Source organism: Neocloeon triangulifer, unplaced genomic scaffold (assembly GCF_031216515.1).
Source record: "Neocloeon triangulifer isolate White Clay Creek 2 clone unplaced genomic scaffold, ASM3121651v1 ptg000001l, whole genome shotgun sequence".
NCBI classification, from domain to species: Eukaryota; Metazoa; Arthropoda; class Insecta; order Ephemeroptera; family Baetidae; genus Neocloeon; species Neocloeon triangulifer.
Window position 1 is genome coordinate 9,396,774 of NW_026775544.1, and position 552,389 is coordinate 9,949,162.

General features: G+C 36.9%; 64 protein-coding genes, 2 long non-coding RNA genes and 2 other non-coding genes across 112 annotated transcripts in view; 32 read left to right on the forward strand and 36 right to left on the reverse strand.

Moving 5' to 3' along the window:
• Positions 1-53,550: 53,550 nt before the first annotated feature.
• LOC132197482 (protein fork head) lies at positions 53,551-56,055 on the reverse strand. Its single transcript, XM_059620801.1, has 2 exons — positions 55,831-56,055; positions 53,551-55,772 (listed from the first exon to the last, which is right to left on the reverse strand). Exon 2 carries the CDS (start codon positions 55,379-55,381, stop codon positions 54,068-54,070), a length of 1,314 nt encoding a protein of 437 aa, XP_059476784.1. The 5' UTR covers positions 55,382-55,772; positions 55,831-56,055; the 3' UTR covers positions 53,551-54,067.
• A 7,673-nt stretch (positions 56,056-63,728) lies between these two features.
• LOC132195662 (tyrosine-protein phosphatase non-receptor type 4) lies at positions 63,729-69,862 on the reverse strand. 3 transcript variants are annotated; one of them, XM_059617830.1, is made up of 18 exons: positions 69,725-69,862; positions 69,354-69,639; positions 69,189-69,246; positions 68,798-69,035; positions 68,606-68,734; positions 68,506-68,548; positions 68,290-68,457; positions 68,111-68,231; positions 67,965-68,052; positions 67,752-67,904; positions 67,458-67,690; positions 67,241-67,402; positions 66,919-67,189; positions 66,749-66,866; positions 66,448-66,693; positions 66,039-66,385; positions 65,701-65,985; positions 63,729-65,642 (listed from the first exon to the last, which is right to left on the reverse strand). In XM_059617830.1, exons 4-18 carry the CDS (start codon positions 68,945-68,947, stop codon positions 65,559-65,561), a joined length of 2,598 nt encoding a protein of 865 aa, XP_059473813.1. In that variant the 5' UTR covers positions 68,948-69,035; positions 69,189-69,246; positions 69,354-69,639; positions 69,725-69,862; the 3' UTR covers positions 63,729-65,558. The 3 variants fall into 3 exon arrangements, with proteins under 3 accessions (XP_059473813.1, XP_059473804.1, XP_059473794.1); XM_059617821.1 differs by having other exon boundaries at positions 67,458-67,693; XM_059617811.1 differs by having other exon boundaries at positions 68,290-68,548.
• A 3,594-nt stretch (positions 69,863-73,456) lies between these two features.
• LOC132195437 (UNC93-like protein MFSD11) lies at positions 73,457-81,464 on the reverse strand. The gene is made up of 8 exons (XM_059617428.1): positions 81,148-81,464; positions 75,426-75,595; positions 75,164-75,340; positions 74,827-75,107; positions 74,614-74,739; positions 74,392-74,560; positions 74,198-74,333; positions 73,457-74,136 (listed from the first exon to the last, which is right to left on the reverse strand). Exons 1-8 carry the CDS (start codon positions 81,232-81,234, stop codon positions 73,939-73,941), a joined length of 1,344 nt encoding a protein of 447 aa, XP_059473411.1. The 5' UTR covers positions 81,235-81,464; the 3' UTR covers positions 73,457-73,938.
• Positions 81,465-81,587: 123 nt separating this feature from the next.
• LOC132195441 (growth hormone-inducible transmembrane protein-like) lies at positions 81,588-83,440 on the forward strand. The gene is made up of 7 exons (XM_059617442.1): positions 81,588-81,749; positions 81,908-82,108; positions 82,222-82,333; positions 82,389-82,530; positions 82,592-82,767; positions 82,827-83,120; positions 83,174-83,440. Exons 2-7 carry the CDS (start codon positions 81,913-81,915, stop codon positions 83,256-83,258), a joined length of 1,005 nt encoding a protein of 334 aa, XP_059473425.1. The 5' UTR covers positions 81,588-81,749; positions 81,908-81,912; the 3' UTR covers positions 83,259-83,440.
• Positions 83,441-93,206, reverse strand: LOC132195375 (protein disabled). 6 transcript variants are annotated; one of them, XM_059617327.1, is made up of 11 exons: positions 92,166-93,206; positions 91,629-91,829; positions 89,431-89,645; positions 89,226-89,369; positions 89,036-89,176; positions 88,449-88,988; positions 86,671-87,896; positions 86,216-86,603; positions 85,590-86,167; positions 85,202-85,530; positions 83,441-85,152 (listed from the first exon to the last, which is right to left on the reverse strand). In XM_059617327.1, exons 2-11 carry the CDS (start codon positions 91,822-91,824, stop codon positions 84,029-84,031), a joined length of 4,881 nt encoding a protein of 1,626 aa, XP_059473310.1. In that variant the 5' UTR covers positions 91,825-91,829; positions 92,166-93,206; the 3' UTR covers positions 83,441-84,028. The 6 variants fall into 6 exon arrangements, with proteins under 6 accessions (XP_059473310.1, XP_059473318.1, XP_059473342.1 ...); XM_059617335.1 differs by having other exon boundaries at positions 88,449-88,973; positions 92,166-93,205; XM_059617359.1 differs by having other exon boundaries at positions 88,869-88,988; positions 92,166-93,205.
• LOC132195423 (transcription factor TFIIIB component B'' homolog) lies at positions 92,565-96,189 on the forward strand. Its single transcript, XM_059617401.1, has 10 exons — positions 92,565-93,232; positions 93,486-93,767; positions 93,818-93,974; positions 94,034-94,139; positions 94,198-94,392; positions 94,446-94,535; positions 94,591-94,748; positions 94,809-95,459; positions 95,514-95,750; positions 95,805-96,189. Exons 1-10 carry the CDS (start codon positions 92,754-92,756, stop codon positions 96,033-96,035), a joined length of 2,586 nt encoding a protein of 861 aa, XP_059473384.1. The 5' UTR covers positions 92,565-92,753; the 3' UTR covers positions 96,036-96,189.
• On the reverse strand, positions 96,170-121,654 carry LOC132195411 (formin-like protein). Of its 3 annotated transcripts, none has more exons than XM_059617380.1 (17): positions 121,358-121,652; positions 121,024-121,247; positions 111,060-111,143; positions 103,608-103,694; positions 100,809-100,888; positions 100,554-100,637; positions 100,293-100,500; positions 99,953-100,198; positions 99,751-99,894; positions 99,577-99,693; positions 98,803-99,517; positions 98,621-98,748; positions 98,396-98,560; positions 98,065-98,344; positions 97,726-98,003; positions 97,531-97,665; positions 96,170-96,795 (listed from the first exon to the last, which is right to left on the reverse strand). In XM_059617380.1, exons 2-17 carry the CDS (start codon positions 121,237-121,239, stop codon positions 96,592-96,594), a joined length of 3,171 nt encoding a protein of 1,056 aa, XP_059473363.1. In that variant the 5' UTR covers positions 121,240-121,247; positions 121,358-121,652; the 3' UTR covers positions 96,170-96,591. The 3 variants fall into 3 exon arrangements, 1 of the variants encoding a protein (XP_059473363.1); XR_009441641.1 differs by having other exon boundaries at positions 96,658-96,795; positions 97,361-97,665; positions 121,358-121,654; XR_009441640.1 differs by having other exon boundaries at positions 96,663-96,795; positions 97,373-97,665; positions 121,358-121,654.
• A 218-nt stretch (positions 121,655-121,872) lies between these two features.
• LOC132195430 (peroxisomal acyl-coenzyme A oxidase 3-like) lies at positions 121,873-126,205 on the forward strand. The gene is made up of 13 exons (XM_059617415.1): positions 121,873-122,329; positions 122,765-122,937; positions 122,988-123,146; positions 123,207-123,353; positions 123,547-123,869; positions 123,926-124,041; positions 124,098-124,261; positions 124,320-124,442; positions 124,640-124,760; positions 124,814-125,059; positions 125,119-125,409; positions 125,471-125,625; positions 125,678-126,205. The coding sequence occupies exons 2-13, from the start codon at positions 122,773-122,775 to the stop codon at positions 125,780-125,782; spliced, it is 2,115 nt and encodes a 704-aa protein (XP_059473398.1). The 5' UTR covers positions 121,873-122,329; positions 122,765-122,772; the 3' UTR covers positions 125,783-126,205.
• A 342-nt stretch (positions 126,206-126,547) lies between these two features.
• On the forward strand, positions 126,548-140,989 carry LOC132205323 (maltase A3-like). The gene is made up of 9 exons (XM_059634302.1): positions 126,548-126,682; positions 126,849-126,985; positions 127,041-127,381; positions 127,820-128,187; positions 128,536-128,734; positions 139,994-140,249; positions 140,316-140,511; positions 140,595-140,741; positions 140,807-140,989. Exons 1-9 carry the CDS (start codon positions 126,672-126,674, stop codon positions 140,868-140,870), a joined length of 1,719 nt encoding a protein of 572 aa, XP_059490285.1. The 5' UTR covers positions 126,548-126,671; the 3' UTR covers positions 140,871-140,989.
• On the forward strand, positions 128,766-136,195 carry LOC132205313 (uncharacterized). Its single transcript, XM_059634289.1, has 2 exons — positions 128,766-130,047; positions 130,180-136,195. The coding sequence occupies exon 2, from the start codon at positions 131,077-131,079 to the stop codon at positions 132,877-132,879; it is 1,803 nt and encodes a 600-aa protein (XP_059490272.1). The 5' UTR covers positions 128,766-130,047; positions 130,180-131,076; the 3' UTR covers positions 132,880-136,195.
• Positions 140,990-146,203: 5,214 nt separating the features above from the next.
• LOC132193731 (protein giant) lies at positions 146,204-149,429 on the forward strand. Its single transcript, XM_059614588.1, has 3 exons — positions 146,204-146,317; positions 148,235-148,489; positions 148,585-149,429. Exons 1-3 carry the CDS (start codon positions 146,270-146,272, stop codon positions 149,011-149,013), a joined length of 732 nt encoding a protein of 243 aa, XP_059470571.1. The 5' UTR covers positions 146,204-146,269; the 3' UTR covers positions 149,014-149,429.
• LOC132193720 (checkpoint protein HUS1) lies at positions 149,218-150,741 on the reverse strand. Of its 2 annotated transcripts, XM_059614576.1 has the most exons (8): positions 150,723-150,741; positions 150,499-150,671; positions 150,234-150,437; positions 150,070-150,182; positions 149,894-150,001; positions 149,658-149,832; positions 149,493-149,597; positions 149,218-149,428 (listed from the first exon to the last, which is right to left on the reverse strand). In XM_059614576.1, the coding sequence occupies exons 2-8, from the start codon at positions 150,548-150,550 to the stop codon at positions 149,343-149,345; spliced, it is 843 nt and encodes a 280-aa protein (XP_059470559.1). In that variant the 5' UTR covers positions 150,551-150,671; positions 150,723-150,741; the 3' UTR covers positions 149,218-149,342. The 2 variants fall into 2 exon arrangements, with proteins under 2 accessions (XP_059470559.1, XP_059470551.1); XM_059614568.1 differs by lacking the exon at positions 150,723-150,741 and having other exon boundaries at positions 150,499-150,716.
• Positions 150,742-151,253: 512 nt separating this feature from the next.
• On the reverse strand, positions 151,254-169,164 carry LOC132196264 (interference hedgehog-like). Of its 6 annotated transcripts, none has more exons than XM_059618795.1 (14): positions 168,985-169,164; positions 164,755-164,817; positions 155,549-155,672; positions 155,156-155,376; positions 154,612-155,020; positions 154,338-154,556; positions 153,937-154,245; positions 153,783-153,878; positions 153,494-153,713; positions 153,278-153,440; positions 153,004-153,223; positions 152,732-152,941; positions 152,520-152,680; positions 151,254-152,466 (listed from the first exon to the last, which is right to left on the reverse strand). In XM_059618795.1, the coding sequence occupies exons 3-14, from the start codon at positions 155,622-155,624 to the stop codon at positions 152,278-152,280; spliced, it is 2,493 nt and encodes an 830-aa protein (XP_059474778.1). In that variant the 5' UTR covers positions 155,625-155,672; positions 164,755-164,817; positions 168,985-169,164; the 3' UTR covers positions 151,254-152,277. The 6 variants fall into 6 exon arrangements, with proteins under 6 accessions (XP_059474778.1, XP_059474787.1, XP_059474796.1 ...); XM_059618804.1 differs by having other exon boundaries at positions 155,549-155,675; XM_059618813.1 differs by lacking the exon at positions 168,985-169,164 and adding an exon at positions 164,915-164,990.
• Positions 169,165-169,412: 248 nt separating this feature from the next.
• On the reverse strand, positions 169,413-172,182 carry LOC132194405 (large ribosomal subunit protein uL14m). The gene is made up of 3 exons (XM_059615665.1): positions 172,031-172,182; positions 171,719-171,965; positions 169,413-169,902 (listed from the first exon to the last, which is right to left on the reverse strand). The coding sequence occupies exons 2-3, from the start codon at positions 171,924-171,926 to the stop codon at positions 169,649-169,651; spliced, it is 462 nt and encodes a 153-aa protein (XP_059471648.1). The 5' UTR covers positions 171,927-171,965; positions 172,031-172,182; the 3' UTR covers positions 169,413-169,648.
• Positions 172,183-173,364: 1,182 nt separating this feature from the next.
• On the forward strand, positions 173,365-176,663 carry LOC132194535 (uncharacterized). Of its 2 annotated transcripts, none has more exons than XM_059615860.1 (8): positions 173,365-173,522; positions 173,936-174,018; positions 174,214-174,375; positions 174,653-174,768; positions 174,883-175,198; positions 175,256-175,486; positions 175,557-175,671; positions 175,735-176,663. In XM_059615860.1, exons 2-8 carry the CDS (start codon positions 173,940-173,942, stop codon positions 176,438-176,440), a joined length of 1,725 nt encoding a protein of 574 aa, XP_059471843.1. In that variant the 5' UTR covers positions 173,365-173,522; positions 173,936-173,939; the 3' UTR covers positions 176,441-176,663. The 2 variants fall into 2 exon arrangements, with proteins under 2 accessions (XP_059471843.1, XP_059471852.1); XM_059615869.1 differs by lacking the exon at positions 173,365-173,522 and adding an exon at positions 173,576-173,715.
• Positions 176,664-178,077: 1,414 nt separating this feature from the next.
• Positions 178,078-179,040, forward strand: LOC132196809 (uncharacterized). Its single transcript, XM_059619708.1, has 2 exons — positions 178,078-178,298; positions 178,653-179,040. Exons 1-2 carry the CDS (start codon positions 178,078-178,080, stop codon positions 179,020-179,022), a joined length of 591 nt encoding a protein of 196 aa, XP_059475691.1. The 3' UTR covers positions 179,023-179,040.
• A 1,937-nt stretch (positions 179,041-180,977) lies between these two features.
• On the forward strand, positions 180,978-182,111 carry LOC132194545 (shematrin-like protein 1). The gene is made up of 2 exons (XM_059615883.1): positions 180,978-181,068; positions 181,552-182,111. The coding sequence occupies exons 1-2, from the start codon at positions 181,045-181,047 to the stop codon at positions 181,807-181,809; spliced, it is 282 nt and encodes a 93-aa protein (XP_059471866.1). The 5' UTR covers positions 180,978-181,044; the 3' UTR covers positions 181,810-182,111.
• Positions 182,112-188,023: 5,912 nt separating this feature from the next.
• LOC132193099 (uncharacterized) lies at positions 188,024-196,021 on the forward strand. Its single transcript, XM_059613487.1, has 7 exons — positions 188,024-188,165; positions 189,492-189,851; positions 192,248-192,292; positions 192,353-192,455; positions 193,530-193,883; positions 195,052-195,104; positions 195,426-196,021. The coding sequence occupies exons 1-7, from the start codon at positions 188,133-188,135 to the stop codon at positions 195,879-195,881; spliced, it is 1,404 nt and encodes a 467-aa protein (XP_059469470.1). The 5' UTR covers positions 188,024-188,132; the 3' UTR covers positions 195,882-196,021.
• A 2,689-nt stretch (positions 196,022-198,710) lies between these two features.
• LOC132194702 (keratin-associated protein 19-2-like) lies at positions 198,711-199,982 on the forward strand. The gene is made up of 3 exons (XM_059616155.1): positions 198,711-198,781; positions 198,852-198,985; positions 199,570-199,982. The coding sequence occupies exons 2-3, from the start codon at positions 198,974-198,976 to the stop codon at positions 199,846-199,848; spliced, it is 291 nt and encodes a 96-aa protein (XP_059472138.1). The 5' UTR covers positions 198,711-198,781; positions 198,852-198,973; the 3' UTR covers positions 199,849-199,982.
• Positions 199,983-205,215: 5,233 nt separating this feature from the next.
• LOC132195232 (cuticle protein 16.5-like) lies at positions 205,216-206,120 on the forward strand. The gene is made up of 3 exons (XM_059617088.1): positions 205,216-205,288; positions 205,345-205,524; positions 205,764-206,120. Exons 1-3 carry the CDS (start codon positions 205,277-205,279, stop codon positions 205,980-205,982), a joined length of 411 nt encoding a protein of 136 aa, XP_059473071.1. The 5' UTR covers positions 205,216-205,276; the 3' UTR covers positions 205,983-206,120.
• An 8,048-nt stretch (positions 206,121-214,168) lies between these two features.
• On the forward strand, positions 214,169-215,153 carry LOC132194394 (cuticle protein 12.5-like). Its single transcript, XM_059615641.1, has 2 exons — positions 214,169-214,252; positions 214,457-215,153. Exons 1-2 carry the CDS (start codon positions 214,241-214,243, stop codon positions 214,931-214,933), a joined length of 489 nt encoding a protein of 162 aa, XP_059471624.1. The 5' UTR covers positions 214,169-214,240; the 3' UTR covers positions 214,934-215,153.
• A 2,942-nt stretch (positions 215,154-218,095) lies between these two features.
• On the forward strand, positions 218,096-218,566 carry LOC132196999 (uncharacterized). The gene is made up of 2 exons (XR_009441807.1): positions 218,096-218,165; positions 218,223-218,566. It is a non-coding gene; the product is annotated as an uncharacterized LOC132196999 (long non-coding RNA).
• A 4,549-nt stretch (positions 218,567-223,115) lies between these two features.
• Positions 223,116-224,966, forward strand: LOC132194167 (uncharacterized). 2 transcript variants are annotated; one of them, XM_059615294.1, is made up of 3 exons: positions 223,116-223,233; positions 223,713-224,308; positions 224,549-224,966. In XM_059615294.1, exons 1-3 carry the CDS (start codon positions 223,213-223,215, stop codon positions 224,826-224,828), a joined length of 897 nt encoding a protein of 298 aa, XP_059471277.1. In that variant the 5' UTR covers positions 223,116-223,212; the 3' UTR covers positions 224,829-224,966. The 2 variants fall into 2 exon arrangements, with proteins under 2 accessions (XP_059471277.1, XP_059471286.1); XM_059615303.1 differs by having other exon boundaries at positions 224,564-224,963.
• A 1,120-nt stretch (positions 224,967-226,086) lies between these two features.
• On the forward strand, positions 226,087-233,539 carry LOC132193107 (synapsin). The gene is made up of 9 exons (XM_059613500.1): positions 226,087-226,172; positions 227,608-227,685; positions 227,978-228,352; positions 228,651-228,936; positions 228,993-229,097; positions 229,159-229,364; positions 229,632-229,896; positions 230,539-230,764; positions 231,301-233,539. The coding sequence occupies exons 1-9, from the start codon at positions 226,087-226,089 to the stop codon at positions 231,459-231,461; spliced, it is 1,788 nt and encodes a 595-aa protein (XP_059469483.1). The 3' UTR covers positions 231,462-233,539.
• A 630-nt stretch (positions 233,540-234,169) lies between these two features.
• Positions 234,170-236,191, forward strand: LOC132196258 (histone acetyltransferase KAT8). Its single transcript, XM_059618780.1, has 4 exons — positions 234,170-234,333; positions 234,395-235,325; positions 235,516-235,760; positions 235,863-236,191. Exons 2-4 carry the CDS (start codon positions 234,435-234,437, stop codon positions 236,083-236,085), a joined length of 1,359 nt encoding a protein of 452 aa, XP_059474763.1. The 5' UTR covers positions 234,170-234,333; positions 234,395-234,434; the 3' UTR covers positions 236,086-236,191.
• On the reverse strand, positions 236,159-238,589 carry LOC132196243 (protein C12orf4). 2 transcript variants are annotated; one of them, XM_059618769.1, is made up of 11 exons: positions 238,446-238,589; positions 238,161-238,380; positions 237,954-238,102; positions 237,719-237,900; positions 237,453-237,653; positions 237,234-237,401; positions 236,954-237,182; positions 236,712-236,832; positions 236,542-236,657; positions 236,362-236,487; positions 236,159-236,307 (listed from the first exon to the last, which is right to left on the reverse strand). In XM_059618769.1, exons 2-11 carry the CDS (start codon positions 238,360-238,362, stop codon positions 236,218-236,220), a joined length of 1,584 nt encoding a protein of 527 aa, XP_059474752.1. In that variant the 5' UTR covers positions 238,363-238,380; positions 238,446-238,589; the 3' UTR covers positions 236,159-236,217. The 2 variants fall into 2 exon arrangements, with proteins under 2 accessions (XP_059474752.1, XP_059474744.1); XM_059618761.1 differs by having other exon boundaries at positions 238,161-238,552.
• Positions 238,590-239,635: 1,046 nt separating this feature from the next.
• LOC132205380 (histone H3.3A) lies at positions 239,636-241,352 on the reverse strand. Its single transcript, XM_059634403.1, has 3 exons — positions 241,191-241,352; positions 240,506-240,796; positions 239,636-240,268 (listed from the first exon to the last, which is right to left on the reverse strand). Exons 2-3 carry the CDS (start codon positions 240,785-240,787, stop codon positions 240,140-240,142), a joined length of 411 nt encoding a protein of 136 aa, XP_059490386.1. The 5' UTR covers positions 240,788-240,796; positions 241,191-241,352; the 3' UTR covers positions 239,636-240,139.
• A 451-nt stretch (positions 241,353-241,803) lies between these two features.
• On the forward strand, positions 241,804-245,560 carry LOC132205366 (RING finger protein unkempt). Of its 3 annotated transcripts, XM_059634383.1 has the most exons (13): positions 241,804-241,894; positions 241,949-242,014; positions 242,070-242,279; positions 242,600-242,786; positions 242,922-243,027; positions 243,275-243,759; positions 244,086-244,230; positions 244,295-244,396; positions 244,451-244,581; positions 244,634-244,804; positions 244,863-245,018; positions 245,083-245,244; positions 245,303-245,560. In XM_059634383.1, exons 2-13 carry the CDS (start codon positions 241,953-241,955, stop codon positions 245,336-245,338), a joined length of 1,953 nt encoding a protein of 650 aa, XP_059490366.1. In that variant the 5' UTR covers positions 241,804-241,894; positions 241,949-241,952; the 3' UTR covers positions 245,339-245,560. The 3 variants fall into 3 exon arrangements, with proteins under 3 accessions (XP_059490366.1, XP_059490357.1, XP_059490374.1); XM_059634374.1 differs by having other exon boundaries at positions 241,874-242,014; XM_059634391.1 differs by having other exon boundaries at positions 241,874-242,014; positions 244,451-244,533.
• A 742-nt stretch (positions 245,561-246,302) lies between these two features.
• LOC132196421 (ATP synthase subunit O, mitochondrial) lies at positions 246,303-247,531 on the reverse strand. Its single transcript, XM_059619051.1, has 5 exons — positions 247,388-247,531; positions 246,987-247,142; positions 246,797-246,929; positions 246,627-246,739; positions 246,303-246,568 (listed from the first exon to the last, which is right to left on the reverse strand). Exons 1-5 carry the CDS (start codon positions 247,412-247,414, stop codon positions 246,368-246,370), a joined length of 630 nt encoding a protein of 209 aa, XP_059475034.1. The 5' UTR covers positions 247,415-247,531; the 3' UTR covers positions 246,303-246,367.
• LOC132196391 (DNA excision repair protein ERCC-5 homolog) lies at positions 247,505-252,111 on the forward strand. 2 transcript variants are annotated; one of them, XM_059618997.1, is made up of 14 exons: positions 247,505-247,745; positions 247,814-247,989; positions 248,049-248,179; positions 248,274-248,368; positions 248,421-248,584; positions 248,983-249,200; positions 249,253-249,430; positions 249,481-249,784; positions 249,836-250,458; positions 250,516-250,708; positions 250,763-250,882; positions 250,935-251,192; positions 251,250-251,437; positions 251,491-252,111. In XM_059618997.1, exons 1-14 carry the CDS (start codon positions 247,658-247,660, stop codon positions 251,983-251,985), a joined length of 3,231 nt encoding a protein of 1,076 aa, XP_059474980.1. In that variant the 5' UTR covers positions 247,505-247,657; the 3' UTR covers positions 251,986-252,111. The 2 variants fall into 2 exon arrangements, with proteins under 2 accessions (XP_059474980.1, XP_059474971.1); XM_059618988.1 differs by having other exon boundaries at positions 249,481-250,458.
• Positions 252,112-252,261: 150 nt separating this feature from the next.
• Positions 252,262-259,797, reverse strand: LOC132196357 (sushi, von Willebrand factor type A, EGF and pentraxin domain-containing protein 1-like). 4 transcript variants are annotated; one of them, XM_059618938.1, is made up of 23 exons: positions 259,389-259,793; positions 258,641-258,789; positions 258,289-258,574; positions 257,563-257,754; positions 257,324-257,503; positions 256,956-257,156; positions 256,771-256,863; positions 256,468-256,647; positions 256,226-256,408; positions 255,994-256,167; positions 255,731-255,935; positions 255,261-255,610; positions 255,013-255,210; positions 254,762-254,956; positions 254,448-254,708; positions 254,002-254,390; positions 253,818-253,944; positions 253,603-253,762; positions 253,397-253,548; positions 253,169-253,342; positions 252,929-253,108; positions 252,612-252,782; positions 252,262-252,487 (listed from the first exon to the last, which is right to left on the reverse strand). In XM_059618938.1, the coding sequence occupies exons 1-23, from the start codon at positions 259,612-259,614 to the stop codon at positions 252,288-252,290; spliced, it is 4,626 nt and encodes a 1,541-aa protein (XP_059474921.1). In that variant the 5' UTR covers positions 259,615-259,793; the 3' UTR covers positions 252,262-252,287. The 4 variants fall into 4 exon arrangements, with proteins under 4 accessions (XP_059474921.1, XP_059474911.1, XP_059474930.1 ...); XM_059618928.1 differs by having other exon boundaries at positions 254,002-254,396; XM_059618947.1 differs by having other exon boundaries at positions 254,002-254,396; positions 256,956-257,129; positions 259,389-259,792.
• A 2,451-nt stretch (positions 259,798-262,248) lies between these two features.
• On the reverse strand, positions 262,249-266,900 carry LOC132196402 (far upstream element-binding protein 3). 4 transcript variants are annotated; one of them, XM_059619037.1, is made up of 13 exons: positions 266,686-266,900; positions 266,201-266,291; positions 265,036-265,188; positions 264,850-264,979; positions 264,599-264,764; positions 264,379-264,549; positions 264,272-264,319; positions 263,926-264,216; positions 263,522-263,866; positions 263,413-263,468; positions 262,955-263,045; positions 262,524-262,709; positions 262,249-262,460 (listed from the first exon to the last, which is right to left on the reverse strand). In XM_059619037.1, exons 1-13 carry the CDS (start codon positions 266,767-266,769, stop codon positions 262,251-262,253), a joined length of 2,022 nt encoding a protein of 673 aa, XP_059475020.1. In that variant the 5' UTR covers positions 266,770-266,900; the 3' UTR covers positions 262,249-262,250. The 4 variants fall into 4 exon arrangements, with proteins under 4 accessions (XP_059475020.1, XP_059474992.1, XP_059475011.1 ...); XM_059619009.1 differs by having other exon boundaries at positions 262,841-263,045; XM_059619028.1 differs by having other exon boundaries at positions 262,841-263,045; positions 265,036-265,185; positions 266,686-266,899.
• Positions 266,901-267,846: 946 nt separating this feature from the next.
• LOC132196378 (serine/arginine repetitive matrix protein 2) lies at positions 267,847-305,340 on the reverse strand. 2 transcript variants are annotated; one of them, XM_059618974.1, is made up of 12 exons: positions 305,159-305,340; positions 301,191-301,291; positions 294,702-294,735; positions 289,987-290,156; positions 289,762-289,929; positions 279,567-279,935; positions 276,437-276,949; positions 275,537-275,812; positions 271,974-272,608; positions 270,770-270,952; positions 269,390-269,870; positions 267,847-268,732 (listed from the first exon to the last, which is right to left on the reverse strand). In XM_059618974.1, the coding sequence occupies exons 2-12, from the start codon at positions 301,287-301,289 to the stop codon at positions 268,226-268,228; spliced, it is 3,435 nt and encodes a 1,144-aa protein (XP_059474957.1). In that variant the 5' UTR covers positions 301,290-301,291; positions 305,159-305,340; the 3' UTR covers positions 267,847-268,225. The 2 variants fall into 2 exon arrangements, with proteins under 2 accessions (XP_059474957.1, XP_059474950.1); XM_059618967.1 differs by lacking the exons at positions 301,191-301,291; positions 305,159-305,340 and having other exon boundaries at positions 294,702-294,976.
• LOC132196425 (uncharacterized) lies at positions 283,033-283,808 on the forward strand. The gene is made up of 5 exons (XR_009441760.1): positions 283,033-283,110; positions 283,171-283,209; positions 283,267-283,328; positions 283,389-283,468; positions 283,699-283,808. It is a non-coding gene; the product is annotated as an uncharacterized LOC132196425 (long non-coding RNA).
• Positions 305,341-306,144: 804 nt separating the features above from the next.
• Positions 306,145-308,628, reverse strand: LOC132205503 (uncharacterized). 2 transcript variants are annotated; one of them, XM_059634599.1, is made up of 5 exons: positions 308,519-308,627; positions 308,339-308,406; positions 307,912-308,110; positions 307,275-307,849; positions 306,145-307,154 (listed from the first exon to the last, which is right to left on the reverse strand). In XM_059634599.1, exons 3-5 carry the CDS (start codon positions 308,084-308,086, stop codon positions 306,276-306,278), a joined length of 1,629 nt encoding a protein of 542 aa, XP_059490582.1. In that variant the 5' UTR covers positions 308,087-308,110; positions 308,339-308,406; positions 308,519-308,627; the 3' UTR covers positions 306,145-306,275. The 2 variants fall into 2 exon arrangements, with proteins under 2 accessions (XP_059490582.1, XP_059490573.1); XM_059634590.1 differs by having other exon boundaries at positions 308,339-308,628.
• Positions 308,629-308,868: 240 nt separating this feature from the next.
• LOC132205801 (uncharacterized) lies at positions 308,869-311,262 on the reverse strand. The gene is made up of 4 exons (XM_059635111.1): positions 311,052-311,262; positions 310,794-310,942; positions 310,166-310,728; positions 308,869-310,115 (listed from the first exon to the last, which is right to left on the reverse strand). The coding sequence occupies exons 1-4, from the start codon at positions 311,054-311,056 to the stop codon at positions 309,210-309,212; spliced, it is 1,623 nt and encodes a 540-aa protein (XP_059491094.1). The 5' UTR covers positions 311,057-311,262; the 3' UTR covers positions 308,869-309,209.
• A 674-nt stretch (positions 311,263-311,936) lies between these two features.
• On the forward strand, positions 311,937-316,744 carry LOC132204915 (uncharacterized). The gene is made up of 12 exons (XM_059633754.1): positions 311,937-312,102; positions 312,489-312,530; positions 312,588-312,664; positions 312,722-312,855; positions 312,921-312,998; positions 313,057-313,628; positions 313,686-314,276; positions 314,334-315,732; positions 315,786-315,925; positions 315,987-316,182; positions 316,234-316,356; positions 316,415-316,744. The coding sequence occupies exons 3-12, from the start codon at positions 312,623-312,625 to the stop codon at positions 316,524-316,526; spliced, it is 3,387 nt and encodes a 1,128-aa protein (XP_059489737.1). The 5' UTR covers positions 311,937-312,102; positions 312,489-312,530; positions 312,588-312,622; the 3' UTR covers positions 316,527-316,744.
• A 107-nt stretch (positions 316,745-316,851) lies between these two features.
• On the forward strand, positions 316,852-319,555 carry LOC132193148 (protein MTO1 homolog, mitochondrial). Its single transcript, XM_059613587.1, has 13 exons — positions 316,852-317,029; positions 317,100-317,218; positions 317,286-317,466; positions 317,511-317,723; positions 317,789-317,901; positions 317,958-318,103; positions 318,159-318,316; positions 318,375-318,538; positions 318,595-318,766; positions 318,819-318,978; positions 319,040-319,261; positions 319,315-319,375; positions 319,430-319,555. Exons 1-13 carry the CDS (start codon positions 316,852-316,854, stop codon positions 319,535-319,537), a joined length of 1,995 nt encoding a protein of 664 aa, XP_059469570.1. The 3' UTR covers positions 319,538-319,555.
• Positions 319,553-332,953, reverse strand: LOC132204991 (probable G-protein coupled receptor Mth-like 1). Its single transcript, XM_059633789.1, has 5 exons — positions 331,879-332,953; positions 329,915-329,993; positions 328,168-328,358; positions 321,669-321,825; positions 319,553-320,383 (listed from the first exon to the last, which is right to left on the reverse strand). Exons 1-5 carry the CDS (start codon positions 332,951-332,953, stop codon positions 320,032-320,034), a joined length of 1,854 nt encoding a protein of 617 aa, XP_059489772.1. The 3' UTR covers positions 319,553-320,031.
• A 2,079-nt stretch (positions 332,954-335,032) lies between these two features.
• LOC132201917 (5S ribosomal RNA) lies at positions 335,033-335,151 on the forward strand. Its single transcript, XR_009442312.1, has one exon. It is a non-coding gene; the product is annotated as a 5S ribosomal RNA (ribosomal RNA).
• Positions 335,152-336,123: 972 nt separating this feature from the next.
• LOC132204744 (rhomboid-related protein 2) lies at positions 336,124-352,517 on the forward strand. 3 transcript variants are annotated; one of them, XM_059633510.1, is made up of 6 exons: positions 336,124-336,264; positions 342,510-342,642; positions 346,042-346,229; positions 350,246-350,486; positions 350,632-350,732; positions 351,777-352,517. In XM_059633510.1, exons 2-6 carry the CDS (start codon positions 342,600-342,602, stop codon positions 352,125-352,127), a joined length of 924 nt encoding a protein of 307 aa, XP_059489493.1. In that variant the 5' UTR covers positions 336,124-336,264; positions 342,510-342,599; the 3' UTR covers positions 352,128-352,517. The 3 variants fall into 3 exon arrangements, with proteins under 3 accessions (XP_059489493.1, XP_059489659.1, XP_059489568.1); XM_059633676.1 differs by lacking the exons at positions 336,124-336,264; positions 342,510-342,642 and adding an exon at positions 345,206-345,406; XM_059633585.1 differs by lacking the exons at positions 336,124-336,264; positions 342,510-342,642 and adding an exon at positions 345,208-345,402.
• Positions 339,549-340,663, reverse strand: LOC132194243 (cuticle protein 7-like). The gene is made up of 2 exons (XM_059615408.1): positions 340,509-340,663; positions 339,549-340,209 (listed from the first exon to the last, which is right to left on the reverse strand). The coding sequence occupies exons 1-2, from the start codon at positions 340,518-340,520 to the stop codon at positions 339,703-339,705; spliced, it is 519 nt and encodes a 172-aa protein (XP_059471391.1). The 5' UTR covers positions 340,521-340,663; the 3' UTR covers positions 339,549-339,702.
• A 1,486-nt stretch (positions 352,518-354,003) lies between the features above and the next one.
• On the reverse strand, positions 354,004-358,326 carry LOC132198074 (uncharacterized). Its single transcript, XM_059621832.1, has 2 exons — positions 358,212-358,326; positions 354,004-355,793 (listed from the first exon to the last, which is right to left on the reverse strand). The coding sequence occupies exons 1-2, from the start codon at positions 358,251-358,253 to the stop codon at positions 355,521-355,523; spliced, it is 315 nt and encodes a 104-aa protein (XP_059477815.1). The 5' UTR covers positions 358,254-358,326; the 3' UTR covers positions 354,004-355,520.
• A 3,533-nt stretch (positions 358,327-361,859) lies between these two features.
• On the reverse strand, positions 361,860-381,320 carry LOC132201208 (uncharacterized). The gene is made up of 10 exons (XM_059627231.1): positions 381,184-381,320; positions 370,691-370,900; positions 368,631-368,720; positions 368,384-368,569; positions 367,718-367,957; positions 367,592-367,656; positions 366,869-367,539; positions 366,304-366,461; positions 365,877-366,224; positions 361,860-363,796 (listed from the first exon to the last, which is right to left on the reverse strand). Exons 1-10 carry the CDS (start codon positions 381,227-381,229, stop codon positions 363,408-363,410), a joined length of 2,403 nt encoding a protein of 800 aa, XP_059483214.1. The 5' UTR covers positions 381,230-381,320; the 3' UTR covers positions 361,860-363,407.
• A 1,665-nt stretch (positions 381,321-382,985) lies between these two features.
• LOC132194550 (uncharacterized) lies at positions 382,986-384,050 on the reverse strand. Its single transcript, XM_059615895.1, has 2 exons — positions 383,902-384,050; positions 382,986-383,417 (listed from the first exon to the last, which is right to left on the reverse strand). The coding sequence occupies exon 2, from the start codon at positions 383,415-383,417 to the stop codon at positions 383,133-383,135; it is 285 nt and encodes a 94-aa protein (XP_059471878.1). The 5' UTR covers positions 383,902-384,050; the 3' UTR covers positions 382,986-383,132.
• A 1,351-nt stretch (positions 384,051-385,401) lies between these two features.
• On the reverse strand, positions 385,402-386,518 carry LOC132193597 (chordin-like protein 1). Its single transcript, XM_059614362.1, has 3 exons — positions 386,379-386,518; positions 385,740-385,967; positions 385,402-385,684 (listed from the first exon to the last, which is right to left on the reverse strand). Exons 1-3 carry the CDS (start codon positions 386,431-386,433, stop codon positions 385,575-385,577), a joined length of 393 nt encoding a protein of 130 aa, XP_059470345.1. The 5' UTR covers positions 386,434-386,518; the 3' UTR covers positions 385,402-385,574.
• Positions 386,519-386,693: 175 nt separating this feature from the next.
• LOC132193564 (uncharacterized) lies at positions 386,694-389,732 on the reverse strand. The gene is made up of 4 exons (XM_059614321.1): positions 389,573-389,732; positions 389,370-389,433; positions 388,248-388,472; positions 386,694-388,188 (listed from the first exon to the last, which is right to left on the reverse strand). The coding sequence occupies exons 2-4, from the start codon at positions 389,425-389,427 to the stop codon at positions 386,972-386,974; spliced, it is 1,500 nt and encodes a 499-aa protein (XP_059470304.1). The 5' UTR covers positions 389,428-389,433; positions 389,573-389,732; the 3' UTR covers positions 386,694-386,971.
• A 1,167-nt stretch (positions 389,733-390,899) lies between these two features.
• On the reverse strand, positions 390,900-394,031 carry LOC132193524 (mucin-1-like). The gene is made up of 6 exons (XM_059614249.1): positions 393,914-394,031; positions 393,566-393,629; positions 393,316-393,452; positions 392,867-393,251; positions 392,136-392,198; positions 390,900-391,654 (listed from the first exon to the last, which is right to left on the reverse strand). Exons 1-6 carry the CDS (start codon positions 393,971-393,973, stop codon positions 391,206-391,208), a joined length of 1,158 nt encoding a protein of 385 aa, XP_059470232.1. The 5' UTR covers positions 393,974-394,031; the 3' UTR covers positions 390,900-391,205.
• Positions 394,032-395,177: 1,146 nt separating this feature from the next.
• On the reverse strand, positions 395,178-396,761 carry LOC132193516 (mitochondrial ribonuclease P protein 1 homolog). The gene is made up of 2 exons (XM_059614237.1): positions 396,632-396,761; positions 395,178-396,577 (listed from the first exon to the last, which is right to left on the reverse strand). Exon 2 carries the CDS (start codon positions 396,565-396,567, stop codon positions 395,227-395,229), a length of 1,341 nt encoding a protein of 446 aa, XP_059470220.1. The 5' UTR covers positions 396,568-396,577; positions 396,632-396,761; the 3' UTR covers positions 395,178-395,226.
• Positions 396,762-397,043: 282 nt separating this feature from the next.
• On the reverse strand, positions 397,044-398,147 carry LOC132193581 (prenylated Rab acceptor protein 1). 2 transcript variants are annotated; one of them, XM_059614343.1, is made up of 5 exons: positions 398,034-398,147; positions 397,867-397,977; positions 397,584-397,799; positions 397,330-397,529; positions 397,044-397,263 (listed from the first exon to the last, which is right to left on the reverse strand). In XM_059614343.1, exons 2-5 carry the CDS (start codon positions 397,947-397,949, stop codon positions 397,163-397,165), a joined length of 600 nt encoding a protein of 199 aa, XP_059470326.1. In that variant the 5' UTR covers positions 397,950-397,977; positions 398,034-398,147; the 3' UTR covers positions 397,044-397,162. The 2 variants fall into 2 exon arrangements, with proteins under 2 accessions (XP_059470326.1, XP_059470333.1); XM_059614350.1 differs by having other exon boundaries at positions 397,867-398,098.
• LOC132193498 (nucleolar complex protein 4 homolog B) lies at positions 398,037-400,863 on the reverse strand. 3 transcript variants are annotated; one of them, XR_009441461.1, is made up of 12 exons: positions 400,593-400,745; positions 400,303-400,537; positions 399,950-400,158; positions 399,680-399,889; positions 399,565-399,625; positions 399,311-399,505; positions 399,199-399,259; positions 399,036-399,146; positions 398,818-398,981; positions 398,574-398,767; positions 398,348-398,514; positions 398,037-398,149 (listed from the first exon to the last, which is right to left on the reverse strand). XR_009441461.1 is itself a non-coding variant. In XM_059614225.1 (11 exons), exons 2-11 carry the CDS (start codon positions 400,496-400,498, stop codon positions 398,416-398,418), a joined length of 1,500 nt encoding a protein of 499 aa, XP_059470208.1. In that variant the 5' UTR covers positions 400,499-400,537; positions 400,754-400,863; the 3' UTR covers positions 398,267-398,415. The 3 variants fall into 3 exon arrangements, 2 of the variants coding, with proteins under 2 accessions (XP_059470208.1, XP_059470197.1); XM_059614225.1 differs by lacking the exons at positions 398,037-398,149; positions 400,593-400,745 and adding an exon at positions 400,754-400,863 and having other exon boundaries at positions 398,267-398,514; XM_059614214.1 differs by lacking the exon at positions 398,037-398,149 and having other exon boundaries at positions 398,267-398,514.
• Positions 400,864-401,142: 279 nt separating this feature from the next.
• LOC132193488 (DNA replication licensing factor MCM4) lies at positions 401,143-404,913 on the forward strand. The gene is made up of 14 exons (XM_059614202.1): positions 401,143-401,395; positions 401,504-401,713; positions 401,805-401,968; positions 402,036-402,242; positions 402,297-402,531; positions 402,588-402,830; positions 402,888-403,116; positions 403,181-403,375; positions 403,434-403,610; positions 403,665-403,913; positions 403,967-404,084; positions 404,140-404,381; positions 404,438-404,648; positions 404,701-404,913. Exons 1-14 carry the CDS (start codon positions 401,305-401,307, stop codon positions 404,794-404,796), a joined length of 2,667 nt encoding a protein of 888 aa, XP_059470185.1. The 5' UTR covers positions 401,143-401,304; the 3' UTR covers positions 404,797-404,913.
• A 115-nt stretch (positions 404,914-405,028) lies between these two features.
• Positions 405,029-405,100, forward strand: Trnam-cau (transfer RNA methionine (anticodon CAU)). The gene has a single exon. It is a non-coding gene; the product is annotated as a tRNA-Met (tRNA).
• A 393-nt stretch (positions 405,101-405,493) lies between these two features.
• Positions 405,494-409,267, forward strand: LOC132193531 (uncharacterized). 2 transcript variants are annotated; one of them, XM_059614261.1, is made up of 10 exons: positions 405,494-405,779; positions 407,271-407,325; positions 407,513-407,601; positions 407,750-407,845; positions 407,917-407,979; positions 408,031-408,117; positions 408,302-408,450; positions 408,503-408,630; positions 408,689-408,853; positions 408,929-409,267. In XM_059614261.1, the coding sequence occupies exons 1-10, from the start codon at positions 405,708-405,710 to the stop codon at positions 409,171-409,173; spliced, it is 1,149 nt and encodes a 382-aa protein (XP_059470244.1). In that variant the 5' UTR covers positions 405,494-405,707; the 3' UTR covers positions 409,174-409,267. The 2 variants fall into 2 exon arrangements, with proteins under 2 accessions (XP_059470244.1, XP_059470252.1); XM_059614269.1 differs by having other exon boundaries at positions 408,503-408,624.
• LOC132193480 (zinc finger protein 12-like) lies at positions 408,693-413,216 on the reverse strand. Its single transcript, XM_059614189.1, has 8 exons — positions 412,940-413,216; positions 411,976-412,810; positions 411,567-411,912; positions 411,315-411,518; positions 411,114-411,266; positions 410,884-411,063; positions 410,227-410,829; positions 408,693-410,116 (listed from the first exon to the last, which is right to left on the reverse strand). The coding sequence occupies exons 2-8, from the start codon at positions 412,779-412,781 to the stop codon at positions 409,316-409,318; spliced, it is 3,093 nt and encodes a 1,030-aa protein (XP_059470172.1). The 5' UTR covers positions 412,782-412,810; positions 412,940-413,216; the 3' UTR covers positions 408,693-409,315.
• Positions 413,217-413,463: 247 nt separating this feature from the next.
• On the forward strand, positions 413,464-416,295 carry LOC132193574 (casein kinase II subunit beta). Its single transcript, XM_059614332.1, has 6 exons — positions 413,464-413,542; positions 414,206-414,281; positions 414,377-414,479; positions 414,568-414,759; positions 414,809-414,998; positions 415,058-416,295. Exons 2-6 carry the CDS (start codon positions 414,210-414,212, stop codon positions 415,161-415,163), a joined length of 663 nt encoding a protein of 220 aa, XP_059470315.1. The 5' UTR covers positions 413,464-413,542; positions 414,206-414,209; the 3' UTR covers positions 415,164-416,295.
• A 119-nt stretch (positions 416,296-416,414) lies between these two features.
• On the reverse strand, positions 416,415-417,907 carry LOC132193604 (cytochrome b5). The gene is made up of 5 exons (XM_059614375.1): positions 417,803-417,907; positions 417,500-417,618; positions 417,072-417,200; positions 416,946-417,010; positions 416,415-416,860 (listed from the first exon to the last, which is right to left on the reverse strand). Exons 2-5 carry the CDS (start codon positions 417,608-417,610, stop codon positions 416,782-416,784), a joined length of 384 nt encoding a protein of 127 aa, XP_059470358.1. The 5' UTR covers positions 417,611-417,618; positions 417,803-417,907; the 3' UTR covers positions 416,415-416,781.
• On the forward strand, positions 417,883-420,365 carry LOC132193545 (dual specificity protein phosphatase MPK-4). 4 transcript variants are annotated; one of them, XM_059614308.1, is made up of 9 exons: positions 417,883-418,188; positions 418,303-418,505; positions 418,610-418,741; positions 418,812-418,908; positions 418,964-419,050; positions 419,112-419,260; positions 419,311-419,410; positions 419,464-419,741; positions 419,797-420,365. In XM_059614308.1, the coding sequence occupies exons 2-9, from the start codon at positions 418,361-418,363 to the stop codon at positions 419,898-419,900; spliced, it is 1,092 nt and encodes a 363-aa protein (XP_059470291.1). In that variant the 5' UTR covers positions 417,883-418,188; positions 418,303-418,360; the 3' UTR covers positions 419,901-420,365. The 4 variants fall into 4 exon arrangements, with proteins under 4 accessions (XP_059470291.1, XP_059470282.1, XP_059470264.1 ...); XM_059614299.1 differs by having other exon boundaries at positions 417,884-418,242; positions 418,285-418,505; XM_059614290.1 differs by having other exon boundaries at positions 417,886-418,242.
• A 244-nt stretch (positions 420,366-420,609) lies between these two features.
• Positions 420,610-423,075, forward strand: LOC132200674 (transmembrane protein 145). Its single transcript, XM_059626329.1, has 12 exons — positions 420,610-420,744; positions 420,870-420,944; positions 420,995-421,069; positions 421,122-421,310; positions 421,486-421,570; positions 421,627-421,698; positions 421,754-421,903; positions 421,973-422,145; positions 422,217-422,392; positions 422,449-422,569; positions 422,624-422,683; positions 422,739-423,075. Exons 1-12 carry the CDS (start codon positions 420,634-420,636, stop codon positions 423,042-423,044), a joined length of 1,593 nt encoding a protein of 530 aa, XP_059482312.1. The 5' UTR covers positions 420,610-420,633; the 3' UTR covers positions 423,045-423,075.
• LOC132200653 (polyunsaturated fatty acid 5-lipoxygenase-like) lies at positions 422,272-428,455 on the reverse strand. The gene is made up of 15 exons (XM_059626298.1): positions 428,318-428,455; positions 426,471-426,697; positions 425,980-426,200; positions 425,635-425,877; positions 425,439-425,570; positions 425,288-425,385; positions 425,097-425,226; positions 424,848-425,040; positions 424,665-424,782; positions 424,501-424,593; positions 424,283-424,449; positions 423,968-424,224; positions 423,841-423,906; positions 423,684-423,781; positions 422,272-423,619 (listed from the first exon to the last, which is right to left on the reverse strand). The coding sequence occupies exons 2-15, from the start codon at positions 426,655-426,657 to the stop codon at positions 423,505-423,507; spliced, it is 2,118 nt and encodes a 705-aa protein (XP_059482281.1). The 5' UTR covers positions 426,658-426,697; positions 428,318-428,455; the 3' UTR covers positions 422,272-423,504.
• On the reverse strand, positions 426,658-432,247 carry LOC132200662 (alkylated DNA repair protein alkB homolog 8). Of its 2 annotated transcripts, none has more exons than XM_059626317.1 (10): positions 431,956-432,247; positions 431,658-431,880; positions 431,446-431,580; positions 431,195-431,392; positions 430,980-431,136; positions 430,663-430,903; positions 430,452-430,607; positions 430,245-430,394; positions 429,933-430,185; positions 426,658-428,470 (listed from the first exon to the last, which is right to left on the reverse strand). In XM_059626317.1, exons 1-10 carry the CDS (start codon positions 432,061-432,063, stop codon positions 428,301-428,303), a joined length of 1,791 nt encoding a protein of 596 aa, XP_059482300.1. In that variant the 5' UTR covers positions 432,064-432,247; the 3' UTR covers positions 426,658-428,300. The 2 variants fall into 2 exon arrangements, with proteins under 2 accessions (XP_059482300.1, XP_059482292.1); XM_059626309.1 differs by having other exon boundaries at positions 430,980-431,151.
• A 26-nt stretch (positions 432,248-432,273) lies between these two features.
• Positions 432,274-434,190, forward strand: LOC132200715 (exosome complex component RRP45). Its single transcript, XM_059626389.1, has 8 exons — positions 432,274-432,465; positions 432,649-432,743; positions 432,814-433,036; positions 433,090-433,310; positions 433,367-433,588; positions 433,642-433,910; positions 433,968-434,009; positions 434,058-434,190. The coding sequence occupies exons 1-8, from the start codon at positions 432,400-432,402 to the stop codon at positions 434,090-434,092; spliced, it is 1,173 nt and encodes a 390-aa protein (XP_059482372.1). The 5' UTR covers positions 432,274-432,399; the 3' UTR covers positions 434,093-434,190.
• LOC132200724 (histone deacetylase complex subunit SAP30 homolog) lies at positions 434,151-435,227 on the reverse strand. The gene is made up of 4 exons (XM_059626400.1): positions 435,033-435,227; positions 434,795-434,971; positions 434,525-434,740; positions 434,151-434,455 (listed from the first exon to the last, which is right to left on the reverse strand). Exons 2-4 carry the CDS (start codon positions 434,966-434,968, stop codon positions 434,327-434,329), a joined length of 519 nt encoding a protein of 172 aa, XP_059482383.1. The 5' UTR covers positions 434,969-434,971; positions 435,033-435,227; the 3' UTR covers positions 434,151-434,326.
• A 121-nt stretch (positions 435,228-435,348) lies between these two features.
• LOC132200682 (folliculin) lies at positions 435,349-437,657 on the forward strand. The gene is made up of 11 exons (XM_059626342.1): positions 435,349-435,444; positions 435,497-435,645; positions 435,708-435,797; positions 435,866-436,021; positions 436,073-436,297; positions 436,367-436,503; positions 436,559-436,791; positions 436,846-436,997; positions 437,053-437,272; positions 437,320-437,422; positions 437,475-437,657. The coding sequence occupies exons 2-11, from the start codon at positions 435,535-435,537 to the stop codon at positions 437,614-437,616; spliced, it is 1,569 nt and encodes a 522-aa protein (XP_059482325.1). The 5' UTR covers positions 435,349-435,444; positions 435,497-435,534; the 3' UTR covers positions 437,617-437,657.
• Positions 437,627-441,035, reverse strand: LOC132200688 (uncharacterized). Of its 4 annotated transcripts, XM_059626352.1 has the most exons (6): positions 440,838-441,035; positions 440,336-440,781; positions 439,615-439,683; positions 439,247-439,384; positions 438,619-439,067; positions 437,627-438,327 (listed from the first exon to the last, which is right to left on the reverse strand). In XM_059626352.1, exons 1-6 carry the CDS (start codon positions 440,877-440,879, stop codon positions 438,041-438,043), a joined length of 1,431 nt encoding a protein of 476 aa, XP_059482335.1. In that variant the 5' UTR covers positions 440,880-441,035; the 3' UTR covers positions 437,627-438,040. The 4 variants fall into 4 exon arrangements, with proteins under 4 accessions (XP_059482335.1, XP_059482343.1, XP_059482353.1 ...); XM_059626360.1 differs by lacking the exon at positions 439,615-439,683; XM_059626370.1 differs by lacking the exon at positions 439,247-439,384.
• A 678-nt stretch (positions 441,036-441,713) lies between these two features.
• LOC132193162 (synaptotagmin-10-like) lies at positions 441,714-455,695 on the reverse strand. The gene is made up of 11 exons (XM_059613613.1): positions 455,681-455,695; positions 453,820-454,080; positions 453,167-453,307; positions 451,071-451,196; positions 449,320-449,474; positions 449,168-449,255; positions 448,347-448,427; positions 448,116-448,236; positions 443,996-444,167; positions 443,459-443,659; positions 441,714-443,175 (listed from the first exon to the last, which is right to left on the reverse strand). Exons 1-11 carry the CDS (start codon positions 455,693-455,695, stop codon positions 443,172-443,174), a joined length of 1,365 nt encoding a protein of 454 aa, XP_059469596.1. The 3' UTR covers positions 441,714-443,171.
• Positions 455,696-481,160: 25,465 nt separating this feature from the next.
• LOC132197398 (glutaredoxin domain-containing cysteine-rich protein CG31559-like) lies at positions 481,161-507,579 on the reverse strand. The gene is made up of 5 exons (XM_059620676.1): positions 507,429-507,579; positions 504,930-505,622; positions 488,216-488,449; positions 486,963-487,028; positions 481,161-481,768 (listed from the first exon to the last, which is right to left on the reverse strand). The coding sequence occupies exons 2-5, from the start codon at positions 505,596-505,598 to the stop codon at positions 481,592-481,594; spliced, it is 1,146 nt and encodes a 381-aa protein (XP_059476659.1). The 5' UTR covers positions 505,599-505,622; positions 507,429-507,579; the 3' UTR covers positions 481,161-481,591.
• A 43,506-nt stretch (positions 507,580-551,085) lies between these two features.
• Positions 551,086-552,389, reverse strand: part of LOC132201037 (transcription factor SPT20 homolog) — a 4,275-nt gene continuing 2,971 nt past the window's right edge. Inside the window, exons 10-15 of one of the 3 annotated variants that reach the window (XM_059627027.1) lie at positions 552,225-552,389; positions 552,134-552,163; positions 551,764-552,028; positions 551,623-551,708; positions 551,381-551,566; positions 551,086-551,329 (exon numbers count right to left, since the gene is read on the reverse strand). The exon at positions 552,225-552,389 is cut by the window's right edge and continues 101 nt beyond it. In XM_059627027.1, the coding sequence (XP_059483010.1) occupies positions 551,225-551,329; positions 551,381-551,566; positions 551,623-551,708; positions 551,764-552,028; positions 552,134-552,163; positions 552,225-552,389 (837 nt within the window). In that variant the 3' untranslated portion in view covers positions 551,086-551,224. The remainder of the gene's footprint in view (positions 551,330-551,380; positions 551,567-551,622; positions 551,709-551,763; positions 552,029-552,133; positions 552,164-552,224) is intronic. The other 2 variants (XM_059626942.1, XM_059627105.1) reach the window with 2 other exon arrangements.

Sequence of the window (552,389 nt, forward strand, 5' to 3'; positions counted from 1 at the left end):
AAGTCTTCATTTTTTACTCTCCACCTTTTAATATTGACACTGACGAGATATTATGGCGCTTATACCGAGAATGGATATTGACAGAAGGCGCAGAAAGAAAGGAACAAGAAGTGCCTGTGATGGTTTATTTTAACAGTCCTTTTTATTTTTCACTTGCGCGCGCTTTGCTTGCTTTTCATTTTTCCTCGCGGTTGACACATTTGAATCTCTGAATTTTTCATGCCCCGCGACGAGAGAGAAAAGAGGTGTTTGACACAAAAGCAACACCTCCAAAGAAGAGGAGAGAATGGTTAGTGTTGAAAAACAAAATCAAATTTAAAATATCAGAATTCAGACAAAAAAAAAATCAATCAAAAATAATTTCAGAGAAGATAAGACGGAGACAATTAACGCTTTTATGAATTTTTAGACTTTTAATTTTAATACTGGAATGTCAATATAGAAAATAATAATTATTCTATTTTCATTTAATAATTCCTAACAATCTTAAATTTTTTGTAAATTTTCAAACCAAATCCTATTAATCCCAGCTTTTCAAATTTCAATTAGATATTTTTCTTTTGTTTCCTTTACATAGCTTATCTGAATCTTTATTCTAGCGTACATAATTATAATGCTCCAAAAGGCTTATTATGATACACCCAATGAGAAGAAAAGGAAAACAAGTAAATTCATTGCAAGCTCTAATTATATAAAAAATGCGTAATATTATGCTAATTATTCCTTTGATTTTACTTGCCAATATTATTATTATTTCATTATTTAAGCCTTTTTTTTAAATATTGTCAATTGATTCTTTATTTTTTTCCCAGTCAAGGATTTCAACTTTATGTAAAATTTTTAAATACCTATAGGGCTAACTTTTCAGTCCATGGACAACTCTTTTTATATGATTTTCCAGGTAAATTTCTTTCGTTTTCAATCATTATTTGTTTTTAGCACCGTCCCATTTTTTGCTGATTTGTCTGCTGGTCGCTGAATTGCACGTCCCACTTCTCTTCGTCTCAGCGAGTGAGCATGTGTGTGCTTTCTTCGAAAGCCATCCTGCGGAGATCTCTGGTCGGCGGCTGCGGCTACGTCCAACGGTTTGGCGGCGAAATGAAAGAACAAGGGCGACCTTCTCGCCGCGTCCATTACTTGGGCAAACACAGCATGTGCGCTGGATGACAACGACGACTTATATACACACACGTATGTGAATGCGGTTGGAAGGTCTTGTGGGAACCGCAGAGCAAGCAAACATCATCAAGGCACGGCGACACACACTGAAAGAAATTAATGGAATAACAGCGCAAGACTCGCTTTATGACGCTAGTCGTTTTAATTATTTAGCAGAGCGCTTAAATGCGTGTGTACGTGGTGCTGCCTTATCTCGGTGCTGGCAGAGAAAGAGAGACAGGGGATGAGAGACCGGCTGAAATTTTAATGAGCAAAGATTTCGCAAGAGAGACTAAAATTTTCAATGAAAGCAGTTGCTGCAAACTGGAAAAATGAGTCGACGCATTTGAGTATAATTTAATCCATTCTAAAATAAAATTGTTGCGGGAAACAATAAATTATTTATGTAAAGAATCACTTTCTGCTGTTGGACACGAAATGAGATGATCGCGTGGATGTTTCATGGTTTGTATTGCCTCGCCGCCTTTCCGTATTATGTGTGTTTTGAACGCGACTAACAGAATGGCTAATGCCCCCGGAGATGAACCTTTGACTTTGGTACTTGGATTCTTGTTTAAAGGATGCAAAGCACAGATCCTGTGCTTGTAAAATTACTCAAATTCTCATACTGTCTGAAAAATAATAAAAACCAGTGACTTTTTCGAAAATATCGGTAATAAATTTTGTTAACATTAAATTTAAATCCAAAAGATTTTTTCCAGCTTTTTAATCTTGTAGCTTTGCCAATGAATTTTGTATAAAAATTTATGTTTGTGTATTCAGCATTATATAAAAATAACGATTCTTTGCACCTTGTGAATCCTGATTGAATACTAGAAAAATTTTCCGGCTCAAGTTTGATAATTTTATTTTTCGTGCGCCATGCATACAATGAATAAATAAATTTAATAATCTTCATTGGGACTTTGAAAGAAAACTCGACTTGTACCCCAACATTCCGGTAAGGAGGCGTGAAATATTTAATTGATAATAATGTAAAATTAATACTGTATTTCCGCTTGAGGGAGATTCTTTACTCTCGAGCCTGAAAATATGAGGGTAGGCAACTGTTTCAGCACACGTGTCAACATGCTGCATAACTTCAACTTTGCTCAAGATTGTTTTTGTTTGTTTTTTTTCTAGCTAGAATTGTGTTCCAATTATTTATTTATTTATTGCACTGCCTTTTTTATTTCTACTTATTTTCATAAAAAAATCATAACAAAAAAAATTGAAAATTTAGACCTCTGTTCTTTTGTTAATTCCTGAGAGCCCAGCACAATGAGAGACGCCTTCATTTCCAAAAAGTAATAAAATAAGAGCAAACAAGAATCTTTTTGACACCTCTTCCAGCAGAATGAAAAAGAATAAGTGTAATGCTGGTGCGCGGCTATATAATGTATCATTTCCCTCCACTTTTTATATCCGACAAATTAGCACCTCCTTGCTTTCAAAAGCTGCTGGCAGGGTTCTCTCACATATGCGCAGGCAAACGAAAAAAAAATCAAAAGGCCGGCGCACAATGGTCGGGGCACAATTATTTAAACATATTTTTAATGTGTTGTCGCTACTTTATAAAATCAACAAGCTGCTCGCACACACACACACACAATGGCAGCCAGTTACACACAATAAAAGTGCCCAAGCCACTCGCTGCTTCTCTCATTATGGACCACCACGAATTGTTATTTTAGTGTGGGGGCTACCACTTGTTAGCGACCCATCGAGGCGTGTTTTTTCCCTTCGCATTATTAATGGAATGCCGTTTTCTTAATGGGTTGGCCGAGGTGTGGGCGAGGTTAAAGTTACTACCATAGTGTGTTTGTTGACACCCTATACTCATGGGCACAGCTACTGGGCAGCGATCCGCGGACCTCCCACGGAGAATCCTGCTCGGACGCGGCCATGGTCAAGTGTTTATGCCCTCGACGAGCCGCGGCACAGCCTTCGCTCGAGATGATGACGGTGACATAAGACATAATGCACGCTCATCAAGACAAAATATTTTCTTTGGAAGAGTATTTATATAATATAGCCTTTAGGCTGGGCGCGCTTTTTCGACGTTTTAAAGTGAGGCAATTTAATTTCATGCGTCAATCTTTTCCTTCATGACTAACAGAATCATGATACGAATGAATATTACATGTTTTATCCTCATAGTTCTGCGAATTGAAGTAGGATTATTTATTTTCCATATATCTTACAGTCAAAGTGATTTTAAATTTAATATTCTTTTTAACGATTAAAATTAATTATTGACAATCAAGTATAGCAAATATTTTCAATGGGTGACGTATAGAGATTACTAAAAAATAAATTTACTGTAAGTAATGACAATCAGTAGCAATAACCAATAATGACTTAAAAGTGATCTTTGTGTTTCATCACCGACATGATTTATTTTCAGAAGTAATTATCAGAAGTAAGTATTTAATTAGTATCAATTCAACGCGGTTTTCAACGCTCTGCAGTACATTAATACTTTTATGAGTGAATTAAAATCGAACAGAAAAAGCTCATTTTTAATCTTGCATGCTTGATTTTAGTAGTGTTTTGTAGCAGTCAAATGTTAAAATCAAGGGCTGCACGAGTTGCAATGCAATCGATTGTTAAAGAAAATGCGTCGAGTCATTTCACGCGCCCGCCGCGTGCTATGCTTTTTATATTGTTCATTTCAATGCGCAATGGACAGGCAGAGCACACACCCTGCACTTTCGTGTGATGAGGCTGAAATTTGAGCTAATTTGGAGCATCTGTCTATTCACCGCATATAATACAACAACCATGCAGCACCTGCGTCAATAAAAAAAAAATTGCACAATTTCACTTTCTTCATTAGCAGGCACTCATGATAAATTAATCATGTGGGTAGTAAAAAATTCATTTAACCGATACACAATTTTCTACATTTTTGTTTAAAAATCTCATTCATAAAAGAAATCAAGTGAAACAACAAAGTTGTTTTGATGTTTGGCAAAATTACCAAATATTTTTATTGATTTTTTACTTTGTACCAAAACATGTTTAAATATCCAAAAATACTCTCATTGTCAGTGATATAATATATGCTCAATTAACGATCTTTGTTCCTAACGTGTGTTTTACCGCGTTTGAACAAATCTACAAATATTTTAGTTTGGTAGATTTCGGTCCACAAAGATCAGTGGAAAGCTCGAGACTTGACAAGGTCCCCGAGTGTATTTATTTTCGGTGAGGTATGGCAACGATTAATGGCGAATGTAAATTGACTCAAGCGATTAAGACGTGTGCGCCGGCATGAAAAATAAATTCCGAATGTCAACAACCGCGTGTTGCCCGGCGAGAGTAGCGAACGGGAAACTGCCCCTCGGCCCCGCGTTTTTTATTCAACTTGTGTCAAAGCAATTTTGTTGATCGCCCAACATCATCGAATTATATTTAACCCCTGCTGCAAAAGCCTCTGTCAGTTGGTTGTATGTGCTTTTAATTTCGACTAAAAAGTAGAGAGAGAGTCGACGAGGCACCGCCGCCGCTCTCGTTCGCTCTTTCTTTTTCCTCTCGCATACACAGGGGCAAATATTTGCCCATCGCTAGCTTTGGATCCGAAAGCTGGTGTAGTATAATATCATCTCGTCGTGCCTCGTTGGCTGGCATGCTATAATATTTACCTCTGCTCTCATCCCACCGGTATGTAATTCAAACAAGACATTATATTTGACGAAGAGCAATCATTTTAATATTCTACAATCCAAACTTTAAACACGGCGCAGCTTCGATCTTCCGCGCACTTTCATAACAAACGCGCGCAACGGCATAACAAAACAGTTTGTGCACAACATTGTTGCGTCGCAATTGCAAACATCGAAACATGATTAGTGTGACACTGTCAACAGAAGTGCTCCTCAAACCGAATAAATTGTCACTCAATTTGCATAATATTGACATTTATGCATTTAATGCATTTGATTTTTACTTGGAAAATTTGAAATTCTCTGCGTATCAGTCCATTTCAAAGTTTTGTGGAACATTTATTTTGTTGTCCTAATCCTAAAAATGTATATATCGCAATCATAAAAATATCTTTCAAATAATTCGATCATCTCTGTTGAATAAATATTACTTTAAAATTTTATTAAACTGATTTTAGCATAACAAATCATTATAAAAAATTTGAACAAATTTGATATAATAAAAGAGCAGACTTAAACCAGTGAGGCCATTTGTTTTTAATAAAATACTAAATTCCGAACAAAAATCCAGATATTCTTCACTTTTTAAATAAAATAATATTTTTATTGTTATTTTTTATTTTTTCTCCTTTTCGCAAACTATTTTTTCTATGATATTGTAGTACAATGATTCACAAAATGTTTTATATTCAGTGTCTCACTGTCTATACCAGTATCACTAACAGTGGGGCCCAAAAGAGCTTGCCACGGGGGAACAGTTGATCAATTTAGTCTTTGGGCAGCTAGCTCGCGTGAGGCGATTAATTTCAAAATTAATGATACAAGTCCCGTGCTCTTTGACACATGCATGCTGCATTGGTATAATTATAAATTGATTGCTACGCCGTTATTCACCACCGGCATTCCTGTATATTTCTAAGCGCTGTAATTAAAGGGTTGTTCGATAATGTTCTCTCTCTCCCTCTCACTACGGCATGATGTGTAATTATCGCTAGGGCATAAAAAAAATTAGTGTGCAAACAAGGCTCGAGCGAGGGCAGCGAGGCAGACCAAATTATATTTGCAAATGATCAAATGTCGATTGGAAACGCCTCGAAATTCATTTGCTCACACTATTAAATTAACCATAAGATTTATAATAACGTAAGTATAATTTAATATTCAACGGTAATTTTTTTTCATGTTGGAAAATTTTAATCCACATATATTATTTTTCATGCATACTTAATTAAATTTATATCGCATTTCCTGCTTCGTCGCCCCTCATTAACCAGAGACTGACAATTTATATACCAGTCATGCACGGTCGGGGTACGCATGGGAAAGTATGTAGACTGAGAGAAACAAATTGCTTCATGACGCGTGGCGCACCGCCGAATAATAAAATGATAATGACTCCAACAGGCGGCTCTGGACGAAAAAAAGCAGCGATGGGTCAAATAGCGGCTAATATGACAAGGGCAGGTGATGTTAATGAAAATGTATGCAGACGCACGGAAGGTACATTATGTATTAGAGGGAGGGGGTGGCTCGAGTGCTCTCTCTTTTTTATTGCAATTCTCGGCGCGGTGGGTATAATTTTTATATGTGTGGTTTGGCCGGTCACGTGCGCGACACGATAACGGAAAAGGTGGGTGGCAGGATGAGAAAGTGGCAGCGGTTTTGATATCAATTATTTTGTGCCGCGCTTTGATGTGTTGTCCAGCGTGTGCACCATTAAGGGTGGATAGGGTGGAAGAGCCCCTGGAAAACACGCACTCTGCGTGCATCATATTCACTTACTTTAGTTTAAAAGTATAAAAGAAAATGAAAAACCTGTCTTTTTTTCAAAATAATTAATTTGTTCCAGGGAAGTTTTTTTACTTTTTTACATTTGAATTAAAATTTAATTTCAAAATTCATATTGTACTTTACTAAAATGTTTAACTCCTCAATTTAAAACACGCACATTTTGTACATTTTTTTTTCATAACATTACGTTTTTAAGCCAAATAACGCAGATTGATTATTTTATCAAATTAGACACAATTTTTTTCCGGTCAAGTAATGTTCACCTCTTTTTACACTCATAAGGTTAAAAATAAAATTAGTTTAATAATATCTCAGAAAAATATTTTAACACCAAAATTTTTGCAATTGTTTGAATTTATGAAGGAAATTTATATTTTTTTTAAACAGGCTCAAAACCAACTAATTTTAAAACAAATCAAGTCATGACCAAATAAGTTACTTTTGACCTTGTTTTTATTTTCAGAATAATGATGCTGTAACTAGAAATTTACTTTTATCAGTTAAATGCATCAGCCATCACACACATGAACATGCTCAAATATTCAAATGTACTCTGGCATTTGCCCTCTGATAAAGCCAATATTTGCTTTGTGATTGTGTTCAGAAATGAGTGCGCAGAGCATGCACAAATACAATACCATGGCATTTCGTAATTACAATCATGTGCATGGCCGCGTGAACTTTGAAACACAACGAGGAGGAATAATGCTCGTGATTAAAAAACTTCTTTGAACGACTTCTTCGATTGCAAATGTGAATATACTTCAAATTTATTTTATATTTTATTAACTTCGGCGCCCACACTGAAGCCGATAAGGAAGACAAAATAGCAAAGGAGAGATTTTCCAGCATTATTATAAAGATTTGGTTTGAGCTCAGATCGTCAGTTTGTAATCGGGAAACAATGGGACATAAAATTGCAATGGTTGTGATATTTGGTTTTGCTTTATGTATTGTTGGGATTGACCTTTTTGACACAGCCTAATCAAGTCTTTACAACAGTGGTTGGTAAGAGGCTTGAAATTTTCCAATAATTGACAAAATGGCTCCTAATTCTTCTAAAGACTTAATTATTTTGAATGAGTCAATGATAGCCTGATTTTGTATAATATGAATAGTTACTTTTATTATTAATAGATACAGAAATTTATTACAATGATCCAGGAGTTAGCCAAGATATTTTAATTGTTAATTCAACTTGAGACATCACTTATATAAATGTTTCCATAACCTATTTTAGGAAATGAAATCTAATTATATATTTTCTTTTATTATCAGTAATCTTATTATTTTTTCCAGAATAGCAGCACCATAACTGTTATGGACTTTTAATGCGCCTTATAGCTTTAATGCCGTGTTTACAATTATACATATCTCTTCACCAAATTTTGTTTTATCTTGAAATTTTCAAATTTAAACAATCTGCGACAGTTACACGTAAGAAAGATTTTAGGTGCAGAAATTTTACGAAGAAATGATATATTATTTCATAATGCGCTGAAATCGTATAACGCATTATCGAGTTTTTGGGTATAATGATTATCGCGTGTTTGGAGCGCGAAACGTGTCGGAAAATGAGAGGCAGGCGGCGCCGCGTGTTCCGCAGGACGTGCATTGAGTTATTGGCATATGTTTTTCTCGTGAGCTGCGCACTCAAACTGTCTCATTCAATATTCACAACGGTCAATGGAGAGAATTTATTTACTATTTATGCCGCACTCACTCCCTTTTGCTCAACTTGCTGCACGCCATGCATATAATCATGATAATTCGCCCGCCGAAGAACGTCAAAAACTTTTTCGCTCATTATTCTCTCACTTTCTCCTGTACTTGTCTATTTCGTTTATTAGTTTTTGAAGCGATGAAATTCGAGCTGCTGCTTTCGTGCACGATCGGCGCTGCCTTCTCGTGATTTTCGAATATTCATGCGTGGAAAAGTTAGGGGCGAGCCATCAATCATTCAAGCCTGTCAGGGGTTTTAGTATAGGTCGAGGCAGGTCTGCTTGCGAAAGATAAAGCTTTCAGGAAGGGTGAGTGGAAAATTATGAGGATCATCAATAGCGAACGGTCTTTAAAATCCTTCTGTTTGAAGCGGTCTGTTTTGTGTACAGAAACTATTTTTACTTCTGAAAGCAATGCTATTTTGATAAAAAAAAAAAACGGTGTTATTTAGCATGCAAGTTGATAATTTTTTCAAATTTTTTATTATGCTTTTTACAATGCAAACTTTTATCTTTGTCGTTTTAATCAATATTATAAATATAGTAAAAAAGTTAAATAGTTCTGTGAGACGGTTTGATATATTTCAAGCAAGGAAGAAATTGAACTTGAAACCTTATTTACATACTTTATTTAGCTATAATATATGCTTCATTATTCTTAATGCAATATATGGGATATCAACGTGTCAATCGGAGGGTTTAACTAGCAAATCCAAATTGTAATTTTCAATGTATAACAGTATACAAGATATTATAATAATTTCAAATTAGGCTGCATTTTTTTTAATACTATTTTCTTCTTTTGTAAAATTTAAAATCAAAATTTAATTTCTTATAAAAGCATCAAAAATATAGGCAAAACTTTTCTTATAAAAATATAAATAAACAATAATTTATTTTAAACAAATAAAGATTTCACTATGTGCACAATAAGTTAGTTTGATTTTAGACAAAAATTAATATACGTGTTTAATTTTTTTGTATTATTTTTGCATGTAAAGTAATAGAAGTTTGAAATAAGTTTAACAATTATACCTTTAAGCAGCCCTTCAACAAGGTTATAGGACCATGTTGGCATGATATGCGTATTTTATTAAGATGTGAATCAAAATTTAATACCTGGATACAAAAAATGTTCTTCATTGCTTCTTTCCCGGACACAATACAAATGTTTCTGAAAAAAATCATTATTTGCTCAGTTTGATGTTAATAACGTCTTTCCTTGTCAATTTATTCTTACTTAATGCGGAACGCAAATTGCTCGCGTGGTTGTAAAACTGCGGTGTCGCGAAACGAGTAAATAGAGAAAAACCCATTACGAGCACACAATAACCCCCCTCTTGTGTGCGTGTGTGTATATTAAGCGCGCATTTGACAAAACTTTCGGAGATCTGCGCGGCTGCCCGGCGTGTTTACAGATTTCATTATCCCATCCTTGAAATCCCTGGCACTGAGGAAATATCGCAGCCTAGCAAGCAGCCTCTCTCCATGAAATGAACGGAAAAAGCGTCTCACACATCTCCTTTTTCTCAGTAAAATGCACAATGCGAGAGGAGGAAAAAGAAAGAGATGCACAGCCGCGGACAATCGGCGTCATTTATTCCGCGAGAGCCGGCTGCATTTTTGAGGGAAAAGCCGGCCGATTTGCAGTTGGAAGCTTCATCAATAGCCTTGTGTGTTTGCGAAAAGTATTTGCGTCAGAAACTAGCGGAAAAAATGACAGGGCCGAAATAAAGGAGGCATAGCCAGCGCGCAGTGTCCCTCAAGAGAGCCGGCGGTCGCGTCTCCCTGCAGCTTCGTCCCTTAGGGATGGGCACCAAAACAACAAATGCAAACATTGCACAGCCTTTATTATTGAGGACGGGCCTCCTAGCTTTTCTCGGTCGGTAATAACGCGCGCTGCTGCAGCTATTGTTGCTGGTCCACGCACTAATAAAATGAGTAAACACACTACAAATCATTCATCCTGCACGATATCACCCCATCCATTTTTATTACCAAGCCGGAGGCTCTCTACTTGCAGCACACACGGGCCGCGCTTTTTTTCCTTTTTTCGCAGCAGATGACAAACAGCCGAGGCAGAAAAGAAGCAGGTCGCTTTTATACATTTTATCTTTTCCGCAGAAAAAAATGCATGTGCGGTATAATAATCTTGCGTGAATGGGGGTTATAATTTTTTAATGTTGCTGGGGTTGGCTGATAAGCGCCGCCGCCAACCGACCGAACCAACCCCTGCCAGCTTTCGTGCAAAATGACAACGAGCTCTTGGCTGCAGGCGCCGCTCTCTCGCCCGCCCGCGCTCGCTCGCTTTTCCGGCGTCCCACCGGTCGATGCAAGCGCAAGAAAAGTGAAAAAGAAGAAGCGGAAAATCATCCCTCGCTTGGTGAACACCCCGCGCTTCCCCGCCGTCCATTTCTATTCCCCCGCGTCTTGCTGTTACTACCCTTCTGCTTTAAAGCAATCTTTATTCGTCTCGGAAATAAGCGACTCTCTCTCCGCCGCCGAAGCTAGGGCGAGATGTTATGTATGTGAGTGCATGCGCGAATATATGGTGGCTCAGTCGTTGAATCTCCATTTTGTTTACTTATGAAAAAGGGCTTTTTACATTATTTGGAAGTGAAATCTTGTTCAATTATTTGCTCCCTAAATCCAACTCTATAAATAATCAGAGAGCGCTAGAGTGGGTGCTATAAACTCTCTGCAGAGTCAGTTCCTTCCCGCGATCCTCTTCAACAAAATGCGATGCAAGTACACGATTTGGAAAATAGCTTATGGCAGAAGAAGTTTATAAGAAGGGAATATTCTTGGAGAGATGCTGCGAAGAATTTAAATTAGTTAAAATTTGATCTAAATGAGAATGAAATGAGAAAGGAATTTTCTATATTTTATATACTCATAAGTATTGTATAAGCAAATAAAAAATAGCCTCTTTCAAGGATACCCTATAGTGAAATTATAAATACACAAAAAGTGTAGATTTATTTTGAATTTAAAAGATACAGAACTCTCATGCAAATCATTAGTATTGAAAAATAATAAATAAAACTCTGCACACTTGCCAAATGTCAACTAATTCCCCGGCAACAATTTATTGTACATAAAAAAATTTACTGTTTCAGAAATTACTTTTTATAAACAAAATTTTTCTTAAAGGAGATGATTTTCTCTAATTATGAATTCATTAATTAAAGAAACTTTACCACTATTTCATGCTCCTATATTAGATGTTGACGACAAAAAAATCTAGAATTTCCTTTCATTTAGAGGACTAAAATAAATATAATATTTATTGTACCTGTCTGTTTTCACGAATACGGTGCACTAAAATTATGTTATTCCTACATGAATAATTCCTGTGTTTTGAATGGTACTTTTTTTCATTATAAATTTTAACCAACGGAATTATCAGAATCATTTATCCATTGCCATGTCACTCAAAAAAGATAATGTCAAAATCGACATTCCTCATTATAGTCTCCTTTATACACACTCATAATAATAATGCCACCGTCAAAAGTGGCAGGGCTGTCGAAAAATTGGCATTCATCGTCCATAATGCGTCGGAGCGCAAATTGCAGGCGCGCATCCCCACAAATTCACACAGCAACACCAAATTATTACACCACCGGTCGCGGGAGCGTATATGTATTTTATTATTGCGGGATGGTCATTCAGGCAAACATTATTACGTCCACCAAAGTGACGTCCACACAATGAATTCAGGCGCGCACCGCGCATATTTACCTAAAATATTTTCTGTTACTCAATGATATTATTGATGTGCCCTGCTTCTGTCAAAGGTGTATGGCGTGTTGCTGCCCTTTGTTGCCGCGCGTCTCTTTTCACCGCGTGTCCGCAGAGGAAAATAAAAAAAAACTGCCTTCCGCACGTCGGTCGTCTCTCGTGTTGGACAAACATTATCACAGTTCACTTTTGCTGCACAAAACACGGTCATTGTTGTCGAAATGTCTGTTGGTTTTCGGAACATCCACAGAAGGAATTTCCTCCCTGCGCCCAACCGGATTTTGCTCGCTGACGAATCGCTTTTTTCCGTGCGTGCGACAATAGCGATTATATCGAATCTATTGAACCAAGTTTTACTTTTTTCAAAGAGCCAAGGATTATTGCAAACCGTGGCAACAAAAAGAGCAAGGAATGAAAAGTCTTTTCCTTTTCTTTGAATTGGAAGGGAAAGAGAAGGCGCGTGGCGCGTGAATGAGAAACAAAAGGCTTGAAAAATAATTTGATTAATTCCGGCCGAACGCTTGCTTTGAATATAAAGTCGGCGCCTCGCTAATTACTGCAGAAGTATAAGGAGTTGAATCAGCGTAGCGAGCACTGACTGAATTGATGACGACGATTTTGCCCCGCGTTCACTCGCTATGTTTATTTAGCCGCACACCGATGAGCAACTTCACACTTTTCTCACTCTTGTTTCGTTTGCTCCCCTTTTATTCTCCATTCTGCAGCCGTTTCAATTAAAAAAGGTTTAAGATAGCAACTGCTAAGATAAAACTTAAACTAAAACAAATTATATATCATATAAAGTTATCAAGTTATAATTTACTAAACCTTATGCAAAATAATCAAGGATTGAATAAGTCCAAAACAATATAATTTTCCTGATTCCCATTAACTCAATGTTACGGATAGCAACAAGCACTATGTAAGCCATATATTTTTTCCAAAATTTTTTAACTTGCACTCTTCTTAAAATCTTCTGTGATACCATGTGAAAAATCGAAGAAGAAAAATGAGTCGGAAATAACCAGATTAATCAATTTACAATTAAACTAATTTTTATTTTATTAAAAAAATTTAAAAAAAAATTTAATTAAAAAAAAAATTATATCCATGTTTTGGAATATTATTTAAAAACAAATCCGTTTGAAAAACAATATTTATGCTGCAAACGCTATAAACTCTAATGTTTTGTAAATTCATTTAAATGATTTTAATTTTTTTATTTTAATTCAGTGATCTTTCATTCTATTTAAATTTTTCCTCACGTTTCTACGTGTAAAGAAATGCTCATTTTTGTGCAATATTGCAAACGTTAATACTATTTCCCGCCCCCTGCACATATTGATGTTGCACTTTAACGTTTTGCTTCAATTTGCACTTTCCGCCCGCGGCGCGCTGCCAACGAATTTTCAATTATGCATCGCTGGTATACGCCGGCTCTGGTATATAATTTATGTAATCCTCTGGTGTAACTCTGCAATATTACACTGGTGGATTATAAAATCCAGAGCAAGCGAACGAGCACTACTTTAATAAAAGCGGCAAATCCATCTGCCTTTGTTGTTGTTGCAGCAGCAGCAGCCCCATTTTTCCATTTGCAGCACACGGCGACGAGTGTTGTGGATTTTGTGATTCACCCTCGCCCGGCCCGTCCGCCACCCCCGCACCTATGTTGCATGCATGGCAATTGCGCTATGCCTTTCAACCCTCGGTACGCACCACCACTCAATCATCATCCACCAGCGTACACGGGGGTGCTTAAGTCAACAAAACTGCTGCGCTGCATCGCCTCTCTGCCAAATGAAAATGCGACGTAAGCACCAGCGAGACAAGAGCAGCCGGCCGACCCGCTACAGCGAAAACCACCCTGCCATGTCTGCAACGAGCTGTACATGGGCATGAGAACTGCATCATTATCGACTTTCTCGCGCTCTGTTTCTCTTCCCAGCAGCGATTGAGAGAGACAGAAAGGAACAGCAGCTTGTTTCAGATTCAAAGTTTAAAATAGTTCTAGGTGAATTAAAAATAAGGTTTTTTAAGAAAGATAGCAAAAGTTTCAGGTCTTTGCGCCCTGGTATAGATAAAGTGTATTGCTATATTAATTTTAAAATTTACGATTATTTGAAAAAATTGTTTCATTCAAAACGCTGGCAATCTATAGAACATAGATCTGAAAAGCAGATTATTATTAGTTGCAAATAATAACAATAATATTTTTACCTTTTACAATATGGCCTTGTTAGTCCCTTCACTCTTAAAAACATCATTCTGAAGTCCTACTTTTTTTTCAATTTTGCCTTGTTAATCCTTCTCCCTATTAAACTTCATTTGGAAAAAAGTGGCTGAACCAATGGAATTAATTTTACTGCAGACATTCAATTTTTTTTATATCCTACAATGATTGATTCAAAGCAGAAGCAGCGCGGTGGTAACATTTGTATGCTATGCATGGCAGTGTTTGCTTCTGTCTTGAGTGTTGCGGAACTCTGTGCACCTCTCTTAATATAGGAAAATATAATTTCAGGAAATTATTACAATCCGAATCACTATTGATGATTAATTTTGCAATTTACCTGTTAAACTCTGTAAGCCTGTATTAGAGAAATAAATTAATCAAATGATTTATAATGAAACTATATCAACTTGTAAACCATATTTATTATTCTTTCTTCTTTATATACTGTTTTATTTCAATTTTATTTTGCGGATTGAGTGAAAAGACTAGCATCAGCGGGCTGGAAGCAAATGTTTGGGGACCTGTGCATATATACGGAGGTATCTATATTTTATTAATACATTAAATGGTCAACAGAGAGTAGCACCCTTTTTGAGCACTCGCCAAACACGGTTGGTTGTGTGTGCTGGAAAAGAGTGCGCGCGGCGGGTGCACTCGGCTGTGCTGTGTGTCTGTTTGAAGTGCGGGGTCTAGAGTATACTCTCTTGAATAATAGAGCCAAAAGAGAAAGACAAATTTACATTTTGCTCGCTACTCGCGCGCGTATCAGCCCACTATAATTAACGATCTCTCGCAGTATAATTGTGTGTAATTTACCCCCGCGCCAATTTGCTACTCTGTCCACAAACTGCGCACACGCGCCTCACTCACTGATGTCCAGCACTCCCATCCGGCATAATGAGCGCTCATGTAAATTAAAAAAGGCCACACTAGTCATTCCAAAGTACTCTCGATGGGCTTTAATAACACGCAAAAAGCTCTATAGTCTCGTTATTCAATATTGATAATGGCATTGAATTGTATTTTCAAACATCTAAACACACATTTTAATTAATTTCTAAATTTTTGGCTGATTAAGAGAGCATTTGCATAAAACGCGTTGCATGAATAAATTCTGAAAGGGACGATTGCGATCTTTTATTTTTTAAAAAGACATTTTTAAAAATGAATTTATTTTGACTGGCTGAAATTCCATTTTGTAAACTATAACTTATTACAAAATATTGTAATGAATATATTATTCATGCCTTGAGTAGCCCAGACTAATTTATATTTTACACTTATTTCATATTTATCTCTTATGTACGCAAAAGTATGAGTTCTACATTGGTATGTTGTCAAGTAAAAAATTTACCAATTATATGCAATAATGATATAAGAACGTTTAAAAGATGAAAATAAATAAAATATTATGTAATTTTAAGTTTTTATTGTATATCAATAAAATAATTTAGCTACATATTAACCTTTTTAATCTTTATATATATTTTTTAATAATAAGAATGTACTTTTAGTTATTATGACAAAGATACGAGACATTCAAACAACTTTCAATGTCTTTGACGACCTAAAAAAAAATCTGTCTTTTCAGATCTCAATAAAAAAAAATTTTTCTTTTAAAATACAACGTCTACATAGGAACAACGAACTGGACCTAGAATTTCATTTCCCATAGCTTCAAAATTCCAAAATTAAAAGAATTATGAGTTATAATGTAAGTTTATACTTATACTTTTCAAATTTTGAATTTTTTTTTAACGGCTAACAACTACTTAACCACCCATATTAACTCCAGATAAAATTTTAATATAATTTTATGAAGAACATAATACATAAATAGAGGTGTTTGCTTTTTCGACATGCAAAAATCGTCAATTAATATAATATAAATTTTCTGCTTAATTTCTCAATTAGGATTTCACCAAAGTCATATCTTACTAAATTAATTTACATCAATTTGCTCGTTAATTTGCACTGCTGGAAAATTGGCGCTCGTCCGGCGCCAGCACACCATTCACGCCGCTGACTAAATTTTCTCTCTGACACACACACTGTAGCAGAGCTGGACGCGCAAAAACACAGGAGCAAAAGCTGGCTGATTGCTTTATTTTACGAGGGGCCCCGCATGTTTACGCAAACAAAACACGCGAGTGGTTATTTGAATTACAGTTTCATCCATTCCAGTTTGTGCCCGGCGTGTGTGTGTAATGTTCATTTAATATTCATCAAAAATTCGGGCCGGTGCGCTCGCTCGGTCGGCGCAAAACGCGGATGGATGGATGGCTGCAGGCGCCGTCGGTGGAAATGCAAATTGGAATAATTTGCCGCTGCGCGAATCATCAAACACGCCGCGCGCGCGGCACAAAGAGAGCTGCACAGGTGTCGACCAATCAAAAAGCTGCCAATCATTTGTACTACCAAGCGAGCCGTGGCTAGCCTCTAATGAGTGTTTGCCGATTGCTGTACAGCCCTCGCTCGGTACACGCGGTGCTGCAATGAGGGTGCTTTTGCTCGCTCGCTGTGTCGATCGTTATACATATACCTGCATAATGAACGATCCGTCTGCCTCCAGGGGATCACACGTGAAACACACACCACACGGCTCCGCAAATTGCCACTGCCAATTTTGCCCATAGATTTTTTTCACCTTGACATGATGTTGCTGAATAACGTGGAAATTAACGCCATAATTGTTTAGGCAATTAAAAACATAGTCTAAAGTACAAAAAAAGTATCATGTGAGAAGAAACATTGAATGCATCCCATTGAGAAATAATACTCTATTTTTATATTTTGAATAGAGAAGACTAGAATAATTTATAAATCTTTCCAGTTGTTTATGTGATCATGGTTTGTTATTGTCTTGTATTTATCAGTTTATTATTACTTGATAATTTTTAGTCTATATTTAATATTTTTGTTATTCTCATATCCAAGACGCATATAAGGTAATTTACAAGCATTGTTCAATTCCTGTATGTCAATCGACTAGTGATTATAGCAAATAATAATATTCCTGATTGGTGTCCAGTTCAATGTGCTATTTATTTTATTTTATTTTGTGGGACAAAAATAATCATCATCAACTTTGATCCCTTCATTCAGCTGGATATATTCTAGAATATGATTCAAGAATCAAGAAATATAAAAACAAGAATATTTAATGCAGAATAAAACACATCTCTCTTATAATAATCAGTTTTTCCAGCTTCCTTCTTGGCGAAAGTATAAATAAAAATGAAATCCAGAACAAAAATCGATAAAACTGTAGCAACGTTAAATTTTTCAACTCTGTTTATATAAATTTTTTTTTATAGGATCGGTAACGAACAAGCAGTCTTGTTAGCCAGTACCCTGCAGGAGGCGTCACTCCTAAGTTTTTTCATTATCTTTTTAATTAATATTTTTAAGAAAATGTCTGAAATAAAAAAAAAATTGAATTAAAATAATTATATTTTTATAATTAATTTTCTAATATTTAAGGATAAAAAAATGCACTGGAATCTCCTCATTGAAGTTTTTATAAAAAAATTTTATGTAAGTAATTTTCCTTAGAGTGAGGATTGCCTCAATTGATTTCCCAAATTTTATATTAAAATGTATTGACATATCGTCAGGAAATCACTGCCCAACATTATTTACACAATAAAAAAATACAGGAAAACAAACAAAAATTCCCAATATGAAAATATTTTTACCTTCTATTTACTCAATACTTTTTGTGAAGAATGGTGAGTTAAAATACACCAGCCACCTGTGTAATAATTAATTTAACATTTTATAACAATGATACTCAACATTTTCATTGCCTTGTTGCATAAAAAAAATAATAATAGTAATAATTTACTATATTTTTTTACAAACACCAGAGTGCGATTAATTGATTATAACAATAAAAATTTGCCTTCTGTGCTCTTTCAGTGGTGCAGGAGATTAATCCTGGTTGACAGAGATCACGATTGCAAAACGTTTCCCAAGAAACATGATCAAAAAATTTTGGATCGTGTTCAACCTTAACAATAAGAGATAAAAGTTTAACACAACGATTAAAATAGTTATTTTGAGGGACTCCAACTACTTATATAAATATCTCTATAAGCTGAAAAATTATCAGTGCAGTATTTATTATAATAATTTTATATGAATCTCATATGTTTAAAATTAACTGCAAAATGATGCAGAAGGTCACAAATTGAAGCGTGGTTAGCTGAAAATGGGGCACACTGAAGTGGTGGTGCGGCGTGGAAACAATGGCAGGTAATCAATCCGCCATTAAGACGGTCGGTTAATGAGTGCCGAAACTATTAGCCGGGGCGGCTGGGTGAATGTGTGTGTTTGTAACACGGGCACTCGACGCTCATGGCGGCGCTCGAGAGGGTTTTTGTATGTATAAAACGTCACAATTTAAATGTCAACATCGACAACAAATATTTGCAAATTCTCCGCGAGAGCAAATACCTGCCTTGATGCTTTAGCTATGGAGCTTGACTTGTGTTTACCATCCGACCAGCAGCAGCAGCACAGCGGCGGCAACCAGCAGCACAGAGAGTATTATAAAGGCCTACGAGCTAGAGCTCAGCGCGCACTTTGGGGCGGCTTTAATGCGACCTGAATCCGAACCTCAAACATTATATTTATAACACGCTATTTATTTATGCTGCTCGATCTTGCTGATTATGACATTAACTTTATATTCGCCCTCTCTCCATCAAGGTAAACTAATAAATACAAAGTAGTACTCGGTGTGTGTGTGTATGTGCTTAAAAAATCAGCAGAATAGCTGCCGGTTTTTATGCACTCTCTCTCTCTCTCTCTCCACTCTATGTGTACACGATAAACACACTGCTGTTGATTTACCAAACAAAAATTCTGTGTTTTTGATTACATTACCATTATATCGAGATCTGCGCGCGGCTCACTCTCTGTCTATATAAAAAAGAAGACAAACTTATTTGCACACACATAATATTAAATGTGTAACACGGCGGCGGCATTTTATAAGAAGGGTTTGTCAACCGCTGCACGCTCGCGCGCGTCTATTTTGTATGCAGAAGTCAAATATTAGAGAAGTGGATTAAAGTCGATCTTTTTCATTCACGCTCACCATACTCGACTTGCTTATAGCAACGCTTTCCAGGTGCAATCCTGATGGGCTTAATAAAAAGTCCTAAATTATTTTTAGATTTACATTTAATGTTGTTCTCTGTGCATTCGCTGACAAACTTTTTTCATTTATATTTTACACAGCGTTTATTTTCTGCTGGTCACTGAACATATTTTGAAATTTTTGCCTACAGGAACTACGCAAGAAGATAAAAAAAAATTGGTAAAAAAAAATTAAGGTTCATTAACATTGTCCCTTCAATGATGAGAGAACACTAATAAAAAAGTTATATAATATGTTCAATAATATTTTGAATAAGGCACTATAAACATTTTAATTGTACAAAATTTCCGCACTCCAGAAAAAAATAAGTAACGCACGTTTTACAATTCCAAAATCCCAAAACTTTCTCCAATGATAAATAAGTTTTCATAGTACACGAATTTGAAAAGAAATATCTCAATTTAATATAAAGTTGAATTTTTCCACTGGCTCCATAAACTAGAATTAACATTAATAATTCCCCTCTTTCTAAGGTTCCGTTTATTAAATTTCTGATTTTAACATATCACATCCCAGCTTCAGATCAGATTGAGAAAACTCGTGTTTAATTGTTTCCTCTTGACGCTTGTGTTGAAGTGCGATTCAAACAAAATATTCAGAAAACAATATTATGATAATATATATGAATTAATTGAGTAATTATTTTTCAAATTAATATAAAAAATAAATATATTTTTGAGATTTGGTATTTTTATAAAATATTTAAAAAACAATTTAAAGTAAAAAAAGAAAATTGTCATTATAAATAACCTACATTTAATTTAAATTATTTGTTACGTAGTCTTGTAATATTTTAGTTTGAACTTCCTGCAGTTACATGAATTAAAAAATATTGCCTTTAGGACTATAAACGTACAAAAACATTAAGCAAATGCACTATGCTTTTTATTTTTATTGGTGTCTTATGGCTACACAAGAGACACATTTGTAGAGTAACTACAGAGTGTGAGTGTTACCGCTGCACTTATTTAGGGGATGCTGAGTGAGGGTTTAAATGTGGAGAGTGCAAGCTATGATGTTGGACGTGACCTAAAGGCAATTAAGGGGATCAGAGGGAGCTGTATAGAGGAAATGATAAAAGCCGAGCGCATCAGTCGTGAATCTTATCGCGCCTCGCAGACGTGAGAGTGGAAATTTCAAAAAGCCTGCAAGCTTTGTAGGGTAATGATTCACACAAAAAATGAAACCACAGAAATAACACAAAAATTTACTTACTTTCCCAAAAATGTATAACTTTTTACACTAATAAAATTAAAAGTGAGATTTAATATATGAGTTTGGAAAGTAAATACCAATAAAAACAGCTTATTTTAGCACGTTTTTGGGTGAGAAAAAAATTGAGGAAGTGAATTTTATCGGGGTTGATTTAAATCACGAGAGATATTTTTGGTATGATCACAAAATTAAGATTAACCTCCAGGTTCACACTTCCTTATCGCATTCTCCACATTCTAATGAAATGAATAACAAAATCTCACATTTTTCATTCATGGGGGTGAACGACATTCCTCACAATTGACTCGGCGCTAATAATGGATCACACGCTCCAAGCCTTTGTCGTGCCCATTCTCAAAGCCCTCGCTGTCAATGGAGCTAAATGTGTTCATTTTATCTCCGCGGCGAGGGAAAATTTTACACCTGAAATTTATAGAGCCACAAAAGCTTTTACAACTCCCACACTTTATCATTTTTCTACCTGCGCGCCTTCTGCAGCACTCGCTCCACAAAAATGCACACAAACAGGCAATGTGTTGTGAAGGTGAGAAAATCTTTTCTTATTTAGGGCGTGATGATAAAAAAGGAACACAGTGCAACATTTTTCTGACTGTGAAAATTTTATGCTCCCTCTATGAATTGCTTCCTGTTTCCTTTTGGGTAAATGGCTTTTAAAGAGAGCATATGCGATACACAATGATCTTTGCCGCGCAATATTTTAAACACGTGTCAAAACATTTTGGTTTGTTGCACATTTATATATTTTGTCCCATCAAAAAAGTGAAAAGAATTTCTTAAAAAATATATTTTTTTTTCACATACATTTCTTTATTTTATTATGAAAAGAAATTAGAAAAAATTCTATTGAACCTGAGAAATCAAATTTTCATTAATAATTTATGACTTTATTACTTTTTAATTTCATAAAAAATTAATTATAAACCGCTCTTGTTCACCCTCTGGTAAAAGAGCAAAAAAGGCGTTGCAAAGTTGAAGCTGCTAGATTTATCGGAACGGTCTTTTTCTACTCGCAGCTTAAATAAATTGATCGACATAATCGAATTTATGACCGCAGGTGCTTTTTGCCGCTGCAAATAAAATCCCTTTTCACGCCCGGGGAGGAAATGATACCGATATATCAGCACACGCAGCCTACATGTCGTAAGAGGATTTTGGTCCTGTTAGTATTCAATTCATTTGTCAGCTGACTTCCTAAATGCCGAGCGATCCGTTTTGTGCCTTTGTACGCGAGATGATGCTCTCGCCTTTTACCTGCAAAAGAAAGGCAGGCACCTTTATAACAACCCCAGCACACACTCGCTGTCCCAAGGGGAGCAACAAGAGTCTGGTTCGCCCACAGGAAGAGCTTGCAGATGTTTATAAGCAAAGTCGCTTTACTAAATCACATTTTGATTTCATCTCATTATTTCGGATTCTGAATTCTTTTACTTCCTATTTTTTTTTTAGCCCCAGGGAAGGCAAATACTTTCGAAAACCAGGCGAATCCGTGACCGCAACCTAAATAAATTGGCAAAATTGTTTTTTTTCTCGTAGGGACTAAATCGTCGCCCAAAGTGAGAAATCCAGGCCGAATAGGGCAAACCAAGGTACCGTTGGATAGAGAAAAATCGTGCGCACATTTTACCAAAATTATCAACAAAAAGCCGCAAAGAGGTATTCAAGCATTTAAAATGACTTTTTCCGTCTTTCTAAATTAATAGTTATAAGCATTTTAATAAAATGGAATATTAAAGCGATTGAATACAATACATAATATCTTATTAAAGTTAAAGCCTATTGAAAACTGAGAAAAGTTTACCAATCAAAATTAAAATTAGTTTTATTCTGAATTAATTTAATTGAAATGTTCCACGTATTTCGCATATTCTGTATCTAGTTGGAATTTACTCGTATGTTGTAGGTTACGCAATATTCCATAGTATTGAGGTTTGAAGTTGCGGCAGTGACTGCGGTGTTGACTTCGTCTCCTCGCGTCTCCGCATAGAGTCGGTTCAAGGCATGTTATTGCAGGGAGGAAGTTTTTTATACCTGTAGGTTCAATGGGGCATGCATAATGGAAGCAAAGGAGCCTTGCAAAGACCTGCGCTGAATGAATAGTTACAACATATCAAAAGCTAATCCCAAAGTTATGAAAAGCGGCAGCATCCCCCAGTGAACGAAACATGCAGCCAGCTTGCAATAAAAAAACGGCCTCGTATACACATCTTGCAGTGAAATTTCAATATGCGACCTCGTGTCGCATTAGAGGTGGCACGTACATGACTTTTTTAATATCGTCTGCCAGGACTTAAATATAGTATGAGCTTCGATTCACATTTCATTTTCTTACTCTGCGATTAATCGCCAAATAATCTTTAGGAGATAAAAAGTGCTATATAATAAAATTGTATAGTTCTATTGTATGAAAGCCTCAATAATTTTTATTTCAGCAGATAAGAGAACTATTTTTAGGTTGTTCCCATCCTTATTCATCTTACGATTGTTTTTAATTTCAATCTTATCAGAGTTTCAGTGGGAAGTGAAAAGAAAATTTAATATAAAACCAATTTAAATTAAATCTAAATTTGGAATGATTTTATTATTAATTTGGACGCATTTCTTTTTTGCTATGTACCATTTAAGGTGGGTAGCTATTATGAAATATATATGTTTCAAAATGTGACAGTATGTAAAAAAAATCACCTTTGTATTAATATGCTGAAGCGTCCATATTTTTATTTGTTGTAGTTAATAGCATTTCGAGGCAATTTTAAATGATCTGATGTCTGCAAGAATGAAATAAATAATGCGTATAGACATTAAATTGTATTTGAGAAACTTCTCTAAATTTTGCAAATGCAAAGTTAACAAGAAAGTTAAATGAAACTGCAATTATAAAATCTTTGAGGTGCACCCTTTAAAATATACAGTGCTCATCAGCCTCCGCAAAATGTGCTTTTGAGCACGCCGAAAAGAACCAACCCTCTCTCGCAGCTACTCCTTGTAATTATCAGCAGCGAAACAGGCGCGCCCCAAACCAAATTGCCTACACTCTTTTCATTAACAACAACCACACAACGGTCTGCTCGTTCTCTCTCTCTCTCTCTGCGGTAGCTCTCTCTCGCCCGGCTTTCTAATTAATTGAATTAATTTCCATCTTCAGTGGCGGAGGCAGAGGAGGCGGCGGCGGCGCATTTAAGCGCGGTGATTATACTGCACACACCCCGGCCTATATCGAGTTGGCGCCGCCGGTTGGCGATGCAGCGCCGTTATTGCGCATCAAGAGAGAGAGAGAGAGAGAGCCTGGCTGGAAGCATACTTTATATTTTGCCCCCGCCCGCCTGTAATGTAGGCTGCCATCATTGCTTGTGTCGGTACTGCACAGTGTTACCATGGATACCCACCACATTATGTCGAGCCACACAGCCAAACAGCAGCTTTCTTACTCGATGCGATGTTGGAAATTGATGTGCAGTTGGCTGGAAAATGTGCCGGCGAAACCAGAGAAAATTTTCCGCCGACGGCTTTTGCGCGGAGAGAGAGAGAGAGACCAGCCCGACGGGTACTATTTTCGGAGCTGCTGCCTTCAAATTGACTTTCCGGACAAACAATGTTAGAGAAACGGATCTAAACTCTGCAAGCTTTATCTGATGTGTGTGTCTTAACAATAAATTAGTCTGTGATTTTATATTATGCACAAAATTTTTCAATTGAAAAGTTTAAAAAATTGACATCAAATCTTTTATTAAATTCCAACTGATTATAAAAAAATATTCAATTAAACTGTTTACTACATACATTAATCGGTGTGCTTATTCCTTTATAACACAAAATAAAATATTGTTTGAAACCAGATTTCGATATTTATTTTTTCAAGTATATTTGTAGCAAATTTCACCAAGAAATTAATGAAATTTAATTCATGAGTCGAAAAGGAACACAGCTAAATATTGATTGAATATCTGCTATTAATTTAAATGCATAAGTTTTCGTTCTGCTTTTGACGTTTTATTCCAATAAAATAAAAATGCCAAACTCGATAAATCAAAAATTTTCTACCAGCTATAGGTAGCATGATACATTTGCTCTGTGTGGAAATCACACAAGTCAAAATTATTTTCACGATGAAAACGACTGGGTTAGCAGAAAATCTAATCATTTTGGCCGTTTCAATTTTGTGTGTATCTTTTTTACAACAGGACCGGTGTATATAGTGTGTTAAAAATAATTATTCGGAGCGAGAGATGAAATGAATGTAAACAGAAAGGAAAGAGCGAATTTTCGCATCAGGTCTGCTTTTGCACATTTCGAAATCACGTGGTTCTCTCTCTCATCTCTCGTCGCTGCCAGCAGCACTTCTGCATGGGTGGTGTTTGAAAAAGAATCAGCGATGATGTGGTGGCGGTGTTTGATGCAAACATTCAATATTTACAATCTAGACATCATAATTACACTGCTGCTGCAGATAATTACGTACTTATCACCACCAAGTGTTTGCGGATTTTTTATTAATAGCTCGCACAGTGAGTGCCGATGAGCGCCGCGCGGTGCGTTTTAAAAATAAACGCTGCTATACTCGCTCTATAGATTAGCAATTATTTATGTGGCGGGGCGATAAAGAATTAAAGCAAATAAATCATCTGGTGAGTACAACTTTTTGCTGTTTAATTCTCAAGTCGACTACATTGGGAGTTATTTTAAATATCGCACTTAAATGTTATAAGGAATATGAACATAATTTAATTTAATCCAGTATTTATTATAAGACCATGAACATAAGAATAGCAAACAGTCAAGTTGACTGAACTTTACTGTTGGATAATTTTAATATCATGTTGTACATAATTTTATAAATATTATTATTTTTAATAGAAAAAAATTAAACTTAATAATTTTTTTATGCTTCAAAAATTTTAGTTAAAAATAAAAAAAATAATTAAATATTTAATTCAATTATATAATATATATTTATAATAGTATATTTTATCAAAAAATTGAAATATTAACAATTAGGAAAAAATATTAAAAAAATAATTTATAAATTAAAACTATATTTTTACACTGTGTGTTGGGGTTTGTTGATACGACAGTATTAATGAGCTAAAATAATATCAAAAAACATTTTCTACCCTCAGCATATTTCCTGTCTGCCTTTGACGTCAATGTGCCAATTAGATCTTCCATTTGATCATCAATCATCATCGATGCAATTAATTTGTGTTCAAATCACAGTTTGTGTGTGGGCGACGGCTCCACATATATATACGCTTAATTTAAGCAACAGCACCTGAGGAGCTATTTATTTAGCGCGCCGGGAATCACTTGTAAGGAAAACATTTGGAGAGCAGTTTGCGCTGCTGAATATTTGTTTATATTTAACAAGCACACCGAAATAGCTAATAATTGATCTCAAACATTATAAAGTTGTAAAACATTTAATATTTACTGCGCGTATATAGACTCACATATTATCGTAGCGAGTTTACTCGAAACACACAGCCTTAGCAACAAGAAGCCCAGGCGTATTTTTCTCTATTCCCAGCAGCTAGATATTTTCACGCTTAAACTGGCGAGAAAGTTTCTTGGATGTAGCAACTACTATCCGAAATGTGATTCTCAGAAGTCGAAGGCGTTTCTTGTAAGACGCAGAGCTAAGGAAAATTTTCACTCTTGGAAATATAAAACTAAATATGCGCCGACTTTGTGAAAGCGTCTTCATATAGGAGCTCAAACAAAACGCCTCTCCTCTTGGAACTCATTTCTTGAAAATTCATGGCGTCATCAACGCTTCCTCCATTTTTGTTAACATTAACATTTAACTGCTATTGAGTAAACGTTTCCATATGCTGTTGTAAAAAGTTCAGTAATAAATAAAAAGATAATAGCATAATGGCTTACATTAGATTTTTCCATATTTAAATTGTTATTTTTCTTACTTATCTTCATTTTTACTCTTCTTCTTAATTGCCCATCTTTATGTGTTAATTATTAAATAGGAATATTACTAAATCGTTAATTTGTTAATAGTCTAACATACTTATCACATTATTGAGGCTCTTTTGCCGCAATTAATTAATATAAAATAAAAGAATACATAAGCGTTGTGAACTGTGAATAAATAAGTTGGTCAAACATGCATACTATTTCAATTAACGATGATAGCGTTAACTCTTCGCCACTTCTAATGCTTGAATGAGAAATTTGTAAGTCAATAATATCGATCAGGAAAATGTGGAGCAAATCTGCCAAGCAGAATTAGGGACGGCAAGAGAGTTTCGGCGTGTTTACATTAAAGTGGCAGTGGTATTATTTTTAAAAGGGGTGTACCTACCCGTAGAGCAGCGGCGGGCCGTGCGGAAAATGTGTAAGGGTGTCATCATCGCCGTTTGCTAGTTTGACTCACAGACAAATATTGATGTTTGCCAAAGAAAGGCAGCAAGCAGCATTTCGATGATGCTATAAACCCCTTGCTGAGTGAGTGTGTATCCAAAGTCTAAAGTGTATGCAGCCAGCACAGAATTAGCCCAAATATTTGGAGAGAATGCTCTTCACTAAAGACTTACTTGTCTTGTTGTTGCTCTGTGTCGCGCGCCCCGCGCGGTTCGTGCAGCCCGCGTTAATATGCTTGATTATGTTGTGTGCATCAGAATTCACGCAGTCGGCGTAATGAACGGTCCAAATATTTGTTTTTTGCTCAAGAGTCCAAGCAGAAAGTCCGAGCGGTCAGCTAACTCGATTTCCTCACGAAACAGCCAGTTTTGTTTGCAAGTGGAAATACAATTCAAATGTCTTACATAATTCAGGTTTTGAATAAAAATCGTATTGTTGGAAAAAAAAGTTAAAACTCATTTAAAAAATTTATTTTCATTCAAGTATTAAATCTTTTTCTTTGTGAAGGTATTATTGAGTCTTTTAAATTATTTCCAAGAAATGCAATCAATCACGTGCCAGAAGGCTGAAATTTTTATTGAAGAGTGAAAATGAAAATGTGATTTAAAACAGAAAAATTTAGACCTTCGTAGTAAAGAAAATAATTAAAAAAAATATATATATTTTATAAATAAAAAATTCAACCTTTTAACTAACATTATCAACTTCCCCTTCTTACAAATGGATGTTTGCCCCAAAAGCAACGCTTGAATATTTGAACATTTATTTCCATCAGCACGTTTTTTCTTTTTGATAAAAGGGCCGGCACTAAATTTAACCCTTTTCTGCAAAAGCATCGTGTGGCGTTGAGTTGCTGGGAGAGCAGCAGCGGCAATGCTGGCGAACAGAGCCATAAAACATTTTGTTGGGTGAAAAATGCGGCTGGTGCGAGATGTTGGGGTCTTGGAAAAAGCAAAAGCGAGAGAGCGAGCGAGCGGCCCATGAGAGGAACCTAATATGCGCCGTGCTGGTTGCCTAGCAACCACTTGTACTTTGCGCTTATCAGCCTCGATATGGCCTGACTGCTCCTTATCAGTGACAGGCAGGAAAGGAAAACTTGAGCCCCGCCGGCAGAAAGGTCGAAGGCGACAAAACGCGCAGCTCCCATAAATATAATCATAAATTCGTGTTGCTCGCGAGATAAATTCGCCGAAGGCTTTTCTGCGTCGTTTTTTTCACGGGCAAAATTTTATTGCGATTTTATAGCCTGCAAAAAAAGGTGGCGTTTTGCATCTTGCCAGAGAGTGCAGACATGATTTTTCCGTGTCATGTTTCGTAACGGCCCGAACGCTGGTTGGAGCAGCCGGCGCCGTGCACTCCGCCTATCGATCTCGCCCGCCGCTGGTCCAGCCAGCGGATGCTGCAAGGAGTGGGGGTCTTTCTCTCTCTCTGTGCATCTCCCTCCCTGAGCGGCGCCGTCGCCGCCCGGCCCCGGCGCAATTACCATCACAATGCACCGCGTAATTGCAGCCAGCTCGCCCTTTTTGTCGCCGCGCCGATTCCCCGGCTTTGATTTTATTCAATCCAATTACAGCCGTTTCCGCCACAGCCGCTCCAGTTTGTTAATTTTTAATTGGATTTGCGCGCACAACAGTTTCGCGGTTGATTTGACGAGTTGATTGTAATATTGTCGCGGTCGGTCAAAACGAACAAGTCCGTGTTTTCTCTATTGTTCAAAGGTATGCAACACGCGCAGAGTGCAGGTCGCGCGGGCTGCATCGATGCTTTTTGTTGCAGGGGTTGGACAAAAAAAAATAAAATATCACATTTTAACATTTTTTATTATGAATTAACTATTGTTTTCACTTTTAAATCTTTTACTCTTTTCATAATAATTATTTCCTAATTTTCAATGTGCTTAAAAAGGCACAATAATGGCAAAAGAGTTATTAGTTCACTAATTCCAAACAATTTAAGGAAAATTGTTTGTAATTTTAAGGACTTAGAGTTCAAACGAAATTTGATTATGCAACAATGAAAAATAAATGTGCATTTGATCATATCAGTAGTCGAAAATGTTTCATATTTTCACTTAAATTTAAGAAAAAGAAAGCAACATTCACTGTCAAAATATTATCATAAAGAAAGCAAAGAGCAAAATGAATACTTTCTTTCGCTTTTCTGGCAGTATGCAGTTAACAATTTTCTTGCTGTTAGTTGCTGTTAATAAATATTAAATATTTTTGGATTTAGCTGTATGCGATGAAATAAAAGAAATAAATCAAGAATGCAAAGTTGAATTATATTATTCACTAGTTCTATGGTTCGTTCTAGGGGTTGTTTGATAGTTGATTTTTAGAGCCTGCAGTAAAATCAAGTCATTTGCATCTTTCCATGACTTGCGTATGAGTCTATAGCAGCTAAAAGAGTTTGGCAACTCCTCTATGCTTTTTTACCTTTCTCGCGATTTTCTTCTATTACAATTTATTATTTAATATTATTTTAATTTATTCAAATTTTTTTGAAGCTCGCAATAAATTTGGTAGTTTCTTAGTACATTAATTGAGGAAGAAAGTATGAAAGTGAAAACACAAGAAGCTGCTTTATTAAATTAATTAAAAATGTCTATTGGACCGATCGTGTAGTGCGAAATTGAACTGTTTCATCCGCTGAGCAAGCATGTGTGCCTAAGACTTGTAGCTAAGCTCAAATTTTTTAAAAATTCTGGTCGAGTGTGTCAACTCCACGCCGACCGAGATGGAGACCCACGCACACAATGTAAATTTAAGGCAAATATTGACGTTCGGAGTCAAAAATTTGCTCTCATTCGCCCCATCAAACATACACCCCGAACGCGATCGCACACACAGAGCACCTTTGTGTATCCAACATCAGAGGAAACAATAATTATTTCACTGGGCGCGTATCGCGCTGCTGCACGAAGCGCTGCATGTGTGTGTACTTAACATGTAGCGGAGAGGTGACCCTGTTATCACGGCCCGTAATCCCGTATCTAAAAAGAGGCATGTGCGCTGTGTGCCGTGTTGATGAAGAAGAAATAAACTTGGGCGGGTTTAGAGAGAGCTGGATGGAACGGTATGTGTGTTCAGATGATGATGATGATGATGTGTATCTCTTCAACAGCCGAGAGCAGGGATGACATTTTTCATGATGCGATGTTTGACAAGTAATAAAAGCCATGACAAACACCGCAAAACTCTCGCCTCGACGTGACCTCACGTGTGTCCAAAAGAGAGGAGGCTCGTGTGCAAACCGACCATCTTATTTTGCATAATATATTTTTAGCGGCACATTAATTCCAACAAAGTGGCCGGAACAAAAAGCACTTGACAAATATTTTGACCATTAATTATTAAATGACGCCGTCTATAAATATATAAACGTGCTCTTTATATAGGCTATTTATTCACTTTGGTGTATAATTTTGAATGACACCCCACGCGCACCCATCAAATGTGGTATGCAGGGGGCACTCTGTTTTATTTTCCATTGTGCGCGTGACAAACAACCTAATATAATATACACGCAGCGCATAATATTATATTGTACAGTGGCAAGTCTCTCTCTCCTTTTTATATATGCGAAAGTACACCCCCATATAATAGGCACCTGATGGTGCTGATGATGCTATTATTCTGAATGTGTGGCGGTTTTGTGCGCTCGCATTGTATGTTGCCGCTCTGTGTGGAAATAAGAGCTATAATGCTGCTGTGCTTTTGTGCCGCGTAAATTTGGAATAATTACATTGTTTATTGCAAATAAAAGAATAATTAATGACGCTCAACGCATTATTCCCGTCATAAACGAGCGAGTGTGTGTTTGTGCGTAAAACAAAAAGCGCCGCCGAATTGTTGTATTATGCTGGCAAAAGACTTGATGGGCAATATTATTTTTCATTGTACATATACACAGGTCCGCGCTTTGGTGCTTCGGATTATGGATAGGTGCGCTCAATGAGGCTCAAAAGAGGAAGCTGAAGCAGTATACTTTTTATTTTATTTCAACGAGAGACTTAATATGCTTTAAAAATAATAGTAATAATAATACATTAGTAAATAAATTACTATGCCGTTCTATAAAATTTATATATGTAATAATCAAATTTTAATTTGAAACTTTATATGGTAAAAATGTTATATATTTTATAATTAACAACAATTATATAAAATTAATTTATTTTCCAAAAAAACTTTCATACAACAAATTAAAATGTATAATAAATAATTTTATAATATTAAAAAATAAAAAAAACTGCATAATTGTAATAAAGGGCTTTTAATTAAAATTTTTTTATATAACTTATTAGAAAAAAATTTGTAAAACTACCTTAATTTAGTTTTTGCTTTGGTTTTTAATAAAATTAAAATATATTTTTTAACGTTAAGTATACTGCAGCTGAATACTGCACAAGAATAATGCCATAAAATATCGCTATATTTATTTTTTATTGTACTGATCGCGGTTTCTTCTTGGAGGGCAATCGAAAGATGGAGATTATCCACCAACTTAGAATGGATAAAGCGCGAGTGTATATCTGCCGACAGAGAGATCGGTTTTATAAATAGAGAATTTATTGTTCTTGAATAGCAGCACAATGCAAACAGACCGTTTTCAGACTGCACAGGACTCAATGGAGCACGAAAACCGCCTTTGCTCTCGTTCTCTTTTCAAAGCACGCGGTCGCATCCAATTATGTCCAATCGTGTGGTCAACAATCAAAACCGCCACCTTTTCTCCTTCAATTATAGGATTGCACCTGTGGGGTGAATTGAGCGAGGATAAATATAGGAGAGCAAAAACCTCCCTGCTCTTCTTTATATCAATTGTTAAAAATAAGAAATAAATTACACGCTGATCTCTGGGTGGCTATTTTCTGGGTGTTCCGTGGCAGTTTAATAGTCATGACGAATTGCGCAGTTTCCCAGACGAGATTCAAATTCCAAATTGGACACACTTGTTCTAGTTTTAAATTCAGGAAATAATGCGTGTGGGAAAATCTGCGTTGCAATATGATAAGTCATAACAAATTTCCTTGTAAAAATATTTTCAAGGAGAATTTTTTTACCTAGACAGTCACATTTTTCCTCATTTTCAGTTATTATAAAACCCGTTTGTTTGTTGACTTTCTTATAGTCAATGGATATACGTCGTTAGAGATAGATAAGATGCGATGAGTTTAAAAATTTTGTGTTCGTCGATACGAGTCTGTGAAGAATGCGATTAGATCAAAAGGAAGCCGTGCTGTGTTTTAATGAAGATATTGGGTTGTATAGAGATCAGGAAATCTATATTATCTCAAATACACCTGTCGGTGTTAATCCCATTCGCAGCTTCTGACACGCTCTAATTTTACGACATGGGCGAATTTTTCGCTCTAAATAATTAGCAATTCTCTTTTATTGACCTGTTTTGCAAAAGCTTTATACTGTATACAATGTATAATTTGGCTTATATCAAAATTAAATAAATTTGAACTTGAACTTTCTGTCGTTTTTAACGTGATGTTTTTTAATCAACCTCAATTATAAAAAAAAGACTAATTTAGTATTCTAATAAAAATAAATATAAATAAAGCCTTACAATTTAAAAAAGGGTTAGTTTTATACTTTTTTTTAAAGTTTCAATTAGTTTTTAACGGACCTGGAAACTGAGAGCAACAAATGAGTGGTTTTTATACAAATCATTGCCGAACTTTGGCAATTCCCTTATCAAACACTCGATATGGATTGTATGAAAAATTTGAAACAGTAAATGTCTAATTTATTGGCAAATATCAAGCTCAAAACTATTTATTTATTAGTAAATATAATAATTACAAGTAAAATTAACTCATAGAAATAATGAGCGATTTTAAACACAAAGCATAAACAACAAACAGATTATCAATTTTATTCAGAAGTATAATTTCTTTTAACTAATTTTCCAATTAGAAAATGTCCCCGCATATAAAAGATGTCTTCGCGATGGTTGCAGTGAAAGAAAATTTTGGCGAAAACGGCGTCCGACCATTGAGGCTAGCATACATGACCTGCGATTCACCTTTATACGTATCATAAGGACCAAAATTAATTTGGAAATTGGGTTGAAGTTCTTGAGGTAGAAAATCCGTCCGCGTTTGGCAATCGTGGCTGAATCCGGTCGTCACATCAACGACGAGCGAGTTTTTTAGCGTCCAGAACCAACTTGTGTACCTCACGTATATCCTACGAGCTCATGAAATTTCCAATTAAAATAAACACCACCAATAAACAGGATCAGGAATTTCCCATTTATTTATAGAAATGTGTCATTTTTGGAGTGTTTTAAAAGTTCAATTTAAAGGAGAGCTGACCCCTCGCTTTTATTTCCAAAAATCAATGAAGGGTTCTGATTAAAACTTGCAAAAGGACGGTCGAAAATTTGGTCTCCTCGTGGAGAAATCGCAAAATGAAAATTCTGCCCATTGGATTCTTTTGCGCTTTTTCCATCAATTAATCGAAACGGTGAAATTATTGTTTGCAAATTGGATGGCCGGTGACGTGGACCGTGTTAGTTAGAGAAAATACAATACAATAAGAAATATCTGAAAATTAACAAAAAAATTATAAAGTAAAAGCTAAATAGACGTTCAAAAGGATCCTTTCAAGGAAATGATTAAATTTTAAGGTTTGCTTAACGTGCTGCCATTTGAAAGTTTTTATTTTAACCATAAAAACCTTATGGAAAATTTAATGAAACGCACTTTTTTTTCAAAAGAAAGAGAACCCTTAATGATTCAGAAATAAAAGCGAGGGGTCAGCACTCCTTAAAATTAGAAAAGAACAGAAAAAAATATTAATTCAGTTTTCAGCAATTTGACTTTTTCCCCCGTTTGTGCATTTTTTTTGAAAAGCACTTTCGATAGAGCGGAGCAGAATTGCATCAGGGCATGGAGTTTGAGGCTGTCAGGCCAACGTTGTCGGTCCAGTGGTTGATGTTTTATATTGCAGAGAACAGTCATAGCCCGAGGATATCGCCGTCGTTTGTTAATCCTGCTTGGTACTACCTTCAATGAGAGAGGCCATGTGATCCCCAAAGCAAACAGCCGAGTATGCTCTCTGCTCCTTTATTCACTGCACTGCACGCATTGAAACCAGCAGCATAAAACAACCCCCAGCTGAAATCAGAGAGAGAGAGAAAGAGCAAAGAGATCAGACAGCGACAGTGCTTTGGACTCTGTATAGAGTTAGCGAGCGTGAAACTTATTTTCTGCTTGGCTATATGTCGATGGGTGAGAGGGAGGCTAACGCACCCTGGAAAAGCCCGTTGTCAAATCGATTTCTGGATGAAGAAGAATAGTTTAAATTTAATTATGGATTTCGTCAATATCATAAAAACTACCACAAGAGATTTTATATAATTTATTAGAGAAATAAAAAAGGCAACGTTAACAGTAGAACTATATAAACTATACAAGTTACAAACTAATAAAATTTTTACAGAATCTATAGTAGTATTAGTTTTTAAATTATATCATACAACTATTTAAATAAAACAGTCTATTTTTTTTTCACTCCTCTGCATTTAGTTATTACTGTACATATTTTTTAATTTCAAAGTAGTAAACAGACGTAGAACAACAATTCTATGCAGTTACTGCTTATGAAACTTTTTGTTAATATTCAAATTTCCCTTATAGTTAAAATGCTGATAGTAAAATTTACTTTAATTTTGATTCTGTTTATTCGTCTAATGTTCACATCAATAAGAAAAAATAGAAACACACAACTAAATTTTATACGACGCGTACCTATGCCCAGTAAAAATTTAGTAAAAATTTAATCTAATGAAATCCTCTCTGCTGCAGTAGCCTATGTTGAATTTATACGATTAGTTTAGTTTGATTCAAATTTTTTATTCCATCACTAAAAAAAAATAATAAAAGGTTTATTAAATAAATATAATGAATAATCAAATTTTTAAGAGTAAAATAGTAATGATGTCGTAAGGTCACATATCAAAGCCCACGCTCTTATGAGTTAAAAAATTATGCATATCATGCATAATACAAATTAATCTAAAAAATATTTAACATTCAGCAGTAAAAATATGATTCAAAATTTCCCACAAAAGGCTTTGTTCTTGTTAGTATTTAATATTATTGATATATCAGTTGTACATTGCACAAATTTAAAATTGAAATAAGAAAAGAGAGGGTACAGCCTCACATCAAAAGTGAATCGGCCGCCGCGGTAAAGTAATTTTATATGATTTTATTACATACTTTAAACAACAAAAAGAAAAATAAGATTTTCAGCATTTTAAATCACGAATATTTAAGAAACGGTCTGCTGTCTCTCCGAGGCAAATGCAATGCTATGACACGAAATGTTTTATATATAATAAATGTAATTTTACTGATATAAAATAGAAATATATTAACCAAAAAATTATAAAATCTGCCGCAAACAAAGATTTGAAACTACAAGGAAAAATATTTAAAAAATAAAATAAAACATAAATATTTATCTGAAAAAATAATATAACTTTGTTAATAATATAAAATAATCTGAAATTGTACAAATAATTTATTTTTTTGTATTCTTAACATTATTTCAATTTTTCATTACTAAATTCGTAATTTCCGTACTGTGGCAAAAAATTAGCTGCATTTTTTTTTTTGCATTTTGACCGTTAGCGATTGTGTCATAAAAATGGCCAGCGCAGCCGTTTTGGGCCGCATATGTGCCGCTTTTGTTAAGCGTTTTTATTATTGAAAAAAAGAGAATTTGCTGCATCACCAGGCCGATGTGCGATACCGAAATTGAACTCGTTTGTGAGCGCGCGAGGCGAGGGGCCGGGTCGGCCCGGCCGAGACTCGGTGATGTGTTTTATTGCAAGCGCTGCACAGAAAAGCAAACACGGCGACAGCCCCTGTGATGTCTGCCTGCTGCTTTCTCACTGCTCGCTGCACTGCAATATCGCACCGACCGAATCCAGTTCACAGCCAACACACACACACCACTTTTTATATCGCTGCATCGTCCTATATACTCGTTCTCGTCGTAAAACGAATACATAATGTACCTTGGTATATACTTATATACCTACCCACCCGACCGACGGACGCCGCGCCAGTTTGTCGATTTGTGCCGAGCGCCATTGTTGCAATTAGGGGAGCGTCCCACCTCATTATTGCTATGTATTTATGTATATTCTGTATATATGATTGCGCGCATGGGGCGCGCGGATGGAGGCATCCTTCTTTGACTGTGTACACAAAACACACCCCGCACGTACCGCGCGTTGCAAACGCAGCGCGTGGGGTAGATTTTGAATCAAATTTGGCTGAAAACTGCAGCAATATAACATCCGTTTGCGCAAATTGATAAATGTGAGTTAATTCCAAAATTGAGGAAATTTCAACTTCCATGAATTTAAACAAAATATCCTCTTTTAAATTTTTTTGCTCTGTTGTCAATTTAGTTAGAAATCTTTTAATACAAAACCTACGCAGGCTTGGAGGCTGAAGCATGAAAAATAAAACATCTATAACTCATAATTCCAGCCTTTATGAACAAAATCGACTTTTTTAAAGACAGGAAATATTTAATACATTGAACCTTCAAGAATTATTAAAAAATCAAACTTTCAAGTCAATATGATGAAATTACAACACAACGGTCTTTTGAAATCAATGTGCATTAAAATCACATCAATTTTATAAGATTTAGAAGCTAAATTATTGAAAGTGCGTTTAATTCTGTTTTTAATAAATCTTTCCTTGTTTAATAAATTAAGTCTCAGCAATTGAAATTTTGTAAAACCATCTGAAACAGTGCAAGAATATGTTGTAGCCTGGTTAATCTAAAAAATTAATCTTACAACTTGTATTCGTTTGAAAGACTGATTTTGTGTCAATATTTATTCATAATTAAACCACCTCAATCTCATGAAGTTGATTTTTGTGTTAATTATAAAAAATGTATGCTGCTCCAAACCCAAACAGCACGGACCGAATTATTTGTATGTAGAGGAAAAGGCAGGATGAGATCTCTGGACTTTTGGCAGTGAGAGGGGCCCTAAATCTCTCATGAGAGAACAGGGTGAGCAAGAGAGAGAAAGCACATTTAGTCGGTATTTGGTGCCAGCGAACGAAACTTTTGCCTCAGTGTAGGAAGTTACAGCAGCGCAGCAGAGAGCGGAAAGCAGCTCGGGATGCCATGGAAAAGTCCTCCTCCTTTTCCCTAGGGCCCAACTCCTGCTGCAGAACTTCATCAAACTCGCGCTTGCTCTTCTGCTCAACCGAGCACAAAACCTGGTGCTGCCTCTGCTCTGCTTTATATACGAAATAAGCAGGCCCACACGCGAATATTGTTGAAACACACAGCAAAAGAAAAAGCAGCAACGACGGCGGAGACGAGTGGAGATGTTTTTGGCGAAACGAAATGACGCTCTTGAGAGAATGGAAGGCAAAACTAAATACACACAAACACGATTTCGTTTCATGTGGAATATTAATTGAATAAAATGCTGAAGAAAGCGGCGCCCGACGGCAAATAAGGGATTTGATTTAGATAAATAAATAAATATTATTTTGCCACTGTAAAATGAACGGGCTTTCTATTTGAACTGATAAAAATGAAAATAGCAACTTTCTGCTGTTATAAATTTTCACAAATGTCTAGTTTACTGTAAAAAAATCTTGTCTTGGCTTTCAATAATATCGATAAAAATATATATTTCTTAAAAACTTCTGGATTTTTTTTACAAATTTTGTAATGACGCAAAGTGTAATTAGTTAATTTCTTTTTTTTTTACTCAAACAGTAAAAACAGCGACAACCGTGAAATTGATAGAGTGTTTTACTTCCAAATCAGTTCTTTATCTCTTCCACTCCTGGTATAAAATCAAACAGATTTATGTACGCAAAAAATCTACTTGAATTATACGTTATACTTAAAATCTTATCTTGCTCTCATTAAAATAATTCAAATATTAAGTGGTGATTAATTTTTTTTTGGGAAGGTTCCAAGAATAAATTTTATTAAACCTACAATTTTCATGTTGCTATTAAGTTTTTCGTTTTTTGTTACATATTTTTCTTTTAGTAGCCTTTTCTGTTTTAGATTGAAAGGTTATTAAAAATATTCACACACAAATATTTATTGAAACGATGAAATTGATCAAATGTTACAAACCCAAGGAATTTGGTTATAATGATTTAAAAATAAATGTTTAATAAAAAAATTTGATGTACGCAGAATTTCTTAATAGTCCATTCACTGCTAATCTATAGCAAATTGTAATGACCAAAACATGGTTGTCCTATAGCTGAAAACCATAGCATGGGCAACAGAATTTTGAACCACAATAAATTAAAAAATACCTTTATTTTTAATGTAGCTCGCCAACATTATAAATAAATCATTGAAGACTAACTGACATATTATTATTTTTATACAGTCCCTACATTTTGATATTATTTATTAAATATTAATTATGTTTTGCACTCACAATTAGAAATTAAAAAAGAGAGGTTTTTGCAGCTTGATTCTAGATCAGCCGTGACATATCCGTCCGCAATATTAAAACGCCATGTCCCATTCATCGCGAATATTTGTGACTGGCGTCGAACAAAAGTGCACCGTGATATCGAGAGGCCCTCGACAAGGACAAAGCGCGCTCGGCTCTGATTCTGTTCTGCCAGTGCTTTTAATCGAGTACCTCGCAGCAGCATCCACTCCATGTACGGCCCAGCTGGTACATTTTTCACCACTCGTTGCGCCCATCAACATTATATTGGGCCGCTTTTTTAGCAGTTTGACACAAAGCCGCAAAAGCCTCGCAGTCGATGGGGTGGGTGGGTGGGCGGGCGGGTGTGCGGGAGACGTTTTCAAGACACACAACAAAGGCCGCGCGACGAGGCACCTTGTAATGAAAAAATGCAGCCGCGCAAAATACACATAAGAGGATATTATATATGAGCGACGGGGACACTTTTTTATAAATAAAGCGGCACTTGAAATGACATGCAACGAGAGCAGAAACCGCACGATGACGAGAGACGGGCTTTTGGCTCTTCATAATCTGTCGCTCGTATATGGCCCGTGAAAAGGACTATAGGTTTTTGTTGGAACACGCGTCAAAGGATTTTTGATGGCTTTTGTCGTGAATCATAGAGGCACTCGTTTTTGTTGTGCCTCACCAAATCGGCCGTGAAATAAAATTTTTAAGAGACTTAATGGCTATAAATAAATTGAAAATAAAAGTAATAACTGGATTGTTTCAGCCAAATACTTAGCCGAAGTTTTCTTTGTTATATCAGAAATGTTTGTAATTATTTGTTGCCTCAAATTTTACAATTATTTAGTAAAAATGTAAGCAACCAGTAATAAACAAAATACATGAAACAAACTTTAAAAAGTTTCTTAAAAAAAATCTTTTTTTATCTTATGAGCAAAACATTTGTCTCTGAGAACATATTTTTGCTGAATCTCTAATAAATTAAGATATTTATAATTTATTAAGTGAAACATTAGTTTATTCTGATTTACTCACAATGCTTCTTTTGGTTTTATATTTCAAGTAGAAGTATGGTGAATGAGAAATCAGAGATTCTGTTTTATTTGAGAATATCCATAACAAAAATTCCCAATTTGGCCCATTCAATCATCTGTAAAGAAATTTATGAAATTAAAAAGCATTAGCTAAAATTCACTTTTATAAGAGTCCTTAAAATGCCTCTTAACTTATTACATACAGAATTATACCTGGCTCGTGAATGCACCTCTACAGGTCATTCACCACCGCTCTTCATTCTGAAAAATGCTTTTCCATTCAACTCACGTTTATGTTGCGGCAGCACATCAATTTAACAAAAAGAGCGCGGTGTGCGGTTGTACAACAACAAAATTTTTCTCACCTGCCCTCAAAATTCCGGGGCGCAGAAAGGGAAAGGAATGCTCGGCAAAAGCGTGCCAAAGGATGGCCCTGGATTGATTAGCGTCGGGACAACAGGTCGCAGAAGGGTTGAAAGCGCGCAGGCAGGGTGGTCGCTCCGTGGGTCGGCTGGCTAAATAGAGCGCAGCCTGCAGACTCGAGTATTGCCATGTAAGTGAGAATGAGGTGAAATGTAAACAGCTCTCTGGTGGTGCGAGTCGGAGTCTAAAGGGGTTGGTTTGTTTCCTTTTAGTTGACCCAGCAAGTTAGAGGCTGAGCAAAGAGAGAAAAGGTGATGAATAAGAAGACATGAGAGTGGAGGTGTTGAAACAACATTACATTGTAACTGCGAGCTGCCGCGAAACCTGCCGAAATTAATTTAATGCTCTACAGTTAAAGATTCATTACAGATGTTCTAAATCAAAGTTTTAGTTGAAAACATTTTAAATAACTTTTTGAACAAAAAAAATTATACTGCGATCAAATAAAAAAGTTAATAACTGAAAAAATCTTCAGAAATTAAATATAGTAAGTGGACAAAATAAATTAAAGTATACTTAAAATAAAAAGTACATATAGAGAGGGCGATATAATTGTAATTTAACTGTAACATTCCCCTTTTTAAATTCTTTTTTTTTTCTTCTTTTTTTTGCAAACAAAAATATAGTTTTATTCCTTGTCTATATATATGGACTTAAATACAATTCACAAACTTCAAATAATTATCACTGATATACCATGACGGTTAAGGAAATTCCAAGTACTGCGCCACGTTATAGGAACTCGTGTGGCAACAACTGTAATCAATTATAATTTGGCATCTAATTGGGAAGTGATAATGCGCAGGGCGCCCGGTCGATTACCATCTTGTTGAGACTTGCGATTAACGTCCATTATAGAGAGCTCACTCTCCACACGTACCAGAAGAGGATGACCTCAAATGCTGACAAGAAATTTTATTTTTTGCAAGGAATAACCTTCAGTTTATTTATGATTAATTATTCTCTTTTATTAAAAAAAAGGAGACTTCCCACGTTCCAAGGTTGCGAACTATTATATAGCACCAAATTAGTAATTCAAGTGGCTTCATGGGAACCGAATCTTTGAGGGGTTTTGCATCATTAAAACGTTCTTAGTCCCCCGGGGTGCGCGCGGGTGCGATATATTGTGGCAAGCGTGCTAGGCAGTGACCATGACCGCGAGCAAAGGGATAAAAGTCGCGTGCAGTTTCAAGTAGTGTTCAAGCACACAAATAATAAAATATGAAAACCCGCTGATCGCCACCTGTTATCTATAACGTTCGAATAAAAAGTTGTGAAAAAGATATAAAATTCAGAATCTCAGTCTTTGCATTGAAATAAAAAAATTTTATTAGGGAGACTATTGAAACTAGATTTCATGATCTAATTGATTTACTTTAGATTCCCTTAGAATTGATTTTTTTTTTAATATTTCTTTTTTGTTTCATAAAAATAGTAATTCATTATTTTGTATAATAATTACTGTGATTACTGTTTACTAAATTTGCCGGCATTTATACCAATCACCATTATAATCTCATTAAGCACAATATTAACATCCACCAATATTTCGCCAATTTCTAATCTTATTATAATTAATAATTATATTATTACCAAGATTTTACAGATTTATAATTAAAAAATTATTGAATTACAACCACACAAAATAGAAAGAACGAGATTATGTGAAGAAGATGCGATTAAAGTGGATCAAAGTAATATTAAATTTCATTGCGATTATATAATATTCTATTTATGAGATATTATTAAAAAAAAAATAATGTATTGATACAATATAACATATAACAACAACTTGTTTTAGTACATCTATTTAATAAATTTAAAATATTATAAAAAGTAAAAAAATGATTTCTAAAAACAAAATAATAGTTAATTTTAATTTATAATATTAAAATTTTAACAAAAGTTAATTATAAAGTTTTTTTAAGATACATTTGTCAACAAATATTTTTTTAAATTCTAATCTGATACAAATTATGCTTTGAATTCCGATTGTAGGGATATATTTAAAAGTGATTTGAATAGCAGAAGCTCCTTTTTAACTTGAGCTTCCCATTGAAGCAGACAATGTGTGTTATGTATAAATTCCGTTTATGCACTTGTTACAATGTGTGGGAAATGAAGACATATTGAGGCGAACAGTCTATCGTAGTTTCCGCTCGACAAAGTGCTTTCGCTGCAGATTGATTTAAATAGTTTAGCAGGTACTTTGATCGCTATGGGTGCAAGGAGAGTTGAGAAGGGTGCACTTGTAGGGGGTGGATTTGCAGCTCACGCAGCAGCACTTACTCGCGGCGGCCACTTATTATACATATATCCCAGCTGTTGTGCGCAATTGCACCCCTTTTGAAATAAAAGAGAGACCGTTTGATGAAAACAATTGGTGTGTGTTCAACAAATCTGCGCCGAGCCACCCCCGGCCGCCCTCCCTGGGGTCTTGGCGTCGTGATTAATTCATGGGAAGGCTGGCTCGGCTGGTTGCATACATACGCACGCCTACCCTATGTATAAGAAATCTCATATATTTGTGGCCCAGGGCTGTGAAAAAGGAGAAAATCCCCGTTGCTGTCAGCGAGCGAGAGAGAGATTGCTTCCCTGTTTATAACGATACAATGGAGGGCAATCACGATAATAAAGCCCGAGATTATTGCTTCATTGAATACTGCTAATATTCTTAACCCCTAACATCAGTCAGCTACCCCCGCAAGGTCAAATCTGTGCCCTCCTCGCTCTCGTTTAGCCCCGGGCCGTCGTAAATTATTATTTGGGGTGCCGAGATTTTATTGCCTCCGCTTTATGGCATTTCCAGCGAGACGCTCCAGCCTCATAATTAATTAAAAAGTATAGATTTTTAGATGTTGGTAATGGCATGCCCAAGCCAGAAATAATCAAGCCCTAATTCAATACAAAAAAAGAACATTTGTTTAATTTAAAAAGCTAATTTTAAAATAAATTAAAAATATTTAGCTGCATTTTTTATATTAAAATTATGAATAAATATTTTCATACACAATTAAAATAAATTTGCAAATAGTTATTCATACATAAAAAAATATTAGGATTATTTTTTATTTTCAATGTATTTTAATAATCAAGTAATGTTTTTCAAGTTTGGGAGCTCATTTTATTATTTTAAAATGAATTATATTACATTTATTTCTTTATTTTTTTTTTTAAATAGCAACTTTTTAATCTGCATTTTTTTATTAGCTCCTTCATGAAATTATAATAATTCAAAGATGCTCTGCTGCTGAAAGTCGCGTTGCATATATGAGAAGCATTTATACATAAAACACATTTTTTTCCACTCCGTTTGTTTATCTCTCTCGCGCTATTTTGTTTTCCTGTCTCGCGTACAATTTCGCTCTCTGTCTCTCGTGCATGGCAGCGGCAGTTTGCTGAATTTCAGATGGTAAATCACGGGGAAAGTTTGCGAGGTAAACAGAGTCAGCGCGCGGATGAAAAAGTGGAGTGTGCTTGGCTGTGTGCCGGCGTCGAACAAATGATGTGCGCGCCCGCGAGTTCTGCACTCGGGCGGCTCGTAATTTGTTTACAAAATGGAAATTTAATTAAAATGCCTTTTCTCACTTTGGAATAGTTAAATATTGAAATTGTTATTAATGAAAATTTCAGGTTAAATATTGAAACAACCCAACTCTCATTCGCTACTCAAGCAGAGAGCATCCTCTCTCTCTTTCCCGCAAACTGTGCTCTCTGCTGATGGAGCGCGTGCTGCGAATAAGTTATTTGAAATGCTGCTTCGCTAATGAAATTCTTATCAAAACTCACGGCCCACTCATTTCAATATTCAAAATTGCTCTCAAATTTTCTTAGAATTGTAATACTTGCAAGAATTATGTATCAATTATGAGGGGAAATTGATGTAATTTATATAATTTCCTTGTGATTTTTTTATTTGAAAAGAATTTTATTAACAATTTATTATGCATTATGTCACTTAATAAAATTTAACAAGTGAGATAAGCACCGGAATTAAATGAAATTTTAACTTTACAAAGAATGGTATGGAATAGATGCACGAGAATTATTTATTTATGCACCAAAGGTGAATCTATTAATTTTTGCAAAAAGCGCGAAAAAACGTAATCTATTACTTTCAAAAAATGAAAATATATTAATTTGTAAAGTAAATTAGTATAAAAATGCAATTATAATATAAAAATATAATTACAATGAAAACTCAATGAGTTTTTCTCTGATTAGCATTTTTTTTTAAATACGTTTATTCAAATTTCCATGCAAACTACATACGAGTCAATAAATATTTCATGATAAGTTCTGAATAAAAGATCAGAGTGCTGTATGATAAAAGGGACTTTTTCCCAAAAAAATTCTCTGCAATTGGAAAGGCTTCGTTTTAAGCGTTTTGGAGCAGCTTCTTTTTGATCCCCGGCGCTCATAAAAAAGCTCTGCCAGAAACTCGTCTGCTATTCAACAACAAAAAAATTCAAAATCAGCCCTCGCTGCTGCCGTTTTGCACTTCATGATATTCACAAAAGAGGCGCAGGCAGCCAGGGTTATATCTCTCTGGAGAGATTGGAATATTCTAATATCACGGCGGCGGCACCAGCACTCTCTCGGCTCTTTCTCTCTGAAGGAAGGAAAAAGCAGCGAGGCAAGGACGGCGGGCGACGTCAGGGGCGCACGGCGTGGAGTTTTGTTTGCACAAGGCTTCAAGTGAAATATTAAAACCTGCGCATAGAAAAGGGGGATGCTGTTGGAAGAGATGGAGCCGCGCCGCTCTACTCTTATTCCTGCCGCTGCTATGGGGAAGCGAGCGAGAGAGAAAGAGAGAGAAATCGGGCTCGCAAGAACTTCTCCGGCCTAAAGTTGGCGTTGCAACTTATTCTGCATTCACTCTCTATAAAAAACAAAGACGAAGAAGTTTGCAAACAAAGTTGCTGAAAACATTTTTCAAACTCCAACCCAACTAAAAAATATAAAATGTAAAAAACTTCACACATTTCGTGTTTATTCCGCCACAAAAATTTATTAATAAATATAACCAATATAACATTTAGAAAAATAAATTATTACACATATCGGACAGGTTCATATTCAGGACGAATACTATTTAATTCTTAAAAAAAAAACCCCAGAATGTCCCAGACCGGTATTTAATTTAAAGACTATCAACTTGTATGTGAAGAGCCCAGCTGAGTATATGTTTCATTTCAAATTAAGATAATACATAAAAGGATGTGAAAATTTATTTCAATAATATTCAGATAGTGAAATAAAGCAAAATTATTAGTTTGATGAGCTCTTTTCCGTACAATATGTGAAATTTAAGGATTAAGCTATTTTTTATTTCAATTAAAAATTTTAATTTGACAGTTCCGACTAGCTCTAGCCCTCTCTGTTGAGGAAATAGAGGATTTGAAATCATTAACACAGACAAATAAACTTTGTTGAAGCAGTGGGGCATTGATCCAATTAATTGGGGGATTTACTCCTCCGCACCTCTCCTATTTAATCCATACACGCGCGCTCTGCACGCTGGATGACATTTTGCTGCATGATGATTGCTCGGGGGCGCACACCCCAGCAAGTCGACAATGGAATGGAAACAATAATCAGCGACACACCTGCTGCACTCGGCCGCGCTCACGTCCTCCGCTCTGACGGCTCGACTCGCGCGCGCGTCCCATATGGCGCGAATTGCGTTTTTAAATATTCAAATTGCCCCCATTCACAGCTTATTCTTATCTGCGGCTTAGCACGCATTTCACATTGTAGACAGCTCCTGCAGTTAATTGCTGTTTACTCTGATTTTGCTGGCACGGAAAATGCATTTAATTTATAATGTGCTTTCAAAAAAGCTTTTTGAATAATCATTTGCTATCTGTCTCTCTTTTTTCAGAACATTTAGATAAAAAGAAAATACTCAGAATATACAAACAAAAGGTTGGCAGCTTCCAAAAATAATTATATTTAAAAAAAAAAAGGAAAACTCTGTGTAAATAGTATTAGAGTTTTGCTGATTTAAAAAAAAATCAATGAAAAAGTCATTTCAATAATTGAGATATTTTTCTAATTCCGTCATAATATGTCAATCCCGATAATACAGTGTTTAGTGTTTTATTCCAGATTTCTATTGGAATTTTTATATTTTGTTGTGTGTTGTCAATGGGTTAATTAGTTGTGGTTAGATCCAATTTGCGTGTGCGGCGCATCAGATTGCTCGCAGTTTAGCAAATAAATGGTCTCCCGCTGATCCACGCAGCAAGTGGCGGTCCCCTGGGTGTGTATGCAATGCAGCACACACACACTCTCTATGCCTATGCATTATAATAATACAAATGTGTGGGGCTGGGTGGGCTTGAGAGAAGAGAGAGTGAAAAGCGGAGCTGACAGCTGACATGCACACCACGTCATGCCGAATCATCATTCATTACCACTGCATGCCAAATTGGAACTAATTCTCGTGTTGCGGCCGGCCGGCTTGAGCAATGCACATAATATTCAATTTAATTTCACAGACGCACCCAAGGGATACTATATATGTGGTCGCATATACAGTGCATTATTTATTTTGAGCGGGGAATTAATTTAAGAGAGCATGAGTGCATCAGAAGATTAATTTATTTGCTGGTTTGATGTTTTGATTTTTACAAAGAGCTAATTATGAGCGCTTCTAATTTTGAAAATTTTTTGAGTGCCGATTCGTATATTTATGTTGGAAATTTAAAGACATATTTATTTTAATGAAAATGTAAGGTAATATATTTTTCTTCTCACAGTCGGACACAATTATAATTTTAGTAATAATTTTTTTTTCCAATTTTCTATGTAACTAATATGGAAATAGTTAAAACATAATTTACGTATCCTGTCATCACTCAAGAAGTTGGTATGGCTACATAGCTTAAATTAAACCTTTTTGATTTAATTATTTTTAATTTCAACCGCAACAATTATACTATATTTTTTATTTATTATTTAAAACAATTTAACATCTGTATTATTTTAATATCAAGTTGACGCTATGTTTTATGAGCTAAAAATAATCTTTTTAAACAGGTTTTAACAATACAATTTTTATTTTCATCTCCAGATCATTTCAGAAAGTATTTTTATTTTAAAAATCAATACAGGACTATTTAAAAGCATGAATATGAGAGCAAATTCCTTTGATATAATGTTTTGTATTCTTCGTCCGCTCATGATTATTATTTTGAGTTTCAATTATTTATAAATTCTAACAATTTTGTGTCAATCTTTAAATTGCAGAAAAATGAAGTTATAGTGTGTGCATAAATTTGTTTACAATTTTTTGTATCCTGTATTTGGTGTTTTTAGGTGAACTGCTTGACAGACATGCACAGCAAGTTGCATACCTCTCAATAACAAGGGGTTGAATCGTTTGCAAAGATGCGTCTCTTCCAACGAGAACTCGTTACCCACTGGATGTTTATAAAAGTTTTCATTAGAAGTGATTTCAAAAGTTGGAACGTTCGCTTCAACAGCTCGAGCGCACGTGCCTCTCGCGGCAGTGTAAAGCGCGAGTGTTGTAGTTTGTACATAATAACGCTGCATCTGAACAATAAACCGAAGCCAAAGGCGCTTGCTGCTCTCATTTTTGTGTTATCCTGCAGGCGGCAGGGTGCAATAAATGAGCTGCTAAATGTCACACAGGAACAAAGCAGCATCAGAGCAGTTAAATGAGAGTAACAGAAAAGAATGGATCAAATTTGTTATTGCTAAACGTTCGCACCATTGAGACGCGGCGCTCGGAAGCCGCGTGAGGAAGATTCCAGCTGCAAATAATAAGTCGCGCACAATGGGCCTCCCGTTCTGGTAATCCGACGTTGATGATGACAAAAAGCACGCAGGGGTTTCAATGCCGCCGCCGTGTAGTCTCAAAATACCAAGTTTACTGCTCTCCTTTTTGTGAAATGCGCAGTTGTTGCATTCTCCGCTTAATCTAATTTGCATTCTTCTTTTGTGTAAAATGGATTTAAATTGTAGCAAATATAAAAAAAAACGTCAAAGGCTTATCGACATGTTATGCTAGAGGATTTATTACTATTTCCGCCCCCCCCCCCCCCCCCAAATAATTTATGTGATTGATTTAATTTTTATATGTAATTGTTAGTAATTTTTCGTTGAGTGTTATTCCGTGTGAAAAAAATTAAGATTAAATTTACAATGCTGAACCCAGGCCGAACTCAAGCAGGAAGCGACAATTTGGAAAGGAAAAAAACATTTAAATTTTAAATTTTTATCAGGAATTATAATCCCTCTCTGATTTTTTTAATTGTAATTATTTTACAGTTGTTTCTCACAATAATTTCATTATAATATGTTGAACAAATCACAAATTATACTGGAAATTTCACTCGTTCAGTGACGATGGTTACATCCTAACTTTTTTTAGTTTTATAGTTAGTTAGTTTTAATTGACATAGGTAAATTAATCGTCTGAAAAATTATATACACTGTTGAGAGGAATAAAAACTTGAATTAAATTTTAGTGAATTTTAGCAACTAATCGTCATATTTCTATATGACTTTTTCTCGTTCACAATAAATATGCTAAAATTTAGATTAACTTTTTAATTGATTTACCATTTCAGTACAAATAAATCTGTCTTTGTGCCAAATTGTAAATTTTATTTTATTTATGCGTCATTAGAGCAACGCAATCTGGGTCCTTAATTGGAATGTAGCAGCAGCTCGTTTCGGGAAAGCGACGATTGGAAAAAAGTGCACGGTGGCAATCAGTCAATGATGCATGAAGCAGCTTTGACTGCTGCGGGACTAATTTGCTGGCGGGACCGCTTCTCTTATATCAGAGCCGATGGAGCGGTGCGCGCCACTAATTGGCTGTTTTGATAATTCGCTCCACTGAATCAAAGCACGGCTGCTGCTTCTTAATTGATGAGCCATTGGGCCGTGATAAATGCCCCGTTTACACAGAGCGAGGTGTCTGCGCGCCGCGTTGAGGAGGGGCAGATAAGATAAAGAGCGGCGGCTGGACCACGAGGGTGCGATCTCTCTGAGAAAAGCGTGTGGCTCTATAACATATAATCCCAGTTTCTTGTTAAATGTCACGCCAAAATAAACTGAGTCTTTGGAGGCGTGTGGAAATTCCGTTTTGTTGAGGCAAAAACTATTGTCAATCTTTAAAGAGCAGATTCGTCACGATCGACGTGATTTTGATTGAAATTTTAAATTTTCACAAATTATTTGTTGCTGTGAAATAGGATTTTTGATTGTGTTATTCGTGCAACGTTTGGAGCAGCGTTGTGTTTTTCAAACGGGCCTTGAGTCAAAAAATCAATATTAAATATGACAGTTGATTATTAATTCCATGCATGCGGGCATGTGATATGATGATGACTTCGTCAGAGGGGAGTCCCTCAAAAGCGGCTGACACGCCAACTCTTGCCGCCATCATTGCAGCTTCAAAGAGCGCGACTATCAATGCGTGCGCATATCAAAGCAAAGCAACATGATAGCATGAATCTATAATTTTTATGATTTAGTTAATTTAAAATTGCGTTAAAATTAATTTTTTATATTATTCATTTAATATTATAATATTTATGTTTCTGCAATTACTGTTTAATTAATTTTAAAATGAGATTAAAACTTATAGAGTTAGCTCTAGGTTTTTTTTGCTACGTTATATTGATCTCACATTCAGATGTATTTTTGTGTTAAATTAAATACATTTACTTGTAGGTTTAAAACAAAAATAACAAATTACATTTCAAATTTCTAGATTGTATAGAGTGAATTAAAAAATATTGTTATAACACATTAAGTTGCTCACATAGATAATTAACATAAAATATTATTATTTTAATAATAATTTCACATTTCTAAATTGCTTTGATGATAAAGGGAGCTGCATTAATTATTTTTTTTAAAGTTTGTTAAGATAAGATCCTGTTAATCTCAAGAAAAACGTATAGAGTTCATTTCAGAACTTTTGAAGTAAAAATATCTCGATATTTTTATTTTTTATCATTAGTTTCATTTTCTCGTTATGCTCATGGCTTTCTACGACACAAGTTATAAGGTGGCGATCGGCGGTGATGCACTTGGCAGCAGCACCTCAAGTGAATGGCCGCTGAACACACACCACCATCTCATCATCGCCGCGCGGCTGTTTGTTTACTCCTCTTTATAATGTGATAGCAAAATTAATTGCAATTAAGTCTAAGTGCTTCTAAGAGCGCAGCACCTCCTTTGCATGTGCATTAAAAGCGTCGGCCAACGCTGCGTGCGAGATGCTGAATGAAATCATTTGTGCACACGGCGTGATTAGAAAATTGTGCACTCTCTTGAGATATATCATGCAGTGATGCTTATGTATCGGCGCTAGAAATGCGCACGCATGACACTCTATTATTTATTTTCATGCTTATAAAAGTATAAACATACAGAGATCTGCGCCTCTCATTATCAGCGAATGAAATTGCATGTCATATATTTAAATTGTTATTGTCGCCAACACGCCATTAAGTGGAGCACCAACCTCCTTAAGATGCACACACGTGCTATAAATAATTGATTGAAAAAGTATCTTGGAAATAATCACCACTTGCACCATACTTATTAATTCAATGATATAAAATCAATTTTTCAATAGCAGAACCTGTATACAACAGTCTATTTATATAATTTAAATGTAATGAAAATTATACATATTTTTTATAAAATCATTTACACAAAATATTATCAAGTACTTCTTATACAGTAAAAAAATCTAAATGAATTTTTAGATATTCAATAATCTTAAATTGCAAGCGACTCATCATATCAGATAAAGTTAGTTTTGATTTAAATTTTAAAAATGCAATTAGGACGCCGGTTCTAAACCATTTGGCCGGCCGTCAACAGTTTTCTCTGTAACAGCGAAGTTAGCAGTGGCGGCGCTACATCCCGTTATCTTATCAATTGTGACACCACGCCAAGAGAGAGAGAGATGATAAATGCAAACTGAAAGGCACCAATAGTCTCGCGGCAGCTAAAAAAATCACCGCCCTGGCTGTCCCAAAGCTGCGAAATGCGCGTTAAAAATGACACTTTCACGCTTTCCACCGCTGCGTGCAAGGTGAAAGCAGAGGCGTACGTTTTTCATTTGAAAAGTGCAAAAAGTAGGTTCTAATATTCATAAAATAGAAAAGGTGCTAAAAATATAATAACTCTCTTATTAATGAAGTTTGCCATTAATTAACAAAATAAACCATTTTTTAATATTGTAATACATATACAAGCCATCTTTCATCACAATTATTGATGCAGACAAATTGGTTAGTTCAATATTTTAATTTACACTCTTTAATCTCCTTACATTAAATAAATAATAATTTTTTTACAGACCGAGTGAACTATCTATTAATCTAAAGTCTTATGCCACTACGTACTCAAAAAATTTTATTTAATTATTGACTTTGTTGTATTCGTTCTGAAAATCCAATAACTTAAAGTTATTTTGCTGTTTATTTGTCAATACAACACATTGCTTAGATTCAATTGTTGAAATCACTAATTCCTTAAATTGAGAAAAAAATTGTTGATCAAAACGGCACCAACACTAGCAAGAATTTTGCTAAAACTTCGGAGATCAAACAGGCCCCATCCGCCGCAGTGAGCCTCGGTTGACTAAACTGTCATTCTTTTATTTAATATTTAATAATATTATCAGTTCATCATATGGCATAGAGGCATGAATTAAATGCGTGGAGATGATGACGTTTTATTTTAGGAAAGATACTCTGGGGGTGACATCAGCTTACCTCAGCATAGCACTGGCACCAAGGACACTGCAGAAAAACAAATGGCGTAGAAAATGAGGCCGCGCTGTTATAGCTCATCAGGCACGTTGCAAAACTAGCGAACAAACATTGCTAATATTATATTATTAAACCTTTTTCAGACCTTTGTGATTTAATAAAAAAAAATAGAAATTATAATTTATTATGCTTTGAATCATTTACACTACATAATAAGTTTCAACTCAATTGACTGCCTTTTTGTTTTGATCCAAAGCGCACACATCAGGGGCAACAACGATTTCAAAAGAGCGGCAGCGTTTTTATATCTCTCGTGGAGCTTGAGATGTGGCTTGTGCGCCTTCGAAGAATGTACCAGCAGCGTGTTTGTCACCATGGCAATTATCAGGTAGACGCGTCACTCCTTGACTGACTGCGATGGCTGTACCCAGAACTGTGACTCTCTTGCCTCTGATAATACGGTCAAATTTATGGCACCGCACCATTTCTATTCTCCGCAACCAGGAAAAAGCATTTTTGAAAACCTTGGGATTTACCGCAGGAAATAAATCAATCTAATTTGAATTATTGAGTATAGGAGGCTAGTTCCAAAAATATTTACCTCTTTATCTTAGAGCTTCTATTAATAATAGTTAAAATTTAATTATTAATTTCATATTTTTATAAATAATTTTCAGTCTTTCACTTTTTCTTTCAAATATTTAATTACTTTCCAATTTTTCTATTGAAAAATTAAGTTCTATATTTGTATAGGTTGTTTATTTGTTTGTGAAATTAAAATTTGGAAAATTTCAGTTTCAAACATATACATTTATTTCTCTTTTTCTGGTGATAAAGAAATTCGTCAGTTTTTCGTCAGCAGCAGACTATTTAATATATATTAGAGAATTCTCATTTCCTCTGTATATCGTACACATTTACAAATTTTGCATCAATAAATTCAAAAACATTTTATATACCAATAATGTCACATTTTGTATTAGGAAAACCATAACAAGAATAAGTAATATTGGATCAATTCAAGAGATGCGGAAGTATCTGTGTTGCATGATGCGATTGTGTGTATGTTCTGTATTTTTATTTTTTAAATGCGTGTGAATAACGCGTGCAGAGAAACAGCAAAGTTAGCAAACACCAAAAATTGGAGCACAGTCAAGATCTTGCAGTGAGGATTTCGTTTTCAAAAAGTACAACAGAGTCTCGCAGCTTAAACACGGAAAATTATTTAATTTTATCGAATACTTCAGCAGATTCTAAAAAGTTGAGCTCTATCTCGCACAATATAATAAACAACATATAGGTCTTTGAGTATGCTGCAAAATTAACCAGTTAAAAGCGATACCTGAAATGAGCTTTCCGGAACAGACAAAAAAAGAAATAAAATTTTTCGGAGAAATTTTTCCATCGTTCGGCTTTTAAACAAACAAAAAATTATAGCGCGGCGCAACACCTTCCATATGCACAATCATGAATGAGATTTCAAAGAGCAAAATGTTTTGGGAAAACTATATATTTGATAAATGGGATACAGCGAAAACTATATTCTATTGTTATTGTGGACTAGTTTCATTCAGCAAATATTTTTGGGGAAATTAATTTATAATCCTCTCGTGAACACATCATTTATATGCAGCGATGAAATTATATAAGAAAAACTCTTAAAACATAAGAAATTAATAAATCAATGAACCGGGCAAGGAGATTATAATAATAATTGTGCGTGTACTCGGCGCCAAACGAAATTGTTATTGTTTTTTTTTCGAGAGTGGATGAGAGAGATAGTAAGTGACTCACCAATAAGACAAACAAAACGCGCGCTCTCAATTATCTAATCAAGAAAAAAAGAATCACCACCATTCACGAATGATCGAGTCGGCCGCCGATTTCGCGCGCGCTCCCAATTAACAATTACGAATCAGCAGCGGCTGCAGTCTGGCACATAAAAATATGTATTAATTTTACAATAATATATTATCGTATGCACATGGTACAAATACAAAATGAGATTTGCCACTTTCCGAGTCCACGATTAAAAGAGAACGAAAGCGTCCACAAAGGCGCGCAAGAGATTTTCATTTGGGAGAGACGATTTTTTTTTTTAAATTTTAGCACACTATAAACTTGATTTCACTGAAAGGCTGCAGTGTTTCTGCTCACTTTGCTCGACCTGTACTTGCACGCGGCGGCCGCGGCCGCGTAGGGGCCGTTGGGCTGCTGGTGCTGCCTAGGGTGCTGCTCCACCTGCTCCTAGGCAAGGGGGTACTGTCACAAGGTGGTGGTGCTGGCCGGCGGGTGGTACAGCGAACTCTGGTAGTAGCTGCTCTCCTGGCCGTTCGGAATGGGACTCAGGGTGTTGTAGCCGGAAGCGGCCGCGTACTGCGCGGCCATGTCGTAGGTCATCTTGATGTCCGACTTGCTCTCGGTGGGCAGCAGCCGCGTGATGGAGAACGGGTGCGTGGCCACGGCGTACGGCGACGCCTCCTGCTTCAGGTGGGCCGCGGCGGCGGCCGCCTGCAGCATGTGGTGGTGCTCGGCCGTCAGGTGCGGGTGGCACCGGTTGACCATGGCGGCCAGTTCGGCCGACTCGTGGCCGGGGTGGTGGTGGTGGTGCGCCACCGGCGACTGCAGGCAGTTCTGCATGTCCTGCTGGTGCATCAGGCTGGCCATCGCGTCCGACGCCTCGATCTTGGGCTGGTGCAGACTCATCAGGTGGTGGTGCTCCTTGTCCAGGGCCTTGAGCTCCTCCGGGTGGTGGTGGGGCGTTTTCTTGCCCGAGTCCGAGGACGACGCCGAGCCGGTGGACTTGTGCACCTGCCGCACGGCCTCCTTCTTCTCGTCCTTGAAGCGTTTCTGGCGGCGCAGGTAGCAGCCGTTCTCGAACATGTTGCCCGAGTCGGGGTGGAGCGTCCAGAAGGAGCCTTTGCCGGGCTTGTCCGGCGTCCGAGGGACCTTGACGAAGCAGTCGTTGAAGCTGAGCGAGTGGCGGATCGAGTTTTGCCAGCGCTGCTGGTTCTGCCGGTAGAATGGGAACAGGTCCATGATGAACTGGTAGATCTCGCTCAGGGTCAGCATTTTGGTCGGCGAGTTCTGGATGGCCATCGTGATGAGCGAGATGTACGAGTAGGGCGGCTTGGCGTGCGTGTAGCTGCGGCGGTACGTCTTGTCGGCGCGCGCCCTTTGCAGGGCGGCCGCCGAGTTGGGCGACGTCGCTCCCTGCGGCACCGTGTCGGCGGCCATGGACGCCGAGGCCGAGTTGATGGCGCTCTGGTAGCCGCCCATGGAGGCCATGCAGGCGCCGTTCATGGCCGCGGGGCTGCCCATCGAGGTGTTGTAGGCGGCCGACATGGACGAGGTCATGCAGCTGCCGTTCATGCCCATCGGGCCCATCCCGGCGGCCGAGCCGAGGCCCATGCTGGACGCGAAGCCTCCGGAGGCCGTCTGCGGCGAGCACGAACTGTTCATGGGCACGCACGACATGCTGGACGAGTTCATCGAACTGTAGGTGGGCGTCATGGACGAGTTGGTCATGCTGGAGGAGGGCGCCGTCGCGTCCGGATACAACTTCTGCGAGGACAGCATGCTAGCCGCTGATCATTCTGCCAACAAATTCAACAGGTTTTGGTGCGGAAAATGTTAAGAGAGCGCGCGCCCGGACTGATTGGAAAAACAAACAGTCCTCAGTACACACACCGCACACACTGGGTCCAGCTATAGTCACTCTCGGTCTGTCCGTGTGTACACCGAAGAAAGAACGTTGGGAAAGTTTACCGCTCTGCTATTAAGCACACATTGCACTTCACTCCTCGCTAATGGTCATCGTCGGCGGCGGCGGCGGTCGGTACACACAAAAACGTACTGGATCACGTGGTGCGCCCTGCTATGTTGACCAAAGGGGGCCTGGCTGGGCTGCAGCTGCCGGTGCGCTCTTCGGCTATTTAGCTAAGAGGAGATGAGCAAACTGAGCGTGTATCTGCGGAAAAGGACTTGAATTAAACCGAGGGAGGCTCCACCACACCATTCCCACTCACCAGCACGCCTGCGTCCATGTCCGTCGAGCCGTCGACTCCGCCTCCGGTCGCTATGGCGACGCCAATCGTTCCTCGCGCTCGCTCCGCCCTCGGCACGCACGGCAGCCGCGACGTCTGCACCCCTTGCCTTCCTTGCAGTAGACGGATGCTGCTTTCCACCCTGGCTGTGCGAACGAATGTTGTCAATGCACCGCGGCCGATGCTCTCTCTGCTTCTGCTACCCCCGTCGACGCTCGCGCCGCGTCGTGGCCGACCTCTCCAACTAGCCGCACTGGCACCCTTGAGCAAGGTGAGTCATTCATTCTCGCTCTATGCTCAGGGATGACTTCCTTGCACGTGATTCAGGCGCCGCGGCATAATCGCCTTTAAATTGCATTCTTGCCACTGGCGACCGTTTCGATCCGCACGAGTTTTCTGTGGATTGCTCGAGAAGTGAAATTTTTATCAATGGAATGAAATTATAACATTCAACAAATTTAAAATAATTTATTAAAAAAATCTTCGCCGGTTATGACAATTTGATTTTTCAAATTAATGCAATTTCATGTAAATTTGATTAACGAGAAATTCTTCAAACCGGGAGATTAAATTCAGAGCGGAAAAAATTAAGTTAAACCCAAAATAAAAATATTATTCACATAGAAAACGTTTATCAATTTGAAGTTCCTGGCAATTAGCGGCAGGCAGCGCTTCCAAATTTTCTAACTTGAGAGGCGCCGCCGGGGTTGAGCTCTCCCGAAAAACTATTCGACTCTTTGAAAAAATTTAATTTTAATTTACAAAAACCTAATTAAATTAACCTCTCAATGCATTGATAATAAATAACAACTCAAGACTGTTTAAACTGTTGACAACAATGTAAAATAATAAAGGGTTTGCATGGTTCTATTTTTCTCATAAAATATAAAATGAAATAAATATAAACTTATTGTATGTGATTTTGTAGAGAAAAGCATGAACTTTCGTTACGCAATTGTAGTTTAAGTATAGTTAAATAAATTTTTGATATAATATAGCAAACGCTAAAATGTAAAATTTTATGCTTAAGATATACATTTTTTGAGATTTTATTTGAAATAGGCGCATTGAATTCATAGCGTGTGGAATTTTGTAAAGTGTCAAGTTTGAAATAAAAATTCCAAGTGGTTCAAAACTTTAGGCGCATCAACGAAACACACTTCTCTCCGAGAAAGGGTGAACCGCTTGGAATTGTTATTTCAAAATTTGACAATGTACCAAATCGCCAGACCTGCAGGTGCTTCAAATTGATAAAAACATTTTGTCGGTATATATAATTATATTATATAAAAAAAATTCTTCACTTTTCATCGGTTTCTTAAAAAAAGTTATTTTCTCAAAAATTTTATTTAATTTAATATGCGCTTCACACAAAAATTTCAATTGGGGAACTTAATCATCATCTAAGTATACTATCATTTTTTATTTTCTTAAAACAATTTATTAATTTATATTTTAATATTTCACTTTGCTTTTTTAATTACCAAATTATCATCCTGATAATTATATATTTATTTATTTATTATATTAACGAAAAATGAAATATTAAAAATTTTGTATGATTTTTGAGCCATTCAACCGTGCAGATTACAGACACTCTCTTTTCAACTGATCAGAGAAATAAAATTGTCCATTTGAAGGCGCGCACCTGAAGTGCTCATCCATCGCGGCAATAAAATCCAGCAGCTTGTTTTCTTGCTTTAATAAGCTTGAAAACATTTATAGTGCGCGATCTTTTTTATTAATTGAGAGTCAATATTGACTCAGCCGCGCGTATTATGTGTTTATTCGTGGCAATGATAGCAAAGCTGACGCCAGAGAGAAACATCAACACACAAAAACACCTTTGCGGGCGCGCGAGAATTTGTTGTGTGATGCTGGGTGGCCCAAATGAGCCGTTGTTGGCCGCGCGCGGAATAGAGCCGTCATTAAGAAACCCCCTGCCTGAGAGCATCAATGTCCTTATTAACTGTCGTTTATCCGCCCATCATCAAACTGTGACTTGCACATTCTCTGTGCCGACCGACCCTCTGGTGTCTGCTGTGTGATGACGAGATGAGGTGCCTCTTGAGAGGCTGCGGCGGCTCGAGTTCTCCGTACGTGAACACGCTCAAGGATGACACGCAGCGTTGCTCTCCAGCGCGCACTTTTCTTTTCTTAATATTTTAACATACAGCCGAGGATGAGACAATCCTCTCATTCTGTAATATGTACCTATAATTTTGTTTTCATTGAATAATGCATTATTAACTCTAGCAATAAGAGAGAAAATAATAATGAAGAAAATTTCAATTACTTAATTTGTTAAAGGTAAAAGATGACATATGACAAGTTTAATTTTCTTTGCAGCAACAACAATATTTGTCTTGTTTTTTAGTTTTTTTTTTTTTTATATTCTCATCATGAGGATAATTTTAAAGTTATAAAATAATTGAATATTTATATTAGCTCTTGTTGAAGTAAACAGTTGAAGGCAAAAATTTCTCAGGAAGTACTGAATGTAACCGAAATAATATTTTAATTTCTTCTTATTTCAAGCCTTAAAAATTAAAATATTTTTTGCAACTTAGCAAAATGCCTTGAAGTACAGCAATTTTAATGTGAATGAATCAGGAATGATTTTTTTAGTTACATTCATGATAAAAAAATGTTTTCATTACATTTTTGTTTCCAAAACACAGCAAAATTTTACATATAATTTAGAAAAATTGCCATTATACGTCTAAAACAACAATGTTAAAAAATAATTTAGATATAATTTTATTCAAATGTTAACAATCTTTAAAAATATAAATGTGAAGTCCTGTTTTAATTTGATTTCAAATTTGAAATGCAAATAAGATGTCTAAAATTGTATTATTCTTTTAATATTACCATGGAAACAGAGTGGACTACATCATGCTCTTTATTTTTAATTCAATATAATTTCAAAAATAAACAAAATACATGAAATAAACTGACAATCAGTTTATTCATTGCAATAGATTGAAATAATAATTATCACTTTAATCGAATCGCTTTTTATATTAATTATATTTTTATCTTTATATACACTGGTTTTAAAGTAAATCCACTTGTAAGATAAAATGCAAAATATTTTACGTTAATTAATTTAATTTTAACTTGTGCCCACGTCTCTCCACTCCATGTCCTGTTCTGCGCTTCAGTCTGCTGTCTGCTTGTGCAGAACAGGGGGAAGGATAAGTTCAACGCGCATATCGCAATTCGCACCTTTTCAGATATAATTGATGGTGCTAATTACCGTCCTCGACAGAATAATTAGCACTTCGCATCTCATCCTGCAACAAAGCAGTTGCTTGCCCTGTGGACCAAGCATAATTTACCGTGCTTTTAATAAAATGTCAAAACTTTCGCTTGAAAAAAATTATATTGCCCCATGACGCAATGTACTCAAATTTCCGCAATTTCACTTTTGAGAAAAAAAAAATTATGCGAGTAGAACATATTTTCACATATACCAGGAAAAATGAATTAACTGCTCTCTTTTTCTAAATTAGCAGGCCACATGCTGCACTTCGGCACTTTTTTCCATTTATCGCAGGCAAACGAGCGTGATCAATTTGTCATAACAAACCATAACAGATTTCAACTCCTGCGGCGGCGAAATAATCCCCAAGCGTGCCTCCCTGTATGGCTGCACGTCTGCTGATTTCCACCCCCAAGGCAGCATCAGTCACATAGCAGCCTTTTACACGCTTCGCCGATATAAACGCTGCTGACAGGGGTGAAATAAATTCATGGGCCGCGTGGTTAGCAGATAAGCCCGGCTGTAATGAGGGGATCTATGTGGGAATAACAATCAGCAGCGGCGGTGGGCGCTGTCCCAACCCAGCGTCCACCCCCTCGGCATCAATCTCGGCTCAGCCAGCGCGCGTAACAAAAATAACACAATTGTATCATCACCCCTCGCAGCCTCTCACGCACACACTTTCCACCACGTGCGAAGCCGAGCAGTGCATAATTAGTTTTTAATCAAGTCGATCCGTTCCGCTCTTTCGCACCACATTATACCGGTGCGTGAATAAAAACAGCTCAATCAAATAACAAACTGTATCAAAAACAAACAGCACCACAATTGTGTTCTCTCGATCAGCAGTTCCCACCATTCATCCTAAAACTCTCATTCTCTTTTTCTGCAGCTAAGGAATGCGTTATTGCAATTATAGCTATAGGCAATATTATAAACTTTTTTAAATAAATTTTGACGGTGCCATCAACAGTATCCGTCTTAAAATGTTTGTAACCAATGCTATAATTTCACAGACAATTCAAATTCATAAACAAACACGATTTTTTTTTCATTTCTGGTATATAATTATTGTTATGCGGTAAGTGCATAATGAAACTTTTTAAATTAACTATTACCGCAGCATGTCATATATACAAAACTATTGTGGCATGGAACTATTAATTAAAATCACTCTCTCAATTGATTTGCGATGCGAAACAAGACGGGCCAGAATTATAGAATCTCTTTTGTTGTCCGCTTTTTGTTTGGGGGATTCACATTTTGTCGCGTCATCGCTCTTATACACGCGCTGAATGCATTATAATGGTGCTGTGTGTTAATTTTCTAAAAGCAGCCAGTGCTCGCGGTCGCGTCATGCCCGTGCACAGTCAGTCGCGCGTGGTTCAAAGTTCGGCACTCCATTAGAAATAATAAAATCGGAGAGAGGAACAAGAATGAGACATCGTCATGTCACTGCAGACTCAATGGGGCTGTTGGGCTCTATTATTTTCAAGGAGGAGGAAGAGAGAAATATAAAATATTATAATATATAGAGAGAGAGAAAGACTCGCTCAGCGGGAAACATCTCACCTGCAATCGCGTTTGTAATAAAAAAGGATTAATTATTAAAATAATAAATATCATATTTATATAAAAAGTTATATTGAATTGCGAGATGAGTAATGGATTTTTTTAAGATGCAAAGATGTGAATGAAGAATTATGGAAATAATTTATGAAATTTATCTCTAAATATAATTTTTGAATTCATACTTGATGCATAAATTTATGGCCAGCAATAATTGCCTTTTGTGATTCATCAATGAACGCAATTTGCAATTAATGAAGGACAAAAATACCCATTTCAATTTTCAATTACTAACTTTGAATATCAAACCAACTATTCAATTGTTTTTTTGTATTGTTTTTTTAACAGAACTAAAACCATGGTTCCAAAATAATAAAAGAGATTTTAAATTCAATTAATTTTTTATATGACTGTATACAGCTTAAAGTTAACATTGAATAATTTTTTTCTCAAAGGATGACGTAAAGAAGAAATAAATTGTAAAGGCGAATGCGAAAATTTTATCAAAATAATCTTTTTGCCTTCTTGCCAAATCGCATGAGTGCCTTTTTCTTTTTTACAAAGTCGCGACAATCAAAGTTAATGAGGCTCTAATTACGCAAGTTGGAGCAAATATTTGAGCGCTCGAATGCGTGCATCCCTCTCTGCTCTCGCGTCAACTGATGGCGGCGGGAAAACGCCTGCTTTTATTTTATTTGCTTGCACTTTGCTCAAATAAACGCGCTTTGGTGCTGTTTCTTTTTTCGCTTGCAGCGTTATTTGTTTTATCTCTGTCGCGGTCGCCATCTCATCTGCGCTGTTTCTTAATCTCTGTTTTGTTTAAGCAGGCTCTCTCTCTCTCTTCTCCTTTTCTCTTAATACAAGAGCACACACACACCCCGCCTGCGAGCATTGCGGTTTGTGCCAAGATCGTTTGCTCAGCGATGATATTGCAAATACACCTGCTCTTCCGTGAAATATTTATTAGAAAAGCAGCGCGCGCGCATCCAGCAGCACCTTGCGTATAATATATACCTGCTGCGCCAACCCGCCCAAGAAAGGGGTGCAGAATGTGCTGTTTGCAGTGAGATAAGGAGTGGATCGCCTTTGCAATTCTGTTTGCCCAGCCAACGTAGTTTAGCATTTAAATGACTTGGCTCGACAAACTTGGCCACCGCAGACGCAACTACAGGGGATGACCAGGAGGGGATAAAGTTTATACACTAATTATTGCCCCTCCTAAGATGGCCATTAATTATTATTGCTTAAAGCCCAGCTTTCGTGGCCCTTCAGAAATTCAAATTTACTTCCAAAAATATACCAGTACCAAACTGCAAATTCAAATTTTAAACCCGATTAAAATAATCAATTATGTTTTTTATAAAATTGAAGAGTTTAAATTTATTTATAGGCGCATTTAAATTAGTTAATTTCAAGTATTTTTCTGACTGAATAATAAAACTGAGTAAAAACTGTGCAAATATTTTGTTTCAGGCGTCTTCCCAATGATAATAATTGTCAGCGGTTGATTAACGCAACGCATTCAACTTTGGTCACAATGACGACAATACATAAAACAACGCACTGCAAGAGACTGGAAGAGACCGCTAATGCATCTCATAGGGAAAGACTTGAAGACGCGCATTACGCGCAATAAATAACACTTCAGGTCATCTGGAAACTATCCCATGTGATATTTTCTTTGCTGAGAAACCCCCCGACTTCTCCCCTACTTTTCCTATAAATCCTATAAAAGTGAATGTGTGCAATGTGTATGTGTTAAAGAGGGAATTAATCAATGTTATATTTAGTAATGTTAAATATATTTAATAACATTTTGTATTGTAATTATCGAAAATGTATATGTATGAAATATAATAATTACGCACCGAAACACCAAAAGGCAATTTTTTTTGCAAAACTAGCACTTTTATTATCAGTAATTTTTGAAGTAAATTTTTTTTTAATTTCCATATTTTGTTTTTAATCTTTATTTTGTTTAAAATTTTGTCAAAATTGTGAGCAAACTAATAGCGATTCACCAATGATTTTTCATATTAATTTAGATAAACCTATTTTTGTTCATCATTCCCATAAAATAAAACTGAAGTTAAAATCTATTTGCTTCTGCTTGATTGGCTTACTTGAGTCACTTCACAACCACTTTTTGCACCATCAGAAACATTTGAGTGTGCATTAAAACTGATTGTAAATCTTAATTCTATTATAAAGACAAAATGCTTAGCCCTTAGCCAATAATATTTTTTTTTTTAATAATTCTTAAGGTACATGACTGTAGTACATGGCACAGTAAAAATATATCATACAAAAAATTTCTGAATCCAATTTACAAACACCAAGCATCCCATCTCACAATCGAACAATCAGTGCTGTTTATAAATGATATGGATGGGAAAATGTATGTTTGCAAACATCCCATTGCAACCATTCAAGCAATGAAATGCTTGAATTAAAAGCACTCGTCTGAACGTGTGTTGAATGAGAAAAATGCTAATGGAAAATAATTAAAAATAAAAGGGATCACTTTTTCAATATTGACGAGTGGAAATGGAAAAGAGCCGCCGCGTTGTCCACTTGAGCGCCGGATGCGGAGAGGGTGGTTGAGTCGGGGCACGTGCCGCCCCGCGGCCCATGCGAGAAGCACCCCCGACACGTGAGTACGACAATGAGCGCATTGCGTGGCCCGAGACTGTTGTTTGTCCAATGCAAAGTGCATTATTTATTTTCTCACACGGGTCTTCTTTATTATTGAGGATTTCGCGTGTCCTATATTAAATTTTAACCCCCTATCAGTGTAAGACTTGGGATTAAGGGGCCGTGTGTTTACATAAAGGCAAAGGTTGCCATTCAGGATTAAAATTTGCTCGAGTTTACAATAATATTTCATCGCGTGTGTCTTGGATCTATTTTTTTTTTTTTTAGGGTCAGGCCAAGACAAAGTCTTGTCAGCCTGTGCCCTTTATTGGTGGTACAGAAGGCACCACCCAATTAATCTATAATCAAGTTGATCTGTTTTAAAGAATAAAGTAAAATATTTGTTTGAAGGTTGCGAATCTTTTTTTATTGAACATATTGATGCTAATAATAATGACCAATGCAATTATGCTGATTATAGCGGATTATATAATGTATACATACATATTGAGTTTGAAATAATTACTTTAGGTTTCAGACAACTTTTGCTCACAATTTGTTCATATTGAGTTAAAAGTGACAAGGAAAGAGGCAAATAAAAATAAAATATTAATCCAAATTAAAGTAGTGCTCACAGCTCATTATAACATAATAGTTGGCTTTTGTATTAATTTAAATTACCAAAGTACAAATAGTTATTTTAAAAAGCAACACCATATTTGCTGTTAAATAATGAGATTAATGAGTAACAACATAAAACATATTGCTTGAGTATGAATACAACTTGTGAGGTTAAATGAACCTTCACAAATGACTACATTGCTCATGAAAATTAAAATTCGTTGAAGTATCAAAATACTGTTTGTTGAAAATAAAGTTTGACAAGTGTAAAATTATCATGTTTGCTCCTTGGAGCGCTCAAAGCTAGCTAAAGGGAATATTTTTGATGCGATTCCCAATAAAAATTAAATAGATTGCGCCAAAACTGGGATATCAATAAGAAGCATATAAAATAAATAAAAATTTGAGAAGTACGTGTGAAAAAGGATCAAACTGCCCTTTTAAGCTGCAAAATAATTACGTTCTACAATTTTACACAGTCCTACTTTAAATGAGTAACAGGTACAGGGAACAATGATTACTTATATTTTAAATTTTAATGATTAAAAAAAAAACAATTTACATTGTCAAAAATCTTTTTCATCAAGGTTTAAATTTACCCAGCAGGACGGTCAACTTTAGCTCCAGTCTACGTTTCAAGACGGTATTTAAGGGACGAATTTGATTTATTTTGGTTCCTACAATGACCATGGACAAATTCAGATTATTTTTTGCCTTTAGTCTCTTTAGAAAGGGTTGTCTACAGGTTATACTTTAAAGGGCAAAGTCAAAAGGAGGAATTAAAAATTTTAGAAAACCACGCCTGAAGTTATTTGGGTCATTTTTGTTTCTGGGCATTGGAACACATTTTGTTGGATTTTGGATACATTTTTTTTTAGTATTACAACGAGATCTTAATCATTTGGAAATGTGTGTTTCCAAACAAGGTCATGGTGATATGCATATTCGTTGAGTGGGGCCCAGAATCTCAAATGTCATTTTTCCCTTTGGTTTGTCTCCAAAAAGTTTTGTACTTGATTGATATTGAAATACAGAAAAAAAAGAGCTGCCTTACAATAAATTTACAAATTGCTACCAACACACAACAAACATTGAAGTTTTTATAATAATTAGCATTTATAAGACTTGTTACAAACTTAAGATATATTCCTTGTAATAATAGTATGGAAGCAACATGCATTTTGACAATTTAAATATTAGAATTGAGAATAAGCTGGCTATGATGAATGCACACAATTTACAATCTAAAATATTTTCAAGGAGGTTGATACAATGTGAATTAATGTTCAAAAACACTTCGAAGTGCTATTCATCGTAAAATGACAAATTTATCAACCAACAATCCAAGAGAAAATTAACAAATTGTGTAATAATGAAGTATATTCACAATCCCTTAGTTTATTGATGTACATTATTATTTCCAGAGTCAAAATAGAGGCACACACATCTAAGTTGAGAGACTAATTGCGTAAAATGCTTAGAACAAAATATTTGCCCTTTGATATAGTGTAAAAAAGAAAATTCAAGTTTCAGATTCTTGCATTCATGTTATGTAATGGTTGGCTTTGAAAAATATAAGGCCTCAACAATTTTGAACGATGGACAAGCAACAATCAAATTACTTTTGGTATTCAGGCAGCGGTTTCACTATTTCCTCTTGGTAGGCTCGATGCACACTTTCGCAAACAAATCGGTACTGCACCTGGAGATAAATTTTTATTAAATTGATGTTAATTAATTAAGTGGAATAGAAAACTTACAGGTGTCTGGATCATCATTGCTCTTTGGTCTCTCATCGTGCGGACAATGTCCAAGGGGTAAACGGGCTCATTTGCTTCAATGAGACACATGGCTGTCTCCATAAGTACCAATACTCCAGTTCGGCCAATACCAGCAGAGCAATGCACAATGACTGGTTCCGAGGTGCCTGCTCGAGCTTGCCTGACCTTCTTGCAAAAGTCAATAAACTCGGAGCATTCGTCCGGTACACCGTGATCAGGCCAAGCGAGATACTGCATGTGAGAAATTTGTCTCTCCTCTCCAGTCTGCAAAAAAGTTGATTTAAAAAAAAGTTACTTAAATTTTATTAGTCAATTACCTTAGTATTCTTAAGGGTGAATTCCCTAAAAGAAAAGCTCTCATCTTCAGATTCTTGACTGCAAGACACTTGCAGCGATTCCATTTCAAGAGGGGCCTTGTCTGACGAGGGCCAGTACTTGTGGCATTTAACCCTGCCTCGTTCCACCACAGTTGTCAGCATCACAACCAGCGTGCTCTGAGATTCGTGGACCATGTGCCAGAAGTCGCCAACAGTACTTGGCAAAGGTCCTTGTGTTGCAATGTATCGATTGATGATTCCTGAGCCCGGTATCTCCATGTTTACTGTGTTAGCATTGATGTAGTCCCCACTTTCGCATTCTGTTAATATCACCCTGGTTGCATCATCTAAAATAATTGATTTCATTATAAATTTGATTTACTCAAGATATCAAAATTACAAAACTTACATGGCGAAATATCCCTGTATCGATTCTTGCAAATGTTTTCTGCCTTTTTGGACTCTTCTGCACTTAGCCCAGGCTTCTTCCTGTATAGCTGCTCGAACTGCTGCATTGCGGAACCACTTTCAAGTGTTTCTGCCAGAAGTAAAATTGACTCGGCAAGTGCATCAGCTTTTGGAACAGCTGAAGGAACATGCTGCACATCAAGGACATACTGAAACGCTGGCTCCTCTGCTTCTCTTGTTTCATAAACTGAGAAAAAAAACAAAGTTTATTTTTTTCCCCTCCATATGAAAAAATTTCTCACCATTAGGCCGCACTGTGAGGACTAGTTCACCACTCTGAGAATCGCGTGATGTTCTTATTAGATTCACAACTTGGTCGTGAGTCAAGCCAGACGTTTCCCTTCCATTTATCAGTAAAACCTAAAATTATTTCTAATTAAAAACCCCACAATATCTTCCAAAAATCCCTGACCTGATCTCCTTCGTTCAGCCGAGGGTAGCAGCAGTCCGCTGGGGTGTTTGGTGCAACTCTTGATACCAAAATAGGTAACCCTAAATCAGAGCCACCCTTCACATTGAACCCAAATCTGCCATCCACATCAGGACTGATGCGAATTTTGACAAGCGCGTCTTCATGAGCTTCGATGTACGGCGGAATATCGAAGGCAGGTCGTTCCGTCTCTTTGATGTCAATGTAGTCGATTGTTCGGGGCAGCTTAAGCGTCTCCAAAAATCCTCCCTCGCTGTTAGCAATTAATCATCATATGTTTTTAAAATAATTTAATCACACATACTCATCGGACGGAGCCGAGTCTTCCCATGCCTTTTTAGGCTCTCTGCCGAGTGACTGCACTTTATTGTCATAAACTCGAGGTGCTCTTGAAGAGGTTGTGACTGTCTTCTGTTTCTCGTCGCAAATAGGAACAGTGTGCCTGACAATTTTCTTACTAGGAGACCTGCCAGAAATTAATATCATGATTTCAAAGCAACTTTTTAAAGGACAAATCATACCGAATAAATGTTCTCTCCAATCTAGCACGTCTTTTGCATTCTTCCACAGTCTGAAATTCGGTTCGACCAGAGTAGCGGAATTTAGAGCCCAAGGTGAAAACAAATCTCCTTGCCCTGGCTCGAGGAGTGTGCAGACGGAAGAAAGTATGGTGCTCGACACAAGATTTCCAAAGGTTTTTGGAAGACCTGTAGCTCTGCATGTTAAATCCTAAAACTGTATCGTATTCCTCGCACTGCTAAAGCAAGGTTAATTAATTAATTTTATGAAATACAACTTTGACATGATGAGCTTACAGGTTCTCGTCGAAGGTTGATGAAAAATTGCTTCCGCTTAAAGGAAATCTTGATTATTTTGGCCCATGAAAATAGATTGATCCTAATGCCATTGTGAAACACAACTAATCCTAAAGATGTAACACCTAATTGAATTTCTTTCCCTGCGTCATCCTGCACAAACACAAAAAAAAAAATTATAAATCATTTGAATCTTCTTGACCATTGACTTACCATAGCCTTGTGGAGGTCAACACCATACATTTCTAGCCTCTTTGCATGGTCTAAGAAGTTAAACTCAGCATCAGCTGGAGTCTGACCCCTAAAAATGGCATAAATTTAAAAATAAAATACAAATAAGTTTACAATATTCTGCATACTTGTGAAGTTTATGCAGTTCAGCGACTTTCTTCTCCATCTCCTCATTCTGGCCCGGAATCAAAGGCAGCTGACTCAAATAGCCAGGCGCATGATCGTCGGAGTGATAGTCCCCCAACTCAGCTGTAAAAGAATGCCCTTTTTGATAAATATCTCTGGCGTCCAAGACTGGACCACTTACACTGAACTATGTAACTAGCCAGCAAACAAGCTGTGCTGGCAGGAACTATCAATTTGCCGTCCAAAATGTCTCTCCTCAGCTGCAGGAAAAAGTGGTACCGAGTGTACTCCTCGTGGAGTTTACTAGGATCAGTCACATAGAACTTGACTCGAAAGAATAGTTGCCCATCTGGGAATAAGAAATTAGAAAAAAATCCAGAAAATGAAATATTCTCACGTCTCAGCTGCTTCTTCACTAATTTCAAAGGGTCAAGCCACCTCTGAAAAGTATTTTGTAGCAAATAAGTAAATTTTTCCTCACAGCATAGACAAGTTACCATCAGATCATTGTTGGAAGAACAGGGTGGGTTTCCGTTTTCTGAAAACTGCAATCCGAAGTAATCCTTTTCCACAAGCTCCAAGTGCTGGAATACTTTGTCCAGCAGCTCCTGACCTTTTGCCTTTTTCTATATATAAAAATAAATAATATCAGGTGAAAAAAACCTTACTCAAGATAAGTGAAATCTTACATCAAGTTGGAACGTATGTTGCGAGTCATCCAAGAAGGTGACAGTAGCACTGAGAAACTTAAGATTTCTCTCCCTCTCTCGCTCGGAGGCCCTGACGTGGTAGGTGCCACTGGAGCCGCCAAAGGCCCTTCTTGAGATGTTCTCGATCATGCTGCGGCCTCTTTGTGTCAACTGCTCCAGTTTGAATGCGGTAGGCAGCTGCTTGTGTCGGTCAATAATCTATTCCATTCACCGCTGCCTGCAAAAAATAATGTAGACAAGTAAGTTATCGGCTGAACTAATACATAGAGCTAAGGCATGTAGTTTGTGGTGTGCTTGGCACTTGGTGGGCTTTTCATGACTACATATAAATTGTGTGTAATTCAATTGATCTTCCAAAAAGTACTCGTACCTGCTGATTGAAAATGACGGCCAGTTTTCATCATTCAGTGCTTCGCTGCCAAGGCACACTAAAATGTTATAAAAAAGTATTAATTCAATCCAATTTAAATTATTTTTAAATATTTCTTGAGAGCTTAAATTGGTAAAAATGGCTGCAATTTAGAAATAAACTTACCTTGCTTGTTACAGAAAATTCTGCATGATGCAAAACTCCGTTAAAAGTCTGCATATTTTTATTGTCTTGACGTGAAGTGAGAGAGTAGAAATTAGAATTCGCTACTTTGCGATTAGTCTTGTTTGGACGAAAGGGCTGAGCGGAGTGGCTTAATTTAAATTATTACATTAGTTTAGTCCTGTTTTGTGAGGTGAAGGCGCCAAAGGCACCCGAAGCATTTTAGAAGGTGGTCCAACTAAAGACAAATTCGCATCTTCGCTCAAAGTTTGGTTCTCCGTCAGCCATTCTGCGCAGAGTTAATTTTTTAATTAGCCGACAAAGAGAGACAGATTTTCGATATTAGCAAATTAACTAATTACAAGGATACTCACCAATTGTTATTGGCGGCGTCGGAGTAACTGAGCGTGCCAATTTTAATTAATAAACTCGCAAATTACGCCTCCTTTCAAAGAAAAAGGCTTCAATTTCGGTTCGGACAATTCCCCTAACTTCAGGCCCGGGAAGCCAGGTTCAGAGCTTCTGAGGTTCAGAGATCGTAACAACAACCGGTTATCGGCCGATCGTCAATTGTTTTTTTTTTTAACAAAATTACCGCAGGCCGCAGGCAGTAGAGTCCGCTGTCCGCTGGCTGCAAGGATGAGATCACTCGATCGCGTATATCATTAATATCATATTATATCATTCAATATATCAATAGATGATTTATTGTCAAATTATTTATTTATCGACCTTTTAAAAGGAGCAATTGCCCCATTTTGGCCTTTTTGCGACTGCATTATTCTTTTCAAGTGCATTATTAATTACGATTAATTATTCTCATAATTTAGTATTTAGTAATTTAAATTTTTCAAAATTCAAATATGAAAAAAAGCCCATTGCAATTGCGGAAAGCATAATGCAATCTTAATCTGAAATCATTTTTTTAATCCAATTAATCCTATAGCTCTGCACTCTGCGCGGTCGTTAAATTGCATAGTTGAAGCGAAAATCTTTATTCCCAAACAATATAAAGAAGCTAAAAATAGTAAAATAATTATTTATTTATGGGTGCCCGGTGCATCGTGGTTGGGGCAACTCGCGATCCGCGATGATAACACGCATAAGTTCAAGAAGCTAAAATTGTAAAAAAAATTCATAAATCTCAACTATATTTATTTTCCAATTGTAACTAATTTCATCAGCTTTTATCAATAATTATTTGTTAAAATTAAAATCATCAAGAGAGAATTAAAATTATATATATTTTATTCTCATATTTATTTCAAATAAATTTTGGAAAATTTAAACACGTTATAATTATTATAAATTCCTTATATTTACACTCACTTTTTTAATTATTAAAATATTTTTGTCACGATCGACCGCGACACAAGACGAGTGGCGAGAATCATACTTGTTTATCAGAGGATGGCCGCGGCCTCACTAAACAGATCGGTCGCTGCTGCCTGCTGGCTGCTTTGGAGATTTTTGTGGGGGTGGAAGAAGAGAAGGAAGCATGTCAGGTATAGGCAATCGTCAATAACAATAGAGAACACAAAAAACAGGTGATCCAAGGAGACTTAAAAATGTTGAAAATCTCACAAAGCGTATATACAAATAGCATGAGAATGCGCTCCTAACTTATTCTCCTAAATTATTTATTAATTTTACAAAATATAATTATGTGGGTGCAAAATTTTTGACACGGCCAATATTAGGTTCGTTGAAATCAGCATTAAAATTGTCAAATTTTGATGAAAGTTAATTTGAAATTAAAAACCAGAGGTCAAGAGGGCAGCGGGTGACCTAGGGCACTTAGAGCTTTAACAATACCTTCTTGCTCTGGAGCTTAAAATTTTGAATCAACCATCGTTAGAATTATGCGATTCGGACCAGTGGGAGCAAAGTATTTGCGCTCGGCAGTTTAGTATGAACATCACATTTTTAAGAAGGTTGAATTAAATTTAAATTATTCTATTGATGCCATTGACAAGAACGCTTCAAGTGTTTTGAGCCAAGTCTTTAAGCAACTAATCATAATTAATTTGTGTTTTTTACTTGAAATCTATGTGCTGCAGTCAAAGTTGAAGTGGAAAAAACACTGTAATAATTTTGCATAGATGTTTCAGAATCTGAATTCTCACAATAAAAAAACAATAGATGTATTTGAGCTTAGTTGTGAATTTTCTCAATTTTTACTTCATTAGCAGGCGAGATAATTAATAAAAACTCTGCGACCCGCCTCAAAAATTTTTGGACTAAAAAGCCGCGGTCGTCTCACACAAGAGAGACATCGGCGTCATTGCGCTGTTCAAGTTTCTGTACAAACGAAAACTCAAAAAATCGTAACTTTGGTCCTAATGATCCGAATAATTAAATTTTTGAAAAATATAAAAGATTTTTCAATCTCAAAAAATTGGTATCAACATTTGATTAAATATAAAAGATAACAAGCAAGCTATTAGGCAAATATCTCTTTTATGAATACACATAGCTTGTAAAATTTAAAAAAAAAATATATATAAATTTGTTCAGAACCGTGGAAAAAATTTGTATACTTTGATCTCATACAATGCACCACAGCCTAATGAAAATGAATGCCTGTAATATTCTTATTTTATTTGGGTTAAATTAACTTATTTTATTTTGACCATGTTCATAAAAATATTCTGCTGATAATTATATAATATTATGTATTTCTAAATTTAAGAAGGTGAAGAAATATGACATATATATTTTTAAATGTATTAAATATGCATGCATAAAAATATTAAAAATACTTGTTCCTGAGACGCGGAAAAGATAGTACGCAGTGAACTATAAATTCCAGCTTGAGTGTCATTTTTTGCGTGTGCTTTTGGATTCAAATTATAAAAATACGTCGCGCCACCCCGCTCCACAAACAACCGGTTACCGATATCCCCGCCCCCTGCCGGTATAACCGTTTGAACCTGTGAACCTGGCTTCACGCTCGCCTAACTTCCTCCTCCAGTTTTCGACAAATCTTCGTTCGCATTCCGATTCGCGCTTGTTTTCAATTTCCTGGCGGATGGCGCGAGTTTAATCTCGCATGGTAACAAACCACCCCCGTGCACGAGCGGACTTCAAACTTCTTAATTTTCCCTTGTATAGTTTGAAAATATTAGATATACTATGTATTTATTGCTCGGGCGCGCCGTTATAAACACTTCGCAATGCTACACTTCACTGCTTTTGTGTCAATCATGTTTTTTCCACAACTAGAAAATCCATCAAAAACTTTACACTCCTAAAAAATTTAGTCCCTAGTCAGTGAACTTAGAAAATAATATGAATAATATATTCCGCATTAAAAATTTCAACTGTATAAAATGATTTATTTTATCTTAAAATTTTTATTCCATGTCAATTTCGGAAAATAAAAATGAAAAGGCTGAAAATAATTAATTAATAATTTTTATTAATACACTTATAATGCTACTCCAAGTTGCAGATCTAGAATTTTGTAATTACTTGACTTCAATTGTTATTAGTAACTCCGAATTGCTTTTTTGCATTTCGTCAGAAAAATTTACTCTTGGAAGAGAAGTTGAAATAACTGTCTTCATATATCTTGTATATTTACTTGCAGCCTTTTATCTTTATATGCTTTATATATAAGACCAGACACGCAGCAGTAAAAACTGTCGCTTTTAAATTTTTTTGCCATCAAAAGCGCTCCTCTGTGGAATAATTGAAAGTGCTGCTGCTGCGCGACGCTCTGCCCGACGTCATTGTTCCCTCTTTGGCACGGAGTCTGGATAAGACGCGCGCTGCGCGCTCATTATGTTCATCACCCCAGCTCCTCATGCGAGTGCTCCGCCTCCTCTCCACTCTTTATATATGTTATGCAAAGAATAATTTTTTTTATCAACCTTATATACCTTTTTATTTCAAGTAAAAATATTTAGGAATAATTATGTTTGTGCGACTTTTTGGTCTTTGCAGACTTTTAAGTTTTAAACTGGAATTAAATAAATTACTAAAACACAAAAAAAAGTTTTTCACTCATATCAAATTTATATAATAATAAAAAAGAATAAAAAATAAATCATTAAAAATTATATTCTAGTTTAGTGCACAGGATCGGAGAAAGGAAAAAAACATTTTTAAAGTAAAAATAGGTCCATGATGTATTTGTTTGTGGCCCTGAGGCACTTTTACATTCATAAGAATTACATAAAACATTTAAGGATACTATACCTTACACGTATTTTAAATATTCATTTTCTGGTATGTATTGAATGCATTAACTCCAAATGAAAAATGTGTCCATGAAATATAATCAACTGACAAACATGCTATTCATAAAACTTATCAATGTACAGAAGAATATTACACTTAAAAACTGGAATTATTGCAAATTTTTGAACACATTTTGTTTCATTGAGCACCTCTTTCTTGGAATAAAAAAAATTTGAAATTTGTAAAAGATCTTATAAATTATGAGTGAGAATATATAGAAAGAAAGGATGAAATCTTGGTTTACCATTTTAAAACTGCGTCAGTTTTTTTAAAAATTCTGATTTACACAAGAGTATATCACAGCCCACCCAAGATTTCGGAAATACTTTATGTGGCCCACAGGTTATTCAGACTTGGAAGGAGACTCCGCACAAGAAGTTCCAATCTCACCATTGTACCCAGTTTCGCTCTTAGCCTTTGCCTTCCATTCGACCATGCAGAAGGTAATTGTGCCGATGATTCCTGTCACAACAAGGACTCCCAACTGAATGTACAGACCGGTGTGGCTGCTGTAGAAGAAACAAGCGGCGGCGGCAAGAGACTAATGAGAAGAAGAAAATTTAATATATATAAAATTAATAATAATTATTTTAAGTAACTACCTGAGTGAACTTGAACAAGGCAAAAGCTGGAGCACTATCCTCGGGGAAAATGCCGCCCAAAATAGAATAGATTTGGGTGTTATAGCAGCTGTCACCAAAGCCAAGCAGCAAGGAACACAGGATTGCAACCACGGCGCTGAAAGTAATGAATTTTTATTCAACTGAACTCATTTTTGTCTAACCCTTCTATTTACTTGCTGGTCATAAACGCCTCATCATTGGTTTCTCCAAGAGGTGCTGCATTAGGAATGTTCAAAAAGATGAGGAAGAAGGCAAGAATGTGAATCAAAAAACCGATGATCACAATAGGATCTCTGCCCCACCGGATTGTTTTCTTTCCAAGAATACCAAACAGAGCTCCACCTGAGAGTTTTTGTTATTAATTCTATAATTAATGAATAAATACAATGACGTACCAGCAACTTCTCCAACACCAATGAAGATTCCAGACATTCCAACAAGCTGCTTAGCATTTTCTCCAAGCTGTTGAGTGAAACCAATGCTTGAACTATACACACCACTGAAGAACGAAAGCTCCACGCCTAATAACAAAAAATAATTTTTTAAAAAACAATCAATATTTAAATATGCGTTGCAATAAAAATAAAATATTGTGAAATTTAAATTACCTGTGTAGAAGAAGGTGCATGAAAGAAGCATCATTTCCTTAGTGAGGAAAAGAGAAAATGCTCTTTTCAGGGCATATAAAGGACCAGATGCAGCAGGAAGTGGAGTCTGCGCTTCCTCTTCTGATCCACTCGACGACACCGTGGTGCGCAAAACCAGCAGGAACAAAATTCCAACCGCACTCACAACAAGCAGCACAATGAAAACTAGACTTCTTGTTTCCTTGTCAATGATGGTCTTTCCTTGGAACATGAAGAAAACAAATGTGTTGCCAAAGAACATGCTGAAAATAAATTTATTTTAGTTTCTGCGGCATTTAAAAATTGCGTTTTTACAAACCTGCATTGGAGCATAGCCCAAAATATTCCAGAATTTCTTGAGATGGTGGTCGAGTCAGAGTTGAGGATCAGATAACTGCCCTGACCTGTCCAGATGATTGCAGCACCAGCACCAACAACCGCAGAGGCAACGTACAAAAGCCAAGTTGAAGGCATCAAAAAGGTTCCAATAAAAAATCTAAATAATAAAAGCGTTATGAAATTTAATTTAAGGATTTTCACTTAAAAATTATTCTTAAAATTAAGAAAGAAAAAATACTCACGAATAAGTTATTGCTCCGAGAATCATGGCAAGTTTTGGTCCGGTAACAGATATGACGGACGGAGCAAGCCAGTTGCAAATTGCCAGGACGGCATAAATGATTGCCAGACTGGTGTACCCATCGCCTTCATAGGTAGGATCCTCATGTTTAATGCTGTCCAGGATGGTTTTCTGTGAACAAACGTAACAAAATTAATTAAAATAAGAGTTACGAAAAAACAAAAATTTATTTTTTGAAAAATTTATTCATGATTTCTTTTTTCAATGTGACATAAATATTATGACATATGTTAATGCACATAACTCCATAATTAAATTGTGTGGCAACATTAGCTCCCATTTGTTTTGAAACGCACCACGGACATTTTAGCACATCATATTGATATTAGAATCTATGAATATTAATGTTAATTCATTAGCCAATTTTAACCATACAAATTGTAACTTCCAAATACACAGGTTGCGTCAATTGCCATTGGATTTATTCAGCTTTTGCCCTACATTACAGAGTCCTCTGATAAGAAGAGTGCTTTTTAAATTGGTTTTTCTATTAAATAAAAACGGTTATCAATAGTTTATAGAGGCTAATCGTGTTAAGCAATGAAAGGTTATCAATTTTTATGTGCTGCATCATACATAGCTTTTTTTGTTCAAAATTTGTTTTTGATTTTGGTGGCTGGTTAATCAGCACAAGGGACAAAACTTAATTTAAATTTTTTATTTAAACTTAACATAGCCAGGACAGCTTTATTTATTTAAATTTCAACATTAAATTTCACAATGGGTTTTTTCATGACCTTTAATTACTAGGCTTTAGTAAAATATGTGGAAACAGAAGATTCACGCACCCAATCGCGTAAAACATCTTTTTTCATTGCTCAATTCAGCGGCATTTGCATAATGCAATACAAAATGAGTGCGTCGGCAGAACGTTTAATTATTATTATTACAAACGCTTATCATCATCACCACGCCCTTGATCGAGCGAGTGCATGAGCATATAATATATACTTTTTTTTAATCTGCGGCTGGTGCCTGAAATCCTGGCAATCGTATTTACCGGCGTTTCTCTTTTCTTCTGGCGTCATCAAACAGCCAACGAGAGATTGAACTGCGCGTATTTTGAAAGCATCCAAAATGAGAAAATGAGGACATACAGATGTTCTTATCACTTTTATTGTTCTCATAAGTCTTATTATTAGACTTAAATAAATATCAAGGAAAACATTTCACAAATTATTTTAAATTCCCTTTTTTTAAATAATGATCTGGCTTGAATTTAAACTAACGTTTCAAATTACTGACGAGACGGATTTACTCACCACTAATCTATTGCAAAGTAAATTTAAATGTTCTGTGTTACTTTTTGGTTCTAAATAATTAGATTTCCACCGTTCAAAACGTGAGACCTACTATTTTTGTTTTTAGATGTGACAATGGTCAATTTTTTTAAATTCTAGAAGCTTAAATTTAAACTACCTTGACATTTTTTTTTTTGCCAAAATGCGCAGTCCCTCAAATAAAAAAATATTCAGTTTGATTACAGGAAAGGAAATCATTATAAAATTTAAAAAAATAATTAATAAATGCAACTGATTTAATTTCTTAGCTATAAAATATGTCCTATTTTGCATATATACAAAACTAAACCAGTTTCATTGTAGAAAAGAAATCAGCAGAATGAAATTCAATAGCGCAATCTCGCTCTAATTTGCAAACATGCCTCTCAAAAACGGTCATTTTGCAATTAGAGCTGAAAACCAGGACTCGATTTCAGGTTGATTGATTGTGTCAAACAACGGGGCGAATTATTTATTATGTTAATCAGACGCGCTTATCGCTCCGCGTCTATGCAAAGCGCCAATTGACCCACCGTGCAGTACGAATGTCTAGTGTCAAAAAGTGGGTCACCAACAACACTCTTCACAATCGCTATTAATTTGCGTCCGAAAATGCTTCATGGTGGCGAGAACTACTGCAAAAGCTTTCTCTCCTCGCCTCACTATCCATATGATGGAACAAGGGCGCCGTGTCTGTCGAAGAACTCCAAAGCCAGGGCGAAGCAGTCAAGTGACAAAATTAGAAAAAGCAATCAGGGCGGCCTTGACATTTAGATCTGGTGATTTATTTGACAATTATCGTGGATTAACTGCACCTTCTGTAGTTAAATGAGCATATTAACTGTTCAATGATCAATGAAACCATTGAAGGGACTTAAAATAAATTTCAGTTGCTCAAGAAATGAAAATAAAAAACATTGTTGCACACTCTTGCAAAAATTGAAATATCAGGGCTGGAAAAGTGAATAGAATAATAGTGAATTTTATTTCACAAATTAAAAAAAAAAATGAATAGTTAACTTTTAATAATAAAAGGAATAAAAGTATAATACAGAGGACATTTAACTTGAGAGGGAAATGCGTAAAATTAAAAAAGTCTGTTAAAAAAATTGACTGTTGGTGTTCTGGTGTGTGAAGAATCAAAGGTGCCAAAATATCGGTATTAAAGGGGAAAAATGAAAATCTCAGACAAAAACGGGTCGCTTCAGGTTGATAAGCACAATCGAAATTTAACAATAATGTTAAACATTTGATTTTCAACCATCCGTCATCAAGCAACAGATTGAACAGCCCAGCTGCTGTCTCTGACAAAAATGATCCACATGTCCGCTTCTTAAAATGCGACAGCTGAGACCTCTAATACTAGCAAACTTCATATAATTATATTAATAGTACACTGAAGTATTGGAGAGGAAAATCAATTAGCAAGACTAGGCATTGGACATCATTTTGAATATTATTTGAAAATTCAAATTATTGGTTAAATTAAAAAATATTCCTTTAGATGAGTTTTTCTACTGTCATAGAATTTCACTAGGTTTGAATTATGGTGATTTGAATTTAAAGTCACCTTTTCCTTGATGTGCTTTATGAGTTGTTTATTAATTGTTTAAGAATAAGCAAGTTATTGTTTTTTTTTTTTAACAATAAGCAACCCACAAAACCCTATGAGGGAAAGCTGACTTTAAATTCTAATCACCATACTTTTTAAATTTGGATTTAATTTATAATTACATATTAAAGCAGATAAACAAGTTATTAAATTAAAAAAAAAACCAACTACAACACCTACCATCGTAGAAGAGAAGTTATTATTACAAAATATCGCGATTTCTATGAACAAATTATAATGTAGGCCGTTTTGCAGGCGCATGACATAATAAATCTGCAAAGATAAGACAAGTGCTGTTTGGAATCAATGCTGGCCACTGTGTCGGTGACATTGAGTAAAACGGATTTTCATCTCGTGCAAGTATTATCAATTGGGTGAATGTCATAGGGATCAACCAACGTGCGTCTCGCACTCTCCGATGTCGTCACAGACACTGCCCACAATTTGCAGCCGATCGACCTAATTCATTGTTGCCGAAATCGAATTGCAATGTTTGATACAACGTTATGAACAAAACACGCTTGACGTCATTAAGATTTAGATCAATATTTTGCGATTAAAATAAAAATTTAAAAAATGTCATCCAAATATATATTGAACTAAATTTGATTAGCAATATTTTACAACTGTTCAAAGTAAAATTTATTATTATTGTTTTTTTTTCTTTCAAATAATTTATATTGTTTCATTGAAAATAAAGTTGAAGAAATGAATAAATTATTTAAAAATGTATACACCATGCCAATTTTTTTTTTAACAAAACTTATTTACTTTTAAAGAAAACTGAACCTTATGATGAAGAACTGATTTTATCTGGTATACAATTCAGCATTATTTAATCTACAAATGCACCAAGACAAGCGGCGCAAATGACAGCAGACGGCAATCACGAGGGAAAGTATTAAAATGTAAAAACGTGTCACTTCGATTGCTAAGTGTGCGCGCATGCACTTAATCTCTACGCGCAATTACAATTATACACGCTTGCTTGACAGTCTTCAAGAATGATAATATCTCTATTTAATTGCACGCAAGGACATTTGGAACGTCCCCGTCTAACAGATGTACTGAGTTGATACTTTGAAAGTTAAAATAACTTCCAAAGGAATTAAGTGTCAACAAACAAAATAAAATTGTTGATTCCAGCAATTACATTTCATAACTCTAAATTAAAATTGCAAAATGTCTGAAGTTGGAAAATAGGAGTTTCAAAAATTTTCATGTGAAGTGTGAATAAATAAAAATCAATTTCACCCTTTGAAATATTGAAGAAACGTTGGCAAAAAAAGGCACACCTGTGAGTGAGCGCGACCGAAAGGCGTGGTTGCAATAAATTAAAATCAAACCATACAAATGAGAATGTGCCGGACACAAAACTTTCTCTGGCGGTGATATTGAGCCCCTCTCGAAGGAGGCGATTGACCTTTCCAGGAAAATGATTCAATGCGTTCAATAAAATATTTAATGCAACTTAAAAAGAGAAAGATTGTTCTGCTTCAATGAAGGTGATAATACAAAGTGCAGAGGGCATATTTGGTATTGATCAAATCAGATCAAATAATTTCAAAGAAGAATTAAGGAATTAGAGAGGGAAAATAAAAATAAAATGGAAAATTCTCTTGTCAATTATTTGAAATGTCAATTATTTGAAAATTATTTAGAGCATTTTTTTTTTTAAAAGTAAAATTGTAAAGTGGATTAAAGTATATTCGAGAAAAAATTTTAGAAAGTGTTCATTATTCATTTGAGCTTAACTTTTATAAAGATCACTTCTAGTGAGTCATGAAAGTAAAAAAAGCCAAAGTGCCTGCGCTGATCGCAGTCAAGCTGTTTCGCAAGTCATAACTTCATGTAAATTAACCAACAGTTTATATTATTTTATTAAGCAAGTGACGCGATAGGTTAATGGCACTTTTAATTAGACTGCTTGTGAGCAAGACAGGTTAAGGATAACATCAAAAAATTGTTAACAAACCTGGATTGATTTCAAAATTTACAAATCACGATCCAGAGTTTCAAGAATGCATTGAGACATTTCAGTCACAGAAAAGATATTATTAAAAATATTTTATGTATTTTGTTATTTTAAAGAAAAGAGAAACCAGTGTCAAGTTTAGAGAGTTATTCATCTCTAATGCCAAGGAAAGTTGCCTAGCAGGCATTTTCAGGCATTTGACATTTTTTGTTTTGTAGATTTGAATCGACCAAAATTATTTAAGAGTTGGAGGCGTGCAGCAGTTCAATTAACTTGTTGGTGATAATGGAAGTGATAATCAACGTCAACGCCAAACAAACACAAAGCAAGGTACTAAATAGTAGTGGATCAATATTAATAATTTGGCTGTGGTGAATGAACTTTTGCTTCAGTTCCTCGACAATTATTAACAAAAAATAATGTATTGAATTGCCAAAAAGTTCATTAAATAAATTGATAACCAACTTTTTACTGAAATTTTTTAGAAATTTGATAATAACGTTTATATAATTTTTTTCTTCTGAAAATTAGATTATTTTAAAAAGAATTGCACGTTTATAAAATTTAAAACTTTAAAAAAAGTATTCAAAATAATGAAGTTCATGATTATTGCCGGTTATTGCTATTATTGATTTTCTGATTCTTGAAATAAAATTTAGGAAAATTATTTTCCCACTAAACTAGTTTTTGTTCCAAAATTTGGATAAAAAATTAATATTTCAAATTCTTTCAGCTTTTTAAAGTACTAGTAAAAATATACAATTCAAACAAAAGTAATTTTAAGTTTTGAGCCTACCTCAATGTTGCCCATGGTCTGGAAGGCAGTGAAGACGAACATGAAGGCAAAGCCAAGCAAAATCACATTGGTGAATTTCCGGTCCATGGTGAATAATTAGGTTAATTATTTGATCCGTTCCAAGTTTGAGTTAAAAAATAATGCGACGCTTTGCTCTCTCTCTCTCTCCTGCGGTCAGTCTGGTCTCGTGTCCGGCGCTCTGAAGGTGCACCTCAGGAATGTTGTTTGGGTGGCTGTGCACCAGTTGATCAAGTCACGATGTGAGGAGACCCATCCGCTTTTTCTTTTTTAGTCTTCCACTTTGTTTTGCTAGGGGACACGGGGGCGTTGTCCAGCCACCACTCCTCTGCAGGTTCTTCCGCCCCTCACGTGCTCCAATGTTAAATTTAGTTTTGATTTCCACCAACAGATGGACAATAGTACGGTAAAATCTCGAAGTGAACGGGAGAATCGGCCAATCAGCATCCAGTATTCCAGTAAACACTAAAATTCGATCCGTCTTGTTCATCGTACTCTGTGACATTTCGAAAATTCGCAGTTAATTGATTTAATTTGATCTATTTCCCGATCTACACAGAGTTGAATCTAGCTTTTTAACCTAGGTATGAAATTCCTCAACTCTGAAGCTCCTTACGAAACTGAAAAACACGAATTTTCCATTTTTATTCTTGCTCTCCATTGTTGCATCAGAAACCGGATTTCTAGATAATTCTTTTGTTTGAACCTCCAAATATTCTAAAATATTTTTCTCGATTTTCAGCCGCAATGCTTTCGACGGCTCGCATGTTGTGCCGCGGGTTGAGCAGGCCCGTCAGCCTGAACGCCTCAAAACTCACCGTCGTCCACTTTGTGGCACCAACGAGGGCCATGGCGCAAGAAGCCAAAACAAACTTGGCCTCCAGGTTGACCAGGCGAGGACCATCTTTGAAGGAGAGAGCCATGGGACCGGCCACCGACTCTGGTAATATTTATGAAAGTTATGCGTAATTAAAGAAAATTTGGTCAGCGTTGCAAATTGTGAAATTGTTATGTAATTCTGCTTTTACATGATTTTTGACAATTTAAAAATTCCAGCATTCAATATGGGCCGAATTGCTGTGGCTGGAGGCAGCGTTTTGGGTGTCGGAGCCCTCTGCTTTTACGGACTTGGATTGTCCAATGAGCCAGGAGCCATTGATAGAGCAGCGTAATGATTTAAAATTACCAAGCAATTGGACAAAAATTGAATTATATTCATTCAGGTATTGGCCGGAATATGTGAAACAGAGAGTGCACCACACATACATGTATTTCGCTGGTAGCACAGCCATCGCAGTTGCTTCAGCAGCAGCGGTCATGAGATCTCCCAGAGCTATGTCTCTTGTGGCTAGAGGAACCATTCCCGTAAGAAAAATTAGAAAAAAATATGAACATAACATTTAATAAACTATAAACATTACACCAGGCCATGCTTTGCTCTGTTGCTGCCATGATCGGAACTCAAATTCTTGTGCGATCAATCCCTTATGAGCCTGGCGTCAACATGAAACACTTGGCCTGGGCGCTTCATGCAGGAGTGCTCGGAGCTGTTTTTGCTCCCTTGTCCTTCCTTGGTGGAGCCATCTTGACCAGAGCCGCATGGTAACCAAACAATTTTTTAATTCTCATGCAATAATAAAACTAAAATTGTCCAATTGCAGGTATACTGCTGGTGTTGTTGGAGGATTGTCCACCGTGGCCATGTGTGCCCCGAGTGACAAGTTTTTGTACATGGGTGGCCCCTTGGCTGCTGGCCTTGGTGTGGTCTTTGCTGCGTCTGTCGGCACCTGGTTCCTACCTCCCTCAACTGCTCTCGGCGCTGGTCTTTATTCCATCAGTGTCTATGGAGGTCTTCTGCTGATTTCCGCATTCCTTCTCTACGACACTCAGAAAATTGTTCGCAGAGCCGAAACCCACCCTGCTTATTCTCCTGTTCCATTTGATCCTATTAACCAGTATGTATTTAAACTGAATTGTTTGGAGCTTAGGCTAAAAAAATTTGTTCCAGGTCAATCCACATTTTTATTGATACTGCCAACATCTTTGTGAGGATTGCCATGATGCTTGCTGGAAACCCAAACCGAAGAAAATAATTTGACTGAACGAAAGAGGTACTTCTGCAAGACAAAAATTCTGCTTGTATATATTTCAGTTAAGCTTTTCTTCAGCGACTCTCCAATAACATTTAATATAAGTTCCATGTGATGATGATTTAACAATAGAAATAAAGTTTGGAATCAAAGACTAAATGAGAATGGTTGAAAACACCAAATAATTCATGTTTATATTTTATTATATAATACACACTTTAATTTTTCTAACTGGACACTAAGTAGCTGTAAAAAAATTTGAATCAATATAAAATACATGGTCGGAAAATAAAAATGCGGATTACATACAAAGATGGTAATTTCTTAAACAAAGCAGGACTAGGAATTATTAATTTAATCAATGATTAACAGTTTTGGCAACTTGAAATATGGCCATACGCAAGCAGCAAAACAAATCAAAGTCAACATAAAAAATGCAGCTGAATCATAATGTTAAATTTAAACAGATTGATACCTTACTTATTGCTCAAATATTAGCTTTGTACTGAAAATAAGAGGCTATGATTTTTCAACTGCACAAAACGCAATTTCATAATTTAGTAGGAACTAATTTCACGAATCTCTTCAATGAATCATTAAATGCAAAAATTAATACTATAGTGATCCAAAAACCAAATGCAGGGGTATACATGGCAGAGAGAGTGATACAATAATAAAGTTGCGGTGGTGTGACGGAATAAATGTGTATGAGTGTGTGAGATGTCAACGACTAGATCAACAGCAAAATGAGAGTACAAAAAGTGTGCATGCATTCACTCTTCTTCTTCCTCGTCCTCTTCCTTGAAATCAAAACTGCCAAAATTTGGCTCTGACCACTTGAACGCGTCCCCATTATTTTTCTTCCTGGGGCGTTCTGTCTCTGCAAAGAAATCGTCGTCGAACGGATCTCCATCACGTGAGAATATATTCACAGACTCGGACTTCTTGATATTGTTGGCGTCGTGCGGTGCCGCCATTCTTGTGGACGAACTCAGTCTATTTTTAATACCAGATAGTTGCCTGTCCTCTGACCAGCGCTGTTTCCTTTTCTGTTCGTGGGATTCAGGATCCTCAGGAAGGAAGACATCGTCCGACCTCACTAAGGCAGGGTCATGGGGCGAACGGCTGATATCGCTTGAAATACTTGATAACATTCGTCCAGAACCGCGTCGAGTCTCAGGCGGCGTGAAGTCGTCCTCAAAAGGCGATCGTCTACTTGAGCCGATAGAAGCCTTGGTGCTGGACAGTCGGGCAGTTTGCTCCTCGTCATCTACCTGCCTCCGCACAGTCTCAGCTGTGGGGCTTTCGATTGACGAAAATTCTGTGGCGTGGAATGAACGAGTGGAGAAATCGTCGTCAAATGGTGATTTTTGTGAATTGTAAAAGTCCTCTCGTCGCTTTTGTCGCCGTTTCGAGTGCATTGTGTAAGAGCGCTGCTCATAGTGTTGTTCTCTAGGAGCTTCGTGGTCAGAATTGAAATCGTCCTGCCAATGACGAGCTGGGTCTGCACTGGTTGTCCGGAAGCGACCGTCATTGAATGCAGCTGGCTCTGGATCTCCAATCTCATCCTCGTCGTCTTCAGGAGAGTGACGGCCCCTGCTGCGCCCACCTTTCCGAACATCTGTTGCACTTGAAGGTCTCTTAGGACCACCAGGGGTTTTCTTTGACTTGTATCGAGGATCCCGAGGATCGTAGGGTTCATCGTACTCTGGGGGACGGTAGTTGTAATAGTGACTGTCGTATTGCTTCCGCCGGGAGGCAGCTGAATCGCGTGGGTCTCGACTGCGCCGCTCCTGGGAGGATGTTTTGCGAGGAACTCTATCCGCCCAAGTTGCATACGCGTTTGCATATTTGCTGCGCTGCTCTTCCCATTCTCGGCGTCGTGATGTGTATTCACCTGCAAACAATATGTAAGTAAAATAACCTAAATTTGAGAAGTTTATTACCTCGACTGCCGCTCCGGTCTCTTTTCTCTTCATATCTAATAGGGCGTCTTCGTGGCTCGTCATATTCACCCTCTTCGTCATCCCACGATGGTGGCCTTCTATTTGCTGAACTTGCTCTTGGGGGACGTCTGGGTTTGTAGGCCACCTCCTCGCAACTTTCATCATCATCTTCCCATGGTGAAGCTCTTTTTGCTCTTGAACCCCAAGGAGATCGTTTTCTGGGTCGTCGGTAATGCTCATCTCTCCATCCATTTTCTCGGTCTTCCCAATCGTCATCATCGTCATCCTCATCATCCTGCCAAGGACTTTCCCTGCTGCTCCTGTTATATCTACAGATAATTTTGATTAGATCATAATTAACTTGATAATTGAAAGATTTTTGATCTACCTGTGCCGCCTGCTGCCACCAGTAGAATCTGGAGTGTAAGCTTTTTCAGGTGTAAATACTTTGCTGCCAAACTCCTTGCTTTCTACAGACCATGGTGAGGTAGCCGGCTCTTCAAGTTTTTTATCCTCCTCCTCCTCAAATTTAGCCCAGCCACCTCCTGGAGATCTTGACTCATCGTTTCTTCTGTCATCAGGCAAGGAAAGCTCTGTTGGAGGAGAAACCACTTTTTCAGGCGAAGGTTCAGCCGATTCAGGCTCCTCTTGGTTATATGTTTCTTCGTCCTGATCCTCTTTATTTAATGGCAACTCTGACTCGGGCTCCATTTCTTCCTCCTCTTCATCTTGTAAGGGTTGTTTTTCAACTGGGGTTTCCACAGGTTCTTCATATTGGCTTCCACCATCACTGGCCACCTCTTCTTCTAGGATTGTGCTCTCAATTATTGATTCCCTGACATTGGTTGCGTCCATAGTAACTGATTCTGGGCTATCACTGGGTTGCCTTGAAATTGACAATAAATTCAAGTCCTCCTCCACCTTCTTCGTCACACTTTCACTATCATCTTTATCAGATTCATCACCCTGCAAGAATGGTTTGTAGAGACAGAAATTAAATACAAAAAAATTTACCTCTCCTCGAACCCCAGGTTCCTCTGAGCAAATGTCTCTCAAAGCTGCATATTTATCCCCATCCTCAGTGTAGTCTTCCAACTCCTCATCTCGCAGGCCTTCCTCAGCCATGGCACTGTCACTTCTTGGTAACTCAGCTTCTTCCTTAATACTGTCTTGCACAGCATCTTCAAACTCTGCAGTTTCTGTATTATCTTCTACAGTATCAGCTGGTGCTTGGTCTTCTTGCTCAAGTTCACGAAACACTGCATATTTGTCGAAGGGCGCCTCTTGGAATACATCCTCTTTAGAGTTTTGAAAGTCTGAGCTCGAGAAGTCGGCAAAGTTGTTTTCAAAGTCCACCTTGAAAGCATCTTCGCCATCTAAAGATTCTCTTAGTGCCGTGTAGCTGAAAGATTGATTAATTTGCAAATTATTTGCTCAGTATTTAGGGGCACTTCAAAATTAAAACTCACCTTTCTATCTCTACTGGCTCGGACTCCTCAGCTTTTTGTGGCTCAACAGAAACTTCTTTGTTTGAAGATGGGCTGCCTTCAGCTGACACAGATGACAAAAATCCAGCTAATTCTTGCAAAGTCATTTTTGACAAATGTCCGGGCGACACATTGAGACTGGAGGCCAGCTCCGTGATATTCATTTTGGTCAGCTGCCGGAGAGTCAGATTAGCTGCTACCTTTGGTTTCTTCTCCTCCTTGGCAGGTGGGGGTGGCAGAGAGAAATTGACAGATTCTTGCTGTTGACTATGTTGGCGAGGCCGAGGAATTTCGGTGCCACTGCTGCTTGTCCTGGGGCGTCTGACAGGCATTGGCAAAGGAGGACTAGACACACTAACAGGCGCTTCAATGTTGTTTATGTAATCGTACTGCTCACACGGAGGTGGACGAGGTGGCTTGTATTGCTGACCAGTTTGCTGCTTTTTTGGGGGCAGTGGGGGTGGTTTTGACGAAGCAGGTCGTGGGGGCGGCTCTGGAGCAATGTCTGCAAGTTCTGCGCTTGAGTTTGAAATTCGCTCGTCGTCGGCCAAAGGGCTCTTTCTTATTGCTCCCGTTCTTCTTCTAGTGGATTTCGGACTTGGAATTCGGACCATTGGTGCTTCACTCACAGAGGGTTTCTGTTTGAGGGGTGATCTGGGTGATTTGGGGGATGATTTCATTATAGGAGACGCTCGTTTTGAGCTTGCTGGGGGCGGAGGTAAAAGAGAAGCTCCTCTTTTATCAGGCGGGAGACTGACTCTCAGAGGTCCGTGAAAAACGTCGGTGGCGTTACCACTTTTGTCTGATTTTTGGCTGCCAAACATTGTGAAGTCTGCAAAACAGGTGTCAAAGGGGTCAGCTGACTCTGGTTGAGGAAACGACTCCTCTACAAAATCAGGTTCTCCAAATGGGTCGCTGTCAGCAAATGGGTCGAGTGCCATTATTTCAGCCGAGTATTTGCTTTGAGAAGGGGTTTTCCTGCCCGAATGAACTGGAGGACTAGTGCCAAAACTTGTGGCAAACGTAGAGGCCTCGCTATCTCTTGGCTCCACTAACTCCTTGAGCACTTTTTTCGGAGGGTTCTTGAGTTCTTGGAAGAAATCTTTCTTGTCTACGTAAGGCTTCACACGTCCAGTTCCCAGAGGATCTAGTTCAGTAAAGACGTCATATTGACTGTTCGATGAATTGGGAGCCGAAGGCTGCTCAGCCTAGAAATAGAAAGAACGTGGTTGCTGTACATGGTGGAATCATACAGGGGCAGAAAATTTAATAACAATTAAATTATAAGCAAATGGCGGGATGGAATGTAATTTTTAATAATGGAAATGAGGTTGAGGAATCATTAGTGCAATCCTAAAACATATAAAAAGGCATTTTGCCAATTTGGGAAAAAGTAAAGAAAATTAAATTTACCAAGACGACTTTTACCCCCTTTTCCAATTAGCAGTTTGCTTGCATGCGATTTGCTGTCCTTGTCTTCTCAACAAAGCCAAATTAAAGTACATGCGAGTAACAAATTTAAATGGGTTTAATTGAATGATTATAAAAAAAAAAAAATAAAAAAAAAATGGGATTGCCAATAAGGAAAGTTCTTACAGTTTTCATAAGAAGCACACTACAAGAGCTTCAAGGTTGGCTGGGTGGGAACAAAAGCAAATAGATGGGGGAGAAAATAGCAATAAAAGAGGCCAAAATCATCTGCCAAACTAGCGAGTTCTGGTCTTGCTAATTGAGGCAACAAAGGGTGCATGCATGATTACCTGCTCCATAGTTGTGGGACCAACACCGGAGGTAGTAGAAGTTGTGTTATTGTCACCAAATAAGGGGTCAGAGGTGGTGTCAAACCACGTTTCAGTGGTTGCTAACGGGGCAATTGCTTTAGTAGTGATAGTTTGAGGCGTAGGGGTAGGGCTAGTTGTGGCAGAAGTGTTAGCAGGAGGAGGAGAAGAGGGTTCTAGACTGAGGTGGCGTTTAGAGGAGGCACGAGTCGAGGGCGGTGGGGGCGGCAGGACCACCGCCATAGGAGGAGGAGAAAACGAGTCCTCGAACGGGTCATAGAAGGAGGCGTCTTTGTTAGCATCGGGACCAAAAGGGTCCGAGGGAGTTATTTTCTCCATCTGGTGGATGCCCTGCTGTATGCTGTTTAACTCTATTTCAAGGTCCAACAGATCGGCAATCACCTCTGAGGTTTGCTGAGCTGATTTGCTCGCAGCACCCATACACCCGTTCTCGAGTTTTGAGTCATCCTTCAGGGCGCTGTATCTGCTGCCTGAGTCCAACAGGCTCTGGAATTTGTTATACTATTTATAAATAATGTATAATTGGGGGGTTCATTTAGAATGCATACTTTAGTGTAGGTGAGATTCTCTAGAGATTTGCCGACCGAGAATTTCATTTGCTGCTGCTCAATGTGCTGTTTGGCAAGCTCAATTTCCTTTTTCTTCAGTTCAAATACAACTTGGAATAAATCTCTCATTGCAACAACAACCTGCAGAATATTATTGATAAAATTAAATAACAAAAAGAAAATTAATAACCTGTCCAGCTGCTTTGTCAGTCTTAATACCAAAGAAACGATGGCCGGTGTCTGGAGAGCCGAAAATATAGCCAAATGCCCTTGAGTCAGTCATGTCTTGCGCTATGAAAGAAATTTTGTGCACTGGGTGATGGTACAAGCAGTCCTGCAATTTAAATAATTGGTCAGCAAATAAAACGCGCTCCCTTCCACCGCCTGTGCGTTACCATAGTTTTCTCGTCGCGGAGCCGCAAACCGTCGATGGCGATGTTGATGGTGATCCTTTGCTTGTGCTCGCCAGCAGCCCTTATTGCCATTTTCAAGTCGGCAAGGGCCTCCTGGCACATCCTGTCGCCCCTAGCCTCACCCACCTCAAGAATGCCGATGAGCTTGGCTTTGAAACTGACCCCATCGCCAAGGAATCTTGACGGTTCATTTTTATCTGAAACATAATAAAAAAAATGTCATAAATTTTAAAAATGGGAGGGTACAAAATGAAATTCCTATTCAAGCAGGGTACAATATAATGCATCAAAAACAACATTCCTTGATCGAAAACTCACATTTGAGAGGACTGTTCCTTTTCCGAAGCGTTTGCATTTTTACACCGATTTCGAAAACGCCTCACGCGCAAATCACTAACTGCATTGTAAGGGTTGCATTTTCTGAGGGTTTTTCAGCAAAGTGAACTCCGCTGGACAAAGGGGGTCCTACTCCCAACAGCAGGGACAGAAGGGCCATTAGGCCCGGCATGACTCGTCTCCTCGCACTAACACTAGGCTTGATTACGCGAAAATGGGCCGAAATTCGTCGTACGTCTGTAAAAGTCAGTCCATTGATCCAGCAGCTATAGCGGTGTACTAGAGGGAGATGGGGAGGTATGCCCGATCAATACCCTCAGACGACCATGCTACCACCACCAACCCCTAGCGCGCACGCTCCCTCTCTTGCAAGAAGTGTCTTTGATATCGCGGCTCAATCAAAAATAGACCCACATGGCTCCCGAGTAGTACCGCAACCCGCCCGGCACCCATACAAAGTGCGTGATTTCGAAAACTCGTTTAACAAAATTTTCACCGGTTTTATTGAACTAACAAAGTTTAAATGAGTGTCTGAATTAATCTCATATCAGAATAAATAACAATTCAATTTTGGACAATTTTAACCGACGAGTTTTTTCCTGAACTCAGGGAAGGATGATAATATCATAAAATTTTTAATTGATTAAATTTATAATTTCAGAAATTATTTAGTTCAATTTTATGGAAATTATAAGATAAAAAACCCAGTGTTCTATTCATACAAAAATTATGTAAAAAACTGATTTTGATTTGCAATAATGGAACATTCAACTTAGTATAATTATCAGATAAAAATAAATAAAAAATTGCAAATAATGTAGCAAAGTGCAAAGGTGCTGGTTAAAATTAGATCGAAAAAATTTAGTTTTTATTTTTTCTTAAAATTAATGTGTGTAATTTCTAATTTATTTATAATTTTTAGATCATGTCTTTGCTTCTTCAAAGTAACTGGGTTGCGGTTTCAGAAATGCGTCCTAGTAATCCGCAGTAATTAAAAGAGGGCACATCCCATGACTTGCCTGTAACCAAGAACGTAACAATAGAGAAATTCAATCCATCGCGAGGGGAGATTTTCGACTCTATTCAAACAAGATCCTTGATTCAGACCTAAGAAGCAAGCAGGGTGCTGTAAAGTTATTATTTTTATTCAACAAGAGCGCTCAAGTATTTACTATTCAGCACTGCTGAATTGAATGACAGAAAAAATATAAAAATTGGCCGCGTCAATTGCATAATTCGCATGGGGCGCCGAGTGCTGCTGTTTGCATTGAAAATTGCCTTTTCAATTGGTTGATTGCAGCTGAACTGACCGTCCGAGGAGACTTATTTGAATCAATAAATGGCGTGCTCCATGCGCGTGATTCTATTTTGCTGGCTTTTCACTCTGCCGGAATCACCAGATTTGGGTCGTCTAACACTGGTGTATGCGTTTCGGCAGGAAGTCGGCGCGGATTTGCATGGGTGGAGTTTGCGTCAGATCAAGTCAGTTGGGCAAAACAATTTACATTTACAATAAAAGCTTGGGTAAATTACACTTATAAATTTTTTAAAAAAAAATTTGATGTTTTTATAAGATTATAATCAAATATTTTAAATTTAAAATGTATGTACTTGAAAATTTGAAAATAAATATTTCTATATAACCTGAAACGAATTAAGAGAAAATATTGATTTTAATTAATTGAACTATTTTAACTATTAATCAAATTTTAAAATAAAATTTGATTTTTATTGAAAATATTAAAATATTTTAATAAGATTGAAAACAATTGAGAGTGCTGATCATTTTTATCATAGAAGTATATGTAAAGGTGCCTAAATAAGGACCAAAAAATTCGACGTACCCCTTGCGCTGGCGTTTTCCTGCTGGTGCTGCTCCTTGTCTCTGTTGTGCAACCGTTTGGGCGAAGCAAGTGTCAAAAAATTTGGCATCTTGGGCAAGGCCAATCTCCGGGGTGTGTCCTGCTCACCCGACTTTCGCTGCATCCGAGGCGAGTCTCCAGCCACGGAGGCCGACGAGGAAGACGGTGGTGTCTGCATTGCATCTAAAAATAAAGATCCGATAAAAATTAATCAACTGACAGACCACGCACTTGAGAATTTCTGTGTTGCGTGAACACGACCGCGCTGTCAACGCGCTGTCGGCGAAGAATAGACCCGACTGATCAAAGACGGGCACTGACTTGCGCAATTTAGTTTGGGACGGGAAATTTACCGGCACAGAAGGAAAATTAAGTGGTGTTCTGGAGAACTCAACGTGGTTTAATTGAATTACCGCTGCGATGAGTTGTTCGCCCCCCATCGCAAGCCCCCAAGGGCGTTAGGGCAAATTAACACGACTTGTTATCAATAAGAATTAGCCAGACAAGAGGAGATTTTACCTGCTAGCGCGGACGGAAGCTGCTCGTGAGCTGGTGCATCTGAAAATCAATCGAGGCAAATCATTTTCCGGCGAAAACACGCTCAGTCTTGAGAAATCTGACAAAAACAGAAACAAATGTGTGAAAATAATCAAAATAATCTAATTTCGTGCGTCATTTGTTTTTGGCTTTGCGATCGCGCACAACAAAGCCTGTGAAGTGTGATGTGCGAACAACTCCCTAGTATTATTTCGCAAAGCTAGGCGACCAATCAGATGCCAGGAATGTGATATCAGAGGATTCTCATTGGTTATCGCGGCTCTTTGGGCGCCTCTGATTGGTGGATTTGTGATAAATATTTCGTTTCAGTTTGCAACCAGTTTACAACCCATCCAACAAGATTCGTCTCCCTCTCCGCATGCGAGAAAACTGAGATGGAGAAGTGGAAGTGAGAAAAAGAGACGTCACGTCACTCGTCAGACCAAAACAACCAACATCTGGATCAAATGTGACAGAGAATCGCAACGTGGTCGCTGTTTTCATCAGTGAATTCGGCAAACGCAGGCCGAACAGCATTCCTCATACAATTCGGACCGACTTGCATTAAAAATGTCTTTCCGATTCCACATGAAACCCGTCCTGGCCAAGCCAAAACCCGCGGTCAAACCGCGAACTCCTGCTGACAAGCCAGCAGGCAAAGGGCCTGTCAAGAGCGTTCCAGCCGAGCAAAAGTCGACCAACCCGCCGACAGACGAGGACACTCCTTCTGCAGTCGCACCTCCACCTTCGACTGCACCTGCCGAGAATGCAATCCCTGTCGAGCAAGCGGCTCCTTCGCCCAGCAGGACACGAACCCTGTCTTACAGGTCTCAGGATGAGTCGGCCAGCTCGGCGGACGAGTCGCGAAAATCCAAGGTGGTGCCTCGTTTCGCCAAGGCCAGGATGAAGCCTAATATTCCTGGGGTCAGGAAGACCCCGGTAAAAGTTATGCCTCCAGAATTGGCACCACAGAGCATTGGTAAAAATATTGCTGCTGTTGCTGCCCCGACTGTAGCTGAAATCGTAGAGGCCAGGGTTGTGAGGCAAAGGTGACGAATGGTTCATGACTTATTACATTACATTTAAAGTTGACATTTTTAAAGCAATAAGATCAAATAAGAAGTTACATGATAATTTAAAATGATAAGTTGGCAGATTTTTTTTTTTTTTAGATAACATATTGATAAAAGAAAAGATTAAAGTTTTAAAGTATTTTTTATTTTTTACTTCACCTCGACCATGCCTTCAATAATTACAAGTTATTTTATTACCATGATTTTTAATACAGTGCTAATTTTCCAGCATGCAAACTCCGATCCAAACGAGAGTGGGACCTGACTTCAAACCTTCGCCACATCTCGTCCCTGCAGCTCCAAATTGCGTACCATCCAATGTTGAGATTTCTTCATCGGAAGATGAAGGGGTCATAGACCCCTACAATCCTGACCATCCTTTGGGACACAGAGAGAACCCTGAGAAATGCAGAGGAACTAAAAGCCCTTGGATAATGAAGAAATTTAGAAGCGGAGTTCCAACAGCCATGATAGATTACTTATTTTACAATCCAAAGAGCAACCCCATGGTGTAAGTAATTAGAAAGGAAATAAAAATTACAATTTACAATGTAATTTTAGTCATGACGACGATAAAGTTTTGGCTCCCGAGGATAAAGAAATCCACCAAGAGGATGTTGATGATCCCGAACTGGAGTTGGAAAATGAGCCTCGGGTTGCTGCTCCACAACTGAAAATTGGGCCTGATGGAAAATTCATCTTGGATGACGCAAGCCTTGTATGTTAACAAGACTTGTTGTAATGTAAAGTGCCTGAATTAATTAATTTATCTTTCAGGTGGTTGAAACAACTGCTGCCAGAGAGGGTAGAAAAGCAATGCAGACTGGCATCTCCTTGGGCCTTAGCAAAAGAAGGTCGAACAGGTCAACATGGACCGATGAAGGTTTTAATTAAATTTTATTCAATTTGATAGGTTTTATTTAATTTTGTTTTCAATATAGAAACTCTTTTCTTCTACAAATGCCTCAACAGTGTTGGAACTGACTTTGCCGTGATGGCAAAATTCTTCCCAAGCAGGACTAGACATCAAATTAAACTCAAATTCAAACTTGAAGAGAAAAGAAACCCTACTTTGGTTGATAAAGCGCTAGGCACAAATGCAAAGTTTGACGTTTCAGAATTGGAAACCGAATATTGTAAGATTATCAATTTGCTGAATATCTCATGGTACAGTATTGTGTTTTTGCAGTGGAGGTAAGTGAAAATGCAGCCAAACAGAAAGCACAGAAACGGAAACCCAAAGAGCCAAAGCCCAAAGAAAAGAAAATTGGCAAGAAAAGTAAGCTTTTGTAAAATGTGCAATTTTTTTTTAATCTTATCGAATTTATTTTTAGGAGTCAGATCAAGGAAAAGGAGTGATTATTACTATGAAAATGGAAGTGCGAGTGACGAGGAAAGCTCGTCTGACGACGAAAATGATGCCAATCTGAGGAGAGAAATGAATATTGGAATGCTTGAAGACCAAGCAGCTAAGAAAGCAAAGAAACCCAAAGTTTGTTGAACATAAATTTGTCAGCAATATCATTAAAAAAAATTTTTAACCAAATTTTAGGCTCAGCAGAAAAATCCCTCGGGTGATGGAAAGTCTGGAGGACCTCGATTTGCATTTCTGGAGGTTGTGCCAAACACAAGTGCGGTGGTGCCCAGAGCACTTAACCCTAATGCTCTCTCTGGTAGTCAGGTCAACCAACTCATTGGCCAGAGGCTAGACAAAGATCAGTTGCGTTATGGAAACTCTGAATTGGCGTTCTTGCTAAATTCGCCGACAATCAGAGAAAAAGAGAATGAGAAGAAAAAGTTGTCACCTCAGAAAACGTCTGTTGCGAGAAGAATAGTTCTAGGTGATTCCTCAGAAACTGTTGGTCTATCACCAGTGCAAAATGAAAATACTGAAAGTCAGCAATCAAGTACAGAAGCGGGTGAATTGCCTGCTAGATCATCTGATCACTTAACTGTACAACAAGTGTTAAAAGCTATGGTGAATAGACGAATGGAGGAAAGTGAGCAAGCAGCTGAAACTGAAGAAGTACAAACTTCCACTATCAATCAAGAGGCCTTAAGTGAAAATGAGGAGGAGAATAGCGTAGACGATGATGAAATGGAGTGCATTGCCCAGTCGTTTTCCAAACCCACTAAGTCAGGGCGAGTGCCCAAATTAAGAAACTTGAGGAGTTCAACTGAAGAGGTGGAGCCTAAGCCAAAGGTTTGAGTCTTTTGTGTGGAATGACATGATGAAATTTCATTAAAATTTTTCCAGAAACCTCGGAAAACACCCATTAAAACCAGGAAACCCCTAAGGGGCCGGTCTAAATCCACAGAGACTCCAGTAGCCGAGGTAGAACCTAAAGGAACTGAACCTGAACATCAAGAAGAGGCAGAAGAAATGTTAGTTGACCCACAAAATATTCAAAGCCTGATTGCCAATGTTGAGCCTGGCTCACTTCTTGTCATCAAAACTGCAGTGCCAAATGATCCAACAAAGGAAGTTGTCCAAGTAAGTATTTTGTGGCAAAAATTTCCTTGTTATTTATTTTAAATATTCCATTAGGTGTTCATGGTTCCCCCTGCAAACCATAGTGGTACAACTGTCGTCCATAACCCTGATGGCTCTGTCAGCCAAGTGACTGTGGGTGGAACTAATGTGCCTCTGGTGTCTGGCACGATGATAAGCCCTAGGTCTTTGGTCCCGATTATTGCAGCCACAAGTGGGTCAGCAGTTGTCCAAAATATACCCAATGAGATGCAAAATGACCCTGAAAATGCTGGATCTGACCTCTAAAGACTTAAAATGTATCTCAAAGATAATAATAATAATTAATCTCACTCAACCTGAAGCCCTAATCCATCGAATGTCAAGTTCCTTTATCTAATTAAAATGGTTTGCTTTTGTTATTCTTTTGTTACAATAAAGAAACAAAATAATTTCTGCTTTATATCAGTTTTACATTTGTTCTTACAAAAGATTCATACAAGAATATATACCGGAATACACATTTTTCAATAATATCTTGAGAATTGCGCGAGATTCTGTTTGTACAAAGGTAACTAATCAGTAATGACAATTTACAGAATTAATCACAAGATCATCATGTAATGCTAGATTTATTAAAAGAACTTTAAATGATAACAAGGCTTCTCTTAAATTGCTCATACAGTCTTAACAAGAATAAATTTACACTTCACTCAAAAACATTTAAACCCTGAAATATTTTACAAGGTAAATGAGGCCAATGAAAGTAAATGCAGACAAGAAATTTTTGTCTATATGCAGTGCGCAATTAACAAATGCATATTATGGTGCTTTCTTCTTGGAGATTTGATTTTATCAATTACTATCACATGTCAAAGTCCTCCATATTGCGCGAAAGACGGTTGTGCCTGCGCTGAGAGCGTCGGACAGCGTCTGCCCGGCGGTACGGCTCATTTTTCAGACCCAACAGTATATCTTCCAGGGCACCATTGTATACCTCGTCCTGGGGCATGAGACGAGTCTCCTGCACCAAGCGGGCTCGCTGTTTCAGTTCTGTTATCACCGCTTCCTATGAAACACATTACCGAGTTAAAATCGAGCACCACTTGACTTGAACTGCTAAGCGAATATCTTACAAGCTCATAAATTTCATTACAGGCAATTGAGACTTGATTGTGCAGTGTCTCAATTCTAAATAAATAAAAATTTATCGAATTTACAAAGTTGGATTTTAAAATTATATCAATAAATTTGGTTTCTGCTCAAGACTTTTGGGATTGGCAAATTTTAATTGGTCTAAATTTATTTTAATCGTCTATTATAAACAAAAATGTCTCTTTGAAAAAAGGGTACGTATCAATGTTAGGGTCAAAATAAATTTTGTTATTAGATCTTGTGAACATGTTATTGTCAGTAATGAACTCTCCTGAGATCCATCTGTGCAGAAAATTAGTCAGAAACGTTAAATCGCAATTGAATACATGCGCTAAGCAACTCGATGAAAACTCTAAAAATTCAAGTTTTTGTGCAAAGCGTGACTTTCAATAAAATGGTTCATTGATTTGTGCGTATCCAGCACCATCACCAATAAGCATATTATTTACAAGCAACAGACAGAGATTGGGAAGACAGACCGATGCGCTGACCTGATGGCACAGACAAAACAAGGCTGCAGGAAGGCAGATAGAGACACGCCAGCCTGCTTTGGGATTATCAAACTATTGCCGTTTTAGCAACACACTCGGGCAGGCATTCCCTTGAGCAGGCACGAAGGCAGCACACACACGGCCGAGCCGTTTATTACCTGCTGCTTTTTCTGAGAATTGGCTTGCCCATTAAGCTTCTTAGAGCCGTCGTGGTTGCCGTTCATGGCTGCTTGCTGGTGCTCATGTGCAGCCGCCTGCAGCCGCAGCCTCTGCTCATTTTCCACATCTGCGGCCTTTAAAAGAAAAATTCAAATTACAGATAAACTTACAATTTTATCTTTAAAAAGACTCACCTTGAATGCTTTGACAAATCTAGTGAGAACTGAGAAGAAGACGTTGGCGTCCATTTGCCGAGGACTTTCACCAAAGTACTCGACACAATCTCTGAAAGACTCTTGGGCGTTTTTGGCATCAGCCATTAATTTCCTCATTTTGTCTTCGGAGTTCATGAGGAAATCTTTGAGAACAACAACTTCTTCTTTGAAACTTGTTCTCAGTTCCAGTTCTTTTCTCGCATTATCCATTCCTCGCTCAAGCTCCTGAACATCATGGACAACGTTCTCCAAGGAAACTATAATATTAAAATTAAATTTAAGCACTTGTAAAAATTTGGTAATGAAAATCTGGCTTACCTGCAGAAGCTTTCTCGATGTATGAGAGCTCGGAGTCAAAGTTCATCAACTCAGGGAAATATTGTTTTACAGTTTGCACAATATAGTTGAGAAGCGACATCCTTTTGTCTGAGCTCTTGGTGTCCAGCAGCGTGTCCAGACTCTGCAGTTTGAACCCATAGGCTGGCCCACGTTTGCTTGAGTTAAGGTAATTTCCAAAGGCGAGAATGACTTCTAGCAGCTTCCTAAATTTGGCAGAGTTTCGGACGCTTTTTGAGCTTGAAATCACAGCGAGGATTTGCTAGACAATACAGATCAAGACCTGAGCCAAGTTTTAAACATTTATACTTACAGGCTGGGTGACATGAAGGTTGTCGATGAAATTTCCCATGTAACTCATAATGGAGAGTTTGGTGGCAACTCGCTCTATCTTGCTAAGTTGCATGAGGAACTTGTCTTCGTCAGACAACAGATCGATATTTTTCCGCTCAATAACATACTCTTTGTACAGTTTAGTCTAAAAAGCCAAATAAAATTATGATTACCAGACAGAGTTAAATTTGAGTCAAAGACTGACCTCTTGTTCTGTCGGCAGCATCTTTTGGATGATTTCCACATTTTCAAGGGACAACTGCTTCAAATCCAAAGAGTTGAGAGCAGAAATTAGTCTCTCTATTGTCATGTCAATTTTGCGTCTTGAAATAGCTGAAATTATTTTCATTGGTTTAGAAAATTTTTTAGTGGAAATAATTAAATTACCTAGATTTCTTAGTCTAGTGTGTTCTAGGAGTGAAATAGTCTCTGGTTTCTTGAACCGTTTGCTGGGATATGTGTTCAGCCCATCGACTTCTGAATTATTTGCATAAGCCAGTGATGTGTTTCCAATTTTGAACTGCTCTTCAAACTCTTGGAAGTTAATGATGTTGAACAATTTGTCATCATCCAGCTCATTGAACACGGTTCCTCTGACTTGATTCGGCTTCATCGCAACCCAATTGAGGGTGGGTAGCTTGTGCTTGGTCTCCACTTTCCTTTTGATGGTCATTGCTCCGTCTGGCGCTGCCATCATTCCCGGAGGTGGCGGAGGCATGGGTGGTCCTTTGCCCATCATAGGAGGTGGCGGCGGCGGTTGATTTGCCATGGGCATTGGCGGTGCTGGCGGCGGGGGAGCAGGGGTTGGAAGAGAACTTGAGGAATGACTAGGTGAGGAGAGTGAGGAACATGATGAGGAGTTGTCTCCAGACAATGAGCTTGCTTGGAGCTCTTTAATTTTGCTTTCGAGCAAAGACTGTCGTTTCAGACTTTCTGACTCTTTTGCATTGAACTGCTTCCTAAGGGTGCTGACTTCGTGGTCCGCTGACTGCCACTTATTCAACAGTTCGTCTCGTTCTGTTCTCATGTTGGCCAGGGCAGTTTCAAGCTCGGCAATTTTGTAAAGCGATTCTCGCTCAACTTCTGCTAACCTGTCATGCGCCTGGAATTAAATAAATTATTTTAATTACAAGTCATATCTAAAAATAATTCATCTCTTACATGTCCCAACTCTTCCTCCAAATCAGCTACTCTTTCGAGAGCCACAGTCTTTAATTCACTATCTTCCATCAAGGCATGGACATCAAAAACATTGTCCAAGTAAGCCAATATTTGCACCTGTGAAAAGAAAGTTCATGAAAGTACTGATTATTTAAATTAAATCAAGTTATTTACCTTGAGTTCTTCACTTTCTGTATGCCTCAGATTTTCTAGATACTGGTCCAGACCCAGAGAAGTGAATTCGTATTGCAGATGAACTCGGAAGTTCATGTCCTCTACGGAGTGTACAATGATGTTGACAAACTGCATGCACGCAACCTGATTTGCAGAAAAAAAAATTAAAATGAAGATTGAAAATTACAAAAAAAAGATATACCATGAAGTCTATGTAAAAGGACTCGTTCATAAAATAATGCATAAGAGTTTGGAACCTCTTTTTCTCGCTCAAAACATTCTTGAAGTTGTTGAAAGCGCCGAGAATTATTTCGTGACCGCCTTTGACCAAACAAATTGCGGCCAAAAGCTCAAGGACCAGAGCTTTGGTTCTCAGACTTTTGTGGATGAGGCTGAGAGCTATGCAGTTGATGGCCTCGCTGTGCTGAATTACTAAGTTGAAGCCATACTGAAATGGAACAAGAGCGTCAATTTTTAGCAGGGCAAAAATAAGAAGGGTAAATAAATCAGCCTTAATGGATAAACAGGCTGAGCGCAATTACTTTATTGTTCATAATGGCTCTGAGGCACATAATGCAGACGTGGATGTCGCCCAGGCTCTCGCCCATGTTGAGTTTTGCAATGTGTCGAGACTGTCTTTTGACACTCGGACTGTCAGGGATGTTTAGCGTGGGCCGGTTGTGGTTGGTGGCTCCAATAAAGGAACCGTTGGGTGAAGGCGCTTCATCGTGGTCACCTTTTTGCTCTCTCCTAAAAATTGTAAGTGTGGTAAAATAAATAATTATAATTCCTTAAAAAATTACCTTAGCATCATGAGCCGAAAACTAAGATAGCCCACGAGAACATCCAGCCCCTTGTTCTCCTCATTGAGGAATTCTCTGACCCACCTGTGAACACAATCAAAAAGGTCAAGAACATTTTCACACGAGCTCTTTAATAATGTTATTCTTGTGATTAAAAGCAAGCCTCAGGATACACAATTCAAATTGCAGTGAAATTTATTCTGAATTCGCACAGAGAAGAAGCTAATAAATTATTTATTGGAGCTATATACTTACTCTATGTGGTTTGTCCTCAGTGAGATCTCAAGGTCCCGCAGGACTTGAGTTGACGTTGAGTCCAACACCATGCGCCGCTTCTGCAAAACAAAAAAAAAATTAAAAAAAAATAAGAAGGAATTAGATTATTGACAAAAAATTAATTAAAATGAAAAAAATATGAAGTGGCGTGAAATATTAATCCAAAAAATTTAATAATATTTTTTCAAATTTATTTAAAAAAAAAATTATAATAGCCCAATATATTTAAATGATGATTGACGCATATATTTTCAGATTAAAATTCAGAAAACAGCTGTAAATTTTGTGTTGGAAACTGCGGTTGAACTAATACACAGCACGGTACACATAAGGTGTCGAATTTTGAACAAAAAAGCAGCAGATGCGGGAATTAGCTTCTATTTTAGGCTATTATAGAGAATAATGCCTCACAACGATTTGTTAAACAAGCCTTATGGAACGCAAGGGCGGTTATTTAGGGGTTCATTCTCCACAGGGGATCCAGAGCCAACATGTGGGATATTTTTTGGAGTAACAGAGTAAGTTTACTTCCTGTTAAAGGAAGAATCCAAAACTTTCACTTAAAAATGTGTTAAAAAATCTGAAAAATTACCCGTTGAAATTTTTTTCCTTAATATTCCCCAATAATATAGGTTGAGCTTCAATAAAACCAGCACAAAACTGTTTACATTCAAGTAATAGATTAGAAAGTTTTATGGACAGTAAGGTCTCTTAAATCTTATCTTCCCTCCTCGCAACAAAAAAGAAAAAAAAGAGGTTTACAGGGCACTTATTTATTTCTTAAAATTCCAGGAAAATCTGCTATCTGCGATGCGATGGTACATAAATTTGCACCGCACGCTCTTCACAATATTTACTTGGGGAGCAAGCGCGCGATATAAAAAATCAGGGGGAGTAAAAGAGAAAAGAAAGGGTCATCTGTGCATCTCTTTGACAATGGTCTTTGTTGTTTACCCAGAACAGGGGCGCATTTTTAGGGTGGGGCTGCCGCTCTCACATGACGCCCATGTGCGCACCATACCATACATCTACACATTTTATCCACTATCCAGCTGCTTTGTGTAAAACGTCATGCAATGTATGTATGTGTGCGAGAGCGAGACCCCCAAAGATCCCACAATAAGTGGCATTATCATAAAACCACACCGGCTGCTTAGCCGCGGCGTTCAAACTAATAATTCTTGGCTCGAGAGTGTGTTTGGGCGAGGTGACATTTATTAAAATATGAGATACACAACTGTTATTGTTGGTGATAGCTTCGCTAAGCGGGTATGAAAGTGTTTTGTTTGTTATTTATGGCAGCCAAATTTGAGCAGGCGAGAGTAAAAAACGCACTTCCACAGAGATCGTCGGCCCGCGCGACCCATGGTATGCAGCCAGAATAAACATATGGGGAATAAACGGAAATGACCCATTTCACTGCCTTTGTCCGAGTCTACAACAGGGCAAATGTTTCGCTCCTTTACAGGTTTATTTCAAACCTTCACTTAAGTGTGAGACAAAATTTTATTTCTGAAGGCTCCATTCCAGAATATAAACATGATAATAAATTTATAAAAAAAGAGTTTAATATTAGTCGATCAATTACTAAAACTTATTACTCATTGATTAACCTAATTCCTGTTCCAATCGTCAAAAAATTGAGGTGATAAATAATTCATAAAATTCAATTTTACATATATTTTTAAATTTTGAATTAGTAACTATTAGGTGTTCTTGGGGAAAAAAGTAAAAATTTGAAGCAGATTTGAAGGAAAACCAAGTATTTAAATTAAAACTTTACTCTCTGTTTAATTTTTTCTTCTTCTTTCCATCTGTATATAAATCCCAGACATTACAATCAAAGAGTGAAATACATTTTGCAAAAATCAATAGAGCCCGACCAGACAATTCTACCCTCATGACTCTCTGCAAATAACATTGGAAGCCGACAATGAGCGAAAAGGGAGCGAAGTGCGGCATACTCTCTTTTCTCTTTCAATCTCTCCAGTCTCCTCCACCCCTCTATTACAGCCGCACCGCAGACTAGCGCGGCGGCGACAAGCAACATATTCCAGAGCATGCCTCGCAGCTCATTAAAACACAAACCCAGCTCCCATGGTACGATACGATCCACCCGTCCATGGGCGCGAGGAGTGCGTTTTTCCTGCATGGGGGCACTTGAGACGATTTATTAAATGTGCTCCGAGTGACGCACACACGAGACGTCATTCACAAAGTCAGCAAGCAAGTACCGCCACATGTGTTCGCTATGAATGTGTAAGATTTTTTATTGTCCGCAAGTGAAATCGAACCCCTTTCGGAAGAGAGAAAGAAAAACTTTCCACGGCCGCATTTATACAACAAAATCATTAGGGATTATTTAAGCTCAAAATAAGAAATGTATTATTATCGAGATTTAAATTGATTTCTGTTTATCTGTTTATAAAAATTATTAAGAAACATTTCAGACGTGAGAGAATAATCAGTGAAGTAAGAGAACTCTCTTTGACAAGAAAAAAGAATATTGAAAACACGTTTAACTGTCTGGATTGAAATGGAAGGTGCAGAAAATTCTCGTGACTGAAATTTAACACCGCTGGTATTGGTTTCAATCCCAATGTGAACGTTTGCCAATTGATCGATTTCAGTGAAGTGGGCTTATTTATTTGTAAGTATCAATGTCAATATGAGGAATTGTGGTTGAGGAAAATTTGAATGATCTGCCAATGATTTATTGGGAAATATAAACTGTATTTAAATTTTTTTAGTTTTGTCCGGAGTCAAAAGGTCACTCACCCTGGCACTGCGGGACGCTCTTGGGTCCAGGTAGGTCGTCAGCTTGTTGAGGTAATGGGAGGGCGGGTCCTTTGCGTGCACCAGCTCCTGTGAACAGAGAACAAAATCGAAATTACCACCTGTCGGAATTGAAAACAAAAGCAAAACAGATTTGTATCAACAACTGGAGTTTCCAGCGATTCATTATAATAATTGCGCTGCTGGTTGCATCAAGTGTTGCGCACTGATAGGTTTTAGCGTGTGGAAAGAAGATTGCTTGGTTCAAATTTCGTAAAAATAAACAATCAAATAATTCAAAACTGTATACTAAGAAATTTGAGCTCGCATGAGAAAAAAATCGTTCGGTTTTCATAATGGGATTCCGTCGATGCTGGACTTGAGCCAGATGAGGGCGTGTGTGGGTTTGAGGTCACTTCATTGATGCAAGAGTAGCGAAGAGCAAAGAAAGCACGAGGAGGAAAGACCATCGAATGTAAACAAGGGTGCCGTTTATTAAAAATAGCCCCCAAGGTGCGATCATCGTTCTAAAACGCTCAAGAGGAGATGGGCTTACAAAACAAGTTGATGGCCTCTTCGAATTTTATTGCTTCTCACTCATCACCATTTGACTCAGCATGAATATTTTTGAGAATAAGTTGTAATTTAATGAAATAACAATTTTGCACAATTAAATAAAATTAATTTAAAGCCAGGACTAAGAATGGTTTCAGAAGTTAACAACTTTAACATGTGGTTGTTCTTTGGAATGTATTAAGAATAGCTGCGTCACCGTCAACAGCAAAATTACAAACATTTCAAGACCGCACTCTGCATTTCAAGTTAATTTATTAATTTGAGGAACGCCATACACAGTATATGTAGCTGTTACCGTGCTGTAGATTTATTTTATTATTATATCAATTAAGGCCCTGGAGGCGTCCATAGTGTAAATATTTCTTCACCACTGCGCTGATTAAGTGGAAAATAATAATGCCAAAGGTCTCATGGGTCGAGCGAATGCACGTACAGAATACTTCAGATTGTGGTATTGTTCTCAAGTGATTGAATCGAGTAAAAACCGTACATGAATCACGAGATCACTTAATTTTCTGGAGAAGCCGGTATTTTGTAGACGGTCAAAGATCAAAATCAAAATTGAAATCATGAACAGACGGGTATAGAACATAGAAACAATTTAATTTAGTTCACCTTTGACCATAATTATGTACTTTATTACTTACTCAAAAGTGGAATAGGTTTTTACAAGCCTTTAAGGAGAAAAGTTTAATCAAGAATAATCAATGTTTGTTTATAAATTAAGTAACAAACAAAATGCCGCCAAATATATTCAATATTTGTATTCAGGGCCAGCAGCAAGATTGTTTATTGTATGATTTGTGATTCTCCAAGTGGACGTTTGCATTATAAGAAACTGTCCTCAAGGAGCACGTTGACATCATCTTTTAAGCACGCGACAAGCAAACAATCTTCGGAGCCTCTTGTCCTTGGCGCTTGGATAAAATCGCACACATAATTTGATTTCCCTATTCTCGACGTGACAGCCCGTCGGAAGATCGGAGCATGCGAAATGAATATTTTTGGTTCGACACGGCCTGGGGACGTTACCGATGCGAGATTAATATTTATTTGGCTCCATCGAGCATCTCGACCAAGCCCTTGTGTAGTTTGAAATTCACATTTGCCAAATTGTAGACACGAAACATCGATGATTGAAGGATTATCATAATTCAATTTATGCAGGCGTAGATAATACCATGGCAAATAACATTGCTGTCAGGGCGAAATCAGCACTCCCTCTGATCAGCACTTCTTGTAAATTTTTGCTTGCACAGGCAAGCAAGTCAAACATCGTTGCTGTGGCGATCATCAAACTCAAATATTTAACGCCTTTATTTAAAAAAATTTAATTGTGAGAAAGAAAAAAAATAAAATTTGAAGTGTTTTTGAATAATTTTATTAAATTTCAAGTGTAGCTTTTATGAGGCTATAATGTGATGCCGTCCGTCTTTTACGAGCGCCTCATCTATTTCCAAGAATTTCAAACACGAGATCGTGGTGTTATATGTGCAAGTGTAACGGCTAGAAGTCGCTATTTGCAGGATGTGATATCATATTAAGTTTTATTTTTCTGACCTGATAACGCCCGAGAAGCGCAAAACATTGTGCTATGGGAAAAGCGTCGATTAGAAATCTCAACTTTGAAAAAAAAAGATGGTACATTAAAAGATCAGCCGCTGGTAGCAGAGATCAAAAGGGCACGTTAATTTTATGAGCACGCGGCTGATGCGATTCAACCATTAAGCGTGTTCGACACATCTGCACACATACGACGTGGAAATTTCCCTCAAACGACTTAATCAAAGTTGAACGCGTGGACAGAACTCGTTCTCCGAGTTTGGTTTTCTGTAGATTTGCCAGGAAAGTGTCTTTTCGCTGTATCTGCAGCAGTTGTTGTAAATCAGAGGCGGGTACATATAAATTATTTCTCAAAGATGTAAATGCAACTCTTGTGGTGTATCAAATGGCAACGCACCGGCCGCCAAAGGTCAACGGTTGCGCGGCCCAAGAGTTACCGCGTCGCCGTCGTGCACCACAACAAACGCGTGTTCTCATAGCAACCGAGGGCTTTAAAATGCATCAAAACCAGAGAAATAATGCACGGTTCTATAATACGAGCGGCACGGTTAAGTTGCACACAGAGAGATCCTATCTCTTGCTTTTTAACATTCTGCGCTGGCTGCCGTGCCCAGCTTGACTGCTTTGAGAACAGAAAAAAACTCCTCTCAAGTATATGATATAAAGATAGATCAAATTTGTCTAAAATTTAAATTTATTGAGACAAGGAAAAACAAAGATTGTAAAAGGAAAAGAAAAATCGAAATAATTCTAAGGGGCTCAATGTATAACATAAGTTCTGACATAAGTTTTTATCATATTAAAAAAATTAATTACGAAATTTTATTACTTTTATTTTAGTTTATTTTATACAATTTCAGAAATTTTCTTTTTTAGAGATCAAAATGAATAATTTTCCTACGTAATATGAAAAAAAAATTAATGACCATCTTTTAATGCCTCGCTATTCAACTGAATTTAAAAGCTGTAATTGCAATTATTGTAGTGCACTGAATGAGAATAAAAGTCTTTGTTCAGCTTAAAATTTCATTGTTAATAATAGATTAATGCACAATCTTTAGAATGTAGCCATTAGCATGCAAAAATGCAAAGCACGCCACAAAGGCGATTATATCTTTTTTCCACGAATCCTCTTATCACACAGCATTATTTCTATTGTGCCTCAATAATTGCGCGGAGACGCAGACTAGAATAATTTTGCATGCGTATACAAGCATGTTTTCTAATGCGGCGACGGTAATCGGCTCGCGATTATAAAAATATAAGTTCCATTCGCAATGGTCAGCGCTGCGTGCGAGTAAAAGAAGTGGTGACATCATAATTATTGCGGGCAGAGGCCTTGGCTTGCGAATTTAATACCTACTTTCGCATATGCATGAATATGGCTCGACATTTGACTGGATCCCTTTGCATTATTTTTTTCTGCAGCTTTCAAATGTCACCAGCCAGCTCGGCGAATAAAAGTGTGACGCACCCTGAAGCCGCTAGCGTTACGTTTTTATGCTATTTGCGCACAGAAGGAGAAGTGATTAATTAAAAACACATGCTCCGTCTGCGCAGAAAAAAAACGTTGAAATAAAAATGATATAGGACTGGTAGGCGGCCTCAGCCATTAATTACAAGGTGATTTGCATGCTGACGTTACTCACACTTGCTTGTTTCAATACCTCATTAAATAATAAATTGACGACGCAACTATTTAAAGTGATTTTGATTTCAAGAGTTTTTTATAAGCATAAAAAAATATTATCTCGCACTTACTAGTTTTCTGTAGTGTATTGAAAATAAAATTTTCTAAGTTAATTTTTTAGAATTAAGGATTCAAATTTAAATAATTTCCAACTGTCTGAATCTCCTGCATTTTTTTTTTTTAGAATTGTCCAGTTATTTGGTTAAAGCACATTTTATCCTGCAAAGTGATTTAGAATTTAGGTTCGCATATTTTTTTTTCTTTTTAGAAAATTTAGCAATGTTCTCGCTCAAACCAGAGTTTAAAGCAAAATAAGATTTAGCTTCAAATAAATTCAAATAAAATTTATGCCACCAAGCGGCTGAAAAAGAGTTTTTTCTTCACAACAGACAAAAAAAATACTGGAGTTTCCCAATGGATGCGCCACTTCTCGAAGATTTATTTTTAACCTGTGGCTGCGCTCGGAGACGGCGTCACTAATTATGAAGTGACTCTCAAAAGCAATAAAAGCATTTTCTGCATGTCTGGAAGAGCTTTGAAAGTGCAAGTTTGCAAAAAAGAAAACTCGCGTTTACTAAACAACTGAAAATTGCAGAGATGAAACGAAGTCTTCCAACAGACAATGCGCAATCTCTTTTATTAAAGGTATAGCAACAAGTACTGCCCTTGCCCACGTTTGTAATGAGAACGAGTTTCCATATTTGCGCCGCATGGAAATCAAACGTTGGCTCAATTTTTTTTTTCACGGACAAGCTCAACAGCGCGGATGACCAAATCGGAAAAATCGCAACATTGCGTCCCACCAGTTATGTCACTACTCTGAACAAATGAATATAAATTCCAAAGTGGCAAGTTGCAGGTGCATGTGAGCTGCGAGTTGATTTTTTATAACAGCAAACCCACAACTTCTTCGATTGAATAAAATTAAAACTAGATTATATACGTTTCTTGCTACAACGCGGCAGTGTTTTCGGTGGCGTATAATTGTCGGTTATGAAATAAAAAAACTGAATTATTAATTTCAACTAGCACATCTTTACCGTGCTGTCAAAATTATTACCAAACGGCGCTCACGCGATCCTTTTCCATTAAAATCTAATCAGCACATATTCTCGCGCGCGCCTTCGCCATTCTTTTTGGCAAACAACACGTCAGAAAGTTGTTACAACTCAAGACAAATACGCCAGTGTTTCTTTTTCTTATCGGTAGCTTCTTACATAAATACACTCTAGATAGTTTAGTTGTTCTACTACTGTAAGCGAGACAATGATTGTGTACTTTCTTCCGAAACTGACCTGGCAGCACCACCGCACCGATCGACAAGAGAAATCTTGCGCGGAGCTGCAGCAATAAGATGTTATATTGGCCGAGAAGAAAGTGCATCTCGTTTTAATTTTGTCTCATCTCGCGTCTTTCTCAAACTTGTTCTAGGCCATTAGGACAAAGAATTCGTTCGGTGCATTCTTTCAACCCCAATAACGGGCTCGGGAAATTTATGGATCAACTTGCGCTCCGAACAAGAGTGGAGAGTGAGTCTGATTGTATAAATGTCCACATATGAAAGCTATAAGTGGAACAGTGAAGGCGTCAAGATAATCGTCCAATATTTAGACTTGGAATCAATGTTGAAAATGCAGTTACTGCTTTCAATAATGAAATATTCAAAATTTAGATAGAATTGCATCAAATTTAGAAGTTTTTTTTTTTTAAATTAAATTCAAATAAATTAATTATTGGTCTGGAAAAAAGCAATAATGTAGTTTTTATTTTAAACCTATTATAATTATGAAATACTGCAATGTAATTTTAGAGTATGATCTGTTGAAAATTATTTACAGTTGTTCAGTTAGGGCAATTTTTTTTTTTTTTTATTGTCAATGTTCCAATAAAACTACAAGCTTATTACCTAATAGTCATGAAGTCATGAATTGAATTGGGATCTCATCTGACAACGAGTTAGAACTTTGAAAGTTAATTGCTTGCAATTATTTTAAATTTAAAGTCCGGCTTGACACAAAAACATCAGTAAACTCTTATAATAGTGAACAAACAGACACGCCCGAGCAAACACACATCCGTTCAAAATAACAATAATTATTATTAGCTAAGCGCCGATTAAAACCTTCACTGCTGCTGGTAATTAAATTCAAATTGCAATCGCCAGCATGGGATGACATCATTTTGGCGTTGGGTGCTGTTCTCCAACGTGAGTGTTGGGAGGAGAAAGAAAATAATAATGAGTCATCTACGCCTGAGAGCTTCTGTGTCTGAGAGCAAAAGAGGCGCGCCGATTATTTCTTCCTATTCGTTATTATCGAATAAGTCGCCTTTGAATAATTGCGCTCAATTCCTCATCATAATCATTCATTTTTGACTGCCAGCACTGAATGTTAATAAAATAAATGTCAAAAAAGAGTGGTTGCGTGTTTACTTCCTTACGTGCTTGGCGCCAGCAATCGAGAGATTTTAGTACGCATGAAAAATGGTTTTGGTTTGACAGGCATAAAATACGGAGAGATCATGCATTCATTATTTTAGGAGGAAATAATTTGTATCATTGTTTATAAAAAAAATAAGATTGTTCTTTATCCAGTTTTTGGCACTTGTATGATTGTCAGAATGGGCGGATGTATGCAAGAGCAAGCTTTCAATGTGATGTAATAAGATTAATTATAAAAACGTCATTGTCATATGCACTTTAAATAAATAGGAAACTTTCTATAAATAGCCACAATAATCCAAATTTCAGATCTTATATAAAAATTAATGTCATGAGAAAATAGTATACAATAAATTCTGTATTGGACGCTGAAGTCCGGCAGAGAATTGAGGATAATTGCAAAGCTGTTTTTGGAATATTCGCAGAAAGGAAAATTAACTTCACCAGTAGCCATAAAGCCATCATTCACAGGTTGTAATAATACGATAAATATATGATGTGGTTGAGCTAATGACCCGATTACAAGTCATTGCATGTATTAAGTCGGCGAAGGAAGAAAGTAAGTGAGCCGCGGCAAATGCACTCTCCTCCAAGCGATAAACTCACGCATACGGTGCCATTGAATTAAAAAACCCCAGCGAGGTGAAACATATGGGCAGGATATTGCTTTTATCATCCGGCATGGACGAGAAAGGTTGTTTTAATCTGTTGCGAAAATAAATTGAGCTTTAAATTCTATTTAGAATTTGAAGTGGTTTTCTTAATTTATTATTAAAAAAGTCATGTTTTGTGCACAAACTATAGCAAAGGCAGGAGAATTTGTCCTTCAGGGCAGGTGGTCAGCGCGGCTAGCGAACCATCAGGCGGCAGCTTCCTTTTTACAAGAGAATTTTTGCCCCACGGCAAATGGATAATTTAGGCGTTTTACAACCGCACAGTCTAGCTGCCGGCACCACAAGTCGCGTCATTTTATTTTTGCAAAGAGCAAACACGCCCTGTGGCTTTTTCGGTCGTCTTTTGCCAACACCTGCTCGCATCATGTATACGCAAGTGAACCTGACTTTGCAGCGCAATAACGAAGGGGCAGGTGCGCTACGTGGGCACACTTTATCACAGAGACCAAATGGAAATGCAAATCAACGCAAGGTGCGATGATGTTTGCTGACAGTGTGCCAAGTTTTCTTACCTGGTCGCAGATCATGTCCCATTTTTTCTCTAGGTCGTACTGCTTCAGCAGCTTCGCTTTGTCCATTGGCAAGTCCATTGAGTTCTGGAAACATAAAAACAGTAATTAATATCAACAGATTTGCAGCAAATAAGGTTAATTTTTCAAGGCGAAATAAAATGTTTTTTTTTTGAAAGAATCATATTGGAATTTTTTACATACTGGGTCAGTTATTGTTCCATTTTTTAAGTTTAATTGACCAAACTAATGATTAAATCTGATCATTAAGTTCCAACATGATCACTAGATTTTTTTCTCTCTTTTTAGAATAACAAACCGTGTATTATATCAAGGAAGACAAGAAAACTCTTGTGCGGTGAGCGTTTTAATCACAGGCAAAAACCGTTTTAATTGTGCATCCTCCTCATATTTGGCTTTGCACGTAATGCACAATAAATTTCCTTCTCTATTCTTTCCTTCTTTCGTTCTCTTTCTTTCTGAGCAGCTATCAACACGCTTCCTCAAGCGAATCAGCCTTTATCAAATTACAGCAGTCTTTTTTCCTTTAGCGCGGCTTTTCGCCGCCACACTTTTCTCGTGGAAGAATATACAAAATAAATTTAAATGAGCAAGTTTGGTTCAGAGGTCTGCAATTTAAGACGATGCTGGAGAGGCGACAAGACGTGAAAGATGTTGCTAAACAGCAAAATTAACCAGCAGCACTTCATGAACATTCACCAACGACAGTGGCAGAACTGGAATTTGTATATTAAAAAAGGCGGAAACCGCGACAAACAACTAATTTTAAACTCGTTTAAGGAGATATGAAGTTACCGAAAGTTAAGAAACTTTTAGCTCTCGCATATATTTTCTACTCTCTTGACAAATATTAATTTTAAATTTGATGTTAAAATGTTTAATTATTATATTTATTATAAATTTTTTTTAGTTCTTTGGTCATGAATTATATATATTTATATTTCAGGTGTCAGACGAGTTTTAGATGAATATGAAATGAACAGAGTATCGCCTATCACGCCACTTGGTGCAACGATTTAAGAACTCGTTCTCCAAGCACCACTCTCTCTCGCCCATCAAAAAGACCCTGTAGGTTACTATTAAGCGCAAATGTACGTCTTGAAGAGAGAAGCAGATGACGCATGAGGTGGCCGATGAATGAGGCCGATTGTGTTTGCTGCGTCTGCTCTCGAACGAATTGTAAAATCGCCACCCGAACGACCGCGCGAGGGCCTGTCTGGTTGTGAATTTGCAATGCTGATCTCATCGCAGCAGTCACGTGACGCCCAATGAAAATTACATAAAAAAGCAGAGACAACATCCGCCGGAACAATAACTGCATCAGTATTCAAGTGGTGAGCGGGGCTCGTGGAAAAGCTCACATCAGCAGACGCAGACGTCAGAGGCGCAGGGTTGATCCACCGGCTGATGCTAATTTGTTTTCAATGAGGTCGTCGAAGCGTGCATTTAATTTCATGGGGCGAAACCATTTTGCACACACATGCATTTATTATTTTGCGTTTACTCGTTCTTCATGCGAGAGTTATTATTTTATTGCTGTTCAGCATAAGAATGTGCCGGAGAGTGGAAAAGTGAATAACAGGAAACCGCAGACCGCAAGAATAATTGCCGACGTGCTTTTGGTGCTGCTGCGAGCCAGCGAGGACACTATTGATGTCTTTATGTAATAATAAAATGGAATTGTGGTTCGGCATTCTGATGTACAATCGCTTTTGGTATTTTGCCAGAGGGAAGTAAAATGTCATGATCCGACCTTTGCTATTTTTGCAAAAAAAGCGACGAGGAGCGTATCTTACAATGCTTCGATAACTTTACGATATTTTTTATTAAAAAAAAAATATTTAAATAAATAAATGTTGAATCTTCTGCACTATTTGGTGAAGAAATTTTTAAGTGTTTTTAATTCTGTTGACTTCCGTACAGCGTTATGCTCGGTGCCAACGAATAAAAGAAGATTTTAAATTGGCTAATTAGAATAACAATTAGTGAAAAGTTACACAATGAACGTTACATAGGCAATAATGGCCATTGTCTATCACAGAGCGTGGAGAAGTGGAGAGGTTTATATCCGTGAAATGAAAATAAAAATGGAGTGTCTTTGATACTGTAAAAAAAATTTCTCCACAAAATTTTACTATTCTTGGCTCCCCACGTGGAACACACGCTCGAAAGATTGATTTAATTAAATCCCTTATCAAAATGAGCTGAACACATACAAATTATTACAGAAGTTACTATGCAAAAAGTACGGTAAGTGACTTGTGCAAGTTTTGCGCGTTATCTTATCTGAAAATTGCACGTTTTAAGTGATATAATTCATTCCAATTTCTTGCCTCTCAAAAGTTCAATTTTATCATCAGTTGGTCATAAAAAAATTAATGAATATAGGAATTAATAATAAATATATTAAAAATTAAGTCAAACATTTAATTGAATGAAGGTTAAATTGAATGGTGGAATATTCAATAAAAAGAGCATGATGCATTTCAATATCCTTTTCGCTACTGCAAATTTTTAAAGGCGGCCCAAGGGAATATTGCTGAGCCGGTGGGAAAAAGACACGGGTTAATTGTTACGTTAGCAGGAAACCTTTTTATTTGCACTTTCGGCATTAAATATCCATGACACCTCAGAAGGCGCTGAATTCCACGCCACAACAAGCACCAAGTTTTAAACGCCCTCTGTACACGCTCAGTCCTGCTCAAATACAGCCCAGAGACATGTAGTTTTGCAAACCGGTTGATCCAATAATTATCAGAAAATCAGTTTGCTCCACTTTTCTTGAAATATGGTGAAAAAGCTATTGTTCGAAAAAATCATTAAATAAAATGAAAATAAATAAAAATGAAGCTATTTGCAAAGAGTTGGGGTAGAAAATATATGTCTTGCGATTTGCGATATAAGTGGAATTATTAAAAATTTCATCAAATAAATGATATAGTACAAAAATATTGGGTCAAGTGCAAAATTTTTATGAATTATGCAATTGTCGATTTGAGTAAGTGCGAATTGCGTCAGAATAAGTGAGCGCCAAGTTTATTATTACATTTTGAAATATTTTTTTATTTGGCTTTTTATTTCAGCGAGCGGCCTCTTCATGCAACGCTGCGCACCGCAAGTGCACGGTGAGCACCAAAATTCGTCATTATATCACTATTTTTTTCCCTTTGTATAACACGCTCCCCACACAGGCGTAACGCAATATTCTTGTTATCTTTCAGCAACTAGTGCACCCAGGATTTCTGGTTGGTGGTGAAAAAGGCCCCACGCTTCCATGAGAAAGTCAAACATGCTGGGAAGCGGGGGTGCCCGCGAAAAGTAGCACTTTTGCGCATCCATGCCGTAGGAGGATTTAATAGCTCTTTATCGCGTGGACGCTATCAAAGGCACAAGTTAAAATTTACACGCTTGAAAGTCACAACCAAATAAGCAGAAAATTTACATTTGAAAATTGTGCAAGATCAGTTCAATTAAGGAGCGGCTAATTATGAACAAAAGTACAAGTGGATGACGCATCACGTTATTAAGGATTCCAAAACATTCAAGAATGACTTGGCGAACCTTTTAACGCCGGACTAACTAAGTTGTAATTGCAAGTTTTTGGATGCCATATTTGGTTTTGCGGCGCGAGATAATTAACGGTGCAAAAAGCTAAACATTACACGATGGTAAGCCAAAGGCATTTCGCAAGAAGCGGCTGCGTTATATTTATAGCCGCCGTTGTGGAATCGCTTTCGCTCTCTGTGTCATGACTCACCGCACTTCAATATCTTCAAAATTTATCCAACCAGGCTCGCTCAAATATTGGTCAAGATTCTGCACTGTAAAAACTCATGGTGTTGTAAAAGTTTATGGTTTTTTTATTCAGGTGGCGATTCGGACTGCGGGCAAAAGTTTGCGTGTTGATAGTTTCGGGAAATGTTATCAGGAGAATGACCTCGGCGAGTGTGACATTCTGACTAAACACGATTCGCACCGTACTGCCGAGTCAATAAATAAAACAAATTTGATCGAACGTAGCTCTTTGGTTCCCATGGGAGCTGAATGCTGACCCTTCGACCTCCAGGCATTCCAGCAGCCATCATCTGCGGCCTAATGTAACACGCAGTCGTGACAACCGATGACAGCACTTGGGACTGATCTGACCGTGCCGGTTTAAAGTCGACTCCAACACCCAGAATTATTGACATTTGTTTCATTTTTAGAAATCACCACAAAAATATGCCAAAAATTTCTGTAATATTTTTGAAATAAAGAGAGCCGAATTTTTAATAAAGAGTCAAGACGTTTTGTCCCTTTTAGTATATAAAAATAACAATCACCGTCAGCATCCTCTTCAAACTGCCCAATTTGCGAGCTAAAAGAGCGCCAATTTATTTTCCATCAGCCAAGGTGCTCATTACGGGACCCACAGAGCCGCGATTTACGACCAACCCTCCAATTTGCATGCACGACGGACTGCAGCAGGAAGTTTGCGGGCTAGATTTATTTTTATTGACGGCCAAAATAAATCCCGAGTCCCGAGCGAGCAGACGGCCGCAGGAGAGCTGCATGGTTTTCTCGCGGACGCAAAAGCAAGGCCTGCTGGCGAGTGACTCACGAAACCTAGCACACAATGGTGCCGCGCCTTAATGAATTATCGCCCGACGAGACGTGCCCTGCGACCTCAAGACATGCACCGAGCCTATGACTCTGAGTCAGCAGGTGATATAATGAGCATTTGCTATTCAAAAATCTATGTCCACAGTTGTTAAAGCAATAATGCTAAAAAAAATTAAGTTATTTTAACTGATACATTTATGTACACTTTCAAATTCAATTCCGTTTGGAGATTTCATTTAAACAAAAAATGATGATGGCTCACAATCAACTTTTATTCTTATTATTAGCTAATGATATAAGCTCATTTTGCATACCAGGTATGTCTTGATGCACAAAGTCGGAACCTTTCCAAGAAAATTATATATGTTTTCCTTATTCTTTTCGGGCTAGTCCTCGCATCTCCAAAATTATACTGTCTCGTATAAAATTTATTGCAAGAGTTGTGCTGTAGTAACTTGATGTGAAGAATTGTTATGTCGGCTTATCAAAAAGAATGAGGCAGGAAACGGATAGCTGTTTGAGGGGCTTGCTGATAAAAAAACTTTGATATTTTATCAAAATTAAAGAACTTTTCGTTTTATAAAGAAAATTTCTAATTATAATTGCTGTTTATTTGTCCACATTGTTACAAAATACATTGTTTACATTGAAATGTTGAAAACAATTTATGAAAAAAGGAGTTGTTGGAAAAAACGGCACAATAAATGGCAAGAATTTTGCTAAAACTTATTCGCAACAATTGACAATAAAAAATTTCAACTTATTACCGAACTTTTATAAAAAAAATCTTTTGAATTATAATAAATTTTTAATTTAATATAAAAAGAAGATAAAAATTAATTTTAAAATCGGATCATTCAGATATATGTTTTGTTATTATTTGTTAAGCGGTTTCAAAGTTGAAGGAACTATGAAACGACAGCAAGATTTACAACCACTTTCCTGTTAAGCTGTTTAATTTAATTTAAGCCTCTCGCATTGTCTGTTCCTTGTTGATTGAGGAACCAAAAAGATCCCCATCTATTCTAATTAGAAATTTATTCACAGCGACAGCCCAGTTGTGTACTTACTATAACTTAAGTGAATACCGAGTCAATTTTCCCCGACAGTTATGGATCATCAGAGAAAAATTATGGGCCCAACCTCTCTTTTAAAATGACGCCTCCACAGGGATTGTCACTTTGTCCCACTCGCGTGGTATACCAAAAGTGTTTTTATATTAACAAGTTTATTCAGATCACGCTTAGAAAGAGAAGGAGGACGATATAATTTGATCTGACCTCCCGGAGCTCTTTAAAAATTTTCACAGAACATAAGTGTCAGCTGATAAAATCTAAACAAGAGTGCAAAAATATTGCCAACAATTTTTATAGCATGGTAATAATTTAAATTTATTTAATGTTTTAAATTGTCACAAGGCTACCTTCAAGATTATTTAATTTATCAAACATTATCAGCTGCCAGTGTTCCAAGACATATTTGCTTAGTAATGCTTTGCAACCTTGACAAACTGGCACAGTAAATGCAATCACCACAAATTTCAAAACACACCGAGGGGGTTCAAACTGTTCAAACGTATGCGCTAATAATTCAGGCCAAACAAACACACGCTCCTTTCTCTGTTGTGTTTTGCATTCCGAAAAATACTCGTGTCGATTTATGTCAAAGTATGGGAAAGACTATATAAAAATAGATTCGAGCTTTACTATAGAGGCTTAAACTTAGTTTACTGGGAAGGAATAAAAAGTTCATCCAGCTGTCGCTCTGATAAATCATCACGCAACATCAAGGGGAACCGGATTTATCATTCGGCTGACTGCATGGGCACGACTATTTTAAATGTTATAAGCACCGAGCGCATAATTGAACATTTCTTTTGATATCGCATCCGCTTCTTGAATGAAAATTCGTCGACGAACTATTTGCATAATGTCCATTCAAATTGGAGGCTAATAGGATTTCACTAGTTTGTAACACTAGACCTGCCGAAGGGATTGCATGACGGTCCCCCGATGCTTTTGTCCCTTTTCGTATGTAATATGGAACAATGATAGTATCGTGTTGGGTTACAAAAGGCGCTGGTATGAATGGAAGGCAGAGAGTTCAATGAGTGATTTGCGTGTAATGTGCAAACTTTATTTATAGTATGAGATGCAAGCATTACGCTCAGTTTAGACTGCGGATGAGTTAAAAAGCGAGCGGGAGCTGCACACAAAGAGGCAACTTGTTGCACAGTCATGAACGGTGAAACGAATATAGCCGTCGAGACTTTTGTATGTGCTTAATAGGTCTGTTGCTTTGTTGAGGGCGGTTTGAATTGTTACATTTAAAAGGAGCATGTTTAGAAACTTTTTTCAAACTTTATATTCCAAGTTTTTCTTCACTTACAATGAGAGTAATGTGAAATGTTAATGATTTAAAAATTTAAAAACATTTTTAAACAATTATATTTACTCTCCATTCAAGAGCACTCTTTAAAATAAAATTTAAATTTTCAAAAACTAACAAAATTGATGTATCAATAAAGTGAAATTTTTACTGTAGTTTCAATAAAAAAAGGCATGAAATTTTGGAAATTTTCATAACAAAACCCATCTCACAAGTGTCCAATCACTCAAAGTCCATTATCTGGAGGGTCTCTCCTCTCCCCAGGGTTGATTGATTCGCCCAGCAAGAGGGCGCGCATCCTTCCCGCACTTTTACCCGCCCTTTCCATTATGCACATTACACGCTGACTAACAAGCCATTATTCCAACCCTCATTTGTCCGCCCCGACGAGCACGCCAGATTCTAATCCAGTTATGGCAAAGAAAAGAGAAATTGATAGGAACGATTTATCACCCCTGTAGGACTCTCTCTAATGTGGAGAGCCTCGAACCGCACTTGGCAACGTCGCTCTCGAGTTTGTTCACCACCCTGCTCGCTTTTCTTCTCCGTTTTCTTTTCCTCCTCCGACTCTAAAGACCGACGCCTACGCCGCGCTGGACCAGTTAGTTAGCATGGATGGGAATCTAACTAACACATCTCTCGTCTATGCTGCTGCAGCTTAATGATGCAGCCCATTAAATATGCTACCCACTGTGGTGCAACTCAATCCATCCACGCCGACTGGCAGCGAAAGAATTCCAATCTGACACCCAAACCCCAATCTTTCGTCGCCCAATCGCCTTTGAGTTGACCGCTGAACAAAAGATCGGCTTTCGATAGATAGATTTTTTTAAATGTATAATAATATCCTCGTGCCACGATTTTTCACACTGTAATCCTCGTTAATTAAACAAGCCAACCTTTAATAAATTGCTTTTTTCAATAGCCTTTCCCATTAGATTGTGTGTTGATTAGAAATTTTATGTGATTGTGGTTAGGACAAGAATGTTCAGGAATCAAGATTTATGAGAAACAATTTTCAAATTATACAATAATCATATCGTTTCAAGATTATAATTGATAGGTAATAATTACCGATTTTTTTAAATTATTAAATCGAGGGCTTATTTTCAGTATCCATGAATTTAAATTGAATTAGCTACATTCAAAATTTGGAAACTGAATTAAAAAAATTAGCCTTCCTAAAAAAAAAATGCAACTTTTGAATCCATGGCAACTTGAAATTGTATTTAAATTGAAGTTTGACTAATAAGAGGCAATTTTTTTATCAAAATTATTTGTAAAAAGGCTGGATTGGGGCGAAAAAATATCTAAATATAGACAGCTTTTAATCAATTATTTGGAACTTTTCAAACAGAGGTTAAGTTTTTGGCCCATCCAATATAATATATATAATATTATTGCTCAACAATTATTAATGTTTTGAATCCAACTGGGCGAGCAAAATCTCAATCACAGCAAGGATGCCAGCGGAGAAGCCCCTAAGGATTTAGTCTTGGAACATATTTGATAACTATGGAAGGCGGGTCTGCGTGATGCCGGCAAAGCAGGCGAGGATTAATATTTTGATTCCTCTCTTTCGGGAGGCTCCTTATTTCCACTCCTTATCTGCGGTCCTAAGAAGGGTGGCTCAGACTTTTTTGTATACAAGATTCTCTTTCACAAAACTTTACAGACGCCAAAGAATAAAATGTACCTTTTCGCCTCCCTCTGATGTTTTCATTCTCGCGCTTTTACTATACAGATTTTCTAAACCCGGCGCGACAAACACCCTTCGAAATAACTCACTTTTTCCACAGCCGAAAGCATTAAAAAAACGAGAATTTTGTACTACGATGGCTAGTAAATATAAATTTACGATTGTTCACGTGTGCGGTACCGCAAAGCTTTTTATTGAAATTTATTTATAGCCCCCCAAGAGTGGGTCTCTTTTATTGGTTGTTGGATCGTTTTTACAACTACTAGGCCTATAAATTTGTTTTTTCAAATTTTCCCACTTGCCCTTTATAACTATTCCACGCGATTAACTCCTTTAAAAAATACACTTTTAACGTGAGAGCAAGAAAAAGGAAGGCGAAACTGAATGCAAGGTCGTTTCCTTGATTTTTTCCCCACGTTGTGTCTCACAGGCAACTTTTGTTTTCGTGCTTCAAGAGGATGAATCACGCCGCGGCCAATTGATGATTAGTTCTCCGATTGCGTGTGATGTCATTTCTAAACCAAATTGGTTCCAGCCACAGGAAAAAACTGCATCACCGATTACTGTAAACTTTGCAATGGAAAAATTCCCGGCGGTGGTTGCAGAAATTAAATTCGGTCACGCGCAACAAAGGTCAGATAAAAAAAAAAATACGAAATAATATTCCCACTGTTAAAAATAAACATTTCACCCAAGAAGAAACCCCGAAGGAAATTGTACGTTTCCTCTGAATTTGCCTGACGTTATGTCGGCAGAATCGGTGACATAACCACACTGATTCACCCACTCCTGCGGTCATCTAGTGCTTTCCCGGGGTCTCGCAGCATTTTGCGTAAATTACACTTTGGATGGGTATTTGAGAAGACGCCTGTCTGGAGCCGGCTGAGTTGTTATTAATTGCCTCATTTCTATAGCAAAAAGCGGCTGCAACACGCCGATAATCTAAGAGCTGAATGGGGGTCAGACAGACTTGAGGCGCCCACCACATAAATAATCTATATCTCGTCAAATCAAGCGTGCAGCAAAGCAGTAAACTCAATTAGCTGTACAGCACTTAACCGAATTTTTAGCCAATGAAGCCCAATCAATTATTTTCCTCTAATAGAAATTTCTCAAAACCTTGCAAGTATAAAGTAATTTTTACTTCAATGAAATTTTTGAAACGAAAATTTAATTCTAAAATAATTATTTTAATAAATTGGAAGTATGTGTAAGAATAGTTATAAAAAAATAAATCTGTAAAAAAACAGCACTTACCAAAACTTTTGTGAATCTCTTCTCGATCTCGTTGACATCCCTGGGCATCGGCTGCTGCATTTTTTCGCCCCGGGTCGAAGCCCTGAGGGTGCTGGTCCTGATCGAACCGGTCAATTGTGACCGGGTCACCAGGGTGGTGGGCCGAGCCTTCAGGGTGCCGCTGTGTCCAGCGTCCTGCAACGTGATGGTCTCGTTTTTTGCGCTTGAGTTCCCCATGATTTTGCCTGAAACGTAGAGAAGAAATTTCAAAATTAAGCCTTTTGTCTAATGAATTCGATAACCACAATGGCAAATATTCACAAAGCAATGCCGATGCGAAAAAATAGCAACCAACCTGTTCGTGATTCACTCGTCCGCTGGCAATCGAGCGCGATAAATCACATGGCGACCAAACAAAAAAAGTGATCTCAACTCCCGGGTTTCACCTGTTGACTTGCTTGTTTGTCTCACACTGTCCGTTTCGTCGAAAACCACAAGTGTCCGAATTAGTGTCGATTAGTGTCCAGTCTCTGTTCAAATATAATTGACGTGCGCCGCTGAAAAACGTCCAATTTTCCGTAGTCACGTTTGCACTCGGTCACAGAACTCAAAACACTGCCGACACTCCGACAGTTCAATCGCGTTGCGCGTTGCTTGCTGGTGGGCGCGCTAAACTGGAAAGTGGTTTCCAGGTTGGCCGTTTCGCGGCAGCACCACATTGCGCGGATGAAAAACTTGCGAGAGTTGCGAGATGTAAACTTAACAAATGCTGAGACGGTACAGTACAAAAAGCTCTGACCTGCTCATCGATAATTATTTGTTTTTTGCTCATTTGTGAAAGGGAATCTGTTGTGGAATTGAGAGGTCGAAAACTGACTCGTCTCTTTTCTACTGCAATGTTGCTTAATATCGCTTAATAATGAATTATGATACACACACACGACGACCTTTCATCGAATTGCCACGCCGCTATGGCGCGCAGCAGTGTCAAATTGATCAAAGAAGGGCGTGGTCATGGAGAAAATCGAAAATGGTGAGGAAGTGGGGCCGCGATTAGATAACAACTTGTTGTGCACGCAACTCGCGGGGTTTGTCTGCCCTTTTTGCACCGTCGGGCCTGGACAGAGCACCTAGGGCCAGCCGCACCCTGATTTTTCGGATGCGCCGCCCCTTCGAGTCGACTCCCGGCACAGGTGGTGGTCACGCAGGTCGGCGGTGCACGTGACTCTCACTCGACAGGGCCATCCTACCCACCCACACCGACAGATTCACGCTCTGCGGATTCGCGGCGCCGACCCGGCGACTCCACCGAAGGACTTGAAAGAAGGTTCGTCCTCGTGAGCCAATCGATGGGTTTCGACATTGTCATGTAGTTAAAGGGTTATATAATTGTATCAAATTGTATTAATTAAAATCGGCGGCCGGCGTTCTCACGCCTAAGCTGCAAGTCCGTGAACGTGACTTGAATAATATATGAATATTGTGGCAATTATCTATCGCCAAAAATTAAACTCGCCTTTTAAATCTATCGTGCCTCTTAATCTCTCATTTTTTTCTTTTTATCAGTAAAACCTAATCTAAATCTAAACTGTCTCCATGTAAAAACATGCATTATTTTTTTATCAGATTTATGACTAAATAAAAAGGGAAGGGTATATTATAATTAGTCATCGATTGCTCTCAACCATTTGCCCATATCAAAAAGGGTCGTGCCGGATCTTATCTTGCCAACAGGCGACTTTAATAATGATTTCGCGGCCAGTTTCAGTAATGGATCCCGAGGAAAAGCCGCCCCTCCGGCACCTGTCCGAGGAGGAAGTTGAAATTTTGCCAGATTTTCCACCCGGACCGCTCGATTCATACCGGAAGCAGGCCACCTTCGACTGGAAAAAGTTGCGATTGTTCATTGAAAATGAAGATCTGCTTAAATTTAAAGTAATTTGCCATTCTTCGAAGCAATTCAGTCAACTTAAAAATGATTGCAGATGTCGGTCTGGAAAACCATGGAGGCAGACCCCTTATTCGAGCAGCCGAATCAGTCGGTCAGCATAGACGAATTCCGCCGAGTGACAACAAACAGGGTGCATCGGATCAAGGATTACAACTTCCTGACCGAAGAAGTCATAATGACAGACCCGAGAAAGGTAGTTTTTTTCCGAATTCCGGCTTCCGTGGAGATTTATTTTGTCTCTATGTGTTTTCAGTACATTGTGCTGCTGGTGGCCCTGAATCACTACGATCCCTGCCTGATGATAAAGTATGTAGTGCCTTTCCAGTTTTTCCTGAGTTCCCTTAAAGGGCTAGGAACCAAGAAGCACATCAAGTTCATCAAAATGGCTGAAGACCGACAGGTAAATATTTATCCAAAATAAATCAAAAGAAACTTTATAAGATAGAAATCCATTGGTGAAAAAATAAATTTTTTTACAAATTTTGAAATAATTTTTTCACTTTGGAATAACAACATTAATTTATTAAGTGAGAGGAATTTCTAATTGAATTAAGAAAGTCTTCTTTTATTAATTTTTCTATCTATTTTCACAGCTGAATGGCTGTTTTGCAATGACAGAGGTGTCACACGGAACCAACACTAAAAAGCTTCGAACCACTGCCACTTACGATCCTGCCACTCAGGAGTTCGTCCTGCACACGCCAGATTTCGAAGCTGCAAAGTGCTGGGTGGGCAGTCTGGGTCAGTCTGCAACCCACGGCACCATTTTTGCCCAGCTGGTGACGCCTGATGGCGAGCACAAAGGCCTCCACGCTTTCCTCACCCCTATCAGAGACCCGAGGACCATGTTGCCCTACCCGGGGGTCATCGTCGGAGACATGGGCGAGAAAATCGGTCTCAACGCCATGGATAATGGGTACAGACCAAAGATAATAAAATTGAAGTTTTTTTTTAAATAAATTTTGTTTCCAGTTTTGTGATATTTGATAAATACCGCATTCCGAAAGACAATCTACTCGATCGGACGGGGACAATGACCGATGATGGAAAATACGTTTCTCCCTACAAAGATCCTAACAAGAGATTTGGTAAATTTTAAAATATTTTAATTTTTATGAATGGGATTAAGTGATTTGTAAATTAGGTGCTTCCTTGGGCAGTCTTATTGCTGGCCGGGTGGCCATTGTCAATTTTTGCACCAGCAACCTGCACAAGGCCATCGTCACAGCCATTCGGTACTCGGCCGTCAGAAAACAGTTTGGGCCCACAAACGAAGCTGAGCTGCCTGTCATTGAGTACCAGTTGCAGGTGAAGAGTAATTAAAAAACAACAAAAAATTTGGAAATTCAATTTTTTCTCATTTCAGCAATGGCGCCTTTTCCCTTACTTGAGTGCTTCTTTTGTGCTAACTGCCTTTGGAGATTTGGTATTGAAAGAGTATATGGACATGACCATTGCCCTCCTCATGGGGGAGGACAGGGAGAAGTTGGTGAGTTAAAAATTTCACGATTTAAATTATCTTCTAGGAATTCAGTAAGTCTCTTTTTTTTTTGAAAAAAAGGAACAAAAAAACAAATGAGGCAAATTTAATTATATTTTAATTAATCTTTTTGAAAGTAAAATTAATATTTTAGCTAGAGTATTAATATTCTTAATTGATTTCACTTTTTTTTTATTTGTGCATAGGCTGATGTCACGGTTGAGATGCACGCTCTCTTATCTTCAGCCAAGCCTCTGTGCAGTTGGCACACTCAGCATGGAATTCAGGAGTGTCGAGAGGCCTGCGGTGGCCACGGTTACCTCAAAGGTATACTTGAGTTAGATATATTAATTGACAAAATTAATTCAAATTGTATATAGCTGCCGGATTTGGCCAACTTCGCAATGACAACGATGCAAATTGCACTTACGAAGGGGACAACAACGTTTTGCTGCAGCAGACAAGCAACTGGCTGTTGCAGTTGTGGGCCGAGAAAAAGCGAAACGGCAAGAACCGGATTCAGTTCAGTTCGCCGCTGGGTTCGGTCCATTTTTTGCAAGACATCGACCGCGCCGAACAGCTCAGGTTCACGGCCAAATCTGTTCAGGACCTTCTCTGTCCAGAACGTAAATAAACTTTTAATCTTCAATTTGAATATTGAAATAATTGAGTCTTTGCGCTTTAGCTATTTTGGAAATGTACCAGTGGCTAATGTGCTACCTCTTGGGTAAAACCGAGGCACTTCTCAAGTCATACCAGGCTGAAGGAAAACATCCTTTTACTGCTCGAAATGAGTCTCAAGTATTCCACGCTCGCACCCTATCCTTGGCCTATATCGAGCACTACTGCCTCTTGCTCTTCTGGCGCCGAGTGAACGAACAGCCCCTCGAACCGTCTCTCTTCAATATTCTGGCCAAAATTTCAACTTTGTTTGGCCTTTGGAGTATTGAGCAACATTTGGCCACCTTGTATGAAGGTGAATTATTTAAAAACAAATTGAATAAATTGGATCTGAAATGATTATGTTTACATTCCAGGCGGTTTTGCTAAAGGTCCTGAGGCTGCCCAGTTGGTTCGGGAGGCAATTCTAGTTCTTTGCCGGGACCTGAAGGGAGAGGCTGTGGCTTTGGCAGATGCCTTGGCACCCCCTGATTTCATCCTCAACTCTGCTTTGGGTCATTCAGGAGGAGAGGTTAGTTCAGTCTTGAGATTTACAATCCTAGTTAATTGTCTTTTTTTTTTAGATTTACAAAAATCTGCAAGCAACCTTTTTCCAAAACGCCGGTGTGTTCGAGCGACCAAGCTGGTGGCAAGAAATGGTGCCGAAAATAGTCCGATCGAAGTTATAATTTTCCCTACTTGATTTCAATTTCTTGTTCAAAGTGGCCTTTCAACTTTCAAAATCCCTTTCCCGTCTTCTCTCAAACGTTATATATTTTTGGAACTTGTACCTCAATTACTTAAAATCAGATTCTGACTAAATGTGCATTTACTTAAGAATTAACTTTTTGTAAATGATTCAGGGACCATCTTTTGAAAATAATATTTTACAACGACAACAGTTTGATAATTTGGTACTCTAGTGAAATTTAATTTCAAGGTTTAGTCATTTTGCGCTTGTAAACCCAAAACCTGAAGGGTATTCTTTTAATGACTGTTGCTACGCTCTTCATTATTTTTGAATGTTCATCGATTTAGTTTAGATGGTCTAATTTTACCATTAGATCACAGTCTAATCAAAATGTTAATAAAAATACTCAAATTTAGTCAAATTTACCTTTGTTTCACTTTCACACTCAGACGACTGTCCTTATAAAAAAATCAGCTGCTGGAAATTTGCATAATTATAATAAAGCAGGTTAATTCTTGTAAAAGTTTGATACCAATATGCAACTTGATTATTTTGAAGCAAACTTTTGCTATGATTTTGATCTTCTGTTCTGAATTCATTTTCATCTCCTTTAAAATTACAATGAAATGAGATTGAAAGCGGTCGTTGTAAAATTTGACTTCTAAATCAAGAGCGTTGCGCAAGATATACAAATCGCCAAATTTGATCTGCACCTGACTCAACGTCTGAGATTATCGATTCAGATAAGACCTTGGGTAAACTTCTGAGATAATGATGAAGATTTTGAGTGGGTGATAAACAAACTTATGTAACGACTAGTGGTCTATTTATTTCACTGTAAAAGTTAAAAGTTGGCTATAGGTTCAAGAAGTGTAATAGCATTTAAAATGTTTCTCAAGTAAGTGTTTCAACAATGATGTCTGCGCAATAGACATTCGAATAATTTTCCTAATTTTCTAGTACGTTCACATAAGAGATAAAATAATCTTTCCTAATTATCAGAATCGTCCTCTTCAATAATATACATATACATGTATAAATTTGATTATTTATCTGCCTCAAAGATTGTTCCTGGCGAGCGTCCTCGCAGCATCAGTTTTTGGTCAAGATGATCCAAACTGGTACAAAACTGCCACTTACTATCAGGTGTATCCACGCTCGCTCAAGGACACAAATGGAGATGGCATTGGCGACCTTAAAGGTTTAATATTTGTTCGGATCAAAATCGCAAACTCAATTTTTAAATAAATAAAAAGGAATCACCCAGAGCATTCCCTTCATGAAATCGCTCGGTGTTGACTGCATTTGGCTGTCACCAATTTACAAATCGCCAATGAAGGACTTTGGCTACGACATCGCTGATTTCTATTCAATCGACCCGATTTTTGGAACTTGGGAAGACTTCGAGGAACTTCTGGCCACCATCAAAGCAGCCGGCTTGCGCCTGTTGATGGACCTCATCCCTAACCACACGAGCAACGAGCATGAGTGGTTCATCAAGTCGGTGCAGGGACAACAACCATACGCTGACTACTACGTGTGGAAACCGTCAAAAGGCATTGACGCAAACGGTTCTCAAATACCGCCGAACAACTGGGTAAGAATTTTCATACAAAAATTCATTCGCCAGATATATAGTCCAGTCTATTAAATATAATTAGTTACAACAGAATGAAATTTAAAAATTTACCATTTCAATAAAATAAAATTTTTTTAAATTATGATTAATTTAAATGCAAAATAAATTTTGATATTTCTGCTTAATATTTCTAGGAATAGATGAACTAGAAGTCTAACTGAAAATTTCTAAGTTTCATTATTAATTGCAATTAAAAAATTACCTCTTGTCCTCTGTTGTGAAATTGCTGAATAATTAGAATTTCTATATCAGCTTCTTTCAGAAAGAAAACTTTTATTGTAAATTGAATTATAGTCACGTAAAAAACACCGAAACCCCTGCAGCATTTGAGCGTAGGCAACCGGCTGGACACGCTTGCAAAGCCGGTGGCCTAATTAATGTCGTTTCCCTTCGCAGTTGAGCGCTTTCGCCGGATCCGCGTGGGAATGGCGCGAGGAACGGCAGATGTTCTACCTGCACCAGTTCACCGTGGAACAGCCCGACCTCGACTACCGCAGTCCCCTCGTTCTGGCCGAGATGCAGAACGTATTCCGCTTCTGGCTGCAGAAGGGCGTCGACGGCTTCCGCATCGACGCGCCTGCCCACATTTGGGAGCACGAGGACTTCCTCGACGAGCCGCCCTCCAACGACCCCAACTGTCCGGCCCCTGACCAGTTCTGCGCGCTCAACCACACGTACGTCAAGGACCAGGAACAGGTCTATGACATCTTGTACGCCTTCAGAACGGTTGTGGATGAGTTTGAGGCTTCCACAGGCGAAATCAAGTTAGTTTAAATTTGATAATAAATAATTTAAAAATCCCAAATTAAAGAAATAATAGTACTTTACCAAGAAATACATAATAATGTTAAATAACTGCTGGTTAATATTTACATTTTAGATTTTTAAGTAAAAAAAAAAATCAAACTCGACGTTGAAAGATCAAAATGTTGCGTAAAAAAATAAATTAATACATTTTTTTCATATAGTCTAATTTCTTATAATTGTTCAGACAGTTAAATAAAATGTATGGATTTTTATTTAAAAACAATAAAAAAGGCGGATTTTATGTTAAAAATTGTAAAGAAAATTGGTGTTGTGGAAAAAATTATTAAAATATTCCTATATTCTAGAGTTCTGATGAGCGAGGCATCAGGAGAGTTGGACTTGACCATGCGTTATTACGGCAACGAAACGCACAACATCATCCACTTCCCATTCAACTTCTACCTCATCTGGGAGATAAGCAACGCGACGGACGCGCGCGGCGTCGAGGCCGCCATCCGCCACTGGTTGGACGCGATGCCCGTCGGCCGCACTGCAAACTACGTCGTGAGTTGAGAAAAACACAATTTCGTACAATAAAATATTTTTTGGAAATTCCATTCAATAACACGAGTGGAAATTCATTCGCTGCTCTCGCTCAATGAAAATGCAATAATAAAAGGGGTTTGAGCGCGCGGCGGCTTTTGTGCATCAGGTGCTTTGATGCTGTTTTTCGAGTGCTCCTATGCATCATCTGCTCTTTTACAGTTAGCGCACAAAAGATGATTGTAACTGTTCATTTCGACGCATATACGGCCGAAATAACATTTTCCGACCAAAATTATTTACACACTTCGCGTGTGTGTTTGCGCGATCAATAACAGCAACTTAGGATGTTCGAGTGCTGTCGCTCTTTGTCACAGAAAAAGGATCCAAGTAGAAATAATCGCCGGGACCACAAAGGTGTAGCGGTTTTCCAGGTGATGAAAATGTCATTTATTTTGCAGCCGCGTAAAACCTGGGGATGTTTTGGGATATTTTTGAGGTGTTTGAAGGAAACAACTCTTAACTTGATCATTTTGGAGCGGAAAGAAATTTAAAAGTCTCCATTTGTAACATATAAATATCTTTTTATTTTTAAAATTATTACAGTTGAAGTGAAATTTTTGGGACACTAAAATAATGGCCTTATTGGTCATAAAGCAAAGAAAAAAATGTATCTTTACAATCAGCAAAAAACAAGTTTTCAAAGCATATGACTCAATAAACAGCATGATAGAGTTTTGATGTAAAATGAGTTTATTCACCACAGCTTCTTTGAAACTTTGATTGAGTATTAAGGCGAATATGAAAAATATATTAGCAGATTAAAATCTTTTAAATTTATATTTAGGAATCACTTCAAATCTAGCCTATTTAGGTATTTTTCTTTTTTGCTTCGTTAATCTTCTAAATTGTCTGAAGATTCAATTTCTCTCCAATAAAGATATAACGAATTTTAATTAATTTCCAAAATTAATATTAAATTCTCATGTGATATTATTTCCAATAATCCCTTCCTTTTCCTTTTACACAAATAATAAATAACGCGTGTGCGGCGAGCAAGTTAAAGAAGAGAGAGAGCGAGCGAGCAGCAGGCAGCGAGTGATAAGAACAATGAAGGTCATTGACTCCCTCCTTCGCTGCAGCCGGTCAAAGTGCAACGCTTGCCACCATACAGGTAAACCGGGGAAGAGCACGGCGCTCTTATGCGAATCAAATCAGTCGCCCAGCCAAATTCAACGGGGCCGCCTCGCGCCGTGGTACCGGCGAGGCGAGAGCTCAAACTTTCACCCTTTTGGGGGTGGATTTAATTTGCATCTGGTCTTTGGACCGACAGAGTAAGTTACTCTAAAATTCTTGGTTTAATCGGGCGATTAATAATCAAGAGCAACCTTCTGATTGCTCAAATCAAATTTCTTCGGGCAGGGTTTTATTCTTAAATTAAAGACTGGTTTGATTGCGCACCCTAGGTTTGCCCTGGTGGGCGGTCACCCCTGGACGGACTTGCTTCCTGAGTCCATGGCCGCCACCAGAGCCGTGTCCCTGGCGTCGTAAGGGACAGGCGGACAGGTCCCACGTCACCTTCGACCTGACCGCGTGGCTTCACCATCCAGCCACCCAGACCGGCAGCCATCGTGCCAATTCGATCGACTCGAGCAACAACTCGCCGCGACCATCACCTCCGATCACTGCACCATCAAGACAACGAACTCGATAAGTACAATTTGCGAGTGCAACTTCAGTGATAAAATACGAAACGCGTAAAAGGCCTATTTCAAAATATTTGTATATTAATTATGTGAAACACATTTTCCTTACCTAATCCATATTACCTCATTTGAATATCACATTTTTTCCTATTTCAAAATAACCAAAACTTTCATTAAAATTTAATCAAAAAATAATAAGTTTCAAATTGAGTTTTTCCTAAAATTAAATTATCTGCATTTTATTTGTGTGCTTTCAACCCTCTCACAAGTTTAAAAAAAAGGTCTACCTGCACCTTGAGATAAGAAGCCGAGGTTAAAATAAATAACGGATTAAAGTTAACTTTTTAATCGTTATAAATGGCGCCCAACTAAATATAAAACTGTGAGAGAGAAAAATTTTGGTGCAAAATTTTAAGCGTGCGTCCTGTGCTCGTCGATCAATTTTTAGAATTCTGTGCATTCACTCTTGGTGTGCATTTTTGCAGCGTACTCTGCATATTTTCTCATCTGCCAATGCGAGAACGAATTTCCACACTCTAGTGAGAGTAGTGCGATCAGAGAAGCAAATTTTTTGTTGAATTTTGTTGTTCTCTTTATTTTTTCAAGTTACGTTTGTTTTTGTGAGTTACATTTTAGTGTGTTAAAAGTAAATTCCAAATGGAGTCGTTAAAGATAGAATGGGACCGTCTGTCCAAAGAGGATTGCGAGGCAGAGGCCGCCGTGAGGAATATCACGGGCGAGAACCTCTCGGCCATCAGAAAGAATTTGAAAGATGCCCTTGAGCTGGAGGCACAAAAGGAGGCCGAGCCACCTCCGCTATTGACTGATCCAGAACAAATTGACGCGGAATTAAAAGTAATTGTTGACCGCGCCGTGGAGCTCAGAGAAGCGATTAAGCTATGTTGCTCAAATAAAAACGCGACGGAGGCGCGAAAAATAAAGACGCTTATTGCTTGGTTGGGACTTCGTCTAAAGAGAGTCACGATTTACGACGAAGCCACTGCCAAACGACATGATTCTTTAGTGACATATTTTGAGCAGTGTGTTGATTGGCTAAAAAAAGGCGTTCCGGACGAACCTGAACCTAAAGTAGTGTTAGAAAAAGAAAAATTGGACCAATCATTTTCCTTGCTGGACCAATTGTCCAACGACCCTCTGTTGGAGGACAATTTGGACCAAGTTCAGCCGGCCGGAAACGCAAACACACAAAAATCGCCAAATGTTGATTTTCCAACAAATCAGTCAATGTTTCCATTTTGTTACGTGCCCATGTCATTTAACCAAACAACGCGTAATTTTACCCCAGTTGATGCGCAAAATAGTGCACAGTTCATGCCATTTTCTCAGCCTGTACGTTCAAATGTCCGAGTGATCTACACAAAAGACTGGAAATTGCAATTTACTGGAGAGCCTTCCAGTAAATTGTCACTTGCAGTATTTTTGCGTGACGTTGGACTAAAAAGACAGGAGAGCAATTTGTCAGGAACAGAGTTTTGGGCCTCAGCGCACAACTTGTTTGATGGCCAGGCAAAAACATGGTTTTTGAATAATAGACACAAGTGGAACTCATGGGCGGAATTTGTGCCACATTTCATTTGCAATTTTAGACCTCCCAATTACGAGGAAAGGTTATGGGAGCAGCTCAGGCAAAGACGGCAGGGTCGTGATGAAAGATTAAACATTTATTGTTCGGAAATGGAAAATTCCTTTGCACTGCTCGGGAATCCTCCTTCTGAGCAGGAAAGATTGTCTTTCATTAAAGCCCGGCTTGCGCCCTTCTGGCTATTAAATTTGCCTCTGGACAGAATTTATTCCATTGATTCACTCGTCGCCGAAGGTCTCAGACTCGAGGCAGTAAAATGTTTAGTTGACGAGTATACAGATCCCACTGCTCCATCCAATCCAGTTGAAAAAGACTTGGTGTACAAATCAATTAATGATGGAAAAAAGGGTGCTGGCGGCCCTTCAAAAACGTGTGTAGCAGGAATTTGTTGTGGCGCGGCGAGTACTGGGTCGTTTTGTTGTGCGGCGCGTGCTGCTGGTGTGCAGAGCGCGTCGGGCAATTCGCAGGCGACGAATACTGTGCCGCCGCAACAAAATTCAAACCGTGGAAAAGGTAATTGGAGAAATTATTCCCGTGGCGGGCGACAGACTCACGGTGCTCACACGAATAATCAAAATACAAGCGCGCCTTCACAGACAAATAACGCATCGGCGGCGAAAATGTGCTGGAATTGTTTCCAACAAGGGCACAGTTTCAGGCAATGTTCGCAGCCTAAGAGGGGTTTGTTCTGTTGGGGTTGCGGCAAAGATGGGGTGGCGCGCGCCAATTGCAGCAAAGAATCATGCCGGCGAGCAAAAAACTCGCGCGGGGCCGCTGCGTCTGGAGCGTCGCGTGGCACGCCCAAAACAAATCAAACCGTTCCGCAAAGTGCTGGAAGCGGCACGTCAACAAATTAAGACTTGATATCGTGCGGAAAAGACTTGGCGGCATTTTACTAAAATGTAAACAGGAGCAGAATGAGGAGCGAAATGATGATTGCGAACAAATTAGCGATGACGATCGTTTGTTTTTGAAAGTTAAAATTTTGGATGTTCCAATCATTGCTTTGCTAGACTCAGGCGCATCTGTTTGTGTTTTAGGCGGAGAAGGAAATGATCTGATTAAAGACTTAAATTTAAAAATTCAGCCTTGCAAAGTAAAAAACGTCGAGCTCGCAGATCATTCTTCCCAACCCGTTCTTGGAGAGTTAGATTTGGCAATTACTATAGGAAAAGAAAATTTTGTTGTAAAAACTCTCGTAGTGCCAGCCATTAAAACAAGTCTAATTCTCGGTCTAAATTTTTGGCATGATACAAAATTCATACCTGATGTGTCAAAGGGCGAATATTATTTTGGCACGAAGACCTCTAATTCATTTTCGAAAAATCCCGTGGTGAGCGAGATTAAAGTGTTAGTGACGGACACGCAGCGAGCGTCGTTCGACCAGTTCATAAAAGGGGTGAAAAATGATTTCCCTGATGAACTTGGTAGGTGCAATTTTTTAAGCCACCACATAGCGACGGGAAATGCACAGCCTGTCAAAACCAAACAGTATTACATTCCCCCAAAACAGTTAGAAATTATGCAAAAAGAGGTAGATAAAATGTTAGCGCTTGGCGTTATTGAACCGTGCATAAGCCCTTGGTCTTCTCCAGTATTTTTAGTGCGTGATCCTAATGGAAAGAAAGATCCGCGTTTTGTAATTGATATGAGAGAAGTAAATAAAGTGACCGAAAGTGACGCCTACGCAGTTCCGTTGATGGCAAATATTATTGACAGTTTAGGCGATGTTAAATTTATCTCCACAATAGATTTGAAAAAGAGTTATTGGCAAGTTGGTTTAGACGACGAAAGTAAGCCAAAGACTGCTTTTTTCGTACCAGGAAGAGGTCAATTGCAATTTAAAGTTATTCCTTTCGGCGCGAAAAATTCAGGTCCAGGTTTTATACGAGTCATCGACCGAATTATTTTTAACTCTTGGATAAGGAAATACGTTCATGTCTATATTGATGATTGTTTCATTGGCACGCCTACACTTGAATTGCATATTAGAGTTCTCACCGAATTTTTTCGACTTTTAAAAGAGGCCAATTTAACCCCAAATTGGGAAAAATGTAAATTTTTGCGACAGTCGATTAAAATTCTCGGCTATGTTTTGGATGAGAACGGACTGCGCACAGACCCAGAAAAAGTGTCTGCCATTCTGAATTTAGCACGACCTCAGAATGAAAAGGACGTCAAAAGTTACGTCGGAGTTCTTTCATATTACCGCAGACTTTTCCCAAACTTGAGCACAATTTTGGAGCCCATAATAAAATTAACCAGAAAGAAAAACAAATTCATTTGGAGTGAGGAGCAAGAAGACGCGTGGATTAAATCTAAAAATATTCTTGCCTCTGATCTCGTTGTGCGGCTCCCAGATTTCTCAAAAACATTTATTTTGTCAACAGACGCATCTGATTATGGGATTTCAGGAGTTTTGTCCCAAATATTTGAAGATGGCGAGCGACCAATATTTTACGTCAGCCGCTTATTAACTGAGCCAGAAAAGAATTATCCAACTATGCAGAAAGAAGCTCTAGCAGTTATTTGGTCCATTGAAAAGTTGGAAGGGTATTTGTCGTATAGTAAATTTGTGCTCGTAACGGATAACAAACCCTTAAAATTTATTCAAGATCTCAAAAAACCTAAAGGTCGACTGCCCTGCAAGAAAATTTCCCAGTAAAACTCGAGAAAAACTCGAGTTTCCCAGCCGAGAAACTAGTTTTTAAAACCCGGGTTTAACTCGAGTTCAACGAGTCGGTGAAAACTGGGTTAAAACTGGGTTTACCCATTTCTGGGAAATGTTGGACGAATTTTTTTTTAATATAATTTTTATTTTGGATTATTGTACAAGACAGAAATGGTTACTTTTTAATTAAGTATTCTCTTAATGTAACACAAACTTAACTTTAAATTTGCAGTTTAGATCATAGATGGCCGCCTGATCAGACTCACTTTCACGGCTGTGTATTGTCCAATCACAATAGGAATATGAGCACTCAAATCTTAAGAATTCACATTTCATTCAAATTATGCAGTGCAGAGGCTTTCTTTTGATCTTCAGGTTGATTGTTGTGGGTCTATGGTTCAATCCTAAGCAGACGAGTTTTTGAAAGTTCTCCCTGAGAGTGGCCAGAGAAGCAGTGAAGTGTCAGTGGAAATTCCCAAGACATGCCAAGGTCCTCATCACTGTGCCAAGGTCCTTATCACTCTTGTTGCAATTCTAAAACAATTAGGCAATCAAATTTGGTTGATATTATAAGAAAATATTTTATACCTGCAGTATACACTTTCGTCCAGGTGCTTTGATGCCGACATCTCCCTGAGCGTGGCCAGAGAAGCAGTGAAGTGTGTCAGTGGAAATTCCCAAGACATGCCAAGGTCCTCATCACTGTGCCAAGGTCCTTATCACTTTTGTTGCAATTCTAAAACAATTAGGCCATCAAATTTGGTTGATATTATAAGAAAATATTTCATACCTGCAGTATACACTGTCGTCCAGGTGCTTTGATGATGACATTGCAAAATGGAGTTCTTCGGCAGTTGAGTGATGGTAGGCAAATTGCCTGCCAAAGGAGGTCCTTGGTGAGGGAGAAGGTCACGTCAATTTAGCATGCTTGTGTAGATGCCGTTCTGCATGTCTCAGTCCATTTGGGTAGTTTCACCTTCAGGCGAATTCCGCCCACGGGGTGCTCAAAAGAGTGGCCGAGCCGTCATGGTTGATGGCCATGGCAATCTGGGGCCAGTAGAGAAATTAATCAATTATGTTTTACAAAAAAATTGCATTGTGACAATTTGAAAAATTCATTTCTGGTTTTTTTTTTTTTTATTAAAATAACTATGGAGTTTAAAAATTTAAACATCAACAATTTTAAAATAATTTAAATAATCTTAATAATTTTAAATATTTTGAGTGATATTGAGCTAATTACCTTAGAATTAACGCAACTCCTCTATGGATTTAGAGAACCCAAAGACTCTTCATTTGCACCATTTTCACTAGGGTTGATCTGAAAGAATTGAAATTAATTTACAAAAGAAATAAATAATACTATCAACAAAATTCACAAAGCTCTCCGTAATCCCTAATGATATATAATATTCTTTGTTTTAAGTTAAATATAATTTGATACAAAATTTAATTTAAATTTATTATTTAGTCAACGTAACTCAAATCAATTTAAATAGTAGTTTCAGTTCAATATGGTTGTTTTAGTATGGCTTATTAAATCTTACATAAGTTTTAATAATTTTTTATACTTTTTTCAATTAAATAATTAAGTATTTTCATTATTTTAATAATTTATTTACAATTTTATAAATTTCATTTCCAATTAATTTATATACACTATAGTAAGATATAATACGATTATGTCAAAATTGATCATTTTCAAGTGTTTATTTGGAAAGAAACTTAAAGAGAGAATAAGATATTTTAATTAATGATATCCAAATCATGTAAATTAAAAGTACACAAAATAAAAATATTTCAAATAAATTAAAATGAAATTGATATAAATTTAAATTAATGTATTTTTTTAACTAACAAATTTAATAAAAAAAAACAAAGATTATGTAACTATACATATATTTATACTTTGAGCTGAAACTATTATTTAAATACATTTTCAAAGAGCTGAGAATAATTCTTCTCTCCTTCGAAAATCGCGCGTCGAACCACTGAGGCAAAAAATAAAAATGGCGATAGGGTGACTCGGACACCGCATTTTAATCACAAAATCGCTGTTCAGAACGACATATTGGCTGTTGCACCCGCAGAATTCGACTATCAGCGCGACCTAATTTGCGAAAATTCAAAAAATTTTGGGGGAAAGGCCCTTAAAAACGCATTATAATGATAAATGTGCATATGGCGCAAAACGCCGCACGAGATTACACGGCGCGCAATTAAGATCTCGTGTTTTCAGAAATTCTGTACGAGAATTATGAAAAATTACTCTTACCTCTGAAACTTGATTTGTTGCTGAAGCGAAATCAAAAGTCCAAAGAAAGATTTAAGTTCGAAATGCGGCTCAAATTGTCACTAAATGTACGCCGCACGTAACCCACGCTGTTGTTTTCACTCGCCTGCCTCGTAAATAAAGATGGCCGCGCAGCCGTGCAGTGCGCATATTCAGGTGCGCACCTAGATGGCGCGAGCGCGCTCGCGAGCCAGACGAAGGAGAGGAGAGAGGTGAATGAAAAATCACAAGTGCTGGGTTAAAAACTCGGGAAAAACCCGAGTTTTTTACGGGTTTTTGTGCGATAAGTAAACTGGGTTTCTAAATTATAAATCTTGGTTGTGATGTTCGTTGTCTTCATTTCAATATAAATTTTGATATAAAAACGAATAGTATTATTAGTTTTAAGACTGGTAAAAAACTGGGAATCTCGAGTTGGTTCTTGCAGGGTGGCCAATTGGAAGTTTAAACTGCAGCAATACGATTTTGACATCGTGCATAAACCAGGTCGATTAAATGTAGTTCCGGACGTTTTGTCTAGATCATTTGCAGAAAATGTAAAAGTGGCGCAAATTAATATAAAAGCACCAATTCGAGACACATGGTATATTAATTTGATGGCAAAAGTTAAGCAGAGTCCAGATAAATTTCCTTTATTTAAAGTGGTTCAAAATAAATTGTACAAAATTGTTAAGTCTTGGAATCCACTTGAAGACTCATGTTATAAACTGGTAGTGCCAAAAGATTCACGCCAAATGATTATGCATAAAATGCACAGCACACCCGAAGCCGGACACTTTGGATTTTTTAAGACATTTAATCGCATCTCAGAGCAATATTATTGGCCGAAAATGCGGGCTGACATATCAAAGTTTGTAGGAAATTGCCGGCAATGTTTAGAGCAAAAGCCTAGTCAAGCTGCTACGGCAGGATTGATGAATTCGCGAGTCGTAGATCATCCTTGGCAAGTCGTTTGTACGGACATTGTTGGTGAGTTTCCCAGGAGTACTCAAGGATTTAAATATGTTTTAGCTCTTGTTGATTTTTTTTCAAAGTTTGTAATGCTGTTTCCATTAAAAGACGCTGACGCAAAATCAGTTTGCAAGTCAATTGAGTCAGCCATTCAGCAATACGGTGCTCCTGAACTTTTGGTTCAAGATAATGCAAAAATCTACCACAGTAATTTATTCAAAAATATGGCAAGAAAATACAATGTAGGGTTGCAATACACACCTCGTTATCATGCCCAAGCTAATCCAACAGAAAGAGTTAATAGAGTTTTTGAAACAGTAATGCGATGTTTTATTACGGACAATCAAAAAGAGTGGAGTTGTAATTTGCCTCAAATCGCTTTTGCAATGAACTCCGCAGTCCATGAGACAACACGCTATTCTCCATTTTTTCTTTTCTTGGGCAGACAACCCACATTTGATGGCTCTGATTCAATTAAAGAAAATGATTTTTCAACGCCAGATCAAGTAGAAAAATACGTTGCGCGTTTTCCAAAATTGGAAAAAATTTACGAACTTGTAAAATTAAAAATGCTTGAGTCAGCCAAAAAGAATAAATCTTACTATGATTTGCGCAGGAGACCTAATGAGTTGAAAATAGGAGATATGGCCATGAAGCGCAATTTCGCTTTGTCAAACAAAGGCGCTGGAATCTCCGCCAAATTATTACCATTTTTTGTTGGTCCATTTCTGCTTCAAAGAGAAGTCGCAGATAATATTTTTTTGTTAGTTGATCCCTCAGATCATTCAAAGATTATTGGAGAATTTCATGTCAAAGATTTGAAAAAAGTTAAGCCGCCATAATAATTTTTCCTCCGTAAAAATTATTCTTTTGGGGCGGGGAGTATAACGAATTTTAATTAATTTCCAAAATTAATATTAAATTCTCATGTGATATTATTTCCAATAATCCCTTCCTTTTCCTTTTACACAAATAATAAATAACGCGTGTGCGGCGAGCAAGTTAAAGAAGAGAGAGAGCGAGCGAGCAGCAGGCAGCGAGTGATAAGAACAATGAAGGTCATTGACTCCCTCCTTCGCTGCAGCCGGTCAAAGTGCAACGCTTGCCACCATACAGGTAAACCGGGGAAGAGCACGGCGCTCTTATGCGAATCAAATCAGTCGCCCAGCCAAATTCAACGGGGCCGCCTCGCGCCGTGGTACCGGCGAGGCGAGAGCTCAAACTTTCACCCTTTTGGGGGTGGATTTAATTTGCATCTGGTCTTTGGACCGACAGAGTAAGTTACTCTAAAATTCTTGGTTTAATCGGGCGATTAATAATCAAGAGCAACCTTCTGATTGCTCAAATCAAATTTCTTCGGGCAGGGTTTTATTCTTAAATTAAAGACTGGTTTGATTGCGCACCCTAGGTTTGCCCTGGTGGGCGGTCACCCCTGGACGGACTTGCTTCCTGAGTCCATGGCCGCCACCAGAGCCGTGTCCCTGGCGTCGTAAGGGACAGGCGGACAGGTCCCACGTCACCTTCGACCTGACCGCGTGGCTTCACCATCCAGCCACCCAGACCGGCAGCCATCGTGCCAATTCGATCGACTCGAGCAACAACTCGCCGCGACCATCACCTCCGATCACTGCACCATCAAGACAACGAACTCGATAAGTACAATTTGCGAGTGCAACTTCAGTGATAAAATACGAAACGCGTAAAAGGCCTATTTCAAAATATTTGTATATTAATTATGTGAAACACATTTTCCTTACCTAATCCATATTACCTCATTTGAATATCACATTTTTTCCTATTTCAAAATAACCAAAACTTTCATTAAAATTTAATCAAAAAATAATAAGTTTCAAATTGAGTTTTTCCTAAAATTAAATTATCTGCATTTTATTTGTGTGCTTTCAACCCTCTCACAAGTTTAAAAAAAAGGTCTACCTGCACCTTGAGATAAGAAGCCGAGGTTAAAATAAATAACGGATTAAAGTTAACTTTTTAATCGTTATAAAGATTTATTTATCAAGATCTAAAAGATTAATTATCTTGATTTTGTATATAGTTGGGAAACCACGACAATGGTCGTTTGGCTTCAAGAGTGGGCGCAGATTTCGCGATGACCAACCAAATGATCGCCTTCTTGCTCCCGGGTGCGATGATTTCCTACATGGGCGAAGAAATCAACATGGAAAACACGTTCATCACGTGGGCGCAAACGCAAGATCCGCAGGGCTGCAACGCCGGTCCTGATCTCTACCAGCGCTTTTCCAGAGACCCCCAACGCACGCCCTTCCAGTGGGACGATTCAAACTTCGCAGGTTGATTATTTATTATTTAAATCGAAAAAAAAAATATCAAAGGTTTTTATTTTTAAAATTAAATAGGTTTTACAAATGGTTCAAATACGTGGTTGCCTGTGAACGAAAACTACTTGCAAGTCAACGTGGCCGCCCAGCAGGCTGCCCTGTACAGTCCACTCAAGATTTACCAAAGATTGGCAGAGGCCAGAAAATCGGCCGCCGTCAAAAATGGTTCTTTTGACCTCAGAGTTGTCAATGACGATGTTATTGCGTTTACAAGGTTGTTAATAATTTATTTAAAAATTTAATTATATCAATTAATATTATTGTTTTAATTAAATAATCAAACTGGTGATATTTTAGAGTGCTGACAGGTGAAATTAATTTCTTGGTTGTGGCCAACACAGCTTATGAGGCCAGGACAGTCAACGTGGACGCAACGTTCTTTCCCTTATTACCTATTAAGGCAACGGTTTTCACTGCGAGCGTCGATTCGCCAATTCAGCAAGGGTATACTAATAATACTAAAATATTGAGCAAAGTTTCATGAGAATTAATTTTTATTTTTTTTCCAGTGATTCCGTTTTCACCTCGGTAATTGATTTGGCTCCCCGAGGAGGCGTCGTTTTGACTTTTTGAAAGGCAGCTTATGATTAATATGAATGTTTGCTAATAAAAAAATCAATTGGCGATTTAAATTGTGCATAATTATATCTAGATATGAAATAAAAAATCAATTATGACACAATTTTAGTTTGGAAATGTAGATACTTGAAGTACCGCCATGTTCAAAGAGTTGTTTGCGTTTCTGATTTTCTAAGTGATTTCTGTGGAGGAGAGACAAACAGAACTGGGCAAATAATAATCTTGCTTTTGCCGGCTTTTCAAAATAAAACTGACAATTTGCGCTATGGGGAAGGATTGAGAGATGGGCTGCTGTGCTGGTCACTCCTGTACATGTCATCTTATTTTTCGGCCGCAGGTGATCTCCCCGTGCGTGCGGTCCTTTTAGCCACCGACAAAACACACAAACAAGAGGAGACATTTTTCACCACCTGCCCCTTCATATTTCATAAAAATACATAAACGCATCAGCTTGAAAAAAGATGAGAATGTCCAGCTTCGCTCGCAACTCACTCAGCTTGTGTATATTGAACATTATGACGAAGTGGCAAAAATGTTCATGAATCCTACAAAGATGAAAAAAAATGCTCTAATAATTAATGGTATAACTAATTTGGTGTTTAAGAATACATTAAAAATCTTATAGTTCCTACAAATGACACCACATGCTGTGAAATAATATCATTATATTAACTTCATCGATTTTCTTGAAAATATTTATAATTTTATTTTTTACACATCATTTATGAATTATTTCACATAAATTTCAATTCTAGACAATATCTTTGTTGATTTTGTGGATCATAAAAATAAAGAATAATTTAGATTGATTTTTCTTTAGAAATTTAAAAAGCGATTTGATCAACTTTTAAATTGATCTAATTTTTAGCTCAAATAGAACAAAAGTTATAGAAGTGCGATTAATAAGACCCAAACAGCTTTCAAACTCGGCAATCTGGCTTTTGCTATTTTTAGCAGGAATGCAGCAGATGAGATGAATGTGCGGATGCGGCATGACGGACAGGGGGTTGCGCGCGGGGGATGCGATAATAAACCCCTTTCTCATTTGTGAATAACGGGATTTGCGGCCGCACGCACAGAGCCAAAAATAGAAATATATTCCCCGGTGAGTCAACAATGAGAAAGAGGCGCGCAATTGAGCAATGCCGAATAATACCGCGGCAAGAGCGGGTTACCATCGCAAGACACCTGAAGGCGCAATCATTTTCAAAACACAAGAATATTTTCGGCGCACCAAGTGAAAGGAAAAATTTTGCCTCTGTTTGGGCGCTCAATTATTGAGTCATTTACTTATTTATTATGCCATTCAGTTAACGACAAATCTGTGTCACTAACAATTGATTTTTGTAATACTTTAAAAGAAAACGATACAAAAGTAAAATAAATGTTGATCTCTTAATAAATAATTATTCAATAAATTTGCTGCAATCAGAAAACCATATCGTTTTTTGATTTTTTAGAAAATATTATAGATTTTTATAAATTGAAATTCTAAATGAATTTGATAAAAAAGAGCCTGGCTGTGCTTGAAATTTTGTATTTTAGTTTCGATTTAATTTTAATGTAACAAAACCGTGAGCAAAAATCAAGGATTTTGTGTGCGTGTGTGGGATTTTCCTTGTTTTTCCTTCTCACGGTCAGCGTAAAGAAATTCACGGCCCAGCAGCAGCAGATAAATCCTTTCTTTTCTTTCGTGTTTTCCTTGCTTCTGGGACAAGACGTTGTAAAACTTTGTACCTGATGCATGTTGAAGAAGGGAAAATTCCCCACAGGGTTGCCACGGAAGAAAAGACACGGACGCACGAAAAAAATATGGATTTGCAGCTCGTCTCATTTGATTTGACAACAACTTGGGCCAGAAAGCAGCTTATTGCATCTTTTTGTGCGCGCTGACAGCCTTTTACCTGACCATCGCTGCCTCCCCCGCGCGCCAATCCTTTCCACGGAATCACACGCAGAGGGAAAAAGAAGAAAATCAGGCGTAGAAAAAGATGCAACGCTTGCCTGCAGTGATCACAAAAATAAAAATGCTTTTCTCTGCTCCTTGGGCGCGCGATTTTCTTCGCAGGTTTGCATTTGGGGAGGGAAAAGGATTTTGTTTTATAATGAAGTATATTTATTTGAAAGAAGTTAGAAGTCCAGCCAACTCCAAACGGAGTTTTCAAACGTTTTGTTTATTGTGTGATGTAATAAAAAAGACTAACCATGAGATTATGATTTTATAGTTGATTTTTATTATTTGCTGTCGAATTTATAAAAATTGATTGTTTGATTTTTATCATTTTTAATTTCCATCATATTATTAAGGAAAGTTTCCCTTCTTCATCGGCACCCAAAAAAGGGGGACTCTCACTCAAACAGCTTTAAAGGAGTGCTGACCCCTCGCTTTGACTTTAATTCCTGATTCAATTAAGGGTCTTGATTAAAACCTGTAAAGGGCGGCCGAAAATTCGGCGTTTTCGTTGAGAAATCTCAAAATGAAATTGGGCTGATTGGACTTTTTTTGCGCTTGGTCGCCATCTTGGTCCAACAATCGAAAATGTGAAATTGTTGTTTGCAATTTGGATGGCCGTGACCTGAGCCACGTTAGGTCAAGAAAATACCATGAAAAATAATTGAAAATGAATAAAATTTTGTGAAATCAAAGCTAAAGAGTTGCTTGAAATGACCCTTTAATTGAAATTATTAAATTATTTAGCACACATGAGATATAAAAGGGTTTGCTAAAAGTGCTGCCATTTGAAAACTAATTTTTTTAGAAGCAAAAACTTCATGGGAAATTTGTAGCAAATAAAACGCTCCTTCTTTTTGTAACAGTACAAAGTACTGCACAAATTTTTCTTATTTAAGAAAAAATGAAAAATCCAAAAAAAATTACATTTTAGGTTAAAGGAAATTTTTTAAGATTTTTTTCGAAATAGCCAATCGATTCAGCATGTCTTTTTTAGTCAAGATCTAAATTTTCGCTAATAAATTCATGACAGTTAAAAAGTAACATCGAAAAATTTCAAACGGGTCGTGCCCTGTTTTAAGATGAGAGAGTTGTCATTGAATATTTTGATGTTACTTTTTAACTGACTTGAATTTATTAGCGAAAATTTAGATCTTGACTAAAAAAGACATGCTGAATCGATTGGCTATTTCGAAAAAAATCTTAAAAAATTTCCTTTAACCTAAAATGTAATTTTTTTTGGATTTTTCATTTTTTCTTAAATAAGAAAAATTTGTGCAGTACTTTGTACTGTTACAAAAAGAAGGAGCGTTTTATTTGCTACAAATTTCCCATTAAGTTTTTGCTTCTAAAAAAATAAGTTTTCAAATGGCAGCACTTTTAGCAAACCCTTTTATATCTCATGTGTGCTAAATAATTTAATAATTTCAATTAAAGGGTCATTTCAAGCAACTCTTTAGCTTTGATTTCACAAAATTTTATTCATTTTCAATTATTTTTCATGGTATTTTCTTGACCTAACGTGGCTCAGGTCACGGCCATCCAAATTGCAAACAACAATTTCACATTTTCGATTGTTGGACCAAGATGGCGACCAAGCGCAAAAAAAGTCCAATCAGCCCAATTTCATTTTGAGATTTCTCAACAAAAACGCCGAATTTTCGGCCGCCCTTTACAGGTTTTAATCAGGACCCTTAATTGAATCAGGAATTAAAGTCAAAGCGAGGGGTCAGCACTCCTTTAAAAAATCGCCCAAACGCTTCCTACAGAAGTTGCCCGAAACAGAAAACTCCCAAAATGAATTTGCTTGAAAGGAAAGAAGCTTTTGAAAATAAACCCTTAAAAGTTACAAAGCGCATTTATAAAATTTTAATTTTAATTAATTAAAATTGCCTATTTCATCAAAAGTTGCCAGTTGTAAAGCAAAAGTATTTCAATATCTTTCTCTGAAATAAAATAGCCTATTTTATATGATTAAATAAAAAAAGCATATTTTTAGTTTAATATTTTTCTTTTTTTCCAGCCTAGTTGGGAGGTAATGTTACAAAAGGCAGCGCGCGTTACTGGTCAGGAATCTGCTGCAACACAGCAAAATAATCCCTAGGGAGGGGGTGTGCGTTTGGTCCATTGATGATGCTGGCCTTGGAGGCCGCACGGCCACGCAAACAAAGTGCATGTCCATTTATTTTGAAGCAAAACCTCGTCATCTTGGCTTGGCTCATCTTTGGAAAGGGCCATTCAACATCAGATAAATATAATGGGAGCGCGATTGCGCTCTAAAAATAGACTGCAGCACCCCCTGCCCTCCTAATGCTCGGCAAAAAGGGTTGCGACTTTCTCTTGCTGATGGTCAGCGCGCAGCTGCTCTTTTCTTCCGCCGGCCACCAATCGTCAAAACAACCCTTTCATTTCAAATCGACGCATAAAAAGCTAGGCAATGTTGGGCAAAAGCAGCTTGTTTCCTCGAAAATTCCATTTGTTTCCTTTGCTGCAAGAAGGGATAGTAAAAGCTCGAAGAAAAATTTCAAACAAACTATTTGTTCCGATGTGTGCTTTCTCACGCTCAGCAGATACACTTTCAATGGAAAAGGCGAAAAGTCTCAACATGTGGCACACAAATTTTTAGATTTTAAAGATTTTAAAGCAATATCATCAATTGTGATTATTTCCAACTTGGACAATTAATCTCTTGTCTTGAAATTTCTACCTCCAAAGAAAATTGAAGCTTGCTGTATAATTCAATTATATTTCTTATGGAAATATTTGATTTGAATCTAATTTAATTTAACTTATTTGCGGAAAAGAGATATCGACATACTTCAAATAAGGAAGTTGCTGCATTTTATTATGAATTGGTGGTCACAAATTGCGTCCACCTTTTGTTATCTCTTGTTCGAGAATGATATATTTCAAACGCGTTCGGTCCAGCGCAACGACAAAAATATCTTTGAAAGGGGAAAACTAATTTTTGTGCGTTTCCTGCTCGGCCAAATCGTCGTCATCCTGGTCCATAACTCATTTCGTCATTTTCCACAGTTTCCTTTCTTCCAGGCCGGTTCACTCGAAAGATTAATGAATCGGAACCGCACAACACCGGCCGCCGCAAGAAAAGGGGTGAGCTCTGCTAATATGTGTGCGATTGCGGCTAAAAAATGCTCAGCATTTCTTAAACTGTAAATATAATGAGATCTTTTGTAAATCAGGAATAGTTTGAGGATTTAATATAATATTATTTTAATTCAGGGTGGCGTGAGCGCGTCCTGAGAGAGCGAGGCAGCGTCGCCCGCCGCGCCTCTCATTCACCCCCTCCCTCACGAATTGTCCACCCGCTCGGCCCGCCTGCACGGCCGGCACGTCCAGAACTGAAATCGTCGTCGTCGCGAAAGGAGAGAACAGAGAGAAACGACAGCTCGCGAGAATCAAAGGGGTAAATCGCACCCTCATGGATATGGCGCAGTCCTGCTGGAAGACCGAACCGTCGCACGCACAGGTGAGCTAAATTTGGGTTATTTTTTCCGATTAAAATTGGCAAAAAGTTTTGCCTTTGCGGAGATTTCAACGAACGCAATTGCTGAATTAAATTAAAAATTACAGCCACTGCATTTTCTCTGGAACAATTTTTAAAGCTCTCCCATAAATTCATATTGATCATATTAAATTTTAACTTTACGTTAACACATAAGAATTATAATTTTTTTTATTTGTAAAAAATGATATATGACTTGGTTGAAATTTTTTTGTATTGATTTTCCGATGGAAACAAAATTTTCCTATCGATGTCAAGACCGTCTCCAAAAATTCCCTTTTTGCTCTCAGACGGATTTTATGTATGGATATGTAACCATATTTTTTATTTTTCAATTGTGTGTCAACTTATTTAACTAAAGAAATTTCCACAACATGAACGAGCGCGGCAACTTCCTTCAGGGCAGTCAATTTCCTGCATTGCGTCGCGTTTGAATCGAGGAATTTGTATTATATTGCGCTAGGCGGGCTTTAATTTCTAGCCCGTGGACATGGAAAAGCTCGCGCGATTGGGCACTCCTAAACGGGGCTAAATGTCTTTTCCAATTTGCTACAGGAAGCGTTTTATTGAGGATGGACAAGGAAGTTGAATTAAAATCCGATTCCTTTTTCAAGCGCGACAAATTACAATTTTATAATCTTATTAATTTATTCTTTGCTTTAACACATTTCCTGCTTATGGAAATTTTGATGATAATTTTTAAGACTAATTAATTATGAGATTTTTAATTACTTTTAAAATTAAAATCTGTTTCGTTGCAATTTAATTTATATCTGAGAATAATTGTAAAATTATTAGAATTTTCATATCACATTGTGCAACGCAAAAGACACGTTACAGTGTGTAATATTGATGATATGATGATTAATTTCTGATTCCATATATCAAATAATTGTCCTGTTGCTCAACCTCTCTCGGGTCGGTCGAATTATATTTGTGTTGGAAAGTGACACTTGTTGGCCGCGGGTGTATTATAGAGGGAATCAAAGGCTGCATTAAACATTATTTTAAATAGGCTGCACAGACTGGCCACTCGCCGCTCGAGAGTCAAATTTCGCCGGCAAACAAAATATTAACTTATTCTTGATATCAAAATTATGTCGTGACGCGAGCAAGATCAATAAGTTGTGCACGATGTCGCCGCCTTTTGACCTTATTTGGGCAAGTATCAAAGATTACGCTTATTTTTTGGCCGCCACCGCAAAACATAACGTGACGAATAATCGATCGGCGCGAATTTCACGCGTCGCAAAGGGCGGCATTAGCATCGCAGATCCCCACTCGCTCACGTGTCGTATCAATCAAACAGAGTGGGTGCGAAATTTCTTGACAAGTGACGCGCGCGCCCGCGAGTTGCACCGGCGGATCTGCCTTGCAAAGTGGACCCGCGCGCTCGCGTTGCCGCACTTCAAGGTCAGCGCAAGCAAATTCGCACAAAACAAAAAAATACACGCCGAATTGTATTTATCAATAATATGTCTGCGTGCGTCCAGACAATGCAAGCCAGACGTCATTAGTCGCTTTTTTGTGCACTTGAAAAGCACCTTACCCCACAAAAGAGGAGAAAGCCAGAATAAAATTTGAATAACACTCGGCGTCCAAATATTATAATTTTCTTTTGAAATAAAAAATTGAGGAAGTAAATAACCTGCTTTAACCTAACACCGGTTTTAATTAAAATACAAATTTTCTTTCAATATAATTATTTTAATGTAGTTAATTTAAATAAAGTTTAATAACATAGATTTGGTGTAATTTCTCATATTATTAGTCAGGAAAGAGACTAATAACTATTTTATCACTCATATAAAATTTAACGGGCTCAACAATCTCAGATTTTATTATATTTGCCTAATAACATGTTTCAACAAAATCTTTCAGGTTGCGAGCAACCCTTTGTTCACCATCATGGGGCAAATGCTGCCCTCAGAGCCCCTGGACTTTTCGTCGATGGCCCCTTCGTCGCCAGTGCTGGACCTGCGCGTGGCCAACAAGGCCCATCCTGCCCCGTCGCCCCCACCCTCGTCCGAGGGTAGCGCCTCCCCCATTCCGTGGGGTCGAGACAGCCCCCAAGAAGGAACCCCGCTTTCGAATTTGCTCAAGAGGAAGGCGCCCTCTGCCACAAGGCCCTTTAAGGTTTGTTTATCATACTTTTGAATTTATATATTTTGCAAGTCAAAACTCTTTTAGATCCCTTTAAAATTTAAATTCGTTTGCTTATAATTCAACAGGCGTATCCCAGATATCCCGCGGCCCTGCCAGTCGGCCTGCTCGGCGGGGAAGTGGAGCAGCTGCTGAACCACGAGTCGCAGCAGGCGTACGAGTCCTTCCGCTCTGACATGCTCTCCAAGATGAAAGGCGAAAAGGGCCGTCGGCTGAGCCGGTCCGAAGAGGTGCACAGTCCGCAGCACCCGTCGTCCTCGGCGGTGTCGCCCGAGGGAGACTTGGCGGGCAAGGACGCAGCGTACTGGGAGCGCCGGCGGAAGAACAACGAGGCGGCCAAGAGGTCCCGCGACAACCGACGCAACAAGGAGGACGAACTGGCTATCAGGGCCACCTTCCTCGAGAGGGAGAATTTGATCCTGAAGAGCCGACTGGCGCTCGCCCAGGCCGGCATCTGCGCCAGCTGCATGTCCAGGAAACAAACCTCCCCAGCGTAACCAGACATTCCTTGTCACTCACTTAATTGTAAATACCGATTCGAAATGCACCCCAGTCATTTGCATTGTCAGTTTTGTACAAATTTGTGATTTTAACTGAGCTTTTCGTTTGTGAAAATATTGTGCAGATTTCAATAATCACTAATTTTAAAAATACGCTTTAGTTTTAATAAAATTTCTGTCACTCTGTGACTGGAAAAACTATTGAAAATCAAAATTTGCTTGTTTATCTATTTTAAAATTGTTTCAATTTGCTATTTACATTTTATTTACCAAGTAAGGCAAATGCATAAGTCCGTCTCTTATTTGTTGAGTTATGTAAATACCTATTACAGCGATATGGCAGGTATAATGTAGTGCAAATTCAGATCATCTTGGGTAAGAATCACATGGAGCAGTTTTTCATTCACAACACCTGCAAAAGAATGAATGCATTAGCATTGTTCAGCACTATACTTTATTTTTGTTTTTCTTTGTACCAAAAACCAGGTGGTCAGGATTCAATTGGTCACTGGCGAGCAACTGCGCCAACTTTTTAGCATCAATCCAGAGAGATACGGACAAAGTTCCATCATTATCGTCATCTAAAATGAGACAAAATTTTCAATCAATAATTCACTATGAATAGAAGCAAGTTTTTATACCCGAATAAACGACAGGAAGGTTCTGGAAGTAGGTGGCAAAGGTGCCAGAATCAGTTTCTGTTCGCAGACACAGTCCGCCGATGCTTGTGACCTGAATGTGAAGTTTGCTGCTCAATTTGCGTAATCGATCAATTACTGTGCGAACTTTTTTCACGGCAGCCACACTCAGACTGACCTGAAATTTCATGTTTTTCAATTATTAATTTGTATGAATCGATAAAATTGTTAAGGGTTACATTTGGGTCCGACACCTGCGGAGGCTCATGGAGAGGCCATTCGAGACGGGGGATCAGAATGACAGGCACGTCATGAACACAAGTCCTCGGAATGAGACCGACACTCGGCTGATGGAAATAAAAAGCAGTTGAACATATCATTCTACTTGCATGCAAAACGAATTTTTTACACATACCAAATCAATCTCAAAGGTGAGGCAAGGACACTTTTTGTTTGTCAGCTTTATTTTCACACTTTTGGCCGCGCCCAGCGCATTCTTTGCCGAAGTCAGCGCACTAGCCATGGAAGCTGCAACGAGAGGGTTTGAACATTTCAGGCATGAATATTTTTGTTTGAAACCTGGGCTGAGGAGCAGACAGATTTGGTTTTGCTCCACGGTGGCACCTTCGAGGGTCAACTCGGTGAAGATTCGCTTTTGCTCCAAAGTGCACCAACACACAACTCTGCTGCCGCCGTCCTCGCACAGGGAAAACGTCGACACGTCCTTGGACAACCGCAAGGTCACGGCGCCGGCCTTCATTTTGGCCATCGTGCTCGCCAAGTCTGCAAAATATAAAATTTTATTAACCCTCGTGTCTTTCACAGCTGGCAAAGTCCGGCTCACTTGTCAACTGCCGCACGGCTGCGGCGTCTGCCATTTTCCCCCGAAACTTCATTTCTATCGCCTCTGTCCGTGGAAGAAGCGTTGATTTCTTGAAAACCTTCACGATTTGATTATGTCATACTCAAATGCAAGGAGAGAGACTGCATTGGAATCCACTTGGCCCTTGGATGTCTCTGTAATAGGTAATTTTAAATTATGTCTAAGTGTTCACAATAAAAACAAACAGTGGGATGGGAAGGGGGCGGCACTCACTCTTATGAGTCATTTAACAAACAACACTTTTCTTGTTTTGTTGGCTCTTGAAAACAAACTCTTGGCGCGCATATTTGACTTTATGTATTGCACATGGTGCAGACAAACAATGTGAAATTGGTTTTAAATTGATTGGTAATTTTTAGTATGTATTGTCCATACCTGGTCCATACCTATATCAATATTTCATTACAAGCGATTTAATTAATTTCAGTCATTTCAGAAAAAATAATAATTACTTCTTAAATAAATTCATTTTAAAAATATAAAGGAAAAAAATTCACTATTTAAAATCATATTACTCTAATTGAATTTACGGAATTTACAATAAGTCGCAAGGTGTGGAAAAGTAACAGATTAGGTGTTACATCGTCACATGCACTTAACTTGACTTGTTGCAACACCGACTGAAATTAACATGGAAATATTTTAATAAATTATCTGTTTTCACTTGCCATATCTTTCGCGATAAAAAGGTTGGTTGCAAATTATAAAATACAGAGTAAAATAAGAAAAATATTAGCAGTGTTTTATTTTCAACAATTTACTCGTTGTGGAAATACTTTACACAGGATTCGATTTTGTCTTTCTTCACTAACCAGTGAACACTTAATTGCTCTATTTACAATCAGACTTCTGACTTGAGACGCATTAATCAATTCCATCATATTATAATTATTGTACATCCTTTTCACATTTTTAATATTTTTATATAATACACAAAGTTTTAAAATTGTCTCCTAGATCCAAATGCAGTCTTTCGGATTGGATTTTACACCTAAACGCAGTCTGTCCTATCCAGATGAAGAACTTCAATCAGTTAATGGGCTCTGTGAGATTTTTCAGTGTTAATGGGCAAGAGCTGCTGGAGATTACAGTTTAAAATTCTTTACACCGGTCATGTTTGTAAAATTATTAAATGAGAAGTGGGGAAGCGTTTTGACGGATTAAAAAAAATCGGGTCTTATAGATATAAAAAATTGCCAACACCTTAGCAAAAGTAACATTCGGTAAAAATGCGATGGGACTAGAATTGAAAATTTCCAATTTTCAAAACTACAGATAAAAAGTTATTAATCTGATATCTAAATTATGGCAATCATGTTTAAGTACATTCGGCATCAAATAATAATGATTGGAAAAAAATAGCTGCACCACAAAATTATAAATTGGACAATTTAGCAAGACTATTGCCCTTTCAAAATTACAGCATCGTGTAATGAGTAAAATGTAAAATACACAATTCTGTTGTTCGAGCTGCACATTGAGAGAGATTCAATGTAATTGCACATCATGCTTTGCAATAGAGAGAGAGAGAGAGAGAGAGAGAGAGAGAGAGAGAGACGGGGCTCAATTGCGGGGGACCTATTTGTACAAAAAGGCTCTGTACACACAATTCCAGAAAAATGGCAATACAAATGCAAAGAAACAAGGCTTCGTCTGGACAAAAATAAAGTTATCACATTAGTTGAACTGCAAAATAAATTACGAGTGTTTGTTCTCTTGAGATTGGCACACCATCACATTTCAAACGTAATTACTGTCGAGTTGTCTGGGCGGCACCGGAGGCGCCTCCTCCTCACTGCTGCCCCCAGCCCCTTCCGATACACTCACACCATCGTCCTCTTCATCATCTAACGAATTTGTTCGAAGCCGCCTTCTCGCAGGATCTGAGCAGTTGTTGTTTTGGCTGGCCACTTCCACCACACTCTCAACCTAAAATGATCTCAGGTTAAAAATCTTCTTTAGGAATTTTAAAAAGTAAATACCTTAAAGTGTTCTGTGGTGCTGGCTAATGGGTTTGAAGTTATGTGCACTCTCTGCTGATGCCTATGGGTGTGTCTGATCTGGTGGACGTGGTGAGTGGTGCCATTCGTAATTGGTTTTCCAACGGTAACCAAACCATAGGCCTGAGCCTCTTTATCAGTATCTGAAAATAATATATTTTACATCAAATTGAAGAAATTAGATAAATTACTACCATGTTCGGAGGCAGACGTTCTTGAGTTGGAGTGCTTGCAAAAGTAGACGCCCAGGCACAGCAGGACAATCAAAAGCAGGAGGCCCCCGAAAATTATCCCGAGGATCAAACCTAGAGACAAGGTCTCCCCTTTGTTGCCCAAGCCAACTCCCAGGCCTCCACCTCCTGGGATGGACTCTGTGCTTGAAGGCTCTTCAGAGGTTAGCACATCTGGGGAGCATCAAACGTGAATTAACATTTTAACTCTAAAATACTTCAGCCCTTCTACTTACATAGCGTTCTGTAGTATCGAACTTCGCTGAAGCCAGATGTTCCTGCACTGTTGAAAGCTTGGACTTTGATGTCATAAGAGCTATCAGGTAAAAGATGGGTAATCAAAAATTCCCTAGTGTTCGCTCCCATGACAGTGGCCTTCGTATAATCTCCAGCCATGGTGCTGGATCGGTAATAGATGAAAAATCCCTCAACAGGCACACTTGGGACACTTGTGTACTGCAAAAATAAAAATAAATAAAACCTCTACCATTTCCAAAGGTTTCGACAGACCTCCCACTTGATGGTGATTGCAGACGTACTTGCCGCTTCCCCGTAAGTTATTGTGGGTGCGTAGAGGGGCTTCTTGGTAGTCGGCTCCTTTTGCAGATGAAACCTGGCAGAGTTGTGTCCTTGCATGTTGTCATTGTTTGAGTAAACTGCTGAGATTCTAAACCTAAATAAATTGGGAAAATGTAAGATAAGCCAACAACAAACAAAGAAACTAACTTGTAATAGTGGTCAGGCTTGAGGTTATCAACTTCGTAGCTGCGGATGTGTGATGGAATGTCTTCGTCGATTGTGTTCCAACGACCTTTGTCCATGTCTTTGTACTGCACTTTGAAAAACTGAATCGGCAGTCCTTTGTCAGACTGCACGTCCCAACGAACCATCACTGACTCATCAGATAATCGGGTGATATTTGGGAATGATGGCGGAATCATCACAGCTGAGATTAAAAAAAAAAAGAATGAAAATTAGACCCAAAGAAAAGAAAAAAGGTTATCTGAGAACTTACCATGCCCCTTTTGCTTCCTTTCCTTCTTGTCCTTATTCCTGCGACGATTGTTCTTTTCACCTTTGCTACTGCCTTGCTCCTCAAACTCATCCTGGTCTAGTTTTAGAGCAAAATTAGTATTCATTGATTTACATATATACAGCAATAATTTTACCAAAAAATTCTTCATTGTTTGGTCTGGAGTTTATGGTTTTTGGCTGAACCTGCAGCATTGCAAGACCAAAGGCGCTGCCCATGGAGCTGGAGGCAAAGCATTGGATGATTCCAGCATGCCGTTTCTCCACTAGTCTGATCGAAAGGCGGCCACCTGCCGTAGTTATGTGTGGGTCACGGTCCACGGAGTTGCCATTCAGCAACCACTTGATTTCCGGAGTGGGCCAACCTCTAGCTGAACACTCAAGCTGAACTTCACCACCCTCTTCGACCATTTTGCTCATCGGCTCTTTGACAACAACAGGAGGTTCTGCAGAAAAATTGATGAAAATTGAAAATCATGTATTTAAAGATTCTAAACATGAATTAACTAATTTTCTTTAGAAAATTTTAAAAACTTACCCATGACGTGTAATGAAATGATGCACTTGACAGGTGCGCCAAAGGAGTTTTTGGCTTCGCAGACGTAGGTGCCTTCATCAGCCCTGCTAACTTTGGAAAGTAAGAGGGCTGCTGAAATCATGGCAGTTCTTTCTGCTGGAAGAGAGCCGCCGTACTTGGACCAAGTAAAGGACGGTGGTGGCCATCCAGATGCGGGACACTCCAAAGTCACATCTTTGCCTTAATAATTAAAAAAATATATATATTTCCTTCAATAAGGAAAGACTAAACTGACCAGCAAGAACAGAGTAGTTGGAGGGTGCAGACAGGGGAAAGTGTGGGGCCACTTTCTGGCGGGGCGCCGCTTCGACCTGCAGCTGGAAGTTCATGGGCAGTGCCACAGTTTGACCAGCAACCGTGTTAGTGGCCGAACAAGAGTAGCGGCCACTGTCAGCCGGAGTCACGTTGGCCAGCAGGAGGCCACCCTGCTCGGAAACGTGGGCTGACAGTTGGTGGCCGTCCCTTCTGAAGGTGACCTGCGCTGGAGGGGTGCTTTTCGGCGGTGGGCACGAGAGGAACACGACGTTGCCTGAACTGGTGCGGACAGTGGAGGTGAGTGAGCTGCCAGAGGGTTCTTCCATGTGGGCGACGGCCACCTCTGCCGGCAGGGACGCCATTGCCGACGCACCAAACCACGCCACACACTGAAAATTTTAATCATTTTCATTTTTCTAAATTCAAAAAGTTGTAGATGAAAAGTTTTTAATTAATCTTCTAAAATAAAATAAATAATTGCTAAATCAAATGTTTCATTTCTCCTTGCAAAAATGTTATTTTACCTGATAGATGCCTGTTTGCAGCTCATAGTCTTCTTTCTCTTTAGCTAGTCGGACAACTAGCCGGCCGCTAGCTCTGTTGGCTATTGGAGACAGCGGTTGGCCGTTCAATTGCCACAAAACCCTGTCTGCAGACACATTAAGCGCGCATTCGAGAACCACTTCTGCGCCAGGTACAGCCACGGTCGACACAGGATGCCGAGCAAATCGCAAACCAGGCACATCTACAAAAGTTTAAAAGATAAGAAAAAATTGGAATCTTGCTGAATAATTTCATGAATTTTTCGACAAAATATTTAAAAATTAATTGATTTTAAATGGTGTAAAAAAATTCGAATTAATTAATTTTGGAGCTTCCAGTTAATATAAAATTACACAATTTATTTTATTTCTCACCTGCAAGGATATTTGCAGCCCATACGAGAAGAAAGCAGGTGCTGAAGAAAAGCACACTCCTACAGTCTTGTCCCATTTTGCTTCTTTTTGGCACCGCTCACGCAGTCAAGTCAGTCAGTCGGTTCTGCTGAAACAAGCGCAGGAAAAATGAGTTTCAATTGGTCTTGGTGCGCGGAATTCTATCTTCTTCTTTTACGAGCGCTCGTAAATTATCGAGGCGGGTAATTGCACTTGGAAAGGTCAAATGAAATGCACTCGCCCTTCTTGGCCGCGACCGCTTCTCGCCGTTTGCGATCTCGACGCTCGCAATGATAATAAAAAATCAATCTGCGCTCTTGTAAAACCAGACCGATTGCAGACCAAAATCAATCCGAAACCAAATCTCGGAGGTCGCGAATCAATTCTGCGGTTGGTTTTTGCGCCGACCGCAAAAGTTGACACGAATAAACATCAGGAAAACATGCACGCGGCGGCGGCAAACCTGTTTTCTTGCGAAATCGAGAATTTCAATCCATCGGAGAAGTTTGCCAGAGCGAGTCTTGAGGGTAACTGACTATGAGGGTGGAAGCGCCGAGGCCTTATAAGAGGCTCGGGGGTGGCACGCGCGAGACGCACCTGACAAATATCAGGAAGCAAGATTCAAATTCGATTGGACACGCATGATTATTCGGCTCCGTGGGAGGCTTCATTTCAGATCAAGATTCAAACAGATCAAGATTGATCTTAAATTTATATATTTTTTTTTTTATTCTAGATAAATTGAGGGTGGATTTCCTATCATGTCGAAAAGTGCAACCCTCCGAAGCGTAAACACGAATAGTTTGTTAATTTCCAAGTTAGCTATACATACGAGTTTGCTTGCCCCTAGTGCGTGCGATCAGATTTCGCCGATGAGGGCACATTCAGCGGTAATTCGATTGCATCATCAGGGCTCGAAGCCACAAAACAAAACGCGCGAGACACCTGAGAGCCCTCATCCCTCTTTCTGTATACGCAGCCCCGCCAAGTCAGCCCACACAACACACTTTTCAAGAGGTTTTATTTTCAAAGAGACGAAGTAACGAAATAAAAATTCCCAATGAACAGAATTATTTCAAATGAATAATAAAATTTATTCCTGAATTGACATAAAATTAACTATATTATTTTACACGAACTTCAAAAATGAAGATTCCATAATTAATTTTGTTGACTGGATCAGGTGCCAGTTTTTGGTGGAATAAAAATTGATCCAATAAAGAAAATTTTAATTTTCATCTTCCATAATTATTTAGCAACTTTAAATTTTCATCAAGGCTACTTAAATGGTGCTATAAATTAAATAACTTTATGATATTGGTAGGATATTGGTACATAAAAATTACTTGCACAAAAATATTTAAAATCTGGCAGTGACAGTAAAAAAAATCAGAGACAGTCTTATTGCAGGTGATTACAGATTACATGTTTGAAGTTTGAAGTCATCAATTTCAATTTATGAGGAATAATTGAAATTATTTATTTACTTTGAATCCCATGAAATTGAATTGGTAGACTAATTTTAGAATGACCTCCTGCGCGCACAATGCAGCAGTTCGTGAGTGAATTAATTCCACCGCGGGCTGCATCCAGCATTATTGAATACGCGAGCAGACGCCACCGAAAAAGAGGCGCAAACACCAACAACAATAATAACAAGTGCGGCGGAGGTGGAGAAGTTCCACGAAGCGGAGAATTATTTGCAAATCACGGTGATCGTCGCATTATCGAGTGACTAAACACTAAAGCGAATGAGCAAATTTAATTTGCTCGGCCGCCTTTTGCTCCTTTTGTGGGCTGCACGAGAAGCGTGCACGGATTTTTGCGCACAAAGTATTTCGCGAGATTTTTTTTATCGCGCGCCATCTCTGCTTTTGGTGGCGCAGCATTATATATATGAAGTAAAAAAAAAATTGCAAACACAAAAACGAGTCTTGCTGCGGCCGTCCAGCCAGCGATGAATTCTTCTCCCGAATGAATTCCTCGCTCGGCTTTTTCCCAGAGCCACCTGCCTCCACAGACAACTCTGCATGTTTCAGCCACTCTCGCTCCCGCCGCCGCGATTGGCCCTCCTTTTGCAATACCACTTACCGTCCGTCTCGCGCAAACTGTGACGACCGATTCGTTTGCCAATTTTTCGCACACGACTTGATACGTCTGTCTGCGACAAAATGAGTTTCCTTGTTTGCTTAAGTATTTCGCGGAAAATATTTTTTTAATTAGAATTAAAACAATCGTAATTGTAATTAAATGAGGATTGAAAACATCATTTTTGTTTCTGAACTATTTCTTAATTTTAAGCTTTAAGACCAACAATTGAAAAAATAATTGTTTAAAACTTTGCAATTTTAATTGACAAAATGAAAAGAATTGGATGATTAATCTATATGATCTGGTTTTACAAAATAATAATAATTCTTTTATGCTAATTTAATTATTTCCCTGTTGAGATTGTTTGTTTCATCCCCCACTTAATTAATTGAAGACTTATTAAAATTATATTCACATGCTAAGTCAGCAATAGAGTAAAAAACACCACATAGCAAACTTGGAATTTTTTATCAAATCTAAATTCTTATTTAATTCAGTTTTTCTTTGAAATTCTTAATGAATAACATCACCAACTAAATTCAACTTTACCGAGATATTTTTGAACGCGTGCATTATAATTTCAAGTTTGTTATGAGAGCTTATGCGAAAAGTGTTGCTCATTTTATGTGGAGTGGTGGCAAACGAGCTAGTGAGTCGGTCGGTTGGAATTTCTCGCAGACTGCAAAGCGAGTTTGCAAGTCGAGGAGGAATGAGAGAAATAAATAAAATGAATGTTAGCGCGCGGGGCAGACGAGTTAAAAAGAGAAAAAGATCAAGTGATAAATTTATTTTCTTATTGCGGCAGCGCGAAAATATTTCTGTCCCGCATCTCCTCCTTAATTTATTTACAAATACCAACGCAAATTTATCCAAACAAGAAATAATACGATAATTTTTGCATTCCAACAGAGTTTTGCAGCGTTTCGGCGGCAGATAGTTCACGCGAGACTCGCAAAAAAGGGAACCAGTCTTTTTGTGCCGACTTCTTTTACAATTTGATTGTTATCGCCGCCACTTTTACAACTTCATTATTCGCCTCCTTATTTCTCGTTTCTCGTCTGCACGAAACCTCTCTATGTTGGAGGAAAAAAATCTCAGAATCGCCAATTAGGGAAAACTTTGGTAAAATGCCCGAGGATGTTTTCTCGGAAAAGCGGAAACCTCGAATTAAAATTCAATTAAAATCGCATACAAATGAAAATGAAAACAAAAAATTAATTTCTATTAGTGGTCTGCGAGCGTTGAAATCACCTCGGAGACCTCAACGGCCGGCTGATTACACTTTAATTTGCAGATTGCGAGTGATTTTTTGTTAGACTCGTCGTGCCCAGGTGTTTTGTTTGTCGGGCCAAAGGAGAACAAAAGCGTCGATTTCGTTGCTTGGCCTGAAAGTAATTTGCACACGCCAATCGGCTGGGAGAATATCGCTTTTTATTGGCAGACGCCACTTTTCTTTCGCTTCTCCGCATCGCTGGCCATTTATTATAATTTTTGACGCCTCTTTCGAGCCGAGCACTTGGCAAACCCGAAGCGCACGCCACCAACAAACGAGTCGGGCGAGCAAACCTAACGAGCTCTTGCACCGAGATAAAAATGGTTTGTGGTTTGTAACACTCTGCGGAATCAGATTCTCCGCCGGATTAAGTCTGAGAGCGTAAAAGAGACTGGCACAAAGATGATCACGCTTCAAGTAAAAAATAAAAATATGCTTCTTGCACGTTCAACTCAAAGGAAGAATTTAATTTGGATAATATTTTTTTTTAAATAAAGCACTTGACTGTACAAATTTTTAAATTTGATTACTGTTTTATTATATTTCTTAATCTTATTTCACATTCTGCTCAAGTATTTTCAGGTTTTTTTTTTAATTGATTTTGTTTTTTTATTTGATGTATTTCAATGTGTAGAATGGAGAATAAATAAAAAAACGAAACGAATTTTTAATTAAATTATAATAAATAATTTAATTGTTCTCGTCGTTTAATTTTTGTTAATTTATTGGAAGAGGAATGATTTTAATAACTGTGGGCTCTGTATAAACATACTTTTCCTCTCCCAACGTTCATTATCCTTTGCGAGGGCCAATTTCATTTCTTTCTTCTTTTTTTGGGCGCCCTTTGCTCCTCATTTTCGCGTGGCCCGCGGGGCCTTTCGACGGCGGGGAGGGGGCTCAGGGGGGAGCCAAGGCCGCTAACGAGCTGCTTGGCCAAATTACAGGCGAGCAGAGGAGGCGCGAACACGTCAACAAACAAATCACTCTAATTTCATTTGCGTGTCCGACACTCGGCGCGGCTGCTTTTTATATTTCTCTCGGATAAACCCGCGTTTCGCTCGCTTTTTCTTTTCCCCGCGGCGCCCTTCCAATTAATTTCCATCTCGCGCCTCCAGTCGCCGCAGGCAGTGGCGAGAAAATCCACCGTTCAAATCTCTCTATTTTTATCCGAGAAGAAAGAGTGGAAGTGAGGCAGACCGTGAAATTAATCAGCGATCAATTTGCGCGGATGCGCTCCATTTTTTCCACTTACTCGTCGGTCGCGCGACGTTTGTACGGTTTCTGCAGACATATTTCGCGGGCGGGCACGCGAATTTGATGCTTTCCCGCGCTCATTCATTCAGAACGCTCTTCTGAAGCCATCAATCGGCACCTTCCGATCAGCAATAAAATTTTTTAACCTTAATACTAAATTTCAAGAGACTAAATTATTTTGTTTATAAATATTCTGCAATTAAAAAAAGCTTATCTTCATAAAATTAGTTATGACAAAAAAGGGTTAAAAAAGTTGAATAATCCAAAGCATTGAAAAAGTGTACTTACGACATTTTTTATAATAAATTTATAAACAATAAGAATATTTCATCAAGATCTTGATTAAAATTTTCAAAACAATTTTAAGACATCTCAGCATGTCTATTTTTCCAATAACTGAACACCCAACGATCTCCAGGCCTGTAGCTGCGCGAACTGGAGCAGCGAACACTCTACACTAGAGCGGCCACCGCTCTAAGAAATTTCCCATAACCTTGCACTAGAGCGGTGACAGCTCTAAACTTCGTTAGGTGAATGATTCGTTAAGAATTGAGATTCATAGAAACCTCTTCTAAAAAATTTAAATTTTCTTAAGGTGATTTCAGTGAACACCAGCTTCAAATATTTAAATCAATCAGATATCATAACGATTAAAAAAAAAATATTTCATCGTTGGCAATTTGAAGCTATTGAACTTTAGTGTGCAACAATTATTGTCAAGAGTCGGTTCAAGTCTGGCTGGCCGGCCGACTAGTAGAAGAAGCGTTATTTTCCCTCTAACAATAAATGTTGAATCGAGTTTAATATAAATAAATAGAATTGATTGCGAAAAACGCGTCAAATATATTATTTGAATTTTTTGCAGCCCGGAATTATCTTAAATATTGAAAACGAAAATACAAAAGAATCTTTCAAATAAAGTCAGCAAGAAAAAAAAATGAGATGTGAAATGGCTAGACGATTACATTTATTTTTGATTAAAGTATATAAAATATAAATAAATTTAACGAACATTGCAGGCTTCAAAGATGTCGAGTTTTTCACCAACAAGTCCAGAATTCAATTTGTCATTATATAAATTTTTCCCTCAACTCTTTATTCCCTTCAGAGCGTAAAAAACAATCCAAAAGAAGCCGATTTTGAATCACCTCTGAGACGAGAAAATTGGCCTCAATAAATCTCGTTTCCTTTTCCACTCTGGAATTCTGTGGTCTGCGCGCGGCACAAAAAATGTAATTTTACGAGCAGGGCTCTTTTCTTTTTCCCAATTAGGCTGAATCATCGTCGCGTCCGTTTTCCTCCAGCGCGGCGTCCGGCACAAAGGCGCGTTCTTTTCCTCCAACCCCGGCAAAGAACGACCATTGATTTGTATTTTTATTGAGCGGCCCAAGCGAGAAAATATTAATTCCGTATTAAACGCGACAAGCTGGAATTCGGTCGACCAATTAAATTTTTTACACACACCAAGAGTCGTAAAACGCGCGCCAAGTCGAAATTGTTTAAAATATATATATGAGCGATGGCGACCGATTCGCTCGGTAGTTTTTCTCAGAATGCTTAATTTTCGCTTTCACGACTGCACAATCGGCCGCTTTGTTTTGATCGGGAGCAAAACGGGAAAAATTGAATTATCTGCCGCGTCGTTTTCCTCGGTCCTTGCGTGGCGCGTCTCGTCGCTGTATTAAAGAGAAAAAGAAAACCGCAAGTCGTTTTTCTTCAGTGGACGGCGCGCGAGACGAAAATGAAGGAGCTGTCGGGACGAAATGCGGCATCAGAGAAACCATCAATCAATCGCCTTTTCTCATCTCGCCAGACAAATCATCTTTCTTTTTTCTTTCCCAAGCCGCGCCCATTAAAATGCAAATCGATTCCGACTGACCGCAAAATAAAACACACCAATTTTCTAAATGCCAACTAGAGGCAAAGCAAAACCAAAATTATCATGTACAACCATATAATCCACCACAGGATGTTTGAACTTTTAAGTAAAAATGGTTACATTGAAAACAAAATAAAAAAAGAATCTTCAATAAAAAGTTTAATAAATATTTTTTTTAAAAGATCTAATGAAAATTATGGGGATTATTTATTAAAATTAATTTAATTTAAGAAATCAAAATATTTAATGCACTGACTTGTGCTTTAAAATTAGTTAAACTTTTACGTAATAATAAACTAATAAAATTAAACATGCCTCAAAATTTTACACCTCAATAATTATTATTTTTTACTATGGCAGTCAAAGGAAATAAAAATAAAAATATTCTTTACTTCTTCATCATTATCTTTGAAATTGCTAAATTTTTTCTCATGCCAAATCCGTCTCTTTCTCCTGGCTTGGCCCTTTCCAAGGCGACATAAAATTTTCAAGCAACATTTTTAAGTAAGAAGATTGAGAGGCTGTCGTTGTGCAGCATATACCGAGAAATAAATTGCTGAATTTATATTTGCGGCGAGAAAGCATCTCGAGGAAAAGCTGCACGAGCGCCAAGGCCGAATTTTTCACTCGCAAAGGACTGGATTTGCCGGCGAGCAACAGGTCGAGAAATAAGCTGCGGACTGCAAAAAAGCGGGCGGCCACTTCAAAACGCGGCCGGACGGACGGGACAAGTCATTTTTCGACGCCGCTGCTGCCGCGACAACTCAATAACAATTGCAAACAACAAAACCCGATCTCGCAAGTAAAGGATACAAATGAACTTGTTTCCAGCAAAAAAGCAAAAATATATAACAAAGCCTTGGATGTGAAGGGAAAAAGCTGCAATTCTTACAAGGCGGTCACTTTTTATCGCTCAATTGTAAAAGAAAATCCAAAATTAAAACAGTGAATGGGCTAATTTCTAAAGGAAATACTTTTTTTTAAATTTTTTTTAAAAATTCAATAAATAATTTAGTTCCAATTCACTTGTCTTTATTTATGAATTGTAAAGTTTGATATTGAATCGCTTAACTTTTGTAAAAATATATTTGAATAATTTTTTGCTTCAGTTTTTTCTTCATTGAATTAAAACAACAGAACAGTAAGTATATGATTAAGGTGGCAAATAATGTAAAAGTTTAAAAGTAATTTGGTAAAAAAAAAATTAGGAATTTGAAAATATTTATAAAAAAAAATGTTATCTTTAAATTTATTTCATTATTATTTGTAACATTCTAACATCATTATTAAGACAAAAAAAATGAACTTTTATTTAAATTGTTTGATAATCCTTTTTTCATGAAGAAAATTATTCAAAAATTTCAGCTTTCAGTGTCTCTTTTCAATAATGTTTTTTTTCTTTTTAAATTAAATTTTAATTATTTACCGATTTGCTATTGGTCCCTCCCTGCTGAATAACCCGATCGGAATGCTAACTTCATTATCAAGAGAGCGGCAGGCTGTTGGTTTCAGGTCGGGCAGGATGAATTCGCACGAATTAGCAGCAGCACAGGTCGCACAAAACGGGGGGCAGCGAGGACTGGCTGTACAGTGGGCTGCGTGATTTCAGATTCATAGATTTTATCGCGGCGATTCCCATTTGAAAGACGACACCATTTAAAAAGGGCGGCGCCCGACTCGTTATTTCACTCAATTTTTATTTTAATTAGATAAGCGGGCGCAAACGTATATGACGGCCGCTTCAATCAGCACCGAAAGAGGCAGTCCGAAAGAATAAAAAGAACAGATATTTACAAACTCACTTGATAAAAAAAAAAAGAATAAGTGGGAGAGGCGTCAAAAGGCGAGATTATTTGGGAAAAGGATTAGCAGCTTCTTGGTTTGGCGCCTCCTCCTGAATTTTTTTCTCTCATCCGCGACACAACAGCTTTTCTCTCTCCCTCTAAAAGCCTGTTGAGGACGTGTCGTTTTAAAAGCAGAAACAAGCCAATTAAACTTGACAGCCGAAAAATCCGCCGCGGCCAAAGAGCAGGAAAAATTCCAGTTTGAATTCGCCAGCAGCCTGCGCGCCATCGAAATTTAGGGGCGTCCGCGTGTTTTTGCCTCTTTTGTTTTATAGACTTGTAATGGGTCTTTATTATTTCCATCGACGCGCCGCGCGCCGAAAAGGTGCTGGGAAAGGGGCAATCGCGCCGTGGGAATTCGAGAGATTAATTTTCTGATTTATCGCGCCACGGAATCAACAAGATCCTTTCCTTTCTCTTTTTTTTTTACATAAAATGATTTGTGCATTTGGATGTAAAACAAATGTGAAATAAATTATATTAAAAAACTGCGCTATTAAAAATTCAGCAATTTTTTCACGAAATTCTAAAATATGACTGCAAGTTTACACAAAGAGCACGTTCTGTCTTGTTGTAGTGAGACACGAGTTGAAGTATTCAAATGGCTGAATTCTTGCGAATATGCGAAACGGGAGAAGCGCAACTCGAGTTTTTATTTAAAACGGAAACCGTCGCGCGACTTCTTCAGAAGGTTCATTTTTTCCCTCCATTTATCACAGTCTTAATTGTTTCAACTTCCTGTTTTTTGAAAGTTGCCAAATTGCCATCACGTGTTTCACGAGTTGACTCGCGCGAGTAAAAAATAAAAGATGATGCATAAAATTTACAGCTCAATCTTTCAACTCACCCCAATGCTAAATTCTTGGCATGAAAACTGCTGAGATTCTGGATCAGATCCATCCAGAGAAAACTGCAATCAGAAAAGTACACGCGGAAGATTATTTATTTGAATGGAAAAATTTCAAACAAAGTTTTATATAATTTTCAGATCTGCGAATAGGTTGAACCTTAAAAGTATAAAATGGTTTTGGAGAGGAATTAAGGTGATTGTTGTTGGCGATGATGCTTGTAATGGATTCGAACAGCGTGAAAAGGAAGTGTTTTGGGCGGAGGGAGGGGGATCCTCTCCTTGCGCTTCGCAGCCACTCAATAAAATTCTTTTTCTCCAACATGTGTGCTGTGGAGAGCAGAAGGAAATAAAAAGAACACCTCAACAAAAATGCGCCACCATCACATCTTGTGCCGTCATGGGAATCGAAACAGTATTATTTTCTATATGCATATAATAAGAAAGCTAAGGATAAAATTTTATATATAAAATAAATTTGGTCCGCCTCAAAACGAGCTGCTTGGATTTAATGCGTATGGAAATTCTCGACGCGAGAGAGCGAGCGAAAAGAATTTTGCGCTTGGCAAAAGTGCGGCGTGCGTACATAAATTATTGTGTCGAGTGTTATTTTTTAACCAAAGGTGGGACGCGAAATGAAATTTTGCGCGGCTTGTTCGCTCGCCGTCTAATTTATTGCGGTCGTATTCCAAAAGTCCCTCTCGGTGCATTCACAGAATAATAAAAGAAACAAACGGCGTGACGTCACCGCCGAGCAATCTCTGAAAAAGGAGCAGCTTTCGGCTCAAAACGGATTTATTGGAACGGCGACCTCGACGGGTCAACTCGCTGTTTATCACGTCCGGACAGAGATAAGGCCAGGGAACAGCAGTCAAATTAGCAAGCCTTAATTTTTTCATCACAATATTTTCTATAAATAGAATTTTGTTTCAAAAGAGGTTTAAAAGGACACACTTTTCTGATTTGAAATTTTGTTTAATTAGAGAATTTGACCAGTTTAAAGGTAAATTTGACGATAAAATAGAAACATTTCTGCTTTTTTTAAATTTTCAATATTTGACTTAACTTGAATATTTCATTGGACGCAAAGTTGCGGGTGGAAATGAGTGTGTGATTTATTCGCCGCGGCAGAATGCGTGGAAAATGGATTTCCACGCCCGAATTCGGCGCACGTAATTCAATTTCTTACGTCAGCCGACGCGCTTTGGGAAGAAGCGTCGCCGCAATTCCGATCAATTTTCCCAGCAGGAAGTACCCCAAAGAGAATTTCTTTGCCCCGAAATTACGCGCCGGCCACGTTTTCTGGCACCCCGCGTTTCGTTTTATTTAACAAGGCTCGGTTTTAATGGCGGCAATTTCGACGCCACCTTGCTTTTTTTTACAAGTTTTGTTCTCCCTGCTTGAGAAGAAAATAGTGGACCAAATGCCAGCAGGGAGCAAAAAACGTTGGTCGGTCTCCCTTTTCCATCTCAGAGAGGGACAAATTCCTAAGCTGACGAATTAAAACAACAACCGGTTCTTTTTCTGCCTTTCTTTCGGCAAAGTATCCAATTTCCGAGCACGCTCTGCTTTTCTAAATTTTCCAGCGGGAGAGAAATTTTTATATTGTGGAGAGTAAAAAAGAGCGGTGGAGCTGAAAATCGGCGATTTTTGTTTGTTCCACGCAGCAGGACCGAATTGTTTCCGCATCATTTCACTTGTCCCTCTAGATTTTGTCTCCACCGCTGCACTTGTTTCGGTAGAAAAACATCAAAATAGAGGAGCAAGATTGGAGTGAGATAATTCAAGTAAAAATCTCTACGCTGTGACATGTGATTATTTTCAGAGACGTATGAGAATTCTAACTCCCTCTCTAGTTCAAAATTAGAGAAAAACACCGCTTTTGGTGAAGAAAATGTTGAAATTTGTATTTACAAAACAATAATTTCATTAAGGATAGGTAAAAGTTAATTTAATTTTAATGCTTGCAACTTGCTATTAATAAAAAAAAATTCTGTTCAAATTCATGAATTGATTTAAGGGTAAGAAGCGAGTCTGCAAATTTCGCTCACAGCAATCTCTTCACTCCAGCCGTTGTTATATTTATTATTAAAAAAAATAATAATAATTAAAAAAAATCAAAAATTGTATTCTCCGCAGGCAGTTGAATAATATAATAATGTATCAAATTGGTCTCTAGAAAGGAATAATTGAATTGTGTTTTTATACCGATCAACTTTGCTCTGGTTAATAAAAAAAATTCTTTATTTAAAAAAAAAAATTGTTTTAAATAGAAAACTCCAAATTCATTTGGAGTGAAATTATACACTTAAAAAATAGCCTATTTTAAATAATAAATAAATCAGAAGACCTTGGTTATTTATAATTTTTGCTGTGTTAAATTAAATAAATAACATTTTTTAACTTAACTTGCGAAAAGGGTTGAATTCTAGTCAAACTTTATGTCTATGAACAGTTCAAGCTTCAAAAGAGCAATTTGCATATTTTTTACGCCTTTATTGCTAGAAAAACAAACTTGGCGGGCGTGAAAAATGGTTTGGTTTGGCTGCTGACAAATTAATAAATCACGACTGAAACCATTTGGAAGAAAAATCGGCCAATTTAGACGCCACTCCGAAATTGTATTTTCTATTTATAAAAGTCACGATTATTCACAAACCCTCGTTTTTCTTTTTCTTGTCTGCCGGCAGGGTGAGAGAAAAGGCACTCGGAGGAGGGAAGTTTTCTTAATTGATGCTTATCACAAACAGGCCGCCATTAATCTCCACATCTCGAGTAACAAAAGAAAGAAAGAGTTCTCATCAAATATTTCCCTGGATTGATTTATGGCCAACCAAAGTCTTCCCACAGCATTTTATATTTGTTTTCGAAATTGGTCACGGCCGTGATTCCAAAAAATTATTTCCCTGGAAAGGTTTTTCTTGTCCAGATTTATTTATGATTTTTTTCCCCGCAGGTCAGTGAAAAAAAAGAAGGTCTCTGCTTTGTCCTTTCAGCTTTCAGCAGCTGTTGCCCGCGTCAAAGGGACGTGAGCCTCTTACAAGCTGTCAAAATAGATACAAAGCAGATTTTTCAGGGGCAGCGCAGGTAGTTCCTTTTTCTTGTAGGGGGGAAGTTCAACGAGGGGTGGTTATTCATCCCTCAGAAAACAGCCTAATGAGATATTTATGGCCGAGCAGCCAGAAAATGGGAAAAGGACGAGTCCATTTTTTGCTTCACGATTTCTCCATAACATGTTTCGAAACTAAAAAAATTCAATTTTTGTTTCTACTCTAAGAATAATTCTGTTTAGCAAATTAAATTTAATGTCCACTGAAATGCCTGAAAAATATACAAATTTTAAATCAATAAGCTGGTTATTTAAATTTTTCAGGATTGAAAATAATTTCTCTTGTCCTTCTTTTGAAATTGTACAGAAATTTCCAAACACATAATTAATATTTTTCCACGCACTCTCTGTCACGCAGGAGATAAAAGCTGCGACAAACAAAGGAAGGATCACACAAAAGATTTACATAAATATATATCTCTCTAGTTGTTTGCTTTCCTCGTTGGAACATGAAATTAGCTGCTGCAACCAACAATGGAGAGGCACAAAGGAACGGATTACAATTTTTTTCTACTTCCCCTTCACCTTTATCCCTTTGCGACTGGACAAAGGGTTATTCCCCGTTGGAGGACAAATTGGGGGCGGCCGAGAAATATTTCGAGCAGTTTTGCGGTTTCCTGCAGGAATGTTTTTCCAGCCTGAAATCCGAGATTGACACTGCGTATTCTCTTCCACGTGTTGCGAAACAAAATCGGCACTTTTTTTATTCGTAAATATTATCGCAAACACGTGTGTCGGAAATAAAATGCAACAGAACGAGAGCATGTGCTTTAGATTATCGTTTTGGCAGCAAATGCCAGCGGAGAGGCATAAAAAAACTCGTCTCGGCAGAATGAAATCGCGAGAGCAGAAAAAAACACACTCCGAGATCAAAATAAACCAGTCAACTCTCGCCGTCGGTTACTGAAAGAAAATGAATTTTTCAGAGAGAAACACTGTGCCTGACGGGCTCAATTCCAATTAATTGTGCTAGAGCCCCGTCCTGGACCCCAAACGAGCCCAATCTGAGCCAGAATTCGCCCAAAATACGAAGGTTCCTTTTCAATTCCGGACGCAAAAAGGTTGCCCTTGAACTCAGGTGGGGCGTCTCGAAAGGAGTCCGAGCCGGCCAACTCACTCACCTGCGGCCGATGGGGCTGCGTAGGGTCATGCCGGGGTCAACGGCGGCCACCAGTCGTCACGTCTCGAGGCGGCCACTATTGATGCACTGACGGCCACTCGGCCACGACGGGAATGCGACCGACCGACGGAGATTCAGGGATGCTGCCGTCGATCCGTGATTGGACCGGACGCCGAACGACAGGTGCTGCCACCTTGCGTCGGCGCCGACGCACCTGTTGCACCCACGACCTGCAGTGCTACCAATAGAACCCAACAGAGTTCCTTCTAAAGGAATTAATTCCAATAATTTATTCTTTTTATCTTTTTTAAAAATAAATCCATGTGTTTTGACTGTGAATATATTTGTTTTAAAATGTAAGTTGCTTTGTTTTGTATCTAATTTTTTTAGTCCATTTGTTTTCAACAGAAAATCCCTATAGTAAAAATGGGACCTCATAAACTCTAGTTAATTTACAATTTAATTATAATTAGAAAGTTGATATTTTTTTTTGCATTGCCATATGACAAATTGCTAGGAATCGACATAAATGGCTTCTAATTATTTTTGCTTTGAAATGACATTCAAATTTTAAATCCAGCTAGTTTTTTGCTGACATCATTTTATCTTAAGTTATCACAAAAGCACACTAATCTACTGTCTATTCAAATTACTGAGATTTCTATTCAAACAAATCTCGAGGCGATTGCGAGAACTTTGGTGTAGTCGGCGCCCTTTGCAACAGTTTTCTTCCTCAAGATGGTTCGAAGTAAATTTGGAACTGGAACGTGAATTCTGGTGCCGAGAGGTGAACCGTTGTCGTCGATGAGCACCACGTTGTTGCTATCGAAGCGGGGCACCATTGCTTTCTGTGTTTGTCTGCAACCGACTATGATTCCCTTCTTCTTCTGGCCTTTGATCGCCACCATCACCTTGTCACCTGGGCAAGAAAGGATCAAATTAATTTAGTCCTGGCTTATTAATAATAAAGAGAAATTTTATTCCTCAAACAGTTAATAATAAAGTAATTTACACTAAAAGACATACAAATTTAAATGAAAGAAGGTAATGTTATAGTACGCGCGACGTGTTTTTTCATAAGTTGGCAGCTCTTATGCTCCCATGTAAAACTATCACGTCGCGCGTTCGATAGTGGTTTTACGTCGCGCATACAATAATGGTTTTACGTCGCGCGTTCAATACTGGTGGCGGTAAAATGGTAAAATTGTTAAGAAAACCGATTATTCCATCGATACCTCGGCAACATGTATAGCACGCGCGACGCAAATATTTTCCTACAATCTTAATGTAGGGGACTGCTAGGAAGAAAAGGGGCCCTTGGGATGGGTTCAGAATGGGGCAAGACGACCTCCAGAGGGCCGTGCGCACCCTTATAGCAGGCGCGACGTATGTTTATAGCACGCGCGACGGGCCGTAAATCCAGTGAGGGGCAAAGCGAACTCCGGAGGGCGCTTTTCACCATCGTAAGAGGCGCGACGCATGGTTATAGTACGCGCGACGTATGCTTATAGTACGCGCGACGCATGCTTATAGGAGGCGCGACACGCACGGCAAATTAATTAAAAGGTGTTGCACGCGGCCGGAGTTGTGGGCACCCCACGAACCGGCAACTCGGAGGTGGGCAACCTCCAAGATTAATTTTTGCAGCAGCCGCGAGCGAGGGGTGGAGGCGCAGCGAGGTCGAGGACGTGGGGAAGGCCGTGCGGAGGGCGAGGACAAAAGGGCGGCTGTGTTCATGAGGGGGCTCCGCAGGAGCCCCCTCACGAACCCCGCCCTTTTGTCCCGCCCGGAGCCGGCCTTCACCACGTTCTCGGGCGAGCGCGCCTCCAGCCCGAAGCTTGCAAACCCACAACGGAGTTGCCCACAAAAGGTGTTGTCTGCAAAGGGAGTTGTGGGCACCACACTTTTTGCTTTCTAAGCCCTTTTTGCAGACAATTCCTTTTGTAAGCAACTCCGTTGTGGGTTTGCGAGCTTCGGGCTGGAGGCGCGCTCGCCCGAGAACGTGGTGAAGGCCGGCTCCGGGCGGGACAAAAGGGCGGGGTTCGTGAGGGGGCTCCTGCGGAGCCCCCTCATGAACACAGCCGCCCTTTTGTCCTTGCCCTCCGCACGGCCTTCCCCACGTCCTTGACCTCGCTGCGCCTCCACCCCTCGCTCGCGGCTTCTGCAAAAATTAATCTTGGGGGGTTGCCCACCTCCGAGTTGCCGGTTCGTGGGGTGCCCACAACTCCGGCCGCGTGCAACACCTTTTAATTAATTTGCCGTGCGTGTCGCGCCTCCTATAAGCATGCGTCGCGCGTACTATAACCATGCGTCGCGCCTCTTACGATGGTGAAAAGCGCCCTGCTGAGTTCGCTTTGCCCTTCACTGGATTTACGGCCCATCGCGCGTGCTATAAGGGTGCGCACGGCCCTCCGGAGGTCGTCTTGCCCCATTCTGAACCCATCCCAAGGGCCCCTTTTCTTCCTAGCAGTCCCCTACAATTAGATTGTAGGAAAATATATGCGTCGCGCGTGCTATACATGTTGCCGAGGTATCGATGGAATAATCGGTTTTCTTAACAATTATACCGCCACCAGTATTGTATGCGCGACGTAAAACCACTATTAAACGCGCGACGTAATGCAAGTGATGCCAACTGAAATCAGGGATTTTGGGAAACACGTCGCGCGTACTATAACATTACCTGAAAGAAATTCTAGTTTTTAAATTTAAAATACATATGTTTTATTTTTTACCTATGGTTCCTGTGCCTGTTTTATTGTAAACATGAAATATTTTAGGCGGTTTTCCCTCCGCCATGGCTTGTTTGCCGATCTCACTGTTGTCCACGACCCTGAGTCTGCTCAGAAGACTCAACTCGTAGTTAACGCTGCTTGTGTGGAACCCCTTTTGGACAATTTGTGAGCCCAGAAGGCTGGGAAGCCGCCACGATGAGCACAACATGTTGTGAAGTTTGTATTGATTTTTTACCTCCCTGAAAAGCTAAAAGGATGCATTTGCGAAACGTTATTATTTAAAATTTGCTTCATTACATCGCTATAATTTACCTGGTTTTCTTATTCTGACGTCTAAAAAGTACAAATTCAGACAAGAACCTTCACTTTTGTTGTTCAAATTAATTAAATTGAGCAAATGGGGGCGTGACGTCTCGTATAATTGAATTCACTCGCGACTCGCTCGATGGCGCTGCAGTAGCATTCAAGGTTGTGAATGTATGGCAGGTTGCCTATCTCGAATTTTGCAGGCGTTAACTAATGTAGCGGCTCGGTATTATGTAGTGGCGGTGGGTCGTTGCTAATAAATATCAAAAATCTAGTATCCATTTATCAAGTAATTATATTTAGCAAATTGATTTCATCATGTACATATTACGTACATATTTCATTTCAAACATATTTTGAGCAAAAAATAATTATCACAATATTTTATTGTATGTCGTGTACTATGTACACAATTATTTTATAAACGATGAAGTACAAAATTATTTAATAAAAAAAAGGCATGAAAATCTTATTATACATACATTATTATATAAGTTTTCACAAGATTTCATAATTTAATACTTCTTTCTAGAAGAAATATTAAATTTTATCATTACGACTAGCAAATTTAAAAAGAGTAATTTTTTGGAAAGATTTCAAACATTATCATTGTTCATTTTCATCAAACAAAAAATACTGCTGAATAAAAAATTGCATAATTATCATACCTTATGAAAAAAAATTATGCATGTGGCAAAAACAATTGAATTTGATCTTTTTCCACCCGTTTTTCGTTCTTTATGGATATTAAAAACTGTATTTTTGTAGTCTATCACTTATGTATTTGAGTGCATTTCAGTGGTTGTACATTTAATAAATAATTATAATGTACTACTATATAAATATGTAAATACTCGATGCCAAAAAAAAAATTCGTGTGCTTCGCAATATGAAAATTTTGTTATGAATAAATATAGATGATGGCGTATGTCTTATTTTTCAGCTAAAAACTTTTCATTTTGCAATGCAGAAGGCCTCAGTGAAAAAAAACCAGTGTTGGGACACAGTGAGGCGAGCGCATTAGAAGTGTATTATCCGTATTATCTGTTATCTTAATTTGTGAGGTATTTGAGGAGGTGATCTGGACTTCTGGATCTGGAGGTGATTGATCTTTCTGTGTTTTCGTTTTTATTTTTATGTTTTGTGACGTCATTGACGTTATTATGTGTATTTGCTGTGCATTTTGCTAGCACCCGACCCCCACCCTCTTCGTTTTGCTGCGGATCGGATTGCCCGCCGAATCTTTTGCATTGCGTGTACGCTGTGTACAGATTGTTGAGGAAGAGCTGGGAAAGTCTGACAAGTCTCAACAGGTTATATCTAGAGCGGCTCGCTGATGTTCTTTCTCTTTCGCCCCTTTTCTGTTTTGTCCATCAAAACGAACAACGAACGTTCTTGAACGTCCTTGCATCATCTTCAATCTGCGCTCAACCTTGTGGTGCAGCAGACTGCGGTGCGGTTCGTCATTCTTCGACTTCATCATTCTTGGCGGTTGTTGGTTAGCAATAAGCATAATTTTATCAACTATTTTTTATTGGCCTCAGTCCACAGTTTATTTACAATTACGCGTCAATTAAATTACGCGACAGGAGGAATAACTTGGCCATTATAACGCTCGCACTTTGATGCAAATTGCCTGGCTTTCGCAATTGTTAAAAAAATTTAAAATCGCTCTCATCTCGACGCAGGAGGTAAAATAATTAGTCTTTATCCTTGGTTTTATTTCCAAACGCAATCAAAATTGCCTCACGCATCCTAAATCTTGCGATACGCTTGTGCCTTTTGCATTTTGAGAAATATTATATGATTTTGAGCTTCTTTGAAATCGCTTTTTAAGTGTGGAAAAGTTTAATGACGTTAACTTTTGCGTTTATCTTTTAAAAATATGAATTAAAGAAATTTCTGTTGTAGAAAAATGGACTTGGATAACCCTCAGCTCCGTCTCTTTTTAGTGCCACTGCGTGTGCGTGTGCGAGTGCCGGACGAATTCCTAGGTTTCTTTGAAGTCTTTTATTTTATTTTAGTATAAATAGTGGCTAAACGCTTTAAAATAATTGGTGGCACTTTCAGTAATATTATAATTTTGTAAACGTTAATTTGAGCTCCAAATTATGATTATGGTGCCATTATAAAACTACTAATATTTCAAGAGAGAGATATTGATATTAATTATGATTTTAAATTTCCAGCACTCGTCGTTGGCTCCCCCAGCACCAAAGAGCTTGTTGAGGCAGCCGTGGCTGCGGAGTCAAAGCTCCTGAAATTAGCTCCGCTGCAAAAACTAGCCCTGGAAAAGGTTGTCTCTTACATCAAGATGTCCAAACTGTCCCCAAGGTCGCTGATACCATTGCGTAAGATGTAAAATTATTTTAAGTTTCAAAGATTTTTTACATGGGTTTGATGCAATACAGCAACTTTTCCCTGTCTAATTGTAAGAACTCATCCAAAATAATCAAAACAGATTCAAATGAATTAATAATCGTTGTTGAATGAAGTTCTTAAGGCTTTTTATAATCTTTGATAAATTGAATTAAGACACAAATTTCTCTTTACTATCATTTACTATTATTGGATTTGTAACAATTTGGACAAATAAACTAAAATAATAATATTCTTTTTTCATCACAGCTGCTACCCTCAAAACCAAGATTCTTTATGAGATAATGCTCTTATGGATTGAGAGAGAAGGGAAATTCCAGCGTCGGATTTCGCACAAACTAGTTTTACCTGGGGAGGATTTGATGGTAAACAATGATAAAAAATTTAATGATTTGCAACAAATTGAATACTTTTTACTTTTTTGTTAAATAATATTTTATTTTTATTTGGTGTAATTGATTAATCAATATTCTTTATAGGCAACCAACTATGGACAGGCTGGAGGAAGTCAAATTTTGAAGGTTCCTATGTCAGAGGTTCTGAAAAATCTCATCAATCCAGAACTGCGAGAGTTTGATTTCAAGCTGTGTGGTGGCACCTGTAAAAAGTTGACAGACAGAGGCATTGATCTTCAGGTGTGGCCGTTGCTTTCGAGTTCACCTGGGAAACTGGAAAGCTTGAGAGATAGGCGCAGCATTGTCGGCCAACTTCTGCCAGCAAAGCGCATCATTGAGCACCTGATCAAGTGCAAGAATCTAAGAAATCTGGACCTGGCCACTGTTGAGTTCAATGATGGTATAAACATACTATGCTTTGAAATTTTCATAATATAATTGATATCAATTTTTGTAGAGGATATCAGGTTGCTGACCATAAACTGTCTGAACCTGAGATCGCTGACCCTGAGGGAGTCGCTAGCCCTGACTGAGGTGGGTCTTGAGCTGCTCAGCACTCTTCCAAATCTAGAGCGAATGTTCTTTGGAAGCACCCCCGGAATCAAGCTCAAAGAAACTAGTGCAAATATGCAGAAGGCCTTTGAGAAACTGCCTCGTCTCAAGTTCCTCACAGATTTGGAGGGTTATGGTAAAAATTATGCCAAATTGGATATTACTATATTAGTGTACTTTTAATTAAAGTAAATTAAATTTTATAGACTACCCTAGCTGCAGGGTCATTAAACAGAGAGAGGGCCCAGCCATCAAAATTGAGTCCTTGCTGCCTCCTTCCAGCCTTGAGAAAATCTATTCTTTTGGAGGACCAGTTGAAAAGTAAAATATATGCAATGAAATGATAAACTTTAGAATGTCCTGTTACATGAATCATTCCTGCAGGTTGCCTATGTTGCTTCCCAACCTGAAAGAATTCTGTGTCAATTTCCACTACACCAATGAGACAAAGGTCAATCCAAATATTCTTGCCCAGCTGCCTCTTTTGCACAAGATCCAGTTTTCGGGCATCTATGACGAGCAGCGTCTTGCAGTCAAAACATTCACTTACTTGGGCTCCCGGCTGACTGAGCTGACCCTTAGAGCCTACATTGATGTGGATCTGAACCAAATTGTGAATGTTTGCCCTAACCTGGAGAAGCTGGTCGTTGTGGGGATGTTTGTGACTCGAGCTCAAGAGCAAAAATGCACCATCCCTGCAAGAGACCTCAAGCTGAAGGATCTTGTCATTGAAGGAGAAGGATCACAGATGCTCTTCTGGCACCTTTTACTAGCACCAAACCTTCGTACAGTTGGCATTTTGAATCTTTCCATTGGAAATCTGACGCCACTCCTGAAGGCCATCAGGTCGTCAGAGCCCATCTTGCAAGAGCTCGTCTCTTTTGCTTCGGACTTGCAGTTTCAACATGAACAGACCCTTGTCAAGCACAACACACTGATGACCACCATTGTCAAGGGATGCCCCAAGCTGGAAAATTTCTCATGCCACATCCGTTACTCCACAGGCATGTCAATGGGCATTGCTGTAGCAGAGATTCTGGAGCCAAAGAAGAGGAAAATTGACCCCGTTTTCTGGCTCGTTGCCAATTAGGCTCAAAACCTCGGCTCACACTCCCTTCTAATTTCAGGCCATTTTTTTACTGTTTGAATCTGGTTTACGATTAACAGAATTGAATCGCCTAAAAATATTATAAAATACATTCATTTTGTACTCTCTTTCCTTCCATGCAATATTTATGATGATGCATGCACTATTCAGAAAAACTAATTCCCTGTGCTTGTCTGTCATTTAATAAAGAAATGAACTTCTCGTCTTCATAATATTTTAATTTATGATCATTTCTCTTTTTAATGAAAGGAAAGGAATCAAAAACCTATTGAAGTTTTAGTTTTACAGTGTCCATTTATCATAATTCATTTAAATTAAAACCTAGGCTGAGTTCTAATGTGCTTTTTCTATTAGTGGAAACAGCTTGCATGAGAGGCTTTTTCAGAAGATATGCACTTTATTTTTCTTGCAAGAAGTTTCGAAGCAAGGGGCCAGAGAAGCGGATGGATTTGGTCTGAAAATTATGAAATCTTTTAAATTTGAATGCAAAAAAATATAAGGATGAAAATTATTAATTATTTTACAAAGTGAACTGAATTCTTATAGGGCACTGACCGCACCCTCCAGTTGGCTGTCTCAGGTCACGCGACTTGACCTTCCTCCAAAGAATTGCCAGATCGATGTTTTGCAGCTTTACTACCTTCTTGCACTTTCTTAAGCTCGCTATAGTCACTGCAATCAAAATCGCCAAAGGCGTTGTTTAATTTTTTCCAACCCACTGTGACACAAAGGGAAAAGTTTGGTAAAAGCGATGAAAGTGGAGATAATCGCAACCAGAGCTGCGTCGTCTCCGCTGACCAAACAATTAGGTCGCCTTTTTATGCGGACGCTCCAGTGCAAAACAAAAACTTGCGAGCGTACGAGGTGCTCCCGTTGTATTGTTTGAATGTTTACACGCCTAGCACCAAGACGCGATCAGCCACAAAATTAAATTATCTCTAAGGGCGTAATTTAAGTCCTGGTAATTTTAAATTTTTGTCAATTGTTTGACAAATACAATATTTTTTGTTTCAATAAGCTTTACTTGTATGTTGGAAAAAAATAATGCAAAAATGTAATTTTTGGACAAAAATTCTAACCTGAAAAAATGCATCAACATTTTCACAGCATAGTCCAAATTTTAAAAACGATCCAGATAAAATTAGAATTCTATTTTAAATTTCGATACGCTTCTTTCATATATCATCTTTAATTTTTATTTTTTTTTTAGTTCTTTTTATGAATGACTTGGACAAATAATGATCACTTCTACTACATCTGATTGCAAAATGTTAATTTTTGTTTATATTAAATTTTCTATAATTTACTAACAATTATAATACTGCAATAATGAATTAGGAAAGTATGATTGTTTTATTACTCCTTGTGATGAAAAATCAATGTATTCTGTATTAAAAATTAAAAAGGGGGATTTTTTTATTTGAGTGCGGTATGCATGTATTAAAATCTTGTGGCTTTTTTCGCGCCTAACATTGGCAGGCGCGAATTTCACGCTCGGACAGCGACGAAAAGAATCACCGTCGCATCTGGCGCTGTTTTTGTCCCTTTCTTTGTTCCCTTTCCCCGACGGTGGCTTTTATAAGGGCACCTTTCTCGGCGGCGCCGACCATTTCGCCAAGATGCGAGCGTCCGTGTTACTGGCGCTGTTGGCTCTGCTCGCGGCGCCGCGCGGCTCCAACAGCCAAAATTTAATCACGCAAGTGCTTGGCAAGGTGTGGGACGTGGTGTTCCGCAGCTTCGCCGAAGCCTCAGGATACAAGGTCACCGCACTGCCGCCCAAAAAGAAGGCGGAGGAGAAAAGCGCTGCTCCGGTGGTGCACCACAAGAGCTTCCAAAGCAGGTATACTATTATTTGCCGAATATCACTTGGCCTCTTTTGATTAATCAAAAATTTTCTGATCATTAATTTTTTTATGGAATTAAATTTATATTCTGAAATTTATTTTTACTCGTGTTTTAATTTTTAATATCCTTATTTAAAATTTAATTTCAAGCCAAATTCTTATCAATACTCAATTTTATCACCAAAACGACATAAATTTTCCTTACATATTTAATTAATATTATTAATTATAAAATTAAAATAAAGTTGGAGTTTTTAAAAATTTTTGAAGTGCAATTCTATTGATTCATTGATGTAGACATAATAATATTTTAAATTCTGTTGTTTGAGATCATTATTGGAATATTCTAGCACAACCGAGCGAATACAAATTCACACGGAGACCTTCACTTCCTCCTCCGACGAAACCTCCGCGCCTCAACCTCCCTTCAGCTTTTACTCCAGCGAGGAACCGAGCTTCCCTTGGCCCAAGAAAGACGAAGACGACGAAGGAATCGCCGAAGAGTCTAGCAAAAGAATTAAAAAGCCCGTGAAAATTTCCAAGCGAATCAAAAGCCAGCGAAGTGGCTTGGAAGAAAAAGTCTCCTTCCGTCACGTGGACACGCAAACACCCGGAGGAGCCCCAAAAGAACCTCTGGTGATCAAACTTTTGTCGGCGACGCCAACCAAAGACCCTTCGCTGGACGATTCGTGGCCCTCGGTTTGGCGAGGAGCCCATTGACGAAAATCCAGAGGTGTGGCCGCAGTATAAATTGTCACATTTTCAGCACTTGACTTTTTAAGGATTTTGCTGTTCGCCAAATGGTTGATATTAGTTTGCTTCGTGCAAACCAATACGTCTTTTAACCTCGTTTGTGCTAAGAGGATTATTTTTTTTAATTGATGCCGTTAATTCTTGTCCTGGATTAAAGGCTCAAAAATAATATTTTTCGTTTCCTTTTTTAGCGTTGAAAAAGAGCCAATGACCCACGGCCGAATGTGCACCGTCACTGATCTTCAAAAAGTGCATCCTTAAAAAAGTGCATCGCACCTGCATGAGCATGCACTTTTGCCTCCTCAATTCGCTTTGATGCAGCTGTGATATGAAAAGGAGAATGAAAAAAAAAATAAAAAAGAGCGAAAGATTCTTGCACTCTCTTGTGCCGCCTCTTCCTTCAGCCTTGAGTGTTTATCTCTCTGCTCTTTGCGTGTGTTCAATTGAGTGTAAATAACCTGTTGTTTTAATGATGTTACGAATAAAATTTTCAAGTTCCTAATTCGCCGCGAGTTTAGTTATTTATTTTTATCAGCACTCTGAATTTCTAACTAACAGTCGCAAATTAATTAACTTTGTAATTCCGTCCGCGGGCTGACCTTGATTTACGGCCGGACAAGAGATTTGAAGCTTCTGTTTTCCGCGATAAGCGCGGCTGATTTGCACTTTTATAATTTAATTACCTGGCTCTCGGCCGGTGCGTTAGGCAACGCGCATTAATTATAATTCAGGAATGCGCAGGAATAAAATTGTCGCAAGTGCGCGCGAGTGTGAGATCAGCGCCTTATTTATTTGCGTTTTTTTCTGAGCTGAATCTCAATTTGGCGCGATTTTTTTCTTGCACACATTGTCGACGGTGTGTGTAGGAAAAAATGTATTCCAGTCTCGTCAGCCCAAGCAGGCGGAATTTTTTTCCTTTTATTGGCTCCTCTCCAGATCAGCGATTGTTTTATTCCTCTTGTAAAGATTTGGGCAATGAACTTATTTGTTTTACTTTTTTCCCAATCGAACTTCTGCTCTTCTTCTGACCGATAAGAGCTCGCGATTATTTAATATGGGTGACCTTGGTGACAACCTCGCGCATAACTGCGAAGTGTCTCGCGCGCGGATTGTTGGTATATTAAATGCGGCCGCTGCAATAATTAATTAATCGTTTGTTGTGCAGCAGCGGCTGATTGGAATTCCGCGCGCAGCCCTTTGTTTTCTTTCTTCTACGTTGACCAATTTCATTTCAAAAGTTTTGAAGCCGCGACGAAATCGATAAACTTGACCTTCAGTTGCGTCACCAATGCCGACCCCAAACATTAAGACGCTCCAAAACAATGCAATGACCAGAGGCTATACCCTCGATCTTGAATTGCCTTGATTATACTCATATGCCAAATTTATTTCCGGCTTCCAAAGAATATTCCGCTCCAATTGAATCGAACAAAATAATTCGATTTTATACAACTATTCTAGTTTTTTAATTATCTATGCACGTTATTTGCTGCAACAGTTCTTGTGCAATAAAATTCTGCATAAAAATTTAAAAATTTGGAACTCAATAATAAGAATAGTTAAAATTCAAAAAAATCTATTAAATCAAACTATATAAACATAAAAATATCACATGAAAAAATGGCTTTGTATTTTTGGAAGACAATGGAAGTTCCCAGAAACGAATCGTAATTTGAAGTTTAACTAGCGAGAAATATTTAAATTCACTTAAAATATAACAAAAATGACGTGCGTAAACTCAAATCGCTTGAAATGTAATTTAAGTTTATAAATAATACTTTTCATTACAAGAGAGTTGAATGAATGGGTCTTGGCCGAAGGATATTTTCGATTTGTTCCCACGTGGTGGAGGGAATCCCTTTGGAAGGATGGACCTTTGGACGTACCTGAGCGGCATTCGGAAGGAGGCGTAGGGTGCCTATAAAAAGCGGCTGCCAAGGCGGCTCTCGTTGTCACTTGTTCAAAGCACGCCAGTCCGCAGCAGCCGAAATGAAGACGACGCCTGTTCTCCTGGTCAGTCTTTTTGTTACATTTAATATTCTACAATTTGCATAAATCCTAATTACTATTTTGATGCAGTTTATATTTGTAGTTTCCTTAAAATTTATTTTAGATTTTGGTACCACCTAAACATTTGTAATTAAGTTTTTTTTTTATAAAAATGAAAAGCTTTTTTTATTGAACATTTAATTTAATTTTTCCTATAAGTTGCAATAAAATAAATGATAAAAGTAATGATACAAACTGATTTTTTAATTAAAATTTTCTCTTTAATTTTTGTATTGTAAATTTATTTTTTTTTTCGTATTAAGTGGAAATTTGACAGATCGATGTGAAGAGTTTTAACAATTTTCAGAGTTCGTAAGGCTTTCTCCAAGGTTTATTATTTTTTGCTTTCCAAAATCATTTAATATTTAATTCAATTTTTTTCTTCTCCTAAACAACCATCAATAATGTTTGAAATTCATTAAAAAATGTAAAATCGGCTGTTCTTAGTTTGTTGTGTTGGCGGTGGCGATCTCGCTAGCAGAGAGTGCCCCCTCGCCTGCGAAGTCAGCCCCCGCCGCCGTCCCTGTTGAGCCGCACTCGGGCGGCGCCAAGGAGAAGCGCGGGGCCCTGGTGTACAACCCCTACGGAGGATACGCCTACGCCACCTACCCATCCTACTACTACAATCCCTACTCGTACTACTCGTCCTACCCGTACACCTACGGGTACACTTACGGCTACCCCTCCTACTACTACCTTGGATAAACGCACCCTGAACCACCTTCCCTCTACGCAGAGGGGAAGGGAAAAGGGCAACCTGATTCGGACTGCCGCTAGCTAACTAAATTCGCCCGGATTTGATAGTTATTTATATGTAGTACTTTTAATTATTACAAAGAAGAAACCTTGTGATTTTTGTGACCTTTCCCTTAACACCCCTCCCTTTCCATGAGCCACCTCGATTGCCACCCCTGTTAGCTGTTTGTATCATACACCGAAGTATAATCTACACAAATTGCAGCCAGTACTCGATAAAATAATAATAAAAAAGACAAGTATTGATTTAATATTATTAGTATGATTTCTACCTGATTGGCAGGCAACCTGTTGAACTTGAATGTCAAGCTGGTTGCATACATTTTGATTTAAAGGTTGAAGCTATATTTCGCAGTGCTTTTGCATTATATTGAATAAAAATATATGGATAAGAAGAATTGAATAAGAAAAGAAATAGATTTAAAATTGTAATTTGTTTTCATAATTATTTTTAATTATAAATAGAAATGTGACAAATTTGCAACAAAAATTTTTCCGAAGCCACAAACAATAACGCAAATAGGCGATGGAAGTCTATGCTTCTCTTAACTTATTCACATAGAACTGTGTATTCAATAAACAAGAGCGGCAACAACATAAATTACGTTGAATAAATACCTGGCTCGTCGCGCGCGCACCTCGTGAAGTGTGAGAGAATTCCGTGAATGCGCGGGAGAAGAATAAAGACAATGCATTTTCACGAGTGATTTTGTTGCCCCATCCACTGGCGAGTCGTTTCGATTTGCAGCTTGCAACATCTCTCTGTGTTCGGTTTGAAAAAATCACGACTTTAATTGGAATTGAAAACTGAAATAAAATCACGACTCTCTGTTCTTCTTCAGCCACGTTTACAATTCTGTCTGACAAAAAAGGAAAAAGAATTTTATACACAGCTTTGATTGACGTGCAGTATTCATTTGAAAAGTTGGAGTGGCAAGTAAATTTTAATTGAAATAAGGACCACGCCTTGAGCGTTCAGATCAAAAAGTGGTGACTGTTCACTGTCAAATCGCGCGGCGCGTGTTATGTTTCTGCATTTTTCGGCCCAATTTTCGCGCTCTTCGATCTGGGACAAATCGTGTGCCTTTTACTCGCGCGCGCCCGCCGTCAGCGAGCAATGCAAAAATAATGGCTAAGGTCTCTCTTACTATTGTTATGGACCAATAACGCCTGGTAATTGGAAGCGTGCAATCACACACACGCGCCGCACTCTGAGAAATCAAGAGTAAAATTCCTCGCCCCTTTGCGGTTTCGCTGTTTACCAAAGCATATTATTTTAAATTTTTCTGTGCTGATAACGCCAAAGGCTTTAAATATTTCTCAACCGCCCTTACTGAAACCTTTTTGAAAAATTATAATTCAAAATAAATGTTCATAGTTTAATAGCAGTGTTGAATAAATTAATCATATAAAATCTTAATCGCGGCGCTCGGTTAATAAATAATTTCCAAGCCGCTATAAATTTGATCAAGAGCCGAGATTCGAATTCAGAAAAAGGAGGCGAACCAGCTTTTGCACGCGGAGAACATTTTCGAATTTGGTCTCTGTCGAAGCACACCTGCGCGCAGCCAGAAAATATCGCGCAACACGACGTGTCTCTAATTGAGCGACTTCAGCAGCCTCAGTAAATGATGCATTTCAGGCAGGTGAGAAAAAGCAGCACTTTCGAACTTAATTTTATCTGAGTAGTTACATCAGCAGCTTTAATGCACTGCTGTGGACAGCAGCAATACAGCCTTTAATGTGCACTCCAACATGACAATGTTCATTGGCACAACAGTCTCCTGATTCTATAAAGATATATATTTTAAATTAAAATTATTTATAGTAATGCTGTGCTGAGTGACATGAGTTGCACTATTTTATGACAATTTAATAAATTGGTCGAACTTCAATTTATATGCATTAATTTAAAAACTTTTACTGTCAAAGGAATGAAATGTGCAAAAATATTATACAATGAAAGTTATTTTTGTCACTCAAATGTAGTAAATCCTAAAAATTTGTTATTATTCACGTTTTCATTTAGTATTTACCTTAATTTATAAATTATTATCTTTGTGAGAAAAAATATGATTTTTAAAAATTAAAATATATAATATAAAAATTCTAAAAATGTAAGAAGAATCAAAAGTTTATTTTTACGATTTTAACTATGTAATATTTCAACAAGAGCTTAGGTGCAATTATCCATTTTTCTCATTATACCTGGTATAATATATACAAGTCTAACAGAGTTGTAAAAATTGGCCATTTGTGTTTGGCCAAATCGTTCTACCTCGTTCTTTATAATGATTTGGGCCGCTTGAAATGCTACTTAACGATGCAAACCTCTTTCTAATCAGTCAGCTTTGGAGGCGTTTTAAGTTTGCCTCTAGGAGATAAAAATGCAAAATAGCGTTTTAACGATTTTTCGTAAGATTGCGTTGTTAATTTTTTTTTCGTTGTATGCCCTGCTTAATTATGCAACAAGAGCCGAGAAGTGACGGAAGGGAACGCGATGATGTTTTGGAAATTTGGCGTGCTTGCTCAACGAGCCGCTTGTTTTTATCGCATAGAGCGACGCAAGTAGCATTGCAGGATGGCGAGTGCGCGCAGAGAGACAGACCGGTTCTCTCTCGTTCAATTTTGCTTTGGTAAAAATATAAATACACACGAGAGAATTCTCGCGAAGCAGCGAATAACTCTACCCAGTGAAAGTGCTCCACATTTGGATGCAACAAGACTTCTTTCTTTTATTTCCCCCTGGCTCCTGAGCTCCTCACAATTAATTTGCATCATCTCGACTCTCGTAATAGAGTCTGCTCGGAGGCCCGCGGCTTTAATTTGTTTTTTTTGCCGTCCACTTTTGAATAGTGGCGGAAAATAGAGAGACCTAGGCAGTCTCCAAACCTATTATTACGCAGAACTTCTTTTGTTTTTATCTCGGCTTGCGATCGCCATCGATCTCGCATGAGTTATTGCTCTGTGCAAATAAAAAGTTGTTTGGTCACGCGAATGGCAACCTTTCGGACTCAAAACCTGATATGCAAGGAAAAAAGCGATCGGAACCCTTGGATATTTCAACTTCTGTGCCATTGCGCGAATGATAATTGCGTACACTGCCATATATATCATTTTATAATTCTATTAAAACCCCCAATGTTTTGTGTATAACTGGTATATTGCGAAATATTATACCATTGAATCAACTCTATTTGAAAAAGTAATAACTGCTGATAATTTTTCTCAATCTCAAGCATAATAATAAAAAAAATTGTAATGACCAGAGCAGACCAGAGCATGATTGCAGTCAATAAAAATTTAGTTGTAGAAAAATTTTATGTTTTGTTTTACCATTGAGAAAAATGGCGCGTGGAGAATCAACATTATTGAGCTTGAAACGTGTAATCTTCGTATAGAGAGTATTTTAATAACAAAATTACATACACATTACTTTTTAGTCCACCAAAGATCACGTCGCAGTTGTTTAGATCTTTCAAATATTTATAATTTTTGGGACGTGACGTCAAATACGACCTTTCCTGAACAGAATTCCAAACGACCATGGACGCGCGGTTCCTTGTCCTGACAAAGTTTGTAAGGTCGAGTGGCAAATTTACCTGAAATTGATTTGTAACCGGTGAGTCAAGTAATGTTTTTTCATGTTATCTCGAAAAAAAAACATAATTTTGAAGGAAATTATACTGATACGGTACAAATTGTGTTAAGATTTAAGATTTAAGGCGCTATTACTTAAATTTTAAGTTCATTATTTGTTTGGTTCAATGAATTAATTAAAATTGGAGATTTTTATGCTTTTATGCCTGCTGAGAGTCTCAGTATGCTTTATTTTGTTAGAAATGTATTAAAGCGGTTAAATTTTTATAAATTTGCCCCCAAAATTGAAAATTGAAAACTATTTCAAATGTTTTTTAATTTTGTTCTAACTTGGGAAGATTTAGGTTTTTATAACATTTCTTCCGCCAAAATTAAATTTGTGTTTCGTTAGCCTGGGAGGCATTAGCTGCCTGCGTGTTAAAATATCGCTTTTCCTGTCTTGTGTCAGCCTGACTGAATGACCACGTGTGTGCGTCTGCCTGTAATTATTTACTAACTAAACTTTATGTATTTACACACGCACGCTCGGACTCTCCCGGCGTAATAAATGTAATCTAATGTTGCAGCCGATATTATTAAATTATTATATAGACCGCCAGCAATTATAAGAGATAACTCTCGAGACGCTTGACTATTCCTCCGATTGGGAAATGATCTCGTCGTTTCCCCAAGCTCCCCTGCTGCGCCAATGAATAAAAAATAAAAAATATGCGAGGGCAATGCATAAAAATTTGTCATTATATATAGATCTAATTTGTTGCAAAACCTTTTTGCGAGAGCGGATTGAATTATAAGCTGAGGTGGCCTGAAAAGTTGTCACACATCTCGTCAGGTGCCCGCTGGAATTAAGATCTCACTCGCGCCTTTTACGATATCAATAACACATCAAAAATCATAAAAGCAAACTTGTATAACTGGTGACACTTTTTTCATTAGCGATAATTGCAGTGTAATTTGACCCACTTACCTTAATTATTAATCCGCGACGCAGGCGTTCTTTAATTGCCCAATCGGCGCCGATTAATTAGCGGCGCGATCGTCTCATAAATCAGTGCGCGCGCGGTGCGTGATTTATATTATATTCCTGCCGAATTCAATGCGAGCCGCTTTCGGCCGGATCGAATTTGTAATTGACCCGTCAAAATCTCATAATTTTCATTTTCCCAACTGCGTTTACAAATAGAGCGATCAGGGACCCGCGTGCTGCGAAAAGAAAAAAAAGTTGCGCAAACGGCGAAAAAGCTCTCGCGCGATATCGCAGAGCACTCGGCAATAAAATGAGAAGGACGAGAAATAAAAGTAAATACACACTGCAGCCAGGCTGCTTTCAAAACTCGAGAGAACCCAAACACGTTTATTGTCGAGAGAGAGACACTCTCGCGCAATAAAGCAATAAATAAAAGCACAAATAAACGAGAATGTATGCACTTTGCAATTATACTTGCACCTGCTCTACATTATAATATGCGCGAGCAAAAATTTCGCATAAAAGGACGACAGACCCAAATGGTCCATGCACTAATTACCTTTCAACGATTTAAAAGTTTTGACCCCGGACAACTTGCATGATGCTTGAAAAGTCATGTATGCTCAAGCTGCAATTTCTTTTGAGTAAAAGTTAAAAGATTTTTTTGCATTAATTTCAATTTATTTACAATAATCTGAAGAGGATTTTGTTTTATTTTTTATTTTTAAAATAGAAAATTTTAATGTTCTTTATAATATCAATAAAGGATTTTATATAATAATATAAATAATATCTCCAAAATTAAGCACACGCAGGAATGTGTCAAATTTGTGCAGAATTCACTGTTTATCACAAAATCACGTTTTTTTAAAGATACAATTTTTTGGTTTTCAAGTCTCAATTTTTATGTACTTAATTTTATTTTATTTTGAGATTAAAAACGAATTTTCAGTTGATCTCCAATGCTTCATAATTTTTTTAAAGATAAAAGTGCCAATAAATTATATTTTAAATTGAAACGTTTTATTCAGTTGAAATGTTTTATATTCTTGCACAATAATTGACTACATTTCAGATCTATTTATTTTATTTGTTTAGTTATTCCCAATCAAAATATTATATTTTATTGTTTATTGATGATTTCGTAGTAACAAATTTATTCCAAACACTTCAACAGTGCAAAACCCTCTTTCTTGGATCCAACTATATCAAAACACAATAAATTTGACTCTTAAAAAACAACCTCAGTCTCAGCTAGAACAAAATAAATATTGCGTTTTTGGCTGAACAAAGTAACAGTAATGATAGCTGCAAAAATTCATCGAATGAGCCAAGCACCGGTGCTCAGTGGTGAATAACAAACGACGTCGCAAATCACGAACTTTGCCAAAATCTCGGTGCCCCCCAACCTCCTCCAGGTCCGGGTCGAAAATGCTCCGAAAATTCACGCAGGGTGGGCGGGCGCCGCGCATGATTTTGGCGCCGGCAGTGGAATTTCGGGCAATTTGGGGTCAAGGTCGGTGACCAGTGGGCAAAGTGGGCGTGGCCGCGAGTGGGCCAACGGCGAGCGCATAGTGCAGAGCAGAAAGGCCGCAGCCGCCGTCGCAGCCGGAGCAAATGCGCTGAGCTGAAGAAATTGATCCGACCGACCGACAGACAGACCGACCGACCGACCGATCAACAGCTGCTCTGCTTTCTCCATGCGATGCGCCTCATGCATGTGCAGCTCGTCCTCCTGGTGAGCACCACGTACCCCAATTATTCACCTAATTTTAATTTTATTTCATCCAATTGTTGACCCTGACAGCTTAACATATTAAGTCGTCTAAAAAACATTGTTTACAAATTTTTTATAATAATTTTCCACCAATTTTCTTTGAGCATTTTCTTTTTCTAGTTTCTACTTGTTTAAATAATAATTTTTTTTTCATAAATTTCATTTTAAATTAATGGTGATTGGTTTATACTCTGTTGGGTCTAGTTGATTCATCGGCGCGTCATCGTCTGCCTAGATTATATAGGAGTCATAAAAATGTGTGAAAGTGTGGGATTGTTCCATCAGACGATCGTGTTGCTGACCTGCTCCGTGACCTTTCCAAGACAAAAGTTAACGAGAGTGTTGTCATTACCGACAAACTTGTTTTAAACCATTTTTACCGCCCTTCGGATGACTAGACATTTTTAGGGCAATTCGCCTATAAAAATTGTTCATGATTCGTGATGATTATTTTGACATTTACAAGGCTGACAAAAAAAATTTGTAAATCATTCATATTTTCCTTTCATCTAAAAATTTTGATTAATTTAAATCAGGATTTCTATATATGGGTGGAGGTTAAAGTATAATAATATGTTAAGTAATTTAAATTTATAATTGGGTGATTTTGAATTGAATCTATGCAAAAATAAACAATAAGACTTTAACTCTAAATTATAAGTAAATTAGAGTTTTATAATTGACTATTCAAAAATAATAATATTCATAATGCATTTTTATGTCAAACTGTAGATAGTGTAGATTAATAATAAATATTAAAGTTTAAAACGAGTAAATAAATTATAGAAGAATATAAATAATTTTATACATTTAAATTAAAACAAAAATGTAATTTAAGCTTGTTAATATTTTATATTTTATAAACTATTAAAAAACGCACAAAATAATTTCAGCAAAGGTCCCTATATAGGAAAATAATAAATAAAAAAATAAATTAAAAAATAATACCAATAAACTGATAAAAATAAATAAAAAAAAAAGAAATTAATTTAAAAATAAGAAGAATCATATTTAGTTTCAAGAAAATATTCGAAATGAGGGCAAGTATAAAAATCACCCAAATTTACTATGCCTAATTAGTAAAAATCAAAACTAAAAAGTAAAGATGATTTTTTTTTTTACATTTCTTTCTATAAAATTGACAGGATAATACAATTATGTTATTATTTATTCTGCACAAGATATTATTTTAAAGAGCCAACAGAGTAAAATCATTGAAAAAATCCCTCATTGAAATCACCAAGAACTGGAAGATTTGCACAAAATTGAATTTTATTTGTTTTTCAGACGCTTTGGGCGCTGGGGGACTCCCTGATCGTGGCAGCGCCGGCCAAGGACAGCAAGCAGACGAAATTCCTGTTCTTGGTGGCAGCGGCGCCGGCGGCGCCGCACGCCGCGGCCGCCGCGATCGTGGCTCAGCACGTTTTGCCGGCGGCCGTGTCCACGACCTCCCTGCGTCACGTGCACAACGCGGCCGAGACGACGCACACCATGACCGAAATCCACCACCACCCGCACGCCGACGCGGCGCCGCTCGTCGCCGTGGCGCCGATCGCCCACGCCAACATCTACACAGTGCACGTCGGTGGTTTCGGCGTCGGTTTGCACGTCGGCGGACACGGCCACGGCCATGGATATTTCGCTCTTTTCTGAATACAAAAAAAAAAGAATATAAATTTTTATATCAAAAAAGGGAGCAGTGCTTTCAATTTGGAGGGAAAAATATCATGTCCTCCGCAACTATGTGATTGATTTTTTTTTAAATAATATTTGTCTAGAGTTTTGTCGTACAATTAGTCCGTATTATTAATTGTAAAAAGAATTTTCATCCCCTCATTTTTCATTTGTTTTTTTCACCAACGTAAGATCTTCATGTCGGCGTCGATTTGATTCCGCCAAGTATCTCATTGTCTTGATATTGTTTGAATTTTGTGGTGCACATTTTTTATTATTAAATTTGGAATGCAGCCACAACTTTCAGAACACTTTGTCCTCGAAATGTATCATATTGATTTGAAGGAGCAAGAGAGCGGAGAGAAGAAAATGTGATTCAAATGTGGACTCTTGTCTCTTGAGAACTCGACCACTAATTTATTTCTTTGTGTAACTGACTTAATGATTAGCCAAAAAGCTTTGATAATAATTGTACATAATAAAATAATAATCTCTTAGCTTAGAGCCTAAATCAAACAAATAAATAAACTAAATCTGTTAGGAGCACCAAACATTGGCATTTTCATTTGAATTAAATTAATAAAAATTATTTTTATCCTCTTCAAGAAGATTGAAATTGTATTTTCATATGAGACATAAAATTTATCGCTGCGAAAGCCAGGAAGTTTTAAAACAATGGATGAATAAAAATTCTAATGTAGGTCACATCAATAAATCTGGCATGTAAATTGTTTTAAATTGGTCGCAAGTAGGAGGCTCTATTATACTTTTAAAGTCTTTGCCTTACATGCACGTAAGCGTAAATTTACCTTTAGTTTGTAAAAGTGACGCAGGCAGGACGGCAATTAAACGGTGCGTGGATCAGATATCAGGGAGCGGCACCGCTCACACCGCCTCCCCCGCCGCCTCCAAGGCCACTTTCACCGCTGCCCCTGCAACTTCGGCTGCTGGCACTGCTGGTTGGCGTTGCAGGTTGCATTTTTCAGACGGTCTGCAAACAATTTTTATTATAGATCTTAAATGACTTCAATTCTTCCTTCACGGAAAAATATTTAAAAATAAACGGTAGTAAATCTCTTCCATTCTTCAAAACAACGGCAAATCAAACAATCCACTTATTTTGTAGTAATTTGTGTCTTTGAATCGAGAAATTTGGTGCTAAGGTTTTTTTTTTAAATAAATATAAACTCCTTTTGTTCTAGAAAAAAATTTTTATGGTTGAAAGAATTGGTGAAATAGTTTTATTTTTATTTATTTTAACTATTCTCCAATAGATACATGTATTTTCAGTGTTTAATATTTAATTTTTGTTATTGACTTAATGTAAGATGTTGTGTATTTCATTGTTTCTGAATGGAGAATAAATAAATTAGAATTAGATACACAGTAAAGTATACAACAACAAAACTATAGAGAAAAAGCTGGAAAATACATTATTAAAGACACTCATCTGTTAATTAGGGGAATGGCTTTTCGCTAACAAACAACTTGCTTCCTTCAAAACTGCTTCAAAAGAGAGTGCACCGACCGCTAGAGCCCTGACATTTCTTCAGGGAACAGTTGATATTATTATTTTTATAATAGCAAAATATGCAAAAAAATTCAGTACCAATATTTTTTGGTTTAGGGGGATTAGTTTTTTTTTTTAAATTTAATAAATCAAAAATATTTCTTTGGGAACAAAAAAAATTTATAAATTATTTTCAAATGAGTGGTGGTTACAAGAAAATTTGAGCATATGAAAATAAGTAATGATTTTAGGTAATAAAAATGATGCCATTAGCTTGAATTAATATTTTTAGCCAATGGATTATTGAGATGAACACCATCCCTAACAATAAGATCAATGATTTTGAAACAATCTCGGTTGCGGAGAGTTGGCTGCCCTTAATTTAATCTCGCAACTCAAAAGGAAAAGAAGGAAACGCGAGACTTTGAGAAAATAAATAAGAGCACCGCGTGAAAACCAACACCGCGACCGCTCTGCAGCTGTTTTTTCTCCTCTGCACATGGATATATAACTTTTTACCTGCGATTGTTGACGCAATTCAAATCAGCTCATATATATAACTTTTGACGAATATGAGATAAATTTGGAAAAGCCGGCGCCCTTGTCAGAGTAAAAAGTGCAAAAATCGTCACTACTTTGGTTTTCGCGAGTGCAGAGCTTAACAACGAGCGTCTTTGTCTTGCCTTTGAAAACGAAAGTCTGTAAATTTCCCCGCGCTTATTTCATTTTCATAAACAAGTCGCCGGCTTTGTCGCCTGGGTCCTAATTACTGCTGACGAGACTCGTCTCCTTTTTTATGCAAATGGGCGACGAAAGTGCGATCCGTATATAAACGGACATGGTGTTTTCGTCCAAGCAGTCATTCGGCCGAACGAAAAGTCAGAGAAGCATGAATCCGTGTGTGGTGCGCAATCAACTACGAATCGCCTTTAAACACGCGTGTACTATTGAATTTTTCTTTCAGTTGTTGGCGTTTTGCGTCGCTTTTGCCGCGGCGGCGCCCACTGAAGTCGTCGACGAACAGCTTCAAGCTTCAGAGAGCAAATTGAAAAGGAGCATCGGAGGGGGTAAGAAAAATAGATACAAATAATCATCGACATGGAGCTGAAAAACTCTATTTTCACGGTTGACTATTCATTTTGGCCTTTTACACTTGATATCTGCAAGGCTGCTGCAAATTTATTGTGGCGTGGCAAATTTTAACTTTTTTTTTGCGATTTCTTATCTAGTTTTTTATAAATTTAATCGTAAACGTGTTAAATAAAAATTTAACTTAAAATAATTATTAATTTTATTAAATGAAATTTTTTATTTAAATATTTTTTATTTTTATTAATAATATTTCAATCTATATATTATTATTTTAAATATTTAAAATTGTTGATATTTCCAACATAAATTTAAGCCATTTAATTATTCTAATTTTATACGGTGTGTGTATAAAATAAATATAAATAAATTACCTCTTTCTTACATTTAAAATTTTAAATTTATCTTGTAGTTATTAACTTGCTACACTGGAGATTCACTAAGGATGCTTGAAGCCATAATTAATTAATTTTCTAACATTATTAAAAACAACACAAATACTACATTAATGATAATCCACCAATTGCTGATTCAACGTTCAACACAAAGCATATATTTGAAAACCAATAGCAAAGTTGATCAGGGACAATAAGGGATGCACAAATCTTACACTTATATTGACTATTAAAATGATGCAAAAAAACCTGTACAAGAAAAAAAGTTTCATTGTAAATTGTAAGATTCTTGATATGTAACTAAACTTCATGAAAAATTTTCATATTCCTAAATTTATTTATAACAACGTTAAAATAAATTATGAAAAAATCTTTTTAACAAAATTTTAACTGTTTATTATGAAAATAGAGTAAAATGAACTATTTCATACCGTTTTATCTTTTTCACAGTCTGAGTCTCTTCAAGATTTCAATCATAAAAGTAGCTTCTGCTTATAAAACTGATTTTTATTTAAAATTTTTTTTGCACATGAAAAATTAATAAAAACTACAACAGTGTGTAGGATGATCAATTTTATTAAGTAGAAATATTTTTGAAATATTGCAAGTAAAACTTAAATCTTTACAGTATATTTATTTTATTTAAATATTTTCCAGGTTTAGGTTACACTGGCTATTACAACGGCGGCGGTTTAGGAAATTACGGTCCATGGATTAATGAAAACCCTGGACTTGGATATTCCGGAGGCTACGGGTATGGGGGTGGATTAGGAGGGTACGGAGGCTCGTATGGAGGATCTTACGGAGGATACGGCCTCTTCAGGGGTCTCACTTCCGAGGGCTACGGTGGCTATGGCAGCCGATATGGTGGGTACGGTGGAGGATACGGCGGAGGATATGGTGGATACGGAGGAAGATATGGCGGATACGGGGGTGCGACTCTTGGCGAACAATTTGGACTCGGCAGTTACTACGGAGGCGCCTACTCGAGAGCATCTTATTTGTATGGATGAATTATTTGTTTGTTGAAATTATTTCGTTAAAAGATGTGATTTAAAATCTAAGTCTAAAAAAATGCTCGTGTTTGGTTGAAGGAATTGTGTATTTTGTTGCATGCGTTTATATGTAAATGTGTGATTTGCTTGTTAAAAACGAACTAAAAAGTCAAATAAAACATTCTAGATTTTAGAAAATGAAAATTTTGCTGTTTTTGTAAACCATTAAGATAAATTAAATGTTTCTTGTGACACTATGATGAAATTTTAAAAGCAGAAATTAAAAAGACTTATTTGAAATTACGTACAATTTAACCGTTTCTTTTCTTCGCGTAATAAGATGAGTTTCAGAGCCTTGTGTAAATACAAAAGTACAAATGTAAAAACAAAACACGTGGGATGACCTTGCAATGTCACAATGCACTACACAAAGGTGCATCCTGCATGAACAAAGAAAACGGCGCCGTGTGTTTTCAGTACAAAAAAAAACGAAACAACGTGACCTAATTAAAGGCCCTTGCTTTTCGCCACAACACGCGATTAATTAAATTGGGCTCGTATATACAAGTATGAGTAATATCGCAATTTTCACAGGAACTCGTTGCTGCTGTTGGCGACGCCGTTTGTCGTGCTGCTTTAATAACTCAACACCTGCCACTTGAGCCGGGAAATCGATTTTTAATTAACCTCGGGACAAAATTGCATTTTTTGGCCACAAATTCCTTTGCTGATTGAGATTTTAATCTCGCTGAAAAAAAAATGTTTTTTATTTTATTTAAAATGGATTTGATAAAGCATGACTGTAAAAAGTTTTCATAATAAAATTTCTTACACCAAGGGCATTAATTTTTTTTCACTGTTTTTAGTTTTTAAGAGATAATTTGTTTTTTATATCTCGACAATTAGCCGTGACATAAGCGCAGCCGGTTATGTCAGGGTGCGTGCGATGCTAAATGCATCCTAGCGTGAGTTGAATGCATCTTGCCCCTTTTTCATCTCACGCGAGAGAGGAAGTCTGGGATTAAATGCAATTTAAGTAAGGCACTTTTTTTCCATTTGGGAAATCGCAAAAAAACTACTGCTGGTTCGCGGTGGCGCAAAATTTTGGCTAATTAAGTGGGTGACGCGCGACGGCCTCGCAGAGAAAGGAAGAGGCAGGGTGATATAAAAGGACTTGCTTCCAGCGCAAAGGCATCACACCTCCTTGGACAACCCAACCAGCACCATGAGAGCCTTTGTGAGTATTGCATGACACCGTGTTTATTTGGGCCGGCCGCCGGGATACTCCCAACAAAATTCGAGAGCATTCTTAAAACTCCTTTCTAAATTCTGATTCATTTACCGACGATTAAAAAGAAAAAAAAACACAAAAACAAAAATCTCATAATATTAGTATAACTTTTACTTTTTCCTCAATTGAGATTGTTTTTATTGACATGCTAAAAAGAAATACTCCTCAACGAGCTGTATTATTTAGCATGATTCACCACTTTTTCTTGAACAAAGCTCCAGCATTATTTTTTTGGTGTTTGCTAATTTTTTTTTCTTGAAATTTCAGGCGTTAGTTCTGCTGGCAGTTGCCGCTGTCTCGGCCGTCGAAGTGGAAAAACAGGCCGACGAAAAGGTGGTTGAGAAGCGCGGCGTGTACAGCGGCTATGGTGGCTACGGAGGCCTCGGAGGAATCCGTTCCTATGGCGGCGGATACGGTGGTGGATACGGCGGCGGACTCGGAGGCTACGGCGGTGGTCTCGGAGGCTACGGAGGCGGACTCGGAGGATATGGAGGCGGCCTTGGAGGATACGGCAGTCATGGACTGGGCGGCTATAGCGGTGGATACGGAGGCTACAGGGGCGGCTACGGCGGTCTTGGTGGTCTCGGAGGAAGTTACGGAGGCCTCGGTGGCGGTTATGGAGGTCTTGGAGGCGCCTATGGAGGACTTGGAGGCGGCTATGGAGGCCTCGGTGGAGGATACGGAGGATACAACCGCGGCGGCGTTGGCGGATTCTACGGCTAAGCAGCAACTGCGTTAGTACCTGACAACCACTGTGATCCTCCTCAATGACCCAATAAAATTTAAGAGTATAATTTTGTAGAAAAATGAAAATGACATGGTTTTATTTATTTAAAAAAGAAAAATATATTGATTTCAAAAGAAAAATATGAGTGCATTTTTTATTATTATTAAATATTTTATACAATTTAACCTGATCTGCTTAAAATTGTAAGTAAATTATTTTTGAGCCAAAAACACATTTCAAATTTTTTTTCATTTTTCAATCGCAGGGGCAATAAAATCAAAACAACTTTTCATTTCAAATATTAAGCAAACATATGGAATAATGACATTGATACTACTTACAGCTCAGAGAAATAAGTAAAAGTGAGAACAAAAATGCACTGCGTGTATTTCACAGCGGGAAATTTCCCAAACATTTGACAAGAGCTCTTTATGCATGCGAGTGTGGGAGCCTCCCCGATTAAATTGATCCCAGAGTGCTCTCGACGCGCGTCCTTAATTCAAATAATTCGCCTTCATTCAACATTACTTTCCTTGCGCCATTCATGGCAAGCATTTCACGCAAAAAATAGCTCACATTAGAATAAATTGTCCTCTCTCAAATTATTTATAGTTTCATTGTGCCCACCTTGATTTAGAGACTAGAGAAAATAAGAATTTCATGCATCAAAATGGAAAATAAATAGTAATGCAGCAGTCAATTAAACGGATTTAAGCACAATAATTTATTCCATGCGATAATAGACTTGTCTATTGAAATGTCTCGAAAATTGTGCTCGCTCATTAATATATAGAAAACGGCTGTCTTTGTTTCACGCAAATCACACGAGAACTGCAGAGCTGGTTTTGCATTTTGTTGACACCATTAAATGTTAATATGAACTTACTTGAGATATTATTACTAAAACACTAGCTCGTATCTAATTTAGTTTTTTTTTCTTTTTAATCAAATCACGTTGATATCATAAAGAATGCGAGCAGCAATGTCTATAAAGAAAACCACGACCGTAAAATGTGATAATGCGTCGTAATTGCAGGTGTCGAGATGGAGCCAATTATTCTCTGTTAACACCTTCATTAAATGAACGCCTTATTACTTCATCTTTGTTCCCACCTGGTAAACGTTCTTTTGGAGTAACAATATAGTAATGATTAAATTAGTTAAAAATAATTTTAAAAATATTTCACATTTTAAATAATTTAACAAAAAAATGATGTGGAGAAATAAATAATAAGAATTAAAAGTATACCTTTTAAATAGTTAAAAATTTAATATTTTTAACTTACTTGCATCAGTAAAGACTATTTTTTATTCAGCATTTCAATCAATTTTTAGTATGCACTTAATTTTTTTTACGAATTGAAGTAAGGAAGCTCGATTTCTGCCGCTTTTTCACGGTCGTGAAACTTATTTTTTAATGCCGCGTTGATGCTCGATCGATTTCCTTGAGACAATAATGAGAAAAAGACGAGCTAACCTGACGCGCATAAAACCACACACTTAATTAAGCGCGAAAATTGCCGGCGCGTTTCGTGGTGTGGCGGACAAGGTCGGCAAGGAAAAAGGAGAATTGCATAAATCGTCGCAGGCAAATCAACTCGGCGATATTTTTTCATTTCAAAGAGGAAATTATTAAAAAAAATTTGACTAATTTGTACCAAAACGCAACTAAATGCGTTAACTGGAAGATTATCAAATTCCTTGAAATGAAAGGATTTTATAGCTGCATGCGTGTTTTTATATTGAAGTTTCATGTTGCGGAACTGTGTGTTAAAAGATAATTTACTAAAAACAAAAGCGTTATAACATTGAAACTGATAAGGAATCTTACTGAGGGGAATATTTTAAAAATAACTTCTCGATAATTTGGAATTTACTGTCCCAAATTAAATTGTGAAATCTCCTTGTAAATAAAATCAAATTGATTGAGAAGATTTAGATTTCATTTTTTTAAAATCATAATTGCAATTAAAACTTCCGCCCTTCGTCGTAGCAAGGCAAGCGTGAAAATACTTCTGAGCATTTCTAATTAAGACCAACAAAAACAAACATAATTAAAAATAACACTGATAAAACAAATAATTAGGTTTCCAGCACGGCGTACTGCAGTTGATAATAAAAATAAAGTTTCAAAATAAAATAAAGAACACGCACTGATAGAAAATAAAGGTTCTCATGCATTTGACTCTTTAATTTATTCCTATCTAGACAGAACTCTATTGCTTTTAGCTCAATCATCATGAAGTTTATAAGGCATCTATTAAGTTTTTCAATGCAGTTCATTGGTTTGCCCATTTTTAGATACAACATCCAAAACATACTAAAAAATTGTAAAAAATTTAATACTACAAAACGCGAGGAGTTAAAAACGTATACTTTCTTTTGAAAGATGTTCTCTAAAAAATCTGGATATTTAAATTTTCTAAGTTCCTATATAAATCATTATAATGTTGAAATTTAACTAATTTAAAATTAAAGAGTAAACTTGCTGCCATACCCATAATTTAATCACACGATTAAAACTGAAAGTGATTTGTTTAATTGTTAAAGATTTAAAAAATTTGTCATTTTTTAAAAATTAAAAGACAAAAGAAAATAAAATATTTTAAAAATGGTCTTACCTTAATATTTTCTAAACAAATTTTGGAAAATTTTCAATTTCACAATACATAACAACCTTTTTACATAACAAAATGTTTCAAAATGAAGTCAGAGTGCAACGTCAAAACGTTTTAATTGTAACGAGAGACGCACCCAGCCGCGCAGGAAGCCCCGCAAGACTCGCTGCTTTACATGAGTGAGGAAATTTTGGTGAGGGTCGACATAATCGACGGATTTGCTGCAACTCACCTGAGGTCGTTTTTATGTAAAACAAAAGGAAACGATCATAATTTTGGTGAGTGCTCTGACATAAGTTGGCTTATTCTGTGACGCAATTAAATGAATACCGCGTGTTTGCGTCGCAGTGAAAAGAGACCACCGCAGACGAGAAGAGACAGGGGAAGGGTTGTCGGCCAGCCCTATAAAAGAGGAGCCCTGCACCTCGCAAACCACAACTCGTTGTTCACTGACAACAATCAACTCAACAATGAAGGCTCAGGTATGAGTTTCACTTTCTCATATAACTCTTCTTTCACTGAGTATTTAATTTCATTTCGGCCTCTGGCACTTTCAGTTTCAATTAAATTCAATCTAATTAACTTTTAAAATATTTATAACTTGAATTTTGACAAAAATTACTGGGAGCGAAAGTTAAAAAGTCGAATTTTTTGTTTTCTCACCAAATGATTTGTAGGAAAACCTCAATATCAAATATCTGGTCAAATTAATTTCAGAGATTTTTTAGAAAAAAATATATAAATTTGTCAGAAATATTATTAGATATAATAACATAATACTTTGCAGTTTCTTAATATTTTAACTAATTTCATTTTTTAACAAATTCCGATCATATTTTTCCATTACTATGAAAATTTCGCTCTTCAATCCCAAAATATATTTTTAACAATGATAATTTTTGTTTCTAAACTTCCAAGCTTTGTATCTTTTTCAACCTTTACACTGGTTTAAAATTGCAATTTTTTTGAAGTTATCAGTAATTTTTTGTTTGTTTTATAATTTTTATTATTTTTAAATTATTGATTTCATTTTTCATTAAAACAATTTTTTCATTTGGGTTTTTAGCTCGTTTTCGTCCTGGCCCTGGCCATCGTGGCCGTTGTCTCGGCCGCCACCCCCGAGGCTTCCGCCGACGCCGCTGATTCCAAGACCATCGAAAAGCGCGGCATCGGTTTCGGCCTGCCCTACGGCGGCGGCTACTACGGCGGCTACGGACGCGGTTTGTACGGCGGCTATGGCGGCTATGGAGGTTTCGGCTACGGCGGTCTCGGCTATGGAGGCTACGGATACCCCGGATACTACGGCGGACTTCACCGTGGTTTCGGCTACGGCGGATTCTTCTAAGAAGATCCATCCAGCCTGACCCATGCTCAGCCCCCGGATGTACATAGCAAAGCTAAATCCCGCGAGAATCATCTGTACCTGCTCAAAATCAATAAAAATTACCAAAAATCCACCCTTTGGAAAATAACAACAAATACCTACGCATTTTTCATTTGCATTAATTTACAAGATTTCAACACTGTGCAACCTTATTTATAGGTTAACTTGAATTTTCCAATATCTTTTTATTTCATAAGTAAGAATTCATTAACGTATTTAAACAAATTTGAGTTTTTTTATGCCTCATATTACTTTTAATGTAATTTAAATCCAGATTAAACCAAATTAAAAATACAATGAAGATGAAAATTATTTAATTATAAAATTTTAATATCGTGTAATAAAACAATATTTTAGACAAGCTTTGATTTTTTTTATCTAGGTTTCTTTTGTTTCCATTGTTTCATAATTTCAAATCTCTAAGCCATCAGACTAGTTGTTGGATTTGACTATTTTAAGTAAGATCTGATTTTTTTCTATTTATTTGAACATGCTTATCTTTTATAAAGAAAATTAAAGCTTTGATTTTGTTTTAACTTTAATAATATTTTCAAAATTCAAAATCAGATTATCACCCAAAAAGAATCGCTCAAAAAAATGTAAGTATTTTACTTAATATGGCATAATTTTATATTATTTTGATAACTTTTTTTGACATTAAAATAAAAATATCCTCATCATTTATACAACAAAAAAGGACAAATTGCAAATAATACTAAGCACTAAGTTTTTAAATTGAAAAATAATATTTCCTTGTAGAGTTTTTCTATTTAAGCAATAAAAATGAGTTATTGATTTAATTTTAATTAACAAAAAAAATGGTAATAAAATGTAAAATATCTGGTCCGTTCCACATTGAACTGATCGGTCGATTCATCGGAATTGGCGTCTGAGAAAAATAATAATAGCCAAAGCAATGCAGCCAATACAAAAGCAAGTAAGTTATTTTTCATTCTCCATTGAATAAGCAACCCGCAGAGTTTCACTGCATAGCGTGTTGCTTAGCTAAAAGGCTTCTTTCGCTTATCCTAGTATTTCACTGCAAAACCTGAGCAAACTCAACAGCCTTGAAATGCTACTTCCTAAAACTGAAAAAAATTCTTAACCCCGTCTCTCAATAGTTTACCTCTGAGTGAGTGAGAATTAAAACAAAAAGAATTTAAAGACTTTGAAAATTAAACAGTTTTTAAACAATTTTTCTCTTTTTGGAGTTAATTTTGGATATATGGAGAGGAATTCTATTGCAAAAATGTCCCATTCTTTTTTGATGCTAATTATATAAAACTCATGCACGCATAATTCCAAGCATTTCGCGGTCTATTTTTCACGGATCACACGCGCATCCTTTTCCAACTTTTGTCAGTCAACGCACTTCTCTCTGGCACGATCGGAATTTCACAAACGGATGCATACATATATTTTTATGGCCAGTGAAATACCGCAGCATTTTTATGAAACACGCACAACTCTTTTCCTCCTTTTCAACACATCTTATACAATAATAACAAGACGAAATCCCACAAATCACTCGCAAATAGGTTGGCAAACATAGTGATACTCTGACAATATAAATAAAGTGCTCAAATGGGCAATTTTACTGCTCCGTCAGGCGAAAACTTCCTCTCAGATCACGACCCCAGGCAGAGTAATCCGTTTCCTTGTAATCATTGACACATTCACAGAATACGGAAGATTTTACAAATAAAAATATATGATCATGAATCTCGGTGAATTTGAAAATCTGATTTGGATCTTGCTAAAATTTATTACCTCTGAAAATTTTGATGTTTAATTATAAATTAATTAATTAATGGAATTAAAAAGTAGCGTTTGATTGAGATTTGTAAATGCGTGTCAGAAAATCAATATTAAAAAAGAATCGGTGATTTGAATTTAAAGTCGGCTTTTCCTTGATGGGTTCAAATCACCATGAATCAACCCTCAATCATGAGATTGTAAATACATAAAATAAAATAAAAATTATTTAAAATATAGTAATATAGTAATTGAATATAAAATAACTTTTTAAAAATCATTAAAAACTTGGTAAATAATTTATATTAAAAAATAATAAACAAATTATTTAAATACTATTAATTTATCTTCTAAAGACGGTTTAAAAAATGTATATTGGAAATATATTTTAAATTGTAAATATTAATGTTGTTTAATAACTTAATTGAATAAATTTAGGTATAATAATTGGTGATTTTTTGAATCAAAATTAATAGTTACAAAAAACTTCAAATACTCGTCTTATGCTTTTATAGTATTTGAAGTTAATGTTGTGCGAAAAGTTTTTAGCTGGATTGATGTTCCTAATTAAGGTAATGCGTTAATTACAACCTTCATAATAACTTCAACTTAGAACTGAGGAGCTGCAGCAATTAAAAAAAACTGAGCAATTAACGAGTGGGCCTGGATGCAACTAGTTCGCACGGCTGCATGATAATTTGTTTTTGTTGGTGCCATTTATTTTCTCCGTCCGTTTCGCAACAGAGCCTCGCTGCTCAAAACTAATTCTGTCGTTTTTGCTAATTGATAAAAACTTGAAAAGTTAATTCGGTTAGCAGGGAAAACGTATCTTGCGTTTCGCCATAAATCGAGTGCAAATATTTGCGTTTTCCGCCGCGGAGCAAATGAATTAAATCGTGCCGGCGACCTCTGTTTTGATTTTGTTACGCACGAGCTTTGTTCTTACAGTTTTTCTCGCGGTGCTGGTCGAAGGCCTGCGAGCGACACGCGGCGTGCGGGATATCACGTGTTCGCAGAGCAAAACAAATTAATTTATGGTCCAGCCCTTGGAAGGAAATGGTGAAAAAGAGATCAAACTCACTGCCTTTCTTGATGTCGCCTCTGCTGATTCTTGGCCGGCGCATTATTCTGCACCTGCAAACAGAAAAAAAATTATTACCCGTTTAACGTCGAATAGCGACAAAAATGATACATCGGCATTGTGTTTTAATTGTCGTTAATGAAAGGAATGAACCAATTAAAATTAATTAGAAAGTGGTGCTTTACGCTAAAGACACGCCCTCTCTGATATTTTATGTCAAATCTGATCAATTTTATCTTGTAACATGCAGCACCACAAGAAAATTATGTCATCCCATTTTTAACAAAGAAATTTTTTACTTACAAAAATCAAAACAAACTATTAAAATAGAAATTTGAAGTAATTTGGAATTCATGTTTTTTATATATGCTTGGCTCAAAGTTAATAATTAAAGTTTAAGCATGTTTAATTCCAATGTTGTCTGAAGATTCTCAGTCTGATTTTGTTAATTATTTTCATATAATCAGTTTGAGGTTACAAAATTTCTTTAAATAAAAATATTTTAAAATTTAAAAAAAAAAAACTATAATTAATTTATGATTTTGGGGAAAGAGGCACTCACGATTCATGATTCAATGGGCTGACTGAGATAATGAAAACTGTTTTTTAATTAATAAAATATCAACTTTTTCAACAAGGTAAAGCCTGGTTTATAAAATATAATTTTTAATAAACCACAAATTTAAATTAACTCATTCCAATAAAGTTTTCAAAACAACGAGGATAAAAATATTAATGCCAGGTTGTTTGGCACAATTCCACCAGGTTGCAATACCAACTATCACCCTAATGAATATTGAAATGAGTTAAAGTAAATTGTCTTTCACTAACAGACCACAAATGAAAAGGAGGTGCTGCTCAATAAAATATAGAAGAAATGTGCGTCTGATTCAAACGTGAAATCCGAATGACTGGCAGCTGGAAATGAATATGTTTTTGTGCTTTGCCAACGCACTTTCCCGCGGTTCAAATTTCTAAACGCGGCCAAAGAAATGCATTTTCAAAATACACTTCAATGGAAAATTATTCAACGTTACAAAATGTATCTAAAAAGAAATCCAAAGTATAAGAATTTGATACATTTTTTGTGTGAAAAAAATAGTATATGGCGTCGTACCTACTTTTTGAGCAGACCTTATTTTGAAAAAATTATAATTATATTAAGCACGAGGAGAAGCTTATTATCTATCGAACTGTTGAATACAATATTGGTTTCCAGAAAATTTCGTCAATTGGTTAACGCGTGCTTTATGAAAATTGGAACCGCTCACGTCATGATCGCGCATCAAAAAACATCCTCGTTTATATTTTTTCCTGACCCGGCCGGGCGCCGCTCGTAAAAAAGTAAAGCACGACTTGTGCATTAAATGAAAACGCGTGTGCTTTGATTTTACATTTCGCGGTTACGTCACAAGATGATTTGTTTGCTTCACTTTTTTCCAACGGAGCATCCATCACTTTTTTTCTAATTATTGGCGCATTCATCCATTTTATTAATTGAGTGTCATCTCCTCTCGTCGGAATAGAAAACAATAATTTCATAATATGTATCACCCACAAATTGGCAATTGATTTACGACTCGTTCCAGTTCGGTTTCCTCGTGCTGAGTTTTACGATCGTGAAGTAGCCGTGGCGGAAGGCAAGGCCATGAAAGTTTGGATAAAACAAGGAATCACGACGATTTTCTCGACCATTTTTAATCACGATCTCCTTTTAGCCTTAAACTTTTAATCCGCCTCGCATTGTTTAAAATCAGACAAGTGTGAGATTATCCTTTTGCTCATAAACGAGTGAGATGTGGCAGTAAAATTTAAATTTTGCGCAAATATCAAAATAGGATAGTTAATCATGAGCATAATGTTTATTGAATTCGCACTCTTGAGCAATAAATTTAGTTGCTGGGGAAAAAACGTGCTAGCCAAATAAAATTGAAAAAGAAACGTTATTGAATTAAATAGCTGTGAAATCACGCAAGTAATTTTTGCACCGTTAAACACCTGAAATAATTTAAAAAGAACTGCAATTGATACTGCATTTGTATGGCGTGTGTGTAATTGAGTTGTACAATATGTGAGATATAAAGAAAAGAACAGGAGACAAGAAAATTGAGCCTGCAACGCAATCCTTTTGCAGCTTTTATAGTTGTTGCATTCTCTTCGAAATTCCTTGCAACTCTCTCTAATTACAAGTGAATTTTCTCACCGTTCCCAGCATTCATACATATAGTATTATACAAACAAATCAACTATTAAATTTCCCAGAGCGAAAAGTTGCCGTTTTAACCCATTTTTTGCTTTGGCTAGGGGAAGTAAATTAAGCAACCTTTGAGAGGAGAGAAAAAGTATAAACAAAAATCTGTGTGCTCTTGAAAAAGACAAAAGAAGCGTGTAAGAAGTGGGAAGGAGCTCCCGAAGGTCTGCTCAGGGCGCCACCCTTTCTTTCTCCGGACGAGAGGGGAGGGGACGCGGGGCGACCTGGCCCTTTAAAAGGCGCGCCGCCCGTCGCTAAAGCATCATTGCTCGCTTCAGCACAGCAACAACCACTCATTCACCATGAAATTCCTCGTGAGTTTGATGGTTTTTGGGTCTCAAAAGTTCTAATTGGGATTAACTGTCCTCAGGTTGTTCTCGCCGCCGTCTGCGCCGTCGCCCTCGCTGCCGAGGAGCAGGTTAAGGAGAAGCGCGGAGCCCTGGGACTCGGCTATGGCGCCTACCCCTACAGCTCATACGGTGCCTACGGCGCCTACCCCTACGCCGCCGCCCCCGCAGCCTATGGCGCCTATGCCGCCCCCGTCGCCAAGGTCTGTTCAAAATTTCAGTTATATTCAAACAGTCAATTATTTTTTTTTTATATTTTTTTTTTAAATGTTTTCTTTTTGGGTATTAAAATTTTTATTGCAAGATGTCGACTCAAAATTAAAAATTCTAACGAGAAAAACTTTTGAAAATAAATTCATTTTCCAACCTTAGTAAAAAATATAATTTTTTTTTCAGAATATTCAAAAATTTTTATAATTCATTACTTTTTCTCCTTTGTCAGGTCGCTTATGGAGGCTACGGCTATGCCGCCCCCGCTCTGGCCGCCCCCGCCATCGCTAAGGTCGGCTACACTGGCTACGCCGGCTACGCTGCCCCCGCCGCCTACGGCTACGCTTCTCCCTACGCCGGTCTGGGCTACGCCGCCCCCGCTGTTGCCAAGCTCGGCTACTCCGGATACGCCGCCGCTCCCCTGGCCGCTTACCACCACGGTCTCTACTAACTAAGTAAAGAGCCAGCACAAATCATCGCCATTCCATCTCATGACGCCAAATCAAGAGTGTTGTAATTTAATTTATTATGATACTTCTGTCTGGTTTTTACTTTTGTGAATAAACGACATCTCGCTCATTAACTTAAACATTTTGTGTTTCATCTGGCAGCAGAAAAAAAGATTTACACCCTTTTTCTCTGAAATTAAGTTTCTATTGCTCAACGAATAGTGAATTAAATATAAGATCGAGGGCAGAGGCCAATCTAATTGCGCGGCTCCGTAACGCAAATTAGTGCATAGCTGCCTATTGTAACGGACGAACTCCGCCCCGGGTAAGCTGTATTTTTATTGAGGCGCGCATGCATGCAGGAACAATGAACGCAATTATGCAATTGAATGGAGGCACGCGCAAGTCATGGGAAAAATTTGCAGCACTCGGGAAATAATCGTCCTCGTCCTCTTAAAAGATCACGTTTGTTCAACGTAAACAGCAAAGGGAGGGAAAATCAACAAAAACAATCGATATGATATGTTTTTTATTTTCTTTTTCGAAGTTTTATATTCAAAATCATTGCAGGATCTTTTAAACAATATGTGAAACAGCAATATTAGTAAAATTAATGCAAACATTAATAGCAAAAAATAAGACTTCAATTTTATTTTATTAAATTCTCTATTTTAAAATATTTTTATAATTATTCTAAGCATACAGAAGAAAATAAGGATTTTTTTAGTGTATTTGATTTTAGTAATTTTTATTAACTTTTAAAATGTTTAATTGCCCCCATTATTTGCTATGTTTATTTTTTTATTATATTTAAACACAACATTTTTTTTTTATTAATTTCATTTCTTTCCACAACATGAAATTAATTAATTTAGGCAATGATACAAATAAAATAGCCCTTAATTTATAAAATGTTAAAACTTATCTTTTATGATTTGTGAATTCTTGAATTTTAATTTTTCTCTCTTGCTTGATTTGAGATTTTTTTGGTTTTATTGGTATAGGCAGAGATTTTTTTATTAAATGTCTATAAACTTATTTTTGAAACTAGAATTATGGGCCAAAATATTGTTGAATAAAAATAAACAATGCTTTGGGGTCCAAAACGCTATTTTAATATAAAATTATATATCATTTGAGTTAATGCTCACAGACGTAAAGTTTACAATTTTTTTTAAACAAGCTGCCTCTATGTGTACGATTGCGAAATAAGTTTAAATTATGTAATTGAGAATGTTGTACACTCATATGTCTTTAATTGTTCAAGCATGCATTTTATATTTTATTGGACCAAAAGATAAATTATAGATTCGAGATAAATGCTTGCTTATTGGCGATTGCGTCAAAACTCGCGCGGGCCGAAAGGATGCGGGCTTCTGGATTTTGTAAAAATGATATTCAAATGTGTATCGCCGCATGTCGCAAGAGCCGCGTTTTAGCGATAAGCTTTTATCCTCTTGCACGGACGTGCATCCGTTACAAGAAGGCGCTAGAAACGTTTTATGGCCCGAAAACTTAACACACATACCTCCTATTACAAGATAAAAAATCACGCGCTCTTCTCTCGAGACGAGCACGTGCGAGCGATATTATAATATCACGCGAAGAAAGAAAGCGATGAGGGTCTATTTTTTATTATTCAATCAATTAACATTGAACGTTAGGCAATCAAGGTATACCACCTTTATAAATCGACTCTTTTAGAGTTTTTAATTAAAAATAAGTGCATTATTAGGGAGATGTGTAATCTGCTGTGAAATAAGCAGGAAAAGGTGAGTTTTCGACGTTGGTCTCGCAATTGGAGGCGATTTTCCGCTCCACTGATTTCGTCCATTGGGAAAGATGGATCGAGAGATGCACTTTGTGTCTTATTTGATGCAAGTCGTTAAAATTTATTTCTAGGGCGTCGACACATAAATGGCGAGGAGAGAGAAATGATTATTTCATCATGAGGAAAGATTACATTTTGTAAACATTTTAGTATATAAGAAAAAATCGAAAATTCGCAGTAGGTGTTAATAATCAGAACGCAGAACGCACCAGAGATATTATCATATTATCTTGGAGTTGTGTTGTGGACAAAACGCAAGCTGACTAACAACTTAGACAAAAATTCATTTTACAAATCCCAACTTTCAAGTTGCTTTATGACCAGGAAATATAGTCAAGAAAAGCTAGCTAATTGCAAGATGAGCATAAAAATTTAGAATTCGCATTTATTGAGCTCATGTCCATCAATATTATATATTATTATAAACAGTATAATTCAAATTTTGAGAAAACTTTTAAATAATTTAAACAATAGAAAATGACATTAAGAAATTTTTACAGTAAACAATCAAATATAAACTAATTAAAAAATAACTGGAAGTGGCGACAACAATAGCGAGGATATATAAAACTTACTTCTTAATATGAAAAAGTAATTAGTGTTTTACCACGTTGTACGATAAATTACTTTAGTTTTAAATAGTTTTTATATTACATCTAACTGGGGGCTACGTTTATTTTAATTTATATTATATTAATTAATTTGATTATTAACAAAAAGAGTTAAAGATAAAATAAAAAATAAATATGTATTATATTAAAAAATTAATCATATAATGGTTAAGAATTTAAAAGAATTAGTTAAATAAAAGTTAAATGATTTTTAATTCTAGTTTTAACTTACTATAAGCTGCTTCTTGCCAACAACGTTCTTGTGTTTTTTTTTTTTTCATTTGATTTGGATCTATTTAAAAACGGGCACACAATGGATTCAGAGAGGAGACCAAATCAGGAATCGTGTGCATGAATTGGATGTAATAAATAAATAATAAGCAGCGCGCGCTGCTGGAACAATGGGAGATCTCGTTTTGTTCGCACAGTGGCAATCTATGCACTTGTGCAGCGGCTTTTGTTCTCGCAGCTGCATTTTCAGTCCAATTAGCTTGGCAGTGAAAGTGATACCGCAAGTCAACACGAAGAGCGGGCCTGTTAATTAATGGACCATATTACAGCTTCATTACATAAGCATTAAATTCTAATAAAACGAGACGTGTGTGTTTGTCACTGTGGGAAAATTAACATTTACAAGGATTTTGGAGAGTTGCTGCTATTTGGATTTAAAAAAAAAAAAAATTAAAGTAGTGAAATGGGATTAGACTGCCCGTCGCGCTATTGGCCTTCAGAGTCGAGTGAATTCGCGGCTCTTCACGCCACAATAAGTGCTGAAATTAATCTCGCCTCTCGGGCGGCAACTATTTAAGTATCCTGTTCATGTCCGAGAAAAATTCGTTTTCTTTTCACGAAAAGAAGATTAATTGAGTTGCGTTGTAGCGACTTGTCGCATGTTTAAAAAGAAGGAAACGAAAAATATATAGGAAGTGACAATTAATAAGTGAGAAGAGGAGCTAATTGCTGAAGGAAGAAGCTGCAGTTTTTAATCTTTCTCATGCACTTTTCTTTCGCCCTCGCGAGCTTAATTATCAACTGTAACCATTGCCATTATCTTCTATGGCGCGGCCTTCCCAAAATAAACAAAACGCGAGGCCGAAACTCATCATTAAAAAAAATTATGTGTGCTTGCCTATTAATGCCATTATAAAAGTCAAAGTTGATCGCGTGATGATGGATGTGAGAAAAATGTAAATTTTTATACGCAGGTCTTTCGGCACCCAATCAATTTCAATTTCGTGCTCATCTTTTAATAGGTTTCGCAGAAATGCCACGTCGGAATAGAATTAAAATTAACTACAATAATTATCTAACCGTGATAATTGCAAAGTTGCTAATCTATTTCTACGAAATTTGGTCTTCCTCAATCTAAAAAAATTTTTTTTTTGTAGAATTGAAACTCAGCTATTCCTAGAGTTCTATTAGATTCCATTATCTAATTCTTGTTCTAAATTTTTCCATTATTCACGTGCGTTGCAATTGATTGGTCAAGATATATGGTAAAGTGGTTTTATTTTAACAATTTTTCAAAAAATAATAATAATAGCAACAAATAAAAATTAATTTAAAACAAAAGCTGATGCCAAATTAGCAAATGGCGTTTATTGACTTTTATTATGTTATAAAAAAGCAGTCAAAATTAAAATCTTTTTTATGTGCGGTCAAGAGTTGACTAAAATTATTTTTGATTGATAGAGTCCAATTATATCAAGTTCTGAAATGAAATATGAATTTGTGATTGCAACTCACTGCTAAAACTTGTATAGCATTATTTTTTTTCTTTTCCTGTTTGGAAACACCAGCCAGACAAGCACAATAAAATATCATACAACTTCTTCGAGAAATTTCCGAGTTTCAATTAAAAAAACTCGGATGCCGCACTGGAATAATAAATGTATATTATGAAACAAATTTTTAAAGCTCATAATAAAAAATGAGCTTATTTCTCCATATTTAAATTTCCACCTTTTTTCAATTCCTAGCATGAAAGAAATTAGCTTTCTTTGCGCTAATTCAATTAAACCTTTCATCCACTTTTCCCCTGAAGCATGATTTTGGCACCAACTCAACTCCATTTCTCCGCGTTGATACTGTAGAAATTGAAGCATCACGATTTCGCACTTAATTCGCACACTTTGGCTGAATGACAATCGAATCTTCATCGCTCTGGTTGGACACCTGCCAAACTCCTTTATCTCTTCTTTTATACTTCCTTTGATGTCCCACCAGCTTGATTGGTTGTCACAATAATTTATTTTTACCTCCTATATAAATCTAAAACAAGATTTAACAAAAAAAAAACTCCCTTCATTTTTTTTAAAGAGAGCGTTGAAATAATTATCGTCTCCAAAATATCAAGGCTACCGACACAGGGAATCTGAGACGCGTCTGCGAAAATTTATTTTTCCACCAGCAGCCCCGTCACCTGAGAAAAATTAGTATCTGTAATCCGAGATAAATTGCGAGCGATCACATAAATTCCACACAAAAATTTTGTCCCTGGTAATCCTTGAGACACTTAAATTATTGCAAATTCCTTCTCAAACGCGGAACAATAAAAAAGATTGAAATAAATTTTGCGTGACTCTCAAGGCTGGTCGCAATGTTTGCGCTCGCAATTTATTATTTTTTTCTAGAGATAATTGCAGGTCTGCGCTGCAAAAAGTAAATTTTCGCAGCATTCCTCGCGATCATAATCAAATGAGCAAAAAATTGGCCAAAGTAATAAACGTCTTCTCTGCAGGAGCAAAGATTGAACAGAAGATTGAAACTATAAAGTCATTGAGTTGTATTGTTAGTGTCACTCAACGACAAATCAATTACATACACGCAGGCCACGCAGCTCGCGCGTTAATTAGCAGAAATCAATAAAGGTGATCACAAAACTGGTTGCGCAAGTGAAGGAAACAATTAATGCCATCGCTGCAATTAATTACATTATTTTAAACGACGAGACTTGAACATGCCGCAGGCCAAAACATATCAAACCACCTTTCATTTTATCAACGCCTCAATTTTTTTAAGATTTCTTTTAAAGTAAAATAAATTTATTAGTTATCAATCACTTCCAATAAAAAAAATTAAATTATTTTCAATATAATACTTAAAATTATCATCAAATTCATTGGAAATAAGAAATAATTAAATAAAAATAAGTGATTAAATTTAACTAATATTTGTTTTAAATAATGTTAAATTTGCTTATTGCCAACATCAATTTTTTTTTCATTCAGTATTTTATTGTATGTACTAAGAAATGTTTCCAGAAGTCGAAGTCGAACGCAATAGAAATTTTCGCCGTTGGCCACGTTTTCATTTGAAAATTTTTTGCGATTAACCGCCTCGCTCTGTCAATAAATTACAAATCTGCATCGCCCATTCATTAAGACGGTCTCGCCTTAATTTTTATGCAGATCTGATTTCGCCTTCTGTCTATAATGTTACATCAGAGAACGGTCTTATTTATTATTTACGGCCGCGCGGAACCGCTTCTCGCCAAATATGTGCGACGTTGACGATCACAGGAAATAAACACTCTGGCAAACATTGGAACTAGTTTTGATGTCTGTGTGGCAATTCGGAAAACCCGTTTGACGCTCGGACGTACTTCAAAAATTCATTCTTATTGTACAACTGTTGCCCTATTTGCTAAAATTAAACCCGCGCAAACTAACTGTTCTCGAAGGTTTTGAAGTTTTTAAATTTAAATAACGTTGATAATTAAACTGAGAAACCTTATTCTAAAAGTGTATCGATCCTTTGGCCTTTTTGTGACATTTCTTGTATCGTATTTTTCAACAAAATGAATTAATAAGGAAAGATATGATGATTTAAATAGAAATTGATACATTTAATATAATTTCAATAAATGTCGATTGCGATACCTATTCTTATGATTTAAACAGTTGTTTTGTGTCTTTAATATCATGATATTTTATAATTTTAGGTCTTATAGAATATAATTGGCACACATTATTTAATCACCTCTTTAAAGTTTATGTTGCAGATCATTGAACTATTATTGCAACTGAAAATAAATAATTAAAAACAATAAGATATTTCCCAAAGTTTTCAACATTTTTGTATGTGCACACTTTTAATTTTTAAAGCATCTGCTTCTCAGAATCGCACCCACAATTAATAAACAATGTGTTAAAAGCCTTGTTAAATTTTACACACATTGAGCACAACCTACGCAACGGTCAGACCCGCGAGGAATTTATTGAGCCCTAAAACGAATAGCACGCGGACATCGAGTGTCATTTTAATGGTTTTATTTTACAACAAAGGGATCGAAGCGAGACCATAAAAGCAACGCACGCACTTTTGCTTTTGCCGCTGAAATGATTTATAGTCGCGCGCGACGTCAAATAAAATAATCCAGTTAACCACATTATACAATTTGCTCGCAGCTGCGGGAAGAGAAACTACTTCAGCCAACATCTCCGCGGCGACGATAAAATAAATGCTAACATTGTCTGTCTGCGTGCATTTGTGTTTGAAAGAAATATGAAAGCTGCCCAAGAAACTATGTGTGTCCTGCAAAAGTGGGCGAATTTTCGCGATTGCAATCTTCGAAAACAAATCAATCACTTTTGGATGTTTGGAAGAGTTTCGAGAGAGAAAAGAAATTGGCTCAGGAGCTATCCCAATCTGGACCGGTGCTAACTAAATGCAAGTCACGATTAGCGAGGCAGCAACATAAAATGCAAAATCAATTGTTGGCGCACAGAAGCGTGCATTTTTAAAGATGCAAACGAGCGCTTCGATTCTGCTAGAAAATTTCTTCTTCGGCATCCGAAACGTTTTGTTTTAGGACTCTCGTATTGTTTCGCAAACGGCCATAACTCTGCAGCGTGCGCCGCGCAATAATAAAAATTTGTTCCACCTGTCTCGGCTAGAGTGCAATTTTTCTTTTTTCCAGCACGAATTCCTCGAGGCCCAAACAAATTATAGACAAATGACCCAGGTGACAAGCGAATTTTATACGCGAATTTCTGCAATTGGTCGTTGTTAATTGTTGCAAAATTTGCTCCAATATGTGCGTGAAACAAAGCTGAGAGTTGCATCAGGATAGTTAAGACGTATTATCTGTGCAATAGAGACAAAACAGGAATAACTGACAAATAAAAATAAATAAAAAATACTTTCAACTCAAAACTGAGTAAAGCTATATTTTTTTTAGCTTATAACAATTAAAAAAAGCATGAAGCATCTTTATACCTCATTTAAAAATTTTGTTTTGCCATTTTCTGAATATTTAGAAACTAAATTATTTAAGACTTCACGATTACAATTATTTTATTTTTTATTTCAAAAAGGATTAATTACTTTTCCTATGAGGTTGTTAATGTTTTTTTTTTATTTTTTTTTTTTAATATTTTTGCTGTTGAGAGTTACGTCATCAGATCAATTGTGAGACGAAAGTGACTAAGTAAGTCTCAATTTCTATAAATCGACAAACAGCCTACTTGCATCTTGATTGAATGCACGCGAGATACAAAAAATTTCATGAAGTGTATTACTTTCTCGAGCAAGATCCAATTACCAGGCCAGCTGAGAATTGTTATCTAACAGCAAAAAGAGACAAAACAAGAACTAGCCGGTCTCGTCATCAGCTTCAATAAAAGTAAAATCTGCTTTTCGTGCGGCCAGGGTGGGGTGGGAGTGGCACCTTCCGCCAGGTCGCCGGCATGCTCTCTGGGAGGAGGCCGCTCAGGGCCGCCCTGCGAGTGGGGTGTCCCGCCAACTATATAAGCTGGTCGGCCGCCTAGCAAAGGCACAGCTGAACCCACAGCCGCAAATACAACAAACAATCAACATGAAGTTCCAGGTAAGGTCGATTTCTTCTGATATATTTTACTTTTCTAGACTCCCAATAGATTCGAATCTGTTCTCCAAAGGATTAAAACTTGTGGTCCCAATTCAATAGCTTGGCTTTTTTTAGTTTCAAATTCCAGTAAAGTAATAAGTTTTAATAAATTTTCCAAACTTTTTAATTTAAAATTTTATTGTTAATTTGATTTTGTCTTCTTAGGTTTGCATTGTTCTGGCCCTCGCCGCCATCGCCTTCGCTGAGGAGAAGGAAGAGACCAAGGAGAAGCGCGGAGTGATCGCCTCCACCTACGCCGCCCCCGCCTACGGTTATGCCGCCCCCGCCGCCTACGGATACGCCGCCCCCGCCTACAGCAGCTACGCCGCTCCCGCTTACTCTGCGTACGCCGCCCCTGCCTACGCCGGATATGCCGCCCCCGCTTACACCGCCTACGCCGCCCCCGCCGTGGCTAAGGTCGCTGCCCCCGTCGCCGCCTATGCCGCCCCCGCCTACACCTCGTACGCTGCCCCCGCTTACTCCGCGTACGCTGCCCCCGCTGCCTACGGCTATGCCGCCCCCGCCTACGGCTACGCTGCCCCCGCCGTCGCTAAGGTCGCCGCCCCCGTCGCCTATGCTGCCCACGGCGCCTACGCCGCCCCCGCCTACGCCAGCCCCCTGGCCTACGGACGCGTCTACTAAGAACTCCAACCACGACTGACTCACCCCCAATCACCCCTCGTCGAGTAACCATTGCTTCATCCCCCATTGTTGCGATCTTGTTTTGAAAGAAGAAAATGCGTGCCTGCAATTTTTGCAACATATCATCTTTTGCAAAATTTTTGCAGAGTGCCGACGATGTAAATCAAAGAAATGTTAATGCCAACTGCTGGAATAAATGACAACACACTGTTCCATGAAATATATTTGTCTTTAAATCAATTCTCAGATGAAAACCCTTTGAAGATTTTATTCTAGTTTTATAAAATCATCTAGGTGGTTTGAGCACGGAAGCAATAATTAATATTAATGAATTTAAATTTCTACTTTTTAATAATTTATCTTCAGGCAACACAAAACAACGCATTGACTTATTTTCATGAATTTACTTTTGAGTATTTAAAGTTCAAAAATATTTTGTTTCCGTGCAAGGAAATTTTACTTTGATAGTATAATTTGTTAAAAAAATATTTTTCAAAATGGTTGAAATATTTTATATATTCTAAAAAATTTCAATTCAATTAGAGCCCAACACATATTGCAAGTGACCCTAACATCCAGAGTTAAATTTCAGATTTCTCAATGGTTTCTCAAGTTATAAGTAAACCTAAAATGTCGAATTATTGAATTTTCCTATACATTTATCTAAAATAAATATACTGAAAATCGCCACTGATGGTCAAAATTTGAAGAAAGATCATTTTTGCTGTTATATGCTCAAGTAAATTTTTTTTGTTTAATTGCATTTTTTAGTGCAACATCCAATATCAAAAACCAATTTCTTTTCAATTTAAATTTAATTTCTATAAAACCAAACTAATAAATCCAAGTCTTATGGAATCATAATGGTCTGGCTTTAAAACTAGTTTGGCTTTGTCCTTTCACTATTTCTAAAATCTCACATCTTTGTTTCCGTAATACCCAAGTAATTATAAGTGTTACGTGACAATTTTTCATGCGTGAGACTTTTCACTCGCGTCCTTGTTCATGTAATTTGGACAGAACCTCGTGTCAAGGCTTATTTAAAAAGACAATAAGAATATAATAATTACTATTTGAATAATTCAAATGAATTTCCTGGTCCAAACTTTGTCGTTCTACTTGAGACTAGACGGGCATGAAAAAATGCTATATAGAAAAAATATAGTCCCTTCGGCTATTGGAAACTTTATTATTAAAATTTAAAGACAGTCATCCGGTGCGTCTAGAACACTGCACGTGAGGCAACATCTGAAACCGGCAGATTGTAATTCACCGTATAGTGAGTCACGCTTGTGTGGAAAAGTGGTCGCGTCTCTCTGCTGCTCTGGATTATTTCTGCGTGATCGTTGGGCGCGACCGAAAAAACGCACGAGCAAAAACACTTTCGTCCACGGATCACGTGCAGCACAGGCGTTAGTTTCCACCGCCCACTTTTTGAAACCGAAACCCGTCCCTTGCTCCCGGGAAAAATACAATAAAATAATTACACACACACACACAAATGCTAATTACGCAGGGGCAGCCAATAAACTTTAATGACGTAATTGCACTCGCGCGGCCCGACTTCAAATAATAGCTTTCTTTATTTCTTTTTGAACACCTTTCTTGACACATACCGGTTTGCTTTGCAGTGACACACGCACCAGAGCTAGTGAGAGATTCAAAAATCGCAGATCACGACTCGCTGATAAAGAGAGTGCTTTTTCGCATCTGCACGGTGTGCGAGATTTCTCTCTCCTGCGCCGTCCAGTTGTTTGATTAAAATTCTATTTGATTTAACTCCCTTCTGGTAATGCAGCTGCACCGCGTATTGAACTGAATTTCACATCTCGATCCGCGGCAGACAAATAAATTTCTCGTTTTTCTTCTTTGGCGATCGAACACGCCTCCAATTGCTGGGCTTGCGGGCGACTCTGATTTATGGCGAGGCTCGCTCCGATTGTCCTGTCGATTGGCCGATTTATTTAATGCGCAACGGTTTCAAAATTAAAATTCATGTGCTGCGCATACAAGGTCTATAAAATTGCTCTCCAAGTAAGTTTACAAGAGCGAAATAATTAAATCAGAAATTAATGCAGAAAAGAGTCAGCTTCGTTTGATCTTCTAATTTTTAGCCCTACATTTGCAGTGAATGTGCGTAACTATATAATAAGCTTGTGCAATTTGTATTTCGTTTTCAGAAAAGTATCGAGTTACCGAAAGATTATTTTATGTTGCTCTCGTGTCTAAAGAAAACAAGGCGCAAGTTGAGCTTTCATTGCAAAATTAGCATCTCTCTCTCACTCTTGGTATTGGTCGTTGCCTCAGCCGCGGCCATAAACCATGCACTAAAATGTGGCACTACATCTCATTACACTAGACGTGCATTTACATTCGAAAAGCGCCATAGCCGATTTTATTCCTTTATTTATGGCCTTTCGAAAACGCGCCACACGATCTCTTTCCAAATCTCGCGTTTCGTACGCAAATCTAGTTGCGATCGCAATTTATGAGAAAACTTTTATCTGTTTGTTCTTCGCTGAACGCAGACGTCGGCGTTTGAATCAACTGAGCGGAAACTGACCTGCCTCTCAACCGCAAAACAATCGAGCTAGCCTAACAGATGGATGACGGGAAGTTTCTTGACCCCGGGGCGTGTGAGAAATAAACCAGTTGTCAATTCGATTTCATTTTCAAATAGAGCAGTATTTGTTATCTGCAATTTTTCAATTTCCATTTGCATAAGTGGCGTGTGTAAGCCTTTCATAGTGCAATCTTCCTAAGCTGATTTACATTATTTGTATATATTGCCAACACTTGGGCAGGAAGAAATTTCTCTTTTGCGTAAGAGTCGTTTATGAATAGTCAACTGCACAACAATTCAATTTAATAAATATCAAATTTTAATATTTTTAAGATGAAGAAAAAACATCATTTTTGGTGTGCGGGCTTTAATTTGTGGTTTAATCTCTTAAATCCCCTTAAAATAAAAACAAAAAAGATGAATCTTGATTTATATTTATTTCATGCAATGACCGGTACTGACACGGTAAAAGACAAAGTCCGTGTTTGGCAAAAGCATTCAATAGATGGCAAAGTATCAAAACTTATGTCGTGTTAGCGAAAGCTTCCTTTTTGCGCATTGATATATAGGAGGGGCGCTTCTTTATAAATAAAAGTCACCGACTTGCGGAAACTATTAAGGTGACCAGGCCTAGCCTTCCACTTGGTAACATCTACCATGACAAGCTTGGTGAGCTAATTCAATATTAAAGTGAATTTTTCAATTTTTAAATCATCTTTTTTATAGCGTACTTTGTTGTTTCTTGCGGCCGTTTGTGTCTCTGCGGCGGAGGTCGGCAGGGAAAAGAGAGGTCTCGCTTTGCACCCCCTTTTCGCCAACTACCCTTTACCCCTGACTGCCTATTCACCCTTTGCACCCTTCCCCTATTCATATCACCCTCGACCTGCCTACCACCAACCCCTCCCTTTCGCTCCTGTGCCCGTCCCGCAGCCCTACACAATTAGTCCTGGACTGGAAGGAATCACCAAAGCTATATATTAAAATTTGTGGAAAAAATTACGTCATCACAAATAGAATTCCAAATTATGTGTTCATTTTATCGTGATTAAAAATTGAGATTGTTAAAAAAATTTGCACTGATTTCATTTTTTTTTTAAAGAAGTATAAGAAGTGACATAAATAAATTTTATTTTAAACACGTTGATGGACGCTGCCGATAGGATTTCATGTATGCAACCAGCGCCGCGTGAAAGTTAGACAAGTTGCATATCTGTTAGACACAAAGTCCGTCTTGGTGTTATACAAAAAATGTTTTCACTGCTCATGAATTATGGGTGCAACAAGCAGCAGAAACATGTAGAGCAGGATTTTGTTTTATCTTTTTAAGCGACTCACAAACCCTTCGAGGTAAAGTCGATTTTAAATTCAAATCACCATAAAAAAAATTATCCGCGATTTCAATTTTTAGTTCAAAAATAAAAATTGGCCTAATTTTAGTGATCGTAATCGTACATTAATTTAACATAAAAGAATGTTTTTGATAAGCAAATTTCCCTTGGGAAAACGCATGATTTTAACTTAAAATCAGATGATAGATGTACAAATCCATAATTAAACTTTGTTCAAAGTATTTCAAGTCTATTGTTTTTCTCTAGTTTCTTTAGCTAGCTTTAAATTTGGCAGTTGAAACGACACTGATTGAATAATTAAAAGCATTTGATTTGAATAATGAAGAATATTTATCCAATAATGTAATAACGTTTTATTATTAAAAGTGAGATTTGCTGCTATATACCTTGTAATTCCAATAATACATTAATATATTTATTCAATATATTTTATGTTTAAAAGAAGGAATTCACGATTCATTCATGAACGGAAAATAATTTAAATTTTTAGTCTTTCCTTAGTTTCCTTAAATAAATTTTAGGATTTTTTCAATAGAAAAACTATATTCTGCTCTGAATTTTTTATTCTAACTTCTATTACCATTAAATTGGTTGTTATTAATTGATTTTTGTCTGTCTGGAAGAAAATAAGATAAGTATGTAATTTTTTCACAAATTGATTCAAATTTAGCTTAATTAAAAATTAAAAAATAATTACAAAGATTATTTTTAACTTATAATCGTTTTTTTTTACAAAAACTAAATATTGTTTTTACCAATTTTTTAAGGGTTAAGCGAAAGATACTATCTTTAATTGTATTAATTTCAGTATTTAGTGCTTCAATTTTTTTTAACTTAAACATTGTTTTTTACACAAACATAAATACATAATCGTGCGTTGAACAATTTTTACTCCCTCATAACAGCTAAAATTAGTAATTTATCAATGCCACCGGCCACTACTAGAATGTGTTGTAATTTTAATATAATTTAATTTAAATATTATAAAAGCATTATATAAATACATGAAATATCAAAATAAGGAATAATAAGGTATAATAATGGAATCAGAATTTGTCGACCAAACTGCACGTCAAGAACGTCCACTACATTAAGAAACCCGTAAAAAAAACTTTGAAGTATATTTTACTCATTACAATTAGCTTTATGTTCAAGAAATTGAAATATGGAAATATAAATGTTACGCCGCGTGTCTAATTGGACTTGAGCAGCAGCGCAACGCTCGCAGCGATGCGGTTCTTTAAGCTTCTTGTAGATTAAAAAAAACACTGTGTCCTGGGAGGGCAGACAAAAATTTTATCAAAGCTTGATGGGTCAACCTGACAGCGATCAACCGATCATTTCAAAAAAGTTTGATCCACCACCAGCGAAAGCCCAATTGGAGCTCCAATAAATTGATTATCCAGACCTTTCATGTACCGTGCTGGACGGCATGATGTCAACAGGGCACCGGAGGAAAATTTTGAACGTTTTGTTTCCTACTTCTGAAGACAATAACCTTATGTTGATTGGTCACCGCTAAAGAAAGATAAAAAAATACCCAATGCTTTAATTTATTGTATATAAATTGGTTTCAAAAATAGAAATGAAAAACTAAAAAATAAATCATTATTATTTGTGTATTACTAAGTAGCAATTATTCAAAAATTTTAATTGTTAAACCTAGATTTGATTGTAATGATAAATTGATTAGTACAATATAATAAGTAATAAGCAATATATTATTAAGAAAAAATGACGTGCACAAATAATTGTGAGTCAAATATAGCACTTATTCCCACAGTCTAGCTCCAAATGTAAAAAGGCGTAATGCATTTATTGCAGCTTATTATGTGAGCTGGCTCGCTGACCTTTGCGGGAAGTGCGACGGCGGTGGCGTTTCATAATAGAAATAATTGCACTCATCTCGGAGCCACTTTTCCCAAAGAAGCAATTATAACAATGAGTCGTCGCGTTTTCTGGAAGGTCGCTGCTGCTTCATACAAAGCGATGAAACATCTTCATTGTCAGTTGTATGTTGAGAGGAAGGGTTTCTCTAGTTTTAATACCCTCTGTGAACATTAACTCAGAAAAAAGGACGTGCGTCAGAAATAATCATCAGCAAGCTTTTAATTTTTATATTAATGAAAGCGTATAATTAAAATTTTAAAAGTTTGAATCGCATTGATAGAATTGATTTTGTTGCACCGTTTTGCTTTAATTTTTATTTTTCTAAAAAAAGATTTATATAATAGATAATAGGCAAAAATTAAAAATTGAACCAAATTTAAAGAAAATAAATAGGCTGTTATGTTTTATTGAATTTTTTACTAATTAATAAATTTTTAATGTTTTGTAAATATAAACAAAGCATAAATTTAAAAAACATTTGTTTTTGTTCAATTTTTTCTAAAATAAAATAATCATTTTTTTGTTTACGATCATTTTATAATTTTTTAATGTTTCTATGATTTAATTTATTTAATTTTTTAATTTAACTAATTGAGAATAAAATGCTTATTAATAAAAACCCAACACATTTTTTTTTATAAAAAAGTGACATGTTTATTAAAAAAAAATGTCTAACTGCTATTTTTTTTTATATAAAACTAATTGTAAGGTTATATACATTTTAAAGTACCTTCTTCGCTTACCTATTTCTGTTGGGAAACTTCACAAATATATTATTCATAGGAACTCGAAATGAGGAAATGGACATAATCATTAAATTTACAATGCAAAGTGACGCAAACTTGTGTATTTATTTCTCTTCCAGTGCGCTTTACAAGAAAATAAATGCAGAAGATATTTTGCAAGCGAGCGAACAAAAGCGATGGGTGCGATACGCGATTATTAAAAGTCGCTCGAGCACACATGCAGAAGACAATGTGCTCTTTTATTTTATATCAGTTTCATTTGCTGCTAGGGATAATTGCACCGTCCTTGCGCGTTTGTTTTTTTTTTTCTTTTAAAATGTCAACCGAGGCACAACGAGCAGAACGAGATGAGAATAGGAAGTAAGGCGCGTGCACACGCGCCTTTGTTCTCCAAAAGGCGAATGATCGCCAAAATCTCGCAAAAGTGTCGCCGTCGCGGCCAATTATTCTCATCTTCGCACCCCACTTTTTGGAACTCGCAAAAGGCACAAGGTCAAACCGAGACAATCGCATAAAAAAACACGTCATTTTCCTAAAAATGTATGCAATAAAAAAAACTAGTTAAGGTACCATTGAACTCACCAAGCGAAAATAATAGAGATTTTGTGGTAAATGACGAAATTTTTCTACTAAATACAAAGGAAACTGGCTGAGAAAATTGTTGGTTTATTACTTAATTTCAGGTTCAGGGTTAATTTCTGGCAGATATTTGTGTAAAGAATATTTATGATGTTTTATATAAAATACTTAGTAATAAGCCTGATTAAAAAAAAACTGGATTCTTCACGAATAGAAAGACGATCAAAAGCAGAATATGCAGCAGTTAATAATATAATAAAATAATATGTATATTATTTGTTCTTGAGTTTTTGCGACATAAACTTTTGAAATTTTTAACAATCATGCAATGGTAACTGAATATAAGTTTTTACTTATTTTAGATAAAATACAGTTAAATAGATTTAGTTTTTAAGCTCATGAATTATGGCAGACCACATCCAAAACATGTAGGGCAGTGTATATTGTATTTCCTATGAAAAAATAAAATTACTCTAAAACCCATCAAGGAAATTTCGTCTTAAAATCAATCACAGCAAATATAAGCTGGAGGATTAATTAAAGAAAATAGAATAGCCATAGAGGATTTATTAATTTACTTAAAAGAAATAAGAAAACACGTAAAAAAAATAGAATTTTTTGTTATATTTCAATTTTATGAAATTAAATGCAACTTAATTAATGCAATTTACTCTTTAATTAAAAAAAATAAAGTTTTTAATGTTGAAAAAATGTTTGGTTCATTTGGCAAAAGTAAGAATAATGTGGCCAGAAACGAGCAATTTTCGGCGAGAAGAATTTCGAAACCCTGAGAAATTCCCGCAAGGCGAAAGTCGCTTCTTTTCGCAATAATCTGCAGATGTATGAAAAGCTTTATTTAAATATGATAAAAACAAAAACAACAATTTACAAGATGATACGCCAGTGCCACGTCTCTGCGTCTCACAGTGCAATTATAGGCGAAAAGTTCCCCCAGCATCAGCCGAGGTACACAACTTTTGCCACGCTTGAGGCGTCCGTGTAATTAAGGCAGCGGTGGCGGTGGCGGCGGCGGCGGCGGCGACCTCGGTGAACGCCACCTCCCATGCCGCCCCCGACCCTTAAAAGGAACAGCGAGATGAGGCGGCTCGCCTTTTAAAGTACTGCAACCACAGTGATAACAACGTTGACAACATGAAGCTCCTCGCCGCGCATGTAAGTTCAGATTGGAAATTTTTAATTATAAAAAGTGAAACTGCGAACGGACAAGAAATAGAATATAGTGAAATTCTACATACAACGAAATTAAGTTAATATTGAAAATAGATTCTATATCATATATTAATATAAATTAAATTCATTAATGCTAAATATATAAATAAAAATTACTCTTGAAAATTTTTAATTTTTAGATTTAAAAAAAAATTAACAAATCTATCAATTATAGCATAATTATAGATTCTACTTTTATTTAATTAGAAAAAATTTTTAACAATTATTTTATCTAAAATAATTTAAATGTTAAATTTATTTAACTTTCCGGTTGTTACTCTTGTATCACATTTATTCACAAGGGGGTTCGATAATAATTATACCGACTTAAATTAAAAGATACTTCCTTAACCTGAATTATGTAAAAATGAAAGTTGTTACAATTTGTTAAATAATCGTACACATTTTTCACTTTTTCTTAGGTACTGATGTGCATGACACTGCATGTTATGGGTGCCGACGTGGCCTCAACTACCGTGACCCCAACGGTGACCACCCCTGCAGCCTCGGACAAGAAACGCGAAGCCCTCTTTGCACGCAATGACTACGCGGCGCCCGGCGGCTATTATAACGGTGGTGCAGGCACTGGAGGCTACAACAGTGGAGGCTACAATGGTGGAGGATACAACAATGGAGGCTACAACGACTACCAGAGTAGAAACTACGGAAGCGCTGGCTATGGAAGCGGAGGCGCTGCCGGAGGGTCACTTGGGGGCGGCTACTATGATAAATACAACACCTACGGCGGTGGAGCCGGTGGCGGCTACGGAAGCGGAGGGGTTGGAGGGGGATATGGAAGTGCAGGCTACGGAAGCGGAGGCTATGGCTCCGGGGGCTACGGAAGTAGTGCCGGATACGGAAACAATAATTATGGAAGATATGACCAGTATGGCAGCGGCTACAACAGTGGTGGATCGGGTGGATATGGCACTGGCTACTCCAACAATGGATACGGCACCGGATACAGCAATGCTGGCTATGGCGGTGCCAACAATGCTGGAGGAAATTACAACAACAGGTGGGTTAGAAATATTTATATTTTTAATAAATTAAAATTAACTCAAAATTTTAGTTAAAAATAAAATATTTTTAATTTTATTTATAATTCTAGTGCGTGTATATTTTTTCCGATTCAATTTTTTTTTAAATTTCATTCAAATGTAGTAAACGATACGAAAAAAATTCTCATTAATTAAAAAAAATACATGATTATAAATTTTAAGATTTTTATCAATAACTCAATTGTAAGGATTGATAGATGTGACTTTTCAAGGTACAATAACGACAATGGTCGCTGGGGAGGCTATGGAAGCGTGGACACGTGGCGAGGCAATGGATACAGCAACAATAACAACTATGGAGCCGGCGACAATTGGCGCTACAACGCGGGCTCCAACTACGAACGACCCTACAACAGGGACTACGTCGATTACTACACTGGTGGTGGCGGTTGGGTCAACACGCGGCCAGTTGGCAGCTCCAGCTACATGCACGGGGGCAACTACCAATATCAACCCCAGCAAGGGTACCTGGGTTGAACCCGCCGATTAAATTATTTTGCAACCAAAGAGAACCACGCTTGAGATTGTACAAAAACAAGACATAAGCCGAGAACTCCAATAAAATTAAATTTCGTAGATATCATAAGTAAATCAAATTTAATTATTTTTTTGTCGTTTTTATTTCAAATACCTTTGATTAAATATACACTGAACTAAAACCAAATCCTTTCATAAATCATAAATCTGAATAATCAGTTAATTACAAAAGGAGGCGAAATTACAGAATGAATATTTTAATGTGATCAAGGTATGCGTGTTGCATATGTTTTAAAATGTATTTGATGCTGCTAGACAAAATGCATTAAGAAAATAATAGCTTCTGCGTTTTTCTTTAAGATTTTAGCAAATTTTACTAAAGCAAAACAACTGAATACATCTTTTTTTCTTTTGTTAAATTTAATTGGCCGAGAATGTACAATTCAACTCTTCATATAAGAAATTATTCTTCCTACTAAAAGTATATAATATTAAATATTAATTATTTAAAAATTTTTATATTTGCCTAAATTTTATTTTGGCTAAATTTAGGATCATTTTCTCTACTTTTATGTTTATTTGCCCCTTTCTACACAAGACTCGCGAATTCATCCATAAATCATTCAAAGCGGTAAACTTCTGCAGACTCTTTAGAAAATGAATTTTTCTGCCATAGAATGAAATGAAGCGTATACATATGTATAAATTCAACCTCGTGTCAGTCTCTCTACCCTATCACAATCAGACTTGATTTCAATGACTTTTATATGCCCCGCCGTCTCGTCTCCCTTGGCGTGTTCAATAAAAACCACCGACCCACACATCAATATTAATGCTCAGAAATAAATTCCAGCAGCTCGTAAAATGTTATGAGAACAAGTACAAACTACGAGTTGTTGCACTTGATGACATTTGAAATAAATACTATACATATTATCTTCCTTGTATTGTTATGCGTAAGTACTTCTAGCATGAATAAAGCGATCAACTAAAATCAATAGTTTACGTATATATCATATCAATCGTGGAGATCAATTAGATGTAGCAAGAGATAGCGAAACAATTTTAAAAAAATAATGCTCAAAATTTTGTAACTATATTTATTTGAAAAACCTAGTTTTCACTGATATTTTTATTCAAGTAGGGGAAACGCGGAAATAAGGGGAGTTTTCGCGCAGAGTGTTAGTTGCGGGGGTGTACGCTACAGAGCGCTAAGGGTGGTGGATAATAGTATTGAGCGGTCACATGACCCATTGAGATGTGGAGTCTTGGTATCGATCTCGGCGGCAGTAAGAGTGCAGCAGCCAACTCTCCACCACCGCTACCCTCACCGACGCTCTTCAGGTGAGATAAAACGCTCAATTTGAGCACCTGGTGCCTCGCCAGTCCCACCCTGGGGCTCGCGTGAGGGCCCTTGTGACGACCGCGTGAGGCCCTCGGGGGCTGTTTTCACTTTTTCCGCGGGAAATCCCTGTTTCGTTTCGCCTTTCGGGCCGCGCCTTTCTCGTGTGTGGGTGCACTTTCGCGGAATTAAATCGCCGATTCTGAGCATGGAAAAGGCGTTTTCCAGCTTCCAAGCTGGAACTTATTGTTTCATTGCCGCTCTCGTCAAGAGCAAAAGTGAAGAGAGCACGCGGTCAAGAGCCCGATCGTCAGACTACAGAGAGAGACTCTTTGCACAGAGGTCAACGATCTCTCCCTGCGCAAGACTTTGAGCATATATGCAAAACTCGTATGATACTATTTCTTATTATTATTATTTTTTCTCTTTTGACAGTATGAATGGAGACTATGTTTTTTTATTAACGCGCTTTTTGTGCGCCGGGTAACCGAGGGGAAAATCATGCTGTGCATAGTTGAGTGAGCGCACCAGGCGAGATTTGTAGCAGAGATATGCGCGGACGAAAATCAATAAAACGGCATGTCCTCTCTTTCTCTCTCTCCGTCGCTCATATACACACATATATGAAAAAGGGAAAAACCAACAAGGGCTGGTTAATACGCAATCGGCTTACTAGGTTGACCCAAAAAAAGTGCGTGCGACCATCCGAATCTGGCTCTGCTTGTGTAATTAAGCCCGTGTGTTAAACAACAAAGTGGCATGATGGGACAGATTACAACCCGAAGTGCTAAAGAATATAATAAGCGATCAATTAATTAACTAATTTCGTGCCTAATATTATAATGATTTAATATGTGGACTGTTGAAAATCCTTTTTTTCTCAATTTAAAAAAATAAAATGTTGCATTTTTGGCCAAAATTTAAGTCGAAAAAGTTATAATGTGAGGTTTTTGTAAGCAAACGAGTCCTTTCCTTGACTCTAAGCGAGAAAGTCAAAGTAAAAAAATCTTTTACCACAAAAACCGTGTTAATTGAATTTTAGCTTCATTATTTTCAACTTTTTCTGTTCAACTTTATGCATAACTTTTGCTGCAATTTTGCTGATTCAAGGACTACAATTTTGAATGGAAGACCAAATAAATACAAATTTTTGCCCAATTTTGCAAGATTCTTCCTCAGAATGAAGTTTGAAGCTTATTAATAAAAATAAAAATAATGCGTTTTTACCAGTCTTTGCCGTAACCATGTATTTTTTCGCTTTGAAATTATGCAGCCCAAGATAAAATTGTTTTGTGATTCCGCCACCGCTTAGAACACTTAAATTTGCATAACAAAACCAAGAGGGCTTCAAATGAGAATGTCTATACATACATGCCATTAACCAAATTTTCTTCCTTTGCCGCAGCTCTAAAGGAGCCGTATTTAGCCCGAGACCAGTCCCAAACCAGCCGTCACCATTTCTTTCTCAGTCTTCAAGCAGTCCTTTGCCACCAATGTCAATTACTTGAAGAGAAGGTATTTAATTTCTTTTCATTGTTTTTAAATCTTGAGAAATATTAAAAAAAATTATATGTAGAACTTATAAGTTGTTCAGTAGCATTTCGTTTTCCTGAAGGAATTTTTTTTGCAAAATATGTAATAAACATTTTTCACACATTTTCAAAAATTATACCCTGCTATAATTCTTGTAAAGAGAAGTCTCTTAAAATGCTTATTAGAAGTTACAAAGCTCACAAATCGCGTCAAGTAAACAGAAAAAAGCAGTATTTTTATGCAGTCAGCTGAAATTGTTGTACCAAAATTGAAGGTTCTCCTCGGGGGACCTTTCCTCCGAGTTTGACGATGAGGGCGAGGTGCAGCAGGTCCCACCAACTGCCCAATCGCAGGCCCCTCCAACGGCCCAGCAGGCGGCTGCCGGTGTCTCGGGACCCGCCGCTCCCCAACAACAGCAGCAGGGCGACCTGAGCCTCAACCTGCGACCAAGCAGTCGCACCACCAGTGCGCCCTCGTCCCCCGCCAAGACCAGGGAGAGTCTGCTGCAGAGGGTGCAATCCCTGACGGGACAGGCCCAGGAGAGAGGAGCGGCCATCCTGAGCGCAGTGCCTGGAGCCTCGATAAGGCCCTCATACAACAAGGAGCGCTGCTTCACCCTGCTAGTCATTGATGACCAAAACACCGACTGGTAAGATTCAAAATAAAAATATTAATAAATTTTTTTTAATTTGCTGAAATGACGACTTTTGTAGAATAAATAATAGTTTAAAATAATAAAGTATAATTTTACAGAATTTTTTATTATTAAAAAGAAAAATTAATAAAGAGAGGAAAAAGTAACAATAACAATTAAAAAAACAAATAGGAGAATCAGACTATACTTCCAACATTGCGCCGCTCTCTAAATTCAAGTCTGATATATACCCAGAAATGGAGAAAATTAAATGGAAATTAAATTACTTTAAGTTTCTTCTGGTTTATTCTAGGTCTAAATATTTCCGAGGAAAGCGTTTGCACGGCGATTATGACATTCGAGTGGAGCAGGCGGAATTCCGCGAGTTGTCTCTGACCGCGAGCGCCGAAAGCGGGTCCATGGTGTCAATGGCCGTGTTTCGGAACGGCACCAGGGTCGCTCGTTCCTTCAAGCCGGACTTTGTGCTCGTGAGACAGAACCTCCGAGACGCTGGCGAAGACTACAAGAACCTGCTGCTTGGCTTCAAATTCGGCGGCGTGCCCGCCATCAACACCATCAACGCAATTTACAATTTCCAAGTAAAATAATTAAACTCGCTTGAAATATTGATTTTTACTAACTTTTTGCCGTCAAGGACAAGCCTTGGGTGTTCGCGCACTTGCTGCAAATCCAGCAGCGTCTTGGCAAGGATAACTTTCCGCTGATCGATCAAGTGTATTACCCATACGCTCGGGACATGGTGAGTGCACCTGGGATTGTCATAGTGACTCGCGCAATTCAACTCCTTACGGTTTTCGCAGCTAAGCTCATCCCGCTACCCCGTGGTATTCAAAGTGGGCCACGCGCACAGCGGCCTCGGAAAGGTCAAAGTTGAGACGCCATCGGACTTCCAGGACATGGCCAGCGTCGTGTCCGTGGCCGGCACCTACTGCACCACTGAGCCTTTCATCGACGCTAAGTACGACATCCACATCCAGAAAATCGGCCAAAACTACAAGGCATTCATGTAAGTTTCAATTTTCTTGCTCAATTTAAAAATTTAATATTCGTGCTTTTATTAATTTTAAATTATATTGCTGCTTTAATTTTAATTATTGTACAGTGGTTTGTAAACTTGCAAATTTAACCCCTGAACCAAAAATTGATTAAGGAGTAGATTAAAGACTCTGACCCAAATATTTTGACAGTATAGAAAATTGCCTCTTTCACCCTCCTCCTTTCAACTCTTTCTTAGCCTGCGCCTAATTAATTATGTATTCCACTCACGCCACAGGCGTAAATCGATCTCGGGCAACTGGAAAACCAACACCGGCTCGGCCATGCTGGAGCAAATTCAAATGACTGATCGCTACAAGTCGTGGATTGACGCCGTGTCCGAGATGTACGGTGGCCTGGACATCTGCGCTCTTGAGGTGGTGGTCGGCAAGGACGGCCGCGAGTTCGTCATCGAGGTCAACGACTCGGCACTCAGTCTGATGGGCGACTCCCAGGAGGAGGACAGGAGACACATCGCCGACCTGGTTGTCTTCAGAATGCAGGTAAGAATTAATAAAAACGCAGAGAATTATCATTATCTGCACAAAAAAGTAAATAAATGTAAACAAAGAATAAACATTATTTTTCTTTGTCAGTTTTAATTAATTATAATTAATTTTTTTAACAATCCTACTCAGCATCAGCTTAAAATTTCTTTTTAACTCTTAATGGGATTTGTCTCCTATTTGATCTTTGACCTTTCAACGCAAGCACACAGAAACAGCAAACAGTCTGATGCTATCTAAAGTTTTTGCCATTTTCATCAATAACGAGATGGGAACCAATAGTGCTTTCAGCCGCTATATAGACGTCAATGATGGACCATAAATAAGTTTCTAGTCTCCTCCACCTTTATCATGTCACGAAGTTATCAAATTATCTCTTCTCAACGACTGTAGTTTAGCGCTGATTGGCATGTCATAAAAGGAGGCCAAGTAAACTTGGTTTTAAATGGGAAGCTCAACTGCAATTCGATTAAATTACTTCAATTTTTAACATTCAATTTGAAATAAAATTAGAATCATGTATTAAAAATGAATAAAATAAAAGGATGTTTTATTTTAATATTTAATTCAACAATTTTATTTATAAAAATTAATTGAATTGAATTACTTATCATTTGCATTCAATATTTAATTTTGCAGAGTGCCACACGACCTGCCAACCAGGGTCCTCCACAACAGCCTGCGCCAAAACTTCCAACACTGCCCTCGGCAGGTGCAATCGCGCCCCCGATTCCGCAGCGCTCATCTGTCTCTAGTCAGGGCGCGATGTCGCCGAACGAAGAAAGGGCGGCCCTAGGACTGAGCACCGACTTGCCACCATCGACCTCTCCGGGCAGGGAGCCTATTCAGCGCCGCGATTCTCAAGGTAAATAGACTAGCTGCTGCCGTTTATGGCCAAAACAGAGAGATGCCTCTTCAAAGCGAAGGAGGCACTCTTTCATCTCACTTAGGGCCATCAACCCTCGTCAGAAACAAAGCGGCAGACAGGGCTAGAGAGAGTTATTTTTGCCTTTCCGTTCTACATTGTGTCTTGCATATCATATTAAATCTTGCTGAAAAAAATTACATTTTACTTTTTTCAATGAAGTTAGGACGATGTGTGTTGCTTTTACATTCTTTTATTTTTAAGATCGCCTCTCCGTCAAATGATCATGGACAGAAATTTGTTTCCGTAAATTTTGCATAATTTTCATGATAAGAAAATAATCGCGTGCAACCAGCCTTGTTTAGCTATTGCAATAAAAATTTTATTTTAAATAGTGCGATCGTCTAATTTTTGAATTTTAATTATTGCAGATCGCTTTTTTGCAAGTTCGTGAAGTTGATTATAAAATAAATAAAAAACTGATTTTTTTTTATTCATGAATATTTTTTTAATGAGCGACTGAATTTTTGTTTTAGCCTCTCAGTCAAGCAATATCAGCAGCGTGTCCGGTCAGAAGGACGGCAGCAGACCTGCGTTTGGACGTCAGGGCAGCCAGCAGCAGCAACCAACGGACGACAACGAGGACACAATGAAGAACCTGCGCAAGACGTTCGCTGGCATCTTCGGTGAGATGTAAAAAAACGACCGGGAGACAATATACAAAAGTCATGTAATACCACAACAACACTAACTAACATTCGTATGTATGAAAATTACTATCATGTTCTTTGAAGCTGCTAGAGGAAAACATAGTCCCATTTTATTAGGGTAGATGTCTTGTAGCGCGGGGTTGCGAACGGATCAAAGTCGCCATATCAGAAATGATTTAAAAGGAAACAGCACAATCTGGAGCACATCCAAAGGAAAAAATATCAGACATCAAAGCCGAAATTCTAATTAAAAGGTTAAAGCATTTCATAATATTTTATAAAATTGAGTTTTCAAAACTGCCAAATGAATTTATGAATTTTTATCCAACTTTCACTTTTTAATTAAACATGTACTCCGGGAAAATAATCTCTTAGATATATTAATAGTTCAAAAGAATGGCAATAAAAATGTGTAACTATTGTATTAATACAAAAACTGGAGGTGACAACAGAAATTAAAACAGACACTATCGAACGGGCAGTGCACCATTTTATGTAAAAAAATTACAACGAAACGGACTGTTTGTGAAAATTGGAGTTGGAGATATTAAAAGACGAGAATTAATAATTCCACGCGTAGGCGGACTGTTTAAGTCAAATTATCAGCCCCAATGTCTTCTTATGTGAGATGGAAAAGGAAGACTTTTTCAAAATCTCCTCGCAGCCCCTCATAACATATTAGCGCGGATCATTCCAAACGAAAATTGAAGAAAAAATAAAACAAATCGCAACCAAGAATAAAAAAAATAACCGCATAGCATTATACATAACATAATCCACGAAACGTTAAATGTGTGTAAAGAAAGGGAAAGAAAAAATGAATTAATCGCGCATATATATTGACTCGCTCTCAGTCGTTCATAAATAACACAAGTTATCATGTATGAAAATGAATGGTGTTTAATAAACAATAAATAATTATTGATGTGCTTGGAATTTCCGTTAATGTAACTGCACACGTGTACATGTGTGTATGGTTTTGTTGAAAACAAAAAGCTTAAAAAAAGCAAGGGCAATTGATTAAAATAAGTATATATGTGTACATGACGTTGTTCTTTTACCTCTGTGATAATTAATTATCAACAACAATTATTGTGTTGATTCTTATCAGAAGTGTGAAACTTTCTGCTGATGTTGACGTTATATTTTCACCCTCACCCCCGGCGAGTGGATCTATTCATTGAATAATTATTAAAAATTAAACAAAATATGTGAGTAGCGAAAGTTGAAACTTAAAATATTATGTAATTGTTGTTGTTTATTACAATTATTATTATACCTGCTGACAAATTTGAGTTCTTCGGTCCAGAAATTTTAAAAATCTGGAACAAAAAATTTTTTTTTCTTAAATTTAAATTTCCAGATCAAAATAACAGTTTTGATAAAACTGAATTGAGATAGTTGAAAAATAGTCTTTTTTTGGGTCCAGATTTTGAAATTTCTAGGCAAGACCTCACCAAAATCCAATATAATACTATACGCAAGTTGTAAAAATGCGTAGAAACTGAAAAGGAATGGTTTCAGTTTGTTTATAACGATGCAATTATTATTGTAATGGACAATTTCTGACGCGTGACGATATTTGATGACGACTACAAAACGCTCTTCTCTATTGATCTCTCTCAAACTAATGTTAAATAGTTTTAGTGCTGAAATATAATTGATCTCAAATGATTCTCTAACGATTAAATACGCAAGCAAACATACCAAAGATACAGGAATGCATTTTGGCGTAGGCAGGCATAAAAAAAAATATATGGGCCTAATTAAATAAACTAAAAATTCAAATCAGACGTGAATTACAGCTGAACATTTGCATTAAAATATATTTTTCTGCTGTGTTCATGAATGAGCTAAAAAATATAAAAATAACTAAAATCTGATTTAGTTGGTTGAGCAGCTCAAAACACAATAATAATAAAAAAAAAAGCAGAAGAAGAAGAATGTTCGCACCCGCCTGCGCCCATAATTAGATGTGAAAAAAAGGCACACTGATACAATAAAAAAGACAAAAATAAACCGCGCATATAATTTTATTTTTATTTTGCAGAATAATTTATTCATGATCGCGGGTTGTTTCCTGTTGTTTTAATTAAAAAATGGCATTCCTCGATGGGTATTGTGAGTCGTTGATTGTTTTTATATAAAAAGCAATATATCCTGCTCCAATATTTCATGAGCCTGCTATCGAAGGCCGAGAGAATAATCTGCCGAAAGGAAATTTACTACATACCGTAAAATTAATTTAAGGAGGTGTTTTTTTTGATGTAGCCAAAAAAAGTGATTGTGTGATTTTTGCTCATTAAAAAAAAAACGGCAGTATCTGGAGTCAGAAGGGTTAAAAAAAAAATGCAAAGTAAAAGCCGCCTTATTTTGCTATCGCTATAATTTTCTAAATTTTCTCCTCTTATATTTTTAAAGAAATGATAAAATTTTGAGCAAAATTTATTGGGTCATTTAGAAACAAAACCTTAATAGTTTGACATAGTAAATGAGTTCAATTTAAAATTAATTTTTGTTATTATTATTATATTATTATTATTATTATCGCTGTCTTCCACTACCATGATGAGTCATCATGATATGAATCACGTCGAGCGAAGTGAGGAAACGCCTGCGAGTTAGGCAGCGCCGGCTTGTTCGCAGTCGCGCCCTTGAACGGTGGTACGGGTGGGCGGCGCAGAGGGCAGCACAGTCTATGAACGCAGCGTCGCACCGTCGCAGTGGAGAGATTTAATTATTAATTTTCTGGGGCACTCACTCGCGATTCGACCCGATAACTATAACTACGCCTCGCAGACCGGCTTCTGCGAATTTCCCGGCCGCTTCACGCCCTCGCCTCGCCTCTCCTGCAACCTGGTAAGTATTTGCGCCCAGTGTTAGTCGAAACTCTCCGAATAATTGTGTTTTTTTCGCGCAGAACTCTCGAGAAAGAAAAAAAAGCGGCGGCGTTCGGAGGGATGATGCAACGCCGAGTGAGCAACGCTAATGAGTCCAAGACGGAAGCGGCGGCACCGGCGCGGCACCTCAGCGTGCAGTCGCCCCAGGGCAAGGAGTCGACGGACAACACCGACTCGGACTCGGTCGAGGAGATGCCGCTGGACATCGGCAACAACTACCTGGTGCGGCGCGCCGACAACAAGTGGCACCCGGCCGAAATCATCCAGGCGCGCTTCAACGAGACTGAGTCCATGTACGAGTACTACGTGCACTACGAGGGCCTAAACAGAAGACTGGACGAGTGGGTGGCTAAGGACCGAATCATGAACTCCAAGTTCCAGTTGACGGACAAGGAGCAGGTCAGCGTGATGAGCAGCGAGGCCACCATCGAGGACCAGAGCGGCCGCAAGGTCACACGCAACCAGAAGCGGCGTCACGACGAGATCAACCACGTGCAGAAGACCTACGAGGAGATGGACCCAACCACGGCCGCCCTCGAGAAGGAGCACGAGGCCATCACCAAGGTCAAGTACATCGACCGCATCCAGTTTGGCAAGTACGAGATCGACACGTGGTACTTCAGTCCGTACCCTGAGGAGTACGGCAAGCAGAGCAAGCTGTACATCTGCGAGTTCTGCCTCAAGTACATGAAGCTGGAGAAGACGTACCGCTACCACATGAGCGAGTGCACCAGCAGGCAGCCCCCTGGCAAGGAGATCTACCGCAAAGGGCCGCTCAGTGTGTTTGAGGTTGACGGCAGGGACTTGAAAATCTACTGCCAAAATCTCTGTCTGCTGGCAAAACTGTTCCTCGACCACAAAACGCTCTACTTCGACGTCGAGCCTTTCCTCTTTTACATTCTCTGTGATGTTGATAAACATGGTGCCCACCTCGTTGGATACTTTTCAAAAGTAAGTATTATTGTTACAAACATCGAAATCGTTTGTTTTTAAATTAATATTAATGATTTAGCTAAATTTTGGCTATTGCAATCATAATTTTGCAGCGAACATGTCAAATAATTAAATTAAAATTTTAATAAAAAAAAGTCAAATTATTCAATTAAATTTTAAAATATCATATTCTAATTTATCATTGCAGGAAAAAGAGTCACCAGATGGAAATAACGTCGCCTGTATATTAACACTCCCTCCGTTCCAACGAAAAGGCTTTGGCAAGCTACTCATAGCATTCAGTTACGAACTTTCCAAACGAGAAAAACTGGTCGGGAGCCCAGAAAAGCCTCTCTCAGATCTGGGAAAACTCAGCTACAGATCCTACTGGTCGTGGGTACTTCTAGAAATATTGAGGGACTTTCGAGGGACCCTTTCAATCAAGGACCTCAGGTATGAATCAAAGAAAATTAAAAATTGCTCCTTGATGAATTGAACCTTTGTAGAAATAATTATTGAATCAAATAATTTTAAACTTTTTGTTTCGATTTGCAGCGAGATGACCTCAATCACCCAAACAGACATAATTTCAACGCTACAAGCGATGAACATGGTCAAGTACTGGAAGGGCCAGCATGTCATATGTGTGACGCCAAAACTGGTTGACGAACACGTCCGATCCAACCACTACAAGAGACCACGGATGTTGGTAGACACATCGTGCATGTCGTGGACGCCACCCTACAAGCAGCCCCCAGTCAAGATGGCCAAAAAGTGAATGCATTTCATGTGTTAATTAACGTTGCTTAAAGAAGTGAGTTCGTCATTTGTTAGGATGGATAAAGGAATTATTAAAACTATATAGTATCTCAGTGGATGAGTAATAGTGCTTGTATTTATTCTTGTATTTTCACTTCCCGGTAAATTTCAAAGGGTTTGATACTCTGAAAATGCTTGACAGCATCAAGCACAGATTCTTGAAGAGGTTCTCGGATATGCCCTAAATCATATTGTGAAATGAGATTTTTTAGGTGTGGAAAAAAATGTGAATTACTTCTGGAAGGACAAATTGAATTGTTTTCAGTTCTGATCCTCCCCAGCTTGCAGTCTCAATCATGAAACCTTTGATGCATTTGAAAACAAGCTCTGCCCTTTTAGTGCACCACACCACCGTCATTTCCTGTTATCAAAATCAATAATTCTAAATTGTGAGCAAATTTTTGCAAATCACCACCTCTGACATTTCGTGGACTAGAAGCAGTGGAATGGTCAAACAAGTTATGTCATAAGCACTGGATGTCTTCAATATGTTTCTCAAGCCAAGAATAATAGGATTTCTGGATGTCACATCTATTTTTTTTAAGCATGATTATTATTGTTGACTCTTGGTCCAATTTAATTTACCTGACATCACTGAATCATCACTCAGAATGTGATAAACAACATGAGCCTCAGCAAGACTAGAGTGTTTTGTTATGTAGCAATCACCAGGCTGCAAATTTCTACGAATGGCACCGCTTTTGTTCTGGAAATAAGATAATTTTTCTTATCGCAATGTTGTGTTCAAAACTGAAAAAAGGCAGCTTTTTATTTTTCAACCAAGTTAAGCCTGGTTTTAATTTTAATGAGTATTAATAAATACTTACGTCATTATTCTGGAGCCTCCATTCCACGGCTTGTCTGGCCTGAGACGTCAAGCTCTCGAGTTGGTGCTCAACAGGCAAGAAATGCAACTCTGTTCCATTTTGGCAAACATCTCGAAATGCGGCAAAAGAGGCGGATGTCGCCGGTGAATGGCAGTCCGTGAAAAAAACCAATCCTTGTAATTCGTTTGAGTAGAGAGACAGTGATGTGTGGATGCGCTGAGTTTGGCCCCTGGAATGATTTATTAATTTTTTTCTGGGAAGCATTTAATGCAATACTCACGGACAATCACAAAGAGCAAGAATATCACTAGCAAGAAGTCGCACATTGTGCATTTGCTTCATTTGGGAGCCGAGGTGTATTGTGAAGCTTTCCTGCATTGTTGGCGCCGATTGGTTTGAGGGCGTCGGAGCTTTTCGAGCAACTTCCTCTATTTCTGGCCACAGGGATCTATTGAAGGTTAATTTAATAATAATTGAGAGATGAAAATAAATAAAGTACAAATTTTGATCAGGCTGGGCCTGTTGGCTGAGACCAACGAGCCAAGCCCTGGCCTCTCTTCGTTGCGTTGTTTTTAACGAATCCAAACGACTTTCCCACTGGACGTGCAGCATCTCTTTGTGCTCCAGATGCGAATTAGCCAGTGAATTTATTTGATCCTCCGACAAACTCTCTATAGCCTGATGCATTTCTCTTTCTTGCCTAAGAAAATAATTAAAAAAACAATTTATATATCCCTCTTTTGGATACAACAATTTTCAACACACTTATATGAGAGTTGGTTGATTTCTGCATCTCTGAGCGTGACCATTTGACTAACTTGGGCAGACATGGCTTCAATTCCCTTCAGAACTTTGTCCAGCATTGGAGAATGGACGAGCTGGTGGTACGCTTCGGCAAACAGCTCTTCGTCAGACATTGCTGTCGGACTGCAGTACTGTGTGACTTCCTAGAAAATATTATTTTTTATTGTGCATTTTCCCCTCCTTTATGCAAAAGTACCGTTTTATAGGAAATTTCCCATTGCTTCACAAGTGCATCAATGTCGGAGTTTTTCTGCTTAATGGTATTAGAGACCAATTCATCAGCTAGACGATCCTGCTCAATTTTTAGCTTCTCCTTCACAAAATTTTGTATATTTTCAATCAGAACTGAAAAAAATTTTTCAATTATTATTTTTAATAAAAAAAAAATATATAATATCTTCACCGTCGTATATGTAAAACGGAGGACGAAGTGTAGAAATCAGTCGGTAAGCCAGCTCGGGTGCCGAATCCTTAAATGGAATCTGCAAGTTGGTCTTCAGCTCGTAATGATAATCTGGTGCTGAGGGTGCAGGAAATTTCATGATGAATTCGGTGTCAATTTTGTGATCTTGATCCTTTGCTGCATTATTACTATGCGAATTCATTTTTGTCTATGTAATTTCCTGCTTTCAAAATATCATCAATGAACGAATAATTTATGTTTATGTTAGTATTTCTGGCTTCTGACTTGGAAAATAAACGTAGACGAAACTTCAAACAAATTGCAGTAAAATTCTCACAGTCAGTGATAATAACACCTGTTTATCATAATTATATATTAACGCCCTTGTTTATTTTGCTGCCAATTCATCGCCCTCGCACCACATGCCGCCGCCATCTGTAGGTCTCCAGCGGATGCACAAGGCGATCTCTCATGGGTTGCGGGAAATGGCAGCGTCGGCAGCGGTATAGCAAAAAATAGGATCCTAAAGGATAATTATCATAATTATCTTTCTTTCATTAATAATATAATTTGTAATACAATATTCTTGGCGCTTGCTGAAATCTTCTGAGATGCGCCAAAAATTATCCACCTCTTGAATGCGCCAATTATAATGGCATAATTTCATTAATTTCTTTTGCAAAATTGTATAATATTGATTTAATTTAATGACGAGAAATATGTGAATACATTTTTATACCCTACTCCGTTTCAGCTCTCATTTAAAATTAATTTTAACGAATTTTATAATAATTGTTCATAAATAATTTTGCAATCTGAATGTTTATATCACGGCACATTCAATTATTGACTAATAATTAATTAAATGGCCTACTTATTATTTCACTGAATGAACTTCAATATTTAAAAATTGTATGCGTACACTTCCAAAAGGCATGCATGTATTTATTTTTAAAATTTTGTCACACTCCCGCCCATGAGTCAAACGATCACAATTAATTTATTTATTGGACTTTAGTTGAATTTATTTTTCCATTAGCGTGGGTTCACTCTTTTAAGTAAACGTAAAATTTCCCTCGCGGAAAAAGTAGAAACATAACTCACGAAGTCTTCAAGGATGTAAGAAAGATTTGCAGATATGCCTGTGCAGGTCACCATGACAGTGGCAGAGCACCCTAGCTATAAATAACATGACGATGGTACACTGTCATGGCAACCAGCCACTCAGCTCCTCTCTTTAGAAGCCTAGAGAGCATGATGACGTGTGTTATGGAACTTGTTTAATGCCGGTTAGGTCAGGCCAAGGATATGAATGATGCTTGGGTCAGGTCTTATCTATTTATAATGGCAGCTCATGAGTGCAGCGTCAAAGCATTCTGTGCCTTTTTTTCCAACTCAAATTTGAATACCAAAATTTAGAAACAATATATTTATGCAGATATGTAATAAAAAGGTATAAATTGAAATTAGCTCCATGATTTTACACTATGTTAGATGCAAATATTTTATTGACACCAAAGGAATACATACAAAAGGTTATACAATGTTTTGAGGGAAACTTCATTCAACTATTGTTCTTGTAATTTTGTCTTTAACGACAACTCCAATTTTGAATTGGAAGGCATCCTGTCACTCGCAGCATACTCAAACCCTTGAAAATGTTTTATCTGTCCTTCCGCAACACTTGGCTATGCTTGCAGTGCAGTGTTCAAGTACATGCCTTCAGGGAAACAAAAATCATTTGCGCTTTTTTACCTTAAGAGATCATGAAGTTATGGAAAAACATTAATTCATGAACCTTTATCAACTACTACATTTAAAAACACAATGCAAGTCTTCGTGTTAAGAGTCCCATACTGTCATTTTTGTGAACAGGCCGATGATGAACTCGTTATTAAATGCCTTCGCGCAACTCTTCTTCCACTCTTCTTCGTCAGATGAAACGATATAATTATGATGCAAAATGACACTCCTTTAATCTAAGCTCTCTCTCCTCGAATACGACGGGCCAATTGGATGTCCTTTGGCATGATTGTGACACGCTTGGCGTGGATGGCGCACAAGTTAGTGTCTTCAAACAGGCCAACCAGGTAAGCTTCACTAGCCTCCTGCAAATGCAAATATACAATTTGAGTAAATTCACAAATTTAATACTTAAAAAAAGTTTTATGAATAATTTAATCAGGGTATTAACCGGTATTAACCATTAAAATATGATTATTTATTTAATAGATTTGACACTGAAAAGTAAGTTGGTAAAATAAAAGTTTAAATAAATTACCAATTAATTAACGGTTTTTCCATTTTTTTTAACTTTCTAGAATTTTCCTTCAAATTATGCGTACCTGAAGGGCACCGATGGCCGCGCTCTGGAAGCGGAGATCGGTCTTGAAGTCCTGAGCAATTTCACGCACCAAGCGCTGGAACGGCAGCTTGCGGATCAGCAACTCGGTGGACTTCTGGTAACGCCTGATCTCACGAAGGGCGACAGTACCAGGTCTGTAACGATGCGGCTTCTTCACGCCTCCGGTGGACGGGGCGCTCTTACGGGCAGCCTTGGTGGCCAGCTGCTTACGAGGAGCCTTTCCTCCTGTGGATTTACGGGCGGTCTGCTTTGTACGAGCCATGGCTTACGACTGAAAACGAAAAAATTCAACTTAGCAAATGGCAGCGAATGAAGAATGCTTGAAAAAATGCTCTAAGGTGACGCACGATAAATTCGCCGAAAGAATGACAAGCGCGCGTAAGAAAACAAGCCACGTTTGGCGCCAAAAGTTATATTGAGTGAATTAGTCGAAGGATTCGGCCGATATGTAGAATAAGAATATTTTAAAATGAACGGCGATGGCTATGATAATGTCGAGAATTCTGATTTGGGCCGTTATTGCATCATGGGAAAGTGATTGTTTACATCGGCCGCCTGATCACGGCAAATGGGACACTCGAGCACAACGATTTTAGAGCAAATTCGGCCTTATTTTAGGGATGTACAGGGAAAATTGCAAGGGGAAGATTGTATTAGATACGTACTGATTGCGTCCTTGGTAGAAAATAACGACTTGATTCCAAAATTCGGGATTATTACAGGAGATTCCGAATTTCCAGAAATTCCTTACTCGCTCAAGACAACTATGAAAAGCGTACTGACGCTGATTGGCGTTCGCCGCTGAGCGCGACCTGTGATTGGTCAGAATAAAAGTCTCTGTGATTGGTTGACGTCACGATCCTAGCAGAGCGTCATTGGTCATATTAAGACGTTTTGCTATTGGCCGAAACACGTCAAATGCTGGGGCCGTTGGGGGCAAATTTGGAGGGAATATCAAGGGGTCATTAGGCGAATTTCGAAAAATGGTCATTTTATTAAAAATATTAGTTTGGGGTTGGAATCAGAAGTGAGTAAATGAAGCAATTAAAAAATTGACGTTCTAGAGGTTTTGAGACGACTGAAGAGACAGAAGTGTAATTATAACTTTAAAATTCCATTAGAAAAATTGAGGATAAATTGAAATAAATTAAAAACAGCAACAGTAAAAATTCACCATTGCGATCAACGTAAGGAGAAAGAGAAACTTCTCTCTAGTTCTCTGTTCTAAGGCGCAGACAAAACCGGTTAATACATTTTTTTAAACCGGTAGTTCTGAGGTCACCGACAGCCACGTACGCGGGCTTTTCCATCAAACATGTGGTTGACGTGACGACAACCGGTTTATGTGAGACAGCACGCTGCGCCATGTGTATGCGCAAACAGCTTTGCTTTAATAATTTGTTGTTATGTGATGTGATGATAGTTCCATGATGCCGTCTGAGCAGAAATCCATGGTCGGAATTCAAACTGAGAAGCCTAATCACTACACGTGAGTTAATCCGTTGTTTTTCACGCGCAGAATTAAAGTCAGATTTCCCGTGCAGGTACTTGAAGGAATTTCGAGTGCAGCAATGCACTCTCTTCCTGCAGCATAAGTGCACAAATCACAGGCCTTTCACATGTTTCAAATGGCATTTTAATAATCAACGCCGTCGACGGCCAGTGAAGAGGAGAGACGGTAACTTCAACTACAGCCCAGATAATTATTGCACCAAGTACGATGAAACCACGGGAATTTGCCCAGATGGAGACGAGTAAGTCTATTTGTTTGGGTAGCGTGTTTCGCGCGCCATGTGCTTTTTGTTGTTTAGTCCGACCAAGCGTCCTGCCAATTTCTTAATCGGACGATTTGCTCCTTCAAAAAACCTCTTAAAGTACACACTGATGTGCTAGGAATACATCTATTTGAATTTCTCCACAATTTAGTGGTGGAAATTGTCAAAATAGCGCTATTGCGTCGCTTGCTTAGTAACAGTGTGACTTTTCTTTTAAAGTCTTTTGAAGTTAAAATGTGGGCCCCATTTATGATTCTGCCTTATCTTATTTTTGTTCTTGACCTTGGCTTTATTTCCAGTTGTCCACTGCTGCATAGAACTGCTGGAGACACTGAACGCCGTTACCACCTCAGATATTACAAGACCTGCATGTGTGTTCACGACACAGACGCTCGAGGATTTTGCGTGAAGAATGGGCCCCATTGTGCTTTTGCACATGGCACCCATGATATGCGGCCTCCTGTTTATGATTACAGGGAGTTAATGGTAAATAATTTAACAACAAATTTTTAGACAAAGTATCCATGGATCATAAATTTTTCCTTAACATCCTTATCTCTTATTTAAACCTATTAATTTCTTGAAAAGTCTGATTTTTTTATTCAAATTTATTTGTTTCAGTTGTTAGAGGCTGCCGCTGCTGAAGAGGCTGATAGTTCAGGAAAAATGTACCCCAACATGCTAGACAAGGAAAAGAACCAAGTAAATGAAGACCCCAAGTGGCAAGGTATGTACACAAAGTACACCAGTCATTTTGAATATTAAAAACCAATTAAAAACACTCAATTTATTATTAATTTTCTTAATTCGTCCATACTGACTTTCTTTTAAATGGTAAAAAAAATTTTATGAAAGAAATGGAATTGTTGGATAAAATGGTACCACCAAAATTTTAAAAAATTTGCGACCTAAAAGAACATCCTCTGTAGTGAGCCTTGGTTAACTTTGTTTATTTATACCTTTTTTGTCTTTAGACACAAACTACGTGTTGGCTAATTACAAAACTGAGCCATGCAAGCGCCCGCCACGCCTATGCCGGCAGGGCTATGCTTGTCCCCAGTATCATAATCTGCGTGACCGCCGCCGCAACCCTCAGCTGTACAAGTACCGCTCTACACCTTGTCCAAGTGTCAAGCAAGGCGATGATTGGGGCGACACGAGTTTGTGTGACGCTGGCGACGACTGCCACTACTGTCACGCCCGCACTGAGCAACAGTTCCATCCGGAGATATACAAGTCGACCTTCTGCAATGATGTTCAGCAGAACAGTCACTGCCCTCGAAGCGCTTTTTGTGCTTTTGCTCACGGAGATGGCGAGATGGCCAATGCGCGCAATGTAATCGACATGCTGAACACCAAGCCAAAATTGGCAGACATCATGTCCTCCGTGTTACCCAACAGCAACGGGTGCGAAGTTAGCGAGGAAGAAGGCAGTCTTTCTCCAGAAGAAGTGGCTTTGGTAATTTTTTTTCAATTCATTTGTCAATTTCAATTTGTTGTTTCTTATTTATTTCTTTTGAAATATAATCAAATTAAACAATTCTCATGCTCTCCTTTCACACTGGGCTGATTTGTAAAAGGACGACGACTGTGTTATTATTTGCACAAAAAGGGGTTCTTAGTTCTTATGTTATAATGGCCTTTGATGCTTAGTAGTTTAGCACTTACGTCTTCTAGAAATAGTTCCATTCAGAAAGGGGGTAGACAATAATTATTAAAAAAGATTTGCATTGCCACATACTTAATGTTTATTTAGGCAAAGATATTAATTCAGTTTTCTTTCAGCATAACTTTGAAAAACCGAGGCACAACATCAATGCAATTGGAAAAGAGAAACACGCATTATTCACTCCTTTCATAAGTTCCGGAATGAACTTTGTGTCTGGAAGCTCCCTTGCTCCTGGCTTTGAAAAATCTGATCCTCTTTTAGGTTCGTATATTTTGTTTCTTGTTATATTCCAGAACAAATCTCGTCATAAATTTTTTTTCCACAGGGCATTTTGACAGTTTGTCTCTCAAGCCGTACAACATGGGTAAATCTAATGACAGAGACTTGGACTCGCCTAACTCAATAGCACAAGGCTTAACATCAAATTGTAAATTTTCTTGATTTGTTTCTGTGTCGGTTTTGATCAAAAATGTTGCTGCAGTGTTAGGAAGTTCTGCGCCAGTGAATATCCCGACAAGATCAAGAATGGAACTAGGTTCTCTAGCATCGCCATCTTCTCCAAATGTACGTTTGCTCTCAGGAATTGGACCATTCCATGAATCTTTAGAAGAAGTGTGTTTTTCTATAGAAATGACTAAAAATCTTTATATCTTTTCAATTTCAGAACTCTTTCTTTGGGGATCCTATGGGCAAGAGCAAAATAGGTAGTTACCCATCTGCATCTGGTAACCTGTATAGCTTTTCACCTCCAGCGAATCCAGCAATAACTCGGCCAACATCCATACCTCCAAACTCGATGGGATCCATGCATTCAAAAATTTCAGAAACAAATGATGTAATTTTTTTCCATTTTGTTGGTTTTCATTTACTATCTTCTTGATTTATTATAACAGATGAAAAAGGTGCAAGAAATGGCCAGTCCTAACCGTGCAGCAATAGTAACCTGGGAAGAACGAATTGCTCAAGCTAGAGTAGCGTGTGAGGCTTGGAAACAAGAGGCTGAAGATAGCAAGATCAAAGCGAAAATGGCAAATCAGCAGCGAGATGACGTGAGTTGCAATCAAATTGGTAAGAGGGGGCAAAGTAAATACACATGTGTTTCAATAATTGCAGGCTTTGATGCAAGTAGCGACGATGAATCAGGAGTTGGAAAAGATGAAACAAGATCCATTCTTAGTTGCACTGAATAGGCAGTCTGATTTAAAGAACTTCCCTATGCATGTATTACAATCACTGCACGCAAGATTGAAAAGAGATTTGGATGAAATTAGCCGCGTAAGTTTTAATTTTCTAATTGTTGTTAAGTATTTTTACCGAAAATGCTCCTTCATAGGTCATTGGAGAGAAATGTATGGATATCAAGACGTGATGCATCATAGAAATGGCAATTTATCACACCGATGAGATAAGCATTCAATATCCTATGAACTAACTAACCGATATAAATTTATACTTTTTATCAAAAAATAGAGGAATTATTTTTAATTTGATATCAAATTTTTAAATTTATTTTAAATATCCCGATTTGTACTACGCGGACATTATATCTCTTTGGATGATAGTCCCAATAAAACTAAATTTTCTCTCAGTACGAGCTTAATTATTATTTGCATGGAACGCCTGAATGAATATGAATTTAAGCTTAAGAGGATTCACAGACAATTATGAGCGTCTGCCGTCTCCTTCAAATAATTATTTACAAATAATGACTTAGGTTCTATTTTGCACATAAAATAATATTTTTTCAATTAATAAAAATGATTATTATTTGTCATTGTTAACTGCGCTTGCTATGAAAGAAAAATTAAGGAGGAGGAATATGAAGCATAAATATTACATAATTTGTTTGCCAAAGTTAAAAAGAATGATGTGCTGTTTTACTATTTCTTGTTTCCAGCAATGCAAAATTAATTTAAATATCCATGAAATCCATGATTCTTTCTTTCACAATGGTATTCCTAAAAAAAGCTTTTCAACAGGATGTTTGACGTTTGACCTCCATATTTTTTAACAGTAAGCAGAAGATGCAGCTTGCTACACATCTTCGAAGTGTCAGATGTGTAGATGCAGAGGTTCCTCAGATTTGGTTACCTAGAATATAACGCATGATTTTCCAGAAATAAAGTTGTTTTTAAATGATGTGCTAATGTAAAAATCTGATTCCTAATGACTTTTATCATCAGATGCTTTCCTGGGTACTAAAAAAATAATAATCCTGATATTTTAAAGAGTAATAAATTTAGTAGGCCACACGGCTTAATTAATTTCTATATCTAAATTCAATACTTTTCCTATAGTAATATAATTTAGATAATTTAAAAGTTAAACAGGTATTTTTGTAACATCTAAACAACTAAAATTTTATTCATTTTACTTCGCACTTTCACAGTGAATACAATTAGACAGCAGCTGAAATCACTTCTGTCATCTTCTTGACCTTGCTGGCAATGCTCATATCTACATATTTATCTCCAATGCTGACAATCATTCCTCCAAGGAGTTCAGGATCAACTTTCGTGGTCAGCAGAATAGTCTGGCCCTTCTTGAGAAATCCGTTAAGGGCTCCTTCAAGCTCCTTCCTGGTGGCCTCATCAAGGGGCTACAGGAGATTTTAATGTTACAAATTGCAATGTACAATTGAGTTTTTACACAAATACCTTGGCTGTTGTGACTTCGCAGGCGACCTCGCCCCGGTGAGCGGCCATCAGAGTTTTGAACAAGCCAATGACAGACCCAAGGCTCTTCAGACGACCATTTTCGGCCATAAGAGCTGTTCAACAGATCAATTAGAATCACTTTTTAATTGAATTAAAAATTTATTTATTACTCATAAGGTTGGTGGACAGGCTGGACAGCTTGAGAGCAGCACCAATCTTGGTCAGGGCCTCCTTCTTGGCTCCCCGCTGGATGATAGGGGTCTTGATGAACTCCCGCAGCCTGGCATCAGCTTTCATTTGATTCTGTCAATATTATACAAGTAAAATGATTGGCTCTGAATGATCAATAAAATGCCATGCCTGGAATCCAGTGAGCTCCTTTTCGACAATGTCCAACTTCTTCTCCTTACTGGCGGCCGAGTACAGGGCAGTGGCATAGCGACCCTCAAGTCCAAAGACCTGGATGGGGGCCTTCACCATCTGCCCGGAGGCAGCAGAAGAGCTGAATGCTCGCACCTAAAATTAAAAGTGTTAAAAATTCAAATTTCTAAGACATTAGAATAAAATTGTCAGCCGGTATGACTGAAAATCAGCGAGTGAAAATGTTGAAAAACGACGATTTAATCCATTCTCGCTTGTTGGGGCTAGTATTTTATGTAAAATTAAGTGGCGGGACATTTAAGGAATTAGATAAAAGTTCAGAATCAGTCAAATTTTAAGTCATAAGTGCGATAATTCCAAATATTTGAAAGATTTCTTACAGACAGAAGGGCCCTGCTCGTCGCCATAATTTCCGCAGAAGAATTAGTTACTGACACCGCCGGTAGGTGGCAGTAAAGGACGGAAACAAAATTGTGCGAAACTGCGAAAGTGAAAGGCGTGGTGACTGCCTGCCGTCGTGCCGTCAATGTTGGTCAATGTCAACCATATAATGTCAACAATAAAGAAGATGGTTAGTTCAGGTTGGATTTTTAAATAAAAAGACACTCGGGACATTTCTGCATCTGCAATCTACTTGAAAAAAAAAGAAGATGGGAGTTCACGGCCTGTGGAAGCTCTTGGAGCCCACGGGGCAGCCTGTCAACCTCGAGACGTTAGAAAATAAAGTTCTCGCCATTGGTAAAATAATTATATTATAAATAATTCCATGCTTTTGGAAATGTCACAAAACTAAATTATTATTTTAGACGTCTCGATGTGGCTTCACCAGGCCATGAAAGGCTATCACGATGCCAGTGGCAATGCGTTGCCCAACGCTCATCTGCTTGGCCTTTTCCATCGAATCTGCAAGTTGATGTTTTACAACATAAAGCCGGTCTTTGTTTTCGACGGCGGTGTCCCACAGTTGAAGAAGCAAACCCTGGTAATAATCAATCGCAATTTTTGTTTTAAAATTTGCCTAAAATGGTTTGATTTATTTAGGCCAAACGCAAGCAAATGAAAAAGAGGGCTGGCAAAAAAGCTGAACAGGAGCGACTGAGGCTGCTGAGGAATCTGATGGAACAGGACATGATTCAGAGGGCCAAAGGAAACTCTTCTGGAGCAAATTTAAAGTAATTTAATGCAATTTTTTTTTTCTTCGAAAGACTTGTTTTATGGACATAGGAACATAAATAAAAAATTGGCTTTGTTTAATTTTTTTTTTAGATTGCCTGCATCAATGAAGAAAAATGCATATTCGGATTTCGTCCTGCCTGAAGAAGAACCTGAAGCAATCAAGCTTTTTCATGCAGAAGAGACTGGTAGTATTTTTTATGGATCTTGTATAATTATCAAGTTTCAATTTTTCTAAAGACTCCAGTGATGACGATATCGAAGAAATCATCACCTGGGAAAATTTCAATCCAAACAGTAAAGAGTTCAAACAGTTACCTGCAAATTCCAGACTTGAAATCCTCAGTCACCTGAAAGACACAAGGAAGCAAAATTCATGGGGAAGAATCCACGAAATGCCTCAGGTTTTTGTTAAATTTAATATGAGGTGTAAAATTATAATTTATTTTAAAACCCAAAATGAAATTACTTAATTGATGTTGTTTATTTGTCCTCAAGTTAAAATCTTGTTTTTATATTGGATTCTTAAAAATAATGTATTTACAATTAAAAAAAAAAATTAAATGTCGGAAAAAAACGGCACCAGCAAGAATTTTTCTGAAAAATGACTCCTCAGAGTCCTCAGGCACTCTCAATGAACTTAAAATTATCAGAGACAATAAATAACAACAATAATAATTTCATTACTTTCAATATAATAGCTTTAAACTTAATTATAAACTCTAATTCTTGCAACAAGAGTTACAATTTTGTATAAAATATTTATTGTATGAAGATAAACAATTGACTGATTTTTATAAAGGAATCGGACGTATTTTCGGGATTTCAAATGAAGAGACTTCTACTCCGACGATCTGCCCAGGTCGAACTCGAATTTGCAGAAAAAGAGTTGAGCAAGCGACACACACTGTCAATGGAGGAAATCAAAGAGATCATGGCTGAAAAGGGCAGCTTGGCCAGCAAGTTGGCTGAAATGGATACCGATTATGGCCAGAGAATTTCATCTGATGCTGTTACAAGGTAAATAGCAGTATTTGAATGGGTTGGAATATTTTTTAACAATATAAAAAAGATTTATTTTGATAAACAACCCTGATCAGCGGGAGGCCAAATTAGCTGTTGAGGGCAATGATGAACTTGAGGTAGCCACAACCTCGACTATCATAGTGAAACAAGAATTAGGAGGAGAAGAAACCACCAATGATGACCCATTCCCAGAAGACGTAATTCCGAGACCTGTTAAAAAAGAGGTGAAATAAAAGCTGTCTTAATTTTTTAACTTAAAATTAAAACATTTTAGATCGATGAAACTGAATTTACCCAGGAGGAAATCATGGCCATCATTAGCAGTACAAAGGAAGCACCAAAAGAGGAAGTGGTTGTGGTTTTAGACGATGATCCAAGTCAGCCCTCAACTTCAGCAGCATCATCTAGCATTTTAAAACAGAGGAAAAAGCTCCTGGAAATACTTTTGGATTCAGAGGACCAGATTATTTCCGACGACAGTATTTTTATCGAGGAAAAGACTGAAAATGTCAAGATTTCAATGCACCAGAACTTAAGTGATGAAACCAAAGAGAGAGCACCGAAATTGTTAGAAGATGGTAATGATAAACTGCTGGAAGTAAAAGAAAATCAGTCCTCAACTTTGGTAGCAACGTCCTGCCTTTTAAAACAGAGGAAAATCCAGGAGAACCAAACCAGTCCTTCTGATGGGAAAAAGCTACTGGAAATACTTTTGGACTCAGAGGCCCAGAATAATTCTGATGACGATATTTTTATTGAGGAAAAAACTGAAAATGTTCTAGTTTCAATGCGTCAGAACTTCAGTGATGAAACCAAAAAGGTAGCACCAATAATGGTCGGAGACAGTAGATATGAACTTCTGGAAGTGATAGAAAAGCAAAAGATTGTTAATATTGAGAAAGAACAGGAAAAGTCCATTGACATTCATGTGAATGTTGAGAAGATTTTACCAAAGGAAGAAGACATTTTTGCAGAAGTTTTTCCTGTTAAGAAAAGTACAGAAGATTTTGGTGTAGCTTCTTCTCCAGCGTCCGCCGTATCTGTCGTCGGTGTCATGAGCAGTTGTGAGGAATCGATCGACGAAGATGAAGAAGATGAACTCCCAGAAGAAGTGCATAAAGAAGCCAAATTTGATGGAATGGAGACTGTTGATCCTGGTGAAATTCTTGAACACAAAGAAGAAGAACCTCAATCACAAATCAGCAATTTCCGAAATATGAACTTCACCGAAGAAGAATTAAAACAGCTAGAGGTAAATACTAATAATACTCTTAAGTTTTTCAACTTTTATCAAGCAATAATTAATTAGGAGAAACTTGCCAAAGAGAGTACAGAAATTGTCAAAGAAATTGGCCGTCAAGAAAGGATTGCAACAAACATCAGTGACCAAATGTGTCAAGAAGCGCAAGAGTTGATTGCACTTTTTGGCATGCCATTTGTGGTGGCTCCCATGGAAGCGGAGGCTCAGTGTGCCATGCTAGATTTGCTATCCCTCACGCATGGTTCAGAATTGTCATTTAATGAATCTAAGCTTTTAAACATTTTGCAATTTTTAGGAACTGTAACAGACGACAGTGATATTTGGCTTTTCGGAGGTAGAACTGTATACAGGAATTTTTTCAATCAGGCAAAAAATGTTGAGAGATACACCAATGAGTCTATTTCAAAAAGCTTCAGTGAGTTACTTATTAACTAAAAAAATGTCTACGTAGACTTTAATTATTTTAGGGCTGACAAGAGACCGCCTGATCCTATTGGCAATGTTGGTGGGCAGTGACTACACTGTTGGTATTTCTGGTGTTGGGCCTGTTACTGCTCTTGAAATCATTTCTGAGTTTGCCTCAAATGTGCAAGGGGAGATAGCAGACCCCGAAGAGCTAGTTATGCCACTAAAGAACTTCAGAGAGTGGTGCGTCTCCAGGAATATAAAAAATTTGAGACAGAAAAAACTAAAAACAACACTCAAAGATATATCTTTCCAAGATGGTAAATTTTGAAAAATTGTGAAGCTATAAAAAAGAAAATGATGATTACAAATTGCAGGTTTCCCAAGTGAGGCTGTTGTTAATGCTTATGTTCACCCTCAAGTCAGTGAATCTAAAGACAAGTTTTCATGGAGCAAACCAGATATTGAGGGCCTACTCAAGTTCACCTTGCACAAATTTGGTTGGAGCAAAGGACATTCTGAGAGTATTTTAGACCCAGTAATCAAAAGAATGGGAGAATCTAAGGTATATCATCAGCAGTTAAATTAATATCAATTTTTAAATTTTTATTTTGACAGATTCAGGGTCGCATCGATGCGTATTTCCCGACATTGACTCCCACCAACAACAAGAGCATTGATTTGGTTGTTAGTTCAAGAGTACGAAATGCAATTAACCAGCTCAACGGCTTTGCGTCCGAAAGCAACGTTGATCTTGAACCTCAGCCCTCAACCTCCACGGCTGCTAAAAACTCATCTGCAGTGAAAAGTGATAAGTCTGCGCCTAAGAAAAGCAAACTCGCAATCACGCCATCAAAGTTAAACGAATTCAAAAAGCAGCTTGTGAAAAAACCAAAGGCTACCCCACTCGAGAGTCTGAACAAAAAGGTGAATGTTCCAAAGAAAGAGTCAATTCCTCAGAGGGAGAAGGACAAACAAATTTCTCTGCAGAGTAAGCTTAAAGCAATTGAAGTGTTCCGAAAGAGGAAAATCGACCCAGCTATCAAGCCTCGAAGGCCCAAGAGACTTGTTGCTAAAGACAATTACTTATCCGAGAGCAGTGACAGTGACTAATTATATGTATGATAATGTATGTGATATGAAATGTTTAAAAATTGAAGAAACACAAATTAAATTATATGCAAAATAAGTATGCTATTTATTGAACAAATACAGGTATAGTACTTATTTACTTGTTAATTTTTTTAAGGATTAACCTTTTAATGACCTGATTAGTGCAGAATAAACAATAATCATAGCAAAAAAAATTTAATTAATCATCTTCAAATAAAATGTGCAGAAAATGATTAAAATACTATTTGTGATATAATAGCATGGTGCACTCTTAAATCTATGATATAAATTTATTATTTTTATCAATGGCCAGATCTTGATGAGCATGTTGGAATTGATGACGACCACTTTCCATTTCTCAAACATCTCAACATGGGCGCGCCCTTGAGCTCCATGTTGTCCTCGCAAGTGAACGTGATAGTCTCTCCAATTTTGTAAAAGAATTTGACTGATGACATCCTACCGTTGATTGCTGTTCCTGGATATGAGCATGCTTGCACGCCTGAAAAATATATCATCGGAATATAATTTTCAATTATAATCATTATGGTCTTGCGACTAAATTTGTGTTGAGATCTAGTTTGGGAAATTGTGTATCAAGAGAAGTCAAGATGCCCAAAACTTACATTTTGGGACTGTGCCCGACCACCTGCCGGTTTCTTGGCACGCTATTATAGGTTGGCCCTCCATCATAAATTCGGGGTTACAATTAAACTGGATCAAATCTCCAGCTTTGTATACACCGTGACCCTGAATATAGCCGTTCTCCGGAGTTTCAGGAGGTTCGCATTGCACCTCTGAAACATTCAGGCTGACTTGAGCACACACAAAATTGGAGGTTCCCCCCATATTTGCCAAAAGTTACAGAGGGTTCCAAGAGAAAGCAATTCCATGAAGGGTGCCATGGTTCAAACATTCTTTTCTTTAACCGTCAAATACTGACCACTGCATTCTGGTAGAGGACCGGACCATTCTCCAGTTGACAGACACTTCGACTCTTGGCCACCGGTGATTCCAAAGCCCTGAGCGCAGCTGAAAACCGCCTTTCCTCCTACTTCCCTGCTCAAGATTGTGACTCGAAGGTTAGGGTCGTTGGCAGTGGAAATGTCTCCGCATTCAATGCCTAGAATGTATTAAAACATTTGGGGTTTAAAATATAAATTTTTCAAATGTAGCGCCTTACTTTCACACACAGGCACAGGCGCACTCCAATTTCCTGATGGCAGACAGGTGATTTCTTCATGGCCAATGAGGACACTTCCATTCAGACAGGTAAACAGCACCCTTGAATTCATTCTGGTGTTCTGCGAGGAGATGGTCATTCCTGGTCGAGGAGCCAGCATTGGGCAGTGCACGCCTAAGAATTACTTTTTAAGACCTTTTCCATTCAATTTCCTGCTTTTTTCCTTACGGTTTACAACAATTTCTACAGCATGGGTGTGCCGAGTTGGCGTCATACAGGTGAAGACACCCGAGTCATCTTTGGTCGCATGCAAAATGCTCAAACGATACTCAAGTTGTGAGTCTCGCCCAGTGTCCTCGGTCCATCCCTCTGGATATTTTCTAAGATCAATAGAAAATTTGAAAATTTTGATTTAAAACTATACACAGGCCTACCTGTAATTGTGACTGACAGTCCACTTGGGTGTTCCAAAACGCCTGATCCACAAGCACTCCATGTGCAAAATTGTTCCAGGATAGACGATGAGTTTTCCATCATTGCTTTGAGCGATCGGTCCGAGTTGGTGTCGGAATAATATAGTTGGTGGCTTTTCCACTAATTATTATTTTATAAGTTATTTAAAGAAAAAATTAAAACTTAAGAGCCTTACATGCATATTCATTTTCTTGATTGAGTCCAAAGCAAACTGGCTTTTGGCCGTCCCACTCTCCATTCTCACACTTCCTTAACTTTGAACCAACCATTGAGTACTTTCCGATATCATTGCATCTAGCAACCTAAAATATAACGGATTCTTAGTGAGAATCTTTGCACAATAAATATAGACTCCATACCAGTTCTGAACCTGGTGGAAATTCTACAACCTCATCAGAAATTACTTGGTCGTTGAAGAAGTAAATCAAGTTAGGCTCCGTATTGCGGAATACGCAAGAATGGTTTTGCAAATTTTCTTCCTCGATCAGCTCTTCAGGCGAGGCGCAGTTCAAAGATCGTCCAACCCAACTGCCATCCTCACACACGATTTTCCATGTTGTCTTTTCACCCATGATGGAAGCGATGCAGTCGAAGGTGACCTCTGAGCCGCCAGGGAAGCTCTTGTCTCCCTCTGCAATTGGTGACCCGTCTCTGTAAAGCAGAGAGCCTTGCACCCTGGCAGGAGGACCACAAGGTTGGCCCTTTGATCGAGTGACGCTTGGTGTGTTACCACTGAATTTGTCAGCACCTAATCCTACACATGAAAATTTGTTGGACTTAAAAAAAAATTATCAAATAATTGAACCTGCTCCCAGAGCTGCCAAGTCTCCCGAGGTCCTTGTAATGCCTGCCCCGGCAGAGGAGAAACTGCCGACGGACCCTTTGAGTCGACAAGACGGTGGCGCTGGTAGGAGTTCTCCGTTAGAACACTCGATGGAAGACTGAGGACTTCGGGTGTAGTCCGGTTCACACTGGTAGTGAATTTTGGCGCCGTGGGCGATGGTCAGGCCTCCTCTGTACCCCGATAAATATTGACCATTTTTAAAGTGCGGCAGTCGACAAGGAGCTGAAACAACTAGTTTCAGAAAAGTTCCTGTTAAAAATTTGCAAATTTCTTACAGGGATGGCAACTAGGAAAGTTGCTATTGGTCCAATTTCCGTGCTCGCAGTGGAGAGTTGAGGTTCCTTGAATGTTATAGCCTCGGTTGCAGCCTAAAATTATGGACTGGTTGGTTTTAATTTCAGCATCGGCAAGGACTATGTTCCCGTTCAGTGTGTAGCGCCCAGAGTTGACAGCAGGCACATGGCAATTCACTAAAGTATTTTAAATTTTTAATTGAAAATTGAAAATTTTCACTATTTTGTCATACTTATGACACAGTCTGGTTTAAGAGGTTTCCAATTTCCTTTGACGCAGCGCGCTGTTCGGTTTCCTAGAGTCGGGCTAAAACCTCCTGTACATTCCAACCGCACCACTGTACCCAAGCTGTTGGTAACGTTTGTATCTTGACCGGGTTTGATGACCTGGATTTCAATGTACGACTCCACTGGTAATGACTCGCAAGTGGCTAAAATTGCACATTAATAGAATTCACAAATGGTTTGTTAAAAAGCATACCTTTCTGCCCCTTCTCAATGTTCTTCCTGTTCTTGTTCTGCCGGCCAGTGCCGCCGCTCTTGTTCCTATTACGCTTTCTTTGTTTATCAATTGAGGTGACCGTTTTGGTTGCCACGGCTTTTGAATGCGCCTGGGCTCCTTGCATCAAGTTTCTCCAATCATTGGGCCCGTAGTCAGTGAACTCAGGAATGCCTTGTTGGGAAACAGCTGCATGGTAGTCGTCATACTGGTAGTCTATTAAGTAGTCAGAGTGAGTGTTGTTTTCCTTCAACTGGCGCTCAACTTCTTCAGCACTCTCCTTCCGAACCTCTCTGTTCCACCGCAGCCTAGGGTGCTGCCCAGGAACACACCTAGAAAAGAGTATCTCAATTTGTGATTTAAAAGCTGCTATGTATTTATGTATTTCCAAAATGAAATATTTTTTTTAAATTCAACTATGAGAAACAAAATTGAAGGAAAATATTGGAAACCTCGGAAGTTCTTTCGGACTCCAGTGACCTCCGATGCAAGTGGCACCAGGTGGACCGTCTGCCAAAACATAGCCTCGGTCACAATCGTACATGATCTGCTTGTTGTTGGTAACTTTTCTGACATAGGGTCTGTAATCATAAAGGCCCATATTGCCGACCAGCATCACCTTGCCATTTTCGATGTAACCAGGGAATGGGCAGTACACTGAAATGGATATTGAATTTTAAAATTAGGCTTCTTTTTCGAGAATGTTCCTTCTCACCTTCCATGCAAACTGGAGCGTCACCAGTCCAATTTCCATAATTGCAGAGAGATAAACTGTTGCCCTTCAACGAGAATCCGTCTTTGCACTTGTAGCGCGCCTTCATGTTGTGATCCGTTTTGGGCGCAATCACCATTCCGTTCCTTGGCGCTTTGGGCAGTTGCTTGCACCGTGCTAGAATTTTTATCAATAAAATTTTCATCACATTCACTTTTGAATTTCAATTAATTACCTGGCTCACACCTGGGAATGTGCGTCCAAGTGCCATTGTTGCAAGTCACCATTGAGGTGTAGGGCACAAATTCATGATGAGGCTCACATTCCACCTCTAGACGATAGCCGTGTGGCACAACTGGCCCCTGCGTGATGTTCCGAATAACTCGACCCTTATGCACGTTTGGAATAACACAGGGTCCTGTAAAAATAAAAACATCAAAAATTCGTTTTATTTTCTTTAATAATGCAATATTTTACCTAGGCATTTGGGCAGGGGGTAGCGCCAGGTTCCGTCCATCTGACATACTGTTGACGAGTTTCCTTCGAGAACCATACCCTCTCTGCACCGGAATATAATAGACGCTCCTAACAACGTGCCTCCCTCGATGCCCTCCAACCAACCATTGTACAGGTGACCAGGGTGTCCGCAGTTCACCTCTGAAATTTATTAAAAGCGGAAAAAATAAGAATAAAAATTTTAATTATAAAGCAGACTATGCTAACCAGAAGCTTAGCAAGTACGTGACTTTAAAAGAAGATCAAAATTTTGAGGCCACTCACCTGTCAGGCACGATCCAGAGGTGCATTTGACAGTTTTAGCCGGAGGCAGGCACTTGGTCTTATCGATATCTTCTGGTTTGCATATCTGCACCTCTGCATTCAGAAGAAATAGGCATTTAAAAGAGATATAATTGAGCATAAGACAGCAAGAGCGGAACTAGAGGCTAGTTTAACTTGGCACTCACGTTTGCAGGCCGGCGGCTCTCCAGACCACTGGCGGTCGGGGCCGCAACGTCTGGTCGAGTCACCGATCAAGCGGAACCCCTGTTTGCACTCATAGCTGACCACTGAGTTGTAGGCGCAAGAAGTGTAAATTGCCTTGCCATTGGTGGGGTTTTCGGGCGTCGGACATTGCACCGCTGGTGAACAAGAAAAACATGGGGTACCTTCAGTGAAAGGGTTCTCATAAGAACCGCCCACTTGTCCAATCACGCAGGTTTTGCATTCTTTTGCTTGACTTACAATTATGAATTTTAGGGAAAAATAGAATGCTCGTCCTGCTTCCGATCAATTTCCAAGAGGTGGCCAAAAAATTAACTTGGCAAATACTCACGAACACACATCGGCACCTCTTTTGGGTACCAACTCCCGTCATTCTGACACACTCTTTCAGGTCGACCACCTTGCAGCTCGTACCCAACAGCACAGTGGTAGGATATTCTGCAGCTGTATGTATAACAATCGCCCTCAATCCACCCATTTTCAGTTCCTAAAGGTGGGCCACACGTTCTTGCTAAAACACACAAAAATCAATTTAATTTTGAATTTATATACTTTCTCATCAATTATTACGATCGCATGTGATGTCCGGTCCAAACCAGGTGGCGTTTCTGTCCAGGTTTAAACACTTGGCGTGCGGAAATCCAGTGGTCGCATAACCAGGTTGGCAATGGTACTGCAGGGTAGTGTCCACAGCAAAGGACAGTTGGTCTACTGGAGCCGTGTGTCTGGCAAATTCAATTCTAGGCGCCTCACCACAAAACACTGACAATTAAATTAAAGAATAAATTTGAGCTTTTGGTTTTCTCTTCAATTTTTTAAGTAATCTTTTAAAATATAAATTATAATTAACAATTATACATATTTTGTAATTTTTTGTCATGATTTCAACAATTTAATAAATAATTTTTAGAAACCACAATTATGAGATGAAATTATATTTTTTACTTTCGAATTTTTACTTATAATTGCTATATCTATTTTTTTTTTTTTTTTTTTTTTTTAATAGAAACAACCGGAGCCAGCAATATGTCTTTATGTATCAGATATTTAGGCAATATATTCATTCTCAATCCCATTCTTATTGTTAGCTCTTGAAAATTGTAAACCATTCATTTTAGAGCAATGATTCTATTTATATGAGGCAGTTCTTTGAAAAATTTAATTTATATTAAATGATTGTAAAGTGGAGTATTTTTTTATTATCTATAATTCATTTTTCCTGTACATAGCTCTGTTTATTTTATTAATTTGCAATTTTTTTTAATTTATTCTAGAGAATATTATATTTTCAAGTACCAGTCTCCTTGCTACAAATGGGGGCCTCCCCTGACCATTGTCCGTCTGCTTGGCATGTTCGCTCCTGCAGCCCGACCAAGTTCCACTCGTCCTGGCAAGTGTAGATTGCCCGTTCGCCAAACAGACGTCCTGTTATTCTGACAAAGCCCATAGACGGCGGTCCCACCTCGTCGCACTCCCTGTCCGGCTTGATGCAGGACATGCCGCAAGCGCCATCGCACAGGCATTTCTTCTTTTTGCTCTTGCAGTCTTCATCCGACGAACATTTCCGCAGGCATTTCTGGTTCTGATAACCGGAGTTGATTGATATAGATTTGCTCCTAAAAAAATTATAAAAAAAAAGTTTTCCTACATAGAGCTCAGCCTGCTCCTCATCTCGGGGACATAGTGACGATGGCGAGTTCCTTGGGTTTTTGTAGATGCGCGGTTCATCGGCTTCTTGGGTCACATCTTCCTCGTCCGAATTTATAATCTGGCTACTGACCTTATCAGCGAGAGACTCTGCAAATTGTTTACATCTTAGATTAAGTTCTCTCTTATTTCAATATTTCTTAATCTCTATATAAAAATAAAAAATATAATAGCTTCGAGAATTAAAAAATCGGTCTATTACAAGGCAGATTTCTTTTTCTAAATTGACTTGATTTATTGACAGTTTAGGCTCTGCTGGATAAACGTCTGAGGAAGATTCCGCCAACAAAGCGTAATGCAGGGTTATACGAATCAGAGATGCTGCAATTATCCCATTGTGCTCCTTGAATGAAGCATCAACCATTAATACGCCAAGGTCAGAAAATTTTTAATGAGTGATCAAATAAAAGGATCCTTTCTTCTTACATAATCGCAACCAACAACCTCAACGGCTGATGATTGAATGGTTTACTGCGTTTGTATATCCCGGAAATTTGAAATTAAAACAATTATTTAATTTAAAAATAATAATATACAATCAATTAAACTTATCAGAAGACTTACTTTAAATAAGTGGGTGAAAAATATATAGAAGGGAAAAGTCGTTGGATAAAATGAACTTGCCATACAAGCAAGCAGTATGTTAACAAATCATAAAGCGCCAAATGGGGTTGGTCGGGACTAATTACCTGTAACGCTTAGTAGGCAGAAAGTGAAAACAAACAATGTAACGAGCGAGATCTGCTTCATTGTCCGCTTAGAGACATGCCTCCGATTCGCATACTGCTGCTCGCGAGAAACGTAGCGCACAACGAAAGCCGTTCGCGACGGCTGCAGCTCCCCTAAAGTGAACCTATCCATCTTTCTCGACGCTCTTTCGGTTCCCCTTGCCATTCGATACAGGGAGATTTTCATCACGCGCTTTTGGTTCCATTAACAAGGGACTTCAATTATGCTCTTGCAACAGTAGGGGTCACACGTACAAACCGCCTATATAATATTATTATTATACCACACTCCACCGACGGACGGTTGCTCAAGATATTTTTTTTTATGAATGAAATCTGAAGAGATTTTAACAGTTTGCAGTTTATTGATGATTTATATCAAAAATATTTAAAGAGCAGTCTGCACTGCTCACTCTGTTCTTACCTAAAAGAAGGTACTTGGCAGGACAAGAGACGCGGTTGCCGTAAACTCGATCGTTTCTGCGACTCGGCGAGACACGCCGTCGTCCGTCCCACTGCAAAATTCAGACCTTATTAACTCCCATCGTGAAGAAAGCTCGTGCGACAGTAATACAATAAAGTTTGCAAAAGTTCTTTGACAGTGACGTATTAAGATATCAATTGGTGGAAAACAAATATATATATATAAATGTCCAAATTTCAAAATAGTTGAAGGCAATAATAAAGATCAGAGCGCATCACATTTTGCAATAATATGTGTAAAGTCAAGTAAATACGAGTTTCAAATAAGAAAATAGTCTACAATGATAATATATATGTTCGGTAGAATTATATAGTGAGGTAATAACTTGTAAAACCAATCCTGCAAAAAGTTTTAAGATATAAAATTGTTTATAATATAATCATATAATGATTGGCAAATATAATGAAGCATATAATTATATTGAATGAAGAGATTATATAATATATATATGTAACAAATAAACAATACTACTTAAATCACCTCTGTCGTCAGTCGGGGCAAAATCTTGGGAGCTGGCCACCTGAGCAAAGATCCTGGGATGCTGCTTTGGAAATTCGATGGCAATTATGTTCATTGCATTTTATTCAATTTCAAACAGAACCTCGTACCGTCAAATCAATTGATCCGAGAGTTGTAAGGATTTTTTAAAGGAACAAAACGTTCTACAGCTAACATCAGGTTAATAGGCAGATTTGCAGTTTATTTTTTTGTCTGAATCAGAATATTTACGTACTCTAGCAAAACCATATAGGAGGCAAAAGGATAAAGCAAGCAGCTAGAATAAGGTAAGAAGTATGCCACAAATCAACTCCATGTATATTACAAAGGATAAAAGCAATGTGGAATGTTTTGGAATTCACAGTATGCCTTTTAACCAACCGTTTAGTGCTGCAAAAGGAAAATATAACGATAAAAAAGAAGCTGCTCCAGACAAAGATTAAAACGATCTAAAAAGTAAAATATGTGTTCACAGAAAAAACAGGTTACGCGCAAGAGGGGTCAAGAAAACTTACCTCTTATGAGCAAAAAAAAATTAACCCTCGCCGATGTTAACAGCACACATAAATTAAGTTTACTTTTTTAATGGAGTTCAAATTTAAAGATCAAAATATAGCAATTAAAGAGAGATCAGGCTATGAAATGTGCGAGAATTTTTTTGACTCCATCTGGAAAAAACGACAAATTACAAATAGAGTTCATAATTTGCAATAATAACACAGAGTAAATGCATTTTCAAACGAATTATCATATATTTATCATTAAGTTGAACCTAAGCATGTATTACAATGTTTACCTACTTGCATACACAAATCTTCATCTTCAATCAAACAACCGACCGGCAATGATAATCAAGTTTATAATAGTCGCATCGTAATCCACAAATAGACAGAGAGGTTCCGAAAATGCTACACAATCAGTAAGAACCAAGAATACAAACTTGTGTTTGTGTTCACGCGCGCGAGAAAAAAAAACGAGCTTAAGTGTACAAAATTCCCTCTCTCAGGTTTCATGATAAAAAATAATTTCTTTTACTTTCCACTTGTTTGTCCATCGGCAATCATTTGCACATATTTGCGTGGTCACTTGTTGATGGGCTTGAAATAGGCGATTAGTGTTCCCCCGGGACACAAGGAACGCAGCCCGCGCTTCGGAGCCGCACATTTTGCAGATTCCACGTGTGGCAAAGTAAAAAGGTCAAGAAATAATCATACTCGACGCACACATGAGAGTCGCATATATATGTAGAGGTTATTATGGTCTACCAGTAAGTAAGTTTGATACCATAACTGCATATATAGTGGTTATATAAGTGAACCAAAGTGTAGAGCATGAAACCTGCCATTAACCAAAGAATTATATATGTATTGTACGTATATTATATATTCATATCGCAATACCAAAGAAATTATCGAGAATAATAAGAATAAAAACGTGAATAATTACGAAATGTCAAAAGCAATGATCATATTATATATCGAGACGATAATTTATGACTGCTGTCAATCTAACTCCATTCCAGTTTCAGTTGGCAGTATTCTGGCTTGTTCTGAAAAAGCAAAATTAAGTTACACACTATCAAGACAACACTGTGGATGCGTGAATTTTAGCCAAATGAAGAGGCTTTTGGCTCAGCTCGTCAGTGATAAATAGTAAAATAATGCTAGAGGAGGTCCCCTGAAAAAATTTCACTACTAATACACGCATACACAAGTGAGTGAGAGAGATAGAGAGCAAAAGACAAATTCATTGGTTTTGATTCATGGCGACCGAATAGAAACTGAACCAAAAGTAAATAAACCATCGCATTGATCAAAACAAAGAAACAGCTTTACTCACTTTTAGTTTTCTGGTCCTTGGGGCTGTCCCCCGTAGCCTCCGTAGGCTGGGTAGCCACCGTAAGACTGGTTGGGCATTCCCGACGGAGGTTGACCTTGGCCTCCGTAGTAGTTAGGGTAGCTGTACTGATAAGCCTGGCCGCCCGGCATCTGCGCTCCGGCCGGCGCACCAGCAGGTGGACCTCCTGGCTGCTGACCGGGACCTCCCTGCTCCTGTATCAAAAAACCCAAAAGTTAAATCCACTCTCAACATTTAACCCTTGCAACTCAAAATACCTTAGCTTTCATTTGAGTTTCTATAGCCTCAGCCTCCTTGATTTTGCCGATGGACCTGTAATACTCGGCCCACTGCAGGCTGTAATCCGGCTGGCCGTTGGCCGCCACCGGCTGCGGAGTTCCTTGCTGCGGGGGCATGCCCTGTGCGGCAGGTGGCTGCATAGCCTGGTCGAAGACAAGTCCCTCCTAAGAATAGAAAATTATAGATTGAAGTTAGTCACTCTCGCCAATAAAACAATCGACTTTCACTATAGATCAACCGGCTTTTTACTTTCGGAAACAAAATTTTTTTTGCTTCGTCAAAAAAAAAATGATACCTTTTGAGCTTTAGCCTGCTGCTCGATCATTTCAGCCTCACGACCCATGCCTAGAGAGCGGTAGTATTCCGCCCACTGCATGCTGTAATCTGGCTGGCCAGTCTGGGGGTTTACCTGGATGCCATTGTTGGGGTCGCCTTGTCCACTGTTTTGCCACTGCTGGTAGCCACCTCCCCAGCCTCCTTGGTTAAACTGCTGCTGTTGTCTGGAAAATTAAATAGTCTCCATGTTAATTCTTTTGATTTCTAAATTTTAATTCAAAACTTTAGAAAAAAATTTTATTTTGAATTTTGCTGAGAATTTTGTCGCGTGCTTTGTTCCATTTTTTTTACATTATAAGATTATCAGAATTAATTGAATTTTATGCTTTTTTTAAATTTAAAAATAATAAATATTAAAATTTGCAATATTTTCGAAATAGAAATTAATCATATTGTTTATTTTTCACTAATCAAGTCATGCCAAAATTAAATGAAAAATATTCCAACAATCAAATACATATTTTCATTTACTGGAGTTATATACTTCCTTGAAGTAATTTAATTAAATGATATAGTCATTAAGAAACTTACCCTCCAACTGGATAGGAAGTTGATGGGGGTGCATTTCCGCTGACGACTGTGGGGGTCTAATTGAAAGAAAATTTTAAAACTTTTACCACAAAAATCATGAATATCGTACAATGCCAATTTTGTCTGTCATCATGCGCTTTGCACTCTCAATCTGCTCAGCACTTCCTTTGACGATGAAGAGCTTCTCGTTAGGATTGGGTGGGGGTCGTCGATCCAGTTCGCAGTGAGCTCCAGTCTGGTGGTTAATTTGCTTGATGGTTTCACCTCCTCGTCCGATGATGATGCCACACTTGTTGGCAGGAACTGACAGAGTGACTTCGTGTTTGTCCATTTGACCCGGGCCACCGCCTCTCCTGTCCCAATTGTTGCCAAAACCGTTTCTGTCCCCAGGGCCACCATTTTCCCTGCCACCAGGTTTGCCTCGTCCCCTTCCCCCATCATTGTCTCGTCTCTGCTAGGCAAAGTGATATTTTGAATAAGATTTTATAAATTCGTAAAGAGTAGAATTCTTACAGAGACGCTGTCAATCAATTCTTCTATCCTCTGTTTGGCCTCTGCAACTTGACTTGGAGAGCCAGACAGAATGCAACGCCTGTCGCCTGGTCCGTCTTCCCTGCCTTGATGGAACTGCACCCTGGCTCCAGTTTCGCTCTGGATTTTCTTTATCATGTCACCACCTTTGCCTATGACAACACCAACAGCAGCTTTGGGAACTGCCACCTCTGTTTGGTCGCCTCCGCCGCCACCACCAAAGCCACCGGGTCCACCACGGAAACCCCCTCCGCCTCCTCCTCCCCTATTGAACTGATAAAAATTTTGATAAAAAAACATCAACAAAAAATTATTCCTTCAATTGTACCTGTTGTTCTTTGTCCGAAATAAGATCATAAACTAGCTGCTTTGCGTACTGAAAAATTAGATAAAAGTATTAAAATCAATACTTCGCAATGTTGATTAAGTTATTACTTCAATGGTCTGTGGATCGCCTGTGATTCTCAAAGCCTTTTCCATCTCAGTTTCAGGGCCGTCCTGAATGATGACCAACTTAGCTCCAGATTTCTCTTGCAACTGCTTGATAGTCTCTCCTCCTTTGCCAATAACAAGACCAACTTTGTTCCCGGGCACCATCATTTCAACCTGAAATCCCTTATTGAAGAAAATCCCAAGGTAATCAACAAAACCATACCGAGTTCTGTCCACCCCCCATGTGTCCTCCGCCACCTCCACCACGTCCTTCTCCTCCACTACCACTGCTCCCACCTCCACGGCTCTCGAAGGCATCAAATCCTGGTAGTTCACCTTCTTTGGTTCCTCTCTGATTTATTATGCCCATTATCATGTCACGAGCACGGCTAAAATTTCAAATTTGTTAAGAAAATTTTCAGGATATAAACAAAATGAATGGCACAAAACAGGATTATGAATTTTTTTCCTTACGTTATAGCATCCCTGGTGCCAGTTATAGTGCAGACTCTGTCATTCATTCCATGGCTGTCCGAGGCCATTTGGATTTTGCAGCCTGCCTCATTTTGCAGCCTTGTTATTTGTTCGCCTCCACGTCCTATTACTGTTGGCATATATCATTTAAGAATCAAGATAAATGAGCTTGCTAGCGGCACTCACTCAGGCCGACCATCTTGTCAGGCACCCTAATGTCTTCAGTGACGACTCCTCCCATTCCTGGTCTCATACCTGGGGTGCCTGCCATGTTTGGTGGTTGCCTCAAGGACGAGTAGTCGTTGATGTTGCCTGCCGGCTTCTTTGCTTCGGGTTCTTCTTTTAACAGATAAGAAAGAGGAAAATTATTGAAAACAAGTCTAGGAATGTGTAGTGATGAGGCAGCTTAAATAATTAAAAAGCCTAACTATTAAACTCTTAAAGCCTAACCTGGCTCAGTATCAGTATAACTTCACCAGTTTAAATATCAAATTCAGGGTTGAGCTCACCCGCCCTCAACCCTGCAGTGCGCGCCAAACCTACAAGAATTGTGCTCAAACTGACACAGTCCATCAAATGGACAGCCAGACGTTTTAACTTTTATTTTGTTAAAACAAAATTTGAACACAATAATAATTAATAATTATTGAATTTCTTATAGAACTTAGAGGTATGAATGGAAGTATTACAATTTTTTTCCCGAGACCAATTTAAAAAAACTTTTCCTTAGCAAAATTATAACTCTCCAACTGAAATTTGAGAAGCTGGCAATGGACTCACTCTCAATATTAAATAATTTATCGCATTTTACTTGTTTAATATATTATAAAGACTATTAGACGTGTTGACATAAAATAAACAAAATGAATATTGAAATACGTTTTCAGTAACAAATATGTAGAAAAAAAAGGGAAAAACAGGCTTTCCAGAAAAAAAAGTTTAAATGAGGTTTGAAAATTAATTCAAATAAATGCTACTATTTCAATAATTTAGCTCAATTAACAATAAGATAATTTGATCAAAATTTCAAAATTATAGTTAATGACATAATCTAAAAAGTCACTTGCAATTTGAGAAAATAAACTCAGAAAATTATGTGCCTATAAAAATGAAATTAAATAGCAAAATACAATAATTTAATATTGAAAATTTAAAATGAATAAAACGGCTAAATTGTAAATTTAATTTGCATTAGCCACTGCATGATCTATAATTACACCGAGCCAAGCAACCAAAGCTAACAATGATTGTCCACGCATCAATAGGTACAAGCGGAGGCTTGATTTTAAAACTTCTTGATTAAAATGTTAAAATGAACTTGATCCTCGATTTCAAAAGAGAATTGTGTTACCTGTCCAGTCCATGCCTGAACCTGGGCCGTCCTCAAGAGGCCTTTTTTGTCCTGTGTGTTCTCCGCTGCCGGGGTTGATCTTAGCAGCAATCTGAAAAGATAATTCCAGTCAAAACAACAGTGCTCACGTGACTGGCAGGTCAGATCTCTAGCGAACCAGAAAAACATCTCGAGATCACAAGCCGACGGTGCTCACGAACAAGAAAGCTAGAAGTGCACCGCCCAAGGTTATGTTTGTGTTATTTCTGTTCCGCTCGAGCTCGGATCGGGCCGAAAATTAACAAATTAACGAGCTTTTCGGTTACACTTGCCGATTCAAGGCCAAAGTGAACAGTCAGAAGAGGAAAGTACGCGATTTTGGGAGAAAATGCTTCCCGAACGGGACCATTGAACTCAGGCACCGAAGCGGCATCGGTGGAAGGAGGCCCGCTTCCGAGCTCGGATTTTGGCTCGAATTTCAGCGTTTCGGGACTCAAAAGACTCACCAAACGAGCACGGTGCAATGCTTCGGCAAAGGCAACGTTACTATTTGAAGATTGTGGCGGAGCTACCGCTGAATAATCACTCATTATGAACCATGCAGCACAAGTAGTGAAAAATGGCGCAACCCAAAACTGTCATGGACGCAGAAGTAAAGCGATTTTGTTGTTTGCGGGGTCGCTGCAGCACGAACAAGGCAGGCATCAAGCCGAGCGCCGAGAGATTGCCGAGCCGAGCGGCGAGAACAGGCAAACCTGCTTCGGAAACGGCCGCAGTGAGGCGCTGCCGTCGCTCCACTTGACAAAGGTGATTAGACACCGCAAAAAAATATCGATGACCACGCCATTCGTTTTTCCGCCCGTTTTTAGTCAGGGAAAAATAAAAAATAGCCAATAACTGTCCAGGCCGCGAAGCAAGAATTAACTCTTAAAATATAATAAAGCGATTATTATTTAGGAACGTGTATTTTATATAAAAAAATTTAGAACTTCAACTAAAATCCTAAGGCCGCATCAATTTTTAATTGTTATGTTTATTTGTTCAATGTAGAATTAAATATATAAAATATTTGAAACAATGTAAAAACCTTGTTAGTGCGAAACAAACTTGTGAGGCATTATACAGAGTTGCAGAAAATCTCTCTGTTAGCTTTTACTTTTACTGAAATAGTTTTGTTATAAGAAATAAAATAATCTATTTTTAATCAAATTTTGATAGATTCAGCAAAATTGAAAAGAAACATTTAACTTAGAAATTTATCACAATCATTTCATTTGCCAATTTCATCGTTGTATAATTGTTTAAGGCAGAAAATAAGAATTTGTTTTTTTAATATATGCTCAATTATTTGACTATAAAAATTTTAAATTACATTTATTTTATTCATTATAAAATATTATCAAAATATAGATAGTAAAAAATTGATGTTTTATAATTCATTTCTAGAAAGTTGAAAAGAAACCAAAACTAGTCAGAGTTTCTGGAAAGAAATGAATTAATTTTAAATTAATTTTTAACAAAATTTCGCACTTAAAGATTACTTTCATCCTGTCATCTCATTCACACATTATCTTTTAATTTGAATTCTTGACTACTAAATTCGTGCAAAAAAAAAATGTTTTTTAACGAAATAATAAATCAGGTTATGACTATGACATAGTTTGAGTAAAACAAATAATATAGATTTTTTAATGCTTGTTATATTCTTTATTTGGCGCATAGTGTTTAAAAATTGCATAGTATAATTTTTGTATATAATAAAATTTCAGAAAGTCCACACAATTTTGACATAAGACTTGCATCATGTATTAACAACGAATAAAACGGTAAAGCATAATAATAAACATATATATTTACAAACAAAATTGGTAAAAGTGTTGCTCGTTGTCAGTATACTTTCACCAAAAAAGTTAAAGAATGATTAATTTCTTGATTGTCACTAATTTAATACAAAATAAAATCCGAACGCGCTGCGAGCACTGGCACAGAAATTACATTGGCACACATGAGAGTTGGTCACTTTATTTGATTGATTGGCTTTTGGAGTCAGCGGTGGTTGCCCACTTCAATGACCACCCCTCCAGTCCTTGGTGGCGACTCAACCTGGTAGTGTCTCAAGTAAGAGGGGGTGGCGCGGCTGCTTTTGGTCACAGTGGTGGTCTCGGTCGACTGCACTGTCTGGGTGGCCTGGGCGCCGTTCATCCCTCGGGGGGAGGCCACCCTCTTCTTGGAGAAACTTTGCACCGTGTTGGTCACCGAAGGTCGGATGGGGTCGTCGGTGCTGGAGGAGAAGCGGTGGGTCTCCGTGTAGTCGCCGTTGGCCGAAGTGTTGCGGAAGGACGAGGAAGGGGACAAGAGGTTGTTGGAGGGGCGGCGGGCAGGTCGCACCCCAGGCGCCAGGTCGCTGCGGAAGGAGCTGCTGTAGGTCACTCGGCCGGGACGGTCGGCCGGAGATTCGGACGTGTCCTGGCCGTGCAGCGTCCGGTAGAGTTCAGGCGCGCGGTCCAGAAGACCTTTCATGAAAAGCTTCTTTTTTGACTCAACAGTCTCCTCCTGTAGACAGAAAGTTAAATTTTAGTTTTGATATTATTTTTAATAGGGCAAAAAGAGAAAAAAAGTGAATAATTTAAGGAAGAAACAAAAATTGCTCATTTTTCAGCAGTACTTAAATGAAATTAAAAGATTGCTTTAAAGTTTCCCTTCCTTAAAATTCTGTTTATGTAATTTAGAACTAAACTTTTTAAGAAGGGTCTCAAGAAGGGTAATAAAAAATAAATAAAAATGAAACTGAAATTATAATCTGTCTTATAATCTATTATCAAAAATTTAGCCATTTTTAAAAATGGGAATTTTTAATTAGGTTTGGTTTATTTAATTTTAGCTTTGCTGTTGTTATTTCCCAAATCAAATTTCATTTTGTCTTTGTAAGAAACTTCAAATTATTTTCAGAGTTCCATAGATCAACAAACCATTTGTTTAGTGTTTTTTTTTTTGCCATCTTTGAGATTGAACTACAAATTTATTTTAAAATTAAAAAATTATATTTATCACATATTCAGTTTTAAACTAAACAATAAAATATTAATTATTTTCAACACTTTTGAAGTAATTTTTATCAGTTAGTATTTTTTTTTTTAAATAATAAAGGAAACTTTTTTAACCAAAAGATAAATTTTCTGATAGGAGACAAATAAATTAGTTGCAACGTACCGCTTGGACCTCCTCATGAATGTCTCTCTGGCTGCGGCTGATGCTGGAAATGATGCCGGGACTCTTGAGCTCGGGTCCATTTTCCTCGAGTTTGTGCAAATGCGGGTTGGAGCGGAAGTAGGCTGACGACTTATTGTTGTTGGCCGCGTTCTGCTGTTGGAACAGTCGGCGCGGCGCCGGCGCCTCCACCACGTTGAAGCTCTGGCTCCTGGCCAGGTTGGAGCGGTAGGTGCGCGCCGGTTTGGCGGGGCCGTTGACCGCTCCGTTGCTCATCGGCGGCGAACTCACCCTGTTCACGATGGACACATTGATCATGCTGCCGGCGCTCTTGAGCGGCTTCTGCGGCTGCGAGTTGTTCTTGGACGAGGACAGTTTTCGCGGCAGGGTCTGCGTCGAGTGCGGCGCCGACTCCTCTTGGTGCTGCAGACGACCTGTCGAGCGGCTGTACCGACCCAGCGTCGTTGTGTGCATCCGAGGCGGACTGTAATTATTTATAATTAATTAATTTTTGTCATTTATGTTAAGAAAACGCGCAAATTTTGACAGAACATTTTTCAAATAAAAATATAAAACTGCATTAAATCTAATCCGAAAATAAAACCATCAAAATTATGCTCTTTTGATCTTACCGTAAAATTTAAAAGAAAAAATTGCATTTTAAGAAACTTCAGATCATTTTTAATTCAATTGTTGTAAAACTTTTAGCAATTCCACTTCTGAATATTTTACCTCATAGAAAAATTAAATAGTTTGCGATTAGGAAATCAGAGGTGATTTTTCTGGCGAAATACACAAATAGACGCACTGATTGAGATTTCATTAAAAGTTTTTACGTTTTTAATTTTAATGCCATTTGGGTTTTTATGCAACTTTTCTATTCAAATGACAATTTCAATGAAAACGGTTGCTTGAAAAGAAAAAAAAGGAATTGTAGGTTTTGAAAAATAAAATGAGGATAACCTGATTTGGCACTCAGAAAGGGCTTTTAAAATTGGCCAAAAGTAAACCAAAGAAGATGGATCTTGTGGTAGCTCCTCTACATTATTATAGCAATTAGGTCATTAATGGCATCATATATTTAACTGTAAGAAAAATATCAATTAAAAATTAAATTTTAATTGAAAATTTCTATAAAAGATGTAATATGTGCCGATTAAAGAATGTAATATTTTTCTCACAAGAGAAATCAGGACGTAGAACGCGTGTGTGTGCGTAGGAATAAATATTTTCCAGGATCTGTGTCTCTCCTATAATCGCAATAACTGACCACACGACTTGGCAAGCGCCTAAACGGGTCACACAAGCGCGAAAGACCTTCTTGCGCTCGCGTGAGCGGGCGCGCCTTTAAAGGCGCGTCCGCCGCCACACGTGGGCCCTCACCTGTGGGTGCCTGCGCGCAGCTGCTGCAAGTTCCTGACCTCCTCGACGCCGTCCTGCGATCCGCGCCGCAGCTCCGACGTGCGGTGCGTGCGACGCGAACGCTCGCCCGGCGGCGTCACGCCGTCGTACTCTTTTTCCCTGCCGTAGATGCTGCCGCCGAACGGGTCCTCACCCAGGTAGTACCTGAAAACACAAACAATTACATTTATTTTTTGTCCTACATGCTTTTAAAAATAATCAAGAAATTTACTAAAATTGATTTAATATTAAAAAACCAAACATTCAGATTTGATTAACATTCATTGAAATGAATTCATTAAATGAAAATTGCATTTTTCTTTTTTTTACGAAAGGACTCAAAGGACAAAGTGATATTAAGCAATGTTAAGTATTAATAAGATTGGAAAATCAGAAAATAAATACAACAATAATTGAAAAATCTTATTTTTAGAATAAGTTTCAAAAATCAATATAGAATAGATGATTTGCTGAAAAACTGAATTTTATAGCACTTAAAATTGTGAAGTACATTTATTTATTTAGATTTTTGGGTCTAGAAATTTAATTCAAAATCATTTTTATTTAAAAAAATAGCCCGAAGCAAACAAAAGCTCTGGCCAGGTGCATGAACTTATTTAAAATGTAAAAGAATTAAGAATCCGAAAAATAAAAGGTTAAGAATTGCAAACGGAAAAATTATATTCCTCTTAAAATTGCTTTCTGTTGCGTTGGTTTTTGTTCTCAGCCATGTGATAGTAATATAAAAAAAGATAAAATTTCAGCCGTTAAATTGAAAGTTGGTAAATGTTTCAAAGGTTATTTTCAGCCTTTGTTTAAATCAAAACATTTAAATAATTTATTTGAGACTATTCTTATGTGCAAAATTTCAAATGCATTGATGAAATTTATTGCTTACTTGTAATAATAAAATTAGTACTTTATTAGCGATTTAAAATTCTCATGAAACTATTTCCATTTGCATTTTGTATTTTGTTTGTGTTCCCTTGGACAAAGTTACCCTGGAGTGAGCATATATAATACATAATCTATTTACAACTATAAAATGATAATATAACTCTTATATTATTTAAATTTAACATTTTAAATTACCAAATGAAATTGCACAGAAAAAAATTCAATTTGACGAGAAAACATTATTCTTACGGAATTGCAATTTTGAAAGAAGGTGAAAGAGAAAACGTACCTGCGCGGCTCCATATCGGAGCGGTAATGTTGCTGTCGGTGCTGCGGAGGCGACGAGTACCTCTGTCTGTGGCGCGGAGGGGGTCGGGGCCGCTCCTCCCCTTCGCTGCCGGTGCTGTAGTCGTTGGCCCTGCGTGGCTGCTGGTGGTGGTTGTGGTGGGTGGTGCTGGTGGTGGTGCTGTTGTTGGTCACCACCTTGGCGCTCGGCTTGTTTTTCTTGTCGCCGGAGCGCAGTTTACCGACGAGCCGCCGCAACGAGTCGCCGAAGGAGGAAAAGCTGCTCTTTTGTTGATGTTGTTGCTGCTGGTGGTGCTGGTCGGCAAAGCGCGTCTTCTGGTTCAGTTTGCGCTGCTGGTTGTGCAGGGGCGGCGACGGCGATGGGCTGCTGTGGCCGCGGCGCCGCTGGTGCTTGGGCGAGTAGTCGGGCGGCGGCTCGAGCTCCCGAGGACTCGAGTAGCGCCGCTCCAGCTTGGCCAGATTTTCCCTCGAGCGCAGCAGCTCGACGCTGCGGTGCCGGTCCAGACGCTGGTGCGTCCCTGAGTCCAACTGGCCGCGCGCCAGCTGTTGTCTGGCGGCGGAGGTCGTCGCCGTCCGACCCTTCCACGTCACTTGCTCTTCCTCGTACGACCGCAACTCCTGATAACAAAATTCAGAATTTTTACTGTTAATTTTCAAATTAAAATTTAGCATATTATTTAAATTAATTTTGATTAGCAGAAAATTCTTTGGTGAAAAATGCCTCCAGAATAGCTAAAAATTTCAGTTGAAATGGAATAAGAAATGATTTCTTTCACACTTTGGTTAACGCTGGGTTAATGGTCTGTACTCATCACAGCTAGCAAGCTTTTAATTGATTTGAACTAAAAAAAAAATCAAACTCTTACTAAAGAGAATTAAATTTATTATCATTTAATTTGGAAGCAGAAGTGACATTTTTGCTTATTCTCTTCAATTGAGAAAAATCAAAGAGAGTTAAAATAATAATAATCTTATCTTGCAAAAAAAACCATATTCGTGCAAAATAAAAAAATTAAGTGCATTAATTATAAATTTGGTAGTTATACACTTAATATCCTTTTTGACTGATTGTTTTGGAATAAACTCTTATTCAAAGCATTTATTTTCCCCATTAATATCAACATTTCACGCTGAACGCTGAATGCTGAATTTTCGTTAAATTAACTCTCACACATTTTCCCATCTTCATTATAGGGATCTACAGACTTCTCATCAACAAATTAGTACCTAATTTTTGCAATTCAAAATATATATCTCACTGCAACGATTCCATGAATAATTATGAATTGTTCCGTCAACAGGAAAAACCCTGCATGAGTTTCTACAATCTTTCTTGAAATTGCGTGATGTCATTTAAAAAACCAGGTGGCCTGTCGGAGACAATTAGAACGTTTTTGGAGTAAAATTGGCGGCGATGCACTCACGCACACGTCCAAATGAGATCGCGACCGCCATTATACTCCATATATGAAACGTTGAGGTTTACCTCATTAAATATTCCCTGCTATGATGCCAATATTTGTTCTTTTTTGGAGCAAACCTGTGTGTAGTATGAAAAACTTCTAAATCACCTATCTATAATTTTAGCACACGAGAAAGTGAGACAGATAAACTTTTATGTTTGCCATGAATCTAGCAAGGTTTTGAAATTTTTTAAAGCAAAGCCAGGTTAAGCTATAATGATATACATTTCAGGTTATAGAAAATCAGAGCCAGTTCCGAGTTTGACGCAGCATAATTTAAATAAATAGAAAGTTTGCAAAATTTTTATGTCTTGTGGATTGAAGTATGCAGTAAAATACGTAAAATTGCACAGATTTGTGAATTAATTGAAAATGTTACAGTTCTTTAAGTTATAGTTTCAAGAATGTTGGGTTGAGTTATATAATTATGCAATTTCAATATTTTCAATAGCTTTGATGTCAAGCAGGTTGCATAATGTTTAAAAAATAAGCAGCAATCTCGGAGACGAGATTTTGGCAACTTCAATCCGCAAATTATTTTCTGAGAAATCTTTATTTCATGATAAATTATAGCATTAAATTATAAATTTCAGCTTAACTAAAAAATTTAATAATCTTGTATCGTAAAATCAGTTCAAATATTTACAAGAAACTAAAAATAATTCACACAATTTTCAATTTTCCTAAGCTGGGTGTGATTGAGTTGATTAAAGATCCTTGTTTTGGTGCAAAAAGTTAACAAGGAGATTAAAATGCTCGCAATTTTTGAAAAGAGCTGCTTGAGTTGCAGACTGGATTAAAATTTTGTACAAAACCTCAACACTTGCTTTTGCTCGTCGAAGGTCTTCCTCCAGACTGATGCCACGAACATAATCAGGCAAAAACATAAAACTCCATTTTATAATTCAGCTTTTTATCGCCAACATGGTGACTGCGAATGCAAGCCCAAAAGCGGCGTTTTCATCGCTTGATGTATTTAATTTGCACGCGGCGGCGGCTGTGGCGCCCGACCCATAAAGTTTCGAGTGCCGATGCCCATAAAAGCATCAGAGCAAGAGATTTGTTGCGCGACAACTCTTTCGAAAGCACCTGCCGTTCTCTAAAATCTTCGCTTGCGCTTCACTTCTTCGAGTTGGCGTGCGTGACCTTGTGCGTGACGTAACGAGCAGAAAAGAGGAGGCGTCCGCGAGTAATGTCATGCAAACGCCCATCCCTGGACCGACCCGCGACTACCATGCTGCTATAATTATTGCCAACGAGCGCGGCCCACGCTCTCATTCAACCACGAGAGAGTCACCTTCGGCGATCCTCTTTTGAATTTTGCACGAATGGCAAAACACCTGTTCCGCACTCATCCCGGAACAACCCCGGTTCCGCAATTCTTGCCAATTGCGAAATCTCAGAGCGTCCGATTAAACAAAATACGCCTTTGTTCGCCAGAACGTGACGCAACCAGACTTTTTACGGCCGCTTTTTTATATGTTTTGCCCGTTTGTTTTGTACATGCTCAAATTGGTCCGGAAGATTGCGATCGGGCCGCGGGCCACTCTATTTGCGCCAAGTTACCATACTAGGAAGCAACCGACCGACGGTTTCTCTTCGCTTTTCACTCGCTTAAGGGAAAAATGCGCGCCGCCCGCGCGAGCGCTTGAGAAATCAATCGACTCCGGAACAAACAAGGAAAAGCAAGAAATAAAATTCCAATATGTACAACTTGTTGTGCGTAAAAAAGAAGAAGAAAGAATTAAGGACTGATGCAGTCAAATTAAATTTCTAAAATTTCCAGTCATCTTCCAATAATTGCCAAAAAAATCTTCTTTGGTATAAAGACGTTCTTAAAATATAGAATTCTATTCTATATCATAAAGAAAAATGTTTAAAATAATTCCAAAGAAGAAAACCGGGAAAATTTGCAACTGCTTCCAATATGAAAAAAGGTTAGTTTTCTAAATATTCAATTTCGTTATATTTTTGTCCTTAAAAAAAAGAAACATTTATTAAATTAAAAACAAAATTTAAAAAAAAAAATCGTAATGAAGGAAATTCAAATTTTTTAGCAAAAGGATTGAAGTGTTTAAAGTACCTGTTGAGGAGGCGAGACGGGCCTGGCAGAGTGGTTGCTGGTGTAGCCCATGACTGGAGAGGACGCGCGGCCAGCAGCAAGTGCGTGGCTCGGCGCGGCGGACAAGACTGGAGCTGGCGAGGCGGCCTGCTGCCTGCCGAGCTGCTGAGTGGGCGACGTCGTCGCGTTTGCTCTGTTGAGCGCCTGGACGAGGCTCGACACCCGCGGGCTCACGTTGTTCGAGGCCAGCGTCAGGGCGGGCGGACTCGGCCGACGCTCCGCCCACTCGGACACCCCCTGGACAGCAAAATTGCAAACGTAATTATTAGCACACAGCGATGACAAAGACACACTTTATTGATTCTGATTGAATAAAAAAAAACGCCTTATATATGAAAAAAATCACAACAAGAGATTTTACAATCAAATGTACTTGATTGTTTATAGAAATTATTTATTTGAATTTTTTTATATAATATGAAAATTATCAAAAGAGTTGGATTTATAACACCCTTTTTCAATTAAAAGTTTAGCTACGCAGCTAGCTATTATTTTATTAATTCAATTTCAATTTACGATAGAAACAGTAATGATTTTGAAATCTAAAACGATTAGAGCAAAAGCTATAAAATCTGAAGATATAGTGTAATTTTTTTATTGAACGCTTTGCTAAATCATAAATAAAATTGTGTTTTGGACTGACCAATGGACAATGGTAATTATTTTTGTATAAAATTCTATTTCCTTTATATTTAACTTCAATAATAACTTAAAAAGTAAGAAAATACCATATTAATGTGAAATTTGATAAATATGTTAAAATTTAATTAAAAAATAACAATTTTAAACTTGTTACTATTTAAAATAATTACATTCTAATATTTAAAAATACGATGAAATACTATTGCATTTGAGACTGACCTGGAAGAAATTGGCACTTCCGCCTCCACTGCTGCCCCTTTGCGTTTCCTCGACCTTGGTGCCGGCGGTGGTCGGCGGCATCACAGGAGGCGGCGGGAGCGGCACCTCTGGACTGCTGGACAGGAAGACCCTGGTCTTCTGTTCAGGTGGTGTGGGCGTGGTCCGCACGGGCCTCGACTTCATCGTCACGTTGATGAAGTTGGCCGCGGAGGGCACGGGGGGTTCATCAAGGGAACTCTTGGAGCTGCGCGAGTCGCTGCCAAAGTGGTGCTCCAGCCACTTGGACGTCTCCACCTTGCGCGTCTCCTCCTCGGCGTCCAAGTCCAGCGGACGCTTGGTCAGGGCGTCCTTGCGCGCCTGGGCGGCGGCCAGGGCCGCCTGCTGCTTTTCCGCCAGGGCGAAAGGCACGCCGGCCACGCCGACCTGCTGCCGTCGCGCCTTTTGCATTCTGGTTGACAGGCTTTCCCACTCGGGGTCAGCCAGACCCTCGGTGTTGCCCTCGACGTTCTCCGCCTGAAATTTTAATTAAAAATGAGTTTCGTACATTTTTCACCTCAATCCATTGATAATTTAAAATAATTTTTTTTTAAAATCTTTCAAACACAACCCTTGTGGTGAAAATTTTCATCAGGAATTTTTTCCGGTCGCTTCTAATGAATCAAAACGGCGAAAAAATATAAAATTACATTAATATGAGAATCTAAATTGTTTGTGCACAGTTAAAAGTTTTAGTCAGCTGGGGTCTAATTCTGTAAGATAGAATCGTCCCATTTCCATTTCTATTTCATTTTCCATTTGCTTACCCATTCCATTTCGTCGCCTTTTTCGATAACGACTTCTATTTCGCTGGCCATTCCATTTCCATTTCTATTTCGTTGTCAATTTTAATAATTGAGCCATATTTATATTTATATATATTTATTTATATTTAATTTAATTATTGCATATATTATGCGCTTACAGTAATTTTCAAATGATTTTCAATATACTCAAGTCAATAAAATGTATAAAAAATTATTTCAATAAGGCGTTGAGTCAAAAGTACCTCAGTGTGGGAGAAAATTGTGGTACCACAGTGTGGGAGCAAATTGTGGTACCACAGTGTGGGCGGAAATTGTGGTACCACAGTGTGGGCGGGAATTGTGGTACCACAGTGTGGGCAGGAATTGTGGTACCACAGTGTGGGAGCAAATTGTGGTACCACAGGGTGGGCGCAAATTGTGGTACCACAGGGTGGGCGGGAATTGTGGTACCACAGTGTGGGCGGGAATTGTGGTACCACAGTGTGGGCGGGAATTGTGGTACCACAGTGTGGGAGCAAATTGTGGTACCACAGGGTGGGCGCAAATTGTGGTACCACAGTGTGGGCGGAAATTGTGGTACCACAGGGTGGGCGCAAATTGTGGTACCACAGTGTGGGAGCAAATTGTGGTACCACAGTGTGGGCGGAAATTGTGGTACCACAGTGTGGGCGGGAATTGTGGTACCACAGTGTGGGCGGGAATTGTGGTACCACAGTGTGGGAGCAAATTGTGGTACCACAGTGTGGGAGCAAATTGTGGTACCACAGGGTGGGCGCAAATTGTGGTACCACAGTGTGGGCGGAAATTGTGGTACCACAGGGTGGGCGGGAATTGTGGTACCACAGTGTGGGCGGGAATTGTGGTACCACAGTGTGGGAGCAAATTGTGGTACCACAGTGTGGGCGGGAATTGTGGTACCACAGTGTGGGAGCAAATTGTGGTACCACAGGGTGGGCGCAAATTGTGGTACCACAGTGTGGGCGGAAATTGTGGTACCACAGGGTGGGCGCAAATTGTGGTACTACATTGTGGGAGCAAATTGTGTTACCAAAGTGTGGAATCAAATTGTGGTACCAAACGGCGCATGCGATGAATTAAATAATATAAAATTTGCTAATTTGCTAAAAAAAAATATTATAATTGTATTTCAATTCAACCAATTTTTAAGAAATTGATTTAATTAACTTCGTGAAAGGAAAAATTATCTTGATCCCCTCTAATTATGAGCCATAAAAAGATTCGATTAAGGACTTCTTATTGACATAGTCAAATCAAGTCCTTACAACAATGATATAAACAGATTTTGGCGATTTTTGGAAATTTTAATCACCATTGTTGAAAAGACTTGATTTGACTATGTCAATAAGGAGTCCTTAAAAGGGGGTGCGAGAGACATATAAGAATTATAAATATACATTTTCATTGAAAATTAAATAATTCATATAATTTTATCAACCTGAATATTAAAAACCATTCGAAGAGCACTGTAAGCATAGGGAATAATTAAATTAAATATAAATAAATAAATGGCTCAACTATTAAAATTGACGACGAAATAGAAATGGAAATGGATAGGCTGCGAAATAGAAGTCGTTATCAAAAAAGGCGACGAAATAGAATGGGTAAGCAAATGGAAAATGAAATAGAAATGGAAATGGAACGATTCTATCTTACAGAATTAGACCCCTGGTTTTTGAAAATTATTTTGTTTCAGGAAACCGGCAATAAATGAACCATATAATTTGTATATTCATAAAAAAGATGAATGATCAAAAGACATCATAAAATGAAAACATTTTCTTTCATTCTTGTCAATTTCGGTAAATTTTTAGTGTTGTGGCTTTATGCTAAAATTAACCGAAAACGCTATTTTAATCTATACTAGTCAATTTCAGATTTGTTATTCTGGCTAATAATTTGAAAAATCGGTGAATATTCTTTTACTTATTTAATTTAATTGAAGAATTTAAGTACAAATTAGCCAGTATCCATTTCATTGAATTTTGCATTTTTTGAAATAGAAATTAAAGAAATTACCAAAGTTTTAAAATAACATCAATTAAATGTAATTTTAAAGATTTGTTAAATTAGGTTTTTATGTTTATTTTTTTTATTCCATGGTAAATTCCCAAAACTAGGGTAAAATTATTTTGATCTTTTATGGAAAAAAGAAGCATTACATAATAGCTGTTTTAAATTTAAATAAAAATTAAGGTACTTTCTGTTCATCAAATATTTTTCTCTGCTTTTGTTTCAAACAAAATTATCATTGTTTACAAAAAGAAACATTTACATTTTCGTCATTTTAAAATTTAGTGTTAACGCACCTGATAACGCATTTGTTCGCCAATGACGCGTCCGCCGGTGCCGAGGTAGGTGACGAGCGCCTGTTCTTTGGTGTGCGCGAAGCGTTGGCTGCCTTGCGCGGCGTCGATTTCGCGCTCGTCCTCGCTGGCGCCGTCCTCGGGCAGGGCGTCGTCCTGCGTCTCCTCGTGCTCGGTGGTGCGTCGCGTCTCGGTGATGACGCCGCCCTGGTGCACGCGACTCAGCTCCTGCGCGTCATCAGTGTCGACGACGCGTCGCGTTGAGCGCGATTCGTGCACCAGCCGAGGCGCCGAAACCAACGCGCCAGCCTCTTCGGCCCTCCGCAGCACCGAACGCACGTCTTGTTGATTCTGAACAGCCGTCGAGTACGACTGGAAGCAAAAATTACATTTCTCATTAATTAACAATCATAAAATTTAAAATTTCAAAGACAAAAGAAGCCAATATATATTGTACTTTTATATCCATTCTTAACAACAGGTGATGTTTTATTTTGAATGCTACCTAAAATATTCAAATAATTGTTATAAAGTTGCTATATTTCCAAAATGAAATAGTTTCAGAAAAGAGGTTTCTTATATTTTAGCCATCTCATTGATTTTTTTTTCCATGGAAAATTTCCCTGCGTAATTAATTGTGTTTTAAGACATCAATCACAAGGGTGTAGTGCTGATGATTTTTGTGTGTGGCTGAATATGGACACGTCGATTTGTTCACTGGCAAAGTGGAATGCAGACAACAAAACCCACGCTCGTTTATGTCGCTGCTGCTTTTGATTTCTTGTTCGCCCTTTGTCACTTTGTAAAACGTCAAAGTCATCGAGATTTGATAATACACCTGAGTGATATTTTTGCGCCCAGTCGCTAATCAAACTAGAAAGAGCTGCGTCACTTTTGAAGGCCAAGTTCAAAAATCCTCGCAGATCATTTCCTTTTTCTCCATGCAAATAAATAAAATTTTGCTCTCAGTACTCCGTTGTTTGATAACTTTGTCACGAAACGAGAGAGAAAAAAAGAGGCGGAAGCGGCTCGTTAAGACAAATCTCAACCCGAAGGCCACGGGAACCAAATGAATTAAAATAATATGCGCTTGTTGCGAAAACGCCCGCTATTTGCTCTGGCGGCCTCCCACGCCTGTGCTCGCAAGACACGCGCTTTCAAATAAAGTTGCTGAAAAACAACGCCGGACAACCCATTCCGACAGGTTTGGGAAAATGCTCAGTCAACATCCGAGCATCACCTTGATCTTTCAATTAATTTATTTATCGTCTCCGGCGAACGGCGGGCGGTCCAATAAGAGAGCGAAATAAAATTTACCGAGTGTCCTGCTGCGACAAAGCATAAAAAATTCAATCACAGTAAAGAGATTTTCATGAGATATACAACAACCAGAGCGGAGATTCAAAGGACACGCATTTTATTGAAAAATTATCGGTTCATTATTATTTTTATTAAATGCCCCTTGCTGTTTATACAAATTATTGCCAGTTCTGCTTCGCACGTTGCATAGCTTGCAGGTTTTTGAGCGACCTGAACTTGTTCAATAATTTACGATTTGTTGGCAATAGCGTGAAAAATAAAAAATGAAATCTAGAAATTGCGTATACTTTTTATATAAAAGTTTTAATTTTTATTTTTGATACATTTAAAACATTTATGAAATTTATCATATTGTTATAATTTCCTCATTTTTGCAAATTATTGCAGAAGTACATATCGTTTTCCATCCATTCATTCTCAAGTAACAACTTTAATAATAAACTGAAAGCAAAAGTATTTTCTGTAAAACCGCGAAAACGAGATGTGAGAGGGAGTGTGTAATCTAGTCATCAAATTAACAAGAGTGAAAGAGGTGCATTATTTTATCGCGTTTGATTCTCTTTTGAGCCGCGCGCCAACAACCTTGATCCACTTCTGGAAATGCTCAAACCGTGCAGGTGCTTTGTGCTTGAAAAGTTCAACTTAGCAGAGTCTGACACCAAATAATGCAATTGGCATTTCGTGCCAGTCTCAATTTTCAAATCGATGCATTTGTAAAGGTTGCTTATTTGCATTCGCTGCTTTCGCTAATTATACGAATTGCAAAAAACATTATTTATCGCAACCGAAGACTAATTACAGTCCGGCCTGCATAATTAGTGAGGCGTAATCGATAATTAAAGATATGCATACGGAGATTGCTGCCGGCGGCGCGATCGATTTTCTTCCTTTTCGCATTCTTCACGCGGCGACACAAATAACGAAATGTACCGTAAAGAGAAAATAATTGTTGAGAATTAACGCAGGGAAAGTTACGCAAAAGAATAAGACGATAATTGCTCCAAGGGTGAGAATTAAAAAAAAATTCATCATCTCGGGTTGCGTCACTTCCTAAAAGCAGTTGTTGCGATAAAGAAGAAAAAATAAAATGCTGAGGGTTTCAGCGGAGAGAATCACGAATTTTATTGGCAAAGGTCAAGCCGGGCGGGGTCAGAAGCCAACGAAGAATGGAGGGATTTCGCAGAGATGCCGGCAAATTACAGCTAAGCCGGGATTAAAAGTGACGGCGGATCAAAGCCCAAGAAATCCCATTTTCCTGTTGCAAAACATAAATTTTCAATTAGCATCTATTTATTATTTTGCATTAAAGAAGAGTTATAGATGAAGGGAGGATGCCGTTAACAAATTTTAGAGAGACACCAACAGTTTCTGGGATAAAGCTAATTTTCATTTGGTTTTATTAATTGAATTTCCCGTAGAAAATTGAGAATTTTTATTTATTTCAGTTAAAAATCGCATTTTTCAAATTATTTTCACGCGTACGTTATTTATGAATGCTTGCATCAAAATATAAACAAACATAAAAATAACAATTAAAAACGTGCTTGTTTGTGTTATATATAATTATGTCACATTGTGTCACATGACTTAAATTTTAAAGAATATATAAAATAATAAATAAAATGTACTTTATACATTAAAAAATACCAAAAGTGCTAAAAAATACATTTTATTTTGTAAAAGTTTATTTTAAAACGTAATTATTTATGTTATTGACATTTAATTTACGGTCCACAAAATAAAGAAATCTTGTCATTTCCCTGCTGATTGTGAGACAGAAAATTGGAAAAGTTTTTCACTTCAGATGGTGAGTAATAATTTTAGAGCGTCGCGCTGCTTTTTTTCCGATTGCGACTGCAGCAGCAAAAACACTTTCAAATCGGGCTGCATTCCTGCAAAACAGGTTCCGCCAGCACTTCTTGGCTCTCTTGGCTTTGTTTCGTTTTGCTGCTCTTCTCGCCACCAGAAGCAGGACAAATAATATTTATTTATTTGCACCACATTTCAAAATTAATGGAGCAAACGAGCGAAATAAAATATTTGACCCCTTTCGATTGGAACAATCGAGATGACCTTTGGATTGATCTGACACATCCAGCCAATTATCTATAAATCCATATCGGCTGGATAACTTTTGTAAAAGGCCATCAGAGAGTGCAGATATGAAGGCGCCAACAACAGGTCTCTTTGCTGCTGGATTGCCTTACAGACTCAAAAGGCTCAAAAGGTGCCTCTCTGGCTCGATTGTTTTTGTTCTGCCTTTTATAATAACATTTAATAATTTCAGACGCCGACGATCGACTCTGTGTGTCCCGACCCGACGCCGGTAATAACATTTTCCATCATTACTTTTAATTACTTTTTTCATGCAATTGCGAACCAGGATCTTTAAATTTGACAACCCTGGCGAATAATCGAAAATACCACTTTAGCCGAGACCGCAAAGTGAGACTGCAAGTTTCTTTCAAAAATTACCTTTAATAGTTTTAATCCTTTTTGTCTAAGCTCATATTATATGGGTGGAGGCGAGATTTTTCTACGAGAGTAAGGAAGAGTCTCAAACTTGAAGCTGAACTTGGACTTCTGTGAGTCTATTTTACAAACAACCCACTATCTAGACTTCTTTTAGTTTTGAAATTAAATTTGAGGCAAATTGAAAGTGTTAAAACTAAATAATTAAATTTGGAATTTCGTACTTCAAAAAATATAAATATTCAGTGATTCGTTCAAATGATTATTTTTAATTTTTCGCACTAGCAAATAAAATTTAATTTAAAAAATGTTTGATAAAACACTTCGGTCAAAATTTCTACAGGGTTTTTGAGTGTCGGCCTCGGATTTCAGTCGAAATCTTTTGGTCAGATGAAACAAAATTAGAGGCGAAGTCAGCCCGCCGTGCCCAGCAGATATCAAGTTGTGGAAGGCCTCGTCTGCAAACTGCAAAAGCACTGCGAGTAATTTGAAAATTGTACTCGTTTTGATGAGAAATCGCATCTCTGTCTCTTTGATGGAAATATATAAATAAAAATGCAATTAATGTAATATTTGGGCCAAATTTCTCATCGGCAATTGTTTCTTCCTGGCCGCAATCGAGATCAGCGGCCGCGAGCAAAATTCTCGTCGATCAAAAACAGGACGCGGAATTAAATGCGTATATTTTTCTCTCTGTTTCTCTTTTATGGCTACCGTTTCGGCAATCGGAGAAATTGGAAGAAAACAAAACTAATTCGTGCGTGATTATGATAAAATAATGCCAGCAGAATTCGCTCCACATATTTAAGTGACACGATTAACTGTATAAAGAAGGTTTCATTAATTACGAGGAAAGTCATTTGGATTTTGTGTTGGACCTTTACGCAATGCATTCCTTTTAATTTTTCATTCCTTCACTGAACCAAAACACACAGTCGGCATTTACAGGCGATAAATTTTGTTTAGCTGACGAGCGTGGATTTTATTTTGGTGCCGTCTGCGTGATAACGGCGCTTTTGAATAATAATTAATTGATAAATATAAAATGTGCGTGCCGAATTGACAAAAGGGATATACAATTAAAAAAAAAATAAACAAGCGCAGTCTCTTTTCTACAAAAGGGGTACAAATTCGCTACAAGCTTTATATAATATTAATATTAATAAATATACGGCTGAGATGACACAGAAGAAAAGGAGTTGCATGACCTTGGCTGCTGTAAAAGCACAGCAGCAAAAAATTGTAGAAATACAAAATGAAATTTAATAATTCATCTCCTTATCGTCGGAGGGACAGCTTTTGTCGCGAGATTTAGCGTTGCTTTTAATCTCTTTTTTGTAGAAACACGGTTTGAATTACGTGCTAGGAAATTTGTCAACATCTCGGAACGGCCCGCATGATATAAAGCGAGCAATGAAAGTCGGCGACAAATTTGGAAAGTAGTAAATTTTCGGATTTAAAAACATTAAAAAGTACATCAAAAGAACCCCATGAATCAAGAGATTAGTGAGTTGTGACCTGAATAAAAAAAAAACCGGAACTGGCGTGTAGATTGTCCGGGTAATCCGTGGTGGAAAAATGACTTTTTTTTACTCACCGGCGCCGTCTGGAGGAAAATTCGAATCCGATAGGAATGCGAGCACTTGGGTTGCGACGACCTGACACAAAACAACCTGACGCTGCGCTGGCTCAGGGTCTGGTCGGAGCTGCGGTGAAGGGCCCGCAGAAGGAGTGGGGGATACGGGGCACCTCTCCACCCCATGTTCGATTGGACTCGTATGAAAATTATCATTTATCGTTTGCGCATAATAGCGAGCCTACATAACACAAAGACCGCTAACCGAGCCAGTTTTTACTCAAGAATAAAGTTACAATTTTTTTTACGAAGCATAATATCAATTATGAAATAACTATTTCACAAGAATATTGAATATTTACTTGAAGAAAAGAAATCTAACAGTTAATTTATGATTTTGTTTTTTCTCCATTGACTTGAATTGTGAAAAATAACACAATTTTTGAAGTATTTTATTAACAATTTAACAATAATTAATAATTAATAATGAATTTTTGGCATTCATTTAAAATTAAAAAATGGATATAAAAATTAATCGGAATAAATATAAAAAATTGAAAAAAATAAACGTAAAATAAACGGAAAAATAAATGGAAAAATCAATATAAGAATTTAAAAAAAGTTTTAAACGTGCATTTAAAATTTTTCACTCATTACAATAACTCCAGCCCCATTTTCTCCCATTTATAAAAATTGTTAACCCTTTTCCTGACAATTGCGACAGTTTCTGCTCAACTTGGAGCGGTAGACGGTTTTATTGGCACGTTAATATATTTAAACGGTCGCGCGACACCTCGAGGCAACTCGAACGCAACTGGTAAATGACTCAGTCAGAGCAGATTATGAAAATTATAACCACCGATAATCACGCAATAATTACACAAACCGGCAAACGGTGTACATTTATTTCAACACGGTGCCCAATTTGGAATCCGCTCTTTATTTATTGCCTCTTTATTTGCGCGCAAAAAAAAAGAGGTCGCAGACAAAAAGCAGCAGCGAATGAGTCACGACGAATCAAGTTTTGGCTTCTTTTTTTTCGGCGCGTACGCAAATCGGCTTCTTTTCTTCCCGCTGCGTTCGAATTACAATCGAACCGGCAACGACACAGAGGACCCCAATATGAAAAGAGCGTCAGAGATCCTTGAGGCAGCGAATCCTGAGTAATTGAATTAAACGCGAATTTGCGTCAAGCAAAAAAAAAAGATAATAAAAAGAACCTCGTGAGGGTCGAGGTCACTCAAAAAAAGAGGCATTGACCAAATTGCGGTCCAAATTAAGCCACGAGGTTTTCTAAATAATTGAAATATATTTTTGGGTAAAGTGTAAAAATTCCAAATATTTTAAATCTTTTTTCAAACCATTCACGTTGGAGCTTCATTGAAAGAAAAATAAATAAAAAAGCCGCTCGCAGCAGGTTCTGAATTTCTTTGAGCGGTAATTTTTGCCGCCGCACAAAAACCGCTCTTTGTGCAGTGTCACGTTAATAAATTTCAAGAAATAATAATTCGGCAATGAATCAAAGGGCGGTATGACGCAATTTCCTTCTCTCTCTTTTGATTTCACTACTTATATGATCGTTTAATTTAAAATTATTTCTTTCGTGATGTGAAAAGACATAAGCTTTTTACTGCTCTGCTGTGATAAGACCAGATTTTTCCTTTTCTCAGAAAAGAAAAAGTTGTGTGGCCGAGAACAGGAAGAGAAATATAATAAAATTCCGGACGCCGCACCTTTCCAAGAGCAATTACTTGTCCTATACCAAAATATGCGGCCAGAAACAAAAGAGGTGCGCGAGATTGATTCTTGTAATCAATTTTGGAGGCCTTTATAATTTTACCTTTTTCACGCCTGGCAAAAAGAACCGTTGCCTCTTTCTTGTCTTGCTTATCTCGCGCAGCCTCCGGCCTTTGAATGGATATCGCTCTCTTGAGCACCCACCACATCAAAATCGACACTTCGTCCTTCAATTCTCACGCCGGAATCCAAATTATGGGCCATTTATCATAAAATGAGCATACAATAAAGGGATTTTGAATTAATACATCTCTGCGGCATCCATCAATTTGATTAATAACAGGATTTGTAAATATTGTAAAATATTTCTAAAATAATTACATGTTTTATCGTTTTTATACAGTCTTTACTCCTTACATATATAAATGTATTTTTTATCATAAATAAAATTTTATAAATGTTTTAACATGTCAATACCTTTTGTGTAAAAAAAATATTTAGTCTAATGACTTTTATGTACGCTTGGACTTTGAAAATGGTTTTTAATGTATTGAAAAATGAAGTCAAAGAATTTTATTTTTAATTAAGGGTAATTATAAAAATTTCAACAAAACACTTTCGAATAATGAGAAGGGACAAAATTAATAATCATTTTTATGACAGGTCTCTAACGCTTGCAAATTAATTACAATTTAAAAAAATGATTGATGAATGGAATTAAAGAGGGCAAGAAGTGAATTTTTACCGAAACCGTTACGTCTATCAAATTGATATGACCATCCAAATTAAGCAGCTTCAATTTCAGTTCATTTTTGTTTTTTTTTCTCCGATGACTTCATACATAAGTTGGACAAAAGTGCGCCTGCAGCACTTTGCCAAAGTCGCATTCGCAGAAGATAGAAAGGCGGAAAGTTTGTTGGATAAAATCGCGCGAGAGCAGCTCGTGGCCGTCCCTACGTTTATTGCATTCGAGTGAGTGCATGCAAGTGTTTATTGTGTATAGTAAATATGGACGAGCTTGGAAACAATCGCAATTATAATTGGAGCCGATTTGCCGCGGATCGAAAATTCCTTTCCCATTGAGGCTGCAGCGATTTATTGTGACGCAGAAAACGACCAGGAAATGTAATAAAGCGATCGCTCGCTCGCTCACTCGCTCTCCGACCGCGCGACTTTACTACTGCTTTGATAATTTATGGATCGAAGGCACTTTATTCTTCATGCACAGCTCTGAATTCAATAATTAACAGTTAAATGGTCGCGACTGAAAGTATACTCGCATAAATTTCAACCCAGTTGATAATATTTTCGCTCCATTCATTTGACAATCGGAAGCAACAATCATTGCGCAACGTTATAATATTTTCACTCCAAATTGGCCAATTTGTTCTTTGCGGTTGCAGCTGGGAAGAAGCGTTTTTCGAGCGGTGCCGTTTTTTTACAACCGCGGCACGTCATTTTAGATGATGATCGTTTTGTTACAATCTGAAAGGGAATCGATCCAGGCGCCAGTTTTCTTTCACATGTTTACAAAAACACTCTTGGTTTTCACACGGATATCCTTAATAAAAGTGTAAAACAATAAATAATTAGCTAATTATTCACTCAATAAAAATTAAAAATATATGATGTGAAGACCTCCCTGCTGAGAATGTACATACATTCAATATTTTGATTAAAATGCAAAAAAAGTATCATTTTATGAAAAGATGTTTATATTATAAAATTGTGATTGAAAATATTATAATAAAATTTGAGGCCAACGACCCCAAATATATTGTGAACTACAAGAAATTTTTAATGGACATAATTGATTAAAGCTAATTTTTCCAAAATTAATAGATAATTTACTTCTTTAATTAATTCATGAATGGGAAAATTACACTGAATAAAGAAATTATAATAAACTAATTATAGTCCAGCTCATCCTTAATTCGTAAAAATTTACTTTTGTTGATCATGCAATAAAATTTTGTTAAAGACAATGAAACTTATTATTTATATACTGTATTCAATTCAATTAATTAACATCAATATATTGTGCCTAAATAATTAATTTGCGCTCAGAGGATTTACCAAAAGAATTATTTGCAGCACTTAAAATTTTGGGAGGCAAATAATAACATGTATATTATATTATTTTACAAATTGTTATGAATCTCAAAAGAGAAAGACACTGAATCGCATCAATTCCGCAGGTCAAGGAATGGTTTTGAACTCCCAAATTAGATAATGGATTACTCTCTCTCACTCCAACCTAATATTCGCCTGGCATTGGTTGCATAACAACCTGGGAAAGTGTGAAGTTGTGTGATCGCGATCGCCCGGAGGTGGCCGTGTTTTTGACGGTAGCTTATGGATCTGAACCAGCACCTGCAAATGACTCTTTTTCGAGATACTTTCGAAACTCGAAATTTATTTGCACACTCGTCCGTCTTGTGTGGGAAATAAGGCCACCACTTCTTCTTTATAAACGTGTCGCCAATTTCACAGCCGCAATTCGCCTCGGTAGAATGCATATTATACAAATTTCCAATTTGAGTTCATTGACGAGTTTATTTTCATTATCTGCGATCGCTGCAATGGAGATGCAGAGGATGATGATGTGTGCTTTCTAATTAAAGAAATGACTTCAGCGCGCGGCTGCCGAGAATGAAAAGGAGAATATAACGAATATCCATTTATTCCTTCTCGCAATATGCGCCTTATCATCATCACTTCGGAGCTTAATGGCCTCTTTGTTTACGTCACGAAAAAGAGCGGCAAAAAGCGTGCGTGGGGAATCCGAGAGAAATATTACTGCGCACGGCGCATTAAGTGTGATATTCCATGACGGCCTGCACATTCACATTATTATTGAAATGTGGCGAAAAAAAGTTCAAATTATCAGGAAGTAATTAATACAGATAAATGTCTTCCTGTCAGCTCGGACATTCAAGGACTTAAAAAAATTGTTACTTTTTCTAATTAAATAATTTATTTTTCTTTTACTCTAAAATATTACTTTTTTTAATAGTCCATTATTTTTTGCAATTTTAAATATTACACTTTACAACAATCTGCTTTGAATGAAAATTAAAAAAGGGTTCCTACCTGTTCGGAGAGGTCGCCCAGGGTTTGCAGCTGCTCCGTTTCGCGGATGTGTTTCTGCTGCTCATTGCTGTGCACAGTTCGTTCGCGCACTTCGCGCACCAGACCGTCTCCTTCGAGGGGCAGAGCGACCCACCCTTCGCCAGGAGGCTCGTCTCCTGTCGTTTTGTGCTGGAGGAAAAAGGAAATTTTCACGTTTTGTTGGAGTTGGGAGTTTTTATCACTAACCTCTGTGTGCTGGTGCTCCTGTTTCTCCGTGTCCTCCGTGGTGTTTGTGGACACCAAGGGTCCCGAGTCTACCACCACTTTGCCATCTTCCAGCACAAGCTGCCGCTTGACCCGAGTCTCAATCTGCCGGGTTGTGGTCAGCTCCGTTTTCTTCTTCGTCACCCATTCCTCTGTAGAAACAGACAAAAAACAGTTTTTAGTTTGGTTAAAATTAAATTTTTAATGTAAGCTTTTAAGCATTTTATTATAATTTTCTTGCAAACATGTATTTTTTCCTGGTTTTGGCTTCGTTGGGTTACAATGTTGGATTAAGAAAAATAAACTATTTAGCTTCCATAGTGATTCATTATAGGAAAATTTAATTAATTTTTTGTTGTAAAAAAAACATTGAGAAATATAAACTTTGGTGTGAACAATTTGAGATTTGAGATGATTTCAAATTATTTTAAATGAGGCCAATGTAAATATAACGAGTGTTAAATTAAATTAGGAACAATGCAACCTTTTCGTCCTTTTTTTTAAGCCTCTCATTTTTCAATTCTGCGTTAAATAACAGTTTTTAACATTAATTTACTGCCTTAATTTAAATTGGATCTTTACAGATCTAATTAAATTTGATGCTTTTGTTCTTCCAAAAGCAATATAAAGAATTCAAAAAATATTTGATACACTTTACATTGTCACGTTTTATTCATATAGTTTTGATAGTGAAAAATCTCTCGTTCTTGACTTTGAACTTGACTGAAATTTTTACTGCGAGCTCGACCCGGAGGTTTAATTTTTTGCTCCCTTTGCTTGACGTGCACGCGGCGGCTAACGAGGCAAAATAATATTTGCTCTGCGCGGCGCAAACATTTCGTTTTATTTGCTTGATGAACGAGGAGTGTTTCGAGAGGCTGCACTTTGTTTTGCAGCGGCGAACAAAGCGCAGGAATTCCTCTGCTTGCTTGTATGATCGCGGGTATATGCGCTGTTCGCTGCTGCTGTGCTTGTAATAAAGTACAAGCTTCTCGAATTCCAAAGTGCCGAGCCAGTTTAAATGCGCTACGGCATTATATAAATCCGGCTGGGGCTCATTAAATAATTCTGCACGATCTCTCAAAACGAGATTAAATAAAATTAAGAGAGCGCGGTTGGAAATTGAATTTGTTTGTGCACAGCTATAGAGTGGAAATTTTTCTTGTTTAAAAATTAGCTTAATTTTATATGCATTTTTCATGATTTGTATTTTTCTAAGCAAAGAATATAATTTTCTTTGGAAAAAACTGAACTTGTATAACTCAAAATGTCATAAGATTCATACATTTTTTTATTATTATTTCCTGCAGCTTCCTTAAAATAATTAATAATACAAGTTGATTTTATTATTCCTCTTAATTTTTGCAATAGAAAAAAATGATCTCCACAACTTTCTATGTTGGTTTTTGGTGTCACGCGAGGAAATGTACGTAATATGCAAAATGCTGATATGAGTCACAAGAACAAAAATAGTAGAGTCGTCCGTCAATCGACATGGATCAAGCGCTGAGTGAGTGATGAATTTTCTCACCGCAAAGTCCGCTACATGGACGGGCGGCGCGCGATCGAATTTCTTCGCTCTCGCGCCGCACGGGGGTCATCTCTTCTTTTCTTTCTTCTTCTTCGCGCTGAGAAAGGAAAACCAGCTCAGCAACTAAGTCAGCACTAACTTCGTTTGTGACACTCTAAGCTGATCCAATTTGAATTTATAATGCCTGCGTTCAATTTTACAAGATAAAAAAAAAAGAAATAAAAACAGCTATCGGCCATCAATATACGCACGACCAGGAAGCGGTTTATTTTGTTACTTTATGGCAGCAAAAGTCTGCATACTTAATGATTTTATATATTCGGCAGCGCCGCGAGCTTTGCGCTCTTTTCAGATTTATTTTGTTTCGATCGTTTTGACCTTGGGCGGTTTAATGCGAGTTTCATTAATGAGAGATCAGCCAGAAAAATCGTGAAAAAACGCGCTTTTTAATTGGATCGCCCGATCAGAGATTATCTTTCTTTAATGCGGAGGCCTTTTAAGGAGAAATTTTTGGTGCAATTAAAAATAAAGCTGTGTTTGTGTACATTTGTCACCGCGAAAGTTGCGGTACACTTCTTCTGTTAGTTGCCAATTTTTTTTTGCCGTCGCAGTCTGGCAAAGGAACGGGATTTTCATTTGTTGGTTTTTCCTCTTGACAAAACTTTCTTTGCTTTTTTTCTCACAGCAGCCAAGCGAACGGAACGGTCACGACGATACACAATTCATTACATTATTTCCCGCCGAAAATTTTTTAATACTTTCACTCGACTTTTCGACTAAAAATAAGGCACCAAGGTCACAACAAAGAAAGGTCGAGCGTTTTGTGTAAATAAGAGAGGACGATCTGAAGACGATACTTTATTCGAGCGAAAACGATCACGTTTGTTTTTCTGCGGTTTCCACGCGTGAGACACCATTAAATGTAGCAAACTCGCGCCGACGAGGAGCCGTTTGTTATATTCGAAAAGCAAACGTGATGAAACGCACACAAATCCAAGGCAAAAAATGTCAACCTCATTTGGCGCTCGGCGAGACAATAGATTAATTATTCATGAAGGATGCAAATCATTTTCAATTCCAGGCGCGTTCGACGAGTGACGCAAGCAAATAAAAACACACTGATTGGACAATGCTTTGTCACTCGTTGTCAGCAGGCATAAAAACAAAACGGAGAATCGATTGAATAAGTTCGACTGAATTGATTTTGAGTTCAGGTAGAAGATGGACAAATTTGAAAACAGATCATGTTAAGTTGAAATGGATAAAAAAAATTGGGGTAGGAAGGATGATAAAATAAAAAAGAATAAAAAATGCGGCGATTTTATTTACAGGATTTAATGGGAATTTATTTTTGGAAAATATTTCACTTAAATTCTCTGGAACCTTGAAAAACTCTAAATTTTTTGTTACTTTGATTAAAAGTGTATAATTTCTGAAAAGATAAAAGGCAGAATTGTCTAAAGAAAATAATAACAAATTATAGTTTTCGATATTTATATTTTGGTGGAAACTTTTAAGTTGAAATTTGCCTCTTTTAGCACCTCACTTGGATCATTATTAAGCAGCCATCATGGAAATGTCACCAATCTATAAAATTTGGAGAAATTGAAAACTGGTTTTGCTCTCACAACAAAAGACTTTCTGTCAAGAATAACAAATAAATAACCCCTCTGCAAGGCAGAATTTGTGATAAATGATGAGAGCAAAAACTAAATCAACCGAGGTTCACTGCGGCGGATGGGCATGTTTTTTTTTTAGAAAATTAAGCAATTTTAAATAAAAGAAGCAAAAATATAATTTTTATTTTATTATGAGCTCTTTTATTTTGGATTTTAAAATGTTGAGGTTGGGATAAAGTTTTAGTTTTTTTTTAATCCGATTTGTAGAAAAAAGATTTTAAATTTTCCGATGGATTATTTAAAACTGACTGCAGCTGCATGGGCGGGCGAATTTCAAAGCTGCGAGATCAAATGATGGGTTTCGAGTGTCGACGAATTTGCTGTCGGAGCAGGAATTGCCGAGAGCGAGAGAGCAATTTGGTACAAATTCTTCGCTCTCAACCGATAATTTAGCTTGGCGGCGAGCACGAAATAAATTTATTACGTATACACTTTGTGTGCAAAATCAAAGAGGGGAAAATGAGCCGGGCAGACGTTCGTTTAGCGGCAATAATTCGCGGCCTTGAGACTTGATTTGCGTTCCGTATATCCAAAAATAAACAGTGAATTTGTGCTCGCGCGGCGCCGGCCTATGCAGAAGAGTTGCGATGCGTTTTAGTTGGCGTGAAATCGCGATTTCGCGCACACAAACAAACCAAATTGCCGCGAGATGACGACGCCACAAATCACAAAACCGGTCGCAATTACTCGTGCGTTTTAATTAATTCCACTAAACGTCAATTTTCACGGCGAAACCTCTCTTTTTGTTTTGGTTTGTGTTGCCAAATTTTCTCTTCAAATCCAGCAAAAGTGTCGATTTCTTTTGTTGGCGCAGCAGATAAGATCTCGCATAAAGAACGCCTTATCAAGATACAGCGGAGAAAGAAAATTATAATCATCTCAAGCACGCCCCGTAACCGTAACTATCTTTCTGCCATTTACTCTCTCGTGACGAGCGCCAAAACAAAACAGTGCGAGACGCAGCAATTCGTGCAGCCCTTTTCACTTTGCACCTTCATAATTTTTGAGCATGTTTGTGAAATTTTACATCGAGCAAAATCTGTGTGCCAAAATAAAAAGCGCGCGGAAGACCAAGGTTGCGGATCAAATAAATGACCCCTAAAATGAACATTAATTTGTGATATTGCTTGGACATTTTCCAGCAAGGTCGATGTGCGACCTGGAAGCTGCCTTATAAGGACTGGCCACATGTTTTGCACTGAAATAGTTTAGCAAAGCAGCTTGATCTCTCAATGCACAATTATGAAATACACTCAAGACTACTGATTCATATGTTTTAATTTATACTAAATTATTCGTTGAATAAAATTAGAATATTTTAAATGATCTTGATAAATACAAAAAATATTTATTTTAAAGGTTAAGTTAAATTTTGCAAAAAAAGTTGAATATTTTCAATTGCAAAATTTACGCACTTTTTTCAATATAAAAAAAATGATTGAAACATATTTTAAAAATAAAAAAGGTAACAGAAAATTTGGACTCACCTTCCTTGGTGGTGGCAACGACGTCTCCGTCAGCCTGTGAACATGAGGACGAGGAGCTATTAGAGATGATATGACAGGGCCAAGCTATCCTAGCGGGTTGGCGGTTGACGCGCGCCGACTTTTCGTACAGAAAGGGTTGCGTCGACGCCGAAGACGAGGTGGATCGCGACTTAAGTGACGTTGGCGGCGTCGCGGCCGCCGCCGTCGGCGCCTCCTCGGCCGCCCTGATTAGAATTACGACCATCTCATGCTCGCCGCACCAAAGCACATGCACGACTGCCGAGGCCCCTGGTGCTGGCGCGGCGCCCGAGAGCGGAGGGGAGGCAGCCGCAGGTTGAACCGATCGCGACCTGACGCCCCCTCTCCACCCGCGGATGGACCCATTAACTTTGGTTTTTAGCACCCAAGATTGGAAATGAAGTTAATAAAAACCAGACATTCTTCTTGAGGTGAGTTCAGAATTAGATAAAATTTGATTTTTCTTTCTTTACAGATTGAATTTCTTTCCGCATGTGTGGTCTGCACTTTTTGTCAGGTCGGAAATTTACCTTTCTGCACCGTGGAAATAATTAAAAAGCAATTGCAGTTTAATTTTGCACCCAAGGCTTTTTTTGTCTCTATAAAATACAGAGACGGTTTTACGATCTTTTTGCACATTTTCCACCCTTTCCTCGTTCATCCTTTACGAGTTCTAGGAAAATATGCTTACGAGCAATTATTCGATTTTGGAAAGCACAAAAAAGACTGGTGGGACCGACAAGAGAGAGAAATTAATTGCCGGTTGAAAGCGAAGAAAAGAGCCGAAAATAAAATGCCTCCCACATGGAGGATGATGGCTTTAGGAGGTTTCGTACCCGCGCGCGGCTCCTTTCTTGTCAGAGACGTACCTGGAAAAAGGAACAAACAACACAAAAACAGAAAAGATCGACTGCCTTTCCGGTATATTCGATCGAAATAACACTCTCCGTCTCAACCGCAAAGTTGGAATGAGACGGTACTTTTTTTTAATATCCAGATTATTTGTTGACCACTATTTGGTTTCTTTTACAACTCTGTAACAAATTTTGCTGAAGACACAATAAGCTATATTTATAAATAATTATTTGCTTTTTTTAATTTTTATAATAATATAGGATTAAATGAATTATCTCATTTATTATGAATATTAAAAATTCATTCAAGCTCTGGCACATAGCTGGACTTTTCCAAAGAAGTTGATTAACGATTTTCCTTTTCACTTAAATTTTCTCCTTCTCCACCCCCCAACACGATCATAATTCATCTCTAAATGAGACAAGACCTGTCAGGCTATCAGCAGCATTATATTCCATTTAAAAATAGGGTCTTTTTGTTTATTGTTATATACGTGTCTCTGCCGTGGCAGTTGCGAGAAGCATTCAATGTGTGCGTCTTCATCTCGACGGCGAGTGAGGTCGCCTTTATTTCATTCCAACGCATTTGATTTCACGTTTGACTATGAATTGAAAAGAAGAAGCATAGAAAAAAATCCAACCGAGAAAAGGTTGCGCTCGTCATCTTTTTCCATTGGACGGTTGCTGGACACTCGGAGGAATACATAACTTGAGAAGGGGCGGTGAGGTTGGGCCGCACGGACTGTGATGATATCCATGTGATAGTGTCAAATTTCATTAACACAGGCAGAGCAAAAAAGAGCGTGTGTGCACCTGCAACGGCGCCCCCGCGACACGGCCGAAGGTTTTATCTCGCAAAAAAAATCTGTTCAAATTTTGTACGGCTAATTGAGACAATGTGGCATTCGCCGTTAGGCACAAAAAGAGCCCTACGAGTCCAGCGGGAGTTCTCTGGAAAACAAACCGAGTGAATCAAAAGCGAATGAAGACGTCGACGTGTGCTTTTTGCAGTCAGCCACCCAAGACAAACAATCATGCTACGGACAAAGTTGAAAATCATCTCTCTCCGCACGAGGATGTTGAAAAATCGCCTCATCGTGGGGTATAAATTCAATAACAACTGGAATAAAATCAGTTCAAAACGTCAAGCTTATATATTTTTTGATGAATGGTTGATAAAATAAAATTACTTTATACCAAGCATATGGCAAAACCATTGTGAGTTTGAATGCATCTGTAGGAGAGCGTGAAAAATGTTTCCTAACTCGTAAGAAAGGATTTGCAAAGATCGGTGAGCTAACCGGAGCAAAAAGAAAAGAGCTAATAGCGCGTCAAAATGCACGGATGTAAATTTCCTCCGAAGAATAATCAAAGGATGCATGCTTTCGAATTGACGCATGTAAAATTTTCCTCGCATATTTTCCATTTCGGGCTGCTTTCTCTCAAAAATTCGGTCGAAATTTGGTGACAATGAAGTGATAAAAAATAATTAATCACAAGCTCATTGGGAATTAACATCGCAGGCGTGCGAAATCCGCCCATACATGTATTGACTGGTGCTAAACGAAAACAATAAACCTTGCAAAAAAGGAGCTCATAATCCAAACAAAGATGAAAGTGAGAAGATACGCCTGGCTTGTTAATAATAAAGTGCGCGCTGCGCATAAATTACAATTTATTATTAATTTTATATTAAAAGACTTCCTCTTGTTGTTCTCGGTCACTTTTTTTACAACACGCTCGATGAAATAATTAGAGACGTTTAATATTTTCCCTTTCCGTTGCGGCGGCGGCGGAAGCAAAATTTGTGTCAGCATTTATACCAGCAAAGGTCGTCGTCGCGCACGTTCAAATTCCCACGCAGACGAAATAATAAAGTCTCTTTTACATAACAACACACAGAGGGAATGCGCGCGCGAGAGGCGATAAAAATGCTGTTGTGTAGGTGCCTGTTGAAAGTTAAAAATAAATAAACAAAATGCGAGGAAAACGTGCCTTTCACGCTCTTCAGAAAAGCAGTCCCTTTAAATTGAGTGATAATTGGCTTTATTATTGGTGCACGTGGGAACTTGTGATTCAATTGGTTCAAAAATGTTTCACGCCTCTTTGTGAATGAAAAGGGAATGCAACTGCTTATTAGATAAAAAATTTGGTTACTTTAATAAAGAGGTTCCCATATCAGGACCGTCTGCAGACAAGCCTTGGCCTTCAATTATTTGTATTAATGTAGTTAACTTAAACACTTTCCTCCATAGTATTAAATTATTTATTTAAAAAATTAATTAATATAAATTTTATTTTTATTACACAGACTTCTCACATTTGAGCAATCAATAGAATTATAATAATTTTTTATACTTTATTTTAAATCCTAGAACTGAATATGTGAACAAGAGCAAAAAAATCTTGTAAAAAGGGTTTGCAGCTTTTTAGAAAATCGTTCACATTTCTGACTATAATATCGTTTAGGTCTTTTATTTATCTTCTAATACCGTTTTAAAAGCTGAAACCTCTATTGTTTACTTTAAATCATCTCTCGAGATGCACAATTAATATCCCTGCTCTTTTTGAGCAGCATCACACATGCAGGTAGAGACACACATTTATTTCGTCACATTTCCCGCATTTCATTGTCAAGGCAGACAAAAAATAACAGCTTGTCATGCAAAAGAGAGGAAAATAAGCTGCAGCACGAGTCTCATTCTCCGTGAATAAATTACGACAAACACAAAATAAAGTTGAACGACGAAAGAGAGATAAAAAAATTATGAACCGTTAGGCGGAGCGAGATTTGCGGAAACGGTTTTCTAATTCACGCCGGCGGCGAGCACAAAGTGACAAAATTTTAAGAACAAATAGAGAAGACGAGGCGAGGCGCAGTGTGTAACCGTTTTCCGTTCTGTTGTGATCAAAAGGAGCTCTGGAACTGGAATTAAAAAGGTATAAATTCCAGTAAAAATCACAAGTCTGTCTCGACGTTTTGATGGGTGGTCAACTTTTTCAATCAAATTCCATGTGAGCAACATTGTTGTTGCTCTCTCGGACGCGGCGCATTCCTCTTTTTTTAGGTTTTATATATTCTCGAGGCTAATTAATTTCTGGACATTTGCGCGTCGTGTGAGATCGAATTTAGAGACGAGCGGAGAAACAATTTCCAAGTCGAGTACGTTTTCTTGGAAGGAAAATGCTGGGAGAGAAAAACGCCGAACGCCGAGAGAGAAGTCCAACTTGAGAGTTTGCTCGCTCCGCTAATTAGCAAACATGACTCGAGATAAACATCTTCCCCCTTTTTCTAATCAGCGCTCACTTTGTGTAACTACAAATAAATGCGATCATACAATTATTTACAAATCGACAGCCGCGCTAGGAAAAAACGCGGGTTTCCCACAGACCAATCGACGCGAGGTGGACGATGAAATTTATTGCACCTTGTAATGCACGCGCGATAAAAAGTATTGCGAATGGGTGCTCGTTTCGTTCATTGATCTTTTTTGTATGTATTATATAAAATGCTTCAATGTACATCAATCGATTATCTTTGATTATGCCGACAATTCATTAAGATTAACGAATATTTTTATTTTTCTGTAAAACTTAAAATTAAAAACTGATTTTTTTTTTGCATTTTCTTAATTGTAGCCTAAAATTAAATGCCAAATTGTGATAGGAAGTTCGTTTGGTGAAATTTTTAAGCAACTTTACAAGAGGATCTATATCACAAAATGTAACAGGTCATCTGTGTTTGATACGCTGAGTTTAATTAAAACCTTATTATTTTTATATTGCTGGAATTTAAATGTTCACGTTTTTTTGTTCAATTGTTTTTGAAATTTATATTTAAAAATATTTTTATTTATTTAAGTTGATTTAAAAACAAAATGAAAGATGAAATTATTTAGTTTTTATATTTAATCAATAAATGCCATTTTTCTATTATCAATTTTTATAATCTTTGGAGTTCTGCAGCCAGGAGAAAAATTTCCATTTCATAACTTGAGGCTTTGAAAATTGGAGGGATAAATTACTCAATCCAACCACACTGTTGACTTTTCAAATTTGAAAGTTTTGTTCTGAAATGATTCCAAACACGTTAAGTTTGTCCTTTGTTGTATTTAATAATCATGATGGCTGAGAGGTCAAAGGAAGCGGGTCTGAAAATGCTACATGAGTTTGATAAAAAGATAACACGCTCGAGCAGTTTCTCGTTCGGGGCCTCGATGCAAAGTCATCGGCGGCAGACGAGACCTTTTTAGCATTCGCCGCTTGACACGCCACGCATTTCGATGTTTTTCTGCAGTTGCCGCACGCAGAAGGCCATGTGATTCGTCGCATCTTCTTCGCGAGAGGAATGCAAAGCGTAATTTTGCGGAGGAGAGAGACGTGCAGAAATTTCGGGCCCGCTAATTTCGGAGGGCGATAAAAGTGAAAAAGCAGGAATTTGTTTTACGGCTCGTTTCGCAAGCTCTTTGTCAGTCACATAAATTACCAACAAGCGACACCTGCGAAAACACGATGTAAAAATCAACTTTTATTACCTGGCCCAGGAGAGGCGAGGGAGAGAGATTCGCGCAATTCGTGAGAATCCCGCCAGACAGAAAACAAAACTCAAGGGCAATTTTATAGTTTCAAGAACAGCTTCGGCCTCTCTGGTGGAAAATCAAGTTAAACAATGAGTTTAATACAAGCGGAACAATGAATAAATCGACGTGCTTTATTAATTGCACCGCTCTCCGTTTGTTTGCAAACGCACACCCTCATCGATGTTGTAAAAGAACAATGAGAGCGAGATATAAAAAGGTCAAACGTTTCGCTCGCAGAGACGCACCTTTGCTCGGTGCAAAAACAATCTCAGCCTGATTGTGAGTACCTAGAGTTGAAAGGGCAGATAATTGAATTAAGCAGAGCAATAAATAGCACACCGTTGGAGCAAAATAAGAAATCATAAGAAAGGTTGTTGTGACGAAACATTACGCTCTCATAATGAAATTACGGAAGAAGTCAATGGTCGCCACAGCAGGATTGTGAAACGCAATGTGCTTGTCCACAAAATTATGTTTTTCTCAGAAGCGGCCACTCGACCCGTAGATTAAATAGCCATTACAAAACCTAGTTTTTTTATGTTCGGAATGGCTTTTTTAAATAAGAATTATTATCTCAGAAGTATAACGGAATAAGTATATATAATATGCTCTTATTAATCATTAAAAGATTTGAGCTTTTAAATATCTTATTTATATTTACAAGTTAGCAGAAGACAATTTTTTTTTATTTTTTATATCAATTAAAAAAATTATTTTTGTTTTTAAGCTTTTAATACTCAAAAAGTTTATTTTATTTTACTAAAAGTATAATTTGTGCTGTTATTTCATTGGTGCTGTTTGGGCTCTACTTCATTTTTCAAACCGAATTATGTTTTCCAAAAATATAAATTAAAATCACCACTGCTATTAAATTAATATGTCCCATGAAATAGAAGTCCTCATTCAATTTTTCTATTGTACGTCCTCAAGAATTATTTATTGAAAATATAATATAATAAATCACTCATAGCCTTAATCTCATTTAACTACGCTTCTTAATTACCCAATTACTAAAAAAGTGAAGTTAACAATCTCACCATGCTTCGGCTAAGGTTGGGGGTTGCTTCGAACTGGCGCACCGAAATCACCCCTCCGCCTTGTGGGCTGAAAGCTGCAGACTCGACGGCGGCCGCCATCTCTGCAAGAAAGCCAGAGGAAAATATAATTACAAAGAGGTTTATATAAATTATAAATACAAAGTGGAAAGTTGTGCAGGTGCGCTCTCAACAAGTGCAGCAGAAGAATTTCATCGTCTTTGTTATGCAAGTGAGGCAACTTTTGTTTGGGTTTAAAAGGAAAGATGAGGTGGATTTCTTTGTTCTCTTCAAACACGCTGAGCAGCGGCTTAGTTGAAAGGAAGAGCAAAATCTTGAGCACTTTATCTCTTTCACTGGAGCCGGAGCAGATGAAAAATTGCTCTGTGCTATTTGGTTTGCACTAACGCTGCAGAGAATGCTGGCGATTTTAACGAGTGGACAACGCATTTCAGATTCCAATACCTACATTTATTATTTGTCGTCTTCAATAAAAGTAAATAAAATTAGTTTCCTTGTTCTTATTTTGCATAAAACTAAACAGTGAGCGATAAAGAGAATTACAATACATTAAAATAAATCTTTTGTTTAAAATTTTCCGAAATTTTCTAAAATTGCCAGGCGTTCAAATCTTTCCGGACGGCGCACGACTCTCTGGTCCGAATAAGCATGCAGATTTTGCGAGCAATCAAAGTGATATGAAGAGTCGTAAGGCGAGTATTCAGCATCCATAGCGTGCTGGTGTGTGTTATTGGAAGGAGCGGCGTGGAGAAAGTGTTGCTCGTTGTTTGCTTGTATCGGAAGGCCGAACAGAGCAGCTCCTTATTGTTTATAAAAGGTTGCGTCACCCGGCACTGGCAAACATCTGCTCGACCTTTGCTCAGGTCGCCGTCCGAATCGAGCGTCTGACCCTTGAGTCGCTTTTTCTAGCGCACCCCGACGGCGAAAATGACCGTCCGAGGGGCGAAGTTGCGCCGGCAGTCAGGGAAAAGGGCCCTGCCGGTCCGGTTGGCAGTTGTGGACACGCAAGGTCGCTGCTTGCGAAACAACACGCAGGTGCCACCTTCATCAGGTGACTCGTCTCTTTGTGTCTTTTCCAACAACATGTCGATGGGAAAAACGCGAATCAATAGCAATAATTAGAAATAATAAAAACTTGCTGCGCTTGCTTGGCGCAACGCTTGCGATAAATTGTTGCCAATGAATGCAGGAAACATCAAGTTAGATAAATTAATATATAAAATTGATGGCCAATTTGTAATTTGAATAAAAATTAATAGGTTGAAACGGTAAAAATTTAATGGCTCTTTTGAAAATATATCATACGTAAAAACTAAAAAAAAAATCACGACTCTAGCAAAATTTTGTTGTATTCCTCTGTTTTAAGGTATGATTTATTAATACCCATAGTAAACCCATCGGCGCGAATATTAATTAAACTCTGCAGAGAGGCGAGCAACGTTTCATTTTAAAGAGTTGACAGTGTTTTAATATATAAATTTTGCTACTCCTCCTTTAAATTTTAATTAACAGAATTTCGCCACAACTTCGTGACCAGTTTTGAGTCGATTACAAAAAGTGTTTCCACAAACCAGGCTTTTCATCAAGTTTGAAGATAATTATTTCAATGTGAAAAATGGCTTGGGAAAGAAATGCGGTGGAAAAGCAGAGCTTGAAGAGATAAGAACTGCGTACAGGGAAAAGGCCGCGTTTGGGCTGTGCCACTTTTGCTACTTCTTCTTCGACAAAGCGGCGTTTTGTTACATTGCACATTGTTTTCAAACATGCAATAAACTCTATAAGCGGTATAGGCACGCCCGTAGCTGTACATTTGTTCAATGTTTGATTTTATTATATATTTATTTCTGTAAATAAATTGTGGAATGTGAGAAAACAATATAAGGGTGTGATTCCGATTTGATTAAAATGAACCCGAGTCGGAATTTTGAGCTTCATACTTCAACGTTGAGCTTAAACTAAGGCAATTAATAACGATTTCATTGGCGCGACTTAAAAGGAAGCGCAGCTTTTCGGTCCAGGAAATAAAATATAATGCGCGCGTCTCCAGTTAAACAAATTGACCGCAGCGAAAGTTCTTTCCAGTGTATTTGGGCGGAGTTTCAAGGGCAATCAGGAGAGTAAAAGGTAAATTATTCAGAAGATGATCACCTGAAAATGGAGCCCTAATAAATTTATGGGCGCGTTCAGAGAGGAAATAAATTTTAATACTCTACAAAGCATACAGAGTGCAGTATAAACCATAAAAACACCAACGTTTTACACGCAGAAAAAAAAACTGGGGTTTGATTTATTGGATTTGGAGAGCACACGCCGCTATAATCGTTTGAAGCAAATTAATCGTGGGCACAAAGGAGAGATGGATTTATTACTCAAAAAGGTTATTTGGTAATCCCTAATTTGGGAATAACAAAGTAAAAATTCAGCAAAAAAATAATTATTAAAGACGCCCATTTTTGTAAGCATGGACTACATGGCGATTGATTTTAACAATAAATTAATTATTAATTTTATGTATCTTTTAAATTAATTAGATTAATAAATAATGGAAGCTTTTAATGAAAGAAAACCACGCCTGAATTATAGGAGACGCACATCAGAGAGAAACGGTAAAATTAAGGTGCAGGACTCACGCTGAGATCAACCTGCTCTAAGACGTACTGAAAGATGATCAGCATCAGTTAGACCATAATCTTTGCAAGTAGATCGCCGAGTTTGAATTTTTCACTTGTCACTTTTTTATTACAAGAGGTCAGGCATAAGCAATAAACGTCCTGAACGAAGAATTTTATTTTTAAAATATTTTTTAATAAGTGGCAAAAATAATATCTTAGATATAGAAATATAAAGGAAATTATAAATTCTCTCTGTGTTGCAAATTGAGTGAAAAGTAAGTCATTCGCCTCGTTTCTCCACCCATTGAATTGCGTTGTCGATCAATTCCGCGTGGGTTTTGGTCGGATTTCAAAGTGACACGATCTTAAGCCCACTCGCAGAAACCTTGAGCCCAATAAGGGCAGCTCTTGATTGCTAAAAAAATTTAAAAATTGTCTCACATTTTCATATCAAAAGGTTTTCTAATTAAAAATAAAGAAATATTTTTCTCTTCTAAAAAAGGACGATTTAAAAATTGTCTCTATAGTCCGAGAACATAAAGGTATAATGAACCTTGCTGCGGAATTCTTCCCTCTTTCTAATACCCTGAGTAACACCCACGAAGACCCTGAGTGAGAGCAGACCTGTGCTACCAAAGAACGGCGACGCACACCCAGCAGAGCACCTACGTATTTATCAGAGAGCTCGCCAAATAGGGACCAAAAAGCCTTCATACTCTTTATTATTGCGGATAAAAGCTAAAAGTATTCAATATTTGTTTGCGAAAGCTTTGGTTCTTCGTGGAAAAGAAATTGGCACCGCATTGATACCCGACCCTGATTCTTCCTTTTAAGTCTTCGACCCTGAATCAATCATCGTCGTTTTTATTTGCTGCAAGTAAATATGTATAAAAAATAAACGCTTGCTTGTTTGCTGCAACAGAAAGTGTTTTTCCATATGAAAATTCGGTTGAACGCACGTTTGATTATCTCGTTTCGAAAACGGCGTTCGTATATAAACCGAGCGCAGTGCAAGTTTCCAAAACGGAGCGGCGGCAGCTCGCTCTTAAACAGAGTGTGCCGCCCTTAAAAGGAAACAGCTCGATCGAGCAAATAAAAGGTCGTGCGTAAGTCACTCTTGGTTGCCTCACTTTTCCTCTCGCAAACAAGTTTCGCAAATCTCGACTTGCTAAGCTCAAAATATCGTGCCCATTTTAAAAATTCGACAAAAAATTCACAGTGAATGAATCCGAAAAAGGTCAACCCTTGTCAACCACCTTGGCAAAGACCAATAAACTCTTTTGAATCCAATAATTTAGATATAATTTAATTAAAAATGATAAATATATGTTTTCGTACCTGCAGATGAAAATGATGTCCGGCGTGGAGAATCAGAAAAATCCCATGGAAAAACGCCTGCCGTGGCACAAGAGACAAAAAAGCGACTGCCTGCCCTGAAAGCGCTGGTTCAGGAGCGCCAGCACAAGAACACGTGGTCCAGCAGGGCGGGAGGGAGGCCGCGATCGTGGGGAGGGCAACAGGCTTGCACAAGTCGCCTGCCCACGCGGTTTTTCTGTTTCCACAAATATAGATTTTTCTTAAAAATGAAGAGCATTTTCTAAGAAAACGGGGAAAATATTTTAGACGGGCTTTTCGGAACAATTTAAGTACTTGAAACGCACATACAAGAAAGATGACGTGATGCGGCTAACTGACGTCACCACCGGATTTACAAGAACAGAGGCGGCGCAAAATGTGTCAAATTAGCATCTTCACCGAGCGGGGACCTACATGCAAATTTTCTTATTTCAGAACGAGCGGGGGTAGTCTAAAAATAAGTTTTATCATATAATTTTGTTAACTTTTTAGAATGGCTTTTAAATTTCAAATTTAATTTGGAATAAAATGCCCAATAATAATGTATGGTATGGCGTAAAGAACAAATTTATTTAATATTTTCCGCACGTCAAATTTGTGCATTGTTTTTTTTTTTTTATTAATATGATTCACCTGGCATGCTAAAGGTCGTTGGCTTAACGAACGGCCCAGCAGGTCCGACCTTTATTCAGGTGCGCTATTCCCATTAGAAATGGGTGAGGCTTCAATAGATAAAGAACAATGGCTTTCAATAAAACGTTAGTGTCTCTGGATGCGAGCTTTTCTGTGAAAAGTTTAAGTCACAAATAATTAGATAATTACATAATTTACTTTAAAAATATAGTGAAACTCATCAGAACATAATTTAGGCCATGTGATTTTGCACCTAGTTATGCTATAAATAACTGAAAACCAATTGATCCAAAGGGCCGGTGAAATAAATTAAGCTAACAATTAAACTAATTGAAAATGTTCATAATAATTTTTTTTTGCAATTTATTGAAAAATTATTTAAGGTTTCAACAATTATGGTCTCGATTATAATAGAAAATAGTAATATGGCATCAAACATTACATTTTTCATTCCTGCTCACCTTGATTATGGAGGACATTCAAATAAAAAATCAGGAATTGTTATCGTAAGTAGGGAGTTAAGAAGCTTCGTTTTAAGCTCTGCTTCAGCTGAACAACATTTTAGCAACGCAAGTCTTGGTGCATAAACTGGAAGGAGGCTGAGGAACACAATTAGACTGTTGTAAGGTCCTTCAACTTGGCAACCAAATTCAAATGTCTTCAACTTCTGCAAGGCATGCCCATGGACCAGTTTGACCAACAAATGTGCAAATGATATAGAAGATATTATGTTTAAATTGTTCACATGAAAGTACTTTAGATTAGGAGCCAACAGAATGTGGAATATTAATTCGGATGGAAAGGTGCTGAAGACACTAATGAACTGGAAACTTTCCATGCGACTGAAATGGCTTTCATTTACAAGTGCACTGGATTTTTCAACCTCAGATAGGTCCAAGTTTACTAATAAGAGACTGAGTTTTTTCAGTCGAGGGCAGAGAGAAAAAAGTACAAAGGGATCCACATTTACAGTTCGTTCTGGACATGAATTAATGGTCAGTTCCTCAAGGCGACTACCACAGTCAGAGAGCACTTCTGACAGATTTACAAAACTCACCACCTTATGCAAGTGTAGCACTCTCAGGTGGTGTAGACAGTCTAGACTGCTAAAACTTTTGAAGAAAAGAGGCTCGTCGATTCTTAAGTTTACTAAAGACGGAACGAGTTTGAAGTCAAAAAAGCCTTTAGTTCTTAGAGTCTCTAAGTTTAAAGTTCCCCCTCCAGAGCAAAATTTAAGAACTCCATGGCGTATTGTGTCATCTGTATTGTCCGAACAGCAAATTCTCAACAGTGGTAGGTGTATGAGGCATTCAAACATCATGCGACTCTGCTCAAACTGCTTCAACTGTAAACCAATAAAAAATATTTCAGTTGTTTGTATCTCACAAAAAAATATAAATAAATCATAGAAAATTACAAATAGTATTTTAATCTATATAAATTTTCAATACATTAATAATCTCACCTCCAATGACTCATTAGTTGAGCTCGAATAGTGGTCCCAGTTGATTTTAAGTATTTCTAGCTTCTGCAGGGTAAACAAACTCTTGAGCAGGTTAAAAGTGACGAAGTCGATAGCAAAGCAAAGAGTTTGAAGGTTGGGAAATGTTTCTGCAATTGTTGCCATAGAATTCTCATCCATAATATACCATCCTAATTCGATATGCATGAGCTTGGGAAATTTGAGCAGGAAAGGCACATATTGGAATATGAACAAATTAATTTGTTCGATGCTTTGATCATATAAGCTCCTCACTATTGCTCCATCTTCGTCTCGAGTTAAAATGGCCACCTTCCGAGAGTCGGCAACCCTAACTAAATTTGGGCACCGCTCAATAAGCATTTCCCACACTTGACAATCACGGGGATAATCTGAGGTTTTGCATTGAGAGAACACGATGAAGTCGAATTCCTTAATAGACGCATCGAGGAGGCGGTTAAGCAACTCAAAAATCCAGAGTCTCATTTCCTGACTAAGCAGCTTGTCACATTCCCCTTGGGACTCCAGGTATTTCAAAATATCAAGCCGCAGGGATGGCGCTACATAAATATTAAGATAAATTAATAATTGATTGAATATTATGATAGGGGTTTTAACTTACACAAGTGCTGATATGGAACTGCAGAAGTCTTCACTGAAGCACTGTTTCTTATTGTCATTAGAGAAAGTTCCTTCAGGGGCCGTAAATTTCGCATTATTGACCTCTTGCAACCAACTTCAAAAAATTGCTCCATGATAACCTCCATGAGTTGCTCCAACTGCTCCATCGCGTCCATCTCCAAAGGAAGCCTAGATTCCCTCTGTTAAAAAATTGAACTTTTCTTAAACTCTTCCACACTCTATCACATGGCATCTTGAAATGAAAAATAGCAAAGTTTATAAAAAAAAATACGAATTAAAAGTGAATAATTTAAAAATTGAAACTTATGTATATTTAATATTTTAGATAATTATTATATTATGTTTACATTTTGTTATGAGCCTACAAAATTGTATTATGATTACATTATACATAATGCTATTCTTACATCTTGTCTTAGTAGCCACAAAACAGACCGACGACCGACCGGCAGGCAGGGAATTATCAAATAAAACCCTTCAGGATGCAACGTATGTAAGCAAGGACAGAACACCAAAGAATAAAATACAATCGCAAATAAAACTATAAGTAGTGGCTATGGCTATCTGCCTCTGCTCTGCTCCTTTACCCAGCCTCTTGATTTTGATGTTAAATTGTGGCTGTGCTTCTCTCTTCTGTTAATCTGTAGCAAGAGGAAGTTCTTGATCTGTAGCCATCTGTAGCACATGTGTTTGTTGTTTTTTGTACAAAAGGAGGAAGGGCTACTTCAGTCCGCGCCAGGATCGCGCAAGCGTAGAAAAATTAAGATTCCATCAGGCGGCAAAAACAACTACAAAATAAATATAATAATTATATTATATGAATAAAAATAAATATTAAAGTTTATTTTGCATAATTTGTTACTTTATTTATTTTGAATAAAAAACTGAATGGTTTCTCCTAAAATTTTTTTATTTAAAAACATCTTAATGTTCTTTTCAATTTTTTATTGCATTCTTATATTGTAATTAGGTGGTTTAAAGAACTTAATTATTTAAAACACCTTGATTTATTATTTGGTCAGTTTTTAATTACCTGTTTATTTTGTTTCTAAATACACAAATAATATCCAAAATAATAATATTGATAATATTCAAATTCAAATACACAGCCAGATATCTCACATCACCACTTCTCTAAATAATTATGACATAAATCCATGCTCTCTGCACACCTCTGCGCTGCACACTTAACTTGACAAACAATGCAATTTTATGCTCCAAAACAATACAAACGATATTTAAAAACTTAGATTTTCAATTATATTTGCATCAATAGAGTTAACCCTCCAATTCTTCGTCCTGATCAAAAGGACCTTCGAAGTCAAATTCCGAAAGTGTTATATTTGGCAACAAAGAGTCCGAAAGCTGATTTGCAAATTCTCTCGAGGCTGAAGAACATGTTAGCAGTTTAAGTTTTGGAGCATAACTGGGAAGGAGACAGAGGAACCTAATAAGCTCAGGCTGCACTTGTTCACTTTGGCACCCAAATTGGAATATTCTGAACATCTGCAAAATGTGCCCTTTGACCAGGAGGTCAGACAAATAGATAAGTGAGTCAGGTACTATAGATAGATCATTGTACACACAAAAATGCTCAATATTTGGAGCAGAAAGTATATAAAATATTAACTTAGAGGGAAAACTGTCAGACGAACTATGAAATTCAAAACTCGTCATGCGATTGAAATTACTTTGATTTACAGACGCACTTGATGTTTCAACATTTGCAATACTTATATTCATATTAAAATCAAGTTTTCTAAGTTGAGGGCAGAGTGAAAATATCTCAAAAGGGTCCACTCTTTCTGCATGACTAGTAGAAAATATAGTAAGTTCCTCTAGTTGACTGCCACAATAGGAAAGCACTTCAATCACAAAAAGACCTTTAACGCAACTCAAGTGCAGCACTCTAAGATTGAACAGGTTTGAAAAGTCATAAACAAAAATATTAACAGGCTCCTCGAATCTTAAATTAATTAGCGAGGGGACGAGTCTAAAGTCAAATGCGCCCACTATCTTTGCAGTCTCCAAGTACAATGCTGGCTGTGCAAGGCCTTGGAAAGAATGAAGGTCAAACACGCCGGCACGTATGGTGTCAACAGAATTGTCCGAACAACAGACTCGCAAGAGTGGTAGGTGCCTCAGACACTCCTGCATCAAACGCGACTGCTCAAAACGCTTGATCTGAAAAATAAATTTTGTGAACAAAAGAAATTATAAAAATTAAATATTACCTCAAATGATTTCGAAAGAGATGATTTATACTCCCAGTTGACTTTTAAAATTTCCAGTCTCTGTAGGGTGAATAAACTTCTAAGCAGATCAAAAGATGCTGCTTCGATAGCAATGGAGAGTGATCGAAGATTAGGAAAGTTTTTAGCAATTTGAGCCATGCATTCCTCGTCACAAATGTACCATCCAAGTTCGATGTGCTCCAGCATGGGTAATTTTATCAGGAAAGGTAGTACATCATTCAGGTGGAAGTTGCAAAAGCCTTCATTGCTTTCGTACTCGCCGTCCTCAATCATATCTTCTTTAATTAAGGCTAACTTTCGAGAATCAGCAACTCTTTCCAAATTCGGACACTTTTCAACTAGCATTTGCCAAACGTTTTTGTCCAGCAGGTACTCTGAAGATTCAAATTGAGAAAATAAGATAAAGTCGAAATCTCTCACAGATGCGTCCAAGAGGCGGTTCAGTATTTCAAATATCCAGCCTTTCAATTCGGGGCTGATCGGCTTGTCAAACTCTCCTTGGGACTCCAAGTACTTCAAAATATCAATCCGCAGGGATGGCGCTATGATAAATAATAAATTCACTTTCACTACTATAATTTATAATTTGATATTTATCAAAACTTACACAGGTTTCGATAAAGTACTGTAGAAGATTGAATGCAAGAACACACGTTTCTTATCCTTTCCAGGGCAAGTTCTCTCAGTGGTCGTAAATTTCGTGCTTCAGATCTCTTAGCTTTCGCAATAAGCGTAAGTTCTTCTGCATCCAGTTGTCTGAAAAGTTACATACAATTTAAAATTTTTTAAATGAGGTTCGTTAAAAATTTATCTTTATTTTTTTTTTTTTAATTGACCATTCACAAGAATTAAATTCATAACTTACGACATGATCAAAAATAAAGTGCGACGAGATCAGCACACAAAAAATAACTTTTCTAGGGCAGTTTCTTTATTTGGCAAATGATAACTGCCAAAGCGGGACACGCTGAAGACCAGATAAGCTTTAACTGCCCTGAATGATAGTAAAATTTAAAAGGTCCTCCTGTTGATTTTCGTTTCGATTCTCATTGTCTCATTGTCAATCATATGGGAAGAAGGGGCGTTACTTGTTTTTGCATGCGAGGATTTCTGTCTGCTGTGGCGCGAAACTGTGAACGAGCAAGGCAATCTTCCTCAATTTTTAATTTTAAAATTTAGTTGACTCAATAAGATCTGGCTGTATGGTAACTCACCAAAGCCATAAAACAACAACAGCAAGCAACTCGCTACATGCAGCATTGCATAAATATTTATATTTTCATCATTTTCATTATATATATTTCATATAATTATAGGAGCTGCTTTTTTCCAAATCTAAAAAACTTGATGTTTTAAATGTGCTTTGCTCATTAGTGCATGATAAAATATAATTTAATAATTTAATGAATAAATCTAATAATTATGTCTTCACATAATTATGATAATTATACCATGTCAACTGGCAATGATCTGTTCAATTGAGTTTTTTTTTAAATTTTACATAAGCAGTGGCTGTAGAATTTACGTTAAAAGGACTCAGTATCAGTAAATTAGAAAAAAAACATTATTTTTAAATTTGTGTACATCGCGCCAATGGCGGAACCTTAATGTAGAAACGTTTGTATTTGGATCGGATCGGAATCAATCACTACTATAATGTCTATAATAATTATTTCTCTTCTCGCTCTTTGGCGCTTTTCTCCGAAGAAGAAGTTGTTGAAATGTACGCTGAATGTTTTGGCGGCGCTAGCGGTTGGTCCTGGGCAACGGGCAACGTCCTTTGTGACAAATTCAAAACAAAAATCGTGGTTAAACATACTTTGCAGGAATTATACTCCTGCTGTGTTATTATGTAAAATGTAAAAAATGCTAGTGTTAAACCAGATTAACTTGGATACCACATAATTGAAATTAAGGTATGTTCCATTAATTGACTATACAAGTTTTAAGTTAAAATCCAGGACAATTAAGAATGGGTTTGTTATTATTTTATAAAATGTTTTGGAAAAGCGAAATTTATTAAAATTCTCCTGATTTTCCAATGTTTTGTCAAGTAGGATAAGATGCTCCAAAATTTAAATTAAAAATAAGTGAATTAATTTCAGAAAATTAGAAATTAATTTCGACTTTCGACTGATGAAAATAAATCTCGAAATTACATAATATTTGTTTCGGTCTTGCGCGTAGAGATGGCGTTATGCGTACGTCTCGGCGGACGTGCGACGTGCGGGAACATTAAATTTGGCGGTTTTTCCCCCAATGGCTGCCTGTTTATTTACGTTTCGAACGAAAACTTTTGCAGCAAAATTTCTCACAAAAGCCGGGAGTTCCTCGATAGGAAAAGGTACGAAGAAAGACTGAAAGTGCCTCTGAACCGATTTCCAATTTGATTTTCCATCAGTTTTGTAGAGAAATAATCAAACCGACTGTAAATTCATGGGCGATTCTCCACCACCAAGGAAGACCAGAAGGTCTTCAGTAAGTAGATTATTTGTCTAGAGAATGGAAAATACTTACAGACGGACTGTATTTTAGATTTTGAAAGGTAGTAGCAGGGCTCCTTTGCAAAATTTGGAAGATAACGAAGGCTACGATGAGGACAGAACGACTATTACAAGAACGGCAACTTTTAAACGCCGAGTGAGTTTTTCGTCCACAAATAAAGTGCAGTAAGTTTAAATTTTTTATTTTAAATGCCATGTACAATAACAATTATAATTATTTTAATTTTTAGGGAATTTTGTCATGAGGCTGATGAAATATGGGGAGAAAGATACGAAAAGCCGATGCTTCCTGAAGCAAGAACACAGTCGTATGTGTCAGAAATTTAATGTTTTAAATTATTATTAATTTATTTTCTTGATCATTAGGGACCCAACGAATCTTCAAACAAGCCACAGTTTTCAGAGTTTAATGACTGGTGAAATTAAGAGTGCCCCATCAAGCCTTCAAGTGCGAAACGAAATACAGTTCACCTACTCGGAATCTGTCATGAAAGTTCGGGCAAGCCAGCCTACTGCAGCAGCAACAGCAGATGATTTAGACGACGAGATGGAACTCACTTCGACAAACCTGCCTGTGTTTTCGCAGGAGTCGCAAACCTCTCAGGCCGCATCCCAAGTGACTGTCATTGATTGTCAAGCCCCAGTTGCAATCGACAAAGAGAATTTTACTCATGCGTTGAATAAAACAACCATGAGCACTGTGAACATGTCAATGGACCCTGGGAGCTCTTTAACAGAGGACGCCAGCTACCTGAATTCACCAGGCTTTAACAAAACGCACCTCACCCTGAATGACGAAGATGATTTGCAAGAGGCTGATGACCTTTTGGATATTTTTGGTCCGCCCAAGCAGAACCTTCTGGAGAAATCCGCGAAACCAATGAACAAAACTGCAAATGAATCACTTTTCATGGACATCACCTCGTTTGGCCAAGCAGGTAAAATACTCATATTAATTTAGGCTTCATTAAATCTTAAGCTAATTTTATGTTCAGATAAATTGGCTCATGAAGAGGAGGAGGAAGAAAAAACAGAAGACTTGGCCAAACTAATGTCCTCTCGGCTCAACGCCACATGCAAGACGTTGTTGGACATGGAGGAAGACAACACCAATGACATTCTGAAGGACGACGTTCTTCAGTCTGGCTCCTCAATGGACACGGAGGAACTTGTGCCAACAGAGTCCATTTCCAGTCTTTCCAAGCACTGCAGGTCTTTGAGCTTCAGCCAGACGGCCCCAATGGACACATCTGTGGCTCCGACTAATGTTACCTGTGCGGCCATGGAGATGACAATGGGCCCAAGCAACGCCTCCAACACGCAAATGGAGATGACCATGGCAGCCCCAAGTTTTGCAAAGGAGTTGCAAGCAAGCCAACAGCACACCTCGGTTTCCATGAACAAGACTCTGGCGCAGCCCCTGGAAATGAGTTTTGACGAAGAGCCCGTCTTTCAAGGGAGCCAAAAGTTCAGCCAAGATTTGACTCAGTCCCAGCCTCATAAACATGACATTACAAATTATCAGGTGGAGGACCTTAGTTTTGAAGAAACCCAAGGAAATTGGAATTTTGCTACAAAATCGAACGGTAGCTGAATTTACTTTGATCTTAATAGACCTAATTTTAAAAATATTTTATTTTCAGCCAACAAGTCTTCACTGTCCCCGAACAGAACACAGAGCAAAAATTTAGAGGATGAGCCAATCACACCGCCAAGGAGCTTATCAGATTTTGAAAATGAGCCAAAACCTCCTGCCAGCAACCTGTGGGAGGAAAAACTTACGTCTCCGTTGATGCCTGAGGACAGCATCGTTCTAGACACAACCAAAGCCTCCATGCTAAACAAAACTTTTGATGTTCAATCGTCGAGGCTGCCAGCAAGCTCGATAATGGACAGCACCAACCTCAGTGTCCCGGACGAAACCCTGAGTGACTCAGTCTTCATATCTGGTGAAGTCCAATGCACAAATACAGAAGTGAACTCTAAAGACAATATAGAAACTATTCGGACCGTGAAAACCAGGATGGTTGACAAAATTCATGACGAGTCCTTCCGAACTGAAAACACTAAAATTGTAGACACACCAAAAGGTGAGACAAGTGGTGACGCTGTGCACTACTCGCAGACCGAGGACATTGGCGACATCTTGGTTGGTGAAACTGGACACGTTTCCGTCAATCTGAGGTGTGTCGAGAGGTCTGGAATGATTTCTCCGGAGCTTCTTCCCAGCAAGCAGGTCAACTTGTCCAGTGACCAAGAACTTCTGCTTTCGCCAAATAATAAAGCTACAATTGTCACTCGGCAGAGTCCAGATAAAGGTTATCAGCGGCCAAGGAGCATGATGGAAAGGCAGTCTGTGAGTTTGGCAACATCTCCGATTTGTCGCAACTTCAACGCCCCACTTGATGTGCCCAGCCTTACTTTGACAAAGCCAACTCCACCTGAGGAACAGGTGGACTCCCCTGAAACCACCGTTTCCTTTGACAAACAACTCCAGAAGTCGCGTCGCCACACCGTTGAGCATTCGCCCATCAAGAAAGTTTGCTACGACTCTGCCCTAAAAAAAGCATGTTCGTCTAAAGAGCTTGGCAAGTCAGAGAGTACCGTGTCACAAAGAAACATGTCATTGGGCCTATTGGACTTTGAGGAATCAATGAAGGTGACGGACGACCTCAATTGTTCCAAGAAGAGCGAAATGGACTTTTCAAGGCGCAGTGAATTCGACACTTCAAAAATGAGCATCTCCTTTTTGCCCAAGGAGTTTGCCAATCAAAGTCAGCAGGCCGTCGGCAGGAATGCTTTTGATGAGTTTGAAGAAATGGTGTCTTCGAAGAAAAGCACCAAGTTGGACGAGATTAGCAAGAAAATGGACCAAATTTTGTCTTGGTACAAAAGCAGAAAAGAGGAACGGGAAAAGGCCACTCAAAGAAATGAGCCAGAGAATGAAGCTCCGGCCGAGGAAATGGAGGTTGAGGTCCAAGCAGATGTTGTGGACGCTCCCTTGACTCCTATTGCGTCAAAGCTCAAGGAAATGAGTCGGAAGTAGGTTTTGTTTTTTATTTATTGTATACGTAGTTTTAATTGTTTCCTTTAAGGACTGAGAGATGTTGGAGGTTTGTAGCTGATGAGGTTTACGGAATGGAGTTGTCTATCCTCAATGATACTATGAAGATGGTTGTCTCTTTAGACGAAGAGGACACTGTCAAAAAGATCTCCCTGACTCCTATCAAGCCAAGTAAGTTTTATCTCCGATAGTGATGCAATTTGATTTTTGAAATTTATTTTTTTCAATTTAGGTGTTGTTGAAGAATTTGTGCACAAAATTTTCATGCAAGGGGTCAGTGTTCCCGAGATGATGACCAGATGCAAAACGAAAAATGATGTACCGTCTCTCCTCCGAGAAATGCATTCCAAATTGGTCAAATTCACCCATCTGATGCTCACAGTACAAAAAGCCAGCTCAACCAGTGTCTTGTCTTACCAAGGCACAAGGTGAATTATATTGATTTATTATAAATTTTCCCTCTATTGTTTTTTTTTCAGGATTCATTTTCGATGCTACAGTATGAAATTAATTGTAGCTATTGAAGTTTCTGTTGATTTTGCCAAATGGGATAGAATTACAGAAGAAGACATTGAAGTTTGTACATTTGTGGGCACTCTGGAGTAAGTTTAAAATAAACCTGAGTACTAGGAAGGAAATTTATAAAAAAAAAAATTACAGGTGCAAGGAAATTCCAAGTCTTGTGGCGTATGAGAGGAAGAATGAAAGCTTCCTTCCAAAATACATTAAAACCATTGAAAATTTGATCAGAACAAAAGAAAAATTTGCGTAGATCTTAGCATTGATAACATGCCTTCTTATTAGCTTTACTTCAAATTATAAAAATCTTTGTACATATATGGATATGAGTGAAGTGTTTAAATTTAATGCATTATTTAAAACTATTAGATACATGTAATTCATTGGAAACATTGTTATTTTTAATTTTATTATCAACAATGTATAAAAACTTTAAAATAAAGCAAATAAAAATTTTGCAAAGCAAAGCAATTGCAGATTCTTTTAAATAAATATTTTCTAGACAAGCTATCACAACAAAATGGTTGGTTTCCAACAGTTTATATATTTTTTTTGATTATACTTTTTCAGTGCACACAATGCTACCAAGGAAATTGCTTTTGAGGGAACTCATCACATTACGAAGGTTCTCCACTCAGGCTGCATCCTACGATGTGATTGTAGTTGGAGGCGGCCATGCTGGAACTGAGGCATGTGCAGCAGCAGCTAGAAAAGGCAAACGAACTCTTCTTGTAACCCATAAGAAATCAACCATAGGTATGTAAATTATAATATACGACGAAGAATAAAAAATGAACTATTGAACAAAATTTTTCATGGGTCATAGGTGAAATGTCTTGTAACCCATCATTTGGTGGCATTGGCAAAGGCCACTTGATGAGGGAGGTTGATGCACTAGACGGAGTTTGTGGGCGAATATGTGATCTCTCTGGAATTCACTATAAGGTAAAATGAAATAAATAATAATAAAGTGAAAATTATTTAAGGTAATATTAACAGAATTTAAATTTAGGTTCTTAATACAAGAAAAGGTCCAGCAGTTTGGGGTCCGAGAGCGCAGATTGATCGGGGGCTGTACAAGAGGCACATGCAAAATGAAATTTTCAACCACACGCCGAACCTGGAAATAGTTGAAGCATCTGTGGAGGATCTTTTAATTCATGAAAATGGTCACTGTGCTGGAGTAATGTTGGGCAAGTTTTACAACTAAAAATTCTTTTTTTTTTTGTTCACTGAATTAATCTTAACAAACCTGAGTTTTTCATTCTTATAGAGAGTGGAGCTAAAATAAACAGCAAAGCTGTGGTCATCACGACTGGAACTTTTCTCAATGGCCAGATCAACATTGGTCTTGATGTGCGGCCTGCTGGTAGGATGGGAGACCAGCCATCTATTGGTCTGGCAGAAACGCTCAAAAGGCTAAATTTCAGAATAGCTGTCCTCAAAACAGGTATACACATCATTGACTTTTTTTATTTTCTGGCGATGCTTATTTAATAACGTTATCATTTGCAGGAACACCACCACGAATATATAAAAATTCCATAGATTTTAGTGTCTGTGAAATTCACAAGGCTGACATGCCACCCATGCCATTTTCTTACATCAATAAGGAAGTTTGGATAAAAGTAAATATTTTTTTTAACTAAAAAAATCACAATTCTTAATAATAATCTGATTGCAGCCCGAAGACCAGGAGCTATGCTACCTCACAGAAACTACGCCTGGAGTAGAAAAAATTGTAAGGGAGAATTTGCATGTAAATCGACATGTGACAGAAGAAATAACAGGTCCCAGATACTGTCCGTCCATCGAGTCAAAAATTTTAAGGTATAAAAGATTAATTAATAAATACTTTCCTTTTTATAGAATTTTTTTAAATCAGATTTGGAAATCGAGCGCATCAAATTTGGTTGGAGCCAGAGGGTCTTGACTCGGATCTTATTTATCCAGCGGGCTTGTCTTGCACTTTGCCAGAGGACCTGCAAGTCCAACTAGTTCACCAAGTCAAAGGTTTAGAAAACGCTGTGATTGCCAGGCCAGGTAAAAAGGCGCTCATTTTCAGTTTTTGAAAGAAAATATCACAGTCTGAATAAATAAGGTTATGGAGTTCAATATGATTTTGTTGACCCTCGAGAATTGCGACCATCATTGGAAACGAAGAAAATTCCTGGACTGTACTTGGCTGGGCAAATCAATGGGACGACTGGATACGAGGAAGCTGCGGCGCAAGGTATCATTGTAGGGATCAACGCTGCGTTGCAAGTGAGATTTTTAAAATTAAATAATCATGCAGGAAATTTACTTAGGTTTTTTTTCAGGTAGAAGGACGGGATCCAATGTTAGTCAGCAGAACAGAGGGCTACATCGGAGTCCTGATCGACGACCTGACCACCCAGGGCACCAATGAACCTTACAGAATGTTCACAAGCAGGGCAGAGTTCCGTGTGTACCTGAGACCTGATAATGCTGATATCAGATTAACACAGAAAGGTGCAGAATTATATTCTAGAGAAAAATTGGGTTACATTAATATTTTTTGTAGGCTACGACGCTGGAGTTGTTTCTAAAAAGAGGCTTGAAATTTTGCATCAAATTCAGAGGGAAATGGAATTTTGTGAAGAGGTATTGCGATCGACGGTCCTACCAGCGCAGAGGTGGAAACCTCTTTTAAATTTGCAATCCAGAAAAACTTTGGCCAAAAGGTTGAACTTTTCACTTTTATCTTTCATTACTTTTATTGAAATACTTATTTCCTTAATTTAGTGCCTATGACTTAATAGCTGATTCAAGTTCGAAGGCAACCATTTCTCATTTAAGACAGCTTTTGCCAAAGGAGCTGGAGTGCCTTGATGGTACAGAGTCGGTTTGGCAAAGAGTTACAATAGGCTCCATTTACAAGTACTTTGAAGAAGAGCAAGCGCTGGAGATTGAGGCCATTAAAAAGGAGCAAGCCCTCGTCATTCCAAGGAATTTTGATTACAAAACGTAATAATTAATAAATCAACATAATGTAAAATTACCACATAACATGTTTCTAGGCCCAAGCTAAATATTTCTAATGAAGACCGAGAGAAACTCATTATTTACCAACCTCAAACGGCAAGAATTCATTTCAATTTTTCTTTTTAATTAGCTAATATGAAAAAATTACAGATTGCAGCTGCAAGTAGAATATCTGGGGTGACACCATCTGCTGTCTTGAACCTTATGAACTGTGTTAAATTTTCGACACAGACGAATACGACAGGAGAGCTGTGTTAATAAAAGTTAAAGATATCAGCTTCCTGTTTTTATTTCGTTTATTTAATCATCATGAATTATAAAACCATTACTCATTACAACGTCAAATTTTATTACAAAAATATTTTTTGTACGGGAGGGAGATTTCTTTGTGATACAAAAATAGCTTTATTGGCCTTTAGCAGTGGCAAATAAATTACCTGTAGAAAGCAAATGTGTGCTCTAGTGCTACAAATTATGTTCATAAATACCTACAGAGGAACCTTATTTCATTATCTTACATTTGTTCACACATGCCTGTAGTGTAAAATTATTATTAAATACATTTATTTTGTCACGCAGATTTTAGACTTCATGCAAAGTGTGTATTTACAGTCAAATACAAATCAAAACTCATTTCACAGAAAAATACTGCATCGTTAGACATCGTCAGTCTTCTCAAAAACTAAACATTACTCCTCGTTGATAATCTCAAGTTTTTAACTGTTTGGCACTGTGAAGCTTCTTCTCGGAGGCTAACAGGTCGTCTCAAGAGGCACATGGTCACCGTTGGCTTTGGAGATGGGACTGCTGGTGGTGTCGGCGGCCGTTGTCGAAGGAGGACCCTGAGAGGTTTGGGACATGGGGTTGGCGGCGGCCTGAGGTTGATTCTGCCGACGGCCGCACCACCACATCCGCTTGACGGCTGCCCACACCTGAGGCTGGCATCCGACCACGATGAAGATGAACACCCCTTGTAGCGCGTTGATCAGGTCAGTGATGTACCAGAGGTACGAGGGTCCACCCACAAACCAGGAGACGATGTCGGCCAACCAGGTCACCCCCATCACCACAACCAACTTAAGGCACACATTGCCCAGCGTTGTTCTGAAACAAAAATGACAAAAGTTTAAATTTTGTAACAATTAAGAAACCAGAAAAATTTGAGATTTAATTGTTCCTTTTTTTGAATTGAGACTTTTTATTTTTAAATTTTGAATATTTTAGTTATTGTAAATTTTAAATTGATTTTACGTGACAAGATGCTAAGCAAAACTACATATGCATGCTTTGGTTTTCTTTGTCGACCGGCTACTAATTTCACGCATCACCGGCTCAGCACAAATTGAAATTCAATATTTCGCTGCTATATGCATCTGCGGTCGTCACGTGTATACAGCCGGCTCTATTTTGTGGGAATGAAATTTCATTTTCATTGGCTCGATGGCTAATGTGTTTTTGCAAAAGAATCGCTTTTGAAACGAGCATTCTCTCGCCGGCGACAAAAAGTGTGGAAAATCGGCGCGGTGGCGTTGACTTTGCCGACCATTGTGTTTCATTTTGGTGCTCACTGGAGCACTCTTAGGTGTTGCCATGCTCCAACGAAGCGGTCCTCAACAAGGCAACAAAACTCGAGGCGAAACACAATGCAGGCACATTTACACGCCGACCGTTCGTCTTTTCGGCCCAAACTTTGTCATTGATTCCTGAAAACTGTATAAAAAAAATTGAGACTGCTTTTGATACGCTAAATTTGACAGTTGGATAACATTGAATCAGATTAACTGTTTCATTTAAATTTTTTATTAACAAAAAATGTGACCGTCTTATCAGAAAAGACCTAAATACCAGAGCACATGGCAAAAACATTTTAGCGAAAGTTAGTTATCAGCAGTATTGAGAAAGTAAGTGACAAAACATACTCTACATGGAGTAAGCGTAAGCTAAATTTTTGTTTAAATATTTGTTCCATTTTACTTTAAATTTAAAAATTCCACTAATTTTCATTATGAATTTTGAGATAAACCATTTCATAAAATTTAGAATTTGAGATTTTACCAATTAAAAATAAATGAAGCGAGAGAAAGACGACGATTTGTTCGAAGCGGCCAGTTACTTTAGACTTTAACACAATAATAAGCGCGCCGGTCATTTCCTGGACAAAATAAACGTGAATGCTGCTGCGCCAGCAGGGAAAGTAGGTCTGCTGCAAAGAGAAGAAGAATGGGAAAGAGAGAGAGAGATGGGCATTGAGCGCAAGCAACAATTACACCAGTTTAATTCTCAAAAGCATGGAATAAAACGCAAGAGAAGTTCTTCTGCTCAAAGCGTTTTACAACCTATACGCCTTAATAAAATCTGAAAGCTTGCAATTTTCTAAAATTCAACTCACCTTTCAGTGGAACTGTGCGATCCGCCGCCAGTCTTGACGCCCTCACGGCGCCACAATCCGCAGGTCAGCTCGCGGGTTGTTGCAGCAAAAAGCACAAAGTTCAGCAGAAGCAGAACGCCCACGGGTCCGTAGAAAAAGGCAAATATGTCCAGGTCACCTAGAAATTGAAACGAAACGGTTCTTTTAATAATTAATTTCTTTTAAAACCAAAAGGAGTAAAAAGAAAAATTTTTTGCGAAAGTTATTTTGTGAAATATATTATAAATAAAAATGTATTTTTCTAGTTGTAAAATAAAATGCTGAAAATGAGATCCACGTGCAATTCAGCTCTCCTTTCTTTATACATTCATATTCAGCGAATTGCACAAAGGGAGGAGCGGCAACAAACAATGAACAGCTTTCGCATTTTCACAAATGGCCAGACAGACACGCAGACAGCACTTTTCATTAATTTTCATCATACACGCGGTGGCAGCGCAGGCGAAAATAAATCGCGCATGAAAATAATGAGCGAGGGCTGCGCGCGTTCGGCAACAACTCATTTATTGCGCAGAGATTATTCAGGGTATTGAGTTACCCTGAGTGAGTCGAGTTCTAGCTCTCTCGGTGCGATGACTTTTCACAAAGGGCCTCCTCATCTTCTGCACAGCGGGATTATTTTTGCCGTGTGTCTCCGCCCGCGCGCTTTTTTGCAACAGCAGCAGCTTTATTTTTAATCGCGCACACACGTCTATTGTAACAGGTTTTAGATTGCGAAAAAAGGAAAGAGAGAAAAACTGTCACGATTTTGCCTTGTGAGGAAGGTTTATCAGACGAAGAATAACAAAAGTTTTATAAAACGTCATTTTCCTTAATTTGATGTCCACTTTTAGTTGCTATATCTAATAATTTTCAATATTTTGATATTTTGAGCAAAAAGAAAAGCAATCTTTTTATGAAATTGATTAAGTTTCTTGGTATGTTTTAAAGAGAAAATTCTCAATAATTGCAGATTCAAAAAGATTTCTATTATAGATTTTGTTTATTTTACGTTGAAGGTTTCTTTCAATTCTTCTGAATACCAAGTTTTGAATTTAAAATAATTTTTTTTACCGTGAACTTGGTGAGCTTTTTCATCTTTTCTTCCTCTTACGTTTAAGTTTCGCAATATATGTGTCAAGGAAGTTTTCATGAATATTTATGAAAAGTTGAGCTATTTGCTCTCTTGGCCTGCGAGAGTTGTTTGCTCCAGAGACGCGTACGAAGCTGAAAATAAATTCAACTCGCTGCACATGAGTGATGAAAAGTTGCAGTGCAGATGCGCGCAGTTTGAAATATGAATCACACTTTTTTTCTGCCGCAAGTGCAGCTGCATTAATTCAAACGCTCTGCATGTGCAATTCAAATTCCAACGCGGCTCTCCATTCATAATTGCAGCTGGAATTGGAAAAAAGAGTTTCCGACGAATTTGTACGAGTTCTTTCAAATATTCGCACTTTTGCGGTCGCGTTTGGTTATAATTTCGGATTTTCGTTCACTTCCTGTTACTCAGTTTTCATAATATAAGCGAACATATGGACGTTTATGAAGTGACATGTGGATCGTCTCGAGTTCTAAGAAACCAACAGAGTTTTTGGAAGATTCATATAGCTGTTTATTTTGTCACGAATATACATTTGAGATATTCTAATAAATGCAAATATTGTTATCTCTGCCCGGTGTATAATTACCAAAGCTTTTAAAGGTAATTAGCAAAATATAATTTCGGCAACAAGCGGAAGTTGTTCTTTTCGGAGGCCGTATAAAATTAATTGGGCTTCCTCTGCGCGGAATTGCAAAGACCGTAATAATTGCCAGCCTCGCCTCGATAAAGGTGCGATAAAAGCAGAGAGAAAAAGTTTTTGCTACTCTTTTCTGTGCGTGTGCTGCGAAGCACATGTTTGCTGCAGTAACGGACGCAATGTGGAACAGCAATTTTAATCCAGCTGCCTATTTGATGTTGGCCATCCGTCCGTCCATTAGCCGAGCAGCGCTAATAAAGTGCCGTTATTGATGCAGCGGCTCGGAAATGTGCACTAATTCACTCTCAATACGTCGCGCTCTCGTTTCGGCCCATCGGTGCGCCCAATATGCTGCTAGAAAAATGTAATATATTATGTACAATAATGGGGACACGCACACGTGTGCGAGAGGGGATATTCCCTGTTTGTCTCCCGTGGCTTTTGGAAAATTCATGTTCATCCCCAAAGCTCCACACGGTCTCGTAAACATTGCAGACATTTCTTTAATGCTATAGGGATAGGCATGGGAGCTTCATTTTTATATCTTATTGGAGGATAAAAGAGAGAAAAAAACGTTTTGTGTAAGACTGTAAGTTATTATTCATTCCAACATTCCGTATAACAGTCCTGATTCCAAAGATAAGATTTAAAATTATTTTATATTGAATTTAGCGGTAATATTTCAACTTTCGCTAATAGTGATGAGCTGCAGATTATTATATTTAATATTTCAACTTTGTTAAAATAAGCAAGTATGATGGAAATTTAATTTTTTATTTATGAAAGAATTATTGTTGTGAATAAATTATATTGCAAACAACAATGATTTACAATTAGATGAAATAAGCAAGAAGTAATAAAAGTATTAATTATATAATTAAAATAACAGAAATAATATGAATTTAATTAAAAATAATAAATAAAAAAACTAATGATAATATTTATAAATTAAAAAATTATTTTATTTATATTATAACCTTTATTTTACTTAAGGCAACTTGCGTAACAAAGGTTGATTTTTATGTTCCTCAAACAAGCAAGCTTCTTATTTGAATGAGAAAAGTTTCCCTTCTGGCCTCTGACCTGTGCTTTTTTTAACAAAGAAAGGGTTGAAGGAGTTATTTTGTATACGATTCTGAATGAACAAAAGGCGAGGAGACACGCTGCGTTTGTCCTTCTAGAAGCGCATAGAAAATAATTGTTTCCCTAAAAGGGTGCCAGTTAATCATCCCGGCCGACCGTCTCCAGTCTGGTCTGGAAGAGAAATATTTGATCGGCGGCAGCGAGCAATTTTCACGCCCCGGCAGGGTGTTTCCGACGTTTGGAAGGGTTTCAAAAATGTATACGCGTTATAAAAGAATTAGGGTTTGGGATGAGACACCACTTTCATTAAGGCCTCTCAGGTTTATCAAATCGAACATATTGAAAGCGAAACCATCAGAGGTCATAATCATCGTCTAATTCTCGAGTGGTGCCGCCGCTTTTTGGAATTCCTCAGGAGGCAGGTGTGTTTTTACAACGGCCGCATCACCTGCTCCCTTTGTAGGTTGTACCTTTGCGACGAGAGAAGAAGGCGTAAAACGGGAGAGCAGTTTAGAAAGATGACCGCACGCGAGCGAGAGATGAAATGAAAAATTCGGATGCTGCGCGCTCACCTGCCCAACCAACATCTGCCCCGCACAATTATATCCACTTTTGTGCTCAGGGCAGCCTCCTCTCTAGCTCGCTATCAACAATAAATAATAATAATGGGCGCAAAATATTTTCTGCCTGGCAGCATTTGTTCAATGAGTTGCGCAAGAAAAGCGACATCCTGTGCGCTCCGAATTTGCTTTGGATATTATTTATTGGAAATTTCCTGTGGCGGCACATTTTTCACCCCGGCCAAAAGCGAGAAATCAAGAGCACGTCACACACCCGCCCTCAGCTGGACAAAATCTGCTCCTTTCAATTCGGACAAATAACAATGAAAGAGAGATAAACTCCTATCAGATTTTCCTGTAAATTTATAAAATTTTTGTGAAGGCGATTGACACGTCTTATGAAAGCAGGGCCGTTATATTGAAATTACATCAAGAAATATAATTTAGGTTATGGGAGATAAAAACTGAATAAAGGTCTTTAAAAATTTCTTAAATTTGGTAAACTTGGAAGTGTTTCAAAATTAATAAATAATTAAGTTGTGTTATTTATTTATATGTATAATCATTATTATAAATTTACCAAAAAACATAAATTCAAAGCGCTTACTAAAAAATGTATGATCCATTGACGTGCGTTTACAATTAAATTCAACTCTAATTATCGTTTGAGGATGTCCTCCTTCTCACAGAGAAATCTTTCAAAGATGAGTAATAATGGCGCAACCTACATGCCTGATGAGGAAAATGTGCTATATTTTCACTTTCTGCAGAAAACTTTCTCTGTATGAATGCAGAAAATCGCATAGAATATTTTCTCAATTGCAGATAATTTTGCTAAATTTCAATTTTATTCGCATTTTATTATAATTATATAAATTTTATGTGCGTTATGCAAAACGTCTCCGTCTCGCTGATTGAATGTTATGTCATACATGAAAGGTCTATTATGGTTTTAATTGACCCTGATGCTCATTACTGGCTGTCTCTTGATCGTAATGCAAATAACATGACCTTTCTCTCAAGTAAATTGCCGCAGGCACAGAGCAAACGATTCAGCTGAAAGGCGAGATGGCAGCTGTTGGCGAGGGCGGATTTTTTTATTATATTTTCCGCTGAAATTGTGATACATAAAAAAAGCCGGTCAGTTGCGCAGAAAGTTGAAACCGGAGCCGAGGCGTTTAATGGCTTTTCAGCACGTAGCTCGCCGAGAGACGTCTCTCTTTCATTTACATCTCATGCAATCGCAAGAAAGATGACTATCTAGCTCCGTCCGTGGACTGCGCGAATCTCCAGCAGTGTGCAAGAGAAGAAGAAGTACTTCTAAGCGAAAATTGGGGCACCAGACGGGCGTCTCCGGGCAATATAATTATAAGTGCGCATTATAATTACCGCTCGGCCTCAAGGACCCGCGCTTACTTGCACAAATTACTACATTATGCATGAACTGTAATTTAAGTTCACTGACCAATCGTTTAAAATATTCATAAAAATATTCAATAAAATAAAAGTTGAGTACAAACTGGGCATCTGTGATTTTTTCGTTTTTAAATTTCTTAGTTATGTTTAACATTGGATATTAATTTTTTTTAATAAGCTTGGAAATTTGCTAAGCTCTTATAAATTTGTCTCTTTCAAGCATAAAAAACAAACATCTGGCTGTGGAAACTTTTAATTATTAATTATTGAATTTTCTTGAACGAATCTACTACTTAGTTGAAATATATTTCAAATAATTAAAGCTGCCATTTAATTGGTCAAGAGTATCCAATTAATTAGAGAATGACCTCCTCCGCACTTGTTTGAAACATAAATAACGCTTTTAAACTGTTGCTTAAACTTTATCCTTCAATTGAGACATAATGCTTGTATATAATTTTTTCTGTTCCAAAGAACAAGAATATTTCTGTTGTTGTAGAAAGAAATATGTCCAGTTTGTTTTATTTTATTTTTAGAAAAACTCTCATTTCTGTGATGCGAGACTGAAACAAAAACTTCTGTTAATTTTAGCACTGGAAAGTTGTCAAAAATTGAACAGCACAAAAAACACATATTTCGTAAGCAGTTGCGTTTGTTCCTATTTAGCACTTATTTCACTTTCATGTTAAATGTTGTGGCAAGGTGAATCTGTTATATATTTTTTACAAAAAATAAATAAATCAATTGATTTTTCCAACATTTATGTCAAAGTAGGAAAATTCCACATTTGCAGAATAAATTGTATGTTAATCACATGCTAATAGTATATACATGCATGTGCGCGTACTTTCTGCTCCAGTAAAGGCAGTTGTCCTACTACCACTTTTAATAATCATGCAACTTCCGCGTGTGTACGTTTGTCTCACAATTGAATATTTCTGCGAACACGTCTGCATACTTTCCCACGCGTGCGGACGGCCGCTTCAGCATTCAAAGATATAAAAGCGTGGTCTCCGTTTTGAAACAACAGTGGCCAGATTATCATAATTTTATGGTCATACCGCTCATTATCATTCGACGCGGCGCAACCAGAATGACTGGGTCGCGCGCAATTGTTGGGGTTTTTGTGTCGCGCTGATGGAAAAAAAAGACTCTTCTATACGCGCAACATTATTATATTAATTCAGGTGTGGGGAAAAAGAATTTGCCTGTGTGCGTGAGCGACGTGCGATCGAGAGAGAACAACACCCGCGCGGGTACGTGATAAAATTTTGACCTCAGGTGAACCGAGGTGATAACAACGCCCCATGCCATGTGCTGCCGAGAAACTCTTTCGTGCTCCGTCAATTTTAAACTCGGGATTTTATATTTCATGAAAATTTTGGATAAAATTTATTCTAAAGATCATGAATATAAATTAAGAAACTAAAAAGATCAACTTTCAGCAAATTTTAACAAAAATTGTACAATGTTGACGAAACAATTGAAAAAATAAATTTTAAATATCTTAAAATTCAACTCAACTGCCCTACAAATTCAAAAAAGCAAAAATGCATCAGACGTTTTTACAAAAAAAAAAAAAAAAAAAAAAAAATCAATTGTTCTTTATTCTAGTATTTGTAAAAATTTAATAAATTAAATCTAAATTTATCCAATTTTTATGGTAAAAACTGTACTTACCATAGAACCAGCATCGTTTTTCGCCGAATCTGGGTCTGAGAAGGGTCTTGGCCATGTCCTCGTCGACGGGCAGCAAGTCCAGCGTGAGAGCGGCACAGGTGATCACAAGAGGAAAGCCCCATGCGTAAAGTGAGAAGGCGCGGTACCTGAACCGCTCTTGACCAGGATCTGTGCTCACAGGCCGCAGGTCCCTGCGCACAAATTCGACAAGGGGGAATTAGTTCAGAAACATTCCTTTGACATTTTTTTTATCCGGCAGGAGAAATTTGATATTTTTTTTCAACTTTCTTTCTTTCTTTCGCTCCGTGCGTTTTTACAAGAGGAGGATTCAGAGTGAAGAGAGTTGGTTCGAATTCAATTATTTACGGTGCAGAGATGGCAGATAAAAATAGGGTGCACGCTGCATGTTCTGGTTCAGTTCTCTCAACTTCAAACAAAGGCGGCTCAAGAGTGTTCCGTTTTTCAAATCACGCTCAATGCATCGAATGTACATTTATAGTATGTGGGATAATAAATAATGGTGGCGAGCATCAGCGTGTTTGTTTATTCGGAATAGCTAGGCAGGCCTCGCACAAAGAGCAGCACCAAATAACAGTTCCATGCGCGCAGGATAAATAAAGCACCAACAATTGATGCCGCGGGAGAGGTTCTGATTTGGTATTTTTGAGCGGCGTTGGAAACCAAATGAATTTATACAGAATGGCTCAAGGATTTCCCTTGTGAGGAGACGAGAATCATTATTTAGTGCAGGGCATTTGATTATAATAATAATGCACTTGTGGCCTGATCAATGAAACCAAAGATGTGATTTTTTATAGCCGTTTTTCTCAAGGTTTTAAAATTATATTAATATTATTACAATGTTATTGTTTATATGTTTTTTAATGTTATTAAATTATTTTATTTCACTTATTTTCATATTTGTATTAATTTTTTATTTATATAATTAAAATAAATTTATCTATTTAATTTCATTTAAATGATATTAATCAATAAACAAATACTTTTTTCAATTACTTCAAGGTAATGGTATACATAATTTGTAGAGAGATATGAAAATTTCTTAACCTAATTTAAAAATTTGAAAGTGATAATATCGCATGTTCTGTTTCACTGTGAATTACTTCAAATTTTATTCTTAAATAATAAATATAAATATAAAATATAAATAAATATAATATAGATCATGATTCTTTTGAAAGCAGTGACTGAGATAAACATCACCCTAATTGGAAAATGCATCAAACGCAGCGTTGCGACATGTAAGTGGCTTTCTTTCAATGAATGGTGATGATGAGAGTGCCAAGAGGAGTTTTACTACCGCACACTTGAGTGCATTACCTTCTCTCAAAGAAAGATGACGAATGTGACTGGGGATTCCCGCTCTCAAATGCACTTATTTCATGCATGTCGCGGGTTAAAACTTTCTCTCTCCTTGCCTGCTGCGGCCTTCACCTTCTTCATTCATATATGGGGAAGCTCTGAGCCCGTATTAAGAACAATAATTTATATACTTAAGGCGGATGTCCCTCCTTTTCATTACAATTAAACAATAGGAGGACTGGATCTAAATGTGTATGTGTGTCGTTTGCGAAATGCTAGAGTTAATTTTAATAAATTGTAAACTAGAGCGGAAATTCCTCGTCGAGGAGCAGGTTTTCGTCTATAATAACCGAAAAAAAACCAGATGACCTTGCCAGCCGGAAAGGAGTTGTAATGGTAAATTATATAAAAATTTTAATCTCACCTGAACGTCCACCAAATGTTGAAGCACATCGCGTTGAGCCAGAAAAAGGCGGCCAAGAAGAAGAAATGCATCAGCACGGCTGCAACAAAAAGTTGTTTTTTAATGTTTTCGTCCATGGCTATTAAATACGGAACCCCTATAATTATGAACACGGCGAATTTCGACCTTAAAATAGCTCTTATTTCATATTAGGAAGTACTTTTTATGCCTCCATCGCCAGGGTGCCGCGTGAAGCACTCTCGTTTTCACACGGCAATTTTTTTTCCTTCGAAATAAACAACGCGGCTGTTTTTTTTTTTTATAATGTACAAAACGCAGATTTTTTTAGTATAGCAAAAATTTAATTGAGACTTGCAGAGAGGCAGCTGAGGCGCGCAGCTGCTCTTCGGGGAGCACGTGCGTGATGGAGATAAAATTTTGCGCTGCCCAAATTATGCAAATGATCATTCCACTTAATGACTCGCCAATTCAATTTGTCACCCGGAGCAAATGTTATCATAGGGGTGATGCAATGAGCATTGAGTATGTTCGAACGACTGATTCAGAGGGGCAAGGTCCGCACAAATAATTGATCGTTAATAAATAAAATAAAGTCATTTAACATAATATAAATATTACATTCGGATATAAACTTTTGTAATTCATGTCGAGTAAAATTAATTTTGTTTTTATTCCAACGAAAGGCGTTCCCGTGTAATGCTGACGTCGTTCTCGATTTTCCATTGTGATTTGATAGGAATAATAGGAAAGCATTTTCATGGCGCGGTGCACAGCAGCGATATTATTTTGCTGAAGGGCGAAGCTTCTCTCTCTAATGATGATAATGACAATCGTGCAAGTCTATCTGCACCGACTAATCTCTCTTCCTATTATACAAAACCGTATGTAATATAATTTCAGGGCAAAATATCACATCAGGGAAAAACGAGGCTTTCGATTCTGACGAAGGAATTAAAGTCATGCCGGTTTGCGTGCTGAATAAATTTTCATGATCGCCATCCGACGAATTGTTATTACAAAACGCAGCCTTCACGAAGCGCTCCGAGGAATGTGTGCGGTTTTTCATAAAAAGCGGGAGGAATAATAACATATATACGGGCGAATTGTGAATATCAGAGATCATCATTTTGCGTTGATAAAATAAATATTGGCGTATTTTTTATTTTAAAGAAAATAAAACAAAATATCACAAAAATTCTGTTGATTTTCATTTCATATTTGTAAAATAAACGCGGAAATTACTGTGAATATTCTTATGCGAAATTAAATTCGCAAGGGAAACTCATTTTAACGGCGGCGTATGTAATTTTAAAGTCATGAGGCGCGCTTGTTTGTACGGCAGGTATACAGATGTTTTTCAAAAGTGTGTCAACGACCAGGAAAGAAGAGCAACGCACATGAACTTGCGCGTCTGAAGAACAAAACAAACTTTACAACCGCAATTATCAACGCCTAAATGAGGTTTCACGCTGAAGTAAAAGGATTAAATGAGCTTAATTATTTTCTCAAATAACAAAGAGCTGTTCTGAATTTTCACAAATGATGAAATATGGGCAAAATAATATGAATTAAAATTAGTTTGAAACGTAGGATTTTCTTGTCACTAAAAAAATCAAAACTGATAAAAACAGACGTTTAGAATTAAAATTATAAAATATACTATTAAATATAAAATAATAAATCTCGGTTAAATCATTAAAAAGTGCTCAGAAAATTGTATTCAAGTTTTTGCGTTTTTGCTCTAATAGAGAAATTGAACTAATGGAGATAATTAATTAATTTTCATCACCTTTTCTTTAAATCTAATTTCGTAAAATTGAACTTGAATTAAAACGAATTAGGAAAAACGGCACAATTAAATTTAACAATCTGCTTTTAAGTTCAAATTTTTTCCCCAATCAAAACTAATTGAGGTATGATTTGAGCCCTAATTGAAACCAATTTTCACTCTCCATAGGTCTTACCCATTATAGTGCAAGCCTCAGGCGCCCTCTCGGAAATGGAGCGTCCGGAGAACTGGACGACGGCGAGCAGGACGTCGGCGACGAGGAGACAGGCGACGTGACACGTCTGGCAGCGCCAGTGCAGAGCGTGGTGCGCCTTGGGCAGGAGGAAGCTGGTGGCCAGGGTGGCGGCCAAGAAGAAGGCCGAGATGGCCAGTCCGGCCGGGTACAGGGTCAGTCTGATGTCGCCCTCGTGGACGTCGTCCAGCGGCCGTATGTCAGGCACCAGCGTCTCTCCGGCGCACGTGAGCACGGACACAAGGCTCGGACGCTCGAGGACCCTCTCGAGACAATAATCGGCGGCCAGCAGCGGCCTGGCCGGCGGCGGCGCCAATTGCAGCGCCGTCCCGTTTAACTGGTCGGCGACGGAGCCCTCGAGTTCGCCGGCGAGGACGTAGGTGCTCTTGGCGTGACACACCGGGAAGCCGGTGGCGGTGGCCACCGAGTTGAGGGCGTCGTCCGAACCGAAGCGCGTCGTGTGGACGCAGGCGGCCTCCTCCTCCGAGTAGGCGGCGTTCTTGCCGCAGCACTTGCGGACGCCATCCACCCTGGCAGGGGCGCCGCACACCAGCGCCGTCTGCCTGTCCACGCAGAAGTCGTCCGGCGCGAAAATGGGCGGCTCGTCCGACTCGTGGTTCAGCAGGGACAGCGACAACACCTCATTGTTCTCGAGTAAAACGAACTGCGGGTAGTCAAGGCTGGACGTGTGCTGCACGGGCGGGACGCCGTCCGAGCACACGGGGCGCCGGTTCGGCTTGACTTGGACGTCGTCCGGAGACTTGTTCATGAAGCCGCCGTTGGGGCCGACGGCGAAGATCTGCGGAATCCAGTCGTCCTGGTACAAGTCCGGTTTGCAGGTCGAGTCGTCCTGCAGGTACTGTCCGGCGGGACAACACTTGTGCAGCCGCAGCCCCCGTCCCGGGGGGACGACGACGGCGAGCGCCGTCAACACAAGCAGCAGGCGCCGCATCCTCGCTCTCTCGCATGGACACTCAACTGTAAAACGCAAAACCGACTGAACTGGATGGCGGAGCATCCGTGCCTGCGTCCAAGCCTTCCACTTCTCCCACTAGCCAACCCGCCGCCTTCCCCTCCTTTTCCCTCCGACGGCGGCGTTGCCGCGCCAACAGCAGCCGTCCCTGCAGCATCATCGTGCCTGCCTTTTGCTCATTGTTGTGTAAAATGACACACACACTACCATACGCCGTGTTTAACACGATCCTGTTGTTCCACTAATCATATTCCCATTGTCACTTGTTTTCACTGACACTCGATCAAGTCGGAAAAATTATGAACTGGCCCGAGAACATCCAGTTCATTTATTTTTATTTTTTAATATTAATCAAGTTTCATTTTACAAAAGACTTACTTTCAAAAAGTGTGTAAAACACACTTTTTTTGAACCCAATAAACAAATTTCTGAAACTAAAACAATTTAGAATTTGATAATAATAAAAATTGTAAATTTAAGTTATTTGTTTTAAATTATTATTTTTATAGCACGCCAGTATTGAAAGAGAATTAAAATTTAATTGCAATCATTAAAAAAAAAAAAAAATTTATAATGACATTATTTTCTTCTATATTTAGCATTTTTATTCTTCTCAAATATTTTTTATTTATTCTAGCAACAAAAAGTTTTGGCTTTCTTATGGATAATTCGCCTTTTTTGAGTTTTTTTTTTTTAACTCTCTGAGTGCATTTCATTTTCTGGCCCATTTAAATTCCCATTTTTCATGAAAATACAGTTGAAATTCCGATTCACTGCAGCTCCATCTCCTTTAAGAAATTCCGGATAAGGTGAATGAGCCCCTGAGCTGAAAGGAATATTTGTGCGGATGCCCTGGTCATGTGAATTGTGTATAATGTTGCATTTTACAGACGCTTTTTTTACAAAGGCGGCATGTGAAAAACACATTTCATTTGAAAAGCATGCCGCTGCTTTTATAAATGCATCGCAGGCATAGGTAAAAAGAATTTTTGCTTTGCCAGGGGAGAGCGAGATTCAAGTGGCGAGGAGGCGCTTCGAGGGGGGTTCCGAGGCAAATTATTACTTTATAGCCTTCACACAAGCAGTTAGCACAAAAAAACTGAACAGGCCGAGACGAAAGCGAAATTATTTGAGGGACTTTTCCCTCATTTCAGCTGCTGTCGGCTTTCTTCCCTTTTCTTAAAAAAAAAAGTGAAAATGTAACGGCCTCCCAGACTGTTGCACAACACGACGGGCGCACATCAATATGGATCTGTCAATGCAGATTAAATGTTTCCGATCGGGTGACGACGAGAGCGCAGGATTTGCTGGAAAAGAGCAAAATTGGCATCATCTGGATCCGAGCGTTGAAATCTCCGGCTGCTGAGGGGTGAAATTTTATTATTATGATTCTGGTTTTGAAAGAAATTGTAAGACTCTCCCCTTCAGTCTTGACCGACCACCGCATCTGTTGCCCTCCCCAGGTATAAAGATAATGGTACAGTAATTGTCGCGGAAAAGCTACGAGCGGCCTTTGAATATTATCCTTCATTGTATTCAATCTTTTATAAAATACCATCTTGGTAGTGACCAGCATGGCGCACTCACAACTGCAGATTATATGAAACTTTTTACAAAAGTGGCCGTTTTATTAAGAATTAACAATTTTTTCACTCTATTTTTAAAAAGAATTTTGATTCCAGATGTATTAAAGAAAAAGGAAAAATCAAATTAGCACAAATTGAAATAGTTGTTTTAAATAAAAAAGAAAAAGCGCGATTTAAAGGAAAAATTTCTCTTGATCTCGGAAGTTTGAGCAAGTGCGGCTGCGATGTGAATATTTCCATGAATACATATTTATTATTCGATTTTCCCTGCTCTATTTTAATAAAGGTTATTAATTATTTATGTTTCTTGCTTAGAAGTAAGTCAAGTAAAATTAAAACATCTGCTTAATGTGAATGAATGAAATTTAATTTTTAATTTTCAAGATGAAGTATTGAGTTGAATATTGCCAATCCAGGCCAGGTTCCAGGTTTCTCCCGGCTTTTGTACAAAAATGTTCGCGATGTACAATAATTCAATGGGTGGATTCGAAAAATGCGCATCAAATCAATAAATATTTAAATTTTCTGGATCATCTATGTCTACGACCATATCACGTTGAACACACCGGTTCTCGTCCGATCACCGAAGTTAAGCAACGTTGAGTGCAGTCAGTACTTGGATGGGTGACCGCCTGGGAACACTGCATGTTGTAGGCGCGATCTTTTTTATTTTTTTTTTCATAACATAAGTTACTGTATGAAGTTTTACTGTATTAAAATAGTGGAAAATAATAGGAAAACCGAATAATAAATATTCACAACGCAGCCGCACTTGCTCAAACTTCCGAGATCAAGAGAAAATTTTTCCTTTAAAATAAATCACGCTTTTTCTTTTTATTTAAAACAACTTCATAACTATTTCAATTTGTGCTAATTTGAACAAACTGTCAATTTAACGCTAATAATATTAAATAAATTGATTCTTGATTTTTGGTTTATTTTAGCTGATTTGAATTCAACACCAAAAAAGATTGCTTTGAAACAATTTTAATAGAAATTTCGGATAAAGCAAATATTTCTGAATAATCCTCGGGTATAAACAGCGTAAATAGAAAACAATTTTTATTTTATTTATTGGTCAATACAAACAATTTTTGAATTGGAAAAACTTATGGCGAATCTAATGCACTCCAGATGCTGAATCTAATAAAGAATGCTGACAAAATCAAATACATATTCAATCAGGATGAAGAGGTTTGATCGATATGAAAAAAGTACCCATGTTCTGGGGCATGTTGGTGAGTTTGTTGTCGGCCAAGTCGATTCTGTTTTCAGATTATGCAGTGTAAAAAAAGCTTGTCCAATTTAAGCCACTGGACCCCAGTCAGGAGCTTCACGGTGGTTGGAAATTTTCCATCCTAAAATTTAGCAAACAGTAATCAATATTATTTATTGCTTCATTTCTAGGGATAAAAATTACAACAAAATTTTTTTGCTGCAGCAAAAGCACAAAAGTTCATGTTGCATGAGCGGATGGTCCCTACAGAGGACAGCAATTGCTGGCAATAACGCGCGAGTTCGACAGAATTCCGACGTCACCATGGCAACGGGCAACAGCATCTCGAGCGAAACGATCTCTGTGCTGGAGCCGTGGAAATACAAACCCTGCACGCACCGGCGAAAACGGTCCTGCGCGCTACGCACTTATTCACCCACCGGCCCAGTGTGTTTTGTGAGGAGCGAGTTAGGGCGCGACTGCAGCCACGGCACCAACGGGACACCCAAAGAAAGATAAGCTCCTCGGAAACGGGCCATGTCTTCGCTGTTTCCGTAAGTCTTTTGCAATTCCACGCCCCAGCACGAGTGCGAATTTCCATCCCAAAGATAGACTTGTCCTTACATTCACACAATATTTAGGCGCGAAAAGGGTTGAAAGCGAAATTTTTTGGAAATGTATTCTTCCGCAGGTTCATCTGCACAATTAAAAATTGGCCAAAACGTTTCTGAATAATTTAAATTTTCACCTTTTTTTATCTAATATAATAATTTAAGTCTAATTTTCCGTAATTTTCAATTCAAAATCTCCAAAAAGTATAATTTTAATAATTAATCAATGCAAATTAATGATAATATTTGCCACATACATATTTGATTAAATCTTTTAATTTTCATGCAAAATTTTTCTACAGTACTTGAAACCCGGGGGCGCACTTTTGTCCTGGTCGTCTTCATTCTTTTTGTGTTTTTACTTCTTCTGCCCGCCTGTTTCTCACGAGGCTGCTGCAGCGCTCAATATTGACCGAAAAGTCGAAAAGTGTGCTCTGCTCTCCCCGTAATGAGAGTCGCCGGGTATATAAGGGAGTCACTCTCAGAAATATTTAAATGAAAAAAGCTTGGCGACAGCACACCATGCGACTCTTCCTCATCCCTCTCTCATAATCTCTGAGCGGGCGACTTTATTGCTCGACACACCCTTACTTGCTCACCCTCGCCCCAGCATTTTATGCACCATAAATGTTTACCTTTCGCCTTGCACTTGTACCATACTCAATCACCGAGGGAGTCTACACTGATCATTAGTGATAAAATAATTGGCCTCGTTACCCGTCCCATTGGTTTAATAATTAGCTAATTTTCTATTAAAATTTTTTAACTATATTAATGAAAAATTCTCAAAAAAAAAAGATTAATCGCTTTTCATTTAGAATTTATATAAAAACTGGTAAATTATTGTGTACTGTCACATAAACTGGAATAATGTGTTATTCATAAGGCCACTTATACATTAATAATATAACAATAAATTATATAATGTTATTGCATTTAATTTGTATCCCAATTATGCATCATATTTTTATTATGTTACTCATATTTTTATTTATTTAACAAAATAACTATTTATGCATTTATTTTTTAAAAAAATAAATGCAGGGAAACTAGTGACTTTAATGGGAAAATAGGAATGCAGTCGATGTTTCTTTTCTGTAAGACAATATGAAAAACTGAAAAAAGCCGAGGAAAGCCGAATTCAAACAGCACCATAATAATATATTTGTTACATTGACTGCTTCAAATCTTTTTCCACCACAATTTTTTTTTAATAAAAGTCAAAAGTTGTAGCGGGAAGAAATTGCATAGGTGGCTGCTGCCGAAGTATCAAATTTCAAACGGTACTGTGTGGGTGTTTTCCCGACGACATTCCAGCTAGAAATCGCCTTAATGCTGGGGGAGCGAGCAGTGCACTCTCATTTTTTCTCTCTAGAGTTTTGGAAGAAGGGCCAAGAAGTCCCCCTTTCGCCGACCCATCTCGTTATGCAGCGTGCGGGGCGCAGTGTTTATCCTCTCTTTTAGTATTATTTCTATTTTTATGTGCAGCACGGCCGGCGGCGCGCGAGATTGATTTATTATTTCAACAAGTAGAGCCGCTGTGCTAAAAGGCGCTGTCCCTCCTCACTTTCGTCATCGGCTCCTAATTGCCATGGGAAAACTTCGGCCCGAATTTCTTAATTTTCGTGGGTGGAGCAGTTTCGGATTTTTTTTCTGCATCGCCTGGTGCGCTCAAGTGGGAAAATCGAAGCACCAAGATTAAATTTTTGATGACGGCAAACAGCTGGCGGCTCCGGCCTATTTATTATTTTATGGAGTGTTTTCTGCCCAGGCCTGAAAGAGTGACATGCTCGGCGGAGCTAATAACTCCTCTTTACAAATCGCAGCAGCTTCTTCATATATTAATTGATAAAAAATTTAAATATCTCGCCTCTCTGAAAAGAACCATGCGTCCCATGTGATGAAATACATAGCCATCCATAAATTGCTCAAGGCTTTCTCAAGTGTTTCTTTCAATTTTAAACAACAAATCTGGCAGAACAATTTATCGATTGAATACGATGACTCGTCAGTTGAACTGGAAATTTATAAAGAGCATTGCTGGAAGGGCACAGTGTGTCCTTTCTGCTCGTGGTATTTGTCAAAGTGTCACAGCAAATATTAAGTACCGAGAATTTTCATGACCTTCTCCGAGATTAAAAATTAGACTGGAGAGGAGAAAAAATTAGCCCATTTTAAATTTAAAAATTGCCAAGTAACGTTGCGTTTTTTTGGCATAGGTGGTCCGGTCACTTGCATAATCAGGAACAAACTGACCCGCAAGAAATTGAGCAATTAGAATGTCGCTAATTTCAGGAGCTTGCGTGCTAACAAAGCCGCCGGCGCACACTTCAATCAACGGCATTGGTTTTGCAAGATGTTCTCTTTTAGATCAGCAACCAGTTGGTTTATGATTTTTAAAATTACTAATTTTAAATTAGTTTTTAACTGAAATCCTCTTACCATGCAGCTGTTTTAATGTTTGAAGTTGACCAGATAAAAAAAGGAGAAAAATATGAATCTATGGTAATAATTACATTTTTAATTAATTATTTTTACTTTTCATATTGCAATTATACAAAATGAAACATTGTACCTTGTTGAAAAAATGTGATCGCAGAGTGAAAAAACTATGTAACTATTTTTCAGATTGATATTGTCAATTACAAATTAAATCTAAATCAGCATATAATGTGGTTTCTTTTTTACTGTCATAAAAATTACTAAATTGCTTAATGTTGTAATTCTTATTATTTTTTTATTTTACATTTACAATATGAAAATATTATTCATTTTTATTTCAAAGCTTCTTAAGTCATAGACAGACAACGAATTTTCTATTAATTTTTGTGGTGTGTTTGACGCAGTTTGACGATTTCGTGTTATCCATTTGAACAATAGAAACTAGATCTGCCTAGTTGTTTTTTCACTTCATCATTTTAATTTTGAGTAGCTGCATTGTTAATTCTAGTGATTGGCACCCAGAGACCCAGAACGTTTTTACTCTAGATGTTAACCAAATATTTTAATTTTTAAATTTAGTAAAATGGATTTTGTACAAAAAAAATAATTATTTTGGAGATTCAATTGCAAAAAAAAAAAAAAAAAACTAGTAGATTTAAATCAAAGAAATTATTATTCAGAGATTATCACTCAAATATTTTTTTAGGTCATAATTGTTAAGACTGATTATTAGCTATTGAAATTATTTAGATTTATAAGGAGGCATTACTTAAACAAAATGTGAATTTCTTTTTCATATAAAAAGTTTATTTTGATCTGTAATAAAGCATTTTTTGTACATAAAATTGTGGTGATGATGTAAGATGGTCAACAAAGATGAGTGCAGAGTATGCAATGCTGTATCACAAAGATTGAGAATTCCTCAGTGGTGAGAAACTTTTAGTAGCGGCGGCTGTTGTACTGGTTGCTGTACTGGTTGCTGTACTGGTTGTTGTAGCCGTTGCTCTGGACGTAGCTGGTGGCGGGGGCGGCAGCGTAGACAGGGGCGGCCACGACAGGTTTGTAGGCGGCCACGATGGGCTTGTAGGCGGCCACGACAGGCTTGGCGACGTAGACGGGCTTGGCGACGACGGCGGGCGCGGCGTGGACGGCGTGTCCGGAGCGGATGACCTCGGCGATGAAGCCGCTCTTGCCGTCCACGTGGTACTTGACGGTGCGGATGGTGCCGTCGGGCTCGACCAGGCTGTACTCGCCCTGGGTCAGGTCACCCTTGCGGGACTCCTTGTGCGAGTGGATGTCCTTGGTGTGGTCGTCGTGCACGGCGTACTCGAAGGCGTACTCAGCAGGGGCGTACTGCTCTTCATAGGCCAGGGCGGGGGCGGCCTGGTATCCTCCGTACTGAGCCAGGCTCAAGGGAGCGGCGACCAGCAGGAGGGAGGTGATGAGCTGAATAAATATAATTTTATTAATTAAATTGTAATTTGCAGTATTTTCTATGTTCATTTAAATTTCGAAGGTAAATGAAAATTGATTGAATCTTTAAATTGAGTTGACTAGAAAAACAATATATTGAGATGTTGAAAGAATGATGTTTTTTGGGACTATTGATAGGAAAAAGAAATTTAACGGTTCCTAAAAAAATCCTCCTGTTCCTTGCGTAAATGCAAATAATTAAAAAATATTTTTAGCTGCAAAATATTTGTAATTTTAAATGAATATTGTAAATATCTAAAAAATTGAAATACCTTGAAGGCCATGTTGGTTGTGCTTGCTTGGGAGGTTTGGGTGAGTTTGATGTCTGCCCTGCGACGCAGAACCCTTTTATAGGTAGGTCTCAAATGATAGTGGGGCGGATGTGAATTGGCTAAGGGAATGTCGATCGGAAGGCAAAGATCTCAAGCAGCATTCGGCGTTTTATTTCCTAACCCACCTGCTCTGGCCTGAGAGTTGCGTTGGCTGTGTCAACCTGATCCGGCAAAAGGTGAAAGTTACGTAATATTGCCGGAAGGGTCAGTTTCGTGAACGGGAGCAAGTCGAGTTTTTTGTACCATATGAGACACATAGCATTCAATAAAAATATCACAATCTCATTTCCCGTACGTTATTGAACAGTAGAAATATAAAAATAAAATTTATCGTGATTTGAATTTAAATTCGGCTTTTCCTCGATGGGCTTTTGTAATTTTTTTATTGTTTAAGAAATAGCCTGCTTTACATTTTTTCACGGAAAATTGTAACTTGGAAAGAAAAATAATTTTTGAAAAACGATTTATTTTTGTACTAATTCTTGTCAAAATGATTTCACAGCTCATGAATTATGACTGTAGCCCGCAGCCGAAACATGTAGAGCAGGATATTGTTTTTTCTTAAACAATAAAAAACTCACAAAAACCTATCGAGGAAAATCCAAATTTAAATTCAAATCGCTATGAATCAACCCTCGATCGTGAACTTCTACTACAAAAATAAAATTTATATTGAAGAATTTTTTTTAGATCAAATTTGAATTGAATAAATATATTTAGTCAAATAAGAGCATTAAATTTTTTCTACGAAATTTATACTTTTGCCCTAAATTTTATTCATATATTACTTAACGTGGATTGCGTGTGTTCGCGCTCGATTTGCTGCAATTATATTATATTAATGGCTCTCTCGCCGCGCAGAGCGTCGACCCAAGGGCAAGAAAGTGGCAGCTGAGTGGGTCGTTGTCTTTTGCACTTAATTTGGTTCAAGTTCTGGGAAGAAACACTCCGCCCCAATTAGCCTATTGGGTCACTGCTCGTCTCCGCCAAATTCGGTTAATCACCTTATGCTGTGCACTTCCGCGCCGCAAGCGTCCGTATTTACCCTTGCAAATCCCATAAGGCTGCATATCATGAGCACGGCTGAAAAGCTTCTTTTGTAAAGCTTCTCGAAAAATGGCACATAAATTTGCAAGGCGGTGTGTAATGAAAGAAAGTGAAAGCTAAACAAACTTGTTGCACGTGTATGGATATGCGTTTTTTTATGCTCATTGGAAATATATAATTTTTTTATTAATATTGTTGCTTATTGTCCACATTGTTACAATCGAATTGCTTACGTCATTCAATTCAAGTATTGAAAAAAAAATGTTTGGGAAAAAAAGAAATTGTTAGACAATACAACACCACTACAAGCAAGAAAGATAACCATTTAAAAATTCTGAAAACTATAAAACAAAAGCTATTTATTTTTCATCAATAACGAGTTTTTTTTTAAAAATATCCAAATTACTTTACCGAAGTAATTAAAAATAAAAAAATTAAATTATCCACTCGAGTAAGGTCACATTCTTGGGAGGAAAACTTGTCTAATTAATGTAAATATTAGTTCTGCTGAGCTTTAATTTGAATTCCTCTGTAAAGTCTAGTTCCAAGTACGCATTTAAATTCAACTTCACGCGTGTTTGCTCGTTCCTTACATTTTTTGCTAGATTTCTATTCCATTGTGAGTCCGTCTCACTCTCTCAGTGCAGACGCTGGAGACGCGTTAATTTTAAATGAGGAGAGCACTTTGGATGAGATTTTCCTTTGAGCCCCGCAAGTAATTCTCGCTCACACAGCACATTCATTAAAACTTGCCTATGTATATTTGATATCAACGTATGCACGTCCTTTCTTTCTCTGCTGCTGCCTTTTCAAGGGCTTCTTTTCTCCTCCCGAAATAGAGTGGTCGTTGGCTTCCACACTACACCTTTATTTTCATTCGCACTCTCTGTGTAGTTGCTGGCGAGCGAGGACAGCTCCAAGAATGACCTGCCAGGTATGCAGACGGAGGGACGCCGCTGACGAACAGGTTGCCTACGCTCCAAAATGCAAGAGACCGCCTATCCTGCTGACCACCTCAAAGCCCTAGGTGAGTCCAATATTAATCATAATTTTGAAAAAAAAAAATTACTTTTAAATTATTCTCTCTTATTAAAATTAATTTTAATATGTTTTATGAAGTTTTTTATAAGTAGTTTTTTTATAAGTTAAAATATTTAATAATTATTAAATAAAATAAAATAAAATACATTTAAAACCTCTCTAAACACAGAATAGTTTTGAAAAGTTTTTATTTACCAAAAATGATGGTTATTGTTTGCATACATATTATTATTTTAATTTGTCCACAAAAGCTCACAATAAATAATAAAATGTTTAAAAAAATAGTTTTTGTTGGCTATGGAGAATTTTTTTTATAAAAATGATTCCTAATATATACTCAATATTACAATTTAGAGATCAATAACCCTGAAAAATAATTTCGTTAAATTTTATTACACCTAATGGTAGTTTGATAGTTATTCCATACAAATATGAGCTATGTTCTTGGAAAAAGAAAAATATTCAATATTTTAGAAAGATTCTAGGGTAAAACTGGGAAAATGACTGTATATTGTTCAGAACATTCTCAGGAAATTTCATTTTTGTCAAAAAGAGTTAAATAAAATCCACTATTTTATTTATTATTAAATTTTTTTTTCAATGAGCTTCTTAGTTTCAATTTCAACTAATTAAAAAAAACCTTCATGATTCATAATTGAAATAATTCAAAAATTTTCTACAAACCTCTTTCCTCTAGTTATTAATTTTTTTAATACTCCATATCAGTCACCACTGTAGATTTTTATCACTTGAACATCTGTCACGCGCATCACTTTTTACTCAAATGCGAGAGTGAGTAAAGAGACCGTTCGGGTCATTTTATGTTCCGTCCTGCGGGAATTTTTTATCATAAGGGCGTCATATGTCATGCCATAAAATGAGAGACCCTGTCTTCTTCTACCCGTGTAATCATATTATAAGCCCTCAACCCCAATCATCATGCAAATGGCAACAAAATTACCCACATAAAACCAGAAAGGCGAAGAGACTTTGCTTGACGCACGATTCTGCTGTTTCCACCGCACACAGCAAAAAGTTTACGCACCATAAAACCGTTTTTATGGACCATTATTTTGGCGAAATGCAAATCTGCTTTTTCGTGACCAAGACATTCGATATATTCAATATATGGAAACAAAAGCATGCGGGTGGATTTGAAATGGAGGGAAATTATTTTTACTAAATATTTTTCCTCTTCGCTTCCTCGGATCGAATGTCTCCGGAGGCTGATTTGTATATTTATTAATATTCGACTGGCGCTCACGTGACGCGTGAATTCCCTGCTAACGAATTGATAGGATTAATGCCGGCATGCCAAATTTCCGCCGCGCTCGCACGTATTGGATTTCTCAAAACTCCGCGACGCCACTCCAAGCATAATAATGCGTCCGAATTCAATTTTAATAATTTATTAATTTCGCTTCCAATCGACTCACCGCAAGAGACAAGATTTGGAGGCAATTTAAGTTCAATTAAAACATGAAAATAAAGTTGTTTATTATAATTTTGTTTGACAATTGGAGAGCAGGTTGGCTACCTGCTTTAGTTGAAAATAATAGGGTCTATCATTACGTAAAATTACACCAATGGCCTGCAGGAGAGCGAAATTATTATTGTTGCGCCACGGCGGCTTTGTTTCATGTCCATGTCACCGCTGCACGACTCTCCTTTTGCTCGTTATTGAAATGAGGAGACGTGAAAGGAAATGGTGAAACATCTGTTTAGGTGCTTTTTTCATTCTTCTCCATTATTTTTATTTCTAAGCTTTTTTCTTATTTTGTTCTCAGCCAATATGTTATTGACAATATTGAACAAATTGCACTTTTTTTTATAGATTTAATTAACAAATAAAATATTAAATTTTAACAAAATTAAAAAACAATATCAAAAAATTCGTTAATTTATATTTTTTAAGGATTAAGGAGAAGCTTATGTTTTAGTTAAATCAGTGCATTGTTTGATTGTTGCCGATCGTTGTATGTACTCTACTGGTACTCTCAAGTCAAATCTGGTCTTTTTCATAGTTTATGTGTATCAAAAAGGTCAAGCAAGCCCGTCATTTCTCTTCGCCATAATTTTAAACGCTTTTTTATGAAGAATTTATAGTGAAATTTACCGTGCCATTTCTTATTGTTAGCATTAGATCTTCCTTAAACACATTTTTTTTTTAACTTTTTATTTATTTGGTATTAATTTTTACATTTTTACTTTATTATTTGTTAACTGTTTCTGTCTATTTTCCAAAAAGAAAAATAATAATCGAACTAATTGCAGCGGTAAATTTGAGGTTATTAATATAATAAATATTTACGATGCATTTCTATTTTCATCTTTGTCATGGAAATTGTGCGTGAGTGACCAAGGCAGTCGGGCGCGGTTTTATGGGGCCGGAGCTTTTACACATAATTTCCACATTTTTATCCCTCAGTCAGTGCACAGTGACGAAAACGCTTCCCCGAAAGAAAAAGCGGCACGTGATGCACTGAGGTGAGCAACAAATGGGGCTCGTGTGTTTACGTGCATACTCAGCACATACTTTATTCCGAAGTGATTGACGAGAGCGCGTGGTGGTGCCCGCGGTGCCGCCGAACTCTTCTCTCCAACGCACTCTCTCGCGCATTCGCTCCGCAGCCACTCCGCCGACCGGACGGACTTGGTCTCGAGTACGTCGAGAGTGCCAATTTATGACAAACCAGGTGTGCGAAAATCGCGAGAGGTACATCAGACAACCACTCGATCGGTCCTCGTGAGTATGTCAGCACTTCTAAAAGTGGGCTCCAATTTGACAACAAAAAGTCAATTTATTTAATTAATTACAATTTTTATTTTTATATTTTAATTGTTTTCAAAATTATTTTTATTTTACTATATTGATCTTGTACAGAGAAATAACATCATAGATTTGTAAATATATTATTTAATTAATATTTAAAATAATAATTTATTATTAAATTTCTTAGTTTAAATGCGTAGTTTATTAGGTTCAAAATTGAAAACAACTTTGCCTTGGATAAGAATTACTCCAAATTAAATGAAAAAATTAAACTCTTTTTAAACTAAATAATTTTGATGGTTGGAATCCTAGTGGTTTAACCATTATTTTAAGTCGGTGTGTTTTAATTAATTCAAATTTTCAATCAAATTAAATGCACTTATGACCATTGAAATTTGTGTGGCCTCCGGATTAAAAACTTGACTGATGCATTTATAACGAAACTAAATAGGCTTATTGGACGCGTCAAAGTGCAAAGTCTTCGTATGTAGATTAAATTTGCTTGTACAGCACACATGCAAGAGGCGCAAACAACTGCCGTTATAGCCGGCGGTGCGCTTAAAATAAAAAATTTTCCGTTTTCAAATTCCGATTTGGGGAAATTGTTCGCAGAGGCGATGGCTTCGTGTCGTCTGATCGCGCCGGGGGCGCAGGAGGTGGTCATTTTGCCACAGCACTGCTGGCTGCCGCCCCTCAGGAAGAAGCCGATGCACCAGGAAGTTGGCACCAAACTCCGCCGGCTCTGGCTCAGGGTGCTTCTTCTCGCGCCCTACTTCATGCTGGTCATCAGTTGCATTCAGGTATGTTTTTTTTACAATCCTGGTCAAACCAGCCAAAATTGTTAGTTTATTTTTGCTTTTGATTTACCTAAAATTTAGTATTTTCTTATTTAAGTTAATTTTATATATTTTATTTTAACTCTTTTTATTCGCTCTTGTTCGGCAATCAGAATTTAAGATTAAGGCCGATTTTTGTTTGAAACGTACAAATCGGTGCTTCAACCCCTGCTGCACCCGTGGCAATGACACTTGGGACTATTTTTGGCCCCTTTGAAAGAGATATGCATGCACTGGGAGCTTTTACTCCAGATTTGAGTCCCAGACGCGCAACCAGACGAGTTGTCCTTGCTTTAAAAATAAACAATCTGAAAAGAGTGGGCGAGATTAATTAAAATTTATAAATGGCAGCAAAGTTTCCTTTTATAGCAAATAATAGAGTCTCTGTTTAGAATAGAAACTAGCAAATTAGCCTTTTTCAATAAATTATTTTTATTGGCCTTTTGATTACAATGGGCAGCTTTTCTATAAAAGGATAAGATTAAAAGAGCTTACGGTCGCAGGTGAACTTTAGAAACTGCAATTGTATTTATACTTGCAGCAAGTTTCACCTCTCGCCCGATCCGCAGGGGAAAAGCTTCAGATTAGCCGCCGTGAGCAACTCACGAACATATACCTCACTCGCCCCAGATAAATTTATTTGACTTCTCTCGCCGCGTGCTGCGTTAAAAATGCATCGAATACGTCCCACACCGCACGTACCTCCACACTCGCCACGTTTGCTTACTTAGGATGCCTCCCTAGTATAATCGCGCGAGCAAAGGAAAATATTAAAATAATCAACAAAATGTCATTCTTGCCCCATCACTACACAAACTAAAAAAGCTTATAAGCGTACGGGGAAAGTAAAATTTTAGAATAAATTTATAATATTATAAAATAATGTTTTAAAAGTAAATAAAGGTTTTTATTAACATTAACAATTACAACCCTGACATCAAACTGTTATTGGAATGATAAGCGGAAAAATGGTGGACAATCAGTTAAAAATTAGCAAAGCTGAAGTGTGTATAGCATATTATTTTTGAAGGCAAAACTTAGGCTTGAAGTGCAAGATTTTGAGCAAAAATACAATTTAAAATATACATGCTGCTTCTTTTTTTATAAAATTTATTTATTTTAGGCTGGACAAATTAATGAAGCAGTAAATTTACAAACGGTTTATTTGAGATTGTTACAATCTGATTGTAATATTGGTAATATTAAATTTAATGCTCCTTATTTATTCATTTATTCTTTACTCTCCATTATTTATGTTAAACATTAAATTCTTACAATTATTATATAATTCTTGATTAAGTACCATTTCAGATTTAAGCAGTGAATGAAAATAATTTTTCTCAATATGTACTAGATTGCTGGGTTAGATAAATAGAATGTTAGGTGGAAAAATATATTTTATCAATTTAAAAAAAAAAAAAAAAAAAAAAATAGGAAGACAAAATAATTATAATATGCAAAAATGTTTGAAAATATATAAAATTAAAAGAAAAGAAATAAAATAATGGTTAATTTATTTAAAAAAGGATTTATCTAAAACTTTTACTAAAACCTTATTGCAGATAAAATTTTGATACTTGCACATTTAAAATTAAATAACTTTGTATACTGTTTAAAAATAATAATTACTCAAATATATATAATTGCTTTTATCAGTAGCACTTCCATATAAAATTTCATCCTCATGAATATTCCGTTCTGCAACAAACGAGCGCGATTTGCATAATTAATATTTGCATATTGGTGCAATCAATCGCGACCGTGCAGCCCGTCGAGGAGGAGGCCAATTACAATTGCGCCGTTTTGCAGTGGTGCCCGCCGGCTGAAAACGGAACGCCCAAACGGCGCTGTCAAATTTAAATTCCACGCTCATTATGTGGACGTATGTATGCGCGATGCACAACATCGTAAATAAATATCCACCATTGACGAATCAGTCACTCGGCGGCTATTAATACATGCAGCGGAGCATCAATATGCACGCCGGCGCTGCCCAAACAAACAAACCTGCCGAGTCCTTTATGGCGGACGTCGAGAGTCGCGCCGCACAAGTTGAGAAGTTAACTTGCGACAAAACCCACACTTGCGGAGAAAAGATGTCTCAACGTTTTACTTTCAGTCGCTCCATATTAAATGAAGTTATTGAAAGCGAAAAGCATGGAATATTAAATTTATTTAAACTGCATGTTGTAAATAAATTGAAGAACGCACAAACTAAATACGCATGAAAAATGAAAATGAGTAAAAAAAATATGATCCCAAAAAGCATCATGCGATCTGCTGGATATAATTATTGAAGATTTTTTTCACAAATTGTTAATATTTTGGATGGACACAAGCAACCCTGTTGGTTTGTAAGCAGACAAAAAATTATTGTCCTTTTTATTTTTACCATTTTTTAATTAAGCCCAGTATTCAGTTTTTTTCAAGCTTATTAAGTGCTGTAGAATTGAACTGCGTGATTGGGATTATTAATAGTGCCTGGCAATAGGGCTGAGCCTCTGTCTGTCAACTCTGAGTAATAAATAATAATAGACTCATCATCATAATAATTATTATTCCCTGTACAACTTCCGCTTCAGACCGACCGTGACGGTAAAAAGAAAAAGGTTTGTCATTTTAATTGATATGATGTTAAATAAAATGCACTTTTTAATTATTTGAACAGATTTTGTAAAATTTAAGAGCAATAAAAACAGTTTTGGTTTATACGGTTTATACCAGAAAATTTGTTTCAACCACGCCCGACGCAGTCCCACGATTTGTAAAACAATTGAAGTATGGCTGATATGATGATAGACCTTTGCAGACATTAAAAGGGTTTATAGGCGCGAGTGAATAGAGGGACGGACTTTGTGTTTGGGGAGATCTGTCCGATGCAATTTATATTTTTATATGCTTGGCTGCGCGCAGTCTGGGCATCACCCATCTAGGGGCTAATGAAAAAGTACACGGCCGTGATGTTTGGGTGTGAACACAGAATATAATCCCATTAGAGTTAGTTGCACCAGACTGTAGTAATTCCGTTATCCGCGAGACCAGATTTGATGAATTAGAAAAATAACAAAAACTTTCTCCTAAAAGTGCATAATTGTGTCCACTTCCAATTTATAGACCATCAAAGTGCACTGTCAATTTTATAATAATTTATTTCTTTCCATTAACCTTTAAAATTCTTTCTCAAAGCTTAATTTATCTTCGGAACAAAAGTTTCATTCTCGGCATCATTTCGGATTACAATGAGGGTTTTATTCTAAGGCTTGTCAGTCACCTTATAATGGCTGTGACCTTTGCCTCAAAGGTCAACCGCTAGGCAGCGTCTAATTTTTTGTATTTTGCAGCATTACTCCTATCTCATTCTAGAGATATTAATTTCCACTCACGGTATGTGAAGTCGAAAGACAAAAAAAGCAGCGGATCAAACTCGCGGTTCATATCCATCCGTTCTTTGCGGTTGACCAAGGCTGGGGATTTTGCGGAGGCTTTTCAAAACCGCAAGTCACTCTCGTGCATGCACGGGTAAATTATATATTGTGCCGATGGATTTGTAATCAAATTCACGGTGACACACATTATGCATTGTGCGCGATTCGCGGCGTTCACCGCTGCGATTTCAGGGACTACTTATTTGCGCGCGATTTTTTTATGCTCTGCTCCTTCCCCTTGAAAAGTGTGCAATGTACTTTTGGAAGGTACTAATTCAGTTATATGAAAATGAACCTACAAAGTTGTTTGAAATATAAATTAGGAATTGAAAAAAAAATTTCAATTACAAAAATGCAGAAAAAAGTTTCTGCAAAATGAGATGATAATTAATCAATCTAAAAAAATACGCTTTAAAATTCTTGTCTTAAATACAACAAATTTTGTTAAATGTATTCGAGCAGTTTGCATAAATGATATAAAATTAATTATCTGAATTGAATTAACAAAAGTTGATTTTTGTTGGCTAATTTTATTTTTAATATAAATTTGTGCAGATTTCGGTGGCTTTAGTGGGCAGTGTGCATGGAGACGCGCAAAGGTGGATGCAGGAGGCCCTGGTGTTTGACCCGCAGCGACGGCAGGAGGTCTGGCGCTTCCTGAGCTACGTGCTGCTGCACCAGGGCGCGGCGCACGCCGCCCTCAACATTGTGATCCAATTAGTGCTGGCCGTCCCCCTCGAGCGCGAGCAGAAGTGGCTGCGAACGGCCTTTGTGTATTTTGGCGGAGGATTAGCCGGTTAGTGCATGATTCGCCAACATTTCTCTTTCTAGGCCAAGCCGATTTTTTTCTTTCACCTTTTTGCAAACAACAAATAGTACTGCTTTTTTTCTGTGAGGCTTCCTCTCGTTAGAAGTGGATAATGGATGATTTAATTTCGCAGGTTCTTTGAGCACGTCGGTTCTGGCGCCGGAACTGTTTTTGGTGGGCGCCTCCGCTGGCGTCTATGCCCTTTTGACCTCACAGCTGGCCAATATTATACTTGTGAGTAAAAAAATTTTTCAAATAACATGTAAAAGTCATTTTATTTCTCACGGCTCTGATAAAATAAATTACAAGATATGTAGAAGTGAGATTTTCTGGTCATATTTAATTTTTAATTACCGCTATACATAGAAAGGAGAAATGAATTAATAATTAGTTAATAAATGCTGTGAAATTATTTGTTGAAATATTGTTCAATACAATTTTTTACAACAGATACTCAAGTTAGATTAGATGGTAATAAGAAGGAAATAATTTTTGATCTACTCATAAGATCAAACCTATCAACTACAAATTTCAATTTGACATAATTTAACCTTATAATTTAATAAAATCAATTTGTAAATTATTTTAAAAACATAATTTGTTTTCAGTAAATACGAAAGATCTCTTTAATTTATTTTTGATTTAATTTCACTTTTGATTATCGTTACAAAAAACAGATGTTTGACCACTTTTAGAACAAAAATATTTCCCTTCAGGATTTCATTTCTTACTGACCAGTATGGGAAATTCGCGAAAACTATTATTTTAATCTTGCGTAATAACCCTACTTTTGTCGTTGTCAAACTTGCTTACCTCACAATTATTCGTGTATGAATAAATACACAAAAGATTAAAAAATTTTGATAATTTAAAGAGATAAAAAGTGAATTTTTAAAGGATTTAGTTGCAAAGAATTTATTGTTTTTTGTAGGAAAATGGAAAAGTAAAAGAAAAATTTGTATTCTTTCTAAAAACAAAGCGAATTCCGGTGATTAAAAATTGAATTTCATGGTTCAAAATCACGACTTAAGTAAGATCATTTAAAATTGTTTAATTAATTCATAGTACGTAAAAAAAAAATAGCGAAAAAATTTGCAGGGATATACAATTAAAACGCACAAAAAATATGCTTGGATGAAAATGCTTATGTTTGTGCTTTCACAAAGAAAAGAAAATTGAAAAAATTCAATTTCTCCTTTGATTCCCTTTTGTGAGCTTCATAAGCAGTTACCTCATCTCATCTCATAAAAAATATAATATATTTTCTTTCTTTTTCAGAACTTTCCAACCCTCAAGTACCGGTTGGCCCGGGCGTTCGCCGTGTGCGTGCTGTGCCTGGCGGACGTTGCATTTTCTTTGTACCACCACTTCCTCCTCAACAACACATGTCCGCGCGTCGGCTGGGCCGCGCACACCGGCGGGGCCGTCGTGGGCCTCCTGGTGGGCCTGCTGGTCTTCACCGAGCCGGACACGCCGCTCGGCCAGCCGGCCACTTTGCCGCTGGGGGCCGCCGCGCCCAAGGCGGCCGACAGGAAGGCCCTGACGGCGGCCATCAGATGCGGCGCGGCCGCCTCTTTGGCCGTCCTTCTCACGGCCGCCGTCGCAGTCAACCTCTGGCGGCCCAACTGAGACTGACAAGACTCGAGTGAAACAAAAAATAAGCCAGTGCTTTCAAACTGAAAAGTGATTTACCATTTTTTTTTTAATTTTTTTTATGTATGTATTGTGCTGGAGTCGTGTCAATTTGTTGAAAGACAGTTTTGTAACTCTCGCGTGCATATCAAGAAGTGTCTTTTGATCCCAAAGGGCAAGTCACCACCATCTACACACACAAACACTCTACGCAGAGAGTCTCGGGAAAGAGACGATAAAATTATAATAAAGTTTGCACATTTTTTATGTTAGGGACACTCACAATCAGCTGACGATGGAGAGCAAAGTTCAACCTTCGACATAACGGTCAATCGCGTTGAGAGCTTTAAATTTACAAATTCGTTTAGCCCGCTCAAAGCCACACTTGATCAAAATTTATTGCTTTGTGCGCCAACACCTCTGTCAGCCTTTTCACCTTTGATAACACGTTATAGGCATTTAGGAGAAAGAGATTTCCTGACTAATTCCATGGCTTCCATTTCCTTTATTTTGAATCTTATGTAAGAAATGCACCGATACGTAACTAGATTTATAAACAAAGCAAAGACTTATGTAACAATAATGGACAATTAGATACACCGTCTACGCCAAATGATTCTGTTGCTTATTCTTGCATTTTGTAGCAAATGAATTAAATAATTAATAAAATTTATGTCTGGTATGCATTAGGATGTAAATGTCCAGTGTAGAATAGTTATATAATTATTACACACCTATTAAAATTTTATAGTAGACCTTTTGCCTTTTCCAAATAAAATAAAATACAATAAAATAGTACAATTATTGAGAATTGAGAACAAGTCCAATTTGAAAAGGAGTATTAATATTACCCAAACCAAAATATTGTAACCAATGTGCATTCTTGTTTTTATAATGAAAACAATTGTTTTTTTATCATTCAATTATCACATTGATTAAAGATTATTTTTATTTTCTTAATATTGGAGGTGCAGTTAAAATGGAAATCACAATGTAATTTCCAATAAGTGTATTTGTTGCTCTTATAGAGCATGATATATGCTGCAAAATAGATTGTAAAAATTGTTGGAAAGAAATCAAAATTTATAAGAATGGTTTCTGATTTTGCACTGTTTATGGTAAATTTGATATTTGATTGCGAGTTTTGCTGATTGTTTAAATGGATATGAAAATAAAATATATAATTATATATGTCAAGACTGCATTTTATTTGATTTTTTGTGGAAGAGACCTTCGATAATTATGAAATTAAGGAAAATCAAATTATTATGGAAAAAATAAATAAATGAATTTATGAGAAAAATTATCAGCATTGAGAGTTTAACAAAAGACGACTTATAAAACTTACATAACCTGCCACTTAGGCTGTGCCGTCGAACATAGAAGGAGAGCAGGCTGCGGATTTTGCTGCTCCTTCTCTTCCTCCTTCACAATCAGCTGGCACTGCTGGCAGTTTCTTGTAGATTGTGTCGGGGAAGAACCGTAAACTTTGGAGTGGAATGAGTTTTCGCGAATTTCAGAAGTTTGGAGCCACCGAGACGCGACCCAAGCAAGTGTCTTTTGTGGCTTTGTCGGATGCTGCTCGTCTGAAGTTGGAAATTCCCTTCCAACTCTACGGTCTCTACGTGAAAAACTGAGTTGAAGAACTGAAGCAGCCAAAGGAATTGATCAACGCCTGTGGACGCTGCGGACGAAAACAAGAAAACAACAGCAGGAGTTCAGGTAGGAGAGAGAAATTCTGAGAAAATAAAGATGTTTACAATTTAAAGAGTAGTTTTAAACAGATAAAAATCTAAATTGCTACTTGAACTTTTAGTTTAAATTTTATGGTTGTTGTTGGCTTAAGAAAAATCAATTGTTTTTTTTTATTTTTTTTATTGCAGTTATGCACCATCTGTTTATTTTCCCATACGATTACAAATATTATTTCCTGGCGCTGATTAAAATCTGGCAAAAATCTCTCGGACCCCGTTTTGCAATCCCGTCAAACGCTCTACACTACGTTTTTATTATTGTAGTATAATATATTGCGCGCGCTCTTTAATTTCTTCTTATCGCTAGTAGCAAAGAGATTTTCGTCTCATATTTATTAAAAATAAGCGTGTATAGGCCTTTTTGTGTGGAAAAAGGTCAAAATGATGACTAAAAACTTTAGATACAGCAGATAGAGTGTAATTTCGCGGCTACACTACGCATCTAAATGCCATATTTGCGTGAGATTCTTATTTATTCATCCTCCTCTCCTCTCTCTACACGTAATTATTAATTTGCCCTTTAATTTTATTACACTTTAGTATCACTTCCTAACATTATAACAAAATATTCTAATATTTCAACACATGCCTTTTCTTCTTCATTCACAATTCGTTTTAGACAACAAGGTTTATTTTCGTGATATAATTTTTATAATTCCAGCTCCAAACAACAATCATTGCCAGCAAAACCATAAATATCTATAGAAAATTCCCCTCCCAAAACCCGTTCATTTGCAAATCACCGAAAAGTGCGTGGGGCTTTTAATCAAATTCAGAAATTTTAGTTATTTGTGTGCGTAATTTTAGTCGCACTCCATCCTGTGAGTATCAAATTTTAGCAAAAATTCGGCGTGTGCTTCCAAGAAATCAATTTTCGACCACAAATTCGTCTGATCCGACTGTGGTTAACAATGGCTCGCATTTTTTGTTTTTTAAATTATGCATAATTATCAGGGTCGATTGTTGAACACTTCGCTGGGGGTGGATTTTGAGTTACATCTGCTAAATATATTGGTCGGTAGCACCCATCCTCACCTCTTCGATAAAATCCATAAAGTCTCTTTCTATACACTTTAAAAATTTCCAATTCGCCCAAAAAGATTTTGCCAGAACATTTTCGCGCCAAACTTTCTCAAACAATTTTCTATTCGGTTTTGGAAAGGCGATTAATAAAGCAATTTCTTGCGAAATCGCACAAAAGTTTTACCATGTTGACATGGAGCACCGTTTCCATTTTCATAGTTAATAAAGTGGACATCAACAAAAAATATAAATTTAAAGTCTGAAGTATCAAGATACTTCAACATTTTTTTAAGAAAAAAAAAATAGCTTTGGAAGTGAAATTCTGCTTTTTTCATTACTTGTAACTTGTAGCCTTTCCAATTTAGATGGGGCTAAGATAATAATTCAAAATTACAATTTTCACAAATGATAAAACATTAACAATATTTATGTAAGAATTAAAATATGAAAATCATATTTTTTTTTCATAAATTTTGCGATATCCACTTTAGAACACTCTTGTTAGGCCAATAAAGTAATTCATATTTATTTTGGCGGGAAAAGCGCCCGGCAAATTCTGTTGGGACTATTTCGACAAAGCTTGATGGTCTCTCGTTGTAAGTCGGTCGTTTGTTCACTTTTTGCCAAAGTAGGAGCCGTCGTAGGAAGACTGGTGGTCCTCTTTGGGCGGGTCGGGGGCCGCACAGGAGCACATGCAGTTGGTGTTGGGGTCCGGGTGGTCCCGGTTGCAACTCCACTCGCAGCCTGGCTCGCCTTCGCAGATCTGCTTGTCGTCGTTGACGACGGCGTCGGCGGCGCCGCCGGTCGCCGGCAGAGGCGTCGTCGTCGTCGTCGAGCGCACGCGGCGCCGGATTTCTCGACCGCGCTCGCCGCCGGAGCTCGCCACCTGCCAAAGCACGCACTTAATTACATTGTATAAATTTGCATGCGCACGTCCTGTGACACAAACATGCCCCAACCACTCGACGTGCGCGCGTTTACGAGACACGGGCGCCGAGCGAGAGAGGCGCAAACGATGCATTATTCATGCGCATAAATAACGTTCAAGCCGCAAACTCGATTTTGCAAATTTTATTTAAAACCCACGTGAAACGTATTTAAATAAATTTCCAATTACTAGCAGGATTCAATTTTTAACCAATTTGCGTTTTTTTTTAACTTGGTGATTAAATTTATGTCATTAATTTTTTTTATTTATTTATAATAATTTTAAAAAAATGGCTGTTTGTTACATTTTTCAAAACATAAGTGCAATTTTAAGTTTTAACTTCTGTTTCACCATTAATATGCCACATTTTCCCCATGATGGTGTAAATCAAATGAAGCAACAACAAAAATTAATGCCCTGTTTATGCATTGTGTGTTGCCAAATAATAACGAAACAAAAATTTAAGAAGAAATAAAAAAAATTGTTCCAAAGTCATCAAATTTTAGTGTTAGATAATATAAAGAAATCTAATAAAAAATATTTATTAAACACTGTAATTTTCTACTATGAATGAATGAAGGCATTATTTATTGTACACCGTTGGGTGTGCTACTATGAAAAAACATTCAAAATTGTTTTAAATTAAAAACAAAACTTGGAGATCGAGATCAGAACGTGCGTTAAAATGAAGCAGTAAAATTGCTGACGTTCCTTATTCCTTGTGTTGAAATTAGAACCTCGATTGTCTAATAATTTTAACACTTTCATTTTAATAATAAAAAAATCCTATCAATAACGTATTTTTGCTTTCAAAATTAAAATAGATCCGGCAACGTCATCTTTGCCTAGATTAATATATTGGCGCAAAATTGCGATTTTCTTGACCATGGCCAATTAAACCAAATTTTTATAGTGTTTAAAAATCCAATATATTGTATCTAATTTGCATAAATAGATTCAAACAAATTACACGTATTTGTTTGTTTGTTGGGGAGTCTATCAAATTTGGTGATATCTTTATTAGAGGACAGTTGTTATTGCCATTTATCTAATTTTATATCCATTTCGTGCCCAACTGGCCGCGGAAAAAGCTTTATCTCTGCACAAAAGTGATAAATTGGTGTTTTATCGCCATAGTAATAAATAATCGCCTGTTTTTATGGAGACAAACGGAGAGCGGCGTGATTCGGAAGCATTAATTTATATCTGGTTTTATTCGACGGGGCATAAAAAATGAGTGGGACCCGTGTTTTTGCGCCTCTCTTGGGTATGTGCGGTGGCCAGTGGCCGGCCGGCGCTAAATTGGATGGGCACATTGAATTTAAGTATTCATGCGTGCGTCGTGTGAGCAGCAGCGAGTGACCTGGTGCTCGTTAAACTTGCATGCTTATTGTATTAGATCGGCCAAAGGGTTAATGGGCTTGATTAAATTTTCAGAGGCTGCTGCGAGGGCCACATGGGATTTCGTTCGCTGCTTTCATTTTTTGTTGTGTTTGTTTGCACGCCGGAAATGACTGCCAGCAGTGGAGGAGATGAGAGCAAAAGAGAGACACTGTGGGGCGCGCCACGGGGCAAAAGGAGCAGTCGAAAGGGTGCAAATCGGCTCAGCAGCTCCTCTGACCTAAATTAAAATGCACTCCGACGCCACCGGTCGCTACGTGCATCTCTCGCAAAAGTAGGTTCATCGCATAATCAAGTGGCAGCCCAATGAAACGGAATTTATATTGCCCTCATTTAACTACATTTCAAAAGCTCTCACAAAATTTAAAAAGGGTTACATGGGATTTTTTAATCTTCATTTTCAACAAAATATTTTTAGTTGAGGAAAGATTTTCTTTAAAATTTCATGATTTCAAGATTAGTTCAAGACAAAAGTTAAACTATAATCAAAATAAAATGTTTCCGAGTTAAGAAAAATTGATTTTGAAGAACCTCTGTTAAAATTTTATAATCAAATAAAAATTTACTGTAAAGTTTATGTAAATTTAATATGATTTGGGAAACAACATGAAATTAGTTTTATTTTAAGTTAATTAATTTTTTGTTGTTTGCTGTGATGAAAAACTACTCAAACAATTTTTATTTCAAAATTGAAAAATAAAAACACGATTATAAATCAGGATAATCCTGCTAGGTATTTCAAGAAAAATATGTTTTCAAATTTGTAGAAAAATAGAATGCTTTGATTTCCATGTTAAATAAAATTGTTGTGATAATTTATAACAAAACTTTTAATTAAAAACGAAAATTTAATGCAAGAATCTTTTCTGAGAATTGTCGCAATTTATTTTCCCCATTGACAATCAAAAGTAGCGATTAATCTAAATGCTGAAAAGCAAAGGGTGCCGATTGGGGTCCAATTCTAGGGATACTCACAACTGTGAAAAAGAGCAAGGCGAAGAGGAGCCGAGAAGTCATGGCGGGCGCTCCGAAGCGACTGAACTGACTAACGGGTCCAGAGTCGGAGTCTGCGCCCCCGCCAACGCTCCCTCCGCACCCCCGCCTCCGTCGGCGGCCGCCTCCGCCGCCCACCCACCCACCCACGTCACCCTCACCTTTCGTTGGCGCTTGCGGGTTCAATAAAGATCCTTCTGCACATTGATCGGCCCAGCGCAGCTCAATGAAATAAATCACAAGAGTCGTGGGCGAGCGAGCGAGAGAGCGCGCGTGCCCCATTTCGCGATTCGGGATCGGGAGCGAGCGCAGACCACGCTGCTTTCGCAAACAATGGCGAAATTCGGTGCTTCCCGGTCGATTCTCCCCGTCCGTCATTGATCTTTTGAATCGGCGGCCCACCTAGAACAAGGAGAAAGAAAATGCAACCTTCTGCGTTGCGTTTTTTATTTTGCAAAAACAAGTTTTATTTGAGTTTAGCTTATAGATGAGAAGTTCCAAAATGCAAAAGACAAAGTTTGAAAAAAGTAAAATTCTGAACAGATTTTTTATAGAAATTCAAAATTTTAGATTGAATACGTTAAAAGTATCTAATGTTTGCAGAGCAATGCCACTTACATAATATTACTTTAAGAAAAATCCATTTTTCAATTCTAATCGTGTGGCACTATTTTAAGACAAATATTGTAATTTACAATTGTGTAAGCATTTAATGTTATAAAAATAATAGTAAATTTATTTTATCTTTTTATTTTTATAGAAATATATGAATTATTTAATTTTTATTAATATTTATCTTATTTCCTTTATTTAGTTAGTGTAATTTTATATTATCCCATTTACATCATGCACATTATTACGTCTAATTAAATTTTAAAATTTAAAAATTAATGGATAAGTAAAGGTTTTTGATATTTTATTAGTATTGATGAATGTTCTTTCATATAAAATATGGCTTTGTATGCTGGTTTGATATACTCTCTTTAAGAATAATTTGATTTATTTTAAATAATTATATTTTAAAATTCTCTGTTAATTGAGAAGCGAAAAAATAATTATTTGAATTTTTAGCCATGGTCTGAAAATCTTGAGATCTTTTTTTTAATTTGGTTTGGGGAAAATAATCTTGAAATATCTTGAAAACTTATAGCAAATTTCTGTGGCTTTTTAGAAATTTGACGTAAAATTTAAATGAAATAAATGTATTTTGAGAGCAAAGATTATTCTAATTTAAGAACGATTCTTTGTAAATCACTGGAATAAAATCAGGGTTAAAAATGTTTGTTTTTTTTTTTCAATAAAAATCAATACTCGCCTGACAACAGAACTTATACTATTTAAAAAAAAAACTAAATTTCCAAAATAAAGACATTCACACAATTCACTATATTTTTACCATTTATTTTCACTGTGTTAAAAGATTGATTATTAAAACAAGATTTGTGACAGAACCCCACTCTATTTTCTTCTACTGTTTTTTTTTCGGTTGAATACTAATTTTGATACAGTAAAAAATTGCAAAGCTTAATAAAGATTGTTCATTTATCAAATTTATACTAAACTTTTACTTTAATTTTTCTCTTTACAAGGAAAATACATTCCAAAGAAAAGAGCAGAGAAAGAAAAAAAGAAAGATTCGTTGTTGTTCCTTTGGCAGATTTTGCGTGGGGGCAGCGTTGACAGGCGAAACAATCAATTCGCAAAATGAGCAGAGCCTTTCTGCCTCTCTCTCTGCTGCGGAGTGTTGTTTTTCTGTGGGCGCTGCTCCTTATCTCTGCTCTTGCGTCATTAAGATTATCATTTCGTGCTCCCATTTGTGCCAAAGTGTATCCGCCGCCGCCGCCGTTGTCGTCAGTAATCCATTACTGTGCAGGCATGCGCCCCCTTTCTCCCCCGAGCGGTGCTTGGAAGGGCCAGTTTTATTTGCACCCACTCGGGGACTTGCGAGCGAGATAGAAAGAGGAGCCTGGCTTTTAAATATACATGGGCAGTTTCCCTCTTTAATGCAATAGCTGGCGAGAGAGAGAGCTGAGTAAAGAAAGATGACATTTATTCAATACCGCCTCCGGAGCGGCACGACCCGAAGGCCCAAGCAGACACCCGAGCGCACAAAGCCTAGCCAGAGGCTCAAAAGTCAAAGTTGTATTAAAAAACTTGAGGCTTTTGTCTCAAAGGCCGATCCGGCAGCTTTATTAGAAAATCCGATCTCTCTTTCTCTCTGTTCCACGCATGCACGATTCTGCTGAAAAACGTCGGCAAACTTTTGAGGTTCACATCTCAAAACTTTCGCCCCAACCCTGTGTATAAAATTTTATACACATGCCGTTGTTGGCAACTTTTGGATGAGCTGCTCGGTGTGTATTCCCCACACCCTCATAACCTCCCTTTGGGCGGCACAAAAACTTTAAATTTGCATATGTGCGTACCTAAAATTAGGAGAATAGCAGCTGACTCTAATTTTCATAATTAGGAATTATTTGCCTCCTGCTGCCGAGATTTGCGAGCTGCCCTGTTTTAAGCACAGGATGGAATTATGTCATATTTGAGAGACATAGAAATGATTTTAGAGGTTACAAGGCAAGCAAACAGAAATAATTGACAACCTAACCTGTTTAAAAGCTAAATTTTCCCATGCTTGGAATCATATTTTGATGTGTATTAAAATAGTTCAACAAAACGTTTTTCTAGTTATCTCATTTCATTAATAACGCCACTCTTAAAAAAACCCCGATTAATTTTGGAAATTTAGTAAATAATAACATATTGTTTTTAAGTTCCATTGATAACTTTGACCTGTATTTTAACTGCCTAATTGAAAAAATTTGCATTGTTTTTTTTAATATGTATGAATAAGTTATATATTAATTTATAAAATTATTTAAATTTAAAATCACAACATTTAATCGTTTAACAATTTTATAAAATTTATAATCATTTTTTTTTTAATGTTTTTTATTATTTTAAATTTTATTTTTAAATAGGCTTTTAGTTTTCAAACCGACTTCATTTTTGATTATAAGGTCAAAAAGATTATTTAATCAATAATAATTGCGGCACACCATTACCAAGAAATGAATGAAACTTAATGATAAATCATGATAGCTTATTTGGGTATTATGAACCATTCATGTATTATTTAATGAAATTTTAAAACATAATAATTTGCCATGCTTTTAAAATTTCCTTGTAAAAGACTGCCGATAAAGAAAATGAAGGGCTAAGATTTTTAAGTTATTTTGTTCGTCTGATACATTGTCTGTAAACAATTGAAATTGTTTATTATTATTATTGAGTTTAATTATTGCGTTGGATTAGAGTGGAGGGAAAAAATAAGGGCACCTCATCACATCCGTTGACGCTCGATCCACAGTGTGCAAAGTGCGTTCTTCTCTGGCGGGCGTAAAAAATTATTTCCATTGGAACCAAATGTAGCGCAGCATTTGTGTTATCTTAAGAGATCGTTATTCTCACTTTCCTCGAAATGGGCCATAACATCTCTCGCCGGCGAATGTGCTCTCGATTCCGAGCGCGCGGTGAATGTAACATGTATATTTTCTGCCGGCGCGAAAAATAAGCACATATTTTCCAGGCTGGCATAAAAAGCAGGAGAAGATGGGAGAAAAGTGATACGCGGCGCTATTAAAAAGAGAAAAATGAGCTTTTTTATTTTTTTTATTCCGCTACTCGTTAAAAGCAATTTTCCACGGCGTTCTTTATTATATTGCGCTGCACATTATTCCGTCGAAAAAATTGGATTCCGCATGCAAAGCGTGCGTGCAATAAAAGTAATCCACATTTTTTTTTTTAGAATGAAAATATATGGCTACCGAGAATGAAAAACACGCTTCCTTACTCTCTAATGTAGTACACGCGCCTGAAAATTTGGCTGACAGGCCAAGAGATAAAAAAAAAACTGTGATTTATGTTCACAAATTTTCAGAGTGCACGTCAGCAAAAAGTTTTCAAGTTGTCAGCCGAATTTTATCGCTTCGCTAAGTATACAATTAAAAGTGAAACAAAATCAACTCAAGAGATTTTGTTGGAGCCTCTTTGAAACTTATGAACTAATACTGGAATGCCACCCATTACACAATACTTCTTGCTGTTCTACATTATTTTTTTTTCTTTTAGTTCGGTTGGATCATGATGAAAGTGACTTAAATTTATCCTTATCAGGTACTTACATTAAATTCAATGCAAATGCACCATTTTGAGTGAAGATGTACAAAAAAAAGCCTCAGGTCTGTCAAGTACAAAATCATAACTGATTGTGAGAAAGAGAAAATAGGGACTTACTGTTGAGATATATTGGAATTTTTTCTTATGATTTTGAGTGAGATCATTTTGAAGAACGATCATATGAATGTAAAAGCTATAGCTAAAAATGAATGAGTTTTTTTTTCACACACAAAATTTGCCTCGCAGGAGAAATTCGATTTTTCTTGAGCTGAGAAAAATGAAGCTGGAAGATTGTATTATTGAATTGACAATGAGAAGCGTCATCAGAGGTTTGCGCCAGATGCGATTTTTCTCCAATGTTAAAGAATGCTATATCTGTTTGAACTGCTGTAACTTTTGAAACAGTTGTGTTTATGTAAAGTTTGAATATTTTTAGAACCAGACATCAAAATTAATGACATTTCTTTAGTGATCGAACAGAGAATTTCAAGCCAGAAATGTGGATTTGTTTACTTTCAAAAATTGTCTTATCCCTAATACAAAAAAATAAATAAAGACAAAAATAAAGGGAAAAAAGCAAAAATAATTTAATAAATTACTGAAAGGAAGCACTTCTTGAGAGCAGAATAATTTCTGAACATTTAAAGCCAGCAATTATTTTGTCTATTTTCATAAAAATTAAAATTTTTGCCAAGCATAATGATTCAGGGGACATTTTGATTGATTTTAATTAGAAAAGAGACTGTTTAAATGAAATATTTTCACACTGATATTGATTTTGTCCAAACGTTAATCAAACAAGACAATATTTACTTTTTAATTATTAAAATAGCCAAGGTCAACAGTTTAAACTGATGGAATTGAAATGGGAGAAAAATCGTCTCCAGCGCCAATCGCTGACTGCGCATCTCTCGTCTGTTGAACATCTCTAATATACAAAGTGTGGGGAAGCATGTATGAAAATTGGCATGACACAGTTTGATTGATTGATGGGGGTGTTCAGCAGTAAAGGGGTTGGCACTCGACGCCCAGTTCGGTGCACTTGCACTCGCGGCATTGATCCGACAGCTCCGAAATGATTCTGCCCACTCGGTACATTCTTCCGTAAATGTTGCAGCCGGCCAGTTTGAGCATGCCCGCGATCGAGTTGGGCTCCTTGGGCCGCACGGGCCGCGGCCGCGGCAACCGGTGGGCCGGTGGCGGCGTCATGGTCGGCGGCACGGTCGCCGTGCCCGCCCCCGCAGCCCCCGCCGCCCCTTCCGGCGCCGGGTCGAACAGGAATTTGAAAACGCTGTCCAGCGAAAATTCGTCCTTGGCCACCTTGGTGTCCGCCGCCGGCAGACTCGCGTTCACGTCCGCCCTTTTCTGCATGTCGCCGATGTCGTTACCTGCGAAAAAGCAAAATGCAAATATTGTGTGAAGCAAGCTAATTAGTTCAAGTGAGTAAGATGTTGATGTGAGATATGTCTTTAAAACGCCAGTTTCGGCAAATTGGATTTTCTTTTGTTTGAGCTAACAATAAGTCTCCAGTAGTGTTTTTTACAGGGATCACATTAATTAATTAAAAAATGATGAAACAAAAAGTAAAACCTGTATAGATGCACAAACAATAATATAAATGTTTAATATTTTTTTAGTATTTATTTTTTAATACAGTGATTAATTTTTTTAATTAAGTTTATTTATTTTTAGTACGCATTTTGATTTACGTATAGTTTTAGCTTACTATTTTTTTTGTTATCAGTCGATGTTATTTAATTTTTAATGCTTAACTTAAATCACATAAAAAGAAAGATTTAATGTTGTGGTTTAAAAAATGCCTGAGATGCCTGAGTACATTACGTTTTTATATCCATTGTAATATATTTAAAGATAATGTCAAGATTTGCAATTTATTTTTAAAATTACCAGCATGAATTGGTATTAGGTGGATTGGATCCAACATAAAAAATAAATTAAGTAAATAAGGCAAAAAAACAACAATCCAGTCTTAATAAAAATTATAAAATGAGAAAAGTGACGATTTGCGAAAGCGCATCTCAGTTCAACAACCCTAATTAGGCACATAGTGTATGCTTTTGATGGAAAATTTAAAGCAGTCAGCCATTCATATTGAACAAATATTTGGTCGGGGCCTTTTGATACCGCGCTCTGAAATGCACAAGCCACAGCAGCGCGCGTTCTTATTAAAATTTGTTTCAATGCAAAACGAAATCCGCAGGCATTTTAATTGGTTCAACTCGCGCTGCCGGGCTTACAGATTTTTATCCCAAGTTCCACATCAAAGCCGGCGGAGCGGCATTAAATATGCCTTTAATCTTGCGCTTTTGACCCGATAGCGCAGCAGCCAGCTCTGGATTAAAGACCGAGCCTAAAAGTGGAAAGATAGGCCACCCTTTGAACCGGCGAGCAGTGCGAGTTGCCTACATCTGTTCCAACCAACGCATCGCAGAGTGGTTTTTATGTACAAATAAACGGGTGGCGCGGAAGAGAGCACTTTTAAAAAGAAGTTGTTGGCTCCGACAACTTATTTAATAGGAGATTGCGGCCTTCGCTTTTAGCCCAGATATTTCGCCCGGGTAGATAATTCAATCCTCTCCAAACCAAGCAGGCCCCGCAGAATTTCAAATAGAAATGTTGAAGGGAGATATGCTATCAGCGAATTGCGCTTGACTTGCTTTTCTCCAACTGTTAATTTTGAATGGGCGGGTTCATTTCAAAACGTCTCTGCCCTGACGATGAGCAGTCAACCCTCAAAATTGTTATAAAAGGTAAGATTTCACCAGATCTAAACCATTTCCCCATTGTTAATCCTAATTAAACAAATTTTATAACAGATTGATTACTGAATAGAAATAAATTTGGTATCAATTAGTGTTGGAAGAATATTCTAGTAAAGTAAAGTGAATTTCAGCAGACACGAATGGAAGTCAATCATAGCTTAATGTTATCTTTAAGAAAAAGTTTGTCACATGAAAATAAATAGCTTGTTTTTCGTTTGTTGTAGTCAAAAGACACATAAAAGATTTCAATTTTTAAACTGATACAATCGGACTTAAAAAAGAAATGTTTAAAAAGTAAATAATAAAAATAAACTTTTAATAAAGTGAAATTATAATAAAATAAAAATTAGCTCATTTAGTTCTTTTTTATAGTGTGGGTTCACGCGGTAGCCGATCTCTTTTGATGTCGGGCGTTTTAGCAGACCTAAGCTAGTTGTGATACCCTCTCATTTTTCCAACTCATTTTTTTCATGTATGACTTGAGTAGAATAAACAATAATAATAATAATGTAAGATAATTTTATATAAGTAAAAAAATTTATTTTGAAAGATTATTAGTTTTTTAATTCTTTAGACGCTTTTATAAAGTGAAGATGACTTATTTAAATCTAATTTTGACCATTATTTATTACGTTAAACCCCCTAAAGCTTTCTCTTTTAATGTTAATACCATATTAATTCTCACCTCTGATCAATTTCATGCATTCAACCTCCTCGTGGCAAAGCACAGTGCCGTGGTCGCACTTGCACACCTCGCAGGGTCCTGGAGACGCGAGCAGGTCGCCGTGTTTGACCTGACGGCCGTCGGGGGTGGTGCAAGGTTTCGGCCCTGTGTTCAGGGCCACCCTGATGTGGGACGCGAGAGGCACGTCTTTGGTGGTGGAGGCGATCGACTCGGCCGTGTGCGAGTCCATTTCGAACTCAGGGACTGAGGTCGTGATGGAAATCAGTTGGGGAATCGAGGTCAAAATTTCGTTCGGGGTTTGACTGCTGCTCTCGTCAGTCGGCAGAGGTTGGCGCGGTAAAAATCCGCCTGAATAAATCGGGTTAATTAATCTCCGCGGGCTTGATTATTTTATTTTATGCGCTCTCGAGGGGAGCTTATGGCTTACCAACTAGCGACGAAGGAGGAGAGAACCGCTTCGGAGGAATTGCTCCCACGACGGGCACTCCTGATCCGCCAAATTGCGTGCTCGACTCGTTTGCGTTGAAATCCACTGAGCTCATTTTCTTCTCAATTACCGCGTCCTCGGGCAAAAAGGGAATCATCCTGTTAACATGCAAATCATTTTTAACACAATTTCTTCAAAAAATATTCAATAATAACAAAGATAAAAAGGTGCACAATTTTTCTTCAATAATGAACTGTAATTTAAAAAAAAAAAATTATTTCGATTTCCTATGGTTCATGTCGGTAAGTCGCTTAAATTAAAAAGGTAAACTGATTGTTTTAAAAAGAATCCTATTCTTAAAATCTTTTTAAAGATTTCTAAAAAATTTCTACATTGAAAAATAAAACAAATTTTATTATTAATTCATATTTTTTGTGTAAAATAATACCAATTTTATAAAAAATATTTTTGAAATTAACTTTTTTATGGCACTTAAAATTTGTAAGAAAATTGATCTTTTCCTTTTAAATTTGACTTAAATATTTAATTAAAATGTTGTAATTACGTAATATTGGGCAAAGAGGGCGGAAGGGCCTCTCCGTATTCGTTTTCCAAGGTGGTGTCTTCGTTGTTCTTCGCGCTGAGGAGAACTTCGATGAGCGGCGGGTAAGTGGTCCTGGTGGTGGTGGAGGTCGCGGCCGCCGCCTCCTTGTGCATCATCTCGAGCAGTTCCATGGTCGTCTCGTCCAGCTCGTCCAACACGTCCACCCTGTCACTGATGAACGGAGACGCCGTGGACAACACCACGGTCTGCGCAGTAGTGGTTTTCAAGGGTGGAGGGGTGGAAGTGGTCGGAGCCGCCGTGGTTGACGGCGGGTCGGGCTGTCTGACGAGAATCTCGAGTTTGAAGGGTTCGGCGGGTTCCATCAGGGTGGTCGTGATTTCAGGGGCTTCGCTCGTCGTCGTCTCGTAAATCTCGGTGGTCTCGTCCATCCTTGACTCGGCCTGGTCTCCGGCAGGACTCTCCGTCGTCACCACGTCCTCTATTCTTCTGCTCTCCAAAATCTCCTCGTTCTTCAGAATTTCCGCACTTTCGCTTTCAATGCGTCTCAAAATTTCTACGAATGGCGTGCTCCTCATGGTTGTTGAATCGGCCGACTCGTTTTTCGTCATTTCACGGTGTTTCCTCAAATCGATGGCATTCAGCGAGTTCAGACTTCGCACGCCGTCAGACAGCTGGAAAGTTTAATTTGCATTAAAAACTTTTGCCGTACAAAATCGATCTTACTTGGAGGAATATTGAAGAGTTTCCTGAACTCCGCTCTTGGTAAAGTGGCTCCGTCATGATTTTGCCTGTTTTGAAATCAAATGTTAAAATTCAAACAATTTGTGGAAAAAAAATCTCAGATTTTACTGCAGTTGTATTGCACCGGACAGCACTTTCCCTTGGCGAAAACCGGCTCGCAGCCCAGCAAGGGTGGCGCACACTCGAGTTTGACGCAGCGCACAACTCCTCGCAGACAATAGCAGTGCTCGCAGTTTTTCGCCAAAACGCGCACTTGCATTCCGTCCTTGTGATGGCTTCCCTCCACCATGCAGCCGTTCGGTCTCAGAGGAACTGGGGTCGTCGACGTGACAGCTTTTTGATTTGGAGCTAAAAGGAGATTAGTTTTTATTTGCTGAAAGGAAAGCCCTCTCATTTTCCCGCCTAATTTACTTAATCCCTGGGGAAATCAGTCCTGAATGCTAAATCACTAAATTCGCAAATTAATACTTCTGGTCATTGACACTAACGGATTTAATACACCAAAGTGTTAAATTTTTTATTCCGAAAGTTAATTAAATTTCCTGACCGACGTAAAATCTTTTAACCTGGGGTTCATCAGAATAAAGTAAGTTATGAAATTTTGTCTACTCTTTCACGATCAAGAGCAAAAATTATTAGCAGAGTGTGCCTTTAAAGTTTAATTCCGCGGGTAGCAGGTGGGAAATGGAAGTTTGTGATCTACTGGAAGATAAATTTCTGCGGTTTGGTGGTATCTTATAGGATCTAGATATATAGAGAGGCAATTTGTCTCACAGCAGTCGTAGCTGACGGGGCAGCAGGTGAGCGCTCTGTACTTGGGAGTGCATCCTTCGAGAGGCATTTCGCACCGCGGCTTGACACACTGTTGTTTCCCACGCACACAGTAGCAGTATTCACACAAAGTTGAGGAACTCATGGCTGAGCCCTCGGCGTAGCGAGTCCCATTCACCACGCAGCCCACTGCAATACACGCGTTTTTTTACATCAATCTTGTGCGGAAAATTTATTGCCAGAAGCTCACCTCCGTCCTCGGCTGTCAGATTCGCAGCTTCCAAATCCTCGGATCCGTCGCGCCTCTCGATCTGCAGCGCCGTCTCACCAACGTGCTCTTCTGCACAATGGAAACATATAAATATATATAAAATGAGAAATGAAATAAAAAACCTCTCAAGCACGACGTGAAAATGTGATAGAATTATTTTTGTTATTTTGTTTTATATACATGATTTCTAAAATTAAATTACGAAAAATAAAAGTTATAAAGGTTTCTGTCTACAATAATGTAAAAATAACTTGAGAACTGTAAGAAAATCAGTGATAATAGCAAAAAATTCAATGTTTTTTCAAATAAAAATTTAAAGAACTAAGAATTATACATTAAAGTTGAGAACAAAATGAAGCAAAAAAAAATGAGAGAAATAATTAGTTCTATTTAACAGTCAAGTGCTTCAAGTGATAAAGCAAGTCAAGTTTTGTCCATATCCTCCAAAAAATTAGATTAAATGAAATGAAATAAATTTTATATAATTTGAAAACTAAGTTTATAGAAAATCATAAAAAATTCTGCAGTGCGCAATTTTCATATTTTTAAAATAAGGCTGATTTTTTTCTTTTTTTGGAAGTTTTAAAGATATAGAACGCTTTTTTCCAAATTTGAACCTGTGGCCAAAAAAGTGAAGTTTGAGAGTTTTGAGATTAAAATGGTGTGTACATCAAGTGCCTTCAGCTTAATACAAAGTAAGGCAAACGCAAGCAAGACTTGCAGTCTCATAAATCACTCATTCCTGTCTGGTTTGACAGGCTATAGTGACGATAATGGATCTTGCAGCAACCTCTTCGCGTGCTCTTCCGAGAACAAATTGTGAGCAATCTCGTTTTCTTAATTCTCCGTGATTTCATTGCATCTTTCACTTGTAATTGCCGCTTCGCCTGAAACGCGCGTTTCTGTTTTTCAAAACTGGTCGCGCGGTTCGATAAAAATGAAAAGCCCAACTTTTTGATGCAGAGATCGGGCAGTGTTTTTTTTTTCTCGTCAGTCAATAAAAAAAACACAGGGCGAGTTCATCATTTGTTACAATTTGTTGGGGGTTGGTGCTGCAAAAATATAAATCAGAGAGCGAAAGACCATTTTTTTATGACAGAGTGGGAGAGAGAGAGGCTGATGATGAAAAATATGGTGCTCTCTGCTTGTGATATATCTGGACTGCGGCGGTGGCAAAAAAAAAAGAGGAAAAAATAGATTGTGCAGTGCGCTGACCATCATCGTTATGTCAGCCACCGGCTGTGTAAAGATGATCTGCCAGACAGCCTGGCTCTCTCTCTCTCTCTTTCTCTGGCAGTGGCAGACGGGCAGGTCGCACCGTCTGCGGCCTAGTTAATATGCCAATTACTTCTTCGTCAGCACTTGCTCATTAGATGCAACAAAATGCCACACACGTGAGTGCACTGAGAAAATTGGTTAATTCACAAACTTGATTCCAGTTCTTAAATTAAAGTTCCATCCATAAAAATAATTTCCATTAAAAATCACATTAATTATTTGAAACACACTATAATAATGCCACGTTACTTTAAAATATTCTTGCGTATTTTATTTTACGTTGGAATTGATTTGGTTGAACTTGGAAATGTTTTGATCAGATTTACGAGGTCTTGGGAACAATCGATTGCCATGCGAGGCTTATTGAATTTTCAGCCTGAGCGAATCCATCGTCAAGTGGGGTCATCCAAGTGGCAAATATTGGCGGAAAACATTACACGTGAGAAGCTGATCGAACACAAATTCCATTCCACCTCAGTGATGCCAAGTTGACTGAGAAGATTTTTTTCAAAACGTCTTATTGTATTGCTCTAAGAAATCAAAACATGAATTCTCTGGAACATCACTTTTGTTTTTTCTTTTATTTTATGATAAAATTATATAACTTTGGATTCTTCCATCACAATATAAAATTTAAACTCAATTAATTAATTAATTCTTCACCACATGCGGAAATCGTCAGTAAAAACGAAAATTTATTTATTTTTACTCATTGTCAGGGGATTTTTGAATGAAAAAAGTAATATTTCAAAATGGCTCACCGCAAATAAGTTTTTGGCAACATTCCTCTCGTTTGTGCACCAAGACGCAGCCTTTTGGTGGTGGCACGGGAAGTTCTGGGCAAACCTGGAGGCGACAGATGGGGGCTCCGCCTTGCGGTCCACACTGACAGGATAGGCACTTTTCTCCTGTAGGCACATCCGAACCGGCGGGGAACGTTTTCCCTTCGTAGTGGCACGTCTGACCAGAAACTGGAAAAGTCAGAGATGAATTAAAATTTAAAAATTGAAATGTGTTCCTGAGATTTTCATGTAATTATTTCACTTTTTTATTCTTTAAAAATCGATTCTTTAAATGTTTTATTTGAAACCTAAAGAAGTCAAGAGTTGAGAAAAATGTGCATTTCGTGTAATTAGAAGTTCTCTATATTTCTCTCAATGTTCCGGTTTATTGTAATTTTTTCATTCTGAATCATTAGAACAAAAATTTGAATGCTTCAAGGCGAAAAGTTTGACAGCTCAATTCGTCGAAAAAATTCTGATCGGCCATATTGCCATTTCCGCTGCGAGCAGTTATTAAAAGTCAGCGAGGCTTACTGCTGCAAATCCGCCGCCTGTGAAGGACAAAAGTACCTCCAGCAGCAAATGAAAAACGAAAAAGGCTTCAAAGAAAAAAAGCGGGGCGGATGTGAAAAATCCGGCGTGCTTTGATTTCCATATTTGTTGGTTCAGCGAGCATTTTCCAGGCCTTGCATGCGCAGCAGCGAAGCCAAAAAATAAATAAATACAACATCCCTCTTTGGTGTTTTACATTTTGTTCAAAATCGTATGTTAAAAAACTATGTACTGGATAGTCTAAATACATCATATTACCAGAATATTACAAAGTCGAACGCAATTGGAAGTTTAAATTACGAATTTCAGCTTTTTCTGTACACTTTTTGTATTTCTTGCTGTTTCTAAAAGAAAGTAAAAGTGAGTAGTTACTAAATATGGAAGTTCATAAAGCCCAGCTACATAATTTAAAGGATTAAATATGTTTCTAAACGCAATACCTCAACATTCATTAGGAAAAAATCATTCATAAAATTATGTGCATTTAAAATCAAAGTTCTCAATTTGCTGAATCACAGGGAGAAACTGTAAGATGGATTTTCCTTTGTGCCAATTTTTTTATAGTTCAAAAGATACTTAAATTATTCAAATTTAACAAGCCCAGCAAATTCCACCAATTAATCGGCTGCTTCTTTTTCCACTGCTGAAAATCAATTTTTTTTACACAACATGATATGAAAAATAATAAATTCACGGTTTTATGAAACTTCTTAAAAAAATATTGCGCGAGAAAAATCATGTTGATTAAGCTTTTATGTGGGCAAATCTGTTTGCAAAAGCACTCTTATTCTGCAAAAAGGGAAAAGATTTGTCTATTTTCTTTTACCAAGTATTTGACGCAAATGTCTGTAAAAAATAGAGAACAATAATTATAAAAGAATCAATTGAAAAAACTAATTTAAATCTTGCTTCTTCAGACAGAAACAAAATAATGATCGGATGAAAAATAGTGTGGATGTGAACAAGTGAATTGAAGTAAATTAATTATTCAGATGAAATGTGTCGAATGATCTCTTTGGACTTTGCTCTCACCTCTGAGGGCCTCTTGCGCATCATATATATTATTTCATTGTGCGGCAGACGACGGCGCTTTTTTGTATATATTTGATTTTATATACGTAATTAAAGTTCAACGAATCCGCAGAATCTGAAAATATATATAAAAATTCGGCTCGGACATGTGCGGATTAATTGGCTAGAATTTCTGGGCCGTTTTATTTGATCGTGGCGACGGCATTCCGCGTTTTCATTGATATTTTCCCACGCCGCGGGATTATGAATGAGGGCCGCGAGCATAATTTGGTATGTCTGCAGCGAAATTCTCTCTCGCTCTTTGCACAGACGAGAGCTTCTTCTTTTTTTATTTTTTGCGATCGCACAGGTGTGTGTCGGTTATTAGATCTTCACGAGCTCGTTTTCTTTCCCCGCAGACCGACCGACAACTTGTGCTGCTGACAAATCTGTTGTTTGGCTAAAAGCGGCCGAAATAAATCAAGTCTGAGAAAATAATGTGGCGCGCCAGACCGTTCGGAGCCTCACCTGCGGTATTCAAATTAACAGCGAGCGCTCCGATCCGATGAGACGTGCTGCTTTTTTTGCATCAATTAATACGTACAAGTTGTACAGAGACGGCTTCAAAATAACGTCCTCTTTTATTCAAGCCGCCGATGTACGATGGGAATAGGGCTTAAACAAGTGCATTTTTAATACAAAAAAGGAGGCAGTATAATACATGATTTCATGTGAATTTTCAAAAATTATTTTTTTAATAAAATATTTAAAAATTATTATATTTAATATAATAAATTAGCATTTCATAAAATTTAACCATTTTATCCTATAAAAAACCTTTTTAAATCGCGCAATAGGACGATAAATAATCCATAGTTTTCAATTCTCTTTTTTTAATGTGCGATGTTATCAAAAGTCAAATTCAAATCTGGCCTTTTTGTCAAATGAAATTCTTGAACAATTAATAATATGAGAGGTAAATAAGATTAAAAAAATTGATTCAAGTTTTATGAGAATTTTTTACAGGATAAGCTAAGATTCATACAATTTTGATTTTTTTTCTTGTCAAGTTCTACATACAGGATAATTTTTCTGTTAAAAAATTAATTAACTATCTGAATAATTCCTTTAATAATAAAATCTTCATCGCTTCGCAAATTGAATGTTGCTTTAACGTTGTCTGAAATTTTGCGGCTTTTAAAAGGGGAAAAGATCAACAGGCATGTGACGTTGCTCTCAGGTCTTGGAAAGTGCCTTGTTCTCGCGAACGCGTTACCAAATTTTTTCCCCTTTAACTTATACGACTTATACAAAAGAAGCCGAATTCGGCGCGAGTGCATTACTGGGAAATGTAAAAGTGCGAAAAAAGCAGATGAGCACATCTGGAGGAGCGTGCTCTGCTCGCATAGGAACAGGTGTGTCTCGAGATTTTTCGCCAGAATCTTTGCGCAAAAAAAGTTCGCGGGCCGCCACACAACGCATCTTTTGAAATGGATTTGAAAGCTCTGTGATGTCTTCATTTGAAAAAAAAAAATGAAAAAACTGCGTTTTATTTCTTAATTTTGGTGGTTTAGTTGTTTGATTGATTTCAATTAACTACCTTAGACAAGTTATTTGTTTCAATTAAAAATGATTTTTTTTTCACTTTTTAAATTTATTAAAGAATGACATCTCCAATCATGGAATTCACTTATTTCTTTTTTCATTTTCAGCCTTGTGTTGCTAAAATTTCAAATTAAATGTGATATATTATTCAATATTGTTTATTCAAATAAAAAAAATGCTAATACAGAGCTTAATTGAAAAATGCTATTTATTATATAAAATTTATATTGTGACTCGCAAATCATGACAAAAAAAATTAAAGTAAAATATTATTTACAGATGTAGAAATTCTTTAAAAAAAGTAAAAAGGCCAAAACAAATTTTCCCAGCACATTGAGAATCAGGTTTGTTGCGCACCCTGCTCTTTCTTTATGATTACAAAACTGCTCCCCTCCAGCACATCATGATCTTTCTGAGAATCGAAACCAATTTCTGGCCGATTACACAAATATTAAGCAGAGCTCCCTTTGCTCACCACTTATTAGGAGCCGTAATAAATCTAATCCTCCTCGAGCCTTTTCCCATCCAAAGAAAGAAGGAAAAAGAACGGTGGACTATCGAGCCGCGGCACGAGGAAGGATGCTTTTTGTATTATTGAATAAGTTTATTGACCCTTAGGGCCGGGGGATGGATGCACACATCATGCACTCGGCCTTTCTTGAACTCGCCGCCTCTACTTATGGTCGTTGCTCCGGCACTCGCTCTCAATTATTCACTTTCATTAATTACATTGCCTCGACTTGCAGTGCAAAATTATTTTCCAAGGTTTTCCTTCCACTTTTTGCAACGGCGCAGGAAGTGACAGGTAGATTGATAATGGACTCCAGCGATGCAGGATTTTTTTCATTCATTGCTGAGCTAGAGCTTTTAACGTTCAAGTTTTACGTCATTATTTGTGGTTTTCGAATAATAAAATTAATGTTTCTTTAACTCTTAAGATAAACGGCTTTTTACATTTAAATTTAGCGATTGTTTTACAAATATAAAAATTTGTATTAAGTTTGAATTTTGATTTGGTTCTTAAGAAAAGAAAGATAACTTTTAATCGTTCCAATACAGAATTATTTCATTCTCATCAATAATATTTAAAAATAGAAAATTTTCTTCTAATAAAAATTTATTATTTTATGAATTAAATAAATGTTCAAATTTTAGTTTTGAAAATGACAATGATTGGTTAATTTATTTTTTTTTTGTCCACAATTCCATTGGCCGTTGTGTTGAGATTAATTCATTAGTGTTAGCCAAATTTTTCCTTAGAAATAACAAATGAAATAAAAAATAAATAAAATTCTAATGATTATTTATTTCAATTTTGAAAATTGCAATGCAAATTCTGGTCGTTTTCTCTCAAAGATGAACTTGAACGACACGTTTTATTTAATGTCGACACTAGGATGTCGAACCGGAAAGGGCACTGGTGTGTGTGCGCGCGACCTTTGGAGGGGCACCGTGACCCCGCTCCACCAATACGCGGATCGAAATGCTTTCTCACAAGACTCCTCTGCGCGCCATGAAATATTGATAGATTTTTACATTCGTAAAAAGTGACGTTTCTTTGTGAATGCGTGCGCGCGCGAAGTGTTATGCCTCTCGTAATAATAATAATAATAACAACACTCCTCGTAATATTATTTTCTGCTTTTGCTGCCCCGTTACCAGCAAGATATGACAATGAACAGGATTTCCCAAAGCAGTTCTTCTCCTCACGCACTCAAAGTAAAGAAGTGTTTTTCAGGTGAGGATAACAAATTGCCTGCGACTATGTATAAAATCAATTCTACCAAATTTATGGCGCATTTTAACACACTGCACTTTGGCTAGGCCGCTCGAGAGGTGAGCAATTTGCCATAATTTACCAACAACGCTCATTGAATAAACGGAATAAATTGAATAAACTCAACATAAACTCAGCAATGCCGTCGGTACTCATCAAAATATATTATACTTATTCAATTTAAATCAAAAAGTTTCCTTTTCAGATAAATGTATTTATATAAAATTCATATAAATTGATCATGATTTCCTTCATTTATTTAGTTAAACTATAGCTACCTTACGATTGAATTTCTATCAAAACGTTAAAATTCAATCGCTTTTTCAAAAATAAAATTCAGATTTTTATTTACATAATTTAAAAAAATTGGCAATCTTGGCAAAATCTTATGTTATTTGAAAAATAAACAACTGCAATAGAATTATTCAAGGTGAAATCAAAACTTCAACCTAAAGCAGTGTAAACTTTTGATCAAAATGATGAAAATACATTTTTTGCTACAAATATAATCAAAATTTGAAATGAGGCGGATTTTTTCTGCATACACTATAACTGTTGCTTAAAAATCAACATTGATAACTGGCAGAAATTTCCATAAACAACAATGATTGGCATCTCAAAATAAATGGTAAGATTATATTTTCTAGTGTAATGGAGTAAATCATTAACTTTGTAGCGTCTTAAATTTTTATTTTTTTCTGTAATCAAGAATATCAGAAATAGAATTATAGAAATTGTAATTTCATACAGTTGTTTAAAACTTATGAACACTTTTAAAGGTTAAACTTTTATAATTCCATACATTTCACACTTGATCATTTTCATCTCCTGGCAACTGTGAAAAAAATTAAACAGGTGCTTGGCCGCAAAACAGCGTTTCGTATTCATGTTTCTTATTCTCTCTTGATTCCAATTTTTTTTTTTTATCAAAACCAGTGCAAATTTAATATCCATTGGTAGCGCAAACTCCGATTCATTTTTAATCTTTCGTCGGCTGCTGCGAACAATGGAATGAATGCAAATTAAAAGCAAACACGTGAAAGTGAGAGCAAATAGTGCCGAGCTAGAGGCAATGGGCCGTCGCTGCACCGCATGCTAATTCAATATCGCCACTCTCAATAAAACATTCTTGGCAAAAAGATGATGGTGTGCGCTTGTGAGAAAGGAGTGACGCAAGTTCTCTTCTTGCGTTTCCGTTTTCAAGCGAAATTGTGTGAATCGCGAGAAAAAAAGACATTCAAATTGAGCGGGCATGAGAGAGAAAAGCGGGATTAAACAATTTGAAACCGCAATCGCAGGCCCGCTACCTCGCGCTGCACCGAAATTATATAATTTCCCTCTGCTCCTATTCAATTCAATTTTCAGGTAATTTCTTCTGCTTGGGTGGAAATCGCGCGCCGAAATAAACGCTGCACGCAGGAAATTCCAACGTGAGATTGAATTAATTGCGACCGGTGGCGCCTAAAACCCAAGTGCAAATCCAAGGTCGTTGCCACACGAATTTGTCGGCCAAACTTATTTATTTGCGTTTTTTCTTAGAGACCATAAAAACGGTTTTCTGGCCGGCCACCGCTTCAAAGCAACATACCATTCATAATGTTGATGGTTTTACTTAGTCATATAAAAATTCGGTACATACTTGCAAAATTAAACATCAAGATAAATATAGGAGCTATATAAAATATGAATAAAAAAATGTAAGGAGAATATTTATAAATAATTAAAGATAATGTTAAAAAGCATTAAAATAAAACCAAAAATAAGGCAACTTAATTTTAAAATAAAATTTAATTGCACTAAAATTGCAATTGGTCTTATCAATTTGTTCAGCCTTGATTTGTTAATTGGGGTAAACAGTTCAACGTAATCAATAATGAGAATCATTTTTCCTAAACAATTGAACAATACATAATTGTTTTGAGATTTGTCCTTTTTAGTGAATGCACACTTGGTACTTGGAATGTGGTGAGACTTGGCAGAGGGAACGTGGCAAAGTGTCGTCTCTTGTTTTCAGTTTTTTACACCTCATCAATATTCAACGTACGCATTAGCTCATGTCAAGGAGAGTAACTTTTCTTACACACTTTGTCATAAACCATTTAAACGTCTCTCAATTCTCTCAAAAATAAATATTTCCGCTCTCTCGCAGAGGCTTTTTTTCAATCTGGCAAGACCTTGGTAAATATCATCAAGTTTTATTTATCGCGCTTTTATATTTTTAATGCGAAGCTTTTATTTTAACAGAGAAACAAATATAAAATAAAAGTATTTTAACTGACTATTCCGCAAAATAAATTTTTTACGAGGTCAATCAATTAAATGGACCGACCAGCATTGCGTTCCGACTAGTGCGCGTCTTGTGATACTTTTGCATTATTTGCTCTTTGTCGCGGGCGGCAATTCTGAGTGCATTCGAGTAAGAAGCGCAAATTGTGTGCAAAATCACGGGCTGTAAAATTGGCCCAATTCTGGTTGTTGTACTTTGTGCTATACTTGAACGGCCTCTTTTGTTGTCTGCCTTGAATTGGTCCGCTCGCGTGCTTCTGCCACTCAAGACTCAAGATCATCAATGATTTAATACGACTCAAAATTTTATTCCAAAAATTATGAGCTGTAATTAAAGGCATGTTGGATGCTTGTATCTTTTATTTTAAAAACCAGGTTTTTTAACTTTGTGGCCATAAATGAAAATACATTTTTATCATATCTCTGTTAATTTGAATTATTAAGGTACCTGCTCGGAATCTGCATGTTGCTATTCAATGCTCGCTAGCCTTCTCACATTTTGTATACTACGATTGGTTTAGTAAAATTATGAGCAATTTTAACTAGCTAGTAAATCTCTAAACAATTTAAAACAAACATTTAAATAAAACTCGCAATTTGTATATAAATCATGTTTAAGAAAATAATTTGAATAGATTAAATTTATTTACACAATTATATGATTATAAATTAATTAATTTTCAATTTTATTAAATTGTAAAATAAATTGTATTTAAATCATTTAACTATAAAATAATTGTGACGTGGTTAAATTATTTCTTGAATATTATCATTGTTGTTTGTCGCACATGAATATGCGTTCTCTGAATTATGTAGCATGCTTATATTTTCAATATTATTTTTATCTTTATACATTCATCAATATGTTTCTCAACTTCAGACAATAAAATTTCGTGACAAATATTCATTTGAAATTTATCTTTAATTACCTATTTTAAACCCTTGTTTATTACAACTTTTTCATTACATTCATGAGATATTCAATATTATTTTTAAACATAAAATCTAAAGCGATACGATATGATCTTAATTTCCGCTACAAAATAACAAATTAATTAATAAAAATACACAATAATTTAACAATTGTTCTGGAACTGCATAATTGAACAACTTTAATCAACGCGGGAACAGTTTAATTTCAATTATAGTTATTTAAAATTGTAATACGAGTTCTTAGAAACAATTTGATATTTGTTCTATAAAAAACACCATTTTTTTATCACACTGATTAAATAATATTGTAGGACGAACAAATAATATTAGGAATAATTATTTATTTCAAAATTTTATTACCTGTATTATGTCTTTTTACAAACTGAGAGAAAATTGACTGAACAATCAATAGTAAAATAATTAAAGATTTGACTAAATACATTCAAACTCTGAACTTCTTTGACTAATTGTAAATATATAAGAAATAAGTAAAATTTTAAAATTGTGATTTTTATACAAAGTTCGTATTTTCAATGTGAGCGTATCAACATTTGTACCCAATTTTAAGCCTCAATTTAATAAATAATAAAATGGCAATTTACAAAATTCAACCATAGCCATTTCTTTTGCTGCACTTATTTTGTTTCATTGGATGAAATCCAAGAGAATCAATGGTGCAATGTCTGTTGAATGACCCTTCCCTCTTTTCGCTGCTCTTCCCTTGGCAATGGTCAACAAAAACGCACGCACGGAATGCAATAAACACTATCATTATGGCTTGCCGGTCGATTGTTTTCCTGCAGTTGGCACGACTTGATAAATAGTCATTTAGAGTAATTATCCGTGGGATATTTTTCCAGTTTCTTCCCCGACTTCCTTTTGCAGTTACGTTCGTCTCGTGTCTTTTGTTAGTTATTCTCACTGCATGCAGGCGAGCACAAAGAGAGAAGAGCGATATATTAAATAAATTTCAAAATAACCCGCAAGTCACTCAAAGTTTAAATCTGCGGCATCTGTCAAATGAACGGAACTTTTGTCAAAATTTAGCCAACTGCGCTTCACTGCTCGGTGCAATTCGTCACAGCAAGCAGGGTCATAATATTTTTTCTTCCGCCACTGGAAAATCATTCAACCGCACATCCAAGTAGGGAAAAAATTCGGAGATCGAAAAACATGGAAACCCTTTTAAAGGACCAAAGTCCACCCTGCTTCTTTTCCCACTGCAATTTATTTACACGATTCTCCATTGTCAGTATTTATATTTTCAGGGACCTTTTCACTTCCTGTTTATTCTCTTCATTCAATTTATGGATTAACTGTTGAGTTTAAAAATTTTCAAAACATTTGCAGATGCAGAGCAGAGTTTTCTCACACCAAGAGAGCCGTAAACGTAATTTATCTGTGGCGACTTGAACGCTCGCATCCACTTCTTCTTCTTACTCGTCGCGTTTCCATGCCATCAATCGCGAGAGACGCGTTATATGTGTCATTAATCATCGCAAGCACATCTTACTTGGTGGCAACATTTGTCGCTTAATATCGCACGCCGCGAATTGGAGCGTTAGAAACCAGTTTGTGGCATGTCCACAAACGATGCCATGCAGATTTTCAGATGCAGTTCAAGTTTGAGCGATTTGATTGATTTCGAGGAAAAATAACTCGTCAAGTCGAACGCGCTGCCAGACCCAATTCGGTCTCGATTTTGTGAGGCAATTATATGAAAAGTTGGTTCGTTGCCTCTGTGCACAGCCCGTGAATTAAAATTACATAATAATTATTTAAAATAATATAATCTATCCACGCACACGTGCGCGTTCGAAGAAAGTTATATAAATGGTAGTGTGCGTGTAGTGAACTTAACTGCGTTCTGCGGTCACTGCTGAATAATATTTCACACTCGACTTGTCAAAGAAAAAAGACTCATCAATGAGAGGATGGGAGTGCACTGACACTCTAGCCACTCATTTGGATGAGCACCGTGAAACTGCATAATTCCTTTCAGAAACGAAGAAATAAATTTTTAATTCAATTAATTTGAAATATTATCGTAAATTAATATAAAACATTTTAGTTGTTAATAAGTGAGAGTGAAATTTCAAGTTTTGGTCACAATTTAATCTTTGTTAGAAAATCAACTTGGAATTTTAAAATTCTAATTTGAAGCAATCTTAAAATTAGTCTATTTAAACGTAAAAAAATGTTTTAACGGTCTGCAAAAATGCAGTTTAATTTGTTTAGAAAATTTGAATTATATTTGAAATTCCTAGTCAAAATTAAAGGAAATCAGATCGAGTAAAATTAGGCAAACCTTTGGCAAGGGTGGCTGCAAGGGTGAGCAACAGAAGGGGCGTCATGGTGGAGGCGGCGTGGAGGCGGAGAGGCAGCCAGCCAAAGGAGCTGAGGCCTGCAGGCTGCTGTCGTGAGGAGCAGAAACTGAGGAAGGAATGAATATATTCCTGCGAGTGCAGCTCACTCACCTGCTTCTTCTTCTTCTTGTTCGCTGCCCCCACTACGTGGCCGCGCGTCTCATATATTCATAATGGGCAACCTAGGCCATCCACCAAATCACACGCACGCAGGCAGAGTACACGCGGCGGCCAGCAGCACACCTGCCCAGCGCCGCCGCCACTCATTAATTAAAACAGTTTATATCAATCAAGAATCTAAATATAACTGCGTTCTCTTAAATTAACTCTAGAAATCAACCGATACAGAGTTTTCAGATTTCATTTGAATCTGAAAGGAGATTAAATTTTTAGCAATGCGAGAGTTCATAATTATACATTTTGGAAATATTACCAAACTGGTTTAAAGCGGTAATAATTTCATTACTTTTAAAATTTTGTACTTATGACAACTAAATTCTGTATAGTTAGAAATCAAAATCAAAATCATTCTTTTTTTTTTGTATATTTGTTTAAAAAAGAACAGTTTTTGGTCGTTCTTTCAACAATGAACGTTTTATACATAAAAAATCTCTTTATTTATATTGATTTATTTTGATATTTTTAATTGAACAAGTAGAATTTTTTTAATTTTTTTTTTTAATTTTCCACTTCATTCATTCATTCAAAAGTTGTTGATATAGACTTCTATAGTGATTTTGTCCAACAACTTTTAACACTTTTTATTCAAAATAATTAATTTAATTTCTAAAATACATTTGTAATATAAATCAATAAATCAAATATAAACGAATTTTGTGAATTTGAAATAATTTTAGAGTTCACTTCTACTTCTTTGAGTCGACAATCAAGTAACCCTGACTGGGCGCACGTGACATTAGCGTTTTTTCTTTTATACAGCGTTTGCCGTCTACATTCGTGATCATGACGTTGAGAGAGACCACTAACTATTTTTATTAGTGTGCATGCGTGAGACCATCTGGCGGTGCCGCGGAGGAAATTAGCGGCGAACGCCGGAGTTGCTGGCGAACCGTCAGGTACAAAAGCTCAGGTGCGTGGCGGCACCTGCTGGCCGTCAGGGACAATCTTTTAATTATATAAATCAAAGTTCCAGAAAGATTGACTTCGTTAATTTATGTCAGTGAAACAAAATTAAATTGTGATACAATAAATTAAATATATTTAATAAAAATAAAAATTTTAATTGCCACCTTGGGAAGACCAACCTTTCCGGTGCTTTCTGCTGTAAGTAATTATACTCTTTAATAAAAGGCAGACGATTTTTATCGCTGCTCTGCTAATTGCATTTTTGTTACTTTTCTTTGGGAGATTCTTAAAACTGCCTCGTAATTGAGCAAAAATTAGCTCTCGCAATTAAGCCTGTTTTTGTCTGCCACAATTTCGGGTTGAAAATAAATGTGTCGATCCTGTTTTAATTAATGCTGAGTGACGAGAGGAAAGCTGGTCTAACAAGGGCAATTGCTCTCTCGGTGGACGCGCGAGAGGTCACTTCTTGGATGCCACCGACGGTGAAAGTGTAAATGGAAATAAAAGTTGGTTGATTTCTTTGGATGCGGGCAGCATCTCTAATTAGGAGAATGTCGACTTGGCCCCAGTCCAACGCTCGTTAAGTGCGAGGAAAATCATCTCTCTGCTCTCGCAGCAGTTTGCAAAAAAGGAGATACAAAAAGTAATATCTGCCAACTTTTCTTACAAAAAACAGAGTTGTACTCGTTTTATTATAATTCAATTTTTCCTTGTACATAATAATGAAGAGACGAAGATATTCACACAAAAATTTGTTTCAGTTGTTAATTATTTACAAAAAAATGAGAGTCTGTAGATTAGATTTTCAGTTTCTGCCGACCTGGTCAACCTGGGTCTGCAGGTTGGACACGACCTCGGCGGGGACGTGGGCGCCCAGAATGGAGGCCAGGTCGATGCGCTGGTCGCCGGGCAGGTTTTCGAAAGCGGCCAGTTCGATGCCTTCCTGCACGTTCTGGATTTCGGCGTCCTTGGGGATGAGGAACGTGTTCTGCGCCTGCCGGATCGCTTCATTGGTGAACTGGGCACCCTCGCGCTGGGGCATGCCATAGACGGCGGCCAAGAGGCACATCAGAGCGAAAGCCACCTTCATCTGAAAAAAGAAAAAAGGAAATTTTCGTCATTTTTTTTATAAATTTTAAAAATAAAAAATAAGAAAAATTTTGTTAAATTAAATTAAAATTATTATAACGTGTCCTTCAAAAATTTCTTATTTATTTAATAATATAAAATATTTAAAGAAAAATGGCTTTATTTTTGCATTTATTCTAACTAAATTAATAATATTTCATTTAAATTCAATTAATAATTAACTTTTTCATTTTTATGATAAACTTAGTATAAATAGAACAAAATACAGTTGTTGAGAATGAATAAATGTTTGATAAACGTCTGATTATTTATTATTTGCACCAAGTAATACTGTTATAATAGAAGATGCTGAATTAATTTTATATCTTTATATCGTTAAACTCTTTCTAATCTAATTAAGGCAAGTTTTGTCAATTTAAAAAGCAAAGGTGCTTCTTGTACAAATTCTAGAAATACTGGGGAAACTAGAATCAGAGCTACTGTACCTTTGGGTGCTGTCAAGTTGCGGCTACTCGAGAGAAGTGAAGAAAATAGGCGTCAGCACTTAACGTGCAGCTTTTATACAAAGGGAGTTTGGAAGGGGAAGATGAAGGGCCGACCTGGTTCACCAGGTGAAAAGACGCGCGAGCTCATCCCATCTGCCATTACAATCCGTGAGACCAGTAGCCGTTGAGCAAAGGTCGCGCGTGTATTATTTTTTGTAATGTTTATTTAAAACCACCGCCAACATACAATTGGTTTTCACCGCGGGGCGCTTCTGCGAAATAATAATATATACCGATTTGATTGATTACTTTTGAGGTTTCATACAAATGAAATGCGAGACCGCAGAACCAAGGTTAATCAAATAATATTTTTTTAGCTTTCATTGGGCAATAAATTTTCTTGGTCTCTGCGAAAATGTGTCGCTCTTTTTCGTGGGAATCACTCGTCTAAATGTTCTCTTGCATAATATGCTGATACACACGGCGGCGCCCTTGGGAGAGTTGCTAATTTCGGCGGAGTGTCTCCAGCGCTTTGTTTAATTACGCAAATTGGTGCCCATTTGCGCGCGCCTGCGATTATTAATGCACGCACTCGCGGTTCTCTCTCTCGCGCGCCGTGATATAACATTTCATTTCCCCGGGGGCGCCAGCAATTATTGCCAGATTATTGTTCGTCGTATAAATGCCGCAGCAATTACACGCCGCCAATTAATTTGCATGCGCTCTCCGCCGACGACATTCTCAGTGACTTTTTTTAAGGAGACTAGTTTGAGCATTGCAAAATTGGGATAACAAGCTTTGGCAACTCTAAGTGTCACCTTGGCAAATTGACATAAATAACAGGGTGCAAACCACTCAGTGCGCAAAATTGAACTTAAGCTCAATTTTTTCAATTTTTCGTACATTTGTCAAGTTGTTGCATGATTCAGATCAACTAAACCTCCAAAAAAAAAAATCGACGTTGAGCTTCCAAAGGGGTGGTGACTTTTGAATTTGAGGGTTATTTGAATAAGTACGGTTAAATAATTAAGATTAATTGAGAATTTCTGAATCAAAATTTTTTCCTAGTAAGGGTTGAGTTAGCCGATTTCAAGGAATTTAAAAATACAATTCAATTTTGTGTTTTGATGAGCGTGATGCGTATTACGAAATGTGTGGATTCTTTTGCTGTTTCGTAATAAAATGACACTAATTTAAAGCGTTTCTCGTCTCAATATTCAATTCCTGCCCGATCGGTCTGCCAACAAATGAATGCAAATGTTTGTTGTTACTACGCCGCACTGTTAGTTCAAGACACACGAAGAGAGAAAGCAATAAAGCGCGTCATCTCCACTTTCTCTGGCAGAGGATGATGACTGCCCTTGGCTATGACCAAGCTGCTCAAACCCATCCTTCTCGCCCCGGGGTTTGTCCGCGTTCATATAATTGTTCTGGACTGCTTCTCTAGGCACGCCAATTTGGACTGCGCCAATAATTACAAAAACTCTATTTCCAATGTTGACCTTTTTTTCTATCAATTGGTATTAAAAAAACAAATAGAAATTTATTGATTAAAATTTATAGACGCAAACAATCTCTTTTGAAATTACTTTTACATCAGGTAATGTGGTGAATAAATAAAATAATTTCTCATTGCAACTTTCCATATCCTTCTGTCACCAGGTTCAATGTCATCATTTTTTAGGAGCCGACTCCACTAAACCGTCGCCGTTTTTGTCATCATCAAGTGGACTTCCCTTTAAGGAGAACTTAACCATTGAATTTAAATATTCATCAAAATCACCTGCGAAAGTTTTTAATTAATGAGACTTTAAATGGTTGAAAGTTTTATTTTATACTTCCAGTGCAGTTGACCCATTTTGGGCAGCATTCGTCAGGGTCATAGACCGGGGTGCATCCGTCGATCCAGCAGCACTCGATTTTGCTGCAGTTCAATGTTCCGTTGTAACAGTGACAATTTACACACCGTTCGCCTGGTTTCGCAAATTTTTGCCCGCTCGCATAAGAAACGCCGTCAAGTTTGCAACCTTTTTCTTCAATAGAAGAAACAGCCTCTGGTGATGGCTCTGCAAAAATTAGTCCACTCTATATTAGTGAAACTCGTTGGACGCTTCTTTTTGCGTAAAATTTTAATTACAAATATGTAGGAAAAAATTGATCTAAAAACATTAGCTGGCAACAGCAATCAGATCTGTTGTTTTTGGGTGTTTTTTTTATTACAAATTTTTTTTGTCGCTAGATAATAACATGTTTATTATACAAGAAATTTCCAAATAAATATAATCAAATGAAATTGACAGATAATTTCTATTATAACTCCGTACTTAAGTAATAAAATTATTTTCTTATATTATGACATAATGATTTGAAATTAAAATTACAAACTAGAAACTGCGTCATGTATTGAATGATAATATGAAACTAATAATTATTTAAGCGTTAATTAAAATTATGAACACTAAGAAATTTTGTTTTACTTGATGTAGCAGCCGAAACAAGCGCAATGACAAGAATGAAAAGCGGCAAATCCATCTTTTTTCAAGTTTAAATTAACTTTTGTCGCCGCTAGCTGCGATTCAAAATGCACTTGTACGTCCTTAAGCGTGCACTCATCCAGTCAGACTGAGCCAAACTGTTGGAATTCTCTTTTCTAAAGCATTGGCCTGAAAGGAGAGTCAAGGTTGAGAGGTCAAAACCCACACAACGTACTTTCAAGTTAAAAAATTCATGTTAGGAAAGATAAAATTAACATTTTTCTCTTTTTTTTACTAAAGCAGTGTTTTTATTGTTCAAATAAATAAATATAGGAAGAAGCAAAAGAGAGCGTCATTTGCAGTGACCGTCATTAAATAAGTGCCATTATATCTGACTAATTAAGTGAAAAATAACATAAAACAACATAATATAAAAACGCATAAAAAGGATCACAGAATGGGGAAAAGCGCGCAATGCAAAATTTTTATTCATAAAAATACTATCCATCTAAATAAACCGAATCGTGAATTTGGGTTTTGTAAAAATAAATTCTACACATGAGCACCAAGAAACGAAAAATTGAAGATTCTCCGAATCAATCCCTGTGGAATTTGGAATTGTGCGTTTTCCGAGCCTGCGATCTGGCCGCCGAGCGGCCGCCGGTCAGAATGTCGAGGGCCTCGTGCCACAGACCGGCGATGATTTCCTCTTTGGTCTCGTCGAAGGCGTTCGCCTTCCACTCGCTCGGGGTCAGGGCGGCCGCGGGCGGCGAGACCAAAGGCCGCGGAAGTTGCGGAAGGTAGAACATGGCAGCGTCGGCGCTTCTGCTCGTCTCCTGCTTTTCGTCCTCCGAATACAAAACCTGAAAGATTTTCAGCTCTGCCGACGAGTTTTTCTTCTTTTCCTCCAGCCGGATTTCGGCACTCGCCGACCCAGGGCTCTCTGCACTCGCGATGGACACGGTCTCGACTTCCTCAGGGTCGGTCGTCGTCGTCAGGACCACGGCCTCTGACGTCTTTTGCGCCTTCGGACTGTCCTGGACCAAAACCTCTGCGTTCAGTTCCGTCACTTTTGCCTCGTCTTCCTGCATGATTTTGCCCACAATCACGTCTGGCACCTTTGGAGGGTTTTCAAAAATCGTGGACAACCCTTCGTAGCTGGTGGTCGTCAGTGAGTTCTCCGTCGTCGTCCTCGAGTAAATTTCATTCAGTTCAAAGCCGTCGTCAGAACTACTTTTCATCTCGGAAATTTCAGTTCCTTCCGTAATAGAATTAAATTCAGGTTCTTCCGTCGGTTCCTCCGTAGATTCTTCAGCAGAACCGCTTTTAAGGGCGCTAGAGTAATTTTCAGTAACATTGATTTCCTCCTGCTCCTCTTCACTTGAGCTATTAATTTCCGCGTCGTCAAATCTAGGCTCGACCGTGGCGAATTCTGTCTCGTCCTTGACGGATTTCAAAAGTTCCTCCAGAGGTACGAGTGTGGTGGCGAAAATCTCAAAGTCACCCTCTCTCAGTTTGATGGGAACGGCATCAGTGGTGGCGATTTCGTCGTCGATTCTGCTTTCCATGGCTTCCGGCTCGTCAGCTTCCTGAAAGTCTTCCGCTTGTGTAGGAGCTTCCACGGAAGACTCTGTCGCCGCCACCACATCTTTTGTAAACTCGTCAAAGACGCCGCTCGAGCCGGCAGTAGGGTTCGCAGAAAGCGTGGAAATCAGGTCCAGGTGCTGCACCTGCACCACAGGCAAGTTCTTTTCCTCCTGGTCTTCCACAAACTGCCTCTCGTTTTGCGTTTCGACGCCCTCATAGCTCGGGTCTGGAAATTTTGAATGATTAAATAAATTAAATTCTTATATTTATAAACGAAAAAATTACCTGTGCAGTTGGTGAATTTTGGGCAGCATAATTTTCTGTCGTACTCTGGCGTGCAGTTTGGAATGTAGTCGCACTGAATCGTGTCGCACTCGATCGTTCCATCTATGCATATGCAAAATTTGCATGGGTTGTCAGGAAGGAAGAAGTGCCCTTTCGAAGGGTACACATTGCCGCCAACCTCGCAATCATGCCTAGGCGCAAACTCCACATCATCTTCCACAGGCTCTAAATTATTAAAAAAATTAAAATCTGAATACACATAAAAATTAAAAATTTAATTTTTAAATATATTATGGACTTGCGTTATTAAATTTAACAATAAAGCCAGAGACTTTCAGTTATTTTGGCATTTGATATAAGTATATTATAATTTGTTATATTTTAATATTATTACTGTTTTACGATTGTTTTGATTTTTTGTACATTCAATTCTTGAAACTAATTTGGGAAAAGTGATTTTTGGAAAAAACAGTGCGAGTAATATTATTCACTATTTAAAGCCATATAATAAAAGAATGAAATTTAAAATTAAGTAATAAGTATGTAATTTTAATAATTGTCACGTATTTTTCTAGTTTGCTTACAGTTAATTTTTTGGGTAATTTTAAAGTAAAAGAAAATGTATTAAATTGTGTTATTTTTTATGAATTTCAAATAAGAAATTCTTGCTTTTTTTAAAATAAAATGCAGTACATAATGAAATTTCAACAATGCCAAATGAAATGAACAACGCAATTTTTGCACCAGTCACACACAAACCACCACCATCAGGCGCTCCGCGCGTGATTCATTGCCAAGGGCGTGGTGGTGGCACTGGTGGCAGTGGTGAACATAATAGAAGATGGACCAACAATCGGCAAAGGGAAAACTGACCGAGCGTGATTCCTCGTTTTTACAGAACAGAGCTTTAAACATTAATCACTAAATGATCTAAAGCTCTTTATTTTCAAACTGTGTGACTGATCAGTTACACAGAAACAAAACTCATCAAAAAGAAGCAAGCTTTCCCTTAAATTAATTTATATAATTTACATTTTAATTGTTATTTTAAATGTAAATTCTCCTCCCACGGGTTTGGATTAAAATGCTTTAATTGATCTTAAAATATTGATTTTGACTTACTTGCAGTTGTTGTAGAGACAATGGTGTAAACAATCAACGCTATTTTTAGAACTTTCATCTTTTTCTGTAAATATAAGAGAATTAAATTAATGTAGTTGTTGTTAAGCTTAAAAATTTGATTTACTTTGTGCAAAATAATAAAATGAAGTAACTCTGTACTTGTTTGCAACCAACGCATACATTTTCAATGTTCAAATAATTACCTTTGAAATGGTGCACTGATTTGAAGCAGCGTTATTTGATGCGCGCGCTGCGAACCGCTCCTGTGGAGATGTTCTGGCTAACTGAATTCGCGATGACCATTGTGTCTGCCTAATAATAATGTGCCATCCCTGAAAGGGGGGATAAAGGGCCTGACCAAACAGCTACCTTATTCCTGCCTCCGCCTTTAATTCAAGCGCGACAACTTTTTTGCTCGATCGCAAAACAAACTTATTGACGAAGATGCATTGTGGTTGACCAAAAGCAAAGCAGACCTTGGATTTTCCACTTAAAAGAGCAGACGCCGCTTATTCTGCCATTTCGGCTTCAAAAGTGATTCATTTGATTCACTCAACCAAATATGATTCATATTAAGACTTTCAATTTTACTTATAAAATACCCATAATTTAGCTAATAAAAAACAAGAATTATAATTATTTGAAAAAGTATTTTAGACCGCTTATTTGTTATTTGTTGAGAATAAATTTCTTTTGCATATCTATTGCAGTGTCTGCAGTGACAAAAATTATTGGCAAAAATACAAGACTTAAAGAAAAGCATAGTAACCTCAGAAGTGGTTTACTGGTTGCATCTTTGCAATATTCCGTTACTTGTCCTTGCAGTAAATTATTCAAGACCAGTTAACCAAGCAGTCCATTGCTTGTTACAAACGCACGCATATACAAACGTTATTCATTAAAAATTAATTCGCAAATTTTAAAACACCGACAAATATCAAATATCGCAAGTTTTAAATAAAATTGTTTGATTTTTTTAATCATAAAATTCGCCGTTAACGTTAACGCTAAACATCCAGTGTTAAATTATATTTTTCAATAGAGCCATTACTAAACCCGGCGTTTTCAAAGGACTTGCAACTTGGTAGACACATGTATTCCGACAAACGACAATATTAATGATGCTTGTTAGAGAAGAATGCTCTTCCACATGTCTGCACACCGAGTATAAAAAAACCAAAGACACCGTCCCCGTTCAAGTGGACGACGACAGAGACAGTAACAAATAGGGCCATTCAATTAACAAGTTTAACTCGACGAACAACAAGTGCACTTTGATTCCGTTTTGCTGTGACCGCTAATTTCTCGGTACAAATATACTGCAAATAAAAGTAAAACAAAAGGAAGCAATAGTAGCAGACGACTGAGACGCAGAGAATTTTACCACAGGCGATTTGTTTCCATTTTAGCAATTTGACCTTTTAAAGGAATTGAAAACTACACTAAAAATTATTCCTTTAATTCCTCACCAAAAAGGTCATTTTATTGTAAAATAAAATGAAATAGTGATTAATTTTGGTTCTTTTTTATTTTGCAGAAAAGTATTTACACACAATATTTGATAAAATTTAGCAGGTTTTACAAAAGAATTTTGTATTATTAAAATGTAAATTACCCAAAATTTAACCCATTATAAAATTAAAAAAAAAAAATCAGTGTAATTATAACAAAATCAATCAACTGTTCACATTTTATCAAATCGATCGATTATGCATAACAAATATTTAAAGGTTGTATGTTGTATTGTATGATTACTGATTACAATCTGGTCGGTATTTTTTTTTTTTTTACAAATATATTCAATTTTTTTCATACCAGTGACTCTAACCTTATACCTTATTGTGGAGGGCACGTTGGGCCCATGCCTGGTGGGAAGGTCATGTCAGGTGGCATGGTCATTCCGTCTGGTATAGGTATTCCTGGAGCATATGTAAACCCCGGGGGAAAGGTCATTCCTGGGCCCACCGTTGCTGGCACGCACGGCGCATTTGTTGGGGCCGCTGCAGGCATCGGGGTCGTTGCCCCTCCGTTCGAAGGAGCTGCCGTAACCCCTCCTGCTGGGGGGCACGTGGGTCCCATTCCTGGAGGCCACGTCCCTCCTGGAGGGAAAGTCATGCCTGGTGGAATCGGGATTCCGCCAGGGGCAGTCACTCCGGCTGGAATGGGGACACCCGGAGGAATTGTCGGGGGTTCTGCAAAGCAACTCTGCGAGGGGTCACTGGTGCTTCCACCACCTCCCGAGGGCGCCGGCGTATCTCCAGCTAGCGGGGGTTGTGCGCCACCACCTTTTGAATTTTTAAAAATAAACATTAAATTATTAAATATATTTATGCATCAAAAATCCATGCATGCGTTATTCCTTTGCATAATTTTTTCGAAATATTGAAAAAGTTGATGTTTTACCTCAAAATAATTGGAAATTTGTAATGCTTCAAAACATATTTAAAGTTTGAATTTTGAGATGGAAATTTTTTTGGTTTTTGATAATTTTTCAAAAATTCGTTGGCAGAGTGAGTCAAAAATTTGATTTTGAGACTCATGCTTGCACTTCAAGTTTGAGCAAGTTTTTTCCATGGTAAGAAATGAAAATTTGAGTTATAAATTTATGAACTGTGATTTCTCAAAAACTCGTAACAAAAAATTTGCAAGACCACAACAGACTTTTTTTACTTTTTTCGTGAGAAAGATATTTTTGTTTAGATCTTCAATACGTTACATAAATTAGATGCAAGTTTATTATTAAAACATTCATTAAATGAAAAATACCTCCTGCAGGCGCCTGCGTATCTGTAACTGGCTGGGCTGGCTGTACATTTCCACCAGCACCACCTTTAAAATAAAATTTATAAAGTAACTTAAATAAATCTTACTTAGTTCATAGAAAGTGCTGGGTTAAAACCAGTAAAAATTGTACTTTTTTTAATGGAAAAAAAGAACATGAACTGTGTCGATTTGATTGCATATCTGACACTTTGAATTTTTTTTGTCATTTTATGGCTCCAGTTCGGTATGAGTAGATTTAGTTTGGAAACGCTTTTGCTTTCAAATTAAGCCTATGATATGAGTTTTAGTAAGTTTTTTAATAGAGCTGGCTGCCAATTCTCTCATTAATGCGAATTTCCAAATAACCTCTCTGGCCTTTTGTGAGAGAATAAGCAAATTGAAACGAATTGTATTGATTTTTTTCTCTCTTTTACAATCGTAACCATGAAATTAAAAAAAAAAAAAAAAAAAAAAAATGTTTGAACTGTACATTAAAAAAAATCCTTCAAATTTCAAATGAATTCTATAAAATATCATTATCAAGTTTAAAATAGAAACACAGATGAGAATTTTTGTAATTCTTGGTTGGTCGGTCACTCAAGTCAATTAATGTTTTCACGGTTTTTACTGAAATTCGAGCCGTCTTTTTTCAGAAAAAAAAGAGTTATTTTTTAAGCATTTTTTTTTTGTTATATAAATATAATTGATCACTCTGAGAAAGAAAAAATTGAGACCAGATCCAGCCGGTGGACAAGTGGGCCCCATTCCAGGTGGCCAGGTCATTCCAGGTGGGACTGTCAACCCCGCCAACATTTCCGGAGGCATAGGAAAAGGGGTAGGCAGGGGAACGCCAGGAGGAATTTTCATTCCAGGCGGCATGGTCGGAGGTTCCGCGCTGCAACTTGTGTCAGGGGCGCCTGATGCTGGCGAGTCCGTGGGCGCCGCAGCGGCACCGCCGCCACCTGCAGCTACAGGGGCGTCCGTAGGGGCATCTGTAGGCGAACCCCCTGATCCTGGCGCATTTGTGTCTCCTCCGCCGGACGCGTCGCTAGTCAGACTTTCGGGCGTCGTATCTGTCTGAATAGCTCCGCCGCCCGCTCTTGTTGGATTGTTCAAGTTCTGACGATTGTATATATTTTGGTTTCATAAGGAAGTGCCGCATTAATGATATTAATTAAATAACTTGTACTGTGGTCCTGCCAATTGAAGAATTGGATTTGGTCCCAGTCGGAATGCAAGGATGCTTTCCACAACATTTAATGATTTGATTTCTTCGCAGATGCGCCAATTTTTTCACTTGCCCTATGCCTTTCTGTGAAACTATTTAAACGTTAATGAAAAAGAAATAAAATTTGAATTTAAAATTTCAGTCGCCCGTTTCTTGACCATTCACACAAACAAGATTCATCACTTCATTTAACAAAATTTCTAACTTTTGATGGCATATTTTGCGACATTCTTGCTGCTCTTTTTAGTTGGTGCACATTGCATGTACATCTAGAAAATAAAACATGTATATTATATTCAGGAAGGATCTTCGCATATAGAGAGGTAAAATATTTATTATCACAAAAATTCAGTACGTTTCGTTTAATTTTTCACAGAAACAATTCAAATTATTATTTGATAAGTATAAAGATAAAAAAAAAACTGTATAATCGCTTTTTCATAAATCTGATACTTTCTCATCAAGCTAAAAGGTAGCTTTGTGAAAAATTCGAAAAATATGCACGGGTAACATTATTATACAAGCCTCATTAAGCCATTTTAAAAATACTCACCACAAATACCCCAAAAATCAGTGCTAACTGTGCCAACGCAATGCTCCTCTGATTTAACATATTGAAATTTGCAAACGAAGTCGCGTTTCATTTCATACTTCTGAACACCTGCGTCATAATAAAGCTTTGTAATAAATTTTCTGTGAGCGACGCGTTGTGAAAAACACTGAATTTCCGCCTTATTCATGGGCACTTCCTTTTGCTGGCATGTTACGTATCAATTCCCAACATGGCAGCCTGTACGTGCCCAATCGTTAATATTTCTTGTTTCGTAAATTTTTAAATGCGAAAATAAATTTATCTGTTTTACTTATTAACTTAGAATTAAAAGTTTTCATAATTTACTTATTTTTGGAAAGTTTTTTCTTTTATTGTACAATTATTTTCTGCACTCCCGTGCCTATATTCCGTGCAGTGAATCTCAGATTTTTAAGTTTAATTATTTTGTGCTATTAACCAGGCAATAATACATATTACATTTTTTATTTCTGTGTCAAAGTTAAACACGCAACTCATTGTCAATACGAGCGAGCGCGATAATATTATATTATAATTATATATCGTTTTCACTGCAAAGTTCGTTCAAAATATCGGTAAATCAGCGAACAAAAATATGTTTGTGCGCCAACTCCTGTTCCATTCTTGTGAACTTCAACCATGGGATAAGTTTTATGGGCCTTATAATTTTGGCAGAATCTAGGATGCCATGTTTTATTTTAGATATATTTTGTGCCATAACCTCTACATTAAATTAAAGATAAATCAATTTAACTATCAAACTAAATCCAACATTAGCACAGCAATTTAAGTAAAATATTTTTTAACCACTTTCATGCATCATGGTAAGAATCAAATCTCATAAGTTATCTCTGCTCTACATCGCTCTTTGAGATATGTCCAGTTTCAATTTCTGCTAGGTTTGAGCGACCTCGAAGTTTGTGACCTCACTCAACTGGTAACAAAGTAGTGTGGTAGTATAATTGTGTGCGATCATAATGATTTTGATAAAAAAAAATATGATTTTAACAAATTGCAGGCTTGAGGAATGCAAAAAGTGAAACAAATGTTAAGCACTTCATAACGTCAAGGATATCTCAATTACCAAAATTTTGAAATTTCATTTTCGAGATTGAGCAGAACGATCGTACGCAATCTAAAAAAAATGATGCAGGCGATTTCATTAGCGATTTTGCTCATGTGATTTAGTCCAATTAAGTGAGCCATTTATTTTGCCATCAAATAAGTTTAAAAAAAAATAATTATGCATGTTTTCATCTCCTTTATTACTTTCGAACACTAATTAAAAAAAACATTTACTCTTCATGAAGCACAAATCGATTTCGCGGCGCCCGGCCCTCCCAATTTTCAAATGGATTTTTTCTTCTCTTAAAAGCACTCATTGAATTCAAAACCTCCTCGTTTGTCTTGAGCTTCCTCCTCGGCACGTGTCTCAACGCGTAATTCCAATCGCCAGTCTTTCTCATGTCCAACATAATTTTTAACACTTGGTCCAGAGTTAAAAACTTTGACCCACCGGCTCCCCAGTGCATGTACTCGTCGAGGGGAAACTTCGCCATTCGAAGTCCCTCCCGCTTGGCCTTGGCCAGGGTCAGCGGCTCCTGATTCGACTTGTCCACGATTCCACCAATTATGTAGTTTGCATCATGGTCAAAGTCCCGCATGACCTCTCTGCAGTGCGGGGTCAAGTAGACAATGCTCTCCTTGGGCACGATGTCCAGGTAGCTCTTTTCTGTGACATTGCATGGAAAGGACGTGTCCAAGAGCATTGGGATAGCCCTCATCATCTTTCTGATGGCGCTTGAGTCTTTTTGAACGTTGCAGAGGTGCAAGTCGAAGGGCTCGCTGTGCACACGGTTGCAGGCAAACGCAAATTGGAGCTGGTTTGCAAGATTGCCTTTTTCGGCCGGCGACATACTGCTGTCGAATCCGCAGTCGATGAAGATTTTCTGCTCCTGCAGTTCCATTGCCCTGATGAGGCGGTAGTTGTCGTACTCTGTGATCGTTGATTCATAAATTCTGTGGAAAAGTGCGTTATTGCCAAGTCCGTACTTGATGTGTCCGTCGTCCTCCTCCACCACGTTTTCCTCCTGAAGAGCCAAGCGCTTTTCCCTTCTCTGCTGTTTCTTATCTTTTTCCAGCGACTTTCTTATCTCTTTAATAAACAGAAACCGGAGAAATTTCTTGCGTCCATGGATCGACTGCATATCCAGCAGGGTCTGCCAGTTCTCGACACTTATACTGGTCGGAACGTCACAACCCTCTTGCCGCAGTATGTCGTACTCCAGACATAAAATTCGCAGGGTCTTTTCCTTGTCCTGGTCGCCGCCGGTGATTTCTTGTAGTAAGCTATTATTTTCATAGATTTCCGTCGGAGTGTAGCTAATGACTTTTATTGTTCCTTTTTGCTCTTCAACATCCTCTTCAAATTGGGTTTCAGCTGCGTTTTGAGCCGGTTCCGATTGGGTCGCTGTACTGCCAAAAAACCTCTTGGTAACACGCGATCGTTCAAGTGGCGAATTCAAACTCAACTGGACGGGGCATTTTGACAATCTACTCAAAAGGGAAGAGCTGAGTTTAGAGGCTGAGTGTAGCGGATAACACCGCTGCAGGATTCGTAGGCCGGACGAAAGCATTTTGCAGCACCTGCAAAAAAAGAGAATTAGTTTGCGAAAGAATAAAAAAAAATAAAGCACTGACTTGAGATGAAAGTTTCAAAAAAATCCAATAATTTTTACTTGATGCCCTGCAAGGCGTAGAAATTACATCAGGCTTGCCGACATGCCGTCTGAACTGAACTGAAAAACAACAGCAACCGGCAACGCCCCCCCTCACAGCAAAGTACAGTTGCCAGAAGAAACTTCTTCTTGGTACATAGTTCTAGTACAAATCGCACCAAAAGGCCCACGGAATTATCAAAAATAATTAATGTGCATTAAATTCACCGTTGAACCAATTTTTGTTTAAGATTTATTAACTCCATTAACTTAGTTCATAATAATAATTTTAGGAAACAGTATTATTTAATTTTTTTTTTTAATTTGTGAAGAATGCTTTTGGTTTAAAATAAAATTATAAACAGCGTTCTTTTTAGCACTAAAATGCTAGAAAGCTTGAAGATAAATTCACTTTTTAATAAATATCAATTAAAATTAACAGATTTTCATTCCCTTTCTGGGTTACAAAAATAATATTACAAAAATGTGTAAAAATTTACAAGTAATTCACAATTCACACTTGCTGCATGACAAGGTCAAATTCTTCTTCTGGTGATAGCAAAGCTTCAATGTTGTAAAATGCGGCATGTAGTGAAATTGTAAAAACAGACGCTCCTAAAGATAAAAGAAATGTAAAATTTAATTTAAAAATAATAAAACTACAAAATTTATGTTTTTTACCTATGACCCAGAAAACGGCAGCTTGTGCGCCAGCCCAGATAAATACAGGAATCGAGCAAATGCAGACCATCATGTACTGCTGAGCAAGCGAGAGTTCTTTCCCCATTATCACAAGCTTCCTCTCTGCGTGTTTCAGGGCCAAAACATAGCAAGCGCCTAAAGATGCTGCCACAGCAATAAGGAGCAGAGGTGACGTAAGTCTGATGCAGAAAATGAACTTTATTAAATTATAAGAAATAATTAATTTAACTCACAAACAAAAAATGACAAGGCCAATGAAGACAAATAGATAATTGCTCTGGAAGTATTCAATATTTTTAACAAGGCGCCGAGTCAAACGAGGAACACTGGCTGGAGTTTTAAATCTTGATGTGCTGCAAAAAGTTGTCCACGGTCGGACGTTCTGTCTCCTCTGGTACACCCACTCTGTAGCAGCAGGAACAGTCAGCTTGTTTGGAAGTTGCATTATGCTGTAAATCAAGACAGATAATCAGCATGTTTCGATTTCAGAGGGCTGAGCAGATTGTTTATGTTTACCTTTTAAATGAGAGCGGCTGGCTGACCGCTCCCTCGGGAGGAACCTCCATCTCTCCAGACACGTTGACCTCAACGTCAGCCATTTATACAAGATTATATTCAAGTAGAAAACTAGAAATTTAAAAATCAAAACATTTTTCGTACAAAGTAAAAAAGGGGTTTTTCACTGTCGTGTATACTGCCCACAGATACTGCCACTCTGCCAACACGGACTTGCCAACTATTAACAACATGATAACATATGCCAGCAACGCCATCTACTGCCTACTGGTCAGTGTCTGGTCTGTTCAATCAAGTTAACTTTTTTTGAGCGTAATTATATTACATTATAAAATAAAAATAGTTTAGAATAATTTTGATCAAATTTAGTTTGCAAATAATTTTTCCCTTGAAGATAATTTTTCAAACATGGTCTAATTCTTCTATCATCTCTCATTAAAAAATTAAGTATTTGAAATCCACAATTTTGTATATTTTTTACCACTTTGCAAACACGTAAAAAAATTCAGACTCCAAAAACCTCTGCTCCATTTCTTGAAAAATTATTGTCTAAAAGTTTCTTTTCAACTTTTCAAGAACTTCACTTGTTGGAGGTATGAAGTTGAGGGTTATCTCCTTGGCCTTCTTGTTCATTTCCTTCTCAAAAACCTACAGGAAAATTTTTTGTCATGAATTATAACAAACCAACTTAATCGTTCATCTCTTACGTCGCCGTATTTGATTTCAAGAACGTCAGCCAAGTCCCATTCGACAGTGGGCAATTTTTCGTCAATAAACCTTGCAGCGATGGCCACAGGAGGAACCAAATGGCTCTGCAGGCTTTTAAGCTCCCAAAAGCAAGACTCAATGGCTCTGCTCTTGCAAGGGTCCGTCTCACTTTCCACAAATGGGTCAACCTCCACTAAACGAAGATTCCTTGAATCTTATTATGAAAATGATTTATTTAAATACCATATCCCCCCTCTATGCTGTGAATCATTTTCTGAATTCCTTTATGCCTGATTAGCAGGTTTCCTATAAAAGGGATCATTATGAGGATGTCAGTTGCGGAAGCTGTCAAGGAAAGGCGACCAAGTCGTTTTGCAAACGCAGCCACCAATGCTTCGGGAATGTGCCTAAACAAATCGAGAGCTAAATTTTTTATTTCTTAAATTAAGAGAAATCCTCACGTTGAAGTTAGAAACAGATCAGACAAGTAGAAGAGACGCTGTTTGTATCTAGTTCGCAGCATTTCGGGTGTGAAAAGGGAGTAGAGCTTTGAGTAAATGTCAGGGTACTCGCTGAAAAAAATAATTTTTCAAAATAAAAATGACCACAATGGTGATGATTTACATGTTGTGCTTTTGGATCAAATTGAAAACTCCTTGGAGAGACAACAGACTGAGAGCACCGCCTGTTAGAATTCAAAAATAACGATTGAAGTTTCAATGAAAAAAAACCATACCATAATCGAGAGATGCCATGAAAAAGTCTGTAAGCAATTTTGGTTTTGACATGGAGTCCATCATTTTCTCAATTAACAACAGTAAGGTCTCATGCATGGTGCCTTCATTGTGGTGCCACTTTTTCATGTTCTCCCACACCCCGTCAACAGCACGAGTCAACTTTTTACCAACAGCCTTTCTGGGCAAGTCATGAACTAGAAAATAAAAATTCCTTTATGCATAACAAAGTATAAAAAAAAGGACAATTGGATACCTTTTTTGCTCACAAACGGCTCTTCAGAATTTTCTTCCTTAGACATTCCTTTTGGAATCATCTACGAAACATGACGATTAGTGTTATTTAGAAATATTTTTACGCAAAAAGGTACCGTTTTATCCAGCAGGTGTAGAATATTCCTCATTTTGCCTTCGTCTGGAAGCTTTTTGTCACATTTGGTTAATGTAACACACGAGACCCAAGTCTGCAGGGCCACATCAGGCATTGCCGTAAATTCAGAGAATCGGCTGATAAGTTTTGTTTGGACTTTGTTTTTCACTGCTTTTGTCTTTTTGCTTGCTACTAACACTTTCAACAAATTCTGAAAGGAAAAAATATTTTTAAGTTGAAAATAATTATCTTACACTTGATTCACATTTACATAATATTTCAATTTTGGAAGACAAAATGCATCATTTTGTGGCTTGTTCACATGAAGGGTTTCTATTTTCAGCAGATTCACGTAAGTGACCATAGCTTGCTCTCGGACAGAATAGGGGTGCTTGATAGACTTGATTATTGTCAGAAGGATGGGCATTGCTTCTTCATAATTTTTTAAAATCCACTCTCTGTACTTTCCACCTGCTTCAGCTTAAATTTCACAATCACAATTAGAAAATTATAAATTTAGTTTTTTAGTTTAAAATGTTCTTTTCCCTTTACATCATATTTGATTTTTTTACATATATTTTTTATTGGGAAATAAATTCTATATTTAAAACTTTCATCTCTTACTCGTCACGATGGATTTTGTCTCAAGCAAAGAGTGGGTGAACATGGTCTGAAGACTAAGAATGCAGCAGTTCAGTAATTTTCCCTCTTGCGTGCTCAAAAGATCGACGATTGTTGACAAATTATTTGAGTTTTTCCTGCTCTCTATGAAGTCCTCGGAGAGTTTGAAGATTTCACTCGTATTCATTTCGGACAACATGTTTACAACAGATGAAATAATTTGTTTCCTATAGATTCTCTGCAACACAAAAACGCCCTTAAAGATTAGTTCAAATAGATTCAAATAGACATACTTAATATTTAATTTAATTAGTAAAAATCAGATCTCAGTCCGTGTTAATTTTCTGAATGAAACAAAATTTCCGGCTTTCCCACACACGTGCGCGTTTCGTTGGTCTTGTGTGTCTGTTTACTTTAACTGTTTTCGTTTCGTTAATCGGAACTCTCAACCAACCAATCCAACTCCAAAGTCAGCCAGTGGATTATAATTTTATGTCAGGATTTAAAAGTCTTCCATTGGTTGAAGCACGAAATTTAAAAATACAACTAAATAACTATAGAATTTGAGCATCCGGCGGGCTTTAACAAAATAAACATGGCGACGCATGACGCAATGAACTTTTGCAGATGGATTTTTTTTATTTTACATTAGAACCAACGTAAGAAATTTTCTAGCAATCTAAATGTAAAATACAAATGGAAATTATTTAATTCATAGTAATTTTAATTGAAAGTATGCAAGATATAAATTTCAACTTAATTATCTCTTTATTGAATTTATATTTTAAAGATTAATACCGATAAATAAATTGAATAATAATATTAAACTGTAAAATCTTATGTTGGTAATGCTGCCCGCCAAAAACCTCGATCTCCCGCCAACAGCAGGGCATTGAGGGCATTTATTCGCTTTTCTCTGTTCTCTGTCTTTTCGAGTGGCATTAAAATTTCAGCAAAAGTTTTCACGCATAATCTGAAACTTCAGTTCAAACTTCTTCTGAAGACATGTCCAGCCCTGCTCCTTCGAGAACTCCGTCCAAAAGGACGACTCGATCGCAAGCAAACACGCCAAGCCGGGAGAATGGCCAAGGATCTGGTAATGAGCCGCTTTCTCTTGAGGACATTTAATTTTTAAATGACCACCGTCTATTTAATCCTATGTATATAATCGTAAAATTCTTATTAAAATCATATGTATTCATAGAGAGCGGAACACCAGGAAAGCGACGAGCAACCCCTCAGAAGTCTCCAGCAACCACTCCGCTACGTGTTGGGGCGAGAGGAAAGAATGCGCGGCCAGAAGGCATGGGCACCATCGCCGAGTCTTCGGAGTTTGATTCTCCGGCTGTGGGAAGCCAGCAGCAACCTAATAACCCTGTCACCAGCCCTCTTGCTGCGGGTGCGGAACATATGGGTAAGCAAGACAAATTTGAAAAATTTAACGTTCATATTATGTACGAGAAATTTATTTTTGTTGCATAAAAAACTTTTAATTAAAACTTTAGGTCTGAGTGAAATTGACCTGAGTTCACCTTTGAACTACGGAACGCCTAGCTCCCTTGGATCATTGAGAACTCCTAGAACAGGCATTCAGGACACCCCTGTCCGAGTGAGGGCGGACATTGGCTCTGAAAGGACTTTACGTCAGATTGCAATCCCGTCTGATCAGGTAATTTTGAATTTATGCAAGGAAAAATTATGATAGCATATTAATTATAACCAAATTTCTAAATCAGCCTACTAGACCTGAAGGATCAAGCCAAGCTGACAGCCAAGCGGGCCCCAAGATGGTCATCTGGGGCACTGACGTAGACGTCAATGAATGCAAAAAGACATTCCGCCGCTTCATCGAAAACTTTGTTGATCCAAACCTTGAGCCTGACGAGGCCAATTTGGCCATTACTGACGTCAATGAACCCATTTACATGCAAAAGCTCAAGGAGGTAAATTTCTGTCAACCCTCAAGATTAATTGAAATAAATTTTTTCACTCTAAAGGTGCTTGCCCTGGAAGACCCCTATTTTAATGTCAACTGCGAACACCTGAAACAACACAGCCCCAGGTTGTATGCCCAGCTTGTTCGGTACCCTCAAGAAGTAATTCCTATTCTGGACATGGCCATCAACGAGCTTTTCTTTGAAAAACATCCGGTAGCAGTTTTGGAGCACCAGATTCAGATCCGACCCTTTAACTCTGACGTGACAGTGAGCATGAGGAATCTGAACCCTGAGGGTAAGCCCACCATCAACTATTAAATAGCAAATTTCACAGTCTTCGCGTATTTTTAGACATCGATCAGCTCATCACTCTTTGCGGTATGGTCATCAGAACTTCAGACATCATTCCTGAAATGCGCGAGGCATTCTTCAAATGTATTGTGTGCGGAAGCACCACTGAGGTCGAAGTTGACCGTGGCCGTATCGCCGAACCCACCCTCTGCGCTAACTGCAACACCAATCACTGCTTCACTCTAGTGCACAACCGCTCGCACTTTTGTGACAAGCAGCTGGTCAAGCTCCAAGAGTCACCTGGTACTAATGAATAAATAATGCTTATTTTTATCAGGTGCTAAATTTTTTTATTAATAGATGATATGCCTGCTGCTCAGACACCGCAAACAGTCCTGCTCTACTGTCACAACGACCTTGTTGATCAGGTCCAGCCTGGTGACCGTGTCACTGTAACCGGCATCTACAGAGCTATTCCGTCCGTCATTAATCCGCACATGCGGAATGTGCGTTCAGTTTACAGGACTCACATTGACGTTGTTCATTTCCGGAAGTCGAGCACTAAGAGGCTCTATGAGAATGTCGAAGGGTAGGGTTTTTAATTCACTTTTTTAATAGGTGCTTTTGTGCTAAAAACTTAATTTATTAAATAGCAAAGATCACCAGTTCTCTGACGAACGAATTGCTCAGCTCAGGGAGCTTTCTCAAAAGGATGATATCTATGAGCGCATGGCTCATGCCTTGGCTCCCAATATTTACGAAAATGAGGACATCAAGAAGGGAATTCTTTTGCAACTATTCGGCGGCACCAAAAAGGATTTCAACACTCAAGGCAGATGTAATTTCAGGTAAAATTAATTCTGATTTATTAAACTAGATGAAATATTAATTTTAAATCATTAACAGGTCAGACATTCATATTTTGCTTTGTGGTGATCCTGGCACAAGCAAGTCTCAGCTCTTGCAGTATGTGTTCCATTTGGTGCCAAGGAGTCAGTTTACCTCTGGCAAAGGATCTTCCGCTGTTGGTCTTTCCGCTTATGTCACCAGAGACCCAGAAACTCGGCAGCTTGTTTTGCAAACGTAAACATGAGTTGAAGAATAAAATTTAAATTTTTAACATATTTTCTTGTGCAGAGGCGCCTTGGTTTTGGCAGACAATGGTATTTGCTGCATTGACGAGTTTGACAAAATGAATGAGTCGACTCGAAGCATGCTACACGAGGTGATGGAGCAGCAAACCCTGAGTATCACCAAAGCTGGAATTATTTGCCAGCTGAATGCCAGAACATCCATTCTGGCTGCTGCAAACCCTCTGGAATCGCAGTGGAGCAAGAACAAAACCATCATCGACAATATCAACCTGCCACATACTCTGTTGTCCAGGTAATTCATTCATACAGTTTAAATAATGAAGAAGATAATATTTATTATTTCAGATTTGATTTGATCTTCCTGCTGCTGGACCCGCAAGACGAGCTGTACGACAGGCGCCTTGCAAAGCATTTGGTTGGAATGTACCAGAGCACCCCTGAAGAAGACGAGCAGGAGTTCATGGTAATTAGTGGATCCTGATTTTTTATTAAGATAATTCAACTTGGACTCACTTCAGAATATGCTCCTGATGAGGGACTACATTGCTTACGCCAGAGAGCACATCCGACCAAAATTAACTGAAGAGGCGAGCAACAGACTGATCGAGATGTACATCACTATGAGACAGGCTGGAAGTGCCCGCGGACAAATTTCTGCTTTCCCTCGGCAACTCGAGTCCCTCGTTCGCCTTGCGGAAGCACATGCCAAAATGAGGTTCAGTCAGCATGTTGAACTTGTTGATGCTGAAGAGGCTTGGAGGTAAATTGATGTGAAACTAATAAACCATCACATAATCTGATTGACATGAACCAAAGGTTGCACCGAGAAGCCCTGAAACAGTCCGCAACTGACCCTCTTTCTGGCCGAATTGACGTTAGTATTCTGACGACAGGCATGAGCTCAGCCAGCAGGAAGCACAGAGAGAAACTCATGAAAGAGCTGAAAAACCTCATCGAGAACCAGTCCAAGGGAACCACTCTCAACTTCAAACGGTGCCTCACAGAATTGCGTGAAAAGGCTGACTTGGTAATGAGTTACGTGCTCTCTGTTTTAGTTTCGTATAACCTTTTTGTTTTAGATGATTACCACGGAAATGCTCGAGGATGCATTGAGCGCCTTGCAAAATGAAGGAGCTGTTAATTTGATCAGCAGGTCATCGTTCAGGATTTGTTAACCAAAAAAGTATTTGATCAAGAAAAATAATAATTTCAGATAGATTTAACTTGTAAATTAGTCTATTTTAATGTATTTCATATAAATTTTTTTTATTTAAATAATATAAAATGTTTCATTTTACTGATATCCTTCATGTCCTCCTATCTATACAATACATTAGGTTGAATGAAGTTGGTAGCAATGGCATGTGCTTAGCTTTATAGTTCCAATATTTCGCGTCTCTTTTATAGAGCAGAGTGGCGCAGTGGAAGCGTGCTGGGCCCATAACCCAGAGGTCCGTGGATCGAAACCATGCTCTGCTAACTTTTTGTCATTTTTCTTACATGGCTGATCGAACAATTACTATAATTTAATATAATCCTATAAAGTTCTTACTAGATATTAAATTTAAATTATGCTATATCAAACAATAATTATTTTCTTCTTTTAAGATTTTATATTGTTCATTTCATTGAATATTTATTTAATAAATTTCTCGCTATATTCGCTGCAACTCTGTTTCATTTAAAAACTGAAAGTGAATAGCCATCCACTTATTGGTTTGTCGTTAAAACATCAAAGAAGTTATTATTGTGCGGCGGCGAGACAGGTTTTCCATCGCGGGCGAGCTATGGCGAGCGCGCTGCAGGTAGACGGCGTATAATAATATTGGAGTGGTGGCGGCGTGCAAGGATCTCGATGCCCAGCTCAGTCAGATGAATTTCACCTCCACACACTCGCAGCGGCGGACGAAATGAGGCAAGAAGCAGGCGAGACACACCTTTCTTTTACCTGCGTTGCAGCAGTCGAACCTCTTGCCAATTGAGAGAGTGAAAAGAGTCGCGCGCGCTGGTGACATGTGTCGCTGGAACGAAATCGACCGACCACTCGGACACTACTCTGCAAATTCCGCCCTGGCCATGTGCAGTTATGGCCCTTAAGGATTTCTGTAGCTGCTGCAGTTTACTCGTGGCCACCTCCGTCGCAGGCATATACGCCCTTGTGAGTCACGAATTCCTTCTCTATATTATTATTTTTAGCGCTATTATGAGAGCCGCTCTTTAGTATAATGTTAAGTGATTGCCAGTATGGTGCTGTTTTCCTTGAGCGCTGCCCGCGCGACTTTTATTCGAGTGGCTCTTCGAATATATTTCAAAATTATTTCAATAAAAAAAAACCCATATTTTTGGCAAAGTTTTACAAATAGATTAAAAATTTTATTTTGCTAAATAATTTTTAGGAAGTTTATGACTTAGTTATTCTACTAAGAATAAATTATCAGGGCAGTTTTGTGTTATTTTTTTCTCAAAATCATTCAAAATTTTAAGATTTATCTTCTATGGTAGAATCAAGATTTTCCAGTTTAAATTTCTCATCATCGCCAGAAATATAGGGAAATAAAACAAAATAATACGATTACTAAAATTACAACTGCGCGATTAATTTCTTTAATCAAATTAAACCTTTCATTAAATTTCTACCAAAGAGATGCGACATTCATCTTGTGAAATAATAATTGCAATATTGCATAATATTATTGCTCGATCTCATCTCACATCAAACCTATTCAAAACCTACCGTGTTTTCACACATTCAACATGACAAAATATACGCCGCCAGTCAGACATGAGGAGGCAGATAAAAAAAAATTAACCTACTCCGCGCTCGCACACTCAAAAACTTTCACTATTCATTATTGGATTCTGAACTTGCTCATTCATACCCTTTTTATAACCATGTCGGCATTAAAATATGTGCTTATTAAATTTATGACCATTTTATTTCACATGCATGAAAAAGTAAACGGTGCCGAGTGATGATGGCGATGGTACATAATTTGTTTCTTTATGAAAAATCGTCTAATTTTAATCAAATCCTAATTGTAATTTCGGAACCAAATTTAAAAGATTTGCAATGTTGTTAATTTGTTAATGTGAGTGTGTTTTTATTTTAATTTTATTTTTTTTAGTGTGAATTTGTGTTGTGTTTGCATTTTGTTAAGTGTATTCCAGTTTCCGTTTTAGTTTTTCTAAACAAATTTAACGTTAAATTTCTTTTGAAAAAGATTTCCTATGCTTAAAATGCATGTCAAATCAATTCTATCCGCAATACCATGCAGAAGTTAATTTGCGATTATTTTCCTCCTCCAGCTTTTGTGAGAAGCGCGTTTAAAAGAAGCTGATTCCTCAAAAGATGACATCACCGAGCAACACTTGTTGTCACCGAGTGGTCAAAAGGCATTTAATCCCCTGTTTACACTTTCTAATTTTTTTTCTCTTGCCTGTAATGCCAAATCGGACAAACGTTTGCCTTCTATTCAAATGCGAAGGGTCGCCATCTCTCTTTTGTTGAAAAAATAAAGGGAAAAAGATCTAGTTTTTATATTTAAAAAGTCACTATACCAGCTCTCGGAAATTAAAAATGTTCCCATAATTAGCGCGTAATTTTGGCGCCTTATTTTACCATCTAATTGCAGGGAAATGTGTGTTTCAGGTCGCCTACGTTATCGCCATTGTTTTAGAAATCTGGTGGATGATCCAAGATAAAAGTAAGCCCACTTATTTTCTCAGTCTTTTTCACTTGAGCGCAAATTGAGGTTTTTTGTGTGTGCCAGTCAGTGAAGTGAGTGTCATATTATTAAAGAAAGTGATTTGCTCAAGGGGCACGCTCTATTTACCCGTTTGATTGTTTCCTTTTGCTAAAACAACTAAACTGGCCTCTCATCTTGATTTCAGGCGAAGTTCCTGCAGGTGCTTATTTATTATGCTTCGGCCACTTTGTTACCATAGTTTTATCCGGACTCCTGATTGTGGGAATCGCCCTTGTAAGTTGAAACCGCGCCGATTTAACTAAACCACACGTTGCTATTTTCAATTATAAATTTTTTATTTTATGCTGTTCAAGAGCAATAGTAGTAACTCCATTCTGTTGAAAACCAGTTTTGCTTCAAAGATGATTAAATTTAATTTCAGAAGCAGACGCAGTGGCTGCTGGTATGGGCTGCCTCTGTGGGCACTTGGCTTATTCCAGAGGCTGCGTTGGCACTTTTTATGAGCTTTAATCACTGGGTACGTTTCTTTGTTTCAGTAATGTCAACTGAATTAAAAGAGAGGTTAATGATAACTAATCTTATTTTCAGAAAATAGAAACGCCAGAGGGAACGACCGAGTTTTTGTTTTGGGTCATTAGAGCGTCTTTCAATGTAAGAGAAATTAATTTATTTTAACGATTTATTTATTTTATTTTGATTCAGATTGTCAGCGTTGCGTGTACTGCTTCTCAATACGCAATATGGACCGAGGAAAAAATTATAATCAGACGTTTACAAATTCTAAACATGGTTTGTTCAATTATAATACTAGTAAAAAAATAAAATTAAGAGAAATTACAATTAGAGACACAAAAAAAGAACTTAAAAAATTATATAAAAATTTGATTGAATCATAGCTTTATTTAGCTTCTTAGCAATTTTATTAATTTAAACATGGTAATGAAGTTCAATTAAAATTATATAATTTATTCAGCAAGAGGCAGCGATAAGGAAGGCCACAGACCAAGCAGGTGTTCCTGCAAAAAGCGGGCACAGCAACCCTGGATTTATTCACGCTTCTAGTGAGCAGGTGAACAAGGTGCCCCTGGCCGCCATTCAGAGTATTGGAACTAATTCCCGAAGGTTAGCAGCGTCTTTTTAATCTTTTTCAAAATAAACTTAATAATTTTTTTAGAGCCAGCACCACAAATTTGGCCAATGCTGGCGTATCCTTGCAGGAGCAGAGCAGGCCTCACCCTTCTAGCATTCCTAGCAATTTACATTTCATAAGCTGCTATGAAAAAACAATGTCAAGAGGTAAAGGTAACTTTTTTGATTTTATTTTCATGAATTTTTTTTACTTATTTATTATTTATTTTAGTGGCTGGCCTCTCAAGTAATGAATTTAACGCTTCAATGTTCATGCGCCAAAGCCCAAACAACGTAGTTCTGCAGAGAGCACGGTCTCTTTTTGAAATGCAGATTCAGAACAATAATGTTTGGGGCTACTTTCCCAGCCCCATGAATCAAGCCCCAATGTGCCCGGGTAAATATAAATTTTAAACATATATCAAAAACTTTATTTAATATTATTATTATTATTTTTTTTGTAATTTATCAGGGTATTTGGACACAGCACCAGAAGCATCGACGCAAAGTCTGGATAGACGCCAGATTAAGTCACAAATGAGACTGCAGCAGCACGTAAGAGCGCCACCCTACGGACACCACTACGGCACCCTTCCGCGCTCCTTCCGAATGCAACGGACCATGAGCAACGGCTCGTTGCAAGGAAGCAACTACAGCAGTCACACGTCCCTTGGCTCACAACAATCGGACCAGAGATACAAAGACATTGCCCTTTAACTAGTGATTAACGATTAACTGGACTGAACGCAGTTTGATTTGATAAATCAATGAATAAATGTTTTAACAACCTAATCTTTCAATTTGAATTTTATTTTAATTGCATTTTCAATCATAAATTCAATTTTTCCTACCTGAATAATCAAATCCAGTGTTTCGTTGGAGGACGCCCACGTTTTCTCTTCATAGTGTGCATTTTGATGTGGGTGATGAGTCTCTTTTTCAATTTGAAGCCCTTGTTGCAGAAGTCGCAGATGTAGCTGCTCTTGCCATGAGCCGCTCTGATGTGGTTCCTCAGGTTGGTGCGGCCGACGAGTCCCTGGCCGCACACGTTGCACTGCAGCAATTCCCCGATGTGCAACTCCATGTGGTTCTTTAAACCGTTCTTGCTGAAGAAAATCTTGGCGCAGACGTTACACTCCAACTCGACTTGGGGCCCATGGACGTGGAGGATGTGCTGCCGAAGGGCCGCCTTCTTCTTGTAGCTTTGGCCGCACTGGTCGCACAACTGCTGGTTTTCAGATTCGTGGGACTTGAGGTGTATATCAAAATATTCTTTCTGCCTGTAAGGTCGCTGGCAGAAGGTGCACTCGAAGGGAGCAACCTTTTTGAATGGAACGTTGTCCACTTTGGCCCTTTCAGTGGCAGAATGTTGTCGGAAGTGAGTCTTGGCTTCTTTCACAAAGCGGAACGTTTTTGAGCAACAGGTGCACTTGTTATTCCATCGGCCAGTGTGAACCAAACTGTGCTGCCTCAGGCCGGTCCTGGTTTTAAACGAAGCTCCGCATTCTTCGCATTGGACATCAAAGTTTTTATGGACACCCATGTGGTTTCGGAGATGACCTCGAGCGGCGAATCTCTTCTTGCACACCTTACATTTAAACTTCTTGATGCCAAAGTGCATGCACATGTGGTTCACTATTTTGAATTTTCTTCCGTAGCGCTGCAACAGACAATAGATAACCGCATAATTAGTATTTATCAACATTTTGAGTATAGATTTAATAAAAATTTTATTTTATATTATATAACTATATGATAAATTAATCTTACGCTATCACAGAGATCACATTTGAAGCGCTTGTTAGGCACTCCCATCTCAAGGCCAAGTTTTTGCGTCAGGACAGGGCACAGGTTGTGCAGGCAGTGATTCCGCAGCAGGTGGAATTTGGAATACTCTTCGTTGCAGAAGTTGCAAACTTTGTTGCCGAAATCATTGAAAGTATAATGCTCCAGAGAGGGCATCCTTTTGTGATATTCAACGCAATGGAACTCAAATTCTTTCCTGTCGTCGTACTCAGCAAAGCAATGGGCGCACATCAATCTGGAGTGGTGGGTCCACGAGTGCCGGCAAAGCAGGGACTTTTTAGAGAACACATTTGGGCACCGCTTGCAGTAGTATGATGGGAACTGCTCCACTGGCTGCATCAGCCCCTTTGGATCGAGGAATTTGTACACCGAGTATGTTGGGGTTGTCAGGTCTATATTTGGGTTTTCAATGATTCTCTGCTTCCTGGCCGACGGCTGTTCTAATGATGAGGACGGCCTCTTCTGAATTGGAGTTAGGTCTGGGAAAGATGAGCTTGACGAGTCAGAACTTGGCTCATCAAGGATTCTCTTCTTCAATAAGTCACCAAGATTCGCCACATACTCGTACTGCAGGGAAATCTTGAGTGAATTTTTATCAAGAACCAAAATACTGCTCTTTACCGTTCTTGTTGTTTTCAATGTACAGCAAGGCTCTGGTACCTTTGATCCTTTGCGCTTCACATTTAGCTCGCGCAGCTTTTTGTTGGCATCCTTACATTGCAGATAGAACTTGTGCATTCTGTCTACCGACTCTCGACATTCATCACAAATCAAGAGAGATAGGGTGTCAGTTTTGGACACCTGACCAATTTATTATTATGCGAATGACGCATAGTATTTGTAAATGTTACCTGAAAGGGGAGGCACTCATTGATTGACTTGGCAAGATCCTTGCCATCTTCATAAATCTCGCTTAAATCCAGTCCAGCCTTTGCGCAAAATCTGCACAATTTTTCACTCTCTATGTCTTCATTACCTTCTTCATCAGAAATAAAATCCTCCTCCTAATTTATCATCATAAACATGTTGTAAAGGAAAATATCTCAATTTACCTTAACTGAAGTCACTGTACTTAGGGTCTTCACTGCACTGACAAGTGGGATGCTACTAGGTTTTAGCTGCTGCACAGTCACTTGTGGACACTGAGGCGCAGCAGCAGTCAAAGATATATTTGGAGAATTTGGCTTACAAAGTTTTTCAATCCCCCCGATCTCTAACTTGTTATTGCTTGCTTCATCGCAAAGAAAATCCTCCTCCTAGTTTAGCATTATAAATATGTTGTAATGGGAAAAAAATATTTTCACCTTAACTGAAGTCACCGTACTAATCGTCTTCACTGCACAGACCAGTGGGGTGCTGCTGGGTTTTTGCTGCTGCACAGCCACTTCAAGACATTGAGGTGCAGCAGGAGTCAAAGGTATTTTTGGTGAGTTCGGCGTTGTCCTAAAAATTTTGAGCACTTTGACGCTCTGAGTCTGCCCCTTGCTGTCTGGTGTACGAATGACAGCTCCATTTTTTGCGCCGGCCAACTGCTGTTTATTCAAAATAATAACCTGCGTCTGCGTATTCTGCGACTCGGGCTTTTTGACCAGTTTTGGCTTTGGAACTTCCTTTTTACTGGGCTCGATGAAAAGCTGCATAGGCTTGTTTCTGAAAAAAGATAAATCTTAATTAAGAAAAAAAATATTAATATTTTTATAAACAATAAATTACTTTTCAGCCTCTATGATTTGAACCATGCGAGGTTCTCCAGAAAAAAGAGCAGGTTTTGAAGGTGCAGCACTGATAACTGGTGGTGCTTGCCGAGGAGGCGTTGGAACCACTACAGGAAGAGATCTTGGTGCTCTGCACAAAATTAAAGGAATTTTCCTAGTTGGGGTAGATTTCTCTAAATCCAGATGCACAGGTTTCACCTGGATTTTTTTGGGTACGCTCTTTCGAATGACTTCGGGTTGAATAGAGGTGCTGGGGTCCAGAGGGTCAGGTTCTGAAGGGGCTCTGCTGGAAGATACGACATTTTCAATAAGAATCTCATTGGAACTTGGCGCTGGGAGAATCAGTCGTGGTGTTCGAGGCACTTGCGGTCCAGGGACTGGTACATAGTTCGATGATTGAGGTTTGATGGGTTCAGTGAACTTTTTGCCAAACGCAACGGTGGGATTGTCGAAGATTTTGTCAAGCAAATCCTTAGCTATGGGTGGCAAATTTCTGGTTGGCAAGACGCCAGACGGGATCATATAGCACTTCCTGTTGCAATTTTTTCCAACTGCAATACCATACGAGTCCATCAGCTGGCAAGTTGTGCTGTGGTACCGCTCCATTTGAAAATGCTCCTGGCAGACCAAATACCGATGAGGAAAGGCTGGGTTGATGTCTTCGTACTTAAGGTCAAGAAGCGTGGTCCATTTTCTCCTCAGTTCGGAATCATTTGGAAACCTATGCAGAGAGAGGGTGCTGCTGACATTGGTCAAGTCATTGTTTGGACATGTCTTCACTATGCACCGTCGAGTTCTGCCCATATTAAACCAGCTCAATTATCTCTTTAATTCTAAAACAGAAATGGTTTGAATAAATATTTTAGATACATAAAATTACATAAAATGTGTTTGGTTCAAGCAGAACATTTAAATTTTTTAAATTTTGTTCAAAACAGGAAAACACATTAAGTGTTCTTTACCTTAATAATTATGAAAATGTCTTCAGTGAAAAAGTCACACTAGTCACAGGGTGTTTACTGGCGCTTAGCACAATTATAAAATATTGTAAATTGAACATGTTGCATGTTCTAGAGACAGGTCCCTCTACTTAAGAAACTCCAAAATCCAATATTTTCAGAGCACTATTCTTTTTCCTCACTCGAACAACCTCTCGAATTCTGCATTTTGTTGTTGTTTTGTCTCTAGTCGACGATCGGCCGACGATGGATCGTGTTCTTGGATCGTGCTTTGACAGTGCTGCCAAAATAAAAAAAACTATGAGGATATGTGTATGCACTGCAGTCTGCGTCTGCATTGCACTTTAAAAAATTAATATAATATGGAAGCTGAAGAAGCAAAGTAAGTACACGAACAAAATAGTTTTTTTTGCAAATATATTAAAATTTATGTAAAAATCACATCAAATTTTATAATGCTTTATTTTTAACATCAATTTTTAAAAATCGAATTTTAAATTTTAGTTTTGTTAGGTTGCAAATTTGGTATTTTTGAATAAGCCCGCTACATTTCCGCCATATTCCCATCTGAACATCGTTAAGCGTGGCTAATCACACTAGAAAAAGGTGAGCCTCTCCTCGTGAATTTCTGTTTTTCTCTATTTTTTAACAAATTTTTGACCCTCATTGTTAGAAAAGTCTCTCTTTAAAAACTTCGTGAGTCATGTAAAGCCCATAAGAGCCCACTGAATGCCCATAGTCCTTGCAAAATTTCACTTTTCCTTGAGGCCTACAAACGCACTGACAGCTCTCAAAGTTTCTACTGTAAACCTTGTAAATGTGATTTGTATGCCGAATTGTTAGTTCGGAATGTTAATAGGCTATTAATTAAAAATTCTGTAACGTCCTTTTTAAAAAAATACCTTAATTGTATCCGAATTGAAGATCTTTTGCTAAATTATTAGTTCATTTCATAAGGGATTTTGCTATCGAAGGTCACACTTATGTAAAGCGGAAATGCGGATAATTTTTGCTAAAAATCTCCTGTATCCCCTTAAAATTTCAGCTTGGTTAGTTTTGTCTCTTCGTAGCTAGATCATCAATTGACTAAAAAACAGGGTCCGGTCAAAGTAAGCCTAGTTTGTTTTATTGAAAATCCCAAGTCCAAGGGCGTTGTGTAAGAGAGGACCTTGCGAGATATATACCTTCTTGTTTTAATTAGAAATTCGCTTATTATTTTACCAATATTTGTTAATTCTTAACGCTTGTGATTGCATTAATCAATTTCAGAAAAATGAGCAGCTCAGAGGAAGTCTCTTGGATCTCATGGTTTTGCGGTCTTAGAGGCAATGAATTCTTCTGTGAGGTAAACATGTACTGCATTTTTTTTTTCAAAAGTATCCAAACCTTTTTTCAATCATTATTCTGCTCATATATCTAATTTTGCTGTTCTTTTTTTAGGTTGATGAAGATTACATCCAAGACAAATTCAACTTGACTGGTTTGAATGAGCAAGTACCACACTACCGACAGGCCCTAGACATGATTTTAGATCTTGAGCCAGGTACACAAAATTAGAAATAGTTGTTGATGCACTAAAATAATTTGCTTGAATACAGACGTGTAGACTTACAACATATTTTTTTCCACAGACGACGAACTTGATGATAACCCAAATCAGTCGGATCTTATTGAACAGGCTGCTGAAATGCTGTATGGCCTTATCCACGCTCGCTACATTCTCACCAACCGGGGTATAGCACAGATGATAGAGAAGTACCAAGCTGGCGATTTCGGCCACTGCCCTAGAGTGTACTGCGAGAGCCAGCCCATGCTGCCCATTGGTTTGCTTATGATTGATTAAAAGTGAGTTTTTTAAACATGCGTAAACAGGGCTGTCAGATGTTCCTGGGGAAGCAATGGTCAAGTCTTACTGTCCGAAGTGCATGGATGTGTACACACCTAAGAGCTCGCGCCACCACCACACAGATGGAGCCTATTTCGGGACTGGTTTCCCTCACATGCTCTTCATGGTGCATCCAGAGTACAGGCCCAAGCGGCCATCAAATCAATTTGTGCCCAGGTATGAATTTTCAATGCGCCACTTTCCGAATTTATTATTAATAGGGAACAAAAATCTAGGTTGTATGGATTCAAGATTCATCCTATAGCCTACCAAATCCAACAGACGGCTGCCCTCAACTTCAAGACCCCACTGCGACTCAGCTACAACAATGGCAAACGCTAAGCGATCTTAAAGCATAAACTTATTTCGAAGCGACCAGTTAATGAGAAATTATCCCACAGGGGCATTAACTTCTTAAATTTAATCATTTGAACGCAAAAGCATCTCACAAGTTTTGTCAAGGAAATGCAGGAAATCGAGCATTTTCAGCTCTTACTTTTAGTCTGACGCCTCATCTAGTGTGACTGCTGCCATGGTTTCTTTGACCTTGCTTGTTTGATGTGAGACAACTTATTTTCTCAACTTGATAGCATCAACTATCCTTTCGCAAAAAGGCGATGCAAATATAACCTTACTTTGAATCATCTCTTTTGAAAATATTACTATTATAATTATCAAAACTAAAACCGAACCTTCCTGGACGTGAATGTTATTTGTTGGGATGTTGTTCAAATCATGTGCATTTTCTGTCTTGCAACAACATCCAATGCTGTGAAAGTGGTCAAACGTTTTTACTTCTAGAGGTGCTATACAGCACTTTCACCCCCCTCCCCCTGTTTTCACAGGACAGTCGGCTACTTATAGAAATTAAGCATGGTACACACCCACCTGACTGTGCCTGTATAAATTGGGTCCAGTGAATTATTCTTTCCTTTAATTTTATTACTCTCAATCTAACATGTCTTCTATTTGAGTTTCAAGAGATGAAAATGTTCTCCACTGGCTATGCGATGCATTCGGAGAACACTTGGCTCGCTCTGTGCCGTAATTTCTTGTGCGAAAAGTAAGGCACTGGTATTGACCAAACCATGGGCTCAAGATTTTGTCAATGGCTCAGTGCTGTGAATTAAACCAACATCCTGCAGCTCAGAAGTGTTGAATGAACGAATTAATAAGTGTAACAGTAAAAGTAACGAGAAAATGCATTTGCACCTCTTGATATATTAATATAATGGAATTTCTTGGACAGGCGAATTGCTTTGTTCCACCTGTAGATGCCAACTCATTCCCATTATTATCTTTAAAAATCACTGTTGTAATTTCATTTTTAAAGCTGGTGTTTGCTGCATTGAGGAAAAAAATCAGTGTTAAATATGATTAGCAGAAATGAAAAAGTTATGTTGATGACAGTCATCATTAACTGAAATCTGGTATGTTTAGGCTTTAATTAATAAAAGTTCTTGAATATGATGATTGCAAATGATTTGTTACTGTGCAACCAGTCTTTTTGTCCAAAGCTGTCTGATTATCGAAAATTCGATAGTCCCAAATCCTGTACTTACATTAGCAGGGCTGGAGTAATTTAAAGAGTGGTTTTAAAAATTTACCATTTATTTGAAAATACAAGGAATGGCTCCATCATAACATGCTATTGATTTTCAATATTATTCGTTTTCAAAATTATCACAACCTAATTCCGTTTGGGACTCCCAATTTTGAAATATACAAGACATAATGGTAATAAACCGTTTTGAATGAAAAATCACCGTTTTGAACAAAATACAAACATTGCCTACATAAGGTATACAACAATTGTGCTGGAAGTTGTTGATATATTAACAAGTTAAATGCAGCAAGTGGCCAATTAACTAAAAACTGAGTTTAGCACAATTGTGGACATAGTACAGCGTAGATATTTTTCATTTATCAGAGAATAACTGGCTGTTGAGGTAGCAGGGCTTTACTTTCCGAGGAAGAAACGATAGATGATTGTCGCTATGATTCCCAAAGTCACAGGAATCAACCACGATCGGAAAGAGCTGAAAATGAAAATAGATTTTGATTTTTTTTTACAGCATATAAAAATAGTGTCCCATGAAAAAATGTTTCTAGCAGCAAACACACCTGCCACTTCCATCTTCAGAATCCCATGAGCGATTTTCTTTTGATGGCTGTTGCTTCCTGTCTTCCTGTTAATTTGATTATTTTAGTCATCTCAAATTTTTATTTACAAAAAAGGGGAATAATTACTTCGACGAGTTCTCCGATTTTGTACTGTTTCATCAGCTCACGAGCGTCAGAAGAGTGACCAACGTCCTCAAACGACTCAGTTCCATCCCGACCAGCCTGTTCCAAAAGTACCTCCTCTCCTCCAGGGTGCTGCGAATCAAAAATAATTTTGGAGCTAAGCATATTATAATTTGGGGAATATTATTTCTTTATTATGATGACTTTTAAAAGCTAAAAATTTGAGTGAAACTACTAAAAATTACTTGGAGTATGTAAAAGTTACAGACAAGCAGCATTTTCTAATTAATGTGGCCGTTCTTAAAATAATGTGCCCATTTATAAATATAGCGAGTCGTGCGACCTTGAACGTGACTAATGGGTTTCCGCAAGCCCAGTATCTGAGCAGAGTTAATTGAACTTTAAAATAGCTTGCAATCTTCCTTATATACCTCGTTCAAAAAACTGGTGACGTCGTACACAGAGTTGTCGATAATAAGCCAGGTATTTTTGGCATCATTTTTCGTAGACACTTCTTCGCGGCTAAACAATTTGACAGACATTTTTGGCTCTGAAAAAAAAATGAAGTTGAGTGTTGATTCCTGTCCAAACAGCAAAAGGGTAGCTCTTTGAAATAACTTCAAGAGCGTTTTAATCACAATTCTGAATGAAGGTTACGAGCAGATTTCATTGTAGATAAGAGAGTCGTAGATATGATAAGAGAACGATGGAAAATCAAATGAAATGTGACTTACCGCACACACCAATTCTCACACGAGAGCTTTTATTGCAATGGAACTGGAACTGTGCGTATTTAGCCCTGCCCCTTTTTTTGGACCTACACCTGTGACAACTGGTTTCAATGTTGCAAAACTGACAAAGAATTTATTAGAATTGCTTTATAGAGATTTTAACCGATTTCGATTATTTAGTTAATAATATTAACCTAAAATATGCTAAAATTTTGTTAAGAAGTTTTATTTGGAAATTTAATTGACGTATATTTGATAAAATATGCATTCTTCTTATTTTATTTGGTTGGCAATATAATTTCAGCCAATCGCATTCGAGATCATTGTCCGCAAAACACAGATGTACCAACCAATGAGCACCAACGAGAGTGGAGGAATTTTGAAAAAGGGTTTTGTTCAATTTTTGTCAACAAAAGTCGGGGCAAGGGGTTATGTGGGATGTTGTATGGGAAAAACTCATTCCCTTGAATGCTCATGAATAATAGATTATTTAACCTCTGCAGGTATCCAAATGCTGGGGCCTTTATGTGACACATTTGAAAAGCTGTCGTCAGTGAAAAGATGGGCGACGATGGAGAGGGTTCTGCTTCAAAAATGTCCTTGGCCAAGCAAATTTCCAAGAAGAAAGGTGGCGATCAACTTAGCAGGGACGATTTTGATGCTGGACCGCCCAGTGTTGATGTCATTGAACCAGGACTCTTGCTAGGTAAATCTTAATAATTATTATTATTATGTAAACTCATGAATATTTTGATCTTATTTTTATTATGTCCATTTCAATGTGACTAATTAATATCCAATCAATTTTAGGAAATTTGACAACAGCTCTCGACCTGGAAATGCTTGAGCTTCATGGAGTTAATCATGTTCTCACTGTCGATTCAGTACCATTGCCTCGTTCAGTCACAGAAATTTCATATATTAAAACAAAATTTATTCAAGGTATGAATGAGATGAAATGAATTATAATTGTGATATAAGTACAATAATATATTTTAATTTTATTCTGCAGTCACAGACAATGAAAAGGAAGCATTAATATTACACTTTGATGATGGTGTTCAGTTTATTAACCAAGCCATGGAATCTGGAGTCGTTCTTGTACACTGGTAAATATATATTAAGCTTTAAAAGAATTGCCCATTTATTATATTGATTATTTAGTTACTACGGCGTTTCAAGAAGTGCAACTTTAGTTTTGGCTTTTTTAATGAAAAAATATGGAATCGATTTTGACGAAGCAATGGAAAGGTAGAGAATTCTTTGTCTTTGCTTTTTCTTCATTTCTTTTAAAATATTATTTTTTTTTAAGATTGCTACAGAGGAGGAGATTTGTTCAACCTAACCCTGGCTTTGAAGCGCAGTTGCGGCTTTATGCTGAAATGGGTTGGCAGATCGATCCAAAGCACACAAAATACAAATATTTTAGACTCTCTATAGCTTCGGATAAAGTTCGAAAAGGTAATTTTAACAGCTTTGAAGTTTCTCATTCAAATAAATAATATTCTCAGCAAAAATTTTGCCCCAAGACTGTTTGGATGTGGTAAAGCCTGATCCTTTTCTTGCCACACTACACCCAGAGCCATTGGTCTACAGGTGCCGTCACTGCAGGCAAGTTGAAGAAAAAGTCTTAATATATATAATTTTAATTACCACATTCTCAGGAGGGTCATAGCTTCAGCTTCAAACGTTTTTCCACATCATGTCGCCTCTGACAGCATTGGATGGCAAGCAAAGAGAGTTAACAGCGTGAGGAAAAAGAGCTCTGGGAGCATTCAGCCAGTTCTTCCAGCAGAAACTGAAGGAACTGGGAAAACCTGCAACGCAACTCTTTTTGTCGAGCCCTTGGCTTGGATGCAGCCCTTGATTTCTCACCAGCCACAAGGAAAACTACTCTGCCCCAAATGCAAAGTCAAACTTGGAGCTTATTCGTGGGTTTCTGGTAAAGAAAATGTCAATGTGTGATGAAAGTAGCTCAAACATAAATTTAATTGTAGGATGCCAATGTCCCTGTGGTGTGAAGCAGTCACCAGCTTTTTACTTGGTTCCATCAAAACTGGATTGGTGTACAGTTGTGCAAAACCTGCAAATGACTGTCTGAGACTTCTTCCATAGCATCAGTGAAAAAACTGTTTTGTTCTTCCAGTCTGCTGATAATTTTGTCAGTAATTACAATTCTAAAAACTTGTTAAGAAGTTCCGCACTTTGTGATCTCACTTTTCTTTAAACCATGTCAGACTGGGTCAGACTTAAAATTTTTGTTTTTTAGATGTGCGCAAACTTAAACTTGATCTCGGAAGTCTAAAATAATCTTATCTGCAAATTTAGACATTGCAGCCAATATTGGAAGTTGGAACTAAGCTATCTGCATTGAATGGCCTCTGGAATTATATTTAAAATTTTAAAATTAATGACATGAATCTCTCTGATGGTGCAATGAAGTTGTTTCAAATTATAATATGGTTCACAAATGATATGATATGTTCTTGTGTATAGCTTCCTATATGTCAGCTAGTAAAAAAAAAAACACACTGCTCGATCTAATCTAAAAATATAAATTTGCAAAAACCAATGTACCGTGCCTTTTATTTGGAAAATAAAATTTTCACTCAAGTGATTAAATCAAAGAATGACGAGAAAAAGTGATTGTTAAAGTTCGTGTTTAGCTATGCTCGTTAATTTGACGTAAGCTTTGTCACGCGGAGCAAAAATATGAGTTCTGTTGGTGCTTTCCGTCTCCAAGACAACCACCAAATTGAGTACAACATAGTCAAAACACTGAAGTGATAGGCGTACTGGGTTAGAGAGAGTGCACTTATACCAACAGCTGCAATATGATAAAAAATTGCACAAAGTGCAAAAGTTTTGTGGCAGCTGCAATTGTCTTCTTATTACCTGATGCTGTGCAGACAAAGTATATCGAAGGAGAGCTTGAGACGCTGGAGGTAAAATATTTTAGTACATAGCGGAGAAAGGCGGAACATGTATATTATAATCAAATTTATCCCTGCATAAAAATCAAATTTTTTATTAACTAAAAATATAATAATTGCACTCTTAATTATTACAGAACTGGGCGTTTGTAGCTAGGTTTTGCTTCCTTTCCGAGGAAGGTATTTTCCAGTACACGATCACATATGAGAGGGTAGGAATTTATAAAATGTAATTGCAAAACTCACTTTGTCAACCTTATAGAAATATGCCGTGCAGAATCTTCTTTTATATTACGATACTGACACACAGTGGCCAGCAGTTTATAAAACAAATAAGGTATGATTGCTGGGAATAAATTGAATCAACCAAAACGCTGAGAATTTTGTAGACATGCAGGGAAAAAGAAGCGGTGATGGCCGCAGGGCAAAACCAAGTTATTTCTCTATCACCGAGAACACCTTTCCTTTCCGGTTGCTCCGAGGAGGATGACACAATTACATGCGTCAACGAAAGAAGATTCCGTTCTGCACGAGAGAGGTGGTGGTTTTTAGCAATCAGCAATTGCAACACTACAAAGGTGCGCCAATTAACTTTTTACTGATAATTAATTAAAAAGAGCTGCTGCGCGGGTTGCATCGGTTCATTTGGAGGCGCTTTTAATATTTAAAAATTGTATCTGCTTATACATGATTTTTTTTTAAAACAATAATTTTTACCGAAGGAATTGACTTAATTATTGATGCAATTTTTAGGGCCTTCGTCTTCAGTACAAATTTCAAATGACCAATGGGCCTCCTGAGGATTATTGGCGGCACCACTTTTCCGCTGACGAGTTTTGTATAGGATCAAAATTTACTAAATTTTCCAATGAATTATTATAATTTCTTTTCCAGATATACTTCCACTTCTTATACTTTTTCTTTTTGTCTACGTGATTTTACTTTTCGCAGTATTGATTTTCGCCGGTAATATAATGACTGCAATTCATATAATGAAATTAATCAAAATTTCCTGTCTAAGTTGAGCTGCGATCGCGGCAATTGCTGCATACAACGTACAGACAATTTATCGTATCTGTCGCTCTTCAAACTGTGGGCATTGGAATGCTCGGATTAGCATACGCCAGATACGCAGGCGACGGTATCGGAAACCCACTTCTTAAAGACGCAGGCAAGAGAAATAAATTAACATATTATTCTAATGAAATGACAAAGATCAATCGAATTAATCTGCAATTAGGTCGATTTTTTGAAGCGGCCAGCGAGAATGTTTTCTTGCTCATGCTGTTGCTGCTGGCTCAGGGTTACACAGTCACCAAAGGTCGCCTCAAGTTGAGCTCCGCCATCCGACTCACCATCTTCATGTGCCTCTACTCGTCGGGACAAATTGCACTTTTTGCTTGGGAAAATCAGGTCAAAAAAAATTATAGACGTTAAGATTTAAGTTAAAAAAATTTATTTTAAATTTCATAAAAATCTTTTAGCTGTTTGACCCAGGTGATGTTTTATATTTGTACGAGTCGCCCGTCGGACACATGTTAGCGGGCCTGAGGTTGATCGCTTGGGCCAGGGCGCTCCTTTCCACGGCTCAGACGCTGGCAAGCGGCGCCGGCTCGAAGGAACAATTTTACAAACGCTTCGCTACTCTTGCTGCGTTATGGTCCGTAAAATTAAATAATTAAGAAAAAATTATATCATCTAACTATTAATATCCAGGTTCATTTCTGGGCCGCTTTTAGTTTTGGCTTCAAGTTTGTGGATAGACAAGTGGGTTAGGGAAACTGTGTGGTGCGCTGCCTCACACACAATAGCTCTGGCAGGACACATAGCATTTTGCGTAATGAGAAATTACTCTAAATTTTTATAGAATTTTACGTTTAATCAAAATCAGGTGCTGACAAGACCATCTCGGGCCAACGCAAATTTCCCGTACCATGTACGCACGTCGCAAGTAAGGAGGATTTTCAACTTTTTCTTTTATCAGTTTATTAAATTAAATTTTGAAGGTTGGCGTGATGACGCCTACTTTGAGGGACGAAGACTCTGAAAATAATTTCAATGAGCATGCTTATGCACCAAGCGCAGTGATTGACGCGGCGATCGAAAGGAAACCGACACCGCCTCGCCAAGCTGCGGACTGGGCAAGTCACGTTCCAGTCGGCCTCTTCACAGTGAGTCAGGCCATTTCCAGGGCAAACGAAAACGAAACAATGACACCGGCCACGGCTGACCAAGTCACTCCAGGCGCAAGTATTGAATCAAATGAAAGTCTTGGCCAGGAAGAACAAGAGCAGCAACCAAAAAAATTTTAAAAGCGATGTGCAGAAAATAAAGAAAAATTAAATCTGAACGCAGACGCTGTTTATTCCATCTTGATAATTTGCGCTCAGCTTCCACGGCCTTGCGTGACGTTGAAATTAAGATAACATCAACTCCTCTAAATTTATCCACCTGATACGCATTTCCAGACAATTATTTTTTTAAAGCATTTACTTCCGTTTAATTCTAAATTGAAATGTTTTCAACAGAAAGAAGATCTTTTTGGCACCAAGTGCATTATTCCCTTTATTCAGTCTTATCTAAACATATTTATACTTAATCCCTATTTATTTGTAGTTACCAAGCGAACAGCACCCAAAAATTCAAATGTAATTAGTCATAGAATTTAGGTACAAAATAAAAAATAAAAAAAGTAATTAGATACTTTGTCCTCCCACTTAACATTTACGCTTTGGAAATAAATTAACTGCCACGCAATCTGCACATCTGATTTTAAATACTGATAGAGTTAGGAACAATATCTGGATCAAGCCACTCATGCTTGAATTTCCGTTCCCGATTTCGCTGTTTCATTTGAAGTGACAATTTGCTCAATTCCAGGCGGAATCTATTAAATTTTTGCAAATCAGTACGTGTTGCATGATTTTGAGAAACATTAAAATTGTACTCACTCGTCAGCAATGTGAACGGCTGGAGGTTCGTGCAGGTACTGGACTTCAAAGTCACCCAAACTCTGCGTGCCTTTTCTGCTCAGCAGACTTGTGATGACCTGAACGAGACACCAATCCATCAATCAATTTAATTTATTTTTGAGGATTTTGCTATTACCATTATGTATAAGGTGGTTTCTTTGTCTGGCAAGTACTCCAACAAGTCATCATCATCCAGATCCATCTGAAAAAGATGAAATCTTACATAGGAAAAAGTTTGCTTTGTATTATTTTTAAATTTTTACCTTTGATTCAGGTGGAGGTTTAAGGAGGATTCCCGGATAATTTGGCACAAATCCGTAAGTCTCGTACTGCTGGAATGACCCAGCATGCCCCATGCTGCAAGCCGTGATCACAGCAGTACACACGGCCGCAAGTTGGTCTGCAGATTCAAACTTGTCTGGCATTCCTCCTATACCTAGGCCATCTTCCGATAGAGGAGTTGCCATTTCCTTGCACCAATTTTGCACTTCGTAATCTCTCTCAAGTTTTTCATCACTATCTGTGCGATTAAAAGAAACGTAAATAAGCAAAATATTTAGGAAATAAAACTTGCTTACCATAATAGTAGTTGACTATGTTGGTGACATATTTCTTTATGATTTCAAAAAGAGGCAATCCATCGTCGCGGTATGGATAGTAAGGAAGAATCTCCGGATCGAGGACTCCTCTCAAACGAATCTCATTCTCAACGTCCCCATACTGTTGCAAGTTCCAATTTTGGAATCTGAAAATATTTATAAAACGTCTGAAATTACCAGTAAAAATAATAATTTACCCCTTGGCAATAAGTTCAAACATTCCATCGCGGCCAACAGTCATGCCTAAGTCGATCCATCCTCCTTTAGAAATTAACTTCTCCAAACCACGCCTGTGGGAAAATGTGAAAATAAAAATACAAATTAAATGCTAGTTTCACAACACTGCAATTATATATCTTACGCGTTGATAGCAAGAAGGTACAGGAAGTGCGGTGCAAGCAGTCTAAAAATGGGATGTGACGGGGAAAGGTTCCTATGTGCTGCTACACTTATACTTTCCATTAGCAAGTGGGTCATTCCTATTTCATAAATACAAACACTCAGTACAACACGTCGACTCAAAACAATCAAAGACTCTAAATACCCAAATGCGTGAAAGCCTGGTGGTGTTGCGCTTCTGCCATGTTGTAGAACATCTTTGCCAAGAGCCAACAATTGGCTGGGTCGCTGGGCAAATAAACAGGGTTTTTATCCGACGGCTCTTGGAATAGCTGGATGGCGATCGGAAGCAACTCGTCAGACTTGTCCAAGTAGAAAAGAGCAATGGGCGAGACCAACTAGAAAAATATGGTTATAAACAACAAATTCTATTATACTGGTAAAAAATCGTTACCTTGTCTACTTTGCAAGTAATTCCGTCCAGGATCTCCAAATCGATCATGAAAATTTTGTTGTTGTCCAAAGCATCCTGCAGGCTCAGGCTTTCCAAAAAAGGCTCTACCATATCAGGAGACACTGCCAACCTGTCATTTCATTTAAATTTTTTTTAGTGGGATGCACAATAATTTATGTTTTATCTTTTACTTTTCTGGAATAGATTTGCACAATGTAATAAGGACGGGGTCGACACCCTGTACTCTTTGCAGGCCAAACCATTTATCATCTTTCCAGTACTCTATGCACTGAAATAGGATAATTAAGAAACCCGAATTATACATAATTGCTAATAACTTACGGCTGGTTTTGGTAATGATTGGTTTGGGAAGTAAATATTTTGAATGTCGTTGAACGACTTCCATTTCTGTGTAGTGAATTCCAAAAACAGCTTTCGAATCAGCAGTTTTCCTTTTTCAATAACAATGTCAGCCTTCAAATGTAACAAAAAGAGATAATGAACAATTTTTCTTTGTGAAATTTGATTTAAACTGCACCTTTGCATCTGATGAGAATTCCTCGTCACTCGGCAAATCCTTAACCTGTCTGGGTCCATTTGGAATGGTTTCTTTAAACTGGTACAACTGCCTTTTCTCTTCAAGCTCAGTTTTTCTGAGTTCCTCTTTAGGATCTTGGAATGGCAAGAACGCATCGTACTGGTAAAGACTGTAGTCGACTCCTTTCTTGATCCACCGTTGCACAGGGTACACATAACTGAATTTCTCGGTTGTATCTTCCAGCTAAAAATTTCAAGATTGAATTATTTTATCTTTTATTAATTACTAATTTTAAAATAATTATATGTTACATAATATTCTAGATAAATTAATTTAATAATTTACCTCAATTCTATCAAGGAACCAGTGATCGTCAATGAGTGTGGACTTTCGTCGCACTTGGACAAACGCGATGTCGTCCGGACGCTCCAATTGTTGTGCCGGCAATGTATAGGTATGCGTTTCCCCTCTCTCGTGATCATTGGTGAAGAATTTGTCTAATCTCGTCCATTCGGTTTTAGCACCAACTGAATCTACCAATCTGAGCAATACTGTTGAATCCGTCCCTGCGCAAACAAAAAGATATTGCAAAATCGTCCAAATGCACACAATTAAAAAAGTCCACCTTATCATCATGAATAATAAAACACACAACCATTTAGATTGTGGTAATACCGCAAATCCTCTTATTGCATTCAATAAAAATTGACGCAATAAAATTAATATTTTTTTGGAAGCATTGAGATAGTTTTTTTTTTTACATCTAAATAATATTATATTGAGCAAAGTTTTTGAATTAATCGACTTGTGAATATTTTTAAAATTATCATCCTCACCTGCGTTAGCTTTGTCTCCAGTGGTGACGTGCACTTTGAAGCGCGGCACTCCAAAAAAAGAGCTGAAAAGAGGCATTGCTGCCGAAGTCGCGTCCACTTCGTCTTCGTCTACCTGCCGAGATACAAACTCGTAGGCCACTGCTTCGTTCGTCTGTACCTCATCTTGCTTTATAATTTCCCCCTCCATTATCTTCGGCGGCCTCCTTCTTCTCACCGCTAGTAGGCACCTGCAATTATGTTGGATTTATCTTCTTATCTCCGATGCGACTCTCTAGGGCAACAAATGGCGAACTGAATGGTGTGCCTCAGAAAAATTGGCAATAAAAAATAAAAATTTTGCGCAGCCCAAAACATGCGCACTCTTCCTCCGAGCCCATTTGTCCTGTGTGTTGATAAGATAGGATGCGCGCCTTTGCTTTGCTTTTGGTGATTCACTTGTGATAATACACCAAGTGTAAATTAAAATGCTCCAATGTCCTAGCCCCATGCTGGTATAGCACTTAACAAAGACATGACATGGTGAGAGGCAAAGGGCGAGAGGGGGACTTAAATTTAGTAAATTTACACAGCCGTCTCGTTATGCAATTGGGGAGTAGTTCTTGGCACTAGCTCCGTTAAATCAAGTAGTGAGGGAGGTCAATATGAATGACTTTGTGATTCACAAGAAAAATGATAGTGCAAAATCCGACCAGGAAAAATATGCAATAACAATAAAATTTAAGCAGTATAATATTACTTCAGACTGACTACTTGAGAGCACTTTGCATAATAGGAAAGTGTGTGTACTGTGCACTAGTATTGGGTCAACACGTTTTTTCCCCTTAATGTAATGAAAATTATAATAAATAGCCACTTGGTTTAAACAATTGAAAGGTCAATGAAAGTTAATTCAGCTCTAAAGAATTTGGTTCCAACGGAAGGAAACCTTTAAAATGAAGTGACATTCTTATTCTGACCTGTAGAGAACAGACCGCAAATTACCCATTTATCATCAACGCGCGAACAGGAGTTGCAGGTATGTGGCGTGAAATCCGCAAGGTCATTGAATTGCGTTCAAAACGGCAAAACACCTTCTCGAAAGTTTCAATATACATATTTGCAGAGATGGGTATCATGCAATATAACGGAATTATTAATTAAATTAACTTTGCATAACCAAAAGTTATAAATCATTTTTTGATTTAATATTATGCACACTACAAGAATTTATTTATATCAAAAGTTTATTTTTTTACATTAGTGTCCCAAGGTCAATAAACATCAAAACAGGTTCTGCTGAACAGATAAAAAAAATACTTATTATTATTTCATATTAGAGTAAACTCCTAAGTTTTAACCAGCAGGCCTTGGAACAAAATATAATTCAGCTCGCACTAATCATTGACGCATGAATATTAAAATCTGGACTGAAAAATGTACCGCCTTGTCCAATATTATATAAACAAAGTCTCAAGAGTCTGCAATGGTGGTGCAGCGAAAAGCGTCGGGGAACCGGTTTCAGTCGGCGGACAAAACTCTGCCAGCTATATTTTTTACATTAAAGTTCTCAATGAGACCGGCTGCGTCACGAGAGGAGCGCGAAATTGACTGAGTCGTGACGCAGACTTATGGCCTGATGGGAAACACCAGCCTTTGGAGAGAGAGTGGCTATCACTTATGGGCTTGTCTCCGTAAACGCATCCGCAGACCTCGTAAATTACTTAACTAAACACCATGCACGTGCGTCACTGTAAAAATCCCAACTAAATACAGAACTAGATAATGTTCTGATTGATGCAAAAACGTCTAAAAATAACTTTGTGGAATTTTTCACTGGAAATAGTTGGAGTCTCAAAATTTAGAAGCACCTTTTTTCAGCACGACGCACCAATTGCCTTGGTCGTAGAAGCTCCTTTGAATGTGTACGTCGGTCACGCGGCTGCACACTAGTTCCAGCTCACCCTCGTCGAACATGTGATAGTAACGAAAATAAACCTCCTCTTCCTTATCGTCAGTTTTTTCTGTAGACAAAACACGCAGAAAAATGTACAAATGACGTGAAAAGTGAAAATAAGTGGGGTACACGTCAACATAGGGGGAATGCCAATCAGGGATGAGACCATATAAGGGTAGTCCATCATCCCCCGTGATTGCGCGCGCGTCAAGGTTGGGACATTTGAAAGTTTTCTCGGTGCCTGCTATAGCAACAGTGAAAATTATTTTACGATTCACAAAAAGCATAAAATTGCCTTCGGAAAATTTTTCGTGCCGAAGTTGAAATAATTTAGATAATCTTCTCCTATTGAGCTGCTATTGAGTAGTTCTGTTATAATTTAACTAAAATTATAATAGTATTTGTATTTTTTAATATCTTCTACTCTTATCCCCATGTGGCCCTTGTCCAACGTGATTACCGGTGATTACACAGAGGTCACTGATTATTTTTTTTATATAAATATTAGCAAATCACTGTAGCACTCGGTTTCAAATATTTTATTTTTAATAAATTGTTACCACCTTTTTTCCACTGAAATATAATGATTTTAATGAATTTTATAATGCAATTTGAAATTGCTTTATAACTTTTGTCTCATAAAGGATTTGTCCGTAATGTATTATATAAAATAGAGTCCTGCATGTTTGATGTAAATTTTAAATTGAAGCGACGGGCGACCCATTACATTTTATTTCACCCAATTAAATTGGAATATACGAAGTTTTTTTCACAAACGTTGTTAACGCAGATAGTAAAAAAAGTATATCTTAAAATTTGAATATATGCGTAAATTATTAAAACCTCGATTCCTGATTAATCAAATCCATCCTATGATATCTAAAAGAAAAAATCCTTTTAATAAAAAAATTCCATAAATAACGGAGGGATTATTGATTATTATCTGATGACAATTTTTAAATATTTTTCAGATATTTGATATAAATAAAATGACATTAATATTATATCCACAATTTTCACAAATATATAATTACAGTTGCAACTTGCAATTAGTCTAAAACTGTGCAACCCATTCAAAATTTAATCATCCTCCAAGGACATCACAAATGCATGGAACAGAAGCACAGACATCATGTGATACAAGCTAGAGGTTTGAATTTAATACAGCGGGAAGCTGCAGGGCTTTTGAGATCGAGTTTCAATGTGCTGTGCGTTTCCTAATACACATATCATGATACCCCAAGCTCAAGAAAGGATTTTTATAATTATTATGGTTTTCTATAGAACTAAAAGCTAAAAACATTAATCTTGATGGGGTGGCACATGCACCAAAAATATTTAGATCCCTTAATTTATTTGACTCGTTGAAGACTTCATCCGCAAGATGAATTTTTAAGTTATAAGACTTATTTACTTATTTTGACATTTAAATTTAAAATTCTGTTATCAAAGTTTTTTATTCTCTAAAAAGACTCACACAAAAACAAAAGGAAGTTTAGGAAAGATATGAAACAGATGCATTCACTTACGTTGCTTGTGCTTCAATTTCCAGGGCACGAGCAGGTCTGAGTGGCAGAATTGGGTTCTGTTGGAGTGAACTGGAAGGGAGAAGGGGGTGCTCGGAGCAAAAGGCTTCCCCTCACTTGGCTTGTTATTGGATTGCTTTAAATAGCTGGACTTTTGTTGATCCTTAAATTGGTTCTTCGCCCACACATAAATGAGTGCCTCACCCCCAGGTCTCAAAACCCTAACCATTTCAGAGATTGCTTTCAGTCGACGATCCTAAAATCAAAAATATAAATTTTAAACTTCCTTTCACGTAAAATTAAGCATCAATGTACCTCTGTGGATAAATGGTGAATCACAGCGATGGAAATGCAACAGTCAATTGAATTGTCCCTAAACGGAACATGGAGGCAATTACTGACGAACACTTCAAACTGCCTGTCCCTGCAGATTTTCAACAAATGCTGGCTCATGTCACAGCCAATCTATTTAAAGATGTTTTGCATTATTATTTTTTACAATTAAAAAAGCAATAAAAGTACCTGGAAAGATTTCTGATTCAGTCCCATATACTTTCCGTTGCCACAGCCAACATCCAAAATAATTGAGCCGGGACTTTGCGCTTCAACAAAAGTGAGAACATTAGGCCAAGGTTTGTGCCTCGTCTCACTAAAGTGGTTTGCAATTTCTTCATAAACCTACAAAATAGGGTTGTCAATAAGAAAATTTAGAGTAAATTAATGTATTCCTTACTTGGTGCACATGTAGATTTTCCAGTTTCGATGCTGCTTTGTCGCAGTTTAATTGCAAGGGTTCTTCACTGATTTGGTTTTGAGAATCACAGTGAAGTGGAAAAGGACAAGAGCAAGGTTTTCTTAGTAGGCTTCTAAAGGTAAAGGAAGTTCTCCTTTTTCTCTCAACCAAAGTCAGCTTGCCGTCAGGACCATTTGTCACATCAGATTTGCGAGGAGTGATACCATGAGTCCAGCAGTACCTAAGCAAAATTTATACCGTCAATAAAAACTGCCAATTATAATTACTTTTTGAAACAAAATTTCAATTACACACACCTAGATTCACCACACATTAATAAGAGAGATCGTCTCGGCAGGACTAAGGGAATCAACTTTTCATTTCTTCTAAATTCCATCACAACCTCCGATTCCAAACTCAAAGATATTATTGGGTCTTTGAAGGCACTGTGGGTATCAATATGAGGTGGGATCCCTTCAAAATGAACTTCTTTGAAAAAAAAAACTAACACCATAGGTGGTAAACACTGTACCTTGGCCTGGTTCATACTGATTCACCGTCAGCTGGTCTGGTGTCCACGATATTAATTTTCTGTCTATCATTCGATCTATTACTGGTCGACAAGACTCGGGAATTTTTTCCTTCAATGGCTTATCGGGATTTACATTGTTTGTTCCATACTCAAATTGAAAACCAAAATGCCTGACTCGCCTGTGCTTTAATGTTTGGCCTGTGGGTGAAGAAATTAAAAACACTGATCATAAATTTAATTTTTAATCAAACCTTGATCGAGGTCGGAAGCAGCATCCCAGTTAATAGATTCAAGCCAAACCTTTTCTTCCTCCTCCGTGACAAAATTTTTGATTAATACAAGGCCTGTAGGAGGTTCAAGGTCCCTCTTTGTGGAAATTACAGGGACTGTGGAAATAAAAAGAATAATTAATTATTATAAGTCACATAAAAATATAAGGAGAAAAAGGCAAAGACTTTTAAACCTTCTTTCACAAATAAGACGAAGAAATCACAAAGTTGGTAGTTATTTAAAAATTCTTTAAGCTGGATGGCACTGTTTGTGTCTCGGCAGCTTAAAAAGGTGACAGATGAGTTTTCAACAAAATCTATGCTTTCTAAGCGAGTGTTCAGTTGTTCTGGTAAGATGTCCATGATTTTTTCCCGGGAAAGACCTGTCGTCAGTCCACCGTTACAGATGGCCACAGACTACAAAAATAAAATAATTAAAATATTAAAAATATTGGTAATTAAAAAGAATCGTAAAATTATATTGAGGAGAACCTTTGTTGCACATTCCGACGTATCAATGTTATGTTTTTGCTTCAAAATGTTGGTGTATTTTTTGCTCTTCCGGGCCAGTTTGGTTTTGAATGATATTTTCTGGTCCATGATAAAACGGAACGAGTGATTTTAGGTAGAAACTTAAATATCAATAAAGGGTGAGCGCCAATGGGCAAAAACACTGCAGAATACTTTTGCGGAACGAAAAGGCGGACCACAAACCACAAGCTCAGCTCAACAACCAACAAATTAAACAAAACCACATGGGCAAAAGGGGAAGTTGCGCTCATTGCCTACAGGTGGCGGAAAGAAAACGTAAATAGGAAAGTCTTGCCCGAATGAAAACAATGTGTTTGACGAGTGACGAGTTACGAGTTTTTAATCTTTTCTAACCTCGTGTAGTTAGAGGTTTGTCGAAATTATTCGTTGTTTTGAATATTAAAAATGAAGGAGCACATACTTTCCACTTGTGAGAAAACTTTCGTTCTCGATGCGATCGCTGAAAATAAGGTTTGCATTATATTTTGTTCCATAACATTAAAAATACATATTATACATAGTCACATTTTGCATCTGACAGAAAACGCACGTGATGAATTTTCACTTTTTTATACTTACCTTTCAATCGCAACAAAAGCCATTATCGCCACGAGTGTGTAAAAAAATTAAACAAGAACTGTGTAAAATTTTCAGCGCCTAGATGGAAGGAATGTATTTGACTATCGAGACTTGCAAATCAGATTTGGCAAAGACTTTGGCTGTTGTGAAGTCTCAATGGGAACTACCAGGTATGTATAATCAGCAAATTGATTTAATGCAAATATTGCAAATACTTAACTATGATAGTTGATTTTACAGAGTTTTGGGCCAAGTGTCGTGTGAAATTCAGCAGCCAAAAGCTACCAGACCCAACGAGGGTCTTTTGCACATCAACGTTGGTCTCTCTCCGATGGGCGCTCCCCATTTTGAAACGGGAAGACAGTCGACGACCTCCCTCCAGTTGAACAGACTGCTCGAAAAGTGCATCAAAGACTCCCGATGTGTTGATCTGGAGTCCCTTTGCATTGTGGCCGAGGAAAAGGTGCACCGTCTTTTTGAATTGTTATCAATTTTTATAATTACACCTCTTTTCAGGTTTGGTGTGTCCGGCTTGATTTGAACATTTTAAACCACGAAGGGAACTTGATCGACTGCGCCTCGGTGGCTGCTCTGGCAGCCCTTTCACATTTCCGCAGGCCTGATGTTGAGCTGACAGGAGACGAACTGATCATTTACGAGGCAGCCGTGAAAGAGCCGATTCCGCTGGGCATCCGTCACTATCCAGTTTGCGTTTCGTTTGCAATTTTTAACAAGGGGTTCGTTTCACCTCTAATTTATGTTCAAAGCAGATTTTATGCTTTTCTCTTTTAAGGAAAAATATTGTGGTGGATCCAACAGAGATGGAAGAGAGGGTAGCTGAGGCGGAACTAACCCTTGGCGTTAATGGCTACAAGGAGTTGTGTGGAGTTCACTTGAGCGGCAGCACACAGTCAGGGCCTGCCATTGTTCGGCAGTGTGCAAACAAGGCCATCAATAGGGCCACAAAAGTTGTAGGCATGATCAAAGAGGCCCTAGCAAAGGATGCCGAGCTGAGGTTAATTTTCTCAAATTTACTTTGGTGCATGAACTTAATAATTTTGTGTACAGAGGGACTAACAGTGAGCGAGGGTTTGTTGAGTGTGTCCGCCAAGGCACCCTGACTTCTCACGGCGTCCCTAAAATTCGCCTCCCCATCAAACACAAACTCCCACTACCCTCCATTGAGCCAGAAGAAATAGTAGAGAGTGAAGAAGAGGAAGTCAGTGATGACGAAATCCAAATTTTGGGGTCTGGCATGGCGGAGCTAAAAAATTCAACAGTAAAGGCTGCACAAGAAATTGAGCTGGTGGAAACAAAGCAAGAAGTACATGATATTGGTAGGAGTTCAAAGTGTTTCTTTTAAATATCTTCTTATTGCCTTGATTTTTTTTCAGATGATGACGTAGAAATTGTTTCTGAGCAACTAAATTCCAGAAGTGAGTTTGAAGCAAAAAAATTGGCCAGTTATAAAAAATTTATTTCAGGAACCACCCCCGGCAGACGAACAAAGGTGCAGTGAATTTTAAGATAAAGACACTTTTTTCAAGGAAAAAAATTGAAGAAAAAAGGTAATTTTGCCGATTAAAAAGTTTGTTTAAATTTCAAATATAATCTGCTTGCTGTTTTATTGTAAACCTAAGTGTCAATGACACAGATCTTTAAAGACGAAATAATCATCAAAGTGCATAAAATCAAATCAGTAAGCCTACTTAAACACATACACTTAATAGAAAATAATAAATTTTAAATGATTTTAAACAGCATCTGCCGAAAGTCCATTCCTCTGGTCCAGTTTGTTGCTGTTTGATTTCACGGTGTAGATAAAGAACGTTGTTGCCTCTTTTTCCACCACAGGAATAGTTTTAAAATGTTTTGTCAAGAACTGAAATGTGAATGGACAACATATTTATAAATTATTTTATTACATATATCTACTGAAAAAATCACTCACATCTGCAAGTTGCATTTTGTTCAGACCAGGTCGCGTTTGCAGCTTGAAATGCTTCTTGTATCTTCGAAGGGTGTTGACTTGGAGCTGATACAAGTCAACCTCAGGTACTTCGGAGTCCGTCCCATTAGAATCCTCCTCGGAGTCTTTGCGGCGGCGCTTTGTTCGTGCACATTGAATCATCGTTTTGTGGTAATCGCAAATGTAGATATGCCGTGCCTGTTTGTTATAAAAATGAATTAAAGTCTAATTTTTATAAATAAAACTTCTTACGTTGTCGTCAATATGGAGACGCAGTCTACGTTGGGCAACGATTTTCTGTATTCTCTTGCTGTAGGACGCGTTTCCAGCCAATTTAATGCATCGCTCGCCTTCGTCGATTAGGCAGCAGAACTGGTTCGAAGGCCCTCGTGAGTCCTCCTCACCGGTGCTGCATCCACCGTTCATGACCTGGAAAAATAACAAAATTTGGAAATCGAATTGAAACTAAATAAGAGCAACTTTTTCAAACCTCTTTTCTTGAGGAAACTTGAATGGAGTTTCGTATTTTTTGACAGGTCCGAGAGGAGAAATATTTTCTCTTCGCACTCACGGACCAGGGTCGAAAAAGTCGGATCACTTTTCGGCAAAACCGTCGGCAAGTTTGGTGCGAAATTTCTCCTCCGTCAAAACAAAACAATAATCGAGGCAACGACAGGGAAGGGAATGAGGGAAGAGGTGGAGTTTACTACGTGACGTCACGAGCGTTCTGCTTTCCTCGTGACGTAGCCGTGGACCTGTCCAATCAGGGGGCTGCGATTTGTTGATCACATGACTCGCGGGGTATGGTGCCCAGCTGGGTATGGGTATTTGCAATACGAAAACACCATTAAAAATACAAACAAAAAGTAAAGCAAACCCGTAGGGCTGTGCAAGGCAGGAAGGTTATTTATTTTCTTTAAAAACTTTTTATTTAGCGAGATGTCGTTTGAATAGTTTCAAGTGCAATTAGATATTTAACCAAAGGAGGAAGAATGAACGCCGTCATAACACTAAACCATTTCTGCGAAGTACACGGCCCTCAAGTTTTATTCTGCACGCAGTCGTTTCACGATCCTGTGCCATTTTCGCACACTGGTACTGAGGTATAAATTTAAAATTTTCCTAAAACTTTGAATTCAATTTATTTTGAAATCTAAATTTTCAGCCAAACATACCGCAGAAGTCACCAAACAAAAGATTTTATGGAAATTTAGAGCTTTTGAGAAATATTCCTGGACTGATTCCTTTGTGTGAGGTAAATCAAATAATTTTATTTATCTTCATGCTAGTGATGTTGATTAAAACTGTAATTATTTATTTAAGGCGTGCCGATCACTGGACCAAAAGATTTCTGGTCTCCTCAGCAGTGACCACGAAGGCAGAACAAGTTACCTGAGTGGACAAAATCCTACAATCCCAGCCATTTGCGGTCTAGTTAAGCATGCTTGCCTTAGATCATTGAGCTGCGAGATTTCTAAAGTATAAAAGATAATTTTATATTGGTTAATAAACTTAAAAAAAATTACATAGGTTTCTAAAGATGATCCAGAGAAACCTGTATTCTTTGGGGATTCAGATAGAGGGCACGTTCTCTCAGTGGCATTCAGCATTAGAGACGCGCAAGGCCGAGGATTCCAGAGGAATTACAGCATTTGTGTTTTGGCCGTTGATGCTCCCATGCTCCTTCAGTCTTGGCCATTTCTCACAAAAAACATTCAGACGATTATTTCAGAATTGCAAGAGATGGCTATAAAAGTGAGCATTTCCTCACAATTTAAAAAGTTTTATTTTTAATAAAAAAAAAATTAAATTAAATTTCTGTAGGTCTTCAATAAAGAACAAGAAGCTTGTCCACAGAGAGCTGTGAGAATTAATGCTAGTGCCAAATCGGAGGAAAATAAATGTAATAAAGCAACTCGTTCGCTTGCTGAGCTGACTGATGAATCTCTTGTGTATTATCAGTAAGCGTTTATATATTTTAACCAAAATTTAGTAAAATTATTATTTTACTTTTAGACTTCATTCTTGGTTTGTGTGGCTTTTGAAAGCTGGTGCTAATAGACTGCAGGAGAAGCTAACCCTTCCTCCTTTTCTTCGAGATATCGGGCACTTTGGCCAAGGCGTCGAGACGGAGGAAGGATTTGTTCTGGTACCAACCTCGTCTAGTGTGACTGTAAAAGCTGACACTGCTGACCACAGAGGTGTATTGGAGTTGGAAGCTAGTGGCTCTCTTACCTACCCAATAATAGGTATATATTTTATTAAAAAAAGAGGGATTGACTTCAGCTTTGTCAATGATCTAGGGCCGACCATTCCTGGAGGAATATCTGAGCTTTACACCTTGATGGGACGGAATCAATTTTTGCTGGCTGCAAACTCTCTGCTCATTGGACACCAGTTGATAGTTCAATGTGACTGGCCCTCCTTAGCTTATGCTGTAATTGAAAGTTTTAAGGTTGAATTAATTCAATATTTCCCAGCACTGAAAATTCACCAATTTGTTATTCTAGTGTCTCGTTACTAGGGCCATCTTTCAGCCTGAATACTGGAGTGGCTCCTATTTTCCACCAGCTGCCTGCACTCTGATTGGGGTGTCAAAGATCGTGCAGTTGCCCTCTCCTTTGCCCTCAAATGTAGTGATGGTTGAAATTACAAAGGTGGAGCCGAACGCCAAGCCAACCAATGATAATCTGAAGTTTACAGTGAAAGCGCCGAAAGCACCAACAAGATGTAAAATGAATTTTTGAAATAAAATGTATCTGAAATTTATTCTGCAGGGCCAACATTGCTTGTGAAAATGGACAAAGCGCTGCAAAATGACTTTTTGACTCCGACGGCTCTTCATTGCCACTTAGTAGCACTCAAAGAAGAATGGCTTAAGTAAGATGATTTGAGTTTATTTAAAAATATTTTTAGTCAATTCTTCATTTAGTATTTCGAGAACTGTGATGAGACTCCTGCAGACAGGAAAATCAGCTGGCGATTTAACCCCACTGATGAACACCCTAGGAGCTCAGGCCCAAGACTGGCAACTCATTAAGCACTGGGGAGTGCTTCACGCTAACAATTTGTGATCAATTAAAATAAAGCTCAAAGAATTTGATTTTATACTGTCTATGACATTATTATTTCTATAAAATACAAGACATATGATATGATGGCCATTTGAGTGATCACATCACCTTATCTAACAACATAAACCATTACGTTTAGTACTCTTTACATTGTTATCTTTAGTTAGTAACTTGGTTATTATAATCATACTCGTATAATAATATAATTATACTCATAATAATGGCAATTTTTTCCTTGTAAATACAGTCCAGATGGTAAGCACATTTTACTTCTTGCGAGATTCCCTAATGAATTATGTGTGTGTATAAACAACAAATAATTTTTTTTCTCTTATTTTAATATTCCGCGCGTGACTAGAGACATTATTGTTTCCTTCAATTCACTTTCCATTCGGGCTGCTCCGTTTTATTTAGTAGTTGCCGATCATGGATTTTCCATTTTGGGCTGTGTCTCCGGATGCTGCTGAGGTTGTTGCTGCTGCTGCGGGGGCGGCTGCTGAGGAGGTTGATGTTGCTGCTGCTGGAAGGGACTCTGGGGTGGTGGAGGCGGCGTCGGAAGTGGAGGAGCGATCGGATGGCGTCTCACGTACGGAGCAAACACAGAATCACATACATAGTCCCACGGGAATGCTGGCTGCTGTTGTTGCGCTGGAGGCTGTTGCGGCACCAGAAAGTGACTTTCCCACCAATAGTCGCTCCCTTCCACATTCACTAAAATAAATAATAGTAAAATTTAAAATATATTTTCAGATGCAAATTAGGATATTAATATAAATGCAAGTTTCGAATGAAATATTTCTTTTATAAATCAACGAAAATAATTTGAAGCTTTCATTTTTTTTGTCTAAAAAGTTTACAACATAATTTAAGGAAAATTCTAAATTGCAACATTAATTTATAGCGATTTCTGCAAATTAAAATGAAAAAATAATAATTAAGGAAATAAAATTTTGATAAAAAAAATAGCAATCTCAATAATAAAAGTTTCTTTTTGAAACAAACCTGTTCTCCTGAACGCCTGTTTTGCTGCTTGGTTAGGCGATGGCGGTGTGTGGAAAGGTGTGGGAGGCGGAGCTGGGGGTGGCGACCTCAGAAGTGGGGGCAGTGGTTTTCGGGGCACATACACGGAGGGGCAGGTTGAGCCCTGGGTGCTGCAACTCATCCGCCTCCGCCGCTTGATGCCTGCGAACCTGGCCGCGCGCTCCTCCTTGGTTTCCGTGGCCAAACGCTGCTGCTGTCGGATCCGAGCCGCCATCAACCTGGCGGCCCTTTGTTCCGGCGACTCGCTGGCCAGCCGCTGCTGCTGCCTGAGTCGCAGAGCCTCCAGCCGAGCTGCCCTTTTCTCCGGAGTTTCATTTGCGAGGCGGATTCGTTGGCGGTGGCGCAAGTCGGCCAGCCGGATGGCACGTTGTTCCGGAGTCTCATTCGCAATTCGCTGCCGCTGCCGGATCCTGGAATGAACGGAGCAGTTTAATGAGCTGTTTATGAAAAGTATACGAATGAGGGTTTGAATTGAAAATATTGGAAAACAAGGCGAATTTTTGCATGTTTTGAAATTCTGGGCAGCAAAATTGCGCGGAAATGAGGAATGCAGTGCAACCCTTTGGGATAACCACTTGAAAATAATAACCTCAAAGCCTCAAGACGCTTAGCCCTCTGCTCCGAGGTTTCAACGGCAAGCCTTGCTCTCTGCCTTTCCCAGAGGCCAGCCAGTCTGCCGGCCCTCTGCTCGGGCGACTCATGGGTCAACCTGTAGCGCTGCCTATCCCTAAGGGCCAGCACACAAATGTTATCCACAATTTTCCACAAAAATCATAGCTGAATGAATTTGTTTTATTAATTTTATATATTTGACTTCAATAAAAAAGGGCAAAAAAAAAATTAAAAAATTGTTTTCGTTGGAAGAAACAACTTTGCTGCCCAGTTACTGGATTTTGTTTCTGCGTGTGTTAGAATATTGAAGACGGCAAACAAAAACTCTCTGGCAAATCCAATCACCTCAAAGCCTCGAGTCGCTTTGCTCTCTCCTCAGGGGTCTCATTGGCCAACCTGAAGCGCTGCCTCTCCCTGAAGGCCAGCAGACATTCAGATAATTAGTGAATGAGGCAAATACCTGGGTTTCAAGAGTGTAACACAGAGCAAATGTGTTCAAACCCAGGTTTCGTGGTGAGATACCAAGAGATTTGAAACTGCCAAAAAGTATTTTTCTCCCGGAGGACAAAATCTTGTCAAGTGAATTTTTTATCTCAGAAAAAAATTAAAATGTGTGTTACGCTTACTGTGATAAATTTCAGAAATTTAAAATAAAAATTTCCATCTATTCGGTAAGTGCAATGACAAGATTATTTGCCTCCAGACTTGTTTTCAATTTTCAATATGCCAAGGTCGCTTTGTAGAAAGGTACCAGAAAACCTGAGTTGGATTTTATCTGTCGAAAATAGAATTTGGGCCCATGAAAAGGCAACTCCTGAAATGTTTAAATTGGTGTTCGGGACCACCCCGTACAAGAGGCCCATTAGGGTTGTCAGGATAAAATTATAAAATTCTCAACAAAAATCTGCAAAATCAGGTCTGAGAATTAAAAAATTGAAAAACGGTTTTTAGTAAAAAAAAATAAGCCCCCAACCATGAAAATCAAACAACCCTTGGACCCTGAGTTGAAAAAAAAAACAATTTGCTGCCCAGGTCGGGGGGATAATTGAGGTGGTTGCGAGCAGACCTGAGGGCCTCGAGGCGCTTGGCGCGCTGCACCGGCGTTTCGGTGGCGAGGCGGACTCGCTGACGCTCGCGCAGGGCGGTGAGTCTGGCCGCCCTCTGCTCGGCGGTTTCGTGGGCCAGCCTGTACCTCTGGCGCTCCCTGAGGGCCAGCAGGCGGTTGGCCCTCTGCTCAGGGCTCTCGGAGGCGAGTCGCAGCTGCTGCTGGATGCGTTGGGCCTCCAGCCTGGCCGCCCGCTTCTCCGGAGACTCGTTGGCTAGGCGGCGCCGCTGCTGCAGCCGGTTGGCCTCGCGACGTGCGGCCACCGGGTCGCCGGGCCCCGCCGGTGCCCCATGTAGGTTGTTGTTGTCCGGCGGTTGTTGCTGCGCGTAGAAGTCCTGCTGCGAGCACTCGGGGTACTCGTAGCAGTCCTGCTTGATCCGCGTCAACAACGGAGTCGGCTGCGGGAACTGCGAACAAAGTAGTGTGAACTTCGGGCACCTCGCTTTCAAGGTCGACCACTCACGTTGTAGGTCTTCCACAGGTCCTTGGCGCTGGGCGTAAACATCAAGGACTTACCGGAATGATAAACACATATCCTTATACGGCGGCAGATGTAAATAACAGCCTATTTACACGCACGCGAGTTGCGCCCTAGCACTTCTTTAATCTACAACCCCATATGAGTGGTCCGCCATTTTTAAATTGCTCGCATGTTTACGCGAACGCCCGTTTGGCGAACAGCGCCAAGGTGGCCGCCGACCAGAAACACGGACGCGCATAGGCAACCGGCACGATGGTGTCGTGGCGCGGGTTGCCATCTCCAGTCGTAAGCAGAATAAAAGTATCACGGAGAGATATTATGAAAAATACTTTTACTGCAATAAATGTAAAAAGGCTTAAATGGTGAAAAAAAAATATCTGAGTAAAAATATTAATCATTTTTCCAGAAGTATACATAATTATATTAATTATGATAACAGTGTATTAAGATTTAATGTTCGAAAAATCTTTGAAGCAATTAATGTTCATAATATATATATGTTGTAATGCAAAAATAAAGATATAATTACAAAAATTCTAAATATATTGTGTTATAATTATAACAAAATATAAAAACTAACAATTATTCCAGGAGTAACATAATTCTAATATTGGCTTCGTTTATAATATAAAGTGTTTTCCCTCAGATTGACGATTTTGTTGAATATGTAATAAATATTCATTAAATGTGTCAAAAAGAATTTAGATAATAATTAAAATAAATGTCGGGTTAAAAATTGAATATTTATATAAGAACTGTTTATTTTGAGAGAAGAATATAATTATGTATTTAAAAGTAACTATAAATCTCTTTAAAGAGGTTTTGTAGCAATAAAATCAGCGCATCTTGAAACACCGACGACTTTATTTGGTCACTAAAATTTGGACAAATCAACATCAATCAGATCGCAGCTCCGCGTAAATTTAAAACTTACACATACCGCACCAGCTCTGTGGCACAAAATTACACAGATTTTCTGAAAGATATTTTGCTAAAACACAGGAAAGGTTTCTGCTTTTAACGCCGTTCAGCTATCTATGTATGTACTGTATGTGGATTTATAACTAAACAACCTAAAAACTACCATTCATCGTTTTATAAATATATAATATGAACCATATGAACATTGAAGGCCACATCTATAGTAGCCCACAACTATGTAGTATCCTAACAGATAGACACTTATTAATATTATCATCTCGCAATAATTTTTTTCCAGTGGACCAGCGCTATAAAGAGCACAGTCTGAATTTGAAAATCATAATTCACCTTCAGTTTTCACTGTCCCCCCTTAGTAATTGATCTGCGAGTATAATTTCAAAGTTCTGGTCGGATGCGTTGAGAAATTTAATAAAATGATTTTTATTTAGACAAAGAGTACTTTTTTGAAGAAATAACTTTAATGAGCAAAGATTTTCCAGCTGAAATAAATTAAGTCTGTTTTATTTTTGTTTTATTTAAATTTTGCTTTTCAATATATATTGAACACATTTAGGCTGATTAGTGTTGATGCTATAGAAAAACATAAATATTTTATTCATCAAAGTTGACAGCCTTTGTTTTGGAGATTGTCTCTCCAATCACACTGACAGAGATATATATTTATATTCCAATAAAATCGTTTTTTTTTTAAACATTCAGAGAAGTTTTTGTTGTAAAACGAGTTTTTTTTGCGCGCCCCAATCCTTAAACTCCACTTAAAAAGTGGCCAGATTTATTGTCTATAAAATCAAAATGAATAATATAAACATATATAGAAACTTGCAATCGGAAGTTACAGGCGTGAGCCATTAATTCATTTTACAAATTTTTCCGGCGATTATCGTCACTTTCAATCAGAGTAGCTTGAGCACCAGTGTACATAAATATATAATACACTACAGCCTACTTATCCTTAAGATTTCACAAATCCCAAACACCGACCGAAATCTAAGCATCTATAAAGCTGCCTCGCTTTTCGGAAACAATCAACTCAAATATCAAAGGCCTCATGGTGAGAAAAAAATGTCACCAAAACTCTTTTTTTTTCATTTTACTAAATTAATTGTCTTTTTTTCCTTCTTTAGACAATGAGATGTGATAGAAATCAAGAATAGAAATATACATGTTAGAGAACTAAGACACTTAAGTTTGCACATTTTTTACAATTATGCTTGTGCCTGCTTCTACTCGCGTTTGTGCTTTGCTGACTAGGGGCCTTTCTATTCACAGAGGGCCTTGTTAAAGGAAGAAACTTGACGCCGACTGCCAGTAGGACGGAAAGACGTCCCCAAGTTGTGCACATATGTGAAGACCTCCAAACTTTTCTGGATCGCTTCACCTGCCAAGCACACAAATCATATATATGACTTATTGAAGGTAGTTTTTTTTCCGGCCGAGCAAGACAAGCATTGCTCTAATCATTTTAAGAACAGCATCTCTTTGACCTAATATGCTTTTTAACCAAATAGTCTCTTTTTAAATTATTTGAGAAAAAAAGGATAAATTCTTTTTATTAATTCAATATCCAACCACCTATAAAATATCAAAGTCTGACTTTCCCCCAACCCCAACCTCTAATCCAAATCCTGCCATTTTCTGATATAAACAAAAAATAAAATCACCTTGTGTTGAGACAGTTGAAGCTAATTGGAGGCGATGAGGAGGACGCAAGATGTAATGGAGGTGGCGGAGACTCTTTCAAAGGGTGCCACTGAGCAACGGGACGCCGCGGACTGTCCAGCATCTGCAGCCAATGCTCTCGGCCTAAACCTGCGATTTGTGCTCCGATCCCGGCGCAACCGAGCAATTCATTTGAGCCGACTCTGAAATAATTTTGAATCAAGTTTCTCAGAGAAAATGCGTGTAAATAAAAAAACTGCTTGTTCCACCCTAAAAACAGTCCAAAATTTTCTTACTAGAAACAAACTGGTTGCTTCTTTAATTTATAGTAAAATTGGTGATAAAAGCGGATAAAAATATTGAAATTAATTCATTATATTAAAATAAATTTTTAACTTATAGTAATTCTATTCCAAAGGAAAATAAACGCCCTTGTAGTTCTTTCCACCCGTTTTACATTAAATGTCTTTGAATTTTTGTATTCAACCAGTTTAATGTTGGATAATACAAATTTTTAAATAAATTGATTGGTAACTCACCTGTCATAATCTAAAACCTTGATAAGCAGACTGACGTCATCTACATTTTCCGAGGGCACATCAAAGACGAGCGCCTCGTTGTACACGGGGTTGAGGTTAGCCTTTTTCACACTCGTCTTCCGCTTCTTTATCCGCCTGCCCTGACAGATGAGTGACACTTTCACGTACGGATCTGCCGAAAGAAAAAAGGAAACGTTAGCGAATTTTGCTTTCTTTTATTTCTTGTGCTGACAAAATCTGTTTCAGCGGGGAATTTATGCTAGGAAAAGCGACGTGTCATAACAGTGGCGGAGGAACTGCTCGAATCTGGAGCTACTGCGAATGCTAATTAGGCGTCTGCTTAAGTTGAGCGCGACGCTTTGTGACCAAGTCCGCTCTGCCAGCAGTCTCCCGAGGTGTTAATTAAAAGTTTCCGCCGAATCTTGAATTGGAGCCGAGATTAGATTTGCCACTTTGCCAGCGAACTTAAGATATTAGTTCCCAATGTCTATGCAGGAAAGCGTGCTGACAACTTCTTGTCAGCACTCCTAAATTGCCAGTCGCGAAAGTAATTTTCCAGTGACGCCTTTTATTCCTTAATCAGAATTTCTTTTCATTGCAAATAAAAGACTAAAATAGTTTCTAATTTTTTTCCGCGTGTGCAAAACTCACATTCAAATGCAATTAGAAATTTTAATGATTGGAGAAGCTGTGTTATAAAATGAATTTCCCACAACTAAAAATTGTCCTCTTTAGGCCAATTAAGTGATGCTCAAAGAGCAAATGAAAAATGAAAAAAATCACGATTTTGAACTACTACGAATTTTTAAATACGTATATTTTGCTTACATGTACATATTTTTTAGAACTTTTCGATTAACGAGATTTCAAATGAAAATAAATTTTAAGATAATGAGAGACTTCTTTGTTTACTCTATGATACACAAAACAATAATTATTATTAAACAGAAAACAAGTTGAATATTGTTCACTTTCTTACAAAGGTGAAATCTTGAAGATAAGTAGAATTCTATTCATGAGAGTGTGTCACACACTTAATTACATAATTAGAAGAACACAATGTTTGATTTTGTAGCGACTTAACGAGGAAATGAATTACTATAATTAATTTATTATTTTAATTATTTTATGATCTAAATTTTTTGTAAAATAATATGTATGTACAGAAAATTTCATTATTATTCATCAATATAAAATGTTTTAAAATAGATTAGATAATTTTTAAAAAATACAGTAAGTTTAACTTTGGTGATGAGCAAAAGAACTCATTTTAAACAAAACTTCATTATTAAATAAAATTTATTAAAATTAAATAGATGACGTTGTGTATCAAAATGGATTTAATAATTTTTGTTTTAGATTAGTTTTAACCAAAATCTGTTTTGAATTTTAAATCAACTTAATAAAAGCAAAAACAGGAATAATCACAATATGAAGCGCCTGAAAATTGAAACACATTTTTTCGAACCTCAGAATTTCCAAGCATTAAAACTGTCCTAATTAAAAGTACAATTCAGTGTAAATGCAAATATTCCCAGTGAAAATAAAAACGAAAATGCAAAATTCTACGGGCTGTAAGAAACAAAAGAATAATTATTAAATTGGAAAGCATACGCTGTTTGTAATAAAATAATTGCACTTTTAATTATTCAAAATGAGGACAGAGGACATCAAAGAAAGGATGCTTACACATTAAATTGAATCGCGTTCTCTCGTTTCTTTGTAAATATTTGTGATTAAAAGCAGCGCGTCCTTGGGACGGTGCTCATTATTAAAAACCCCCTTTCCTTTCGTACGCGTGCATTTGTCGCGAGACAATCATGTACTACAGAGCGTGTTTATGTGTGTCAACGCGGTATTCCTGCTTCTCAGAAAGCAGCATCCCTCTGAAGATGCTTGTTTTGTGGCGCGCGCACCCATGAATGACCCATTTTCGCTGCTGGTGTGCCAAACGAAAAGCCTCCGCGGTCCACAGAATCAACGTGCGGAGGAATGCCGACGAACAAAAGGAAAGCCCTTTATGAAATTATATACGCACCACACAACTAGGCCGGCTGCTGAGCGAAATTAGGGGCTGTTGCATGTCGCCGAGGGTGCCATTACGCCCGACTGCTCCACCAGTTGCGCGCACATCAATACAAAGTCCGCTCTCTCTCTTCTCGGATTATATACATTCTTTTTTATTTCGCACTGCCCTTGCGCCGACGTCTTTTCCCTGCGACTTTCGCAAAATGTTTTTCAAGCGAGCACCAAATTCGAGAGTGTTTTTCTGCCCTGCTGCTCCTCTTAACTCATTTCAATAAAAACTTTTGAGGCTTCCTTGAGGCATTGCACATTATATAGTCTCTAAGAGTTTGATGTGCCTTTGTGTCTTTTGTGCACAGAATAATTTCTCTGAAAAAGTATACATAATGCTTTTGTGTTTTCCACTTGAAGACGCCTCAATGCGAAATGAACGGAAAATAACTGCTGCGCCGAATGGAAAGATCCTACACTTTGGCAAAGTAAGTGAAGTGTGTGTTTGAGGTATTCTTTGCGAGAGCTAGGCTCGCAGCTCACAATGACGCTAAATTCCATTTTCTGCGCATAAGTCGCTGACAAAAGCAGCTTTCAAAGCCTGGAGAAAATATTCAACCTGTTTGTCACTATTGCTTGGCGGGTTGCATATGTGGAAAATTCGCATCCATTTCACTCTCAGCCTCCGAGGCGCGGATTTCTACCTTGTAAGCCGTTCTCCATTTCTCAGAAGTAACTAATTTTAATTATTTTAAAAGTGTATTATTTTTAAATTTATAGTTAGAGATTCCAACTTTACTTGTTGGGTGCTTCATAAGACCGACAGGCAAAAAGTGGCACTGGCAATCAATCTGTCGGGGGATGAAGCGACCAGTTGCATCAGATTCGTGCTTTTTGCTCGACGGCTGAGCCGAAGATTAATTATGATAGGACCAGAGGAGTCGTGCACCTTTTCGGGGAGTGAATAAAGGCGCGCGTTGGTGGCAAGATTGATTACCTGCCTAGCCCCCTGTGTGTGACTGATCTCTTTAGCATCGACCTCTGCGTGGTGAAAGAGAGACCGAACGACGCTTTTCATCTTTGCGTCGGAGGTGCTGCTGCATTATTCTGTCACGGCTTCCTTCGAGAATTGCCGTGTTATTGAAAGCGGGGGCGAAATGAAAATGGGAAACGCTGGTAATTAGTGGAGCAAAAGGCTGCCTGCTTTCCCTCGGGAAAACCGCTTTCAATGCTCAACAAGATTCAATTAAAGATTGGACGCCGTGTCGAAAGGCGAAGTTTAGGTGCGAAAATGCCCTTTAGCGCGTTGGGGAGGCAAAGACTGTTCAATTTATTCTCTGGCAGTAAAAATTCATTAAATGCTTGTTTGAATAAATTAAATAGTGTGAGAAATTCGTTTAGAAGTTATAAGTGAGAATTATTATTAGTTTATCTATGATTGTTTACTTCTTATTAATACAATTAAAACAAAACACGATTCCAATTTTTTTCCAAACTTTAATAACTGTGGAACATCTTCTTACAGATGCTCTAAAAATTAAAATCTGAAGAGTTTACATGGTTTCTTGGCAAGAGCCTTGGGGTATTAAACTTAAACTATAGCTAAAAGGATAATGCAAATTTTAGGCCATGCGGTGGCAAACTTCCAAGGTTTCAAGCGCTCGGTAGCTGGCTTATCGGATAATAATTATTCCTTCCCGGTTGAAAAAGTATCTTCTCCTGTATTAAAAAGACGCGCCATTACTTTTTCGAGGAATTGAAATATTTTCTGTTTTCGTCTTTTTCCTGGATTATATTTATATTATTTTATATTTACTTGGAATTACAAAAATTAATTTAAAAAAATAATTTGACACACTTTTTTTCTAGTTTCGTGCATAAATTGCAAGCTATCATTTAATGAGAAACGTTTTTCTATTAACAGGATTGAGAGAGAGAAACAAGAAACGTTTCCTGCTTTCCGTCACCAAGGGAAATTAGTTTTGCGTTACACCAGTCAGCGGTGCTCCCAGTAATTATCGACTCGTCAGCACTGTCTGCATTTGCACAACTTGTGCAAAGCACGGACTCATTTCGCGGCCAGTTAATCAGAGAATGAACTTACCAGAGGAGCCAGTGATGTCCATGGCCTTCAGGTTGCGCGCTTTGATGACTGTGACTGTGAGTCGTCCTGCGGTGGGCAGGTAGCAAAGCGAAAGCATCAGTTCGCCGAGCGCCTTCTTTTCCTGCTGACACGCAGCGTCATGTATTTAGCGCTAATTAAAGCCCCCAGTGGGAACATTCCGCAGCTGTTCATGCATATTTTACGGCGAGAGAGAACGCGGAAAATATTTACCTGGGGCGTGGAGATGATGTTCATTGTGAACTCAATTTCCTTTTCCAAATCGCTCTGGTCCACAAGCCCTCGAAACACGACCTTTGCATGCGGAAAATAAACCCTTTGTTACATACAAGGCACAAATTCTTTGCAGGGAGGGAAATCGAAACATTCTTGGTCGCTATTAAATTCCTGTTAGGGCAACATATTTTAATAGAGGAATCAAGAATAATTCACAAAGACGTTTTGGGCTTTGATTTAATACTATTGCGGCTGATTTGTTTTTATGTTTAAAGTAAGAGTGAAAATTCCTCTTCCATAAATATACGAGTTTTTTTTAATTCTTATAATTAATTGCTATCTAAACAAATATTACTGATTCTTTGGTATTCTATAAGCATTTCCTTCAACAAAAATTTATTGCCTTTTTTAGGTTACTATCAAACATTTAATGATTAAGTGCGGATTTTTGTAGTATTTATCGAAAAATCTTTTATTTAATATCTAATACAACTGCATCCAATAGTTGAAGATAAAAAAAATATATATAAAATCTAATTTGAAGAATTTAAAACTTAAAGAGTAAAAGTTAAGTTAAAAAATACTGATAAATACATAAAATATATAACAATATACAATAAACATATATTTATAATGTAATTTTTATAAATATAAAATAAAAAGATAAATTTTCATTTAAATGCTTTCAGAGTTTCAGCTTCTGTTAAGATCAACTGTTACAAGTTACAATGTTGCGCTGTTCTTTATATAAAAATAAGCACCAGACGTGGTTTTTTTCTTTCCCAAAGCTGCGGGAGCAAATATAGAATTCATTTTACCTGGCCCATGAGGTCGTGTCTTGAAAAGCGGTCGAAATCGTAAACAGAGAATTGCAAGTATCGCTCGGCCAACTCCTCAAAAGCAACACTGCAAAGTATAATTGCCTGTCATTGGAGTCCACTTTGAAAGAAAAGTTTTCATTCCAACAGACCTGAATATGAAGGTCTCATTAAACACGGGGTTCAAGTTCTTGCGGTGCACTTTGGTCTGGAACTTCCTCTTTCTGTCCGGCAGAAGTTGGACCTTGACGTAAGGGTCGCTGCTGCCCGTGAAGTCTTTGATGGGCAAATCGTGCGCCTCCAATATCTAAATTTAAATAAATGCGTGTGGAAAATATTGAAATATCTGATCTGAAAAAAATCGACTTTTTGCCTTGCAAAGAAAAGTGAGTGGACTTTTAAGAAAGAAAGGGAAATTGGGCTTGAGCAGAGGTGTGTTTTGTGTTTGCGGAGCAGTACTTATGGAGTCTGTCGAGAGGCTTTCCGCGCCTTCAAAAGGGAATCAAGAGCTTCGTCAAAGGGAATTTCAATTTGGCTCCCGCGGTTTTCGGCAAACAGCAGGGAGCTGGAAAATCGCGACGAGGTTCTTTTTTCGCGCTGAAGGGGCGAAACAATGGAGCCAAAAAAAGAGGGAGGTTTTAATTTCCCTTGTTGGTGTAGAACCGCAAGTTCTTGTTGCGTAATATTTGCAGCGGCCTGTATATTTATTTCACTGGTGACGCATCAATCGCGCGACAAAGCTTCCTGACTGGAAGTGGCGCTGCTTTATGATTGCTGAGTGGGTTTATGGTGGTGCCATATATCACTGACGACCTGTCACAATGGATTGCCGCGCGCAAGAAACGTGCCGAGCGATTTTTTTTATGAATTTGCTGAGGGGTTTGATTCGCCCAGCGGAAATTCGGAACGGCGATAATCAATACCTCTCGAAATTGCAACAGATTTGAAAGGCGCTATATCGATTTGAGAGGGGACTCGCAAACTAAAAGTAATAAAATATTATGCACCTTGTTGAAAACGTTCACAATCAATATATGTGCTGAATTGCAACTCAGAACCAGCTATATTATATTATTTGATGGTATCAGATATTATTATTTTTCTGCTGGAGTTCATTCTTTTGCTTTGTCATAATTTGCAAGCTTAAATCAATTTGAGAAGTTATAAAATTTTTTCAATTAAATCAACAAATTATTAAAAGCTAAAAAAAACTACCAAGTTTATTGCAATTGCAAAAAAACATTTTAACAAAATTGATCATAAATAATAAAAAAAAAAAAAATGATATAAAATATAAAAATTCAGCTTATTTTATTACTTATCTCATTTATCTTATTACTAAGACTTGCCTACAGTTGGAACTAAATTTACATTTAGCAATCACTCAACCACGCTTACGTTTCATAAATTTGAACAGTTTTTTTCTTTAAACAAAATGCAAGTACATATTTATGTAACTTGCTTTTACTTCAAAAATTCTAGTTTTTAAATTGAATTAAATTAAAAATATAAAATTTACAAGTAATATATGTTTGAGATTACAATTATTGCAGCTCTCGAACTGTTGGCTAAATAGAATATTATTTCCTGTAACTAAACGCCAGCAGCAATAAAATCTCTTACAACACAACAAACTTTCTCAATCCAAAGAAACATAGAAATGTGTTTCCCATCACCTCAAAATTTTTCTTTTCCAATTTCTGAATAACACAAAACCTTCTTTTTATATTTCCTTGAATACTCGATGCTAATAATTCAATTATCCGCCTGCTTTTCCGGCTTGGTATTCCGTTGGGCACGCAAATCCCTGCTTCTTGCAAAATCGTCGTGATTGAAAAGCTCGCGATCAGATTAAGCCGAGGAAATGCCGGGAAGGGAACAGGGAAAAGATTAGCATGCTCACCTTGACGACGAGACCCTCGACGTCTTTGTCGTAGCGCAGAGAGAAGCTTAAAGTGCCGCATGTCTGCACATTGTCGACTTCCTCGATGGCCGTCTGCAGAATCATTTCCTTCGTGTACAACTCCGGCTGAAAACACAAAAGCGCAGGGGTCAGACAGAATACTCAAAGAAAAACTAAAACGATCCTCTTCTACACTGTTCGCTAATGGAAGCTCCAGCTTTGCTAGCAATTTCATTAATATTTTCAATTTTCTTAAGGGTAAATTTCCAGCCAGAGGAATTTATGAATAAATATTATTTGTTATTAATTACAGACTAGCAATATCGGTAATTTTCTTAAAAGGTGACTTGTAAAACTTGGATTTTAGTGAGGGTAAGTGTAAAATAACAGTTACATTTTTTAAGCATTATAAAAGTATAAAAAAATAACTTTTTGACAGAAACATTTTTCCAAATTATGTAAGAATGAAATAAGTTTTAATTGCTTCATAAAAAATTTATTTTACGTGAAGCTGCGAATGTTTCAGATGAATTTGTTTTCTTTTTTAGATTATGCTCTTTACACGCCCTTGGTGGTTTTTATTAATAAATAAAAATAAATTTAAACTTCTAAAATAATACCTTGAACAAATACCAAACTTTTTGCCCTATGTACCAACTATTTAGAAATAAATTTATTTTATCCCATTGAAAGTTATTTAATATTATATTGATTTTTTTTCTAAATAGCTATCTAGACTCATGTAAGTTTCTGTTTTTTCTGACATTGCCTACGGAGCAAAATTGCAATTATTTACACAAATTGATGAACTAATTAATAATTTAATTGGATTTCTTGTAGCTTAGCAATTAACTGCAAAGAGTTTTGGGTCAATGGGCATTGATTTGCTGCAACGAACTTATTGCTGTTCTTGCACAGGCAACCTACATCTCGTGTATTTGAGCAACCCCTTTTCCCTTTTACATCAGAGCTCTCTATGTGTACCAATTTGAAAGAACACCCACATGTTAACGGTTGTACAAATGCAAATATAAACTCGCGACTTGCATGCAAATTAAGCAGGTGTGTTCAGTGGCAAGTGCTGGTACCTGCACATCTTGCGTTCCGCGAATTCTCATTTTCATCAAATTTGGACAAATTGGAACTGTAGTTATTTAGTTTATTTTGCTCTCTAGAGTATAGGACGACGGTGGAAGGAAATTTGCATCGCACTCATGCAAATTGCCAAAGCGCGACAAGTACTCGATTTGTCAGTGCCCACACTAACAGGGTATGTCCTTGAGAAAAATGGGCCTGTGCTGCCGAGCGCATTAAGGTGGATTACAACGCCGAGATACACATCATCGTCATCTGAATCTCGCCCCACTCTCCTTGCTTGCTCCTCACAATGATTGATCCACTCCAATTTGTTCCCGCAGGTACAAAATTTTCACACCGCTGCAGCTGCGGCCTTTTGACAAACTCCCATTTTATTTATTCCCGGCGTAATTTACAACAATTTGCGCCACAAAACCACTCGGAGCAGATGAAAAAGTTCATTGAAACCAAATCCGATTGCTTTTTATATAAAATGAAAAGCAAATTTTCCAATCTTGGAGAGGATAAGCTCATGCAAAACAATTTTGAGCGAGATTGAATTTTTCTCAGTGGGAAGTCGTTATTTCTTCCCTGCACACGGTATATGTTAAAGATTCAAAGGTGCAGAAATCACGGCGTAGAATTTTCCACGACCCGCAGCTCTGGGGCAAGGTAGCGCAAAAGCAGCGGCAATTTGTTACACGCGCAACCCACTTTGCAATGGCGGGCGCCTTGCCCTATCTAATTCCCCAGCCCCCGGCGCAATTATTCACCGCCACTACTTGATAATTATTTCATTATGAATCACCTCCCACCTGGATGAATAATCGTCTTGCGTGGCAAAAGGCAGAGCTGCTTTCTACACCCTCAACTTCAACCAACGAGACAAAAGATATTCTTTCTTGGGTCGTTCTTAATAAAAATAATTTTCATTTTGTGCAAGGGCGAGTCGTGGATATTTTCTTCGCCTCATTTTCAGCACCAGAGTTATGGATTTAATACGATCGAAGAATGCTTACCATTATGTGACCTAGGCTGTGCTTGGGCTCAAGAGTGCAGACAGTGAAAGGAACATCGTCAAGATCGAGTCGGTGAGAAAGTTGACGCTGAAAAGTTTGATGTCGAGTCGGCACAGAAGGAAGAGTAGTTTGGCGAAGAACCTGGAAAATTATTATTTTAAATTTATAATTAACATGTATTATAGAGCCACGCAGAGCTACAAAACTTGGACGTTTTTTAATAGCCATTAGTAAACTCTGTCAATAATATTATTATTTATTGTTGTTTATTTGTCCAAATTGTAGTTTGTTTTAGACAGTTTAGGGAAATTTATATTTTATGTCAAGATTGGGAAAATTTTCATGAGATAAAACTGACTTAAAACGCCATTTATTATTTATCTTTTTGAAAAAATATTGTTTCCACACATAAAACAAAATTAAGTGTCGAAGCAAAACTTTGAAAACTTTTAGCGTCTCATGCATTTGTGAAGGACTTAACTGGAATTACACAAAACTCAATTGCTCTATACGAGTGCATTACCAACTTTTGCTCTTCACGTTTATTGACAAAGCTTTTGCTCACTTAAATATTATAACGAGCAAAGTTTGCGTCGCCATGTACAAAATTATACGTCTTCGGGATAAAATTGCATTAAAAAAAATGTTTGTACCTTTTTGACCTCGCAAGGACGAGGGGTGCGGGGAACGAGTACGGGTGCCGGTGCTGTTGGGGGCGGCAGGGGCTGCAAGTCCGGCAGCGAGTGGCTGATGCGGACGGCCGTCGGCGCCGCCTCCGCCTCCACCCCGCTGTCAGAGCCCAGCCGCCACCCCCGGAGCAACTTGCGCCACGTGGCCAGGGCGCACTGGTAGCTGACTGCGGCCACCAGCAGCACGGCCACAGCGCCCAAGACGCTCACGGCGCTGTCCGGTAACTACCCTGCAACACAAATACACGCATGACGTGTTATCAATCCAAAATAATTGAAAACGGTTCCATTGCAGTTGTGTGTGTGTTTTTTTTTAATTATTGCTGATAGGATATAAATATTAAAATAAAAAATAATACACAATATATCCAGCGAAATTCATAATTGTAAATAACAATTTTTTATTCAAAGCAAACCAAAAGCATCATATACTACAACAACTTAAATTCCGAAAAATAAAAATTTAGATCGAATAAATTTAAACAGAGAATCGTGTTTTAGCACATTATTGACTCAAATATAAATTGACAATTGGAGGCAATTTCGTGGATTAAAAGAGGTATGTAAATATTTAAACCTGCTTCATAAATTTCTGAAATCGATTTAATTTTGTTATTTACCTCATGCACTGTAATTTCTTTTTTAGCAATTAAAATGAAAACTAGTAAAACAGAATACAGCATTAGTTAGAAACTACTTAAAATAAAAAATTGGATTAGTGGTAAAGCTTTTGGAAAAACGCAGCTCAAAATCTTTTTCGGTAAAATTTGTTTTTAATGATTTATTGACTTATAGTGGTTTTTAAACCAGTTTTAAGCAAAATAATTATTCATGTACTAAAACTAGCTAAATTAAAACAATTGTACAGAGTAAAAAAATGTTTTTGAGAAAAGTGCGTAGAGATTATTTTGCTTACAAAACAGGCCTTGAATTCAAAACGAAATTGAATCTATTCTAAAACTTTGTAGCCAATACTAAAATTCTTGTTATTATAATTACAATTTTAAATGTTTTTTCACGAAAAACGCCATTTCAAATATAGAAAAAAAGGGAAAAACTCTTATTGGTAATTTGATATACGGCCACTTGATCTCATCACGAGCAGAGAATGTTCCGAGAATTGAACTTTCGCCTCAGTCAGGTCATATATCTTGTCATCCCCATCCCATAAAAACGAGGGCAGCTTTTTTGTTTGATATCTATACCGCCTTTGATTTCATCCACCAACTATGTGCAAGTAACAAAAAGATTTTGATCCTCTTGTTGATGAAAGCAAAGTGCCTCGTCACGGCAGAAATTCGGCCCGGCGGACACCCATTAGCATTTCGCCGAAGTGGTTCATTTGATGATAAAATAATCGGCTCGCGAAATGGTCTTTGCGTGTAAGGGGAGGCTTATACGCTTGGAAATACATTTCCAGAAGAGATACGTCGTTCGGGATATAATTTAGTGCCATTGTGAAATGAGAATGTAAGAGCAATTATTGAAGAGACACGCGTCGAGCTTTACTAGCGGCAGGGTTGAGCGAAATTAGACTAACGTTTCAGCCAAAATAATGAGAAATTATTTGACTGCTCCTCTTTAATTTTGTCTTGAATTTCAAACTGGGAAAAAGAAAAGAAGGCTTGTAGTGTACGAATCGGTGCACACAACAGCCTTAAATGTACATGCAGTAAAGTTTAATTAGTTTTAGCTTCATCAACACGCCGCCTTGCAGCCTGTTAAATTACTTCACTGCTCATCCCCCAGCGCAACTCGCAGCTATTGCTGAACACGTCAATGTCACTAGAAATGAGCAGAGAATGAAAATTCTTTGGAATACAACCAGAACTTTGCCCATTGTGAAGTAAACGCAGTCATTTTGTGAGAAAAGTTTTTAAAGCTTTTGGGAATTTGGAAAGGTTGAAATATATATATTTTTTTTTTAAATATCTTAATCTAAATAATAATTAAATTAAACTCTACTTTGCGAATGGCAGAGGGGTTGTTTTGTTCAATTTGAAGGTATTATAAATATTTTGAAATTTAAAAAAATATCAGTAAATCCTCAATAATTACCGTAGAACACCAGCAATTTCAAGCAAATTCATAAATTAATGATCGATGTACTTAAATTTAAAAAAAACCCAAGTATAAATTTTTTGCAAATAAACAAATTGGAAAGCAAGTTTGGTTCATTTTCATTTTGTGCTGTGCTTGTTATTTTGTGAAAGGATTTTGAGTCCTTTGTCATTGTCTTTAGTAACTCAATACCAAATCTCTCACAACCAATTTTCCATGAAAAAGCTTTTGCTCTCTTATTACACTCTATTTCTCTCATATTATTTCAAAATCCGATGCGCCAGTTAGCTTTGATGCGAGATGTATGTTCAGTTGCCCAATTTCAAATAGGAGGAGTCGAAATGAACGGAGGGAGGACCAGCTGAATCGATAAGCCAGGTCAAAATAGCAAATTGAAGTAAAAAATATTCTAAAAATTATTTCCACTAAAGTAAAATTGACAACTCACTTGATTTTAATTTTTCATTGAAACAAGTTTCCTCAAATCATTTTGTGTTTGACCCCAGAAATCAATTCGTGGATCAAATTCAACATGTAAATTTCTTATAGAAGTGGAATGAAAACATTTTAGGTTGAAAATTTTCGACTGGAATCGTATTTTAATATTTTACTTTTGAACCGTCAGGTGCCTCGCTCTTAGTGGATCAATATTATGCTCAGCTATGGGCAGCTCAACTAATTTAGAATTTAAGCCCATCTGCTTTGTAATTAACAAAATATTCGCTTCGCAATTCAGAGCTTTGCTTTCAAAACAGATAAACATGCGCATGTGCGCAATATTCCTGGGAGCATTATTAATTAAGTCCCGATTGTGTCATGTGATTCAAGTTCATTCCAAAAAGATCCACCAAGTTCTTAACATGTAAATTATGCACCTCTCAAAGGTTCACTATATTGGCGCCTCTTTGAAAATGTATAAAAATCCACTTCTGCAAGGGAAAGGAAATTTATGGGAAAGCAGCAACTGCTCTTATGCCGGTCAATTTCCATATTCAATTGAGGTCCACGAGAAAAGCCGTGGACCAAATTTACATTCAAAGTCCTTTGCGGATTTTTTTCGCACGCTCCGACGAAGATGGAGAGAAATCTGGGCGCTCAAAGGAATTCGCCGGCAGGTGTAGTACATTCATGTCGTCAGCCAGTGGTGGTGAAATCGCCCGCAAAATTTTCTCTTTCTCTCTTGTGGAAAAAGACGGCGGAAAATTGCTTCGCCCTCGAGAACCGCAGTGCGAAGACAAGATTCCGCAGCGTGTTTGGCTAGCGTGGGAGGCAACCGAGGGAAAAAGAAAAAGCGAGTGCGCCTTACAGCAGTTTTGCTCGCATCATTAAATCGCACCCACCTAAAACTTTCTCAAAAGTAAGATACAATCAATGACAGAAATTAGGAGAATTGTGACTTGGATTTATAGGTTGTCAAGGTTGATTGATTATTTTAAATAAAACAGTATTCATATTTTTTTTTTAAAATTAATAAATAAATAAAATTAAGAATGCATGAATTGCTATTTTTTCATGATTAAAAATATTCAAATATGTTTAAATAAATAAATAACAAAATTTAAATTATAATTTTTAAATCATATTTATATTTAGTTTTTATTTTAATTTACAATATCAGTAAGTTATGTATTTATTACTTCAAATAAATATAATATATGCATTTCTTTTAAATAAATAAATTTATTACTTGGAGTAATAAATTGTTGTTCATATTAGCATTTTAAATTTGACAATAATTCAGAGGATCAAATTGTCTTATTATTAGCACATGCAAATGGAAACATTTCGCTGTTCATTAATAGTCGTTTTACTCACTCAAGGGTATGATTATAAATTACACTTTGGGCAAATCAACCGAGTTTGTAATTGTTGGACTTGCGTCAAATGAATTGAGCTTGTCGCGCGCCATTCGTGCACGATTCGCTAAACCTCGCTCCAAAAGTAATCCTCCGTGCATAGTAAATTAATTTACCGCAACGGGCAACAGCTCATTTCAAATCTAATAACACTGTCTGCTGCGCCGGCGAGCATAAATATAATTTCCGAGCGCCGACCGCACACGTTCCGTATCCCCGCCCGCACTCCGATGTACAATTTCGCGTGCTGCGGCGGTTGGCGTGCATTCTCGCTGCCAAACATGACTGGCCGTTTTCGTGGCCACAACAAAACGACCAACGTTATTGTGGGCCCGTGCGGTTTTTACTAATTAATCATAGATTTTCGTTGATGATGTAAAATTATAAAAGTACATTCACTTAATTGCTCAATTTAATTAAATCCAAACTGATGAATTAAATGAAGTTATAATCCCTTGAAATTATAAAATCTGTTACTATTTCAAATAAAAGCCATATATTAATTCATTATTACTAAGGAAGAAATAAATCACATTTTTAGTGCAAAATGAATGATGTTGATGTGTTTGGGCAGAGAATGCATGGAGATATAAAATTAACAAGAGCAAAAACAATTGTGCTAATTAGGGAGTGTTTGAAATTCAGAGTAAAATTTGCAATTTCAACAAATTGTTTTTATTATTTCTGTTATTTTAATATTGATTGCGTGTTTTGCATCAAAACAATCAAAGGTAAAAAAATTGAGGTGACCTGTTTTTAAAGGTGGTGAGTGAAAGGCGACGAAAGCAGTGGTCGACCCGATTTATCAGCGTGTTATGAAATCGAGGCTTTGCTCAAGGGAGCGCCGTTGTTGCTCCAGATTGAGCGCCTACGAGCTTTGTTCCTGAGCAAATAGAACAATGTGCTGCGCTAAGCAAATCTCTTTGTTGCGTAATATGGGCTTTAATGCCTCCCTGCAGCAAGAGTAAACTTCTGAGACTTGCTCGGACAAATTAGAACCCGTCGTGTTTTTGTTTAGCCACGAGTTCATTAACCTTGGCAAACAAAGTTTATGCTTTGAAATTTATGAATGCAGAAAAGTTCAGTTTTTTTTTAGTGCGAATTCTTTTTAAAACAGCGCTTATCCACCTTTACTTGCAGAATCAACTGTATTTAATTTTTGTATTCATGCTGCGCCGTTGGACATTTGTGTTTAGCAAGTTGCATTAGGACCTCTTGTTTATTAAATTGCATACATTTTTATCGTTCCATTTCAATAGATATGTACATGTATAGCATTGCAGATTGAAAGACATCAAATATATCAGAAGATAAGTATCTTTTAATTATAATACCGCATCAGACAATTTAGAATTTATATATTTAAATAACCAATAACTAGTAAATAATTAAATGATAAAATTAAACAAACAATACAAAAGCTTTACTTAACTATAATTTATGTTGTTCATCATATATAATATATACGAATTAAATATCAACAGATACCTAAACAACTAAAATAAAAACGCCCCATGTAATCGAAATAAAGAAAAGGAGTTAGATGAGGTAAATTTGCAATTTCCCGAAACGACTTGTGCGTAAAAGGAGGAAACAAAGACAGACGGACTGCGGCAAACGCATTGAACTGAGTCAGAGAGGAGAGAGGACAGGAAATTTCGCGTGCTGCGATAAACAAGTTTATTCGGGGTGCATTAGTGAGGACCGTTGCAAATTGCGGAGCGACGATTCGACCCCCGGTCGGCAGACAAAAGTGGACACACGTACGCCAATTTGCGCCGAACGTGCTGCAGAGCGTATCCTTGTACCTCGGCAATCAGCGAGCGAGTAAAACTGACCTTGGCCGTAACTAACGGGGTTGCCTAGCAACCCTTTGCTGCCAAAAGTCCCGATTGGGCGGCCCGTTTCATCTCTTGCGCGCGCGATCTGGGCTTTCACTGCCGCCTCACTGCATATTTTGAATATCAATAACACAAAACACCGTGCCACACACACGTTTTTGCCTCTTTTCTCCAGGGTTCCTTTCTCGAGCAGAAATATATTAATCTTCGCTCCAACCGACTCTGCTCAGCCATCGATTGGCGCAAACGTGCGCCGACTATGTTTGAGCTACACACAGTTTTATGGAGTGGATTTACGAGGTGGTTATTCGCAGGTCGAAATGCTTTTAGCGAATGAACGAAGGAGCCGAACGTCGCTTTTTGGAAAAGCAGGATTTTAGGGCGAAAGATGGGCGGACGTGTATACCTGCTCTGGACTCAAGAACGGGGAAATTTCGTTCTTAACTTTTATATCGGATGGAAGGGAAGTCTTATGAATTCTATTTAAGCAATAATTGAGTGGAAAAATAATGAAGAATCCTTCATTGAATATTATTTTAGGATTTACATACACAAAAAGCATTTTTTTTTTTTTTTATTAAATTTAATGTATAAATTTTAAATAAAAAAAATTACTGTGGAAGTAAAGTAAAAGGGTTATTTCCTCATTGGAAAATTTATTTTCTATTTTTAAATAAACAAACGGATTTTTAAGTTCTGATCTCAGTCTGTGACGCTATTTCATGTAAGCAAGAAAAAAATCGGCAAAACTGAATAAAAAAAACCCACATTTTCTGTCTTTGTTTTGGTTGATCCGTTTTTTTTTTCAAAATAAAAATGTTTTCAACGAGGACAGGGGACATTGCCCGTTTTCTTTACTAACATGATTGTCTCTCCTTGAACAAAATGTAATCATTAAAAATAATAAATTTTTTATTGTTAATGATTGAGCGATCCTCAAATTTCTCAATTGAATTTCAACGGCAACGCAACTATTTTGTGGGTTTCATTTGAAGGAATTTTGAGATTTTCTTCCTTCATTGAATGTGGATCAGTTGAGGAATTTATCTGGAAAATGCGAGGAGAAGCACAAAAAATCACCTCGCGCGTTTCACTCGATGCGAAAGGCGAAACCCTTTCTGATTTTCCACCCAAAAGGGCAGCTTCACAATTTGCTCTGTACAAGAGGCTGGGAGGAAAATAAAATATGAAATATTTTTGCCAATGGTGTACGCAGAAAATTACAAGCTGGGAGACGAGACACCGGCGAGGGCATTTGCAGTATTGATTCTCTCTCGGTGGATGCGGGCGAAGAAAAAGCCAAACTCTCTGCTCACAGTGTCTCTCTCTTGCTTCTCTGCTCGAATGTTCCCAACCACATCATGAATTCTGTTATGGTTCAGGAAACAGCGGCATCCGAATCAATTTCGGCCGTGGTGTGCAGCTCTTTCAACAGGGAAGGAGTGCATTAAGGGGAAGCGAGAGATAATCGGCCCCACCGAGCATGCATAAAATATTCCAAAAGGATACATTCTCGGTTTCAAAGCTTCCGAGTGCGCATTGAATAGACAGATATATTCACAGCCTGACTAGCTGATTTCTGGCCCGTGGGGTTTTGTTGGACGGCGAGGTTTATCGCAGCCCCTGGGAGTGTTTTGAATAAAATAATCATAAACAAGTTCAAAACCTAGCACTGGTAAAAAGAAAGAGTAAATTGATTAAAATTTTTGTTTGTGAATTTGACAAACAGAAGAGAAAATGAAAACTGATAAAGAAATTATGGGGGTGTATAATTTTTCTAATTTGTTCATACGAAATGTACACACGTTTGATTGTACTTTAACTATAAAAGATAAATTCTAAAAAAGGATTAAAATATACAACTCGTAATTTTTATACAAGTTTTCATTACATCACGTGATTGATATTTTTAAGTTTAATCAAGTTAAATAAATTATTTTTTGATAAAATTTAAATCCATTGTAATTTTTTTTATGAATAAATTTTATGCTGAAATTTTAACGTTACAGGTCACACGTTTTTTCTTTTGGGTGTCATGTATCACGAAATGAGACCTCCGAGAAAAATGACCCCGGCACTTGCAATAAATATCGCAATAATCCACCGACAGACAACCTGTTTGTCCCTCGGCATAAATCACGTCGGCGGCGGCGATAAAATATATCCGTGTGGCCGTGAAGGCAAAAAGAAGCTCTGTTGGCACTTTTCTGTCGATGCGCGCGATTTTTCTATATCTCGTTGGCGGAGCGAGCAGTGACGAGGCCATCGCCAGATAACAAAGGCGCCGGGCATTTTTTCCGCTCCGTTACCAAATGACGCTTTTGATGAGTTCCCTTATCCTCGGCAGATTTACTTTCGGCGCCCCTGCGACTCTTGCGATTGAGAGACACGTTCATTTTATGCTTTTGTTTGTTTGTCTTCCACAAGTTTGCTTTGCTTTCTCGAGATATTTCTTCTTATCAACACCTATATAGAATTGATATCGTAACACTTCCTTGAGGTTATATGAAAAGTTTTAAGTTTTGAGTAGTTTTTGCATGTTACATTTGCCTCCAAAAAAATACTTATTGAAATGCGAATCATTAAAAACAAAACGATATTATTTAGCTGGCCACAGTAAATTGAACAGAATCAAAACATTACTCACTAACCAATCTCAACGTGAAGGTAACATTTTTTATGCTTATGGACGATAATTGATTCCTAAGTATGTAGGCTTGGATAAAGAAATAAATATTAGATAAAATAAAAATACATGAGATTAAAATAGTTAATTGTTATTTTAAACGTTCTCTTTATCCACGGACAGCGCCAGCGCTAACCATCGTAAAAAACATTTCGAAAATGTAATAGAAAGTAACATTTATTTGTCAATATTTGTCCCTAAAATCTTCTAAAGTTAGTAAGAATTGCCATAACTTAGCTAGAACCATATCATAAATTGTTTGATTAAAACGTTTTTGAAGATTCCTCTGCGGACTCTTCATGTTTTGTAATTATATTTTCCATTTCTCTTGGCAATTGCAAAAATCATATATATTTAAACTAAAGATATAGAAATCTTGCAATGCTGTGTTCATATATACGTGTTATGATTATTGCCTCTATCTCTGGAACAAACAAAGCCCCGCAGGCCAAGTGGAACAGAAGGTGCAATCTCGTTACAGTCGGTTTCTGCGAAATAATGTAATTGGAACTCGAGCCATCGCTGCCCGATAATCACAGGAAGCAGCACATGTAATTTAGCGAGCACAAACACCGATAAACCATTTCACCCAACTAACATTATCTGTTGTGTGCGCGCAGGGGATGCTCTTCTTTTTCCACTTTCGCCAGCGGTCGCATATTCAGATCGATGCGACGCAAAAATAGTTTTTACATTTTCGGCCTCGGCTGAAAAGTTAGTGTGGCGACATTCTCGAGTTGGCGAAACGAGGTTAGCAAAGAAGAAGGAACCACTTTTCTTCATCAAGCGCATTACTCTACTCGCAGAATCACATTTGCAACCTGCCGGCCGGAGCGTTTCTTTTTCTTATTTCTCGTCAGCAACAAAGAAAATTTCTCTCACGGCGGGAGCCGAGAAAATTAAGACTAAAGTCGCTCCATTCATCTCGTTTGGGAGCGAGATAGGATCATCTTGTCTGCGCAATTTCGACGCTTTGCACGCAGCCTTAATTAAATCCTGGTTGGTGCAAACTGATCAATGCTCTCGCACCGAAACGCAATCCGCCTGCAAATTATCCGATGAACACGACTGTGTGTGCGTTTACAATGTGTGCTCATTGTCTGTGTGTGCGTGAAAGCGACGGCCAATGTGTGCGACTCTATATTACCACTTTCGACAACCACGGCGGTGTTGGATAAAATATATTTAGTTATTTATATTCCATGTGGTAAATTTTGAATAAAAATAAAAAATAAATATTTAATTTTATTTTGTAAGATAAATTGAGTAGCCTTAAAAGACTTAAAAATTTCCTATTAGTAGCAATTTATTTAAAAGATTTTGGTGTTTTTGTGTGCAGGCTTCAGCAACTGCGCAAATAATGGTGAATTTTCAGTCATGGCTGGGTCAAATGACTTATTACATAGGAACACCATCAATTAGCATCATTGTTGAACTGTGCAATGCATATTTGCTTTACTATAGTTTCGATCGTTGTAATCCTGTGTTAGCACAAGTCTGAATGAACGATCTGTTAACAGCACACTTTGGGCTCTGCTGCTGCGACACTTGTGTCGGTTTTATTATGTAGATTTCCAGAAGCGGCACAAGAAGCCAACCCCGCTTTGGCGTGGGTGTGCAGAAGGCTTATAAATGGGACCCATATTTATTTATGCGGAAAAGGCGAGCGCAACACGTCGCTTAATTTAGCTTGTGAGCTTCTATGTGAATTTGCTCACACGCGAAAAGCCTGTGCGTGACACAATCTGCTCTTCCATTATTTCGATTTAATAAACCGGTTGTGCGCAACGCTCCTTCAAATCTAACACTTAATAATGCAAAATCAGTGTTTTGTAAAGAAGAATTTTGCAATCAAAGTTGATTCATGGTTTTTTTTTCAATTTGGCTTTTACGTTGATTGATAGGATTTTGAGAAATTATTTTTTTCTTTACTTGTTTCAGATGCGGACTGCAAACATAATTCATGAGAAGTGAAAATATTTTAGAATTAAAATAAAGTAAAAGATATCCAATTTTAAAACGTGTATAACAATTTCTTTTAATACGCATTAAAAAAAAAGGAAACTGAATTTAAAGTAAATTTTTTTTATTAAAATTATCATGATGGATTCAGCTAAAAATGTAGAACAAAATTATTTTTACTATGAAACAAAGTCCAGATTATTAGTAACAATGAGTACAAATAAACATCAGTATAGAATTTACTTTTAATCCATCAAGGAAAAAAATATTTTCAATTCACACATCAGAAATAAAGAAATTAATGAATTACTTGCAAAGAATTACATGATTAATTTTAAACTTTTGTAAACTTCTGAACATTCTGCTCCAGAGTGACAGATAAACTAATTTAAATTGGAGCTTGTAACTTTTTTAATCATTCAATTCATTTTATTGTTTCCACACGTTGCAATTGAGTCGCAATGCAAAACGCTCCAATTTTTGAAAAAAAGTTGATGTTGCTGTGGCGTATGGTAATTGGTGGTTGGCCTCTGTTTGACCACGAGAGTGCCGCGTTATTTGTCGATGCCTGATTAGAGGCCAAGGCCATCATCACACAGGGCGTATGCTAATCACTGAAATTGCGTTAACTACTCATGTAAAATTAAGTCTGCCGCGTTTTCAAATTTCTCCCTTCTGTTCGCGCGATCGGTTGATTGTTTTTTCATCGTTAAGCCCAGCTTAGTGACTGTGCAAAAAGAGAAACGAGAGCGGCGAACGGAAATTACACGGGTCCATCTCCCTCACGCCTCGCTTCAGAGGTTCAATAAATTTTCGAGTCCGTCGCTAATCTGCTCGTAAAACACTCAAAACAAAAGAAATCGATAGAGCAGAGTAGGTATAGCAGCGAAGCGGGCGGAGCCTCGGGAGATTTATAATCCAAACGCCAAGTTTTTGTTATCAGGCGTGGAACAAAGTTATTAAAGAGTGAAAGAGACGCGAAATTGCGTTTTCGCCCGAGTGAAAAAGTTGCACAACATTTTGGCAACAAACACAACGTTGTATATCTCAATGTCACCGCGCGACGGCAAATAATGCATCCCCTTGATTACCTCCACCCACAAATCGGCCCTATAATGTGGAGGCGTTTAAAATGCTTTCAGAGCAGAGAATGGGCGAACGCAAAGTTGCGCAGCAAGATGAATTGTGCGTAATAAAAGAGGCAGTCAGCGTTCCTCTCTGCAAATAAGCCTAGCTTTTCTGGGAACCAGTTCGGTTGGAATTATTATCGGCCCTTCAACAAAACTGGCAAACAAGTTGCGTAGGAAGTTGGTCGGGACGAAAGTTACTGAGGAAAAGGTATTTTCCTTTTCCACGAACTCATTTATGAACACAATGATTTATATTTTCTCAGTATGCAACCCTACTGAATGTTCTGGTGGTTCTTAAAATATTGGGATCATCAGTTATTTTGAATGATCTACATGGTGTCAGTTGAGATAATGTGTTTTTATAATTTTTATTTGTTTTTTTTTTTTGCTCATATTATTAACATTTAAAATATTTTTATTCAACTAATCAAACAACTTTAAATAGTTTTTGACACGCTTGGGAATTATTTTAGCTAAACAAAGAAAGTATTTAATAGGTATTTTCCTGATATTTTGATAATTAAGCATGCAAATTTTGAAAAATCAATGTTTTAAAAAATTTAAAAAGGTGATTTTTATATCATATGTTTCCCTTGAAACCTATCTTTAATTTTATTTAAGTAACTTATTAAAGTGAAATTATTAATTAGGTTATTGCAATTTTCTCATCAGTTATGGACGTTCCAAGAAATTATTTAATCAACATCACTCATTTATTTAGCAACGAAGGTTATAAGGAAACAACATCTATTTTGATATCTCGTCCTCTCTTCTCCCCTTTTGTTTTTGGATGCTTTTGAAATGCTTTTCAATGCGCAGGCAGTGGTGTTAATTCATTTGAATACACTCCTGCGAAACAAATAATTGGGTGTTTTCTATGGAGAGCAAAAACAACGACGAGCACCCCGCACTCGAAATCAATTAGATCAAAGTGAGGTCTGCCTGTGGGAATTCCTCGAAGCTGCGGCAAATGTTGGCAGACACGAAATTCTCGTGTGTCAAATCCGCGAGGGCACAGCACAAAGCCATAGAAATTCACTTCAATCGCGCTGGTCCAAATGAAATTCCGCACAAACCGCCTATATGGGCACAAAGCCATCTAGAGAGACGCGAAATTAGCTTTTAACATCGACGAATCAAAACTCAATGAAGGGTCGGATTAGTTTCCCTTTTCATCCCCTTGCCCGCTTCTCAAGGGTCTCCTGTCATTTGCATCTGCTCTAATTAGTGCTCGCCGTGCAGGGGCTGCAACGGGGTCACCTGTTGCTCGCTGCCTGCATCAACAGATAGTCTCTCTTTCCCACTCTAGGGCTGGAGATGCACCCAATTGGCTCGAGCACGCGCTCCCCGTTCATGCGAAGTGCCCTAATTATGCACGAGACTCTCCCGTTTGCATTAAACTCGCGAGCTAGGGTCATTCATCATAAAGCGATTGTGCAACGCGCGCGAGAACTAGGCGAGTTCGTAGCGGTGTCGCTGCCCTTAATGAGGTGGAAATTACTCCATTCCACTGCATCAATTAAACTTTTTGATCAGACGATGTCGCATGGAGAGGAAATTTATCAAATGTGCTAATTAACCGAAGCATCTTGCAATGCAAAAACCTTGTGACCTATAAAATAATGTTTTCCAGTAAAAAAAAATTATTTCGCCACTTCACTTGTCCTCTTCAAAATATTAAATTTAGATTATGTGTACAAAAGTTTGCTCTTTGATTATTTTTTCTAATACCAGGCCACCAATACTGGCCTTTGGAATGACGTTTTTCTTTGCTTTGTATGTCAATGGACACTAAATAATTTCTTAGCCAAGAAAAACGAAAAAATCTTAATTTTCAATAAAATGAAATGATAGGATCAATTTTCTAAGTTAAATTCACACTGAATTGAGAATTTTGGAAAAATTTCCAAAGTGATGAAAATTTTTTGAGCGTTTCCGAGTGAATTTGAAGGGCGATTGGACGATTTTGGACTAGGCAGAACCTGTGTATGATTTTTATACATGTTTGAGAGGGTGCCCAGGGGTGTCCACACACAAATTTTCAGACCTCTAAAAAGGGGCGTTACCCAAAATTTCGGGACTTGAAAAATGGGCAAAAATTATTTTGGATTTGCTATAACTTTGGAACGGATAAAGTTATATTGACGTTCTTAACTGTTCTTGACGTAACTTTTTACGCTGAACAACTTTGCTTTTGACACCAAAGTTGTAGTGTTAAGGGAAATGTCACTTTCAGGTGACCTCTGACCAAAATGTCAAATTTTGACAGGGAACGCCCCCTTCGATTTTTTTCCAGGTATAGGAAAAAATGTAGCCCATAAAATTTTACATCACATATGTCAAAATTAGAACAAGGTTATTTTTCGTTTTCGAGTAATTAATCGTTGAATAAGAAAAAACGCGTCCGAGGAGGGTCGAAAATTTTGAGGTAAATTAAAGAATTTACAGAAACATAACTAAATCAAGTCAGCAATGTTCCATTGTATCAGAAATATTCAAGTAAGCCAAGAGCAACATACAGGACACGATTTTTGACAGTTTCCTTCGATTTTAGAAATAACCTCAAAATTTTCGACCCTCCTCGGAGGCGTTTTTTCTTATTCAACGATTAATTACTCGAAAACGAAAAATAACCTTGTTCTAATTTTGACATTTGTGATGTAAAATTTCATGGGCTACATTTTTTCCTATACCTGGAAAAAAATCGAAGGGGGCGTTCCCTGTCAAAATTTGACATTTTGGTCAGAGGTCACCTGAAAGTGACATTTCCCTTAACACTACAACTTTGGTGTCAAAAGCAAAGTTGTTCAGCGTAAAAAGTTACGTCAGGAACAGTTGAGAACGTCAATATAACTTTATCCGTTCCAAAGTTATAGCAAATCCAAAATAATTTTTGCCCATTTTTCAAGTCCCGAAATTTTGGGTAACGCCCTTTTTTAGAGGTCTGAAAATTTGTGTGTGGACACCTCTGGGCACCCTCTCAAACATGTATAAAAATCATACATAGGTTCTGCCTAGTCCAAAATCGTCCAATCGCCCTTCAAATTCACTCGGAAACGCTCTAAAGGTTTTTGAAAAACTCCTTATAGTTGGTCTCTCTACTAATTAGACATTTACTTCTCAGCAACTGGTCCACATCGACACGTGTTTTCACTATGCATTAACGCATTATGACTTGAGCAGGAATTATTGGATCAGAGCGACTAATGTAGTAATTGCGACTGCATGCCGTGCCGTGCAGCATCAGCAGGGGTCGATATAGATGGACCGTCTGAAAGCGCACGCGGGATTAAATTCAGAGGACGTCTCCAACTCTATCATCTAACAAGGGAGTGGTCGGGTGGAGGAAAATAATTACGTCTGCTTGCAAGCGTACGTGGCATTAAGATCGTAAAACATACCAATGTTATAAGAGTAATCTTACTTTTATTGCAAAAGAAGAGAAATTAAGATAGCTAAAATGGTAAAAACATTAATGTACAAAAATTCAACTTTTAACACTAAAAATTTAGCTAGAAATTATTTCGTGTTAATTTTCATACAAAAAAAGTCACATTTTTCAATGTCAATAAAAATAAAATTATAACAATAATAATAATATAATATTAAAATTATCATAATTATTTCAATTATTTCAATTTGTATCAAACATATTAAATAAATAAATTTAACCCAACTAATTAAAAACATTTCAGGCATTGTTGCAACAAAATTTCAATTTAGTTGATGGATGCAATTAATTTGGTAATTTAATTCCCTTAGAAAAAAAATGCAAATTGCAGTTAATGACACCACTTAACAATATTTGAATAAAAATTACATAATAAATGAGTAATTAATTATTATTATCCAAAATTTACTTATTCTTTGTTACAATTTGTTATACTTATTTTATGAAAATGACAAAAAAAATTCAAAAATCGTTTGACACAATGAGTTTAGGAGTGAATTTATAGAGAAATAGAGAGACAACTAGTCTAATAAATAACGTTCAATGCTTTGAAGGGAAAAATGCATATTTTATGACATTACTTGTAAGTAAAGTCTAGAGCTGTTTTATTTCCCCAGTTTCAGTTTTGTAGACCCACTTCATGAATGTAAGCAAAGCTGAGCTCGCATTAAAACAGCTCCGCCTCTGCTCTCTCTTCATTAATACACACGAGTTGTTTGCTGCTCTGCACGGAGGTGTTTGGATAAAAAGATACAAACTTTGGGCAGAAAACGAGGCACGAAAATGTGAAGAGGATCAGAATCTTTCGCGGAAGAAGCGCGTGAAAAGTTTCTTAATAACGCACGTGAGGCAAATTGAAAATAAAGCTTGCCGCTGATTACCGTGGTTTTATGCGACGCTGCATTATTATTTTGACGAGCTCGGCCCAAATTTAATCACCCCTCGCCGTGTGTACATATTATGGCTATGGCAGCCAACTTTGTGATGATCGAAGTTCGCTCTCGCCTAATTAGCGGTGAATAAACCAAATTCTCTGGTCCTAATTCACTTACAGCGGGCGCAACCAATGGCCGCTTTCCAGGGCGTGTCCAAAAATTTAAATCACGTTTCGGGCACAAAAGCGACTGGGGTTAGGAAACATGACCAAGGGCTTTAATTACAGCAACTCTTGAATTTGCATTTCCGCACCGCGATTTTCAAAGAGAAAAGACGGCTGTAATTAACTTATCTCATAAATTATTTACAACCATCGCCAAAAAGCTGGTGGAATCTTGATGGCAGAGATGCGCAGTATAAAAATGGAAGATTTTAAAAAAAAAAAATCGGAACTTTTTTATTTTATTTTCAGCTTTCCTTAACTACATCATATCTTATTATCCGTGAAAATAAGATAAAATTTAACCTTTCCTGATTGAAAAAATTGTTTTACATTGTCAATCAATTTATTCCTCATCAACAGAGAGGTTTTAAGTTTTAATTACTTTGAAATTAAAAAAAAACACACGATTCCGTTCTCAGTTCTCAATTAAATTCGTTTTATTTAAGAAGGAAAATATAGAGTATAATTGAATTGGCTATTCCTCAATGCTTTTTCCTTTCATAAAAATTTCACGTTCGAATTTAAATTTGGATTTTCCTTGGTAGTTTTTTTCGAGTCATTTATAGTTTTGTGAAAGACAATATTTTGATCAGGGTATTGATTTGTCTACGGAGCAATAATAAACGACTCAAAAAAACACAACGAGGAAAAGCCAAATTTAAATTCAAGCACCATGCTTTTTAATTGAAACTTTTATACACATTTTTTCATAGAAAATCAATATCTTATATTTAGACTGTGCTGCATTCATGAGAGCAATGAATTATTTGTCACAAATTAGTTAACTTTTAAATTTCCAATTAAAAATTAGGAAACTGATTGATTAAAAACCTACAATTATTTTTACGTACTGATTTTGAGGTAACAATTGCTGCAAAAAGCGCAAAGTTGTAATTTCTTTCTTAGAAAAATCACTGCGTTGATTGCATATTATTTGATATTCATTTGCATTAATTTAACTTTGCATTGGTTGCAAGTTAACTGTTTGATAAAACTTTTATGCAGCACTCTTGTAGGGAATTGGATGTTAAAAAAAAAACTACAACAAGCCAACCTGCCATTTCCCAAAATTGTATTTTTCCCTTGTTTTGATTTGACCGAACGGTATGTTTGCGTTGAATTAAATTAAAAATGAAATATTCAAGTCTCAAACTTTCAAATAAAATGCTTCCTTCCCTCGTATCCTTGGAATAAAAAGCTTTTGCGACGTTTTGATGGCGGAAACGTTATACATTTTGAATAATTGATATTTATTATCTGACGCAAAACTCGAGCCGCGCGCCTTGGGAATGATGAAAAACGAGAATTCGGAGCGTATCAAGCAAGAGTCAAGAAGGGCGGTTTTTCCTTACAAGCGCAATTGTCATGGAAACGCTGCAACTGGTGGAAAAAGAAAAGCAATTTGCGGAATTGCAAAACTTGGCCGCGCAGCAATAAGCGGCACGCAATAGTTCCGTCCGGGCAAAAGGGAGTTTATCGCAGGCAAAAATAATAAGACGGCGCGACAGCCCCAAATGACTCACTTGATGGACTTTCATAACGCGACCCCGGAGTTTAATAAAGAACGCCTTCCAAACGGCTGATGGGAAAAGTTTCAATTGGTCACCCTGGCTATGTCGCCGTTGATTGTTCGGTATTATTGAAAAGCCAAACTCACCAGTGGAGTTGTGAGTGAGTGTGTGTTTGATTGCAGCAGCAGGAAAGTCCCCGGACGAACGGCGCACGTTGCTGCAGCGGCCGCACCGAGGGAAAGACTGGTCGCTCGCGTTCACCAGCCTCCCTCTTTAACGCGCGCCCACAACGCATGCGTCGACTTGCGTCTGCACGCTGACCCCCAAAGGTCAGCAACTCCTCCAAGGGTTGACCCGTCGCGCGTTCTCGGCTCAGCAAGCCCAAAATAATGTTTAAAGTTCAACGAAACGAAGAAAAAACAAATTAAATACCAAGGGTGGTGGGAAAAAAAGTGTGGTTTCGTTTTATAATTTTTGATTTAAACAAAATTTTAAAGAGATGAAAACATTCACACTAAGCTTGCATGATATATTTTTATTTCCTCACGATCAGAATTAAGAGGACAATCAATTTTAAAGTCATTGAAATAATTTTTTTTTTAAGAGTAAAAATTTTGGTATGTATTCCATTTTTAAAGCATAGTTGTTTTGCATTTTTAGTAAAACTTTTTACAAATGATAAAAATTAATTTAAGTATGTTGAACTATTTTTCTTAAAGCAATTTGATTTTAAAATTTTTTAATAAATTTTATTTATAATAATATATAATTATATTTTAAAATATTTTTTATTTAAAGTTTTATATATTTTTTTTATTTTTTAAATGAAATTAATTATTACATAGCTTTGCTATATATTAACTGTATTATATTGTCTTGTATTTGAAAATTTAATTATTATTACGAATTCAAAGTGCTATCCAACTGTCTCTTTTATTGAAGCATGTTAATTAATGTATCACTTGGCATTCTCTACCCAAATACATCATCTATAATTTCAGTATTATTAATTACATCGATTTTTCTTTAGTTTTCCATAGTATTTCTGTGGAACAATAAAATGTAAATGATCAAAAGCTTGGAAATCAAGTAACGTGAATTTTTTTTTATAAATTTCAATAATTCATATTGGATTTCATTTTATGAAATACTCTGCACGACATTAAATATATCTCAACTAAATACTATAATTTAAGCCTTTAATGGCATTTCCGCTTCAGTTGTTTATTTTAACAAAAAGTAAAATATTTTTAGCTGATTTATATTTGTTTGAAAGCTTTTCCCTTTTCAACATTATTTAATTTTGCATGATAATTCATTTCTTCCTGCATACTATAAGGACATTTAAATTTAATAATGAGTAGAATGTTATTTATTATTTTCCAAAATCAAAGTTCATTTATAAAAATTTTATCAAAAAAATTTGAATTATTTAAATAAAATCTTGGATTTAAGGAAAATACTAAAATTGTTATAACAAGGTATATCGGTAAGTATGTATCCACACCATATGAACGCCTGCGCAAGTGGAAACATGCAACCTGCTAAGCATATCAGTAAAGCCGGTTGCGTCCGAGTTAACAACGATCCATAAAACCATAGTTGTCTTTGTCTCATCATTTTTGCAGTGGAAGAAAATTAACTTTTCATCGCTGGCACAAATGTAAACTAAGAAATTTCCAAAGTTGATTTTTTTGGTCGAACTTTTATTAAACACTGTAGGTGTACAACATTGAGATACATAAATTAATTTTTAAAAGTGGCGGCTTCTCGCAGGCTCATTTTCTTTACTGAGCAACTTTTTATATGATATTGTGTAAAAATCTCCCCGCAAAATTTACAAGTACAGTCATTTTTTGCGTTGAAGTAAAAATTATTATGATTACAGAGCCAAGTGGTGAAAACCATGACAAGCATATCTTGTAAACACATGTCTGTCCTTAAATCGAGCATTTTTCCTTACAGAGTAATCATTAATTTATGAGAGGGACGAGGTTTAAGTGGTCATAACTGTAAAAAGTATTAATCAAGACTTTATTGGAACAAAGCAATGATTTTAAAATCACTAAAATCGCTGTTTTCAAAATATTAATCTTTTACATTCTCTCACACCAATTCTATTTTGTTCCCCATTCTAAAATATCCAGCTGCATGTGAAACTGATAAAGCAGTTAGGATGTTGAGATGGCACAAATAAATTGCCCCATTTAGGAAGTCTATTTTCGCGCATTATGCCAAAGTGGATCTTATTATAACATTTATTTATCTGGCAGGCACAATAATAAAGGGTCACGTGCGCGAACACATTCGGCCAAAACAAGAAAAGCCGCAGGGGTGCCTGCTCGTGGAAAAACAACAGCGAAACAAAAAGGACGGTATAATTAGCCTTTGGCTCGTTTGGAAACAGTGACAAATGTTCAACTTTGACGTTCGCCTGACATTTGGTGGCGAGAGTCGCAAATTAAAGCTCAACTTTGAACTGAAAGTAGCATAAAATCGGTGGAGGTGGCGGCGCGGGTCTATTTCTGGGCTGCCGAGCCACAGGTTGCCTGCAGTTTTGTTTGCCGCTCACTCTCGCCAGTGGTTGGTCGGCGCGACCCACGCTTTTCCAGGTGGATCCGTGGGCGCGCAGACGGAGAGAAATTTCGCTTGCGTGACGTCACCTGGTGGAAATTAAAGCAGCCACGGACTGCGCCCCCTCCGCAAAACTTTCGTTTTGTTTCTCTTGCTGCGGTTGAAGGGTGCGGCTTAACCGTAGAGATTCTTCAAGGAAGGGCCGAGTGGAATAAACTCCTAGTTGCAAATTCAAAATAATTTCATTCCAATTGGCAACAAATAAAGTTTTTAAAGTTTGTCCCTAATTGTAAGAAGCTTGATTTATTCACACTTGTTTAATATTAACCTTTCTAAGGATTGGCATTCGTCGATTGATGCTTCGAAGCAGGAAAAATTCAAACACATACTAATTATCTAGTAGGAATTATTTTGACCTTTGTTAAAATACATCAAATATAAATAACAAAAGTCAATAAAAATTCTTTCAATTAGATCACCCTTTAAATTTTGAAATTAAATTTGGCATCACTTGCTAAATTATAATAAAAGTCGTTTTCTCGATTCCATAGCCATCTGAAAACCCTTTATCAATAGTTTCAAAATGTTATAAAATTTTTCTTTTCATATTTTTCTCCGTCTTATTTAAAATTTAAACAAAAATTATATTCGTTAATTTTATATTTAAATCAATTTCCCTAAAAACACCTAAATATTAGTTTTGATTTGTGTCAAATCGTCTTAAAATTAGGCCCGTGCTGTGGAAGACCTGGTCGTTTGAGATTTAAAATTTAAAGTAGTAATGGAAATCATTTATTCACCTTTTTCTGATATAATTACAATATTCACGTGTGCATACTTCTATTGGGCGCAAGTAATGCCGAAGAAAATATTAAAACATATCGATCCGTCCTCGACAACACCGCAGAATGTGCTCTTGCAAAATTTATCCTTCTTTTCATACATTACAGGGCGGCTTTCAAGCGAAAATCTTTCTTTATTGCACGCGCGTATATAGCCATTTATGAAATATTTGCAATTTTCTCGACTGCATGTAAAGCTGCTTTTAAAGTGGAAGCTCCGAACCAGTCCTACCCTCTTACAAACCTTTTCCTTTTTAATTCCTATTGTTCCTGCGCGAGCGAATAATTAATTAAACGGGGATCGGCGCGCGTGATTACGCCAATCACGGTGAAATTTCTCTGCTTGAAACTAATATTTCAGAAAAGCGGCGGGGAATTAAATGGCTTAAGAGGAGCCGCACGTCACTTTCGGGTACAAACTTTTGGGCACGAAAACGTCGATCACTTGCCAACAACAACAAAGTAGTGGATTTGCTCGCTCGAGAGGTTGCACAGTGAAAATGTGTCACTGCTGTTTTGTTGTGTTGTGCATCTGTTTTTCTAAGGAGGGACACGACTGGCAGCTGTCGAGCGATATCTGGCTTCTTTTTGCCTTCAACTTGGCATCTTCTCTGCGCCACCCCAAGTTGAAAGTTTGATTATTTTCACACCAAACGAATGTTTTATAAATTGGATATTTCCAGCGATGCAAATAACAACTTTCAACCTTAAGAATTTGGTAAAGATTAAAAAAAAAAATATCTTTCGGAAAAAGTTTTCAATTGGAAAAATATATTTAATTAAAAAGTTGTATAAATTTAAAGTCCTTATCCCTTCGAAATATAAATTATCTCTTTTTCTTAACAATTCCGTATTTAATTATAAAAGATTTTCACTTACCTGGAGGAAAACTGCAAAGTTCGCAGGAATTCCAGGTGCGTTGCCGTTCACACTAGCTAGACGTTCCGTCGTCAACTCGCATTCTGCTGATAATAATGAATTTTCACTTAGCTCGTCGCCATTGTTTTGGACACACACTACGTTCCAGCAACGGCGGCAGCAAGCGACTGGCATTCCTCCCTTGCAAGAGAAGAGCAGGCGAAATGATGAGGGTGAGAGGGGATAGATGAAATTTAATACCGAGAGCGTGTCCTTTATCAACGCTACATCTCTTGACTGCTCTGTTTCTAATTTAATTTATAGCAACTTGTCTTTCTTGTACATTGGTTCTGAGCTGATTTCTATTTTGAAATTAATTATTATTTATGAAAAAGAAAACTCAATAAATAAAAACACTATTTTCCAATAGAAATGGCTTAAATATTTAGATTATATAATTTTACTCAAAAGATGAATTATTGCCACAGGCGTGCAAACTCTAAAAAGAAGCTGTCATTATTTTTCCATTCCAATTTGGTTCCAAAGATACTGTGTTGTGTTGATAAATCGTATGGCAATTATTCCTCTAGTAACTCAATTTATCTGGCTTGGCCACATCAGGCAAGGAAGACTAAAAAAAAAAAATAATAAAATAAATCGTATTTTTTATTTATATAAATATTGAAAAAAGGAAAAATTTTCAATAAATAAGAGAGGAATTCAACAATTAGTTAGTTGCAGCTTCTCTCACATTTCTTCTCACAATCCTACTAATTTAGAATTTTAAACAAACCCTGTAGCCCGTATGTGCTATATTTAATCTTTGTCCACAAAACTTACAGGAGCAAAAGCATTTGAATAAAATAAATCGCAATGTCCAGTTATGCTTTTGCATTCAGTCAAAGTTTGAAGACTGAATTTCTAATGGAAAAAATTTATGAAAAAAATTAAAATAAATGATATTTATTAAAATATACTAAAAAAAAGGTTTTTTATCTTTAATTACACTCATATTTAATCTTCTACCATCATTTCACCAAAGAATATTATTTTTTATTAATATTTTCAGTTCACTTTTTTTCTTATGTCAATTATTAATGAACAATATTTATCAAATGTATGCAAATCTTGATTTTACTACTCAATATTTTTTTTTTATCTTCATCAGAACTCAGAAATACACTTTCAAGAGGAGTTTGTGTGGAGGTTAGTTTGTCATTGGGTTGAACGCAGAGTGCGTTTGTCACAAACCCCTTTCAAGGTCTGTGAAGAGCTGGGAAAACGAAGAAGCAGGAGACGGAAGAACTCTTCTCCACTCATTTAATCCTCATCCCACACGCAAGTCTGCTGTAGAAATTTCCTCCAACAATTGTCATCCGTTTCGTGTGGCTTTGGCCAAAAAGAAAAGCTCTCGCCGAAAAGAAATGTTTTGATCACTTTTAATTTCACCACGGGGAAATTTATTTTTTTTTTAGGAAAAACTTTCTCTTGCATGAGCAAAGTTGAGAAGTTTCCAGCACCGACGTTTTAATATAAAAAGCCAGAGTTTTCGGCCCGTTATTAATTACAAGGGCTGGAACCACCTGATGCTCTCTTTTTGCAGCACACTTTGCGGCGAAAACCAGTGGGTTGGTTTTGCTCGCCCTGGCCGGGCGACCAAACACGTTGGCACGTGTTGTGGCGATCTGCATGGGCGCACGTAATTAATCATTTATTAAAACAAAGAGAGGCAGAGATGCAGAAGGCTCTCGGTGGTCGAACCTAATCACAATTGCGACGTCGCACCGACCGCTCAGTAATTATTAATCGCAATTACAGCTCACCAATGTTCGGTGACCTCTGACCTCGCCCTTTTATATTTCCTTGTCTCTCCGCGAAATCGTCTCTGTTATTTGTCAACTCGAAGTTGGGCAACCGTGGGTCGGTTTTATTAACGAAAGGGCGAAAAACTTCGGCCGTTTTCCGCCTACGACGAACAGGAAAATGTGTCAAACTTTGTTCAGTTATATTTTAATTAGTGCACTGGTGATAGCACAAATTATCAAATTAAAGGAAACAAAAAAAATTATAAAATATTTATAATATAAGTTTATTGTATAAAATTTCAAAATTTTTAAAATAAACAATTTAATAAAAAAATTTAAGAATTTATAAAGTTAAGCTTTATTATTAAACTTACAATTAGATAGTTTTTCAAGACATTCACTGCCGTGGAAGTTATTGTGGTCGCGTTTGTTTGAATTTTATATGCCATAAATCCGATAAAAAAAAATGTTATATAATATTTTAACCCTAATTTAAGAATGGGTCAAAGTAAACCTTTAATATTGTTGAAAAAAATTTAAATTCCTAATCAATATCTCGCTTACACGTGTTCTGAGGTGAATTACTCAGTTCAACACAAAGCAGACTGTGATTTGATTGAGAGAGGGCTGGAGAAGGAACAGACAAAACTTTTTGCATCTGTGTCAAAGAATGGTGCGAAAAACGTTGAGCCGGCTGGGGGTGAGGCAAACTATCAACAGCTGCCCTCGGCCGATCGATGGGGGCTCCAAACAAGTGGAAAGGGACCTTTTTCACTCTCTCGAATGCTGCACACGCTCTCGTCCCTCCTCGATGCGTCCCTGTGCTGCTTTTGTGATAAAATGATGGCGCGCCTTGTAGCCATTGGCAATTAATGATCGCCGCCGCTCTCTCCAAAGAGCATGAATAATTGCCCGCTCCTCAACGTGGCCGTGTTAATTTTGCCTTACAAATTTAATTACGCCACTCTACACTCAAAACAAAGCGCCTTTTTGTCCCTGGAATACATTTTTCCTAATGAAAATTATTAGCAAAACAAAAAAAACTTCAAAGACGTTCATACAAAAATTAAAGGGAATCAAACAAAATTGCATGCTGATTTTAATACCTCCTGAAATTAAATCCCTTTACAGAGTATTTCTTTTGCATGAAAATTGTGGTGATAATGAAGTTGATTTACTGCCCATTTCCACCCATGCAGCACGCAGTACTCGTAATTTCCATCTTTTAATCTAGAATTTATGCCATATTTTATTATCTTTTCTTTAAAACTTTGGGAATTTTTTATTTAAAATTTTTGAACGTTTGGATGATGCATCTCGTTAGAGGCTGATATTGTCTTTAGGTACAACAACAAACTTAATTTACAATTAAAATTGTATTGTGGAGATGGAATTTGAATTAGGTCATATTATATATATTCAATCAGCATTATACGCACAACAATCAAGAAATGTACCGTCTTTCGTGAATAAGCTAGAATAATTTTTTATGATCCAAAGATTTAATGGATCTGGATGTCAAAAATATTAAATAATATTAGTTTGGCATGTAACAAAAGTATATTAAACTATGCAATGCAAATGAATGAAAAAAAAATTAAAATTTTTATTGACAATACAAATTATTTATATTAAAATATTTGAAAATAATCATAATACTAATTAATAATTAATGGCAAAAATAAAATTATGTAGAAAAATTAGTAATATGCAATTGTTTTATAATAATTTATTGTTTAACATATTAAAATCACACTTTGTAAACAGAATGAACATTGGAGTGCAGGCATAGAGAGCCAAAAATAGAGATTTATTTTACTGCCTACAGATAATTCCTCCCACGCAGTCAATTCAGTCCAATTCTGAATGGAAGTTGCTAAGTTGACTTCAATAATTACATGAAATTAAATCTGAGCCTCTTGGTTTTTGATGTTAATTTTTGCTAAGGTCGCCTGGTTTAGAACGCTCTGTATAATAGGGAAATAATATAAATAAAACTATTCTGAAACTTTTACCATACATATTTGCCTGGGAGTTATGCAGCCTGCAATTATTCCTTGTGCTGCCAGGAGCAGAACGGATTTTGTTGCTCGTTTTGAAATAATGCCTTGTGAATGTGAATATTCATTTAATTTTTTTATGTAACTTTGATAATGATACTTTAGCTCTTTTTAAGTATTATTTTATTTTGTGAACTCTTCATAATGAATTATATAATCAAGCATATTCATGCTGTTGTATTAAAATTTGACAAAGATCTGGATAATTTTATTTCAATCAAGCAAATTTAAGTTGATTATAGTGGATTTTACTATAATATATTTCATTTTTCGAGGGGATAGCAAGCATACCTTTGTTGTTTTTCAGATATTTTTATCTTTAATTTGTAAAAAAAGAAACGGCCCTCATGAAATTTTCATTGATGAACCCCTAAAAATTATTGCATGCAATGTAAAATCCGGTAAAATCACTCCAAAGTTAAATTATTTTTATAATAATTTAAATAGGTTTTGGGTGTTGAATTTTCTAACCAAGGTGGAATTCATGTTTGCGAAATTTGAGCCTTCTTGAGTTCCCGTGCTCAATTTTTGTGTAGCTCTGAAAGTTTTTCAAACCAGGAAACCGTAAAATATTTCTCCTCCGTTCATAGCCATAAGCAGTGAATATGAATTTATGAATTCCAGCAGAAATGTGTCGCATTGAATTTTATGTTTCCTAAAAATGAAAAGGGACTGAATAATAGAGATGTGCAGCAGCTTTTTGCTAAAAGGACCCTTTGCGGTCTAATCTCCCTTTTCAATCTGACAATTTCAATTAACTCGCTTTTAGCGTGCGGAATATTTTATCGCGGCGGCCAGAGCTAAAAAGCTGCCCCGCTCTCTGTTTAGTGGGAAAAACGACAGCGGAAGCAGTTTCAGGCAAGCGACGCCCGCATTTCAATTCAACCCTTTGATCTCTTCCGCGAACGGCACAGCATAGACGAGGGTTTAATTTGCACTAATTTTGTAATAGACCGCCCATGGCGCCGAAATTCAATTAGCAACTTGCAAATTTATTCTTTTGAACACGCATTAATTTAATTTAAATTTATAGTTTATTCTATTTTGAAGAATATATTGTAGTTTTTCGTCTATGAATGGATAGACATATTGTAAGAGGAGCTCTGAAAAAATAAAAATGTTTTTTTTTTTCAATGTTTGAAAAGTTACATATGAATAGAGCTTTATGGATGATTTTTGGAAAGTTTCTTTTTCGTATATTTTGTATGATGTCTTTTTTCAATCTTTTTTAGTAAAAATACGACATTTTCAGCTGTATCGAACTTTTTAAAACTATCATTTTTTCTAATTGTAAAAATGAATTCTTTATAGGAATTAGCTAGATTTAGATTTGAAATCAACAATAATAAAGCTGAATTTGTATGCTCTCATCAGAGAAACTATTTTATTGTTTTAAACAAAACCTGTTTAATTGCAAATTAAATTGAAATCATTTTGCTCCTCAAATGAACTCATTGTTAAAAATTAGAAGAAATAATTTCACATAAAAGGAACAAAAGTCACGCATTAATTGTAATTTAGTTTTAATTGAATAGTTTATTTTATTAAATCACAAGACAAAGGTTATTTAATAAAAATAGTTTCATCAATTATTGCAGTACATGGTTAATTTTATTGATGCTTTCGTTAAATAAATAAAAACAATAGTCATTCTGCTTAAATCTAATTACCTACTAAACAATTATGCAGCGAAGCTGTTTTATAAAATTTGCAGCTGCTTCATTATTTATTGGCTTGGATCATCACTTACTTAATACACAATAGTTTTACAAAAGCCAGCGACCATTCCTTACATATTCCAGAAATCTACAAAACCCATTCATATAATTAGTTGGAATGACCGTGCATTGACAATTAAAAATCTGTTGTCACTTTCCAGCACCGTTTTCGAGAGTCGGCACTTGAATTTTTCCGCCATGAAATAAAAAATTGAAATGAAAAAGAAGGGCTGGCGCACTGACACGTGTGTCTCACAAAGTCAATCACAGGTTTTGGCACACTCAAGAGCACACGTGGCACCTCATGAGGCCAGACTCGTCGCAAGTCATGCACTTGAGCGCCACAAACTCGGCGGTGAAGTGGTTGCGGTGCACCGATTTCTTGCTGCCGTTGCACATCCCGCACGGCAGAAGCCGGTAGCCGCCGCACGCACTGCAAGGTGTACTCACGCCCATGCACTGTGAACAACAAATTATAAATTTTAATTTTAATTTCATACATTTCAATTATAACTTTGCTATGTTTAATGATGAAAAATCAAGCTAAAACGAAAATATTGGATAAATAGGCTAACTGGAAGGACACAGATGGTAAGTGGGACATTTTTAATGAATTGAGATCCTGTAAAAAAATTGTAGAAAAAACATAGCACTACATAGTTTATATTAGAAAAATTCTTAAATTTAAATAAATATTTTATGAAAGGTATTTTTTTTATAATACGAAAATAAAATTATAATTCTATAATGAAAATGAATAGATCGGGCTTTTACAACGAGGAAAGAAATCTCTTCTCCTCCATCTTCGAGTGTCAATATCTTCAAACAAATTGAAGTTTATATGCCCAAAAACTATTAGTAAGACACATAATTTTTGAGTCTTCTAATAAATTCAAAATTTTGTTTAAGTTTAATGAGCTTAATAAAAAGTGATATTTTCTTATATGTATATACACACCGTAATAAAAACCATTACTTAATTACACATTAATGTGGGACTCATCAAGGGGTTAAGATTAATTTATATTTATTTAAATAAACTATTAACATAATTCAAACCATTATATCATAAAAATTTAAAAATGGGGATAACTGGCTGAAAATATGAACAATTTGTAATTTTATTATAAATCATAATTTAAATAAATAGATTATTATTTATATTAGAACTTTTAAAATATAACATGTTGTTATGTTGCTATGCTAGTTGAAATTAAAGTATTGTTTTGTAAATATCTATTGAAAATAATAATAGAAAATATTGGAAATATTCAGTTGGAATACTTAAAATAATAGAGAATTCTTGAATGATAAGAAAAAAGATATTGTTGCAATAAATTATTTTACTCATGATAACGATTTTGTGAAATTTGCATCTGCGCGTTTGATAAGAAAGTCAGTCGTGCCTAAGCTTCGAATTGACATTTTCGTCTTTCAAGGGCAGCAATTAACATTTTATAACGATGGGATAAAGTCGTGTCCGCGGTTCTGCTCGCGGGAGCATCTGCAGAATCTGCAAGCAAAGCGTTGGTCGTGAGAGATGCAACCCAAGAGCTGCGTTTCACAACACCCGCCATGCACAAGCAGCATAATGTGCGGTTGGTCGGGTTGCGAAGTCGCGCCTGTGAGAAGATTCGCGGCGAAGATGCGCCTCTAACCAACATTACTTAACTACTTGCAACAAAAATTTTCTTTTAGGTTTATAAAGCCAGCAGTCAAAACGAGTTGTTTTTCAAACAGACAATTTTCATGGAATTCTTGTGACAACAAATTTTAGTTGGACAAATTGGTTATATAAAAAATATCGCAAATTGCTAACTCTCTTTGCGAGTTTTTTCTATCAGATATGTCATTTCAGTCATCTTATGCAAAAACGACAGACACATATTAAAATTTTAATTCAAAACTCATAAGAGGCGCATCAATGTATATAAAAAAAAATCAGTGAAACAAATTGTAAAATCAATGTCTAATAATGCGGATAAGTTGTAGGAGTGAAAATTAAAGATCCGCGGGTGAAGAAAACGTTTTATTATTTCCATTTATGAAGAAAAAATCAAGCGAAAAAAATCAAATTTCGACCAGTAATGACATAGAAAAATATAACGTTTAGAGAAAAATTTAGATGCATGCAAAAGTTTGTGTTTGAATTAAGTAAAAAGTGATGATTGTTATGAAGTTTTCATTTAATTTTATCCCCATGCCCTTTTCTAGAGCAATATTTAGTAAAAAATCAAATCAGAATTTGACAAACTTTTTATCAGATTCGAGAATTTTAATTAATAGATCTCTAAACTTCTCTTTATGGCAAATAATGCAGTTTGTTTGATAAATAATAAATAATGACACAGCACATGGTAAAAATTAATGAAACTTTTCTCTTATCCACAGCAATATTCTTTCCCCAGAGAAAATAAAAACCATTTTCAATTGTCTTTTTTACACCGCGTCCTCATTTTTACATTTTCCACGCTGAAAAGCAAACATATTGGCTTGGAAATGTGATGTCGTTGCGAAAGGCTGCTAATTGGCCTGGCTTACACAGTCAAAGGCGTCGGAATTCGCCATTAATTAGGCGACGTTGAATATCGATCGCGAATTGTTAGTTTTCGTTATCAAACCGCAGGCTGATAACCGTCGCGTGCGGCTCGAGTAGTTTTCAGACATTAAAAAAAAGAAAGAAGAAAAAAACGGGAGCGAATTTTGTTCGCGACTTTTCAAGCAAGACGCCGAGGCGCGCACAATTATGCAGTGGAGAAATAAAACCGAAATCGCTTCTCTCTGAGCGAGTGGGTCGATGACCCTTGCGAGAGAGGAACCAGTATGACCACCTTGCTGGCCAATCGTCGGTGAAGAGATGCTCCAGATTAATAACAACTCTTACAAAGCTTTCTACATAAACGCACTTTTATTCCTCTCAAGCACGCGAAAATATTTTAAATCTTGTGAAAAAAATTAGGATGATTGTTAGATTATTTTCATAAAAGGGAAAGGAGTCTGGTCGTTTCTTTCTTTCATTGAACCGAAAGAAAATGAAGCTGCGTGACACGGAATAAATCACTGAGAAATTTTCACCCCTTCATGAATTTTTCATGTAAATTTTTGGAAGAGCAAACATCATTAAAAGTAGTTAGAATTTCAAATTTATGGATACAATGTTTGATTGCTGAAATCGATCCCTATGTAGTGTCGCAATCCAGGTCAAGCTAATGAAACGGCACATTATGCAGGAGTAATTGAATGTTAATGAGTTGGTTTCAGAACGTTTGCAATCGGCTGGATATGATTTTTGAAATTGTAATTATTGTAAAATAATGGTAATAAGGATGAATAATAACGAAAATTTTAAGTTCTTCAAGCTTGCTAATGAAAAATGAGCTTCTTAGTTTTATTTCATTTTTTCGTTTTGAAGCCCTGATTAATCTTCAATTATTCATTAAATTCCCAGTAAACTATTCCCAAGAGCAATTTTTTACCTTTTTTTTTGTAATTCTGTTGTACAAAAATGGAATATTTTTTATAAAGAATTATATAATAGAACGATATTGATTGAATGTAGAAAGAATTACATAATTATAAATTACGCACCAAATACTTAATTGGTAAATTGTACAAATTTATAAAATATCAAAGTCAAATAATTAATTTTTCACATATAATTTATTAAATACGATATTTTGTTTTTAACATGAGTACATTGTTATTTATGGTCAATTATCAATTATCAATCCCCATGTCCCATGTTATATTAGCCTCCAAAACAGCACAAAACAGCAAATGGCAAAATGCAAGGTTTCTTATTTAAACATTAATAATGTATTACAGCGACGCCAATAAATATAATATAAATATATAATTAAAAACATTTTTTACAATAATATTTTTTATATATGAAATTAAAAAAAAGGGATATCAATGAACAACAATGTATTTTTAAAAATTATTACAAAATGATTATATATTCTACATTATAAATGACACAAAATTTACTGTAAATTGCTAATATTGATAAAAAAAAATTAATTTTAAATGTTTATATTTAAAAAACTTATGTTATTAAATATTTATTGTGATTGATTACATAGGCTTAAAGGAGTGGTTGTTTTGGTTTGAAATTCTGTGGCACAACATCCTCAATTCTTATTATTTAAATCACCAAAATTATAATCATTTTTATTTCTAGTTCGAGTTTGAAATGCTTGAACATATTTAAAACATCTTTTACGTTCTTATTTGTTTTGGTTGTGTATTAAACAATAAAAAATTAAAAAAAAAATTATTTATTGCACTCATATTGATACCTAAACCATTCAGCGATGACGCAATGCGGATCAATTTATTGTGTTTCGGAAATCCGCACTATTAACTATTAGATTGATTGCATATTCGTGCTTGATTTGGGATCGCGATGTGTCAAGAAAAGCTGCTTACATTCGCGTTGTTTGTCTTTGAGCCTAGCGCAAAGTCAATCAGATTAAGCGCGGGGGATAATCTGCTCAGTGCATCTGAAAACACCTGCGGCGGGCTCGGCATCGCAGCGCGGGCCTTTGATCGAATTTGGCGGCGTGGCCGAAAAGCTCTTCAGAAGTAGCTGGGGTGAATGAAACCATGGCAACAACCGAGCACAGATTTGATTTCCTAGCTGTCTGTCAAGGATAGAGAAATCGCTGCCGCAACAAATATCAATGCGTGCGGCATATATTTTGCTTCAATTTTTGCATTAAAAATAATCAATTAAAATTGGAAATAAATAAAGTTTTCGACTACATTATTTGAACTAAAGTGTATATTTTAGCGTGGCTTCAGTTCATATTAATCAAATAATTTTTAATAAATATGAACTGATGCATTAAGGAAAAAATAGGTGATTTCAAGTGAAGAAGTTAAAAATTGAGATATTTTTTATATTATTTAAATAAAACCGATCGTGATTTAGGTAAAAATGTAAATCCATGCAAATCCTGGTAGTAAAATTTGACTTTTAAATTTGTGAGGTAAACAATAATTAACAAAATTTCAAGAGTTATTTTCTAATAAAAATAAAGCATTGTAATTTTCAATCTTTCCTATTAAAAAAAAATGATTATCAATTTTGAATCAAATTTCAGTAATATAGGTTGTTTATTTATTATTCAAGAAGCAATCAAAGTTTTCGTCAAATTTGCTGCCACGGTTGTTTACCTTCCCAAGTTCTTCCTTTCATCGTTGTTTGCCAAAAGAAAATGTTTCCATCTTAACAAGGGAATTCGGCAAAACAACTCTCAAGCCCATCTCTCTCTCTCTCTCTTGCGATTACAATAACAGGTTGTACATTTTCTGCAGAGTTGCTCATCAGCCTTTTGTTCCTCTAATGGCGAACGCGCAAGACGTTCCTTGTGCAAAATATCTCCCTGTGCTTTTGCTTTTAGTTTCTTTCTTCTAAGCAAGACGAGAAAAAGCTTTTCCAAGAAACCAAACTTTGCCAGAAAAAGGAAAAAAAGTTCGGCCAAATGATATTAACCCGCAAATGACAAAACATCACTTAATTTTATTCCGCAAAACTTTCAAAATTCACAATTTTTCCAGGAAACCTTTCCCTATTTTTTAAGACTTCAAAAGCAGGTCGCCTCCGAAAAACGTGCGCGCAACAAAAGCAGACAATAATAATACTTACTTTGAACGGTCGAAGAAGCTTCCTCAGTTCGCCGGACTCGTTGAGCCTCTCAATGGTGTCCACGTCCTGCACAAACACAAAGAAATTAATCAGAATCGGAGCGTGTAGCTCTGACTGAGTGGAAATCTGATATAGAGCAAAAAAGAAAGACAAATAAATCCCTTTTTGTACGGATTTGATGGGAGAGGAAGAAAAAATTAATTTCGCTTCCTACTCATTTGTGAAATCGAAAACTCTGTCGCCGAATTTATATAATATGATGTTTATTCGGCCCCATCGTTGAAACAGAGAGAACTTCTGTAATTGACATTTGATACACGCGCTGCGCGAAATTGTTTTGCTCTTTACCGCATTTCCAGCAATATATTTCCGTCTCGAGTTTTCATACTGTCAGATCCAGTTCCCCGCTAGGTAAACAAAATTGATCAAAAGTGTGCGTCTCACTTTTCATTTAGTTGCCGCCGCCGCGTTCGTTATTGATTTTGCGACTCACTCAAGTGTACGTGTGTCAAACCGTGCGCGCTGGCAAACAAACTGGCAAGAGCAAAAGACAAACACTCGATTTAAGAATAAAGGTCGTATCTTGACCACGAACGGTTTTAATTAGAGATCTCGTCTCATTTCTGAGAGGCTTTTCAAATAAAAAATTAAGAAATTTAATATTGGTTTTTAGATGAGATTTTCAAAAAGGAAAATTGAATTCATTAAGAGAGCTGAATTATTAAATATTAAGAGGGAATTTTAAAATAAGTTTTATTTTCAAAATTGGCACAGCCAAAATAGACAGAAAATTCACTAAATCACTTTTAGATCACTCGTATCTTGTGGGAAACGGTTCAATAAACAGTTTTCTCTCACATCACCTCCTACATATTTGCAATTTTATTGAAATTTCTGTTTGCATCAACGCTATTTAATATTAACTATTTTCAAGCTTATATTTTGAGATATTTTAAACTTCTATTTTCATTACAAAATTAAATAAGTCCAAACTTTATTCCTAAAATTTTTATATCTTTTGAAATGATAATAAATCAACTATTCTGTATGGTTCCTTCAGACTCATTTTACTGTGATAAGATTTTTTTAAAGAATGATTTTAAATGAAAGAAAAAAGTTTTAAAATGCTGTAGCTTCTTTGAAATGGACGCAACTAATTAAAGTGACCATAAAATTTGAAATTGGTTTGATCGAAAATCACGTCCAGATGCGAGTTAATTAAATGTTCAGTAAAATAAAATAAATGAAATTACCCCTATGTGGTGTCCGTCGAGGAAAACTTGCGGTATGACGACGTTGTTGGTCTTCATCCTCTGCTTGATTTCCTGCTGCGTGTCCCTGCTCATGAAAACGTCGCGCTCCTCGAACTTGACGAGGAGAGTCCGCAGAATCTGCTTGACTTTGACGCACCTGAGGTAGGTCGACCTCACCACGCCCATGGTCGTCGTGTAGACCACCAGCTTGCCCTGCTCCTTGTCTTTGAAGCCCTGCGAACAAAAAATTAATTTCCAAAAGTTAAAAATACAGTAAAAGGCACTTTGGTGTGATTTTCAAGTTGGATGTGTCGGCCGAGAGGCCGAAAACTTTAGCGGATGATGAATAAAATTTGCACAATTTAACAAGGCTGAAATCTTGGTGCGCGCGATTTGCATAGGAGACGCTGCTGAAATATCAGACTGCCTCGTAAATTTCTACTTTATGGCCGTTTTATACATGCAGCAGGTACATAATGTAGAAGAAGAAGAAGAAGTTGCAGGCCATTTCTTTTTTCTTTTTGCGGATCTGATAAATAAAGCAGCGCACGAGAGAGAGTTACATAATACGCGCCTTTTAACTGCTCGCCACCTGATCTCGGGCTGAGATTAAATGCTCGGGTAGCGCAATTTTACCAGCTGGATTATTTATTGCTGAATTTCAGTGCAAAAATTGTCCTATAGTTTGCGTGATGAGTCGCGAGGTACAAATAAACGCAAATCAATATAATATAATTATTCTTCATCTATATAAACATAATGCTTTTTAAAGCAAGAGTAAGTTTTACATTTTCGAAAATATAAGTTTATCTAAAATTATTTCCAATCAAAGTCGTTAAAAAAGATTCAGATCTGAAAATAACTCAGTTCCTTCAAGGAATTGTTCAAATCAGTTCTAGAAAAAAAATTCAAAACTGGAATATGTTAAAAGAAAATTATTATAATTTTAGATATTGTTCATTTCAATGAGTTATATTCTGGTAAAATTATGATGATCATTTTTTGTGCTTTTTGGTGCTTTTTGGATTGTCTGTTTGTTTTTGTGTAAATTATTAGGGTAGAGAAGTGTCGGGAATAGTATCCCATATTGGTGTTTGTTAAAGCGTATTTTTTCAAGGCTCAGGTTATAAATAAACATACATAATTATTTTAAATTATTAAGCAACATAAATTTAAAATAAGTGTAAATAAAAAATTACACGTTTATAACATTTTAATACACAAACTTTTATTTGTAATATTATTATGTTAACAGAAATATGTTATTAAGATATGTTTACCTTAAATCATTATAAATTAAACAATCGAGACACTTCAATTATCTGCTATCTGCAATGTAAAAATGAACTATTGATAACTGCACCAATTCTGATTTTCATGTATTATAATAGTGCTATTAATTGCTATTAATGTATTAATCGAAATAATACATAGTTTAGTCCAAAAACTTCCCTTTCTTTCAAACTAATTGTTTTTGAATAAAAACAATGTGATTGCAAATTGTGGTCAAATAATAATAAATCTTCCCATAAACATTTTATTAAAATTTCAATCAACGTATAATCATCAAAAATAAAAAATGTATAAAAATTAATTTTAGTTGAAGTACGACGACAATCATAGTTTTAAAACGCTAATTGACGCTTACAATTAGTTTGTTATTGCTTAATATCTGCTGCGCCAAATTTGTTCACAATTTGTGCCATTTCTGCGATTTGCATGAAACGCCTGAAAAGAAGCGTGCCTACATTTGTTACGGGGCGCACGCTCAAATGTTCGACTTCCTGTTCTCAATAATTAAACAATTTGCATATTACTCAACGCACGGTGCAGTGTCGTGCGAGAGCATTTGACACCGTTCGCTGCATTTTGGAATTTTACACATCGTTTGTTGGTGCTGATGCGGCGTCGGCGGCGGCGGCGGAGCCATTGTAAAGTTAATTCGCGCCTAATCTGGCTGCAATCTCAGCGCAAAAGCAGCTTGCGTCATTTGCATTTCTTAATTATTTGTTGGTTCTGCCAAACACCGCTTGCTGATCCGTTATAGCTACGCTCGTGTGGGGGCCACTAATTAATTATTCTTCGATGGCCGAGATAACATTAAAATAGCGCCTCGATCGCTAATAACAATAAACTGTCGGCTCATAATTAATTTGATCAGACATGTTGAAATACCTGACACATTTAAAAAAATTTCTAATTTAACTTGTTGAAACTTAAATTAAAAATAATATCGTTGAGCAAAAGAAAAACCTTCTTATGTATATTTACTTATGATATAAAATTTTTTGCTGTACTTGTGGATTTTATTTGCATCTTTTTATCATAATAAGCAAGCGGAGAGATGCATATCCTGGTAATATTTATTACATCATTTCAATAAACATACAAATATCATGATTTTAAGCTAAATATTGGATAAATATAATACTTTTGAACTTTTGCTTTGCTATGAACCAATTTTTAGTTGTAAAGAGTTTTTATTTTTACCCTATATTTTGTGAAAAAGCAAAAATATTTTATAAGAACAATTAAGTCAAAATAAATCCTACGCTCTGCAGGACTTCTTACAAATTTTTGCTTTCAAGATTAATTATATATTCCATTCCATTTTGAAATTAACCTACTTTTTTATTGTTAGGCAAAATCTACATTCATTCAGTTTACCCGTTACATTATTAACTGGACGCGACAGTTATCAGGATAATTGCTTCTATATTATTATCTGGTGTATAGTTATGGAAGGTGCGATATGTGCAGCCATGACCAAAGAAACGTAGCAAGAGCAACCGACAATCAACCATTTAAATTACACACAGACTGGCAGAAGGTCAATTTTATTGCCGCGCTACATCAAATTACTCTGGCCTGGCGCAAGGTTAATTATGGAAGAGGTCTATATATAATTGCGGCGAATTACTGTTGGCCGAGGTGCCGCCGCACGTAATCTGCTTTCAAAAATATTTACAGTTTTTCGGCGCAATCGTAAATTCGAGCGTGAGAGAGAAGTTCGCTGCTTATTTTGACAGTCACGTCTGTTTTTTTTCCGCAGGAGAAATTGCGTTGCTTGTTTTGCGTTGGAGATTTTGGACGGCGTCCACGAGAGACGAGGGAAAGTGACAGTTTTTATTAGAAAGATTATATTATTATTTCACCGGCCATAGGCGAATCTAATCCTTCTTTCTCCGCTCAAAATATTATTAGATCACGCGCGAGAGACAAAACTCCTTTTACTTTTTCTCACACACTGCGCGTTGGGTCGCGCCCAATGCGGCCAAGTGAATGTGCACTTGGCTGCATTTTTAAGCTGACCTTGCTGCCAACAAGAATTTTCGCTTTTTTTTTATCTCATCACACGCACGACATGAAAATGCGCGAGCTTGCTTTTTATAGGCTGACGAGTTTTGTAAAATACAAATTATTTTCCTTTTCTCCTCCAGTTGAAATTGATTTTTAGGATAATTTGAGAAATAAATTACAAAAATTCCATTTGCAGCTAAAAGGACTTGAATGTTAAAAATTGAAAACTGCTTCTTTTAACTATAAATTAGCGAATCAAATATAAAAAATTCTTCAGTCCATTCTCAATTTAAATTTGAATCATTCAATTAGAATGAATAAATAAATAAATACTAATATTTTTTTATATAATGTTGACATTTTGAATTTTGCTGCTGTAAATTATGGTCTTTCTAAAATAAAATTATAAAACTTAACCTTTTCTTGCCACTTCTTAATTATTTTCAGTGGTTGGGCGATCAATATTTGTGTAATATTATTACTTTCTTTTAATTTTTAACGCATGGGTGAATTTATAATCAGCCAGGGAAAACAAGTTTTTCGCATCGACGGACAAATATTTAAGGATGGTCATACCAATTTAATATTCCCTGAAGCATCTAACCATCTAAACTGTTCCCGGCACAACTCTCTGCTCACATCAATTAAATCTGCAAAAATAAACTGTCCGTTGCTGCTGAATTATTAAAAAGCGGACAAGTAATGTCGCCCGCCGATCTCCAGCTGCGCATAACAATTAGAAACTTGATTCGTTGGATTTTTTTCAAGCGCTCGGGCCGGCCGAAAATTTAATTAAAAAAAGCAGGCGGTCGGATTTTCGCAGAAATCTGCGTGCGCGAAATGAAAAGTAGCAAAAGTGGATTTTGCTTAGTTGGGAAGTGAGTAATTAATAAACGCCAAGTACGGCAGAAGGTATTAAAAATTAAAATTTGCGTCACACGCCCTGTTAATTTGCAGTCACTGACCTTGCTCCGGTTCAAACTCTGACCCTGCCGGTAGAGTAAATTAAAGACAAGAAATGTGAGAGTTATATTGAAATAATTTGATGAAATGCCTTTTCAGTGGGTTGAATGCGTTTCTCCATCTCTCTTTATTTGGTTTTCAAAAATGGTAAAGACGCGAACATAAAAATTCTTATTGGGAAATAAAGAAATCTTTCTATCTTATTTTTATATATGTGTATATCTTCAAAGGAATATTCATAATTGAGAAGAGAAAGGAAGCCTCTCTTTGACTTTTGCGATATAAAGAAATAAAATCAGCAAACCTGGACCGAAAACCAGTCATGCACGTCTAATAATTCATTTCTTTCTCCTAATCCACCCTTGAGCACAACAGCAGGCGCTCACATTTTCCACCATGTTTGCTCCAAATCTTTTTTATTAAAGAGAATTTTCACTAAAGATTTTTGCTCGTCTCAATATCTCGCAGCATCTGTCGTCTGCAAGGGAAGGAGTTGAGCATCAGTCAGAGCGATGACGGCGCATTTAAAGTGGAGCACGAGAGCTATGGTTTTGTGAAACAAGCGACGGACGGACGGATGCAGCAAAAGAGAAAATGCGGAAAGCTCTCCGCTCTCGTAACTTTTCTCTCTTCTGTCGCGTTTGTATCCACAAATGTATGTGTCTCGCTCGCTCGGTGCTGTATGTATTCCTGGTTAATTAGCGCGCGATGTGATAGTTTTTGCCGAGAATCCGCTAGAAAAATCACCTTACTTCCGTTTTGTTGAGAGGAAATTCCAATGGGAATTCAGTCAATTCACACCAAACTGATAGTCGATCGCTTTCAACTTCTATGATCAATTCTCAGATAATTGTTAGTCAGGACTACTGATGAGCCCTGGAATTGGGCGAAATCGTGATTCAGACCAGTTATGTTACTCTGTTTGCCCTAATTTTCCGAGTTTTCATTGAATTTTTTATTTTTTTTATGACTCATAAATAATTTTTGAGCCATTTTAAAAATTAATTTCTCAATTAAGGGTCACAATTTTGGTTGGTAATCCATTCTTTAAAGCCAAGTTTTTCTCTCACAGTTTCAGTAAATCCACGTAAAAGCCTCTAAAAAAAATTCTATGATCAAGTTTTTTTTTTTATAAAATTGCGATTTTTTAACAAAGCTCTCTAATAAACAAGACATTTTAACTGAAAAATAGAAATAATTTATATTCTGGGAAATTTTTGCAAATTTTTAATAAAGGAAGTCTAAACATATTAGATTAAAAAAAAGACTGCTTATTAAAAAATAATTACTCTTTTATTTTTTAAATTGTATTTTTTCTCCTATTAATTTTGTTTGTGAAATTTCGCATGTAAAATTTTGTTTGTAAAATTCTCATCTTTTCTCTCAATTGTATTGAATTTGTATAATTTTGAATGTATAAATGATGTATCCCGTTATGGGCAGCAATTACCTTTGTGATATATCAATAAATTCTATTTGCAACTGATTTTTGCACATGTTGTGTTCAATAAAATTTTCTAATCTAATTACTCTTTTACTCTATAATGAACAATTAAGCTAGTTTTTATGTAACTTGCCGTTAAGAATAGATGGAGATGTCTATCCAAAGTTTGCATTTCTTTAAATTGATTTCTAATATTCAATTGTTTTTTTCTTATTTCAGCATAAACAGACCTTTAAAAGCATAATATTTTCATTACACCGGTAAAAAATTCAGCTCGCAAATAACTAGTGCTTACTTTTGCTATAAATGATTGTCGATTATTGTTCATTTGGGATGCTGGAACAGAATTTTGGCGATCATATTAAATAAATAAAAAATTATCATCATTATTGGGATCAAAATTTGCAGTATAATTAACTTGTTAAATTTTAATTGATTTAATTGTGTTTTTTTTTATTCGGTTGACATCATTGGTTGTTGATCCAATTTCCGAGAAACAAAGTAAGTTTTCCATCTCAAGCAGAGATAAATTACCTAATTATCGCCGTGAGTAATTTATGGACGGCGCAGAGAATTGCGGGCAAAAGAAAGCGTTGCCTCTGTTGGCTGTGACCGTGTGATTTCGAGATTTCGTTGCGAAGAGGACGAGAGAGGAAAGCACGATTAGTCACATCAAGAGAGAACGTCTCGTTGTCCCATTGTGCACGCACGCCTAACGGTCTCTTTCCCATCAATCGACGAGTATTGCCGTGGTTTAGCGAAAATAAAAATAAAAATTAATTTGTGCGTCGGCGGTGTGAAAATATAAATGTGGTGCTTTCACGCGTGGGAGTCGTAATGGGCCGCAATTAAACTTTCTCGTCTCTGTGAAATGCAAATTCAATTTAACGGAGGCGGCAAATTGCGCGCAAAGGGCTAGATCGATTGGCAGTACCGATGACGCAAGCTGTGACCGGCCATGCAGTACTTTCCAGCAAAACAAAGAGCTCGCGTGCGTAATTTTCAGTGTGTATCTGGGCGAGGATCTTCGTTTGTGCTCTGATTAATGCCGGGCATCATGCAAATTTCATGCTGGCGCTAAATTGCTTTACTTTTCGTCGCCAAACAAAAGGGGCTGCTCGTTTTTGGGATGAAAATTCACTCAAACATAAAATTATAATGAAATAAAAATTGAATACGTTGCACTTTTGTATTTTATTGTAAAGTAAGGTGATAATTATTATTATTTTTTTTTAAATTATCAAATTGTGTAACACTAATTGATAGATTATTTAATTTCAAAATTTTTCATTTTTCATCTTTCATCATCTCAAAATAAACGAAAAAAATAAATAATTATGCATATAAAGTAAATGCAATAAAAATTAATAAAAAGTTACTATTTAAATGCCATAGATATTTTTAATTCTAATGTTACTACCAGTTATTATTGTTTTGAATTAATTAATTTTTTTTTTGTTATTTGCGCATTTACATTGGTTTATTAAAGTGCATTTTTATAACTTTTTTTTATAGAATAACAAAATATTATTAATTTACTAATTTGCACAATGTTAAATTAAATAAAGCAACAACTTGAATTAGAGCTTTAAAAATGTGTCTCCTGGTATAAATTGTCGTCTCTTTGTATAACTATCGATACATAATATACATTTGACTGCAAAAATTCGTCTCTATGTATCCTACAAGATTTTAATAAAATAAGGCAAATCTTGCAAATATATTCATGTGAGTGTGTTATCCAGTATTATTTTCAATTTAACAAATATATTGATTAAAAATAAATATTTCAAAAATTTATAACACTTTACATCACATTCGGATAACCTAATAATATATTTATTCGGTTTCACAATAGTTTGACTAGCATTATGATTAAACTGAAATTCTTGCTAAGCTAGGTAAAGTGTGCTAGAGTAGCACAATAAACAATAAAAATTAAAAGTGCTGAAACTGTACTTTCAATGTTATTAACTTTCATTGAACAATGAGAAAAAACAACCATTAAAAGTGACAACCGGTAAAACATTTGTCGCCTTTCGTTAGGAAGTGGTGGTGAAATTATTGATTTTCTGCAGCAGCAGCAACGATTTGTATGGGAACCGGCGGCAAAAAATTTATTGACTCTCTGTCTACATAGGAAGCCGCAAATTAGATGAAAAGCAAATCACGCGTGAAATAAAACTGCTGTCACTCCCGCGCTTCTCGCAATAATTGCCGGTCGATTTGCACGAAATCGTTTTTGGTCATTAACAAAGTAGAGAGACACGAAATTCAGCCGGCGTGCGGTGCCAAATTCAGTTTTCGCAAAACTGTGTACCGCATCGTGCCTCATGTCGGTCGAAAAGTATTACCAAATTTTCGAGAACCTCTGTTTTTCTATTCAAAATAATCGTGGAATGCGTCAGCAAAAGAAAAAAAAAGTAAAAAAAAATCGATAAAATTCACAAAGCCATTAGCTCGAAAAAAGCTCTCAGGATTTGGTATACAAAAAAACCTCTTTCGCTTGCACAACATACAGGCGAAATAAAATATTCGCCGGCGGCGAATTGTTAATACAATAAAGGTCGTTTGCTTTTTTGCGATAGAGAGGGCGGCCATTATTACAACGCACCTTTACTTTAATAAATCTATCGAGTCGCGTGTGTTATACCCGCAGAATATTTTCGTATTGGCTAACTTGTTTGCCGGCGAGCAGCAACAGGTGAACCAGTTGACCTGAATTCGGTTTTGCCACATCTGACGCGATTAACTAATTGGTCTTATAAAGCCATACTTTTGATGTTATGACTTCCGTCCAAGTTTTTAACAACTTTATAGGAGGTTAATCAAGCTCCTGAAATAAAACCGCACGCACATTTTGTCGCTTCCGGAAGCAATTTTCAAAATTGGTCGAATTTTTTATACTATATGTATTTTCAATAAATAATCACAAAACCACACAGGTAGTGAAAATAATAAACTGCTCCGGGTCAAAGCTTTTTGACTAATTGATTATTTTTTAATCAGGAAATGTCAGTGGTTTCACTTTTGCGTGGGTTTTACAAAATTCAGCGTGGACAAATAAATCTGTTGGAGCGACGGATTCAGAGCGTAGATGGCCGACACAGAGAAGATTTGGCTCGTTCAGCTGCGCACTTCACGGGCCACGGCGCTTTATTACGCACCTTCTCTGCTTTTTCAACACAAATAAATAAAACTTTATTCCTTCTCAAGTGTTGAAACGAATTTTACGCGTCTGCGAGGCCACTCCCCGCATATGTTTGAATTAATATATATAATTTCAGTAGACTTCCGATTTTTTTCCCTCCAGTCCTCGATATTGCATCCAAGCTACCTACTTTCTTGCCGGCCAGATGCACATATATTGTAATAAAAGCGCTCGTCCGAGTTGAATTGAGCACATTCGAGTGGCACTTTCCTCAAAGCGGCCCAACTACTTGGATTGTCTTCTCTCCGAGCACAAATTGGAACGCGACAGAGGAGATTCGAACAAGCCGAGTGTGAAGTAACGAGAGAGACGCCTAAAAAGTGATTGATGCTAATTTTCTATATCGAGCTGAAGAAATTGAACTGGCCCAATTACTTGCACTGACTTTAAAGGTGTTACAATTCATTGTTTTGCTCTACTTTAGAACAATTGTGATTACAAAATAATCCCGTTGTTGGAAAATTGCACAGGTCAAGCAAGCGATCAAGCAAAAACAACAAACTGACATAATATTTTTTTGAATGATTGTTGAATGAAAAAAAATCAAATAGGCTGGTGGCTGCTTTCAGAACGTATACACAGAGAGTCTTGTTTTCGATGGTTCTAAATACAATGAATGTTAATTTTTTTATCACTTCAATTTGAAATAACTGCATCATAGAATTGAGATCAATTTCATAAATTCATTTTTTGTTTTTTTGCGTAGTTTAGTGGAATTTAAATACGGAAAAGAATTAACTTGAGTATTTAAATATTTAATATTTTTTTTTTTAAATTTTATATTTTTGTTTTGAACAAATATAAACCCTTTTGTGTTCCATAAACTTATAAATAGCAATGTAACTCAAATCTAGTGATTCTGAGCTTCTGTGTTCAGCAATAATTAAATTATAACAGGCATAATGCAATTAAAAATCTACAAGAAGTAAAATGTTTTAGAATGAAATGGAATTCACCCACTTCAGAGATGACTTTGAAGTTTTTAGCAAAACAAGCGGATGTCTTATTCACTGTAGAGTGTCACACATTCATTTCAAATAGTTTTTGACAAGTTTCGCACACTAATGCGAAAAGTTGCTGATTCGAATGAATTCCGCATCCGCTCAACCTCTGCGCATTAATTTGCAAACTCACTTTTGCTTGATCGTCTCTCATATTTGCCTTTTGAGGAGGCGAGTCCATAAATAGAATCCAATCATCCTTTGCGGGTGCTATTTTCAATTACCATGAGCAGACGCCCTATGGCACCTGTTGATATTCTTGGACTATAAATACACGCACTGAAGGAGCGACTCGCCGAATGAACCGAAAGAAAAATGTGTGTTGCTGAATGGGACCGACGGCCAATTAGCCCATATCTGAGGGCCATTCCGTTCAAAAATTACACTCCTTGCGTGTGCTAATTGGTGATTTACGAAACGCAGGGCAAAGTTTCCTTCTTTTTTTTTCTTGTACATAACGAAGATGCTTTGCTTGTTTCGTCACAAGTGCCTGGGAAAATTTGAATAACAGAACTCGCGTCACGGCCGTGAGTTTTAATAAGTGTCTGTGGCAGGCAGCCCGTAAATTTGTGACATAAATTGGAACGATTTGTTTGGTAGAGTTGACAGTGTTGATGATAATTAGTTTCGTCGCGTGGCGATATATATGTGTGGTGACAATTACACCCAAATCATCATCGCGAGGTATAACAGTATAATTGGAGCAGCTATAGCTTGGATTTCACGCGTAGTCACACTTTTGTTTACGGTAGTTTGTAAATAGGAAGTCAGTCGTCGGTTTTGATATGCGTTTGTGGCATTTTGACAGTCGTCGATTTTTTTCAAAAGCTCAAATTAGATAAATAACAACAACCAATTGGGCTAATTAATTTGTAACGATGATGGTGACACTGGAAGGTCAGTCCCCATGTTAATGTTTGAAGGATAAAATTTATCAGTCAATTAAATGATGTGCTCAGATAGATAATATAATCAATTTTTTTTAAATGCGCATAGTCTGCGCTTAGTTTATTATTATTGGGTTCTTAAGAAAATATCTTAGTTTTAAGAGTAACATCATACACAAGTTTAATATATAAATTAAATATAACAAATAAGTTTCTAAAACGAATTTTGTTATTAATTAAATTAAATATAATTAAAACCCTGCATTAAAAGTAAGTTAAATTACATTTTTATTTTATAATAATATATATATAATTCTAAATAATTTTAGCCCTAATCACAGAAACGTTTAGCAGAAAACAGTAGTCTTGTCAAGACTTCTGTTGCAAGATAAATTATTTTATTAGACAAAGACTTACTTCCAATCTCAATAGTTCCACCCTGTAATATTTCACATCTATCAAAATGCTTAGATAAATAATTAATTTAGCAACACTGAATTATAATTTATGCATTTTTATGTCTCTAATTTAAAGTAAAAGACTGATTAAATTGCCAGAAATGGATGGTGATTTTGAAAGCGAGACCTGAAGATCGATCGCACGCTGCAAAACACATCCGCCTAGATACAAAAACAGTGCAAAACAAGGAACAATAAATAGCTGCAGTGTGTGTGTAACGGGTGCGTGGCAATTGGCCTAATTAATGGCGAGGAGTGTGTCTGGAATATGATCGCATTCACACATCAGTGTCGCGAGTTATTGCGCCGCGGCATGCATGCGCTCTGCCTGCACGAGATAAAACTAATTGGCTCATCATTCCTGCTCGATGTTATTATGGCGTCTGCCCATTGTAATTTTTGGTTTATCTCACACCATAGGAGCGCAAAAAGGCAGACGGCCATTAGCGTCGCATAGCAATTTTTCTTGCCTCTCATTTGCGCTCCGTCTTTTGTTCAAATTTAAATGTTCAACCTTAATCTTGTTTTATTTTAAAGTTGGCTTTTCCACAATAGGATTTTTCATTTAAATGCAAAATGTAAGCATTTCTGATTCGACATTCGTAAAATATGTTGCAAAGTGAAGAAGTGCCACACAATTTGAAATCAATTTTTGTCTGTCAATGAAATGAAGATTTAACAAGAATAAATTAATATCAAAATAAAATTTCACTTTCAAAACTGCAACTTTTTGTTCGAATGCAATAAAAATTAATTCATGAACTAATTTTTTCTATTCACAGCTCATGGATAATGTTTGGCAGCCAAAATGTTTTATCGGTGGAACAAAATAAGCAACTAAAAAAAACTAACAAGAGAGGAATTAAAACATCATGAATTGGTAAAATGCTTGTAAAATTTCATTTAATTAAAATCGATCTTGAGCTACGTCTTAAGTATTATTCGTGCCAAAGGAAAATTATTGAATCGAACGTTTAGTGTTGTGACCTTGTTAATCGAGGATACACACCAGGCTGATAATAATTTAACCGTCGCTAGTTAAGTAGTAAACGCGGTCATTACTTTTACAAGATGCAAGTAGTGCCCAAGAGAAAACGGCAGCATCTCGGTCGTTTCGGGATTGAGAGCTCTATGGAATTTCTTCGTTTCTGAAAGTATGAGCAGATTTCAAGGGCAAAGGATTAAAGTTTCGAGTGCGGAGAATTTTTCCCAAAAGGGGTGATGCTCTCTTCTGGAGGATTGTAATTAAAATTGCAGATAAACGACCGCAAAATGATGCCGGCCTTTGTCTTGGCTCGCACAAAGAGCAGCTCGGATTAGCATCTCTCGGCGTTGATAAAAAAGTGTTTTGCGCCGGGAATTTTCTGGCCGCTTCTCCATCATGTGGGAATGCGCGACTCTCACACTCGCTTTTCATCATGACTATTCGCACGCAAAATTGCACTTTTAATTGCTGTGTTATAACGTCGTGAGCTTGGAGCTTTGACCTTTTCAATGATATAGTTTGGACTGGAATTAAAATGAAATTGATAAAAAATTAAAACAGAGAAATAAAGCATTGTTTGTTGATTGTATTCCAATTTATGCACATATTGAGACGTGATCTCATTTTCTTGCTTGCCATAAGTTGTCGCTATTAATGATAATGTAACGTGACCTTTCAGAGCGACTTTTTTAGAAAGTACATTATCCGGACATGATATGCTGTTTACAAAATGCAAGAACTCGATCTAAACTATTCGATCAGTTCAGTCAACATTCAATTGTAACGCACTACTTAACGTTCACTTTTCTCTTTGCCATAATATGCTGCGTTATTATCCAATATTATGCGTCAAGTTTAAGAGTAACACAAATAACGTTTCACCGGCCCTATCATGATTCAAGATTATTCAAACTGCGGGAAGTTCAAAAACCGTGGATATTTTTAGTAGCATTTGATATAGATTTTCAAAATTGATTGTTAATAAATGCTTTATTCTGGGTTGTCAAATAAAAATTGGTTAATGTTTAGAAATCGTATTGAATGTCTTTCATTGGACAAAAAGATGGATTAAAAATTTCAATTCTGAAGAATTATTGTGAATTTACATTCATATTTTTTCATCGCAATAATATCTGTATCATGTTTAATGATAAAATAATCAAACGACAACAGTTGTAACTAATGAATTGGAAAAATACCGCCTAGAACTGAAACAAAGAAACGTTATTTCATCCATGTTTGATACTAATCAAGATCCTCTAAAATTTATTTTTATTTTGAATACAAATTTTGTAAGGATATATAATTAAATGGTTTATATTAGATGGGTTCATAAATAGACATTAAAATAAAGAATTTAATGATAAAAATAAATTTCAAAAATTTTAGAATAAAATTAATAAAAAATACAAAGTTTTAATAAAAAGTATATTTTAAGCTCTATATATTAATTATTATAAAAGTAATATATAGTAAAAAGTGTTTTCAAATAATTATGTTGATGAAAAAAATAAAGACTGGTATTTTCTATTACAAATGTCAAAATTATTAAGTAAAATTGATAATTGTTTAAAATGAGAATGATAAGACCGGAGTAAAGACATTTATTTAGATTAAATATTATATTATCTGATAGCTAATAACATATGTATTGAGCCTTTGATTTGATATCACTTTTCTGAAAAATCACAAGTAGCTTCTTAGGAAAACTATTTTATTGAAAGCAAATTTAGAATGAAAAAATCCGTAAGTTAATTTTCCTCGCATGGAATCGAAGGAATTGAAATATTTTGCTATATCATGGACATTTAAAAAAAAAATCAAGCACAAAATTTCACACCTTTTTCAACTGTCGATTTACATAATTGTGCTACTACCAAAAATCTTTTTAGGAAATCTGTAATCCAGCAGGTGCGTTTTAATATTTTCCTCTATTAATCCTATATTTGATTTCCGTTTCGAAATTCTACGCGTCACTTTGTCAGTTTGAATCCAATAATTAACGCATTCCAGAGGATTCTCTCGCGCCGCCGGCACCATCAACTAATAACGGTACGGAACAATTCCTGTGCGAGCGCGGCCAGGGATTTTTGCTATGGCGAACGATTTTGGGCGAAATCGTCCAAACATGGAAGTAACGGTGAAGGCCGAAAATCGAAATTAATTTCCAAGTGATATTATTGTGAGCGATCTAATTGCAGCCGCTTCTATATACCCACCGAGAGTGCAAGGCACGGGCAGTAAAAATTTATATAGCGGCGTGACGTCACGAACCGCTACTTGGACCGCAGCACAGCCATTCTAATCACCGCGCACTCGGAATGAGAAATCAAATTAAAGAGAGACGAGCCGTGGCGCGGAAAAAATTATTTTGATACTCGCACCAGCAGCATAATGATATTTTCGGTGTGAATGTATAATAATGATAGAGGACCCTGAATTGATGAGACTTTTACCAATTTTTTTCCCATTCCCAGCGTGATTCCCACAAACAGGTGCGAATTAGATTAGAGAATGAAGATACAGATAGATGAAGGGAATTTTCCATTCGTTTCGTAAAAAAAAAAAATGCCGCTTAATTTTAGAAGTTATTTTAGTATTTCAAATAAATACCAGAACATGAGCAGTCACGCACCATTAATCGTAGCGCATAGATAAAAGAGCAATGCAACTCAAGAAAAACCACTATGAATTATATCATGATCCGTTCAATGCTAGGTTTGACAAGAACTCGAATGAAAGGAGGAAATGTGAGAATAATTTTCCTTTATTGGAATAAATAAATGATTAAATTGATTATTAACACAGCGTCAGTTTCTTTAACAATAAATATGCATTCTTATTTCTCTTTTAAATTTTTTTTACGGTGGTAACAAAATTTTAAATTTTTCCTTTACGACTGAGAGTAAAACTGATATATATACTCATTTTGGAACTCTTATCTGGTGCGGAGGTACATCATAAACCTGCAGCACATCCTTCCGTGCTTTATATTGTCTCAACCGAAAAAAAAACTCGTCATCGACAGTTTTATTTCCTCTCGTGCTGGAGAGAAACTTTACTGCTAAACCAAATAAGCGCAGAGTTTTACGCAATGCGTGCGTAGTAAAAACGAAAAATAATCCAAAGTATAGCGGTGTATCGATTTCAAAAATAAACAAAGCTTTTCCCGTAAAAGCTCTTCTCGAATAAGTTGGTCGAGGAAGGGAAATTTGTGCCTGCTGACGACAGGGCATTCTGCCGCGGATGTGGCACCGACCTTTTCACAGGTGTGCATTGAATGAATAATCGCGAGTGAAACTATTCCGACCAGCATACTCATTATGCTTTTGCTCCAAATATTTATATGCGTGTTTATACGTTAAAAAATGAATGAAAGTAAACTTGTAAAAAAAGAAAGCGTTAATAAGGGACATATTGGGAGTAAAAAATTTTGTAGTGGGTGGACTTAGTAATTGAAATTCAATAAAATACAACAAATAATATTAGAAAGTACGGAACAAAATAAAGAATTTCACTACGGAATAAAAATGTTTAAAATTTCGGACCAAAAATATATATTGGAAGAGTTTTATCATTTCTGGAAAAAGTAAAATGAAAAAAAAGCTGTTAAATTTAATTTCTGTGTCTAGGAATCATATTGAAATCATTGGATAGATAGGAAAGAACAAAAAATTTCATGTTAAAATCCAATTTATGATCAATTATTATTAATAATTATATTAATTAATCTTGAATTATCAACTTGTTCTAAATATGTTTGAGATATTACTGAATAATGTTGTTATGATAAAATAAAATTAATGGCATGATTAAATCAATATTAGAGGCAGAATGAAGCTAGCAGAGACCAAGAAAACACGCGAGGAAATTATCTGCAGACATAGATTTAAGTAGTAATAATTTACTAGTGGATGTAAATTTTATAAATTTATTAATATCGATGAGCATTTAAAAAAAATAAATTTAATAGAAAAATGTCTTAACAATTACAATATATTTTAATAAAATTTTGTTAAATAATAAAAATTAATTAAATTTTTATTTAAATAATTTAGAACAAATAAATAACCAAGATATTAATGATAATGTGATTTTTAAAAATAAAATATATACTTTAAGTTTTTAAAAAGAAATAACAATTTTTTTTTTTTTTTTTTAACTAACCAATCTAAGAAATTTCAGCAATCCCTATCATTACAACTATTATATAATATATTAAAAGCAACTATCCAAAAGGAGAGATTCCCAAGAGCGTTTGTAAAAAAATCAATCTAAACTGCGTTAAACTATGATTTAATTTTTTTAATGGGAATGAAGGCGAGGTAAATCTAGAAAAAAGTGTCATTTTTCAATTGAATCCCAACAAGCTCTATGTTAATAATAACAAAAGGACAAAAAATATCCAAAATCTTTCAATGTCAAACAGAAAAAAAACGTATTTTTAATAAAATTTCCGACTTACTTTGTTGTCCTCGAGCTGGAGAAATGTGGCGATGCCGGCGCGAACCCTGTTCTTGACGCCGCGGACGGTGCCTTTGGCGCTGCGGATGGCGGCGCGGTCGCTCAGCACGTCGCGCACGCCGGCGAACGTGTCCTCCTCGAACTTGGCCGCGCTGCGCTCGTCGTGCTCGTTGATGTGGAAGTCGTAGCCCGCTTCCTCCTCGATGATCCTTTTGGGGCGGCCGGGGGCGGCGCCGTACGGCGCCACCTGCACCACCGGGGGCGGCGGCGTCGCGATCTTGAGCAGCTTGATCGAGTCGAGCGTGTCCGAGAGTTCGGACAGTTCGCTCGAGTTGAGCGAGTCGCAGCTGATGACGTCGTCGTCTTCGTCGGCGTCGCCGGCGGCGCCGCGCACGTGGCGCCGCTTGGCCTGAGGCGTCGAGCCATCAAAGTCGCTGCCGGTGCCGCTGTCCGTCGGCGAGCTGAGCGGCTGTTCGAAGAGGAAGAACTCTCCGGGCCGGACCATGGCTGCCTGCAGACTGCTGACCACGGAAGAGCGACCCACATCGGCGACGTGCACCACCGAGGATGCCCCTCTCTCTTTGCCGCTGCAGTTCACGGCGATGCTGACGACGTAGCCCCGGGCCTCACTCGCCTCCGTTCGGATGGTGGGAGCCGCCGAGCTGCTCATCTTCGCTAGTTTAACTCTCCGCGCCTGCAATTCACAACAACATCTCTGTTATTACCATTCAATAATTTTTAGTTTTTGGTTTAGAAAAGGTCAATTTAGTGTGGAAACGATAGTGCAGTTACATAATTTTTACACAAATACAAATTCAAAACATAATATAAGAATAATAGCTAAAAATCACATATTTATCACCAAAATTGCACATATATTCTTAAATAATTCGTAGGATTTGTAGCAAGAATGATTTCAAATTTTAGACTTCTTTTTAAAAGAACATTCTGAAATATTTTTTAGCTCTATCGGTAAATCATTATTAATCAACTAACAATGAAAGCTGCTTTTCATGGTTGATATTTAAGTCAAAAATTATTTGAACTATTAACTATTCTGTACAAATGGAAAAGACTTGACAGGAAAAATACAAATAATTTAAATAAAATTTTTTTTTTTTATATTTTGAACTAAGGAAAATGTAAAATATACCTTCCAATTTACCAATTATAAATAAAACGATAAGGAATTGTAATGTAATAAAGATTGTTTAAAAGAAATTCAAAACTTCAAAATTACTTTGAGGATATCAAATCCACTTCTACTTCTTTTTACTGTGTAAAAATTAATTTTTTAATGCCTGTTTTCTTGAAACACCTCCAATCTTAAAAACCGTTGCTATATGTCCCAAAATAACCTAATATTTGCTTTTTTTTAGAAGTAACATTAATCTCAAAAATCACTTGAAAACTGCTCAACTTTTCCCGACTGAAATCATTTCAAAAAATAAATAATTAAAACAAAAAATCCTGTTATTTAGCAAATTATGACCTTCATTTTTAGCAATCAATTGAAGTTCATTAGAATAAATTTTTTTTTGTGCAAAATTTGTAATTTGTATGCAAAATAAAAATGAACAAGATATTTAAAAAATCTTGCCTCTATAAAGAGTTTCTTTAATTTACGCATATATGCCTAGGCATGAATGAATTTGAATCAGTTTTATTTTCATAAATCCATTTTCTGTATTTAATATCTTTGCCGTCAGGTCAAAGTTTTTGATCCTGTGGTGAAATAAAGATAAGTTTTTTTCTAGCTTGATAGATTAATACAGATAGTAATCCACCTTTGATAACTCAATAAACGTTTGTTCATGTTTCTTGAACAACCGCCAAATTTTAATCCAGCTAGACAACAATAAGCCGTGTTGACGCAACAAAAACACAGGAATTAGAGAAAGAAAGTGACAAAGGACTATCGCGAAAAGAACTGTTTGCTTTTGCATTACTTTGTGTGTCAGCAGAGAAAACAAGAAACATCTACGCCAGCAAAAACTCTTATCAGTTATAGTGTCACCTTCGTACCATTTTTATTTTACTTGCTCAAAAATTGCCTTCCTACCTCTATCTATGAGAATAGAAACTTCAATTGTATTAAGACACAGAAATTAAATACGCATTAATTAAATCGCGCTGGGACCTTTTTCTCGCGCGTGGCGTTACGAGATACCCATGCCATGCATTGAAATCAAGCGTGGCAGATGTGAGACCGATCCTGTGAGAGAGGTTTGATTGGCAATCCTTGAAAGTCTCTTTGTGCACTTTCAATTCGACAACCAACTCAATTGTCATTACTTTGTTTTAATTAAAATTCAGTCGGAACCATTATTAATGATAAAAAAAAATGATAATTAAGTTCTTGAACATAAAGATTACCGGTTTTTTTCCTTTAGTGAAAAACGGATTCTCCTCAACAGTTCTCCAGTAGATAATTATACAAAAATATTTAATTTTGTAAATTTAATTAATCATATTAAATAAACACCATAATTATAAATACCTGAAAATGAACAAGCCGGTGTGCGACGAAAACCCACGCTTTTTGGAGTGTTTCTCGGCAGGTAGAAAACTTTCACTGTGCGCGCACCTCAGACACCCAGACAGAACTGCTAAATCGAAAGGTCTGCGCCTTTGTCGCCTCTGCAGGCACCTGCACCACGTGACCTGCTCCCTACCCACTGATACTTTGGCGATCGCTCAGGGCGCTGGACGACCTTCGCAGGGCCACTCGCCGCTCTTGCGTCATCTGTTCGGCACTCGCGACCCCGCAGACTCCTCTGGCTGGACCAACCAATTTCACACCTGTGAATGGTTATAATGATTTTCAAATGAAATCTTGCTCGGAATGATTGCAATTAGCGCAATTAATATTGTGCTCAATTAGCAGTATTTTCTATTGTTTGGAAATAAATTTTTGAAGGCAATCACCACTGCCTTTAACCTACATTTCCAGCTGTTTTTTATCAGGAGAAAAGGCAATTACTGAAATTGCTGCTGTTATCACATAAGAACGCTTATTTCCACTTGGAAATCGCTCGAGTGAAATGGAGTCACTGAGTTAATATTTATCTAAGGTACGTTGACAAAATTTTTGTTGTGAAAGATTAGATACATGCAGTTTGAAAATTGCTCAATTTTTCAAAGCGTGCTGAGAGTGTCATTGACTTCTTGAAAAAAATTTATTTATTTTATTAGACCAGACCATAGGAAGATTTAAATACAATTTTTTTCCATTTCACTCAACAGAAACGTGTCAAACCTCAATATATATTATCTTAACTGCGTATTAATAAATTTTTAAGAACTTTCTTTGTGCACATCTGAAGGTTCAACTAGCAACAATACTGTCAAATGATTAAAGAAATAAATTTTAAGTAAAATAGCCCTTATAGAAAAAAAATATTGTCGTCAGCTGAGATAATACATGTCTTAGCATGTTAGTTTTATTCATTTTGCATTAAATAAAGTTAAATTGAAGGATTTAAAAATTCTTCTGAAAAAATATGAATTTTAGACAATAAAGATAGTCCTCATCTTCAAATCTTTGTCTTGGAATTATTCAGGCTGCCTTTGCAATAAATAAATGTAAGATTCGAAGTAGAGCATCGCGCAGGTTAGTGTGGTGATTCAGTATTACTAAGAGTGCGTAGATAATTAAATGTTTCGCGAGTCAAAAACTCGCAATTCGGTTCACAATGTTTCTCTTTTGGAGTCAAGTTTTTAAGGTTTGATTTTGCGCATCGCTGGCGGAGAAAATCAAATTTTACGAAACCAGAAGGCCCTTTTTATTGACCATTAGAATTTGCAGATTTTTGTCTTAATATGAAAATAAAATATAAATAAAGATTAAAGTTGAATCAAAGCTTTTACACTCTCTGCAGATATTAAATTTCACGGCTTTCGAAGACTGACTAGCATTAACTTTAAATGTATTTTTGTTTCCTATAAACTTCAATTATTGTATTAAAGCTCAAATAATGCATTCGATCACATGCAAAAAGTTGCGCAAGTAAAACTGACTGACTTGAGAATGCTTGCGTGTTCGTTCACACATCCTTTCAGATCAATTATCTGCTAATTATTATTTGCATGCCTCTGGCGTTTTGCTCAAGGTCCGACTTTGGTCATGCACTTCTTGGGAAACTGAAAGTCATTTATCAAAGATTTTCATCGACACTGTGCGAGCGCCCTGTTTACTAATCGACAAAAGTACACAACGCCGAGGAGTGAAAATGCGTTTTTCGCTTTTGAAGTTTCATTGCCTTACACGAAGTATGTCTCTATAGATATAAATCAAATTTCGTAATGAAATAATTTAATTGAAGAAACTTTATTGCCTCTGTACTTATGAATTTTTTTGTACAATTTTGCTTTTCATTTTTTAAGTTATAACCGTTTCACGTTCAAAATTGAATAACAATTTTCATAATTACGGTGTCATCCACCTCGCATTTGCACTTTTGCAGTTATAATTCTTGCAGACCAGTCATGGGTAAAGTTCATTTCTCCTCAGTACAAAACAAGCGAAACGATTCGTAAATGCGCAGCAATTAAATTCGGCGATCATTTGCGCCTCCAATTAAAAACTGGCCGTCAACAATGCACTTTACAAAAACGCAAATTAAGTTTGCGGCCGCGACTAATGCGCGGCGACTCCGTTATATTATTTTATTGCGGCGAAAAGGAAGTTTTGAGCGGGCAAACAAAACGCCTCAGCCACAATCCGAGGCCCGCAGAGCAGAACGCATAATAATTAAAGACTATATCGCGCAACGGCGGGACCGGTCAAGTTAAGTAGCGAATTATTGTGTGGGCATCGCCTAGAGCTCATTATGCAAGAGCGTTGCCATTCACAAGAAGAATGAACCCTCGCTTCTTTCTGCATCTCTGCTCACCGCATCTGTGCGGCGAACTCACCAAGCGCAAAATTATCCATCAAATTCATAATAACAAAAAAAGTGAATAACTTTTGCTTGAACACGACGTTGCCTTTAAAAGCCTTTATTATCAAATATTTTTTAAAAAAACTTATTGTTAGCAACAGATTTGATTATTTCTTTTATAACTTGAGAATTTTCAGGAGGTATTTTTGGCAAAATTTGCAGTTTCACAAACTAATGATAAAACACCAATTTTAATATCCATGTTTTTTTTACTTTAAATTGTATTTTGTAAATTTTATTTGATTATTTTATGGAAAATAGTTTCAATATATTGTATTATTATAATAAAATTTCATTATTAACAGATAACAGATGAACTCCTACAATGTTACATGTGACTGACCGCATTGTAATTAGCGGGATTATGATAACTGTTGCATGCATTAAAATAAAATTTATTTTTCAATCTGAAAAAAAAACTTTTTGAAATGAAATAAATAATTATAAATAAACAGTTTATATAAGAAAATTAAAATATAATTTATTTAGTTTAAAAAAATATAATAGCAATCATTTGAAGATGATGTTTTTTAATTAAATGTAATAAATTGAAATAAAACTTACAAAGTTAGGAAGCAGTTTGTAATTTTTTAATAGCTAATCTAAAAGATGATTTTGTGCAATAAGAAAATTAATCTTCAAAAGTTTTCATTTAATACTTATAGAATTTTCATGCACTCGACCACTGCCAAGAAAGCTACCATAAAAAATTCATATTTCTCTCTTCTTAAACAAACTTTTAATAGTTAATTGAAATTGTTTATTTTTAATCTTACATTTAGGAGAAAAAATGGTAAAAAAAATATTTTTTTAAATAAATTTCTAATTTATCATCCAGATGCTGTTTTATAATTTGTGAAAAATGAAAAGTTTTATATTTTGGTGAAAATCATTCAATTCAATTCAATTTATTTTTCTCCAAACAAGTCAATATAACAGTCCTCTCATAACTTAATACTTTTTAAATCCAGCGCAGCTTCCTTGATCATTATTTAAAACATAATAACACATTTCAGGCTATTAAGAGGTAATAATCGCACGGCCTAATTTGAATCCAAGAGCAGCTTTCTTTCATCTTCCCGCATGCGATGTGAGAGATCAGAAGCAACAACTTCCGAGTTGGAGCGTTTTGACTGATCGTCGCAATGCACAGAGTAAAAGTTGCGGCTGATCGGTTTCTCTCTGCACTGCCGAAATTCAAAACAAAAAGCCTGCTCGACTGGATGCGCGGATAAAAATGTGCTTTCTCTATCGTCAATGAGGCGTGATTACGAACAGACTTTGTATAGGCACGCGGGGGTCATTGTTTGCCGAGAGTGAAACCAACTTTTTCACCTCTGAGATAATCAAACACTTGACTCGTCTTCTGAACCAGTGAGCGCAATAAAGTGCGAAACACGTGATTGCGTCCAGAGCGTTTCCAGACGTGCAGCAACTTTTTATTAATTTTCTTATCGAAAAAGAGCTTCAATTATAAACAACAACATAAATAACTCTTTAAATTGAAAATATAGACAGACTGGAAAAAAAAGTATTTTGGATTTTTTTTATATATAATTCTAATAAGTTTATACTGAAAATTGATATTCATTCAACTTTGATTTTGTTTTTACTTTCTCGGATCTTAATAAAAAAAACTCTTTTTGGATTTCTAAAATTCCCTAAAATTATTATAATTTATTATTATTATTCGTCTAATTTTAAGTTTTTTTTTTAATTCAAGCACCATATTTTGGGAGTATGTAAAGATAATTTGCATTTGTACGCTCTTGTGTAATTTTTTGGTAAATATTGAATAAGAAATCTCAAGAAAATTTGAATTTCTTCAGCAGAAAATTATTTCATTGTCTTAACACGTTCAAAAACAAAAACCTTTATATAAATTGAATAGCGAAATTAAAATTATCCTCACGGTTCGCGTCTGTACAATGAGAGGGAAAAAAATTAAACACTTAGATTGACTCTTTGCAACAAAAGAACAAACAAACAAAACTACTAAAATTTTAGCCAGAGAGGTTGCAAGAATTTGGTTTATTTTCTTTTTGGTGGTTTTTGCAAATAAGCTGCAGCAACTATGGTTTGGATATTGCACTGGACCCTCTAAAGTGAGCAAAGGAGCGTAAATAATTCGGCGTTGCGCGCGTTCTGCTTAATCGTTCAAGTCGCTCAAAAAGGGCTGGCTAATTGCAAGCTGCGGTGTTTCGGAGGACAATGGCGTGAAACAATGGCCAACCATACCGACTGGCGAGAGAATTTCCTCCGCGACTTTTATGCTTATTTAGCTCGAGCGCAGCCACTCGAGTGGATACTTTTTGCACCAGACCTCTGCTATGTATTTGTTCTGCACTGAGCCATCTTCACCTGCTATTGTGCAAAACCTTCACTTTCTCGGCGCGACCGCCATACAATCTCACCACGCCTGCAAAGCGGCTTCACTGATTTGGCAATAATTGAACGGCGCGGCCAAAGCGCAACTGAGCTCAAGAGTCTCAAGACCCATCCATTGACGTTTAAGACACAACAAATACTTTTTACTCGATTACTTTTTGTGTATATTGTGGTAGGGTTTGGCAATACACTTCTCCAAAAGTTTCATAATTGCATTGAAACAATGAAAGTAAAAAAAAAAAAAAACAATTAGTAGAAGTAGAAGATTAACAAAAACATTATTAATGACATTTTAAAGCACTGTGAAATAATTTCAGAAGGATTTTTCACTTTTATCAACTTTCATCTGAAGACTTAAAATTTGGGTCAAAATTAAGCAGTTTATTCTGACAAATTTCTTAGATAATTAAAATTTATAAATATTCATTAAAAAGGTTGAAAATTTTTTCTTTGCAAAATTCCTAGAACTTAATTTTAAAATGTCACATAATTCTGGATTTTTTGTTTTAATTTTTATTATTTTCAACAACTTTAGTAAAATTTTAACAAATTTAATAATTACATTCCAAAATAAACAAATAATAAAATTTAGTTAATTTTAACATTTATTTAAAAATCATAAGCATCTTCAGTTATTTACCATGTTTTCACGGTTTTAATAATTATTTTTCTTCTCTCTAGTTTTATTTAAAAATCATTATATTAAATATTGGTCCATGCAGAATACGTTGTCTAATAAAATCCCTTTATTTCTTTTGTCAAGCGCGGTTACTGCTGGTGAGAGTGTGCGTGTGTCTCCATACTCCATAGGCAAATCTATAAAGGTCATCTGCAAATTGAACCACCCACGCTAGTAGCCAACGTTGATCTCTTCTCTGATTTTTTTTTTATTTTGTTCAACACACATACGACTACGTGCCAAAACACGCAGAACAATCCGCCCTCGCACACTAGACCTTTTCCGTCACTGGCATTTACAATGCGAACCTGTTAGCTGCTTAATTAACGAACGCCGCCGCCACTCGTAATTCTCTCTCGCATTTTTAATTTTCCCTTTTTCTCTCTCGCCTCCGTTGAAATCTCAGGTAAAAAAGCACTTACATTTATTTTGTCGTGACTCCGTCTCTACATTGCAAGTGACCAAGTGTCCAGCAAAAATTTACTCTCAAGGCCACTTCGGTGTCAACCTCCCAAGATTCAGCAAGTCCATCATTGTTCTGTGACTGCAACCAAATTTATTTGACTTTTTCCTGCCTCATCTTTATCATTATTAGCTAAGTTTTTTCCCTTGAGGAAAATGAAAGAGCTGGGAACCTTTTCTCTTTTTTGAAGCCCAAAAACCCTTTGACACAGGAAACGTAAGCTTTGTTGTTTCATATTATTCATGCTTGGTATCTCATTTTTACGAGATCAAAAAATAAATCAGCAGAAGAGAAATGTCACATTGTGCCATTTTATCTACGCTAAAAGACAATATTTCTTTGAACTTCTCCAAAGAACTCTGCGCGCACCTAATATATATTCATCATTAGGCTTTGGAAAAGCTCTTTTAAAAGTGCAGTTTTCTATTATTATTATTATTATTATTAACAATAATTTATGCTATCGTCTAATTAAAATGAGTCAAAAAATATTTGACACTAAAAAAAAATGTTTGTAATGTTCATTAAAATTCTTTCAGAAAATTTTTTTCCTTATCCGATCTTTATTCCGTGTAACAATAGAATTCTGCAACCCGCCACTTGCTGATGTCACGCCGGTTGCCTATCGATTATCACTTGGCGGAGCGCCCAAGAAATGAATAAATATCCTGATACTATGGCTGATTTTTTGAACTGGAACAAACTTGAATTAAGTACAACGAGTGATTAACATTAATTTTACTTTCCGTTGTTGGTTTTAATTGTTACTTAGTACTTACAATTGTTATGTCACAATGCAAACTTATTATAAATAATAAGTATAGAAATTTCTTAATTAAGACAAGTTAACATAATCAGTGATTAAACCCGGTCAGATTAAACAACAAGATTCATTGCTAGAACGCTCTACCTTACAAATAGACGTTTTAACAATCTAAAATTGACTGAATTAATTAATAAATATTTAATGTAGCTTTTCTTATGAATTTAATTGGAATATCCAATATCGTTAAGGCACGAGTTATTGTTTTAATTTTTAATCAGGATTAACCAATTTATACAACCATTACAGAAGTTCATGTTAAGTCACAGTCCCCTAGGTTCAAGAATATCTTTTCAATTTCAATGTACTAAAATAAATTTTTCTTAAGGCATTTTCTTTCCTCAATGAAAAGAAAATTAATATTTATAAGTGCCCATTGTATTTAAAAATTGAGCTGTGCAGTTTCCAAAATAAAAAATTAAATGTTTTATCGTTTCAAACATGTTTATTTACATATTAACTAAAGTAATAAATACAAATAAACTGTCTACGAGAAGAAAAAATAAACTTGTTAGTATCGTGCCAGTAAGTCACTTCGGCTAAGCAGCACTTGAACGGCGACGAGGCTTCACATCATTTACTTTCTGCTGGTTCAAACACTGCTGTAGCTGAGGGTGTTCTTTCAGCGCCAACTGCAACTACGGAAGGATTATTAAAACATTTTATAACAAGTGTGTAATTTAACTTATTTTCATGTTTAAAAATCTTATATTATTAACATGACTACAAAGTATGCTTTGCTTTAATAGACGCGCTTTTTAAAAATCCGCAAAAAGTACAAATAAAAACAAGATGACATTAATCCGCATTTTCTGAAGCAAGCGAATTGATTCCCTCTGCGCGGGTTAGCGAGTGAGAGCATTTTCAGGATAAACAATTCATACATTTTCATGTTTCGAGCAGCTCAAAATAATGTCATGACTGTAAAGCTTGTTTGATTTGAATAGTCCCATTATTTGGAAATTCAAAATAAGCAAAAATTCATACAAATTAACAAAAAATTGGCATATTTCTAGGTTGCAAAATGTGTTATTACGACACGCTTATTAAAGTGAGAATATTTTTATGATTAAAATAATCAATTTTTTGTTTTGTTCATTCAACATTAAATGTTAACACGTCTGAATAGCTTAAAATTTAGTGAAAGTCGTCGTTTTTAAAAATACTGAAAACGACAAATAAAACAGTGAACAATGACATAATAAATTTTAATGAACTTCTCCTTCATGAAAAGACTCTTTGGATGTGCGTTTTAAAGTGAGAATATTTTCATCACATGGCATTTTACTTATTTTCGTGTTTAAAAAAATCAATTATATTAAAACGATTACAAAGAATGCTTTGTCTTAATAGACGCGCTTTTTAAAAATTCTCTAAAAGTACAAAGAAAAACAAGTTGACATTAATCCGAATGTTCTAAAGCAAGCGAATTGATTCCCTCTGCGCGGGTTAGCGAGTGAGAGCATTTTCAGGATAAACAATTCATACTTTTTCAAGTTTTGAGCAGCTCAAACTAAAGACACGACTGTAAAGCATGTTTGATTTTAATAGTCCCATTTTTTGGAAATTCTAAATAAGAAAAAACTCATACGAATTAACATAAAAATAGCATATTTCTAGATTGCAAAATGTGTTTTTAAGACACGCTCAATAAAGTGAGAATATTATTATGATTAAAATATTCAATTTTTTTTATGTTCATTCAACATTAAATATTAACACGTCTAAATAGCTTAAAATTTAGTGAAAGTCATTGTTTTTAAAAATACTGAAAACGACAAATAAATCAATGACGTAATAAATTTTAATGAACTTCTCCTTTATGAAAAGGCTCTTTGGATGTGCGATGTGCGTTTTAAAGTGAGAATATTTTCATCACATGGCATATTACTTATTTTCGTGTTTAAAAAAATCAATTAAATTAAAACTATTACGAAGAATGCTTTGTCTTAATAGACGCGCTTTTTAAAAATCCGCAAAAAGTACAAAGAAAAAAAAGATGACATTGATGCTCATCATTTTTAGTGAGTTGTTAGTAAATGAATATTTTGAAAATTTTTATTCCCAATAAATCAGATGCAAATGCTGAGTAAATAAAAATTGCGCAGCTTAAAAAACCGATCTTCAGGAGAGAGCAGAAAGAATAAGGTAAAAAAATAATAATAAGAATTTTCAAAATTTTCATCTATTTGTTACTTTCTATATTTGATGAGGACTAAATGGATTTCTCTTTAAACTCCAAACAAGATAAAAAGTCAATTATTTTTTTATCTTATTCTTTTTGCTCTCTCCTGAAGATCGCTGTTTTAAGCCGCGCAATTTTTATTGATTCAGCGCTTGCATCTGATTTATTGCGATTAACAATTTTCAAAATTTTCATCTATTTGTTACTTTCTATATTTGATGAGGACTAAATGGATTTCTCATTAAACTCCAAACAATATAAAAAGTCAATTATTTTTTTATCTTATTCTTTTTGCTCTCTCCTGAAGATCGCTGTTTTAAGCCGCGCAATTTTCATTGATTCAGCGCTTGCATCTGATTTATTGCAAATAAGAATTTTCAAAATTTTCATCTATTTATTGCTCTCTATATTTAATGAGGACTAAATCGAATTCTCATTAAACTACAAACAAGATGAAAAGTCAATTATTTTTTTATCTTATTCTTTTTGCTCTCTCCTGAAGATCACTGTTTTAAGCCGCGCAATTTTTATTGATTAAGTGCTTGCGTCTGATTTATTGCGAATAAAATTTTCAAAATTTTCATCTATTTGTAACTTTCTATATTTGATGAGGACTAAATGGATTTCTCATTAAACTCCAAACAAGATAAAAAGTCAATTATTTTTTTATCTTATTCTTTTTGCTCTCTCCTGAAGATCGCTGTTTTAAGCCGCGCAATTTTTATTGATTCAGCGCTTGCATCTGATTTATTGCGATTAACAATTTTCAAAATTTTCATCTATTTGTAACTTTCTATATTTGATGAGGACTAAATGGATTTCTCATTAAACTCCAAACAAGATAAAAAGTCAATTATTTTTTTATCTTATTCTTTTTGCTCTCTCCTGAAGATGGCTGTTTTAAGCCGCGCAATTTTTATTGATTCAGTGCTTGCATCTGATTTGTTGCGAATAAAATTTTCAAAATTTTCATCTATATGTTACTTTCTATATTTGATGAGGACTAAATGGATTTCTCTTTAAACTCCAAACAAGATAAAAAGTCAATTATTTTTTTATCTTATTCTTTTTGCTCTCTCCTGAAGATCGCTGTTTTAAGCCGCGCAATTTTTATTGATTCAGCGCTTGCATCTGATTTATTGCGATTAAGAATTTTCAAAATTTTCATCTATTTGTTACTTTCTATATTTGATGAGGACTAAATGGATTTCTCATTAAACTCCAAACAAGATAAAAAGTCAATAATTTTTTTATCTTATTCTTTTTGCTCTCTCCTGAAGATCGATGTTTTAAGCCGCGCAATTTTCATTGATTCAGCGCTTGCATCTGATTTATTGCGAATAAGAATTTTCAAAATTTTCATCTATTTATTACTCTCTATATTTAATGAGGACTAAATCGAATTCTCATTAAACTACAAACAAGATGAAAAGTCAATTATTTTTTTATCTTATTCTTTTTGCTCTCTCCTGAAGATCGCTGTTTTAAGCCCTGCAATTTTTATTGATTCAGCGCTTACATTTGATTTATTGCGATTAAGAATTTTCAAAATTTTCATCTATTTGTTACTTTCTATATTTGATGAGGACTAAATGGATTTGTCATTAAACTCCAAAAAATATAATAAGTCATTTATTTTTTTATCTTATTCTTTTTGCTCTCTCCTGAAGATCGCTGTTTTAAGCCGCGCAATTTTTATTCATTCAGCGCTTGCATCTGATTTGTTGCGATTAAAATTTTCAAAATTTTCATCTATATGTTACTTTCTATATTTGATGAGGACTAAATGGATTTCTCATTAAACTCCAAACAATATAAAAAGTCAATTATTTTTTTATCTTATTCTTTTTGCTCACTCCTGAAGACCGCTGTTTTAAGCCGCGCAATTTTCATTGATTCAGCGCTTGCATCTGATTTGTTGCGAATAAAATTTTCAAAAAATTCATCTATTTATTACTCTCTATATTTAATGAGGACTAAATGGAATTCTCATTAAACTCCAAACAATATAAAAAGTCAATTATTTTTTTATCTTATTCTCTTTGCTCTCTCCTGAAGATCGCTGTTTTAAGCCGCGCAATTTTTATTGATTCAGTGCTTGCATCTGATTTATTGCAAATAAAATTTTCAAAATTTTCATCTTTATGTTACTTTCTATATTTGATGAGGACTAAATGGATTTCTCATTAAACTCCAAACAAGATAAAAAGTCAATTATTTTTTTATCTTATTCTTTTTGCTCTCTCCTGAAGATCGCTGTTTTAAGCCGCGCAATTTTTATTGATTCAGTGCTTGCATCTGATTTGTTGCGAATAAAATTTTCAAAATTTTCATCTATATGTTACTTTCTATATTTGATGAGGACTAAATGGATTTCTCATTAAACTCCAAACAAGATAAAAAGTCAATTATTTTTTTATCTTATTCTTTTTGCTCTCTCCTGAAGATCGCTGTTTTAAGCCGCGCAATTTTAATTGATTCAGTGCTTGCATCCGATTTATTGGGAATAAAATTTTCAAAATTTTCATCTTTATGTTACTTTCTATATTTGATGAGGACTTAATGGATTTCTCATTAAACTCCAAACAAGATAAAAAGTCAATTATTTTTTTATCTTATTCTTTTTGCTCTCTCCTGAAGATCGCTGTTTTAAGCCGCGCAATTTTTATTGATTCAGTGCTTGCATCTGATTTATTGCAAATAAAATTTTCAAAATTTTCATCTATTTGTTACTTTCTATATTTGATGAGGACTAAATGGATTTCTCATTAAACTCCAAACAAGATAAAAAGTCAATTATTTTTTTATCTTATTCTTTTTGCTCTCTCCTGAAGATCGCTGTTTTAAGCCGCGCAATTTTTATTGATTCAGCGCTTGCATCTGATTTATTGCGATTAACAATTTTCAAAATTTTCATCTATTTGTTACTTTCTATATTTGATGAGGACTAAATGGATTTCTCATTAAACTCCAAACAAGATAAAAAGTCAATTATTTTTTTATCTTATTCTTTTTGCTCTCTCCTGAAGATCGCTGTTTTAAGCCGCGCAATTTTTATTGATTCAGTGCTTGCATCTGATTTATTGCAATTAAGAATTTTCAAAATATTCATCTATATGTACTTTCTATATTTGATGAGGACTAAATGGATTTCTCATTAAACTCCAAACAAGATAAAAAGTCAATTATTTTTTTATCTTATTCTTTTTGCTCTCTCCTGAAGATCGCTGTTTTAAGCCGCGCAATTTTTATTGATTCAGCGCTTGCATCTGATTTATTGCGATTAACAATTTTCAAAATTTTCATCTATTTGTTACTTTCTATATTTGATGAGGACTAAATGGATTTCTCATTAAACTCCAAACAAGATAAAAAGTCAATTATTTTTTTATCTTATTCTTTTTGCTCTCTCCTGAAGATCGCTGTTTTAAGCCGCGCAATTTTTATTGATTCAGTGCTTGCATCTGATTTATTGCGAATAAAATTTTCAAAATTTTCATCTATTTGTTACTTTCTATATTTGATGAGGACTAAATGGATTTCTCATTAAACTCCAAACAAGATAAAAAGTCAATTATTTTTTTATCTTATTCTTTTTGCTCTCTCCTGAAGATCGCTGTTTTAAGCCGCGCAATTTTTATTGATTCAGTGCTTGCATCTGATTTATTGCGAATAAAATTTTCAAAATTTTCATCTATTTGTTACTTTCTATATTTGATGAGGACTAAATGGATTTCTCATTAAACTCCAAACAAGATAAAAAGTCAATTATTTTTTTATCTTATTCTTTTTGCTCTCTCCTGAAGATCGCTGTTTTAAGCCGCGCAATTTTTATTGATTCAGTGCTTGCATCTGATTTATTGCAAATAAAATTTTCAAAATTTTCATCTATTTGTTACTTTCTATATTTGATGAGGACTAAATGGATTTCTCATTAAACTCCAAACAAGATAAAAAGTCAATTATTTTTTTATCTTATTCTTTTTGCTCTCTCCTGAAGATCGCTGTTTTAAGCCGCGCAATTTTTATTGATTCAGCGCTTGCATCTGATTTATTGCGATTAAGAATTTTCAAAATTTTCATCTATTTGTTACTTTCTATATTTGATGAGGACTAAATGGATTTCTCATTAAACTCCAAACAAGATAAAAAGTCAATTATTTTTTTATCTTATTCTTTTTGCTCTCTCCTGAAGATCGCTGTTTTAAGCCGCGCAATTTTTATTGATTCAGCGCTTGCATCTGATTTATTGCGAATAAAATTTTCAAAATTTTCATCTATATGTTACTTTCTATATTTGATGAGGACTTAATGGACTTCTCATTAAACTCCAAACAAGATAAAAAGTCAATTATTTTTTTATCTTATTCTTTTTGCTCTCTCCTGAAGATCGCTGTTTTAAGCCGCGCAATTTTTATTGATTCAGTGCTTGCATCTGATTTATTGCGAATAAAATTTTCAAAATTTTCATCTATTTGTTACTTTCTATATTTGATGAGGACTAAATGGATTTCTCATTAAACTCCAAACAAGATAAAAAGTCAATTATTTTTTTATCTTATTCTTTTTGCTCTCTCCTGAAGATCGCTGTTTTAAGCCGCGCAATTTTTATTGATTCAGCGCTTGCATCTGATTTATTGCGATTAACAATTTTCAAAATTTTCATCTATTTGTTACTTTCTATATTTGATGAGGACTAAATGGATTTCTCATTAAACTCCAAACAAGATAAAAAGTCAATTATTTTTTTATCTTATTCTTTTTGCTCTCTCCTGAAGATCGCTGTTTTAAGCCGCGCAATTTTTATTGATTCAGTGCTTGCATCTGATTTATTGCAAATAAAATTTTCAAAATTTTCATCTATTTGTTACTTTCTATATTTGATGAGGACTAAATGGATTTCTCATTAAACTCCAAACAAGATAAAAAGTCAATTATTTTTTTATCTTATTCTTTTTGCTCTCTCCTGAAGATCGCTGTTTTAAGCCGCGCAATTTTTATTGATTCAGCGCTTGCATCTGATTTATTGCGATTAAGAATTTTCAAAATTTTCATCTATTTGTTACTTTCTATATTTGATGAGGACTAAATGGATTTCTCATTAAACTCCAAACAAGATAAAAAGTCAATTATTTTTTTATCTTATTCTTTTTGCTCTCTCCTGAAGATCGCTGTTTTAAGCCGCGCAATTTTTATTGATTCAGCGCTTGCATCTGATTTATTGCGAATAAAATTTTCAAAATTTTCATCTATATGTTACTTTCTATATTTGATGAGGACTTAATGGACTTCTCATTAAACTCCAAACAAGATAAAAAGTCAATTATTTTTTTATCTTATTCTTTTTGCTCTCTCCTGAAGATCGCTGTTTTAAGCCGCGCAATTTTTATTGATTCAGTGCTTGCATCTGATTTATTGCGAATAAAATTTTCAAAATTTTCATCTATTTGTTACTTTCTATATTTGATGAGGACTAAATGGATTTCTCATTAAACTCCAAACAAGATAAAAAGTCAATTATTTTTTTATCTTATTCTTTTTGCTCTCTCCTGAAGATCGCTGTTTTAAGCCGCGCAATTTTTATTGATTCAGTGCTTGCATCTGATATATTGCGAATAAAAATTTTCAAAAAATTCATCTATTTGTTACTTTCTATATTTGATGAGGACTAAATGGATTTCTCATTAAACTCCAAACAAGATAAAAAGTCAATTATTTTTTTATCTTATTCTCTTTGCTCTCTCCTGAAGATTGCTGTTTTAAGCCGCGCAATTTTTATTGATTCAGTGCTTGCATCTGATTTATTGCGAATAAAATTTTCAAAATTTTCATCTATTTGTTACTTTCTATATTTGATGAGGACTAAATGGATTTCTCATTAAACTCCAAACAAGATAAAAAGTCAATTATTTTTTTATCTTATTCTCTTTGCTCTCTCCTGAAGATCGCTGTTTTAAGCCGCGCAATTTTTATTGATTCAGTGCTTGCATCTGATATATTGCGAATAAAAATTTTCAAAAAATTCATCTATTTGTTACTTTCTATATTTGATGAGGACTAAATGGAATTCTCATTAAACTCCAAACAATATAAAAAGTCAATTATTTTTTTATCTTATTCTCTTTGCTCTCTCCTGAAGATCGCTGTTTTAAGCCGCGCAATTTTTATTGATTCAGTGCTTGCATCTGATTTATTGCAAATAAAATTTTCAAAATTTTCATCTTTATGTTACTTTCTATATTTGATGAGGACTAAATGGATTTCTCATTAAACTCCAAACAAGATAAAAAGTCAATTATTTTTTTATCTTATTCTTTTTGCTCTCTCCTGAAGATCGCTGTTTTAAGCCGCGCAATTTTTATTGATTCAGTGCTTGCATCTGATTTGTTGCGAATAAAATTTTCAAAATTTTCATCTATATGTTACTTTCTATATTTGATGAGGACTAAATGGATTTCTCATTAAACTCCAAACAAGATAAAAAGTCAATTATTTTTTTATCTTATTCTTTTTGCTCTCTCCTGAAGATCGATGTTTTAAGCCGCGCAATTTTCATTGATTCAGCGCTTGCATCTGATTTATTGCGAATAAGAATTTCAAAATTTTCATCTATTTATTACTCTCTATATTTAATGAGGACTAAATCGAATTCTCATTAAACTACAAACAAGATGAAAAGTCAATTATTTTTTTATCTTATTCTTTTTGCTCTCTCCTGAAGATCGCTGTTTTAAGCCCTGCAATTTTTATTGATTCAGCGCTTACATTTGATTTATTGCGATTAACAATTTTCAAAATTTTCATCTATTTGTTACTTTCTATATTTGATGAGGACTAAATGGATTTGTCATTAAACTCCAAAAAATATAATAAGTCATTTATTTTTTTATCTTATTCTTTTTGCTCTCTCCTGAAGATCGCTGTTTTAAGCCGCGCAATTTTTATTCATTCAGCGCTTGCATCTGATTTATTGCGAATAAAATTTTCAAAATTTTCATCTATTTGTTACTTTCTATATTTGATGAGGACTAAATGGATTTCTCATTAAACTCCAAACAAGATAAAAAGTCAATTATTTTTTTATCTTATTCTTTTTGCTCTCTCCTGAAGATCGCTGTTTTAAGCCGCGCAATTTTTATTGATTCAGCGCTTGCATCTGATTTATTGCGATTAAGAATTTTCAAAATTTTCATCTATTTGTTACTTTCTATATTTGATGAGGACTAAATGGATTTCTCATTAAACTCCAAACAAGATAAAAAGCCAATAATTTTTTTATCTTATTCTTTTTGCTCTCTCCTGAAGATCGATGTTTTAAGCCGCGCAATTTTCATTGATTCAGCGCTTGCATCTGATTTATTGCGAATAAGAATTTTCAAAATTTTCATCTATTTATTACTCTCTATATTTAATGAGGACTAAATCGAATTCTCATTAAACTACAAACAAGATGAAAAGTCAATTATTTTTTTATCTTATTCTTTTTGCTCTCTCCTGAAGATCGCTGTTTTAAGCCGCGCAATTTTTATTCATTCAGCGCTTGCATCTGATTTATTGCGATTAAGAATTTTCAAAATTTTAATCTATTTGTTACTTTCTATATTTGATGAGGACTAAATGGATTTGTCATTAAACTCCAAACAATATAATATGTCAATTATTTTTTTATCTTATTCATTTTGCTCTCTCCTGAAGATCGCTGTTTAAAGCCGTGCAATTTTTATTGATTCAGCGCTTGCATCTGATTTATTGCGATTAACAATTTTCAAAATTTTCATCTATTTGTTACTTTCTATATTTGATGAGGACTAAATGGATTTCTCATTACACTCCAAACAATATAATAAGTCAATTATTTTTTTATCTTATTCTTTTTGCTCTCTCCTAAAGATCGCTGTTTTAAGCCGCGCAATTTTAATTGATTCAGTGCTTGCATCTGATTTATTGCGAATAAAATTTTCAAAATTTTCATCTATTTGTTACTTTCTATATTTGATGAGGACTAAATGGATTTCTCATTAAACTCCAAACAAGATAAAAAGTCAATTATTTTTTTATCTTATTCTTTTTGCTCTCTCCTGAAGATCGCTGTTTTAAGCCGCGCAATTTTTATTGATTCAGTGCTTGCATCTGATTTATTGCGAATAAAATTTTCAAAATTTTCATCTATTTGTTACTTTCTATATTTGATGAGGACTAAATGGATTTCTCATTAAACTCCAAACAAGATAAAAAGTCAATTATTTTTTTATCTTATTCTTTTTGCTCTCTCCTGAAGATCGCTGTTTTAAGCCGCGCAATTTTTATTGATTCAGTGCTTGCATCTGATTTATTGCGAATAAAATTTTCAAAATTTTCATCTATTTGTTACTTTCTATATTTGATGAGGACTAAATGGATTTCTCATTAAACTCCAAACAAGATAAAAAGTCAATTATTTTTTTATCTTATTCTTTTTGCTCTCTCCTGAAGATCGCTGTTTTAAGCCGCGCAATTTTTATTGATTCAGTGCTTGCATCTGATTTATTGCAAATAAAATTTTCAAAATTTTCATCTATTTGTTACTTTCTATATTTGATGAGGACTAAATGGATTTCTCATTAAACTCCAAACAAGATAAAAAGTCAATTATTTTTTTATCTTATTCTTTTTGCTCTCTCCTGAAGATCGCTGTTTTAAGCCGCGCAATTTTTATTGATTCAGCGCTTGCATCTGATTTATTGCGATTAAGAATTTTCAAAATTTTCATCTATTTGTTACTTTCTATATTTGATGAGGACTAAATGGATTTCTCATTAAACTCCAAACAAGATAAAAAGTCAATTATTTTTTTATCTTATTCTTTTTGCTCTCTCCTGAAGATCGCTGTTTTAAGCCGCGCAATTTTTATTGATTCAGCGCTTGCATCTGATTTATTGCGAATAAAATTTTCAAAATTTTCATCTATATGTTACTTTCTATATTTGATGAGGACTTAATGGACTTCTCATTAAACTCCAAACAAGATAAAAAGTCAATTATTTTTTTATCTTATTCTTTTTGCTCTCTCCTGAAGATCGCTGTTTTAAGCCGCGCAATTTTTATTGATTCAGTGCTTGCATCTGATTTATTGCGAATAAAATTTTCAAAATTTTCATCTATTTGTTACTTTCTATATTTGATGAGGACTAAATGGATTTCTCATTAAACTCCAAACAAGATAAAAAGTCAATTATTTTTTTATCTTATTCTTTTTGCTCTCTCCTGAAGATCGCTGTTTTAAGCCGCGCAATTTTTATTGATTCAGTGCTTGCATCTGATATATTGCGAATAAAAATTTTCAAAAAATTCATCTATTTGTTACTTTCTATATTTGATGAGGACTAAATGGATTTCTCATTAAACTCCAAACAAGATAAAAAGTCAATTATTTTTTTATCTTATTCTCTTTGCTCTCTCCTGAAGATTGCTGTTTTAAGCCGCGCAATTTTTATTGATTCAGTGCTTGCATCTGATTTATTGCGAATAAAATTTTCAAAATTTTCATCTATTTGTTACTTTCTATATTTGATGAGGACTAAATGGATTTCTCATTAAACTCCAAACAAGATAAAAAGTCAATTATTTTTTTATCTTATTCTCTTTGCTCTCTCCTGAAGATCGCTGTTTTAAGCCGCGCAATTTTTATTGATTCAGTGCTTGCATCTGATATATTGCGAATAAAAATTTTCAAAAAATTCATCTATTTGTTACTTTCTATATTTGATGAGGACTAAATGGATTTCTCATTAAACTCCAAACAAGATAAAAAGTCAATTATTTTTTTATCTTATTCTCTTTTCTCTCTCCTGAAGATTGCTGTTTTAAGCCGCGCAATTTTTATTGATTCAGTGCTTGCATCTGATTTATTGCGAATAAAATTTTCAAAAAATTCATCTATTTGTTACTTTCTATATTTGATGAGGACTAAATGGATTTCTCATTAAACTCCAAACAAGATAAAAAGTCAATTATTTTTTTATCTTATTCTCTTTGCTCTCTCCTGAAGATTGCTGTTTTAAGCCGCGCAATTTTTATTGATTCAGTGCTTGCATCTGATTTATTGCGAATAAAATTTTCAAAATTTTCATCTATTTGTTACTTTCTATATTTGATGAGGACTAAATGGATTTCTCATTAAACTCCAAACAAGATAAAAAGTCAATTATTTTTTTATCTTATTCTTTTTGCTCTCTCCTGAAGATCGCTGTTTTAAGCCGCGCAATTTTTATTGATTCAGTGCTTGCATCTGATTTATTGCAAATAAAATTTTCAAAATTTTCATCTATTTGTTACTTTCTATATTTGATGAGGACTAAATGGATTTCTCATTAAACTCCAAACAAGATAAAAAGTCAATTATTTTTTTATCTTATTCTTTTTGCTCTCTCCTGAAGATCGCTGTTTTAAGCCGCGCAATTTTTATTGATTCAGCGCTTGCATCTGATTTATTGCGATTAACAATTTTCAAAATTTTCATCTATTTGTTACTTTCTATATTTGATGAGGACTAAATGGATTTCTCATTAAACTCCAAACAAGATAAAAAGTCAATTATTTTTTTATCTTATTCTTTTTGCTCTCTCCTGAAGATCGCTGTTTTAAGCCGCGCAATTTTTATTGATTCAGCGCTTGCATCTGATTTATTGCGATTAACAATTTTCAAAATTTTCATCTATTTGTTACTTTCTATATTTGATGAGGACTAAATGGATTTCTCATTAAACTCCAAACAAGATAAAAAGTCAATTATTTTTTTATCTTATTCTCTTTGCTCTCTCCTGAAGATCGCTGTTTTAAGCCGCGCAATTTTTATTGATTCAGCGCTTGCATCTGATTTATTGCGATTAACAATTCTCAAAATTTTCATCTATTTGTTACTTTCTATATTAGATGAGGACTAAATGGATTTCTCATTAAACTCCAAACAAGATAAAAAGTCAATTATTTTTTTATCTTATTCTCTTTGCTCTCTCCTGAAGATCGCTGTTTTAAGCCGCGCAATTTTTATTGATTCAGCCCTTGCATCTGATTTATTGCGATTAACAATTCTCAAAATTTTCATCTATTTGTTACTTTCTATATTAGATGAGGACTAAATGGATTTCTCATTAAACTCCAAACAAGATAAAAAGTCAATTATTTTTTTATCTTATTCTTTTTGCTCTCTCCTGAAGATCGCTGTTTTAAGCCGCGCAATTTTTATTGATTCAGCGCTTGCATCTGATTTATTGCGATTAAGAATTTTCAAAATTTTCATCTATTTGTTACTTTCTATATTTGATGAGGACTAAATGGATTTCTCATTAAACTCCAAACAAGATAAAAAGTCAATTATTTTTTTATCTTATTCTTTTTGCTCTCTCCTGAAGATCGCTGTTTTAAGCCGCGCAATTTTTATTGATTCAGTGCTTGCATCTGATATATTGCGAATAAAAATTTTCAAAAAATTCATCTATTTGTTACTTTCTATATTTGATGAGGACTAAATGGATTTCTCATTAAACTCCAAACAAGATAAAAAGTCAATTATTTTTTTATCTTATTCTCTTTGCTCTCTCCTGAAGATTGCTGTTTTAAGCCGCGCAATTTTTATTGATTCAGTGCTTGCATCTGATTTATTGCGAATAAAATTTTCAAAATTTTCATCTATTTGTTACTTTCTATATTTGATGAGGACTAAATGGATTTCTCATTAAACTCCAAACAAGATAAAAAGTCAATTATTTTTTTATCTTATTCTCTTTGCTCTCTCCTGAAGATCGCTGTTTTAAGCCGCGCAATTTTTATTGATTCAGCGCTTGCATCTTATTTATTGCGATTAAAAATTTTCAAAATTTTCATCTATTTGTTACTTTCTATTTTTGATGAGGACTAAATGGATTTCTCATTAAACTCCAAACAAGATAAAAAGTCAATTATTTTTTTATCTTATTCTTTTTGCTCTCTCCTGAAGATCGCTGTTTTAAGCCGCGCAATTTTTATTGATTCAGCGCTTGCATCTGATTTATTGCGATTAACAATTTTCAAAATTTTCATATATTTGTTTCTTTCTATATTCGATGAGGACTAAATGGATTTCTCTTTAAACTCCAAACAAGATAAAAAGTCAATTATTTTTTTATCTTATTCTCTTTGCTCTCTCCTGAAGATCGCTGTTTTAAGCCGCGCAATTTTTATTGATTCAGCCCTTGCATCTGATTTATTGCGATTAACAATTCTCAAAATTTTCATCTATTTGTTACTTTCTATATTAGATGAGGACTAAATGGATTTCTCATTAAACTCCAAACAAGATAAAAAGTCAATTATTTTTTTATCTTATTCTTTTTGCTCTCTCCTGAAGATCGCTGTTTTAAGCCGCGCAATTTTTATTGATTCAGCGCTTGCATCTGATTTATTGCGATTAAGAATTTTCAAAATTTTCATCTATTTGTTACTTTCTATATTTGATGAGGACTAAATGGATTTCTCATTAAACTCCAAACAAGATAAAAAGTCAATTATTTTTTTATCTTATTCTTTTTGCTCTCTCCTGAAGATCGCTGTTTTAAGCCGCGCAATTTTTATTGATTCAGCGCTTGCATCTGATTTATTGCGATTAAGAATTTTCAAAATTTTCATCTATTTGTTACTTTCTATATTTGATGAGGACTAAATGGATTTCTCATTAAACTCCAAACAAGATAAAAAGTCAATTATTTTTTTATCTTATTCTTTTTGCTCTCTCCTGAAGATCGCTGTTTAAAGCCGTGCAATTTTTATTGATTCAGCGCTTGCATCTGATTTATTGCGATTAACAATTTTCAAAATTTTCATCTATTTGTTACTTTCTATATTTGATGAGGACTAAATGGATTTCTCATTAAACTCCAAACAATATAATAAGTCAATTATTTTTTTATCTTATTCTTTTTGCTCTCTCCTGAAGATCGCTGTTTTAAGCCGCGCAATTTTTATTGATTCAGCGCTTGCATCTGATTTATTGCGATTAACAATATTCAAAATTTTCATCTATTTGCTACTTTCTATATTTGATGAGGACTAAATGGATTTCTCATTAAACTCCAAACAAGATAAAAAGTCAATTATTTTTTTATCTTATTCTTTTTGCTTTCTCCTGAAGATCGCTGTTTAAAGCCGTGCAATTTTTATTGATTCAGCGCTTGCATCTGATTTATTGCGATTAACAATTTTCAAAATTTTCATCTATTTGTTACTTTCTATATTTGATGAGGACTAAATGGATTTCTCATTAAACTCCAAACAAGATAAAAAGTCAATTATTTTTTTTATCTTATTCTCTTTGCTCTCTCCTGAAGATCGCTGTTTTAAGCCGCGCAATTTTTATTGATTCAGCGCTTGCATCTTATTTATTGCGATTAACAATTTTCAAAATTTTCATCTATTTGTAACTTTCTATATTTGATGAGGACTAAATAGAATTCTCATTAAACTCCAAACAAGATAAAAAGTTAATTATTTTTTTATCTTATTCTTTTTGCTCTCTCCTGAAGATCGCTGTTTTAAGCCGCGCAATTTTTATTCATTCAGCGCTTGCATCTGATTTATTGCGATTAAGAATTTTCAAAATTTTAATCTATTTGTTACTTTCTATATTTGATGAGGACTAAATGGATTTGTCATTAAACTCCAAAAAATTAAATAAGTCAATTATTTTTTTATCTTATTCTTTTTGCTCTCTCCCGAAGATCGCTGTTTTGAGCCTCGCAATTTTTATTGATTCAGCGCTTGCATCTGATTTATTGCGATTAACAATTTTCAAAATTTTCATCTATTTGTTACTTTCTATATTTGATGAGGACTAAATGGATTTCTCATTAAACTCCAAACAAGATAAAAAGTCAATTATTTTTTTATCTTATTCTTTTTGTTCTCTCCTGATACGCTGTTTTGAGCCGCGCAATTTTTATTGATTCAGTGCTTGCATCTGATTTGTTGCGAATAAAAGTTTCAAAATTTTCATCTTTATGTTACTTTCTATATTTGATGAGGACTAAATGGATATCTCATTAAACTCCAAACAAGATATAAAGTCAATTATTTTTTTATCTTATTCTTTTTGCTCTCTCCTGATACGCTGTTTTGAGCCGCGCAATTTTTATTGATTCAGTGCTTGCGTCTGATTTATTGCGAATAAAATTTTCAAAATTTTCATCTATTCGTTACTTTCTATATTTGATGAGGACTAAATGGATTTCTCATTAAACTCCAAACAAGATAAAAAGTCAATTATTTTTTTATCTTATTCTCTTTGCTCTCTCCTGAAGATCGCTGTTTTAAGCCGCGCAATTTTTATTGATTCAGCGCTTGCATCTTATTTATTGCGATTAACAATTTTCAAAATTTTCATCTATTTGTTACTTTCTATATTTGATGAGGACTAAATGGATTTCTCATTAAACTCCAAACAAGATAAAAAGTCAATTATTTTTTTATCTTATTCTTTTTGCTCTCTCCTGAAGATCGCTGTTTTAAGCCGCGCAATTTTTATTGATTCAGCGCTTGCATCTGATTTATTGCGAATAAGGATTTTCAAAATTTTCATCTATTTATTACTCTCAATATTTAATGAGGACTAAATAGAATTCTCATTAAACTCCAAACAAGATAAAAAGTCAATTATTTTTTTATCTTATTCTTTTTGCTCTCTCCTGAAGATCGCTGTTTTAAGCCGCGCAATTTTTATTCATTCAGCGCTTGCATCTGATTTATTGCGATTAAGAATTTTCAAAATTTTAATCTATTTGTTACTTTCTATATTTGATGAGGACTAAATGGATTTCTCATTAAACTCCAAACAAGATAAAAAGTCAATTATTTTTTTATCTTATTCTTTTTGCTCTCTCCTGATACGCTGTTTTGAGCCGCGCAATTTTTATTGATTCAGTGCTTGCATCTGATTTGTTGCGAATAAAATTTTCAAAATTTTCATCTATATGTTACTTTCTATATTTGATGAGGACTAAATGGATTTCTCATTAAACTCCAAACAAGATATAAAGTCAATTATTTTTTTATCTTATTCTTTTTGCTCTCTCCTGATACGCTGTTTTGAGCCGCGCAATTTTAATTGATTCAGTGCTTGCATCTGATTTATTGCGAATAAAATTTTCATCTATTTGTTACTTTCTATATTTGATGAGGACTAAATGGATTTCTCATTAAACTCCAAACAAGATAAAAAGTCAATTATTTTTTTATCTTATTCTCTTTGCTCTCTCCTGAAGATCGCTGTTTTAAGCCGCGCAATTTTTATTGATTCAGTGCTTGCATCTGATATATTGCGAATAAAAATTTTCAAAAAATTCATCTATTTGTTACTTTCTATATTTGATGAGGACTAAATGGATTTCTCATTAAACTCCAAACAAGATAAAAAGTCAATTATTTTTTTATCTTATTCTCTTTGCTCTCTCCTGAAGATTGCTGTTTTAAGCCGCGCAATTTTTATTGATTCAGTGCTTGCATCTGATTTATTGCGAATAAAATTTTCAAAAAATTCATCTATTTGTTACTTTCTATATTTGATGAGGACTAAATGGATTTCTCATTAAACTCCAAACAAGATAAAAAGTCAATTATTTTTTTATCTTATTCTCTTTGCTCTCTCCTGAAGATTGCTGTTTTAAGCCGCGCAATTTTTATTGATTCAGTGCTTGCATCTGATTTATTGCGAATAAAATTTTCAAAATTTTCATCTATTTGTTACTTTCTATATTTGATGAGGACTAAATGGATTTCTCATTAAACTCCAAACAAGATAAAAAGTCAATTATTTTTTTATCTTATTCTTTTTGCTCTCTCCTGAAGATCGCTGTTTTAAGCCGCGCAATTTTTATTGATTCAGCGCTTGCATCTGATTTATTGCGATTAACAATTTTCAAAATTTTCATCTATTTGTTACTTTCTATATTTGATGAGGACTAAATGGATTTCTCATTAAACTCCAAACAAGATAAAAAGTCAATTATTTTTTTATCTTATTCTTTTTGCTCTCTCCTGAAGATCGCTGTTTTAAGCCGCGCAATTTTTATTGATTCAGCGCTTGCATCTGATTTATTGCGATTAACAATTTTCAAAATTTTCATCTATTTGTTACTTTCTATATTCGATGAGGACTAAATGGATTTCTCTTTAAACTCCAAACAAGATAAAAAGTCAATTATTTTTTTATCTTATTCTCTTTGCTCTCTCCTGAAGATCGCTGTTTTAAGCCGCGCAATTTTTATTGATTCAGTGCTTGCATCTGATTTATTGCAAATAAAATTTTCAAAATTTTCATCTATTTGTTACTTTCTATATTTGATGAGGACTAAATGGATTTCTCATTAAACTCCAAACAAGATAAAAAGTCAATTATTTTTTTATCTTATTCTTTTTGCTCTCTCCTGAAGATCGCTGTTTTAAGCCGCGCAATTTTTATTGATTCAGCGCTTGCATCTGATTTATTGCGATTAACAATTTTCAAAATTTTCATCTATTTGTTACTTTCTATATTCGATGAGGACTAAATGGATTTCTCTTTAAACTCCAAACAAGATAAAAAGTCAATTATTTTTTTATCTTATTCTCTTTGCTCTCTCCTGAAGATCGCTGTTTTAAGCCGCGCAATTTTTATTGATTCAGTGCTTGCATCTGATTTATTGCAAATAAAATTTTCAAAATTTTCATCTATTTGTTACTTTCTATATTTGATGAGGACTAAATGGATTTCTCATTAAACTCCAAACAAGATAAAAAGTCAATTATTTTTTTATCTTATTCTTTTTGCTCTCTCCTGAAGATCGCTGTTTTAAGCCGCGCAATTTTTATTGATTCAGCGCTTGCATCTGATTTATTGCGATTAACAATTTTCAAAATTTTCATCTATTTGTTACTTTCTATATTTGATGAGGACTAAATGGATTTCTCATTAAACTCCAAACAAGATAAAAAGTCAATTATTTTTTTATCTTATTCTTTTTGCTCTCTCCTGAAGATCGCTGTTTTAAGCCGCGCAATTTTTATTGATTCAGCGCTTGCATCTGATTTATTGCGATTAACAATTTTCAAAATTTTCATCTATTTGTTACTTTCTATATTCGATGAGGACTAAATGGATTTCTCTTTAAACTCCAAACAAGATAAAAAGTCAATTATTTTTTTATCTTATTCTCTTTGCTCTCTCCTGAAGATCGCTGTTTTAAGCCGCGCAATTTTTATTGATTCAGCCCTTGCATCTGATTTATTGCGATTAACAATTCTCAAAATTTTCATCTATTTGTTACTTTCTATATTAGATGAGGACTAAATGGATTTCTCATTAAACTCCAAACAAGATAAAAAGTCAATTATTTTTTTATCTTATTCTTTTTGCTCTCTCCTGAAGATCGCTGTTTTAAGCCGCGCAATTTTTATTGATTCAGCGCTTGCATCTGATTTATTGCGATTAAGAATTTTCAAAATTTTCATCTATTTGTTACTTTCTATATTTGATGAGGACTAAATGGATTTCTCATTAAACTCCAAACAAGATAAAAAGTCAATTATTTTTTTATCTTATTCTTTTTGCTCTCTCCTGAAGATCGCTGTTTTAAGCCGCGCAATTTTTATTGATTCAGTGCTTGCATCTGATATATTGCGAATAAAAATTTTCAAAAAATTCATCTATTTGTTACTTTCTATATTTGATGAGGACTAAATGGATTTCTCATTAAACTCCAAACAAGATAAAAAGTCAATTATTTTTTTATCTTATTCTCTTTGCTCTCTCCTGAAGATTGCTGTTTTAAGCCGCGCAATTTTTATTGATTCAGTGCTTGCATCTGATTTATTGCGAATAAAATTTTCAAAATTTTCATCTATTTGTTACTTTCTATATTTGATGAGGACTAAATGGATTTCTCATTAAACTCCAAACAAGATAAAAAGTCAATTATTTTTTTATCTTATTCTCTTTGCTCTCTCCTGAAGATCGCTGTTTTAAGCCGCGCAATTTTTATTGATTCAGCGCTTGCATCTTATTTATTGCGATTAAAAATTTTCAAAATTTTCATCTATTTGTTACTTTCTATTTTTGATGAGGACTAAATGGATTTCTCATTAAACTCCAAACAAGATAAAAAGTCAATTATTTTTTTATCTTATTCTTTTTGCTCTCTCCTGAAGATCGCTGTTTTAAGCCGCGCAATTTTTATTGATTCAGCGCTTGCATCTGATTTATTGCGATTAACAATTTTCAAAATTTTCATATATTTGTTTCTTTCTATATTCGATGAGGACTAAATGGATTTCTCTTTAAACTCCAAACAAGATAAAAAGTCAATTATTTTTTTATCTTATTCTCTTTGCTCTCTCCTGAAGATCGCTGTTTTAAGCCGCGCAATTTTTATTGATTCAGCCCTTGCATCTGATTTATTGCGATTAACAATTCTCAAAATTTTCATCTATTTGTTACTTTCTATATTAGATGAGGACTAAATGGATTTCTCATTAAACTCCAAACAAGATAAAAAGTCAATTATTTTTTTATCTTATTCTTTTTGCTCTCTCCTGAAGATCGCTGTTTTAAGCCGCGCAATTTTTATTCATTCAGCGCTTGCATCTGATTTATTGCGATTAAGAATTTTCAAAATTTTCATCTATTTGTTACTTTCTATATTTGATGAGGACTAAATGGATTTCTCATTAAACTCCAAACAAGATAAAAAGTCAATTATTTTTTTATCTTATTCTTTTTGCTCTCTCCTGAAGATCGCTGTTTTAAGCCGCGCAATTTTTATTGATTCAGTGCTTGCATCTGATATATTGCGAATAAAAATTTTCAAAAAATTCATCTATTTGTTACTTTCTATATTTGATGAGGACTAAATGGATTTCTCATTAAACTCCAAACAAGATAAAAAGTCAATTATTTTTTTATCTTATTCTCTTTGCTCTCTCCTGAAGATTGCTGTTTTAAGCCGCGCAATTTTTATTGATTCAGTGCTTGCATCTGATTTATTGCGAATAAAATTTTCAAAATTTTCATCTATTTGTTACTTTCTATATTTGATGAGGACTAAATGGATTTCTCATTAAACTCCAAACAAGATAAAAAGTCAATTATTTTTTTATCTTATTCTCTTTGCTCTCTCCTGAAGATCGCTGTTTTAAGCCGCGCAATTTTTATTGATTCAGCGCTTGCATCTTATTTATTGCGATTAAAAATTTTCAAAATTTTCATCTATTTGTTACTTTCTATTTTTGATGAGGACTAAATGGATTTCTCATTAAACTCCAAACAAGATAAAAAGTCAATTATTTTTTTATCTTATTCTTTTTGCTCTCTCCTGAAGATCGCTGTTTTAAGCCGCGCAATTTTTATTGATTCAGCGCTTGCATCTGATTTATTGCGATTAACAATTTTCAAAATTTTCATATATTTGTTTCTTTCTATATTCGATGAGGACTAAATGGATTTCTCTTTAAACTCCAAACAAGATAAAAAGTCAATTATTTTTTTATCTTATTCTCTTTGCTCTCTCCTGAAGATCGCTGTTTTAAGCCGCGCAATTTTTATTGATTCAGCCCTTGCATCTGATTTATTGCGATTAACAATTCTCAAAATTTTCATCTATTTGTTACTTTCTATATTAGATGAGGACTAAATGGATTTCTCATTAAACTCCAAACAAGATAAAAAGTCAATTATTTTTTTATCTTATTCTTTTTGCTCTCTCCTGAAGATCGCTGTTTTAAGCCGCGCAATTTTTATTGATTCAGCGCTTGCATCTGATTTATTGCGATTAAGAATTTTCAAAATTTTCATCTATTTGTTACTTTCTATATTTGATGAGGACTAAATGGATTTCTCATTAAACTCCAAACAAGATAAAAAGTCAATTATTTTTTTATCTTATTCTTTTTGCTCTCTCCTGAAGATCGCTGTTTTAAGCCGCGCAATTTTTATTGATTCAGCGCTTGCATCTGATTTATTGCGATTAAGAATTTTCAAAATTTTCATCTATTTGTTACTTTCTATATTTGATGAGGACTAAATGGATTTCTCATTAAACTCCAAACAAGATAAAAAGTCAATTATTTTTTTATCTTATTCTTTTTGCTCTCTCCTGAAGATCGCTGTTTAAAGCCGTGCAATTTTTATTGATTCAGCGCTTGCATCTGATTTATTGCGATTAACAATTTTCAAAATTTTCATCTATTTGTTACTTTCTATATTTGATGAGGACTAAATGGATTTCTCATTAAACTCCAAACAATATAATAAGTCAATTATTTTTTTATCTTATTCTTTTTGCTCTCTCCTGAAGATCGCTGTTTTAAGCCGCGCAATTTTTATTGATTCAGCGCTTGCATCTGATTTATTGCGATTAACAATATTCAAAATTTTCATCTATTTGCTACTTTCTATATTTGATGAGGACTAAATGGATTTCTCATTAAACTCCAAACAAGATAAAAAGTCAATTATTTTTTTATCTTATTCTTTTTGCTTTCTCCTGAAGATCGCTGTTTAAAGCCGTGCAATTTTTATTGATTCAGCGCTTGCATCTGATTTATTGCGATTAACAATTTTCAAAATTTTCATCTATTTGTTACTTTCTATATTTGATGAGGACTAAATGGATTTCTCATTAAACTCCAAACAAGATAAAAAGTCAATTATTTTTTTTATCTTATTCTCTTTGCTCTCTCCTGAAGATCGCTGTTTTAAGCCGCGCAATTTTTATTGATTCAGCGCTTGCATCTTATTTATTGCGATTAACAATTTTCAAAATTTTCATCTATTTGTAACTTTCTATATTTGATGAGGACTAAATAGAATTCTCATTAAACTCCAAACAAGATAAAAAGTTAATTATTTTTTTATCTTATTCTTTTTGCTCTCTCCTGAAGATCGCTGTTTTAAGCCGCGCAATTTTTATTCATTCAGCGCTTGCATCTGATTTATTGCGATTAAGAATTTTCAAAATTTTAATCTATTTGTTACTTTCTATATTTGATGAGGACTAAATGGATTTGTCATTAAACTCCAAAAAATTAAATAAGTCAATTATTTTTTTATCTTATTCTTTTTGCTCTCTCCCGAAGATCGCTGTTTTGAGCCTCGCAATTTTTATTGATTCAGCGCTTGCATCTGATTTATTGCGATTAACAATTTTCAAAATTTTCATCTATTTGTTACTTTCTATATTTGATGAGGACTAAATGGATTTCTCATTAAACTCCAAACAAGATAAAAAGTCAATTATTTTTTTATCTTATTCTTTTTGCTCTCTCCTGATACGCTGTTTTGAGCCGCGCAATTTTTATTGATTCAGTGCTTGCATCTGATTTGTTGCGAATAAAAGTTTCAAAATTTTCATCTTTATGTTACTTTCTATATTTGATGAGGACTAAATGGATATCTCATTAAACTCCAAACAAGATATAAAGTCAATTATTTTTTTATCTTATTCTTTTTGCTCTCTCCTGATACGCTGTTTTGAGCCGCGCAATTTTTATTGATTCAGTGCTTGCGTCTGATTTATTGCGAATAAAATTTTCAAAATTTTCATCTATTCGTTACTTTCTATATTTGATGAGGACTAAATGGATTTCTCATTAAACTCCAAACAAGATAAAAAGTCAATTATTTTTTTATCTTATTCTCTTTGCTCTCTCCTGAAGATCGCTGTTTTAAGCCGCGCAATTTTTATTGATTCAGCGCTTGCATCTTATTTATTGCGATTAACAATTTTCAAAATTTTCATCTATTTGTTACTTTCTATATTTGATGAGGACTAAATGGATTTCTCATTAAACTCCAAACAAGATAAAAAGTCAATTATTTTTTTATCTTATTCTTTTTGCTCTCTCCTGAAGATCGCTGTTTTAAGCCGCGCAATTTTTATTGATTCAGCGCTTGCATCTGATTTATTGCGAATAAGGATTTTCAAAATTTTCATCTATTTATTACTCTCAATATTTAATGAGGACTAAATAGAATTCTCATTAAACTCCAAACAAGATAAAAAGTCAATTATTTTTTTATCTTATTCTTTTTGCTCTCTCCTGAAGATCGCTGTTTTAAGCCGCGCAATTTTTATTCATTCAGCGCTTGCATCTGATTTATTGCGATTAAGAATTTTCAAAATTTTAATCTATTTGTTACTTTCTATATTTGATGAGGACTAAATGGATTTCTCATTAAACTCCAAACAAGATAAAAAGTCAATTATTTTTTTATCTTATTCTTTTTGCTCTCTCCTGAAGATCGCTGTTTTGAGCCGCGCAATTTTTATTGATTCAGTGCTTGCATCTGATTTGTTGCGAATAAAATTTTCAAAATTTTCATCTATATGTTACTTTCTATATTTGATGAGGACTAAATGGATTTCTCATTAAACTCCAAACAAGATATAAAGTCAATTATTTTTTTATCTTATTCTTTTTGCTCTCTCCTGATACGCTGTTTTGAGCCGCGCAATTTTAATTGATTCAGTGCTTGCATCTGATTTATTGCGAATAAAATTTTCATCTTTATGTTACTTTCTATATTTGATGAGGACTAAATGGATTTCTCATTAAACTCCAAACAAGATAAAAAGTCAATTATTTTTTTATCTTATTCTTTTTGCTCTCTCCTGAAGATCGCTGTTTTAAGCCGCGCAATTTTTATTGATTCAGTGCTTGCATCTGATTTATTGCGAATAAAATTTTCAAAATTTTCATCTATATGTTACTTTCTATATTTGATGAGGACTAAATGGATTTCTCATTAAACTCCAAACAAGATATAAAGTCAATTATTTTTTTATCTTATTCTTTTTGCTCTCTCCTGATACGCTGTTTTGAGCCGCGCAATTTTTATTGATTCAGTGCTTGCGTCTGATTTATTGCGAATAAAATTTTCAAAATTTTCATCTATTTGTTACTTTCTATATTTGATGAGGACTAAATGGATTTCTCATTAAACTCCAAACAAGATAAAAAGTCAATTATTTTTTTATCTTATTCTTTTTGCTCTCTCCTGAAGATCGCTGTTTTAAGCCGCGCAATTTTTATTGATTCAGTGCTTGCATCTGATTTATTGCGAATAAAATTTTCAAAATTTTCATCTATTTGTTACTTTCTATATTTGATGAGATCTAAATGGATTTCTCATTAAACTCCAAACAAGATAAAAAGTCAATTATTTTTTTATCTTATTCTCTTTGCTCTCTCCTGAAGATCGCTGTTTTAAGCCGCGCAATTTTTATTGATTCAGCGCTTGCATCTGATTTATTGCGAATAAGGATTTTCAAAATTTTCATCTATTTATTACTCTCTATATTTAATGAGGACTAAATAGAATTCTCATTAAACTCCAAACAAGATAAAAAGTCAATTATTTTTTTATCTTATTCTTTTTGCTCTCTCCTGAAGATCGCTGTTTTGAGCCGCGCAATTTTTATTGATTCAGTGCTTGCATCTGATTTGTTGCGAATAAAATTTTCAAAATTTTCATCTATATGTTACTTTCTATATTTGATGAGGACTAAATGGATTTCTCATTAAACTCCAAACAAGATATAAAGTCATTTATTTTTTTATCTTATTCTTTTTGCTCTCTCCTGATACGCTGTTTTGAGCCGCGCAATTTTTATTGATTCAGTGCTTGCGTCTGATTTATTGCGAATAAAATTTTCAAAATTTTCATCTATTTGTTACTTTCTATATTTGATGAGGACTAAATGGATTTCTCATTAAACTCCAAACAAGATAAAAAGTCAATTATTTTTTTATCTTATTCTCTTTGCTCTCTCCTGAAGATCGCTGTTTTAAGCCGCGCAATTTTTATTGATTCAGCGCTTGCATCTGATTTATTGCGATTAACAATTTTCAAAATTTTCATCTATTTGTTACTTTCTATATTTGATGAGGACTAAATGGATTTCTCATTAAACTCCAAACAAGATAAAAAGTCAATTATTTTTTTATCTTATTCTTTTTGCTCTCTCCTGAAGATCGCTGTTTTAAGCCGCGCAATTTTTATTGATTCAGCGCTTGCATCTGATTTATTGCGATTAAGAATTTTCAAAATTTTCATCTATTTGTTACTTTCTATATTTGATGAGGACTAAATGGATTTCTCATTAAACTCCAAACAAGATAAAAAGTCAATTATTTTTTTATCTTATTCTTTTTGCTCTCTCCTGAAGATCGATGTTTTAAGCCGCGCAATTTTTATTGATTCAGCGCTTGCATCTGATTTATTGCGATTAACAATTTTCAAAATTTTCATTCATTTGTTACTTTCTATATTTGATGAGGACTAAATGGATTTCTCATTAAACTCCAAACAAGATAAAAAGTCAATTATTTTTTTATCTTATTCTTTTTGCTCTCTCCTGAAGATCGCCGTTTTAAGCCGCGCAATTTTTATTGATTCAGTGCTTGCATCTGATTAATTGCGAATAAGAATTTTCAAAATATTCATCTGCTTTCCACGCTCTATATTTGATGCGGACTAAATGGGAGCGAGCAAAAAGAATATGATAAAAATAATAATTGACTTTTTATCTTGTTTGGAGTTTAACGAGAATTCCATTTTGTCCTCATTAAATGTAAAGAGTAACAAATAGATGAATATCTTGAAAATTCTTATTCGCAATAAATCAGATGCAAGCGCTGAATCAATAAAAATTGCGCGGCTTAAAACAGCGATCTTCAGGAGAGAGCAAAAAGAATAAGATAAAAAAATAATTGACTTTTTATGTTGTTTGGAGTTTAATGAGAAAACCATTTAGTCCTCATCAAATATAAAGAGTAACAAATAGATGAATATTTTGAAAATTCTTATTCGCAATAAATCAGATGCAAGCGCTGAATCAATAAAAATTGCGCGGCTTAAAACAGCGATCTTCAGGAGAGAGCAAAAAGAATAAGATAAAAAAATAATTGACTTTTTATCTTGTTTGGAGTTTAATGAGAATTCCATTTATAGTCCTCATTAAATATAGAGAGTAATAAATAGATGAATATTTTGAAAATTCATATTCGCAATAAATCAGATGCAATCGCTGAATAAATAAAAATTGCGCGGCTTAAAACAGCGATCTTCAGGAGAGAGCAAAAAAAAATAAGATAAAAAAATAATTGACTTTTTATCTTGTTTGGAGACCTTTCTGTTTGAAGTAGCATGAAAGTCAATTCTAGTTTGTTCTAAACATTGGAATTATTAATTGGAAAAAAGATACCGTGACATCAGATGGATATTTGAAAATCAATTGGTGTCAGCACTGTCAGCAGTAACTGAAAAATAAGGTAGTAGGCACCCCGCTTAACATCAGCGTATCGCAGGTTGTGGAGTAGTCATTTCTAAAAGAGGTAAGAAAGCAAGTGAGCCAAAAGATTCGAGACTCGATGAGTGGCTGGCGCCAAAATAAAGAATCAGATCAGTTTGGCAGGGTGCATTGAACGTTCCTTGGGCGCAGTAAGCACACAGATTAATTTATTGTTAGTCAGTGTTTCGCATGCAGCAAGCATTTATGCACTGCGCTCTAGCAATTTCTGTCTTTGACCTACCAAATATATCAATTGCTAGGCCTCTAATGGGCAGCACGGAAAATTCCTTACATAGTTAGGAGCGAATTAATTGGGCGCGACGGGAACAGACAAAGTAAATTATTTTTTAAAAGAATTTAAATGATCTCAGGACTCAGAAATTCTATTTGTATTTAGCCTTTAGCCATCCTATGTTTGTGTTTCAGAGAAGAAATTTAAAAAAAAAAATCATGTGTGTGCCGTTCCAATCGCAAAATGGTATTTAAAGTATATAATATCTAAAATAATTTCTTAGGTCAAGTCTGTTCAAGACCGTTACTACGCTCGATTCATTAAGAAGTTTAAAGTAGGTTCAGTGTATTTAAAATATTACAAATAAAATAAAAGAATTTGTTTGAAAAAGTTGACATTCGAGGAGATGATCATGATGGAAAAGCCTGACTCTTCATTTCCAAAATAAAAGAAGCTACAGAAAACAGAACCCAATTAATGAAACGGTTCAACTACTTGCAAAGACTGAACCAGGCCATAGAACCAACACAGCGCAAGTCAGCTGCACATTAAATGAAAAAAAATTTGCCAAATTATTAAAATAGAGTACGTTGAAATTAATATATAGGCGTCTTAAAAATTAAAAAACCAAGAATTGTAATGAAAGATTAATGCAAACGAGATGGCAGGATGAAAGTAAACTTTAAGTGCCGAATTTTTATTTTAAAAAAAAATTAATTGTTTAAAATCCTCCCAGAAGCTCTGACTAGTTTTGGTTTCTCTCCATCTAAAATACCACGCATTATTATTTCAAAACGAATAATTAATTTTATTGCTTTGAATTAAGTTACACACTGCAAACAAATTTGTTTTTCTTTGGCACATGCAGGCACATATTATTGCCTTAAAAGTACAAAATTATTTATATCTAGTAATTACCAAATCATTTAATGTCCTGAAGGAATATTTATTTATTTAAGTTATTTTAACCGATATAGTTTGGCAATGCGCTTTTTGCTTTCAGAGCGAGCGCGAGCTTGCAATACCTATAAAGTTCTTATCGTTTTTGCTTAAATTTTTATTTTCGAGTTTCTCATGGTATTTTAATTTTGATACTATATCGTACTATATATTATTGGTGTGCCCGGCGGAAATCAAATCGCGCCCCCCTTGATGGTCCTGAAGGGTAGCCCGACTCAATTAGCATACGCGCGCAGCGGACGGGGCAGGTGCGCCGAGCCGCGGGGTCCTCCCGTTCGACCCCGGCGCGACTCGAAAGTGGCCCCAAACGAGGTTGGCGCCTCCGCGGTGAACGGAGGCGGGGAGCGTGTTGGAGTAGGCAGCACAGGGGTGTCCGGTTCTTGCCACCTGCAGGACGCCGTCGTCCTGCCGCTGGTCTCTCTCTCAACTGTTGACCTCTCGATGGCCAGCGGCTACTTCCGCGCTGCTCTACCGAGCGCCGTCCACTCGGTCGCCGTGACATAATTTTTTTCCCAATTTTCAACTCTCATTATTTTTCCTCGACTGATTTTTCTCAGGTTTAATTTCTCTTATTTTCTCTAATTTTTACTTCCTCTCTTTTTTTTCAAACTATACTTTTCTCAAAACTCTAATTTAATCTTTCTCAAATTTCTACTTTAGCTTTAAAGGGGCTTAAATTTTGTTGTTGTTTAAAGTCCGTCAATTATTCTTTAAAATAAAGTGCTGTTTATTTGTCTTTGCCCTATCTAGATACACGATTCTTTGACGCGCGCGTCATTATTCGCTCAGAAAGGTATTTTTCTTCTCCATCTAGCAACGAGCGGCGGGCGACTTCTCGCGGGCTCCGCGGCTCGGAATGGGACTGCTTTCTCGCACAGAGCGCCTAAAACATAAACAATGCTTCTGTTTAGCACGCAGCCTCATGATCACTCGAATTTGAGCTACCTTTTTAATTAAGGGAGGCCGCTGGTTCTGCAACGAGCGGGTGGCTCCGGCTCTCAGTCTCAACTTCTGGGCCGACGGGGCAGTAATCATAAGCTTCATTTTAAGTGCTTTTTGTTACAGTGCATGTCTCATTGTCAGTATTATGAATAGAACTCGACATATTTCAGCTTGGTCACCATTCGTTTAAAACGCACAAGACACAAAACTTACAAATTTTCGGTCTTCGGCGTTTGTACTCGATCGCTTGAGACACAAACTCCCATAAGGAAGTTCTGGTCTTTGGCGATCTTTGGGCGATGTTGCTCGAAAGAGAGCGAGCCTTGCGAGGCCGCGCTATTTATTCAAAAATCGAGCACCTCCCTTTGGCCACCTCTATTGTTAATTTTTTCCTTGCTTACGCGTGGTACAACCTTATTGGGGCGGCCGGTCAAAAGCGAGCTGCTGTATTGGCTTGGGTGGTGGTTGTTTAAAGACTCTACGCAGCGCGCGCTGAGAGGGATGAAAAATAAAAGCAGCAAAAAATGCGCGCTGTTGCAAGTTCTCAGCACTCTCGAGCTTATTAACCATAATTTTAATTTCTCGAGAGCCGATTCCAACTTCATTTTTTGGCCAAAGTTCAGTTTGCAATTTTGATCTAAATAACGTCAAATTCAAAACTGAAAAAAAACTTTACTTTCCATTTCATAAAAAAAATCATCGCCTTTTTTTATGAGACTTTTCGCACTTCCTCTGAAATAAAATTAATTAATTCCTACGCATGCAGTTCGTAAATTTTACTTTCTTCTTCTAATTTCTAATGGACCATTTCCCACAGAAATTGTTGCGCGGCGGCCACTCAATTATTATTATTATTTAGCCGCCAAGCGAGAGAAAGAGTGCCTCTCTCTTTGCTTGCGCCGTGCAGGCAAGAGAGGAGAGACACACACAGGGCTGGCGGAGAGGCGGCCAGCGAGAGCAAGCGAGCAAGCGAATTTATTTGCTGGCGCGGCATTTAATTTTTCTCCTTTTTTAATTCCTTTTAATTCCGCTTCCCCTTTTTTTCTCAATTCAAATCTCAATTTGCTAACTGCAAATTACTTCCGTTTTATTTAATTCTCAATTTGCGCCTTCTTGATTTTCCTATATTTTTTCCAGCATTTTAATTCAAGCGCTCAAAACCAATTTAATTTTTCCATGCAAATTTAAAATTCAATTCTATATACAAATTCTCATAAATTGCCGTCAACAATGAATTTTAAATTCTCAAACTGAAAGGCCTAAAAAATTCAAAATTCTTTTCGAGCAATTAATAGAGAGTCGGGTGAGTTTTGGCAACTCCGGCCATTCCGGTGGTCCATCTTCTTGGAATTCGTCCCCTCGGCTGGTGAGAACCGACGCGCAGAGCTTTTCTCAAGGGGGTGTTGTGCGCGCCAGGGTTGTAAAAGTGCCAATCTCAGGTCTTTTTCAGCCGCATTAAGCACATCTTTGCGCGGCTGCTTTCTTCCTGCAGAGAAGACGTCCAGCGAGGCTCGCCTCGCTGGCAGCGCGCTTCTGCTCCTTTTGTTCAGGCAATAAAGACAGGCACCCTGATCTCCTACGCTGCTGCTGCGGACAGCATTTCCTCCCTTATCGTCTCTTGTTCACGTCAATCAGGATTTATAAATTTACGACACGCTAAAATGCATTTCACGGCAAAAATAAACTCGGCAGAGAAAATATTTTTCTTCCTTTTTGTTCAATGTTCTGCCGGGGCAGAGCATTATGTATTAGTTGATTAGGAATTTTGGGATAAACCAAATTAAAGTAATTGAAAATACATATATATCATTTTCATTTTTTCCCTAAAAATTTGACTTGATTTTAATAAAAATGTTCAAGGATATTCACGCAGGCCAATAAGCTGCACCAGCAAATTCCACAAGCTAACCCAACTATGTGAATATCCCTCATTAATTCTAGGACCTTAAAATACTCATTTTATTGTTTTCCTTTTGGAAAAAAATATGGCAAAAAAGTTGTGTTCTTCATTCTTCAGCTCTCTCACAGCAGACTTAATACATGAAGGCGATTACTTAAAATAAGTTCAGTATTTTGCGTAAGGTAATTTAGAATGAAACATTAAAACGAATTGAATGTATAATTGAGATATTTTGGGCTGCTAATTATATTAAGAATTGAAGGTTTCCACCATCTCTGCTTTAGAAAACAACAATATATTATTAAAAAAGGCGGAATTCGTCAATTATAAACGTTTATTAAAAAATTTTCATTCCAATAATCTTTTCTCAAAACAAATTTAAATTGAACGCATTTATTCCCTTTTGAATTAATTTTTTAAAACGCACAATACAACTGATGCACATACAATTCTAAATAATTTTATGTATACAAGTATAGTTACAAATTACTAATTAAGTTTATTGCTGTACTGCACAAGGCAATATCTGCACAAATCAAGATTGCGTTAAATTGTTTCACACCAATGAATTTAATTAGCCTCTAAAATTGATGGTCAATAATGGCTTTTCCAATTTTAATTTGTGGTGGCCGGGTGGCCCCTTAATAATATAGCGCGCAATATAATTTATATCACAGGGTCGAAACATTTAAAATGAGATCAATATATAAAATGATACGTTTCAATTGATTAAACCCAATATGATCAAACATCAAATTCCATAACCGAAATGTTGAAAAAAAAATATACACGATAAGAATGTTAAGTGTCAGCAGCCTCAAGCAACAACGTACATATTATTCAAATTTAGAATTTAATTTTCTTGGTGTGCAGATGCAGATTATAAAAAAAAATCGGTAATGTTATAGTACGCGCGACGTGTTTCCCAAAATCCCTGATTTCAGTTGGCATCACTTGCATTACGTCGCGCGTTTAATAGTGGTTTTACGTCGCGCGTTTAATAGTGGTTTTACGTCGCGCATACAATAATGGTTTTACGTCGCGCGTACAATACTGGTGGCGGTGTAATTTTTAAGGAAACCGATTTTATTTCCCGATTACCACGGAAACCTCTATAGCACGCGCGACGCAATTCTTTTCCTACAATCTTAATTAAGGGGACTGCTAGGAAGAATAGGGGCCCTTGGGATGGGTTCAGAATGGGGCAAGACGACCTCCGTAGGGCCGTGCGCACCCTTATAGCAGGCTCGACGTGTCACTATGGGACGCGCGACGGTCGAAAAGCGAACTCCGGAGGGCGCTTTTCACCATCGTCAGAGGCGCGACGCATGGTTATAGGACGCGCGACGTATGCTTATAGAACGCGCGACGCACGATTATAGTACGCGCGACGCACGATTATAGGAGGCGCGACACGTGCGGCAAATTAATTGAAAGGTGTTGCACGCGGCCGGAGTTGTGGGCGCCCCACTAACCGGCAACTCGGAGGTGGGCAACCCCCAAGATTAATTTTTGCAGAAGCCGCGAGCGAGGGGTGGAGGCGCAGCGAGGTCGAGGACGTGGGGAAGGCCGTGCGGAGGGCGAGGACAAAAGGGCGGCTGTGTTCATGAGGGGGCTCCGCAGGAGCCCTCTCACGAACCCCGCCCTTTTGTCCCGCCCGGAGCCGGCCTTCACCACGTTCTCGGGCGAGCGCGCCTCCAGCCCGAAGCTCGCAAACCCACAACGGAGTTGCTTACAAAAGGAATTGTCTGCAAAAAGGGCTTAGAAAGCAAAAAATGTGGTGCCCACAACTCCCTTTGCAGACAACACCTTTTGTGGGCAACTCCGTTGTGGGTTTGCGAGCTTCGGGCTGGAGGCGCGCTCGCCCGAGAACGTGGTGAAGGCCGGCTCCGGGCGGGACAAAAGGGCGGGGTTCGTGAGAGGGCTCCTGCGGAGCCCCCTCATGAACACAGCCGCCCTTTTGTCCTCGCCCTCCGCACGGCCTTCCCCACGTCCTCGACCTCGCTGCGCCTCCACCCCTCGCTCGCGGCTTCTGCAAAAATTAATCTTGGGGGTTGCCCACCTCCGAGTTGCCGGTTAGTGGGGCGCCCACAACTCCGGCCGCGTGCAACACCTTTTAATTAATTTGCCGTGCGTCGCGCATACTATAAGCATGCGTCGCGCGTACTATAACCGTGCGTCGCGCGTTCTATAAGCATACGTCGCGCGTCCTATAACCATGCGTCGCGCCTCTGACGATGGTGAAAAGCGCCCTCCGGAGTTCGCTTTTCGACCGTCGCGCGTCCCATAGTGATACGTCGCGCCTGCTATAAGGGTGCGCACGGCCCTACGGAGGTCGTCTTGCCCCATTCTGAACCCATCCCAAGGGCCCCTATTCTTCCTAGCAGTCCCCTTAATTAAGATTGTAGGAAAAGAATTGCGTCGCGCGTGCTATAGAGGTTTCCGTGGTAATCGGGAAATAAAATCGGTTTCCTTAAAAATTACACCGCCACCAGTATTGTACGCGCGACGTAAAACCATTATTGTATGCGCGACGTAAAACCACTATCGAACGCGCGACGTGATACTTTTACATGGGAGCATAATTGATGCCAACTTATGAAAAAACACGTCGCGCGTACTATAACATTACCAAAAAATCACGCTCAGGTTCAGAGAAAATAACTTTTATTCAACAATTAATAAAAAAATAATTAAAATCGAGAGATAAAAGCACAAAAAAAATGCACAAGGTCATATTTATAAATTGTATGCGTCTATACGCGTTCCCTCTCACAATCGGCAAAACGGGAAGGAATAGCGGGAGAGAACAATGCCACAAGCTGGGAGTAATGAACTCAATCCATTTCCAGCCTCCAGAATTCGCAGCTAGTCGGCGACCTTGACGAGTTGAAACATGCACAATCGAAGGCAGCAGGCGGAAGCGTCCTTAGACCCGAAAGCACCCCCATAGATCCGACAACCAATGAAATCGCATATTGTTGTTCAACAGCCAATCAAATCCCTTTTCACTATCGACGGTCGACTGTTGTTGGGACAGATCTTCTCGAAACTACTTTTGTTTCGAGTGTTGAAGATTTTTGAAGATTTGGAACTGGAGTTCTTCAGTCGTCGTTGGTCATTGAATTTGGTTCCGTTGTCAAGACGCTTGAAAGGTAAGCTTTAAACCAAAAATATCTTATTTTAAGGGATCGATTTTGGTTTTCGAGGACACCATCCGTGAATTCGGCGCCTTTTTGAGACGTATTTCGGTCACATTTCAAAATTCTGGGCCTGTCAAGTCGCGCATCGTTCGCGCCTTTTATCCGTTGCGATTTTTTTTTTAAGTTCAAATCTCCGGATTTTCAAATTACAAAGTTCCAGATTCCAGAACGAATTTCCTGTACTTCAAATCTAGACAATTAACTAAAAAAAACTTCAAAATCCGAATAATAAATATATATAACAAAAAAATTTGTTATTAATAGATCCGAGTTCAAAAATTTTAATATTCACAATTAAATTTTCTAGTAATATATCTGCTAGATAATGCCCTCCTGAAATATGGCTGCGGTCAAAATTTATAAAGCAAAAATTTGATTTGCAAAACGTACGGCAGACGAGGACTGAATTAAGTACATAGAAAATATCAATCACACTCTCATATATCAAGTAAAAACTGTTACACACCAAGTTAAAATTATACAATATATCCGGAATCTCCCATCTGAATATAAACTATTGAAAAATTAAAATATATTTTTTTTTTCAGGAGATCAAGATGGAAGTCGTGACAAAAAGCGATGACCTGCCACCATCGTCAGAGTCCGGAAGTGACTCTGCGCCAGACGATGATATGAGTGACTTGGAGAAATCAGAGGAAGAGCCTCCTAAGAAGAAATCAAAGAAATCAAAGAAGTGGTGCGGTGGTCGCCGTCGCCGTGTGCATGGTTTTAATAACTACCGAAGCAGCATGGCGGCCGCAGGCCAAAAATTGACTCCTAAGGAAGCCTCACAAATGTGGGCGAAACTGCCTGCTGTTGAAAAGGAGAAATACGGTGGCAAACGGCGAAAGGCCGTCGTGCAGAACAAGGTGCTGAATGAGGCCCCCACCCCAAGTGGACATAATTTGATGGTCATGACCTCAAAAGAGGATGAGAACAATAAAGACATCAAGCAGTCGGTCGAAGGTCGAAACTCGCCGGGTGGCAATAATCTTCACCAATCTGAAGAGGAGGCTGCCGTGAAGGAGGACCAAGAGACAAAGGAGGAGGTCGGCCCATATGACGTGAATGAGCTGGAAGCAAAGACCAAGAATGACATGAAGCAGCCGGTCGAAGGTCGAAACTCGCCGGGTGGCAATAATCTTCACCAATCTGAAGAGGAGGCTGCCGTGAAGGAGGACCAAGAGACAAAGGAGGAGGTCGGCCCATATGACGTGAATGAGCTGGAAGCAAAGACCAAGAATGACATGAAGCAGCCGGTCGAAGGTCGAAACTCGCCGGGTGGCAATAATCTTCACCAATCTGAAGAGGAGGCTGCCGTGAAGGAGGACCAAGAGACAAAGGAGGAGGTCGGCCCATATGACGTGAATGAGCTGGAAGCAAAGACCAAGAATGACATGAAGCAGCCGGTCGAAGGTCGAAACTCGCCGGGTGGCAATAATCTTCACCAATCTGAAGAGGAGGCTGCCGTGAAGGAGGACCAAGAGACAAAGGAGGAGGTCGGCCCATATGACGTGAATGAGCTGGAAGCAAAGACCAAGAATGACATGAAGCAGCCGGTCGAAGGTCGAAACTCGCCGGGTGGCAATAATCTTCACCAATCTGAAGAGGAGGCTGCCGTGAAGGAGGACCACGAGACAAAGGAGGAGGTCGGCCTGTCTTTCGTGACATTTTAAAAGATGAAATCAAATTAATTAATCCAAAAGCATTATTGTCCATAATGTTACATACAAATAAAACAATAATCCCAATTTATTTACCATACTGTTTCCTTGTTTATCTGATAAAGAAAATGAATACTTAAGATAATTGAATTTAAAATTCTTAACCTGAGGAGATTTTGGAATGTAAATTAATTGATTTTTGATGAACTTTTCCTTCACTGTAGATTGATTTTGCAGCAGAACTGGATCGAATAGAAAGAGAAAAGGAATTATTGAATTGAATGTTGATTTAGTGGAAATTTTCAGTTGAGCATTTTCCAAGATTATAACAAATTTTCTCGTAACTTCAAAAATATTAATTAGATAAATATAAATTTCCAAAATATTTATTAATCTTTCTCATTTTTAAAATAGAAAAAAGGTATATTGTGCTTTTTTTATTTATTATTTTTTTTATTTTCAACAACACATATACTTCCAAATTGGAACAAATTTGCACCACAAATTTTTAATTATCAATTATAAATACAAAAAATGCACTGTGGACGAGTAGAACAAATAAACTTTTAGTCGCACCAGTCAGTCACTTTGGCTCAGCAGCACTTGAACGGCGAGGAGGCTTCACATTTACTTTCTGCTGGTTCAAACACTGCTGTAGCTGAGGGTGTTTTTGCAGCGCCAACTGCAACTACGGAAAGATTATTAAAACATTTTATTTGAGAGTTTGTTGTTAACTTGCCTGCTGCTGAGTTGCTAAAGTAACTACTGGCTGTCCTAAAGTGGCTTGCAAACTTGTTTGGGGGGTTTGGCTCTGCAACTTCAGTGTGGTGGTGTGGGTGGGACTTCTCTGGACAATCCCTCTACGTTGAACTTGGCCAGGCAGTGCGCCCAAAAGCTGAATTTGCTGCGCACTGGCTTGAGTAAGCTTAAGGTTTTAAAGTTGATTTTAACTAGCCAGACAAAAAAATACAACAAACAAACCTGAGGAATAGCCATTGGGCTTGTTGGATTTGGCCGAAGTCCCTGGCCTAGAGCAGTCTTCACTCCAGCCGGCGTCATTACTTGAGCTGTTCAAAAAACAATCAACAGTGAAAAAGCTAAGGCCAAGCTATGGCCACTTACCAACGGGAAGAGACAAAACTTGGCCTGTCCCAGCCATCGTGTTGGCTGTGAGCAGCATGGTGTGATTGGCAGGGCTAACATTCAGGGTTCCAAGCTGAGTGGTTATGGGCTGAGGAGTGGGTGCTGGCGCCACGACCGAGGGCGAAGTCAGCGTGGCCGTGTTGGCGATGGGCAAGGTGGGGACAATCACACCCGAGGGCTGCACAGCGTTTTGAGACACATTCAAAGAGAGAGATATGGGGTTCGGCAAACCCGGTATGGACACCTGCAAATAAGACGAGGCTAATTATTTATTGGCTGCCAGGAAGAAACTTTGATCACAGAGAGGGAAATCAGAAAAAAGCCAAAACAAAAGAAAATGAGAACTCACAAATTCCCATGCATCCATTATTTCAGTCTCCTGTTTTTAATCAAGAGCAGAAGTGTTTTCATTTCATTTCTCTCTTAATTGCATGTCTCACCTGAACATTTTGGAACGCAGGGACTCGCGCCATGGCTTCCTGCAGACTGGCTATGTGCAGATTTAAATTTGACACCGAAGACACTGAAAGAGTCGAAGGACTGGACATGGGGGACTGTGTGATGGGTTTGGGACTTTGGGACGTTGCGACTGGCGACGGAGGGGT

Bases quoted from the DNA above. Each gene is read 5' to 3' on its own strand.
- LOC132197482 (XM_059620801.1), bottom strand. From the start codon at position 55,381: ATGCTGTCCTCGCAGAAGTTGTATCCGGACGCGACGGCGCCCTCCTCC.
- LOC132195662 (XM_059617811.1), bottom strand. From the start codon at position 68,947: ATGATCGAGAACATCTCAAGAAGGGCCTTTGGCGGCTCCAGTGGCACC. The intron at 67,691-67,751 runs GTAAGCTCATCA...TTGCTTTAGCAG, and splicing joins TCAACCTTCGACGAGAACCT to TGCGAGGAATACGATACAGT. The intron at 65,643-65,700 runs GTAAGTTTTCTA...ATTTATCTCCAG, and splicing joins CAATGATGATCCAGACACCT to GTGCAGTACCGATTTGTTTG.
- LOC132195437 (XM_059617428.1), bottom strand. From the start codon at position 81,234: ATGGACCGGAAATTCACCAATGTGATTTTGCTTGGCTTTGCCTTCATG. The intron at 75,596-81,147 runs GTAGGCTCAAAA...GTTTGTTCACAG, and splicing joins AGACCATGGGCAACATTGAG to AAAACCATCCTGGACAGCAT. The intron at 74,137-74,197 runs GTAGTTACTTAA...TCTTCTCATTAG, and splicing joins CCTTGTTCAAGTTCACTCAG to TCTCTTGCCGCCGCCGCTTG.
- LOC132195441 (XM_059617442.1), top strand. From the start codon at position 81,913: ATGCTTTCGACGGCTCGCATGTTGTGCCGCGGGTTGAGCAGGCCCGTC. The intron at 82,109-82,221 runs GTAATATTTATG...TAAAAATTCCAG, and splicing joins GGGACCGGCCACCGACTCTG to CATTCAATATGGGCCGAATT. The intron at 82,531-82,591 runs GTAAGAAAAATT...ACATTACACCAG, and splicing joins TGGCTAGAGGAACCATTCCC to GCCATGCTTTGCTCTGTTGC.
- LOC132195375 (XM_059617327.1), bottom strand. From the start codon at position 91,824: ATGCAGACACCACCGTCTTCCTCGTCGGCCTCCGTGGCTGGAGACTCG. The intron at 89,646-91,628 runs GTACGTCGAATT...ATTATGTTTCAG, and splicing joins GGAAAACGCCAGCGCAAGGG to ATAAAAATGAACCGTCAAGA. The intron at 86,604-86,670 runs GTGAGTTTTAAT...TCAATCTTTCAG, and splicing joins GAGCCAGTAGAGATAGAAAG to CTACACGGCACTAAGAGAAT.
- LOC132195423 (XM_059617401.1), top strand. From the start codon at position 92,754: ATGTCTTTCCGATTCCACATGAAACCCGTCCTGGCCAAGCCAAAACCC. The intron at 93,233-93,485 runs GTGACGAATGGT...CTAATTTTCCAG, and splicing joins GCCAGGGTTGTGAGGCAAAG to CATGCAAACTCCGATCCAAA. The intron at 93,768-93,817 runs GTAAGTAATTAG...ATGTAATTTTAG, and splicing joins CCAAAGAGCAACCCCATGGT to TCATGACGACGATAAAGTTT.
- LOC132195411 (XM_059617380.1), bottom strand. From the start codon at position 121,239: ATGGGGAACTCAAGCGCAAAAAACGAGACCATCACGTTGCAGGACGCT. The intron at 100,501-100,553 runs GTAATTTTTTAA...TACAATTTTTAG, and splicing joins TTTCGGCTCATGATGCTAAG to GAGAGAGCAAAAAGGTGACC. The intron at 98,345-98,395 runs GTAAGTATAAAT...TGTATTGTCTAG, and splicing joins ACCTTCATGTCACCCAGCCT to CAAATCCTCGCTGTGATTTC.
- LOC132195430 (XM_059617415.1), top strand. From the start codon at position 122,773: ATGGATCCCGAGGAAAAGCCGCCCCTCCGGCACCTGTCCGAGGAGGAA. The intron at 123,147-123,206 runs GTAGTTTTTTTC...ATGTGTTTTCAG, and splicing joins TAATGACAGACCCGAGAAAG to TACATTGTGCTGCTGGTGGC. The intron at 124,262-124,319 runs GTGAAGAGTAAT...TTCTCATTTCAG, and splicing joins TCATTGAGTACCAGTTGCAG to CAATGGCGCCTTTTCCCTTA.
- LOC132205323 (XM_059634302.1), top strand. The intron at 127,382-127,819 runs GTAAGAATTTTC...TTCCCTTCGCAG, and splicing joins AAATACCGCCGAACAACTGG to TTGAGCGCTTTCGCCGGATC. The intron at 128,188-128,535 runs GTTAGTTTAAAT...CCTATATTCTAG, and splicing joins GCTTCCACAGGCGAAATCAA to AGTTCTGATGAGCGAGGCAT.
- LOC132205313 (XM_059634289.1), top strand. From the start codon at position 131,077: ATGGAGTCGTTAAAGATAGAATGGGACCGTCTGTCCAAAGAGGATTGC.
- LOC132193731 (XM_059614588.1), top strand. From the start codon at position 146,270: ATGGATATGGCGCAGTCCTGCTGGAAGACCGAACCGTCGCACGCACAG. The intron at 146,318-148,234 runs GTGAGCTAAATT...AAAATCTTTCAG, and splicing joins CCGAACCGTCGCACGCACAG to GTTGCGAGCAACCCTTTGTT. The intron at 148,490-148,584 runs GTTTGTTTATCA...ATAATTCAACAG, and splicing joins CTGCCACAAGGCCCTTTAAG to GCGTATCCCAGATATCCCGC.
- LOC132193720 (XM_059614576.1), bottom strand. From the start codon at position 150,550: ATGAAGTTTCGGGGGAAAATGGCAGACGCCGCAGCCGTGCGGCAGTTG. The intron at 150,183-150,233 runs GTTTCAAACAAA...CTCTCGTTGCAG, and splicing joins CTGTCTGCTCCTCAGCCCAG to CTTCCATGGCTAGTGCGCTG. The intron at 149,598-149,657 runs GTATAAAAACTT...GTCTCATTTTAG, and splicing joins CCTTCCTGTCGTTTATTCGG to ATGACGATAATGATGGAACT.
- LOC132196264 (XM_059618836.1), bottom strand. From the start codon at position 155,624: ATGGGACAAGACTGTAGGAGTGTGCTTTTCTTCAGCACCTGCTTTCTT. The intron at 153,879-153,936 runs GTAAAATTATTG...CTCTAAAACTAG, and splicing joins AAACAATGAAGAATTTTTTG to ACCAGGATGAGTTTGAGGAG. The intron at 153,224-153,277 runs GTCTGTCGAAAC...TTATTTTTGCAG, and splicing joins CAATCACCATCAAGTGGGAG to TACACAAGTGTCCCAAGTGT.
- LOC132194405 (XM_059615665.1), bottom strand. From the start codon at position 171,926: ATGTTGTGCTCATCGTGGCGGCTTCCCAGCCTTCTGGGCTCACAAATT. The intron at 169,903-171,718 runs GTAAAAAATAAA...TTTCTTGCCCAG, and splicing joins AACAGGCACAGGAACCATAG to GTGACAAGGTGATGGTGGCG.
- LOC132194535 (XM_059615860.1), top strand. From the start codon at position 173,940: ATGGACTTGGATAACCCTCAGCTCCGTCTCTTTTTAGTGCCACTGCGT. The intron at 175,199-175,255 runs GTATAAACATAC...CAATTTTTGTAG, and splicing joins CACTGTTGAGTTCAATGATG to AGGATATCAGGTTGCTGACC. The intron at 175,487-175,556 runs GTAAAAATTATG...TAAATTTTATAG, and splicing joins CACAGATTTGGAGGGTTATG to ACTACCCTAGCTGCAGGGTC.
- LOC132196809 (XM_059619708.1), top strand. From the start codon at position 178,078: ATGCGAGCGTCCGTGTTACTGGCGCTGTTGGCTCTGCTCGCGGCGCCG. The intron at 178,299-178,652 runs GTATACTATTAT...GGAATATTCTAG, and splicing joins CACAAGAGCTTCCAAAGCAG to CACAACCGAGCGAATACAAA.
- LOC132194545 (XM_059615883.1), top strand. From the start codon at position 181,045: ATGAAGACGACGCCTGTTCTCCTG. The intron at 181,069-181,551 runs GTCAGTCTTTTT...GGCTGTTCTTAG, and splicing joins AGACGACGCCTGTTCTCCTG to TTTGTTGTGTTGGCGGTGGC.
- LOC132193099 (XM_059613487.1), top strand. From the start codon at position 188,133: ATGCGCCTCATGCATGTGCAGCTCGTCCTCCTG. The intron at 188,166-189,491 runs GTGAGCACCACG...TTTGTTTTTCAG, and splicing joins ATGTGCAGCTCGTCCTCCTG to ACGCTTTGGGCGCTGGGGGA. The intron at 192,456-193,529 runs GTAAGAAAAATA...AATATTTTCCAG, and splicing joins GAAAAGGAGCATCGGAGGGG to GTTTAGGTTACACTGGCTAT.
- LOC132195232 (XM_059617088.1), top strand. The intron at 205,525-205,763 runs GTCTGTTCAAAA...CTCCTTTGTCAG, and splicing joins ATGCCGCCCCCGTCGCCAAG to GTCGCTTATGGAGGCTACGG.
- LOC132194167 (XM_059615294.1), top strand. From the start codon at position 223,213: ATGAAGCTCCTCGCCGCGCAT. The intron at 223,234-223,712 runs GTAAGTTCAGAT...ACTTTTTCTTAG, and splicing joins TGAAGCTCCTCGCCGCGCAT to GTACTGATGTGCATGACACT. The intron at 224,309-224,548 runs GTGGGTTAGAAA...AAGGATTGATAG, and splicing joins GGAGGAAATTACAACAACAG to ATGTGACTTTTCAAGGTACA.
- LOC132193107 (XM_059613500.1), top strand. From the start codon at position 226,087: ATGTGGAGTCTTGGTATCGATCTCGGCGGCAGTAAGAGTGCAGCAGCC. The intron at 228,353-228,650 runs GTAAGATTCAAA...GGTTTATTCTAG, and splicing joins GATGACCAAAACACCGACTG to GTCTAAATATTTCCGAGGAA. The intron at 229,098-229,158 runs GTGAGTGCACCT...CGGTTTTCGCAG, and splicing joins ACCCATACGCTCGGGACATG to CTAAGCTCATCCCGCTACCC.
- LOC132196258 (XM_059618780.1), top strand. From the start codon at position 234,435: ATGATGCAACGCCGAGTGAGCAACGCTAATGAGTCCAAGACGGAAGCG. The intron at 235,326-235,515 runs GTAAGTATTATT...TTATCATTGCAG, and splicing joins TCGTTGGATACTTTTCAAAA to GAAAAAGAGTCACCAGATGG. The intron at 235,761-235,862 runs GTATGAATCAAA...TTCGATTTGCAG, and splicing joins CTTTCAATCAAGGACCTCAG to CGAGATGACCTCAATCACCC.
- LOC132196243 (XM_059618769.1), bottom strand. From the start codon at position 238,362: ATGAATTCGCATAGTAATAATGCAGCAAAGGATCAAGATCACAAAATT. The intron at 238,103-238,160 runs GTGAAGATATTA...AATTTTTTTCAG, and splicing joins TCCGTTTTACATATACGACG to TTCTGATTGAAAATATACAA. The intron at 237,402-237,452 runs GTACTTTATTTA...AACCTTCAATAG, and splicing joins GCCCAGCCTGATCAAAATTT to ATCCCTGTGGCCAGAAATAG.
- LOC132205380 (XM_059634403.1), bottom strand. From the start codon at position 240,787: ATGGCTCGTACAAAGCAGACCGCCCGTAAATCCACAGGAGGAAAGGCT. The intron at 240,269-240,505 runs GTACGCATAATT...TTGCATTTGCAG, and splicing joins CGGCCATCGGTGCCCTTCAG to GAGGCTAGTGAAGCTTACCT.
- LOC132205366 (XM_059634383.1), top strand. From the start codon at position 241,953: ATGATGCCGTCTGAGCAGAAATCCATGGTCGGAATTCAAACTGAGAAG. The intron at 242,015-242,069 runs GTGAGTTAATCC...TTTCCCGTGCAG, and splicing joins GAGAAGCCTAATCACTACAC to GTACTTGAAGGAATTTCGAG. The intron at 242,280-242,599 runs GTAAGTCTATTT...CTTTATTTCCAG, and splicing joins ATTTGCCCAGATGGAGACGA to TTGTCCACTGCTGCATAGAA.
- LOC132196421 (XM_059619051.1), bottom strand. From the start codon at position 247,414: ATGGCGACGAGCAGGGCCCTTCTGTCT. The intron at 246,930-246,986 runs GCATGGCATTTT...TAATATTGACAG, and splicing joins AGGAGCTCACTGGATTCCAG to AATCAAATGAAAGCTGATGC. The intron at 246,569-246,626 runs GTATTTGTGTAA...AATCTCCTGTAG, and splicing joins GCGAAGTCACAACAGCCAAG to CCCCTTGATGAGGCCACCAG.
- LOC132196391 (XM_059618988.1), top strand. From the start codon at position 247,658: ATGGGAGTTCACGGCCTGTGGAAGCTCTTGGAGCCCACGGGGCAGCCT. The intron at 249,201-249,252 runs GTAAATAGCAGT...AATATAAAAAAG, and splicing joins TCATCTGATGCTGTTACAAG to ATTTATTTTGATAAACAACC. The intron at 250,709-250,762 runs GTTCAGAATTGT...TGCAATTTTTAG, and splicing joins TTTGCTATCCCTCACGCATG to GAACTGTAACAGACGACAGT.
- LOC132196357 (XM_059618928.1), bottom strand. From the start codon at position 259,614: ATGAAAATCTCCCTGTATCGAATGGCAAGGGGAACCGAAAGAGCGTCG. The intron at 254,957-255,012 runs GTATGACAAAAT...AAAATACTTTAG, and splicing joins TAAACCAGACTGTGTCATAA to TGAATTGCCATGTGCCTGCT. The intron at 252,783-252,928 runs GTCAGTATTTGA...TGAATGTTTCAG, and splicing joins TCCTCTACCAGAATGCAGTG to AGGTGCAATGCGAACCTCCT.
- LOC132196402 (XM_059619009.1), bottom strand. From the start codon at position 266,769: ATGAGTGATTATTCAGCGGTAGCTCCGCCACAATCTTCAAATAGTAAC. The intron at 266,292-266,685 runs GTGAGTCTTTTG...TTATCTTTTCAG, and splicing joins CATTGCACCGTGCTCGTTTG to ATTGCTGCTAAGATCAACCC. The intron at 263,867-263,925 runs GTAAGAATTCTA...CACTTTGCCTAG, and splicing joins AATTGATTGACAGCGTCTCT to CAGAGACGAGACAATGATGG.
- LOC132196378 (XM_059618967.1), bottom strand. From the start codon at position 294,945: ATGGTCGTAATTCTAATCAGGGCGGCCGAGGAGGCGCCGACGGCGGCG. The intron at 275,813-276,436 runs GTCAGTCTCAAA...TTTGCTGTCCAG, and splicing joins GAAGTGCCAATTTCTTCCAG to GGGGTGTCCGAGTGGGCGGA. The intron at 269,871-270,769 runs GTGAGGGCCCAC...AAATAATTACAG, and splicing joins CTGCGCGCAGGCACCCACAG to TCCGCCTCGGATGCACACAA.
- LOC132205503 (XM_059634590.1), bottom strand. From the start codon at position 308,086: ATGGACGCGATGGAGCAGTTGGAGCAACTCATGGAGGTTATCATGGAG. The intron at 307,850-307,911 runs GTAAGTTAAAAC...ATATTTATGTAG, and splicing joins AGTTCCATATCAGCACTTGT to CGCCATCCCTGCGGCTTGAT. The intron at 307,155-307,274 runs GTGAGATTATTA...ATTGGTTTACAG, and splicing joins CAACTAATGAGTCATTGGAG to TTGAAGCAGTTTGAGCAGAG.
- LOC132205801 (XM_059635111.1), bottom strand. The intron at 310,729-310,793 runs GTAAGTTTTGAT...TATTTATCATAG, and splicing joins AGTACTTTATCGAAACCTGT to CGCCATCCCTGCGGATTGAT. The intron at 310,116-310,165 runs GTAATATTTAAT...TTTATTTTTCAG, and splicing joins CTCTTTCGAAATCATTTGAG to ATCAAGCGTTTTGAGCAGTC.
- LOC132204915 (XM_059633754.1), top strand. From the start codon at position 312,623: ATGGGCGATTCTCCACCACCAAGGAAGACCAGAAGGTCTTCA. The intron at 314,277-314,333 runs GTAGCTGAATTT...TTTTATTTTCAG, and splicing joins TTTTGCTACAAAATCGAACG to CCAACAAGTCTTCACTGTCC. The intron at 316,183-316,233 runs GTGAATTATATT...TTTTTTTTTCAG, and splicing joins TTGTCTTACCAAGGCACAAG to GATTCATTTTCGATGCTACA.
- LOC132193148 (XM_059613587.1), top strand. From the start codon at position 316,852: ATGCTACCAAGGAAATTGCTTTTGAGGGAACTCATCACATTACGAAGG. The intron at 317,219-317,285 runs GTAAAATGAAAT...ATTTAAATTTAG, and splicing joins TCTCTGGAATTCACTATAAG to GTTCTTAATACAAGAAAAGG. The intron at 318,317-318,374 runs GTAAAAAGGCGC...TGAATAAATAAG, and splicing joins CGCTGTGATTGCCAGGCCAG to GTTATGGAGTTCAATATGAT.
- LOC132204991 (XM_059633789.1), bottom strand. From the start codon at position 332,953: ATGCTCCGCCATCCAGTTCAGTCGGTTTTGCGTTTTACAGTTGAGTGT. The intron at 329,994-331,878 runs GTAAGACCTATG...TTTTTGTTGCAG, and splicing joins TGAGGCTTGCACTATAATGG to CCGTGCTGATGCATTTCTTC. The intron at 328,359-329,914 runs GTGAGATTAAAA...ATTTGTGCGCAG, and splicing joins AACATTTGGTGGACGTTCAG to GGACCTGCGGCCTGTGAGCA.
- LOC132204744 (XM_059633510.1), top strand. From the start codon at position 342,600: ATGCAAGAGACCGCCTATCCTGCTGACCACCTCAAAGCCCTAG. The intron at 342,643-346,041 runs GTGAGTCCAATA...AATTGTTCGCAG, and splicing joins TGACCACCTCAAAGCCCTAG to AGGCGATGGCTTCGTGTCGT. The intron at 350,733-351,776 runs GTGAGTAAAAAA...TTTCTTTTTCAG, and splicing joins AGCTGGCCAATATTATACTT to AACTTTCCAACCCTCAAGTA.
- LOC132198074 (XM_059621832.1), bottom strand. From the start codon at position 358,253: ATGACTTCTCGGCTCCTCTTCGCCTTGCTCTTTTTCACAGTT. The intron at 355,794-358,211 runs GTGAGTATCCCT...GTGCTTTGGCAG, and splicing joins CCTTGCTCTTTTTCACAGTT to GTGGCGAGCTCCGGCGGCGA.
- LOC132201208 (XM_059627231.1), bottom strand. From the start codon at position 381,229: ATGACGCCCCTTCTGTTGCTCACCCTTGCAGCCACCCTTGCCAAAG. The intron at 367,540-367,591 runs GTAAGATCGATT...TAAACTTTCCAG, and splicing joins ACTCTTCAATATTCCTCCAA to CTGTCTGACGGCGTGCGAAG. The intron at 366,225-366,303 runs GTAAGCCATAAG...CGATTTATTCAG, and splicing joins TCCTCCTTCGTCGCTAGTTG to GCGGATTTTTACCGCGCCAA.
- LOC132194550 (XM_059615895.1), bottom strand. From the start codon at position 383,417: ATGAAGGTGGCTTTCGCTCTGATGTGCCTCTTGGCCGCCGTCTATGGC.
- LOC132193597 (XM_059614362.1), bottom strand. From the start codon at position 386,433: ATGGATTTGCCGCTTTTCATTCTTGTCATTGCGCTTGTTTCGGCTGCT. The intron at 385,968-386,378 runs GTAAAACAAAAT...TAATTTTTGCAG, and splicing joins TGTTTCGGCTGCTACATCAA to AGCCATCACCAGAGGCTGTT. The intron at 385,685-385,739 runs GTATAAAATAAA...AAACTTTCGCAG, and splicing joins ATGGGTCAACTGCACTGGAA to GTGATTTTGATGAATATTTA.
- LOC132193564 (XM_059614321.1), bottom strand. From the start codon at position 389,427: ATGAAAGTTCTAAAAATAGCGTTGATTGTTTACACCATTGTCTCTACA. The intron at 388,473-389,369 runs GTAAGTCAAAAT...TTAATAATTTAG, and splicing joins TGTCTCTACAACAACTGCAA to AGCCTGTGGAAGATGATGTG. The intron at 388,189-388,247 runs GTAATTTTTTCG...CAAAATTTCCAG, and splicing joins AAAATTCACCAACTGCACAG to ACCCGAGCTATGAGGGCGTC.
- LOC132193524 (XM_059614249.1), bottom strand. From the start codon at position 393,973: ATGTTAAATCAGAGGAGCATTGCGTTGGCACAGTTAGCACTGATTTTT. The intron at 393,630-393,913 runs GTGAGTATTTTT...TTTATTTTCTAG, and splicing joins TGATTTTTGGGGTATTTGTG to ATGTACATGCAATGTGCACC. The intron at 393,453-393,565 runs GTTAGAAATTTT...ACGTTTAAATAG, and splicing joins CGCAAAATATGCCATCAAAA to TTTCACAGAAAGGCATAGGG.
- LOC132193516 (XM_059614237.1), bottom strand. From the start codon at position 396,567: ATGCTTTCGTCCGGCCTACGAATCCTGCAGCGGTGTTATCCGCTACAC.
- LOC132193581 (XM_059614343.1), bottom strand. From the start codon at position 397,949: ATGGCTGACGTTGAGGTCAACGTGTCTGGAGAGATGGAGGTTCCTCCC. The intron at 397,800-397,866 runs GTAAACATAAAC...CTTGATTTACAG, and splicing joins CAGCCGCTCTCATTTAAAAG to CATAATGCAACTTCCAAACA. The intron at 397,264-397,329 runs GTAAAAAACATA...TTTTATCTTTAG, and splicing joins TGCCGTTTTCTGGGTCATAG to GAGCGTCTGTTTTTACAATT.
- LOC132193498 (XM_059614225.1), bottom strand. From the start codon at position 400,498: ATGTTGTCCGAAATGAATACGAGTGAAATCTTCAAACTCTCCGAGGAC. The intron at 400,159-400,302 runs GTAAGAGATGAA...GTGAAATTTAAG, and splicing joins GACAAAATCCATCGTGACGA to CTGAAGCAGGTGGAAAGTAC. The intron at 399,260-399,310 runs GTATGGTTTTTT...GAATTCTAACAG, and splicing joins CATGGCATCTCTCGATTATG to GCGGTGCTCTCAGTCTGTTG.
- LOC132193488 (XM_059614202.1), top strand. From the start codon at position 401,305: ATGTCCAGCCCTGCTCCTTCGAGAACTCCGTCCAAAAGGACGACTCGA. The intron at 401,969-402,035 runs GTAATTTTGAAT...TTTCTAAATCAG, and splicing joins TTGCAATCCCGTCTGATCAG to CCTACTAGACCTGAAGGATC. The intron at 402,831-402,887 runs GTACTAATGAAT...TTTTATTAATAG, and splicing joins CAAGCTCCAAGAGTCACCTG to ATGATATGCCTGCTGCTCAG.
- LOC132193531 (XM_059614261.1), top strand. From the start codon at position 405,708: ATGGCCCTTAAGGATTTCTGTAGCTGCTGCAGTTTACTCGTGGCCACC. The intron at 405,780-407,270 runs GTGAGTCACGAA...TGTGTGTTTCAG, and splicing joins TCGCAGGCATATACGCCCTT to GTCGCCTACGTTATCGCCAT. The intron at 408,451-408,502 runs GTTAGCAGCGTC...TAATTTTTTTAG, and splicing joins ATTGGAACTAATTCCCGAAG to AGCCAGCACCACAAATTTGG.
- LOC132193480 (XM_059614189.1), bottom strand. From the start codon at position 412,781: ATGGGCAGAACTCGACGGTGCATAGTGAAGACATGTCCAAACAATGAC. The intron at 411,519-411,566 runs GTGAAAATATTT...ATGCTAAACTAG, and splicing joins GTACGGTGACTTCAGTTAAG to GAGGAGGATTTTCTTTGCGA. The intron at 410,117-410,226 runs GTAAGATTAATT...TGTCTGTTGCAG, and splicing joins AATGTGATCTCTGTGATAGC to CGCTACGGAAGAAAATTCAA.
- LOC132193574 (XM_059614332.1), top strand. From the start codon at position 414,210: ATGAGCAGCTCAGAGGAAGTCTCTTGGATCTCATGGTTTTGCGGTCTT. The intron at 414,480-414,567 runs GTACACAAAATT...TTTTTTCCACAG, and splicing joins GATTTTAGATCTTGAGCCAG to ACGACGAACTTGATGATAAC. The intron at 414,999-415,057 runs GTATGAATTTTC...ACAAAAATCTAG, and splicing joins TCAAATCAATTTGTGCCCAG to GTTGTATGGATTCAAGATTC.
- LOC132193604 (XM_059614375.1), bottom strand. From the start codon at position 417,610: ATGTCTGTCAAATTGTTTAGCCGCGAAGAAGTGTCTACGAAAAATGAT. The intron at 417,201-417,499 runs GTATATAAGGAA...TTTGATTCGCAG, and splicing joins TCACCAGTTTTTTGAACGAG to CACCCTGGAGGAGAGGAGGT. The intron at 417,011-417,071 runs GTAATTATTCCC...TCAAATTAACAG, and splicing joins AAATCGGAGAACTCGTCGAA to GAAGACAGGAAGCAACAGCC.
- LOC132193545 (XM_059614308.1), top strand. From the start codon at position 418,361: ATGGGCGACGATGGAGAGGGTTCTGCTTCAAAAATGTCCTTGGCCAAG. The intron at 419,051-419,111 runs GTAGAGAATTCT...TTTTTTTTTAAG, and splicing joins TTTGACGAAGCAATGGAAAG to ATTGCTACAGAGGAGGAGAT. The intron at 419,261-419,310 runs GTAATTTTAACA...TAATATTCTCAG, and splicing joins TTCGGATAAAGTTCGAAAAG to CAAAAATTTTGCCCCAAGAC.
- LOC132200674 (XM_059626329.1), top strand. From the start codon at position 420,634: ATGATAAAAAATTGCACAAAGTGCAAAAGTTTTGTGGCAGCTGCAATT. The intron at 420,945-420,994 runs GTAGGAATTTAT...TCAACCTTATAG, and splicing joins ACACGATCACATATGAGAGG to AAATATGCCGTGCAGAATCT. The intron at 422,393-422,448 runs GTCCGTAAAATT...ATTAATATCCAG, and splicing joins GCTACTCTTGCTGCGTTATG to GTTCATTTCTGGGCCGCTTT.
- LOC132200653 (XM_059626298.1), bottom strand. From the start codon at position 426,657: ATGGAGGGGGAAATTATAAAGCAAGATGAGGTACAGACGAACGAAGCA. The intron at 424,783-424,847 runs GTATTTAGAGTC...TTTATGAAATAG, and splicing joins CCAGGCTTTCACGCATTTGG to GAATGACCCACTTGCTAATG. The intron at 424,450-424,500 runs GTAAATTATTAT...AAATATTTTCAG, and splicing joins TTTGAACTTATTGCCAAGGG to ATTCCAAAATTGGAACTTGC.
- LOC132200662 (XM_059626309.1), bottom strand. From the start codon at position 432,063: ATGGACCAGAAAATATCATTCAAAACCAAACTGGCCCGGAAGAGCAAA. The intron at 431,152-431,194 runs GTACAGTGTTTA...TTTTTTTCAAAG, and splicing joins TCAGTATGAACCAGGCCAAG to AAGTTCATTTTGAAGGGATC. The intron at 428,471-429,932 runs GTAAGTGAATGC...TTTTGTCTACAG, and splicing joins GAAATTGAAGCACAAGCAAC to AAAAAACTGACGATAAGGAA.
- LOC132200715 (XM_059626389.1), top strand. From the start codon at position 432,400: ATGAAGGAGCACATACTTTCCACTTGTGAGAAAACTTTCGTTCTCGAT. The intron at 432,466-432,648 runs GTTTGCATTATA...TAAAATTTTCAG, and splicing joins ATGCGATCGCTGAAAATAAG to CGCCTAGATGGAAGGAATGT. The intron at 433,911-433,967 runs GTAGGAGTTCAA...ATTTTTTTTCAG, and splicing joins GCAAGAAGTACATGATATTG to ATGATGACGTAGAAATTGTT.
- LOC132200724 (XM_059626400.1), bottom strand. From the start codon at position 434,968: ATGAACGGTGGATGCAGCACCGGTGAGGAGGACTCACGAGGGCCTTCG. The intron at 434,741-434,794 runs GTAAGAAGTTTT...TATAACAAACAG, and splicing joins GTCTCCATATTGACGACAAC to GCACGGCATATCTACATTTG. The intron at 434,456-434,524 runs GTGAGTGATTTT...TTCACATTTCAG, and splicing joins ACAAAATGCAACTTGCAGAT to TTCTTGACAAAACATTTTAA.
- LOC132200682 (XM_059626342.1), top strand. From the start codon at position 435,535: ATGAACGCCGTCATAACACTAAACCATTTCTGCGAAGTACACGGCCCT. The intron at 435,646-435,707 runs GTATAAATTTAA...CTAAATTTTCAG, and splicing joins TTTCGCACACTGGTACTGAG to CCAAACATACCGCAGAAGTC. The intron at 436,792-436,845 runs GTATATATTTTA...TCAATGATCTAG, and splicing joins TCTTACCTACCCAATAATAG to GGCCGACCATTCCTGGAGGA.
- LOC132200688 (XM_059626352.1), bottom strand. From the start codon at position 440,879: ATGTTTACGCCCAGCGCCAAGGACCTGTGGAAGACCTACAAC. The intron at 439,068-439,246 runs GTTATTATTTTC...CGTTCATTCCAG, and splicing joins AAGCGTCTTGAGGCTTTGAG to GATCCGGCAGCGGCAGCGAA. The intron at 438,328-438,618 runs GTTTGTTTCAAA...TATTTATTTTAG, and splicing joins ACAGGCGTTCAGGAGAACAG to TGAATGTGGAAGGGAGCGAC.
- LOC132193162 (XM_059613613.1), bottom strand. The intron at 453,308-453,819 runs GTACAAACATTT...ATAATTTTCCAG, and splicing joins GTCCTTGCGAGGTCAAAAAG to GTTCTTCGCCAAACTACTCT. The intron at 449,256-449,319 runs GTCTGTTGGAAT...TATACTTTGCAG, and splicing joins AATGAGACCTTCATATTCAG to TGTTGCTTTTGAGGAGTTGG.
- LOC132197398 (XM_059620676.1), bottom strand. From the start codon at position 505,598: ATGAGCAGCTCGGCGGCTCCCACCATCCGAACGGAGGCGAGTGAGGCC. The intron at 487,029-488,215 runs GTAATTTCATTT...GTGTTTGTGCAG, and splicing joins TCGACGGACACCACATAGGG to GACGTGGACACCATTGAGAG. The intron at 481,769-486,962 runs GTAAGTATTATT...TGTTGTTCACAG, and splicing joins AGCTTCTTCGACCGTTCAAA to TGCATGGGCGTGAGTACACC.